Raw genomic sequence first — 509799 nt, 5'->3', positions numbered from 1 at the left:
GATTACAGGCGCCTGCCACCACACCCGGCTGATTTTTGTATTTTCACTACAGACAGGGTTTCACCATGTTGGTCAGGCTCATCTCGAACTCCTGACATCGTGATCCGCCCACCTCAGCCTGCCAAAGTGCTGGGATTACAGGCGTGGGCATCAGTATTGTTCAGGCCTAAGCAATGCTCTTCAAGTGCTACTAAAAGGCTTCTTTCAAAGCAAGTCCTTTCTGCTTTCATAACCTGGGTTAGAAAACCTGAGGAGCAAGGCTGAGCTGGGGAGTGGAAAGGCAGAGAGAGGCTGTGGAGTAGGAAATACCTGAGTTCAAATACAGCTTGAGCCCTGTCCTGAGGCAGGACATGAACTAAACTCCTAAGTCCTTTTGGGAGGGTGAGGGGAGCTCAGGCACTACGCAATGCATGGCATAGTAGCAGACATCCAATACACATTGGTGATTCTGATACAGCTCGTTCTGCTAACCAAACCTGCGTCTATAGCAAGCTGTTATCCAGTCTGGAGACAGGAACCACAGGGTGTAAAACCTTAAGATAACAGCCTTGTGGGGGAAATACGTAAAACAGCCCAGTCGTTCTCCACTCTGGGATCACAGTAAATGGATGGGAGCCATGTTCTAATTTGCAAAGTGAGGCACAGATGCAGTTTTCTCTTCTAGGGAACATTTTAACTGTCATCAAGATAGGCAATAATAGTGTTTTTTAAATTTACTAATTTAAATTAAATTTAAATCTTTTAAATTTACTAATAACTGTTATTTCTCAGCCAGGCACAGTGGCTCATGCCTGTAATCCTAGCGCTTTGAGAGGCCAAGGTGGGTAGATTGCTTAAGCCTAGGAGTTCAAGACCAGCCTGGGCAACATGGTGAAATCCCATCTCTACAAAAAATACAAAAATCAGCTGGGGATGGTGGCGCACGCCTGTAGTCCCAGTTACTCGGGAGGCTAAAGTGGGAGGATCGCTTGAGCCTGGGAGGTTGAGGCTGTAGTGAGTGGATTTGCAGCCTGGGTGACACAGTGAGACCCTGTTGAATAAATAATACGAAAGAAAAGAAAAGAAAAGAAAAGGAAAAACACTATTATTGCCTATCTTGATGACAGCTAAAACAGATAATAATGTTTTTGAGCGCTTGTCATGTGCCAGGCACTGAGTGGGCTATCCCTCCCCTCCCCTGCTTTATCCTCACAACAACCCCATGCGGCAGGTACATTTTTTCACCCCCATCTGACTGATGAGGAAACTGAAACCAGGGAGATGAGGTGACTTGCCCCAGTGACTGCTTAATGATAGGGTGGGTACAAGCTGGTTAAAGCAGTAGAACCTGAGTCCAGTCCAGATGGAAGGCCTCCGCAAGGGATACGGCCTCCCCTCATGAAGCAGCACTCTAGTGGGCAAGAGGTTCCTGAAGACACATGTCAGGACCTAGACTGGAGGTGGACAGTGGTCAGGGAAGGTCTCATTGCAAAGGAGGGATGGAGACGGAGAGAGGGTGATTCAGGTAGAAGAAACGGCACATGCAAAGAACCCGGGGCAGGAACATAGGAGTGAGGAATTTCAACAGTCTGGTATGGTCAGAAAAGAAGGGACACAGAGAGGAGAAGTCAGCAAGGCATCACGTAAGAGCTTCGGTATTCACTTCCAGGGCCACTGGTGGTTTAAGCAGAAAGTGACATCTGATCAAGTACCCATCTCCCTTGAAGGCTATTCCTAGCTGCCCTGCGGAACTGAGACCTCCAGGAAGCAGGAATTCCATTTCAGTTAGCTATGCCATCAGCTACTCAGGCCAGGGCCAAAGAAGACATTCAGGGGAAATCCCATTTCATAACTTATACCTCCTAACCTGCCCCCATGACTTATCCCTATAGGAACAGGGGCTTTCCATGTGCCATGCTTTGTGCCTAGAATTTCACCCAGCCTCACATTCAAGCCTCACAACAGCCCCATTAGGTACTGAATTATTAACTGCTTTTTTTTGTTTTGTTTTGCTGTTTTGAGACAGAGTTTTGCTCTGTCGCCCAGGTTGGAGTGCAGTGGTACGATCTCGGCTCACTGCAACCTCCACTTCCCAGGCTCAAGTGATCCTCCCACCTCAGCCTCCTGAGTAGCTGAGACTACAGGCGCATGCCACCATGCCCAGCTAATTTTTGTATTTTTAGTAGAGACAAGGTTTCAACATGTTAGCCAGGCTGGTCTCGAACTTCTGACCTCAGGTGATTCGCCCACCTCTGCCTCCCAAAGTGCTAGGGTTACAGGTGTGAGCCACTGTGCCTGGCCCTATTATTAACTGTTTTCTAGATTTAGAAAATAAGTCCTAAACAGGGCAAGCCGCCTGCCCAGGGAAACACAGAAGATGGCAAACTGAGATCTAAGTTCAAGATGCCTCAGACCAAAGCCTGCCTCAGCTTTAATCACAATGCTAATTATCATCATCTCATGAATAATAATACACAATTATACACAGGTGTGCAGGATACTGAAGCACATCTACCTCCAGAGATACAGAACCAAAGGTAGGACCTGACTGTATTTGCATTCAGCTGCCAGGCATGCTCTTGCCTTTCTTTTCTACAAGTTCCCTATGGCCTGGCCTTGCCCAACCTGGTAGGAAAAGTCTATGGTTTGTTTTGAGGCTGATGTCTGCCCACTCCCCAGGATGTCTCTGACCAGCAAGAGTGGAAAAGACCAGGCAGAGCCATCTCATTCTGGAAGACTGTTATTTGATCTCTTCCCATCTCCCTCCACTAACTTCTAAAACTTGGGAAATTGCCCTGACCTTGCACTGATGGTTTGAGAAACAACCCCTGCCTTTGTTCACATTCAGAATGGAGAGTGGTCACCTGCCTAGCACAGAGACCTTACAGCAGCAAGTCCAGAAAAATGTATCTCTATCAGGATTAAATGGCAACCAGGAAAAAAGGAGTCTGGGGAATGGAACATTGGCAGATTTCAAGGTGCACAGTCAACTGTCACAGGCTATGTGTGGTCAGTGATTGGGAACCCCAGAGCTAACGTCTTAATTTTGCCAAATTAAGTTCCTCTTCAGCCCTCACCTCTGCAACAGCCAGGCATGGACCCACCCTTTTCTTTTAGGGGATAGAAATGATATAACTTATCACCTGACAAAATACTTGGCCTAAAGCTCCTTGTGGGCATGGAACTGTCTCCCACCCATCCCGATATGGCCCCCAAAGAGCCCAAGACCTGCTCTTCCATGGAATAATTAATAGCTACTATTCACCAAGTACCTAGCACTTGCTGAGCACAGCCTTGGGTACTTTATATACTCCATCTCATTTAATCCTCACAATAACCCTTTGTGGTGGCTATTAGTCCCATCTTACAGATGAAGAAACTGAGTTTCAGAACATTTAGATGACTTGCCCTCAACTCTATATATATAGGAAGTCAGGAGGGCAGGGGTCCTGTGTGTACTATGTCCATCACTATGTCTATGTCCCAGCACACACTTTGGAATTAACCCTGTTAAGGCAGTTGTATCATCTATAAATGCAAAAGATGGTGCAAGGTCCCTTCCCGAAAGAGCCCAGGAAGCCAAGCTCACTGATCTTGCATTTCTTTTCCTTAATCCCAAAGACCCCATTAGAATTTTCTCATTGTAAAAGTTCTTATGCCGTGTTTGTGTCCATCTCTCCCCTTCATTGCATCCTCTAACTTATCTTATTCTTGGGCCTCTTATGATTTCATTCCTTGTGGACAGCAAGGACAGGATATGCTGAGGGAGGAGTGGGAAACACTTTTTTTGGGGACCCACTGTGCCCAGGACTGCAAAGAAAGATTTTATGTCTCCTCCCTCCTCCACCTGCTTAGCTTATCACCTGTAGTTCTTATTCAACTAAAGCAACGACATTTTTTTTCCAATTAGAGCCTCCAAGAGGAAACTAGTCTTTACTCCTCTAATGCTGGTATTTCTAAAACAAAGCAAAGCCAGTGGCAGGGCCCCACATATGTTGGGGACTGCAAGAACCCTAGGCTGCTGTAAAAACAGACAGCTTTCTAATATCATGGTAAAAATGAGGGCTTCTCATGCTGTCCCGAAAGAACACTAATAGAAAGTACTAGCTGCAACATTTCTTTTTCTTTTTTTTTTTTAACTTTTAAATTTTAACTTAAAATTTTTTGAGATGGGATCTTGCTCTGTCACCCAGGCTGCAGTGAAGTGGTGTGATCATATAATTCACTGCACCCTTAAACTCCTGGGCTCAAGTAATCCTTTCACCTCAGCCTCCTGAGGAGGTAGGACTACTAGTACACACCACCATGCCCAGCTAATTTTAAAATTTTTTTGTAAAGACAGAGTCTTGTTATGTTGCCCAGGCTGGTCTTAGACTTCTGGCCTGAAGTGATTCTCCTGTCTTGACCTCCGAAAGCGCTGAGATTACAGGTGTAAGTCACCATGCCTGAACTATTTGTATTTTTTGAAGCCTCAGCCTGCCGAGTAGGTGAGTCTATAGGTGCGCACTGCCAAGCCCAGCTGCAACTTTTGTTTTAATGAAAGAAAAGGAAAGAGAAATTCATGTATTGCAGTATCTGCCTCACGAGATCCATTTGCTTCAACTCTGAACCAGATTTACACTCAGTATTTTCAATGAGAAAGGAACCAAGTCACTCAAGATTTTTCCTTCCGCTTAAACTATTACTGAGGGACAGAGCAGCCTATTGATCAGGAGTGGTGATGCTTCAGAGACTTCAACTCCAGTGCTGCCAATTCCTTGTTTGTGCCCTTGGCAAAGCTATACAATTTCTAGACCTCAGAATCTCAAAATTGAGGCTGCTGATAGTACCCTCCACAGGGGGTCATGGTAAGAAAAAACATGAAGAGCACTAAGAGCAGGAACCAGCCCTGTCGACACTCAGAGGATGGCAATCATCACTTCCTCTCTGACATTTACTTTATGGGAAAGCTCTCTATTGCCTTTGACCACACATTTTTCAGTCCATCCCTACCTGGCTGGCTTGACCTTTACCAAGGGCATACCTGAGCCGTCTAGGTAGGGTTTGCCTCAGCTCATATCCTGGCTCTGCCACTAGCCAACTGTGGGATCACAAGTCAGCTATAGACTCTCTGAGCCTCAGTTTCCTCATGCGTAAAATGGAAACAGTAGAATTGGCCACCTCATAGAGCAGCTGTGAAGATGAATGAGATGATGTGTGTAAAGCACTTAGCACTCCTGGAAATAAAAAGAATGGACAGAGTGTGGGGGAAAAGGAAATCAATGGGAGAAATGATAAGGAGCCTCCTGGGTGACTCTAACCAGGAGAAATGAAGGATATGCGAAGGTCAGGAGGCAAGAATGTGTGAGAATTTCCTCCTCTCAGAAACAACAATGCTTCCCTCAGAGCTGTTTTCTTTGGGGGGGTTTTGTTTTTTACCACTCCTTCTGTTTTCCTTGAGCTCCCCAAACAGGGTAGGTTGTAGGCCCTGAGCACATTAACATCCCAGTGAAGTATGAGAAGGAACAAGTAAATAAGGAAGATCCAATGTTTAAAATCTATTATGGTCCCAAGACCCCAAATTTAGACTACATCCCGCTCGGGCAATGGCCAAAAGCTTGTATTCTATGTCCTTGCTATTTGTTAACCCTCACTGTCCTCCTGTGGACACTGTCATTTACTGAACATGTACTACAAGCCAGGAATGCACAGGTGGCACTTTACATTCGCCGTGCAGTTTAATTCATCGCCCTGTAAAGTAGGGCCTCTCTATGGACGAAAGGCTGAGGGGCAGAGTCTGACAGTCACTGGGGCACAGCAACAGTAGCAGAGGCCAGGCGCGGTGGCTCACACCTGTAATCCCAGCACTTTTGGAGGCAGAGGCAGAAGGATTGCCTGAGCTCAGCAGTTCGAGAGCAGCCTGGGCAACGTGGGGAGACCCTACCTCTTAAAAAAAAAGAAAGAAAAAAACAGTCAGCAGAGCTGGGACCTGACCCTGAAGGTGATGGACACCAAGAAGTTAACTCACAGAGCATGGGGGTCACAGGAGGGGAGAATGTCCATGGAAGACTGAGCAGGCATCTTTTTTTCTGAGTGACAAAAAACGTTTGTGTGCAGCCCCCAAATCTCAGTGCCTTTTTTCAAATTTCTGAAAAGAAAGTCCATTTGTTCTGAGAAGTCAAATTTCTTTCTGATATAAGTAACCCTGTTGCAGCAGGGAGGCCTGTTGCCACATGGGGTAATGGGCGACTGATTGCCTGTGGAGCCGAGCTGAAGGTCTAGGGCAGCACGGTCCTGTTCTCTAAAGGGCAAGGAAGACCGGCCACCCCTGGCCTCCTTGTCGTGAGGCAGAGCCCTCCGAAAACTGGGCTGGGAACCCCAGCCAGTCAGGAAACAAGAAAGATGAAAAATGAACCACTACAACCTTAAAACAAAACATTTTATTTAATGCAGAAATTCTAAGGTACAAAAACATTTTGTAAATGTCAGCTGTGATCTACTATCACCTATTTACAGAGTTATGTACAAATCAAATAAGTCATTAACATTTTCAATGTAAAAAATACAGCACGCTGTTAAGAGTTCTGTCAGTGCTCATTATCCCACTAGATCCCACAAACGACAAACTCAAAGATGAAACAAAGGCAACGTCATCAATAACCACCATATTCCACAGGCTTTCTCCCCTAGGATGTAGTAACAGGGAGTTTCCACAGGGAAAAATTATCTTTTAAAAAACTAACAGTAAAAATAGGAGTTACTTACTATCTAGATGAACACATTTGGTTTTCACAAAAGCTTTTGCTGCGGTCTGGATTCACCATGCTTTTTTGTTGAGAGAAACATACCAAACTTTTTGTTGTTGTTGTTGAGATAGAGTTTTGCTCTTGCTGCCCAGGCTGGAGTGCAATGGCGCGATCTCAGCTCACCGCAACCTCTGCCTCCCAGATGCAAGCGATTCTCCTGCCTCAGCCTCCCGAGTAGCTGGGATTACAGGCGCCCACAACCACGCCTGACTAATTTTGTATTTTTGGTAGAGACGGGGTTTCACCATGTTGGTCAGGCTGGTCTTGAACTCTGGCCCTCAGGTGATCAGCCCACTTTGGTCTCCCAAAGTGCTGGGATTACAGGCGTAAGCCACCGTGCCCCGCCTGATACGAAACTTTTAAAACAACAGATGAGCACATTAGTGTAATCCAATGGCAAGTTTTTGTCTAACAATTGGAGCAGCTAATTTTGTCTACATCATGTACAAATAGAAGATTGCCCCTGAATCTTCCTGAAATTTTATAGGATATAAATATCAGATACGCAGTCATAACTGTTTGCTTTCGTGAGACTTCTGATTGTGCAAAACACAGTGCTTGGTCAGTTGAGAGCAGAACATAAACAAGATTCTGGAGGTGTCTGTGGTCTGAGCTGAATTTTAAAGAAGAACGAAAGGGCAAGAGGGAAGACAACTGGCCAAACTTCCCCAGACATCTTCACTGGGGGACTCAAATGTCTTTGCAAATTAGCCCTCAAACAGCAATGGGAAGGTGGTGCTTAGCAACTACTGCTGTTACCTCACCAGTGGTTAAACGGAAGTCTGCACTATTTAATATTGTGAGTCATGAAATAAAGGTGATGTCTACAGAGATGTGTAAAAATAGGATCTAAAATTGGGAGGGAGGGGTAGCTGCCACTCAGAAGGTAAGAGCTGGTCTCAACATAGTATACATCAGAAATAAGCACCAAGTGTTTGATCTCAGGAGGAAAACAAACACAAGTTATGATAGATGACTATCATCAGGGGAAAAAATGTGGTAGTTAAATACTTCTCCATGAATATAGGCAATATATCGTTTTGTAAAAGTGCCATTATATTTTTAAGTGGTAAGAGGAGCTGGGTGTGCAAGAATTTCCCCCATAATCCCCACCCTGAGCCTGGTCTTCACAAGGCACCAATGTGAGTAAGGCACCAACATTCTGTTTGGGCAACTAAACTAAGTGTGAAGCTGAGAAACATTATAGCAGTGAAAATTATTAGGCCCCTGGAAAACAAGAGCCATGAAGAATGGTTTAAGTGGGTGGAATTATTTATCACTGAAATAAAAACACCAGGGGGATGACTTCACTGTGGTTTTCGAATACATGGAAGGTGACCAGCTGTTCTTTCTCCACTACATGCTGAACAAAAGGAAGCCGGCTTGAATTTCTATAAGACATACAAAGAACTATCTGATCAGCAGGGTAGGTTACAGAATCTCCTTCTTGTAAAATAAAGAATACCATCTACAGCCGTATGTCTGGAATAATTCAGGCACAGCCCTGTCTGACACCAGGGGAAGAACATGCTAGATAATCTAAACTTTCTCCTAGTCCCTAAACCCTGAAACTAGAATCAAAGCCACTGGCTTGCAGTCAGATTTCCTTTTGTCTATTTTCACCCTGATCCTGGAAAGGAGGTGATATGGCAAGGATGACCCAACACTCCATTTGGACTCCTAACTGGTATCTCAATATCAGGAAAAGCTTTTCTCTGTATACTGTTTCACACCTCCAAAACAGAGTCAATTCACAGATCACTCAAAATGGAAGATAATGCAAATACCTGGCTCTAATGGATGCTAGGAGGTTCCTTGCCTTACTTTCTAAAATTGCCTGCTTTCCTAATCATGTCTTGGCCTATGCTCAGAACTGCACACCATCTAAAAAAAATTATTATGCCAAGAGCTAAAACTATAAACAAAGCCCTTTAGGTTGTGAAGTTTAAATGAAATTGTTCCCAGCATTTTTTAAATTGAGAGAGCATAAATCTGATTTTGAAATTAACAACTGGCTTGCCTTTCTTTTAAGACACCATGAAATGCAAAGATGCAATCAAGACATGTCCAGTGCATTCAAAATCACATCAAATTTCTTTGCGGGAGAGGCTGGAGAAAGAAGCAATCTAACTACTGGCTGCATTTAGCAAGAGCATTTTCTGGTGACACCATCTGTAATTACCATGAATGCCTTTCCTTCAAATCTTATAAAGCAGAGGTTAACAAACTGGTATTCAGTGGACCAAATCAGGTCCATCCATGTCTTCTGCTGGGTCTAAATTCACTTGAATTTTAACTTAGTTGTCAATATTTTTTAAAATCAGAATTTTTCATATAAAAATCCAGACTGTCAGCTTTTCTTGAAAAATGGGAAGATCAGGAAATACTTCATGGCCACAGTCGACTGGAAAATTGCCCCCTGTGGGTGGAACAGGGGCGCTTCAGTTTTGCCTCAGTCCCCACCATTCCCTATTGCTCTCTGACACAGACAAAGTACATTAATTACCATTTATCATCACACCGCTGTTTTCCTTATACCTCACATGCTATACTGGTGACCACTGAAGGTATAAGATCTGCTAAATAAGAGCAGTAGTAGTCTTCACCAACAGAAAATAAAAGACTAGTAACCTTCACATTGGCATTGTCCACTTCTCTTCAATAAAGACAGAAAGAATATTTTCTCTATTCTTCAGGGAGCCAAATTAGTGTTGAAGTTGGGGGGCCAGAGAGTTTTCTTTTGGGAGGAGGGTGTGTCATTTTTCCTCCAGGAATAAAATTGGTCCTCTCGCCCTTTATTTCTTTTGAAAGAAAAGATGCTCAACTCTGAAAAAAAGGCTCTGAAAATCATGTAACCCCACATTTTTTGAAGGATAGTCTCCTGTTTATTTGCACTTAAGTCAGGAGACCTGAGACTAACAGTTGGTATTTTAAAAAAGATACTTGTGGCTATGAAGTTATAAGACTGAACGCTGACAAACAAATACGAACTTAAATATCCATGACTTACTACACGCTGATTCCAATGATGTCACCACTGCTAAAGACATTTTATTGAACTTCTGATCTGAGACTGTCTTCAGTTATTCCTAACATGTCAATCAAAAACTCTGTCTTCTAACTTTATGGCCTGATCTCATTTTTGGCTCAAGATACTATTATCTGGCTGGGTCACCATTTGAATACCTGGGCCTGGACTGGAATGACTTCTGATTCTTTCTGGAGATCAATTGCCTCAAAGGCCCAAGACAGCCCTCTGGAGGAGCTTCTGCACCCTGTATGGCTGGGCTGAGTCTGTTGAGGTGGTCTCTGCTGAGGTGGTCTCTGCTGCTTGTAACCAGTCTCTGAGAAGGCACACCTTTACCTGAGCTTTAACCTCCTTGATCACTCTCCTGGCAAAGCTGACGACATCAGATGCTAAGTCCTTTCTATAGTGCATTGGTAAGTTAAGATGAACAACTAGCACTCTACCTTCAGCCACCTGCAGGCTTCTTGGTTTTCCTGGAACCCTGGACTTACCCCTGATCTCTTTTCTAAAGGACACTGTCTAACCTACCCACAAAAGCCTTTTACTCTCAGGATCAAGGCCTCTCATGGAGATCATCCCTTTTTCCATTTCTTGTTTCCATAATATCTAAAAGCCTGTGACTTGGCAGAACGTTTTTCTGAATTTCATCTTATATCCACCGTCTGGGACAATTTCTGAGTCAAAAAATGCAGCTTTGCTTAAAACAGATGTTTTGCCTTAATCTGCAGGGCAAGGATTCCCATTTCTAGCATAATGGGGAGAGCAGAAAAAGTGAAACTAATGAAACAAAACTAGGAAGTTGGACTTCTCAATTTATTCTGAGGCAATCACACTGTCGTTTCATTACTTGGTATATTAAGAGTTTGATTTTGTTGATCAGAAACATTAGTATTTCAACGTAAGTATCAAAACCCTAAATCCAAACTAAAACATCCCCTGATTTTTCGACTAGCACTCTCTTTTTCCCTTCCATTTCCATAAGGAGTGAGTTCACGTGGCTAGCTCTCTGCCCACACACCCTTGGAGCCCAGTTAATGCTTCTCCTCCCAATCCTCCATTCTCTCCCTGGGGCCACTTTCCCAGAGATGCCTTATTTCATGAGCAAAGCTGAATATCCTAAAAGCGACTCCTAATGGTTCCTCTGGGACAGGAAACATCTCTTGACCTCAATAAGAAATCTCTCATAATGTTCCAAGTGAATTTTCATATGTTAGCAAGTTTGGACTAACCAATCTCCTTCACAGAATGTATGCCTAGGATGAAATGGCGGGGCAGTCATGTGTGGTAGGAGCTCTGCACTCATTCCAGATTCCATAGGAACAACATGAAATGACTCTTCTCTGAGTTGCCTGTTTTTATGGGGAGACAGTCTTGCAGCTCACTGTCTCTCCCTTGGAGCAGCTGCAGGAAACTTGATGCCAGAGAACAGACTAGCACGTTCTTCTCCCAAAAAGCTGCCAGCTGCCTTTACAGAGCAGTGAGTATGACATTTGCATCAGAAATATACACAAACCTTTTCTTTCCAGCAGGGGTGCCAGTCCCCCTTTCCCCACCTGCCATGCATGTGCTTAGAAGGGAAAGTCCTGCCCCATCCCACCTCCCACTCTGCCTCAGGATATTTCTCAACATACCCCTTCATGCTGGTCTTATCTGACGAAGAACTTAAAACCACAGTCCCTGGGCTGAATGCTGAGAAAATGGGGTGCCAAAATCTAACAGCACCCATGTGAAAGGCAGTGAGAGATGTCCACACCTGCTCAAAGGCACGGGGAGAAGGGTTTCCACAGGGAAGACCAAGACAGCATTCATTACACACGTGCTAATCATCAGATGGAATGTGAACAATTGTTTTTTCTTTAGAAACAGAACTCTGTAGAATAAAGTCATTCATAAAAATGGAACATTTACTTTTGTGACTATCCCCTCCATTCTACCTTCTTAAAAAGAGGTTTGTCATTAGTCAAAACCAGTTCAGCAGATTAACTGGCCATCACCTCCACACACTGCTGTATTTCAGTGAATTCTGATCCCTAATATTCAGGACACAGCTTTAGACCAGAAGGCCAACCAAAGCACGAACTGCAACTTCCAATAATACAGACCAGCTGGGTAGCAGTCTCTTAAGAATAAACTTCCAGATACCAACATCTGAGATACAGCACAGTAAATGTAACCCATGGAAACAGCAGGCAGATCTGGCCTCCGCATGATGTCTACTCAGACCAAGAGGAGGCTGTGTGTGCTGAGGTCCTGGGGCCTTCTGCACATTGACCAACCTATCTCAGATGGAATGGTCAAGAAGGTCAGCCTGGCCCTGTGAGCTTCACCTCAATCAGTCATGCTTCCCAGTAACACAGAGACTCATTTCATAAAAGGTGACCGTATATTCAGTCACTTTCTTGACTTTTGACTCAAAGCTTATATTTAACACCCATGGCAATGTAAATTCTACATCAAAAATAAATGAGAACATTATCTGCAATACAACATGGATTCCAGATAGACTGGCACTTGATTTCTGTGGCTATGATGTTAAAAGTGCCTTTTTTCACAAAGCATTTCAAATCAAGGTAGCCAATAGCAAACAGGCAAAGTTTGCAGAGCTCAGTGAAGTCTAAATGACCAGTGAAGGTATCTTCCTTTTTTTTCTTTACATATTTCTTCCCTACCTCCCACAACAGGCTCTGATCCAAGGACTAACCAAATATGGCAAGCTGTTGTCAGACCTTATGGACATGCCTTTCAGAGCTCCATATCATTTTAGAAAATTGGAGAGTTTGCCAGATATCTGGTGAAGGGTTGGAGCAAGGGAGAACTGGCCAGCATTTCACTCCAAATATCCTTGTATGAGACCTCAGCTCCAAGTGGGCCATGCAACCAGGGAGATGAGCTGGGGAATCAGAGGGAGGCAGCAGCTAAAGTGGCAATGCTTAGACTCTTTCATTTTGTTACAAAGGGGCGACCGCGTGGAGTTCATCAGTGTAGCTGCGGCAACCAAGATCTGCTTTGCACGCTCCAGAAGAGAGGAGCTTGGAAGGAAGGGCAGGAGGTTCCTCTTCACCTAAGGAGAGAAGAGAGTACAGAGTCACACTATCATCGCATTTCACTGGGCTGGGCGGGTGCTCATGCCAGAATATGGCTGGATCTGGGTTTGGACTATGGCTCTGCATTAATGAGGTAAGAATCCCAACCAGCTCAAGATGGGGCTAGTCCTCCTAACTTAGCTGAGGAAGGAAGAGATATTTCGTAAAAGTAAAGGGTTTGGGCTGAGCGCAGTGGCTCACGCCTGTAATCCCAGCACTTTGGAAGGCCGAGGTTGAGGGATCACTTGAGGTCAGGAGTTCGAGACCAGCCTGGCCAACATGGTGAAACCCCATCTCTACTAAAGATACAAAAAATTAGCTGGGCATGGTGGTGTACCTGAAATCCCAGCTACTTGGGAGGCTGGGCAGAAGAATTGCTTGAACCCAGGAGGCAGAGGTTGCAGTGAGCTGAGATCGTGCCATTGCAGACTGGGCAACAGGGTGAGACCCCATCTCAAAAAAAAAAAAGTCAAGGGTTTGTATGCATGACCCCAACTAGTTACAGACATAGTAAGGCACAGCCTGAGATGGCATCTAGCTGATGCTCCCTGGGGAAGTAGGCCTTCCTAGACAGCCCTCATACCTGGGACCCTGTGCTGAGCTAAGATAGAAATAATACTGTACCCATGAATCCCAGACTCAATGAATGTAGCTTTAAAGACAATGGGGGGCGGTGAACACTATAGGTCTAAAAAAGACACGCGTCCACAAACTGTTATCCAAGACCCTCGGGGCCCAATGTGTTTTCATGTCTGATGTTTTTGAAGTTTAGAAAAGTGATACGGTGCATATACTATATGTGGCACAACACCCCTTGCAGGGTCTGGGCAGCTCACCATAATTTAGCATTAGTATTTCTGCAACTCAAACATGTGAGTATTCCCATCACCTGGTATAAATCAAGACTACCAAACGAGCTGTGTTCTCATCAGGTTTCACTGCCCAATACGTTGGCACCAAAGCTGGAAAAACGCTTTGACTATTTCAGAAGCATGGCCAAAGGCTGTGTGCTGTTAGAACCCGGCCCCAAAGTCACCTTACCCAGGCCTGAAGAGGAGGACACGCTCTCCGTCAGGGAAGATGTTTCTGTCTGGTCTGTCGAGAGTCCTTCCATCAGTGGCAGAGACAGCTCAGATGAGGGCACAGACGAGTCATAGATGCCTGAGTCCCGCGGCATGTCCGAGGGGCTGCCGGTTTTCACCGTGTGCAGCAGGGGCTGCAGAGCGGCGCTACCATCAAGGGCAGGCCGGGCCTCCGCGTCTTGGTCCAGGCCCCCGTGCTGACTCTCGTGCTGGGAGTCGGCTGGTCCAGTTGCCCCAAGAACGGCCGCCTCTACCTTTAGGCAGAAATCGCTCTCGGGCCCTGGTTTGCACATGACATCATTTAAAACCAAGCCCGAATCAAATTTCTCCAAGACTGGCTCCCGGTAGCGCAGTGGAGGAGCATGGAAGGGAACGAACTGCTTTTCGAACCAGTCGGGCTCCTCGTCGATAAACTGGTGCATGTTGCAAATGGCGACGTACAGGGACCTGCCTGACTTGCTCCGGAAGTAGTTCCTTCTGCTGCCCTGTCGCGCGTGCTGCCCCGGCTCCTGGAGGCCGTGGTCTCGGGAGTGCAGGTGGGAACAGAGCTGGGGAAGATTGTCCATGAGTTTATACTTGGTACTCAGGTCTAGGACACCGGGAACGTCTCCCTCGCAGGAATAATCAAAGTAGACGGCGATGAACTTGCTGAGCGCCGCGGACGAACTCTGCTTGGCCTGGCGGAGCTTTTCGGCAATGGCTGACACCGCCACCAGGAAGAGTTCTCCTTTCCCCGAGCCTCGGCCACCTCCTTTGTGTTTGTAGTTCTTCTTGTCCACAAAGTACTTCATACCTTTGGAACAAACCACAATGATGAACTGGGACTCGTGGATCTTCTGGATGACCCATTCTCTCTGCCCTTCTCTACAGAGGCTGAAGTCTTCCCACAGGTCCAGAGCCACCTGGAAAGAGAACAAGGCACCGTGTCACCCATACAGAAGGCTCTGGAAGAGGCTCGGGAAGTGAGTTACAGGAAGGGAAATGTCAGAAGGAGGCCATCTCATCTGCCCCTTAACCCTTATGAGCACAGCTATGTGCAGGCTCCAGGTTACACCATACCAAGGAATAGGTAAAGTTCCATGGGTGATGGTCATATGCTAGTCCCTCTGCAAAAACTTGCCATCCATCCATTTTCATATCACACGGCGTCATTACCACTCCTGCCCTACAAGTGAGGGGACAGAAGCACAGCGCTTTTGGCACCTTGCTGAAGTCACACCCTACATAGGGCATCCTCAAGGAAGAAACAGGTGGTAAAGAGCACAGGACAGAGAAACTGAGGTTGGTTATCTGGTGAGTGAGGTACCTGGATTGGAGGGGCAGATCCTGGAGAGAAGGCTGGCAGGCTCTGAGAGGAAGATGTGGATGAGTGGCTCCAAAGTGAACTGGGAGATGGGGCTCAGGCCTGGATGCCAGTCACCCCCAATTATAGGTGACTCACATCCAGACAGTGTCTGACAAAGGGACCTATCTCGACACTCTCATAGCCTCAGGCGTACGCATGCTCTTTACTAGTTTGTCCATGGCTGGAGAGGAGGTTAGTGAACTGCATTAACATGGTCATTCTGAATAACTCACTCAGGACTGACTAGCACCTTCCTCCATGACTTCACACAGGTCTACAAAGCTACATCTCTACAAGGCTGGTAATTGGCAAGGCTTTACCCCCAAGGGGGTCTAGTAGGGAGATTGTGGGGGTGGCTGACAAAACAGAGAAAATCAGACATGTGTGGCTCCTCAGAGGACTTCACCTTCTCAGACCACTTTCACCTAATTCTGCTGAAAACATCTCTTGGCGATTGTGTTGATGTCTTTCCTTCTGTAGTTCAGATATTAATTCCCAATGGCTGTGACCAAATACAGCAGCCACACTATCTTACAGGGAAGGGCATTCTGAAATGACTTTGTTCTCCTCTTCTGCTCCAAGATGTTACCAATGGGGAAAAAACTCCAACATCCATCCACTTGCTGAAAATAACCCTGAATTATCTTCTACTTTCCTTAATTCTTGATAACATTACACATGCTAAAAGCTCAGTGGGAGTATACACCAAGCATTTTTTAAATGTTCCTATCTTTGACCCAGCAATTCCATTTCCAGGCATCTTTCTTGGGAAATCATCACAAATGGGACAATATTGAACCACTGAGATGTTTAATATTTGTACTAATTCAGTTATGGCACATCAGTATGGAGGGTCATGTAGCTATTTAAAATTGCAGTTTATATATAACTACTAATAGTGTAAAAAATTATTAAGAGACTGCAAAAAAATCATTTCAATCAGCCCCAAAGGCAAAACTGTATGCGTGAGTTCACCTATATGGAAAAAGACTGGAAGGAAATAAACCACACATGAAATGTGAGTTCCTCTTTCTCAGATTTTCTTTAATCAGGTTGGGATACCAGACAATGTTTTATTTATCATCCTTTTCTAGTTCCAAATTTTCTACAGTAACTATTACACTAATAACTGGAAGAGCGTTTTCCCCAGAGGCTAAATACTTGTGAAGTAGAGCAAACTTGGTTGCCTGTGGTATCTGAAAACTGTGCCATTGGCTAGAGTGCAGTTATTTTCAGCACGTGCTGATCCACCAACCTCACCGCTTTCATGCAGAGGGAAACTAGGCTAGCGTAGTATGTTATGCTGACACTAGGGGGCAGCCTCACCACATGGAGAGATTCTGAAAAGGGCAGTTTCAAAGCAAAAACAACTTCCAATCACACAATTATTGTACAGTTCTTGCATTTGCAAGAAACAGGATATGCCTTCCATGAGAGTTTCAGACTTCACTCTAAAAATGTACATTCTGACATTATAGAAAAGGATATTAATAACATATTAATAACTCAAGAGAACAGCTAAGAAAGCAGAGCAGATCATTTCAGTACTTGACACAATATTGCTTTCTGGGAGTGCTCCCTTCCTACCTCCCTGTTCTCTCTGGCCAGTGCCCTCTCCTGCATCACCAGTTTCTCCCCGTCTATGATTCCACCAGTCAATGGTCAAACAGCTTCACAGAGCCATTTGTTTATCACTTCTCCCTGGACCTCAAGATCCCCTCTAATGGCAGCCTCATCCCTCATTCCCCTTCTCAGCAGAACTCCAAACAACTGTGCGAACTCACTGCTTTACTTGCCACTCTCTCTTTGATCCTCCAAGTGGGGCTTCTGTCCTGACCATGCTCACTAGGATGAGTGACACCCTTCAACTCCAATTGCATGTTTCCATGGAAGCTACTGGTCTTCTTAATGCTTACAAAACTTCCTGCCAGGTGAGTGCCACCCAAAGCTCTAGAGCATAAGTTTGTCAGAATTAGAACTAAGTATTATGAAATATTTAGTGCTGGTGATGGGTAAGACAGACTGAAGAAAGAATGCAAGACTATCCCCAGTTTGAAAGCTGTGGCACTACTCAAGGGCAAGTGTCACCACAGGAGGCCCAGAGGAGAGGAGAAGGCAGTGGGGAGAGAGTACGGGGCAAGTGTCCTGGCCAGGGTAGGAGAAGGAACTTTAGATTCCGCACCTCACAGCCACAGAAGTCCTGGAGGAAGTAGGCGAAACACTGGACGACATTCATGTGATTCTGGCCATCTTTACTGGAATAGCAGAGAAAGACCTTTGGCCGCGGCCGGAGCCTCTCTCTCGGGAGTGCTGCAGTGTATGTGGAAGACTCAGAGCTCTCTTCATCTAAATGTGAATATATGTTTTCTAAATTGGAAAAGAAGATAGGGTTGATACCTGCAAGCAATGCTTTGTTCTATTCCCTAAGAATTGAAACCCAGTGCTATCTTCAAGAAAGAACAATTGACACGTCTACCTAGAGTAGTCCCAGTCCCCAACTCCATCAGCCCCCTCAGGTCATCACTTGGAATGGGACAGTTGATTTCCGCAGTGGAGCAGCGAATGGTCAAAAATTGTTCTTCACCTGAAACTGACCTTGGATAAACTAAGAAATGTTGCAGGGGTCATCCTGGTTAGCAGAGCGCCACCCTAGTTAGCAGAGTGCCCAGAACTGGCTCTTACAGCCAAGTGCACCTATTAGACCAATTAAGCACGGGCAGAGCTGATATTTTCTTAAAAGAGTTTTTATTGAGGTATAATTTACAAAAGTAAAGTACCTAAATCTTAAGTGTACATCTCAGTGAATTTTTATGGAAGTATACAACTGTGTAACCCTCACCTAGACCAAGCTATGGATCATTTACAACACCTCAGAAGGTTGTCTCATGGTGACTTTTGTAAATGAGCAAGCCCTACCTATATCCTTACTTATACTTCAAGCTTCCTTTATGTCCCTGAATTTACTATCCTATGGTTGAAAACAGAATTATGGGCCAGAGGCCGTGGCTCATGCCTGTAATCCCAGCACTTTGGGAGGCTGAGGCAGGAGGAATGCTTGAGCTTAGGAGTTAGACCAACCTAGGCAACATAGTGAGACCCCATGACTACAAAAAAAAAATGTTTTTTTAATTAGCCAGGCATGGTGGTGCATGCCTGTAGTCCCCAGCTACCTCAGGGGGCTGAAGTGGGAGGATGGCTTAAGCCTGGGAGGTCGAGCCTGCAGTGAGCTATGACTGTGTCACTGCACTGTAGCCTGGGCAACAGAGCGAGACCCTGTCTCAAGAAATAGATATATAATGATACCTGTTTTTTTAGTGGCTCCTGAGATTAAAAGCCAAATATTTTAATTCTGGGAACTGAATAGGAGCTATGAGGGTTCCCAAGAGCCATCCTGGAGGACCCAGGTACTCCCAGTCTCCCTTTCTGTTGGCAGCAACCCCTGGTCTGCCCCTTGTTGTGGGGAGACACAGCACACGAAGAGATACCTTGTTGCTTCTTGCGGCACATCACAGTGAAGAGCGTCGCGAATGCTGATATGACCACCAGTGGCACTGTGATAGCCACAGCTCTGATGGGCCCAGCCCACGGGGAGTGCACTGGAAAATTTCAAAGGGAAAGTTTTTAAACTTAAGCAGTGTAAAGGTTCAAAGAGAAACAACTTTCTTTCTTTTTAAACATAAGCCACATAACAGGTTCTAGGACCATGCAACCACCTTTCTCTAGTGTGGTTTGGTGATTATAAAAGGATTCAAAGGTTCATTTTTAAAGAGTTGCAAAGAACAATTCAACAGTTAAGAGTCAGGCTGGGACATAAAATACCTTTGAGTGAGAATTTTGCCTAAGGAAACCTCCCCTCCTACCACTTTTCTTCAGAGGACAATTGACTATTTATCTAGTCCCAGCTATACACACCAAATTGGCTTTAATCTCCCAGGTACCCACATTAGAGTGGAAGGAAAGTCAGATTTGATGGAACATCATTTAAGAGAGAGGAGCCGAATTTTGTTTTGTTTCTGTAAATCATGAAGTAGACAGAGTATCAAATACCTTGGTCTATATTAGTCTAGGGCGGAAATTTCAAACGAAAAAACACCTACCTGGCTTTAAGGCATAATGCATCACTTTTCTTGTTGTGTTAGTGTCATCCATCAGCTGCAAAACAGGGGATGCTGCATTATTTTTTTTTTTAAGTGATATATACCAGGTAAGTGGAAAAAAATGGTAATTTCATTCATTTTTTCCATCAGTGGGCAGTGCGGGAAGGGGTGGGAAGCAAGTAGTGGAGAATGGCTGAGTTTTAGAAAAGAGAGCTTCTGGAGCCTGTAATCATCTGCCAGGCTGAGACTAGGCATCATGTGTACTCACGTTCATCTCTGCTTTACCAACTCGAAACTCTAAGCTTCATCATGTTTTCTTTTATTAATCAAAAGGCTGTGTATTAATTGAAGAAGTCAGCTGGTGAGTCCCACATTCTAATAATGTTCAATTAAGCTGGCATCCTTCCACTGATTTTACTGGGCCTCCATTAATGCTTTAAGAAGGTGTGTCAGTCTAAAACCACACACTGATTCCAAGGAATGCAAGAACTAGGTGTTTCTACCAAAATGTTAAGACATGTTGGTTGTCTTTGAATGGTGGCACTATGGACAAATTGTTAATTTCCTTTTCTATTTTCCTCATACTCTTATTATTTGTAGTACCAATTTGATACAGGAAAGGTAATCTTAAAAAGGAAATGAAACATTACTTTTTTTTTTTTTGAGACGGAGTTTCGCTCTTTCACCCAGGCTGGAGTGCAGTGGCGCGATCTGAGCTCACTGCAACCTCCACCTTCCAGTTTCAAGTGATTCTCCTGCCTCAGCCTCCCGAGTAGCTGGGATTACAGGCGCCCGCCACCACGCCCAGCTAATTTTTATATTTTTACAAGAGATGGGGTTTCCCCGAAACATTACATTTACATGTTCTTTGAAGTGGTGTTTAGAATTCATTTATACTTACATAGAAGAATAGCAACAGAAACTTAAGAGAAGTGTAGGCAAAAGTAATGGGCATAACTTATTTTGCTATTTTCATACTAAAAAAAACTTTAAGCTAAAATCTTGAAAATATATCTTTGTAGTATTAAGGAATACTAGAGATTTTAAACCATGGTTATATATGGACCATATGATTACATAAAAATATTTATTTGAAATATTTAATGAAGAGATCAAAGATCAATTATATATAAACTTTTTCTAAAAGCATGTTAAGAACCATATAAAAATATAACTGTGCACACCTTCAATGGCTTGAAATTTTAGTGTTGTAAACAGTTGGAATTCTATATGAACTGGGTTCATTCTATAGCATTAATAGGGCTATCTTGTGTTATGCATACCTCAATTATATAATCCCCTGGAGAAACATTTTGAAGGAGGCAGCTGGTCGTCTCTGTATTTTGCTCCTGCAACAGACCAAAGAACACTTTAAAAACTCACTTTTTGGACAAAGGTCATCAGGACACCTCTTCTAGCCCAGAGTTGAAGGAGACTTGCCATCAGTCCATCAGTCTCAACCACAGTTTTCAGAAAATGTGATTAGATCAAAAAGTAACTGTGTTTATCTGCCACATGTTATCTGAACTTCCCTTTGATAAAAGGCCCAGGACAGCCCAGGACCCTTGCCATAGTCTATGCTTAGCTGGTGGCACCCTGAGCAGGAATATTTGATTTGAAGACAAAGAAACTAGTTTGAACAACCTTTACTTAACAAAAAGGTGAGGAAATAAATTACCAGTTTGTGTTTATACATATTTTATTTGCCATAATTTTAACATGGGCAGGAGGTCAAAGACCTTGATAGAGATGAGAGCCAGCAAGGAGAGCAAACTATGACAGAACCTGACATATATAGGAGCATGTCTAAGGAGGTACTGGGCTTTGCCACCACAACCAAAAACTTTCTTGGTATCCACAGTGGGCGATCAGACAGTCCTGTGAACATCCGAAACGGTTTCCACTCTTCTGACCACTCCCAGTTTAAGGGCTGGGTTACTCAGTTTCTATTTAACCTTGGCCTGTTTGTAAAATCAGTAGCCACTGAGTTATCAGTGGCTTGGCTCCTAGATCTGGTTTTTCCATTTACTAGCTATGCGGCCTTGAGCAAGCCAGGTGACTTCCCTGAGCCTCAGCTTTCCCATCTGTAAAATGGGGATGACAGTAGCCTCTGTTTCATAGAGCGGTATGGATTCAAGGAGCATAAAGCTCAGGGCCTGCCACACAGAGAGCACATGATGAATGTTTAAAACATAAAAGGACAGGCCAGGCGTGGTGGCTCGGGCCCGTAATCTCAGCACTTTTGAGGCCAAGGTGGGTAGATCACTTGAGGTCAGGAGTCTAAGACCAGCCTGGGCAACATGGTGAAACCCTGTCTCTACTAAAAATAAAAAAATTAGCTGGGCATGGTAGCATGTGCCTATAATCCCAGCTACTCCAGAGGATGAGGCAGGAGAATCATTTGAACCCAGGAGGCAGAGGTTGCAGTGAACCGAGATCACACCACTGCACTCCAGCCTGGGTGACAGAGCAAGACTTATATATATATATTTATATATATATATTTTTATATATTTTTAAAATATATTTTTATATATTTTATATATATTTATATATTATATATATTTATATATATTTTATATATTTTTATATATATATTTATATATAAATATATATATATGTATATACATACACACACACATATATATATGGACAAATGAGAAATACTTCTTGTTTATTCCTTGGCAATACTGTTATCAGGCTGCTGTATCACAACCAGGACAGCTGGGTTACAGATAACTAGGGAGTGAAGGACAGTGGCAAGATGGCCCTGAGACATGCCCAGTGATTACATTCCCAAGTATCTACCAACCACTGACAGCCAACAAAGCCTAATGCTCACATTGAGCAACCCAATTCCAGTGGCCCAGGAGTCGCTTTGAAACTCGCAGTGTTACTTTATGTACACCCAGCAGCTCACCTGCTTACAGGTCTTTCGCTTGAAAGGTCCTTCATGCTTGAGCTTGTAGTGAAGATAGAAGAAACGGAAGCCGAAGTTGTGCGGTGCGTGGTCGAAGGACACCTGCATGTCCGAGCCATGCTGGCTGATGTTCAGGTTCCGAGGCTTCCAGACTGGGAGGAGGTAGGACCCAGAGTGAGCAACCAGAGGCTACCCCAACACCATCATAGTGGCAACACTTTGAGACTTGATAGATAAGAACACTGTTACTTACAGGGTTTACAAGCCAAGTTGTCCGGCTGTAACAACAGGTCACAGGCTATTAAGAGAATAAAGATACATGTTTTTAGTTTTAGGACAGTTTGACATTTTCCTTTCCCAACAACCCAATGAAATATAAAGATACTGTGCCAGGTAATGCTAGAAAAGGTATAAAATATATCAATTCAATGAGGATTTTCACTACTGTGCATTTGTATCTTACAAACATTTAAATGGTACAATATAAACATATTAATGCAGTTCACTTTATGCCACATAAATGTTAACAGTGTAAAGTCACCCAGATTTTAAAAGCTTGTTGGGCATGACATAATTTCAAGGATGGTGGCCAAGGGTGCCACAGTCACATTGAGGCTCTGTTTCAGCTGTAAACAGAAATGATGCCGGCCCCTACCCCACTGTGGAGATGTTTAGACACAAGAGAACTTTGGAGTGGTCTTGGTAACTGCTGCAGGATTATTTTAACCTTCACTAGTATTCTATTTAAGATGCTCTTGATGGTTTCCTGAAATGACATGCAGGCATATAAGTAGTAGTGTCAGCACTGAAAACCAGGTACCAAAGCCAATAGCTTTGAAACAGAATCTAAACGCAATAAAAACACAAGGAGAGAGGCCAAACAGCTAGTCCACTATGCCATGCTGCTTGCTAACGCAGGGAGAGTCTCCGTATAATGCCAATAAAACCAAAGGCAGCATCAAAGACCACAGTGCACTGAAATGGTGACAAATGTTTGCATTCCAGGAACATACCCCCTGCACCCACCTTACCCCCAAATAGACATATTGATTCTATGCCAATGGGAAAAATTCATCTTAAATTATACTAATTTTGATTTAGGTGAGGCTTTCATAAACACATTCTTTGAATCTTCTATCTGGTTATTATGTGCAAGTCATCCAGAGATTATGTGAATACACATGGTCTTTGCCCTATGGAATTTCATTTTAAGAATTATGAGACCAATTGTTAAAATAATTTTGCTGCATAGAAAACAACCATAATAAGAATTCTGCAGAGGGAAACACTGATGTAGGCTGGAGTTGTGAACAGAAACATCACAATGGATGAGGGCTGCAACCAGACCTCACAGGAGGGGATGTTGGACAGGACTGACCATCCAAGGCTTGAATGACAAAGACTGATCAGGAAGGCAAGAAGGAGCTGCTGCCTGTTGCAGGGTGACCAGTCACCAAAGTTTGAAAGCAGCAACTCAGGAAGATTAAAGAGATAACCTGTACAGAACAAAAGGTGAGCAGACCTAGCACAGTGGGTGGTTGAGTTCAGAGCATGGATTCCAGAGTCAGACTTCTGGGGTTCAAATCCAACTCCCGGCAAGCCCGTCACCTTCTCTGTGTAGGATTCGACATCTAATAAGTGGGGATGGTACGATTAAATTCTTTGTAGGGTTGTCACAGAGGGTATTTGGAGTTAACATTTGGAATGCATTTAGAACAGGGCCTGGCACATAGACATTAAATAAACAGAACTTTCTAGAAAATAATTTTCTTAATCTAGTCCTGAAAATGACAGGCCTCCCTCCTGATAACAGGTAAAAAATGGACTCATTTCATGCTCCTACCCTTTACCACAAAATCAACTTACACTTTTTATTTCTGGTTTTTTTTTTTTTTTTTGAGATGGAGTCTTGCTCTGTGGCCCAGGCTGGAGTGCACTAGCATGATCTCAGCTCACTGCAACCTCTGCCTCCCCGGTTCAAGCGATTCTCCTGCCTCAGCCTCTTGAGTAGCTGGGATTACAGTCACATGCCACCACACCCGGCTAATTTTGGTATTTTTAGGAGAGATGGGGACCACGTTGACCAGGTTGGTCTCGAACTCCTGACTTTGTGATGTGCCTGCCTCGGCCTCCCAAAGTGCAGGGATTACAGGTGTGAGTCACTGTGCCAGGCCAGCTGTCTTTTTTAACTAGAAATGGGGTCTTGCTATGTTGCCCAGGCTGGCCTCAAACTCCTAGGCTCAAGCAGTCCTCCTGCCTCAGGATTATAGGCATGAACCACTGAGCCAGGCCTATTTTTCTTTAATCCAATCGTTTTGATACATGTCTGGCTTTTTTTTTTTTTTAAGACGGAGTTTTGCTCTTTCGCCCAGGCTGGAGTGCAGTGGCTTGATCTCAGCTCAATGCAACCTCCACCTCCCGGGTTCAAGCAATTCTCCTGTCTCAGCCTCCCGAGTAGCCGGGACTACAGGTGCACACCATGACGCCCAGCTAATTTTTGTATTTTTAGTAGAGACAGGGTTTCACCATATTTTTCAGGCTAGTCTCGAACTACTGACCTCAGGTGATTCACCCACCTCGGCCTCCTAAAGTGTTGGGATTACAGGCATGAGCCACTGCGCCTGCCGGCTGTCTTTTTTAATTAGAAATGGGGTCTTGCTATGTTGCCTAGGCTGGTCTCAAACTCATGGGCTCAAGCAGTCCTCCTGCCTCAGCCTCCCAAATAGCTGAGAGCATAGGTAATGCAGACTGTCTTAGTGATGGTCACAACATCCTCAAAAATATCAACTGTCAGGTCTGTTCTACAATAAGCCAGGAGTGGGTATATCTGGTTAGATGAACAGTGTCTGTACCTAACCTTAATTCTAAAAAGTACTTTTCTGGATGCTTTTCTCCCTGCCATGCTTGCTTCATACTAGTATTTGGCATGTTTTTTGTTTGTTTGTTTGTTTCCCCCCAAGACAGAATCTCGCTCTGTCACTCAGGCTGGAGTGCAGTGGCCCAATCTTGGCCCACTGAAACCTCTGCCTCCCGGGTTCAAGCAATGCTCCTGCCTCAGCCTCCCGAGTAGCTAGGATTACAGGTGCCCGCCACCATACCTGGCTAATTTTTGTATTTTTAGTAGAGACAGGGTTTCACCATGTTGGCCAGGCTGGTCTCGAACTCCTGACCTTGTGATCCGCCTGCCTCGGCCTCCCAAAGTGCTGGGATTACAGGTGTGAGCCACCGCGCCTGGCCCTTGGCATGTTCTTGAACACATTTCTATAGAAAAATCATCAAAAGCAGGAGAAAAGTCTTCTCATGGGAACCAGGCAGGAAAGGCCATACTCACCTCGGGTTCTGAAGAAGAAAGGGTGGTAATTGCTTTCGTTTTTAATGGAAGGAAAAGGGACAACCTTTACGAAATAATCTGTTTCAAATTTCATATTCAGGAAAGGTTGAGATTCCATTCCCTAAAAGGGAACAAAAACACAGTGACATCATGGAGAAATTACCCACCCCTCCACCTACATAAGGTCTTCGCTCCTACCCCAACTGCCACCCAGACACAACTCCAGATCTGCAGGACATGTTCCAGGGAGGCAGGAAGTCAGGTCTAGTTTCTGGACCAACTTGAGGTTTAGATCGCTTAACCATGAAGATGGACAATGCAGTCTGTTTTTTGGCAAAGAACCCATGGCTTGTTAATACTGAACCTCAAAGTTGGGGGGCAGGGTGAGCCCACATACACTCTTTGGGGCACAAAGACACCTTCCAGGATCGCTGCTCCAGCAGTAACCCGAGAGACGTGTTTACACAGGGAGGTGCTGAAGTTTCCCTGGGAGCGTGGAGCAGGCTTAAGGTGCTGCTGTACCATTCTTGCCCACCTCGGCGGGTGGGGTGGACCCCATAGCCCCTCCTTCTCCAATTTCAGACTTTGAATACGCTATTCAGGACCCTGGAACAATGGCATGTCTTCAGGAGCACATTCCCCAGCATGACTTACAGTTCTTTTGAAGCTACTGTTGAGCTGCTTCGGATCCTTTAGAATCAGTTGTTGGCACTGTCTTCCCTCTGACTTCAGCTCCTCCAGTATTACCCGAAATCCTTTCAGGAATTCGATGCCTAAGCAAAGCAGAATGCTTGTATTAATAGTAAACCTAATTACTTCTGAATACACTCTTCTTCCTCCAAGATTACCATCTTCTCTACCTACACACTAGAGTTAAAGGAATCCTAACTCTGGCCAGGGTATCTGAGTCTATAGAATGGAAAAAACATACCCCCTGCATTCCTCTGGTAAAGACCAGGTGATTTTCTCCATCCCACCATTACTAATTAATGGCTGGACACCCTAATCCAGCCAGCTATTTCATAAATGCTCATTGCCTCTATGGCATTAGGGTTCAAATATTTAGACTCCAGTTACAATTGGTCATAAAAAGTCTGAAGTAGAATATATGATTTCTAGGTCATCACACAGAATACATTCGACTGATGATAATTCCCAGTGTTGACTAGGGAATCCCTCCAAATCATGTTTCCACTTTAAGTTTTAGCTCTATATTTTTTGGCACATCTCACTGAGCAACATACAAAATTCCCAACAAATTGTGTCTGCACCCAAGGGGTTCTGAGGCTTGAGATTAAATAGCTTAGGGGAATGCCTGTGTGATTTACAAAGCGGTTCTTGCTCTAATCATGCCTGAAAGGCAGACACCCAAGGGTTGCCCAGTGTGTGCTCTTCATACAGCCTCCGAGGCCCCGAGACACCCACAGCGCCACTGAAAGGCACCAGCCCAGCCTCCTGCCACCTGAGCTCCCCCCACTGCACGTCCGACTAGATGCTTTCAAAAGGATTAAGCGCTGATGGCCACAAGCGCCAGCACCAGGGCTGTGTATCCCACGGAGACTGAAGTGGTCCAACTGCAGCTGGAGAGCCCCAAAGCCTGCCGCAATGGCGAGATATCGATTTCACATTCTTTCTGAACATTTTCAACCCTTCCCCTCCCAGGACAAAAGTAATTACACAGGATGCAATTAACCAGGTGGGAAATTTATTGATGACAAAGGTCAGGAAAATCTTTTTCTCTTTCAAATAGGTTCTCCAATCCTATAATTATTTGATGAAGAATACATATTTCTTGGTGAGTAGGGCAGAGGAGCAGGAGCAACAATTAGAGCTTCACACTTTAGGGTTTCAGAGCATTACTGTGCACAGGTATGGACTCTGCCATGTTGTATCTCAATTACAAAGCTTCCTGTGGGGGTGAAAGCCAGCTGAGCAACCACCAGAGATTCAGATAAGGTGATGACAAGGTCATTAGACCAACGACTATTTTAGATCTCACAGGACTTGCCTTTTGAGATCCAAAAAAACTTTGTAAAACAAATCCTCAGTATTAATACTAAGATTTAATTTACACAACATTACCAGAATGACTATTTAACAAAATCCAGGTGATTAATACTATTAACAGCCATACATCTCACAATTACATAAAAATTCATCAGCTGGGGCCAGGCGCAGTGGCTCACGCCTGTAATCCCAGTACTTTGGGAGGCCAAGGCGGGCGGATCACGAGGTCAGGAGATCGAGACCACAGTGAAACCCTGTCTCTACTAAAAATACAAAAAAAAAATTAGCCAGGCACGGTGGTGGGCACCTGTAGTCCCAGCTACTCAGGAGGCTGAGGCAGGAGAATGGCATGAACCCAGAGCTTGCAGTGAGCCAAGATCGCGCCACAGCACTCCAACCTGGGTGACAGAGCAAGACTCCATCTCGAAAAAAAAAAAAAAAAAAATTCATCAGTTAGGGTGGCAAGGGGTGGTTCTTGTTCTTATTTTTAAAATATTGGCCTAAAAACCACTATGCCAAGGTTCCAAGGCTGAGGAAGAGGCAGTGAACGTAATTCCTTTATCACTGTGACACATTACAGTACTATTAACACCTTGTAGTTATGTAATGATTAGCAATTTTATAGAGGAGCTTCCCAAGAAAGAACTTATTTGCTCTCTCTTCCATCATTTAAACTCATCAAATCCTCCCAACAACCATAGGAGGAAGGTGTTATTATCCCCATTTTACAGATGAGGAAACAGGTTTATAGTAGCTAACTGGCTTGCCCAGGGTCACACAGGAATAAAATGGCAGAGGTGAGATTTGAACCCAGGAAGTGTCTGGCTCTCAGCCAGTGCTCTTAACTCACATGCTTTTCTACCTTCCAAGAAGTGTCCTTGATAGAACCTAACAGAAACTCTCCAGCCACCCCCACCCATAAATCAGCATCCAGGAAAAGCACAGACTTCTGCCCCCACTGGTCCATGTCAGTTTTCCTGCCACCAGCTCACATCTCTTACTTTCATTCTAACTAGGGGGCCTGCAATTCATCAGTCCAACTCCTTAACCATTTAAGCCTTACATGGAATGACTACTTCCTTTTTATCTACAGAAAATGTTTTTAATCTTTAAATGTTAAGATAATATTATTTTTGGAAACCCCAGTGGGTTAAAACCCAGAAGTACTGATGTGGAGAAGTGGTTCGGCCCATGGGTCTGCTTAATCCTCCCTCTCCTGCAATCTGGTTCTTCTGAGATTTTTCCTGCTCAGATTAAGAAATTCAGACTTTATTTTACTTCTCCCTTGGCCAGGTTTTCACAAACTTGTAAGATCAGGTAGCAGTGTCAAAGCGGCAGTCCCAAGAACCAGGTTCTGATCATGGTAATAGCAGCCACTATTCTTTGAGAACTCTCTGAAAATGTACCATGTGTGTCTCTAACCATGAGGCAGTTCTCATCTCCCTTCTACAGATGGGGAAGCTGGGGCTCAGTGAGGTTCAATGCCTCATGTGAAAGATCAATTCTGGAGGTTCAAACCCAGGCCCGTCTGAACAAATGGTCCCCTTCCTACATCTCACACTTGGCTAACCCGTTCTTTCCTATGTATCTTCAATTCATTCAAGAGGACAAGCAGATTTAGCCCCAACCCGAATCTAGCCATATAATACCGGTTTGCTTTTTTCTTTTAGTTTTTTCTTTTGTTTTTTATTTATTTATTTATTTTTGAGACAGAGTTTCACTCTTGTTGCCCAGGCTGGAGCGCAATGGTGCAATCTCGGCTCACTGCAACCTCTGCCTTGTGGGTTCAAGCAATTCTCCTGCCTCAGCCCCCCAAGTAGCTGGGATTACAGGCATGTGACACCACGCCCAGCTAATTTTGTATTTTTAGAGGAGACGGGGTTTCACCATGTTGGTCAGGCTGGTCTCAAACTCTTGACCTCAGGTGATCCATCTGCCTCCGCCTCCCTAAGTGCTGGAATTACAGGCATGAGACACCACACCCAACCTGTTTTGTTTTATAAAGAGACCAGGTCTCTTTCTGTAGCTCAGGCTGGAGCGCAGTGGCACGACAATCATAGCTAACTGTAGCATCAAACCCTGGGCTCAAGTGGTCCTCTTGCCTCAGCCTTCCAAGTAGCTAAGACTACACACTTGTGCCACCATGCCCGGATAAATTTTTAATCTTCCAGTAGAAATGGGGGTTTCACTTTGTTGCCCAGGCTAGTCTCGAACTCCTGGCCTCAAATGATGCTACCGTCTCGGCCTCCCAAAGTGATGAGATTACAGGTGTGAGTCACCATGCTTGGTCTGTTTTTTGTTGTTCTTTTCCATTTTGTTTTTTTGTCTCACACAGTTTAAATAAAAATTCAAGCTGGGCACGGTGGCTTACGCCTGTAATCCCAGCACTTTGGGAGGCCGGGGTGGGCGGATCATGAGGAGTTTGAGACCAGCCTGGCCAACATGGTAAAACCCTATCTCTACTAAAAACACAAAAATTAGCTGGGTGTGGTGGCAGGCACCTATAATCCCAGCTACTTGGGTGGCTGAGGCAGGAGAATTGCTTGAAACCGGGAAGCGGAAGTTGCAGTGAACCGAGATTGCGCCATTGAACTCCAGCCTGGGTGAAAGAGCGAAACTCCGTCTCTGAAAAAAAATAGAAATTAAATTTGTTGCCAACATTTAAAAATTCATTGATTTCATTGTTTTTCATGAACACTGGGATTTTCCTGAAAAATCACAATATGTGCCAATGCTGAGCTGGCATGTCTCTGTGTTCACAGAAACTGCTAATGCTGGATGGCCATTATGCCCCTGGATGAGCCATGGGTTTTCTTGGTACTGCTGCCCTCCCACCCCTGACTAGGGCTGAGACAGAGGCCAAGACGTCAGTGCCATTTATTACTCACACAATATTACTTTTCAAGCGCATGTGAATAACAATAACAGTAGAAGAAACAAAAGACCATAGTGCACAGTCTTAAGCCATGTGTACGCCCAGCAAATATATGCAACAAAGTACAAAGTGTATCTGTGCCCAATCCAACGTAAGCCTCACTCACATCCAGACCTGCCTGGTTCCTGGAGACCATCACGTGGGACCTTTGCACTGGGCCCTATGCACCCAGGTTACCACCATACACTCGATTTTTAACCACTCACCAAGGGCCCCTGGGGACCAAAGAATGGTGACTGCCACTTGGTCATGGCAAGCATACTGGCTGATGGTGATATTCTGGGCGTCAGCAATCACATGCTTCCCCACTGGATTCAAGTAGGTGGTACAATCTAGAGAGTGGGGAGAATGAGAACAGTTACATTTAAAATTTCATTTTTATTTTCAGGTTCATCTTATCAAAATAAACAGGGCATGTCTGAAGGTGGCCAAATCCATTCTGTTAAAGATGTGTGCCTCAAAAGCCCAAATAAGACATCAGAGGTTGACTACTGCTTGGAGAACTGTAAGATGCTACAGAGGGATGATTTGTAGCACCACCACCACCACCCACTCATGCCATGTTAAATTCCAGGGCGGTGTTGGGAGGATCTTATACAGTATGGAGTCTGTGTGTGTATCTGGCATTAACTTTTTTAAAACCTAAATCAGTAATTATTTACATCAATTCAACCAATTTTCAGCATTAAGGAGTGATATGAAACAAAACAATCGCTAAATAACTTGGGCATTGTTTGTTTTTAGAAAAAACCTGGAGGGCCAGATGATTGGAGGAAAGGAACTAACACTCAGATGTGAATTCATATGGGAGTGATTCTCAACAAGACTGTTAACTCAGTTAGCACAGGGTACTAACTCAGTGACGAAGTGATAAGGATGTTAACCAGCATTGGTCAAAGGTAAAATTTTTGTTCTTAGACACCATGTGTCATCAAAGACACCAGCAACCCCCAGAAAATCCAAGGAGCCTCACATTGCTCAAAAAACAGAAACCACACCCATCTTTGATTTTGCCTGAGGAGTTTACTCACTGCCACCTGTCAACGTAGCCATAGCAGCTGTACCACCTGGTCTTGCTAAATACACCTTCAAAATCTGCAAGTTTCCTAAAAAGCTGCCAAAAGCTTCCGGCCAGAATCAGGCTGTAACTTCAGAGAATGGCCATGAGCTGTTCTGACCACTCTTGCAGGGAGAACCATTCACCATCCCCAGCAGACACCACTCATAATTCTTATGCTGCCTCATCCCCATTTCTTTCTCAATGATCAAACTTGAACACCCTCTCTTATATCTCCTGCAAAAGATCATCAGTTCCATCAAACATCCAAACCTGTCCATTACCCCTCTGAAGCCCGGGTGTTTCTCTTTGGGGTAAAGCATTCCAGGGGACTTTGTAAGAAGCTCTGTGAGTGTCCCTTTTTCTCCCTGTAGATGTTACTGCACATTTCTCATTTTTATGACTAAAAATGTTCATTGCAGACATTTTCAAACCACAAAAGACTATAAGAAAAATATAAAAGGCATTCATAACCTCTTACCACAGAGGTGCAATGAACATTCTAATGAATACCCTTCCAAGCCTTGTTTTAACATGCACATAATATTCCTCCTTTTAAATGTATTAAAGCACAGCATACATACACAAAAACGCACCCCCACACTTGTAAAACTCCATCCTTCATGCTGCCTGTATTCTGTGTTATTGCCTGACTACATTAGGCACACTCCCTCCACTCAACTCCATCAGCTTCAAAAACAGTCATATTTATATTTCCTTTTTTCTTTTTTGAGATGGAGTTTCACTCTTGTTGCCCAGGCTAGAGTGCAATGGCGCAATCTCGGCTCATGGCAACCTCTGCCTCCTGGGTTCAAGCGATTCTCCTGCCTCAGCCTCCCGAGTAGCTGGGATTACAGATATGCACCACTACACCCGGCTAATTTTTGTATTTTTAGTAGAGACGGGGTTTCTCCATGTTGGTCAGGTTGGTCTCGAACTGCCGACCTCAGGTGATCCGCCCACCTCAGCCTCCCAAAGTGCTGAGATTACAGGCGTGAGCCACCATGCCTGGCCTATATTTACATTTCAGTATTATTTATTTCAAAGGATGTTAATAATGCCAAATTCTACTTCTAGTGAAAATTCACTCTCAAAGCAATCAACCTATGTTCTCTGGGTAAACAAGAGATTTTAGAATAGGAAAAAATTTATAACATCTGGTTTAACACCCTCACTATACAAATGAGGAGCTATGAGAGATCAGCTCTTACCACTTCTATCACAGCACACAGCTTATTGCCACCAATATGAGTTCTGAATCAGAGGTGTTCAGCCTGCAAAAACCCTGGCTGAGACCAGGTTCCCAAAATATTTAAAAAAAAAAAAAAAAAAAAAGCAAGTTCCTGTCATACTTGTAAAGTTCAAATATTTTGATTTATTGTGGTCCATAATGAAAGAGAATCAAATGGCTCTGAAAAGATGCATGAACAAGAGCAAATAATAGTAGTTGTCATTGTTTTCTTTGTTCATTCCTAATGCCAAAATTAATACTGTTTGGGTTTCTGTAAATGTAGTTATGCAATATGAAGTCTAAGAATTTTTTTTTTTTTTGAGACACGGTCTCACTCTGTCACCCAGGCGGGAGTACAGTGGCACAATCTCAGCTCACTGCAACCTCCGCCTCCTGGGTTTGAGCAATTCTCCTGTCTCAGCCTCCTAAGTAGCTGGGACTACAGGTACATGCCACCATGCCCAGCTAATTTTTGTATTTTTAGTAGAGACAGAGTTTCACCTTATTGGTTAGGTTGGTTTCGAACTCCTGACCTCAGGTGATCCACCCGCTTTGGCCTCCCAAAGTGCTGGGATTACAGGCATGAGCCACTGCGCCCAGCCAATATAAAGTCTAAGAATAAGAAATGTTAATATAACCTACTTGGGCATACCAAGAATGTAAAGGAAAAAACATGGAATTCAAGGCCAAAAGAGGCAGAGAGACTTGTAAAATTTAATTTTGACTTAACGGCAAGACATTTTCTTCCTGTATAACATTAAATGACAAAGGAATAGAAAAATATGGTTTTTAGTAGTTTTGTTGAAAACCCAGTAATTGGTTCTTAGTTATTTCAAACAAGTTATTTCAGTTGACTAGTAACCAGTCAACTGAGCAGTAACAGGAACTTCCTTGTGGAAGACAGAAATATCTTTTTCAATGGAAAATATGGAATAGGTTTTTCTACACAGCCTGGATCCAATTATTAGCAAGTCCAAAATTTTGGATTCTGATTACAAAAACTTCATGCTCAAATGACATTTTCCCAAAATGCAACTGAGCTTCATATGTCTCAGGAGTCAATATAAGCTGTGAATTAAATTTTAATTAAATGTTGAAGAATTAAAAAGAAAGTAATGACTAAGAGACAGGCATAGGTATGTGGGCCAAATATTTGGTATTATGAAGAAAACAGCAAGATACTTTAAAGTTTTACACGGAGAGATCCTCCTTCACAAATGCCATATTAAATTAGAGATACAAATGCTTGTTTGCAGCTGACAGGAAAATTCTGAACGCTTGAATGTAATACAAGATCTGCTAGGACCAAGAGCACATATTAGAAATTCACTTTGTAACTCAAAGAAAGATCCCTTACACCTCTTTACTTAGCTGAATCAAGTATCATGGATGTGCAAATCTTTCATTAGCATCTACCCAACATTTACCCAGAACATATATACACCACCAATGTGAGCTGCCTGAGTTGCACATGTAAGTCCTCACTGGTTAGCCTAAAATAGCCATTCCAGCAACTGTGGGTGTGAATCTGACACACATATTTGTATCTTAAAATTGTTAGATTGTAACCACAACTTTTACAATCCTGCTTTAGCAGTGATTATTCTAGAGGCCTCAATGCAACCTAAGCCCTTTACTTACATTGATTCATAACCCTGTCCAAGAGATGAATCAGATGCCAGAAGTTACTAAATATGAGTCAAGTTCCTTCTTGTCATTTTTACTTAAATTATGGCTCATAAAGCTAAAATGATCACAATTCTATACAACTATCTTCTTATGAATGAAAGGAGCTGCTTAGAAAAAGCACCCCCCATGCCCTCAGAAAACAATTCAGCCAGAAGCCAGGCACAGTGGCTTACCCCTGTAATTCCAGCACTTTGGGAGGCTGAGGCGGGCAGATCACGAGGTCAAGAGATCAAGGCCATCCTGGCCAACATGGTGAAACTTGTCTCTACTGAAAATACAAAAATTAGCCGGGCGTGGTGGCACGCACCTGTAGTCCCAGCTACTCGGGAGGCTGAGGCAGGAGAATTGCTTGAATCCACGAGGCAGAGGTTGCAGTGAGCCGAGATTGCGCCACTGCACTCCGGCCTAGCAAGACTCCGTCTCAAAAAAAAAAAAAAAAAAGGAAAAGAAAACAATTCAGCCAGAGTCACCCTTTCTTGAGAGAAAGGGCAAAAAATGGTGTTGCATTCCAACTCCAGTTGGACTGATTTCTATATTAATAGATATTAATTAATGAATATACATTGCAGTCAGATCCCAACTTGAGCAGTTATAAGCATCACCTCATTTAAAACTCAAAATGATGCTAGAAGAAGGAAACTAAGTTTTATTTTAAAAAAGAAAACTGAAGCCTGGAGAAGTCAAATCACCAGCCACAGCTCATAAAACTGGTAGGTAGGGCAAGGCACAGTGGCTCACACCTGTAATCCCAGCACTTTGGGAGGCAGAGGTGGGCAGATCACTTGAGGCCAGGAGTTCAAGATCAGCCTGGCTAACATGGCAAAACCCAGTCTCTACTAAAAATACAAAAACTAACTGGGTGTGTGGGCTGGGCACGGTGGCTCACGCCTGTAATCCCAGCACTTTGGGAGGCCGAGGCAGGCAGATCACAAGGTCAGGAGATCGAGACCATCCTGGCTAACATGGTGAAACCCCATCTCTACTAAAAATACAAAAAATTAGCCAGGCGTGGTAGCGGGCACCTGTAGTCCCAGCTATTCGGGAGGCTGAGGCAGGAGAATGGCATGAACCTGGGAGGCGGAGCTTGCAGTGAGCGGAGATCATGCCACTGCACTCCAGCCTGGGTGACAGAGCGAGACTCTGTCTCAAAAAAAAAAAAAAAATAAAATAACTGGGTGTGGTGGCAGGCACTTGTAATCCCAGCTGCTCAGGACGCTGAGGCATGAGAATCGCTTGAACCTGGGAGGTGGAGGTTGCAGTGAGCAGAGATCACGCCACTACACTCCAGCCTGGGTGACAGAGTGAGACTCTATCACAAAAAAAAAAAGAAAAAGAAGAAGAAAAGAAAAGATAAAAGAACTGATAGATGGGGAACTGGGGTTGGAGCCCAGGCCTGGTCAGCGATGGCCAACCAACTGCAGACTGTAGACCTCTGGCCAATCTGGGACCCAGATTCACACAGATTCACCTTGTGTGAATTTCACACAGATTCATTCTGTGTGAAATTTAAAAAATAACTGCCATTATTAAAAAATGTTTATACAAAAAGCACGAATTTCCCACTATTCTTAGAAATCAATTTGCTACATTCAGTGGGAATTCCTCATGGCCACAATATTTGGAATTAAGGAGTCAAGACTCCCCTCAGACTAGACATGAGCTATTCAGTTTGCCATACTCTCGACCATTCCCTAGCACCCTGCACTGGGGCAACTTTGTTTATGTGTTCCTTGCTGGGCCATACTGGCAGTTATGTCCTTAACAACACATACAGATAAACCCCAAGGAACACAGGGAAAGTCTCCTTACACAACTTTTCTGAACACTATGGAAGACACTTGACCTGGTCAAGCTCCCAAATACTTGAGTGGCTTAATTGAGACTGAGCTGCTTTAGCTGTTGACACACCTGAACAGGTTCAGAAAATTCCTCAACCCCAAGACTGCAGCGTCCTTGATTAAGCATGGCTATGTAATCTTTAGATGACTCAAAGGGCTCTATTCTTTGGCAATAAAGGCAGTTACTTACTGTCATATTTGAAGGTGATGTTGTACAGCCCACTGTTTCTGCTGGCCGGCCCCACTCCCTGTGGGAAAACAAGAGAACACGATGCAGAGTGAAGCCAATTTGCTCTTCCAACACAAATCCCCATGGAGTCCAAATGCAGGCAGCACTGCTGAGACCCAGGGTCATGCCAGTCCCCGGACATCGTCCACCACTCTTTCTGCCCACTTCATGGCCCCCCACAGCTGTCAAACTCCGGCCAGCCCAGGAGATTCCTAACTGCCAGGCCATAAGGATCATGAGCACTCACTTCTGTAAAACAATAGGGGCAAGCTGTTCTACGTTTAGGGGTTAAATAATAATTCATTAACAGTAAAATTGGGAGAGAGACCAAGAGCTGCCAGCTGGAGCCCTTCCAGTTAGATCCACTTTGAGCACTGATTGGTCATAAAATTTGCCTACTCCAGACGCCCTCATCCGCAAGCTCTATTAAGCCACAACAGATAGGCAATTCCTCAAGTCTAAGGAAACTGGTTTCTCATTTCAAGACTGGGAATGAGTGTGGGAATAAGTTGTTACTTTTAATGAGAAAATTCTTCACTGCATCCATACCTATGCTTGGAATACATAGTGTGGGTCATAAAAAAAAAAAAAAGAAAGAAAAGAAAAGAAAAGAAAAAAAGACTTTAAAAGGCCTAACTCTTATTCTTGGTGATGTGGTCATTAGCCATCTGCACTCTTAATACCAGGGCTAACAACTGTGCCAGACTTCCCACTTTAATTATAGCATCCACAGAGTGAGCCCCGGAATCCTCCTGTTGACCCCACCTTTTCCACCACTTACCCATCATGAGAAAGAGCAGCTACAGATCTACCAACTCCAATTTACCTGTTTCTGTAATACTCTGCAAATGTGCCATTCAGCATTAATCACAGAATTCTCTAAAATATGTTAATTCTGAAATGCTAAATGATGGGAAAATATTCCAGCCACACAGCTAAAGTTTCCACTGAACAAGAAGGATGTTGGAGGGAACCATATGCTGGCAGCCTGGCATTTAATGGGCAATTGTTACACCAAAACAAAATGTGGAGAACACTTCTGATGGAGCCCAGGGTTTCTGGCCACAACCACATGACATCCATATGCCACAGGCATGTTCACGCTGCTTATCCTGAAGCCAGGCACACCCACTGAAAGTGTATCCCTGAATTCAGATATACATGGGCCTTAGGAAAGCACAACTGGGCAGAGAGGGGCACATGGGCACACCCACCCAACCCCTACTCTAAGGTGAGGAATAAGTAACAGAAAACCTAAATCCACATGGCACACCAGCTCACAATCTACTGAAGCTCCTCTTCTTCATAGCTCACCTTCCTTCTCCAGCTTTCCTCCTTCTGCCTCTCTCCCCACATATACAAGATTCCAGAATTCCTCACCTGAACTAAAACACTTTGGAAAGTGTTGTGAACTTATTAAAATCCTAAGAGTGTCTATAACTGCCTAGGGACAAGACCACAGTTTGTACAACTAAAGGCTGCTCAACCTGCAGATGGCAGACTCCAGAGTAACACAACCAGGTAGGAGACCAGGAACGAGAAAATCCAATCCCCCAAGACCAAAGCCCAAGATCCCCAAATCACACTCTTCTGTGCTCTTATAAGCCCCCAAGACATAAACTCAATCCCCATCTATTAGGAGCCAGACGTTATGCCAGCTACGCTGGCAAACAAAACAGCCACTGTCCCCCATCTCATGAAATGAATTAACATGGGGTTCATTATTTCAAAGAAGAGTAACTGGGTAGGTAGATTATATCCTAGGCATGCAGATAAATTTCACATCACACCGTGGCCCTCCAAGAATGCCGTTTAGATGGCAAAGCAAGGTATATATAGCAAGGGTGAAAGAGCCCGGTGTTAGGGAAGTACAGTGTATGAAATACCACAAGACAGCCCTTGAGTAAGGATGAATGAAGGACGGGTAAGACAACAGGTTCCAGAAGCTTAACAGGGGGAAGGATAACTGGGCTAGAATGAAGAGGAAAGCAGAGTAGCATCATGGGAGGAAAAGAAAACTGTAATCTAGAAGCCAAGATTAGTACCTCAATCCTCCCATCCTCCACTGGATGCCCGATGGCAAACCACTCTACTCTAGGGGTTCCCAACCCCCGGGCCCTGGACTGGTCCTGGTCCATGGCCTGTTAGGAACCAGGCCACACAGCAGGAGGCAGTCAGCGGGCGAGCATTACCACCTGAGCTCTGACTCCTGTCACATCAGCAGTAGCATTGGATTCTCATAGGAGCACAAACCCTACTGTGAATTGTGCATGCGAGGGATCTAGGCTCCTTATGAGAATCTAATGCCTGATGGTCTGAGGTGGAACAGTTTGATCCCGAAACCATTCCCTACTGACCCCCCAGTGCATGGAAAAATTGTCTTCCACAAAACTAGTCCCTGGTGCTAAAAAAAAGGTGGGGACCGCTGCTCTACACCACTGGGTCTGGGTCTCCTCAACTGTCTTTCTTTTTTTTTTTTTTTTTTTTTTTTTAAGAATTTACATGGCTTTCCTCTAGGAGGTGGTTTTGAGGAAGATCCAATGAAGCCAGGTACAGGAGGGACTTCTAAAAGGAAACACATTCCATCTAACACCATGCTTCCTGGTGCATAGGGATCCTAGCGACCAATCACCTTACTTGTCAGATGTAGCTTTTTTTGTTGTTCCAGTTTCCTTATATGTCTTTTGTTTGTTTCCTCTATATTCCTATTGCAACACACTATTCACAGGTATTTACTGGGCAATGGCCAATGCATTGTGGAAAGGAGCCCAAGACAGTGAGGTGTGCTATGCCATGCATTCAAGAACCTAAATCCCTCCAAATAAAGTCTCTATGATGTGTGTGGAGCTGTTCAGAGGGGGGCCCAGTGAGGCTGGCCTGGAAGGAAGGTGAAGCTTACCTGTGGCATCCATTCACTCTCTGCTGAGCATTCCACCTTGGCCTAAGACTCACAAGGCTGGGCACTCAGCTATGAACCAGACCCAGGTCTTGACCTCAAGGGGCTCTGGCCACGTGTATAACTGCCCTCGCTCCCCTGCTTTGAGCCCTTCACTGGCTCCCTGCCCCTCCAGATCATTCCTGATGTGACACCTGCCTACCTTCCCAGTCACTCCCTCTTACACCTTATAAACCCTTTGGACACTACAGTTCTGCTTGGAAAATGTCCTCAGGCATGCCTGCATTCTCAGAATCCCCTCCTCTTCTCTTCCTATCACCCAGGTCAGCTGCTTGCCACATCACACTGTGTTCCTGACACATCGGTCTGCCCGCTACTCACTTGAGGGGAACATGGTAATTCATTCCCACAATTGGAGTAGCATGGCACTTTTAGGGATGTAGATGCAAAATGGTAGTTCCAATTCCACAGAAAATCAGAGATCATAAGACCCCGTGGCCATCTAAGCCTGGTCATGGAGCTCAGAAGCAGGAGAAAACATCCCAGGTATCAGTTCTTACATGCATTTTAAAGACCTTTTGGCAGGGCGCAGTGGTTCACACCTGTAATCCCAGCACTTTGGGAGGCCGAGACAGGTGGATCATCTGAAGTCAGGAGTCCGAGACCAGCCTGGCCAACATAGTGAAACCCCGTCTCTACTAAAAATACAAAAAATTAACTAGGTGTGGTGGCAGGTGCCTGTAATCCCAGCTACTTGAGAGGCTGAGGCAGGAGAATCTTTTGAACCTGGGAGGCAGAGGTTGCAGCGAGCCAAGATCGCGCCATTGCACTCCATCCTGGATGACAAGAACAAAACTCCATCTCAAAAAAGCACACAAAACAACAACAACAAAAAACCCTTCACTCCTGGAATTCCTCAAGTGCACAGCTTCTCAGCACATGCATCACAGATGCTCTATCAGGCTGTCCTTAGCTCAACACCCAAATAATGCTTCAGCTGCTCTAGAGCCCTCAGAAACCACCTTAGCAATGGTATCCCAGGCTAGCCCATGGTGCACTTCTATTTTCTTTACACCTCATGATAGATAGAATGATAGCCCCTTAAACATGTCCATATTCTAGTCCCCAGAACCTGTGACTATGCTATTTTACAGAGCAAAAGAGACTATGGAGATGTAAAGTTCAAGTATCCTGAGATGGGAAGAGTATTCCGGGTTCTCCAAGTGGGCCCAATAACCACAGGGTCTTTATAAGAGGGAGACAGAAGGCTCAGAATCAGAGAAAGACATGTGACAATGGAATGAGGAGAGAGAGAAAGAGAGATCAATTTGAAGTACTGGTTCTGAGGTCAGAGGAAGGAGGAGCTAAGGAGCCACAGAATGCAGGCCACCTCTGGAGACTGAAAAAGGCAAGGAATGGATCCTCCCCTACAGCCTCCAGAAGGAGCCAGCGCAGCCAACACTTTGATTTTGGCCACATTAAGATCCATTTTAGAATTCTGACCTCCAGAACTATAAGACAATAAGGTAGGTCATTTTAAGCCACTAAGGTTTTGGTTATTTATTATAGCAGCAACTGAAAGCTAATATACACTCATATAATTTCAGCTGCAATATGGATAAAATAGATCTCTATGTCACACACACATGGCACGTGCTGTCATTCCTCCACCCTGCCCCCCAGCACCTGGAGCTGATCCCTGTCCTTGTGTTCTCCCCAACCCAAGCTTCAGGCAGGCATACAACATGGACCCATCAGAGCTGCTGCTTGAGATTCTGCTGTCCTAGATGTGGGCTTCTGTGGGCTGACCTGGGGCTGACCCCAGAAGCAGAGAAGTGGTTAAGACAACGGGTTTTGGAGTTACGCAGATGTGTGTTTAAACCACCACATTTCCAGCTGTGTTACTCTGGGTAAATTTCTGAACCTCCCTGAGCTATAAAGTGTTTGAATAGGCTGGGTGCAGTGGCTTACACTTGTAATCCCAGCACTTTGGGAGGCCAAGGCGGGCGCATCACCTTAGGTCAGGAGTTCCAGACTAGCCTGGCCAACATGATAAAACCCCGTCTCTACTAAAAATACAAAGATTAGCCAGGCGTGGTGGTGGGTGTCTGTAATTCCAGCTACTTGGGAGGCTGAGGCAGGAGAATTGCTTGAATCCGGGAGGTGGAGGTTGCAGTGAGCCAAGATCGCACGCACCATTTCACTCCAGCCTGGGCAAAAAGAGTGAGGCTCCATCTCAAAAGAAAAAAAAAAAGTGTTTGAATAAAACTTTGTGGAAAGCACTGTGTGACATGACATATATCAAGTGCTCAGCATAGCATCTGACACACAATAAACTCAGAAATGTTTTACATTATCCTTCCCAAGAAGGTCACTGCCTTAATAAGCAGATGAGAGTTGTACTGCAGGACAAGTTACAAAGAGATACATGAGGAAGACTGGAGAAAGGTCACAGGTGGTGTATTTCCTAGGTATGAACTGCCTTCTGCATCCAGAACCTTGGAGGATTGTGGAAGATAAGACAGACAGGTCAGGGCAAGGTACTGGTAGGCACTGATCACCAGACTAAAATGCATTCAACAGATGGTCATGGAGGCCCAGTAAGTCCAGTTCTATTAAGGGCATAGTTTGGATTGGAAGAGGAGAGGCTGAAGACAGAGCCCAGGAGGACAGCCCTCAAAACCCCTGCCTATAGTCCTGGACCTGACACATAGTCCTTGGTAAGTATAAGTTTTCTGCCTGAATAAATGAATGCATTATTAAGCCAAGTAATATACCCTAAGAACCTAGCTTGGTGTTACACTGATTTATGGGCTTAGAATGAGGGCCCACACTAAGAGAAAACAGAGAAGGCAACTTACAAGGCTGCTGACCAGCTTTGCAAACTGTTCTTCAGGAAACAATTCCAAGCTTATAGCTACTATACCGTTTTTGATATTTAATGAGCTGATGATTAAAAATACTTGTCTGTTGCCTGTTACTTAAAAACTATAAATGCCAATGCAGTGGCCTCGGGGTGCCACATTCTTAGTTAATTAAGCACCCCCATTTGCTGCACTAACGGGTAGCTTTTAATTTGTTCCAAAGGGAGCTAAGCAGCAAGCCCTGGCTGCCTGGAGCGCTGCTATGAAATTCCTTTGGTTAGGCCAGGCGCAGTGGCTCACGCCTGCAATCCCAGCACTTTGGGAGGCCGAGGCAGGAGGATCACCTAAGGTTGGGAGTTCGAGACCAGCCTGACCAACATGGAGAAACCCCGTCTCTACTAAAAATACAAAAAATTAGCTGGGTGTGGTGGCACATGCCTGTAATCCCAGCTACTCATGAGGCTGAGGCAGGAGAATCACTTGAACCTGGGAGGCGGAGGTGGCAGTGAGCCGAGATCACGCCATTGCATTCCAGCCTGGGCGACAGAGGGAGAATCTGTCTCAAAAAAAAAAAAAAAGAAAGAAAGAAATTCCTTTGGTTGGTGCTCTATGGTCAGTAGGGACGGAAGGAGCAAATCAGAACATAATGGAGAAAACATCTTTAACTCAGGAAGGGAGGGGAGGATAACCCTTAAGGGCTCTAAAAGAATAAAATTCAAAAGCTAAAATCCCACACCACGCTCCAGCCATATGGCAAAGAAGCAAAGGCCTGGATACAGAGAGGCCAGCAGCGGAGCAGGATCCACAGGCAGCAGCCAGGGGCAGCCATGAAGGTGATCAGACAGCCAACTTCCTGACGGGCCTTCGGGCATTCTAAGCCATTTGAAGACACTAACTTCCCAGAGCAACATTTCCAATTCACCTCCAGCACAGCTTAACTGCCATTTTGGAAAAATGCATTTCAAGAAGAACTGTGCTAAATATAGCACCCCTCTTCCAGTGGAAGGCAGGCCAAACTTTCGAATCAAGTAAGGAACGTTCAGAAAGCCAGTAATGTTTTAGTGAACAGAGTCAGAGTAAAAATTTAAATAAGAGCATTCGCACAAAGAACTGAGACTTTTTTTTTTTTTTTGAGACAGAGTCTTGCTTTGTTGCCTAGGCTGGAGTGCAGTGGTGCGATCTCGGCTCACTGCAACCTCCGCCTCCCAGGTTCAAGTGGTCCCATCCCCTCAGCCTCCCGAGTAGCTGGGATTACGGGTGCCCACCACCATGCCCGGCTAATTTTTGTATCTGTAGTAGAGACGGGTTTTGCCATGTTGGCCAGGCTGGTCTCAAACTCCTGACCTAAGGTGATCCACTTGCCTTGGCCTCCCAAAGTGCTGATATTACAGGCATGAGCCACTCACTGTGCCCGGCCAGAAGATGGTTTTTTAAAGGTACACCTAGTAACTACTTAAAACTAAGGCCAACTCATATATATATATTTTGTTGTTGTTGTTGTTGTTGTTGTTTTTGTTTTTTGAGATAGTCTTGCTTTGTCACCCAGGCTGGAATGCAATAGTGTGATCTTGGCTCACTGCAGTCTCCACCTCCTGGGTTCAAGAGATTCTTTTGCCTCAGCTTCCCGAGTAGCTGGGATTACAGGTGCCCACCACCATGTCTGGCTAATTTTTGTATTTTTAGTAGAGAGGGGTGTTTCCCCATGTTGGTCAGCCTGGTCTCGAACTCCTGATCTCAAGAGATCCGCCCACCTTGACCTCCCAAAGTGCTGGGATTACAGGCGGGAGCCACCAGGCCCGGCCATACTTTCTGTTTTTCTATAACATATTCTCTATCTTGGGCTTCCAGTGTGTAACATAGCAGACAGTGCTGTGAGGCTTAAAATGTACAACGGGACTAACATCTTTGTCTCTGACCAATGGATATGAGAAGGGTGAGACGAAGCAGAATATGGGGCCATTTGACTCCATGCCAGTTCAGATGGTTTCATAAACAAAGACAGACCCCACTTACTTCAGTTCAAACCTTTAACAACAACAACAACAAAAAGTCGGCAAAGGCAGAGAAGCCCCAGGTGATGTAAGCTGAAGAGAATGCTGGTGAACCCTCAACACAGGGAAAATAAATCAAAAGCCGGCCTGGATCTATTCAAGATATTCCTTCCACATTCCCAGGAGCTGTTCTCTCTCTCTCTCTCTCAAATTGAGATGCAACCAACTTCAGAAATGAAGGATGCCAGCAGTCTGATTTGGAGGTGAGGTCTTGGATGCATAGCAAGGAACACACAAGCTCTAGGGGAGTGCTGCTGGGTTCCCACCAGCAATTACCACATTGGCCCAAAAAGACCCGGAGATCTTAAGCTAATTAAAGAGATTTGCTTGGGGGAGTAGGAAATCACTACTCCAGAGCATGGCCTGTGCACCAGACCAAAGCCGTAATCATGATTCATCTCTGACATGTTGCTAATCAGCACACACATGTTCCTAATTTCACGCTCTCCAAAGGAAAGCTGAAGGGACAATTGTTTCTGAGCTTTAACATGAAGCCGACCCATGCCAAATGACCATGTGTCCTGCTTATCAAACTGAGAGCTCTAGTTTTCATCCGAATTTCTTTTCACTGTCCCACCCCTCCACTCACTCTGCCCCCCGAAATCCATTCACTAAAGATGAAGATTTGTTAGGACAGTGGCATGAGTTGTTTCTCTGACAGCAACTTCTCTAAATGACGGTGGCCCGAATGGAACTGCAGATATATATATATATATATATATTTTTTTTTTTTTTTTTTTTTTTTGAGACGGAGTCTCGCTCTGTCGCCCAGGCTGGAGTGCAGTGGCGCGATCTCAGCTCACTGCAAGCTCCGCCTCCCGGGTTCACGCCATTCTCCTGCCTCAGCCTCCCGAGTAGCTGGGACTACAGGCGCCTGCCACCACGCCCGGCTAGTTTTTTGTATTTTTTAGTAGAGACGGGGTTTCACCGTGTTAGCCAGGATGGTCTCGATCTCCTGACCTCGTGATCCACCTGTCTCAGCCTCCCAAAGTGCTGGGATTACAGGCTTGAGCCACCGCACCCGGCCTGGAACTGCATATATTTTTAAATGTCCTTCCCCACGCCTGACTTTATGATTTTCTTATTGCTTTGCCACTGGAACCAGCCATGCAGCTAAAGCCCAGAGATATCAACACAGACGCATACACACGCAACGCACACAAGCAAACTTTCTCCCTGGGTTTAAAAACAAGGCAAAACAAAGTTGTGCAGTCTCCTTAGTTTTCACAAAGCAAAAACTCAAGTACTTTTTCCAATTAGTCTGTTAAGGATCTGGGCCGTGTGTTCTCCCATGGCTGATACTCACAAATAGACAGGATTGTTCCATTTTTCCAATTCCGAAAACGTTAGAGACAAGCTATAAAACATGCCTCTGGACGGAGAGCCAGACCTTTCCCTCTGCTTCGTGCACCACTCCCATCCACTCAAATGAGAACCGCATGTTAGAGAACTGGCATCTTTAAGGTAACAGTCAACCCATCTGTAGTTTAAAAAGCATACACAGACTCAGATTAACTGTGTCTGTGTATGCTTTTTCCATAAATACTGGGTACAAAGAAGAAGCAAACAACCAACCACCCAAATACCCACCCAGCAAATCGGCTACTGACTCACTCTCACTTAGCTGTGAAAGAACAGTTACAAAGGCTTCACTCCAGAAGCCCAAAAAGTCTCTTCCTATGAGGGCAAAATAGTGATTAGACAATAGAGGAAAACTTAAAGCTATAAACATGATTGTTATGCCTAAGCTGAGAGGAAATGTTCAGATCAAAACACAACTACTAATGAAAAGCCTTAGGACCACACAGAGAGGTGCACCGAATTGTGCCGACTTCAAATACCACTGTTTCCGAGGCCCGGGGACTGAGTCTCCAAATACTATGTCACATCTGGAATTCTGCTTTTACAGCACAAATGCCTGTAGAAATGGGGGATTGTGACGTTGCCATGGGGACCCAGCCTCCTCCACCCCAACAGGTCCCCGGCAAGCCCCACACACATGCTTCCTTCAAGGTGGATTTCGCGTATTTGGAAATTATGGAAGGCCGTCCTTTTAGGTTTCAGTGTTAATGGAAACATTACAGGACATGCTAGAAAGCAAGGCAACCCCTTCTGTCAGCCGATTAAGTCTGTCCACATGGTGGTCTCAAACAGAAAAACCTCCTTAAAATAACAGTGGGAAGCAGTAAGTCAGCATTAGGCCCTTTTTCAAAATTTGTGGCTTTCCCCGACTTTCTCTAGGAAGGAGACAGGCTTCAAGCATCCTTTTAAACTCTCCTGTTTTCTAGCTGCAAAAATCCAAGTGAGTCAACCTATGCTCAAAACTGCCAGCCATTGGTAGCCCACCTCAGGCTCCAAGTAGCCTTGCCCTTGCTGAACTGAACCTCTCATGCCACCCTGCAGGGCTACTGGCCAATGCAGCATGTATTTGCTTTTAATTACTGATGACCCTGTTTTTGTTAAGAGGAAAAGGTTACTAGAACCTTTGGAGAATCCTGTGAAAAATAATCCTTCCCCAATTTCCCCCAGAGACTTTTCATACACAATTTTGGGAGGCTCCCAGAGCTCAGGAAGGCCACCCAAGGGCCTCTGAGGGGTTCACAGGCCCCCAGGTCCAAAGCCACATTTAGATGCAAAAGAATCCCGAGACCCCACTTAGAAATCAGAGAGTGCATCTTGGCTTTGCCAGTTCCCTGGGATGCAGACCCTCCAACTTACCTCTCAAGGTGTGGATTCAGATAGCAACATATGAAATATCCACACATATACCATAACCACCCTTGGGTGACCCCAGCTGGTTCTGTCCCCCAGGAGTGAATATTCTCCCATTCATTCTGACTAGAATATTCCAAGCTAAAGCCAGAATGACTCTTCTAATGAGTATCTGCCTCTGTCTGCAAGGTCTGGCCTTTCCCAGAAGCTTTCCAGGGGAGAGGGAAGAAATCAGCCCAGAGGTGAAGCCACAGTCACCAAGCTTTGACAGGCAGATGGGAGGAGAGGGTAAGGCCTCCTGTTTCACGGCCCTGCCCGGCCCAGGGGTGACACTCACGGTGTGTCCTCCTGATCAAACCATTTCCATCTAGTCTCTTAGACAGCAGGTCCTGAAACATCCCGCTGAGATGCAGCCAAGGTTTCTGAGTGCCTTTGAGTGTGTGTGTTGTCAGTATGTGTGCCCAGCCACACAGCCAACAACAACAACAAAAAAGCACCAGGAAGTCAGCAGTGCCGGCTCCAGGTGTTAACACTTAGCGCATCCTGCCCAGCCCCCTCCAGCTTGAGGCCGGCCGCATGGGAGCCGGACACAGCAATTAGACCCTTCCCGGGCCAGGCGCCTTTGTCCCCTTGCTAACATCATTAGTGTCTGACTTCCTGTGCACAACGGGGCCTCCCGGGGGGCAATCGCCGGCTGACCCGGGCAAGGCATTAGACTTCCTTTGTCAAAGACCCTCAAATGTTAACAAGCATGTGAACAAGCTTCTCCTCCCCCACCCCCTCCCACCTCAGCTGCTCCTCCAGCCCACCACTCTCAACTGGCTTGGTTCTCCCCAAGCTGTGGGAATCCGAGTTACTTGTGAGAAATATCAAGTCTCAATGCTGGGCAAGCAGCACTGCCTTTCTGCAGAAAGAGCCTCCAAACCTGATTTCCTAGAACCTTTCAGTATAAGCATGCAACTCACACTCGCTGAGTGCCCACTGGTTACAATGGCTGTGTAACCACCGTCCTGCCTTAAGTAGGGTGAAACAAAGAAAGGTGAAAGTCCCAGGCTGTGCCACACCCAGCCCAGTGCCCATCAACCACAGACGCACTCTGTTCCTGTGTTCATGGACTGAAGTGCAAAGTTGGCCTCAAGATGCAAGGACTTTGAAGGTTTGAGTGGTATCCTGAGGCCTTCAGAAAAATACTGGTGAGATCTGAAAACGGGATGAGTGTGAGTTGCTATATAGCTGCAATCCTACCATCATCCCTCTCTTGGCAATACTATCACCACCAAGGCCAAAATCACTTTGCTCTCATTTACCCCTCATTACCAAGAGTCGCAGCTTCTTATTTGGGGGAGAACTGTGGTGCATGTGTGCACACACATTGGCACACGGTATTTTCGGGAGGCTTCTGGACCCCTGAGGCCCCCAGACCTCTCACCTGCCTTACAGTCCAGCTCCACTCAATAGCTTGATAGCTTAAAGCCACGTCTGTTGAATAATAGAGAGTGGTTTTACTTTGGTGATTAAAAACAAAATTCAGGGCAGCCACAGTGGCTCACACCTGTAATCCCAGCATTTTGGGAGGTGGAGGCCAGTGGATTGCTCGAGCCCAGGAGTTTAAGACCAGCCTGGGCAAAATGGTGAAACCCATTTCTACAAAAAGTACAAAAATATTAGCCAGGCATGGTGGTACACACCTGTAGTCCCACACACCTGTAGTCCCAGCTACTCGGGAGGCTGAGGCAGGGGGATCGCTTGAGCCAAGGAGGTTGAGACTGTAGTGAGCCGAAATCACACCACCACACTCCAGACTGGGTGACAGAGCAAGAGACTGTCTCAAAAACAAAACGAGGGCTGGGCGCAGTGGCTCACATTTGTAATCCCAGCACTTTGGGAGGCCGAAGCTGGGGATCACAAGGTGAGGAGTTCAAGACCAGCCTGGCCAACATGGCTAAAAATACAAAAAATAATTTAGCCAGGCATGGTGGCACCCGCCTGTAATCCCAGCTACTCGGGAGGCTGAGGCAGGAGAACTGTTGGAACCCAGGAGGCGGAGGTTGCAGTGAGCCGAGATCGCACCACTGCACTCCAGCCTGGGTGACAGAGTAAGACTCCATCTCAAAAACAACAAAAACAAAAACAAACAAACAAAAAGTTCTAATGGGGGAGGGAAGCGGTTGATGTAAAATCTCCATTTAAAATAGAAGTCTTGGATTAATGCCATCCAACTGTAATCCTTTATAGGCAGTATTTGTTACAACTCAGTAACTGAACACTTTGTCCAAGATGTTGGGACTCATGAACTTTACAAAGTAGAAACATGAAAGGCAACCACTTACGCTGTTGAGCACATAAACCCATCCAGAGAGCGGTATCTATCACTTTTCAGATCACAGGTGACAACAGTCATGTGTGCAGCCAAGTCAGTTGCCTTGAATCAAGATAAAAAGTGAACTAGGATGTGGCTAATTCTTATTCCTTTTTTTTTTTTTTTTCCCCCATCACTGAGTGTGGAGGAAAATACTCATAATACCCACTGGATGAAGAAAACAGCTGATTTTCCCACTCCTGCTCAACTGCCTTTGCAGAGTATGGTATTTGTGGTCAACACAAAAAACTGAGTTAGGTTTTAGATATATTTTACAATATCTGCGCATGAGCCACTATGAAGGATAATCCAAAATTCCAGCTTTCCAAAATGAATAATCTATGTCTCTGACTCCTACTTCAGCCACAACAAAACTCGTTCAGCTTCAAAATTAAGATATTGGTATAAAGCAAAGGACACCATCACTTACATGATGCTAAGTCCCCCACAAGTTTATTTTGATGAATGTTACAAGTTTCAAAGGGTAAAAAATTTCACTGTCAGTTCTTTTACCTTTTGCCAAACTAATTTTAAAATAGCAGGCAATCGGAAGGATATATTCAAACACTAATGATCCCTATAACTTTACATCTCCCTACTATTTGGATGGGAGCCAGCAGTCTGTTCTTAAACTATAAGCAATAAATCTAGAAGACTCTCTTTCCTAATTTCCCAAAGACACCACATGGAATTTCCATTAAAGCACACACACACACACACACACACACATGCAAACACACATACACACAATGACATACCAATTAAATCACTGTGTGACATTTAGGCCAGGAAATAATTATGTTTGCCGAGGAGTATTCAGCTTTGTTTTAATTTCCTTGAACCGCTAAAATGTCATTCTGAGAAGGCAAAGAATGATGTAAAAATGAAGTATTGATATCTTGGTCAATTTTAGATTTTGATAAATGTTTTTTTGTGGGTGAAGAAGGCAGTGGGGTGTTCCCAGGAATTAAGGTCTCCCTGCACTCCCTCTCCCAGGATTTCTGGCAAGGAGTGGGATAGAGAGGTCAATTAGAAAGCAAATCCATTGTGAGGCAGACACAGCAAATGGAACAGCAGGTAGGAGCATATTTCCACCCCGATGAAGTGGGCCTGGTGGTGAGTTCCCATTCCTCTCCTATAGGGCTGAGGCAAGCAAATGGCACACACAACCTTGTCCCTTCACCTGTCAACAGGAAGAAATCAATGTGTCTTGCCCCTTCATTAAGGCTTCCCATGGAGAAATGTTTACAAAATCAAAGTAATATGGTGAATTAAATTAGAAACCTGTAATATTTTGTCATGAAGTTAGCATGAAACAGAAGCTAACCAGAAAAGATTAAAAGCAGTGATTTTTTTTTTTTTTTTTTTTTTTTAAAGGAAGGTCCAAAGGTTCTGGCTAAACCGACTTTAAGAATCGGGGAGTTCGTTGCTTTTGCTGCTGCGGCCACAGCCATGAGTATGCTCAGGTTTCAGAAGAGGCTCGCCTCTAGTGTCCTCTGCTGTGGCAAGAAGAAGGTCTGGTTGGACCCCAGTAAGACCAATGAAATTGCAATGCCAACTCCCATCAGCAGATCCAGAAGCTGATCAAAGATGGGTTGATCATCTGCAAACCTGTGACTGTCCATTCCCAGGCTTGATGCCGGGAAAACACCTTGGCCCGTTGGAAGGGCATGCACGTGGGCATAGTAAGCGAAAGGGTACAGCCAATGCCCAAATGCCAGGGAAGGTAACTTGGATGAGGAGAATGCGGATTCTGCACTGGTTGCTGAGAAGATACCGTGAATCTAAAAAGATTGATCACCACACATATCACAGACTGTACCTGAAGGTGAAGGGGAATGTGTTCAAAAACAAGTGGATTCTCAGGGAACACATCCACAGCTGAAGGCAGACAAGGCCCACAAGAAGCTGCTATATTACTATAATTTATCCTGTATGTTTCTTTAAAATTACATAAATGCAGGGGATTTTATGATTAGATGACTGCTCTCCAGTGAATAACAGAACTGTGTAAAATTAAAAGGGAAACTGACAAATCCAGAAAGCAGATGACAGTGTCTTCCTCTCTCCAGCAAAATAATCACATTACAGCCATGTGGAAACCTAAGACCTCCAACTCTTTCCAGAGAGTCAGGGCGGCTTGATTTTACAGACCAAGCTAAGGAGATAAAAATCACTTGCTGGTAAAAAACGGTAAATTCCATTTTGTGATTAGAATCACAACACATATGTAGCCCAGGTGTTGAAGAAGAAAGAATGAGCTCTGCCTCAAAAACAGCCTGACCAGGCACGGTGGCTTCCACCTGTAATCCCAGCATTTTGGGAGGCCACGGCAGGAGGAATGCTTGAAACCAGGAATTCAAGACCAGCCTGGACTCCATCTCATAGACCCCGTCTCTATGAAAAATACAAACAATTAGCTGGGTGTGGTGGCACATGCCTGTAGTCCCAGCTACTGAGGAGGATCTCTTGAGCCCAGGAGGTTGAGGATGCAGTGACTGCACCCTGCACTCCAGCCTGGGCAACAGAGCAAAGCTCTGTCTACCCCTCCCCCACCCCCATCCCGCCCCCCCCCCCAAAAAAAAAAAAAAAACTTAGCTGATCTAAAAGCAATATTTAACTATACCCTGACATTCTCTCCTCCTTATTTATTCATGAAAAACCTCTGCAAATGCCCCAGGATTTATCAACCAGATGTCTCAAGAGCTTGAAATACGCTTTTGCACTTAGGAAAGCCATTTTGAGTGAGAATAAGGGTAAACCAGACCCCTGCCTCTAGGTGTTTACAATTAGTTTTGGAAAACAAAGCTAAAAGACACAAAACTACAGCAGATAAGGTTACACTGCCTAGAATGAATGGGCTAAGTTATGCCACTGAGCTCTATGTGTAATAAGATTTCAGAGAAGGGGTAGTTGAACAGAGGAAGGCTAGCCAGAGAAGCATCTTCAGAGGAGGCATGTCAAGCTTTGGGGTTGGGGAGGGGAAGGAAGATTCTTTCAAGCAAACGCAGACCCAGAAGCTTGTGCTACCAACTGCACAACCCAGTGCCCAACACATGGTAAGCATTCTAGAAATGGTTGCTGTTTCTCAGGGATGACACAGAGCCTTTCTGGTCATCAGAATAAACACTTCCCACATCCCTGGAAGTGACCAACATGCCCTCATCGCTTCTGTGTTAGACACCCCCAAATGGCCTGAAAAGATGGACACCATAGGACTGAAATGGCCAAGTGGGTTCAGCTTTGCATGTGGTACATCTTGGAGACCGGCAAGATCCAAATACAGTGGTCCTTAGAGATGTGAGCACAAGCCTAGATTTGGCAGACAGAAGCACAGGGAAAAGGTCTCTGATACAGGCCAAGGTGGCAATCGGGTAGGTGGAGAGATGAGGAAGGAAGAAGAAAGAGGCAATGAAACAGCAGCTTCAAAGGATGAATCCAAAGGACCCAAGAATTGAACAGATGGGATGAGTCAAACCCCAGGGCCTGGAGAGCAGAAGTGACACAAAACAGAAGACTGGAGCTGGGGTCTCAAAACACATATCCATTTCAAGATGGAAATTGATTCCCTGCCCCTAATACAGATGGAAGGTATTTAAGAAGGAGGAAGGGGAGTCCTGGTCACCAGCCACTTCCAGTTTTCACTTCTCTTCCCTCCATGACAAAAAAAACTTTTGGTGTTAGGTTAGTGCCACAGAGGCCTAAGTTGGGAGTCTCTAACCTTCCCCGGTTGCTCTTACACACCTTAACTTTCCTGTCTGTACTCAGAATAAACCAGTGTCATGCTTCCAGACAGAACTCACTAAATACTAAAGAGGTAAGAAGAGATAAGAACAAAGGCCCTTTGTTAGCTTTTACCAAATCTTCATCAACTTCCCTACAGATCAAGACCACTAAAAACAATCTTTAAAAATGTGACATTGGCGCAAAAGGACAAAAAGGACAATACTGTATGACTACATTTATATGAGGTATTTAGAGCAGTCAAATTCATAGAGACATGAATAGAGATAGCCAGGGGCTGTGGGGAGAGGAAAATGGGGAGTTATTGTTTAATGGGTATGGAATTTCCATTTAGGAAGGTGAAAAAGTTCTACGGGTGGATGGTGGTGATGGTTGCAAAACATTGTGAATTTACTTAAAAATCTTCGAACTGTACACTTAAAATGGTTAAAATGGTAAATTTTATGTTATGTATATTTCAACACAATAAAGAAAAAAGCAAAAACACCACAAACAACAAAAAAAAACATTAAAGGAAACTGAACCAGGAAAGGAACGATAACAACAAAACAGTGTTAGGGCCACATATGCAGGAAGAACTAGAGACTAGAGGGTGGAAGACTGGAGTGAGGCAGACCAGATAGTCAGCAACTGCAGCAGTCCATATGTAACATGACAGGGACGACAATGTACTGATGAGGATCAAAGGACAGGTCTGAGAGGCATTTTTAAGGAAAAAAATAGCAGGACTTGGTGACAAATGCAATACACAGGTGATGATGAAATATTCAAAAGTGACTTTCAGGCTGTTATTTGGGGAAGTCGGAAGATAGTGATTTTAAGGCAATTGTTATTTGGGGAAGTCAGAAGATAGTGATTTTAAGGCAATAACGAGAACACTGGGGGCCAGGCGTGGTGGCTCACACCTGTAATCCCAGCACTTCGGGAGGCCGAGGCAGGCGGACCACCTGAGGTTGGGAGTTTGAGACCTGCCTGAACAACATGAAGAAACCCCGTCTCTACTAAAAAAATACAAAAAATTGGCCGGGCGCGGTGGCTCACGCCTGTAATCCCAGCACTTTGGGAGGCCGAGGCGGGCGGATCACAAGGTCAGGAGATCGAGACCACGGTGAAACCTCGTCTCTACTAAAAATACAAAAAATTAGCCGGGCGCGGTTGTGGGTGCCTGTAGTCCCAGCAACTCGGGAGGCTGAGGCAGGAGAATGGCGGGAACCCGGGAGGCGGAGCTTGCAGTGAGCTGAGATCCGGCCACTGCACTCCAGCCTGGGCGACAGAGCGAGACTCCGTCTCAAAAAAAAAAAAAAAAAAATACAAAAAATTAGCTGGGCATGGTGGTGCATGCCTGTAATCACAGCTACTCAGGAGGCTGAGGCAGGAGAATAACTTGAACCCGGGAAGCAGAGGTTGCAGTAAGCCAAGATCGCGCCATTGCACTACAGCCTGGGCAATAGGAGCAAAACTCCATCTCAAAAAAAAAAAAAAAAAAAAAAAAAGAGAACTTTTTTTCCCTCTGGGGAAAGAGGGTCTTTTTAAAAAAAGTAGGCTGCAGAAAAACAGTGAAAATGAGGTGCCTACTATCTTTTTACAATATCATATATTTTGGGGGGAGGGGAGAAATCCAGGATTAAAAAGCAGGGAGTCATGTATGAAGGTATGCCACAGAACCTTAAGGACAGATAGGCTAATTCATAAGAGGTACACAAAATTAACAGAAAGTGTAAAAAATAACAAAAAGCCAGGAATTAGGCTTTGTGAGACTACCCATAGTTAGGGCACATATGGAGGAAAAAGAAGATTGAAAAAGTGAGGTTGGCAAGGTAGGAAAATGATATATACTTAAAATAAAGAATATTCAACAGGCTACAAGTAAAAGAATGTCAAGATGGATGTTTTCAACATGAAAGCCATCTTTTTAAATGCTTTTTAAACTTTTTCCTTTGTTTAAATTTTTTATTTTGAATTTTTGTGTAATTTTGAACTGAATGTGAATTTGAATGTGAATATTATATATACACATAAGTGTATATTATTTATGGGGTACATGCAATGAAAACTTTTTCTTTTTTTTTTTTTTTTTGAGACGGAGTCTCACTCTGTCGCCCAGGCTGGAGTGCAGTGGCCGAATCTCAGCTCACTGCAAGCTCCGCCTCCCAGGTTCACGCCATTCTCCTGCCTCAGCCTCCCGAGTAGCTGGGACTATAGGCGCCCGCCACCTCACCCGGCTAGTTTTTTGTATTTTTTTAGTAGAGATGGGGTTTCACCGTGTTAGCCAGGATGGTCTCGATCTCCTGACCTCGTGATCCACCCGTCTTGGCCTCCCAAAGTGCTGGGATTACAGGCTTGAGCTACCACGCCTGGCCTCTTTTTTTTTTTTTTTTTTTTTGAAATTGGGGTCTTGCTCTGTCTGCCGGGCTGGAGTGCAGTGGTGCACTGGCATGATCTCAGCTCACTGCAGCCTCCGCCTCCCGGTTCCAGTGATTCTCTTGCCTCAGCCTCCCGGGTAGCTGGGAGTACAGGCATGTGCCACCACGCCCAGCTAACTTTTGTATTTTTAGTAGAGAGGGTTTCACCATGTTGGCCAGGCTGGCCTTGAACTCCTGACCTCAGGTGATCCACCTACCTCAGCCTCCCTCCAAAAGTGCTAGGATTATAGGTGTGAGCCACCTCGCCTGGCCAAAAACCTTTTTGATTATACAAATCTCTGAGCAAATAATTATATTGCTAGATCATTTAAAATAGTTCCTCCATATTAATTCCTGAGTTTTCTGCTGTCATTCAAACTCAACTCCTGGTTTTACAGGAAAAATAGAAAACATATTATTAGGACCACTTAAATCAAATGTTTTCATATGTTTGAAACTTAAAAAAAAAAAAAAAACCTGCCACTGGCACTGGAAAAAGGTACTGAAAAGACGCTAGTTCACTGTCAGGCTTCTGTGTACAGATACCGAGTCGGGCATCCTGGAGGCAAGGCTGTGCTCAGAGCTCACAATTCTGCCAGAGAGCCCTCTAATCTCCCACATTATGGAGAAGAACACAGAGAACCCATGTCATGATATTCCCCAAGATCTGCTCAGCACTTCACAATTTGAACCATTGTTAAAATATACCTTTTTTGCTGTTTTTGAAACAATGCTACGTGGAAAATGTAGACTACCAACACTGAACTATGAGCTCCAAATCAGGTCTTTTTTTTTTTTTTTTTTTTTTTTTTTTTGAGACAGAGTCTTGCTCTGTCGCCCAGGATGGGGTGCAGTGGCGCAATCTCGGCTCACTACAAGCTCCACCTCGCAGGTTCACGCCATTCTCTTGCCTCAGCCTCCCAAGTAGCTGGGACTATAGGCGCCCACCACCACGCCCAGCTAATTTTTTGTATTTTTAGTAGAGACGGAGTTTCACCGTGTTAGCCAGGATGGTCTTGATCTCCTGACCTCGTGATCCACCTGCCTCGGCCTCTCAAAGTGCTGGGATTACAGGTGTGAGCCACTGAGCCCTAAATCAGGTCATTTTTTTAAACCAGATACTCCTAACCAACTAGTCTAAGAGCTAGCATTTAGAATAACTGGCAATTTCCCAGAACTCAAAGAGAAATAAAAGTTCAAAAGATTGGCTAGAACAGTATCAGTAGGACTCAAAGTTATCGAATTAGATTTCAATTCAGGCAAACCATTTTTGTTCAAAGCTCACAAAAATGGTGAATGTTTGCATAAGGACACTAATATAAGCATTAATTTTCAGACTATCCTGTTTTGGACATCATTCAACATTTGCTACCATTTGACAGATGTACATCCATAGCCCGAAAGGCTTAGTGGGTCAGTTTTGGCATCATGGCTAACAACTTTCTTTCTCAAAAGTAGGGTGGAAAAGCTGAGGTGTGGTTCATCTCTGAAATGTGATTGATCTCTGAGATGAGGTCTACTTTGGGAATATTACACCTCTAGAGTTTATTTCCAGACATCCACAACAGGTTTAGGGAAAGTAATATTTTAGGAAACAGTAACTATTACACTGGTTCAATGCTTATCACTAATGAACATTTATTATGCAGTAGCAGAACTGTGACTGACCTTCATAACTTTTATTTTTAAATTGGAGACAAGGTCTCACTCTGTTGCCCAGGCTGGAGTACAGTGGTACAATCATGGCTTACTGCAGCCTTGAACTCCTGGGCTCAAACAATTCTCTGCCTCAGCCTTCTAAATAGCTGGGAGAACTACAGGCGTGTACCACCATGCCTGGTTAATTTTTAAAATTTCACTCTTTGTAGAGATGGGGTCTTACTATGTTGCCCTGGTTAGTCTGAAACTCCTGGGCTCAAGCAATCCTCCTGCCTCAGACTCCCAATGTGTTGGGATTACAGACGTGAGCCACAGCACCTAGCCAACCCTCGTAACTTAACCACACTACACTGATGTTTTCCTGACGATATAACTTTAATTTAAAAACATAACTTTTGAGGTCATAAAAAAGAACTTCTATAACCACCGGTCTGAACAGAACCATGTCATCTTACAAGTTCCCCAAAATAGCAAACGCCTCTGTATTTCATCTTTAAAAGCTTGACACTCAGGACTTATTTTTCAGGGAATATGTAGCTATTTTTTGCAATGTTAGCAGTTTTCATTTCTGAGGGATGGAATAAACATTAAAATACTCTTTGTTCTCTAATGTATTTTTTGAATTAAAAATACTATATACAATTGAACATAATCCTGAGCAGAACAACTAGTGATTATTAAACATTAATTATTTGTCACTTCAGATTAGAAATTTTTGAAGGTCAATTTTTTGTACATTATCTGTATACACAAATTGCTAAATGTTATTATTTAATATTTGTTATAATAAACATTTCTGGGAGAAATAAAAAAGCTTGACACTCTGGGTTTCTTTTACAATTCTCCCCATACTAGAACATCATGCCAACATCCTAATAAGATTGGTGGTAATGAAAGATCAACCTCATTTTCTTGGCAACAATAGGCTTACAGAAGAATCACGTAAGAGAAAAACAAACACTATCTGATAAGGAAAAGATGGATTCTGTCTTCCACCGCAGCCCTTGGACTCTCAGATCTGGAACACTGTTATCTGATTGTATCTGCACAGTTTTAACCACGAGGGCACTGCATGGTAGAGGAAGCAGAACAGAGGAACAAGGACCAAGAGCAGCCCCTGCCCCATAGCCTGAATGCTCTAATAGCCACAGGAAAAAAAAAACTCAAACAGGGACACATGGAGCCTTCCTAACTCCCCCTTTCCCACTGACACCAAAAATAACCAACCATAAACTTTTAGCACCTCTCAAAGACTTCAAGAGAGGCATAAAGGGCAATGCTTTGGCCTAGCTAAAGATTTTCAAACCAGTGCAATTCCTTTCTTTACTGTTTTATTAAAATATGCAAGCACAGTACTTATAAACAAAGGAATCATTTCAGTTTTTGCTTGGAAAAATGGGAGCCAATACATTCCTTCTGGGAATTCAGGGTAAAAGTTTTACAAAAACAGTGTCCAGATGTGCTTAAAAATTCACTCTGTTCTTTCTTTTGGGGAGAAGTGGAGGGAGAAACAAAGGGTAGGAGAGACATTTTATTAAAAATTGAAACAGTTATTGGTTTTTCTTGGCTCACCCACTAACCTGCTCTCCACTGACAATGCGGGAGCACCTGAGGCAGAAGTGCGTGGCATCCCTCCCCTTCCAACCGCCCCATCTGACCTCCTCCACTCTGGCCTCCTGGCAGGGAGACAGGGCCTGGCTGACCGCGGTGTTGGTGTCGCCAACCTGAGCCTCAGGAACTTCTCTAACTTCCAGAACATCCTCGGTGACAAATGGTTCCACCAGGTGGTGATGAAAAGTTGTGTGTGTGTGTGTGGGGTGGGGGGTAGGGGGGGGGGAAGAAGAGACTTTGAAGGCCAAAAGTTCTCAACTGAGAATCAAGCATTTCTTTATGAAAACAACCACCCTGGGGATAAACCTTCATTTAAAAAAAAAAAAAAACTTTAAACTGGAATGTTTTGTCAACATCACATCCCAGTTTTAACCTGGAAGCTTTGCTGAGATTTGAAGCTTCCTCAACCCAATGACTTCATTCCCAGAGTCCTTTTTAACCACAGAGAGATTTAAATAGTCTGTTATAAAGTTTCCCTTCATTTTCAGAGGAGCTGGTGCTGGCACTGAGTATTGAAGGTAAATGAGTGTTTCAAACGGAGCATAAATAGACAGAGAATCAGGCATATATTATGAATAAAAAGATAATCCTAATAATAGTTTACATTATCACAAACCAAAGTTTATATGAGTAGCTAAGCCCCCTTTCAAAGTAGAGAGCAGCTGCTGGTACGGTAGAGGAAAATGGTATGTCAAAAATTTGACCTACCTTAAAGTGTGTTTAACTCTGCTGTCAGCCACTGCTTCCTTCTGCCACCTTACACCAGGATGGAGGCAGGGGCAGTATCCTTTTTGAAGTGTTTTGTTTGCACAGGCACAAAACTGTCTCAGTGCTGGAGGGACCTATCTCCACTCTACCTTGACAATCTCCACAAAGGCTACGTCATTCTCATCAGTGATGAAGTAAAAACAGGGACTTCCTCAGAGGAGCCAGTCCTGAAGGTGCCCTGCTACTGCCTCCTTAGAGTGCGAGGAACATCTCCAGGGTCTACAGCCTCAGTCCTTGAAGGCTGCCAGTAACACTATCACAAGTAGGCAGAAGGCTGGGGAGCTGTGCTTACACACAAATCTGCTAAGTCACAAATCCCCTAGGCTTCATCTGCACCCAAAAATGCTGGCCCCACATAAACCACTTTAACTCAAAGCCCTCACCATGAGTGAGAGGAATATCTGCACGCAATAGGGTAATCCTGCCCTTCTTCATAGAGCTCCCAGGATGTGCAGAGTCCAGGGCCAGGCCCTAGGAAGATGAGTGCCATGTGCCTAGGGCAGTGACATTCAGGTGGAAGAGACACACCTGGGTTTTCTGAGTGAAGACTAGGCGAGAGGGTCACCTTCTGGAAGTGGCCAGCTTCATGTTTCCAAATTAGAACACAGCGTTACAACTCGAGTCAATTATCTAAAGTTAAATATTTCTGTACCTACAGGAGCAAGAGGCACATCAGAATCATGGAAACAGTCCACGTCACTGGTCTCCTTTTTCAATTTCCAGATATTAGGCCCATTTCAAGATGTTCTCACCAGGAGCCAAAAGCTTTATGCAAAGGTGGCTGAAGCTTCAATCAGCCCAGGGCAGAATGAGGGCAAAGAGCCCCTAGTAACGAGTGGACTCCAAGGAAGAGAGCCCCTCTTCTTCCTTCCTTTCCTCCTGTCCTCATAGCAGCAGTGTGGCCCCTGCCACCTAAGGATATGAACATTCATGCAATGAGTGACCAGCATTGGGGAGAACCTCAAAGGCTCCTGCAAGCATAAAGGATTGACCAGCGGGTCCAGCTTTCTGCTGGCAGAGGACCATGAGGTATAAGCCACAGAAGAGGGACTGCCAAATCACGGGGTGTTGGATAAAGACTCTTAGAAGGTGTTCACAAGCAAGCTTTATTTGAGGTGAGGATATTCAGAGGTATGAGCTGCACATACCATGCACATCTCAGTCCTTTCTGCAGAGGATTAAGACACCCTTTGCTCTGCCACTGCTGCAGGTGGAGGCACTGGTTTCAACCACGGTCCCTTCCCAAAACAACTTGTCATCACTCCTGTCTAAGCTCAGTGTGCTTCCAGAGGGTGTGACCCCTGGAGATAAGGCATTTCATCAAGTCAGCCTTGTTGGTGCCCTCATGCTCTAGGGCCTGTTATCACACACGGTTGCCCTTTTGGTCTCTGAATGAGTGACCTCTTCCCTAGCTGCTCACCATCTCTTCCTCCTCTGGCTTGTGTCACAGACCCCGTGGAGGTGTCCATCTTCCTGACAGCCTATCAGGCATTCTTGGCTCCTCTCCTGCCCACAACAGGATGCCAGTGCAAGCCATAACCTTATTTCTTAAAGCTTATCTCTGCTTTTATCTTCTCTATCTCCCTGGTCCCTTTAAGTCCACCCACCCATGTACTCAAGTCCAGGATCTTCACTCTGGTGTATTAAGGGTAGTCCCAGACTCACCCTTGTGGAGGGGAAGTAACTGCTTTTACATTTCCCAAAATGTTCTTATCATATCCAGGGATCTTCCCAGAGGACTTGCTAAAGCAATGCCACTTCAACCAGGGCAGGTGGACAATCACTCAGGATAAGTGTTCTTGGACTGAGAGGGAAACCCACAGAACAGCAATGCCTGTGTAAGGGGCAAGGACCTGTGGGTGGGGCGGGGCTCAGTCAGGGTCCTTCTCCCCACTGTCTTCAAACAGAGCTGCTGCACTCTTATCTGCTTCATGTTGGGGTTCCCAGGAAGGAGTCATTTTTAAAAATAGGTAAGGAAGGTGTAGGTGTGTGTATGTGTGTATCACTATTCTGAAGAAGACAGCTTGGTGTAAATGGGAGTAAAGAGGGTAAAAAATCAACGACTCAGTTCTGCAATTACCCATGTGCAGATCAACTGTCAAACAAACAATTTCTATATCTGTGGCTGCCTTTGTTCTGCCCTCGCCAACACCTAGCACAGTACCCAAATCCTCTCCAACCCAGACAGTGGCTGACAGAAAGGCTTCTGGGACTGTCAACACCCCAGTGTGATTCAAAGCTCCCAGGGAGTCTGAGGCGGTCCCCTTGTTTATGGATTCAGTGATTGATTGGGCCCTAAAAGCTCCTGGCCCAGAAGACTAAATGGGTTGTAATCAATCATTAACAATCGTGTTGATGTTAAAAATTGGGAGATGCACTGGGTCTTTCGCCATGTGGATGAGCTGGGTGAGCACACATGAAATGTAAAGGATGGAGGCAGGTGGAGACATGGGCACCCTCCATGTATGCAAGCAACACAGGCTCATCAAAAGTGACCCGCAGAGCCGACAGGCCACATTTTGCAAAAATAAAGCTGTGTCTCAATTTAAAAAATAAAAACTATATGTAGGACAAATGCTTTTCTTGTATTAGAGAAAGATCTGCAACAATGGCCATAGGTTGGGTGTTATTTCCCAAGTGAGATGAAAAACAGACACCCAGGTGCAAGGGGCAAGAGTCTAGGTGGCAAAAGAGGTGGGCAACTCAATAAGGACATGGAGTGGGTAGGACAGGACAATTACACCCTCCGAATTAAAGGTTCAAATCACCTCAATCAAAATAATAGTTAAAATCTTAAGAATAATTCTAGTCTAACTGTCCCATTTTACAGGTAGTAAGGAAACTGACAGTCATATGGGTCACCTACCCTGTCCATAGTCACAAGCAGTCAGCCTGAGATGCTCTCATCACACACGTCGCAGTGACCTCAATGTGACAGCCTAACCAGGGTGGTTTCTAGCCCAAGATTTGGATTTTTTAAGAACTTCAATAAAACACAGTTAATATATATTCTCTTTATGGGTGATGTGTGATCAATCCAAAAGCTTTGGGGAAAGTACATGCACACACACACACACACACACATACTCTCTCCCCGCATGCGTGCGCACATATACTCTCCACGCGCTGCAGCACCACGCGCTTTACTCTCTCACGCCGCGATGCGCACACACATATCTCTCCCGCATACGTCGCCACATACTCTCCACGCCGCCGGCCTTGCCACACACCTACATACACTGCAAAGGAACAAGGTTTGGGCCAAACTGGCAGTACAAATAGAATTTCCATGATAATATTCAGATTCAATTATTTTCATAATATGCTGGTAAGTCAGGAAGACTCACTAATCAATCATTCTTAGACTTACTAATCAATAATTATTTTAAATTCTTATTTATTCACTTAAAACATCTTCCCTAACACTCTCTACTAAGCAACATTTCGCCCACACCTAGCTTTAATATTACTAGACTTAAAGGCACTAAAACATACTCAGAAGGTAAATCACCAGATGAAAGATTTAGTCCTCTAATAAATCCAAAATCAAACAAGTATAAGCCATCACCAAAATAACAAAGGCAAAGAAAAATTATAAATGGGGCTGGGTGCAGTGGCTCATGCCTATAATCCCAGCACTTTGGAAGGCCAAGGCAGGCAGATCACCTGCGGTTGGGAGTTCGAGACCAGCCTGATCAACATGGAGAAACCCCATCTCTACTAAAAATACAAAATTAGCTGGGCGTGATAGTGCATGCCTATAATCCCAGCTACTCGGGAGGCTAAAGCAGGAGAATCACTTGAACCCAGGAGGCGGAGGTTGCGGTGAGCCAAGATTATGCCATTGCATTCTAGCCTGGGCAACAGAGTGAGACGCCATCTCAAAAGAAAAAAAAAGAAAGAAAAAAAAATTATAAACAATATTTCGTGTGTGTGTGAGAGGTTTTTTTTAGAGATGGAGTCTCTGTTGCATAGACTGGAGTGCAATGGCGCAATCTTGACTCACTGCAACCTATGCCTCCTGGGTTCAAGCAATTATCCTGCCTCAGCTTCCTGAGCAGCTGGGATTACAGGTGCCTGCCCACCATGCCCGGCTAATTTTTCTTTGTATGTGTGTGTGTATTTTTAGTAGAGACAGGGTTTCACCACATTGGTCAAGCTGGTCTCAAACTCCTGACCTCAGGTGATTCGTCCACCTTGGCCTCCCAAAGTGATAGGATCATAGGCTTGACCCACCTGGCCGATAAACATTAATATTATTAGGATGGAAATGAACGAGTACGTGTATACTGCTGATAAAAAGACTGCAGCCAGTCACTAAAGCAGTTACCATGTGGCCAGGCACAGAGCTGGATGTTTTAAAAACAGTATCTTGCTTACATCCTAAAACAACCAACAACCCTGGGAGATGAACTATTAATAACACATTTTACAGATGAAGAAATAGCCTCAGGGAAAAATTTGCCCAAGGTCTAAATAAATGGTAGCAAATGGTGGAGCTGAGATTCGTGAAACAAACCTATTCTTTTCTCAAAACACAATTCCTCCCAGTAAACTGGTTCAGTCATTATACAGGACAAGCTGGTAAACATGTAGGTAATGAGAGCCACAAATCCTTTGACCCAGTAATTTCACTTTGGGGAATAAATGCCAAGGAAATAAACCAAAACATCAAGGGAGATGGGCAGGAAACCCATCTGTATGAAGATGTTCACAGCAGCTTTGTAACAGTCATAACTTGAAAACAACCCAAATGCCTCATCAAATGTGGGGTGAGGACTGGCAAAAAGGGGAGGGGAGCTTACAACATGAACATATCATATGGCCACTAAAAGTGACATATTTGTGGACTACATCAATACATGGAAATATCTTTGGAAAACAAACATAAGTAAAAAATAACCATAAATAAATAAAACACGTACAGTGATTATAGCAGCTATGCAACAAGATCTGTTTGTGTGTTCAAGGGTAGAATAATCAGTATGTAATGGAGTTTAATACTCAGTAAACTTCATTTTTCTTATAAGGTTGAAGTAACCAATTTGTAAAGGCAACACAAGGAAACTCTCTTTAGAGATGCTATGATCCATCCAGAATGTTTTCTTCCTGATCCAAGGAAGTCAAGTTTTCATATAAAAAATAAAGAATGTCAGGCATGGTGGCTCACACCTGTAATCCCAGCACTTTGGGAGGCTGAAGGGGGCAGATCACTAGGTCAGGAGTTCGAGACCAGCCTGACCAACATGGTGAAATCCCGTCTTTACTAAAAATACAAAAATTTGCTGGGCGTGGTGGCACGTGCCTGTAATCTCAGCTACTAAGGAGGCTGAGGCAGGAGAATCGCTTGAACCCGGAAGGCGGAGGTTGCAGTGAGCCAAGATGGTACCACTGCACTCCAGCCTGGGCAACAGAGCGAGACTCTATCTCAAAAAAAACAAAAAGAAAGAAAAAAGAAAAGAAGACCCACTAATTTTAAAGCCACCTCCCCCCTTTTACGCTTTCAAGTCAGTCCTATTTTTAAATCAGATTAACAAAACCTCCAGTTATAAGCCCATAGCTCACAAAATTTTTTGTTACCCATTTAGCAAATTTATTTAAGAACACATACATTTATAAATTGGAACATTCTTTCTGCCACCATTTGGTTTGTACTAATAAAAGTCCACACTCCCTGAATCTCATTCTTTTATAACACATTTGGAAAAGTAACACTAAGATAACATAAATCAATGAGGGTAGAGGAGGTGGGTTTAGGAGCGTCTGAACACAAGCCAAGGTAAAGGTCATATGCTCAAAGCATAAAGCAGGAAGTTTATGCCTAATTGCCTTTTTTATATGCTCTCCTTCCCCAAAAAGGAATACAATATGCTCACACAGGTTCTTCATCACACTCTGTCTAGGGAGGCAGGTGGGCCCAGTGAAGCCCAGAACACCCTCACCTCTTTGCACTGGGCTCACCGGGCCCCTTGGATGGCTTCCTGTATATCCTATCACTGCAGAAGAATGGGAGCATAATTCAAGAGCATCCCAACTAACCTCTGCACCTTTTAAAATGAACAAGGTTGAAAGGTTGGGGAAAGAAGTGGGCCAAAGATGGTGCTATCTTTGGAAAAGAAAAAGCAGATTCCTGGCCAGGCATGGTGGCTCACGCCTGTAGTCTTAGCACTTTGGGAGGCAAGGCGGGTGGATCATCTGAGGTCAGGAGTTAGAGACCAGCCTGGCCGACATGGTGAAACCCCGCCTCTACTAAAAATACAAAAATTAGCTGGGCGTGGTGGCACTTGTCCGTCATCCCAGCTACTTGGGAGGCTGAGGCAGGAGTATCGCTTGAACCCAGGAGGTAGAAGTTGAAGTGAGCTGAAATCATGCCATTACACTCCAGCCTGGAGGATAAGAGCGAAACTCCATCTCAAAAAAAAAAAAAAAAAAAAAAAAAAAAAAAGCAGACTCCTTCACTCAGCAGGATTGTCCTCTGCCTGGGCAGATCTCAGGTCAGTCTTCAACCTAAGGTTCCTTCTTCTCTGTACTTACTCACCCATATTGGTAAGTCCTGTCAATTTTCCATTTTACCCTATGTTTGGGATGACTTACTATTGTCCTGCAAGCATAAAGCACCACAGTGTGCATCCTGCACAGAGCCAAAGCTCCATGATACCACCGTGTCTACCTTTGAGGGTGAGCTGTCCAATAGGGTAGCCTCTAGCCACGTGTGGTGATTAAATTTAAATTAAGTTTAAGTAAAATTAAAAATTCAGCCGGGCGTGGTGGCTCAAGCCTGTAATCCCAGCACTTTGGGAGGCCGAGACGGGCGGATCACCAGGTCAGGAGATTGAGACCATCCTGGCTAACACGGTGAAACCCCGTCTCTACTAAAAACTACAAAAAAAAACTAGCCAGGCGAGGTGGCGGGCGCCTGTAGTCCGAGCTACTCGGGAGGCTGAGGCAGAGGAATGGCGTGAACCCGGGAGGCGGAGCTTGCAGTGAGCTGAGATCCGACCACTGCACTCTAGCCTGGGCGACAGAGCGAGACTCCGTCTCAAAAAAAATAAAATAAATAAAATAAAATAAAAATTCAGTTCCTTAGTTGTGCCAGCCACATTTCAGGTACTCAGTAGCCAAAAGTGGTTGATGGTTACTGAATTGAACGGTGCTGGAAAGAACATTTTTTGTCACAGAAAGTTCTGTTGGATAGCACTGGGCTAAAGAGCTCAGCACCTGCCCACGCCTGCCTCTGCAATAACAGGTGACACTCTCTCACAGCTGGGCAACTATTCCCAGCTGTCACCAGGCACCACAGGCCACCTCAACTGACACCTAGATAACTCAGGTTCACCTGGTCAGCATATTTATTTTCATTTACACACAGTACAATTGATAGTTTTTGGTGTATAGGTCCACAAGGTATATGCATATATATGTATGTATCCAACGCTATAATCAATATACAGAACAGTCCCATCATCCCAAAAACTTCCCTTGTACTGCCCCTTTGTAGTCAAGCCCTCCCTCCATCCCTCCAAAACCCTGGCAATCACTAATCTGGCAGCTTTTTAAAAAACTCAGATTCCTGGCCTTCCCCTGGAAATCCCACTTAAGCAGGTCTGGGGTGAGGCCCGGAATCTCCCCCCACGCCAAGAATGCTCCTCAGGTGATTCTGGTGTTCGGCCAGGTTTGGGAATCTTTGGGGTAATTGCCTAATCTGAGTTTAATTTAATTATCTCCAAAGTGCTGTCTAGTCTCGCTCTCTTTCCACCCCCCATTAGTTGCTTTGTTGCACATGGCAGCCATCCATCTGAGACAGGGTGCTTGGAAGGCAGGGCAAGTCTGACTGCTGGGGGCACGGGCAGGGTAAGAACTCTGCAGCTCCGGTTTCTGGCAGAGAGAGGCCTGAGTCACATGGACTCTCATCTTAATCCCTTCCTGGCTCTTTGTGCCATGGAATCCTCATCTGGAAAAAAGGGAACCACATCAGAAATAATCATCTACCTCCGAGGCTTGCTGGGAAGTGATGACTTAGATAACATGTTCAAAGGCACTGGGCTGCCAGGACGAAAGGTACACTGTCCTGGATATGTCATCACCTCACCAGATTTCCTCTGGATGCAACTCTCCTCACCCTATTTACTTGATGGATGTGAGAGATAGGGACTCAAATTACAATAAAATTGCAGACTTTTTGAAAACAAACAAACAAAAACTCAAAATATTTTTTCCTTCTAAATTCATGATGCCAAGGATGAGGTACCAAATTCCATTTTTAAAGAGGAATTCAGAAGAATCAGCATCTTCTCAGAAAACCTCCTCCGCTCAGAAAGTAAACAATTACAAAGGGGGGGCAAAACTTGGGTTTAGCCATTCTCTTCTGGCTTGCTCCTGCTATGCTGAGGATTCCTGGAAAACACTTTGAAAAGTTTAAGATGATCAAAGAAAGGGCACGGCCAACACAAGAAATGCTATCATTTAATATCACATGTTTATTTAGCCCCTCCAAGCCAAAGAGGGAAGATTGTTTGAAAGGGAGAGAATGCCTGCTTAATCAACTAAAAATGCATTCATTACTATGCTATTCACTGAGGCTTTCCTGAAATCAGACACTTTTGCCCCTAGACCATAAGATTGAAGCGATTTGAAAGGAAAATATTTCCTGTCCACTGCTTGCCAGTTTCTAGCCCCAGAGTGATATAACAGATGACATCCAGTACAATAAATGCTTTTATTAACCATAAATTTGAGACTGCTTTAGGGATTTGAAGTGTTGGGTTTCATGCTGAAAAAATGTAATGTTATCCACAGACCATCAGTGAGTAACAAAAACAGAGGCACAGGTTATGCTACTTTGATCAAATTATGGCAAAAAATTGTCTTTTGCATTTAAAATAGTAGTTGCATTCAGGGCATATCTTCAAGGAGCACCACAATAGTTTAATCATATGTCTTGGAGAGTTTCATGGAAATTCATCCTGAGTGCAGATTTATAGAACCAGCAGCTTCTGTTAAACAGATAGGAAGCTGAAAAGTGTTATGAGGCTAAGAGGGCTGAGAAATCAAAATACTAAGATGGGACCCCTAAATCAGGGTTTCTCAGTCTCAGCGCTATCTACATTTTGGGCCAGGTAATTCTTTGTCATGGAGGGCTGACTTGTGCATTTCAGGATGTTTAGCAGCATCCCTGAGCCCTTCTCATTGACTGCCAGTAGCAGCCTACCCTAGCTGTGACAACCAAAAATGTCTCCAGAAATTCCCCAAATCAAGGTTAAGGCTGCAGTAAGCTGTGATCACGCCACCGCACTCAAGACTGGTTGATAGAGACCCTGTCCCAAAAAAAAAAAAAAAAGAAAGAAAGAAATTCCCCAAATTCCCCCAATCAAAAACTACTGCTCTAAATCAAAGTCTAGGCTTGTTTAGCAAATGCTGTGTATGTTTTCTTCATCCAAAGGAAATGTCAGAGCCTGGGGAGCTGCGCAGCCTCAGCACTGTGCCCGCAGTGCCTCCCTCTACACAAAAATGGTTAACCTTGAGCAATTTCTGAAATCAAAAGCACCTCGCACTCCCTCTTCTACAAAACTAAAGGTAGCATAGCCATAGAAATGAGAACTCTCTCGGCTGTGACCAGAGCAAACGAGACCAAGCAAAGGCAAGCTGCCCCCCTGCCCCCCACCAAAGCATACCCTCACTCGACCTTTGTGTCCAGCATGCATTCCAGCCCAGGAGCTCCGGCCCGCTGGGCAGAGGCTGCACACCATTTCTGCCAGCATCTAAATTGCTGCTTTCTGGCCTTTCACTGTCAGGCCACAGAGGGGACTGTGGACTCGGTGCCAGAAAAGAAAATGAAAAGCAAAGTTGAATCTCTGCGGACCATTCTCTGGATGCTGAATGTCCCACTATTACATCTCGGCATGACATTTCATGGCCAGCAGGGGAGGAGGCCCAGTCCTGAAAGCTGAACAAACGCCGGGCACACAGGCCTGCCTGCACCCTCGTAGGCTCTCTGGACTTATGAATAAAAGATGGAGGTTTTGTCTCTGTTGTTTCCCTGGTACCCTGTAAGAATAACAACTTGTCACTTTTTGACATTTTAACTTACTCTGAAAAATGACCAATATTAACTTTACATGTCTTGGCCCTTAAATCTGGAGTGGAGTAAAATGAAAGAAAGAAAAGCCATGTAATTAGGTAGAAGATAATAATTCAAGTTAAACTAATGAAACTGTCTGTAAGGGACTCTAATAAAATAATGTAGGTAACATGCAATCACAGGACTAAAAGGCTAGAAACTAACTGGGAGGGTATGCTTTGAGTAAAGTAGCCTTTACTGGAAATAAAGTTCAAGGTTTTTTTAGCACAAAGGAAAGAAATGGCTGAATTTTGGTGTGAGGAAGCAGTCAACCGTAAACCTGCCCCGGCCAAACAGTGGTCTTTAATAGGAACTCATTCCCAGTCTCTGAGGGCGACACATCTATAACTGCAACAAGCCCATGTGAATAGCAAAAGCCTTGAGCATTCTTGAGAAACAGCACTCCTAATTTTGAGAGAGCGTGGTTGATTTTAAATAATCTTTAAGGAAAGAGTTTATTACAGGATAGCACAAATGACATCCTGCACTTTCCTTAGACTCTCAATAAAGTAAAAGGGAAGGCTTAATGTGAAACACTGCATTTTTAAAAAGACAAATAACACAAGACTAAACTGGGTACTATCATTAGCATAGATCTCTAAATACAACAATTGCACACAGAAAAAACAAATTTTTCTTACTGCTAAAACTGCATCCACATTTGTTACCAGTTGATACCTAAAATCCAACAAAGTCACAATATCACCTTTAGAGGGGTCTTGTCAAAATATTTGACCCTATTCATAAGGAAACAATAAAAAATCCAAATTGTGTACACAAGTGGCCTTGACTCTTCAGAATGTGTAGGCTATAAAGGACCAAAAAATAGGTAGAGGAACTGTTCTGTATTAAAGGAGGCTAAAGAGACAGGACATCAAAAAGCAATGAGTGACCCTTGTCTGCCCCCTAGAATGTGATGCAGAAAGAAATTATGAATGACATTAAAAGGACAAGTGAGGTAAGTGTAGCAAAACGTTACGAACTGGTAACTCTAGACAAAGGGGAAATGGGTGTTCATTTTACTGTTATTTCAATTCTTCTACAGGTTTGAAAATTTTCAGAATACAAAGGATGGGAGAAAGAGCACAATAATGGGGAATCCCCACGTGGGGCTTTAAGGGACTCTAATATACAGGTGACTGTATTTTATACATCACATATATACATTTTACACACTATATACATTTATATATACATTTTATACATTATCTATACCTGTATTTTGTACAGGTGACTAGCTGCCTGCTTGGGGGGTTGGGATAGCAACAACTTCATCTTCCTGTATCGTTTCAGAAAATGTATGCCCTAGGCAGGGCATGGTGGCTCATGTTTGTAATCCCAGCACTTTGGGAGGCCAAGGCAGGAGGACGGCTTGAGGCCAGGAGCTCGAGATTAGCCTGAGTAACACAGTGAGACTCTGTCTTAACAAAAAAAAAATGTAAAAAAATTGCCAAGCTTGGCAGCACACGCCTGTGGTCCCAGCTACTCAGGAGACTGGGCCAGGACGATTGCTGGAGCCCAGGAGTTCAAGGCTGCAATGAGCTATAATTGCATGACCACACTCCAGCCTGGGTGACAGAATGAGACCTTGTCTCAAAAAAAAAAAAAATTTATTTACACACACACACACACACACACACGTCATAGATCCATTTAAAATCTCCTGTATGCCTTTCCCTAAAACTCTTCTCCAGCAATTTACCATTCTCCTCTTATCAGAATTCCTACTAATTTAAAAACTTTTTAATACTCTTTAAAAGTTCCCTGGTCTGCTGCCCAAATTCTCCCCCATTATCCACTCCCATCCTTTTTTAATGAGATAAAAGCAATGATTACACTAGTCTTGACCAACTCGAAACTCTGTACTTTTTTAAATGTGTGACCCTTTAAGTAAAAGAAGCAAGCTCAGTAGATGGGAAATGTGCTCAAGTGAAAAGATGTGGGAGGTAGAATTTGTCTCTCAATGACTTCAAAACTGAGGGAGGAGAACAATGAGAGGTGGCCTGTCCACAGCAGCACTATAGAGGCCAGTGACAGTCACCTTGGGCATGCCAGCACTGGGAACTCATAGCTCCAGAGGCCCTGAAGCAGTCTTCCACCAGCACAACCAGATGTTACATTTTTTCTGCTTAATTTTGGTAAAACTCCATGACCTCCTTCTCAAATTAAAAAGGCAATGCCATTTTTTTTTTGTAAGCCACAGGAGCTATCTTTAGTGAAGCCTTCTAAGGATTTCATTAATTCATAGCCAGCCAACCAGGACTTTTCCCACAGTCTCCCACAAAAAAGCCCGGGAAGTCACTGATTGCTTGGCTGGATCTGAATATAAGCAGAGGTAAGATCAGAAATATCTAGTTCCTCCCACAGGGAGGCAAGGCATGAAAATCAAAGCTGGGCAAAAACTCATTTCCACAGCTGGCCAGCAAATCCGCAGCCCCGGAAAGACGGCAAAGAGCACCTCTGATTATGGACAGACCTTCAAGTGGCTTCAGAAAATGAAATGCATTCACCACCAGAGGGGAAAGAAGCAAACAAAAAACGAGACCTGCACCCCTGTGAAAAAGACAAAGTTTCATACAAACTGAGGGCTGCTGCCAGAGAGTGAGATTTGTTCCGTTCACGTCGTTTCAGAAAGTCCAAAACCAGGATGCTTAGTTGGGGTTTAGCAGTAACTTCTCACATTTTTCTCATCCACAGTGCAGGGTAAAGTGGACAGTCCAAGCAACCCCCTCAAGCAACAGACACGGCCAGGTGTGGCTCCCACACAACACCAGCCCACACTCTCCCTGTCATGAATGGGAACCTGGCTTGAAGCCCAGCTTCTAACCAGTATGTGGCCCCTGGCAGGAGTGCCAAGAACTGTGGTGTGAATGAATAAATTAAGCATATTTTTTATGCTACTCTCAGCACTAACTGCCACATGATTAACCAATGTTAAGAAAACAATTTTCGAGGAAATTTTTTTTTTTTTCAGACGGAGTCTTGCTGTGTTGCCCAGGCTGGAGTACAATGGCACCATCTCGGCTCACTGCAACCTCCACCTCCTGGGTTCAAGTGATTCTCCAGCCTCAGTCTCCTGAGTAGCTAGGACTACAGGTGCACATCACCATACCCAGCTAATTTATGTATTTTTAATAGAGATGGGGTTTCACCATGTTGGCCAGGCTCGTCTCGAACTCCTGACCTCAGGTCATCCGCCTGCCTTGGCCTCCCAAAATGCTGGGATTACAGGCGTGAGCCACCACTCCCTGCCCAGAGGAACTTTTATTATAGTTGCTTGACTGACATGTCACCTTCTCAGAGAGGCCATTGGAGAGTGTCTACTTGCAAAAACCCATTGCTCTTATTGCCTCATTTTAATTTCCCATAGAGTGCTTAGTCATTCAAGAAACATGTATGGAGAACCTGCTATGTGCCAGGCACTGTTCTCATGATGCAGAAGGGAACAAAACAGGTAAAGGCCCCACCCACATGGAGCTGACACTGCAATGGGGAAAAAGGATGGACAAAGAAAATACTATGTATGTCCCATGGTGAAAACTTCTGCAAAGAAAAAGTGAAGAAAAGAGGACAGAGTGAGCAGCAAGTTGCTATTGTAAACAGCATGGTCAGGTCTGATATTTCATTATCCTGTTTGTCTCCCCTACTAAAATCTAAGCTCTGGCCAGGCATGGTGGCTCATGTCTGTAAACCCAGGTGGGCAGATCGCTTGAGGCCAGGAATTCAAGACCAGCCTGGGCAACATAATAAAACCCCATCGCTATAAAAAGTGTAAAAAATTAGCCAGGCTTGGTGGCACGTGCGTGTAGTCCTAGCTATTCAGGAAGCCGAGATAGGACAATTGCCTAAGCCCAGGAGTTCAAGACTGCAATAAGCTATGATCATGCCACTGCTGCACTCCAGCCTGGGCGACAGAGACCCTGTCTCTGGAAATAAAATAAAATCTAAGCTCTAGAAATCAGACCTAACACGCAGAACGCACCAATATTCACCCAATGAATGGCCACTGAGTGTCCCTCTTATCAAACCGTTCACCTGTTGGAGAAATCTTCCAAGCCTCACCACTCCTGACAGAACACACACAGGCAGACTTCAAGGTGCCCTGTTATCTAGTACCTACATCTTCAACCTTTCCACCCCCCCACCACCCTTCTCCAGCTTTGCCCACATCTTACTTTCTGCCCAAAGTGTCCCCCCAGCGCCCAGGTCCACTCACTGGTCAGGCCCTGCTCAAAGTCTCTTTGGTAAGACCTGTCTTCTTCATCTAAGCCTCCCACAAACCACTCAAATTCAATTTCTTCTTTATAAACACATCAAATTTGTTTGTTCCTCAATGCATCACTGCAATGTTTGGACACGTTCTCACGAAATCCGGAGGGATGATGGGGTCGGCCAGGCTTTGTGGCACAAGGGAAAGCTAGGGAGTGGTATGGAGAAGCCTCACAGAGAAAAGGGGGCCTCCTCCAAAGCAGGGGAAACTGAGGCAGAGCAAGAAGCCAGAGTTACTGGGAACCAACTGAGACGTGGGCTAAAAAGCCAGAGTTCTAAGACGGCCTCAAGCAAGGCCTCAGGCAGTTGAATGTCAACAAACTGCTTTTCACAGAGGCAGTTCCAGGCTGAGGAGCAGCAGAAGCCCGTTCAGGTTTCTCTGGAATGAGCAGGGAAGTGTGGAGAGAGGACTGAGAGGGCTTGGTACTGTGGCCCCAGAATCCTTCCTGAATTTCCCTGTTATCCAGGCCCCTACTCCTTTGTCTTTCTCCTGGCCCAGACAGGCAGCCACTGTGGATGGGGGACTGGTCCCACAACTTAACACAGGGTGGTTGCTCAAAAAAGTGTCTTCTGCCTCCTCACTCCAAATAAGTCTTTTTGAGCTTCAGATGCTGAGCAGTTACAATAAATCCTAACCGTGTGAGTGCCTGTGCTCCACCCAGAGCAAATGTGCACACTCCAGAGGAAGGGGCCATAAACCGTCACTCAACAGGGACCATGCTCAGGCGGCGGACTGCTGCTACATTTGGTCTGTACTGCACTGCATTTTCCTCAGATAAAAGGGGGCCGTTTCGGGAGAGGAGAAACCAGAAATCACCCGGACAGAACAAACTCACAGGGAAAGGATTTCTAAACCATATGGCCTATCTCAGGAAAACACACCTCTTCATTCCAAGGAAGCCCTCCCTTCGTCTCATTAACCCTCCCACTCTCGAGTAAAACAGTCCATCGCAGCACAGAAGTTTGGGGACACTGCCAGGATTTTTTAAGGGGTTACTATTCAATGGGGGGAAAAGATCTACAAAACTGACCAAACAGAACACTCAGAAAAACTCCTAGTTTTGAAGGCAATAAAGTACTTTTTACATCTGAAAAAAAGTTGTATTTAAGGCCTAATCCCTCATGATTTCAAAAGGATTCATATTAAGTATTCATTTAATGTGTGAAATGTAAATATCCATCCAAACATTTTAATTAATGCTACCAATTTCCATTCCCTTTTCAAAGTTGATACTTGAATTTTATATGGCTTTTCTGGTATGTTCAAGCATGCTTCCCTACCATGCAGTAGTTTTAATGAAAAGCCTCATGGTTAATGTCTATTAGATCAGGTTTGTAATGAAGAAAGGTACAATAAAATTACAATTTACTAAGCTTCCAATAATACTTGCCATCTACTGCCCTTTCAAGTCTTAAGGTGCCAGCCATATGCAAATAAGACATTTTAGCATTACTTTTACCATAAAACGAATGCTTCTTAAATAAGCACAGTAGAGGTAGTTTTCATTTACACTATTAAATCAGAAAATTTATGAGCCCATTTCCGTTTTAGAAGAGAATTACATGTGTGTTCACATCACATCTTTATTTTGTCGTCCACCCAGTGATTTGTTGAGGACAGCTGGTACCTATTAAATCCCCCCTTTAAATGTTGTAGCCTTAATTAGCTACATCCACCTTCCCCCAACATTTCCAAACAAGGAACCAGAGAAAAGGGAATCCATTTTTATCATGGATACTTGAACAATGGAGTTGCAAACATCAACGTTAACAGTCTCTAGTAGAAATAGCTATTCCTTTTTTAGGCCACTTCACAAAAATAGGGTACAAATGGAGTTTTTGTTATGTAGATAATTTTTTTAATTGTTCAATTTTTAGTTTCCTGCCTGGTGTTATTAATTTAAAACCTTCTTTTAATATATTGTTTGGGAAAGGATGAAGGAGTCTCCCCAGAGATATTCTGGGTATTATTTAAGCTACAGACTTCTTTCTTACTTGCACTTCTCAGCATATGACTGAACAGATAGAATCTGCAAATAGAGAAAGCAGCAGGGTGTGGTTTTCTATGAACAGACATCATGCCCTTCCCAGACACCAAAGGGTTTCCAACTCACACAACGAGAAATTGTTTATTGGATTGCTTTAACCTGCCACATATAGATAAAACACACACTGACTTAATTTATAATGTCGATATCTCTTCTTAAAAAAAAAAAAAAAACACATTTACATTTATGCATTCAGGACTTCAAGTGTGAATTCTGTTCAACAGACTACATTCTGAGCAAGATAAGGAGCCATCTCAAAGATTCCCCCGTTGGATTTGTTTCTTCAAGACTGGCCCTAGCTTTAATCTGCAGTAAGACTATCTGTTTCAATAGGATGTGATCACTTGAGGGCTTGTGTCTTTTCAATCAGCCGGTGGCCCTGCCGGGTTTAGAGTGGCAGAGGGGAAGTGGCCTGTGGTTAAACAGAGGAAATACCAAGGCATTTTAATAGAGCAAATAGTCTCTTTACTTCCCACCGGGAAGAGCTTCAAAGGCTGTGGGCCCCGGAGGAGACAATGTGTTTCGGAGGCCATCAGTCACCTAATCGTGTGTCAGGCCCATTCAGAACATCCAAGCAGCCAAGACAAACACTGCCCAGGAGGACAATGCCTCCCACTGGCTGGGCAAGTCTGGCTGGCTGGAGATGGGGCCTGTAGCTCCAGCTCAGACAGCCCCCCGGCTGACTGAGGGCAGGAGCTCTCCAAATTTGGGGGCAGATGGGAAATGGAAAAGGTCTGGCGACCAGGGCAGGGTGGCAAGAGAGCGGTCTGCTCTAAGGCCACTGCACCTCTCAACCTGTCAAGCTCCTGGGGATACCTGAGCCCCCTCCTCACCCCACATTCTTACAAATCAAGGGTGGAGGCTCAAGCTTCTAGAAGCCCAAAAACCCATCCATCAGAAGCAGGCTGAAGAGGCAGTGGGGGGCCAGGCACGGTGGCTCACGCCTGTAATCCCAGCATTTTGGGAGGCCAAGGTGGACAGATCATCTGAGATCAGGAGTTCGAGACCAGCCTGGCCAACATGGTGAAACCCCGTCTCTACTAAAAGTACAAAAATTAGCTGGGTGTGGTGGTAGACACCTGTAATCCCAACTACTTGGGAGGCTGAGGCAGGAGAATCGCTTGAACCCGGGAGGCGGAGATTGCGGTGAGCTGAGATCGTGCCACTGCACTCTGGCCTGGACACCAGAGCGAAACTCCATCTCAAAATAAATACATAAATAAATAAATAAATAAAGAGGCAGCGGGGAATGAAGGAGGACGGTGAAATTGTTGATGGGGTAGCCCCAGCAGGAGCAGACATCTGCTGGGCCACAGTATATAAAAAGTTCAGGGACAGAGGAGGAAAAAGCCTTGAAAGCTTTTTAAACAAAGAAAAAAAAAAAAACACCATGTTTTAGGCCAAATGAAGCATGAAAAATACTTAAAAGCATTAGCAGTTCTTTCCTTTGTTGGGAAGTTGTAAGATTTGAACTGCTGAGAATCTGATTTGGATCCTGTGCTACTCCTTCCTGAGACTGTTTTCAGACAAACCCAGCTGTTCTAGGGAGGAACCCAGGGGAAGTGTCAAGTCCTCTTCCCTCCAGGCCTCCTCACCAGTCCCAGGCCAGAGGCACCCACCCAAACTAGCCCCCCCCGCCCCCCCAGTCCTCACAGTCCCCATCCAGCCTGACCCCTTTTATTGGTCGGGGCTCTGAGAAAGTCTTCACATTCCTCTCTAGGGCCAGTGACATAATTTAAAGCCAAACTCTGATTTTAAATGTTTAGAATGTGTCTTCTCCCCTTCTCTGGATTGTGGAACCCCTGTCCTCTAAAAAAAATAGGTCTCATCCTGGTTACAGCATGAGTATCCTCAGAAGAACTTGTTAAAATGCCAATTCCTGGGCTCCACCTCACTCTCACTCTGATCCCATTAGCTTTCAATCTGCATTTTAACAAGCTCCTGAGGCAATTCTGATACTGGAAGGCCCTGGGTGTCACTTGGAGAAAAAGTAACTGCTGGTCTCCTGGTCACCGAGCTATATGCCCAAGTTAATAACTAGCACAATACCCCAGGCACTGCAGGGGCTTGGGGTTGGGTGGATGGGTTGGGGTGGGGAGAGAAGGGAGGGCTGCTCAAGAAAGATGGACATGGGCCAGAAGAGTTCCCAATTAACTAGGCAAACAGGCTGGAAGAAAGCTTTGCACTGCTTATAAAAACATCTCTCTAAAAAATGTATCAGCCAGGGCTGAGTAATTTTTTAACCAAGAATTCTGTAACAGACACAAGAGCATCTATAACATGGACGACATGGCCATAGGATAGGCAGACCAGATGTGGGCTTGGGAGCCATGAGCTGCAAGTGAATGAAAATGCATCCAATTCAGAATCAAATAAACATGCCTGGGCCCACAGCCAAGGATAATTCTTGGATTGGACTTTTATCAGGAACCTAAATTTTAACCAGCTGGAACTTCTCTTTTCCAAGTACCACCCTATTCCTTCCTACCTTTTGCAATGAAGTATTTGCCTTAAATGGGAAACTTGCATTTCATTGTAAAGATGATGCCAGCATCCTGCCTTCCCGAATTCCTGAAGAAGTAGTGTTTTTTTGCAGGGGGAGTAGGAATTGTGTTCCAGGGATAATAGACCAGAGAAGGTGTACCCCATTTAGGTAAGGAGGCAAGAAATGTTCCCTCCTCCCCCACTGCAGGAAAAGCCATTAAATAAAAACCTGTGGGAGTAGATTCCTAACTCCTTGTTCCATAAAAAGGCTTCTAGACCAGCAAGACAAGGGGAGGGAGAACTTCAGTACAAGTGACTGACACAATTAAAGTTACGAACCAAACTTGCTTCTAGTTGCACACAAAACCACTCCACTCTCTAGAAGCAAGAGCCAGTGTAAATGAGGATGGCGGTCCCTCTGGAGGTTTTACAAATCATTACTTCTTTGCGAACACAGTATTTATTACTCAAACAGCAACCTTACCTGGCAAGGACCCTAACAGATTTTTTTTTTAAGTAGTTGAGGAAGTGTGCCCACAACTCATTTCTAAAACACTGACCTGTGTTCAAGATGGTATCAGCCTCTTAACTGCTCCACTAATAATGGGGAGGTTGTGAAACCTGACCACTTAAACCAGGCCAGCCCCTGGCTCCTCTGGGAGCAGCCCGAAGGGTCTGTTAGCAGGGCTGCAGAGGGTTAGCTGGCTGCAGTCACCTTGCAAGTCCTACAAAAATACACATTTCTGCAACGGCAAGGGTTCCTGAAACAAATGTTCCCTGGAGATCAACAGGGTCATTTGCTCAGCTCTGCTCCACACCCAAATTCGGTCTCTCAGGACTTGGTGCTGCACCTTGCTGCCCCCTCTCAGGTTCTGAATATTGCCCAGGCCCACAGGAAGCCTCCTCTGATTTGCATCACATATAGTCGACCCTTATTCTTTTATGTTCCTATAGCCCCACTGCAAGCAACCTTAGAGCTGAGGCCAACATCTACGGACTAAGTACCTATTATTTGGTAGGGGACCCAAACATGAATCAAATACTCTAGTCACTGTGTACCAGTAATTTCTAGCTGACTCCCTGACAGAGCAACTTCTAGAAGACATGACCTAGGGAGGTGTGGACAGGGACAATTTTTTGCAGAAGTGATGCTAGGGCTGAGAAGGGAAGCTACGGAGGTGTAAAGTGAAGGAACACAGGCAGGAACAGCATGTGCAAAGGCCTGCTGCAAAGACAATGGACCTTGATGCCCTGATCTTTGCCTCTACTTCTTAAAATCTATCAAGAAATACAGGATTTAGGAGGAAGGCAGCAGGTCTAATTTGGTTCAGCCAATATTTACAGGGCTTTGAGGCCACCAAGATGAGGTTCAGTGCCTGGCTAAAGAAACTAGTCTGAAGACATAGAAGTGAACAAATACTGACAAAATGGTCTGGTGAGACCAAAGTGCAAGGACCTGCATGAGAAGGCAAAGCAAGGGGCATGGCATTCAGGAGGGCTTCCCTGAGGGGGCACCACCTGAACTGAGTCTTAAGCTAGGCAAGGAATTCTCAAGGGAGGAAAAGGCATCCTGGGAGGAGGGAAAAGCATGTCTTGGAAGCACAGAGGGCATCCATCCGGAGTTAGGAACAGGATGGGAGGGGCAGGGGGTGAGGCTGGAAAGGGTGGGAATGCAAAGCATGTGGGGAAACTGGGTCCATGAAATGCACCAAGCAGCAAATCCAGGAAAGAAGGAACCATGTATCAGCATGGATGAGCCTGGAAACTGGAACATGGCCCAGAGGTCTCTATGATCTTCCAGGAGAGGAAAGTAGATGACCCAAGGAAAGGATTGGTGGGGCCAAGGCAGGAGCAGCTGAGAAAAGTCACCCCCAGCTAGGGGTTGTGGTGGAGAAAAGGTCAGCATGAGTGTGAGGTGACTGGGACAGAGCCACCATCCTATGAGGGTGCAGGTTTGGGAGAGGAGAATACACTCGCACAGGTAGAAGAAAATCACCAGCCTGGCTCCGTGGGAGCGCTACCATACCCCACAGCATTAAAACTTCATGAGTTGTGTACAGTGGCCTAAGAAGCCACCTTGGCAACTGCAGCAAAACAGCAAATCGGACTGATTTACCTATGTCATCACATGAACACTCAATAAAACGCCTATGATGATACTGTAGTCATTCAAAAGCCAACAGGAGTCTAAATCCAAAATTCTAGTAGGATCCATACATAAGTCAACATGAGATTAGCCTTGAGGAAACTTGCTAGCTACTAAAATTTTTTTAAACAATAAAACAAGAGCAGTGATGTTTTACTAAAATGGAACACAGTAAGAAAATGTGATGCTTTACTCAACTAGGAAGGAATGACAGAGCCTAAGGGGGCAGGGGAGGGGGCGGGGGCGGAGGCAGAGCAGGGGTCATAGCTGTCTCCATAGCTTAGCTATTGAGTCTGAAGACATCCCAGCTGTCTGGCTCACACCTGGTTTTCTGCACCACATTTCTTGGACTGTGGGGCAAGTGAGCTTGGAGGCACCAGCCTGTGTGCCTAACGGAGTGTTATGTCCTAGGTTTTGACTGTGCTGAGGCTGTTTAGACCCATCCAGAAGAGGTCAACGTTGGCCTAAGCAAACCACTCCATACCTATCCCTCAGCCCAGCAGCACTAAGGAAATTCTCATTTCATCCCATTTTTCATATGAAGAAATTGAGGCTCATGGCTCCCCAGGAGCAGAGCCAAGGTCATGTCCCTGCTGCCTGAGTGCAAAGCCTGCGTTTTCTGCACAAGGCTTAAGGCCGTGAGTTCCCTGACGCCGGGCCCACCCTGGCCTCAGTGGGAGGCTCGGGCCAGACGGACATAATCTCCGGGTTCTGGGGCCGCCCAAGGCCAGAAGCCCAGGTAGGGAGCTGGGAAGCTGAGAGGGGGATGGCAATGACCTGCGCACAGACAGTGTCAAAGGAGCGCTCGGTTCCAGGGAGACGGCTCAACTCACACGGCGAAAGTCTGGGCACCTCTCCAGCCTCATCTCAGGCACCTCACCCAGGTGACACCCACGCGGCCCTTTGGGGGAAAAATATCCGCAACTCGAAGCAGGGAAGCAGGATATCAGCCGCGAGACCTTCACAAGACGAAGGGCTGAACCGAGAGGCGAAGTTTCTCAGGAGGTCCCGGAGTCAGAGGAGGGGTAGGAGTGGGGTGACGGCCCCAGGCGAGGAGAAGCAAAGCTACCAGGAGAGCGGGGCGCATCCCTCCCCGATGCTCCAGGTCCCCTCTCCGGTCGCCCGGGCCTCGGCAGAGTTGTGGACTGGAAGTCCGAGAGAATACCCCCTTCCCTCCCCAAAGCGCAACCCGGTCCGGGTGGCTCCGGGGATCCCAGCCCGGGACACGCAGCCCTGGGGCGAAGGAGGTCCCGGGCCAAGAACAAAGAATGGGGAGCCCGGCCCAGCCCCACCGCCCCTCACGCCCGCCCTCTGAATGGGACCCCGGCCGGCGGCCGCACCTCATTAGCAACACAAAGCCGGGGTCGGGCAGCCGCTTTCCTCCCGACCAGGGCCGGAGGACGCGCGCTCCAGGAGGGAAACCAGGAGGATGCGCGGGAGGAGTGGGACCCGGGCCGGCCGCGGACCCCGCGAAGAGCAGACAGGTTGGCGCGGGCTCGCCTCCCCGCGAGCACCTGTGCGCGCTGCGTCCCCCGCGAGTTGGCTACGGCAAGAAACCCGCCGCCCTCGCCTTACCCTCCAGCCACAGGTGTCGGCGCCCCGCGCGCGGCCGGACCCGCCAGCGGCCACAGCTAGCTGCGAGCCGTTGAGGCAGGCGTTGACCGTAAAGAAGACGGAGCAGAGCTGCAGCCACGGGGCCATGGCCGTGCGCTCGCCCAGCCAGGCCCTTCTCTGCGCCCCGGCCGCCCGCCGCTGGCCAGCCCCGAGTGGGCGGTGGCCGCGGCTGCGGCGGCAGTGAAGGGGACCGCACTGGGCATGCGTCGCCAGCCCGGGTCCCGCCCCTTTCTCCGGGCCCCGCCCCCGTCCTCAGTCCTCGTGTGCTGGTCCCACCCCCACGGCCTTGCCCTCCAGTCGTGGCCCTGCCACCGTAGACCACGCCCCTCTGGTCACGCCCCAAGCCCCCGCTGAGATTCTGGTAGCTGCAGTTTTTTTCCTCCTCACTTAGATCTTTTTTTTTAATCTAAAGGATTTGTCCAAGTGATGCTCACTCTATGCAAACCTGAGGAAAACACAAAGAATGTAATAATAATAATTTTAATAATAATTTAATAAACACCTATGTGCCAGACTCCTTTCTGTATGCTCCCAACCACACAGGGAAGTGTATTATTGTTATCCCAGTTTTAGGCGCAGAAAAGTTAGGGGAACGTGATGGAGAAATCCTGGCTCCGCATTTACTAGTAGGACTTTGGACAAAAGCCTTGCTGTCTCCACAGTACTTCCTCACCACCACCCCCTTTTGTCCCCGCCCAACCCCCCTGGAAGCTAGAATAAGTATCCTAGTCTGGGGAGAGTTCTGTTGGTTGAAACATAACAAGTGCTCCATAAAGGCTACAATCTATCATTAACTGACTCTCGTAAGATCACACAGCTGTTACCTGCCAGACCTGAGATCCAAATCTAGACCTGACTAAAAACAATACTCTAAGCTACTACACTTGTCAAACATACCCTCATGAAGTGGATATTATTTCTGTTTGGAAGAGGAAACTGAGGCTCAGAGAAGTGGAGTAGCCCAAGCTATCCAGCGTTTCACCGCACTCCTCCCAGGCCTTTGCCTTGTATCTGAGCACCTAAACTCTCACACTTTGTCCCTCTCCACTATCCCCTTCCTCAAGAACACCACCTCCTCTTCCTAAGGGCTTTTTCTACTTCTGACTTTGTCCCCGTGTCCGATACATTTCTCCACCCTGGATCCAAAGTGATCTTCCAAAAACACAAATCAGACTACTGACTTATCCTAATTAAAACTCTAGGCTGAGTGCAGAGGCCAATCCTAGAGGATCGCTTGAGTTCAGGAGTTAGAGGCAGCAGTGAGCTATGATCCTGCCACTGCACTGAAGCCTGAGTGACACAGTAAGACCCTGTCTCTAAAAAGAAACAAACAAACAAACCAACCTACCACCACCAACAAAAAAAACAGTAAAATTATGTGTTCTGTGTTCGGAGGAGGATTAATAAAAACAAAATCAATAAATAAAACTGTTCTGGCCGGGCACGGTGGCTCAAGCCTGTAATCCCAGCACTTTGGGAGGCCGAGGCGGGTGGATCATGAGGTCAGGAGATCGAGACCATCCTGGCTAACATGGTGAAACCCCGTCTCTACTAAAAAAATACAAAAAACTAGCCGGGCGTGGTGGCGGGCACCTGTAGTCCCAGCTACTCGGAGGCTGAGGCGGGAGAATGGCGTGAACCCGGGAGGTGGAGCTTGCAGTGAGCCGAGATCGCGCCACTGCACTCCAGCCTGGGCGACAGAGCGAGACTCCGTCTCAAAAAAAAAAAAAAAAAAAAAAACTGTTCTATGGTGGCTTTTATGCAAAGGCCATTTAGAATAAAATCCATACTGGCCTTCTCTTCTACTCTGTCTTTACCACTGGCTCCTGCTGCACAGATCTCCCCCCAACCCCAGCCTTATCTTGGTCTTTTTGCCTCAGGAAACCTTAGAAATTGTCGTCTCCATCCATTCAACATGGCAGCCTCCTCTATATGACTCTCCTTCCAGGGCCCAGAATCCCCTCCCTCTCCTTGTCTGGCCTGGCCTAAGCTCAGCCACTACTAACACAGGATTCCTGCACTTTCCCTTGTGGCTTGTGTCCCCACCACCCTGCCCACATATCCTTGGAGGGCTTAAGTGGAGGAAGAGAACTCGTCTTAGTAATGCTAGCAGAAGTCCTGGGGATTTGCTTGGAAGTAGCTACATCTAGAACCGAGGAGTAGAGCCAGCCTCACCTGAACTTCAGGGGCTGGAAGTATGAAACAGTGGTTGCCCAAAGGAACACTGACATTATTGCCAGGGAGAGGGAGAATGGGTGCTGGGTTCCCCAAACAACAGCATCCACCTCAAGACCCAGATGCTGGGCAGAATTTTTTTTTAACCTCATTGCCTGGAATTCAGGAATTCAGCCAGACCCAATGAGGTTTACCATACCCTCTTCAGACACCAGAATAGCTAGGATCCACAGAAGGCTGTTCTGGAGTAGCCTTCTGTGAATAGACCTCGGGAAACACATCACTCCTTTGGAGCTGCTTGTTCAGTGCCTCCCTACCCTTCCTCACATTCTTGGTACCTGTCCCTGGGTTGTTCTCAGCCCCCACAGCAGGGATGTCCAGCGTTTGGCCATAAGAGTCAGGGGTGGCAGGGCCTGAGATGAGGCCAGGACCACATGGGTTTTGGTGAAACAGGGAGGAAACAATGAGGCGACCAGTTCCTTAATCTATGTAGCATTCCAGTCTATACATGCTTTATAACTTATTAAACAACCTCATACTAAGGGACATCTGTTAGAATCAGTGATTCAAAAATACCCTAACACACTTATCTTGACACATTGATTCAATGATTTTATACATTTCTAGAATCAGAATTGCTGGATTATGCACATTTAAAATTGTCAAACTGCTCATTATCGTATTATCACCATCTTAATTGGCTTCTCTGGTTGCGAATGAGGTAGATCATGTTCCTATGTATTTGTTGGCCATTTGTACTCTTTCTTTCTTTCTTTTTTTTTTTTTTTTTGAGACGAAGTCTCACCCTGTTGCCCAGGCTAGAGTGAGTGAAGCAATCTCGGCTCATTGCAACCTCTGCCTCCCAGGTTCAAGCGATTCTCCTGCCTCAGCCTCCCAAGTAGCTGGGATTACAGGCATGCGACACTGCACCTGCCTAATTTTTAGTGAGATGTGGTTTCACCATGTTGGCCAGGCTGGTCTTGAACTCCTAACCTCAGGTAATCCGCCTGCCTCGGCCTCCCAAAGTGCTGGGATTACAGACGTGAGCCACCACGCCCGGCCCATTTGTACTCTTTCTTTTTTTGTTTTTGTTTTTGTTCTTGTTTTTGAGACGAAGTCTCGCTCTGTCACCCAGGCTGGAGTGCAGTGGTGCAAACTTGGCTCACTGCAAGCTCAACCTCCCGGGTTCATGCCAGTCTCCTGCCTCAGCCTCCTGAGGAGTTGGAACTACAGGCGCCTGCCACCACACCTGGCTAATTTTTTTTTTTTTTTTTTTTTGTATTTTTTATAGAGACAGGGTTTCACCATGTTAGTCAGGATGGTCTCGATCTCCTGACCTCATGATCCACCCGCCTCGGCCTCCCAAAGTGCTGGGATTACAGGCGTGAGCCCCCGTGCCCGGCCTGTACTCTTCTTTAGTCACGAATTGGACTCTAGGAAAAGGAGCAGTACTTAGAGCTTTCAACAGAGGGAGAACCTCAAGGAGAACATTGGTTAGAGGAAACTGTTTCTCCCTGGGTTTTATTCACGTCACCATATGATTGCATGACAGGGAAGGCAGAGCCCCACTATTGAATTCCCTCCTATCCACAGCTCACTGCAGAATCCGGCAACCGACAGCCTGTGAAAACATGCTACAGGGTTCAGAGAGAGCACAAGCTTTCCTGAAGCGGTGTGGAGGGCACAAGAAGGAAAAGGCTTAAGCGTCCAGTGTAAAACATGCTTAGAATGACATCCCTCAGGACCAGGGACAGGGAGGCCCTCCTATTTCCCTTCAAGGAAGGCCACCAGCACATGTGTGAGTGGGAGGAGAACCACAGACACCAAAGGGTCAAATCTGGTCAGGAAATTAAGGTTGTAAATTGGCATTTGGCAACGTTCTCTGCATTCTGGTCTTTCCCATTGATTCTTTCTCCCATCTCCTTTTTTTTTGTTGTTGTTGTTGTTTGTTTGTTTGTTTGAGATGGAGTTTCACCCTTCTTGCCCAGGCTGGAGTGCAATGCCATGGTCTCGGCTCACTGCAACCTCCACCCCCCGGGTTCAAGCAATTCTTCTGCCTCAGCCTCCCAAGCAACTGGGATAACAGGCGCCCGCCACCATGCTTGGCTAATTTTTTGTATTTTTAGTAGAGGCGAGGTTTCACCATGTTGGCCAGGCTGGTCTCAAACTCCTGACGCCAGGTGATCCACCCACCTCAGCCTCCCAAAGTGCTGGGATTAAAGGCATGAGCCACTGCGCCCAGCCTCCACCTCCTCTTTTTATCCCAACCTTTCAGAATAGCTGTAAGGCTGCAGGGAGTGGACCTCTCTATCCTGGAAGCTGAGCTAAAATGAGGGGACCAGGCCCCACATGTCCTCCATGGATCACAGTTTCCTCCAAGCCACAGTAGAACTCACCTGTGGAGGTGACCAGAAGACAAGCTAGGGGAACCCTCCCTCAATACAACACTTGGTCTCACCTGCCTAGGCCAGGATTGCCTGTAGTCCAGTCACACTTTCAGTCACCCCTCGTGGTGAGAGGTGGCTGTCGTCTGATTCACCTCTGCCCCCATGCCTGGCACTCTGGCACATATCAGTGGGCAAGAGACTGTCACCACCTCTCCCTCTTTGGAACAAAGCTGAGAATTAAACAGATAAAATCACCTTAAAATAAGCTGTTGATGAAATGCAAATATATTTTCCCCTCTAACTATAACCTAGCCAGATAAGAAAAATCCTTAACACAAGGATTGGATTTTGTTAAGGGTCAAATTATCCCATGAAACATAAAAAAAAAAAGATAAAGTGATGGTGGAAGTAATTTGTTTCATGAATCATTTCGAGCAGGGAATAACTAAATACTATTTTAATGAACAGTGTTAGAAGCAGTCGGCCCAAATTCTAATTTATTTTGGTATTGTGAGAAATTAGTGTATGTTTTCTGTATTAATAAAGACATTAAAAGTAAAGAATGTCACTGTACCCCTGACCCCAGTCTCCCAGAGGGCTGAGGGTGCAAGGTTTCCTGGGCTTTGGAGGGAGCGGTGTGTGGAGAACTGGTACCCACCTGCAAGCCCTTAGTCCCTGAGCCCCCACAAGACTGCCTGGATGTCAGTCAGGCTACCTGGCAGTCTTGGCTCCAATGGGGTAGGTGTCATCATCCTCACTTCACAGATGGGGAAGCTGAGGCTCAGCGAAGGGAAGTCTGCTCGGGATCACAGAGCTGGGGTTCAAATCGGACCCCGATCGCCTGACCTGGGACCACCTTGCCTGGGACGAAAGACCCCAGACTGAGCTGATTCCTCCAGACTCTTCCTGTCTAGGACGCCAACAACATAGCCTTCCTAAATCCAGTCGTGGGGCCTCCTGCACAGCCCAGAGACCCAGGGCGGCAGACGACGGAAAACCTGGGAAGGTGGCACCAACCCTGCGCCCAGGAATCCCAGGACGCCCATCCCATAGTTCTTGGGCGGTGCATACCTTGGCCACTACACGGAATTCAACAGCCCACGGCCACTGTCAGTTTCTTTTCCCGGAGGAAAAGAAGAGCGGACGTCTGGTCTCCACGGTAACCGCGAGGGGGCGCGCGCAGTCCAGATCGGAGCCCCCCCGCGCCCCCGGAGAAAACCCTGCACTGCGCCCGCACAAACAAGTCGTTCCAGATCAAAGCCCCCAGGGCAGGTGCGAGTACTCTGCTGTTACCCAGAGCTGGTGCTAAGCTTTAGGGGAAGTAGAGTCCAGGGGGTCGTAAGAAAACAGGATCAAATGGGGCCTTTCAGTGGCTTTGGGCAACTCTGGATGTCAGTTTTCTCAGATGGCAACACAGGAATGACGTGGATGCAGACCTCGGGTTTTTTTTTTTTCGAACCTGAAGTAAGCAAATGACTTACAGCCTGTGTGAATGTTACTGCAGGTAGTGGACCAGGAGTTGACGCAGCCAGGGCCTGCTCTTATTTGCAATTCAGATAAGACCTGGGGAAATGGCCACGTCTAATCTTCAGGAGATAACACCCTGGTTTGGATCCGCACTATACCGGAAGGCTAAGGACCATACCCTGTTTTCCATTCATTCATTAATTCATTCAACAAGTACTGATGGAATCTCTGCACCATATAAGGCATTATGCCAGCAGTGGGGATCAGTGTGAACAACAGGGCACTGTCATAGTTGTCATTAACCTGCAAAGAAACATTCCATGGAGGACACTGGCATTACTCAGATAGCCCTATGACTAGGGAGGAATTACTAATATATGAGTTGTTTTTGAAAAAGGGATCCCTGAGCTGAGATTCCAAGTATAAGAGTTACCTGGGCAAAGGGGAGGGGAGCAGAGAGAGGAGGACTGTTCTGGGCAGAAGGAATAGTATGTGCAAAGGCCCTGGGGCAGTAGGGAACATTGCAACTTCAAGGAGTTGAAAGAGGCTAATGTGGTTGGAGAACAGTCAGGTGTGGGGGAATGGTGCAAGGTGAGCTGGTGAGGCCTGCAGGGCCAGCCAGGCAGTACTTTATGTCCTAGTTTGACATAAAGTAAAAGTAGCTAGCAGCTTCTTAGGATTACTTTAAGGGCAGAAGTGGGGCTATATTTTGAAAAGATTCCTGTATTCCAAGTGCTGAGCACAGGGTATTTCCTGGCATTTAGCCAGCATTTGATACATACTTGATGAGTGAATGAATAAATGATCAGAATCTTTACTGAAATTCTGAGTTTTAATGTCTTGAATGAATCCAATACTCATTAAAAAGCCTAGGAAAACATCCAACCCTACCAAAGCTCCAAATAATGCGAATGAAGCGAAGCAAAGTGCAGAAACATTTTCTTATCATCATTTGAGGTTATTTTTATTTTGTAAAGTTCTGTCTTATTTTTAATAGACTTTTAAAAGAACAATTATAGATTTACAGAAAAACTGAGATGACAGTATAGGAGTTCTTATTACATTACATAACATGTATGTTATGTATTGTATGTATGTATGTATGTATTAATAATATGTTATTACATATTACATTGGTAGGGCACAATTAATGAACTGAGGCTGATAACATTAAAAGCCCAAACTTTATTCAAATTTCCTTAGTTTTTACTTAATGTCCTTATTCTATCCAGGATCCCAGCCAGGGTATCACATTACAGTTAGTTGCCATGTCTCAGGTTCCTTTTGGCTATGACAGTTTTTCAGACTTCCATTGTATTTGGTGACCTTGACAGGTTTTTTTTTTTTTTTTTTTGGAGACGGAGTCTCACTCTTGTCACCCAGGCTGGAGTGCAATGGCGCAATCTCGGCTCACTGCAACCTCCACTTCCCAGGTTCAAGCGATTCTCCTGCCTCAGCCTGCCAAGTAGCTGGGATTACAGGCGCCTGCTACCACACCCAGCTATTTTTTTTTTGTATTTAGTGGAGACACGGTTTCACCATGTTGGCCAGGCTAGTCTTGAACTCTTGGCCTCAGGTGATCCACCTGCCTCGGCCTCCCAAAGTGCTGGGATTACAGGCATGAGCCACTGTGCACAGCCTAATTCATACCTTTTATGGCTGAGTCGTATTCCATCATATATATATATACACCACCACAGTTTCTTTATCCACTCGTTGATTGATGGGCATTCGGGCTGGTTCCATATTTTTGCAATTGTAAATTGTGCTGCTCTAAACATGTATGTGTAAGTATCTTTTTTGTATAATGACTTCTTTTCCTCTGAGTAGATACCCAGTAGTGGGATTGCTGGATCAAATGGTAGTTCTTTTAGTTCTTTAAGGAATCTCCACACTGTTTTCCATAGTGGTTGTACTAGTTTACATTCCCACCAGCAGTGTAGAAGTATTCCATTTTCACCGCATCCATGCCAACAACCATTATTTTTTTATTATGGCCATTCTTGCAGGAGTGAGGTGGTTGAGTGAATGAATAAATGATCAGGATCTTTGTGGTTTTGATTTGCATTTCCTTGATTGTTAGTCCCATTCCAGGCTAATTAAAAAAAAAAAAATTCATAGACAGGGCTTTTCCATGATGCCCAGGCTGATCTCAAACTCCTGGGCTCAAGCAATCCTCCTGCCTCTGCCTTCCAAAGTGTTGGGATTACAGGCTTGAGCCACTGTGCCTGGCCTATATTTCTTAACATCCAAGATAAGCTCTTTCTTATTTAGTTGTTGTCCCTTTTGCTGAGCATCTTGTTCTTGCTTTAAAAAGTAATTCTTTCTCTTATCTCTCTGAGGAAATAGTTTTATTGAAGCCCTCTTCTGTTTCCTCCAAATGCCTTTTTTCTCTTTGTTTGAAATTTTAAAACAGAATCAACTTTTTATGACTCCTCTAAAAGTGGAAAATAGATATGCTGTGTTAGCAGGTTAGGACTTAAACTGGGTAATTGATATCAACAAACAAAGATCGAAGACAGTTCACATATATCAAGAGGAAAGAGGTTCCACTGAACCAATCAAATGAGATGCGGTTGATAAACAACCTGGAGCAACCATGGCAACTCTTAGCCATTTTACTTTGTGAATTATCACACCTATAATGTTTAGTTCTCCCTTCACCTAGATGAATTGTTTCTTGTTTTCTCTGATACCATCATGAACCTAAATGATATGGCTTGTGATATAAATGAATGCATAATCATAATGAATAGCATTTTTATATTCAACTGTTAATCTAGCAAGCATTTATTGAGTGTCTCATGTATGCCAGGCACTGTGCAAGGCACTGGAAAGGAACATGATCAAGGTCATGATGTCCTTGCCCTCCAGGAAGTCACTCTCCAGGGCAGTCCCTTACACTTAGCAGAGTCCAGTGAGACTGAGGGGCGGCCACTTGCAATTCCATTTAACAGACGTGAAGGATATGAGGCTCTGGGTGGTTCCCTGGTTTGCCTAATGACACGCAGCTATTTGGAGACTGTGCTGCATCATGAACCCAAATCTTCCTCTCCTACACTCTTTGTTTCAAAGGCTGGGGTATAAAGAGAAGCCAGAGAAAATGAACCACAAAAGGAGAGTTCAGAGTTCAGGGGGAGAACCAAGAGGAAACCAAGGGGAAAAAGAGTTTCAAAGTATTTGCTCAGGCCCTAGCCTCCCCAGTTTACATTTTAGCAGGGACTGGCTCAGGGCACTCAGTGGGGGAACAGGGACTGCAGGAGCACCTAGGAGACAAGGAGAAGTTTCTGGGGAAGAGATGACAGAGGAGAGGAAGAGACACACTGTGTTCATTTACAGTTGCAGGGAATGTTTTCGCTACTCTTTTAGAGTTAAATCCTCGTGGGCAATAATCCTCAAATTGAATAACTTATATACCTAGAAGCAGTGGCTGGCAACTGGGTGGGTCAGAGCCTTCTAGGGTGTCCTCTCCATTGCAGGGGGAAGGCCAATGTCCCTCAGTTGTGAAAATATGCAATGGGCTGTGACTCTGGTCTCTTAGCCAACCCAGTGCCATTGCAAGAAATTGCAAGAAAGTCTAAATTTCTGGCCAGGTGCGGTGGCTTGTGCTTGTAATGCCAGCACTTTGGGAGTCTGTGGCAGACATATCACTTGAGATCAGGAGTTTAAGATCAGCTGGGCAACGTGGTGAAACCCTGTCTCGACTAAAAATACAAAAATTAGCTGCACATGGTGGTGCACGCCTGTGGTCCCAGCCACTCGGGCGGCTGGGGTGCGAGAACTGCTTGAACCTGGGAGGTGGAGGTTGCAGTGAGCCGAGATTGTGCCACTGCACTCTAGCCTGGGTGACAGAATGAGACTCTGTCTCAAAAAAAGAAAAGAAATTCTAAATTTCTGAATGTAAGCTAAATTTTGCTAGAGGTGGAGCAAGGATTACAGATCTCAAAAACAGCAGCAGAGCAAAACATTGAGCCAAATTCATGAGCACAAGTCAGCCCCATGTCAGCAATGAAATCCACCAACCACCCTCCCTGCCAGGCTGCTTCCTCCTCCCACAGGAGCCACCCAAAGATTCAGGTGGGACAGCAGCTCTGCATCCCTGCCTGGGACACGTGGAATCCCCTGCAGGTTGAAAAAGGCCTGGGTGGAGTGGGGAGGAGTGTGAAGGAATGTGGTTCACTCCGTCTTTCACTGGAGAGGTCAGATGATAACTTCCATTGGCCTTTCTCAACTTGACTAAAGATATACATTAAAACCCGAAACCTAAAATAAATTCTTCCATTGCTGCTGGCTGCCATTATGTAATGTCTCACAATGTTTCCCAGGGACCCTCCAGGCAGTCTCATTTACTGCTTTGGGTGCTCTTCCAGCTTTGTTCATGACTTCCAAACTGCTCTCCATAAAATTGAGCCATATGTACGTTGGCTACTCTCAATATAGTTTGTACCTCTAAAAGTATGCATATATCATCATGAGGCCAAGGTTAAGAATGGTATGCAAGGGCATAGATTGGGTTCCTTTTTTAAAAACGTGGCAACATTTCAGGCTAAGTTTTTCAAAAGTTTTTGAAATAATTTTAAACTTACGAAATTTGTTGCAAAAATAGCTCAGAGTACCCATATAGCTCTCCACCCACCTTCCTCTAATGTTAACCTTTTATAGTATAACCATAGCACAATAATCAAAACCAGAAATTTAACACTGAAATACTACTGCATAATCTACAGACCTTCCTGGAAATCCACCAGTCTTCCCACTTTTTTTTTTTAAGAGATGGAGTCTCTCACTCTGTCACCCTGGATGGAGTGTAATGGCAATATCGTAGTTCACTGCAGCCTCAAATTCCTGGGTTTAAGCAATCCTCCTGCTTCAACCTCCCAAGCAGCTGGGTCTACAAGAGTGTGCCACCATGCCCAGCTAATTAAAAAAAATTTTTTTGAGACAAGAGTCTCACTAGGTTGTTCAGCCTGGTCTTGAACTCTGGGCCTCAAGCAGTCCTCCCACCTCAGCCCCCTGAGTCGCTGGAATTATAGGCATGAGCCACCAAGCCCAGTTCTAATGTTTCATTTTTAAAAACAGTTTTTTAAATTTTAGAATGTTTAGATTTGCAGAAAAATTGAAAAGATAGTACAGAATTTCCATACACTCCACAACCAGTTTTCTTTACTATTAACATCTTACATTAGTATGATATATTTGCCCCAATTAATTAACCAGTACTAATACCTTATTATTAACTAAAACCTATACTTGATTTTGATTTCTTTAGTTTTTAATGTAATGTTCCAGGATCCCATCCAAGATACCATGTAATATCTAGTCGTCATATCTCCTTAGGCTCTCCTTGGCTATGATAGTTTCTCAGACTTTCCTTGTTTTTTCATGACCTTGACAGTTTTGAGGAGTACTAGTCAGATATTTTGTAGGCTACCCCTCAATTGTAATTGTCTGGTGTTTTTCTCATAAGTAGACTAGGCTTGTGGATTTATTTTTATTTAGAGATAGGGTCTTGCTACGTTGCCCAGGCTGGAGTGCAGTGGCTATTCACAGGCACAATCATAGTGCACTGTGGCCTTGAGTTGCTGAGTTCAAGGGATCCTCCTGCCTCTGCCACATTAGTAGCTGGGACTACAGGTGCACCACCATGCCTGGTTCAGGGTTATGGATTTTTTTTTTTTTTTTTTTTTTGAGATGGAGTCTCGCTCTGTCGCCCAGGCTGGAGTGCAGTGGCGCGATCTAGGCTCACTGCAAGCTCAGCCTCCCGGGTTCACACCATTCTCCTGCCTCAGCCTCCTGAGTAGCTGGGACTACAGGCGCCCGCCACCACGCCCGACTAATTTTTTTTGGATTTTAGTAGAGACGGGGTTTCACTGTGTTAGCCAGGATGGTCTCGATCTCCTGACCTCGTGATCTGCCCGTCTTGGCCTCCCAAAGTGCTGGGATTACAGGCGTGAGCCCCGGCGCCCGGAGGGGTTATGGATTTTTAAGACAAGGTCATGGAGGTAAAGTGCCATTTTCACCACATCTTATCAAGGGTCCACTAATGTCTTTTTTCTGGTCCAGAATACAATCCAGAATCCTGGACATAATGCTAATTGCACGTAGTTGTTATGTCTCCATGGTCTAGTTTAATCTGTGTGTATTAGTTCATTCTCACACTGCTATAAAGAACTACCTGCCCCACGTGGTGTCTCACGCCTATAATCCCAGCACTTCCGGAGGCTGAAGCAGGTGGATTGCCTGAGGTCAGGAGTTCAAGACCAGCCTGGCCAACATAGTGAAATCCTGTCTCTAATAAAAATATAAAAAATTAGCTGGGCGTGGTGGTGGGTGCCTGTAATCCCAGCTACAAGGGAGGCTGAGGCACAAGAATCCCTTGAACCTGGGAGTTGGAGGTTGCAGTGAGCTGGGATCGCCCCATTGCACTCCAGCCTGGGCAACAAGAGAGAAACTCTGTCTCAAACAAACAAACAAAAAGCAAAGAACTACCTGAGACTGGGTAATTTAGAAAGAAAAGAGGTTTAATTGACTCACAGTTTCACAGGCTTAACAGGAAGCATGACTGGGAGGCCCTCAGGAAACTTACAATCATGGCGGAAGGTGAAGGGGAAACAAAGCATATCTTACATGGCGGCAGGAGAGAAAGAGTGAAGGGGGATGTGCCACACACTTTCTTTTTTGTTTTGTTTTGTTTTGTTTTGTTTTTTTGAGATGGAGTCTCGCTCTGTCACCCAGGCTGGAGTGCAGTGGTGCGATCTCCGCTCACTGCAAACTCCGTCTCCCGGGTTCACACCATTCTCCCGCCTCAGCCTCCGGAGTAGCTGGGACTACAGGTGCCCACAATCACGCCCGGCTAATAATACATATATATATATATATATATATATATACACACACACACACACACACATATATATTTTTTTCTTTCTTTATTTTTTTTTTTAGTAGAGACGGGGTTTCACCGTGTTAACCAGGATGGTCTGGATCTCCTGATCTCGTGATCCACCCGCCTCAGCCTCCCAAAGTGCTGGGATTACAGGCGTGAGCCACTGCGCCCAGCCTGCTTGGTGGAGATACTTTTAGATGGTAGAAATACCCTGTTACTCCTCAAACTTTTGTTGTTGATTTCAGCATCCATCAGTGGATCTGGCATGTAAAAATTGTTACTGTGGTGTTCTAATAGTGATTTTCAAATTTCCCTTATTCCCTCTTTATTTATTAATTGGAATTCTGTGAGGAGAAGTTTCCTGTCTCTTTTCTACCATTAATTTATTTATTCAATTATTTATATAAATATGGACTCGTGAATATTTTATTTGGTAGGTTTTATTCCGGTACTATTATAATTTAATTTGGTGCTCGAATTTTTTCAGCTTTGGCTGTTGAGAACACCTTCAGGGTGGTCCTGTGTCCTTTCTGTATGCCCTATCATTTTTTTTTTAGTATGTCCTTACTTCCTGGTACACAAAAATGTCCCAGGGTCATGTTATATTTTCCGTGTCCTAGTACTGGAATCAACAATGTCTTTTTTTTTTTTTTTTTTTTTTTGAGATGGAGTCTCACTTTGTCACCCACGCTGGAGTGCAGTGGAGCGATCTCGGCTCACTGCAACCCTGCAACCTCCACCTCCTGGGTTCAAGTGATTCTCCTGCCTCACCCTCCGAGTAGCTGGGATTACAGGAGCGCACAACCACGCCCGACTAATTTTTATATTTTTAGTAGAGACGGGGTTTGCCCGGGCTAATCTGAAACTCCTGACCTCAGGTGATCCACCCACCTTGGCCTCCCAAAATGCTAGGATTACAGGTATGTGGAATCAATAATTTCTGTAAGGATTTTTGTTTCCTTTTACTGGAGAATGATATTTAGAAATCAAGACCTAGGTACTAGGTGTGCTCATTGCTACTGGGGTATCATTGCTCCTAGGCCCTCCCAGCAGACAGAGCTGGGAAATGTATGTATGTATACTAACACACACATACACACACACACATGAAGCCACGAGTTCAGACTAATAAATTCAATTATAATCCAACATTGTAGGTTCAATCCAGCTTCTCCCTTTCCTTGTCACTTCTTTTTTCCACAGTGAGAAACCTGGTTGTCTTTATTCACAATACATTCTCTTATGTGCTTCTGCTGGCACCACAATATTGCTGCTGACTCACAGAATACCTTATCCAACATCATTCCCAAATCATTGCATCTTATAAAAAGTGAAATGTCACAGCAAAGAAAGTGTAACAGTGGGCTCATGCTCATGAAATTAACTGTTCTTATTACACATCCCATTACCCTGAGGCAGCATACCTAATTAAAAGTTGGCAAAATTTACTGAAGACTTTATTGTGGTGCCATTTGGGAAATAATACCCTGACAGGATGGATTCTGTCTTATAGGATGCAGTATATATTTTGAATTAGGGATCATCATATGGTGCTGTCTCCCTCTTAGCCAGAATAAATAGCTCCATGATGCAAGGAGTAGAAGTGGAAGTGGCTTCTCTCACTATTATATGCTAACCCTCTTGCAGGATTTTTGCTTCCCTTGCCTGCAACTTTGAGCTCTGCTGGTTTAGAGGTCTTAATCACCAAAGGGAACCCAATAATGGTTCCATTAAATTGAAAGATAGGACTGCCACATGGCCATTTTGGACTCCTTATGCCACTGAAAGGTGTTACTCTACTGGCCAGAGTGACTGACCTCTATTACAAGGGGGAAATTTTCGGATCATTGCTACACAATGGGGACAAGGAAGACTATGTTTGGAACCCAGGGATTCTCCAGGGCACCCCTTAGTACTTCCATGTGCAATAGTAAGGGTTAATGAACAACTGGAGCAACCAGAAAAGGCAGGGCAATTGAGTACTCAAGAGTTCTGGGGGACTAAGGTTTGGGTCAGTCCACCAGGTAAAGAACCCCAACTAGCTAAGGTTCTGGCTGAGGTTAGGGAAATATTGAATGGGTGGAGGGAGAAGGAAGTCATGTATATCAATTATGTCTTATGACCAATTAAGGAAAATACGTTCTATTTGCTTGTTATATGTGTTTGTCTATCTAAATCATTTTCTCCTTCTTTCTCTTCTTGCCATTTTTATTTTATATACAAGTTGCTAAAGTTAATGCTACAGTTTAGTCTTTAGGTAACAGAAGATTTCATGGGACTGTGAATGAATATGAGAAATAATTGAGCCAGGAATGGATGTAATGATTGTTGGGACTGAGTGTCTTCTCATTTGGGGGAGAGCATGAGGACATCTTCATTTCTAAGATGAATATCTCTATCTTGTTAGGTAGAATTGTAGAGGTGATTTGTTGTAAAAGGTTCAAATGTGGCCAGGTACGGTGGCTCACGCCTGTAATCCCAGCACTTTGGGAGGCCGAGATGGGCGAATCACGAGGTCAGGAGATCGAGACCATCCTGGCTAACATGGTGAAATCCCATCTCTACTAAAAATACAAAAAAAAAAAAAAAAAAAATTAGCCGGGCGTCGTGGCAGGTACCTGTAGTCCCAGCTACTCAGGATGCTGAGGCAGGAGAATGGCTTGAACCCAGGAGGCGAAGGTTGCAGTGAGCCGAGATCGCACCACTGCACTCCCTCCAGCCTGGGTGACAGAGCGAGACTCTGTCTCAAAACAAAAACAAAAAAAAAGGTTCAAATGTGTGTAGAAGGGAGCATATGGAAGGTGAATAGCTGAAGAGGAGAACTCTACCAGTTATCAATTTGTTGCCTCTCAGATCCAAATTCACCCTTCATTATCTGATGCTAAGCAAAAATGGATCTGGTCCATTTAATTATTTTCCTTTGTCAGCTAGCACTATGTTAAACTCTGTCAGTAGAGGGTGATGGAGAGACATTGTAGGAAGAAGGAGGAAAAACTGGTTGCTGTGTTCCTTCCATCAGGCTTGTGCAGTGTGGGCTCCTTCTCCAGCACCCACTCCTGCAGCATTGGTGGCTTTTCTAGCACCTGCATTGCAGGCAGCTTCTCCAGTGTTCAGCTCCTGCTACAAACACAGCTTCCTCAGTACCATGTTCTTACAGCAGCTGGTTCCTGCAGTGCATGGCAGCCAGAAGTGCCCGTGGCCAGCAGCTTTCCCTGGCACTCCTTTTGAACAGTTTCATAGCAGAGTGCCTCCAGAGAAACACCTTCCCGTGAACAGCTTTCCCTGGCACCATACTGGGTGGATTTGTGACAAGTTCTAACACGCAAGCCCCACAGCAACTTCTCTGCCATTCAGTGAGGTATGGCTGTGTCCCCTCCAATGGGGTCTGATCTCTGACCTGGGAGAGGGCTCTTCCTTGCATTGTCTCTCTCAGCCCTAGGTGGTGGCTGCTCCACCTACATGCTATTCCTACATTGTTTAGCATTCTCTCCATTTCTTACTAGTGAAGCCATCACTTCTCCAATTTTTTGTTATAGTTAATAATCCCTTATATTAAACTTTCCTTGTTCAAATTACTATGTAGTTTGTCTACTGACTGGACCCAGACTAGTCTACGCAAAGAATAGTTTCAGAATTTCTAACTCTGACTCATTCCCCTATGAGAGCCATAGACAGAAATGAAACAAATATACTAACAAAACTAAATTTTTTTTTTTTTTAGACAGAGTCTTGCTCTGTCACCAGGCTGGAGTGCAGTGGCATGATCTCGGCTCACTGCAACCTCCACCCCCCGGGTTCAAGTAATTCTCCTACCTCAGCCTTTTGAGTAGCTGGGACTACAGGCGCCCGCCACCACGCCCAGCTAATTTTTGTATTTTTTAGTAGAGACGGGGTTTCACCATGTTGGCCAGGATGGGCTCGATCTCTTGACCTTGTGATCCTCCCGCCTTGGCCTCCCAAAGTGCTGGGATTATAGGCATGAGCCACCATGCCCGGCCTAATGAAACTATAATCTGTGTGTACAGCTCTTTCCATCTTTAGTCTTAGAGTATCTAGTCAAAACATTGTTTTCCAGAGTTACATAAGTTAGGTCTTTTCTTAACTATTTCCAGTATGGTTATACTATTCATTTGGGATATACTGAGGTTCATTGGTGTTGGTGTTCCATTTTGGGTTCTCCTCTCATCCTGGTTGATTTAAATTATTTATTTATTTTGGGTGTATGTGAAGCATTGCCGTGGTTCTAAGAGTCACAGCAACATAAAAGGATCTACTCAGTCTGTAATCTCAGCACTTTGGGTGGCCAAGGCAGGCAGATCACTTGAGGTCAGGAGTTCGAGACTAGCCTGGACAACATGGTAAAACCCCATCTCTACTAAAAATACAAAATTAGCCGGTCGTGGTGGCGCATGCCAGTAATCCCAGCTACTTGGTGGCTGAGGCATGAGAATCACTTGAACCCAGGAAGCAGAGGTTGCAGTGAGCCAAGGCTGTGGCATTGCACTCCAGCCTGGGCGACAGAGCTAGGCTCTGTACATATAGTATATATATTATGTATATATACACTCAGAGAAGTGTTGTGCTCCCATGTTCCCAGCATCCATTCCCATTATTCCCTCCTTGTTTCCATCCCATCCCCATCCACTCACCCTCTATAAGTAACCAGAGTTTTTGGCTTCTGGTTCGTCTCTACTGGATTTCATTTGCACAGATAAGCAGATGCATGCATATTTTCTTGTATCCCTTTCTTTATACCATAGATACTCTTTTGCATCTTATTAACCCCATGTTTTAACCAGATGATGTATGGGAGGTCTAAAGATGAGTCTTAAGCCTTCCTAGGGAATAAAGACATAGTTTCATATTCCCCTTGTTCCCTACTTTGTTTGGAGCCCAGGCTGTGTCCATCCTAAAGTAGATAAGAAATATTTACTGGAGTTGACCACTGAAAGTCACATTGGAGGACCATAGAAATGGCTATTTCTATTAAAATAAAACATACGAATAGTCTCTAATTTGTAATGCACAGCGATTCTACTTCTTGGTGTTTAACCTCAGAAAAAATTCATGTCTGTGCACAGGTAGATACATACAAAGCTGTTTTTAGTAACAATCTTAATCCATTAAGGCTGCTATAACAAAATACCATAGACTGGGTAGCTTAGTAACAACACAATTTTATTGCTTACAATTCTGGAGGTTGGGGAGTCAAGGATTAAGGCGCCAGCAGATTTGGTGTCTAGTTGTTACAGGATCTTCAGGGTGTTGATTTTCTGGCCAGAAACCTCTGTGGCTGCGGCACCTGAGTTCTTGTCCTGCATCCAGGAAGAATGAGGTACACAGACAAGTAAAGGGTGAACAAAATGAAGATGAACTTTATTGAGTGTTACAACAGCCAGAGGAGACTTGCAGTGGTTAACTCCTCTCCGTAGGCAGGTAATCCTTCAATGTTCAGTTCTCAACAGAGAGGAGGCCCTGGGGATGGTAGCTCCTCTCTGCAACTGGTTCCCCCAGTGTCTGCAGCTCTCAGCAGAGAGGAGTCCCTGGAGAGGGTGGCTTCTCCCTGCCAGCAGGTCATCTCTGCAGCTTTCAGCAGAAGGAGTAGCTCCTCTCCGCAGGTCTCAGCAGAAAGGGTAGCTCCTCTCTGCTGCTGGTTGTCTTGTCATCTCCAGCTATCAGCAGAGAGGGTAACTTCTCTCTGACAGCTGGTCATTCCTTGTCTCTCTGCCCTCTTTGTCCTCTGGCCATCATCTGCACTGCTCTGGCTAAGCTGTGGGCTTTTATGGACCCCAGAGGGGAAGAAGCACATGCCAATTGGTCCATGAGTGGCCATGGGCCAGCCAGAAGAGGTACCATGAGTCCCCACTCGAGTCCACGGGACTGGTAGCCTGGCCCCCAGCCTTCAGGCCCTCCCTGGCCTGAAGATGGGGCCTTACTGGAAACCTGCCCCCTTCCACCCAGGAATCAATCTGCCTCCTGCTGCTATTCACGGCACCTGGGGCTCAGCCCAAACCCTGCTCCAAGATTGGAGCAGGCACCAGGAGTGGAGAGAGGCCAGGCAGCAGGAGCAGACACCCCCGAGCCTGCAGGGACTTGTGGGGGAGGGGGCAGTTCTTCCTGGGGTGCGGGCTGCAGAGACACCCGGGTCATGCACTGGGGTTTGGGTGGCTGCAGTGGTGGGCCTCCCACCGGCTCTACAGGGTGTGCAGTGGAGCGGTGCCTCCCTGTTGCAGCCAGCATGATGGCAGCAACCACTGCCATCATAGTGAGGACCCATTTCCTGCTTCATAGATGATTCCTTCTTGCTCTGTGCTCACATGGCAGAAGGGGAAAGGGAACACTCTCAAGCCTCTTGTATAAGGGCACTGATCTGATTTATGAGGGCTCCACTCTCATGATCTAATCACTTCTCCAAGGTTTTATCTCCTAATGCCATCATCTGGGGGGCTGGGATTTCAACATTTGAATTTTCGGGGAGAAATATTCAGCCCATAGCAATAGTACTATTTTTAATGGCGGGACAAACAACAACAACAGAAACAACCTTAGTGTCTATCAAGAGATAAATGGCTAAAAACACACTGTGGAACACCCACCCTGTCACACTACACAATGCAACAGGTTTGTTTGTTTTAACAAGGCATAGCTACGAGGGGCTTAGAAACAGCACTGAGGCATATTGTTGAGTGGAGGAAAAATGCTGATTATAGAATAAGTATGTTAAAATACCATTTATGAAAAATCAACAAATAAATAGAACTACAAAACAATGCTACATGTTTTATGTGGGTACATACCCTTGTATAAAAATCCATAAGAAAAAGATTTTGGAAGCAAAGGTATCAAACTGAAAAAGGTAGTTTTATTGGAGGGAGGAGACTGGGGATTTGGGAGGAAGGGTCTCAAAAAGAGCTTCTATCTGTAATGTGTTTGCTTTTTCAATCCTAATGTAATTTTTATTTGTATAATTAAAAACAAACAAGCACAACAAATAAGCAACACAGACTACATTAATTAGACCTCAAAACCCTTGAAAAAGTGACTACAATCTATTGTGGAAGCACGCAGACTCACTCAGTATCAGTATCTTCCTCCTACAGAAAATGCTGGGAAATGACAGTCTCCCTCTACCCCCACACAATGAGACAATCCCTTTCTAAAAATTGCCTGCTTGACTAAGGCTTGTTGTCTACTAATAAAACCAAGCAGTGCAAGCAAAGAAATAATCTAGAATCTAAAATTGCTGTGAACACCGTACACCCACCGTCTGCACACTACAATTAATGCTGGACTATTCCTGCTTTCTCACATGCGATCATTGACATGTAAAACTCCACTTCTCTCAATACATTGTCTGCTTTGATTCTGTTCTTTGCTAACGTATAGGATATTCCACGTGAGGAAAACAACTGATGGCTGAGGACAGAATTCGGGTACTCCAAGTCCTTTGTTTTCTATTTCAACCATTTGATTATTGAGATCAGAGAGGTGACAACATTCTCACACTGAGGTTATTAAATATATTTCTAAAGATAAAAAGTATATAAAATATTTTTCAAGTATATAGTTAAATTATATTTCCCTTGGGGAAAATGAAAAAATAAAACTAGAGCCTTAGCCTTATTACACTAAAAAAAAATAAAAAGATTAAGATGATAATGAGCCAGAAAGCTGACTAAGCCACTAATCAAAGACAGAGACACAAATGCAATTAGTGTTTAGAGCAAGTTGCTCTGAGGATTCTTGGCTAATCCTGAGACATCTAGAGGCCTCACATGGGGAGCCCCATCCTGCCTTGACATGGGAAGGCACTTCCTGCCACCGCTCTCTGTTTTTGTGTAGTTCGGGTTAAGACTATGCAAAATAAACAACGGTATTTTGCCCAGGCATCACATTCCCTTCTAGGAGGAAATTACCACACTCATTTTTTAGCTTCTCTGTTTGGAGTATATTTTCTGGTATTTTAATTTTTAAATCCCCTAGCTCCTCTCCTGCCTTTTAGGAAAATTACTTGTGTTTTCTGACCTTACAGACTCAAAGCTATTCCTTTTGAAGGTTTCTTTTTGATTCAAGAAATTTGCGCAAACAGCAAAGAAAAAATTATATTTGTGCAAAACACATCCGTCCTCATGTAGAGAATATCTGGAAGAACGGCAGTATCTCAGGGTAGTAGGATTGCTGCTAATTAATTTATTCTAATTTTCTGTATTGTTTAATTTTGAATATTGAGAATATTTTATTTTTACAATAAAAAGAACATTTTCTTTTTGGAACAACAACAAAAAATGTGGGGAGGGAATAAGGGATGAAATAACTGGAACAGAAAAAAATGAGAACAGGAACAATAAGATGTGCCAGGACTGAGGTTAACACTCAAACTCCTCACAGACTCAATTGTTGTCCAGCTCCAAATCCATTCCCCTGCCAAGCCACTCTCCCTTCTGGCCCGCACCTCTAGCAACGTCTCCTGTCTGGTCTTCCTGCCTGCTCTTGCTCCTCAATAATCTATCTCTACAGAACAGCCAGAATGTTTACTTGAAATGAAAATCTGATCCATTATTCCCTCCATATACGACCTTCAGTGGCTTCCAGTTGCACATGGATAAAAACCCAATCTCCAGCCGGGCGCGGTGGCTCATGCCTGTGATGCTAGCACTTTGGGAGGCCAAGGCAGGCGGATCACCTGAGGTCGGGAGGTCGAGACCAGCCTGCCAACATGGAGAAACTCTGAAGACAGGAGTTTGAGACTAGTCTGGCCAATATGGTGAAACCCTGTCTCTACTAAAGATATAAAAATTAACCAGGCGTGGTGGCACATGCCTATAATCCCAGCTACTCAGGAAGGCTGAGGCAGGAGAATCACTTGAACCCAGGAGGCGAAGGTTGTGGTGAGCTGAGATCACACCATTGCACTCCAGCCTGGGCAACAAGAGCAAAACTCTGCCTCAAAAAAAAATAAATAAATAAAAACAAAAACACCCAATCTCCTTATCCTACTCAAGGCTTGGCCCCTCCTGCCCTTGCTCCTTCTTCTCCTACCCATTTTCCTTTTGCTCACTTTGTTGATCATTCCTCGAACACTCTTTCCTGCCTCAGGGCCTTTGTACTTGTTGTTTCCTATGCTTTTCGCTCAGCTCCTCACATGGTCAGCCCCGCTCCTCCAGAGTCTCCAGGAATCTACATTTTAAATATGTATTTCACGTAATGCTCATGCACACTCATATTTCAGAGTCCTGGATTTGAACGAGTGTTTAAGGGGAAGGGCATTCAAGAACCAACTTCTGACAGATGCCTGAAGTATAGCTATTCTCTCTCAGCCTTTTGCGAGACAAGGTGGGTCCCCTGGACCAAGATGCTCCTCAAGAAGGTCCTGGGTACGGTATGTCAGCTCACAGAAGGATGGCATTTTAGGGCTCAAAGTGCCCCACCAAAGACCAGAATGGCCGACATTCTAGCTAGGAAGATATTTATTTTATTTTAAATATATAGAGAGACAGGGTCTCATCACTCTGTCACCTAGGCTGGAGTGCAGGGGCACAATCACGGCTCACTGCAGCCTCAACCTTCCAGCCTCAAGTGATCCTCCCATCTCAGTCTCCCAAGTAGCTGGGATTACAAGTGCATGCCACCATGCCTGGCTAATTTTTGTATTTTCTGTAGAGATGGGGCTTTGTCATGTTGCCCAGTCTGGTCTTGAACTCCTGAGCTCAAGCAATCTGCCCGCCTGAGCCTCCCAAAGTATTGGGATTACAGGCATGAGTCACCATGCCCAGCCCAGGAAGATTTTTAGTGGTGACAATTATGTATTCATCTATTACTAAGCTAAACATAAGGTAACTACAACAAATCTGACCTTCCTTTAAAATGGGGTTTGGGGACTGAGATATATTCAGATATTGACTGCCTGAGAACTAGTCACCCTGAAAGGTTCACAGAGGACAAATTATCTGGGTCAAATTAAAATACCCTGTTGGAAGGTATTGGAAGCATTAAGCAAACACTGAGCTGAAACTACAGGCAAGTTCCTATGCTAGGAGTGTGAGGGGAAGCAAGATGGTGGGCCCAGGTCTGCCTAGCCTGCCCACAAGGGCTTATAGCCCTTCACTGGAGCTTGTCATGGGGCAAAGTAGATTGAGTAGTTTTATTTTTTATTGTTTTTGAGGATTTTTTCTATTCTCACCTGGTAGGCAGGTGGTAAGAATAAGCAGAAGTGAGAACTTCACAAAAAGGCCGTGACAAGGACAAGCGGTAAAGAGCCATGACTTTGTTGTCATCCTCTCCTCTCTGTGAGTTCTTTTAGGAATACTTTCCTCCCTCCCTGTAGTTCTAGGGGGCTGCCAATCAAGGTGGCCCTGTACCAGCCAACCCTCACATTAGGAGTGATTCTCCAACCCCAGGAGCTGGGTCCATCAGAGTCCTCCCTGAGACTTCAACAGACTCAGAGTTAGGCTCCCTCTCTTCCTGGCTTCCCAAATTGGCCCGAGATGAGCCTTGTGTTGTCCAGTTGCATCACACCCATCCAGTAGAGAAAGCTGAGAATTGCTTGAACCTGGGAGGCAGAGGTTGCAGTGAGCCAAGATTGCACCACTGCACTCCAGCCTGGGCGACAGAGTGAGACTCTGTCTTGAAAAAAAAAAAAAAAAAAAAGAAGCTTACTAACTAGAGTTCAATATTTGCTTATAGTTCTTTATCTTTAGTCTGAGGGTATATAGTTGAAACACAGTATGCAAAAGTCACTTGGGTTGGTTTTCCCATATTCTGCCCTACTTCAGAGTGTTAGCATCATTTTGCGTTATTCATTTTAATTAATGTCAAGTTCATTGCTTCTGCTAATATTCAAATTTAAGGGTTTTTTTCTTTCATCTTTGTTGGCTTTAATTTTGAATATGTGAAACATTAATACACCATTAAAAGTATATGCAGAGGATGGGGTCGGTGGCTCATGCCTGTAATCCCAGCACTTCGGGAGGTGGAGGTGGGCAGATCTTTTGAGCTCAGGAGTTTGAGAACATTCTGGGCAACATGGTGAAACCCTGTTACTACAAAAAATTCAAAAAGTAGCCAGGCATGGTGGTTCACGCCTATAGTCCCAGCCACTTGGGAGGCTGAGATAGAAGGATTGCTTGAGCCCCTGAGGTCAAGGCCGCAGTGAGTCACAATTGTACCACTGCACTCCAGCCTGGGTGACAGGGTGAGACTTTGTCTCAAAAAATAATAATAATAATATTAATATATGCAGGCAAGTGTAACTCTCCCACCCATCCCTTCCACCTTGTTCCTATGCTCCCATCTCTACCACATATCTCTACTCCCTGAAGTAACCAATTTCATTTCCTAGTTTATCCTTCCTGCATATCTCTTTTCAAAACTAAGCAGATACATCTAGGTTTTATTTCTCCTTCTTTTCACACTATAGACACTTTCTAGCACTTTTCTTCACTTATATGCTGGGCATCATTCCTTAACAGTTCGTAGAGGCATCTGAGCTTCTGTACAGCTATGTAGTATAGCATCATGTGGCTGTACCAGGGTTTACTCAACCACTCTTTTGTGTATGGGCATTTAGGTTGTTTCTAATATTTTGTAATTCCAAATGTGCTTCAGTAAATAATCTTATGCATAAGGAGTTTTGTATTGTTGGAAATATATATATATATATATAATTTTTTTTTTTGAGACAGAGTCTCACTCTGTTGCACAGGCTAGAATGCAGTGGTGCAATCTCGGCTCACTGCAACCTCTGCCTCCCAGATTCGAGTGATTCTCCCATCTCAGCCTCCCGAGTAGCTGGGATTACAAGCACCTTCCACCACGCTGGCTAATTTTTGTATTTTTAGTAGAGATGGAGTTTCACCATGTTGGACAGGATGGTCTTGATCTCCTGACCTCGTGATCCGCCCACCTCGGTCTCCCAAAGTGTTGGGATTACAGGTGTGAGCCACTGTGCCGTGCCAGAAATGTTTCTTTAGAGTAAACCCTCAGAAGTTGCATTGCCAGATGAAAAGTTAAACACATATGTAGTTTTGTTAGATGTTATTAGATTTCCCTTCATATGAGTTCTAGCAATTTGCATACTCACCAGCAACATATGAAAGTGTCTGTTTTCCCACAGACTTGCCAGCTGAGTGCTTTGTCAAACTTTAAAATTTTTGCTAATGTGACAGGTAAGAAATGGTGTCTCAGTGCAGTTTTTAAAAAATGTATATAGGCCGGGCTTGGTGGCTCACGCCTGTAATCCCAGCACTTTGGCAGGCTGAGGCGGGCGGATCACTTCAGGCAGGCTGAGGTCAGGAGTTCAAGACCAGCCTGGCCAACATGGTGTAACCCCGTCTCTACTAAAAATACAAAAATTAGCCGGGTGTGGTGGTGGGCACCTGTAATCCCAGTTACTTGGGAGGCTGAAGCAGGAGAATCACTTGAACCTGGGAGGCAGAGGTTGCAGTGAACCGAGATCATACCATTGCACTCCAGCCTGGGCAACCTTGAGAGACTCCATCTCAAAAAAAAATTTATAAATATATATATAAAATATATTATATATATGTGTATATATATTATATATAATAATATACACACACACAAACTATCTTTTGGTGCACAGTTCCATGAATTTTAACATGTGTATAGATTCATGTAACCACAGTCAGGACACAGAACAACTACTCCATTCTCCCCAAAAATTCCCTCATGCTGCCGCTTTTGTAGTCAAACACCTTCCTTCTCATGAATCCTGTGCACTACTGATCTGTTCTTCACCCTTATAGCTAGGACTTGTTCAGTGTTATCTACATGTGCAAGTTCTGGACTGCTACAGAATATAACCTTTTGAGATCTGCTTCTTTCACTCAGCATATCTCTGACATTCATCCATGTGTCATGTGGACCAGTAGTTTTTGTTTTTTTTTTTTAAATTTATTTCTGAGTAGCACCTCACTATTTGGATGTATGACAGTTTATAAAAGCACTCACCTATTGTTTCCAGCTTTTGCTGATTATAATGAAACTGCTTATAAACATCTGTGTAGAGTTTTGAAGGTAAATACCTAGAAGTGGGATTACTGAGTCATATGGTAAACATATGTTTAACTTTATAATAAACTGCCAAACTGTCTTCCATAATGGTTGTGCCATTTTGCATTCCTACCAGCAATAGATGAGAGTTCTGGTTGTTCCACATTCTTGTCTAAACTTGCTACTATCAGCTTTTCTCCCCTTCTCCCTAGCTATTCTCATAGGTATGTGGTGGTATTTCATTGTGATTTAATTTGCATTTCCCTAATAGTTAATGATGTTGAACATCTTTTCATGTGCTTATTTGTTATCTGTATATCTTTTTTTTGAGACGGAGTCTCACTCTGTTGCCCAGGCTGGAGTGCAATGGCACAGTCTCAACTCATTGCAACCTCTGCCTCCTGGGTTCAAGTGATTCTCCCTGCCTCACCCTCCCAAGTAGCTGAGATTACAGGTGCCCACCACCACGCCCAGCTAATTTTTTGTATTTTTAGCAGAGACGAGGTTTCACCATGTTGGCCAGGCTGGTCTCGAACTCCTGACCTCAGGCGATCTGCCCATCTTGGCCTCCCAAAGTGCTGGGATATCTGTATATCTTTTTAAATGAGGTGTCTGTTCGAACCTTTTGTTCATATTTATTTGGTTTATTTTCTGAACCAAATGTGTGTGGGGGGGGTGCAGTTTGAGACAAGGTCTTGCTCTGTCGCCAAGGCTGAAGTGCAGTGGTGCAATCATAACTCACTGCTGCCTCTACCTCCTGGGCTCAAGTGATCCTCCTGCCTCAACCTCCTTTATAGTTGGGACCACAGGTGCATGCCACCACACCTAGCTACTTTTTTTTTTTGAGACTGAGTCTCGCTCTGTCGCCCAGGCTGGAGTGCAGTGGCCGGATCTCAGCTCACTGCAAGCTCCGCCTCCCGGGTTTACACCATTCTCCTGCCTCAGCCTCCCGAGTAGCTGGGACTACAGGCTCCCGCCACCACGCCCGGCTAGTTTTTTGTATTTTTTAGTAGAGACGGGGTTTCACCATTTTAGCCAGGATGGTCTCGATCTCCTGACCTCGTGATCTGCCCGTCTCGGCCTCCCAAAGTGCTGGGATTACAGGCTTGAGCCACCGCGCCCGGCCCTTTTTAAATTTTTGTAGAGACAGGGTCTCACTTTATTGCCCAGGCTGGTCTTGAACTCCTGGTACAAGAGATCTGCTCTCCTCAGCCTCTCAAAGTATTGGGATTACAGGCGTCAGCCACTGCACCCAGCCTGTGATTGTGTTCTACACTGTATATATTCTGGATACAAGTCCTTTGTCAGATATACCATTAGCAAATATTTTCTAGTTTATAGTTTGTTTTTTCATTCTATTAACAATATCTTTCAAAAAGCAAAAATGTTTCATATTTTAGTGAAATCTATGTTTTTCTTTTACTGCTTTACAGTAAATCTTAAAACCAGGTAGTATGATTGCACTAAATTTTCCGTGATTTTTCAAAATTGTTTTGTCTATTCTAGTTCTTTTGCCTTTCCATATGCTTTTATTTTTTTAAAAACAAAAAATCCTGCTGGGATTTTGATGAGAATTGTGTTGAATTTATACATCACTGTGGGGATGATTGACACATCTCAACCATGTTGTCTTACAATCACTAAATTCAGTGTATCCGTCTATTTATTTAGGTCTTATTTGATTTCTTTCATTAGCTTTTTGTGGTTTTCAGTATACTGATGCTGTACATGCTCTGGAGGGAACTATTTTTTTAATTTAAGTTTCTAATTGTTGGTTGTTGGTATATAGAAATATGATTGACTTTTGTATGTTGACCTTGCATCCTGCAACCTGGCTAAACTCACTAAATCTAGGTACTTTTTGTAGATGCCTTGGAATTTTCTACATAGATAATCATGTTGCTGTGAATAGGGATAGTTTTATTCCTTTCTTTCCGATCTTTATGCATTTTTCTTTTTTTTTTTTGCCTTATTGTACTGGCTAGAACTACAAAGTCAACACTGGATAGGAGTGATGAGGTGGACATTGCATTGTTCCCAGTCTTAGGGGGAAAGAATTTAGTATTTCACCATTAAACATCATGTTAGCTTTATGGTTTTTTTGCAGATATTTTGTAGATGTTAAGAAAGTTCCCTTCTATTCCTAGTTTGATGAGAATTTTTATCATAAATGGCTATTGCATTTCAATGGATATTGAATGCTTTTCAATATCAGTTGAAATAATAATGTCATTTATCATCTTTAGTCTATTAATATTGTAGATAACATTAATTGATTTTCAAATATTAAACCAGGCTTGTAAATAAAATCCAGCAATACAAAAAAAGAATAACACAGTATCACCAAGGGGGGTTTACTTAGGGGTTGACAAGCCTGGTTTAATATTTGAAAATCAATTAGTAAACCCCCGTTGGTGATACTGTGTTATTCTTTTTTTGTATTGCTGAATTTTATTTACTAATATTTTGTTGAGGATTTTTGCATCTATGTTAATGAGGGATAGTGAACTTGGGTTTTTTTTTCCTTCTTTTATTGTCTTTAATTTAGTATCGGGGTAATATAAGTCTCATAAAATGAGTAGAGAATTGATCTTCTTGTATCTTCTGGAAGAGATTGTGTAGAATTGATGTTACTTCCTCTCTAAATGTTATAGAGAATTTGCCAGTGAAATCATCTGGGCCTGGAGTTTACCTTTTCAGAGGTTTAAAATTATTATTTCACATTTCTTTAGCAAGTATAGAACTATTATGGTTATTTGTTTCTTCTTGGGTGGATTTTAGTAGTTTGTAGATTTGATCTATTTCTTCTAAGCTATCAAATGTGTGCATAGAGTTATTCAAAGTATTATCTTATTCTTCTTTTAATGTTGATGTGGTCTGTAGTTACAGCTCCTCTTTCATTCCTAATGTCAGTGACTTATATCTTCTCCTTTTTTCTTTGTTAGTCTGGCTAAAGGTTTATCAATTTTATTAATATTTGTAAAGCATCAGTTTTTGGTTTCATTGACTTTTCTTCATGGTTTTTCTGATCTTTATCTTTCTGATTATTCTGAATTTATTTTGCTCTCCTTTTTTGTTGTTCTTAAGGTAAAAGGTTAGATTGCTGATTTGAGATTTTTCTTTACTAAATTTTTTTTTTTTTTTTTTTGAGAAAGGGTCTCACTCTGTCACCCAGGCTGGAGTGCAGTGGCATGATCATGACTCACTACAGCTTCAACCTTCTGAGTTCAAGCAATCCTCCCACCTCAGCTTCCTAAGTAGCTGGGACCACAGGTGCACATCACCATGCCCAGCTATTTTTTTTTTTTTTTTAGATGGAGTCTCGCTTTGTTGCCCAGGCTGGAGTATAGGGGGCGGTCTTGGGTCACTGCAACCTCTGCCTCCTGGGTTCAAGCGATTCTCCTGCCTCAGCCTCCCGAGTAGCTGGGATTACAGGCACCTGCCACTATGCCCAGCTAATTTTTCTATGTTTAGTAGACACGGGGTTTCACCATGTTGGCCAGGCTGGTCTCAAACTCCTGACCTCAAGTGATCTGCCCACCTAAACCTCCCAAAGTGCTGGGATTACAGGCATGAACCAGTGTGGCTGGCTAATTTTTTAATTTTTTGTAGACCTTGGTCTCACTATGTTGCCCAGGCTGATCTTAAACTTCTGGCCTCAAGTGATCATCCTGCCTCAGCCTCCCAAAATGCTGGGGTTACAGGTGTGAGCCACCATGCCTGGCCTCCACAAATTTCTGATGGCAATTTCAGGGGAAAAGGACTTAAATCTAGTGATTGCTGTTAAATCTTAATAAGGTTTAAAATAAAAAAAATTGTAATGAGGTTTAATATTTATACAGGTAAGGATGTACATATTATCTAGACAAAATACCATTTATATATAGAGAAAAGATTATTTCCAAAAAATTGTTGGAACTTAAGAGAATTTGATTACTTTAGGTATCAAACACTCAGACTTTTAATCCCATCCCCCTACTCCCACTCAACCCTGCCCAAAAAAAAAAAAAAGTGGAAGGAAGGAAGAAAGGGAGGAAGAAAAGAAAAATGTAGTACATTTTTCTAGGTATTAGCATCATAGCCAGTAACTCCATCTACTGGAATGCTGAAGAGGAAGAGGCAACTCTGGAGTCAGGCAGAACTTGGTCTGAATTCTGGCTGAGCTGCTTCAGCTGTGTGGCCGTGATCAAGACATTTAGTCTGTGTCCTTCAATCAGCTCATCTGTAAAACGGGATAATAATCATCATAATAAAGGCCCGGCGTGGTGGCTCATGCCTGTAATCCCAGCACTTTGGGAGGCCAAGGCAGGCAGATCTCTTAAGGTCAGGAGTTTGAGAACAGCTTGGCCAACATGGAGAAACCCCGTCTCTACTAAAACTACAAAAATTAGCTGGGTATGGCAGCGCATGCCTGTAGTCCCAGGTACTCGGGAGGCTGAGGCAGGAGAATCGTTTGAACCCAGGGGGCAGAGGTTGCAGTGAGCCGAGATCATGCCACTGCACCCCAGCCAGGGCAACAGAGTGAGACTCCATCTCAAAAAAAAAAAAAAGAAAAAAAAACATAATAAAAATATCTGATGCTAGGTTTTCTTATTTGTAAAGTGGATTGTCAATATTCACTTTGCAGAGTGACTGTGAAAATTAAATGGGAATATTCATGTGAAGAACCATATTGCATAGCTCATGGTGGACAGTTAGCCCATTTGGGCTTCTATAACAAAAATGCCACAGACTGGGCAGCTTATACACAACAGAAATTTATTTCTCACAATTCTGGAGGCTGTGAAGTCCAAGATTAAAGCATGGGCAGAAGAAGTGAGTTTAATGGGGTGTGGAGTGTTGAGAGCCACCAGGAGCTGCCTTGTGCCGTGGACCAATGTTCCAACAGGAGTCAGGACAGTCAAAATGACCATGAAAGGTAGCCAAAGACTAACTTTGGAGGGGGTTTTATTCTTATGAGGCTCAGTGAAATGGAGATAGCAAGTCACCCTTTGTCAGACTGTGAGTTGAGTTCCATATTGAGAAAATGGAGCAGTTCCCAGATCTCTGCTGGGAGGAACAAGGCCCAGGTTGATGCTGTGTGCTGGGTTCGGTAATGGGAGATTTATGCCATTCGTGTGATGTGTGATAAGATGCAGGAGGTGAAAGCGGCTATTAACACTGATTAACTCAAAAGTTGACCACCAGCACACACAGCCATTGTTTCCAGCAGCACTCTTTAGTGATGGGCTTTGTCTGGCTGGCTTCACAAAAGACAAATACCATTACAGGAGACCAAAAAACCTCATTTAGGCAGTTGTCAGATAATAGAGACGCTCCAGGTATTAGCCTGACTGCATTAGTTTGATTTGTTACTACTGTTCACCTTGTCTTGAGCATTAATGGAGACAAAGGCCTAGAATTACCAGGAAAGAGAGATAAGCTGTGGATTAGAGCCTACGTGTTTTGAGGGAAAGATAATTCTATCTTGGGTTTTCCTTTCCATTTTCATTTTGCTTGATTTTTCCTGAGTTCAATTTTCCCCCTGAATATCATTATATTCTCTCCAAATTTCTAGCAATTATAATTCCAAAAATGTTACTGATTCATTATTTCTTTTAACAAGATCAGCCTTTATCTTTGGGTTTTTAAAAAAGATTTTAGGGGAAATACACTAGCAATCTTTTATATTATCCTGTTTCTTGAGTATTCTTATACATTATGAACTTGCTTCACAAAAGTTATAATAGAACTTATATTGTTATTAGTATCAAAAAATATAAAAAAGATAGGTATATTACATTTATAGTTATTTAATATTATAAATTCATGTTTAATTTTTCTGACTTATAAATGCTTCAGTTATAAATATATCATTTCTATTATAAGTTATTTCAGTTATACATATGTAGCTTCAGTTATAGACATATAAATTCAGTTATAAACACAATTTATTTCAATTATAAATAAAATTGAATTTTAGGGCCACATAAATCAGTTATGTAAAATTGTCATTGGAAAATACTGAGATAATGATGGTCTAGGGTTATTATGTTTCTCTCCTGACCAGACTTTTTAGAGGCACGACCAGTTTTTATAATTAAAAAAAAAAAAACTTAAGTGCATTATTAGTTGTTGATTGATATCTGTGACGGTGTTTCATTTTTTTCTAGATTCTATCATTTTACACAGAATCTTTACATTCCTCAGGGATTTGGGAATTAGGTTTAATTGTAGAAATTCTAGATAAACTATGATTATTCTTTGAAAAATCTCAATTTATGAAAAGCACTACTTCAAAAATACTTTAATATTAATATTAATAATGTGGAATAGTTTCTTATTGTGTACAAGACTTGAAATCTTATCCTAAACCAAGCAGACATTCAGGAGACAGAGCTATAATTCTGACATGGCAGGATGTCAGAGAGATGCAAAACAGAATGTCAAGTGTGATCACATTTTTAAAAATAACGACAAAAACAACAAATATGTGTGCGTGTATATACATAAAGATGTTTTTATGATACACAAAAAGATCTATAAAGGTGTTTAATGATGGTTATCTCTGAAGGATGAGATTCAAGGGGGATTTTACTCTATTTCTATACTGCTTAAATTGTTTGCAGAATATAGAATGACAATAAATTTGGAATTAAAATAAAAGCTTACCCATCATGCGACACATTCTCCTCCAACCCACTCCCCCAGAGCCTACTCCTGGTAACTTCCAGTCTTTCAATTTAACATAATTTCATAAAAACCTAATGGAGAATGAAGAAAACTCTTTGTGGATAAATTTTAACTAATACATTTCATAAATAGTGCTTCCAATTTTTATATGAATGGAAGCAGCTTTTTATATTGGAAAAAATGGTCCAGTCTTTCTTGGAAAACAGGTAATGCCTCTGTTCTTCCTAACTACCCTGTTGCCCTTCTTTTCCTCCTCTTTCTCCATCTCAGCAACAATGGACTAGAATAAGCACACTTATTGCTGACCAATTGTTGGGACACATAGCTCTCTACCCCAAATGTGCTCTCAGTAAATAATTTTAAAAAGCTCTAAAATCTGAGTCATGATGCTTTTCCTTAGAAATAATATGCAAACTCCCTCTAGTCTTTCATATATAAAAATATATAATGATTATAGATTCAATAATTCAATGAGAACCTTCTACCCTGATCATCACTGGGACATCAGAAAGGACAGAGGACAGAAAGAAAAGAGAAGCAAGGGAGAACTCAATTCAAATGGACAAAGCTGAAATTTGGCTTCCAGTGGACAAAGTCAGAGTCTTAAGCTGACATTTCAAAAACAAAACAAAACAAAACAAAAAACCCACCCACTTAAGTCTTCCATTAACTAGAAAACAAATGCCCAGATTTCCAGTGGAGAGGGCCCCCTTCTTGTTATATATCTTATCCTATTCCCATCTTTAATTGGCAGGGAAAATGGGAAAATGGGAAATGAAAACACATAGTTTTTGTTACTTAGAAAGCACCTTGATTACTTCCAGTGACTATGTCAGAGCACTTACAAAAGGTGGGTCAGTTATCCTACCTTCTCAGTCAATTTAATTTTGCAGTTGATTAGAAATCATTAAACTGGAAATAGATATAAGCTAGATGATCACTATCACTAATGAATGAAAGTAAAGTACAAAATTAAACTAGAAAACTATTTAAAATTTTGCATTTATTTGCTGCTTACTTCTTTTGTGCAATTCAATACCAACGGTATAAATATCCAACGGTATAAATATGCTAGCTGATACTTGTATCTTTGTACTTTGGCATAATGACTTTACTTGGAAAAAAACCTTGAAACTAACATGCTGTAAGAATTTGTTTTGATAGATGGTAAGAAATTCTCACTGCTTTATGCTATAAATCAAGAGAAGTTGAAGATTCATGAATAAATCATAATCTATAATATAGTGAAGCATAATTATGTTTCAAAATGTGCATGGAGGAAACTAATGGAAACAACTCACGCTTTTGTTCTTCAGATTATTTTACTTGAAATACTTTATAATTAGAATCCAGCTTGTGGAGTCAGTCATGAGTCTATTGATTTTAACAAACTAATTTATTAGATTAATTTGGCTCACTTAAAAAATAGCAATCTTTTCTGAAAATGTTTATTAAAATACATAGAAAAGGTCTTTACTATAACTAAAAGTGCCCAAATATAATATGTACCATGCTATAATAGTAATTACATACAATATATTTTCAGAAAAAATGACAATGTTCAGATTAAATGCAGGAAAGAAAACATCACATTTTAACATTTAATATTTCCACTGATTCTTCATGCTCTGCAATTAGAAGATAATTTCACTTGTTTAGTTTTCTATCTATTCCAGGAGATTTGTGTTGAAATTTTTTTTCGCCATTAGAAACTGTGATTCTCTATGGGACCTTTTCAGTTTTGCACGCCGATTTTGAAACCAAATCTAAAGTTAAGGAAAAATAAAATAGGTCTCAGAAACATTATTTTATTATTCTTAACATTTCAACACCATGAATAACAACTAAATTTGAAAATTACCTGGATTCTGTCTTCCTCTAGATTCAATTTTCGAGCTAAGTCTTCTCTAATATCAATGCCAGGATAGCAGTTTACTCTAAAGACATTTTCTAACACTTCAATCTAAGAATAAGAAAAAAAAAATGTTGATATTCAGTATGTCACCAAAAATGAGCTTTAACTTCTAGAGTAAAATGACTACATTTAAATCTGGGCAATTAATCTGGATGCCTTTTTAAAAATGATTACCTGGAAATTGTTAAAATATGATAGTCTATTGTTTCATTAATAAAGCTTCTAAACTGAGATACCAAAGTGAATGGGCTTTTGCTCAACTTGGTGTCAATTAAAGCCTTTGTATTATCATTATTGGGTGAAAAAACTTCCCACCTGGTTTTGAGTAAAAGCAGTTCTTGGTCTTCGGCCTCTATACCAACTCAACTCTCTTTTCAAAGACAGTCTTTCTGAGGCTGAAAAGTAATTTTCATATTTTGAAGCTCTTTCTTCTGGCATTGGATGATCCACCATGCTGGGGAATGAAATCCCACCGGGAGGATTTGGGACATGTAGACATAAGTTACCATCTTTCCCTAAAAACAGAAAAATAAGCCCTATCTTAGATGGTCAATCTTATGTTCCACAAAGTTCTATAGAGGTAGTTTCAGGAACTCATCTTTCTTTTCCTAGTGGAATTCTGGGATTCACAAGAGAATTGCCCCCCATTAACCAAAAACCAATCAAAAATGAAGATCCTGTCTTGGTAATACTGCCTCTTTGGTCTCTGAATGTCATGTATTTTTCAGTGAAAAGAGATTTCAAATATCTGATGTGTCAAACAGGGAGAGATCTTCTGAAGGCAGGTTCTTGGTATTTCCTGTGAGTGAATTTATCCACTTCGCTCAATCCAAAGCTGATATTCTTTTCATTTCCCCTAGGACTCAGCTGGAGGCATTAAAGTCCTAGACTCTGGCTGGGCGTGGTGCGTCATGCCTGTAATCCCAACACTTTGGGAGGCCGAGGCAGGCGGATCACCTGAGGTCAGGAGTTCGAGACTAGCCTGACCAACAGGGTGAACCCCCCCCCCCCACTAAAAATACAAAAATTAGCAGGACATGGTGGCGCATGCCTGTAATCCCAGCTACTCGGAAGGCTGAGGCAGGAGAATCGTTTGAACCCGGGAGGTGGAGGCTGCAGTGAGCCAAGATCATGCCATTGCACTCCAGCCTTGACAATAAGACTAACACTCCATCTCAGAAAAAAAAAAAATAACAATAATAAATAAAATAAAAGTCCTAAACTCTAGCTCTATGTAGTATGAAATAAAGGGCAAATTAAACACTGTAAATGAAGTAACAAAGAATTGAAACAACTAAGCTGTGGCATACCTGAGAAGCTGCAGGTGTCTGCCCAGGGCCTGTGGGGTTTCCTTAATGGAACACAGTCTTTCTTCTGGTCCAGTCCTAAGATTTTCTCAATTGAAAAGGAGCAAGTTGAGGGTTTGCTTTCCCCGAGCTGAGAGCCTTCCTGAAGGCTGGGAGACATCCTCTTGTGGTCTGCACGGAGCAATAGCTTCGGCCTCTGCTGGCTCTGCCCCACGTGTATAGGGCTGGGATCTTCCTGCAGTTCACCTTATAGCTCCGCTGACAAGGGGGCTGGATTTAGAACGTCACTAATTAAAATCCTGTCTTAGAAAGTTTTAGCATGTCAATGAACACTTGCCCAGCCAGCAGCTTAAGGAGTTAATTGTTTATTTGTTTGCAAGTAATTAGCAACTAATGGCTACACCAGGGGGGCCACCTACAGGGACAAAAAGTGTTATCTCTCCTAAGCAGAACACAGACTTAACTTTCTCAAAAGAAGTGATGCACAAATGTGGCACTCCTCTTTTATTTGAAATCATTAATGTATAAAATCATGCTTTTTATTCTGAAGTTTATACTTTCATGGGCTCCACTTACCTAAACATACAGGCAAGATACGAGAGCAGTCGAGTAATAAATAATCTAATTTAAGTGAATTTTCTTCCAAGGAAATTGGAAAAAATAATAATCTCTTAATGCTATTACAGTAATTCTGATGAAAATGCCTGTTTTTCATATGCATATGTAATAGGGAATGTTGTCAATGAAAACACAATAGTATTTGGAGTGCAGCATAGTGGAAAAGGTTGGCAATGTTATTAACACGGAGTGTAATTGTCTTCCAAGTGCCTGGATTAATTCATAGGAACAGTTGCACCAATTATTTTAAATAATTAATGGGCTAATTCCTTTCCTTCCTCTTTTCTTTTAAATGAGAGAGATACAAGTTTATATAAAGGTTCATATGTAATCACCTCCAAGCAACTTAGAAGCATGACTACTTAAAGTGAATACTTTCTCTATCACAGTTATTTTAAAGAAAAGAACATAGTTTGCTTTCTAAAGAAAAATTTATCTCTGTTGATCTTTTGAGGGATGGGCAGAGGATGGAGTCTTTCAAGATGATAAGGCTTGTGAAAATAACCAAGAACAGAATGTTTTAATTTCATAATCCTAAGAAAACTTGAAATTAAAAGAAAAGTATAACTGCTGATTGGGAAGATTTTGAACTGGCTGTTCCCCCCGCAAAGGTATGCTTGTAGTTCTTGTACTCTGCTCCTCCTCTTCTTCCAGTACCTTCCTGAAGATACATTCAAGTGCCTAACTTTATTCATTATTTAAACAACTGCTGGTCTTTCCTTCAGGGAAGGGGAAAAACAGTCTCTACTCATAGAGGAAATAGCCTCTATAGGATGGAGCTCATCTTCATCAGCTTTTATCCTATTATGATCTCACAAATATTGAGCTAAATTCCTCCTGGTAAATAATGGATCTCACATGCAAAACATCAACAGGCACATGGATTTATAAATATACGTGTAAAACCATTCTGTGGATGAATAAACTGGTGAACATTTACACCTCATGGAGATTTTGTATATAGTGCTGAGATGTAGATTGTGCAGAGGTGGGGGGTATCTTAATCTGGGATGACTAGGAGGAAGTGAAAGAATACAGGACCTTCTCAGTTTTCTTTCTCTCCTTTGAGACATTCATTATTTCCTTCCCCAATTGGTTGAGCACCTACTTAGAATCAGAAAAAAACAAAATACTACCTTGCCTTCATAGAGCTCACAGTGGTGCAGGGTGGGGGACAGGAAACAAATAATAATTATAGGTAAATTATCTAGTATGTTAGCCAGGGTAAGAATGGGAAAAGGAAACAGGTGAGCCAGGTAAGATGAATTAGTGTAGGTGGAGGGATAGATGTCAGTGTAGGCATCACTGAGCCCCTGAGCCCCGCAGTTGAGTGCCTCAGAGGCACAAGGCAGAAGGATGCCACAGCGCATGCCAGAGCAACTCCAGTTTTCAACTTCTTCTTTATTAACAAAGATGTTCCAATATTTTTATTCAGCTTAAATTGATTTTCTTTGGATTTACATAATATCATTTTATATATGGATGAGTAGATGAAAATAAAAAGCAGGAAAAATTATCTAAAAATGTGAGGGAAGCATTTTCTCATATACTCACTCAACAGATTTTTGTTGGTTGGTTGGTTGGTTGGTTTGAGACAGAATCTCACTGTTGCCCAGGCTGGGGTGCAGTGCCACCATCTCAGCTGACTGCAACCTCCCCTCCTGGGTTCAAGCAATTCTCCTGCCTTAGCCTCCCGAGTAGCTGGGATTACACATGTGCACCACCACGCGTGGCTAATTTTTCTATTTTTAGTAGAGACGGGGGTTTCACCATGCTGGCCAGGCTGGTCTCAAACTCCTGACCTCAAGTGATCCACCTGCCTTGGCCTCCTAAAGTGGTGGGATTACAGACTTTTACAGGGCACTTAATGTGTGCCAGACATTATTATAGGTGCTAGAGATCAGTGATGAACAAAACATGCTAATTTCATGGCATGATAAGTACACTGAAAGGAGTGAACAAGGTGATGCGGATGCAACATAATGGCAGAGGGTGACTTAAAGTACAGTGGTCGGTGGTCGATGGTGGAGGAGGGCCTGAGGAAGTGACATTTTCACTGAAGATGAGCTAGCATGCCAAGAGCCTGAGAAAAGGCACTGCGCTGAGAGAGAATGGCAAGTACAAAGGTCTTGCAGTTGAAAATCACTTGGAATGTTTGAGGAGGAAGAAGGCAGTAGCTGGAGTGAAGTTAGTGATACCAGGTGCATTTGGAGTGCCAGGCCAGGTTGGATTGTGGATGGCCTTTATAAAGGACATGGTAAGGAGGGTGCAAAGAGAAGCCAGGGTGGGGTTTTAAGCTGGGACCAAAATGATAGAATTTATGTTTTTAAACCTTACTCTGGCTACTCTGTGGAAAGGGATTAGAGAGAAGTGGGTGCAACCAGGGAGATCAGCTGGGAGTTACTTATTCAACACATATTTACTAAGTATATACTACCTGCTAGGCATTGTTCTAGGTATGAGGGATACAGTGGTGAAAACAAAGACAATTGTTTAGCGGCAAAAGATGATCCTTTGAAAAAAGTGTGAGAAGAGAAGGTAGATTTGGAGAGAAGTGCAATTCTTTAGAAGGTTACAGGAGATTGAATAATCGAATACTTGGTCCCAAGTCTTCAATCCCCATAAAATCGTATACAACCATCCCCTTGCTGTGGTTTCATGGTGAATACAGTATACTTCCCACCTCCTGATTTTGGTCTTGTTTGTGTGACTGGCCAATGGGAAGTGATGAGAGCAGAAGCTCCGTGTGCCCATTTGGTTTTTTTTGTTTTGTTTTTGGTATTTTTAAGACAGTCTCACTCTGTCACCCAGGCTGGAGTGCAGTGGTGCAATCTCTGCTCACTGCAACCTCTGCCTCCCAGGTTCGAGCGATTCTCCTGCCTCAGCCTCCCATGTGGCTGGGACTACAGGCGCATGCCATCACACCTGGCTAATTTTTGTATTTTAGTGAACAGTGATCAGCAACCAAATGGTAAACCTCCAAGGGCAAATAACTTTAGCATCAAAAACCAAGATATCAAAAACCAAGGGCAAATAACTTTAGCATCAAAAACCAAGATATTAATCCTCAGACTAGCAGTAGATGAGAGATCTGAAGACTCCTCTTGGTTCCTAGAAAAGGCAAACTAAACCCTCTCTGGAGGAAAGCATCCCTAATTTAGGTCCACAAGATTTCCACAGATTAAGAGCAAGCAAACATAAGCTCATAATCAAAGATCATCAAGCACGTGAGACCAGCCACCTCATGAGGGAAAGCCAGCAGAAATGAGATTTATAGCTTGTTCCAGAGACTGCTAGTTGTCCACCAATATCCATTCTATCCTTCCTCAGTAGTAATATAATTTTTTTTTTTTTTTTTGAGTTTCAGTCTGTTGCCCAGGCTGGAGTGCAGTGACATGATCTTGGCTCACTGCAACCTGCACCTCCTAGGTTCAAGCAATTCTCTTGCCTTAACCTCCTGAGTAACTGGGATTACAGGTGCGTGCCACCATGCCTGGCTAATTTTTTGTATTTTTAGTAGAGATGTGGTTTCACCATGTTGGCCAGGCTGGTCTTGAACTCCTGACCTCAAGTGATCCAACCCACCTCAGCCTCCCAAAGTGCTAGGATTACAGGCATGAGCCACTACACCAGGCCACAATATAGTTTTTAGGTAAAGGTTGATAATGACATTTCCCAGACTGTCTTGCATATAGGTGTGGTCATGTGACTTCTTACCTCTGAGATGTGAGCGGAAGCAACATGTCTAACTTTCAGGCCCAGCTATTAAAAGTTAGGGGTGACCCCTCTGTGTTCCCATTTTCTCTTTTCTACCGTCTGGACTGTGGACAAGACGGTGGGAGCTGATGAAATGTTGAGAATGGCAGTGTAATGAGAGAGAGGACTTGAAGCCCTGTGGATTGTGGATTGGACTTTCCTTATCAGTACTGGACTACCTGCTTGGACAAAGAATAAATGTCTGTCTTGTTATTTGGGGTCTGTAAGTTATAGCAGTCAAGTCTATACTGTAACTAATATAGATCTAGAAGAAATTCGGATATGGGAGTTAACAACAACAGAATATGAAATATCTAACGAGTGAAAGTTTAAAGAACTAAAAGTTAGAATCATCAATAGGGACAAGCAAAAAGAAATGATCAGAAATGACTGGGAAGATTTTAAAAAGAACTAAATGGAATTCATAAAATTAAAAATGCATATAATTATTAAAATACACTCTGGATAAGTTAAAGAGCAGTTTGGGTCGTCATGAGAGCACCCTTCCCCACACCCTGGCCCATACTCACTGTTATAAACATTTTAAATTATTGCCAATATGACACATAAAATAATTTGTTTCACATTTCTTCAAGTAAGGTTGGGCATTAATTTCTTTACAGGTTTATTGGTCAATGTGTATTTCTTCTTTTGTGAAATAATAGTGTATTCCCTCAGCCCATTTTTCTATTAAGGTGATTTTTTTGCTTGTTTCTTCACTTTCTTCAGAAGGTGGGGGTGATGGTAGGGACTAAATGGGAAGAAAAATGAGGAAACTTTTTGGGGTGAGGGTAAGGTTCTATATTTTGACAGGATTTGGATTACACAGCTGTATGCATTTGTCAGTACTCATTGATTGGTACTCTAAAATTTGTTCACTGAAAAATTTTATCTATAAAAGCATAAACAAGTATTAACTAGTCAATGTTATGTATGCTAAAGAGTTTAAGGGGGAAGTATATTGATGGCTACAACTTTATTGATTGATTGATTGAGATGGAGTCTCGCTCTGTTTCCCAGGCTGGAGTGCAGTGGTGCGATCTCAGCTCACTGCAGCCCAGACTTGTTTTACGCATTTTAAAGTAAGTTGTAGGCCAGGCACGGTGGCTCACGCCTGTAATCTCAGCACTTCGGGAGGCCGAAGCGGGCAGATCACTTGAGGTCAGGAGTTCGAGACCAGCCTGGCCAACACAGTGAAGCCCAGTCTCTACTAAAACTACAAAAATCAGCTGGGCATGGTAGCACACGCCTGTAATCCTAGCTACTTGGGAGGCTGAGGCATGAGAATAGCTTAAACTGGGGAGGCGAGGTTGCAGTGAGCTGAGATCATGCCACTGCACTCCAGCCTGGGTGACAGAGTGAGACTGTATCTAAAAAAAAAAAAAAAAAAGAAAAAAAATGCATAAAACATAAAATGGATGGATGGATAAATATGCTTTCATGATCACTCTTATTCAACATTATTGTGTAATTCTGGATGATGAGAACTTCTAAACCAATTGAGTTTTCTGGGATGATGAAAATGTTCTTCATCTGAGCTATCCAATATGGTAGCCACTAGCTACATGTGGCTAATGAGCACTTGAAATGTTGCTAGTGCAACTGAGGAACTGAATTTCAAATGTAATTAAGTTTAATTTAATTTAAACTTGGACAGACATACATGGCTAGTGGCTCCAAACCGAAGAGCACGGACAGAGAACATTTCCATAACTGCAAGAAGTCTTACCAGATAGTGCTGGTCTAGAAGTATAGAACAATATTGAAAATAGTGATGATAGGCTGGGCATGGTGGCTCACGCCTGTAATCCCAGCACTGTGGGACGCGGAGGCGGGGTGGATCACCTGATGTCAGAAGTTCGAGACCAGCCTGGCCAACATGGTGAAACTCTGTCTCTACTAAAAATACAAAAAATTCGCTGGGTATGGTGGGGCTTGTACTCCCATCTGCTCGGGAGGTTGAGGCAGCAGAATCGCTTGAACCTGGGAGGTGGAGGTTGCAGTGAGCTGACATCGCACTATTGCACTCCAGCCTGGGCAACAAGAGTGAAGCTCTATTTCAAAAAAGAAAAAAAAAAAAAAAAGAAAAGAAAAAAAGAAAAGGAAGGGAAAGAGAAGAAAATAGTGATGATAAAAACAAAAAACAAACACCTTTGTTTTGTTCTGACATGAGAAAAGTATTTCACCATTAAAATAGTATCTTCTGCTGGTTTCTAATAAATGCTGTTTATTTAGCACAATGTTATAATGAATACAAATGCAAAATATCTACCGAGCTTTATTGCTTCTCCAGCATTTTAGCATATTTGTGTTTAATCTTCTCACAAATCTTTTATCATTTGGTAGCTGATAAAACAGAAATTGAGAGTAACATTGTAATACCAGAAGTCACTAACTAGGAAGTGGCAGAGCCTTGACTTGCATTTTCTGCTCTAAATCCTGTTTTATTGACTTCACCAATTAATGGCCACCGTAACATCTTCACCAATGATCTCATAGTATAAATATCAAAGTGTACTAATCAATTAAGAAAAAAACTGTGAAAACTTTGCATATGATACTCAGTATCTTTCAACACTTACTTTGATATGAGAAAGAAAAGTCTGACATATTGACATTAGAGAGAAGAGGTTTTAGGAATAAAATTGGACAGTCTATATTTCAAATATCTATACATACAAGATGAAGTAAAAACTGAGAGGTTTATGTTTTTTCTTGTTTTAGGAACATGAAAGTCCATTCATGTTTTGATAAATATTTATTTTTAAATTGTGTATTTCAGTTAATATCCAAATCATTAACATCAGGAAAAATGTACTAGGTCTGAGGTGTTTTGGCAAAGATTTCTGTAAACCAGCCATACAAGTATTATGCTGTGAGCGTAATAAGAAATGGAATAAGCAAAGCTCCAGTGAACCTTGCCCCTTCCTTACTTTTGCATAGGAATTGCACTGATTTCATACTTTAAGTATTTTTAATGTTAAAATGTGTTTTCTAAAATATAAGTTTATTTTTTACTGCAATGCCTTCAGTGTTTCCTAGAACAATGCCCAAGTAGACATTCAATAAAATTTGTTGAATAAGTGAATTGAATGGATGGATGGACATATGGGACGAGCAAGATGTGACATCTGAAACCTGACATGCAACGTAAATACTGTACTAGTATTGTTTATTATTTAAGTTTACTTGAATAGGGTTTAACTATTGTTGCCATTGTTTTTTAATGTGTAAAGTAATCCCAGTTTTCTGTGAACTACATGTGTATCACTCCAGGGCAATCTACAAAAGAGAAGACATTATGGCATTCTGTAACTAAAATTTAATAAAAATTGAGATAGGGCATTCATTTAAAAATCTGAGTTGAGGCCGGGCGCGGTGGCTCAAGCCTGTAATCCCAGCACTTTGGGAGGCCGAGACGGGCGGATCACGAGGTCAGGAGATCGAGACCATCCTGGCTAACATGGTGAAACCCCGTCTCTATTAAGAAATACAAAAAAACTAGCCGGGCGAGGTGGCGGGCGCCTGTAGTCCCAGCTACTCGGGAGGCTGAGGCCGGAGAATGGCGTGAACCCGGGAAGCGGAGCTTGCAGTGAGCTGAGATCCGGCCACTGCACTCCAGCCCGGGCGACAGAGCGAGACTCTGTCTAAAAAAAAAAAAAAAAAAAAATCTGAGTTGAGGACAGGTGCTATGGCTCATTCCTATAATCCAAGCACTTTGGGAAGCCGAGGTGGGAGAATTGCTCAAACCCAGGAGTTCAAGACCTGCCTGGGCAACACAGTGGGACCTTGTCTCTTCAAAAATTGAAAAACCGTTAGCCGGGTGTGGTAGCATGCGCCTGTGATCCCAGATACTCAGGAGGCTGAGGTGGATCGCTTGAGCATAGGAGGTTAAGGCTGCAATGAGCTGTGATCGTGCCACTGCACTCCAGTTTGGGTGACAGGGAGAGACCTTGTCCAAAAAAAAAGAAAAAAAGAAAAAGAAAAAGAAAAAGAAAAAAAAGCCCAGGCACGGTGGCTTATGCCTGTAATCCCAGCACTTTGGGAGGCCAAGGGAGGTGGATCACAAGACGTCAGGAGTTCGAGGCCAGCCTGGCCAACATGGTGAAACCCCATCTCTACTAAAAATACAAAAATTAGCCGGATATGGTGGTAAGCGCCTGTAATCCCAGCTACTGGAGAGGGAGGTAGGAGAATTGCTTGAACCCAGGAGGTAGATGTTACAGTGAGCTGAGATAGCGCCACTGCACTCCAGCTTGGGCGACAGAGTGAGATGCTATCTCAAAAAAAAAAAAAAAAAAAAAAATCCAAGTTTAAAATCTAAAAATCTCAAGTCATGTTGAACAATTCATATTTGTGGCACTCTGTGGTTTCTATGGCCCTTGTCTGCCACTGTTACTAGACACACACAGGAGCTTTCCCAGTGATTACGAGGTTCAGGAGAGCAAGGTCTGTTTCATACAGTCTTCGATCTCCCCTGCACCCAGCACAGTGCCTGTCACATAAGAAATGTTAAGTAAGTTTATTGAGTATGTCCAGTTTATAACAATTAAAAAGCATTTCAGCCTTTGATCTTCTCAAATCTCAAAAAATTATTATATTTTTCATTTTCAAATCAGTTAAAATTGTTTACAGTATAATGTCTTGTACATATCAAGCCCTTGACTTAAAAAATTTGATATAAAGTCAACCAAAAGACAAACGCATTTTTATTTTGAAAAGATTCATTCTACAGGCCGGGCGTGGTGGCTCACACCTATAATCTCAGCACTTTGGGAGGCTGAGGTGGGTGGATCACGAGGTCAAAAGATCGAGACCATCCTGGCCAACATGGTAAAACCCTGTCTCTACTAAAAATACAAAAATTAGCTGGGCGTGGTGGTGTGCACCTGTAGTCCCAGCTACTTGGGAGGCTGAGGCAGCAGAAGAATTGCTTGACCCAGGGAGGCAGGGGTTGTAGTGGGCCAAGATCACACGACTGCACTCCAGCATGGGGACAGAGTGAGACTCTGTCTCAAAAAAAAAAAAGATTCATTCTCCACTGATCGAAGTAGCAAAGAGAAAAAATGTAAATTTTAAAAAAGATTTATTCTGTACAACAGTACATGGAGTAAAATATGATAGTCTCCTTCACTTTTACCCCATCTTACCTCCCCAGCTTACTGGCTATCACCACTAACAATGTAGCATTTCTCCTGCCTGCCTTTCAAAATACTTTGACTTAAATATGAGGATGCACACATGCACATATTTTTTTTTTTTAATTATACTTTAAGTTCTAGAGTACATGTGCACAACACGCAGGTTTGTTACATAGGTATACATGTGCCATGTTGGTTTGCTGCACCCATCAACTCATCATTTACATTAGGTATTTCTCCTAATGCTAACCCTCCCCCAGTCTCCCACCTCCGACAGGCCCCGGTATGTGATGTTCCCTGCCCTGGCACACATGCACATGTTTTTATCGACATGGGGTCAAACGTGTGCTATTCTGCAATGTGGTCCACTCTCCCATAGTGTGACACACACACACATACACCACAAACATGTATAGCTCTTCCTCTCCCTTCAACACCTGCTTGGCACTACAAGTGGATGAACCACAATTTATCAATCTATACCCTGGATAATGAGGGATGTAGGTTGTCTCCAATTTTTTACTATACCATTTTGGCAATGAACATCCTCTACATACATGTTAGCACACATGCAGGGGTGCATGGAAATCCATGGAAAAATTTCTTTGAAATGCATATTATTTTTTAGTGGATGCTGCCATATTTCCTTCTGAGAAATCTTTACCAATGAACACTCTCATCCTATCGAGCCCTTGTTCTTATGTCCTGCCTGGATTGACAGTGGGAACAAGAAAACTCAGGGCTGAGCTAAATTAGACTCAGGTTTTTCTCAGACTCAATATTCAAAGATAAAATGGTTTAGGATTTAAGGCTCCAAAGGGCTCGGGCCTAAACTTTAGTACTATTTAGTCTAATCGCTGTAGATTAAATGGGAGTTGTCAGTTAACCCAAGAATCTGATGGTTATTTATAACATTGTTTCTGGGGGATCAATGTTACGGTTTTAAACAACTTTAACTTTCCAGTTGGGCGTGGCGGCTCACACCTGTAATCCCAGCACTTTGGAAGGCCGAGGCAGGCAGATCACTAGGTCAGGAGTTCAAGACCATCCTGGCCAACATGGTGAAACCCCATCTCTACTAAAAATACAAAAATTAGCTGGGCGTGGTGGCACGCATCTGTAATCCCAGGTACTCGGGAGGCTGAGGCAGGAGAATTGCCTGAATCCAGGAGGCAGAGGTTGCAGTGAGCCAAGATCGTGCCACTGCACTCCAGCTTGGGCAACAGAGCAAGACTCCGTCTCAAATAAATAAATAAACTTTTCAATGAAAACAAACATTTGTTAAACTCCAGCATATATCAGGGAGTGCTCTGCAGAGCACAGAGATGAAATCACTTCTGCCTTCAAGAAACTCATGATTAAGAGGATAGTAATTAATGTTGATTTTATTAGGTATGATAATGTGATTATGGTTACCTAATATGCCCCTTTAAAAGACATTCAAGTATTTACAGGTGAAATTTCATGATGTCTGGGTTTTGCTTTCAAATATTTTAGGAAAACAGAAAGAAAACCAAGAAAGAGATAATTGAAGTAGGTATTGCAAAATGTTGATGTGTTGAATTAGAGACCGGTACATGTGGATTCATTATTCTCTCTACTTTTGTAAATATAAATAGTAACATTCTCTTTAGTCTTCTAGGGACACCAGTATGTACATACACAATTACAATATAACAAAATAAAGATACAGGCACAAGTGACTATGGGAATAGAAAATGGCCCAAATCTACTTGGGTGAGATTGAATAGGACTGAGGAAGGGTTAAGAACCCAACTCTGATGTCAGATTATCTGGGTCCAAATTCCAGCTCTTCTTAGCTATGTGACTTTGCACATATAACTTAGCCTTTTGAGCCTGTTTCTTCTGCAATAAAATGGGGATAATTATAGTGCCCAATTGAGGATCCAATGCGTTAATATCTGCAAAGCTCTTGGAATAGAGCCTGACATGTAGTAGACATTACATAAACTGCCTACCATTACTCACTTATTGCTGTTATCAATGTTATTATAAAGGCTTTTCAGAGATGTGTTGAGGCAGAGATGTTTCAAGAAAAGGTCAGAGGGCCGGGCGCGGTGGCTCAAGCCTGTAATCCCAGCACTTTGGGAGGCCGAGACGGGGTGGATCACGAGGTCAGATCAAGACCATCCTGGCTAACACGGTGAAACCCCCTCTCTACTAAAAAATACAAAAAAAACACTAGCCGGGCGAGGTGGTGGGCGCCTGTAGTCCCAGCTACTCGGGAGGCTGAGGCAGGAGAATGGCGTGAACCCGGGAGGCGGAGCTTGCAGTGAGCTGAGATCGCGCCACTGCACTCCAGCCTGGGCGACAGAGCGAGACTCCGTCTCAAAAAAAAAAAAAAAAAAACCAGAAAAGGTCAGAGAAAAGCAAGATAACATAAGGCCCGTCAGAGACAGGGGTGTGTGTGTGCTTGTCTGTTAAGGGGACGAGGAGAAAGTTAATGTGATTCCAATATTTCTAGCTTAGATAACCAGATGAATGATGGCATCATTAAGAAGGGAATATAGAGGAAGGGGGGTTTATCAATCAAAATACAATACAAATTATATTTCTAATTATACACACAAATGGGCAAGTATTTAGCAAACTGAATTTCTTCAGAATTAAGACAAAATTCCCAGAATGAGATGGTAAAACTCTAGTGAAAATTGACAATGTGATAAATGATAAAGATCTAAAAATATTTTAGGGAATAACTTTATCTAGAATATTAAATATTATTGTCATATATCTCACATATATAACCTAAATAAGTGAGTTCATTTTAGTACTAGAAGACTGCAAATAACATTTCAGAAATCTAGCAATCAGATATTAGAAATACTTTAAAATAAATATGTATTTCTAAAAGGTTATGATCAAATAAGGCAGCTATCATGGTTACCAATGGATTCTTCTAGGGAGGTACGAGAATTCTCAGTGGTGTCTAGGTCCTCATAAAAGTAGAGATAGAAAAGAGCAAAGATGAACTTTGGAATATTTTACTTTGAGTGCCCAGAGGTCTTACCACTTTCCAGGACACAAAGTTTCTTCTTTTCTATAGCAAAGACACCTGTTTAATACTCTCTCTTTAAAAACAGAAAAATGTTGGCTGGGCACGGTGGCTCACACCTGTAATCCCAGCACTTTGGGAGGCTGAGGCACATGGATCACCTGAGGTCAGCAGTTTGAGACCAGCCTGGCCAATGTGGTGAAACCTTGTCTTTACTAAAAATATAAAAATTAGCCAGGTGTGGTGGCAGGCGCCTGTAATCCCAGCTACTCAGGAGGCTGAGGCAGGAGAATCACTTGAACCCGGGAGGCAGAGGTTGCACTGAGCCAAGGTCGCGCCATTGCACTCCAGCCTGGGCGACACAGCGAGACTCTGTCTCAAAAAACAAACAAACAAACAGACCAAAAAAAAAAAAAAAAAATACACACACACACACAGAAAAATGTTAAGGCAAAAAAAAACAATTTAGCAATGTATCATGTTCAATGGTCTATTCATGATTACAGCTATGTACCTGGTTTTAATTTGTATTTAATTTTGAAACAATTTCAAACTTACTTAAAAGTTGCAAGTACAGTACAAAAACCTCTCTCTCCAACCATTTAGAGTAGTTGCTGACATGATGCCCCATCAACCCTGAATAGTGTTTTCCCTGCAAACAAGGATTTCCTCCTATATAATCACAATCAAACTATCAAAATCAAGAAAGTAACATTGGTTATATCACTACCATGTAATCATCAAACCCCATTCAAGTTTCATTCATTGCCCCAAATAACATCCTTCACAGTAAAATAATCCAGTTCAGAATCACACATTGTCTTCAATCGTGTCTCTTAAGTCTCATTCAATCAACAACAGATCCTCAGTATTTTCTTGACCTTCATGACCTGGACACTTTTTGAAGATTACAGTCAGCTACTTTGTAGAATGCCTTTCATTTAAGGTTATCTGGGCTGGGCACATTGGCTCACACCTGTAATGCCAGCACTTTGGGAGGCCGCAGGCTGAGGCGGGCAGATCACTTGAGCCCAGCAGTTAGAGATCAGCCTGGGAAAAGAGGGAGACCTCATCTCTACAAAAACCACAAAAAAATTAGCCAGGCATGGTGATGTGCATCTGTAGTCCCAGTTACCTGGGAGGCTGAGGTAGAAGGATCACCTGAGCCCAGGAGGTCGAGGCTGCAGTGAGCTATGATCGTGTCACTGCACTCCAGGTGAGGTGAGAGTAAGACTGTCTCAAAAAATAAAAAATAAGGTTATGTCTGATGTTTCCTCGTGACTAGGTTCAGGTTAAGCATCTTTGGTAGGAATGTCACAGAAGTAATGCTGTGTTCTCATTATTTCCAATCAGGTAGCACATGATTTTGATATGTCCCATTACTGGTGATATTTAATTTTGATTAAGATGGTGTCTACCAGGTTTCTCCACTGTAAACTTACTCTTTTCCCCTTCATAATATAGTATTTTGTGTGGAGGAGGTACTTTAAGCCTATGTAAATACTGTTTCTCATCAAATTTTTGAATTATTTGTATCATTTATTTCTATCAGTATGGACTCACAGTTTCCTATTTTAATAGATTATAATCTCTTTATTATGACATTCAAATTCCCCCAGATTTGGCCAATGGGAGTCCCCTTCAAGTCTGACATCATTTTTGAACACTTTCTAATTTCTGGCACAACAAGATGTCCCAGGTGCATCTTGTTCTTTTCTTGTTCCAGGGACCTAGGATAAGCCATTCCTCCAAGGAACCCTCCAAGCTTCTTTTTAGTGGAGAATGGTGTTTAGAGGGCAAAATCTGGGACATATGTGTGTTCATTGCCATTGGGGCATCTCTGCTTCTAGGCCCTCTCAGTGGAAGAGCTAGGAAACACATGCATATGATACATATACATGTTTATATCTACATTTATTTCCATATATTTACTGAAATCTGTGAGTTAACATGGATACTGTAATTCCAATCCAGCACCAGAGGAACCCTTTCCAATTTTCTCCCTTTCCATATTTGTAATCCCTTTGACAGTGAGAAACCTGGCTTCCATTATCTTCAATATATTTACTTACTTGATCTGTCCCATGTATATAACCAAACTTTCATTGCCATCACCTCTTACTCACAGAGATGGCTTCCTTACCTAATTTGAGGACCAATCCCCTGTGCTAGTGCTAGGTGCTTTCCTAAAAAGCCCTTCTCTTCTTATTTGGGCTCTGTTTTCACCTTGCTCTGAGGTATAGGGCTCTGAGACCCTGCACCAGGCTTCCCTCCTTTATGGGTACTTCCCTCACCCCTTGGGTTCTGAAATCCTGCACCAAACTCCCACCTCATGCAAAAGCCCTCCTCATCATGCTTGGGCTCCAAACTGCACTCTCATGCAGGTGCCCTCTTCACCCCACTTTTGTTTCAACATCCTGCCACCAAACACCCTCTTTACCATCCTTGTGCTCTGACAACCCCCTCCACAGATGACTCCTCACCTTGCACAGGCTCTGAAACCTCACACCAGGCCACTCCTCTGTGGGGATGTCCTCCTCACACAGCCTGGACTCCAACACCCCGTTCTGGGCCCCCGTGACTTCTCCACTTTGCATCTACTCCTACTTTACCTGACTGCACCTAATGGCTTTAAGGCTGCATTAGTATTCAGAAAGGGAAGAGGAAAAACTATAAACCCATTTGTATTTATTTTTTAGCATTTATTTTTGGTTCAGGGATACACATGTAGGTTTGTTACATAGTTAAACCTGTGTCATGGAGGTTTCTTGTACAGATCATTTCATCTCCCAGGTACTAAGCCTAGTACCCAATAGTTATTTTTTTTCTGATCCTCTTCCTCTTTCCAACCTTCACCCTCAAGCAGGCCCCAGTGTCTGTTGTTGCCTCTTTGTGTCTATGTATTCTCATAATTTAGCTCCCATTTTTAAGTGAGAACATGTGGTATTTGGTTTTCTGTTGCTGCATTAGTTTGCTAATGATGATGGCCTACAGCTCTATCCATGTTTGGAAAGGACATGATCTCATTCGCTCTCTCTTTTTTTTTTTTTTTTTTGAGATGGAGTCTCACTCTTTTGCCCAGGCTGGAGTGCAGTAGCGTGATCTCAGCTCACTGCAACCTCCACTTCCTGGGTTCAAGTGATTGTCCTGCCTCAACCTCCCAAGTATCTGGGATGACAGGCACCCGCCATCATGCCCAGTTAATTTTTGTATTTTTAGTTGAGACTGGTTTTGCCATGTTGGCCAGGCTGGTCTTGAACTCCTGACCTCAGGTGATCTGCCTGCCTCAGCCTCCCAAAATGCTGGGATTACAGACATGAGCCACCATGCCCAGCCAGTCTTACTCTCTTTTTTATGGCTGCATAGTATTCCATGGTGTACATGTACCAAATTTTCTTTATCCAGTCTACCATTGATGGGCACTTAGGTTGATTCCATGTCTTTGCTATTGTGAATAGTGCTGCAGTGACCATTCACAAGCATGTATCTTTATGGTAGAATGATTTATACTCCGTTGGGTTTGTACCCAGTAATATGATTGCTGAGTTGAATGGTACTTCTGTTTTTAGCTCTTGGAGGAATTATCACACTGCTTTCCACAATGGCTGAACTAATTTACTCTCCCACCAATAGTGTATAAGTGTTCCCTTTTCTCTGCAAACTCACAGTATGTGTTATCTTTTTACTTTTTAATAGTAGCCATTCTGACTGTTGTTCCCCTCTTTGTGTCTATGTATTCTCATCATTTAGCTCCAATTTGTAAGTGAGAACATGTGGTATTTGGTTTTCTGTTCCTGCATTACTTTTCTAATGATGATGGCCTACAGTTCCCTACAGATGGTATCTCATTGTGGTTTTTATTTGCATTTTTCTGTAATGATCAATGATATTGGGCTATTTTTCTTATGCTTATAGGCCACATGCATGACTTCTTCTGAAAAGTGTCTGTTCACGTCCTTTACCCACTTTTTTTTTTTTTTGTGAAGGAGTCTCACTCTGTCACACAGGCTGGAGTGCAGTGTCACGGTCTTGGCTCACTGCAAGCTCCACCTCCCGGGTTCATGCCATTCTCCTGCCTCAGCCTCCCGAGTAGCTGCGACTACAGGCGCCCGCCACCATGCCCAGATAATTTTTTGTATTTTTAGTACAGACAGGGTTTCACCGTGTTAGCCAGGATGGTCTTGATCTCCTGACCTCCCAAAGTGCTGGGATTACAGGCGTGAGCCACAGCGCCTGGCCTCCTCTGCCCACTTTTTAATAGGGTTGTTTTTTCCTTGTAAATTTGTTTAAGTTTCTTATAGATGCTGAATATTAGACCTTTGTCAGATGCAGTTTCCAAAAATTTTCTCCCATTCTGTAGGTTGTCTGTTTACTCTGTTGATAGTTTATTTTGCTGTGTAGAAGCTCTTAAGTTTAGTGAGATCCCATTCGTAATTTTTGCTTTTGTTGCAATTGCTTTTGGCATTTGCATCATGAAATCTTTGCCTGATCCTATGTCCAGAATGGTATGCCTAGATTTTCTTCCAGGGTTTTTGTAATTTTGGGTTTTACATTTAAATCTTCAATCCATCTTTAATTGATTTTTGTATATGGTGTAAAAAAGGTGTCCAGTTTCAGTCTTCGACATATGGCTTGTCAGATAGCCCAGCACCATTTATTAAATAGGGAGTCCTTTCTCTATTGCTTGTTTTTGTCAGCTTTGTTGGAGATCAGATGGTCGTAGGTGTGCAGCCTTATTTCTGGGCTCTCTACTCTGTTCCATTGGTCTATGTACCTATTTTTATACCAATACCATGCTGTTTTGGTTACTGTAGCCCTGCAGTAGAGCATGAAGTCGTATTTTATGACTTTTTAAAAACATTGTCTTGGCCGGGCACGGTGGCTCAAGCCTGTAATCCCAGCACTTTGGGAGGCCGAGACGGGCAGATCACGAGGTCAGGAGATCGAGACCATCCTGGCTAATATGGGGAAACCCCGTCTCTACTAAAAAATACAAAAAACTAGCCGGGCGAGGTGGCGGGCGCCTGTAGTCCCAGCTACTTGGGAGGCTGCTGAGGCAGGAGAATGGCGTAAACCCGGGAGGTGGAGCTTGCAGTGAGTTGAGATCCGGCCACTGCACTCCAGCCTGGGCGACAGAGCGAGACTCCATCTCAAAAAAAAAAAAAAAAAAAAACCAAAAAAAAACCATTGTCTTAAGACATTGCTTTTGGTCCTGTCTATAATGAATGTGATTAAGCTAAATCACTAATGTAGTCTTTTTCCCTTTAAATCAAAGGATCTCGTAAATGATTGAGTTTACTTAAGACAAAGTTAATTTGCCATTTATTTATTTATTTGTTTATTTATTTGTTTATTTTGTTCTGACACAGAGTCTCACTCTGTCGCCCAGGATGGAGTGCAGTGGTGTGATCTTGGCTCACCGCAACCTCTGCCTTCCAGGCTCAAGCGATTCTCCTGCCTCAGCCTCCTGAGTAGCTGGGATTACAGGCACCCACCACCACTGCCCATCTAATTTTTGTATTTTTAGTGGAGACAGGGTTTCATCATATTGGCCAGGCTAGTCTTGAACTCCTGACTTCAAATGATCCACCCACCTCGGCCTTCCAAAGTGCTGGGATTACAGGCAAGAACCACCGCATCTGGCCACCCATATTTTATTATTTAGTATACCACCAATTCTCCAGTTTCCCCAACATTTGTTTCAAATCGCTGCCTTTATTAAAGGTGTTTTTGCCCAAAATTAGGGTAAGAGCCAAAGTCCTCATAGAGGGCACAAGGCTTTGCCTGACGTGGCCTCCTCTCCCTTCCTTTACACCTCAGGCTTTCCACTGGCTTGCTTTTCTCCTGTCATCTTGGGCTCTGTGCAATTCTTGAACTAGACCAGGCCACTCTTACCTTAGGGGTGACGGCTTCTGCCCTGGTGGTCTCTCCTTCTGGAATGTTTGCTCCCTAGATATCCCCAGGGCTCATTCCAGCCACTCCAAGGTTTTGTTCATGTGTTACTTTCTTAATGAAGCTTATTCTGAAGAACCTATTTAAAATTGCAGCTGCCCCGGCTCTGTTTTCTCTACTCTTTTTTTTTTTTTTTTTTTTTTTTTGAGACAAGGCCTTGCTGTGTCACCCATGCTGGAGTGCAGCCTCTACTCCATGGCTCAATGCAGCCTCCAACTCTCCAGCTCAAGCGATCCTCCCACCTCAGCCTCCCAAGTAGCTGGGACTATTGGTACACACCACCATACCCAGCCAATTAAAAAATTTTTTTGTAAAGATGGGTTCTTGTCATGTTGCTCACGCTGGTCTTGAATTCCTGGGCTCAAGCCATCCTCCCACCTCAGCCTCCCAAAGTGCTGGGATTACAAGCATGAGCTGCTGTGCCTGGCCTTCGCTACTCTACTTTCTATAGCACTTATGACATTCTAACTTACTATTCTTTATTTTACTATATAAGATAAGGTTTGCCCAGGCTGGAGTACAGGGGTGCAATCATAGCTCACTACAGGCTTGTAGCTGTAATATGCTATACTTCGTATTTATCTATCTATTTATTTTGAGATGAAGTCTCATTCTTTCACCCAGGCTGGAGTGCAGTGGCACAACAAATTCTGCCTCCCACGTTCTAGCGATTTTCCTGCTTCAGCTTCCCAAGCAGCTAGGACTATAGTCGTGTGCCACCATGCCCAGCTAATTTTTGTATTTTTAGTAGAGATGGGGTTTCACCATATTGGCAAGGCTGGTCTCGAACTCCTGACCTCGTGATCCACCAACCTTGGCCTCCCAAAGTGCTGGGATTACAGACATGAGCCACTGCGCCCGGCCAATATGCTATACTTTTAAGACTACTATGTTTATTTTTTATTGTCTTTCTCCCCACCATATCTACTAACCTGTAGCTCCACAATGACAGAGATTTTTATTGTTTTGTTCATTATTTAATAAATATTTGTTGAATGAAGACAGCTGTTCCCCGAGGTAGTCTGAATCCTAAATAATTGGCGCCATCTAGTGTTCTTGGAAGCATGTGTGAATTAACCCTGAGAGTCTTATTTGCATTAGCCATGGGATAAATAGTACTGGTATAATCAATTCTGCTACTTTGTTTTTCACTGCCCTCTATGGTTCTGAAAATATTAAAATGTTTTCAATGATTAAACAGGCACAGGACATATTAATTTCCCTAAAAGCTTTTTTTTTTTTTTTTTTTTGAGACAGGGTCTCGCTGTCACCCAGGCTGGAGTGCAGTGGCAAGATCATGGCTCACTGCAGCTTTGACCTCCTGGGCTCAAGCAATCCTCCCACCTCAGCCTCCCGAGTAGCTGGGACTACAGGCATGTGCCACCACACCTGGCTAATTTTAAAATTTTTTGTAGAGACACTGTCTCACTATGTTGCCCAGGTTAGTCTCAAATTCCTGGGCTCAAGCGATCCTCCCACCTCAGCCTCCCAAAATTTTGGGATTACAGGTGTGAGCCACTGCCCCCAGCCTATGAGCAATTTTGTTCCCAATGATTTGACTGTTCCTTCCAGAATTCCCATGTGGGGAAAGCATCATGAAAGTCTTCTTTTAACTTTGGGGCACCTCTACCCACTCACCACCCGCCAAAAAAAAAAAAAAAAAGAAAAAAAGAAAAACAACAACAAAAAAACTCTCAAAATGGCAATAACCTTGGCTCTTTTGGTAATTGTTTGGTACACTTTTCCTCCAGAATTTCAAAGTACATATTTATTGATTTTGAAATTTTGGTTTTGGCCTCAAAAGCCCCCAAATCAAAGTGATAAAACATTAGCAAGGGTAACTAATGTTATTTAAAATAGCATCAGAATTCTCTAAGGTAATAAGCCCAATCTTCTGATTTAAAAAATATTGGTTTTTTAAAAAATATGATAGAGACCAAAAAAGCTTCCTTAAAAGCAGTAAAATGTTTTAATATTTAATAGTTGATAATGAAAGAGATAATTAGTTCATATTTACTGAATACTTATTGTGCTAGGAGCTACTGTAAAAGTTCATTAATCATCTTAACAACCCTATTAATGTAGGTTCTCTAGTATGAAGCTCCACTTTTCAGATGACAGAATGGAGAAACAGAGAAGTTAAATAACTTGACTTCAGTCACAGAGCTACTAAACAGTGGAGCCAGAATTTAAATCACAGGCCAAGCCCATGAGCTCATAACCATGTTCTCATCTACCTCCCCACAGAAGGGGAATGATGCTATTTTGTGTTAAAGTTCTTGGCCTGGTCAAACAAATTAATTAAAGTGTTCTTCTAAAAAGGAATCAAGACAACCATAGATAAACAAAAGCATATACAATTTTCCTAGAATTTTGTTTTTTCTTTTTACAGTCAAGAAAGTTGAAGCTGCAGAATTGTCCCCCATTCTAAGGATGCTGTGGCAATGAGTAAAAGTGACGTCAAGGTCAAGGTCAAAGGCAGAAGCTAGTTTGCAGTGGCATAATGAAGAACCAGCTGGTCCTTACTGCCCTCCCACCTCTTTTTGCAACCCATTCCTCAGAACTTTTTGTTCTACCCTCCAATTGTCCAAAGCTTCCCCCTACTCTGCTACTGGTGCTAATGTTTTAAAATAGATTAAATGACTTAAGTTCCCAAATTTTCTTGAAATCTGCTATTTCCTGAATCTGCTTTATCTCAGCTGGTATTAAGAAAATAATTGAATTATCTGTTAAAGTTAGTCTTACTAAGGAGTGATTTACTAGTAACAACCAGAATTTTTTGCATTATACACTACACTCTTTATTTTATTTATTTATTTTTTTTTTGAGACGGAGTCTCGCTCTGTAGCCCAGGCTGGAGTGCAGTGGCCGGATCTCAGCTCACTGCAAGCTCCGCCTCCCGGGTTCATGCCATTCTCCGGCCTCAGCCTCCCGAGTAGCTGGGACTACAGGTGCCCGCCACCTCGCCCGGCTAGTTTTTTGTATTTCTTAGTAGAGACGGGGTTTCACCGTGTTAGCCAGGATGGTCTCGATCTCCTGACCTCGTGATCCGCCCGTCTCGGCCTCCCAAAGTGCTGGGATTACAGGCTTGAGCCACCGCGCCCGGCCTACACTACACTCTTTAAAAGGAGTATGGATTTCCCAGAATTTTAAATTGATGGAGTCTTCCAGAGGATATCTGTGAGTAGGTGGTTTCCAGGCTTGTTAGCCTGGAAATGATGTCCCTCTCACTATCCTCACCTGGAACCTAGGATTCCTTTTCTAAATGTTTGCTTAACTCTTTATTTTTTGTTAATTTTTTTTTTTCTCTTTAGACTGAGTCTCGCTGTCACCCAGGTTGGAGTGCAGTAGTGTGATCTCAGCTCACTGCAACCTCCGCCTCCCAGGTTCAAGCGATTCTCCTGCTTCAGCCTCCCAAGTAGCTGGGATTACAGGAACCTGCCACCACATCTGGCTAATTTTTGTAGAGACGGGGTTTCACTATGTTGGCCAGCCTGGTCTCACACTCCTGACCTCAGGTGGTCCACCTGCCTCGGCCTCCCAAAGTGCTGGGATTACAGGCATAAGCCACTGTGCTCAGCCTATTTTTAAAAATTTTAATGTAATTTCAGTGTTTTTTTTTTTGTAGAGATGGTGTCTCTGTGTTGCCCAGGCTAGTCTAAAACTCCAGAGCTTAAACAATCCTCCCACCTTGACCTCCCAAAGTAGTAGGATTACATGCATGAGCTACTGTGCCCACCTAACTCTTTTAAAAAAAAATTTAAATACAAAGTGATCTAGGAAAGGGAAATGATCATTCTCCATCTTGGATAGAGTTTTTCCTCATGTGGTTTGTGGATTACCCGCTTCAGACTTAACTGGAGAGATTCCCAGCCCTGACTCTGACCTACTACACCAAAATCTTCCAGCAGGGCTCAGGAATCTGTATTCTTTGTGTGTGTGTGTGTGTGTGTGTCTGTGTGTGTGTGTGTGTGTGTGTGTGTGTGTGTGTGGTTTTCTTTTTAATTATCTTTAGTCTTGTGGTCACACATAATTTTAAAATTTGTGTATATCTCCACTACTTTAATCCCTTTAAGTTGGCAAAAGCACCATTCTCAATCACAAATACACAGTTCTACAGTTTTATAAGTTTCTGAATGGCTGTTTAAAGACAGTCCTAAATTATAACTTAGTTTGACTTACATTGTAAAGAATTCAAGAGTGAAGTTTAACTTGCTACTATTTTAAAGGTATGTGACCTTATAGATCTATAAGATGTGAGAAGTGTTGAATCATCTTTAATATTACACATAAACCACACTAAAATGCCTTTCAATAAGTAAAAGGAACAATTTTAAATACAGGGAATTATAATTAAATTGGCATAGTTAAGGCCAAAACTCTAGACATTGCTACCTTATTTATCTTCAACCCTTGCCTTTAAGAGGCAAATGAACACAAAACACAGGTGAATCTTGCTTGGTTCTGAGACAGTGAAGGAATTTCCCCAGTATTTAAATATATTCACAAACCAGTTATATAAATCTAAATATAAAACCAATCGCCAGTAAGTTTTAAGATGGCACTCACCATCTTTGTGAAAAGTTGAACATTACTAACGAAGTCTAATCATATCTTTAGAAGGGGTAAACAGTGATAGCATTTACCGAATTGGAATTACTATTAAAATTCAAAAACTGAACATATTCATTTAACCACAAGCCAGTCTTAGTTTTAAATCAGGACTGCCCAACAAAATATTCTGTCAGTCACTCATGATCTGAATTCTGGTGTATGAGATCTATTAAAGTATGGTACACATAAAAAAGTCAGACATTTGTTTTGTAACAAATAAAATGTGGCCTATTACTCATTAGTAGCTTTTTTGAGATAAGCTATCAAGTCTGCCCTTTCTTCCTTCTTCTTAATGCCGACAAAGATCATTTTTGTTCCAGGGATGTACTTCTTGGGATTCTCCAAATACTCCATCAGTGTATCCTCTCCCCAGGTGATGCCTTTGTTCTTATTGGCAGCTGTGTAAGAGTATCCAGGGGCCTGACCTGTCTTCTGCCCGAAGAGACCATGGAGATTTGGCCCAGTCTTGTGCTTGCCTCCCTTTTAAATGGTGTGGCACTGGGAACACTTCATAATAAAAATCTTCTTGCCTTTCTCAACATCACCCATATTTAATTCTCTTTTTAGTCGCTGGCCCAATGAAGATTCCTGCTCCGAAGCCGGATGTCCCAACTCTCTCAGGAATCTGTATTCTAACAACCTTCCCAGATGATTTTTATGTGTGCATGAAGTTTGGAAACCACTGACCTAAAGGGATAATTTTTAAAAGTAAAGAACCAGCATCACTTGGGTTATTGGATTCTTTCCTATTACAGATCACAGACGAGAACTTCAAGGAGTATCATGTAAAAACCTAATTATAAGACCAAATATAATTTTAGGAGACTAATAATTAACAACTCTTTTTACAAGACTGTATGTCCTTTTGTTGTAAATTATACGTGTGAAATGTCTCAAGGGATAGATGTGAAATGTCTCAAAGAAATCTTTGGTGGATGTTGTTTAATCCTGACTTGCCTTCCATAAAATTAACCAGTTGCCCAAAGTTTTTACTCTACTACCCACAGATGAGTCTCCAGTAACCCTTAAGGCATTCTCTGAACAAGCCTCATTTCCTGTATAAAAGAAAACTGGCTTAAAATGAACTGAGTTTAGTTAACTGCACAAAACTTAGGCTGATTAAACTGGTTATCAAAAATGACTATGAATTCTGCAGCTTTGGAGATGTTTTAACATAGGAAATACAACTATATTTTTGGATGAGCAGGGTATATAGTGGCCTAAAGCTAGAGAATCCAAATGGAAGGCTCAAACTGGATTCTAGTACAAACAGGTTAAAACTAGATTTGACTAAACCTACCTCTCCATCCAATTGAATGTGAACCTGTTTTTGTTTTTTATTTTTTCATTTTTATTTATTTATTTTTTGTTTTTGAGATGCAGTCTCACGCTGTTGCCCAGGCTGGAGTGCAGTCTTGGCTCACTGCAACCTCCACCTCCCGGGTTCAAGCAATTCTCCTGTCTCAGCCTTCCAAAGAGCTGGGAATACAGGTGCGTGCTACCATGCCCAGCTAATTTTTGTATTTTTGGTACAGACGGGGTTTCACCAGATTGGCCAGGATGGTCTTGATCTCTTGACCTCGTGATCCGCCTGCCTCAGCCTCCCAAAGTGCTGGGATTACAGGCGTGAGCCCCACCGTGCCCAGCCTGTTTTATTTTTTAACCAATTTTTAACCAAGAATTCCTTGCCATTCTGCCATAATATAATGGCCTCTTGAGAATCCTTTACAGAAACACAGTTTAGATGTACATAACATACTAAGAAGGAACTCATTTAACTTAACAATACCATAACCAGATAATTCAAATACCTAATATAATTTTTCATTCGAATTATTTGGTTTGGCCAAGTTAATTGGGTAACTTTTTTTTTTTTTTGAGACGGAGTCTTGCTCTGTCGCCCACGCCGGAGTGCAGTGGCGTGATCTTGGCTCACTGCCCCTGGGCCTCCCGGCTTCAATTGAGTCTCCAGCCTCAGCCGCCCTTGAGTAGCTGGGACTACAGACACGCCACCACGCCCAGCTAATTTTTGTATTGTTCGTAGAGACTGGGTTTCGCCATGTTGGGCAGGCTGGTCTTGAACTCCTGACCTCAGATGATCCACCTGCCACAGCCTCCCAAAGTGCTGGGATTACAGGCGTGAGCCACAGTGCCCGGCCTTTTTTTTTTTTTTTTTTCTTATACATTGTTTACACTCCTCACTCTCACTCCTGATTCTTAATAGTTGTCACAACCTTTCTTCTCCTTCATTTAAAATCTAACTCAGTTCAATCAGGAAGGTCACTTACCTTGAAAGTCTTCCTTATTTAGAGCTGGGGTGCATGGTGTTCTTGCTGGCAGAGTAGAAACAAGATATCAAGGAAAAAGAACCTGTAACACACTGGGAACCCTTAACTCATTGTAAGAACTGCCTCCAAATCAACTTCCTCAAAAACTAAAGAACTCTTCGAGAGAGCGAGACTAGTTGATAAACAATCTAAGGGGAGAACTTCTAAAGATTGTAACACTAAAAATAATTCCGTAAAACTACAATGCAAGTCTACCCAACAAAACTTTAAAAATATAATTTTATCTTTCCTTCAAGAGATCATGGGAAAATCTACTATTTTCGTTTAAAATATATAACTTCTATTTGTTACTGTATTTGGATTTGTGCTACCACTATTCTGGATTTGTTCCCATGTATCTGTGGAACCAAGCAGCTAATAATCTTTACTCAGCATCTCTGGGTATTTCTTGAATGAAAATGGAATGGATTGGTGGAATTAATGGCTAGATGTTTAGAAGACACTACTTTGTTATTTTCTCTGTATAATGTTGAAAGCCTACAACTATACAGAGACATAAACGAGCCAGGGTGAGAGGCTGGGAAAGATGAAGAGGGAGGAGGAAAGGATGGGCTTGTAGCCCTCATCCGGTCAAACTCCCAACTTTGAGCTTCACTTTATTGTAAAATTAGACGCTAAAACTATTTAAAGCTTCCAAAACTTTTTGATGAAACGGAAATGCCAATTAGCTACTAACATAATTAACCAGTGTATCCTGATTTTTAAAAGATGTTTTCCTTTGTGATTTAAAGGAAACATGGGAGCTGGAGTTGCAGCGTCAGTTCTGAAGGACTGACCTTGGGAGGCCAGGTAGGAACTGTTAAATGGGCAACAAAATCACACGTTTTCAACTGAATATACTGATATTCAAGTGTCCAGAAAAATAATTTCGAGGCTACGTTCACAAGTTTGCCAGAAAGCCCTATTGACACAGCTGCGGATCTCAGACATCTGAGTTAGCACCATTCTGCTGGAGGGGATTAAGACTGGATGCTTCGAGCGGAGTTGGGAACATTATCATCTGAGGAAACTAAAAGGCGCCAGCAGTAGGGCTTTTTCCAAGGTCTCTGACAAAATATGTTGCGGGAAAAGTCAACCCGCCCCAAATTCCCCCGTGTGGCCCTAACTCGAGGCTCTGGCTCCTCGCGCCAGCAAGCTGAGGAAGAGACAGGCTCCTGCGATTCAAATACAAACACGCGCGTGCAGGGAAGGCCATCCCAGGGCAGCCACTGCCACCTCCGCCGCTTCCGACGCCCGCGCTCACGGGAGAGCCTTGCGCCGCACGGGAACCTCCCGTCCGCCGCCGCACAGCGGATGGGCGTCCCCGGGAGCCAATGGACGCGCCGGGAGGCGGGGCAGGGAGGCCGAGGGGGCGGGATTTCCCTCACGGCCGCTCGGCGTCTGGAGAAGGCGGTGCGGGCGGGGACGGCGGCCGCGCCAGCCGGAGAGGGCGGGCCGGGGTCAGCTGCAGTGGGTGGGCGGGCGTGGGGAGCTGTGGGCGGCCGCTGCGTCTCCTGCCGCCGCCCTCCCTCCGCCACGATGCCGGGGATCGACAAACTGCCCATCGAGGAGACGCTGGAGGACAGCCCGCAGGTGAGGCGCGGGCGCTGGTGGGCGAAGAGGGAGAGCCCAGCGGGCGGACCCCAGGTCTGGCACCTCCGCCGCTCCCGCAGGTGCCCGCCCCGGCCCAGGTGGGCGCCGCCGCCGCCGCCGCCGCCGCCGCCGCCGCCCTGGGTCACCGCCCGTCGCAGGCCGCGCCCCGGGTTGTGGAGGGTGGGCCCGCCGCCCAAGGCCCGCGTGGGCCTGCTCGGCTGGGCCGAGGGCCGCAGGCGGAGACGGAGCCGCTGGTGCTCGTGGGCCGGGCGGTCACGTACGCTCGCGGGTCTCCTTTTTATTTGACGAAAGGCGCCGTTTTTTATCGCCGTAATGTGAGGTGCTAAATCTCGACCCTGGAATTTTCTCCCCAAGAACCTCTTCAGAGAAAATGCAGAAGGGAGAGAAACCCCGGTAGTGTTATTTAATGATTTCCGAGGCTCAGCAAGCTAGGGAAGGAAATGGATCGTTTTTCTTCGGGAGAGGCTGTAAGGTTGTGTGTGGAGACCTAACGGCAAAGCCCGTGACGGGTCCCGGAGCCCAAGACCGCTTTCCCCGCCCGTGACTGTGGTCGCTGTCACTCGAGCTGTGTATGGCCAGGGATGGACGGTGCCTTCGCCGCTCCTCGACTGCTGCGCCGCTCCCTGCAGACTTGACCTTAATAAACTCATCAAAATAAAAGCCCTGTGTTCTGTGCGTCGGAATGATGCTGGTGTGGTTGCTCTAGCTTAAGACAGTTTTGGAAAATGTAACCATTTAATATGTTTTAAGTACTGAAGAATGAAATCAGCTATATTTTTAAAAATGTTGGCAGGGGCTGTAACTTGCATAGGGAAAACTTCATCTCTAAGTCTTTTTACACGATAATTTAAACGGTTTAAGACGGTGTTGCTGGTTGGACACTATTTAGAATGAAACATTTCTGAATTATTGCTCATTTAGAAATGCAGTTGCACCATTTCGTGTGTCTTTACAGCTGAACATGGCCCCCAAAGAAGAAAAGCAGAAGAGGTCTAGATCTCCTTTTCCTGGATGACACTTCTGCCATGGATTTTATGTCAGTGTTAATTGCCAAGTTGAAATGGGGCTCTGATTGTAGAACTGATTTGTTCTTTTTTATTCTGAAAGTTATCTTCACAGACCAGTTGCTTGCTGCTAATGTACTCTTAGCCTATACTGACAAAGAGAGAAACTCACATTTAGTTTATCTTGACTGCCAGTATAGCTGGTTCAATTTTTTTCTTCATGATTTCTCCATATAAAGTTATAAACTGTATTTGTTTCAGATGATTTGCAAAAAGTTTGTGGAATTGGTCAGGCGTACTTTGTCATTTTACCTTTTATTATGTAAGATTCAACAGGTTGCCTTACCTTTCTTCTCTTACTTGGCTTTTTTTTTTTTTTTTTTTTTTTTAATAGCCCATAAAGACTATAAACAGCTCAGAATGGATTGCATACTGCCCTAGATATGACTTGTGAGGCAGAGGTAAAATCTTGACTCATCTAATTTCTGGAGCTTTTTGCACAGATTAGTTTACAACTTAAGAATTGTGGTTTTTTGTTTTTGTTTTTGTTTTTTTTGCAAGCATGCATCATACTAGTGTCAGTTTTACAGTATATTTGTTTGTTTGTTGAGATGGGGATCTTGCTATGTTTCCCAATCTGGAGAGCAATGGCTGTTCACAGACACTATCGTAGTGCACTGTGTCCTGGAACACCTGTGCTGAAGTGATCCTCCTGCCTCAGCCTCCCTAGCAGCTGGGAATACAGGCGTGTGTCACTGTGCCAGCTAGTTTTTTTCTTTTTCTTTTTTTTTTTCTGAGATGAGGTTTTGCTCTTGTTGCCCAGGCTGGAGTGCAATGGCGTGATCTCGACTCACTGCAACCTCCGCCTCCCGGGTTCAAGTGATTCTCCTGCCTCAGCCTCCTGAGTAGCTGGGATTACAGTCGCGTGCCACCACCCACCTAGTTTTTGTATTTTTAGTAGAGAAGGGGTTTTGCCATGTTGGCCAGGCTGGTCTTGAACTCCTGACGTCAGGTGATCTGCCCACTTTGGCCTCCCAAAGTGCTGGGATTACAGGTATGAGCACCTGGCCTGTGCCAGCTAATTTTTAATGAAGTAGTCACATTGATATTCCTTCAATGTTTAAAGGCAATAAATTTGAACTAGGTAAAATTTACTTGGGAAAATTAATGGGGACAACTGGGATTTAGGAAGTGTAGCTATTTGGAGGTGATTCTTCGGTTGAACCTGTGGCAGAATGGAAAGCCTTGGATCTAGGGTTGAGGAGATTTTTAGTCATCTCTGTCACTTACTACCTTCTGCTTTAGGGCAAATCATTCAACTTCTCTGAACCTCAGCTGTTGTGCCTTAATTTTTGACCCTGATTAAAAAAAATAATAGTTGCTTGCTTCAGAAAAATTGGAAGGCCCAGAAAAGAATAACACACAATTACCTGTTGGGTACCCAGCAAAAACCTGTTAACAGTTTGGTTTCTTTATTCTACTGTTTTTTTTTTCTTCTACATGTTTTAATGGAATTGAGATTATATTGTGCATAATGATCTTTATCCTGCTTTTAGCTTAACATTATAACTTAAGTGTCTTCATATGTTTTTACATTCTAAATAAAAAAATTTGAAGACCACACACTTCCTTAACTGATTCCACCATCCACTGCTGGACTTTTAGAGTTTTCCCAAAGTTTTGCTTTTATAAACAGGGCTGAGATTAATGCTTTGGAGCATAAATTTTCTTCTCAGTTTGAACTATTTTATTTAGAATAGAGTCCAAGAAGTAGAGCAGCAAAGAATATGAAGACTTTTAAAGCTCATGGTAAGTTTTTTGTTTTTTTTTTTTGAGACAGAGTCTCACTGTCACATAGGTTGGATTGCAGTGGCTCAGCCATAGCTCAGAAACCTCAAACTCCTAGGCATATGCTACCAAGCTCAGCTAATTTTATTTTATTTTATTTTATTGTTTTTGGAGATGGAGTTTCGCTCTTGTCGCCCAGGCTGGAGTGCAGTGGCATGATCTTGGCTGACTATAGTCTTCACCCCCCAGGTTCAAGTGATTCTGCTGCCTCAGCCTCCTAAGTAGCCCAACTAATTTAAAAATGTTTTGTAGAAGACTGGGCGTGGTGGCTCACGCCTGTAATCCCAGCACTTTGGGAGGCCTAGGCGGGTGGATCACAAGGTCAGGAGTTTGAGAGCAGCCTGGCCAACATAGTGAAACTCCGCCTCTACTAAAAATGCAAAAAATTAGCCGGACGTGGTGGTGGGCGTCTATAATCCCAGTTACTCAGGAGGCTGAGGCAGGAGAATTGCTTGAACCGGAGAGGCGGAGGTTGCAGTGAGCTGAAATTGCACCATTGCACTCCAGCCCGGGCAACAGTGCGAGACCCTGTCTTAAAAAAATAAATAAATAAAAATAAATTTAAAAAAAATAATTTTTTTTTTTTTTTAAAGACAGGGTCTCACTATATTGGCCAGGCTAGTCTTGAACTCCTGGCCTTAGTGCTGGGATTATAGATGTGAGCCACTGTACCAGGCCCTAAAAGTTTTTTATTTGATTAGTTTTTAAGTTTTTTAGATCATTTAGATCTAATCAAAAGTGACCTGCCAGTTGCTACGTAAAAAAGTTAGAGTCTTGGCCTGGCACAGTGGCTCATGCTTGTGAACACTTGAGGGTGAGAGTTCAGGACCACCTAGGGCAAAATAGCAAGACCTCATCTCTACCAAAAATAAAATTAGCTGGGCGTGGTGGCATGAGCCTGTAGTCCCAGCTATTCAGGAGGCTAGGGCAGGAGGATCGACTGAGTCCAGGAGTCCGTGGCTGCAGTGAGCTATGGTCACACCACTGCACTCCAGCCTGGGTAACAGAATAAGGCTTTGGCTCTAAAAAAAAAAAAAAAGAACCTGGGAGTGATGGAAGACTATCCTGAATTATAGTTATCCTTCTTTTAGTTTTGATTTATAGTAACTAGGTATTAAATTAGGGAGAATTTGCAAGTCCAAAATCCAGCTGATCAAAGAGCATCTTTTAAGGATACTGCCTGGAACCTGGGGGAGGGGGGGGAAAAGCATGTTTGGAATTACCTTGCCCAAACCACACAGTTCTGCAAAAGATCATCCATTAAGCCAGAAAATCTTAAGCTTATACTAGATGCCTTGTCCATATTTATATGTTGTTTTGAAAATTAAAATCAAAATAAACCTTGTTAATTACTAAAAACGGATAATGATCTTTAAAAATTTAATTGATTTTATGTGTAGATCTGTATCTTAGTGATTCATCTATGAGAGAACAGTGAAGAAAAACCCCAGTCCCAAATGGGATCTTCTTTCTTTGCATAATATGAAATACTCATGAGATGTGCCTTTCCCCCCAACATTTTAATGTCTCTGATTGGGATTCCTCATAGCGTTGATGGTATGTTAACAATTGCTATCAGCCAGGTAGCAGTAGTAATGTATTTCACATTGCCTGCAAATGTACATACTTGGTTGTTTCTCCTAGTAGCATACTGGCCAAGTGTAGTCTCTCAGTGTTCAACTAACAAATCAATTTTGCCACCATTTGAGAAAGGAATATCCGTCCTGGTTATTGTCCAAAAATCTTCCTTTGACACCTGGTGAGATGTCAAATGACATCATCAAAACTTGCTTGAAGAAAATATTAGGGACAAAAATGGAGTACTTCTAAGAAATACTTATCTCCTCATGGCACAGAGAATGATAATGTATAGGAAAACATGGATATTGATGACTCTTGAGTTGAAAAGTGGTTCATAGGCCGGGCGTGGTGGCTCATGCCTATAATCCCAGCACTTTGTGAGGCTAAGGTGGGCAGATCATGAGGTCAGGAGATCGAGACCTTCCTGGCTAACACGATGAAACCCAGTCTCTATTAAAAATACAAAAAATTAGCTGGGCATGGTGGCGGGCGCCTGTAGTCCCAGCCACATGGGAGACTGGGGCAGGAGAATGGTGTGAACCCGGGAGGTGGAGCATGCAGTGAGGCAAGATTGCACTGCTGCACTCCAGCCTGGGCGACAGAGTGAGACTCTGACTCAAAAAAAAAAAAAAAAAAAAAAGAAAAGTGGTTCATAAGATTCGAACTCTGTGAAGTTTTAGAAATAAGTTTATGATGCTTATATTTCCTATGTTTACATGAGAGCTGTATATGATAAAATTCTGTGTGAAGGTCTGTTTCCATAAATATAAGGTAAAAAATTCAAGACATAAAACCTTAAATCATAGCTTAATTGCCAGCATTGTTTTGTTTGAGTAGTACAAAAATAAAAATGATGCATCTTACAATGGATACCGTCATAGATTCAATGAAATGGTACCATATTGATTCTATTTTTTAAGCTACTAACTTTAAACAAACAGTAATTATCCAGTGTTGAAGTTGATATTGTTAGTGTAAAATAGGGAATCTGTTTCAGCTTTGTTTGAGCTAAGAAGAGCTTTTAAATTTAATTATGCTACAAGTTTTTACATATATATGTAACTCCTTGAATTGGAATTACCCATTTTTAGAAAAAAAAAAAAACGAAGTGGCAGATTTTTCTTAAGAATGGCACTAGCCAAACAAGATTTCCTGATGCTTTCTTTTGTACATCTTAAAATAGCACTATAGGGAATTGTAGTGGAGTGCTTGAAAAAGATTCTGTCAAATCTAAATGTCTGAGGCCTGGGGAAGTAGAAGACTGAAAATAGGGCCTTACTGGCATAATGATTTTGTGTCTTTCCCCTCCTTTATACTATATTGACTTAGCTTCCTCCTCTGAAAATAGGAAGCCAAGAAATAAGTTGATTTAAGAAAACAAAATTTCTGGCCATGTGCAGTGGCTGACATCTGACCTGTAATCCCAGCACTTTGGGAGGCCGAGGTAGGAGAATTGCTAGAGCCAAGCAATTTGAAACCAGCCTGAGTAACATAGTGAGACCCTGTCACTACAAAAAAATAGAAAAAAAGTAGCTAGACATGGTGGCACATGTCTGTAGTCCCAGCTACATGGGAGGCTGAGGTGGGAGGATTGTTTGAGCCTGGGAGGTCAAGGCTGCAGTGAGCCGAGATCATGTTACTGCACTCCAGCCTGGGAGAAAGAATGAGATCCTGTCTCAAACAACAGCAACAACAACCACAACATTTTTCTAAGGCTGAGGCATAGGCCGGGCGCTGTGGCTCATGCCTGTAATCCCAACACTTTGGGAGGCTAAGGCAGGTGGATCACAAGGTCAGGAGATCTAGACCATCCTGGGTAACATGGTGAAACCCCGTCTCTACTAAAAAATGCAAAAAATTAGCCGGGCGTGGTGGTGGGCACCTGAAGTCCTAGCTACTGGGGAGTCTGAGGCAGGAGAATGGCGTGAACCTAGGAGGTGGAACTTGTAGTGAGCCGAGATCATGCCACTGCACCTCCAACCTGGGCGGCAGAGCAAGACTCTGTCTCAAAAAAAAATCTAAGGCCGAGGCATAAATTATTTTTAGAATAAAAATACAAAGTCATCTTTTAGATTTTAAGCTGCGGTTATCTCCAGTAGTTGTTGGTATTTTCATTCTTTCCCTGCCTTTGGGATGTAATGTGAGTATGTCTGCCTTGCCTTTGATAGCTTCAGCTTCCTTATCTTTGATACATTTTTATTGATATTCTCTCTTTTTTTTTTTTTTTTTTTGAGAAGGAGTCTCGCTCTGTCGCCCAGGCTGGAATGCAGTGGGCGATCTCAGCTCACTGCAAGCTCCGCCTCCCGGGTTCATGCCATTCACCTGCCTCAGCCTCCCGAGTAGCTGGGACTACAGGCACCCACCACCACGCCCGGCTAATTTTTTGTATTTTTAGTAGAGACGGGGTTTCCCATGTTAGCCAGGATGGTCTCGATCTCCTGACCTCGTGATCCACCTGCCTGGGCCTCCCAAAGTGCTGGGATTACAGGCGTGAGCCACCGCGCCTGGTCTGACATTCTTAACATTTACTTATAAGCTTTTCCCCTTAAAATGAAGATAATTTAAAAATTTTTTTTTATTTTGAGACAGAGTCTTGCTCTGTCGTCCAGGCTGAAGTGCAGTGGCGCGATCTTGGCTCACTGTAACCTTCGCCTCCCAAGTTCAAGCTATTCTCTTGCCTCAGCCTCCTGAGTAGCTGTGACTACAGGCATGTGCGACCAAGCCTGGCTAATTTTTTGTATTTTTAGTAGAGACGGGGTTTCATTGTGTTAGCCAGGATGGTCTCAATCTCCTGACCTCATGATCTGCCTGCCTTGGCCTCCCAAAGTGCTGAGATTACAGGCATGAGCCGCCGTGCCCAGCCTAAAATGAAGGTAATTTTTAAATGTGCATAGTAGAAAAATGAGAAAACAAAACAAAAGCCAAACAATATAGACGTGTATAAAGAAGAAGAAAGGAAACCCCCAAATTGTGCATTCAGAAAAACCTAGTTAGCATTTTATATGCTGAAGAGTTGGCCATGTTGGGGAGAGTATACTGTGGTATTTTTAGATTAGGACAGGGAGGGGTTTGGCCTCTTCTAGAAAAAACTATAGAAGAAAAGAAATAATCATACTAAATTATCCTGAAGTAAGACATTTTGCCTGGCTAATTTTTTGTATTTTTAGTAGAGACGGGGTTTCACTGTGTTAGCCAGGATGGTCTCAATCTCCTGACCTTGTGATCTGCCTGCCTCGGCCTCCCAAAGTGCTGAGATTACAGGCATGAGCTGCCGTGCCCGGCCTAAAATGAAGATAATTTTTAAATGTACATAGTAGAAAAACGACAAAACAAAAGCCAAACCATATAGACGTGTATAAATAAGAAGAAAGGAAAACCCCCAAATTGTGCATTCAGAAAAACGTAGTTAGCATTTTATGTGCTGAAGAGTTGGCCATGTTGGGGAGGGTGTACTGTGGTATTTTTAGATTAGGACAGGGAGGGGTTTGGCCTCTTCTAGAAAAAACTATAGAAAAAAAAATAATAATCATACTAAATTATCCTGAAGTAAGACATTCAAAATATTTATACTACATAGAATGCTGTTAATTTAGCTTTGAATGTTTCTGTTGATTTGTCTTACAGAATTTTTGGTTTCTGAAAATATACCTCTGTTGTTTCTCCTAAAGTTTGTGTGACATAGTTGGAAAATACCTCTGCTTTGTTGAAGTGAAACTGAGAACAAAAAAACTCTGACTTCTTAACATTACTACCAAAGAGAGAAAATAGATTAAAACTCAGAATTACTAGAACTTTAATATCCTGTGATTTTTGCTTCCTTTAGAAAAAATATTTTTCCATCTGATTTGTATTATGATTAACATAAACTTACTGCTATTATTTTATACAGACAAGGTCTTTACTGGGTGTATTTGAAGAAGATGCCACAGCTATTTCCAACTATATGAATCAGTTGTATCAAGCTATGCATCGGATTTATGATGCACAGGTAAAACACTGAGGACTAACTGTATGCTTTTAAAACATGGATTTTTAAGCCTCATAAGGATAGGTAGTGTCTGTCTTGTTTACCAGTGCTTAACCCTGTACTAGGCTCCTAGTAATAAATATTTGTTGAATGGATGAATGAACATTGTGTATTACAGAACTGACATTTCAACTACTAGAGTACAGTTTGTAGTACTACAAAAGTGATAGAAGATTGAAGCATCTGCCCATTCTCCCCAAACAGAGTTTGGGGGAAACCCCCCATGAAACTCACTGATAGTGATCTTTCCTAATATTTGAATGAAGATCCCATGTCATCACTGGTATTTTCCCTAATCATGCTTATTACAATCTTATGGAACACTTCCCCACCCCCACTTTATTTATTTATTTATTTATTTTTTTGAGATGGAGCTTTGCTCTTGTTGCCCAGACTGGAGTGCAGTGGCGTGATCTCGGCTCACCGCGTCCTCCGCCCCCCTGGGTTCAAGTGATTCTCCTGCCTCAGCCTCTCGAGTAGCTGGGATTACAGGCATGCACCAGCATGCTGGCTAATTTTGTATTTTTAGTAGAGACGGGGTTTCTCTGTGTTGGTCAGGCTGGTCTTGAACTCCTGACGTCAGGTGATCCGCCCACCTTGGCCTCCCAAAGTGCTGGGATTGTGCCTGGCCCCCCCTTTTTTTTTTTTTGGAGACGGAGTTTTGCTCATGTCTCCCAGGTTGAAGTACAATGGCGCAATCTCGACTCACTGCACCCTCCACCTCCCGGGTTCAAGCAATTCTCCTGCCTTAGCCTCCTGAGTAGCTGGGATTACAGGCGTGCGCCACTACGCCCGGATAATTTTGTATTTTTACTAGAGGTGGGGTTTCACCATGTTGGCCAGGCTAGTCTTGAACTCCTGACCTCAGGTGATCTGCCTGCCTCAGCCTCCCAAAGTGCTGGGATTACAGGTGTGAGCCACTGCAAATGGCCAACACTTCCCCTTTTTCAGTAGAGGATTTGAAAGTTGGCTGCCTCTGTCAAGTTAAAAGAAGGCACTAAAAATTAGATGTACCTCTGGAGTACAAGAAGATGAAGGGTATGACTAGGTTTTCTTGTTGACCAGGAATAAAATTTGAAGCTATGTTTGGATAACTTAATTATAAGCTTAAACAGCAACCTAGGTTCTGTGATATACTTTCTTTGGGATTAATTAAGTGTACAAGTTTTATTTTTTTCCCTTCTCATATTGTTTGCTTTCTGGCTTCACATTTTCCTTACATACTTAAAAGTTGCTATGTTGTTTAGTTTTTCCTTGTGATCAGGCTCTGAAGCTTTGCTTTCTGACCACACAGATATATGATATAATATGTTAAAGAAATGTCATATTTGTTATAGTCACTAAAAAAACTAAAAGTTTTTCATATGGCTGTGTTGCTGTATTATATGACTAGGTCAACTACATTTTGGTTGTATATTATTAAGTGCTTACTGTAGTCTAGTATCAGCATCTACAGAGAGCAATAATCAGTCATCAACGTAGACTCTCTAAAGATTTTGCTAAGGCTTTAAAGTATTTAGTGCTTAGTTTTTATTAGCAACAAACAAACAAATACCAGGAACACTGCTGAATTCCTTGAGAGTGTCTATTTTATGATTTGAGTTTTCTTTTAAAGTGCTTTAATGGTAGTACGCCTTTCCAGTGATTTAATGAAGGTTTTAAAAATATTTATGTTAAGTGATAATAAATAAATTAGGTATATTCAACTAAAACTTTTTTCTCGGTATGATCATGCTAATTTGAATGCTTTTTCCATAGAATGAATTAAGTGCAGCAACACACCTGACCTCAAAACTTTTAAAAGAATATGAAAAACAGGTATCGTATATCAAAGTTTTAAAAGCATAATTTTAAAAGTATAGTATCTGTATAGATAGACTTTCAACAAGAATCCTTAAGTTTTCTTGAATTCACAGAATATACCATCGAAATTTCATGATAGCACTTACGTTCAGATAATTTTAATGATTTAATATTAAATACAGAGGCTATCTAGTTTACCTGTGTTCTTTTTACAAATGAAGAAGTTGTGACTTGCTCAACGTTACACCATTATTGGAGGAACTGTAGCTAAATGCTAAATCTTTGAACTTCGAGTACGGTGGAGATTCCAATATGCCATGTCAATTGGTTACTTAACAATTAATGTTTATTAATTATATACATTACACAATTTTAGTTAAATGATATTTTAGAGCTTATTCAAAATTTTGGAAGTTTTTCTAAAGTTATTTAAAAATGTAAATTATAGTAATGTCTTTCCCAAAAGACACGACGTTGAAACTTTACCTCATCTCTGTTTCTTGTTTTTCAGCGTTTTCCATTGGGAGGTGATGATGAAGTTATGAGCTCTACATTGCAACAGTTTTCAAAAGTTATAGATGAGGTAAACTTTTATTTTATTTTGCTTGATTAAATGGTCTTATAATAAGTTACCCAGGCTTTTATTTTATGAGTAAAGCTCTATTACAGAGATGACTAAAGAAGAATCTTACTTCCACATCCTGGTGGCTGGCTCATCAAAACAATACTTTCTTTACCAGATTAAAACATTGTTTTCCAGGAATAAACATATAGATGTGCTTCTTCTACATGTAGTCCATGTAACATTCAGTCTTGACATGTGTCATTAGATGTAGGCAGGGAGAGAAGAGTTAGGTAGTGAGCTACATCTGGGTTCTTTGTTGTTGCTCTAAGCAACATTTTACTGTTTAGTCTTTATTAATCCTGCCATCCTAAACAGCCAAAATCAACCAGGAATTCCTCAAATCGGTCACCACAACAAATCATTAAAACAAAGACCTGAAAGCTAACAGGAAGAAAAGGTAGTGAGAGCTTATGGAGAATCAATAATTATTCTCTACTGTTGCAGTAAAATCTCTTCTTTTCACATGGACCATTCGATAGTCCTGTGTTTTCTAGAATCTTACCTGGAAAAATTTTTTTTGAAATATTTTAATAACCCATTATAGCAAAATGTTTTACCAGGAAATCAAGATAAAGAAATAATGTAATTTTTTTCATTTCAAAAATTGTGGTAAAGTACACATAGCATAAAATTTGCCATTCGTGACATTTAGTACATTGACAGTGCTATGCAACCATAACCACTGTCTGGTTTTTAGGACATTTTCATCATCTCAAAGGAAGCCTTGTGCCCGTTAAGCAGTGAATTAATCTGTTTTCACACTGCTGATAAAGACATACCTGAGATGGGTAATTTATAAAGAAAAAGAGGTTTAATGGACTCACAGTTCCACGTGGCTGGGGAGGCCTCACAATCGTGGCGGAAGGCGAAAGGCACATCTTACATGGCAGCACATGAGAGAGAATGAAAGACAAGTGAAAGGGGAACCCCTTAAAAATCATCAGATCTCGTGAAACTTACTCACTACCACAAGAACAGTATGGGGGAAACTGCCCCTATGATTCAGTTGTCTCCCACGGGGCCCCTCCCACAACATGTGGGAATTATGGGAGCTACAATTGAAGATGAGATTTGGGTGGGGACAGCCAAACCGTATCAAGCAGTCACTTCCACCTCTCTGCTCCCTCAGTCCTTGTCAACCACTAATCTGCTTTCTTTTTTTGTTTTTTTTTTTGAGACGGAGTCTGGCTTTGTCGCCCAGGCTGGAGTGCAGTGGCCGGATCTCAGCTCACTGCAAGCTCCGCCTCCCGGGTTTACGCCATTCTCCCGCCTCAGCCTCCCTAGTAGCTGGGACTACAGGCGCCCGCCACCTCGCCCGGCTAGTTTTTTGTGTTTTTTTAGTAGAGACGGGGTTTCACCGTGTTAACCAGGATGGTCTCGATCTGCTGACCTCCGTGATCCGCCCGTCTCGGCCTCCCAAAGTGCTGGGATTATAGGCTTGAGCCACCATGTGTGGCAATCTGCTTTCTTTCTGTATGACTTTGCCTACTTTTGATATTTCATATAAATGAACTCATAATTTTAGAGTTTTTAATGTCTGCTTTCACTTAGCATAATGTGTTCAAGGTTCATTCGTGTTGTAATATGCCTCAGTACTTCATTCCTTTTTTGGCTAAATAAAATTTCATTGTTATGGATATATCAAGTTTTGTTTTTCTAGTCATCTCTTTATATATCTGTATCTGTTTATCTAGTCCTTGTTCATTTGTGTTGTTTCTACCTTTTAACTAGTTCAAATAATGTTGTTATGAGCATTCATATACAGGTTTTTTTGTTTTTTTTTTGAACAACAGTTTTCAGTTCTCTTGAGTAGGTACCCAGAAATGGGATTGCTGGGTCATTGCATGGTAATTTTATGTTTGTTTATTTAAAAGTTAAATAATGTAGAAAACCACCAAACTGTTTTCTACAGTGCCTGCACCATTTTACATTCCTACCAGCAATGTAGGAGGGTTCCAGTTTTTCCACATCCTCACCAACAATTATTTTTGTTTGTGTGTATTTAAAATTTTTTTAAAAATTATAGCCATCTGAGTGAGTGTGAAGTGGTCTCTCATTGTGGTTTTCATTTGCACTTTCTTGATGTGTAATGATATTGAGCACCTTTTCATATGTTTATTGGCCATTTGTTTATCTTTGAAGAAGTTATACAGATCCTTTGCCTGTTTTTAAATTGGTTGTCTTTTTATTATTAAGTTGTAAACGTTCTCTTTCTAGATACAAGTTATGTATCACATACATAATTGGCAAATATTTTCTCCCATTCTGAGTTGTTTTTTTTTTCTTTTCACTTTCTTGATGGTATGCTTTGATGCATAGAAGTTTTAAATTTTGATGATGTCCATTATATATTTTCTTTTGTTCCTTGTGCTTTTAGTGTCATATGCAAGAAACCGTTACCAAATCCAAGGTCATTCTGTGTTTTCTAAGAGTTTAGTAAATAGAATTTTTTTTTACTATATAATATTTTGTACTGTATCACATAATTTTTAGTGTTTGCCTATATAAAATACATCAGAACCTTTTTTGCTAGATTCTGTTTAATTTACATAACACTGGTTAAATGTCTGTGTATAGTTATTTGGCCTTTTTGGTCTTTCTTTTTCTAGCTTAGCTCTTGTCATGCAGTACTTTCAACTCAACTTGCTGATGCCATGATGTTCCCCATTACCCAGTTTAAAGAAAGAGATCTGAAAGGTATTGAAGTCAAGCTTATGTTTACTTTCATTGGCTGTAAGATCAACGCTTGTAAAATGCATATTACTCTATACCTACACCATTTCTTGACCACAACCTGTGCCACTCTTACTTTGCTCAGTTATCAAACATTTATAGGAGCTCCTGCTAGATATCAAACTAGATATTGAGAAATACCGATATGGATAAGATGTCCCCTCTTTTGAGAAATTCTAGAGAAGGAAGTGGGCACACGCATAATTACAACACTTATGTCTCTTATAATTAGGGAATGAGCAAGGTGCTGGCGGGGCTGTTAGGAGGGGTCAGCAAGGCTTCACCCAAGGATGTGACATGAGCATTGAACAGTGAAGAGGAATTTGCCAGAAGAGTCATTGTTCTGTTAGAGGGACTAGAGTGCACAAAGTATGGCTTTTAGAAACACACAGCCTATTTGACAGTAGCAAGAAACTCAGTGTGGCTGCAATGCTGGATGTGTTAGAGTAAGGCAGGAGATGAATCCAGAAACAGAGGAGATGGGAGTAGGTCATGCTAAGAGGCTAGACTTCAGTTTATGAGCAAAGGAGAAGTCAATGGGGGTCTTTAAGGAGAGACACAATTCCTTTGGAGGATGGAATAGAGTAGCCTTGTTATGTAGGAGACTAGACTGGGAAGTTGTGGGTGTCCAGTGAGATGTGACCAAGGCCTGAGTTAGGATAGTGGCACAGGGTATAGAGGTGTGTGTATGGGCCGAAGTGGCAAGAGGTAGGGGTACTGGCACATTTAACAGTCTGCAACCTGGTTGTTTGTGGGTTTTATTTTTACCCACTTAGGATTACTAGGTGATACAATGAGAGTTTTATAGAATTGGTTCTGCTTTCCCATAACTTGTAATCTCAGCCATACAGACTTACTTCCAAAATATGTAGAGAGATTAAAAATATTGAACTAATGTATCAGTAATGGTAAAGTATTTAAATTATACATGGAATACAGACAAATGCATATTATCATACTATTCTATACCTACCACCGTTTCTGGACAGCAACCTGTGCCACCTTTACTCAGTCACCAATACATCTCTAATGTATTTTAAAGATGGAGTTACTAATTGTGGTTGTGATCCTCAAGAATGGTCATTTCTAAGGTCTAGAACAAGATCTCTTTTCTTCAGTGTAAGGGGACTGAATGGCATAATCTTATTAATAAGATGTTTTGTTTCTCGTTTAGCATTTGAATGTTTATATTCATATACCAAAAATGCATGATTCTGGCACTAAATCAGAATATTTGCATATCTTACCATTTACAGTGGGTGTTTAAATTTGTTTTTCTGTCATATCACTAATTTGTAGCAAGTAGATTTTCTGGTGGTGTAACTGTTGCTAATGATAGTAAATGTTTCATAGACTACCTGAAACACAGAATAGCTTTTTCACCCTGAATGTTGAAGTATGAAATATTATTTGGAGTTTTAATTATAGTTTAAGTAGCAGTTATTATTTTCCAAACAAATGTATTTCATAAATATGCCAAACTTAAATTATTCTTGAACTTTTTCAGAAATACTAACGTTAAAGGAAGTATTTCAGATTGCAAGTAACGGTAAGCCCTATAATTTGCATACTTATTTCTTGCAGTGATGTATTTGTTTATCAGTGCATATCTGTGGCTAGATTCTTTGTAATAATTGAAAAAAAAAAACCCAATTAAAAATAAGTGAACATTACTTAAATCAGTATTGCTTCTTAAATTACACTGGTTATACAGTGTAATTTAAATCTTAAGGAAATTAAGTCTTATAGGTTACTATCTTCATAATGCTTAAAGAGATGTTATAGTATTTTACCTTTCTTGTTCTTTTATATATCCCAATTTTTCATTAATGAGTGTTAGAGATATATATATGTATATATGTGTGTGTGTATATATATATGTGTGTATATATTTTAAGATATGGGGTCTTGCTGTGTTGCCCAGGTTGGAGTGCAGTGGCTATTGAAGCCACAATCATAGCATACTGTAGTGATCCTGCTGCCCCATCCTCCTGATTAGCTGGGACTATTGGCATGTGCCACTGTGTCTAAGCTGCGTTTGCTATTTTTGTACTACAAAATACTTTAAAAAGCTTTACTGCATTAGTTTCCTGGAATTAATTTTTTAAAAACCAGTTTGAGAAGTAGACACATAATTTAGGGGAAATTTGGCTGTGGGGAAAATTTGAGTTCAGTGATCATGTGGTAGGAAATTCTTGCTTTAGTACGTTTGTGGAAAGATGCACATGTGAAGACCATTGAAAGCGTTTGTAAGTTTTGAAAAGTACTGTTGTAGTGTTAACACTCGTTTCTTTTTTCCAGATCATGATGCTGCAATTAACAGATATAGCCGATTATCCAAAAAAAGAGAAAATGACAAGGTGTGATACATATTTATTCCTTCAGTGTCATGATTAACAACTATTCATTAGGTGGTCTAGTTTTTCCTCTATCAAAATAGAGCCAGCAGTTACTTTGTATGTTTTGTTATATTACCCTTAGTTTTTTCTTTCTTCTAGCTGTTCGAAACCTTTCTGATAATCATTGATCTCTTTAAACAAAATATTTTCTTCGGCCAAAATTTGATGTTATAAGTAAACATAACTATTCTGGAAATGTAACTAATGCCCAGTATATAACATTGCCTCTTGTTGCTTTGTATTTCGATGACATGGCATTGGTTCTGTTTGAATATATATGTGTGTTCAAAAATGTCTTCTGAGATAGAGTGGCCAAGAAGTAGAATTGTCACACACATAATGAAATTCTGTTATGAGGCCCTCCTTATTTACAGAAACATATATCTTTTGATATTTGTTCAAGGAGTGAAATACAGAAATATTACACTGTATTTGAGGAGAAATGCATTCAAGTAAAGATCAGAGAACAGAGTATTAACAAGTTCTTCTGGGCGTGCCTTAAGATCATGTCTTTCTCCAGCACCTAGTCCAAGGCTTGATGTGTAGGTCTTTCTAGATGCTTGTGACTGAGGTGATCTCTGTGCCTGGGTGTTGGTGTCTGTAGCCTTGGCAGCAGCTGCTGTTGGAAACGCAGTGACTGCTTGTGGGAATCCATAGTTGGGTACAATTTACTGTGCAACAGCTACTGTGACAAAGGAAATATTTCTCACACAAAGTTTAGTATGAAGATTGATTTCCTTTTCGTTTTCTAATTTTCGCTGCAGACTACTACTTAATGGTGTATTGATAAAATGTATACATTTTGAGATCTCTAATAGTCACTTGGCCTTAGAGAAGTAGTCAAAGGCTCTAGGTATAAAATTTGATATATTTTACATTACTTCTGGCTGTTCAAAGTATTTTAAAAAACACTTTTTCACCAACTTCGTTTTATTTAAAAATTCATTGAGTACCTAATATATGTCAAATAGTCTGTTGGGTACCTTGGGGGAACAATGGGAATAGGCTTCACTCCTGCCCTCAAAGACTGGATACTCCACATTTATTGAAGGCTACCTGTGTGAAGGCATGCAAGTCGACTAGGAACCAGAGTACAAGGATGACAAGAAGGCATGGATTAACTCTGTTATTAGTTAAATACAATAATAGGGGTTTTAATAAAATGCGGAGAGAGCACAGAGAGGGGAGCAGTTAGCTTTGATTGGTGAATTGGGAAAGGTTACACTTTTTTTTTTTGAGACAGGGCCTCATTCTGACTCCCAGGCAGGAGTGCAGTGGCGCTGTCTCGGCTCACTGCAACCTCCACCTCCTGGGTTCAGGTGATTCTCCTGCCTCAGCCTCCCCAGTAACTGGGATTATAGGTGTGAGCCACCATGCTCAGCTAATTTTTGTATTTTTAGTAGAGGTGGGTGTTCACCGTGTTGGCCAGGCTGGTCTTAAACTCCTGACCTCAGGTGATCCGCCCGCCTCAACCTCCCAAAGTGCTGGGATTACAGGCGTGAGCCACTGCACCCGGCCAGCAAAGGTTACACTTTTAAAAGGTGACATTTACATTGAAGATAAGTGGATAACACTAGTTTGGAATTGGAGATTGCTTTCCTGAAAGAAAAACAGCCTTTCAGAGGCACATGGTGGAGTTGGGAGAGTGTAAAGGTTAGGAGTACTCTGTGACAGTAAAGGAAATGTTTGGAGATATGGCAGAAAGAGTAAGAAGTATATTGGTACCAGATTACTATATTAATGACCTTGAAATTTGTGTTAGAGGGAGTGGACAACCGCCAAAGGATTCTAAGTAGGTGAATAACATCATGCAGTTGTGTTATAGAACAAACATACTAATGAAAATGTGAAGAGGACAAGACTAGAGGGAATCCAATGAAAGGAATTGGAATAGTTTGCAAAGATATAATGAAGGCCTCAGCTAAGGTTGTTACTGAAAGTGGAGAGGAAGGAGTACTTTTGAGAGATATTTCTTAAGTATGAGTTGACAAGTCTTGTGGTAATAGGAGGAATAAAAAATGAGTCCTAGATTTCTTGGATGTCTGGATGGATCCTGTAGTAATTAAGAGAGCTAAGAAACAAAGTAGAAGAACAGGTTTTGTGTACAAAACTATTTTCAGTTTTGTACATTTGTAGCACATAAACACACATAAAGAACCCAGCTGGAGATGCGTTTCCTCTGTCACTTGGGAGAGTGAGAGGGAAGAGATAAAATTTGTGAGTCATTGATATATTGGAATATTAGAATATTCTTGGTACTTGAGGATTCTAAGGAAAGGAGGAAGACAGAAGAACATAATGCCTATTACATAATAGGTATTCAATAAATATATGTTGTCTGAATAAAAGAACTCTAGGGAGCACACATATTTCAAGTATGGGTGAGGGAAGACAAGCAAGTACAAGAGAGGAAGACTGATAGGGAGAGAACGAGGAGGGGAGACTGGTATGCTGTGAACTGATCAAAGTCAAAGACTAATGGCTAAACTAATAACAAACAATTGTCTGCCCTTCCTCCATGTGGTAAGCTTTCTCTGCCATGCTTAGTTTAGTTACTGTACCATTCTTAGTTATGTACAGAATTCTGTTTTCAATATGCCTTTTTTATTTTATTTTTTGAGACAGTCTCTGTCGCCCAGGCTGGAGTACAGTTGGGTGATCTTGGCTCACTGCAACCTCCACCTCCCAGGGTGAAGCTATTCTCATGCCTCAGCCTCCCTAGTAGCTGGAATTACAGGCATGTACCACTGCACCCAGCTAATTTTCTTCCATTTTTAGTAGAGACAGGGTTTTACCATGTTGACCAGGCTGCTCTTAAACTCCTGGTCTCAAGTGATCTTCCTGCCTCGGCCTCCCAAAGTGCTGGGATTACAGGCATGAGCCACCACGCCTGGCCTCAATGTGCATTTTGTAAATTATGTGGTTGGAAGTTAAACAGGAAAATTCGCTTAACTAGTATGTTGAAGGATTTCTAAAAGATCAGAAACAGGAACATCAATGCTCAATTGCTTGTGATACACCTTTTCCTCGGGTAGGCTCTTCTCCACAGCTCCTACTGAAGATAATACAAAATTAAGTAAATAATTGTAGATTATTTACTTAATTATTTAAATCTTTTCATTCAAAGGTGAAGTATGAAGTAACAGAAGATGTGTACACGTCCAGAAAGAAACAACACCAGACCATGATGCATTATTTTTGTGCATTAAATACTCTTCAGTACAAGAAGAAAATAGCATTGTTAGAACCTCTACTTGGGTACATGCAAGCTCAGGTAAATACTGTACTGTATTTTGGATTATAACTGTCCTAAAAGCTTTATATTAAGCTTCATATTTACATTAAGTATAAAGATTTATAAACTATTTTCAACATCCTTGTTCATGTCTGTGGAAGTAATTTTAAAAAATGTCATCAGACTATTATTTTAAGGAAGTTAGGAAGAATGGTTTTCCTTGCAAATGAAGATTTCAAATATTTTAGGGTAAATGAAACCACTTGTTCACCGTAGCTGGGGACTGAGAACAGAAAGCTAAATGAATTTCAGAGTTACACCTATTGCTGGAGCTTCAACTAAACACTTGCTTCATAATAGATCTGAAAGAGAATGAACAGGTTTGAGTTTATCCCATATTCCTTGCATACTTCCTGAGTTAAAAATAATAGATGAACTCCAGCATGCCCCAAGGTACATCAGGAAGGGGACTAGAAATTTGTTTTGGGTAGTATAAGACAAAGTGTCAGTCTCCTAAAAATTAAGAGTTTAAAGAAAATTGAGGCCAGGTGCGGTGCCTCATGCCTATAATCAAGCACTTTGGTAGGGCCGAGGTAGGAGAATCACTTGAGTCCAGGAGTTTAAGACTAGCCTTAGCAATGTAGGGAGACCCCATCTCTACAAAAATTGAAAAAATTAGTTGGGCTTGGTAGCATGCCTCCGTGGTCCCAGCAACTTGGGAGGCTGAGATGGAAGGATCCCTTGAGCCTAGGAGGCTGAGGCTGCAATGAGGTGTTACTGTGCAGTCTGGATGACAAAGTGAGACCCTGTCTCAAAAAAAAACAAAAAATTGAATCTATTTAAGTAAAAGAGTACTTTACTGATTATTCCTCAGATAGAAAACTTATCTTTGTAGTAAACATGAAATACTTTATATAATTTGTTGGAAATACTTTAAAATTTATTTTCCAATTTTAAAAGATTGTTAACCATACATATGTATTACTTGTTCCAATTCAAAAAATATAAAAGGATATGTAGTGGAATTTAAGTCTAACTTCCTTAATGGCTCCATGTGCAGTAGAAATCACAAACTACAATGTATTTTTACACAAATGGGAATATTCCTTTGTTTTTTACCTAACCATGTATCTTAGAGATTGTTTATATGATTTACTTTAAGTATTGCTTAATGTATTTTTGTATTGTTCAATTCCCCCGACTCCCTGCTCTGCAGATAAGTTTCTTTAAGATGGGTTCTGAAAATCTTAATGAACAACTGGAAGAATTTTTAGCTAATATTGGAACAAGCGTTCAGAAGTAAGTATTTTTTTCCTTAAAATTGAAAATGAAATGATGTGAATGATAGCTTAACAGCTCAGTGATATAATGTAAAGATATTTATCATTTAATTTCCTGAGTGAATATTTTCCCTGCCATGAGAGTTTCTTATGTGGTTCATGGTTACTTCTTGTTTTTTTTTTTTGTTTTTTTTTTTTACCTCTTTTTTCCATAGATTGTGAACTTCAAATTTCTTAATGGTGATCATTTGATTCTAAACTCAGTTTTATGTCTGAATATAACAGACACATAATAGTAATTCCCCATAAGTGAAATTATCTTTAAACTTGAAATTGTGGGAGTTTAATGGGAGATTACTAAATATTGTTTCCACGCCATGAAAACTTAAAGACAGAGAGAAAGCAGTTCTCATCAGGTTCAAAATGCTGAGCAGTATATGTGGTCTGTCCACGGTATGGAGAGAGATGAAAGTGATTGTTGTTTTAAAGGCACAGGACCTCTGTTTTAAAGGCGCAGTTTGAAAATTACGCCAAAATCAGGGATTCAGTGGGGCTTCATTCATTTTTTGAATTTAGTATTGTTTCCAAAATATCTAAGTTTCAAATAAACTGTAAACCTGTTTTAAAATGTATTTGTGTTGTTTTAACCACGCATGCCACATTTCCTCTAAGAAAACATATCCAAAACAAATACGCAGGTAAACATGATTAGTAAGGAGTTCTACATTGATTGTGATTTATAGTAAATAATCTGTTCTGTATCAGTGTTCGCAGGGAAATGGACAGTGATATAGAGACCATGCAACAGACAATAGAGGATTTGGAAGTAGCCAGTGATCCCTTATATGTGCCTGACCCAGACCCCACCAAATTTCCTGTTAATCGAAATTTAACCCGAAAGGCTGGATACCTTAATGCTAGGAAGTAAGAAAACTATTGTTATTTTTGTATATTGTATATCATGTAAGACAATACCAAATGAATATAATAAATAATTGATGTCTGTCATATTGTTTTGATTTTTATTAAAGGTTGAAACTTTTTAGAGGTGTTAGTATTATGTGAACTTTTTGACAGATGAGGTACGTAAATACTTTTCAGAAGTAAAATCCTACCTAGCTATTTATTGAATAATGTAGAATGATAAAAGAAGTGAAACCAAGGCTGGGCGTGGTGGCTCACACCTGTGATCCCAGCACTTTGGGGGAGACCAAGGCAGGCGGGTCACCTGAGGTCAGGAGTTCGAGACCAGCCTGGCCAACATGGTGGAGCCCCACCTCTACTAAAAATACAAAAATTAGCCGAGCATGGTGGCTTATGCTTGTAATCCCAGCTACTCAGGAGGCTGAGGCACAAGAATCACTTGAACCTGGGAGGCAGAGGTTGCGGTGACCCGAGATCACGCCACTGCACTCTAGCCTAGGGGACAGAGTGAGACTCTTGTCTCAAAAAAAAAATGAACTGAAACTAATTTGAGTTTAAGTAAATATTCACATATGGTATCATCACATGAGAATGCTGCGAAATATCATTTATCATACTTTAATATATTTGTAATTATAGCACCAAGTCAAATGTTAGTTTTCAGCTGACGATAGGATGAAGCAGGTTAACCCTAGAAATAAAATAAATTCTATTGTTTTGAATTTACTCCCTTGGAAGTTGAACTATAACCTGTATTTTATGGATCGTTATTATAACAGCCCTAGTTTGATAATTTCCAGCCTTGTTTTGGAAACTGTATACACATTCACAAAAGTGAGTCAACATACATGAATTTATTTTAGAGACTGAAAGCATATTTATATTTATTTTCTTGGCATCTTGGTGCCTTTTCGGAAGCCAGTTCTTTGTAACATGCTTTATCTTGTGTCTAGCTGATGATGAGATTCAGGTATGTTGTTATTAAAGAGTGAATGTGCTTTCTTCATTTAGTAAAACAGGCTTGGTGTCATCTACCTGGGACAGACAGTTTTACTTCACGCAGGGTGGAAATTTAATGAGTCAGGCCCGTGGGGATGTAGCAGGAGGCCTGGCCATGGACATAGACAACTGTTCAGTGATGGCTGTGGACTGTGAAGACAGACGATATTGTTTTCAGATCACCTCTTTCGATGGAAAAAAGTTAGTATTTTTTCCTACTACTAATTATCTATAATATTTTAAACTTCTGAAATGTGGGATAATTCCTTTTTGTTTAGAAATTTTATGGACATTTTAGGTTCATATGTATTAAGATAAATTGCTTTTTAATCTTGTAGAAATATATTGAATTTTTGTTTCTGACTTGGTTAAATGGTTTGTTGATATTTTGAGGTTGTCAAAGCAATGTCTTATAGTAAAGACCTGTGATTTCATGTTAGGGAACTGGAACTGAAAATCCTGTGTAGCATCGGGGAATACAGAACAAGTTCATGGAAAGAGTCCTAAACCTGGAGTCAGAAAGTTCAAATTCTGGATCCATTACTTACTCTGTGGTCTCAGACAGCAGAGTAATGTCTGTAACCCCTCTCAGCTCCATTTTTGTTCATGTAAAATGTGAGTGGGGGGGTTGTAATCCCTACTTCGTAAATTGTTGTGAGGAACAGAAATTCTAACATATGTAATGTGACTGACATACAGTAGGTGCTAACAACAGTGTTATTTTAAAATGTTAATCAAATATTTCTGATCAGATTATTTTTCCATTAATGTTTATAATACCATTTAAAAAAATTTCTATTACCTTTTATTGAGGTGGGGTCTTACTATGTCTCCCTGGCTGGAATGCAGTGGTGTGAACATGGCTCACTGTAGCCTCAACCTCCTGGGCTCAAGGGATCCTCCCACCTCAGGATCCCAAGTTGCTAGGATCACAGGTGCATGCCACCATGTCTGGCAATTAAAAAAAATTTTTTTTGTAGAGATGTCTCATCATGTTGCCCAGGCTGGTCTCAAACTCCTGGACCTAAGTGGTCTTCCTGCACTAGCCTCCCAAAGTGCTAGGATTATAGGCCTGGGCCACCACGCCCAAGCTTCTATTACTTTTGCATTAAATGAGAATCTTTAAAGTAGCATTTAAAAGAAATTTTCAAAAAGCATGGAAAGTTTAAAAAGGAGTATGAAAAAATTCTACTGTCTTATTAATCGAAAGCAACAATTAACTTTTTTGTCCATTGCCTTCCAATTTTTAACCTAAGTACATTTTTAAAATAGTTGAAGAAATACTGTAATTTGGATTTGCAGCCACCTATTAAAAACATGTTATAATGGCTATTCTATAATCTATTTAAGGACATACATTATAATTTAAACATTTTCCTAATGATAGATGTTTAGACTATCTGCCATTTTTCCCCCACTCAATTAAAATACTGCTTTTAACCTTTGAACTTTCTTAATTTAATAATCAGCAGCAGCCTCTGGGTTCCCTGAAAGTCATTTTTTTCCCCTGTATTTATGCACATTAAGATATTATAAAAATAAATAAATTTGACCTTTACCCCTGAAAAAAAGATACTATAGGCCAGGCTTGGTGGCTCATGCCTGTAATCCCAGCTCTTTGGGAGGCCAAGGTGGGTGGATCACCTGAGGTCAGGAGTTTGAGACCAGCCTGGCCAACATGGTGAAACCCAGTCTCTACTAAAAATACAAAAATTAGCTGGGCATTGTGGCAGGTGCCTGTAATCCTATCTACTTGGGAGGCTGACGCAGGGAGAATTGCTTGAACCCAGGAGGCAGAGGTTGCAGTGACCCGAGATCACGCCACTGCCTTCCAACCTGGGCAACAGAGTGAGACTTTGTCTCAAAAAAAAAAAAAAAAAAAGATATTATAGCTCACTATCCTTTATCAAAATGGTTGTTTAATTTCACATTCCTTCTACAAACATACAATGAATGCCAATATTGTGTGGATTTATCCCACTAGATATTGGGAATCACTGTATTCATTTATCAAAATTACCAACTTGTTAACATGTTACTTACTATAAGTACTTACTTTTTGTTTAATGCTTACCTGATTTCCCATTTCATATTCCTGGTGTGATGCAAAATTAGTAAAAATTATTATTTTCTCTAACTCTAATATTATATCTATAGAAAAGTGAATTAATGATATGTTAATGATTAACATTGAAATATTTGATTTAATATTAAAGGAGAAATAATGAAGTAAAGTTTTTGCTATTAGGATCATTGATGCATATTTGAAATATATATGATAAGTTCATAATATATAGGAAATATATATGATAAGTTGAAATGTATTGCCTTCACTGAAATGTAACTTTGTCATGGTCTGTCTTCTAAGGATCAGCACCTGTTTCCTTTTTGGTACATCTTGGGATAGGTAGCCAAAGTCAGAGTTGTTAAAGTCTGCATCCTGATACCTCTGGTGGTCTCCTTTTCCTAAGATACTGTTGGTTGTGTTTTGTTTTTGTTCTTTTAATACCGATTGGTTTTTATACATGCCTTTACCTTTAAAGATTAAAAAGTTCTCTCAGATTATGTTGAAAATACTTTTTTAAACAGTTGAGGCTCAAATGTCTCTTCTCTTCCAGATCTTCAATTTTGCAAGCAGAGAGTAAAAAAGATCATGAAGAGGTAAGATTTTACTTAGTTCATTTCTTCATTGACATTTAAAAATATTTCTCTGATGACAAAACATATATTAATATGTTTATTGTAGAAATTTTGGAAAATCCTAGTTAATTAAAAATCTTTCTTTTTCTTTTTTTGGTAAAGGTCTATTGTCCTTGAGCAATATTCTTGTTTCTCACAGAATTTTTTAGAGGGAGGGACCTTAAAGATCATCTCTGCTATTTTAAAGACTCAGATTGAGAAATGACCTTGTGACTGTTGCTGTCTGGCAGGCTGTTAGTATCATGAGGTGACAGTTTAATTTACTGTCTTCTCTCACCAATCCTTTGAGACACTATTTGCTGCACTAAGAACATAGTGGCAGCAGATGTGACATGGCAAGGAAACAACTAAAGCTGAAAATCTTGGAGAAATGAAAGATAGAAAAACAAAAATTTGGGAGTCTCTGTTCTTCCTCATGAGCCTTTTATTTTTGACTCCATTTTTACTCCTACTATATCAGATATGGAAGGTAAGGTATTAGCAATAATTGATGCTTCAAACCTTTATCTTGAGAAACATTCTTCCATTAAAATATATCTTAGCTTGATTTTTCGCCTTTTAATTTGGCATTATAATTGTGTTGGTAAAAGATAAAAGTTGGAAATGCTATAGAGATCTACCTTTATTTACTTCTTATGGAAAAGAGTAATATTAAAACTTGCTTTCGGTCTCTGAGGAACACACACAAATGTCTCTGTTCTCTGCATAATTTACCAAATAAAATATTTGTTTAGATTAGTGAGGCTCATCAGGCACTTCAATCCTCGAGAGTGAAGCTGAAGATGTAGAGTGGAGATTGTTTTCTATGCTAATTATTTATAAACTTGACAGAAGGGAGGCATGTAAAATATATTCGCCAAGAATATATTTGTCTTTTAAGTTTTTTTTGCATTTGTGTTTATGATACCTGAGTTCACACCATCTTGTTTGGTTGGGGATTAGGAGGGGAAGTGATATAAAAAGATAAATATAGATTATTAAGCATAATTTAACATGATTGCTGTATTTTTTATTTTCTTATGTGAATTAAACTTGAGATTCTTATATAAATCTACTGAATGTTTTCATATATTTAAATAATGAAAATGTTGAATGTTCTTTTATATATATTTATACGCACCCTCTTTATGAAATGTTTTCTTATAAGGAAGATAAATGGATTACTTCTAATGAAACATCTGTTGCAGTTGAGTATTGAACATTTGCCTTTACAAGAGAAGCTTTGTAGAAAAAAATTATTAATTATATTTTTCTATATTTTTCTCTTGCAGTGGATCTGTACAATAAACAACATATCTAAACAAATATACTTAAGTGAAAATCCAGAGGTAATATTTTTATTTTATGTTACCCAGATCTAACAAAATTGAGTAATTTTGTGGCTTACATGTTTTTATTAATTCATAATTTTTCAAGTTCTGTAATTTTTTAATTTGGCCTTGAATGGGTAGTTTTTTTTTTTTTTTTTGAGACAGAGTCTCGCCCTGTTGCCCAGACTGGAGTGCAGTGGCCTCATCTTTGTTCACTGCAGTCTCCACCTCCCAGGTTCAAATGATTCTCCTGCCTCAGCCTCCCCAGTAGCTGAGATTACAGGTGTATGCCACCACACCCAGCTAATTTTTGTATTTTTAGTAGAGACAGGATTTGGTCATGTTGGCCAGGCTGGTCTCAAACTCCTGTCCTCAGGTGATCTGGCCATCTTGGCCTCCCAAAGTGCTGGGATCATAGGTGTGAGCCACTGCGCCTGGCCTGAATGAGTAGCTTTAATGTGCCATATATGTAATGAATGGTCTTCCTAGAACAATAAATTATTTCAAAAGATACTCAGCTCAGTCAACCAACAAATATTTATTGGGTGTTGACTATTTAACTCTGTGTTGAGCACCATGAAGAAAGGAAATACAGAAGAAAATTGAGCCATAGCCTCTACCCTCTAGGAGCCTATCTGTATGGAGAGACAAAACTAAAACTTTAAGTAACATTTCAGATAAAACAGGATGTAATTGAAAGCATATGGTGATGACTAAAGGCTTAAGTTTTGAGAATAGTTTTGAGAATATTAAGATCAGTGTGGACTTTAGAGAAAACTCTGTGGAAATGGTGGAAACTTGAGTTGGGTAGGATTTGTTTGTGTTTTGAGGAAAAGAAGACACAGTGCAGATAAGAGAATAAGTACAAATGCAGAAATGGCAAATTTATGAAACTGTAGTATAATTAAAGATTTTTTTTTTTTTTTTTTTTTTGGAGACAGAGTCCTGCTGTGTCACCCAGACTGGAGTGCAGTGGCACTATCTCAGCTCACTGCAGCCTCCGCCTCCCAGGTTCAAGCGATTCTCCTGCCTCAGCCTTTTGAGTAGCTGGGACTACAGGCCTGCACCACCATGCCCGGCCAATTTTTGTATTTTTAATAGAGACAGCGTTTTGCCATGTTGGCCAGGCTGGTCTTGAACTTCCAACTTCAGGTGATCTACCTGCCTTGGCCTCCCAAAGTGCTGGAATTACAGGCATGAGCCACCATGCCCAGCCAAGTTAAAGGTTCTTCATAGAGAATACAAAACTGAAATGTGCATACAAGTCACTTAGGGGTCTTGTTAAAATGCATAATATGATTCAGTATGTCTAGGGTGATACAGCGTGAATTCCCAGTTTTGCAAATTATACTTTGTGTAGTAAGGATATCAAACCAGATGAACCCTGAAGTGTAGATACAGCCATAGATGCAGTCCAAACATACAGGTAGAACACGGGTACAGAGAATCCTTGAAGGAGTCAAGTGGGTACCGCAGTATAGTTGGAAAAGGACTTGACTCTAGGACAGGAGCTGTCTGACCTCTGCCACTGTTGGTGGGCCTGTCTGTGCTGTGAGAGAGAGTCCAGGCAACTCCTGGCTGATGATTTCAGCTGAGGCTGGGAGGGCTGATTTCTTTGGGAGGCTCTCACTCTTCTAAATCGTAATCTGCTGTTGATGTAATGGTGGATTAGATGGGAGGGCTAGACTAGTTTAGTAATTGATTGATATGAAGGATGAAAGAGATGAATAAGGTAAAGATGACTTCCAGGTTTTAAACCCGAGAGAAGAGAAGAGGAATTTGGGAAAGAAGAGTTCTGTATTTTTCTTAATGAATTTGAGGTGCCAGCTAAGAAATGCCTAGGAGGAAGTTTTGAACCATAGAAACAAAATCTTATGACCTCCAAAATACTAGTAATTATACTGTAACATATAATGTATTATAATTATGTCTAATACAATAAATTATGAGTTTAGGCCGGGCGTGGTGGCTCACACCTGTAATCCCAGCACATTGGGAGGCCGAGGCGGGCGGATCACGAGGTCAGGAAATCAAGACCATCCTGGCTAACACGGTGAAACCCCGTCTCTACTAAAAATGCAAAAAATTAGCCGTGCGTGACGGTGAGCACCTGTAGTCCCAGCTACTCGGGAGGCTGAGGCAGGAGAATGGCGTGAACCCAGGAGGTGGAGCTTGCAGTGAGCCGAGATCACGCTACTGCACTCCAGCCTGGGTGACAAAGCAAGACTCTGTCTAAAAAAAAAAAAAATAATAATTATGAGTTTAATTACGGAAAATCCATGTTAACTATAGAGAAACCTTTTGCTTTTAGTAATTTGATCTCCTGCCAATCTAGCTTTTCCTTTTTGTAAGGTTATTTGGGAGCAACAAAAAATACCATTAAAATACAAATTAAATGATTTATTTTATCATCTAGGGAATACAGTGTTTGGATTTGAATAGTTTGTAATACTTATATAGTCTTTTCCTACCAATTATCAGAACTAATTTTTAGTTAGTATTTCTTAGGTTATCCAGAATTATTTTATCTGTGAGAATAGAAATTTTGATCAGTTTGTAGCATTGTATTGGTGATTTTGCTAACAATAAGACACAGAAATGCAAAATTGTTTTGTTATTATTTTTTCTAATTTAAAGACCATGTTTATGGAGTAGTGCCTGTTGTCCCAACTACTCAGGAGGCTGATGGGGAGGACTGCTTAAGCCTAGGAGATCGAGGGTGCAGTGAGCCATAATCATTGCACATCAGCCTGGGCAGCAGAGAACCTGTCTCCCAAAAAAAGACCATTTAAAAAATTGTGAAAAAATCTACAAATTTACCATGTTAACTCTTTTTAAGTATACAGAAATGTTAACTATATGTACATGATTAAAACAGATCTCTAATTTAAATACCATTTTTATTCAGTCAATATTTTAAATAAAACAGTCTAAAGTATTTCCTATGAAAAGCTTTCTTATTTTCAATTTTTCAGTCTGAAAATATGACAGCTTTATAAATTAATAAACAGATATTTCTGAGCATAAATATATTCTGGAAAATTGTGAAAACTTTACCAGCATAGTTATAAAATACTTGTATTTTGTGAGTATTTCCTTATTCCTTCTAAATTTCTTTATTCAACAAATGTATCGATTGTCCGTTGTGCCAGGCACTGGACTGTGTGCTAGCAATACAAACTTTAATAAAAAAAATCTGGTAGTTAAAAATGTAAAGAAAACAATATTTTCTTTAAAAATTTAAAGTGTGCAACACTTGCAGGGAATTTTAAAAAATTAAAGAAAAAGCAATATCTAATAATTACATATAAGTAGAAAATCAGATTTTTTGCTAGGTTATAGGAAGAGGAAATCAGTTATGTACCCTAATATTAAGGTGAGGGAATACAGAACTACTTTAGTAGCTCTAATTTATATTTTAAGTGTAACCAGAAGCATTCTAACAATTCAGAGTTACATTCAAACTTTTGGTTTGCTTACTTTACTAATATTAGTCCTTTTTAAAAAAAATTAAAATAGGAAACTGCTGCACGAGTAAATCAGTCAGCTCTGGAAGCTGTCACTCCTTCCCCATCTTTCCAGCAGAGGCACGAGAGCCTGCGGCCAGCCGCAGGGTAAGTTACCACACTGTGAGTTATTTAAAGAAGGATATGGGCTATTTAAAGTATCTGTGATCTGGGATTATGTTTGTACTGAAACATAAGACTTCTCATTGACTTATAATGTTGTGTTTTCTTTTTTCATAGTTTGTTAAATATTTAATATCCAAAAGGGAAAATTAAATGCAATGCCTTCTTGTTTTATGCTTAGACAATCTCGGCCACCGACAGCTCGAACCAGCAGTTCAGGATCCTTAGGATCTGAGTCTACAAATTTGGCTGCCCTGTCTCTAGATTCCCTTGTTGCCCCAGACACCCCAATACAGTTTGACATAATTTCTCCTGTGTGTGAAGATCAGCCTGGCCAGGCAAAAGCCTTTGGCCAGGGAGGCAGGTGGGTGATAGCATCACAGGTACATTGTGCTGTGGTCTGTAAGGCTTATAATCCGCTGTCTACATTTGAGAGTCATCTCTTATTTATCATGTACATCAGCTATGTTGTACTTTCTTTGTTTAATTACGTAACATACTGATAGTTAGGGAAGAACCATGCAGGTTTTTCCTCTATGTCTTCTGCCTCAGTTAAGGAGTTAAGATAATTTAGTTTCAAAATATTCAATTCTGTATTGCTTATTAGGTCTACTTCTTGGATATTTGCTCTTAAAATTGCAGAAGAAAGTTGATAGCCCTGTCTTTAGGTCATGAAAATTTAAAAAAAATTTTTGAGGATAATACACGTGATATAGGTTTATTAGAAAATATTATCTTGTACCAGAATAAGAAATCTTCAGGAAGTTACTAAAACATTATCACTATTATGAATTATTAATGAATCATCTTTTATTTATATAATGAATATTCTCACCAAAGCAGTTAAAATTTTTCCTTGGCTGTGGTTGAAGGAAACATGACTTAAGGCAAATCATTTATTAAGTAGAATGGACACCTAATGAATTGATCATATATTAATTTGGATATACATGGCTATGACCCACAAAAAGTCATTTACACATCACAGAAATACACTTAGCATTTGATGTAATAGAACACATACTACAGATATTAATTTCCTGTTATCTTAATGTCAGTGTTTTTTTAGAACCACTAAGCTCTCTGCTTCCAAAACCTATTTTGTTTTGTTTTGAGACGGGGTCTCACTGTGTTGCCCAGGCTGGAGTGCAGTGGCATGATCATAGCTCACTGCAGCTTTGACCTCCTGGACTGAAGGGATCCTCCTGCCTCACCCTCCTGAATACCTGGGACCACAGGCGTGCACCACCACACCCAACTAATTTTTAAATTTCTTTGGTAGAGAGGGGGTCTTCCTGTGTTGCCCAAGCAGTCCTCCTGCCTCAGCCTCCCAAAGTGCTGAGATTACAGGTGTGAGCCACAATGCCGAGCCCTTCAAAACCTACTTTGAGTTGTACTTTTCTTCCTTCACTGTGGTGTGCCACAAGCCATGCACACTAAGGAGGAAGGTAACTTCCATCTCCAGTTCACTTTTCTTTTTGCATTGTTACTTGTGCTTTGAGAAATACAGGTTTAAACTAGATTATAGCTAACTTGCAACATATACTTACAGAAGTAAGTAAAAACCTAAAAAGAAGTTTTTACAATTCCAGGACATTCTTAGCATTTTTCTCAAGCAGCTAAGATTGCAGTTAAATCAGTGTTCCTCTGTGCTGGTTTATTTAAATTCAAGAACTTTTGCAACATGGTTTATTATTATGTTGATTTTTTGTTGTGTATGGCTAAACTTCCAATTCATCTGTGTCTTCTAAAGTGCATGAACATTGATCAGTTAATGTGTGACAACAGAGGCCTTCATCATAGTAATTTAGTGATCAATAGTGTTTCTTAACAGGATGGGGCATTTTAGAGCTTTCTTTTTACAATGTTAACTCTGGTTTTAATGATTAGATTCTTCTATGTGGCTCATGGTAACTGATCATTTGTTCATATTTTTTTCTGAACTTTTTAGGCGTACAAATCCATTTGGAGAATCTGGGGGAATTATAAAATCTGAAACTGAAGGTAACACAGATGTGCAGCATTCATATTTTAGAACTGCTTCTCAGCAAACTGTGAAGAATTTATTGTTTATATTTGTTCTGCTGCTAAGCTCAGTTTTCATGTTATCTTTACTTCAAAATTTCCTCTACTTATAGTACACTTGAAGCAACAGAACTTAATCTGACTTAAGATGTTGTGATTCATACAAAACTATAGACTCTCACACTTTTGACCTTATAGTCAAATTCTCAGTGCCTAACATACCTTTCAAGCTTTTCCTAACAGCTGATGTTTCACTTCTGGTACTGGAGCATAACTTTTGTTTTTCCACCACTAACTATTCATTTTAATTCTAAACTTACAGAAATGCTGTAAGAACCACCAGTTTTGTGTGTGTTTGTGTGTTAAGAGACAGGGTCGGCCGGGCGCGGTGGCTCAAGCCTGTAATCCCAGCACTTTGGGAGGCCGAGGCGGGTGGATCACGAGGTCAGGAGATCGAGACTATCCTGGCTAACATGGTGAAACCCCGTCTCTACTAAAAATACAAAAAACTAGCCGGGCGTGGTGGCGGGCGCCTGTAGTCTCAGCTACTTGGGAGGCTGAGGCGAGAGAATGGCGTGAACCCGGGAGGCGGAGCTTGCAGTGAGCCGAGATCACGCCACTGCACTCCAGCCTGGGAGACACAGCGAGACTCCGTCTCAAAAAAAAAAAAAAAAAAGAGACAGGGTCTCCCTATGTTGCCTAGGCTGGTCTCGAACTCCTGGGCTCAAGGGATCCTCCTGCCTCAGCCTCCCAAAGTGCTAGGATTACAGGTGTCAACCACCACGCCTGGCCTCAGAACCACCAATTGTTGAAGCATTACTTTTAGCTATTTGAATTTTAAACCCTAATTTTCCTGTAACTTGGAATGCTGTAGTTAGGAGTTATTTTGAAATGTATCCCTTAAGTTGTTGAATTTTTCACTGGAAAATCTAAAAGGAGGCAATGTATTTTATTCTTTTGGAAAAGAAATATGGCATTTAAAAATATATAATACACCTTGTTCTGTTATAGATTCTATTCTTCATCAGTTATTTATTGTCCGATTCCTTGGTTCAATGGAGGTGAAATCAGATGACCATCCAGATGTTGTTTATGAAACTATGCGCCAAATCTTAGCTGCCCGGGCCATCCATAACATCTTTCGGATGACAGAATCGCATTTATTAGTCACTTGTGACTGTTTAAAGTAAGTAAAACCCTCCCTTAAAAAGCTGTAGAAAAAACATTTACATGATTTCAGCCTAATTAAAATTTGTTTTCCAATTTTTAAATTATTATTTTAGGTTAATTGATCCACAGACACAAGTTACAAGGCTCACGGTGAGTTCCACATGATTTAAGCTTTGTTTTAGGTCCCTTTTTATATATACACATTTTACAATTTGATAATAATCCTAATCCTGTATATTCAAGTGTGATAGGATCAGCTATGATTGGTCTTTGGCTGTTATAGTTAAGTCTGTGGCCATCTCCAAAAAGTTATCATTGAACAGTTTATGTAACTTAAAATAATTAACACAATTCTTATCATTGTGTTATCATTGAACATTTTATGTAACTTAAAAGAATTATCATTGAACATTTTATGTAACTTAAAAGAATTAACACAATTCTTTTTGTAATTTTTTAACAGTTCTTTTTGACTTTGTAAAATGTGTTAATGACTAATAAAATAAATGTAATATTCAACAACCTCTTTTTCTGCTTGTTAATTCAAACCAAATATGACATTACTTGTTTCTGCATTACGAGTCTGTTAAAATAATTGGCTTTAATATATTACAATATTTATATTTTTAGAACTTAGCTTATGAGTTTGTCACAAGTGCTGCTGTAATGACTTGTAAAATCTCATGTTTGCTTCTGATGTTTTCTGTGGCAGTTTCCATTACCTTGTGTAGTTTTGTATGCTACACACCAGGAAAATAAGCGCCTTTTTGGATTTGTTCTTCGGACATCAAGTGGGAGAAGTGAAAGTAATCTGTCATCAGTCTGCTATATATTCGAGTCAAACAATGAGGGGGAAAAGGTACATGGCTTTGCGGAATATCTCTGTCATAACTACTTACTAAGTGATTCTTACTAAGATTTAATAATTATTAAATTCTTACTAATTAAATTACTTAGTAATTACTGATTGAATTCTTTACAATTAATACAAATTTATGAGGTACATGTGAATTTTGTTACATGTATAGAATGTACAGTAAGCAAGTCAGGGTATTTAGGGTGTCCATCACCCAAGTACAATACATTTTTGTTAAGTATAGTCACCCTACTCTGCTGTCAGATATTAAATATATTCCTTCTATCGTAATTTATGGTTGTACCCTTTAATCCACTTTTCTTCATCCTCCCCTTTCCTCATCACTCAGCCTTCCAAGTTTCTTATCTATCATTCCACTCTCTGCCTCCATGTGATCAATTTTTTGGCTCCCACATACAAGTGAGAACATGAGATATTTGTCTTTTTGTTCCTGGCTTATTTCACGTAAGATAATGACCTCTAGTTCCATCCATGTTGCTGCAAATGACATGATTTCATTCTTTTTATGGCTGAATAGTACTCCATTGTGTATATGTACCACATTTTCTTTATTCATTTATCTGTTAATGAACATTTAGATTGATTTAACATCTTTGCTATTGTGAATAGTGCTACTGTAAACATGTGAATGCAGGTATCCTTTTGATACAGATTTCTTTAATTTTGGGTAGATACCCAGTGGTGGGATTGTTGGATCGAATGGTAGTTCTATTTTTAGTTTTTGAGAGATCTCCATACTGTTTTCCATAGTGGTTGTACTAGTTTATGTTCCCACCAACAGTGTATGAGTTCCCCTTTTTTCTGCATTTCACCAACATCTATTATTTTTTGTCTTTTTAGTTATAGCCATTCTGACTAGGGTAAGAATGACTCATTGTCATTTTGATTTGGATTTCTCTAATGAATAGTGATGTTGAGCAATTTTCATACACCTGTTGCCTGTTTTTATGTCCTTTAAGAAGTACATATTCATATCCTCTGCATACTTTTAAATGGGATTATTTTTTTCCCTGTTGAGTTCGTTGTATATTCTGGATATTAGTCCCCAGTTGGATGAACGGTTTGCAAATAATTTCTCCGATTCAACAGGTTGTCTCTTTACTCTGTTATTTCTTTGGCTGTGCAGACACTTTTTAGTTTAAGTCCCATTTGTCTATTTTTATTGCCTATACTTTTGAGGTCTTAGACATAAAATCTTTGCCGAGACCAATGTGCAGGAGAGTTTTCCCTTCGTTTTCTTCTAGTATTTTTTTTCCTATGGAAAATAACCTTTATTTTATTAATTTATTTATTTTTGAGATGAACTCTCGCTCTGTTGCCTAGGCTGGAGTGCAGTGGCACAATCTTGGCTCACTGCAACCTCCACCTCCCGGATCAAAGTGATTCTCCTACCTCAGCCTCCCGAGTAGCTGGGACTACAGGTGTCTGCCACCATGCCTAGCTAATTTTTTTAGTAGAGACAGGATTTCACCATGTTGGCCAGGCTGGTCTTGAACTCCTGACCTCAAGTGATCCACCTGCCTCGGCCTCCCAAAGTGCTGGGATTACAGGCGTGAGCTGCCACGCCTAGCTGGAAAAAAAACCTTTAATAGAACAGTTATTGAGAATATCATACTAACAAAGTTTCTCAAGAGACTAAGAGCTAAAATGGTGAAAGTAGGATGATCTTTTTTTTTTCTTTTTGATTTTTGCGGGTACAAGGGGTGTGTGTGTGTGTATGCACTTTTTTTTTTTTTTTTTTTTTTAAGATGGAGTCTTGCTCTGTTGCCCGGGCTGGAGTGCAATGGTGCAATCTTGGCTCATTGCAACCTCCGCACCCCCCAGGTTAAAGCGATTCTCCTGCTTCAGCTTCCTGAGTAGCTGGGACTATAGGCATGTACCACCACGCCCAGCTAATTTTGTATTTTTAGTAGAGACAGGGTTTTTCCATGTTGGTCAGGCTGGTCTCAAACTCCCGACCTCAGGTGATCTGCCTGCCTCAGCCTCCCAAAGTGCTGGGATTACAGATGTGAGCCACCTCGCCCAGCCAGGTGTATATATTTGTGCAGTACATGAAATATTTTGCTACGTGCATGCAATGCATAATAACCACACCATGGAAAATTGAGTATTCATTCCCTTAAGCATTTATCATTTGTATTAGAAACAATCCAATTATACTCTTTTAGTTATTTTTAAATGTACAGTTATTATTGACCATAGTCCTCCTGTTCTATCAAATACCAGGTTTTATTCATTCTATCTTTTTTTTTTTTTTTTTTTTATCGTTAACCATCCTCCCACCCCCCATCCCCACACTACCCTTCTCAGCCTCTGGTAACCATCCTTCTACTCTCTGGCTCCATGAGTTCAATTGTTTTGATTTTTAGATCCCACAAATAAGTGAAAACATGCAACATTTGTCTTTCTGTGCCTGGCTTGTTTTGCTTAACATAATGACCTCCATGTTCCATATATCTTGTTGCACATGACAGAATCTCATTCTTTTTTATTGCTGAATAGTACTCCATTGTATGTAAGTACCACATTTTCTTTATCCATATATCATCCATTCAAATGACAGAATCTTATTCCTTTTTTCTGGCTGAATAGTACTCCATTGTGTATGTGTACATTTTCTTTATCCATTCATCTGTTGATGGACACTTAGGTTGCTTCCAAATTGTGGCTATTGTGAACAGAGCTGCAACAAACATGGGAGTGCAGATGTCCCTTCAATATATTGATTTCATTGTTTTAGGTATATACCCAGCAGTGGGATTGCTGGATCATATGGTAACTCTATTTTTACTTTTTTAAGGAACCTCTGAGTTTTCTCCATAGTGGTTATACTAATTTACATTCCCACCAACAGTGTACAAGGGTTCTCTTTTCTCCACATGCTTCCCAGCATTTGTTACTGCCTTTTTGCTATAATAAGCCATTTTAACTGGGGTGAGATAATACATTGTAGTTTTGATTTGCATTTCTCTGATGATCAGTGATGTCGAGGACCTTTTCATATGCCTGTTTGCCATTTGTATGTCTTCTTTTGAAAAATGTCTATTCAAATCTTTTCTCCAGTTTTAAATCAGATTAAGTTTTTTCCTATAGAGTTGTTTGAGCTCTTTGTATATTCTGGTTATTAATCCCTTGTCAGATGAGTAGTTTACAAATACTTTCTCCCATTCTGTGACTTGTTTCTTCACTTTGTTGATTGTTTCCTTTGCAGTGCAGAAGCTTTTTAACTTGATGAGATCCCATTTGTCCATTTTTGCTTTAGTTGCCTGTGCTTGTGGGGTATTACTCAAGAAATTTTTGCCCAGACTGATGTCCTGGAGAGTTTCCCCAATATTTTCGTGTAGTAGTTTCATAGTTTGGGGTCTTAGATTTAAGGTTTTAATCCATTTTGATTAGATTTTTTAATATGGTGAGAGATAAGGGTCTAGTTTTATTCTTCTGCATATGGATATCCAGTCTTTATTGAAGGGACTGTCTTTCCCCCAATGTGTATTCTTGGCACCTTTGTCAAAAATGAGTTCACTGTAGTTGTATGGATTTGTTTCTGGATTTTCTATTCTGTTGCATTGCTCTATGTGTCTTTTTTTTTTTTGCCAGTACCATGCTGTTTTGGTTACTACAGCTCTGTAGTATTGTAATTTGAAGTCACGTAATGTGATTTCTCTAGTTTTGTTATTTTTGCTCAGAATAGCTTTTGGCTGTTCTGAATCTTTTATGATTCCATATACATTTTCAGATTATATTTTTCTATTTCTGTGAAGAACATCATTGGTTTTTTGATAGGGATTGCATTGAATCTGTAGATTGCTTTGGGTAGTATGGACATTTTAACAATATTGATTCTTCCAATCCATGAACATGGAATATGTTTCCATTTTTGGTGTCCTCTTCAGTTTCTTTCATCAGGGTTTTATAGTTTTTTGGTTTTTTTTTTTTTTTTTTTTTTTTGAGACAGAGTCTCACTCTATTGCCCAGGCTGGAGTGTGCAGTTGCATAATCTTGGCTCACTGCAACGTCTGCCTTCCAGGTTGAAGCAATTCTCATGCCTGAGCCTCCCAAGTAGCTGGGATTACAGGTGTGTGCCACCATGCCTGGCTAATATTTTTAGTAGAGAAGGGGTTTCACCATATTGGCCAGGCTGGTCTCAAACTCCTGGCCTCAAGTGATCCACCTGCCTGGGCCTCCCAAAGTGCTGGGATTACCGGCCTGAGCCACTGCGCCCAGCTTGTATTTTTCATTATAGAGATCTTTCACTTCTTGGGTTAACTCCTAGGTATTTAATTTTATCTGTGGCTGTTGTGAGATTACTTTATTTCTTTTGCAGATTGTTCACTGTTGGCATATAGAAATGCTACTATGTAGTATGTTGATTTTGTATTCTGAAGCTTTACTGAATTCATCAGTTCTAATAGTTTTTTGGTGGAGTCTAAGTTTTTCTAAGTATAAGATCATCATATCATCTGCAAACAAGGATAGTTTGACTTCTTCCTTTCCAATTTGGATGCCTTTTTTTCTCTCTTGTCTGATTACTCATCTTCCATCTATAAGGTGGAAAGGCTTTTGGTTTTTCCCCATTCAGTATGATACTAGCTGTAAGTCTGTCATATATGGCTTTTATTATGTTGAGCTATATTCCTTCTATACCAAGTTTTTTTTAGGGTTTTTAATCATGAAGGGATGTTGAATTTTATCAAATGCATTTTCAGCAGTAATTGATTAAATAGTTTTTGTCCTTTATTCTGTTGATATGATGTAGCATATTGATTGATTTGCATATGTTGAACTATCTTTACATCCCTGGGATAAATCCCACTTGGTCATGATAAATGATCTTTTTAATGTGTTGTTGCATTTGGTTTGCTAGTATTTTGTTGAGGATTTTTGCGTCAATATTCATGAGATATATTGGCATGTAGTTTTCTTTTTTTTGATGTGTCTTTGTCTGATTTTGGTATCAGGTAATACTGGCCTTATAGAATGAGTTTGGAAGAATTCCCTTCTCTATTTTTTGTAACATTTTGGGTAAGATTGGTATTAGTTCTTTAAATGTTTGGTAGAATTCAGCAGTAAAGCCATCGGGTCCTGGGCTTTTCATTATCAGGAGACTTTTTATTATGGTTTGGATCTTGTTACTTGTTATTGGACTGTTCGGGTTTTGGATTTCTTCGTGGTTCAGTTTTTAGGTTATATTTGTCCAGGAATTTATCCATTTCTTCTCGATTTTCCAATTTATTAGCATGTAGTTGCTCATAGTAGCCACCAATGATCCTTTGAATTTATGCAGTATCAATTGTAGTGTCTCCTTTTTAATCTCCAATTTTATTTACTTGAGTCTTCTTTTTCTTCGTCTGGCTAAATGTCAGTTTTGTTTATCTTTTCAAAAAAACCAACTTTTTGTTATGTTGATCTTTTGTATTGTTTTCTTCATGTCAGATTCATTTATTTCTGCTCTGATCCTCATAATTTCTTCTAGTATTTTTATAGTGTTGGGTCTTATGTTTAAGTCTTTAGTGTATTTTGAGTTGATTTTTGTATATGGTGAGAGGGAGGGGTCTGGTTTCATTCTTCTACATGTGGCTCTCCAATCTTGCCAGAACCATTTATTGAAGAGGATATCCCTTCCCTAATGAAAGTTCTTTGTCAGCTTTGTTGAAGATCAGTTGGCTGTAAACATGTGGCTTTGTTCCTGGGTTCTCCGTTCTGTTCCATTGGTCATATGTCTTATTTTTATAACAATCCTCTGCTGTTTTGCTTACTGTAGCCTTGTAATATATTTTGAAGTTAGGTAATGTGATGCCTCCAGCTTTGTTCTTTTTGTTTAAGATTGCTTTGGCTATTTGTATTGAACCTATAGATTGCTTTGGGCAATATGGTTATTTTAGCTGTATTATTCTGATCCATGAGCATGGGATGTTTTTTTGTTTGTGTCTTCAGTCTCTTTCATCAGTGTTTTGTAGTTTTTTGTGTAAATACAATTCTTATATAATTCTAAGATTTTTGGAAAAAACTCCCAAATTTTGCGTAGGCTGACTGTGCTGCTTGAGCAAAGCATCTCTGAAGAGAGCCAAGCTGATGGGTTGGGCCTTCTGACTCTACAGACTCATGTTTTCCCTGCCACTGATAGCTGGTGCAATATTTTAGCCTCTAATTTATGCTGGGAATGGAATATATTCCCAAAACCAGCCATTTTCAGATGTCTTCAGCTTAGAATAGCATTAGCAGCTGTGTGCGTCTTCCTTGTAGGCCTAACTATGACAGTAATGAATTTGACATAACAAGAAATGGGGTATATGAAGGTGAGTGTCAGCAGTGGAAGCCTATAGACTTCAAGGAAAACATACAAAGCCTTGGTTTTGGGGCTTGAGCATTCTTAAATATGCTTTTGCTTGAAGCAATGTATTAGGATTCATTATAAAACTAGTTACATCAGTTATTTGGATACTTGACATTTTTGCTTTGTTGTGAGAACTGCCTGAATTTTTCATACTTTTTCCCTTTTTAGATATGTGATTCTGTTGGACTGGCAAAACAGATAGCTTTGCATGCTGAACTGGTAAGAATCCAAGATGTGGCTGGGCACAGTGGCTCATGTCTGTAATCACAGCACATTGGGAGGCTGAGGCGGGCGGATCACTTGAGGTCAGGAGTTCGAGACTAGCCTGGCCAACATGGTGAAACCCCGTGTCTACTAAAAATACAAAAATTAGTTGACTGTGGTGTCGTGCACCTGTAATCCCAGCTACTGAAGAGGTCTGAGGCATGAAAATGACTTGAACCCGGGAGGTGGAGGTTGCAGTGAGTTGAGATCACACCACTGTACTCCAGCCTGGGCAACAGAGCGAGACTCTATCTATCTCAAAAAAAAAAAAAAAAAAAAAAGAATCCAAGATGCGTGATTTTCCAAGAATGTTAACTAAAATAGTGTATTAGCTCTTTCATATTAGCAAGTAAATAAAATGATTTTGCTAAACAATTAACAGTGGATACTATTACCAACATAGCATTTAGAATTTGGATAATTGTTTGCCATTGAATGTAAACTGTTGATGTGCTTTCTTATGTATAAATGCAAAAAAAAAATTGAAAGGTTACAAATGTGATATTAACTGAAATGTCTAAAATTTAAAGTTATTTCATGTTTAATTCATTAGTTTTATTCATCTGTTTCTTAGGATCGTAGGGCATCAGAAAAACAAAAAGAAATAGAGAGAGTAAAAGAGAAGCAACAGAAAGAACTCAATAAACAAAAACAGATTGAAAAGGTATACAGTCCTCATGTCTAGATCTTTGTGTGTTGTTTGTGAAGACTTAATTCAGCACTATGACTTTCAGATTTGAATTTCCAAATGAAGGACTGTTTCTGCTTGTTCAGCCACTTCATAAACAGATGATTCATACCATAGCAGAAAAGGGTCACATCTCTTTTTTGATACGATGTTTACATTATAGTTATGTTGACATGTAATATGACTGTTTGAAAAATATACCAGAACTTTAATATTTCAGAGGAGGTTGTCTCTGTCAAAGCAGTTGAGAGGCTGTATAGCTTTAACTGCCATTGCTGAAAGCCATTTTGCCTTCTATGGGGGGAAATAAATATATATATGTTATATGAAATATATAATGAAATATGTATTTTTAATATTGCCAGGAGTGTCAAATCATTGTCCATCCAACAGGATAATTTTAAAAGACAAATTTTGGAGCAAAACTTGAAGAATGCATTAAATGATCCATGAGATTGTAAGAACGTGTTATGGGTTGCAGATTGACTGTAGGAATAGTAAAGAGGAGACAGCTGGGATACTTAGACCAGATCAGTAAGCATTGGCTGTGGGCTATCTTTCTGGACAAAGAGGGAAGTGGCAAAGATGACACTGAAGTGAGGCTTTCTTGGTAGGCTAGGCTGAGGGAAGGTGACACCTGATTTAGCAAGATGAATTGGACAGGGATGGAGAAAAGGGCTGGAAAGGGAAAGGAGTGTGGGGTGATCCCTTTCGAGGGTTTTACTATGGTAAAAGATGATGGGCTTTATTTGGTTGTTGGTCGTAAAAAAAGAAAATGAGAAAAAATATTTTAGTTTGAATGCTGGGTTTTATAGGATGGTGCCAAAATTCATTTTGGTGTTGTATTGTTTGGGTGTAGCTTTTCTTTTTATCAAGTTGTCAGAAGTATGCATATATATTTATGACAGAAAAACTGAAGTGGCTCTCAAGAATGTATCTTAACTGCATAATTTGCCATTTGACTGCAGACAAGTAACTTAGTTTCTTTTTTGTCTTTTCCACTAGGACTTGGAAGAACAAAGTCGGTTGATAGCTGCGTCCAGTAGACCAAACCAAGCCAGTAGTGAGGGGCAGTTTGTTGTCCTTAGCAGTAGCCAGTCAGAAGAGAGTGATTTGGGAGAAGGAGGAAAGAAGAGAGAGTCAGAAGCATAAACTTAAACTTTTGGTAGATATTTCCCCCTTGGAATTTGACAGTTTCTATGGTGAAATGGCACAAGGTAACAACTGTGTTGAAATATCAAGGAGGAGACTAAGCTTTATATTTGCTTATTTGTTGTAGCTACATTTTAAAAGAAAGATTGAACTTGATGACTTAGGTTTGCATTGATCTTTTTTCCCCCTTAAACATAATGTACTATGCATTAACATCTAAAGAAAACCTGCTCATCTTCCTGAAGTAGACATTTGCTCAATAATTTTTTCCTTCAGATTGTGAACTTTTAATTCTTGCATTGTAATTGGCTATGACCGTAAGAAATCATTTACTCTTCAGGGTTAGACATTCATGGATATGCTTTTCTTTCATTACGAACATTTTGCTGGCAGTGAGGAAGCATTTAGCTGAATAAGTTTAAAGCCCTTTATACAGAGAATTCTACAAGTTTGCAAATATTTTAACAATATTAAATGTGCAATAGAACTTTTATAAAATAATTAGAACAGAGATTTTACACTTAAGGTTTCAAATTGTGGCAGGTGGTACTGTTGATCTCAGGGCACTTTCTGGGATTGCTCACATTTCGCTAATGTACTGCACTTGATGCCAGTAGAAAAGAAGCTTAAGTGTCTTCAGTTCAAGATTGATAGAGCCCTTGGCATTTTATTGTCACATTTTTAGTTCTCAGGTTGGGACTTCAATTACTGCTGCAGAGCAGTAGTGGTTAAAAATAAGATAATGGAATTTATTAGAAGATTTTTTGTTCAAATACATTTTAGATTAGGATTGACAAAGATACTGCTATAGAATGATACATTGTATTTTCTGCATTGTGTGAAATAGTTTTTATTGAAAGTCAAGTGACATTTCAAAAGAAGTTCTATAACAATTATGTTTCATGCTTAAAGTAAAAATTCCCAGAGTTTAGTTTAGAAAATGTAATCTTTTGAATTTCAGACTGTTATTCCCAGTATTTTCATAATCCCATGTTTTGATAAAGTACTGAATCACCACTTTATATCCACAAAGGCCAATAACTAATGTATGAGAATAGAATAATTTGCACTAATTATTGTAAATATGTCTACTCTTCAAATGAGAAAAAGGTCCAATTTTATGAAAGATTGAAAATGCATTGAATGCCTGGTAGAGTATAGGAGAAGTTGACCAAGGAAGGATTTAACCTGGTGCCAAGGTTAAAATAACATTTCTCTACTCCCTGTTGTCTATGTTAAACCTTAATTTTTTTTTCTGTAATCACTTTTAACACTGCTAATAGAAATTATGTTTTCATGTGTTTCACATGAAAAAGTATATATATATACAAAGTTAATATAGTGAGTAAAATACATAGTCACACATTTACAGATTTTTCAAGAGGTTAGCCACTAAGACTTTAATAATTTTACAAGGGAGAAAGCCTTTTTTTTTTTTTTTTTTGATATACAGTTTTTTCTTCGTAGTTCTGCATTAGAAATGACATCTGTTTTAGGTCTCAAACTATAACTCGGCTGTTTCACACTATATGTACATTGTTTTCTGTAGGAATAGGATAATGATATATAGGATCATGATATTCCTTCTATCCATGTGCCAAATGGGTGTAATGTTTATTTACTGATGCTTTATGTTACCAAAACGTACAGTAAAAAAGTAGAAATTTATGAAATACTTTTTGATAAAAAGTTTATTTTGTGCTTACCAAAGGGAATGCTTTCACTATAGTGTATCAATTGTTTTGTTGAAGTTAGAATTTCTTCTGTTGCCAGCACTTAAGTAGTCATGGCAAGTCCTGTTTTTAAGACCTTTTGGAGACTGGAGCTTTCTGTTCCATTACGTCTTTTGTTTATACTACAAATTGTCACCTCACTTAGTTCAGATGAAATTTGTTACTCTACAAGGAAGGTGGTCATCATTAGGAGGCAGCTGTACTAAGCTGGTGCTTTGCATGGTAGCAAGTGCTGCCCTTTGTCAGCACCCTGGGTCATACTGTAGGCTAGAGTTAAGGGCACTGGCAGACTTAGGGATGCTGGACAGACCTGTAGTTTGTTTTAAGTCATGTTCACAGGAATTTCTACAATACTACACCCATCTTCATAGGTCAAATCAAAGTGCATTCCAATGCTAAATAGAAATTATGAGTGGGTTTAACAATTTTAGATGATTCAACTTCTGTTCCATTACTATTGAACTATATGAACTATTCCATTACTGCAGAGATTTAAGTATCCGTTTTAATAAGCTCTTTTTGTTATTTAAAGGCTGCCCATGGGTTTCTGCCTAGTGGTAAAGCTGATTGTTATCCTCCTTTGAAATCCCTTCTAGTTCTTGAGATGCTCTGAGGGTAATTGGATTAGATTTTGGGATATCTTTTCTCACATTCAGACTTACACTTAATGGTGTTAGAAATCAACAAAACTGCTTTTTAAACAGAAAAGATTTTAAGCCTGCCTACTTCTGCAATGCATTCTGTTAGCTGTATGAACAGTATGTTTGTAACTATGGCAATGAAGTCACTAGATAGGAAACCAGTTATTCCCTCTCACCTTTAAAAATTTTGAAAACTTGCTAACAAGGGACTAAAGCTATTAACTTGAACAGAGTCCCTAAAGCTAGTCTAGTTTTTGCCACGTCTGCAATGATTATTGTTTAATTTCAAAAGAGTCATCAGACTCCACAATCTAGGGGTGGTAAATGTGTTTCCATATGCTTGGGAAAAGGTCAGTAGGATGTGCATCCTAGGGAAGATAAAATCGTATATGGTAAAGGCATCTGAGTTAACTTTGCATTATATCTAGGAACTGTATTATTTAAAATTTGAATCCTATTATTAATGCCAAGAGATCCTAAGAGCTAGTGTATTGTAAAACCTGCCACCTGAATAAAACGAAAATATTAATGTTGGTTCTGAGACAACCTCTTAGCATTCAGATTGTATTTTAAATATTTAAACACACCAATTGTAGAAAGCAACCCTTTATTTTTAGCAAGTTTGGTTTACTCTTCTCCCATGAGATTTCAGTTTTCTACATTAATTAGTAATACATAAAGATTTGAAACTGGAACTATGTTATACTTTTTAACCAATCTCTGTGGCTTCACTCATGAAATTTACTTCAGTTAATGTGAGACTGGGGATTAAGTTGTAACTAATGTGCAAAATTGCTTTGTATATTTGGTGATTTTGTAATGTAAGTGAATTGGTTAATTTTTATTTCACTGATACTATTAATCATGCAGTGTACAATTTAAAATCATGCAATGTTTCACTTTAGAATTGGACTTGAAGAACTCGACTTTATGTGATCATGGTATTGGTATACATGTGGGGTGGAGAACTTATTTTTTCATTTTGTCACAATAGGTATTTACTGACAAGGCTTCAGGAAAAAAGTTAGATTTTTTAATGTATAATAAAGTCCATGATTTTTGTACAGTGTTTTTTAATGAAATATTTGATACTCTGAACTTTATTTCTCAAAGTAATTTCAGATGTTTGTAAAACAATGGACTCCTTAATCTGTTATGACATTATAAATTACACGTCTAGCCCAACTGCAATTCCACAGCAGCTAAAATGGAAAAAAAAATTGTCACCTTATTAGGAAAAGTTTGTTATAGAAGCAAACTAATCAATCGCTGGTGACTTTTTTTCTTTTAGCAAAGGAAAAAGACTTCATTAATTGATGTATACTTGCTACTGTTTGGTCCTACTCACAGAAATTCCTCCAATTTAAAGGGGCAGATTATTGTGCATACCACAGTATAGCTTGGATCTGTAATTTCAATACTAATGCTTATTCATCCCATGTGCTCTTTATAGTTTCTTATGGCAATTAGTTCCTTTCTTCTGGAATTTAGTGTTTTAATTTGTTTCGGATTTTATAGAAATGTACATACACTTTTAGAAGGTACAGGTAATAGATGAAATTAACTTTAGAATTATATAATTTATCTGATAGAAGTGCATGTATAGCCTAAATATATTTCTATATTGAAAGATATAATCTCTCACTTATCAGTTTGATTTAAAAAAATAAAAACTATTCATGTCAGCTATATAAATTTTTTAATGTAAAAAAACTATAAAAATAATTTAAAGTCTGTGCTTACTGAAATAGTCTATATAGCCATTAATCCCTACACCAGAAAAAAAATCATATAGCTTCAGTTTCCCTAAAATGGACTCTCTAATTCTTTAAAAAGTACCAAGACTAAACATGTAAACACATCAAGGCCATAGCTGACTGGGCTGTAGTGAAAATGGACAATATCATTGTACCTGTTACCCCTATTGAGGTGGTTTCTAAATGTGACACAAGTGTGGTTGAATGAATGTCTTTTTCAGTTTCTTTCCTCACTTTCCACACATAGAAATGTATACTTACATGCAGGCCTGGCACAGTGGCTCATGCCTGTAATCCCAGCACTTTGGGAGGCCAAGGCGGGCAGATCACTTGAGGTCAGGAGTTGGAGACAGCCTGACCAACATGGTGAAACCCCATCTTTACTAAAAATACAAAAATTAGCTGGGTGTGGTGGCACACTCTTGTGATTCCAGCTACTTGGGAGGCTGAGACATGAGAATCTCTGGAACCCAGGAGGCAGAGGTTGCAGTGAGCTGAGATTGCACCACTGCACTCCAGCCTGGGCAACAGGGCGGCTCTCCATCTCAGAAAAAGGAACCTATACTTACATGCAGTATGAAATATATAGAAATAAAAGTTTAACATAACTCCCATCAGTGAGCCTCTTCATGTCCATTATCGGGCTAGGTTCAATACAGAAATCATAAGCTGTCAATCATTTGAAAACACTTGTAATTCCAATTCCAGTGATCATATTAACCAGTAAATGGTCAGCCATAGCCAGGGTTTTGTGGAAAGAAGGGATACACGTTTCTCATTAATAATGAAATTTCAATTGAGAGTTGTATTTCAATTAACTGAATTACCCTATCTCTGTACTTCACTCTACAAAGAAACAGTAGTAGACACTAAGCTGGTATTGGGAGTTTTCCACAAGAACAGCAAACTTCTAAGTCATGTACTGGGGTCAGTGTGTATTCAGTCCAATCACTGAGATGTACAGTAGGCCCCCTTATCCATGGTTTCCCTTTGTGTGGTTTCAGTTACCCGTGGTCCAAAACTATTAAAAGGAGGCTGGGTGCGGTGGCTCATACCTATAATCCCAGCACTTTGGGAGGCCAAAGAGGGCAGATCACCTGAGGTCAGGAGTTCAAGATCAGCCTGGCCAACATGGTGAAACCCCGTCTCTACTGAAAATACAAAAATTAGCCAGGCATGGTGGTGTACACCTGTAATCCCAGCTACTCGGGAGGCTGAGGCACAAGAATCGCTTGAACCCGGGAGGCAGAGGTTAAAGTGAGCTGAGATCATGCCACTGCAGTCCAGCATGGGTGACAGGACAAGACTTCATCTCAAAAAAAAAAAAAAAAAAAGGTGTTAAAAGGAAAATCCCAGAAATAAGTAATTTATGAGTTTTAAATTGCACACCATTCTGAGTAACATGATGAAGTCTCTCGCTGTCCTGCCTTGTCCCACCTGGGACCTGAATCATCCCTCTGTCCAGTGTATCCACACTGTAGGGCATGCGTGTACAGTTGTATGTCGCTTAACAACTGGCTTAAAGATGTAGATACCTACTGAGAGATGTGTTAGGTGATTTTGTCATTGTGCAAACATCATAGAGTCACTTACACAAACCTAGATGGGATGGTATACTACACACCTAGGCCATGTGTTATATAGCCTATTGCTCCTGGGCTGCAAGCCTGTACAGCATGTTACTGTACTGAATAGGCAATTATAACATATAGTAAGTATGTATTTAAACATAGAAAAGGTACAGTAAAAATAAGCATTATAATCTTATGGGACCACCATTACATATTTAGTCCAATGATGACTGAAACATTGTATGATACGTGACTGTGTAGGAAAAAAATACACTATGTATAGGGTTCTGTACTAACCCTGGTTTCAGGCATCCACTGAGGGTCTTGGAACGTATCCTCTGAAGATAAGGGAGACTACTGTATTACATATATACTTCTCTATTAAAAAGATACTGTAATGAGTTATCTTGACTTGTCAGAAGTGGCATCTATTATTTTGAGCACATAGACATTGGATTTATACACTTAATTAGAACTGGTGTATTTCAGTTAATTGAAATTTTTACTATTTGGGTTTTTTTTTTTTTTAAACTGCCTTGAGAATGCTAGTCATTTATATGTTGAGAGGCTATGTTCAAAGCTACTTAAAAAAAATTTGTTTTTCTTTTAGAGATGGGGTCTTGCTCTGGTCACCTAGGCTGGAGTGCAGTGGCGCGATCACAGCTCACTGCAGCCTTGACCTCCCCAAGCTGAAGCAACACTCCTGCCTCAGCCTCCCAGAGCTACTTTTTAAAGGACTTAGACTGCATTGAGATTTTAGTTGGTGGGTAAAGCAAAAAATATGAATCATACATAAGTGAAATTCTAAGGAATACAGGTGCAAAATTATACCTTTTCCATTAGAATGGTTTGATTACCAGGTTCCTGTAAAAATTCCTTGTCCATAAAGGTCGTATTCTTTGTAAAGGACATATGCTTTTAGACGATTGGGTAATGGAAGAAATGACATGAATACAGGGCAGCGCAAATGTAAACGTCCCATGCATTTCCGGATCTTTAGGCGGCACAAGTGTTTTAGGGAGCGAGGGTTTGCTAAAAAGAAAAGGCACATTATCCAAAGAGAAAAAGAACTTATTTTTTAGTATCTTAGGGTTTTGTTAGCAAATGTATTTGATAGCATTTCATTTGCTGTTACTAAATAGCAAAATCAGGGAAATAGTTTTTCAGTTCTTACTGCAACCCTTGTTGTAGATATGGTTCCAGAGCCATGTCAAGTTAGAATCCAAAGACTGGCATCAATTGTGGATCTGGCCTGTGAGATCTGAAGTTCTTAAATCTGCATGTGGCCAGGCGGGGTATCTCATGCCTATAATCCCAGCACTCTGGGAGGCCGAGGCAGGTGGATCACTTGAGGCCAGGAGTTCGAGACCAGCCTGGCCAACATGGTGAAACCCCGTCTCTATTAAAAATACAAAACTTAGCTGGGCATGGTGACCATGCGCCTATAATCTCAGCTACTCGCGAGACCAAGGCAGGAGAATTGCTTGAACCCAGGAGGCGGAGGTTGCAATGAGCTGTGATTGCGCCACTGCACTCCAGCCTGGTTGACACAGTGAGACTCTGTCTCAAAAAAAAAAAAAAAAAAGTCTGCATGTTTTAGCCCCCTCAGGGACAGGGTAGAAACTGAAGATTACCCCCCAAGGGAAATAACACAAAATAAATTATTAATTTGTCTTACATGCTACTTTGAAAGGATTTGCTTTGAAGAAGGTCCTTTTGATACCCTCAACAGACTTGGCTCTTAGCTTTTTCTCATCCTTGTTTTTATTGCCATATAATAGCTTTTCATTCCTGTGTCCATGGTGTTCTTTTGTAGCCATGGTTTAGGTGGATTGGGATGAAAGTATTACCTACCTATATAATAAGTAGTTACCTAACAGGTTTTATCTCCTCGGAAAAGGTAATAAATACAAATTAAGTGTAGTTAGTAACATTTTTTTAAGATAGGAATAGTATTTTTCTGGTTTAAGTCAAGCTTTTAACCAGAAGAGAAGGGTGTTCTAATTCTAAAATAATCAAATTAGAATACAATTAGTATTTTTGTAAAAAGTCATTCTATAAGGATACTCACTTAAGATAAAATGTATTTCTGACCAGATCCCCTGTTTTTGGAGCACAGCTTTCAACTTTGAACAGATCCGAACTTGATCAACATAATCAAGCATCACTCGAACAACCTTTCCAGAGAGGTGTTGCAGCCATGACAAAGTTATTACTTCACAGAACTGAGGGAAACAAAGTCAGAATTAGGAAAGTAACTGAAAAACATGAAGTAGCTATGGTTTAGCATAGTAGTCAAAGGAGATGTGGTGTGATGAATGCCAAGAGGAAAAAATGTCTCAAAAACGGGGAGGGATGGTATTGGTCAACTGTACTTATTCTGATTGTTTTTTTCATCAGAAATATGATCAAAGTAAATCATTTAATCAGTTGCTTCATTTATGAAACTTCTTCACACTGCTAGGCAGAGTTAAATCACTTTTCTCTGTACTGTTTTTGTTCCTTTTATATCTTTCTACATTGTGTTCATTTTATCATAATTATTTTATCATATAATTGTTATTATACTAGGATCTCTTCAAGCTTCTAGAGAGAATGGATGTAATCTATTTATTGCCATAGTTCCAGGGCCACAAATAATGACTGTAAGGGAATACAGCCAATACTGTGGACTTACCTTAGTATCTTTGATAACTGTAGATGTCCAGCCTTCAACAATATAGGAAGGATGGACTTTGTCTCCATGTGGGCAATCAAAACATCGCTGTGTGTCATACCCATAGTTCAGCAGCATCCTGAGCATGACTTCATCTTTCAGAGTGTATTGCAGTGCTGATGGGAAATGTAAAGGGTTAACTCTGCAGAAGTAATTGACATTGGCCCCATGCCTTAGCAGCAGACTGATCAGCTCATAGTTGCCCATCCTGAGGGCTATCTGGAGGCAGTTAACCGGGTCTTGGTTAGGCAGAGCTCCAGCACTCAGAAGCAGCTTGACAGAAGAGAGGTCACTGTTTGATACAGCAAAATGCAAAGCTGACTTCCTGTGGTCATCGTAGTGTTTGCTAACTCTCTGATCCAGCATGAAGTTCACATCAAATCCAGCCTGGATGAGGAGTTCCAGGCACTGAGGGTGTGCTCCTGCTGCTGCGCAGTGAACTGGACTGATCCCACTCTGCTTAATGGCAGCAAGATCCGTAACTGGAATCAGTATCTTTAGAGCTCTGAGAAAGAATTTCAAAATGCATTTCAACATTGTTTTTAAGAAGTAGCACTAACTTGTTTATTATTATTTTATAGTAATACTAGATAGTATCAATATTCAGGGGGCATTTAGAACCCCCAACCAAACAAAAGCATAATTCCTTCATCCAGAAGCTCAGATACCAAGTAAAATTGAATGGAATTACTGTCTAAGCTATAAAATTCAGAATTAGCCCAGAAACCTGAGGCTTCCCATATTGTCTAAATACCTGAGAAAAAAGTTTTATATCTCTTTGGTGGCTTCAGAGGATGCCTGGTAAACAATCATTTCTAGTTCTTGCTAGTTGGTCGAGAGTTTTTTTTTGAGACGGAGTTTTGCTCTTGTTGGCCAAGCTGGAGTGCAGTGGCGCGATCTCGGCTCACTGCAGCCTCCACCTCCCAGTTTCAAGCAATTCTCCTAAGAGTTTCTCATCTTTAAAAGGTATGTTTAAGGCTAGTCGTCATGACTCAAGCCTGTAATCCCAGCACTGTGGGAGGCTGAGGTGGGTAAATCACGAGGTCAAGAGATCGAGACCATCCTGGCCAACATGGTGAAACCCCATCTCTACTAAAAATACAAAAATTAGCCAGTGTAGTGGCGCCCACCTGTAGTCCCAGCTACTCAGGAGGCTGAGGCAGGAGAATTGCTTGAACCCAGGAGGCAGAGGTTGCAGTGAGCTGAGATCATGCCACTGCACTCCAGTCTGGCTGTAGGAGTTCGGTCAGCATGGTGGGAAAAATTATAAAAGTTACAGATAGAAGCAAACCTTTTTGGAAGGCTGGGAGGTTTTGCAAAAGCTTCAGGAAAGGATTTGGCTGAAGGCAGCTGAATTCTCTCAGAGTAGATAACAAGGAAGTGTAAGGGAATTGATCTAGATGGGGTGGGGGAAACTGTTAATTACCCACAAAATGTGCTGACTCAAAGCCTTTGTCATTAAATCTGTACTAAATAAATGCCTGAAGCACCAGCTTGTCAGGGCCGTGGCTGCTACAACTCTTTCTGTGAGCAGCTTGGTCCCCTAGCCCACTCTTTCACTGGATACCTGTGTCTAAGTACTCCTTTCATCTGTTGCTTGGCCAGGGTCTGTGGTTCAGACCCAGCACCTGGCAACAGAGTGAGATTGCATCTCAAAAAAAAAAAAGAAAAAAACAAACAGTATGTTTAGGTTGTGGGATTGGTGATTAAAGATTATAAAGTTCCTAGAAGCAGCTCAAAATAAAAGGTAGCTATTACAATTTTTATTATTTACAATAATGTAATTGAACTTAACAGTAAGTGGCCCCTGTCAGCTGCCACATGGATGGGCAGGTGGCCTGAATTCTTAGGGATGTTGGCATCAGCTCCGTACTCCAGCAAAAGGGCCACAGCATCTGGATTTCCTCCACTCGCAGCTTCGAGTAAAATGGAAGAAGAATCAGAGGCCTGACCATGAGCATTAGCTCCTAAGAGGAGAAAGACTCTTGTCAATGCAAAAATTATTTTCCACTGTTATTTCTTGAGCAATCTTAAAAATATATCACCATCAACAAAAAGCAGTTAGTGAGCATGCACTCTAGCAAAGCACCAAGAATCAAAGTGACAAAATATATACCTCCTGCTCTCAAGTAGCTTATAAACTAGTTGGGGAAGAAAAAAAAATGGCAGTTTCTAAATTATAAGTAGGTTAGTTTTTGAAGTAATTTGATGTCCATTTGTTTGGAACTTGAAAATTCCAGTAGAAATACTGTTATAAAAGTTGCTTTTATTTCTAGACCAACCTACAAAAGCCCACTTACAACACACATATAGGATGGTACTAACAAATCTATCGAACTATAATACCATGCCATCTAATGATACTGTTTTGGTGGAAAAGGGCATTTGTTCTGTTTTAGCTTGTTTGTAGGGGACCATAGTAAGAGACACTAACTTTTTAATTGAGGTTAGGAACTGCCAATAGCCAAAGAGGTAAGTTGTTGTACAGTTATTAGTACAGAGTATCCCTTATCCAAAATGCTTGGGACCAGAAGTGTTTCAGATTTCAGGGTTTTTTAAAAAAGTATTTGCATTACACTTACAAGTTGCATTATATTTACAAGTCCCAAATCCAGAAATCTGAAATCTGAAATGCTCCAGTAGGAATTTCTTTTGAGCATCATTTTGATGCTCAAAAAGTTTCAGATTTTGGAAGATTTTGGATTTCAGATTTTCAGATTAAGAATGCTGGCCGGGCGCGGTGGCTCAAGCCTGTATTCCCAGCACTTTGAGAGGCCAAGACGGGTGGATCACGAGGTCAGGAGATCGAGACCATCCTGGCTAACATGGTGAAACCCCGTCTCTACTAAAAAAAAAATACAAAAAACTAGCCAGGTGTGGTGGCGGGCGCCTGTAGTCCCAGCTACTCGGGAGGCTGAGGCAGGAGAATGGCGTGGACCCGGGAGGCAGAGCTTGCAGTGAGCCGAGATCCGGCCACTGCACTCCAGCCTAGGCAACAGAGTGAGACTCCGTCTCAAAAAACAAAACAAAACAAAAAAGGAATGCTTAACTTATATATACCCTGTACATTAAGTGTTATGTGAGTGATGTGAATAAGAGTACAGGTACAGGCAAAAGGTCTTCTAGAAGATCTAGGGCTGGGGTTGGAAGGGGGGCTGGGAGGTGAAGGAAGGAGAAAAGAGTTTGGGTCAGTTGTGGAAGTCTTCCCAGTAAAACGGGCTGTGAGGAAACAGCATTTGAATGGACGAAAGTTGAGGAGAGCATTCTGAAGCTCACATAAAAAAGATGTAGTGACTTTAACACAGACTCCATAAGTCATCAGGGTCCAGTGACTGCCCAAGAACCCCATTCCAAGAATGCCTTAAGAAGTCCAATAAGCCTCTGTTTATTGAGTGCCCACTATGTGCTGATTCCTTTATGTGTATAATTTTTAAACTTTGTAAGAACCCCTAGCAGTAGGTGCTAACATACTCATTTTAAAGATGAAGAAACTCATTGAGTTTCAGTGACTTCCCCAAAGATGCACAGCTAGTAAGCAAGGTAGTCAGGATTCATATGCAGGTATTCTAGACCCAGGGCTTATATCTCTGATGCCATGTTGCCACTCTAGCAATGCAGGGTGGTAATGTGATTTGGAATCAGACAGATGTACCTTGAAATACTAGCTCTGTCATTTACCATCTGTGCCACTTGGTGCAAATTACTTTGTAAGGGAGTCACTTAAAGGAAATGCTCACTCACTGAGATCAACTGATGCTGGTTTCTTTGCAGGGTAAAGGATTTAACATCTGTTGCTTCTCTTTCTCTGTATTTTAATCAATGATGTATACAAAAGGTTACTCTTTCCTCATAGATGAAAGACTCCAATGTTTACTTTTGCTATTCCAGCTAATGACTTTAGACATTTCTTATATTGATCATTTAAAACATCTTACTTAAAATGTCTTATGGCCATTGATTAGAAACTAGCCTCCCCCATATGACAGGAAAGATTTAGATAAGTCTAAAGAGCACAAGGTTGTTCTTAAATATAAGAGTCTCTGCCATCTAGAATATTGGAGACCAGGACCGTATATTGTTAAAGAACAAAATAATACTTCTAGACAGGGAGGAGAATAAAGAAGATAATTCTATTATTGAGACTTTTAAAAATCTTGGTAAAAGTTTGCTTTTTTGAAAAAAAGCTTTAGATTGATCTTACCTTGCTTCATCTAACAGTGTCATCAATGAGCTCTCCTCAAAGACAGTAAAAGCCAAAGTTCTCTGAGCCAAGGGTCCCTGCCAGTTAAGCCAGCATTCAAAATGACCACAGCTACAGAGCTGGGGATAGGGGAGGGGGCATGTTTGAAGGGAAGTCCTGCAACTGGTACCATGGCTGACCCTCACTTTCCTCCAGTACAAAACGAGGATAATACCTACCTCACATGGTTTTTAAAGGGTTACAAGGCAACATGGGTAGTTTAATGCTTGTTGCTTAGACAGTAGTACCCAATACGTGTAAGTTGCTTTCCCCTTCTCTTGGAGTTTTGGTTATTACTAGAGTGAAGAACTGGGACCCAAAGAGAAGAAATCAGGAAGAATTTCCTAATATCTAGTCATTTGGTAACAGATTAAACCGCCTCATGATTTAGATTTAGGCAGAGGTAACGTGTAGAGTATGTTGCAGGGTGTTTGATTTTATGATTCTAGAAAAGGACAACACCACAAAAAAGTTAAAAAACCACCATCTTCTTAGCAGGGTAAAGGAATGTTAAGTAAAAGTAACCTGCATCCTAGTAACTTTTGGAAAATTATGTCAGACCTAATAAAAAATTCAATCTTTATGTTAGGCTTTTCAGTAATCACTATTAACCCATAATTTTTATCAAACATTTATATTAGGCTTAAATAAAATATTAACTTTTATTATTTTGAAGCTCTCCATTAAGAGGAAAACCCCTGGATCATGTTACCCTTTGTTAGTGTGCTGACCAAACAGAAGATCTTGCCTTTCTGCAGTAACATTTCCATGATTTCAGTGTGTCCACTTTGGGCAGCAAGAGCAAGAGGAGTGAATCCATATGTGCTCTGTGGGTCAGGGTGTGCCCCAGAAACCAGCATAAGCTTCACCATGTCCTCTCTGCCCAGTTTGGCTGCTTCGTGGAGAGCTGTCCTCTCGTTGGCACAACGCAGATTGACATCTGCTCCATAGTTGATCAGCAAGGCAGCCATGTCATAGGAGTCACGCAGCACAGCTGGGAAATGAGAAGTGAGGTGGGCATGTTCAACGGGAAGTTAAGACCAGAGCAGCATATCTGCAAGTATCCCTCAGGCTTTCTTAAGGAGTTCTTCCCACCCACTCCCAGACCCCAGCATTCTGTGTTTAGGAAACAGATTGTAAAGTAAGGCATGTATCAGATAACACTGAGAGTATTTTACATCAATGGACTATTTGTTTTTATGTAAGCCATGAGTAATTATTCATTGCTTATGTGGTTGAAACACAAATGTAAACTTTTCACTTATCTTTATTCTTCAAGAAAATGGGAACTTAATTATTCAGTACAGTCCTGGAAATGTTTGTAGCTGCTTTAAAATAAGAGAAAAAAAAAAACAAACAAAAGACAGCCCAGACATGGAAACGTGCCAAAAAAAAAAACAAAACCAGAATCTACCCCAGAAAATGAATGACTAAAACACAATTTAAATATGCATGTCTGGTGGGAGTGGTTGAGGCCATAGACGATGATCGTTTTGGCCTATCATTTCTGCATTAACACATTTTAGCAACATACCAAAGTATGTTGTGCAGAAAGCCCCTTAAGGTTCTGTAAAGAAAATTGTTTTGTAGTTAAAAAAATACTAATAATAAAAGGCTTGGGAACACTGTGTGTTTGTGTATATGTGTATGTAAATATATATATCTAGGGTCTCATTCTGTCATCCAGGCTGAAGTGTTGTGGTACAATCATAGCTCCCTACAGCCTTGAACTCCTGGGCTCAGTCAATCCTCCTGCCATAGCCTCCCAAGAAGCTGGGTCTACAGGCATGCACCACCATGCCTGGCTAATTTCTTTAAAAATTTCTGTAGAGATGCAGTCTTGGTATGTTGCCCAGGCTGGTCTTAACCCCTGGGTTCAAGTGATCTTCCTGCCTCGGCCTTCCAGAGACTGGGATTACCGGTATGAGCCACTGCTCTCAGCCAGCACTGTATATTCTATCACCCTCTTCAAGATTCACTTTGCATATTGATATATTGAAGTCTCTGAGGAATCTTGCAATGTGTTTGCTTAACTTTTTAACCCAGCATTTTCCATGACCTATCAGTGGGGACATGCTGTTTGGGTACCACAGAAATGGAATCATTTGACCTGCCAGATAGGCTGAAGTGAAGAGAGGAAAACTAGCTCTACCATCATTGTTTCAACAGGCTTCACAGCTTCATGGTTTTTACATATGTAATTTTTCTACACACAAGACAAATACTATCTTATAGACGAGGAAACAGGTTTAGAGAGGTTAGACCTGACGCAGAGTTCTTTTCACTATACAGTGCTAGGATGCTTCGTGGTTTATGCGTGCTTTCTCAGAGAAGGCTCTTCTGCTCAGTGTTTTTCTATAAAATGCAAAGCCTTAGAAAGCATCTTCAGACAAACCACGAAGGGACCCCAAATCCTAATTTTTGGCAGTACTCTGTTGGTCTCTTTTTAATTTTCGTTGTTTTTTGTTGTTGTTGTTGTTTTTTGAGATGCAGTCTTGCTCTGTCACCCGGGCTGGAGTGCAGTGGTGCGATCGTGGCTCACTGCAACCTCTTTTCTCCCGGGTTCAAGTGATTCTTCTGCCTCAGCCTCCCGAGTAGCTGAGATTACAGGTGCCTGCCGCCACGCCCTGCTAATTTTTGTATTTTTAGAGACGGGGTTTCACCATGTTGGTCAGGCTGCCTTCAAACTCCTGATCGCAGGTGATCCGCCCGCTCCGGCCTCCCAAAGTGCTGGGATTACAGACTTGAGCTACCGCACCCAACCTAATTTTCAGCTTTTATTTTGATAAAAGTTATACATGTACGGAACTTAAAGAGCCAATTACTGTGAAGTCTATCACTCTTTCCCTACAGTCTTTCTCCTTCTCCAGAGGTATCCTTTAGCTGATTCTTTGCTCTTCATGCCTGTGTTTCATAAGTAACCTGCTTGTATTGCTATTTGTTGATTTTTGGTTTTGGTATAATTTAATGACTTCTTACCATAGAAAATGATTTAACTTTTTTTCCTCCTGTCCCCACCACATGTGCACATTTCTGATCCCACCATCCTATTGTTTTTATAGCACAAGTTTTGTTAGATAAATATTTACCTTCATGTATGTCATTCAAAGGTGGGCCATATTTACATTTCCTTTTCTGCACATCTTTTTGTTTTCCCTGGAGTTAATATTTGTCTTATGTTTCATTTGCTTAGTTTTCAATTTATCATTAATTGCACCCCAAACTCTCTAAACTGTCTACATCTCCCTTCAAGATGTCATTCCTAGCCCACCATGGTCTTGAAGAAGCCTCTACCTGGGGCCTCCTGACCTGTTCCAATCTGGACCTCAGTGCCTGGTCATATGTGGTCATCCTACGATCATTATTCCTCTCATCTTAGGGATCTCATTTGCCTCCCACCTGGCTTGGATCTTCTGTTTCCTGGATCCCAAGCTTTTGTTTTTCTATTTTACTCCAATGTTGGTAGAACATTTGCTCCGTTAGCTTCCTAACGGCAGGGAGCAAGAACGTTTTTGAGATTTCGTATGTCTGAAAATATCTTTTATGTCTTTAATCTACTGTCAGATTAGAGAGTTGGAGCAAATATAGAATTTTAAGTTGGAAATATTTTTCCTTAGAGTTTGCAAAACTATTATTCACCACCAATTACTTCAAGCTTCTAGTTACACCATTGAGATGTCTGACACCACTCTGATTTTTCATCTTTTGTATATTATGTATTCCTTTTTTTCTCTCAGGAAGTCTGTGGAAACTTTTTTGTCCCTAGTGACTTGTGAGTCTCTCTCTCTTTTTTTTTTAGCTTTTCATGATTTTTTATTACAATGTAAAAGAGGCTATGTTCAATAAACTTAGAGTATAGAAGTAGAAAAGTTTAATTCTACCTCTGAAATGATCTTTGTTAACATTTTCACATGTATCCTTGAATTATTATTTCTACATATGTTACATTTTGAAGAAGTTTTTGTTACACAAAATTCTCTAATAATTGGCTTTTCTGCATTTATACTGTGAATTCACATTTAGAGAAGGATACTTAGACCCCCAAGATCCTAAAACACCTAACTTTATCCATCTCACTATTCACTCATTAATTATTGGCACCAAATGTGTACAAGGAGTCTTGCTAGCTGCTGAAGTGCTGAATCAGTATGAATTCTGCTAATAAGCATTTATAATTTGCCACAGAAAGTGCTCTCATTGCTCTAAGACTAGAAACAAAGTGCTGAGGGGATTGGGTCTTTTACAGTTCATTGAACTGGCACTTAGTATGGCCCTTTATTCTGGAAACACTTGTCCTTCATTTTAGGACATCATTTTCTTGACTTATTGCATTGGCCATATACCACCTCCATCTTGTCTGTTCTCTCATTCCTCTTATTCACATGTTGCTCCTCTTGGATCATCCAGCTAATTTTTACTTCTTTCCTATTTTCCATTTCTTATTTTATTCTTCTGGAAGCTTTCCTGAACTACATCTTCCAGCATTGTTTTGGTTTTTAAAATTTCTGCTCATATTTTTAATTTTCAAGAATATTTTGTTTTCTGATTTTGCTAACCCCTTGTTCTTATTAAAATGGTTTCTCTGAGGAAGTTAATGACAATTTCCCTTTAAATTTTATTTCCCCTAAATAATCTTAAAGTTGCTTAACTCTGTTGGTTGAAGATTTTCCTCAGATAGCCTTCAGCTATTTGCTCATAATTAAAAGTTGGAGACTAGAAAGCTGGTTGGAAATTTTAAGCAGAAGGTGGGGCTTGCGGACTGTGGGTTTAACAATAGGTTGATATGTTTGGGCCACTTACTGGAAAAGCCCCAATGTTACTATCTTTAGCTCTTTCTTCTTGGGCTGGTCAGATTCCTCCAGAGAACCCCCCTGCCTGGAGGGTAAGGGTCTGGCTGCCAGCCTTCTAGGAGGAGGGCTGGGCAGTCTCAATTATGTTTGCTTAATTCCTCCAGTGTTTTCAATCTAGTACTCCCACCCTCACCTAAAGTTCCGTGGTCCAGAGACTTTCCATTTAAGCTATGCAGAGAATAAACCTCCAGGAGTCTACTGGGGTTGGGCAGGAGTGATCTAGAGATCTATCTGCTTCTTAATAGTTTTCAACCAACTCTTCTGTTTCAGCTGCGTGCCCTTCACCCATGCTCCATGAGGTAATTCTGCTCCCCTCTGATTTCTTATATCAGAATTAACTGGCTTGATCAAGGCACCATGCAAAATGAGCTGCCCTTAATTGAGCGGAGGTTTTGCATCAGGCCACCTCACAGGCCAGCCTATAGAAACCTTCTGGAGGGTTGGTACCCATGTCTGGTCAGTTGGGAGGAGAGCGACAGTGCTGCAACTATGCACAAAAAGCTGCCTTTGAAATTTGGGGGCATGAAGGAGACTCAGTGCCACAGACTCGTTTTCAGAAACAAGGTATTCATTTACCTGTAAGAAGAGGAGAATTGCCTTCAAAATTCTTAGCATTTGGATTGCAGCCATTGAGAAGAAGAAAAGTGGCATTTTCTAAGAGGCAATTGCTGACAGCCAAAAACAGTGGCGTTTCACCATTGTGAGTGGTTTGCTCCCACAGACTGGGGTCTGAAGCTGAAATAAATTCATCATACCACACAAGTTAAGACATAGAAATGAATGTTAAATTTATCTCTTAGAAACATCAAGAAGAGTCAAAGGGAATTTACCGCTTAGGGTTATTTCCAAAATTTTCTTATTTAATTGCACTGCAGCCTTATGCAGAGGAATCCAGCCTATCTCATCTGCTTCACCAAAAGCAGAATGGTACTTGGTTAAGTGTGACAATGCATCTTCCTTACCTATTAACAAGTCAAATGAGAACAGATTCACATTTGGCACACTTACAAGGGAGCCCATATTGCTTCCTGAATTCCACCACCAAAGTTAATGCATAAGACAACAGAATTCTAGTGCCACCTTTTATGAAAGACAAATGGCATATGACAGACAGTAAGGCCTGTCATCTAGCATTCCACACCTGGGCCTGTGAATACCCCCAGCATCTTGTTACTTATGAAAAAACAGTTATGTCTAGGAAGGAACCCAGGAGCTCTTTGCTACATTGAGCTGAAGTATTTTTTTCCCAGAAAAGCCTACATCAGACTCTTGACAATAAGCTGTGGACCCCCATGGTGTTCAGCATGGAAGAACCTGCTTCTAGGCTTCCTGAGCTTTGAGGAGAAATGCTGCCAGCTGTCACCATCACATTTTTCCTTTTTTTTTTTGAGACAGAGTCTCGCTCTGTCGCCCAGACTGGAGTGCAGTGGCGTGATCTCGGTTTACTGAAACCTCCATCTCCTGGGTTTAAGCAATTCTCTTACCCCACCCTCCCGAGTAGCTGGGATTACAAGGGCCCATCACCACACCCGGCTAATTTTTTGCATTTTTAGTAGAGATGGGGGGTTTCACCACATTGGCCAGACTGGTCTTGCACTCCTGACGTCAGGCGATCTGCCTGCCTTGGCCTCCCAAAGTGCTGGGATTACAGGCATGAGCCACTGTGCCCAGCCAATGTCACCATCCCATCTTACCACAAGTTAAAGGGGATAGAAGAGGAGGAGTACTTAACTTTCTCTATTGTTTCAACTATCTTCTTATAGTCAGCACTCAAAAAGGAATGGGAGCTGCACAGAAGAAAATAACATATGTAATTCCAAAACTGAGGAGAAAAAACTGTTAATCTGATAGAAATCAAAAGGAAAGGGTAACGGTAGTAGTAGTTAATCCAGGATGCACTTTCATAGGAGGCATTGACTGAGGCGTAATAGAAATACTTCTATTTGTAAAATGTAATGTGGCCCTTGACAAAATTCTAGGGAAGCTCCTTCACCACATCTGTCTTCCGCATTCGCCTGTTAGCTTCTTTAGGGCAAGGACTGTGTGAGCCTGGATTGCAGTAGGCCTTTAATCAGTGTTGACTGAACTGAATCAAGCCTGCCTATGACTGAAATGTCACACTATCTCATGGTAAAATTTGATGGCCACTATAGAATGTCAATGATTCTAGCATAAACTATTTTTAAAAATAGTAAATAAAAATGGTGTGAGTTTTAAAAAATATTCACAGTCAGAATGTGTGCTCAGAAAACGCTATTAGCAGTTAAGTAATGTTTTTATTATTTAAGGCTTTAAATCTCAATTTATGAATCTTACATTATTTTAAAACCTAGCAAATAAGGATTGCCACCTTCCATTTTTTTTTTTTTGAGATGGAGTCTCACTCTGTTACCTAGGCTGGAGTGCAGTGGCACGATCTTGGCTCACTGCAGAGTAGCTGGTACTACAGGTGCCCGCCTCCACAGTTGGCTAATTTTCTGTATTTTTAGTAGAGACAGGGTTTCACCATGTTAGCCAGGATGGTCTCGATCTCCTGACCTCGTGATCTGCCTGCCTCAGCCTCCCAAAGTGCTGGGATTACAGGCATAAGCCACCACGCCTGGCCACCTTCCATTCTTTAACTATTTAATGAACCCAGGTTGAGGAGAATAAATTCCCTTGGATACTCTGTCCTGTTTACAATTTGGTCAATTAAGTTATCTTAAACATTTAAACCTGCACTCATAGATTTAGGATTGTGTTAGTTTTCTATAGCTGCTGTAAGAAGTAACCATACACTTAGTGGCTTAAAACAACAATAATAAAACAAATTTATTATCTTACAGTTCAGTAGTTCAGAAATCCGAAACAGTCCTCACTGAACTAAAATCAATGTGTCAGCAGGGCTGTCTGTGTTCCTTCTGAAGGCTCTCGGGGAGAACCTATCTCACCTTTTCTAGCTTCTAGAAGCCACCCACATTTCCTTGCTCCATCTTCAAAGCCAGCAATGTTGGGCTTAGTCCTTCTAACACTGCCATCTCCCAGGTTGTCTCTCCTGACTCCCTCTTTCACACTTAAAGATCCTGTGTTACACTGGGACCACCTGGGTAATCCAGAATACACTCCCTATCTACAAGTCAGCTGATGAGCAGCCATAATTCCATCTGTAGCCTTACTTCTCCTTCGCCATATAAGCTTCCAGAAGTTAGGACATCTTTAGTCCCAACCATTACTCCACATGTCACAAGTATGTTCTAGTTTTCTGATTCCTTCAAGTACCTGAGTAAATCAGCAAGCCTGCCTAACTATCATACAATTCCTGCAAGTCTAATCAAGTAAATGCATAACCACAGTCAATTTCAGTTTCTCTGAAACATTTCAGTACTCTACTTAGCCCAACTCTCTTATACCTTTCAACCTAAAATTATTAGTCAGTTACTCAGTTATGCAATTTAAGGTTTTAATCATAAGGTTAATATAACAGATAATCTAATAAGGCTAATTGCTTTATAAAACTTTAAATATTTAAAGATTATTTTAAAAACTAATCCTAAATTGAACACAAAACTATAGGAACAGTGTTGGTTAAGAGCACAGACTTTAGAATCAGACTGCCTGGCTCTTCACTTACTAGCTCTGTGACCTTGGGTAAGCCACTTAACTTTTCTGTGCCTCACTTTCCTCCTCTCTAAATAGGGATAATAATAGGACCTACCTCATAGAGAGGTAATGAGAATTAGAATTTAAAAGTTAGTATTTATGAAGTGCTTAAAATAACATGACACATAGTGATCACTCCATGAGTTTATTACATTTTTAAATACTATATAGGTTTGATGTGCTTCATGATGTCTCTATTTAGTTATGAAATCTCTTGGGGTTAAAATACGTTTTTCTAGTTTTACATCCAGCAGGCAAATAGAGATTACCATCCCAAGCAAACTGGTTTATCACCCCAGAAGAAATGATGGTTACTACCTCAGGAGACCACGATTGCTGATTGGCCAGAGAGCACGTGAGCAGGTGTGCTTGACTGCAGACTGCCCATATCCAGGACGACTCTTCTTACACCCCACACAGGGTCCAACTGGTCCTTTTTCAGTGTTGTTCAACAAAACTCTGAATCTACACTTTCAGAAGTCTCATTCAAGTTTATGGAATTCCTCCTTTTGATTTGAGTAGATCAAAGACTGGACCCCATCCTCACCTACTCCACTAAGGTTGAAGATAGCTAACTTTCTGTGTGTCCTGGTTGGATTTATGCATTTCTTCAATTCCCAAAGACAAGATGTATTTGAGTTTTTCTCTAGCCCTTCATGTCCTCATTTCTTTCTTTCTTCTGATTTCCAGTCTGTATCACCTCACCCAGATTTGCTGCTAACCTCCTTCAGATATTTTATTGCCTAATTAAATTCTGAATTATTTCCAGATTATTCCTGTCTAGTCAGGCACAATATCTTACAGATATCTAATTGACAGCTCCTTGGAGTCTGACCCTCCTGTTTTTGTCACAACACTAGATTTAAGCTAATGACAAGTGTCAGCTGTTGAATACAACACTTAATACTACATTGCCAATGAGAAAACCATTACCTCTCATCCTTAGGTGCATGTTGTGCTGTTCCTGGCTTATAAATATCCTGTAAACTCTGCTGAATGATGAACTGGGTGTCAAAGTCTTCATCTGTGTCTTCATCGCTGGTGTAATTATCCATGTGAAACGTGGACAGGTTTACTGTAAAGTCAGAGTGAATTAAGATTATTTTTCCAGTTGTGAAGAGATCAACTGCTTAAAATTACAAATAAAATTCAGAAACCTAGAAAATTGATTGGATTAACAAATGAAAAATACACAAAATTTAGGCAACAAAATATTCATTAAAAAATTTCTATAAACTTAAAAGAGTTTTCTGGACTGCCACATATTCAACAAAAATTAGAAGTTTCCATGAGTAGCCATTGACTTAAAGCTTATTCAGGAAAAACCACCTTTCAAATAAGACTTCGGTTAGTGCCACTCTAACACTGACAGCACTCTGATTGATCTGTTAAACTTGGCTTGTGAGTTCTTCACAGTGATTGTAGCACTCATCCAAAATAATATTTCCTACACACAGTGAGTGTGATGCTGAAAATAATATTTTACTTAATAAACATGAAAAATAAACATGTTAAAGAAACAAATGTATTCTCATAATTACAACATAGATTCAGCAGCAGTAAAAACAAATGTATCTTACTAGGCAATATCTAAATGGTTTTAAAAGAAAAATGTCAGTTTTAGCATAGAATACGTTTGGTCACATTTCAAAGACTTTTTACCTTTTGTTTTATCCTCTAGGACAGCACTGAAGTTTTCACTGTTAAGGACTAACACATGTAAGCCTCAGATTTTTCATTTATATTTAGGATCTCCTCTCCCCTGTAGTGACCATTCCATTAATAGCTTTACTATAAATACTTCATCATAAGACAGTCTGGCACATTCTCCTTGTTTTTTACATGTGGTTTAGCTCTTTTTGGAAACATGATCTCTTTTCTTCAGTGCCACATTCATCAAATTTAAAGGATTAAACATTTTATTCCTGTAATAAAATGTTTTTGCAGGGAGTTGGCCATGCAAAGAGAATTCATCCTCTTAAGACTCATGCACATAGCTACTACAAACCACAATCAATTTTTCATTTAAGAGAACCCAAACATTTTGCTCTGACCCAATTATCCAAAGTGACTGTCCCAATGTACTAGATTCACTAGGTAGCTGTGACTACATTTTCCTCGGGTTACAGAACTGTGGCCTTAAGTGTCCTTGGAATCCTAAGGGAAGAATTCACTCTACACAAGATAAAATTTTGACTAAAATTCTGTTTTGTTGAAATATTTTTTAATCATTAACATACACTAAAAAAAAAAGGGACCACTTGACATTTCAAATTAAATATGAAGCAAATGCCGAGAAGCACACTGTCACTGCAGGTGTAGAAGTTCGGACTGCCCTCCAGCCATCCTACTGCCTTTGCAGGCCAGCTTTGCAGCTTTGAGTTTCCTTTGCTAGTCACAAGGATGCGGTGAGAAATGGAACCAATGTCTTAGAGGTAGGAAATAAGAGGTGTAGTTGTGTAACTGTTTTAATATTTTCCATATTTACAATTTCTTAATTTATGTATTTGAAATATTTGTGTATAATTAAGGTAGGACAGTGGAAAGTAAACTACTGAAGCTGAAGGAATGACTTAACATTTGTGAAGGAGATAATTCCTGATATTTGTTAAATTTTATCCGTTTAACCCTCAAATCTATTTTTCACATACAATCAAACTTCAAAAAGTTCTCCTCAGAGAGGAGAACAATGCAATGAGCGTTTGCAAAGACCATTTAAAAGAATAACACCAAGATACTTGGTTTTATAATGTATATATTTTAAGTAGGACAGGTTTTTTTTTTTTTGTAAACTTTTGGATGTTTTATAAATTTGTCCAATTTAGTCATCCAACTGACAAAGCAAAGCAACCCCACGCTTGATCCAGTGCTCAGTAGGTTGGTCTGTTTTTAACAGCATTGCAATGACAAAGTTAGTAGAATGTCCCGTAGTGGAAAGAGTTCCTTTACGTTCACTTGTCTTGTAGAGGGGACAGACATAGGCATCCGACTTTATAATCTGAGATTTTTGAGCTTGAAAAAAAAAAAAGAAACAAATTCATTTGATAAAGGGGAAAACAGCCATTAGTACTAAAAGAACTACTTATCTTGTAATAAAATGGCCAGAACTACATCTAAGATCATAATTGTGATATATGAAGGTTTTATAGCATATATACATATATCTTTTTACAGTACATACAGTATTACGATTGTGAAACAAGGCAAGTTTTTTTTTTTTTTTTTTTTTTTTTGAGACTGAGTCTCACTCTGTCGCCTAGGCTGGAGTACAGTCGCACAATCTCGGCTCATTGCAACCTCTGCCTCCCAGGTTCAAGTGATTCTCTTGTCTCAGCCTCCCAAGTAGGTGGGATTACAGGCGCCTGCCACCACGCCCCGCTAATTTATGTATTTTTAGTAGAGACGGGGTTTCACTATGTTGGCCAGGCTGGTCTCGAACTCCCGACCTCGTGATCCGCCTGCCTTGGCCTCCCAAAGTGCTGGGATTACAGGCGTGAGCCACCATGCCTGGCTTAAGGCAAGTATTTCATATCGTGCATGATTCTAGGTGTGGAAGACAGGAATAGACTTTAAAGTTCTGACCGCTTAGCAGGCATGAGAACACTCAAGAGGATTTGGGAGGGAAGAAGGAGAAGGGAGGGAAAAAGGAATAAAATACAGTATAGGTAGTGGGGGAGATGCAAAAGCAGAAATACAACTGCTTAGAGCGCTAATCCAAGAAACCCACACAGAAGAAGCTGACATTTCTATTTGTTTTTAGCAGGTAAATAATAAGAAAAACACGCCAACTTTTACCAATTCACGAAAAGAAACTATGTACAATCCCCAAAAAGCCAGATATAAGATATTAGGAGTCTTTCCAAACTAAGGTCACATTTCTCATAGTTATAACTGAACCACATTCATAATAAGAATATTTGATAGGTTGGATGGTGATTCTGGGTGACCGGTAAATATTTTCATTTAAGAAATTGTCTGGGCGCGGTGGCTCAAGCCTGTAATCCCAGCACTTTGGGAGGCCGAGACGGGTGGATCACGAGGTCAGGAGATCGAGACCATCCTGGCGAACACGGTGAAACCCCGTCTCTACTAAAAAATACAAAAAACTAGCCGGGCGAGGTGGCGGGCGCCTGTGGTCCCAGCTACTCGGGAGGCTGAGGCAGGAGAATGGCGTAAGCCCGGGAGGCGGAGCTTGCAGTGAGCCGAGATCGCGCCACTGCACTCCAGCCTGGGCGACAGAGCGAGACTCCGTCTCAAAAAAAAAAAAAAAAAGAAAGAAAGAAATTGTTGTTATTTAAGAATTAAAACATTAGGGAAGAGAAAACAAAAGAATGAGACTTTTTTTCCAGACTTGTAGAAAGATGATGATGGCAGAAGCAGGGGAGGAGCAAGCAGTTTCCTAAGTGGGACAAAATTGGCCCCCACCCCATGTGGCTGGCAACATCTATGCCTTGGGGCACCTGGCTGGCTCCTAGGCCTAGCGGTTTCTTATAGCCAGAAAATGCTAGTCACTATCTGGAGACTGTGTCAAGCTAATTTGTGCCTCTGAGCAATGTGCAAAGGGAATTCAGAATATGGATGGGCAGCTGTTCAATCTGTGAACCCCCTTGTAGAAGTGGGGGGAGGGGCCGGGTGTGGTGGCTCAAGCCTGTAATCCCAGCACTTTGGGAGGCCGAGACGGGCGGATCACGAGGTCAGGAGATCGAGACCATCCTGGCTAACACGGTGAAACCCCGTCTCTACTAAAAAAATACAAAAAACTAGCTGGGCGAGGTGGCGGGCGCCTGTAGTCCCAGCTACTCGGGAGGCTGAGGCAGGAGAATGGCGTAAACCCAGGAGGCGGAGCTTGCAGTGAGCTGAGATCCGGCCACTGCACTCCAGCCTGGGCGGCAGAGCGAGACTCTGTCTCAAAAAAAAAAAAAAAAAAAAAGAAGTGGGGGGAGGGCTGAAAAGAATGACATATCCCATAGGCTAGGAGCATAAAAAGCAGCATAGTATTCCCAAAATAATATAAATGCCATACACACAAAGGGATAATAATAATTTCTAATGTAAATATTCTATCAATGTTTATTATAATTGAGCTAGATCCTAAAAGGTTTGAGCAAAAACTTATTTTGGGGAGCAGTGTATAATATCCATCCTTATTCTCCCTGAACTTCAAATAAATTTTGTTGAGAGAATATTTACTTGGTTTTATCCATATGATGGGCATCAGGTCAAACAGAAGTTTGGGATGTTGTTCAGCAAGCAATCCACTATAAAGAGAAATGGATAGAAATTATTAGAAATAACTTCTGAAATTTGCTAGAAGCAAATTGCTACTTACATATTGGCTACTTACATATTGGCATACTTACATATTGGCTTTTACTAGAAGAAAGTACTAGAGACAGAGAGAAAGTACTAGAGACAGAGAGAAAAAAATGTAAAAAAAGAAAATGAAAAAATGGCAATGAAGAATTGGGAGAAACAAAAGAAAACGATGGGACAGCAAAGGGTAAACAGTGGACACTTATCAATGGCTGCCAATTTTTAATGACCGCCCATGAGGCCAGGGCTCCAAGGGAAACTTTCTCTCCTTCTCTTCTCTCTATCCCATATATTTTAAACAGGAATAGTATCGCTTAATTTCCTGAGTGAAGCAGGAAATTCAATATTTATTGTAAATATTTCTTTATTATCAAAATGCAAGAAAAGGCTTCCCATTCACTAACAGAAAGGTGAACTTCATTATAACTAACTGTAAACTGTTTAAAAGTGAGGTGGTCCTACACATTACAAAATAGAAGGCAACTGTTACAAAATGGAATAAGCAGGAAAATAATTTCAGCTAACTTTTCTACTAATAAGACTACTGAAATATTGACTAAAAATTATTCAGCACCTAAAAATAACAACTCATCAGTTGCCCCAGCTTGACTAATTATTTATGTGAGAGTTCTGATATTATTACTTGCCTTAAAAGAGGACTTTTTTTTTTTTTTAAAGCAACGGGTTGCTTATCTTATCTATGATTCAGCTACAAATGAAGAGGTCCTGGCAGTTGAAACCACTGACCTTTGTCGGTTCCAGCGTGCGCCATCGAGATACAATCCGTGAATATAAACACCATCATCTGGTGATGTGTCAGATGTATCAGATGGGATAACCTGAAGGGACAGGCACACACTAGCAGTGATCCTCTCCAGACAACTTCATCTCATAAAGAACACATTAGCGAAATATTCAGAACACATTCATGGAAACTCTACTGTATAATAGCTTGTTAAACTACACATTTTTTCAGCCATAGTTTGTAAAAAAGTATAAAAGTACTTCTTTTTTAAGACTTTATCAAATTTTACTGTACCTCATATTTTTTGCTAAAGAGAAGAACAGCATTGGATTATTTAAATCAAATATTGCAGTATATAAAAGTTCTCTCTTAGGGATAGCAAGACAAATATTCTTACAACCCAAAGAACGAAGTAAAATTGCTTACAATGGGTTACAATATATAAACTCGGTTTAAATACATGACTTAATGTAATGAAATACTGTTGACTTTAAGGAGTTACTATACCTCAAATTCATATCCTAGCAAATCAATAGGGGTGGTATATTTTCTGGCATAATTCTGCATAGCTCCAGTTAAAAAGGCCTGGGTGAAAAAGAAACCTGACAGCCAAAACACACAAGGTTTTCCTGAATTATACCAGTCCTATAAAGGGGAAACAAAACACATTATGTCAGTTTTTAAAGTTATACAAGCACCACCTGATGTACAATTCCTGATTCTGGTTTTTGCTCATGTTGTCCACATTTTCCATCACAAGGCCCTCTTCCCCGATGTCAAGCACACAGCCTGCCTTGGCCCTCCCACCTCTTTCACCTTCTAGTTACTCTTCTTGGAAAACTCAAAACAATTTGAGCATTAACCTGAATGAAACATAGTTTGAAGAGTCAAATCTTCTGCAAAAGCCAAATGTAAATTATTTGATGCTTTATTATATCACCCCACTCAAAAGCAACCACGGTTAGACATCTTACACATTGTCTAATTATAGACCTCATTCGTTGATTCCAGTTCCTTAACCCTGTGTGTGTATGTGTGTGTGTGTGTATACACACACACACATATTTTTTTTTAGATGAAATCTCGCACCATCACCCAGGCTGGAGTGCAGTGGCATGATCTTGGCTCACTGCAGCCTCTGCCTCCTGGGTTCGAGTGATTCTCCTGTTTCAGTCTCCTGAGTAGCTGGGATTACAGGCGTGCACCACCACATCTGGCTAATTTTTGTATTTTTAGTAGAGATGGAGTTTCAGCATGTTGGCCAGGTTGGTCTGGAACTCCAGACTTCAAGTGATCTGCCCACCTCGGCCTCCCAAAGTGCTAGGTATGAGCCACCGTGCCTGGCCACTGGGGCTGGAGGTATGACTGGCCAGGTGTGAGCCACCATGCCTGGCCCCAGTTCCTTAACTCTCTTAAACCCCTTGTCTCTGTGTCCACTGCCCTCACTCCAGTTCATGGTCTTCTTTCTGTACCAGTGCGTGTTGTCTTCTTGCTTCTTCCCTTTTTGTTCAATCTATCCAGAAGAATGTTGCCAGAATATAACTCATCGTGCAGAGTTTGGATCAGATGTAGCATCTTGCATAATTCTTCAGTGACCTACCAAATTGTTCAGTGACACACCAAATTAAAGCTTAAACCTCTTGGTCTCCTATTCAAGATGCTTCACATAAAGCAAAGAAACAAACCAAAAACAGAGATACTTCACAATCCAGCCCCAATGTATTTTCAGTTCTATTATATCTCTTTTACTTCCTTTCGGGCATCCTGCATTCTAATCTGGACTGGACTAAAGAGACTGGACTATTTGCTGGTCTCTGTGCCGGGTGACATTTGTTGTTTTCCTGCCTATCTTAAAGTGATATTACCCTTCTCAGTCCAAGCTTCTCAGTCCAGGCACATCTGGTGGTAGAACACCTAGGCTTGCAGGGTAGGCTGGTGATTCACACCTGGCCAGTCATACCTCCAGCCCCAGTGACTGATTCAGAAATGGACATGTGACCCAATCAAAGCCAGAGATGCAGAAACTCTTGCTGGGACTTTTGGAGAAAAGACTCACTCTCAGCTCCTCAAAGTTGTGTGGATGTGAGGCCAGAGTTGCTGTTGCTATCTTGCTACCATCAGATGAGAACCTGACTGAGAATGGAGTTTACCTGAAGGGAATGGAGACAAGAGATGAAGTGCAAGAAGCCAGGACAAGATATCCATGTTTGCACCCTGGTCAAATGTTACCTGAAGCCACTTTAGCTCCTGGAGTTACACGAGGGAACTTTATGTTTGCTTATGTCAGAATTTTTGTTACTTATAATGGAATCAATCCAAAGTGATACAGTGCCTTTTATCCCACAAGCTACATAGCGATCTCTTTTTCCTTTCTTTGCAGTATCAAAACCATTCATTCTTTAAATCCAGCTTAAATGCTACCTCATCCATGAAACAATCTCTGCTTTCTTGTGCCATAAGAACTTGCTCCCTTCTTTGAAATCGCAGAGCATTTTACATGTTGGTCTTTCATGGAACATCCCTTACTATAGTGTACTAATTTTCTTTAGATACATGGCTTGTCTCCCTGTAAGCTCTTGGCAGCGTCAGGACAGGACTTTTGTTGTAATTATGTTTTTATCACAGAACACGCAACAAGGTGCTTTGAATAAAATAAGGTCTCAATTCATGTTTATGGAATGAACAGATGAATCAATGAAATGGACTTTGTCTCTCGGCAGGCAATATACTCTGGGAAGAAGCCAGTTTTGCCCCCTAGGAGGAAGAGAACAAACTGCTGCTGGAGATGCTGCAACAGTACAAGCTATCAGGTCAAGAAGAGGCACAGAAAGATTTGAAGTCTGATGAGGGCAAAACCAGGCAGAGCAAGCACCAAGCACAAGAAGGCTGTAAAGGCCCACAAGGCAAGCATTTAGAAAACCCACTCGCCCATGGCTCCCTTTATCCCAGAGTGTCATTAGTGTCTGTGGTCAGCTACTTGTACTATCTCTGAATAAGCTACCATTTACTAAGTGCCATTAGTACATGCCAGGCACTGTGCTAAGCATTTTATATGCATTGCCTCATTTACTCTATAAAATAACAGTGAGTTGAATGTTTCTCTCATTTTACGGATGAAGAAACTGGGATGCAGCAAGATGAGTAACTTGCTCAAAGTCACAAAGATAGTAAGTGTTAGATCAGGATTTATGCTGGGATTTTAGGCAGTGTGCAAAAAGTTTTCTTTTTTAAAAAAAGGCACAGGAGGAGAGAATGTGAAGATGCTATGGACTGAATGTTTGTTTTCCTCCAAAATTCACAGATTGAAACCCTCATCTCCAAGGTGATGGTATTTGGAGATGGAGCCTTTGGGAGGTAATTAGGTCTTAAGGGTGGAGCCCTCATGATAGGATTAGCACCCTTATAAGAAGAAACAGAAGAGACATTTTTTTCTCTCTGTCTTTTTCTTTCATCTTTCTCTCTCATCATGAACCAGGAGAGCCGTCACCAACAACCTGACCATAATGGCATCCTGATCTCAGACTTCCCAGCCTCCAGAGCTATGAGAAATAAATGTCTGTTCTTTAAGTTGTCCTGTCTGTTTTGCCTTTTTTATAGCAGCCTGAACTGACTAAAAAGGAAATCGATAGGGTGAACAATGAGAGAGAAATGAGGAAAGGGTAGTCCTGATAAGTAACAACTAGGAAAGGGCCCCAGGTGGGGAAGAACAATTGTTCTGAAAAAAGTCTAATTACAGACAATCCACTAGCAAATCTTGTTTCCAAATACTTTGCTCTGCCTGTAGCCTGAGCAGCACCACCTCGTTCTGCGTAGCTCCTCTAGCACCACCCTACAAAACTTCCCTCCAGCCCCTGGTTCTTTACAGATAGCCTCTTCTCTGCTTAGCTACCCACTGCACTCTTGCAATGTATCTTCATACTTTCTCTAATAAATCTGCCTTTCTTTACCTATGACTGTCTTGGTAAATTGTTTTACTGAACATGACGCTGGCCCCAGACAGTTGCACCCAAGACAGAAAGAACAGAAAATTCAGATGACTCATTTGCTTAACTTGTTAACTCTAAGAACCATTAGGAGGTAAAGAAGAGTACAGGAGAAAGAAAGATAATGAGAAAACTATAGCTTCTGTAAGGGTAAGAGAACAATGGAGGAAACCCTTTCAGTATTCTGTTTTATATTATTCTTTTTGTTAAACACATAATCTACATGAAAAGCTCCTATCAATTAAAAATAATACAGAAGAAAAATGGGCCTAGGATATGAATTGACAACACACACACACACACAGACACACACACAAATGGAAAGCACACATACTAAAGAAGCATAGGCTCACTAGTCATCAAAGAAAGTCGAATGGAAACAGCAAGATATGGTTGACCTAACAGATTGGCAAACATTTTAAAGGGATACAGGAGAAAGTCTGTCCCGCTACATTCTTACAAGCACTGGTTATTTTATGATTAGCTTATACAGTGAAACAAATAAAGCTTTTGTACAATAAAAAGGCAATTGAATATGGAAAGATCATATACCTTTGTGAATTTCCAAAAAAATAGTTTTGGGATTTTCCCCACCCCACACTCCTTCATAAACATCAACCATAGAATAGGGACAGGCAGTGGAGTTGAGAAGGAAAAGCAGTGTTCTGTCTGATGTTTATGCTGGGAGGAGAGCAGAGGGGGCATTCAAAATACTCATCTTTTCCCTGGTTTTCTGAGATAAGAGGCACTGATTTAAAGACAATAGCCAATTATTGATAAATCCAAGCCTCTGGCCTGTAATCCCAGTGCTTTGGGAGGCCAAGATGGGAGGACTGCTTGAGGTCAGGAGTGAGGGACCAGCCTGGGGTACTTGGTGAGACTTCATCTCTACAAAAAATAAAACTAGCCAAGTGTGGTGGCACGTGCCTGTAATTCCAGCTATTCAAGAGGATCCCAGGATTTTGAGATTACGGTGAGCTAAGACCACACCACTGCACTCTAGCCTGGATGACAGAGCAAGACCCTGTCTCTTAAAAAAAAAAAAAAAAAAAAAGAAATCCAAGTCGCAGGATTTTTGACTTACATCAGTATTAAAATCACAAGATGGGATGCTTCCGGCCTTAGCTAAACCCATCTGGGAGGTAGGTTTGTGAGCATGAGAGGACAATCTGTACCTCAGGGACTGAAGTACGCTTATCCAGGTGGGCTGCCTCGAGCCTCGATCCCACCCCTGCGCTGGGTGTACTACAGACCTCCACATGTTGGACAGTAGGATTCAGCAGAGAATGAGTCCCACATCCTCTTTTCATCCATAAGCCACTATTCCCAACTGCTCTTCCACCTCCCATTGTCCCTATGTCTACTTTACTGCTCAATCTGGATTTTGGGGAACCTCCTCCCAAAAAGGCATTAGAAGGAAATGCCAAGCACCGAAATTTTGTCAAGAAGCGGAGGCTCTCAGAACGGAGAGGCTTTCTGAGTAAAAAGAACCAACCCCCTAGCAAGGCGCCTAAGTTGCACTCTGAACCTCCAAAGAAAGGGGAAGCTCCTACAGTGGATGGCACTTGGAAGACCCCTTCCTTCCCAAAAAAGAAGAAGACAGCTGCCTCTAGCAATGGGTCAGGACAGCCCCTGGACAAGAAAGCTGCAGTGTCTTGGCTGATCCCTGCCCCTTCAAAAAAGGCTGATTCTGTTGCTGCTAAAGTAGATTTGCTGGGGGAGTTCCAGAGTGCCCTTCCAAAGATCAATAGTCACCCAACCTGCTCTCAGAAGAAGGGCTCCCAGAAGAAATCCTCTAAGAAGAACCATCCTCAGAAGAATGCCCCACAGAACTCCACCCAAGCTCATTCAGACAATAAATGCTCCGGAATATCCCAGAAGTTGCCACAGAAGATGGTGGCAATTGACTGTGAGATGGTGGGCACAGGACCAAAGGGGCATGTTAGTTCCTTGGCTCAATGTAGCATTGTCAACTACAATGGAGATGTGCTTTATGACGAGTACATTCTTTCCCCCTGCCACATTGTGGACTACCGAACCAGATGGAGTGGTATCCGGAAGCACCACGTGGTGAATGCCACACCCTTCAAGATTGCTCGAGGCCAGATCTTGAAGATACTCACAGGGAAGACAGTGGTGGGACATGCCATCCACAATGACTTCAAAGCCCTTCAGTACTTTCACCCCAAGTCCCTCACCTGTGACACCTCCCATAGCACCCCCCTCAACCTGGAAGGCTGACTGCCCGGAGAATGCCACCATGTCTCTGAAGCATCTCACCAAGAAGCTGCTAAACTGGGATATCCGGGTTGGGAAGAGTGGACATTCCTCTGTGGAAGATGCCCAGGCCACCGTGGAGCTGTACAAGTTGGTTGAAGTCGAGTGGGAAGAGCACCTAGCCCAGAATCCCCCTAAAGACTAGTGACACTGGGGACACTGGTGATATGGGGAGGCAGAGGCAGCGCCCAGGAGAAACAGGGCAGCGGACGAATGGACAGCTCCACCAGCTCCACATCTTTGGAAGATAGATTTGTGGGGAGAGAGAAGCTCTACCCCAGACTTAATACCCATTGAAATTTCACCTCAGATGTTGTGTCCTGTATCTGGTTAAGTGTCCCATGGAAGGGGGAGGCCTTTACCTCAGAACCCAGCCCTATACCGTTTACTTCTTAAATGGCGCTAACCACAGGTGTCCCAGCATGCTCTGTGTCAGTTAAGATTTTTAATTCTCAAGGGGCAGGGCATACTGGGAAATGTAGTTTCCCAAACTGCCTTATCACTTGGGTGGACATATGTCTCCTTTTATGCCTTTTGGTTTGAGTAATTAACAGCATCCTCTTCCACACTCAGAAATGTTCTGGTTGGTGCCAGGCATGGTGGCTCACGCCTGTAATCCCAACACTTAGGGAGGCCAAGGCAGGTGGATCACCTGAGGTCAGGAGTTCAAGACCAGCCTGGCTAACATGGCAAAATCCCGTTCTCTACTAAAAATACAAAAAACTAGTGGAGCATGGTGGCGGGTGCCTGTAATCCTAGCTACTCAGGAGGCTGAGGCAGGAGAAGCGCTTGAGCCCAGGAGGTGGAGACTGCAGCGAGCCGAGATCACGTCACTGCACTCCAGCCTGGGTAACAAGGGTGAGACTCTGTCTCCAAAAAACAAACAAAAAAAGTGTCCTGGTTGGATAATAAATTGTGTGGTCCCTGCTGGGCGCGGTGGCTCACACCTGTATTGCTCATGCCTGTAATCCCAACACTTTGGGAGGCCGAGGTAGGCAGATCACGAAGTCAGGAGATCGAGACCATCCTGGCTAACACAGTGAAACCCCGTCTCTACTAAAAATACAAAAAATTAGCCGGGCGTGGTGGCAGGCTCCTGCAGTCGCAGCTACTCAGGAGGCTAAGGCAGGAGAATGGCGTGAACCCAGGAGGTGGAGCTTGCAGTGAGCCGAGATCGTGCCACTGCACTGCAGCCTGGTCCACAGAGCAAGACTCCGTCTCAAAAAAAAAAAAAAAAAAATTGTGTGGTCCCTTTCCATGTCACAGACTCTGCTTTTGGCTCAGAGTCTGTAACTAGCCTGTGTCAGGATATTGCCTGTTCTTCCCACCTTGACTTCCAGAGCAGCCATCGCTGGTGAGCTTTAGTTCTCCTTAGGGTTCCAAGGCATTAAAAGTAAGAGTGTAGCTTGGAAATCAACTTTTGTGATTTAGGAAAGCTGTCTCTTTCCTAAGGTAATGGGGGTTTATTTCATTTAGGCCCCAATTGGCAGGTTTTAAAATAATTTATAAAGTGTTTTAATAATTTGGTTGTCTTTTTTACCTTGCTAAACTAAGCCTCTAAAAACTCAAATTATTCCCTTGATAAATTTTTATAATGGAAAAAAAAAAAAATCACAAGACAACTTTAAACTGTGGTCTTAGAGGACCACAAACTTAGAATCTTGGTCTCAGAGAACTACAAACTTAGAATTTTGAAAAATATAAATATCACATATTACATTGGTTTGAAGTATAATTTTAATTTTCCACTCAATACTTTGAAATGTGTGTATTTTTCAATATTCTAAAATTTTCATCAGACTATCACGAAGCTACTAATCACATTTCATTCAACTCAGAGACATTCAAGTGACCAGAGCCAACAACTAATATCTCCCCAATTAACCAAAAAAAAATAAAATTTTATATGTGTGTATATTTTACATATTTGTACATGCAATTTACACACACACACACTTTTACCTGTAAAAAGTTCAGCCGGGCTAGGAAATCTGTGGTGTAACTTCCTAGTGGCTTAAGGCTTGGGTATGAACGTTTGGCCCATATTTCTGGAACCTTTCCAACAAGTAAGCTGCTGGAGAGTGCCTCCAATGCAGAATCCATCACAACCACTCCCTTAATAGCTTTTTCAAGGTCCCGCAGACTGTTACGTATAGTTATAATTAAACTGCAATGAAAGAAATTATGTCATCAACATATATGATGATATCACCATACAGTCTTTCCAGAAGAAGAACAGCAGGCATTTTATTCCCAGCTTCATGGGACTGCTTCCCAAAATGTGTCCCCTCCCATGTGGTGGTACGTGAGGTAATGTTAAGTGATACATGTATGAACATTTTTCATTCATCACATACATATTTTAAAATACGGAAAGTAATACAACTAGCATATCACAATTGTTGCTTTCTGGCTATTTTTCCTTAGGACCTAGCTAATTTAAGCAGGGAATGACTTAAGGAAAAATAATAGGTAAATAATATTTCAGGTGGCATGCAAATATGAAAAAGCTGTAATGATGTCATTCAATGGCTGAAACTAAGGAAACACTGCATGAAAACATAAATTATATATTCATTTATACACTTGCAAATACTTTACTTGCACTTAGGCCCACCTTGCTACGAACACCATAAATATACTTGTAGTGAGAGACTTTAGGCTAGAAGCCTGAGCAGCTGAGATATAGTATGTTATTATGTATATATAAATAAAACCTTTGTATAAGAAATGCTGAATTAACTAAGGCATCAGGTGCGCATATATATATATATATATATATATATATATATATGTTTTTTTTTTTTTCTTTTTTTGAGACAGAGTTTCACTCTGTTGCCCAGGCTGCAGTGCAATGGCATGATCTTGGCTCACTGCAACCTCCACCTCCCAGGTTCAAGCAATTCTCCTGCCTCAGCCTCCTGAGTAGCTGGGATTATAGGCATGCACCACCGCACCCAGCTAATTTCTGTATTTTTAGTAGAGACAGGGTTTCACCATGTTGGCCAGGCTGGTCTCGAACTCCTGACCTCAGGTGTTTCGCCTGCCTGGGCCTCCCAAAGTGCTGGGATTACAGGCGTGAGCCACTGCACCTGGCCAGGTAGCAGAAAAATGACAAAAGATGTGACTACGCATAGGTCTAGCTAATGTTTATTCTGTCTCTAATTCCTAAGAAGTATTGTTAACAGATGGATGAGAAGTTATGATTAATGAATATTTTTAACCAGTAATAACAGATCTCTTTTCATCATCATTTTTACTTTTTAAAAGATACCCTCTCAGCCAGGCACAGTGACTCATGCCTGTAATCCCAGCACTTGGGGAGACTGAGGTGGGCGGATCACAAGATCAGGAGATCGAGACCTTCCTGGCTAACACAGAGAAACCCCGTCTTTACTAAAAATACGAAAAATTAGCCAGGCATAGTGGCAGGCGCCTGTAGTCCCAGTTATTTGGGAGGCTGAGGCAGGGGAATGGAGTGAACCCAGGAGATGGAGCTGGCAGTGAGCCCAGATAGTGCCACTGCACTTCAGCCTGGGCGACAGAGTGAGACTCCATCTCAAAAATAAATAAATAAATAAATAAATAAATAAATAAATAAATAAAGATACCCTCTCTTCTGAGACAGAAGATACGGAACTTTTCTTTTTCTTTTTTTTTTTTTTTTTTTTTGAGACAAGGTTTCACTGTGTTTCCCAGGCTGGAGTGCAGTGGCACGATCTCTGCTCACTGCAGCCTCCATCTCCCAGGCTCAAGCAATTCTCCCAACTCGGCCTCCCAAGTAGCTGAGACTACAGGCACCTGCCACCATGCCTGGATAATTTTTAAATTTTTGTTGACAAGGTTTTGCCATGTTTCCAAAGCTGGAATTCCAGGGCTCAAGCGATCCTCCTGCCTCAGCCTCATAAAGTGTTGGGATTACAGTGTGAGTCACTGAGCCTGGCCAGAACTTTTTGAATGAGCGAAAATTCCAATGAAATGACAGGATTTAATAGTCTTTTCGGTTCAATACCATTGTGTGCTTTTATTGACTTTGGATGGTTGCCTTCTGAATCACTGGGAACATAGATCCTTACTTGTTAAATCTTTCCATTTCTTGTACTAACACAGTATTCATGCTTTCTTCATATCTCACAGGATACTTCTGTAGTGCCATTTCAATGTCGAAATCACTAGGGAGCTAAAATAATAGATTTTGAAGATCACAAATTATTCTCAGAATGGATAATTAGCTTCATTCAGCTATTATATAATAATAGCTAACACCAGATTATATATGTACATTAGCTCATAACATACATTAATGTAGGTAAGTCATATGTACATTAGCGCATCCACAATCACAGTTACTAAGAACTTATTATATGCCAGGCATTTTATAAGCCACTTTAAATTCATGATCTCTTTAATGTTCTCAAAAAGCTTTAAAAAATTAGTAGTAGTATCACCATTTAACAGATTTGGAGACTAATGCTTAGAGAGGCAAAGTTCTTCCTCAAGATCACAATGCTAGTACATGGAGTTTTCAGATTGTCATTTCAGTATCATTTTTTATTTATATTTTAAGTAACATATTTTAAGCTAAGCATTACCTTGTTGAGGATATCTTTGGCAATTTCTAACAGAATCTGGTCAGTGCTTCCTGCGGCTCCTGTCTGTTTGGAGCCTCCCTGGGTGAGGAGCAAAGACTCGAAGAGGGTTTTTGTTTGTTGAAGATCCTTGGAGATATCAACATTTTCATGTAATCCAAATATCTCAGGGTGTTGAGTAAATGGAAGTTTCTACCAGAAAGCAAATTAAGCATGCATCATATTTTCCATGGATACTGAAAGGGATGATCAGGGTACGCTAGTCCAAAATATGCTACTTTGGCATGGGGGTTATGTGAGCTGAAGGCAATTAAGAATCAACAGATCCAGAAAGAGGTCTCCGCCCTCCCCTCATCTGTCTAAAAGTAGGGCATCAATTTCCCATTTTGACTTGTGGCATACATTGCCTCTTTCTTGTACCAGGATGAAGAGAATGACCCTTCTCACTGGAGACAGAACTGGCACTGAGACGAGTCTGTATAAACAGACCTCACTCAAAATAGTCCTTATCTTCCACAAGTTTCCCCCATATATTTCCTAATCACTTTCCCATGATGTATTGCCCCTAGAACTCTAAACCCCCTTTCCTTTACCTAGTCATGTCTCTACAATTTACCCGCCTCTGTTGAAATGGTAAATGCCCAAGTACAACTGCACTGTTTGGTTTTCACTCCTTTTCTGCAAAGCTCCTGTGCACATAAAAATGTTAACATTAGTACAAACTGTACTGCCTCTTCTCCTGCTGATTTGTTTTTTGTCAGTTTGATTGGCAGGCCCTGGCACTGAACATAAGAGGGTAAAGTTTTTCCTTTCCTACATGAATTCATAAGGCAGACATGTGCAGACCAAAAAAGGGTTAAAAACCAACATCGAATAACAGAATACTCAAAATTTTTCTAATTTTCAGTAATTACTAGAAAAAGGTTATTAAAAGTTGATAAAACCATAATACTTGTCTAAACCTATACATTAGAGAAGAACATTTCACCATTTGCTGTTAGAAAAATCACACATTAATCTAACCTTATTTTCGGTGACATCATTACCTTAATGAATTCAATGTAGTCCTCATAAGTGCCTTTAGGAGGTGCAAAATAGTTTCCACTGGGAGAAAACTTATAATGAGGGTTTTCAACTATGGACAGATTATAAAAGTCAGCCAGCATGGTTAATAGGAGACGTCTGTCCCAATCGTCTGTCACTCTTCCTCCATAATTACACTCCCCAGTCAGGTAAGATATAGCTTCAAATGGAACTGTATCATATTCATTGATAAATAACTGAAGCAAAGGAAAAACGAAACAAGAAAAACCTTGAAGTATTTCGCTTCATTTCTATTTTAAGTATGTATCTATCTATCTAGAAAGGGGGTTGAAAGAATTATCATGAGTTGTCTTTGGGCAGCTAAGATTGTTAGTTTTTTTGTTGGACAGAGTCTTGCTCTGTCGCCCAGGCTGGAGTGCAGTGGCATGATCTCGGCTCACTGCAACCTCTGCTTCCTGGGTCCAAGCAATTCTCCTGCCTCAGCCTCCAAAGTAGCTGGAATTACAGGAGTGTGCCACCATGCCCGGCTAATTTTTTGTGTTTTTAGTAGAGACAGGGCTTCACCATGTTGGCCAGTCTGGTCTTGAACTCCTGACCTCAAGTGATCCACCTGCCTCAGCCTCCCAAAGTGCTGGGATTACAGGCATGAGCCACTGCACCTGGCTGATAGCATTTTACCTTAAATTGCTTGTCTGTGTTTCTAATTTTTTCTGAAATAAAGACATATTGCTTCTGTAATGAGAAAAACATTTAACAAAAAAAGATGACATGGAAATTACCAAGTATTTTTCATATGAATTTGGATAAACCTTGTTTTATGGTACTCGCTATCAACTGGGGTTAATTTTGTCCCCCAGGTTACATTTGGCAATGTCTGGAGATAACTTAGATGGTCACAACTGTGGTGGGGGCTGGGGTGTTACTGGCATCTATTGGGTAGAGGCCTGGGCTACTGCTAGACAATACACAGGAGAGCTGCCCACAGCAAAGAACTATCTGGCCCAAAATGCCAGTCATGCCAAGGCTGAGAACTAGGTGCCTGGTTTAGGACACTTTTCACAATGTGATTAAAAACAAAGCAATTTCAAACTTTAGTACAAGAGCATAAATCACACACTATGACACAGTTCCACTGGTAAACAATGCATAGAATTTCTAGTTTCCTTATTGTTGTAATAATAGTAATAAAAACTATCATTTGCATAGTTTTTATATTGTCTTATTCACCTCTCAATAACTCTGTGGAGTAGGAAACAGTCTGGTGAATGTGAAGCAATATGAAGGCCTGAATTTATTTCTTCCAGTTCCAGATCCCATACTTTTTCTAATATACAGGAATTTTTTATAGTATGTGTATTGAGACGGTATTAGTTGTGGGTTGAGAGCTTTTCCTGCCCCTGAAGTTTACTTAATAGTGCAGGAATTATAGCAGAAATTATGCACAGTTGAGAAAAAAATATTTCTAAATTCTCTAGAACCAAGTTGAAAGAAGGCTTAATCCTTTAAGACGCCCACGTTTTGAAGATTAAGAGAAGTGTCAAGAGACATGAAAGGGGACTGAGAAAGAGGGAAGGTCGTTGTTTTGGGAAATGAATTATTTGCAAAAAGAGGAAAGTTTTTCCCTGTCTCTTCTTTGGGGGAAGGGAAGGGTGTGTTCAACTGGGTCCCTTCCCTCCCAAAACTGAAGGAAGAGACTTCACGAGAATTTAATGTTAAATTTGTGGCATATGCAAGAAGTGGAGACCAACAGCTCATTCTCCGGCTGTGTATCCACTTAGCCATCAGTTTTCTGATTTGCCTTTTGAAGAGAGGCAACCTGCTCCTACCAGGTGAAGATGGCTTAAGGATTAATCCTCAATCATCTTTCCAATTTCTGAAGAAATGAAACATGGACCCAGCCAATGCTGGCAGTTTCCAATGTTGGGGCTAGAAAGGTTGATGACATCAGAGGCTGTAGGCTGGGGCTTGGCCAGAAGATGATTGATTATATGCAGTATGATGGTTTTGGCAAAATGTTCTTCAAGCTTAGGCTGTACCAACTAATTGGTCTAAAAAACCAATGTTTAAAATCAATGTCATTTCATCATGCAGTTACAATTCCATAAGCACCAATCTCAACAACTGTTACAAGGATTTTCAAACGGACATTTTTATTCCAGTTAAGGTTTCTGCCCTGAAATTTTTTTAAAGACTTGATAAAATATCAACTATTTCTATACAAATTATGTGTTAACAATTTTTATTTTAAAGGTTGGTATAAATGTGATTAAATGCTTATAGCCTTACAAAAACCTACCTGACTGAAATCTAATAGCACCAATTAATTAGACTTCATCAATGCTTCTCTTTTCCCTTCATTAGGTCCTATTTCAAAAAGGCCTCTCAGAACAGCAAAAGAGCAGGAAAATATTAATATTCTGTGTTTGTGTGAAAGGCCAGCTACTCACTTTCCTAAGCTCTCTTACAGCTGAAGCCTATGCCTGTGACCTGGGCTTGGCTACTCAGATGCATCCACCTTAAACTAAGTAGGGGATTAAGGTACAGAGAAGCAAGAACAGCTATTGTGGCTCATGCCTGTAACCCAGCACTTTGGGAGGCCGAGGTGGGAGGATCGCTTGAGACCAGGAGTTTGAGATAAGCCTGGGCAATGCAGCAAGACCCTGTCTCTACAAAATACGTCAAAAAAAAAAAAAACAAAAAAAACAAAAAAAACAACAACAAAAAAACAAACCCAAAAAACAAAAAACACCTACAAGGGGCTGGGCATAGTGGCTCATGCCTGTAATCTCAGCACTTTGGGAGGCTGAGGTGGGTGGATTGCCTGAGCTCAGGAGTTTGAGACAAGCCTGGGCAACATGGCATAACCCCATTTCTACTAAAAAATACAAAAAATTAGCCGAGCATGGTGGCACACACCTGTAGTCCCAGCTACTTGGGAGGCTGAAGCATAAGAATCACTTGAACTGGGAGGCGCAGGTTGCAGTAAGCAGAGATCATGCCACTGCACTCCAGCCTGGATGTCAGAGTGAAACTCTGTCTCCAAACAAACTTATCTGGGAATGGTGGCCTGTGCCTGTAGTCCCAGTTACTCCAGAGGCTGAGGCAAGAGGATTGCTTGAGCCCAGGAGTTCAAGGCTGTAGTGAGCTATGATTACATCACTGCACTCTAGCCCGGGCAACAGAGCGAGACTCCATCTCAAAAACAAACAAACAAACAAACAAACAAAAAAATCAGTAACACCAAAGAATCTCTTTGAATGTGGTCATGACAGCAGAGGCCTGCAGTAGACTAGAGTCTATGTGGCAGCCATGCAAGCTCTGGGGTCTAATATTCAACAAGGGTAGAGATGCTGCCTTACCAGACACAGAGTGATTTTGGATTTGACTCTGGATGCCTCTTCTCTGAGCTTGGCTCTCCAGCTGTCTTGGTGATACTTTGAGCTACCCAGTATCCTTTCAATAAATTATTTTTCTGCTGAAAGTATACAAGCTGTTTCTGTTGATAGAGCTAAGCTGTAGAACTGACCAAGTGGAGGAAAGTAGAGGATAGTGAGGACATATGTTAAGGCAACACTGACGATGGCACTGCACAAATACAAAGAACCAGGGTCCTTGATGACAACACTGTGATGTTGCTGAATCAACCAAACCCAGAGCATGTCCTTCTTCTGCACCTCTTTATTATGTGAGTAATGAGTTTCATTGTGGTTTAAGCCAGTTTGAATCAGATTTCCCATTACTTGCAGCAGGAAGAATCCAGATAGATATAGTGTTTCATAAGCCATAGTTATTACCATCTACCCACCTGTTAGTGATGCTGGGAGAAGTGAATCAGTTATTCCAAGCAAAAGACTTGCCTAGGGCCTGATAAATAGTGATCCTTCATGAATGTTAATTTCTTGTTAGTTTTACCTGCAGTTGTCGGATACTGATGCGCAAGTCAGATTCATTAAATCCATATGGAATATTCCAACCAAGAGGACCAAATTTCTTTCTCTCTTGCACAAGGGCATGAAAAAAACAAACTCCAAACAGTAACTTCTCCCAGGCCTTTAATATAAAAAGTACACAAGAAAAAAATTCTTGTCAGATTCCATCAGTAAAATGAGAGGAATAAATGATCTTTCTCATTACAAGATTATGTGATCACGTATCTCTACAAACTTCTATTTTAAAAAAATCCTATCTAAAATAATACTTACTATAAATAGTATTCATCTTATGATTTAATTCAAATCTCCAAAGCTGGACAAACCATAGTAATATTAAGCCTTGTTAAAATGCAAAAATTGTATCATTTTACCAAAGCATTGACTAATAATACTTCGGTATTACTCGTAGATATTTACAACTTCAATACTTAAATGTTATTCTGTAAACTTGCTGGCATATGCTTGAGACTAAGCTCAGGGGAGTGATTAACCATTATAACATGAATACATCCCAGTATGTCATTCATGACTTTGTAACTTTCCATTTGAAAATCATTTTTGAAACCATTGTTTATTTCATCTGCTTTTGTGGCATCCTCATGTATGTGATATGCATGTCGCGTGGGCTTCTCACAAAATCTGTGTCAGTGTTCCAGAGGATGGTCGCCCAACTCTTTAAGGTCTCCCCAAGTAAATTTCAAGTATGATACACAGCATGTATTTTAATTTAGAACATTTCAAACATAGCTCCAAATCCAGTGAAAATCCATCCAGCTATTTTCATACAATGCAGTGGTAGACATTATTCTTTAATATTAGAAGGCAAGTACGCTACGCTTTACTGTGTAGATATGTTTTTGAAATGTTGTAAGTACTTCAAAGCATATTTTAAATATACTAGATGAATGCTGTGGTGAAACATTTCATAGGGGAAGAAACTTTAGCAATAAGAACAAATATCTAATTTACATATATTTTCTACATATTTTTCAATAGTGGGTTTTCTTAAGGCTGGAACCATCCTTAAAGTTCTGGAAAATTGAATGATCACATTTGTTTCTGTCTTTGGACTTTATTTAGACTGGGTTCCTCCAAAAGTAGACCTTGAGAGAAAGACGAGGGTGAAGGTGGGTGTATGTGAGAAGTGATCCCAGGAAGCAGGAGAGGAGTAGGGAAAGAAAGGCAGAGAAAGAGAAAAAGTCAGTATCAGGAAGAATTATGGAAGTTGTTGCTGTGATGAGGACTCAGTTCTGCTGGGACAAGTGGTCCCTGAAGAGTTGAAGGTTATCCCTGGAGTTGATAATTTCTCCACATTTTTGGTCTATGCTTGTGTGTCTACAGGCCAAGAAGGCTCCTGTTGCATCAGAGAAATCTTGAGGAAAGAAAACAGAAAGATGCATACTTGAGATAAGGTGCTGTAGCCTATGAAGAGTCTGAACTCACAAAGAACTATCTTCTACAGTTGTGGCTGAAATTAGATACGGACTGAAGAGCTGTGACAGAGGACATCAGTGTAGTTTGTCACAGTCCTGTTATCTAGATATTTTAAAAACCAGATATTCTTTAAAAAGCTTTTAAACATTAAAACATAATTTCTTTAAAAATAATGCCTTTCTTTTTTTTTTATGCTTGTTTTTGATTAAGCCAAGGGGGCAGTAGGATGCTGCCTTCTCTGCCTAAAGATGATACCACTGACCTGCCATCAGTGAGGGTATGCATTTTAGTTTGTTTTCTATGATGTGATGCTGTTTTGTGTTGACTTATTCAAACTCCTTAGCAAGGCATGTAAAGACTTCCAGTCTTGACCCAATATTCCTTCCCGTTCTTATTTCCTACCAGTTTAGCCAAAATGAGGTCCTTATTGCTCTTTCAACAACCTTGTTATAATAGTTGTATATATTAAACTTACTTCTTGTTCCTACCTCAAATATCACTTCTTCCATGAAACTTTTTTTCGATTCAGCCAAGCAGAGTTAATCACACACAAATGGAAAGAGTGAGATGTCCTGGGTACCAAATCCCACCTCCAACAATGGGCTGAGCTGTATGACTGATATCGTTTGGTTCTGTGTCCCCACCTAAATCTCATCTCAATTTGTAATCTCCACTTATCAAGGGAGGGACCTGTAATCCCTGCCTGTTGAGGGAGGGAGGTGACTTGATCATGGGGGCAGCTTCCCCCATACTGTTCTTGTGATAGTGAGTTCTCATGAGATCTGATGGTTTTATAAGCATTTGGAAGTTCTTCCTTTGCTGTTCTCTCTCCTGCCGCCTTGTGAAGAAGGTGCTTGCTTCCCCTTCACCTTCCACCATGATTGTAAATTTCCCTAGGCTTCTCCAGCCATGTGGAATTGTGAGTCAATTAAACCTCTTCCCTTTATAAATTACCCAGTCTCGGGTATTTCTTTATAGCAGTGTGAGAACAGACTAATTCAATGACCTCAATAATTTATTTAATTCATTGAGCTTCAGTTTCCTTATTTAACAAATAGGTGTGTGAAAATGATACCTATATTAGAGGACTGTTGCAAGGCTTATATAGTTAAACTAACTGAAATCTGCTGATGGTCAATAAATGTTTGCCCCTTTCCTCCCTTCCTTTCTTTGTCCTCCTTTAGTTCATAACACTATCATGGCTGTTGAGCGCAGTGGTTGCTAACTTAGTTGAACATGAAAATTTGTTTGTTTACATCATATATGTTTTAGTAATTTTCATTTTATTGTAGTAAAACATTTAACATGAAATCTACCGTCTTAAATTTTTAAGTGTACAATATAGTATTGTTAACTATAAGGACAATGTTGTACAGCGAATCTCCAGAATTTATTCACCTTGCATGACTGAAACACTATTCCCATTAATAAGCAACTCCCTATTTCCCCCTCCCACACCCCTGGGAAACCACCTTCTGATTCTATGAGTTTGACTATTTTTGATACCTTATATAAGTGGAATCATACAGCATTTCTCTTTCTGTGACTGGCTTAGTTCACTTAGGATAATGTCTTCAAGTTTTATCCATGTTGTCATATATGGCAGTGTTTTCTTCTTTTCTAAGGCTGAATAATATTTTACAAATGGGCATTTAGGATGTTTCCACATATTGGCTATTGTGAATAGTGCTGCAACAAACATTGGCCTGCTAATATCTCTTAGAGATCCTGATTTCAATTTTTTTTGGATACTCAGAAGTGAGACTGCTGGATATGTTCTGTTTTTAATTTTTTGAGAGTCTCCATACTGTTTTCGTTAATGACTGCACCACTTTGCATTACCACCAACAGTGTAAGAAGGCTCCAATTTTGTCCTTGCTAATACATGTTGTTTTTTGTTTTTTTTTAATAGCCATCCCAGAAGGTGTGAGATGATATCTCAGTGTGGTTTTGATTTGTACTTCCCTGCTGACTAGTGACATTGAGCATTTTTTCATATATCTGTTGGCCATTTGTATGTCTTCTTTGGAGAAATGTCTATTCAAGTCTTTAGCCCATTTTTAATCTGGTTATTCTTTGTTTTTTGTTGTTGTTATTGAGGTGTTCCATATATTTTTTGGAAATTAACCCCTTATCTAACATATGGTTTGCAAATAATTTCTCCCATTCCTTAGGTTGGCTTTTCACTTTGTTGATCATTTCCTTTGCTCTGTAGAAGCTTTTTAGTTTGATTTGATCCTACTTTGTTTTTGTTGCCTGTGCTTTTGGTGTGATATCTATGAAATTATTGCTAAGATCAATGTTATGAAGCTTTCCTTCTAAGTGTTCTTCCAGAAGTTTCACAGTTTCAAATCTTACATTTAAGTCTTTAATCCATTTTGAGTTGATTTTTATGTATAGTGTAAGATATGAGTTAAATTTCATTCTTTTGCATGTGGATATGCAGTTTTCTCAATACCAGTTGTTGAAGAGACTATACTTCTCCCATTGTATATTCTTGGCACCTGTATCAAAGATCAGTTGACCTTATATGTGTAGATTGATTTCTGGGCTCTCTATTCTTTTCCACTGGTCTGTATGTCTGACTTTATGCTAGTATACAGGTTGAGCATCCTAAACCCAAAAACCAAAAATCCAAAATGCTCCAAAATCCAAAAGTTTTTGAGTACCAACATGATGCTCAAAGGAAATGCTCATTAGAGCATTTCAGGTTTTGTATTTTTGTATTTGGAATGTTATCTGGTAAGTGCAATGCAAATATTCCAAAATTAAAAAAAAAATCCCAAGCATTCAGATAAGGAATACTTAACCTGTACCATATTGTTTTAATCACTGTAGCTTTGTATTATATTTTGAAATCAGGAAGTATGATGCCTCTAGCTTTGTTTTTTCTCAACATTGATTTGTCTATTTAAGATCTTTTGTGGTTCTATATGAATTTTAGAGGTTTTTTTCTATTTCTGTAAAAAAAACCAAGTCATTGGGATTTTGATAGGGATTGCTAAATTAAATCTGTAGATCACTTTGGTTAGTTTGCGCATTTTAATAATATTAAGTCTTCCAATCCATGAACATGGGATATTTTTCCATGTTTGTGTCTTACTTTAACTTACTGCATCAATGTTTTATAGTTTTCAGTGTATACATCTTTCACCTCCTCAGTTGAATTTATTCCTAAGTATTTTATTGTTTTTGGTACTATTATAAATGGGATTGTTTTCCTAATTTCCATTTCATATAGTTTGTTGTTGGTGTACAGAAATGCAACTAATTTTTATATGTTGATTTTGTACCGTATAACTTTACTGAATTCATTGATTAGCTCTAACAGGTTTTTCTTGTGTGGAGTTTTGTGGTTTTCTATATGTATAAGATCACATCATCTGCAAACAAGGACAATTTTACTTTTTCTGCTTTGATTTGGATACCTCCTGTTTCTTTTTCTTGCCTAATTGTTCTGTCTAGGACTTCCAGTCTAGACAGAAGTAGGAAGAGTGGGCTTCCATGCCTTGTTTCTGATCTTACAGGAAAAACTTTCAGTTTTTCCATGGTTGAGTATAAGTTGTGGTATTTTCATATTGTCTTTTATTATGTTGAGGTAATCTTCTTCTATTCCTCGTTTGTTAAGAGTTGTTTTTGTTTTGTTTTGTTTTGTTTCTTCCTGAGATGGAGTCTTGCTCTGTTGCTCAGGCTGGAGTGCAGTGGCACGATCTCAGCTCACTGCACCCTCCACCTCATGGGCTCAAGCAATTCTCCTGCCTCCTCCCGAGTAACTGGGATTATAGCCACACACCACCACACCCGGCTAATTTTTTTTTTTTTTTTTTTTTTGTATTTTTAGTAGAGACAGGGTTTCACTATGTTGGCTTGGCTGGTCTCAAACTCCCGATCTCAAGTGATCCTCCTACCTCAGTCTCCCAAAGTGCTGGGATTACAGGGATGAGCCACCATGCCCAGCTGAGAGTTTATATTATAAACAAGCATTGAATTTTGTTGGATGCTTTTTCTGCATCTAGTGAGATGATCATGTGATTTTTATCCTTCTTCTGTTAATGTGTATTACATTAATTGATTTTTATAAGTTGAATCATTTTAGCATCCCAGGGGATAAATCCCGCTTGGCCATGGTGTATATATGATATGCTATATTTATGCTTGTTCTTGAGCCTTACTTCAAAGTTAGTGAATCAGAATTCCAGAAGTGTGGCACTGACATCTGTAGCTTTAACAAGTCCTCCAGGTTTGTGGGAATTACAGTTGAGCTTGCCTTCCATAGGTTTCCTTTGACTAAAATGTCAGCTCCATAAAGATAGGAATTTTTATATGTTTTTATATATTTATATGTTCATTGCCATATTACCAGTTCCTATAAGAATGCCTTGCACCTAGTAAGTACTCAATAAATATTTGCTGAATAAATAAGTGAAGATACAGAAATGTATCCCTACCCTTAAGGAGAATAAAGTGAGTACAGGTGACAGACCTATAGACTGACAATGAATGTCTTATCATTGCTAGGTAATTCAAATGCCAAGATATCAACAACCTGTGATTTAAAAGATCATATTTACTTTTAATGGGCAAATGATGATAGTTCAAATTGTTGCTGGCCTAATTGTCAGAAATTAGCCTTATCGAAAGGCATTCCAGCTATTTCTGGAAGCCTCAGTGGAATTTCACATATGTCTACAAACCAGTCACCTGCAGAAACTGGAAGGCAATGGTTTTCAAAGTGTGATTCCAGGACCAGTCACATCAACATCACCAGGGAATTTGTTAGAACTATAAATTCTTAAGCCCCACCCCAGATCCACTGAATTAGACACTCTGGGGATGGGACCCAGCAAGATGTGTTTGAACAAGCCCTCTAGGAGAATTGGATGCATATTGAGAACCCACGTCACAGGGCATTTACATTCTTTTACTTCTCTTACCCCAGCTTTCATTTGTTTGTACTACCAGAGAAGTTGCTTGGTGAAGCCTTATCTATTACCACTGTTCATCACAAAAATAATGATACATGGCAAGGATACTGACTTCAGAGATCCCAACAAATCCCAATACTTAGTTGCTTGCTCAATGTTGTAATACACGAGGAGTGAGAATGCTTCTTCTCTAATTTAGCACCATTTTTATTTGAATAATCTCAGTCCCAGACTAACTCTGCTTGAGCTTAGAATCTTTCAAAATTTCTCTTCTCTCTTGCCCTCTCTCTTTTAATTGCAGGAGCTCAAACTCTGGATGGGGATCAGACACCATACTATCTTCTCCATTCTACTAAGCTCCTTTCTCAATAAAACCACAAAATATCCTCTCTTGTTCTAAGATTTGCAAACAAAAGTATGGTGCAGAACTAGGGTACACAGAAAGTATCATTAAGCAGAGGGAAAATACCTGACTTTCAAAGAATTTATTATTTTACCTTCAATATCATTTTTTCTAGCTCAAACATGCAAATATGATAAACAGTACATGTTGGGGTGAGGGCAGGGGATGATTTTCCCTCAGTAATGTTTCCTTTCATGTGCCCAGTTAATAATGTAACACGCTGGACTTTTCTCCATTCTTGTACTTACTTGCTGCAGGAGAAGGGAGTGACCTACCTGACTGGTAAATTTGGGGAAAATTAACCAGATATGCTCGGCCCAGCTTCTGTCTTTTCTTTCTTAGAAGTGAGCTTCTTACAGGGACCTGGGTTTTCCTTTACTCTTCTGGGTGGATAAATTTGCTTAATTTTAGGGTTCTGTAATATGAAACCCATTTGTTCACAGATATAAGCTATATCTTCCAATCTAGCCTATATCAACAATTAAGCTTATGCTTTGGTTACATTTATACTTTTCCCTGTTTCTCAGTTGGTAAGAATTTAGGCAGGGAAATGAGTACTTTGTACTGGGATCCTTCAAGTCCCCAGTACTGTAAACAAACTGTTTTAGGTGGATATGTGGAAAAGCACTATTAATATGCTTAACATTATTACTAGAATTTAAGTTCCATCAAGGCAGATTTCTTTGTGTGTCTATTTTGTTCTCATTGCTTTATATCTACACTACCTAGGAGAGGGCCCAGCACACACACTTGTTTAAAAAGAATAAACAATAGGAAAATAGATTTCTACTCTCGGGTCCTAATCAAAAACATTATTGGGCTTTGGCTTACAAACTAAGATTCACTCATTCAACAAGTATTTATTTCGATGTCTACTATGTGGGAAGTGGAACACAAACTATATTGAATAAAATGGTGAACAAGATAAGTACAATTTTTGTCTTGTTAGGAAATGCTTAAAGTTTTAAAAACATTAAATAAAAATTTTATAAAAGCATTATTAAATAAAATTTTACACTTCCATATTTGATCACTATAAAACACATTTTAAAAGTTCCAAAAGATGAATATTACCAGTTCCTTCCCACGGCATCCCTTGAAAAACTCAGGATCAGAAACTGGATCAGTGAGATACGATTGAAGGAGATTCAGCCGAAGACCCGTGGGAGGTTCATTAGTCATTTTTACTCCATTCTGTAGAATTGTTACTGGGAACTAAGACAAAATAAATGGAGAGCATCATACAAGATAGCAAGTGGAGGCTCTAAAAGTGCATATACAAGTGGCTTAAAAAACAGGCATAATGGAGGACTCCAGAAATATTTAAAAACCTCTTAAGGTTAAGCATCTAAGGCTTGATTAAGATACGCAGACAGCTGGCCAGGCGTGGTGGTGCACACCTGAAATTCCAGCACTTTGGGAGGCTGAGGCGGGTGGATCACCTATGGTCAGGAGTTCTAGACCAGGCTGGCCGACATGGTAAAACCCCGTTTCTACTTAAAAATACAAAAATTAGCCAAGCATGGTGGCATGCGTTACTAGTGGCATGAGCTACTACATGGTGGCATAATCCCAGCTACTAGGGAGGCTAAGGCAGGAGAATCGCTTGAACCTGGGAGGCGAAGGTTGCGGTGAGCCGAGATTGCGCCACTGCACTCCAGCCTGGGAGACACAGTGAGACTCCATCTCAAAACAAACAAGATATACAGATAGCTAAGTAAACGTACTGAACTATACAAGGACATAAACATACTTTTGGAGATGGATAGCTTGTCAGCCAAAGCCTAAAGGATGAGTTACAGGTTTCAGAGGTAAAATCTTCACATATTTTTTCCAACATGGGCATCCAGGAGACTGCAAGGTGGCAATTCTGTAGGCACACCCAAGTTCCTTCTTCTATTGCTGCTTTAATCATTTTTGCTGCAACTGGTCCTTGTCCCTGTCCCAGTGAAATAGCTTGAAACTTATTTCCAGACATAGATTTATCATTTGCAAATTTCAGCAGGCCTATGAGAGGCACAAAAAAATAGTCACACTACTTACTCTAAAATTATAAAAAAGTGCCTTATGTATAGCTGTTTTATCATGAAAAATTCTAGTTACATTTCTTTGTAAATATCGGATTTACTAACTGATTTATAATCATATAAGAAATGAGTATTGAACAAGATTTATAATTTCTTAAAAGTTTACAGTGTATGCACTTACTGGCCATAGGATCTGCTCCTGGAGATAGAACAAAAATTAAGGGAATGGTGCAATTTGAATCCAAGTAACTCTTTGTCAAATCAAATGGTGGAGGCTCTACAAACTTTTTCCCTAGTTTGTCAGTTACATAGTTTGTTATAGCTGGGGTTATCTGTTGAAGAGAAAAGATATGATCTTTAGAGCAACTTTTATTTCACATAACAGATTTGATTATTACTGAAAAATAACAAAGAATACAATTTGAGTCTAATGGTCAAAAAAAGCATGTAGCATCACAGACAAAGCACTAATTTGTCTAATAAATAAAAACTATATACATTTATAGGAGAAGACTAATTATCCAAAAGAAAAATGGGCAAAGGAGATGAACTGCTTAGAGAAAATGAAGTATAAATTGATCCTAAACATATGAGGGATGCTCAATGTCACTCATTATAGCAGAGATTGCATATTGTCCCACTTATTTGTCTCTGTTTGGTATCAGAACCCCAAGTTTTCCTGGCATTTCTTGCAGGTAATGTGGCCATGTGACTAAGTTTTGGCCAGAGAGATAGAAGTAGAAATTATGTATGGATCTTCCAGATTATATTTTAAGGAAGCTGTTTGCCTTCAACATTTTCTTCTCTTTTCAACAGTGTTCACAAGCCAGCTTCCATTTTGCTGATGAGGACCACACTGTAAGCATGAAAGAACATGAGTTTCTGGGTGATCTCAGGAGCCAAGCTTCCCTGTCAGCCCTTAATCATTTGCCTCTGAGCTGTTAGGAGACAGAGAAATCAACTTCTATTTGATTTAAGCCACTGTACTTTAGGTCCCTTTGTTACAGCAGTTTCATTTATACTCTAATACTTATAATAATACTAAGAAAAATACAAATTATAACTATACTTAGATACCATTTTTAACCTATTGAATTGTTATATAAATGAGTCAAAGATGGCCTGTGAGACCATGATATCCTGGTATTTGGTCAAATAGCAGTCTACATGTTGCTGTGAAGGTATTTTTGGATGAGATTAATATTCAAATTAGTAGATTTAGAGTAAAGCAGATTGCCCTCCATAATGTGGTGGGCCTCATACAATCAGTTGAAAGCCTTAAGAAAGAAAAAAGCCTGATTTCTCCTGAGAAAGAGGACCTTTTGCCAGCAAACTGCCTTTGGACTCGAGTTACAACATCAACTCCTCCTTGAGTTTCCAGCCTGCCAGCTTACTGTGCAAATTCACCAGCTTCCACAATCACACCAGCCAATTCCTTTCAGAAAATCCAATCAATCGATCAATCAATTCCCCTCCCCTTTTGTTTTATTTCTGGAGAACAGAGGGAAAGAAGTAGAAGACCTGAATAATATAGACGTTAATTACATTTAGTTTAACTTAATTCAATTCAACTTAATTCACAGACATTTGCTGAGCTTCTACCATCTGCCAGACATTGCTCTAAATCCTGGTGATATAGAGCAAAATAATATATGAGTCTTGACCTCAAGAAGCTCATAGTCTAGTGGGAGGTCCTAAAACATAATCAGACAATTATTGTACATTCTAATGGGTTAAGTGCTATGGTATATAAGCACAGGCTTCCAGACATGGCAGACGAAGCAAAAACCCTACACGTGGTATTGAAACAATATCTCTACTGCCCATCAGGGAGCCATTCTGTAAAGTGAAAATAGGCAGGTGTTCCCAGATACAAAGCTATTAAGTCTTCACCATGAACAAGGGAGGCTACTGGTGATAATGAATAAAGCATTGTTTAGGGGCTCCAGGGACTTACAGGGACTCTCTAGTGAGAGCAGAACAAACATACACAGACACATATACACACACAACTAACTATCTGGGAAGAATGAGGCGAGTATTAACAATGTACAAAGGTCTTTGGGAGTCAGGGTAAGGGGTAAAACATGTAGGCCTCTGTTTAAATCTACTCAGAGACAGAGCATTAGATAATGTTCCTTGTGAGACTTTACTAAAACTGTAAATTTTTTTTTTTTTTTTTTTTTTTTTTAAAGAAGGAAGAAACGAAGGGACTATTGCAATCACTTTCAACACCTTCATATTTTTCATGGTGTAGGTGAAGTGACTTACTGGTAAAGATTCTTTCCTCAAACAAACCTTCGTTAGACAGGCTTCTCTGAGCCCTTTTTTCTATGAGGACTGTCTTCAAGAGCCCAGTTGTAGCAAGAATCCTGCTAGCCAGTTTAGTGAGAGTCCCCCACCCTCTCCATCTGATCATCCTCCGTATCTGATCAAATTCCTCATACCCTGCCATCACCCAGGTGGTGTCCCATCACCCTGGCCTGCTTTCAGCATGAATTCTGTTAGGTCAGTGTAGCAAGAATTCCCCCTATCCTTGATGTCTCTTCTTAGTAATTTCCCCCCACCCTGCTCCTTGACTATAAATCCCCAACTGTCTCTGCTGTATTTGGAACTAAGCCTGAGCTCTCTTTCCTACTGTGATAATCTTGAACAAAGTCTTCCTTACTGCTTTAACATTTGTCATGAATATTTTTTTTTTAACATTACTCAAAGTTTAAACTAGATGTATGAACATGGTTTTTTGTTTTCTATTACAAAATTATCCTTTTGTAATACTATGATCACCTTTCTTAAATTTGTGAAAATTGGTATCAACCTACTTATCTTACCTTTAGAAAGATTTCTGTGCATGTTTGAACTAATAAAATTGTGACATGTACAAAATTTTCTGCCATCTTCTACTTTTAGCTATGATGTGGTTATAGGGATTGGATTTACCCTACCACCACAAACAACTTAAAAAACAGGCACAATTAATGAAACAACCATTTTTGCATAGGGGGCAATAGGTGGTGTACGACTGTGATCACTGAGAAAAATAAAACAAAGTGAACGCTATCCTCTCAGCTTTCTTCTTGGAGGTATGCTAGACTGTGGAACAGGGAGAGTGACTAAGGCAGAGCAATGCAGTGATGCTGAGTTGGGAAAACAAGAAAAAGACTACAAAGGGGCCAAGGCTGCTGAAATTGCAGAGTTCTAATTAGGATAGAACTGTCCAGGAAGAGTTCAGAAATCTACTCACAGTACCTCTGAATCCTTGCTGAACACTATGGTGTGTATGCATGAGACCAAGCAAAGAGCGTCTGAGGAGCTATAACCAGGAGATCTGGGGAGCTACCACTCTTCATGAAGGTTGTGACTCATTCAGGTTCCCAAAAGCCATAGAGAGTCCTTAGTGATCGCCTGGAGCATTCAGTAAAGGCCCCAGACAGGTGGCACTTTAGTAGAGCTAAATTAATGCATTGAATAAAGGCTATTCTAGACCAGTCCTAACAAATCTTAAACAATATTTGAAAGGAACAATTCAAACTTCAGTAATTTAACTACATAACCACAGAGGTTAACAAACTTTCTATAGAAGGCCAGATAGGAAATATTTTAGGTTTTGTGGGACATATACAGGTTCTGTTGCATGATTTTTTTAATTATTTTTTATGAGACAGAGTCTCTCTCTGTCACCCAGGCTGGAGTGCAATGGTTTGATCTCGTATCACTGCAACCTCTACCTCCCAGGTTCAAGAGATTCTCTTGCCTCAGCCTCCCCAGCTCAAACTGCTGACCTCGTGATCTACCTGCCTCAGCCTCCCAAAGTACTGGGATTACAGGCATGAGCCACCGTGCCTGGACGCATGTTCTTTTTAAGGCAACAATTTTTTTTTTTTTTTTTGAGACGGAGTCTTGCTCTGTCGCCCAGGCTATAGTGCAGTGGTGTGATCTCTGCTCACTGCAACCTCCGCCTTCCCAGTTCAAGTGATTCTCCTTCCTCAGCCTCCTGAGTAGCTGGGACTACAGGCATGCACCACTATGCCTGGCTAATTTTTGTATTTTTGGTAGTGACAGGGTTTCACCATCTTGGCCAGACTGGTCTTGAACTCGTGACCTCAACTGATCTGTCCTCCTCGGCCTCCCAAAGTGCTGGGATTACAGGCATGAGCCACTGTGCCCAGCCAAAACTACTCTTTAAAAATATAAAAAACATTCTCAGTTCATGGACCAGGCCAAAGAGGTCATGGGGCTGGATTTGTCCCACAGGTGTTTGTTGACCCCTGATCTAGCAGGACAGAACTCAACAATCTTTATAGGAAAATGAAATTAACTCATCAACAATGTGATATTCACAATGCCCAATATCCAATCAAACATTATTAGACATGCCAAGAAGCAGGAAAACATGTATAACTAAAAGTAAAATCAGTCAATAGAAATAGATCCAGAAATTATGGAATTATTAGTCAGTAATTTAAAAACAGTTCTTATAACTGTGTTCAACTATTTAAAAGAAAATATTAGCAGATTAAAAACAGAAATAGGATACAGAAAAAGAACCAAACAAATTTTTTAGAGATGAAATATACAATTACTAAAATTTAAAAATTAATCGAATGGGATTTGTAGCAGATTAGACAATACAAAAGAAGAAATCAACAAATGTAAATACAGCAACAGAAACTACCCAAACTGAGGCAAGGAGATACCAAGGCTTGAAAAATAATTAACAAAGTATCAGTTACATTATATTACATTACATGGCATCATATTAAGCAATCTAATGTATATGCAGTTGAAATCCTGGGTGGGGTGAAATAATATTTGAAGAAATAATAACCAAAAACATTCCCAAACTGAGGAAAACAGTAAGCCCACAGATCCAAATCCAAGGAGCTCAACAAACTGTAAGCTGGATAATCAATCTGAGAGTTAAAGAATCAAATAACAGTAATTTTAAGCCTAGTACTTCATAAATGGCAAATTATCTGGGTTCCAAATAGAACACATTGGTCTTTTACCTTATCGGGTCTTAAACACCGAAGAATTATTATTTTCTGTAGTTCCTTTAGGTTCTTATCCATTGGTGCTGGAAATTTAGCATTATGTGGCTCTTTACTGTCATAGATTTTCTGCCATTCATATATATGTTCACAAAAATGTTGCCTAATAGAAAAAAGCTTAAGAATTATTCTTCTTATTGGGAAAAACTTAAAAGAGATTGTTGAATAAGGAGTAGAAACCAGACAGCTATAGGACCATTTAAAAATCACTAGATTGAAGAACAAGTTTACCTATTGCCATTCAGTGATAAATCATCAAATTTAAACAGTTACCTGAGCCCTCTGAAGGCAGGAAATTCACTTGCACGACAAATTTCCTCCCAGCTTTTGTCCTGTAGCCAAGTTGGATCAGGATTTTTCTCAGCACTTTTAAGACTTACCCCTCCAGTTAAAAGAAACATCAGTTCCTGGTATTCAATCTCTTTCCTTGCCCTGTATTCCCAAAATAAGGACTGTTATACAATTTTTGGTTTTAAAATTGAATATCAATTTCTGCTTTTATAATCTGGATAGAATAACTTAGACTGTACTTACCCACCTGCTGTAAACAACTAGAAAACTGGACAAAATTAATGAAACAACTGTTTTTTGAAATTGTACAATAGCCAATGCAGGACTGTGGCCTCTGAGAGAAGAGAGATGAATAAGGTGACCCCTGTTCCTCAGCAGTGTGCCTAGAGGCACTTTCTAGACTACAGAGCAGGGAGGTGTGATCAGAATCAGAGCTTTGCAGTATTGTTGAGGAAACCAGCATTAAGTTCTCCTCAACAGTATCGCTGAGTTGAGGACATCAGCATTAGGGAAAGCTTAGGTGACTGGAGTTTGTGAGCAGAGGAGGAAGATGAATGGAAAAGGTGAATGAACGTCTTAAACATCTACAGAGGTGCTCTCTTGGTTCTACTGATAAATACAGCCAGGCATTGCTCATAGAATTCTTAGTCACACATTGTAAGAAGTGCGTTGTTAGGTGATTTCATCATTGTGTGAACACCATAACGTGTACTTACACAAATCTAGATGGTGTATGTGGTATAGCCTGTTGTTCCTAGGCTATAAATCTATACAGCATGTTACTGTACTGAATGCAGTACACAGCTGTAACATAATGGCATGTATTTGTGTATCTAAACATAGAAAAGAACAGTAAAAATATGGCATTATTATAATCTTATGGAACCACCATTGCATATGCACTTTGTTGCTGACTGAAATATTGTTATGTGGCACATGACTGTACTAAGGCATGTATCAGTAAGGTAAAATTCTAGGAAGCCAGCAAAAGAACACCTAACGGGCTGTAAACTAAATAGCTCCCAGAGATCACACAAGACTAGGAAATATAAGTTCTTGCCAACCAGAGTTGAGTCCTTGTTCAACACCAGAGAATTCAAGTCTCCTTAGTAGTGAAGCTAACATAGCCTTAGAGTAAAGGTTACTCTAAAACTACTATAAGAAAGTTTAAATACAAGTTGTCTTTTTTTTTTTTTTTATTTATTTTTATTTTTTTTATTTTTTTAAGAGATGGGGTCTTGCTCTGTCATCCAGCCTGGAAGTGCAGTGGTACAATCATAGTTCACTGCAGCCTCAAACTTCTGAGCTTTAGCAATCCTCCTGGCTTAGCCTTCTGAGTAGCTAAGATTAGAGGTGTGGGCCACTGCACCTAGCATAAGTCTTGAAAAGATCAAACTAACCCAGTAGTAATTTAACTACCTGAAAAGTGAAGTCTAAAGCTCTTTAAAGGAATACAAAATTTCCAGCATTTACCAATATAAAATTCACAACATCCATAACCAGGAAAAAAATTGGTCTTAGATGTAGATGTAGAAGTGAAAGAGATAATTCAACTAGCCAATGAGAATGTTAAAATAGTTATTATAAACATGCCAAAGGAGTTAAAGCAAAGCATGAACATAATAGAAGAAATAGGCAATATTAAATAGACCAAACACAACTCCTAAAAATAAAAATACATAATCTGTTACAGGAATAGAAAAAAAACCTAAAGATACAAATATAAAAATTGAGATATTTACTTATTTATTTTCCAGATGTATAGATATTGAAAAGATTCATTACAAGTAGACCTATACTACAAGATATCTTAGGGGAAGTTTCAGATAGTTGGAACTCTGGATCAACACCAAAGAATAAAGAACAACAGAAATGGTAACTTTGTGGGTAAACATAAAATATTTTTTAAAAAATCATTAATATTTAAGTGTCTGTAAAAGATAATGTCAGGAATTTGGAAGTCATCACTCACATCCTCACAATAAGAAAAAAGCTGAACAAACTGAAAATCAGCAACTTTTCTTAGATGCATCAGAGAACTGAGGTCATGCAGCTAACTCACTACCTCCTAACTAGGAAGAGACGGATAAATACAGAGAATCCTAAATTACTTGAGCAGAAGCTCAGGTTATTATCAATAATAACCTTGAATGTAAACAAATTAAATCCCCCAATTAAAATATATAAACTGGCTAACTGAATAAAGAATACCCAACTATATGCGGCCTACATGAAACTCACCTCACCTGAAAAGACAGAGACTGACAGTAACAGGATGAAAAGAGATATTCCACACCAACGAAAACCAAAAGGAAGCAGGAGTATCTATATTTACATCAGAAAAAACAGACTTTAAGTTAAAAAGTACAAAGAGACAAATAATAATATTATATAATAATAAGGGGATCAATTCAGCAAGAGAATATAACAACTGTAAAAATACATGCACCTGGCCAGGCGCGGTAGCTCACGCTTGTAATCCCAGCACTTTAGGAGGCCGTGGGCAGGAGGACTGCTTGAGCCCAGGAGCTCCAGACCAGCCTGGGTCACATAGGGAGATCCTCTATTTTAATAATAACATTTTAAAATTTTTTTTATTTTTATTTTTATTTTATTTATTTATTTTTTTGAGACGGAGTCTAGCTCTGTTGCCCAGGCTGGAGTGCAGTGGCCGGATCTCAGCTCACTGCAAGCTTCGCCTCTCGGGTTCACGCCATTCTCCTGCCTCAGCCTCCTGAGTAGCTGGGACTACAGGCGCCCGCCACCTCGCCCGGCTAGTTTTTTGTATTTTTTAGTAGAGACAGGGTTTCACCGTGTTAGCCAGGATGGTCTCGATCTCCTGACCTCGTGATCTGCCCACCTCGGCCTCCCAAACTGCTGGGATTACAGGCTTGAGCCACTGCGCCCGGCCAATAACATTTTTTTAAAAGAGAAAACTTTTCAGCCAGGCACGGTGGCTTACAACTGTAATCCCAGCACTTTGGTGTGGGCAGCAAGCCACCCAGGTACCGAGGCAAGAGACTAAGGGCAGGAGCTGTTCCAGTATAATAAAATATATAAAATAACAAGTTATACTAGATATAGATATGATTATATACAAGTATCACTAATTATTAGTTTGTAGTAATTATTCTTTATTCCAATATTATAATAATTCTTGCTCTACAATCATAACCTAGGAAAAACCAGGCCATACAGAGATAGGAGCTGAAGGGATATGGTGAAAAGTGACCAGAAGACAAGAGTGTGAGCCTTCTGTTATGCCCAGACAGGGCCACCAGAGGGCTCCTTGGTCTAGCGGTAATGCCAGCGTCTGGGAAGACGCCCGTTACCAAGCAGACTGTGGTCTAGCAGTAGCATCAGTGCCAAGGAAAAGCACCCGCTACTTAGCAGACTGGGAAAGGGAGTCTCCCTTTCCCCGGGGGAGTTTAGAGAAGACTCTACTCCACCACCGCTTGTGGAGGGCCTGACATCAGTCATGCCCGCCTGCAGTTGTCTGGAGGCCTGAACATCTCCCTGTGATGCTGTGCTTCAGCGGTCACACTCCTGGTCCACTTTCATGTTCCTGTATACCTGGCTCTGCCTTCTAGGTAGCAGTAGCAGAATTAGTGAAAGTATTAAAAGTCTCTGAAATGCAGAAATAATGGCATAAGCTGTCTCTCCTCTCTCTCTCTCTCTCTCTCCTCTCTCTTTCTCTGCGTTGGCTGCCAAACAGGGAAGGGGCCCTGTCCAGCGAACACGTGACACACATGATCTTACCTATCATTGGAGATGGCTCACACTCCTTACCCTGTCCCCTTGTTTTGTATCCAATAAATAAGAGCGCAGCCTAGCATTTGGGGCCACTACTGGTCTCCATGTCTTGGTGGTCCCCTGGGCCTAACTGTCTTTTCTTTTATCTCTTTATCTTGTGTCTTTATTTCTATGATCTCTCATCTCTGCACACGGGGAGAAAAACCCACAGACCCTGTAGGGCTGGTCCTTACACTTTGGGAGGCGAAGGTGGGCAGATTACCTGAGGTCGGGAGTTTGGGACCAGCCTGACCAACATGGAGAAACTCTGTTTCTACTAAAAATAGAAAATTAGCTGGGCATGGTGATGCATGCCTATAATCCCAGCTACTTGGGAGGCTGAGGCAGGAGAACCACTTGAACCTGGGAGGCAGAGGTTGTGGTGAACCAAGATTGTGCAATTGCACTCCAGCCTGGGCAAGAAGAGTGAAACTCTGTCTCAAAAAACAACAACAACAAAAACGAAAACAAAAACCAACACCAGAGCACCTAGATATATAAAGCAAATATTATTAGATCTAAAGGTAGAGGTAGACCCCAATACAATAAGCTGGAGACTTTAACACCCCACTCTAGGCAGAAAGTCAACAAAAAAACTGCAAATTTAAACTGTACCATAGACCAAAGAGACCTAAAAGACATTTACAGAACAATTCACAGTAGTTGCAGACTACACATTCTCTTCATCAGCACATAAAACATTCTCCAGGATTGGCCATACGTTAGGACACAAAAAAGAAACCTTAAAAGATTGTTTTAATTGAAGTAATACCAAGTATCTTATCTGACCACAATGGAATAAAAGTATACATCAGTAACAAGAGGAACACTCAGAACTATACAAATACATGAAAACTAAACAACACGCTCCTGAGCAACCAATTGATTAAAAAAAAGAAATTAAGAGGGAAAGTAAAAAATATCTCACCCCTGTAATCCTAGCACTTTCGGAGAATGAGGCAGGCAGACTGCTTGAGCCCAGGGGTTCAAGACCAATCAGGGCAACATAGCAAAACCTTGTCTCTACAAAAAAAAAAAAAAAAAGCAGAAAAAATTAGCCAAGTATGGTGGCATATGCCTGCAGTCCCAGCTACTCGGGAGGCTGATGTAGGAGGATTGCTTGAGCCCAGGAGGTTGAAACCACAGTGAGCTGTGATCATGCCACTGCACTCCAGCCTGGGGGACAGAGTGACACCCTGTCTCAAAAATAAAAATTCCCTGAAGCAAATGAAAATAGAAACACAGCATACCAAAATGTATGGGACACAACAAAAGCCATGTTTAGAGCAAGTTTATAGTAAGTATAGCAAGAGGCAAGTTTATAGCAATAAATGCCTACATTAAAAAGTAGAAAGATTTCAAATCAATAAGCTAATGATGCACCTCAAGAAACTAGAAAAGAACAAACCAAACTCAAAATTAGAAAAAGGAAAAACATAAAAAGCAGAAATAAATGACATTGAGACTAAAAAAATAGAAAAGATCAATGAAACAAAAAGTTAGATTTTCAAAAACATCAACAAAATTGACAAAGCATTAACTAGACTAAGAAAAAAAGAGAGAAGACCCAAAAAAGTAAAATCACAAACAAAAGGAGACATTACAGTTGATACTGCAGAAATACAAAAGATCATCAGACTATTATAAACAATTATAAACTAATCAATTTGAAAACTTAGAGAAAATGAGTAAATTTGTTGATACATACAACCTATCAAGATTGAACCAAGAAAAAATAGAAAACTTGAACAGATCAATAATGAGTAATGAGATTGAATCACAGTAATGAAAAGAAAATCAAGAAAGAAAAGTCCAGGACCAGATGTCTTCACTGCTGAATTCTACCAAACTTTTAAAGAACTAATATTCTTTAAAATTCTTCTCAAACTATTCCAAAAAATCGAAGGGGAGGGAATTCTTCCAAACCCATTTTACAAGACCAGCATAACCCTGACACCAAAACCAGATAAAAACAACATAAAAAAACTACAGACCAATATCTCTGAACATAAATGCAAAAATCCTCAACAAAATATAGTAAAACAAATTCAACAGCACATCAAAAATATCATACACTATAATCAAGTGGATTTATCCTAGGGATGCAAGGATTATTCAACCTACACAAATAATGTGATGCATCACAACAGAATGAAGGACAAAACCAATATGATCATCTCAATAGATCCAGAAAAAGCATTTGATAAAATTCAATATCCCTCATGATAAAAACTCTCAATAAATTAGGCACAGAAGCAAGTACCTTAACACAATAAAGGCCATATAAGACAAACCCACAGCTACCATCATACTGAACTGGAACAGGACAAGGATATCCACTCTCATCACTCTTATTCAACATATTAATAGTATTAAAAGTCTTAGCCAGAGCAATTATGCAAGGGAAAAAAATGAAGGGCATTCAAACTAGAAAGGGGGAAGTCAAATTGTCCTTCTTTGCAGATGACATGATTTTATATATAGAAAAACTTAGACTCTACCAAAAAACTCTTAAAACTAATAAATTCAGCAAAGTTGCAGTATATAAATACCAACATACAAAAATTGGTCGTGTTTTTATATGAGAACAATGAACTAGCTGGAAAAGAAATCAAGAAAGTAATCCCATCTGCAAAAATTACAAAAAGTAAAATACCTAGGAATAAATTTAGCCAAGGAGGTGAAGGCTCTCTACAAGGAAAACTTTAAAAACACCAAAAAACAATGATGAAAGAAATTGAAGAAGACACCAAAAAATAGAATGACATCCCATCTTCATGGGCTAGAAAAATTAATATTGTTAAAATGACCATACTACCCAAGGTGATCAAAAGATTCAATGCACTCTCTTTCAATATACCAATGATGTTCTTCATAGAAATAGAAAAAAAAAAAATCCTAAAATTTGCACGGAACCACAAAAGACCCCAAATAGCCAAAACAATACTAAGCAAAATGAACAAAGCTAGATGCATCACAGTACCAGACTTCAAAATATACTACAAAGCTATATTAATGAAAACAGCATGGTACTGGCATATGATCAGACACATAGACCAGTGGAACAGAATAGAGAACCCAGAAATTAATCCATGTATCTACAGCCGACTGACTTTTGAGAAAGGTACCAAGAACACTGATTGGGGGAAGGACAGTCTCTTCAGTAAATGGTTCTGGGGAAAATTGGATATCCATACACAGAAGAACAAAACTAGACCATCTCCTCTTATTCTATACAAAAATCAACTCAAAATGGCTTAAAGACCTAAATGTAAAACCTGAAGCTATAAAATTACTAGAAGAAAACATGGGGAAATGCTTCAGGATATCAGTCCTGGAAAAGATTTTATGAATAAGATCTCAAAAGCACAGGAAACAAAAGCAAAATACAAATAAGTGGGATTATATCAAACTAAAAACTTCTGCACACCAAAAGACACAATCAACACAGTGAAAAGACAACCTATAGAATGGGAGAAAATATTTGCAAACTGGCCAGACACGGCGGCTTATACCTGTAATCCCAGCACTTTGGGAGGCTGAGACAGGTGGATCACAAGGTTTGAAACCAGCCTGACCAACATGGTAAAAACCCATCTCTACTAAAAACACACACAAAAAATTAGCCAGGCATGGTGGTGGGTGCCTGTAATCCCAGCTACTGAGGAGGCTGAGGTAGGAGAATCACTTGAACCCAGGAGGTAGAGGTTGCAGTGAGCTGAGATCGCGCCACTGTACTCCAGCCTGGGTGACAGACTGAGACTCCATCTCGAAAAAAAATAAAAGAAAAGAAAAAGAAAAAGAAAAAGAAAATATCTGCAAACTATTCATCCATCAAGGAATTAATATACAGAATATACAAGGAACTCAAACATCTCAACAGAAAAAAAAAAATCTAATTTTTAAATGGGCAAATGAGTCTAGCATGGTGGTTCATGCCTGTAATCCCAGCACTCTGGGAGGCCAAGGCAGGTGCATCACTTTAACCCAGGAGTGCATGACTGGGCAACATAGCAAAACCCTCTCTCTACAAAAAGAAAAATACAAAAATTAGCCAAACATGGTAGCATGTGCCTGTGTCCCAGCTACTTGGGAGGCTGGGGTGGGAGGATCACCTGAGCCAGGCAGGTGGAGATTGGAGTGAGCCAAGAAAGTGCCACTGCACTCCAGCCTGGGCGACAAAGTGAGACTCTGTCTCAAAAGAAAAAAAAAAAAAAGGCAAATGATCTTAACAGACATTTCTCAAAAACAAACAAACAAACAAACAAACAAAAAAAACAAAAACAAAAACCACACACACACACACACACACAAATGGCCAAAAACACATGAAAAAATGTTTATAATCACTAATAATTAGGGAAATGCAAATCAAAACCACAATGAGATATCATCTCACCCCAGTTAGAATGGCTATCATCAAAAAGCCAAAAAATACAAATGCTGGTGAGGATGCAGAGAAAAGGGAACTCTTAAGCACTATTGCTAGAAATGTAAACTAGTACAACCAGTATGGAGAACAGAACGGAGGTTCCTCAGAAAACTACAAATCAAACTACCGTATGAACCAGCAATCCCATGACCAGGCCTTTATCTAAAGGAAAGCAAATCATTATGTTGAAGAGACATCTGCACCCTGATTTTTTTTGGTAGCACTATTCACAATAACCAAGGTATGGAATCAACCTAAGTGTCCAACAACAGATGAAGGGATACAAACAATGTGGTATACATACACAATGGAATACTATTCAGCCATAAAAAGAATGAAAATTTCTCATTTGTGGCAACATGAATGAAACTGAAAGACATTATGTTCAGTGAAATATGCCAGGAACAGAAAGTTAAACACCACATGTTCTCATAGGTAGAAGCTAAAAAAAGTTGATCTCATAGAAGTAAAAAGTAGAACAGAGTATACTAGAGGCTGGGAAACATAGGGAAAAGCAGGGAATAGGGAGAAATTTGTTAAAGGATACAAAAGAAGTTCTAGTATTCAGTGGCACTGTAGGATGAGTATAGTTAACAATAATATATTACATTTGACTCTTGAACAACCGACACGGAAGTTAAGATGCTGACCCCCCATGCGGTCAAAATTCATGTATAATTTTTGACTCCCCCAAAACTTAACTACTAATTGTCTATTGTTGACTGAAAATCTTACTGATAGTCAATTAGTATATATTTTACATGTTATATGCATTACATACTATATTCTTATAATAAAGTACACCAGAAAAAGAAAATATTATCAAGAAAATCATGACAAATGCATTTACAGTATATACTGTATTTATCGATACTATAAGTTTACATAATCTGTTTACAAGATGAAATGTCTGTCCGAAATGGTGGGTAACTATGGCTGCAGACCTCAACTTATGGTAAATATCAAACAATTCCATTTTTTCTTATAATGTAATGACTCTTCTCTGTCTCTTGGGAGAACTTCCAGGAAAACTACAAACCAAAATCTCTCATGAAAATAGACACAAAAATCCTCGACAAAATATTAGCAAATCAAATCCAATAATGCATACAAAGAATTATACACTAGTGGCACTTTGTTCTATGTTATTCCAAGTTTGTGATATTGTACTAAACACAATGAAAAATACACGAGAACCATGAAGAGATCACTTTTTACTGCTATACCCAATGTACTGAAGAGATGAACTGCTCTTGAGATGATGAGCATCACCTGACATTTTAAGTGGATAATCATAACACTTAAGCTCACATCAACAGCAACAGGATGGGGCTACAAAATTATTACAGTAGTACAGTGTGTGCTACAGTTAATTTTATGCAATTATGATTTGATACTGCATCTTTATATTTGTTTACATTTCTTGACTGCAAATGATGCCATGCATGGACTGTAAGTGTGTGAGTTTTGATAAATTTTAACTTTTTATAATAGATTTGTGTATATTTTATGGTAGTAAATGATAAAAATAGACTAGTATCTACAAGTATTTTATGTATTTATGACATACCCAATCTTAAGTTTTTGAGTGTTTCTGGCTAGGCAGCTCATCTGTGTTTTTCCAAAGTGTCACAAATCTTAAAAAATTTTTCCAATATATTTTTTTAAAAATCCATGTATAAGTGGACTGGTGTAGCTGAAACCCATGTTGTTCAAGGGTCACTTGTATGTATTTTCAAATAACTAGAAGAGAGAATACTGAATGTTCCTATAGCACAAAGAAGTGATAAATGTTTCAGATGATGGATATGCTCATCACCCTGATCTGATCACTATAACCTGTATGTTCTGAAATATTACTATGAAACTGAAAAATACATACAATTATTATGTGCTAATTAAAAGATACAAAAATGAAAATAACAGCTGTGCAAAATAATAATAGCAACAATGTATTTGATGACTATGGCTATGGATAAGTGAAATGAATGACCACAATGTTACAAGGGAGAGTGGGAGGGGAAACTGGAGTTACAAAGTAATTGCAGGAAGTGGTATAGTGTTATTTGAATGAGGACTTAGATAGATTAGTTGTAAATGTACATTGCAAACTCAAGGGCAATAACTAAAAGTTTTTTTTAAGAAGCAAGTATAATTGATCTGCTAAGAGAAGAGAAAAAATGAAATCATACCAAATAGCTAAAACCAGAGAAGACAGAAAAATAGAAGATAAAAACAATAACAACAACAACAGAACAAGGGTAATGAATAGGAAACAGTAACATATATGGTAGATATTAATCCAGCTGTATCAGTAATCAGTTTAAATGTCAATGATCTAAATACATCAATTAAAAGACAGGTTGTCAGAGTGGATCCAAAAGCAAGACCCAACTATATGTTGTCTACAGGAAGCCCACTTTGAACCATATAAAAACACAGATACATTAAAAGTAGAGATAGAGAAAGATATACCATGCTAACACTAATGAAGGGGAAGTAAGGTAGTTATATTGATTTCAGACTAAGAAGACTTCAGAGTAAGGAAAATTATTGGGAATTAAGAGGAGAATTACATAAAGATAAAGAAGTCACAGTCTCCCAAAACTCTCACAAGGAAAAACAGATAATATGAATAGACCTGTATCTGTTAATGAAATTCAATCAATAATTAATAATCATCTAAAACAGAAAGCACCAAGCCCAGATGGGTCCACTGAAGAATTCTACTAAACATATAGGAAGAAATTAAACCAATTCCACCATGTCTTTCAGAAAATAGTGGAAGAAATACTTCCTAACTGGTTCTTTGAGGTCAGTATTACCTAATACCAGAGCCAAGCAAGACATTACAAGAAAGGAAAACTGCAATTCAAAATCTTTCATAAAAACAGATGCAAAAAATCCTCAACAAAAGGAGCATAATATTAGCAACAAAATATTAGCAAATCAAATCCAATAATGTATGGAAAGAATTATACACCATGATTAAGCAGGATTTATTGTAGGTATGAAAGGCTGATTTAACAAGTGAAAATTAATTAATGTAATTCATCATAGCAAGAGAGTAAAGAAGTAAAACCATATGATCCTATCAAAATATGCAGAAAAAACATTTGAGAGCTGGGCACAGTGGTTCACACCTACAATCCCAGCACTTTGGGAGGCCAAGGCAGGCAGCTCACTTGAGGTCAGGAGTTCATGACTAGCCTGGCCAACATGGTAAAACCCTGTCTCTACTAAAAATACAAAAATTAGCCAGGCTTGATGGCAAGTACCTGTACTCCCAGCTACTCGGAAGGCTGAGGCAGGAGAATCAATTGACCCCAGGAGGTGGAGGTTGCAGTGAGCCGAGATGAGATAGAACCACTGTACTCCAGCCTGGATGAGAGATCAAGAATCTGCCTCAAAAAAAAAAAGCAAAAGACCTGAACAGACATTTCACCAAAGAAGATATATAGTTGGCAAATAAGAATAGGAAAAGATGCTCAACATCACATTTCATTAGGAAATTCCAAATTAAAATGAAATATCACTAAACACTATTAAAACGGCCACTTTCCAAAATAGGCAACATGAACTCTTATTCATTACTGGTGGAGATGCTAAATGTTACGGCCACTCAGGAAGACAGTTTGGTAGTTTTTTACAAAACTAAACATACTCTTACCATACAATCCAGCTGTTGCACACCTGGTACTTACCCAAAGGAGTTGAAAACTTATGTTCACACAAAAACTTACACATGAATGTTTGTAGCATATTTATTCATAATTGCCCAAACTTAGGAGCAACTAAGATGTCCATCAGTAGGTTAATGAATAAACTGTAGTACATCCAAACAATGGAATATAATTCAGCACTAAAAAGAAATAAGCCATCAAGCCATGAAAAGACATGGAGGAACCTTATTACTAAGAGAAAAAAAGCCCATCTGAAAAGGCATACATAGTGCATAATTCCAACTATATAACCCTCTGGAAATGACAAAACTAAACCATGGAGATAACAAAAGAATCAGTGATTGGCAGGGTTGAGGGCGGGGAGGGCTGAACAAATAGAACATAGAGGATTTTTAGAGCAGTGAAACTATAATGATAGACATATGACATTATACACTTGTCAAAATTGATAGGTATATAACACCCAGAGTGAAGCCTGATGTTAGCTATGAACTTACTTATGAGTGACAATGATATGTCAATGAAAGCTCATAGATTCTAACAAATATATCACACTGGTAAGGGGTTTTGTTAGTGCAGGAGGTTGTATATAAGAAATCTCTGTGTCTTCTGCTCAGTTTTGCTGTGGATCTAAAGTTGCTCTACAAAATAAAGCCTTTTCAAAAAAAAGGATGGGCAAGACATAGAAAACTATGAAACATTATAGAGTGAAATGAAAAAGAACTAAGGAAAATGGAGTGACATATTATGTTCTTAGACTGAAACACTCAATATTATAAAATTGTTAATTTCCCACAAACTGATTTACAGTTCCAATGCACTCCTAATCAAAACTTCAGCATATTACTAGGTATCTTTCCACTTTGGACTTGACCGGATGATGCTAATATTTATATGGAAATGCAAAGATCCAAGAATAAGAAAGACACTCTTGTATAAAAGAAGAACAAACAAATGCAACAAAAATAAAGATAAATAGATGGGACTTAATTAAACTAAAAACCTTCTGCACAGCAAAAGAAATAATCAGCAGAGTTAACAGATAATCCACAGAGTGGGAGAAAATCATCACAATCTATATATCTGGCAAAGGATTAATATCCAGAATCTACGAAGAACTCAAACAAATTAGCAAGAAAACAACAACAACAACAACAAACAATCTCATTAAAAAAGTGGGCTAAGGACATGAATAGACAATTCTCAAAAGAAGATATATGGTCAACAGGCATATAGAAAAATGGCCAACAAGCATATGGAAAAATGCTCAACATCACTAATTATCAGGGAAATGCAAATCGAAACCACAACATGATACCACCTCACTCCTGCAAGAATGGCCATTAAAAAAAAAAAAAATAGATGTTGGCGTGGATGTGGTGAAAAGGGTACACTTTTACACTGTTGGTGGGAATGTAAACTAGTACAACCACTATAGAAAACAGTGTGGAGATTCTTTAAAGAGCTAAAAGTAGATCTACTGTTTGATCCAGCAATTCCACTACTCAGCATCTACCCAGAGGAAAAGAAGTCAGTATATGAAAAAGACACCTTACACGTGTTTATAGCAGCACAATTTGCAATTGCAAAAGTATGAAACCAGCCCCAATGTCCATCAATCAACAAGTAGATAAAGAAAATGCAATATATATATATATACCATGAAATACTACTCAGCCATAAAAAGGAACAAAATAATGGCATTTGCAGCAACCTGGATGGAATTGGAGACTATTACTTTATTTATTTATTTTTAGACAGAGTCTCACTCTGTAGCCCAAGCTGGAATGCAGTGGCGCTATCTCGGCTTACTGCAACCTTTGCCTCCAAGGCTCAACCGATTCTTGCCTCAGCCTCCTGAGTAGCTGGGATTACAGGCATGCGCCACCACGCCTGGCTAATTTTTTTGTATTTTTAGTAGAGACAGAGTTTCACGATGTTGCCCTGGGTGGTCTTGAGCTCCTGAACTCAGGTGATCCACTTGCCTTGGCCTCCCAAAGTGCTGGGATTACAGGCATTAGCCACCATACCTGGCCTGGAGACTATTATTCTAAGCGAAGTAACTCACTTCACTTACTGTAATGTAAAAGCAAACTTCTTATGTTCTTACTCATATAAGGGAGCTATGCCATGAGGTCATAAAGGCATAAGAATGGTACATTGGACTTTGGGGACTTGGGAGAAACTGTGGGGGGGGGGCGGTGGACAGGGATAAGAGACTACACATAGGTGCTCTGGTGATGGGTGCACCAAAATCTCAGAAATCACCACTAAAGAACTTATTCATGTAACCAAACACCACCAGTTCCCCCAAAAACCAGTTGAAATAAATAAAAAAATAAATAACAAGATGAAACACTATCAGACATCAAGATTAATTACAGACAAACACATTAATGGAACTGAATAGACAGTCCAGAAACAGATCTAGACATATGAATGTATTATTTATGGCAAGGAAGGCACTACAGAGCAGTAGGGAAAAGGCCAGTCTTTTCAACAAGTGGAGAGCTACATTGAAAAAATGTAAAATTTGACATTTCCTTAGACCATGCACACACATCAGTTGCATGTGGCTTGTACATCTAAATGTGAAAGGCATAATAAAGCTTCCAGATGGTTATATAGGAGAATACCTTCATAATATTCGGCTGTGAAAAGAGTTTTCACAAAGCAAGAACCATAAATCAGACTATATTAAAATTAAGAACTTGTGTTCAGCAAAAGGCAGCATTAAGAGAAAGAGAAAGCAAACTAGAGTGAGTGCCAATTTGTCACACAATTAAATAATTGTCAAGGGATTTGTGTCTAGAATATATAAAGAACTCATACAAACCCCTAAGAAAAACCCCATAAATAGGCAAGTGATGTGAACAAGTACACTAGAAGATTTCCAAGTGGCCTATAAACATGAACTAGTGTTCAACTTCATTAGTCATCAGAGCAATATAAATTTAAACCATGATTCAATAATATGTACCACATACCAAAATAGATTTCTTTTAAACAATATAAAACATTGGTGGGGGCCAGGCGCGGTGGCTCACACCTGTAATACCAGCACTTTGGGAGGCCGAGGTGGGCAGATCACGAGGTCAGGAGTTTGAGACCAGCCTGGCCAACATAGTGAAACCCTGTCTCTACTAAAAATACAAAAATTAGCCAGGCATGGTTGTACACACCTGTAGTCCCAGCTACTCTGGAGGCTGAGGCAGGAGAATCGCTTGAACCCAGGAGGCAGAGGTTGTGGTGAGCCGAGATCCCACAACTGCACTCCAGCCTGGGCAACAGAGCGAGACTCCATCTCAAAACAAACAACAACAACAACAACAAAAAGAACAAAAATAAAACGTTGGTGGGGATCTGGTGCAATGGAACGCTCAAATTCTGTTAATGGGATGTAAACTGGTACAATCATTCTGGAAAACAATTTGTAACTTTCTTTCTAGGCATCTTCCCAACAGAAATGTGTGCACATGTGCCCCTACATTTATACACAAGATTGTTCATAGCACCATTACTTACACTAGTGCCAAACTGGAAACAACCCATCTGTTCATTGAGTAGACAGGTAAACATCAATGTATTCTTCTAATGGAATACTGTAAAGCAGTCACAGCAAATGAACTAGACTCATGCTACGACACGGATGAGTCTCATGAAAGTAATGTTGAGGAAAAGAAGCCAGATAAAAGAATAAAGAATACATATTACTTGCTTATATATGTCAAACTAAACTGCAGTGTTTTAAGTGAGTATAGTAGTTATCTTTTTGGGGAGTAAGGAGGTGGTAACTGAAAGGAGTACAAGTGCTTCAAGGATGGTGGGGAAATGTTCTATTTCATCACCAGATCTTCCCTTTGTAAGAATTTGTTGAACTGTACATTAATACTCTGTGAACTTTTCTGTGTTATGTAAATTTTAAAAATTAAATAAACACCAATACTATTGTAGAAGCTATTGTTATCAGTGAAATGCACAAGTAAAATCATGACTTAAGCAAAGAAAAATATAGCCTTCTGTGAGAAGATACATTTACAGATTTGATTTTCCAGGGAGGTTTTAAAAATAAATAAGTTATGGAAAAAGCAAGTAACTTACAGAAGAAGATTGGCACATAATAAAAAGGAAAATAACAGCTTGTCCTTCTCAAATAGTGATCGGCATATATTACAATATAAGTTGTATGTGAAGTGGTCATTTAAATATCGTAGGCGCTTTTCCAAAATCTTGGATTTGTTACTAAAAGTTAAAAAGAAGGAAAATGTATTGTCAAACAAAACTAGGAAAATATAAGCAATGTGAATTAACATATGCACTTTTTATTTTACGAAAGTATCACTATTAAAAACATATAAAGACACACACATGAGGGCACGTAAAACTGGTGAAATCTGAATAAGCTCTATGGGTTGTAACCATGTCAGTTTCTTGGTTGTACTATAGGCAAGATACTAGCATTGGAGAAACAAAATGAAAGGTACATGAAACCTCTCTGCACATATTTTTCTGTGTGCAACTTGTCATGAGTCCATAAGTATTTTAAAATAAAAAGTTTTAAAATGTAGGGTATAATTCTCTGAGAAAGTGAAATATGGCTTATACCATCTCTCTATTTTCCAAATCCTAAATATCTTATTCTGCCTCACAGTGACTGAAAACAATCAGTTAATTTAAAAAAACATGCCTATTAAATCTCTATTAGTGTAAGGCTCTATGCTAGGGAGGGAAGTGTAAGAGACAAAGAATTATGAAACATTTGCCTGCCCCAAATAAGCACAAAATCTAGAGACAGATCCACATATTTTAAAAATGCATGAAAAGGTCAGGCACGGTGCCTCTTGCCTGTAATCCCAGCACTTTAGGAGGCCGAGGTGGGTGGATCATTTGAGGTCAGAAGTTTGAGACCAGCTTGGCCAACATGGTGAAACCTCATCTCTACTAAAAATACAAAAATTAGCCACGGGTGGTGGTACAATCCTGTAATCCCAGCTATGAGGGAGGCTGAGGCAGGAGAATTGCTTGAACCCGGGAGGCGGAGGTTGTAGTGTGAGATCACGCCATTGCACTTGAACCTGGGTAATGGAATAAGACTCCGTCTCAAAAAGAAAAAAAATACATAAAAAGTCAGAAAACATATGGATAAATGTAATTACTGGATGGAGTTATGACTGATATTCTTTATACTTTCATATTCCAAAAAATGTTTATAATAAGCATATATTGCTTTCAATTTTTTTAGTTCAATTTAAAAATATAATACCTATGGGAATATAAAATGATGTAGCCATTCTAAAAAATAGTTTGGCATTTTATTATTATTATTTTTTGAGACAGGGTCTCACCCTGTCACCCAGGCTGGAGTGCAGTAGCATGATCACAGCTCACTGCAACCTCTACCTCCTGGGCTCAAGTAATCTTCCCATCTCAGCCTCCTAAGTAGCTGGGACTACAAGTGCATGGCACCATGCCCAGCTAGTTGTTTTTTTTTTTTTTTTTGTAGAGATGGGGTTTCACTATGTTGCCCAGGCTGTCACTTTCTTTAAAAATTTTTTAAAAACTCAACTAAAGAGCTTCTGCACAGCAAAAGAAACTATCAACAGAGTAAACAGACAGCCCACACAATGGGAGAAAATATTTTCAAACTGTACATCTGACAAAGATCTAATATCCAAAATCTATAAGAAACTTAAATTAATTAACAAGCATAAAACTAACAACCCCATTAAAAAGTAGGCAAAGGACATAGACACTTTTCAAAAGAAGACATACACATGGCCAAAAAGCATATGAAAAAATGCTTAAAATCATTAATCATTAGAGAAATGCGAATCAAAACCACAATGAGATACCATCTCGCACCAGTCAGAACGGCTATAATTAAAAAGCAAAAAAAAAAAAAAAAAAACAGAAGCTGGCAAAGTTGTGGAGCAAAGGGAATACTTATACACTGCTGGTGGGAATGTAAATTAGTTCACCATGGAAAGCAGTTTGGAGATTTCTCAAAGAGCTTAAAACAGAACTACCATTTGACCCAGCAATTCATTATTGGGTATATACACAAAGGAATATAAATTGTTCTACCATAAAGACACATATACGTATGTTTATCACAGCACTATTCACAATATCAAAGATCTGGAATCAACCTAGATGCCTGTCAATCGTAGACTAGATAAAACTAATGGGGTACAGATACAACATGGAATACAACACAGCCACCAAAAAGAATGAACTCGTGTCCTTTGCAGCAACATGGATGGAGCTGGAGACCATTATCCTAAGCAAACTAATGCAGGAACAGAAAACCAAATACTGCATGTTCTCACTTATATAACATGAGTACACTTGGACAAAAGGAAGGGAACAATAGACACTGGGGCCTACTCAAAGGTGGGAGGACGGTGAGGTTCAAAAAACTACCTTTCAGGTATCATGCTCATTACCTGAGTGACCAAATAATCTGTATATTAACCCCCTGTGACATGTAGTTTACCTGTATAACAAACCTGCATATGTACCCCTGAACCTAAAAGCTTAAAAAAAGAGTCCTCAATAAACCCTATGTCTTGTTTGCAAAAAAAAAAAAAAAAGAAAAAAAATCTAAACAAACAACTGCTACATAACCCAGCAATTGCACTCCTGGGTATTTATCTCAGAGAAATAAAAATTTCTATTCACAAATATATGTACATGAATGTTTATAGCACTTTTATTCATAGTAACCCCAAACTGGAAATAATTCAGAAGTCCTTCAACAGGTAAACGATTAAACAGATTTTAATCTGTGGTAAATTCATGCTATGAAATATTTCTCAGCCATCAAAAAGAGCCAAATATTTATACACATAGCAACCTGAACGAATCCCTGGAGAATTATGCTGAGTAAAAAAAGCCAATCTCAAAAAGTTACATGCCATATGATTCCATTTACATAAAATTTTTGAAGTAACGAAAGTATAGAAATGGAGAACAGGTTAGTGGTTGCCAAGGGTTACGGAAGAGGTAAGGATGGGAAGGAAGTGGGTATAGCTATAAAAGAGCAACACAGATATCCTTGTGGTGGTAGAAATATTCTGTATCTTGACTGTATTAATGTCATTATCATGGTTGTGATATTGTTCTACAGGTTTTCAAAATGTCACCATTGGGGCAACTGGGTAAAAGGTACATGAGATCCTTATTATTTCTCATAATTGCATGTGAATCTACACTTAACTCAAAATTAAAAATTTGATTTTTAAAAAGTAATACATAAGACCATGGGAATGGGATGAAAGGGATGGTGGTATTGACACTTCTCTGAGTAGATCTTTTTGTACAGGATTGAATTTTGGAGTCATTAATGGTGTCTGTACTCAAACATATAATAAAGTTAAAGTCAAAAAAGATGAAGAAAAATCCTAAAATGAAACATAAAAATAAACAAATGAACTTAACTGTATTTCACATGAATAACATCTCATGTTGAAGGCGGAAAAACTAACCCAAGTAACATGAATATAGCATTTTATGCCTAAATTTTTTTTAACTTTAAGTTTTTGTGTGAACATATGCAATCAATTCTCTTGGGTATATACCCAGGAGTGGAATTGCTGGGTCACATGGCAAATCTAGGTTTAATATTTTGAAGAACTTCTAAAGTGGCCACATTATTTTAAAATCCAACCAGCAGTGTAAGAGGGTTCCAATTATTCCACATCTCACCAAAACTTGATACTGACATTTTTATGTCGATTCTTTAACTTGAATTTCCTTCATCATATGGGTTGCATAAATTCAAATTCCAAATGCCAACTGAGAAGGGATTTCAATCACTCAGCAGAGGTTATTCTACCAAGAGTCAATGTAGAAATTTCTTACAGCATACATGATTGGCTCAAGTTGTATTTTTATTTTACTTAAAAAGTACAGCAGTTACTAAATACCAGACATTGTTATAAACACTTTATAAATATTATCTCATTTAATTCTCAAAAACTCAAAAGGTAGCTACTATTATTATCCCAATTTTATAGATAAGAAAAATTGCGGCAATTACCTCATGTTAACGAACTTGCCTGTAGGCATGCAGCTAGTATGTGGCAGAACTGAGGTGTAATCCTCAACTCCAGTCTGACTCCAAAATTTGCATACATTCATTAAGTGATTAAAGTGCAAATATCCAGAAAACTATTAGAAATGTGGGGCCAGGTGCAGTGGCTCACTCCTGTAATCTCAGCACTTATGGAGACTGAGTCAGGCAGATTTCTTGAGTCCAGGAGTTCGAGACCAGCCTAGGCAACATGGTGAAACCCCATCTCTACAAAAAAATTCAAAAATTAGCCAGACATAGTGGTGTGCACCTGTACTCTGAAGGCTGAGGTGGGTGGATCACCTGAGCCCGGGAGGTTGAGGCTGCAGTGAGCTGTGATTGTGCCACTGCACTCTAGCCTGGGTGATAGAGTGACACGTGTCTCAAAAATAAATAAATAAATAAAATTAAATAAAGAAAAAAGAAATGTGGGACTGAAGCCTTTTAGAGACCTCAAGGTTGGAGAAAGATATACTAGAGTTGCGAGGAAAAACAAATCATGCGCCTGCCTCACTGAAATATTTAAAAGAGACAAGAAAAAAAACTAGAATTAATCCCTCCATGCCTAAATCTTGAGTAGGAGTGAAACAACAACTTAAAATAGAAAGAAGATTTTTATTATCTTTCATGTGTCTTTTTTTCTTTCACTTTTCCACTTTTTTATATTTTTAGTTTTTGAGACAGTCTCACTCTGTTGCCCAGGCTGGAGAGCAGGGGTGCCATATTGGCTCATTGCAACATCCACCTCCTGAGTTGAAGCGATTCTCCTGCCTCAGCCTCCTGAGTAGCTGGGATTACAGGCACCTGCCACCATGCTTGGCTAATTTATGTATTTTTAGTAGATATGGGGTTTCACCATGTTGGCCAGGCTGGTCTTGAACTGACCTCAAGTGATCTGCCTGCCTCAACCTCCCAAAGTGCTGAGATTACAGGTGTGAGCCACTGCACCTGGCCATTTTTTCAAATTTTTAATGTTCTGTAATGAATATACATTATGTAAGTTTTTTTAAAAAGTTACTTTTTAAATGGAATTACTTTTTAAATGGAAAGGGCTGTGAAAATCCAACCTTGGGAAGATGAATAAAGTGAGAGAATGTTTACCTGTCATGAATAGAGTTGATATAAAGGTTGACAAACCAGGTAAGAGAGTACTGATACATGGGATCAATATTAGCCAGGTCTGCAATGCTAAAGAATAATACTGATGAGTGTTTGGCGATGGGTCTATAGCCTTCTCGAGACTCTGCTATTTTGAGTTCTGTCTTTTCTGCAATCTAAGAGAAGAACAGAAAAAGCAAGATTAAGAAATAGGAAGAGTATTTTAATTATGTACTTTTCATATAATGAAGTTTATATATTTTTTTAAAATCTCAATTCAATAACATTATATGAATTTAAATATGGTTTACAAGAGAGGGCTTTATCATACTGAAAGCCAGAAATAAATAAAACAAAAGGGGATGAAGGAAAGAACTAGGGATAGAGGAAAGGGGAAGGAGAGAGAGGAGGAACAAGAGAGGAAAAAAGAAAAAATAAGTTTAAACTTTAGATTAACAGTTTGATCAGCTACCAACCATCTCTTTCTTGAGACATACCAAATAAGAAAACTTTGCTTATTCTTTGACTGACTGATCAGTGTCTACCGTAGTCATTCACCTTCTTTTAACAGGTCAGAGATAAAGAGGGAGAGAGGGATGGAGAGCAAGTTTACATGTTTGTGTACTTACGGTGTTAACTCATGTACTGGAACCCTGCACAGTCTGGCAAAGTAGGTATTCAAAACTATTTGTTGATTGATGGTTTTATACCCAAGGATGCTTTTTCAACTAGCTTCTCATATGTTTAATTTTCTAACTTAACAGGGCTGTAGATATTCAACCCCCAAGGAAAAATGTTCTCCAAGATAATAGCTCTCCAACTCAATCTGATAGGTTGATATTCTATAGAAAAAATGTTTCGAGCACTATTCCAACTCACTCTTCCTTCTTTGGTAATGCTATCCACAGACTCTGATGAATGGTACGCCTATGTAGTCATGTTTATATCAAATCCTGTTTGTTGCTAATTTAATCAACAGGCAGGGATAAAACCAGATCCAAGATAAGGTAATCAAAAATTTCCCTAGAGAATTAAGACTTTAAAAGCCTCAGAAACTGAAGTTAGGTGGCATCGGCATTAGGAGTAAAAGGTACTAGGACTTTTTCTACATGTTGGTTCCTACATGCTAGATAAGTATATGAAGGAAGAGATAAAAAAGTCTTAAAATAAATTGGTCTTCAGTAGAGGGAAGCACAGAATGACCACACAGCCCCGGAAGTAGAGGAAGAGATAGAGAGCACAGAAACCTAAGGTCTTCCATTCATCCTTGAGGTCTGGATGTATATCCTATAATCGGGAAAATAAATTATTCCCTTGTATCTTTCTTATTTTAGCTAATTCAAGTGGGTTCCTGTTACTTGCAAACAAACTTTCCCCAAAATTATACTGTATAACCACAAATGAACTAAAAATAAGTTTGGAATCTCAGTCCTAACTATAAATAAGTAAAACAAAGTTATTGACAATGTGAATTAATGACATCTTATCTAAGAAAGCGTAATTCTAGTATTCTCATTTAAACCTTTTGCTATTTAAACTTTGACTTTCAATTCAGATGCCATTTTGCAACTAACAGCAATAGCAAGCAGAAACAAACAGCAGATATAATTTTTATTTATTTTTATTTTTTCAAGAGGGAGTCTTGCTCTGTCATCCAGGCTGGAGTGCAGTGGCACGATCTCAGCTCACTACAACCTCCACCTTCTGGGTTCAAGCAATTCTCCTGCCTCAGCCTCCCAAGTAGCTGAGATTATAGGCATCCACCACCACACCTGGCTAATTTTTGTATTTTAGTAGAGATGGGGTTTCACCATGTTGGTCAGGCTAATCTCGAACTCTTGACCTCAGGTGATCCACCTGCTTTGGCCTCCCAAAGTGCTGGGATTACAGGCATGAGCCATTGCACCGGGCCATAATTTTTAAACATTAAATAATAACTTAATTCATATTCCATGGTTTGATCTATGTATACTTAAAAACAGTGTTTGCTAAACTTGAATCCTTAGCATGAAATGCTAGGCTTAAGAAATATAAATACATTTTAAATATCATTTACCATTAATAGCCTAAAATCAAAGAACAAGATATTTTCTAAGAAATAAATACTGTGAGTTGGGTGCAGGGGCTCACACCTGTAATCCCAGCATTTTGGGAGGCTGAGGTGGGCAGATCACCTGAGGTCCGGAGTTTGAGACCAGCCTGACCAACATGGAGAAACCCCGTCTCTACTAAAAATACATTAGCCGGGCGTGGTGGCGCATGCCTGTAATCCCAGTTACTCCGGAGGCTGAGGCAGGTGAATGGCTTGAACCCAGGAGGGGGAGGTTGCTATGAGCTGAGATCGTGCCATTGCACTGACTCTGGGCAACAAGAGCAAAACTCCATCTCAAAAGAAAGAAAGAAAGGAGAGAGAAGGAAGGAAGGAAGGAAGGAAGGAAGGAAGGAAGGAAGGAAGGAAGGAGGGAGGGAGGGAGGGAAGGAGGGAGGGAGGGAGGGAGGAAAGGAGGGAGGAGGGAGGGAAGGAAGGAAAGAAAGAAAGAAAGAAAAACACTGTGAGTATATGTTAAGATGTTAAAAGAGGGCAACTCATTACTTGTAAAACTTTTCTGGTCTGTGATATTTATATATATAATACTTTCCAAAAATAAAAAAGACTAAACTTCAGTCAGGAAATCATTGGAGTAGCAGTAGGGGTAAACTTTGAAATCTCTAGAATAAACTCGTAAGGTTTTGTTTGTGTTTGTGTAATCTTGCGGGTTTATAGAAAAGGCAAAAGCAGATTTTGACTATGTTGGAGAGCCTTCCCTGCAGATGTTTTTTCTTACATTAGGTGGGTGGAGAAAGGTAGACTGGAAGTCAGGGTCAAATATGGAGTATGTTTTAGCTCAAACCATATAATGAATTTAAAACTGTGTTTGCAATGATCAATGGGATCCAGTCAGAAAGGGACTATAATTTATTATGTTTTTCTCATTGTAAGATAAAGTACTTGAACAAATAAATAATTATATCGCCCTTTCTCTTCGAGTCTTAATAGGAAATAAGGCAATAAATGCTCCCTATCCTCTTTACCCTTTGAAAACTATTTTGGTGAGGGAGCAAGAAGTAGCTTGTTCTGCTCTGATGGACAGGTATTGGGAAAGAAGACATGATAGAATATCTCAGCCATGGTCCCAGACTGGGGGCTGCCACAGAATATTACTCTAAGACCCTACTCCTTTGGCTCCCCCAAGATGAAAAACCCAAAACAAAACAAAACACCAAATAGTACAAGTGACCAGAAAGAATGATTACCATCACATTCATGCAAAATAAATCTATCCAAAAGGGAAGGGTGCCTAGACCTTTAGAAAGTCCGCTGTCCAGCCGGGCACGGTGGCTCACGCCTGTAATCCCAGCATTTTGAGAGGCCAAGGCAGGGGGATCACCTGAGGTTGGGAGTTCAAGACCAGCCTGACCAACACGGAGAAACCCATCTCTACTAAAAATACAAAATTAGCCGGGTGTGGTGGCGCATGCCTGTAATCCCAGCTACTCGGGAGGCTGAGGCAAAAGAATTGCTTGAACCCTGGAGGCAGAGGTTGTGATGAGCCAAGATGGCGCCATTATACTATAGCCTGGGCAACAAGAGCGAAACTGTCTCAACAACGACAACAACGACAACAACAACAACAACAAAAAAGTCCTCTGTCTCAGAGCAAGAGTGCATTGTGGGGTGGGAAGCAGTGGAGAGATGCTGAGTAATTAGTGCAATCTCTGTTTAGGTTTCTTTTTATTTTTTAATTACCCTAAAGTGAAGGAGCACGTAACTCATTTGGTGGGCCAAGGAAAAGCAAAAGGCCTGAAGATCAATAATATTAGCTTACAGAAGTCATTCTGTAATACCATTTAATTGTGTAAACTTGGGCCTCAGCCAACCTTTCTGGGCCCTAGTTTTCTCAACTATGAAGTACAAAAAATAACTGCTTGCTAATGCCTTTTCTGTTTATAACATTGTATTATTTTATAAAAAGAGAAGTAGTATAAAAATATCATTCAGGGCCGGGCATAGTGGCTCATGCCTGTAATCCCTGCACTTTGGGAGGCCGAGGCGAGTAGATCACCTGAGATCAGGAGTTCAAGACCAACCTGGCCAACATCATGAAACCCTATCTCTACTAAAAATACAAAAAAATTAGCCCGGCATGGTGGCGGGCACCTGTAATCCCAGCTACTCAGGAGGCCTGAGGCAGGAGAATTACTTGAACCCAGAGGTGGAGGTTGGAGTGTGCTGAGATCATGCCATTGCACTCCAGCCTGGACAACAATAGCAAAACTCTGTCTCCAAAAAAAAAAAATATATATATATATATATATACACACACACACACAAATATATATATACACACACAATATATATATATACACATTATATATATACACACACTCTCTCTCTCTATATATATATATCTCATTGAGCTCTGTTAGGTGAATTTGCAATAAATCCATTATTGGCTGTAGACTACTTGCTCTCTTCCTCCATCTGCCACCCTCAACTCTCATACCTGTCTTCCTGACAAATGACAAGATAATGATGGAATTAATGTCTAAGAATCTCTATTTATTCCTAGAATCCCTTATTGTTCAATTAACTAACAACTACCTCCACCAAGAACTCCAATCAGAAACAGAGGTAAGACAAACTCTCAAATTCAGTTTTCCAGAGAAGAGTCAATTAAAATCTGAATGAACCCAAGTTGCCTGCCTTATCTATCCAATAATAATACCTATCTGATACTTCTAATAATACTTTACCTATCCAATAATAATACCTATCCGATACTTCTAATAATACCTTACCTGTGCAATAATAATACCTTTCCAATTCTTTTTTTTTAATTATACTTTAAGTTTTAGGGTACATGTGCAGGTTTGTTACATATGTATACATGTGCCATGTTGGTGTGCTGCACCCATTAACTTGTCATTTACATTAGGTATATCTCCTAATGCTATCCTCCCCTCTCCCCCGACCCCACGACAGGCCCCGGTGTGTGATGTTCCCCATCCTGTGTCCAAGTGTTCTCATTGTTCAATTCCCACCTATGAGTGAGAACATGCAGTGTTTGGTTTTCTGTCCTGGCCATAGTTTGCTCAGAATGATGGTTTCCAGCTTCATGTATGTCCCTGCAAAGGACATGAACTCATCCTTTTTTATGGCTGCATAGTATTCTGTGGTGTATATGTGGCACATTTTCTTAATCCAGTCTATCATTGATGGATACTTGGGTTGGTTCCAAGTCTTTGCTATTGTGAATAGTGCTGAAATAAATATACGTGTGCATGTGTCTTTATAGTAGCATGATTTATAATCCTTTGGGTATATACCCAGTAATGGGATGGCTGGGTCAAATGGTATTTCTAGTTCTAGATCCTTGAGGAATCCCCACACTGTCTTCCACAATGGTTGAACTAGTTTATAGTCCCACCAACAGTGTAAAAGCGTTCCTATTTCTCCAGCATCTGTTGTTTCCTGACTTTTTAATGATTGCCATTCTAACTGGTGTGTGATGGTATCTCATTGTAGTTTTGATTTGCATTTCTCTGATGGCCAGTGATGATGAGCATTTTTTTCACGTGTCTGCTGGCTGCATAAATGTCTTCTTTTGAGAAGTGTCTGTTCATATCCTTTGCCCACTTTTTGATGGGATTGTTTGATTTTTTCTTGTAAATTTAAGTTATTTGTAGATTCTGGATATTAGCCCTTTGTCAGATGGGTAGTTTGCAAAAATTTTCTCCCATTCTGTAGATTGCCTGTTCACTCTGATGGTAGTTTCTTTTGCTGTGCAGAAGCTCTTTAGTTTAGTTAGATCCCATTTGTCAGTTTTGGCTTTTGTTGCCATTGCTTTTGGTGTTTTAGTCATGAAGTCCTTGCCCATACCTATGTCCTGAATGTTATTGCCTAGGTTTTCTTCTAGGGTTTTTATGGTTTTAGGTCTAACATTTAAGTCTTTAATCCATCTTAAATTAATTTTTGCATAAGGTGTAAGGAAGGAATCCAGTTTCAACAGACTTATAGACCAACGGAACAGAATAGAGCCCTCAGAAATAACACCACACATCTACAACCATCTGATCTTTGACAAAAACAAGAAATGGGGAAAGGATTCCCTATTTAATAAATGGTGCTGGGAAAACTGGCTAGCTATACGTAGAAAGCTGAGACTGGATACCTATCCAATACTTCTAATAATACCTTACCTATCCAATAATACCTATCCGATACTTCTAATAATACCTTCCTTACCTATCCAATAATAATAAATATATTTTTAAACGTTCATTCTAAATTTATTTCTTCTGTGTATACATACCATATAGATCAGACCAGGTTTTAAATAATTTAACAGTAAGATATTCTCTTAAGAGTTTAAATTTATGTTTTGGTATTTTATCATTTTCTTTTTCCTTTCCAGCAAGGCTACTCCAGCACCTTCCCTGGGGGCTGGAAGAAAATAGGAATCTTAAGATTTTTTAAGAATCTTAAGATTTAAATCAAAAGATTTCCAGGATTCTTTTTTCACCTGCTGTTTCTTTGTTATCTCATTGGACATCATTTTGGCAGAGTCTAAGACTTTAATTGCACTTTCATCTTCTAAAATGTTTCCTTCTGATGATGATAATGTTTCTAAAATTTTTTTCTCTATGTCTTTCAGCTGTTTCTTGTTAGCTGCAGACTGAAGAATAAGGGCATTTCGTTCCTCTTCTAATTCTGGTCTAAAAAGATAGAAACATTTAGTCCAAATTTGTAGTATTTTATCTAAATTTACATCTAAGAGTTACATATCACAAATTTGTAGACATCTAAAACAAACTAAGGTGATTAACTGCTTTATTTTAAGGGAAAAATACTTTCACACACATAACTATTTGAGAAGTTCAAGCAAAAAAGCATTAATTGTATGCACGTAAAATGTGGCAATAACATGTGCCACAGTAAGTCTAAGAATACATTAGACTTATCCATACGGCATAGCTGGTATGCAAAAGTAAGAACTGGAGAAGAAATTCAAAGTATGAACTTCTTATTTATTTCTTGATTTTGTCACCACTAAGTCTCATTTTCATCATATTTTCTATAGTAGCAAACATTGAAAGGATGACTGGTCATAAAACTGACTCTTTAAGTGAAAGACAAAATTGGCATTTATGTCGAAACACTTATGTCAAACAAAAATGGGATGAAACTTCAAAATAACACAGTCTACCACGGAATAGAATATGTTATGACATGGTTCTGCATTGGACACTCTACAAGTGGGATTTAAATATTGGAAGAAACACTTCATAGTTAAATATTTTCACTTTTAATTCGATTTCATTTACTAGACCACTTGATAATGTTACGTTTAGATTCAAGTGAGATCAGATTTCCTTCCAGAAGCAATTCTTTACTAGTAGCCCTCCCAGGTACCATAGTGTTTTTCCTCATTTAAAAAAAAAAATACATATTTGTGGTTTTACATTTAAGTCTTTAATCCTTATTATAGGCACAGGCAAAGATTTCACGACAAAAACATCAAAAGCAATTGCAACAAAAACGCAAATTGACAAATCGGATCTAATTAAACTAAGGAGCTTCTGCACAGCAAAATAAACTATCAGAATGTACAGACAACCTACAGAATGGGAGAAAATGTTTGCAATCAATCCACCTGACAAAGGTCTAATATCCAGAATCTACAAAGAACATAAACAAGTTTACAAGAAAAAACAAACAACCCCATTAAAAAGTGGGCAAAGGACACTTCTCAAAAGAAGATATTTATGTGGCCAACAAACATATGAAAACAAGCTCAACATCACTGATCATTACAGAACTGTAAATCAAAACCAAAATGCGATACCATCTTATGCCAGTCAGAATGGTGATTACTAAAAAGTCAAGAAACAACAGATGCTGGTGAGGCTGCAGAGAAACAGAAACACTTTTACACTGTTGGTGGGAATGTAAATTAGTTTAACCATTGTGGAAGACAGTATGACGATTCCTCAAAGACCTAGAACCAGATATACCATTTGACACAGCAATCCCATTACTGGGTATATACCAAAGGAATAGAAATCATTCTATTATAAAGGTACATGCACGTGTATATTTACTGCAGTGCTATTCACAATAGCAAAGACATGGAATCAACCTAAGTGCTCATCAACTATAGACTGGATAAAGAAAATGTGGTACATATACACCACGGAATACTATGCAGCCATAAAAAGGAACAAGATCATGTCCTTTGCAGAGACATGGATGGAGCTAGAAGCCATTATCGTCAGCAAACTAACACAAAAACAGAAAACCAGACACTGCATGTTCTCACTTATAAGCGGGAGCTGAAAAAGATGAACACATAGACACAGGGTAGGGAACAACACACACTGGGGCCTGTCAGGGTGGGTAGGAGGAGTGAGAGCATCAGGAAAAATAGCTAATGCATGCTGGGCTTACTACCAAGGTGATGGGTTAAGTGCAGCAAATCACCATGGCACACATTTACCTATGTAAGAAACCTGCACATCCTGCACATGTACCCTGGAACTTAAAATAAAAATAGTACATATATAGAGTATAAAGAAAACAATAAAAATTACCCATAATCTTACCACCAGAGAGAATTACTTTAACATTGAAGTGTATTCCTTCCCAATCTTTTTTTAATTCTTTTTATATATGTAGATAAACATCCATCTTTTTTTAAACAAAATATTACATATTCTGGATATAGTTTTATATGCTGCTTTTTCCCTCTTTTGCTAAGCATTTTCTTATTAATATCCTGTGTATATGTATGTAAATGAATGTATTTCTATTTACAGTCACAGCATAGATTCCTAGGGGTGAAATTTCTGGCTCATTCAGATGCAAGTCAGAAGTCATGGTGTCAGAGGAATTTGAACCACAGCAACTCCATCTTGAGTAGGGGGTGGGTAAAATGAGATTAAAACCTACTGGACTGCATTCCCAAATAGTTGGGCCTTCTAAGTCACAGGATGAGATAGGATGTCAACACAAGAAACAGGTCATAAAGACCTTGCTGATAAAACAGATTACAGTAAAGAAGCTGGCTAAATCCCACCAAAACCAAGACGGCCACAAAAGTGACCTCTGCTCATCCTCACTGCTACACCCCACCAGTGCCATAACAGTTTACGAATGCTATGACAATATCAAAAAGTTACCCTCTATGGTCTAAAAAAGGGAGGCATAAATAATCCACCCCTTGTTTAGCATATAACCAAGAAATAACCATAAAAATGGACGACTAGCAGCCCTCGGGCTGCTCTATGGAGGAGCCATTCTTTTATTCCTTTACTTTCTTAATAAACTTGCTTTCACTTTACTCTGTGGACTCACCCTGAATTCTTTCTTGCACAAGATCCAAGAACCCTTTCGTGGGGTCTGGATCGGGATCCCTTTCCTGTAACAATGGCATGTAACCTGAACCCAACTGCCCATACTAAAAGCCCAATATAACACAGTTGGCTTATAACTTACTTGTTACAGATGGCTATTTTAGAGGATTATGTGATTATTTATAGTAACAAAGTATAAAAGTTGACAAAGTTTTAAAAGATTCACAAAACAAAAATATTAATGGCCTACAAATATTCCTTTTTAAACCGTCTAGAAGCATCTAAGAAAATACATACCTCTCCTTTGCAACAACAATACCTAGTAATTGATCTTCAAGTCCTTCTGGAGTTATCATGAAATTGAGCAAAGACACTTTTGTAGCCAGCTCTGGCATATAGTGTGGATTTCTTAGTTTTGTGGTGATATAAAATTTGAAATCAAAGGAATACTCAATAATGACCTCACCAAGTCTGATGCAATCAATGCCACCTATAGTTCAGAAAACAAATGCATAACAAGTGAGCTAGTTACATAGCCCCTCACACTATGTACTTCTCTGGCCTTGCCTAGGTTACAAATAAATGGTCCTAAAGTAATTTAAAATAGAAAACAAGGCCAGGCTCGGTGGCTCACACCTATAATCCCAATACTTTGGGAGGCCAAGGCAGGTGGATCACTGGAGGTAAGGAGTTCAACACCAGCCTGGCCAACATGGTGAAACCCCATCTCTACTAAAAATACTAAAAAAATTACCTGGGTGTCGTGGTGGCACACACCTGTAATCCCAGCTACTTTGGAGGCTAAGGAACAAGAATCACTTGAACCCAGGAGGCAGTGAGCTGAGACTGCACCACTACACTCCATCCTGGGCAACAGAGCAAAACTCTGTCTCAAAATGATAACAACAACATATAGAAAACAGGAGAGGCAAAAGTCACAGACACAGCAACAAGTAAGCAGTTATACAGCAGGACTCTTTATGGGTTAATATAGGACATTTTCTTTGGTTGTCATAGAGCTTTGTAAATCAAGATTTCTCTTGAGCTTTCTTCCTCCATCAATTTTCAATTATGATTCTAAAATATATGTAAATGACTAAAGTTCTTAAAGGTAATAGCACTTGGCAGAGACAAATTTTTATAAACAGAAAGATATTAGGTGGACAATGTTTACCTAAACTCAACTCAGGCCCACATTCACCATCACTATTCATGGTGGCTACTTCCTATAATCCCAGCACTTTGGGAGGCTGAGGAAGGAGGATCACTTGAGGCCAGGGGTTTGACACCACCACTATTCATAACAATAGACTTTTTGTGGTCAAGGGTCACAGGATAAAGGAATTTCAAGCTGGCTTCAACTTCTTTATGTTCTCTGACAGTCTAGATAACAGTGGTTAAGGCAATGAAGAGAGGGCAAGGTATATATCTGGCTAAAGTTCATTCCTGATAGCTTGTTCCAAATTTCCTTTCACTCATAACAATGAACCAGAAGTTCTGCATTATTAACATTATTATTAAATTTATGTAGTAGGCTTCTTTCATGCCTCCAAGATAATTCAATCATCTTTCAGTTCTACAGATTAATAGAAATTGCTTTATACCTTGTTTAAAAGTTTGTCTAAGTAGTAAAGGCTCCAAAGATGGATCCAGTTCTTCACCAACATTTTCTAATAGAAGTGGAGTTCCAAACTGAATACAGTTTTCCAACGTTCTCATATAGTCTGAATCTGATAGCTTAATAACACTAAGCTGATTTTCTTTTTCAGAGTTTTTGATCCACTTATTGGCTTGACCCTGGGGGTCAATCATTAAAGGCCTAGAATATAATAAGAAAAATTCTGAGAGGAAGACATAAACGTTGAGATTTCTTTAGAATTATATAAATAATAAACATCACCATCAATCTGTACAAAGTATTTCATATACATTATCAGGATTACTCTTCACAAAAGTCCTATGAGAAAAAAGTGAAAAGGAGTTTTTTTTTCTTTTTCTTATTTATTTTTCAAATGAAGAAATTCAGTCTCAGGAAGTACTCTGCTCAAGGTTCCAAGGTTCCAAAACTAGTTCAGTGTTAGAAGTAGTAGGACCTTGTGAATCTCTGAGCTCTGCTCTTCCCAATATAATATGCTGTCTTCATGGTAACTTTAATACATGACATCTGTTAACATAATATGAAAGTAATACTATAAAATATTTGATAAACATTTAAAACAAGAGATCCACTAGCATATAAGGGATTTCCTCAGATTATAAGTAGAATTACAAATTATGTCCAAGTTTAGGGTGGTATATATCTGAGATCTATTTAGGAGTTTCTTCTGAGTTAGCACAGTAAAGACTGTGTTCAAGAATATATGATTCATGGTTCAGATGTGTAATATATGATGTGCTTTTTGCTCTTCCTCATGGATGATGCTCACTGTCCTAGGTTTCTCTTGTATTCAGTACGGTACATTAAATTTTCTTTTAAAAATATAGCCCAGAGGCCGGGCACGGTGGCTCAGGCCTGTAATGCCAGTGCTTTGGGAGGCCAAGGCGGGCAGATCACCTGATGTCAGGAGTTCAAGACCAGCTTGGCCAACATGGTGAAAGCCTGTCTCTACTAAAAAAAAAAAATAAATAAATACAAAAATTACCCGGGTGCGGTGGTGGGTGCCTGTAATCCCAGCTATAGGGGAGGCTGAGGCAGGAGAATCACTTAAACCCGGGAGATGGAGGTTGCAGTGAGCTGAGATCGCACCACTGCACTCCAGCCTGGGCAACAAAGAATGAAACTCCATTTAAAAATATATATATACACATATATAATTTTATTTAATTATATATAAAAATTATATATATTTAATATTTATATATATTTAAATAGATATATATACATATCACAGAAAAGGGAGTTTTTGTCCCATGGCACGTCAGCTTTCCCATTCTCTTTCTATTCCAACAGATTCTAGGGCTAGAGCTAAAATCCCCTTTCCCTATAAGCTCTTTAATTTACTCTCAAATAACTGTGTTCTTTTAGTTTCTGTCTTTCCCCAAAGACTAAACTAGACGACTGGACGTTTTCTTTCTTGGCTCTAATTGTGCTGAAATCCTACTTAAAGTACAAAAAGGTCCAGACGGTGCTTAAAATCTACTTTTCCTACCACAGCAAAGAAAGCAAAGGCATTCTGCAAACAAAGTTATTTTTTCATAGACGTTACCTAGTAATTACACTAGTAGATGCTTTTGGTACCTTTCAAGGCCCTGTTTAAAGAGACATTATTTTCTTCCTTTCATGTCCTTATTATTGGAAAAATACAGTATGTGTTCATTCCCTCACAAAATGCAACAACACCTATAAATTAACATTCTAATGTTAATAAACATCCTTGGTAATGCCTAAATAAATGTTCTTGGTTACCCAATAATTAGAGATTCTTGTCTACTCTGAAAGAAATCTGACTCCTATTTAATATAACCTTATGTGAATACTGGAAAATTGGATTGTTGTGTCCATCATAGAAATAAGGCCAGGCCATGGAATTTGAATTCTAAGTATACCTTACTCTAGGTATGAAAATAATACTAGCCTACATTTGAGATCTTTGAGCAGTTTGAAGAAAGCAGCATTATCCATCTACGTTTCTGACAGAGGTGGTAATTTGGAGGAAAATAAGCTTTGCTGTTAAGTAGCCAGAGCAATGTATAAACACTAAAAAAGGAACACACTATTTTGCATTTTATTTTTTGTCTCCTACCTCCACCTAGGAGACACAGTAAGCGTTTTCATCACGGTTGAAACATGGCAAAATCAGAACTTAAGATATAGACTAGAGTGAGATATTCAAAGATAATTACAAAAAACTAACATTTCTTGAGCACTTATGTGCTAAGTGCTTTCTCACAACATTTCTATGAAGTAGGAGTTATTTTCATTCACAGATGGGGAAACCAAGGCACTGAGAGGTCAAATATGTTACCAAACTCTCAAGACAGAAAGTGAGGAAGTTTGAACCCAAATGCCCTCACTCCAGAGTCTGAACTGCTCTCAACCATTGCACAATATTATGAACAGACAAACTGCTAGAAACTATAAAGAGCAAGCACAATGATTAATTATCAACTACAGTCACAACAGCATGACTGGCTAAAAATCCTTCTTCCTCCTAGTGCTGATGGATAAAATACAACATTATTTTAAATGCACAGGTTAATTGAGGCATGCATTTAAAAGACACATACATGCATTCACACATATCTAATACATAGGTACAGAAAAACACAGGTGCCAAAACAGATAAAACTAAAATCCAGAATAGTAAGTTTGTGAGCTAAACTGACAGCTGGACTTGGGAAGAGTGTCAGTCTGATAATCTAGAGGCTCACTGGGTCCATACGTGGGGGGAGGCTGGAACTGAGACCTTTGTATTAAGCTGAAACTCACAAAAGGCTTAAAGAAGTCACTGATAGAAAAAATTTCAACCCTATGCATAAAGAGACAAGAAGGAAATGTTTTGATTCCCATCTCATATCTGGTTAGGAAAAAGTGTCCCCTGAAAATGTGAATGTGTAGCTGTGGGTCTATATCTCATACAGGTTTAGGATATAAATTTATACCATCTACATGACTGAGGAAACTCCAAGCTGGAAAATTAACAGTTTGTGGCCAGTAATACTCCAAAGAATCCCAGAAGAAGTAAAGGCAAAACACACACTGCAGCTGAAAGTAGATTTGAAAGTTTACCCCTATTGCCACTCCAGTGGTTCCCTAACTGAAGTTTAGCCTTTTTTATTCTTGGAAAGCATTATATATATCTCTCTCAAAGATCAGAAAAATTTTAATGAAATGTCTTCTTTTAACATCTTAACATACACTCACAGTATTTGTTTCTTAGAAAATGGCTTGTTCTTTGATTTTAGGCTATTAATGGTAAATTAAAAATGTATTTGTATTTCTTAAGTGTAGCATTTCATACTAAAAATCGCTGAATTGTACAATTTAAAAGGGTAAATTTTATGGTACATGAATTATATATCAATACAGCTGTTCAAAATGATGGGAGGTGGGGGCACTATACTCGCCTGTAGTTCCAGCTACATCAGGAAGCTGAGCCCAGGAGGTCAAGGCTGTGGTGGGCCATGATTGCACTACTACACTCCAGCCTAGGTGACAAACTGAGACCCCGATCTCAAAACACACATACACACACAAACACATGTGCATACACACCTGGACACATCAAACTGCTGAAAACTAAAGAGAGAAAAACTGGAAATTTTCCAGAGGAAAAAAAGGTATATTATATAAAGAGGAACTAAAGTAAGACTTAGAGTAGACTTCTCATCAGACTATGCAGGTCAGAAGCAATGTAGTGACATCGTGAAAGAAAAAACAATAAGCCCCAAAACAGAAGCAAAAAACAACTGTCAACCCAAAATTCTAAACTCAGCCAAAAAAAAAAAAAATCTTTCAAAATGAAGATGAAATAAAGACTTTTTTCAAGGTTGGTTAATAGATACAGAAATACAGTTATGTAGAAGGCATAAGATCTAGCATTTGATAGTGCAGTAGGGTAACTATAGTTAACAATAGTTTATTGTATAGTTCAAAACTGCTAGAAAAGAAGAATTAGAATATTCCTAACATAAAGAAAATATAAATGTTTGAAGTGATGAATACCCCACTATCCTGACTTGATCACTGTACATGGAATGAATGTATTAAAATATCACATATATCCCTGAAATAGGTACAACTATTACATATCAATTTTTTTAAAGATTGTTTTTTTAGACCAGAAAAAGAAAAAAGCTGAATTCATTGCCAGTAGACCTGTTCACATGAAGTGTTAAAGGACATTCTTCAGGCAGAAGAAATGTGAAACCAAACAGAAACTAAGAAATTAAGAGGTCCCAAAATGGGAAAAAGATGAAGGTAAACATAAGACTTTTTTTCTTATATTTAATCACTCTAAAAGATAAATTATTGTCTAAAGTAAAAATAAAGAGAATCTATTATAGAATTTATGGCATACGAAAAAGTGAAATATGTAACAGCACAAAAGACAGACAAGAGATAGAATTATACTGTTGAAAGATACACTATATATAATAGCATAAAATTATTTGAAGATATTCAGTAATAAACTAGAAATGGATGATATTATAAACACTAGCACGAACACTAAAAATAAGGAGCATTTAACCAATAAGCCAATGTGGACATAAAATGGAATCATAAAAAAAATTCAGCTAATCCAAATCCAAGTAGAAAAAGAAGAAAAAAAGGAACAAAGAACAAAGGAGACAAATAAAAAAGAACAAGGTGGTAGATTTAAATCTAAGTGTATCAATAATTCCATTAAATGTAAATGATCTAAATACTGGGATTAAAAGTAGAAAGAAAAACAAAGCATTTTAAAAGCAGTTCACAAGTCCTCACTAAAGTTAGAAAGACTAAAGGGACAAAGCAGTGAGGAAATAATGGATTACTCAACAAATAGTGCTGGAGTAAATGGCTATCATTATAAAAATAAATAAAATTACCTTTTGTCATGTCCAAAAATGCAAAAGAAGGAAGCAAACATTTGAGTCCTAATTGTAAAACTGTAAGCTACTTTTCCAGGTCATGACTCTCCTTCTGAGAGCTACACTCCGGGTCTTCAATACTCATGGTTGTTACTCTGGCTTGGGCCCCACAGCTATAAGTTACTAAACCTAAGGTGAATGTTTGTCTCAAGCTAGACCAATCAGATGTTTTTCACAGGAATTAGAATTTGGACTCAGTGGTTATAGTTAATCTATACTACTCAACTGATTTTTTTTTTTTTTTTTTTTTGAGACAGAGTCTTGCTCTGTCACCCAGGCTGGAGTGCAGTGGCGCAGTCTTGGCTAACTGCAACCTCTGCCTCCCAGGTTCAAGCGATTCTCCTGCCTCAGCCTCCTGAGTAGCTGGAATTACAGGCGCATGCCACCATGCCTGGCTAATTTTTTTTTTTTTTTTTTGTATTTGCAGTAGAGATAGGGTTTCTTCATATTGACCAGGCTGGTCTTGAACTCCCGACCTTGTGATCTGCCCGCCTCAGCCTCCCAAAGTGGTGGGATTACAGGCATGAGCCACCGTGCCCAGGCCACAACAGCATTTTCTAAACTGCAATTTAAATAATCTGAATGGTCACAAAACACATGGAAATGGGTTCTAAAACAGAATTAACAGACTCAAGGGTCTAATATTCTGTTAAACAGAATGATCCCTGCTCTACCACAGAACACATTTTTTATAACTAAAACATATTCTTTTTCAGATTATATTAAATTTTGCTTATTGCTTAGAAGTTTCAACTTAAGTATCTTCGCTCTCAAGTAAAGTTTTGAGTGTAAACTCAATATATGATTATATACATTCTTATTTTATTAAAACAATACTGCCAATATAAACAGGAGTTAGTTGTTTTGAAGTTTCCAGAAAGATTTGCAGAGAATATAAAACAAACAATAACTCAAACTTTCAGGATGTTACATTTCCTTATATCTTTAATTTATCTCATCTCAAAGAAGACCAAAATTTCCATTATGGTTTTAAAGGCAGTGAGTGTGATATCCTATTCCACAATTCACTCCAGCATAGTAATTAAGAGCAAGGATTTGAAAATCAGATTGCCTGGATTCAAATTCTGACTCTATCACTTATTCGCTGTCTTTACTAATTTAAAATTACTAAATCATTCTGGGCTTCAATTTCCTCATCTATAAAATGGGATAATAATAATACCTAACTCACAGGACATTGTGAAGATGTTGGGCACTTAGAATAAATAGTACCTGATAAATCTAAGAGCTCCATAGTATCTATCACAGTATATTTGAGATACAGTCCCATGAAAAGACTTTTAAAATTAGATGACACTGTCACTACATAACCATTATAGAAAACTATTTCTCAAAGGAAAGTAATTTTCCAAGTTTTTCAAAGTGATATGAATAAGAGGATAACAATAAAGACATTTGAAAAGTTTTTATAGTTATCAGACTATCAATGATAGCAAATTAAAAAGGTACCCATGAAATTGCATAAATTATCAAGTTATAGTATCTTGAAGATGGATAGCAATACCTAGTTAAAATAAGTACATTGTATAGACAGAAACTAGAAATGTAGTTTCTATTGTCCATCAATAGAATACATCAACAGTGATACATTCATAAAATGGAACTCAGCAACAAAAAATAGGAACAGAGTACCAATGTATGCAATAACATGGATAGATCTCAGAAAAAAATATGCCAAAAGAAGCTTTACCCAATAACATATACATTATGATTCCTTTATATGAAATTCTAGAAGTAATCCATACAAAAATAACCTAGGCGAAACTAACCTATGGTGGAAAATAATCAGAACAATGATTTCTTGGGGTGGGATGAAGGTAGGGATATACGAAAGGAACATAAGGAGACTTCTCTGGTGGTAGTCATGTTTTATATCTTGATAGAGATTTGGGTTACACTAGTTTATAACTTTGTTAGAACTCACTGAATGGTATGGTTTTGTGTATTTCATGTACGTAAATTTTACCTCAAAAGAATAAAAACATAAGCAAATAGTGAACTTTAGTTGATGATATGCATGCTGAAGTATCTGGAAGGAAGTATACCTATGTCTGCCATTTACATGGAAATGCATTTTAAAAGATGGGTTGATGGAGTGATAGAGGGAAGGACAGGTACATGATAAAGCAAAAATACTAAAGTGTTAACTGCAGAATCTAGGAGGTGGTAGTTATATTGGTGCTTATGATAAAATTCTTTCAACTTTTCTATATGTTTGAAATTTTTCAAATAAAACAACGGAAAAAATAAACAGTTTATATTTCTTACCAACGCCTTGAGTTGTTAACGATCACTCCATTATCTATGGAAAACCTATCTGTTGGTAATCCAGCAATATTCCAAGCTCTAATTTGTACTGGATCACCCAGGGTTTTACTCAACAAGAACTCCTCTGAACATGGGATTTTTTTCTTCTGTAAGAAATAAACAAAAATCTGTTTTCTTTCATCTTGTTAATTGAAATATTTTTTAAATTAAAATATCAGTTTAATTGTCACTAGGTAGTATTTAATAACGCTAAGGAACGGAAAGAAAAGAAATTAAAAGTTGAACTGTGGAACTATTTTACTGATGAAACAAGAAGCAAAAAAAGAAAGACCCCATGTTTTCAGTTATTTCTTCTTTTCTGTCCTTGTTATCATCCTTTCCCCCAAAATATCCCAAAACATACTTTGGATGTTCTAAAACAAGACTTAAAAAATATAAAACCATTACCTTGCACAACATGCTCCAATCTTTTGTACATGTTTCTCGAAAGCCAGAAGTGAAAGCACCAAGGTAAGCTATGACTCCTGCTGATACCAAGACATCACCAGTTAAATTTTCATATGTTATCTGAAGGTCATCTGCAGCTTGGGCCCATCTGTGCCATCAACCAAAGGCAAAATCGATTTACAACAGAGAATGATGGGAGACAGTAATTGAAAGGGCAAGGGCTTCCAGTCCAACTGTGTAACAAAAAGCTATAAAATGTGGGACACCTGCTTATCTGTAAAATGAGGTTGGAACCCTTCCAGCTCTTATGTGCTATAACATGTATCTATGTTATGTGAATGACAATCTTCCTTTCATTATTAGAATATTAGACATTTCTTACAGGACTTGGCCCTTCACAAAAAGCAAAAAATAAACCAAAAAACAAAACAAAACAAAAACCCAAAACACCAACATTTTGCCTAATAATTTTCTCTTGGATGATTTGGTCTAGTGGATGTGCTATTTGTTTTAGTATTTATTGGTAGACTGTAAAACACAGGAACATTTGCAATTCATTGCCAAAAATTACATTTAAGCTGTATAGAAGCTGACATACTAAGAATGATATTTTTTCCATTTAATGAAACCCATACAATAAAAAAGTATATTCCAAAACTATCTAATCTGTACTACAAAGTCTTGTCAAACTTTATCGTGTTATTCATTCAACAAATAGAATAAATGAAATAGCTGGCTGTCCAATCCAAGTAAATACATTAGAATAAAGCTTACTGGCTTTGTTAGATCAAGCCAGTTATATCTTCGTTAACATAAAATTTAACCAATGAACCATGCATTCACTACTCCCTCCAAACATTGTATTACAAAAAATTTTACACATACATAAAATTGGAAAGAACTGTACAACAAACAACTACATACTCACCACTTGGATTAAAAAAATTGTTACCATTTGCCTTATTTGCCTCTTTTAAAAAACCATGTGAAAGCAATTTGTAAACACCATCCTCAAGACTGATATCCTTGTTTGGAGAAGCCTGGCCAGGTGTCTTCCAGAATGTCCCATATTCTCAACCAGCCATTGTAAAATCAGTAATTGCAATAAACACCCAAAGAAGGTCACATATTCAAGCCTGACATTCCTAAATCTTGTTAAAATAAATAGAAATCTGACCTTGATTTTTCTCCACCCAGTCCTCCAATTAATTGTGAGGCTCTTTCAAGTTTCTTAGCACAGAGTTCCACCTGGTCTTCTAAAGCAGCCTTTTCCTCTGTTTTCTCAAGAAATGTCATTTGTAAATTTTCCAAATGATGTTCTACTTCTGCCAGTTCTGCTCTCTTCTGATTCAAAAGCTCCATTGTCTCAGCTAAAGACTTCTGAGCTTCTGTTAAGCGAGCTTTCTTAGGAGCCACTACCTTTTTGGGAACAATATATGCAGATATGATGTGTACTATGTAAAATTGATATCTGTATAATTCCTCCCTTATAGATATTATGGATTAGAAATGCATTATAATAAATTACATAAACATTTTGCCTTAAATCTTCTGTTTTTACATACAAAGTAAAATATACCTATATATATTATAAAATAGATAAATCTGGACTAGCAAATTGTTACCTATAAAATGATAATTTACACTGGGCTAACAAAATGTCGAAATATGTAGCAAAAATGTCACAAGATGTCTCAAAATAATGAGTAGGTGTCACTCAACTGTCGTCAAATAACAGAGAAAAACATATAACATGAAATAATAAGTGTTTGTTTAAACACATGAATATGCTTTGGGTGTTTTTTTTTTTTCCTTTCCAAGCTTGTGATTTTCTTCCTAGTCAGATTGAGGCTTACATCTGCCTTGCCAGGATTAGAGCTGTGATGGTGGAAATAAAAAGGAAGAAAACCTTGATGCTCAGTTTCACTACCAAAACTGAATTTTCCTCAACAAATCTTGAAAAGTCACATTTGAATAACAAAAAAGGGATTTCCTAAAGTTGTTTTGTTATGCCCATCAGCATATCAACAATGCAGTTTGGCCAACTGGATCACTGAGCGTCCTTTAAGCCCTTGGTATAAAGAATGTAGAAGATGACCAGAGAGAGTCTGCGCCTATTAGAAAGTAGATAGACCTAACCCTTCTAGTAAATTGCCATGAAAGAAGCTGAAGGCAAGGACGGACGAGAGAGAGAGAGAGAGCAGTGTATCAGACACAAAATGCCCTGCTTTCTCTCTGCTGCATTGAAATCATGAAAGAAAATGTGTTAAATAAGTAGACAGAAAGAACATGAAAGAAAATGTGTTAAATAAGTAGACAGAAAGCAGGAAGCTCCCTTTTCTGCTTCTGACTTCAGAGAAGACATTACTGCATATTTCCCTCCCATGCTTCTGTATCAACATGGGGCAGCTTGTATCAGAATAAAAACGGCAGTGTGGAGGTGTAGAGTGGGAAGGCAGGAAAAAGCCTGAGTGCCTTGGCTTCTCTGCTTTGTAGAAAGGATCCACAAGAGTCTACACATCTGTGGAACATGTGGAAATTAGCTGAGCTACCATGAGACTACCGTGTGAAGGGACAAGATGTTTAATGGAAAGACATCCTAGATAAAATTAATTTTATTTCTTTAACAGGTTTTTTCAGGTCTGCTCCCTTGAAACTAACAAAGTCTCTACCTCTCTCTAGGTACGTGTATGTATATCATTTAGGAAGACCTTCCCAATTATTATAGCTTGATCATTTATTCTGTCTTCTGAGTTTGTTCTAAACACATGCTACCACATATTTTCATCTACCTTTTTATTTATATTTCTTTCTTCCTTAGGTAGAATTCTGCAAGCTGCGAGGGCAAAGCCTTTGTTGCCCTGGTCCTTTGCTAGCCAGATTTACAAAATGCTCTTAACTATTCTCTGCTCTCCCAGAAATTTGGACCCGGTGGGTATTCCATGAAAGGTTCTGTGTCAGTGCATGGTATTGTTTCAGGGGATCTTTCCATGCTCTGCCTCTTAACTCTACTGGATCCTCTTACTTCTGATCCTTGGAATCAACTTTTTAATCTGGCACTTTCCCCTTGATGGTTTAGATTTTTCTTTGCTTCTGCCTCATCAAACCTTAATTCCCCTTTGTCCTGGGTCCTAAAGCTACAAGTAAATCTGACTAATTTTACTCATCATCCCTGCTCCTGCATCACTACCACCCACACCAGCCCCAACCAGGTTATGTTATGCACAAATATTCTCTTCGTCTACTAGGTATGCAATCAATATATGATAATATGTTACAGCAGGACAAATTCTCTCTGTGGTCACTTTGAGAAACTTCTTAACCAGTAAATATAAGTACAGATTTTAATTCCTGGGAATATCTTAGTAGAATACAGACGTGCTAATCTTCAAAATACCTTTGCAACTCTGTCGTACACTTCCATGGCCATAATCCACTTGCACAGACCCTCAGCTGCAGAAGAAGCTTTAGCAACCTTAGGGGGATCAAATTCAGGGTTCGTTAAGTATTCACTACGAATCTTCTGCATAACAGTCACCTATATAACAAAGATTTAAATTTTAAAATTTCAATATAGATCACACAATCATCAGATGAAAAAATCATATACAATAAAAACATTTGTATAAAAAAGTAATGTTGGCTTTAAAAGCCAAAATAAGTATTTTGAGATAATTTAAAAATAAGCATAATTGTAGCAGAAATACATCACATTTGTGAGCAAAATATGCAAATGTATTACAGATATGAAGGCAAAATGTTTCTTCCAAAAATATTAAAAGACTTACAAGTTTAGGCCAGGCACAGTGGCTCACACTTGTAATCCCAGCACTTTGGGAGGCCAAGGCTGGCAGATCACTTGAGACCAGGAGTTTGAGGCCAGCCTGGCCAACATGGTGAAACCCCATCTCTACTAATAGTATAAAAATTAGCTGGGCATGGTGGAGGGTGGCGGGTGCCTGTAATCCCAGCTACTCAAGAGGCTGAAGCAGGAGAATTGCTTGAACCTGGGAGGTGGAGGTTGCAGTGAGCCGAGATCATGCCACTGCACTCCAGCCTGGGCTACAGAGCAAGACTCCATCTCAAAAAAAAAAAAAAAAAAAAAAAAGACATACATTGAGAGGACAAACGGAAACAATGGAAAAGAACAATTAAACATTAAGAATAAGAATTTGGATAGAAAATAATGTGCTATACTTTTTAAATCTTACATAAATTTGTGTATCAGATTTCTTAATTTGTTATAAGAAGACAGACAACTCTTTCAAGTCAATTATACACTAAAAGAGTAACTTATTAAATAACTTTTTAATTATCTGAGACAGGAATGGTTTTAAACATTATGAAAATTCATAGTATCGTTAATAAATGTAATATCTCTATTATGTTAATCCTAAAATGGACTATTCCTATATGTGTTGTAAACTATTGCATAATATTAAAGTTTTTAAACATCTTAACCAAGTCACATTTATAGAAAGAAACCCAATGCAACTCACTGGAATGTTGTCCTTGTCATATTCTTTCAAATCTCTTAAGAAATTCATATCTCCCAGAAGTTTTTTGCTAGGTCCCCAGTAATCTAATATCTACAAATAAAATTTATAGAAATTTGTTAAATTTGCAACTAAAAATGCTAGATGTAAAATTTTTCTTCTTGAAGTTTAAGAGGTATTATCAAGAGAAACTAATCGTATACTTTTTGTTTGTTTTGAGATGGAGTCTCACTCTGTCGCCCAGGCTGGAGTGCAGTGGTGCAATCTTGTCTCACTGCCTCCCAGGTTGAAGTGATTCTCCCACTTCAGCCTAGCTGGGACTACAGGCATCTTCCACCACACCTGGCTAATTACTGTATTTTTAGTAGAGACGGGGTTTCACCATGTTGGCTAGGCTGGTCTCCAATTCCTGACCTCAAGTGATCCACCTGCCTCAGCCTCCCAAAGTGCTGGGATTATAGGCGTGAGCCACGACGCCCAGCTATCAACTTACATCTCCTTGGAAATTAAGACTTTCCTCAAGTACATGTTAAACATAAAATATTTTTAAATATGGAAATGCATTTATAGGCTGAATTTGTTTAAAAAAGTAAACACTGAAAAGGAAATAATGTGATTATTTCTTTTGAAAACTTCAGCAACTTGAGTAAACGCTATCACAATTTCATATAAGAAAATAAATTTTTATTACTTCAAAATTTACTTTCCTGTATTCTTTGACTCTTTTAAATAAGAAAAGTACCAAACTTTTTCTTAAAGACAAACTCCTCACTTACCTAGACTCTCCAAGTGAAATTAAAGGAGAAAGCAGAAAGCCAAAGAGTGAGTACACGTTGCTCTGCCAACCATAGGGTAAAAGCACATGCTACTTATACTGGCAAAAGAGCTGAAATAACCAGCTGAAAGTTCTTTTTCCTGCTTCTGGAAGCCTGATAGGGAGGTGTGTGTGTGTGTGTGTGTGTGTGTGTGTGTATGTGTGTATGTGTGTGTGTGTAAATGAGAATAACTTAATAAGAGCCTATTTATTTTCTCAATGAAGGACAGAATGGCCAAAAAAAAAATCTAATTCTTTAATTCAGGAATTTAAACCCACGTATTAAAAAAACCTGAAGAGAAAATTAGCCTGTACATTCAGTTTAGAATGGATATTATGCCTTCCTTTTTAAGGGATGTATCCTTGAATAATAATTGTAATAATAACAGCTAACATTTATTGTGCACTTACTGTTTGTGAGGCTTTACACCTAAAAACTTTATATGTATTAACTAATCTAATTCTCTCATTAGCTTTATGAGGTAGATACTATGAGTACCCTCTCTTTTTTTAATTATTTTTTTATTTTTTTATTTTTATTTTATTTTATTATTATAATACTTTAAGTTCTAGGGTACATGTGCATAACGTGCAGGTTTGTTACATATGTATACTTGTGCCATGTTGGTCTGCTGCACCCATCAACTCGTCAGCACCCATCAACTCGTCATTTACATCAGGTATAACTCCCAATGCCATCCCTCTCCCCTCCCCCCTCCCCATGATAGGCCCCGGTGTGTGATGTTCCCCTTCCCAAGTTCAAGTGATCTCATTGTTCAGTTCCCACCTGTGAATGAGAACATGTGGTGTTCGGTTTTCTGTTCTTGTGATAGTTTGCTAAGAATGATGGTTTCCAGCTGCATCCATGTCCCTACAAAGGACACAAACTCATCCTTTTTTATGGCTGCATAGTATTCCATGGTGTATATGTGCCACATTTTCTTAATCCAGTCTGTCACTGATGGACATTTGGGTTGATTCCAAGTCTTTGCTATTGTGAATAGTGCCGCAATAAACATACGTGTGCATGTGTCTTTATAGCAGCATGATTTATAATCCTTTGGGTATATACCCAGTAATGGGATGGCTGGGTCATATGGTACATCTCTTTTTAATGGAATCCCACACGTTAAATACCTTAACCAAGGTCACGCTGCTAGTGGGGCTGGGATTTCTGAATACAGACATTCTAGCTCCAGAGCACATGCTTTTAACAACTTCACTATAATGCTTAACTCAGCAGATTTGTTGGAATACCCAGAAAGAATCTTAGCTGGAAAAGTACATGTACCTCAGTGTTCATTTAGTTCCAAGCCCATGGTAGTGGAGAATTCTGCATAGACAGAAAAGGAGATGGAAGCAACTAGAACCACATTTTTTTTTTTTTTTGAGCTGGAGTCCCACTCTGTCACCAAGGCTGGAGTGCAGTGGCACGATCTTGGCTCATTGCAACCTCTGCCTCCTGGGTTCAAGCAATTCTCCTGCCTCAGCCTCCTGAGTAGCTGGGATGACAGGTGCCTGCCACTGCATCCGGTTAATTTTTGTATTTTAGTAGAGATGGGGTTTTACCATGTTAGCCAGATTCATCTGGAACCACATTTTTTTGACACTACATTGTCTTAGCTTTACCCTAGAATATATACAGACAATATCTGGAAAACAATGTTTCTTCCCTAATTTGGGTACTGTTGATATTTGATAATAGTTGCTGCTGACAAGTTCTATACATTCATGAATATGATTCAAATATGTGTCAAGTTATTACCTTGCCTCCAGTCCCTGAAGGATCTGAAATTTTTTCTGGTTTTATATCTTTCATGACACAAACAGCAGCCATAACTAGTTTAACACCAGATGGAGGATTCTTCATTGATTTCACAATTGTAATGTCAGCTGGCTAAAAGAAAAAAACAAAAACAAACAGGACATCTTCAGAATAGTTTACTTTTAAATAATGAAAAAATTTTAAAGTAATGTTGGAGAATAATGAAAGCACTCCTTTTTATTTGAAATCAAAGTTTTGTTGTTTTTATTTTTTATTTATTTATTTTTTTACTTTACGTGGTTATGAAACAATTAGCAAAAGAGAATTCAGCACAGATTAAGACTAATGGTTCTCAAATGTTGGGAGGGGTCAGTCATAGATACTTATGAGAACATAATGGCAGCTATAAATCCACCAGAAAATATAGTTTTTCGCATATACAATCACATACCACACCCATTTGTGGAACCTAGGTTAAGAATCCTAATTTAGATGAAGATTTAATTCTATATTTGCTTATATATATTAGTTGTATTGAAGATGAAAGAAGAGGTAGGTCCCAATTCCAAACCTATTTTCTAAAAAGGTATACATTGTTATAATAGATAGTATAGATTCATTTACCCACACCAATATATTTCTGACATTTCTTGCAAGATGCAAATGTTGGAAAGCTAACAACTATATATCTTAGTTTTTCATGCAACTAGAGTTCTGGGTGAGAATTCGATTCCAGATCACTTGAGTGATACTAGAATTCAGACAATAAATGGGGAGAGTGGCAGGGTGCAAGACATCCATTGTGACAATGTAGATTATAGTGGAGGTCATGTGGCACTGTAGGAAGGCTCTGCAGGCTTCCTACTCAGAGGGACAGCTGCTCTGGTAGACCATTTCTGCGGTATGTCTTTGTGAGTCATTCCCGGAGGCTCAGCCTCTTCCAACAATTCTGTAATCCATTTATAAAATTCCCTAAAGAGGCCGGGCGCGGTGGCTCAAGCCTGTAATCCCAGCACTTTGGGAGGCCGAGACGGGCGGATCACGAGGTCAGGCGATCGAGACCATCCTGGCTAACACGGTGAAACCCCGTCTCTACTAAAAAATACAAAAAAAAAACTAGCCGGGCGTGGTGGCAGGCGCCTGTAGTCCCAGCTACTCCGGAGGCTGAGGCAGGAGAATGGCGTGAACCCGGGAGGCGGAGCTTGCAGTGAGCCGAGATCGGGCCACTGCAATCCAGCCTGGGCGACAGAGCGAGACTCCGTCTCAAAAACAAAACAAAACAAAACAAAACAAAATTCCCTAAAGAATCTTTGTCTGCTTATACTAAATAGAGTTAACTCTCTTCTCTGTAACTGAACTCTAACTCAGGTAATACCGCATTTGATATCAGGAAGGGTATAAGCAACAGACTCTCAATGAAAGGGGACCCTAGTATTAATGACCTAAATTGAAGGCATCAAGAATCCTATATCAGGGGATGGAGTGCTGAAAGTTCATGGAACATAGAGAGAAGTTACTTACTTGAGAGTTACATGAGAGAAGTTGCTCATGGTCACCTAGAATGGAGTGCCTCTTAAAACAAGGCTTTGTCAAAATAAGTAGCTGCTGTAATAAATCTCTAAGGAGAGAATGCAGAAAGATCACAGGGTAATAAGTGACTCTTGAATGTGCCAGAAATTAGCCAGGCATGGTGTCACGTGACTGTAGTTCCAGCTACTCAGGAAGCTGAGTCGGGGGGGTTGGGGGGGATTACTTTAACCCAAAAGTTTCAGGTTGTGGTGAGCTATGATCACATCGCTGCACTCCAACCTGAGTGACAGAGTGAGACCCTGTCTCAAAAAAAAAAAAAGAAAGAAAGAAAGTACCTGAGAGCATGAAGAAAGAATATAATAAGCTCAGCGTTTTAAATTCCTGATTCACAGCGCATTGAGAGCACTAGGAAATTTCTATAAATGCCCTAAAATAATCTCTTGTCTTATAACTACAGGGCTGATGTTACTGAAAATCAGAGAGTTTGATTCTGTGAAATGCTAAATTACCCACAGGTTGAGTTTACAGTCTTGTCAGGTCTGTTACATGAAAGAAAGAGTATTGATTAGGAAAAAAAGGCAAAAAATGGGACCTGAATACACTGTTGACCCCCTAGTCAACAGATGCTGCCTCTCCTGCTGTGCTTGGTGCAGTTGTTCTGGTCTTCCCTAAAGACCTGTAAAAAGTTGTGTACAACATAATGTGGTACAGATGGTGCCACTCACAGCTGTACTGGAAATGGCCTTTAAGTTTTTCTGTGTATGCAGGTCCAGGAGGCTGCAGAAGACTAGCTCCACACTGTACTTAACATATGCCTGCTGGTCCACGTACAGAACCACTTTGGCCTCTTGGAGTCTATTCGTCTCATTCTACTAGAATATCCTGAATGAAAATTATAAATAATATACAAAAAGCAAAAATAGGCCAGGCATGGAAGCTCATGCCTATAATCCCAGCACTTTGAGAGGCCAAGCTGGGAGGATCACTTGAGCCCAGGAGTTTGAGACCAACATGGGCAACATAGGGTGACCCTGTCTCTATAAAAAAAAAATATTTAAAAAAATTAGCCAGGCATAGTGGTGTGTGTCTGTGGTCCTAGCTACTGAGGAGGCTATGGTAGGAGAATCATTTGAGCCCAGGAGATGGAGGCTGCAGCGGGCCATGACTGCACTACTGCACTCCAGCCTGGTCAACAAAGTGAGACTCTGCCTCAAAAATAAATAAATAAAATAAAATAAAATAAAAATAAAATAAAATAAAACAATATATCAAAGGCAAACTGTTAAGAGGCAAGTTTCATTTGATTAGAAAGAAACAAGATAATGCCACCTACTGAAATACAGCCACTTCTAATAAGCCAAATACCCATATTCAACTTCCCTCTGTTGATGAAACACAAAGTAGTTAATTCAAACACGTGCCTTAAGTGTATCCAGTGCAGACAGAGCTGCTTCCAAGGCTGGAATTGCCTCAGCTAGGTCACTTTCACACTCATTTTTCAGAGCTTGGGCTTCGTCAGCTTTCCCACTGGCTACCTCTTCATCCAATTTCACAAATTGTCTTTTCGCTTCCACTTGTACAGACTCTATCTCAATAACCTAAAGAAGTGAAAGATGAAGACAATTTCTCAAACACCCTATTGCTTTTTCAATCCTAGACAAAAGAATATTTGAAAATCAGGGAATCTAACATATCATTTTGAAGGATAGAAGGGTCTATAATAAAATCAGGAGAAATACATGTGAACTAATTTGGAAATCGGCTTCACAAATTCCTTCAAAAAAGACAGAACCCACATTGGACCCAATGAGACAGCCAGTCAATGGAAAAGGGTAAAGTCTCTAAAGTCTAGTGGCAAAAAATTAACTCTTACTTTCTAGGCTAATTTTACATATTTCAATTGTCCTTTGACATCAAAAACATTCAGGATACTCTACCTGCATCATATTTGCATTTTCAATTTTAGCTTCCTCCAATTTGGGCTGTAATTCAACAAGCTCCATTTGCATTTCACCAACCTAAAGAGACAGTTTATAATATGATTAAGTTTCCATTGCTGTAATTGCTATTGAAACCAAATGCAGAAAATATAAATTTAAATGTATCCATAAAAGTATTGGAGCAGAAAATCTCAACTTTTTCTGCTAGTTCTTTGCATGATAAACAAAACTATGAAAGTGTGGGCCAGGGCCAAGCACAGTGGCTCACGTCTGTAATCCTAGCACTTTGGGAGGTTGAGGCAGGTGGACTGCCTGAGCTCAGGAATTCGAGACAAGCCTGGGGAACATGGTGAAATCCCGTCTCTACTAAAAATACAAAAAATTTGCCAGGCGTGGCGGCGTGCACCTGTAATCCCAGCTATTCGGGAGGGTGAGACAGAATGCTTGAACTTGGGAGGTGGAGGTTGCAGTGAGCCAAGATTGTGCCATTACACTCCAGCCTGGGTGACAGAGTGACACTCCATCGCAAAAAAAAAAAAAAAAAAAAAAAAAAAAAAAAAAGGTGTGGGCCAGTTTTCTTCACAGAAGAAATGTAGATTGAAAACAAAGCAGCATCTCAGAGTATTCCTGGTATACTATGTGCATGACATATGATACAAAGATCAGCCAACTAAACCTCTATTACTTATGTTGAACTAACACTAATTAAGTATTACTAGCACTTATTTAAAAAACCACAAATCTCATATTTAACCAGCTTTTATAATAAAAAGCGACCTAAACTTATATTCTCTTAAATGGCAAAAAATTAATTAAAAATAAAACATGATCTATTTGAGCTGTGTGGTCTAGGCAACTTACTGAACTTCTATAAAACTTACTATACTCATTTGTAAAATGAGGATCATAAAAGTGTCTACCTTATAGAGTTGTTATGAAGAATAACTGAAGGAATAGATGTGAAATACATAACAAAGAGCCTGGCATATCACATATTCTCAATAAATTATAGCTTGTATTATTATTTCTTATACTTCTCAGTATATATTACCATTCTGAGCAGCTCATCAAATTTACCTGAGACTCAGCAAAAGCTAATTTGTCAAGCCCATTCACGTATCGCTGTTTTGCTTCCATGACAGCTTGTCGCTTCTTTGTCAAAAGCTGTCGAAATGAGCCAATGAGTTCAAGGTAAGAAGTAGCAGTAACATAGTTATGTCGTCCTAACTCATGCAAGAACCTAAAAGAGAGGCAGATAACATACCTCACTATAAGTAATGGATTCCACAAAAAGGTAAATTCAACATACCATTAACAGACATTTAATAAAGATTACATTTTATATAGAAGTCAGTGAGTACTTGAACATTGTAAGACTCTAGAATCCTACATATTACCACATTATAATTTCTTGTCTCTAAAATAACAACTAGTGGTGACATATTTAAAAGGCACAAATCAAGTGAAATCCTATCTTTTAAAAAACCACAAATCAACAAATATGTCTATAAAAGATGAACTACAGCAAGAAAGAATCAGACTATTTCACATGTTTCATAAGCCAGGAGGATCTAACTTGGTAAGTGACCCAAGATACCACATAAACCAGGTAAGTACAGTAGGAAAGGGGATAGCAGATAAGATAGCAAATACATGTGAATTAATTTGGAAATGGGCTCCACAGATCCCTTCATTGTCATTTTAAAATTTACTAATATTAACCTTTCTGAAAGATCCATAATGGAGGTGTGAAAGTGTTTACAGATTGGAACTATCTCTTGTCGTTCAACCTCAGTAAGCTCCAGTGTTTCTAAGAATTTCACAGCTACACGTTCAAGAGCATCTTCAGGCCATGACTAAAAACAAGAAAAAGAAAAACTCTTGAAATTTAAGATGAACAGTAGTCTCACTCCAACTCCATAAGTTAATGCATAATAAGTTACATGACTTCCTATGGGAGAATAATTTGGTTTTGAGAAAATTAAAATTTTAATGAACAAAGCAGAATAAGAGAGACTGAGGTCTCTGAAAGACCTAATATTCTTATATACTAAAATGAAAAAAAAAAGGATAATATAAAGAAAGGATCAATGAAGTTTTATTTATCAAAGATATATTACACTGCCTTCCCAACTCTTCCACTTGGATGTCTAGTAGGCACCACAAATTTATCATGACAGTGGCAGAAGCTGCTAGTTGTCCACCCAATATCTACTAGCCCTTTCTTCCTTGGGACTCCAATTTTATTCTAGATAGCAATATATCCAGCTAAAAGACTAGATTTCCTAGACTCCTTTGGAATTCAGGATGGCCAATGACACATAAGCAGTTGTTGGGTGGGGACTTCAGGGTAGAGCTGGGATATCCTTTTTGGCCTACTTTCATTCTTCTACTTCTTGTTTGGAACACAATTGTGAACAATGGCACTCTAGCAGCCACCTCACTGCCCTAAGTTACTTTGAGAATGGAAGTCGCATGCTAAGGATAGTAAAGCAGAATAACTTGGGATCCTCATGACTTTGTTAAGCCACAAAAGCCCCACTCTGCTTACCTTTAGATTTTTTTTTCCTATGAGAGTTAAAAAACCCAATGTGTTTGGTTTGGGTTTCTATTACTGGGAGACCATCACAATTTCTACTATAACATCCAAAGTTGATTTTTAAATTTTCTTCCCTACAAATTTGCTTCCTAGCCAGTCCTCTCCATCTTAGTGAAATGGTTCCTTCCTTGGCTTTCCTGCAATATGTCAAGCATGCTCCTACCTCTGGGTCTTTGGACGTGCTTTTCCCTCTGACTAGAACCCTCTCCCTCAGACCTCCATGTGGTTCATGCTCTCACTTCCTTCACATCCAAGCTCATATACCGACTTATCAGGAAGGCCTTCCCAGAGCACTCTTTATAAAACAGCATTACTTCCCTCATTACTCTGCCTTTTATACTGAGTTTTCTTCTCAGCACTTACCAATACATGGCATATCATTAATCTTTATTTGCTCACTAGAGTATTTTCCAGGTTTCCTTTCATTTAGTTTCAATACTATGCTTATAATTTTTTTTCCTTTGTAGCAGATAATACGCATTTTAAGACCAATTTTTTTTTGGTGTCTAGCCTAAGCACATACTGCCAGTGTATGCATTTTTTATTAATAGATTGTTATATTCATGTGACCCAATTGTACCAATACATATTTTAAATCTAAGAGAGACTTCTAAAGAACTATTAAGATTAGCGAAATTTTATAAAATGCCAGGTTAAATGTCATATAACTTACACATCATTAAAAAATACTATGGAGGCTTATCTTTTTGTTCTGCATGCTTCATTTTTAATCATCCTGCTAATTATCATGCATATTTAATACTATCTGTAGCAGTTAGGATATTTATGACTAAAGAGGCAGAAAACCAGTCTTACTGTATCTTCAAAAAAGAGAAGATGCATATTCTTATAGAGTAATACCCAGAAGTAGGGTATTTCCAGGGTTGCTTCATTTAGAAGCTCAACTATATTATCAAGTATTCACGTTTTTTCCGTCTTGTTCCTTTCTCAGTGCACTTTATTTCATCCTTGGGTTTGTCCCATTATGGTGACATGATGACTGCTGCAGCTATGGGCATCACATTCTCAAGCAACAAGATTGAGAGACCAAAAAAAGGCCCTTTTATTACCATGTGACTCCTTTTATAGTGAAAATACTTTTTTTCCCCAAAGCTCCCCAGGACCCACTGGCAAGGAATGGTTCATACATGGGCTCAGGCATAAAACAATCACTAGCAAGAGAAATGAAAGCATATATATACACACACACATATATATACACACACACACACACATACACACACACACACACATACATATATATATATATCTTTTTTTTGAGATGGAGTTTCACTCTGTTGCCAGGCTGGAGTGCAGTGGCACAATCTCAGCCCACTGCGACCTCCACCTCCTGGGTTCAAGCAATTCTCCTGGCTTAGCCTCCTGAGTAGCTGGGACTACAGGCGTGCAGCACCACACTGAGCTAACTTTTATATTTTTAGTAGAGACGGGGTTTCACCATGTTGGCCAGGATGGTCTCCATCTCTTGACCTCATGACCCACCCGCTTCGGCCTCCCAAAGTGCTGGGATTACAGGTGTGAGCCACCGTGCCCGCCTGAGAGCACCAATATTGGCTTAGGGCTGGGCACAATGGCTCATGCCTATAATCCCAGCACTTTGGGAGACTGAGGTGGGAGACAAGCTTGGACGACATAGAGAAACCCTGTCTCTATAAAAAATTTAAAAATGAGTTGGGCATGGTGGCATACACCTATAGTCCCAACTACTCTGGAGGCTGAGGTGGGAGGATTGCTTGAGCCCAGGAGGCAGAGGTTGCAGGGAGCTGAGATTGCACCAGTGCACTCCAGCCTGGACGACAGAGATCCTGTCTCAAAAAAAAAAATATATATATATATATATATATATATAGACTTAGACCAACCATGATTCAATCCCTCTGATACATAGTTACATGGAGGGTGATTTCCCAAACAAAACCAGAATGCAGTTGATAAGAATTAGGCAAAGAGAATAAAACAAATCAGTAACCAGAAACTAATTTTTTTAAAAAAATTATCCAGGGTCAATGCACAGTCCACATTCTATTGCACATAAAACAATCAAATAGAAGGTACCATGAGTTACTGTTCTCAAAAGTATGAATACCAAATGGTTTTACACAGGCAGTGGCAGTCTGTCTTAGGTGAGGCAGTGGCCTTCATCATTTGCTTCCAGCTTGACTGAAATTGTTGCCTAGCTGGTTTTCCTGTCTCTTGTTTTGCCCTACTGTAATTCACCCACCACAGAGCTTCCAACTGTTTTGGTTTTTTCCTAAATGCAGATTATCTAAGAATATGTTGATGCCACTGTGATGTCTCTGGTATAAAACCAAATTCCTAGGAATACCTTGCCAATCTCTTTGTAACCTGATACGCACCCAAAGCTCCAACTCAACTGCTGCTGCCCTTAAAATGCCAGCCAGCTATACCAAACAATTTTCAGTGGGGCAGACGAGCCAACCTCTTCCCACCCTTCTCCTTTTCCATGTACTATTCTCTAATAATGGTTCATTTTATGTGTCAACTTGACTGGGCCATGAGGTTCCCAGATATTTGGTCAAACATGATTCTGGGTGTTTCTGTCAGAGTATTTTTACATGAGTTCAACATTTAAATCATTATAGACTGAGTAAAGCAGAGTGCCCTCCCTAATGTTAATGGACTGCATTCAATTGTCCTTGTCCAATTTTGTTCAATCCAACGCAACACAAATGCTGATCCTCCCCCAAATTCCTCCTGTATGATTGTCTTCAAGCTGAGACATTGGTTCTTTTTCCCCTCCCTTCAGACTTGGACTGAATTGGCTCTTCCTGGCTCCTGAGCCTGCCGGCCTTCAGACTGGAACTACATCACTGGTTTTCCTGGGCTTTCACCTACCAACTGCAGATCTTGGGACTTTTTAGGCTTCATAATCATACGAGCCAATTCCTCATAATAAATTTCTTTACATACAAATTTCCTATTGATTCCTAATACACTCCCCCTCTATGTAACTAATTCATCTTCATGCCTCAGAAATTCACTGCCTTCGTATGTATACCCTTTGCACATCAACATTATGGCTGTCTTATATAATCATGATTGCTGACTGCTTTTTCTATCTTCCAGTCTATAGTGTAAGCTCCTTGTGAGGATCATGTAGTCCTATCAGTCTCTGGTGCTGAACATTACGCCTGTCATTACAGTAACTGATCAAGAAACAAACACTTGCTGAATGTATATTAATGAAGTTTTTCAAATATTTCACTAAAATTCCAAAAGAGTTAGTTGCCTCCCCCTCCAACCAAGAAAAATGACAAACCTGAAACCAGTCAATGGTACAGCAGTTGATGAGTGATGGGAACTGTCTCAAGCGATTTCGAAAGGCATCTCCAATGGGGCTAAAGGCCACCACGACATGAAGATTATCTTTGCAGCGATTCACGAAGAAAGCAAACAGGGCTAAGGGGCTGAGTTCATCATGTTTACTGCCAGCCTGAGCTACTGGACGAACACCCTAGGGAATATCAGAAAATAAAAACCTTGTAAATAAAAATAGATAAGCTGGCAGTGAGATTGGTGGATATTAGAATATGAAGAAGTTTTATTGCTCCCTGTAAATATCTGTAAAATTTTGGTTTCATATCAATAGGATGACTTTGACATAGTTTAAATGTAGAAAACCTCTTCCAACTCAAAATTCTACAATTTAAAAACAAGTATCTGCCAAGAATTTACCTTATAAAGATAATCACAAAAGTTCACAAAGATGTATAGAGACATAATTTTACATTTTTTTTTTTTTTGAGAGGGAGTCTCACTCTGTTGCCCAGGCTGGAGTGCAGTGGCTGGATCTCAGCTCACTGCAAGCTCCGCCTCCCGGGTTCACGCCATTCTCCTGCCTCAGCCTCCCAAGTAGCTGGGACTACAGGCGTCTGCCATCTCGCCCGGCTAGTTTTTTGTATTTTTTAGTAGAGATGGGGTTTCACCGTGTTAGCCAGGATGGTCTCGATCTCCTGACCTTGTGATCTGCCCGTCTCGGCCTCCCAAAGTGCTGGGATTACAGGCTTGCGCCACCGCGCCTGGCCAATTTTACATTGTTTTTAAGAGAAAAAATGTAAACAGCTGAAGTATCAATCAGTAAGGAAGTAGTTATAAATGTAAAAGATCCACATATTAGCATTTTATACAACAGTTAAAAATAATAAAGTGGTGTCTCATGCCTGGAATCCTAGCTTCTTGGGAGGCTGAGGTAAGAGCCCAAGAGTTGGAAGCTGCAGTGAGCTATGACTGCACCACTGCACTCCAGCCTGGGCAATAGAGCAGTGAGACTTCATCTCTAGAAACACACACACACACACACACACACACACACACACAGTGTATTTTGTGCTACAAGAAGATAAGCAAGATAAAATAACTAAAAAAAAAAGTTTTGCAACAGTATATTGAATATGATACTGTTTAAAAAATATAGATGTATATAAAATAGCAAATATATAACAGAAATAGTGAAGAAATGGAAAAGTTTAGTAGCAAAGTGATGGGAATGAAAGATAGATAATAGCTAAAGCAGCAGGACAGCCTAGCAAAGCTTAGGAAATTCCATTTCCCAAAGGTGACTATTCCTTGAATGGGCATATGGATGATGCATTTCTTCTATAAATCAGGAGAATACCACTAATTCGCAGCCTTGGTCACATCTCTGACATATCCCAGATAAAAGCAAAGAACATGGGTTTTTGTTGTGTTGTTTTGTCCTCTTTTCTCCTTCCACACTCCATACTATGAACTGGTAATGCACCATTTACTGAGGGCTGTGTAAGTGCCTGACACTACATAAGTGCTTTATTTTGTTTGATTCTCAAACTTCACAGCAACCCCATGTGGGAAGAACTCTTATCTGTGCTGCCATTTCATGGAACAGAAAAGCAGAGTACTTGAAAGTGTGAGTCCATTTCACTCCAGATGTTATGGCTGGAGGTGGGGAATTAAATATCCAGGTGTGAGTGATATATTTTGTGGGTAAAAGTGATTATGGTAATGAGAAAGTGTGACATTACTTTCATCTTAGAAATGAGGGTTAAAGTATGTGACAGTAGTGGACACGTCACCGTTGTATTTTTTGTCAATTAAATCACAAACAAGACTTTCAGAGGTATCAAACCTATAAGATAGTTTCATTAAAACTTTTCAAAAATTTACTAACCAGTGTAAACGACAAAGACTAATAAAGTAGCATTAAAATCATGCTTTCTTACATCAGTGTAACCTTAAGAGATGATTTAAAATTCTCTAATCACTCATAAAACATGCTAAATAACATTAAACAGGTGAAACAAACTGCCATTATTATGAAGATAGGAGTTACAAAACAAAAATTATGCCTCATAACTATGGTTGAAGCAATTTAAAATTCACCAAACAATGATGTATTTAACTAATATACTTAAAATTTTTAATTACCCCCAAAATCATATGTACAAACTATATTTATCCTGAAGAGCTGAGAAAAGGTTTCAAGAAATAAAGTTTTGTGCTAGGAGCAGTACTTTCCCAAAAGTGTTTACCTCCATCACTTCTTGTTTCTCATCTGCTGCAAAAATGTTAGGCACTTCTCCTGTATTGAGCACACTGTCAATATCCTCTAGAAAAGCTTCCTCTTTAATCTGAGTGTCTGTGATGAGAAAGACGGTCTTCTGGCCCCTCATGCCCACATTCCTTAACAGACCCTTAAAAAATAAAAATGTACTTGTAAGCAGAATATGGTAGACATCTGTTGGTTTTGATTTCCCTCACTTTCCCCTTCTTTTGATAACAACACTTTGATTTTTAGGGCAGTACCTCTCCCCACTTCTAATGGGGCTGTCATCTGGGGCCTCCACTGCCTCTGTCCCCTGGGTGGGAGAGCCAAACTGGTCAGTTTCCCCAAACCCCTAGACATAATCACTGATTCAGAGGAAGGCATATGATTTAAGCAGGGCCCAACCATAGTCTTACGTCAGGGACTGAGACGGACTTGAAACAGAAAGAATCCTGGCTGTTCTGAGATGGAATATATAAAGGCCAGTAACCTTAATTACTTGGAGTTAACTGTTTGCCTCATGGAATGAGCCTGCTGGAGAAGGAAGCCAAATGGAGGAGAGTTGTGTCAGGAGATAGAAAGAGTTATTACTAAGGACATAATTTGATACCCTAAATTCAGCTTTGTCAAAAGCCTGTCTACCTCTAGACACTTCAGTGTAGACAGGCTGGGGTTTTTGTGCAGGGGTCAACGGCAACCCAAATTCCTAATATAAGATATGGGCTCAGTAGTGTGCTGAAGTTGACTTGTACAGGCTTGTTAGAACTGACTGTTAAAATTTCAGGGACTTGTCAGAAGTTTGTAAAACATAGCCAGGATTTAAAAATTGAATTATATAAACTTACAATTATACAAAAATCTAGTTATATTTTAAAGAGAGGTAAATGCTTAAATCTCATCATCTCCTATTTTATTATGTTACTATTATCTATACTCTGGAAATTTTTTCAATCTATTGTATCAATACAGTAAAATACCATGTCATGGTGTTCTATGCATATCTCTTTTCAGTTCTCTTCTCAGTGACAGCATGTTGGGAGCTTCAGATGAGCCATGGGGCAGTTTTTACATCATGGAAATTGGAAAATCTACCATCAGAGGCTCCCTCTCACCCCCAGTCCTGGAAAGCTGGTTGTTAAACATTTGTCAGCATACAAACTCGCTGTAGTTCACAGTGAAATAGCATTACAACTTCTGTAAGTTATTTTTAAAAATAACCTTCTACATTGTAAAACCATATATTTTAAATCATTAAATATTAACTAATATTTTCACTCCATAAAATAACTGGTGGATTTTTATATTGTACACAACTACGTCCTTTCCCCATTACAGCCATCTTCCAATATGAAGGCTGTTTTGTTCTTAGAAATAATTTTCTGTCATCAAAACTAGGGAGTCTAGTTTTTAAAGTAGTATTGTATCAGGTTTATAATTATTAATATTATATCAAAATAAATCTTAGGCTGGGTGCAATGGCTCACCCCTGTAATTTGAGCAGTTTGAGAGGGTGAGGCAGGAGGATTACTTGAGCCCAGGAGTTTGAGAGCAGCCTGGACAACATAATGAGAGACCATCTCTAAAAAAAAAAAAAAAAAAAAAAATTAGCCAGGCCTGGTGGTACATGCCTGTAGTCCCACAGGCAGCTACTAGGGAGGGTGAAGCGGGAGGGTTGCTTGAACCTGGGAGGTTGAGGCTGCAGTGAGCTATGATCATGCCACTGTACTCCAGCTGGGGTGACAAAGTGAGACACCTCTCCAAAAAAAAAAAAAATCTAAAAATTTTAATTTGTGCTGGGTGCGGTGGCTCAGGCCTGTAATCCCGGCACTTTGGGAGGCCCAGGCAGGTGGATCAACTGAGGTTGGGAGTTCGAGACCAGCCTGACCAACATGGAGAAACCCTGTCTCTACGAAAAATACAAAATAACCTGGGCATGGTGGCACATGCCTCTAATCCCAGCTACTCGGGAGGCTGAGGCAGGAGAATCGCTTGAACCCAGGAGGTGGAGGTTGCAGTGAGCCAGGATCGTGCCATTGTCCTTTAGCCCTGGCAACAAGAGCAAGCCTCCATCTCAAAAAAAGAAAAAGAAAAAAAAAAAAACCATAAAAATTTTAATTTAAAATAAACTTTACAATACAATATACACAAACATATTTAACTTATTGTCATGAGCATCATTGTAATTTGTTTTTTTTGGTTTTTTTGAGACAAAGTCTCGCTCTCTTGCCTGGGCTGGAGTGCAGTGGCACGATCTTGGCTCACTGCAACTTCTGCCTCCCAGGTTCTAGCGATTCTCCTGCCTCAGCCTTCCAAGTATCTGAGATTACAGGTTCATTCCACTACAAATGATTCTCCTGCCTCAGGCTCTTGAGTAGCTGCAATTACAGGTCCGTTCCACCACACTTGGCTAATTTTTGTATTTTTAGAAGAGACAGAGTTTCATCATGTTGGCCAGGCTGGTCTCAGACCTCTGACCTCAGGTGATCCGAGACCAACTTGGTTAACATGGTGAAATCCCATCTCTAGCAAAAATACAGGAAAAAAAAAATTAGCCAGGTATGGTGGCAGGCACCAATAATTCCAGCTACTAGGGAGGCTGAGGCAGTAGAACCACTTGAACTCGGCAGGTGGACGTTGCAGTGAGTGGAGATTGTGCCACTGCACTCCAGCCTGGGTGACACAGTGAGACTTCATCTCAATAAAAAAAATTGATATTAATTATATGTCAGGAATATTAAGAAAACCCTATATACATTATATAATTTAACCATAATAATCTTTGAAATAGGTGGTATTATCCAAATTTTACAAATGAAGAATCGAGAAAGTGACCATCAGTAAGATAATGGGCTAGGAAGCTCTAGACCCTTTTCTACCCTGAAGACACTGTATTAGCAATATATAGAACACAATTACCTTTGTGAGAACTTTGGAAACTAGTTAAGTGGCTGCAGCACCCAAAAAAGAGCATGAACAAGAGAAGGGACTGTTCCCAAAAGGGTGAGACAGTACTTCATATTTTTCTCACTCTAGCCCCTCCCCCAACTGGGCATAGTGTGGGGAGATCCAGAGAATACCATCCAAATCCTGGCTCCTTCCTCAGGACAGAAGGAATATAGTTGAACTTGAGCCCAGAATACTGGCTTGTGTGGGGGCTGTTCCACCTGCCTTCAGGTGCTAACAGGAACAATGGCCTATTTTGGACACCAGGTTGGAGGCCACTGAAACAGGGTGAGTTCCCTGGTGGGTTAGAGCAGCAGAAGCTGCAGTTCTACAGGCAGGCACCAGGGAGAGCAAGAGATCAAGGGCAGAGGAATACAACGGAATCAGCAACTGAAAGCCCCTGAGAAGAAACAGCAAATTAAGACAGTCAAAAGCACTCATACACGCAACAATAAAAGCACACGTACAACCTCAAAGAAGACACATTCAGAAAAGGTCTGAAAGGTCCCAGAACCTCTAGCTAGGTTGATTGGTGAAGGTCTTCCCTGAATGAGGCCAGTCATAATGATTGGGAGGGGTGGCTTTATTTCAAATGGTCAACTCTCAAAAAGATCACAAGGGATGCAAAGAAATAAGGAAATGTGGCCCAATCAAAGAAACAAAATAAAGTTCCAGAAACCAACCATAAGGAAATGCAGATCCATGAACTGACTAGCAAAACATTTAAAATAACTACCTTAAAGTTTCTCAGTGAGCTGAAAGGAACCCAGAGCTAAATCAGGAAAACAATGCATGAACAAAATGAGAATTAACAAAGATATAGAAACCATAAAATATAAATAGAAATTCTAGACCCGAAACATAAAACTGAACTAAAAAGTTATCTAGAGGGGTTCAATATTAGACTTGATCAGGCAGAATCAAGAGTCAACCAACTTGAAAACAAGTAATTGGAAATCACCAGGTTAATGGAGCAAAAACTAAACAAAGACAATAAAGGAAGGTGGAGAAAGCCTAAGGGATTTATGGTACACCATCAAGTGGACCAATATATGCATTATGGAAATCCCAGAATGAGAGACAGAGGAAGAGAGGACAGAGAGCTTTTTCAAGAAATAATGGCTGAAAATTTCTCAAATCTGAGGAAAGAAGTGGATATAAAAATTCCATTTTATGGAAGATCAATGAATTCCAACTAGGATGAAGTTAAAGAAATCCACACTAAAAAACAATATAATCAAACTGCCAAAAGTCAAATACAAAGAGAAAATATTGAAAGCAGCCAGAGAAAAGCAACTTGTCATCTACAAGGGAACTACCTTAAGATTATCAGTGAATTTCTCAGCAGAAAATGTACAGACCAGAAGGAAGTAGGGTGACATATTCTAATTGCAGAAAGATAAAAACCTGTCAACCAAGAACACTGTATCTGGTAGAGCTGCCCTACAAAAATGAAGGTGAAATTAAAACTTTTCCAGATGAACAAACACCGAGGGAGTCCTTACCACTAGATCTGCCCTACAAGATACGCTAAAGGGAGTCCTTTAAGCTAAAGTTGAAACAAAAGAACCTAGATTACTACTAAGACAACGTTAATGCCATCATCATCATCATCAGGTTCATGTTTAAATCTGCTAGAAACCGTATCTGAAATAAGTCCTCTCTGAACTGGAATAAATATATAGTCAGTGGCATAAGCCAGGCACAGAAAGATAAACATCACATGTGCTCACTTATATGTAGGAGCCAAAAATTTGACCTCATGAAGGTAGAGAGTAGAAAGACAGTTATCAGAGGCCAGAAAGGAGATGCAGGCAGGGGAGGATAAAGAGAAGCAGGTCAATGGGTATGAACATACAGTTAGAAGAAGTTGTAGTGTTCAATAGTACAATAGCGCAACTATATTTAACAATGTATTGCGTATTTCAAGATAGAAGATATGCAATGTTACCAATACAAAAAGATCGATGTTCTACATGATAGATATCCTAAATGTGCTGACTCCATAGTTATTCATTTTATGCATGTATCAAAATATTACATGTACCTCATAAATATGTACAAATATTATACAACAATTTTTTTAAAGCAGCAGCCATGGTAATAGTGTAGTGGATAAGACTTGAGTTAGAAAGTCTTGCTCTGTTGTGCATCACATGTCACTCAGCTTCGGTAAAACACAGAGACAGCCCACCTGCTGCATTGCATTGCTGTACCTATAGAATGAGATCATCTAGGTAAAAGCTAGGTAAAGCACTCAGGACAGAACTCAGCACACACAGTAGATGCTCTATGGACAGTATCATCATCATCACTGGAGTTCAGTACACAGCTACACAGGCTGGTTCTCTCTTTACAAGTAAAAGAATGTACTGTTTTCATTTTAGATACTAGGCTTCTTCATAATCTTACCTTCATATCCTCTCTCCATTCATTCATACCATAGCTCTTAGAAATTTCTGGTTGGAAAATATGCATTTTTGCCATGGATGTAGCCAGACGAGTTAAAGATTGACGACCACTTCCTCCAAGTCCGACAAGCAAAGCATTTCCACCAGACTGCTTTAGAACTCGACATATTCTTGATAAATGTTCCAAAACATACCTACCACAAAATAAAAATTTTATTAATGCATTACAATAAAAATGTAAATGTATATTTACATGTAACTACTGTTTTACTTTCCTAGAAGAACATGACTTTGCTGTCCCATATGTTACTATCCCAGTTTTAAAGAATTTACTATCAAAAACTGTGATTTTTTCAAAAGCAGTCACAACTGGATCATTCGATGTAGGGGAAAACTAATTAAAAGTTCAAATTCAGGAAACTTGATATACAAGTTATACAAATAAAATGAAATATTAACTAATACTGGCAGTATCTTATCACTTTTATTAAATATGTTTCTTCAGTGTCTTAAGATTTCTGTGTGAGAAAAGATCGTTACCTATAAAACAACAAATTCAGAAAAGGCGCTTAGCTTCACTGGTAATTAGATTAATTAAAATCAAAATGATAATGAGATACCATTTCACTCTCCTTAGACTAGAAAAACTTACAATATCTGTCAATCCTAAGCATCAGCAAAGGTAAAGAACAATGGAAGCTCTCAAAAATAATAATCATTTTTAAAGATGTTTTGGCAAAATTTAGTAAAGTTGAAGATGCTTATATACTATGACATGATAATCCCACTTATAGGAAAATAGCCTAGAGAAATTCTCACACATGTACCCAAGGAGACACGCATGAGAATTTTCAAAGCCTTTCTTATAATAGCAAAAACTAGAAGTCACCTAAAATTTGTCTCAGAAGAATGACTACACTGTGGTACAATTATATAATAGAATGCAATATAGTGGTAAATATTCATTTTTCTTTGACTCTTACAATATGGAATAAACCAACTAGTAGCAGAAGATTATGTCTAGTATTATACCATTTATATGCAGTTTTAAAATATGCAAAATAAGACTGCGTATATATTTAGGAATACACACATGTATAGTAAAAGTTCTAAGAAACACAAGTTTCAGCCAGGCGCAGTGGTTCATGTCTGTAATCCCAGCACTTTGGGAGGCCAAGGCGGGCAGATCACTTGAGGTCAGGAGTTCGAGACCACCCTGGCCAGCATGGTGAACCCCATATCTACTAAAAATACAAAAAAAATTAGCTGGGCGTGGTGTTGCATGCCTGTAGTTCCAGCTACCTGGGAGGCTGAGGTAGGAGAATTGCTTGAACCCAGGAGGCAGAGGTTGCAGTGAGCTGAGATTGTGCTATTGCACTCCAGCCTGGATGACAGAGCAAGACTCAGTCTCCCCAAAAAAAAAAAAAAAAAAAAAAGTTTCTTTTCACTGCTACTCTTAGGACACAGGATGCAGTGAGAGAGTGTGACTATAACAGGGAACTTCAAATAAATTACTAATATTTTATGTCTTATGCTGGATAATGGGGACAAAGTTATTCACCGTATTTTTCTTTACACCTTTTGGTACATTTTAAACATTTCATAATAACGTTTTACAGGTAGCAATTTCAAGCATCAACATCATATATAGGTACCTAAAAATGACAAGATTCATTCTTGTTTTGTGTGTTTGATTATACTCATCTAAGCACTGGTCCACAACATCACTAAAATGAAGAATATTTGGAATTTCAATATAAACTCTATCATCTCCTTCAAGGTCAGGATTCATATAGTCACCAAACATGAGATTTCTTAAGTCTTCTTCAGTTACCTATGGAAAGGAAATCAACAAATTATAAAACTTAAAACATTTAAAAAATAAATTTAAGAAATGTTGTATAAAATTTTTGTTTCATCCATGTTATAAAGTAATTTTTTTAAACATTAGGGTAGTAAATAATATACTTACAAAATTAGTACCTGAGATTACATCCTTAGGATATAAAAAGAAAAGTAAGATCTTCTATCATATACGTTTTATTGTTGTTAGGCTACAGAAGTCATTCTGGGTGACTCCCATTTATTGAGTAGGTTACTAAGTGATGGTCATCATGTTAAGCACGTTATATCTATTATATCATTTATTCCCTACCACATAAGGTGTTATTCTTTAAATAACTTCTATGTTGCATACTTTCCTATGAAGATAAATCTTCTCAAAACAAACACCTATTTACAAGGAATGCTAAAAAAAAGTTCATTAAGAAATGATTTTTTAAAATATAACTTAATTGTAACAATTTATATATTGTACTGCTTTAACTCAATATGTTCTTAATCACTATACTCACAGGTGCATTTTGTTTCCTCAAATGTGAAAAGATACTGTCAAATGATTCTTTAAAATGGTCCTTTATAACAGTTTTAGTTAACTGGAACAGCCATCTTCGATCATCATCATTAATGAGGCGATCGTAAAACACTCGGAGAACCTCATGCACAAACAGACGGATCATAGTGTGTTTGCTCGCCACAGCATCTCTTTCAATGAGTAAACAGCCCCGGATGACACGTGAAAAATCACGCAAGTTGAAAGTATAATGGGATTTTGTGGGAGTGGGTAAAAGATTTTCCACAGATTGTTTATATATCTGAATATGAAAAAAGCAACAAAGTAAAAATAAAATGCTTATAATCAGCAAAGTCATGTAACCAATGGAATGTTACACAAAATATTTTATTTACTCTATCAGATTATAAGGGCTTGGACTGAGCACGGTGGTTCACATCTCTAATCTCAGCACTTTGAGAGGCTGAGCTCGGCAGATCACCTAAGGGCAGGAATTCGAGACCAGCCTGGCCAACATGGCAAAACCCCGTCTCTACTAAAAATACAAAAATTAGCCAGGTGTCGTGGCGCATGCCTATAATCCCAGCTACTCAGGAGGCTGAGGCAGGAGAATGGCTTGAACCCAGGAGGTGGAGGTGGATGTTGCAGAGAGCCGAGATCGCGCCATTGCACTCCAGCCTGGGCAACGAAGTGAGACTCTGTCTCAAAAAAAAAAAAAAAAAAGAAAAAAGAAAAAAGATCATCCTGGCTTGGAAAATTGCACAGTACTAAGCCTAGCATGGGATATATGTTTATTTTGGCTTATAGCACTCAACCAGGCATTATAAAGCTGAGGGAACTTAACATCTGATTCCATCCAAGCCCATCCAAGTAGAAACCTGTTTCTACTTTTATTTCCCAGTTATTATGGTTATGCCATTTAAAGGTGAATAATCTGAGGTTAAATAGTGAAAAACAAAATCTTTTATAGAAAGTGAAATCAGATAACTCATGCTGAATCATTCCAAAGAAGATGATGAAATAATTTTCTTGTTACTACAATCAACTTCAAAACAAATCAACTTGTTCTCTCTCTTCCCTTCTATCTCTTATTCCCTCACTGCCTTCTTCCTTATATCTAAATTGGCTATAAGGAAATGAAGTATATTTTTACTATGTACTGAATTCACCAAATGAAGTTTAATGTTCTCTTTTTTTTTTTTTTTTTTTTGAGACGGAGTCTCGCTCTGTAGCCCAGGCTAGAGTGCAGTGGCCGGATCTCAGCTCACTGCAAGCTCCGCCTCCCGGGTTCACGCCATTCTCCGGCCTCAGCCTCCCGAGTAGCTGGGACTACTTAAAGGCAGGTGAATTAAGCCTTTTATAATATAGTCAAAAAAGGAAAACTAAACAACTTTTTTTTTTTTTTTTTCAGATGGAGTCTTGTTCTGTCGCCAGGCTGGAGTGCGGTGGCACAATCTCGGCTCACTGCAACCTCCGCCTCCCGGGTTCAAGTGATTCTCCTGCCTCAGCCTCCCGAGTGCCTGGGACTACAGGTACGCACCACCACACCCAGCTAATTTTTGCATTTTTAGTAGAGATGGGGTTTCATCATGTTGGTCAGGATAGTCTCAATCTCTTGACTATCTTGATGATCCACCCACCTTGGCCTCCCAAAGTGCTAGGATTACAGGCATAAGTCACCACGCCTAGCCAACATTTTTTATTTGTATGTGTTCTGTGATTCATCTACCTACTCCAAGCTCCACACATGGTAGGTCTACAATGCTTCAAATACAGAAAAACAGAAAAAAGCCGGGGGTAGGGTGGTGGCAGGGATGCTTTCTGTATCCCCTTCTATCTGACCAACACCCCTGTATTTTCCAGGACATGACTGAAATATAAATATTATATTTATAAATAAAAGCACTTTTCTGTATCAGAATAAATGTACTATCTCTTCGCTCATAATTTCTTTACTTGAACAGCACACACTTTCCACTGAAACAAGAGGAGAATTTTAGAAGATAAGACTGATGTTCTTGGAAATGGATGGAAGGATTCTAGGGAGCTTTTTGCTTCCTGTTGCAGTGATCACAAAATGAAACTTGCTTTTTCAAGCTTCTAGAAAGTGTAGTTTGGTAAGATCATGACTGACATGCCTTTATATATATTGTTTCCCATTTACCATTAGAGATGAGGCTGGCTCTAGTCTCTGAACAGAGGCAAATAACACATCTGAAATAAGTTAAAAACTGTTCTTTGGCTATATGAGGAGTCTTGTTGTCTGTTTCTACCCTTGTATTTCTCTTTCATAATTATTTTTTCATTGCTACTTATAAATTATATGGTCTGACTAAAAGTAATGTATTCATAAGCTGCTTAAATTTCTTTAAGACAAGCATGAAAAATGAGAGGGAAGACAGAAGAAACTTGACAAATACCAGAGTAGGAACCTAACAGCAAAATACCTGTGATGTGGCAAATACTAGTTTTAGATGTTTTCCTTAAACAACCTTGTGAAATAGGTGTTTTATTCCATTTTAGTCATTAAATAAACAGCCTCTGGAATGTCAAATTACTTGCTCAAAGTCATATAGCTAGGAAATAGCAGTCAAGGCTCAACCCAAGTCAGATTCCCTCATTTCAAATCCTGTGATCTTCCTATTCTCTGGTCTTCTAAACAGTTTCTCTGACACCAAAGACCAAAGCAGATAGTTAAGTGGGAAACAATGATAAAAAAATAAAATAATGGACAAATGAGGGAAATATGCAATACTAAAAGATTTACATTGCATTATTGACTGACCTCCATAGTCCCATTGACTATCTGGTTCCCAATTACAAAGTACTCTGGAGGAAATTCACGAGTTCTCAGGTAGAATGCTACAATAGATGAGAAGATTCGGACCATAGTTTCATCACTAAAAGAATTAATACTGCAGACGTTGAAATGTCGAATACAACGGGGAGTAACTGGATTTCTTCCACCACCTGGAGGGCCCATTGCAGCAATCAGCTCTATGTCCACCAGCGTGATTTTACTTGTGTCCTTAAGGTCATACCTTAGAAAGCACACACACAAAAAACTTAGATTATCTGTTATAAAGACAGTAAGATGGAATGAAATATAGATCTCCCAAGAAATTTAATCAGACTTTAGCTTCTCTAAAAGGAATAACTTCAGATAACACTTTAAGTAGGAGAGAATTTTGTTTTAAAGCAGAATTTGGTTTCTCCCCTCAGTGACTGATTCTGTTACCCAGATTCTGGGTATCTAGAACGACTCTTCCTCTTACTTTTCCCTCTCTTTCCTCCTACTCTTCCTTACAGTTTGACTCTCCATTTCTCCTTTCTTATTCCAAATCTAGAAGCATGGATGAGTGATCAATCCTATTTGTAGCCGTTCAAAGATAAGGTTACCATGTATCTCATTTTACCTAGGACAATTCTGGCTTGTGCTTATTGTACTGAAGTAATTGTTAATAACACTCCCCTTTTACTGTCAGAAAGGTCACAGTTTGAACACTAAGTTATGTAGTCAAACTGGTTATAGTGATGTCCTGATTTTCTTTTTCTCATCTCAAACTGTATCTTCAGAGTGGATAAGGATGTCTAAATAGGATCTATACATTTTGTTATAGAAAGGGACCCATTAGGGAAAAATGAAATTTCAAGGAAGTTTTAATCAGAAAGAAGTATGAAATGACACAATTTAGTTGGAACCACTCAGAGTAAAAGGTTGCTATTGTCAATAAGCCATCAAGTCTTTAATACTGAAGCTATTGCACACACACAGACATACACATACAGAGGCTGGGGGAGGAGTCTATCTAGCCAGTCCTTAGGCTAAAAGCATGCTAGAAAGCATGAAAATATGGTTTTTGGTAACAACCCTAATAATCATCAATAGAAGACCAGCTAAGTAAATTACAGCAACATCCACATAATATTAAAGCCAATAAAATGAATGAGTAGACAAATATGCACTGATATGGCTATTCAAGATAAATATATAAGTGCAAAATAATTTACAAAACATTACATGTAATATGAGCTTATTTTTAAACATAAAAATAGACTTATACAGAAAAAAATCACTGAGGAATAGTGATTATCTCCTGATAATCACTAACTCAGGAGAGTGACTATCTCCTGAGATAATTGCAGTTATTATCTCAACAATGGTTATCTCCTGAAAGCAGAATTCCTAGGGCCTATAGTAATAACAAAAATGCATCTGTAAAATATAACTTAGCTTTGAAATTCATCTACCCTTGTCTTGAGATAAAAATCATGGCATAATGAAGAATAGAAAAATACATTTAAGAGGAGGAAAGGAAGAATTATTAATCCTAATTAAAAGGTGCTATATCTTGCATGTGAGAAACTAACCATGTCACCATAAAGTGGTGTGGGGAGAATAGAAGGGTTATCCATGAGATTGCTGTCAAATACAAGCCATCTCCAAGATATGGTAGGTAGTTCCAAGTAGCCACAGAAAATATACAGTTAAAAACATGGTAGAAAAATAGGGTGCTGATTATGGTTACTTAGGCTGGACACTACCCACAAATTATTGACTTGGGGGAATGGTACTTGGAAGGATGTAACCTGTAAGTTATTTTCAATAATTGAAACTAAGTTGAAAAGTGCAGGCATACCGCATTTTATTTCACTTCACTTCATTAAGCTTTGCAGATACTGTGTTTTTTACAAACTGAAAAAGGTTTTTAGAAACCCTGTGTTGAACAGGTCTATAGGCACCATTTTTCCAACAGCATTTGCTTACTTCCAGTGTCTGTGTCACATTTCGGTAATTCTTGCAATATTTCAAACTTTTCCATTATTTTTATATCTGGTATGGTGATCTGTGATCAGTGATCTTTGATGTTACTATTGTCATTGTTTTGGAGCACCATGAATTGCACCTATATAAGAAGAAAAACTTAACTGATAAATATTGTGTGTGTTCTGACTGTTCCACTGGCTGGCTGTTCCCCATCTCTCTCTCTCTTCTCAGACCTTCCTATTCCTTGAGATACAACAATACGGAAGTTAGGCCAATTAATAATCCTCCAGGCCGGGCGTGGTGGCTCATACCTGTAATCCCAGTGCTTTAGGAGGCCAAGGTGGTGGATCACTTGACGTCAGGAGTTCGAAACCAGCCTTGCCAACATGGCAAAACCATCTCTACTAAAAATACAAAAATTAGCTGGGTGTAGTGGTGTGTACCTGTAATCCCAGCTACTTGGGAGGCTAGGGCATGAGAATCACTTGAACCTGGGAGGCGGAGGTTGTAGTGAGCCAAGATCATGCCACTACACTCCAGTCTGAGCGACAGAGCAAGACTTTGTCTCAAATAAAGGCAAAAAAAAAAAAAAAGCCAAAAATCTCTCAGTAAACTAGGAATAAAGGTAACTTCCTCAACTTGGTAAGGAATATCTATAAAAACTCTACAGTTAACACCATACTTAATGGTGAGAATCTCCAAGCTTTCCCACTAAGATCAGGAACAAGGTAAGAATGTTCCCTCTCACCACTTCTTTTCAACATCATAATAAGGGCTAGAAATAAGAAAAAAAAAAAAGGTATACAGACTGGGAAGAAAGAAATAAACTGTCCTTGTTTGCAGATAACATGATGATCTATAAAGAAAATCTGAAAGAACTACAAAAAACTCCTGGAACTAATAAGCGATTATACCAAGCTTGTAAAGAGTTACCATGTAAAAGTCAATCACCTTTTTATATACCAGCAATAAACAAGTGGAATTTGAAATTAAAAGTACAACACCTGGGCCAGGCACAGTGGCTTATGCCTGTAATCCCAGCATTTTGGGAGGCCAAGGAAGTTGGATCACTTGAGGTCAGGAGTTTGAGACCAGCCTAGCCAACATGGTGAAAACCTGTCTCTACTAAAAACACAAAAATTAGTTGCGCATGGTGGCACATGCCTGTAATCCCAGCTACTTGGGAGGCTGAGGCAGGAGAATCCCTTGAACCCAGAGGCAGAGGTTGTAGTGAGCCAAGATTATGCCACTGCACTCCAGCCTGGGTGACACAGTGAGACTCTGTCTCAAAAAAAAAAAAACAAGTACAACACAATTTACATTAGTACCCACCCCCAATGAAATACTTAGGGATATATCTAACAAAATATATAGAAGATCTACATGAGGAAAACTATAAAACCCTGATGAACTAAATCAAAATACTAAATAAAGAGAGGTATTCCATGTTCACGGATAGGAAAACAATATTATGAAGATCACAGACTTTCCAAACTTGACTTGTAGATTCAATGCAATCCCAGTTTAAATCCCAGCAAGTTATTTTTTGGATCTTGAGAAACTGATTCTAAAGTTGATATGGAGAGGCAAAAGGCCCAAATTAGTCAACACTATTGAAAGAGAAGAACAAAGTCAGAGGACTGACACTACCCAACTTTAAGGCTTACTATAAAACTACAGCAGTCAAGACAATGTGGTACTGACAGAACAGACAAATAGGTCAGTGGAACAGATTAGAGAGCCCAGAAATAGACCCAATAAATATAGTCAACTGATCTTTGACAAAGGAGCAAAGGCAATATTATGGAGCAAAGATACTCTTTTCAAGAAATGTTGCTGGGCACAGTGGCTCATACCTGTAATCCCACCTACCCAGGAGGCTAAGGCAGATGGATTGCTCGAAGCTAGAATTTTGAGAACAGCCTCAACAACATAGCAAGACCCCTGTCTTTTAGCAAAAGACAAATACTATTAAACAATTGGACACACACACGCAAAAAATTGACCTATATACAATTTTACCCACCCTTCACAACAATTAACTAAAAATGGATCACAGGCCTACATATTAAATGGAATACTATAAAACTCCTAGGAGATAGCAAAGGAGTAAACCTAGTTGAACTTGGGTATAGCAATGACTTTTTCAGACACACCACCAACGGACTGGTTGGAAAAACTGGACTTCATTAAAATTAACAACTTCTGCTCTGCCAAAGACAAAGTCAAGAGAATGAGAAGACAGGCCTGACTTGGAGAAAATAATGGCAAATGACACATCTGATAAAGGACTATTATCCAAAATATACAAAGAACTCTTAAAACTAAATGATAATAAAACAAACAACCCAATTTAAAAATGGTCAAAGACCCTAACAGACACCTCACCAAGTGAGATACACAGAGGGCAAATAAACATATTAAAAGATGCTTCTTACCATATGTCAGGGAAATGCAAATTACAACAATGAAATACCACCACACACTCATTAGAATGGCCAAAATCTAGAACACTGACAATACCAAATGCCAGAGAAGACGTGGAACAACACTAACTCCCATTGATTCCTGATGGGAATGCAAATGGTATGGTTATTTTGGAAGATAGTTTGGTGGTTTGTTACAAAACTAAACATATTCTTACCACATTGTTCAGCAATTGTGTTCCTTGGTATTTACTCAAAGAAGTTGACAACTTATCTCCATGTAAAACCTGTGCACAAATGTTTATAGCAACTTTATTCATAATTGTTGAAAACTTGGAAGCAACCAAGATGTCCTTCAGTAGGTTAATGGATTAATTGTGGTATAACCAGACAATTGAATGTTACTCAGTGCTAAAAAGAAATGAGCTATCAAGCCATAAGAAGATATGAAGGAAACTCAAATGCATATTACTAAATGAAAGAAGCTAATCTGAAAAGGCTATATACTGTATTATTCCAACTATATGACATTCGGAAAATGACTAAACTATAGAGAGAGTAAGATCAATGGATCTCTTACAAAGGGGCTGAAGTTGGGGGACGAATGAAAAGAGAACACAGAGGATCTTTACAGCAGTGAAAATACTCTCTATGATATTATAATGATGGATACATATCATATACATTTCTCCAAACCCATAGCATGTACAACACATAAAGCAAACCCTAAAGTAAACTATGAACTTTGGGTGATTGTGATAAAGCAATGTAGGCTTATCAATTGTAACAAATGTGCCAATTTGGTGGGGATGTTGAGATTGAGGAGACTATGCATGTGTTGGGGGCAGGGAAGTATACAGGAAATATCTGTACCTTCCTCTCAATTTAAAACAGTCTTTTCGAAAGATATTAGAAAGCCTTCATGTACAGGAAAATCTGAGCAATCATTCTTTTCCTTAAATATCTCAAAAAATATATTATTTTACTTTAAAAACCTAAAATAAAAACCGAGATATAACTTCAGCATAACTTATCGAATTAAATAGTTACCAATGTCCACAGTCAAAAAATTGTCGTAATAATTCAATAGGAGGTTGAGCTCCATACTTCTCCAATGCAGGCATATTCATATCATCTATAAAAATTATACACTTCTTTCCCATAGGTGGTCCAAAGACTCCTTTGCGTCTTTTATCCAATCTAGCCATGATAATGTTCTAAAATATAAAGGAAGAGTGGTATATTTACCTATAACTGAACTAGGAATTTATTTTCATACTTATATTAAATCAGTATCAACAAGTATAACAACCCATTTTGCCAGAATCCCTGGGATTTTTACCAGTAACAATGACTATTTGCTTAATTTATCAATGATTAACTTAACATAAAATACCATATTTAACATCAGAAAAAAAAAAGTTTAAGTTTCTGTAGGGAAATCATACCAAGCAGCATTATATGTGTGTTTATTTTTATTTATTCATATTTAGGGTGATACTAAACTTCACAATCAACATCAAACATTTATTGAAATCCTATGCACTCACAATTGTTACACACATGTATTTATGTATTATATTTGTGTAGTATATGCATGTTTCTACAATATTTCTACAAATGTCACAAAAAGTTCTACAATATTTTCCTCATTGGACAACCAACATATTTTTATTTTTTTCTTCACTGAATAATTTTTCTTTCCAACTTTTATTTTAGGTTCAGGGAGTACACATGCAGGTTATATGGGTAATTGTGTGTTGCGAGGGTTTGGTGTACAGATTATTTCATCACTCAGGTAATAAGCATAGTACCCAATAGGCAGTTTTTCAATCCTCACCCTCTTGCCTGGCTCCACTCTCAAGTAGGCCCCGATTTCTGTTGTTTCCTTCTTTGTGTCCATCTGTACTCAAGAATGTATCTATTAATTTTAACTTACTTAATATTTAAATGCATTAATCTTTACATTTGGCAGCTTTTTATAGCTAAAATAAATGTGGATGCTTTCTTATAGTTGTAATACTTTTGGAACTCACTTGTCCATTGGAAAAATAAACTGAAATTATTTTCATTCAAATAAAGCTCCACAGTAAAAATGTTCTAAATTTGTAAGATTTTGAAGCTCAGTGAAGTATATAGACTTAAAACAACAGAAATGAGGCCAGGAGAGAATGGATAGGCCTAAATTTAGGAATGGATGATGAAAATGGCAATTAGAAAAGGTTTCATGAAGTAGTTTCACTTTGACACATTTGAGGGCAAAGGGTGGGATGCACTCACGTTGTTCCTGTCACAGGCCCATGGTTTGAAAGGTCCAGAGAGCAGCAAATGCCCCTAAGGACCATCCAGGAGGGTCTTGCGAGAACAATTCAAAGTTCTCTCATTTCTCCCTGGATCTCCCCACCCCCGCCCCGCCCTGTGTGTGTGTGTGTCTTTTATACTCCCTTCACCAGTTAAGAAATCAATTGTTGCTTCTTCTCAGACTTAAAGAAAAAAAAAAAAAAAACAGGTAATAAAGCTCAATAACCCACTATTAATGTTCTCTGAAACTTTTCTCATTAATTTCAAAAACTTGTAATTCCCCAAACATTTGAAAGTTTTATTTAAATTCATAGATTTACACGGTTGCTTATTTAATGTACAATGTTAAACACTGAGCAAATAAGACAAAATATTAATGACAGACCCATGTTTCTGTCTTTAAACTAACCTGAACCTGATTGGCACTGGTCCGTGCAGATAAGTTAACATAAAAAGGAAAGTATTTGTCCTTTTCCAAGTGATTCATTAACTTATCCTTCACATACACAGATTTTCCTGTACCCGTTGGACCCACAAAAAGGAGTGGCCTTAATGAAAACAATGAATATATTATTCAAAACGGAAAAAAGTCAGAATACATTTCTACTAAAGGAGGTGGTAGTTAAAAGCTTACATAAGAATCAAATCATCTTCATTAAAAACTCATTTTTTACCTATAGTTATTATTTCATGAAAGACAGATAAAAGTAATGATTGGCATACATTTTTACATAACGTTGCGGAGACTTTATTTTGTATCTTTTTATTTTTTATTCTTTTTTTTGAGACAGAATTGCACTTAGTTCCCCAGGCTGGAGTGCAGTGGCGTGATCTTGGCTCACTGCAACCTCCACCTCCCAAGTTCAAGCAATCCCCCTGCCTCAGCCTTCCAAGTAGCTGGGACTATAGGCGTGCACCACCACATCCAGCTAATTTTTGTATTTTTAGTAGAGACAGGTTTCACTGTGTTAGCCAGGCTGGTCTCAAACTCCTGACCTCAAGTAATCCACCTGCCTCGGCCTCCCAAAGTGCTGGGATTACAGGCATGAGCCACCATGCCTGATCTATTTTTAGTTTTTGAGATAAAGTCTCACTCTGTCACCTAGTCTGGAATAAAGTGGCACAATCATAGCTCACTGCAGCCTCAAACTTCTGGGCTCAAGTGATCCTCCTGCCTCAGCTTCCCAAGTAGCTAGGACTATAGGTGGCATGTCACCATACCAGGCTAATTTTTTTTTTTTTCAACTTTTAATGTTTTGAAGAGACAGGGCCTGGCTATGTTGCCCATGCTGGTCTCAAACTCTTGGCCTCAAGTGATCCTCTCATCCCAGTCTCCCAAAGCACTGGGATTACAGACAGGAGCCACTGGGCCTGGCCTTGCAGATACTTTAATAGTAATAAACTATTATTTGAATAGATGTAATGTCGCTTATACAAAACACTTACGAAACAAGTAATAACATGCTTAACTTTTCAGAGCAGACAGTCAAAATCTGTCTCTTCAGAAAAGAGCTGTATTTGTCCTTTTATGGTAAGACATGGGGGCAGCATGTGAATAACAAGGGGATGACAGTAAGACAGCTGTAGGCTGTTTCCCAGTGATCTCAATAGCCAAAGGTTTTGTGAGAGATGGAATGACAGTGAATTCTAAAGCTAACAGTTATGTATATGTATACTGTTAATAGCATTTTTAAATCAATTCAATTACTAACTGAAAATATTTGTCTAAAAGCAAACACTAAGGAATTCCCCATTCAGTGAGGCTTTAAGCAAGGTTTCCCATTGTTAAGTGATCACAACTAATTTTAAGGGGAAAAGTAGTCATATGAGTTTATGTTCACAAAACTCTGGACAATCCCAGTTTGAGAAATGCTGCATTAAAAATAAAATACTATCATTTTGAGTGATAACTTGTTAATACACAATACATAAAGACAAACACAGGCCGGGCACGGTGGCTCATGCCTGTAATCACAGCACTTCGGGAGGCCGAGGCAGGCAGATTACCTGAGGTAGGGAGTTAGAGACCAGCCTGACCAACAATGAAGAAATCCCATTTCTATTAAAAATACAAAATCAACCAGGCATGGTGGCAAACGCCTGTAATCCCAGCTACTTGGGAGGCTGAGGCAGGAGAATCACTTGAACCCAGGAGGCAGAGGTTACGGTGAGCTGAGATTGTGCCATTGCACTCCAGCCTGGGCAACAAGGGTGAAACTCTGTCCGACAAAAAAAAAAAAAAAAGACAAACAGAAAGGCACTGAAACTGAGTAGTAGCCATATTCAGTTCTAAGGGGTCATCTAACTGAGCCAAACTATGCTAGTATTAATTTTGAAAATTGTTACTGAAATATGAACACAAAATTAAAGTTCTTTTAGAACTAGAGTGACCCCTGAGAATTCATCTACATGTTCCAGTCTAACACTAGCTCTATGAAAATCTATTTATTAAAATAATACTAATAAATTTCTGTTCCTTACTTGGGATCCATGAACCAACTAAAAACATTCATAGAATTCAGAGAATCTGTGAACTTGAATGACAAAAAGTTTATACCTTTACTTTTGCTATCTTGTAACTAAAATGTAGCAATTGTATGAGTAGTACCTGTGTCTTTGTCACCAGTAGAAATCATAGCTATTATCCTACACATTACAATTGTTACAGTATCTCAAAAATATCACTCATGCCCATTCCTTCTTCAAAGGTATTATAGTCATCAGATCCACTGACAGATCTTGTTATTTAATGTGTTAATAAACATATATATTTACTATTACAGCCCAAATATGTTCAATATTTTAATAAATGTATTTCAATATAAAAAGAAAAAAACAGGCTGGGCACGGTGGCTCAAGCCTGTAATCCCAACACTTTGGGAGGCCAAGGTGGGTGGATCACTTGAGGCCAGGAGTTCAAGACCAGCCTGGCCAACATGGTGAACCCCTGACTCTACTAAAAATACAAAAAATTAGCTGGGTGTGGTGGCAGGTGCCTGTAATCCCAGCTACTCCGGAAGCTGAGGTAGGAGAAGTACTTGAACCCAGGAGGCAGAGGTTGCAGTGAGCAGAGATCGCGCCACTGCATTCCAGCCTGGGAGACAGAGTGCAAGTGACTCTGTCTCAAATAAATAAGTAAATAAATAAATAAATGTATATATATGGTTTATTTTATAATTCTATTTGTACTTATTTATTTAAAAGTATTATTCTGACAAATGGTTCTTGGCACAAAAGAACTGTATTGCCAGGCACAGTGGCTGACGCCTGTAATCCTAGCACTTTGAGAGGCTGAAGCGTGTGGTTTGCTTGACCTCAGGTGTTCAAGATGAGTCTGGGCAACCTGTCTCTACCCAAAAAAAAAAAAAAAAGGCCAGGCATAGTGGTGCACGCTTGTAGTCCCAGCTACTTGAGAGGCTGAGGTGGGAGGATCGCTAGAGCTTGGGAAGTCAAGACTGCAGTGAGCCGCGATTGCACCTCTGTACTCCAGACTGGGTGACAGAGTGAGACCCTGTCTAAAAAAAAAAAAAAAAAGAACTGCTATACTAGAAATGTCACAGAATTGGCAACCGTCTTCCTTGCTTAGCTTCTAAATGCAAAAATGCAACTACAGACACAAAATAGGAGTAAACTAATTTTCCCTCATAAGCTATTTTTCCTTTTTTTTTTTTAAACAAGGTAAAATTGGTCACAGAATGCATTCAGAAACAGGTTCTTTATCAAAAAATGACATTTATGATTATATAAATTTGTCTAGTTTAAATAGTATGAATTATAAATTACGCCTAGTGTTTTAAAAGAAAAGTAACTATTAAATGTTATTAAGAAAGTTGGTATGGATATGCAAACAGTACATATCTAGGCTTTTGATCAGTTTCATGTGTCTTTATTTTTGATGGACTCTTCTGAGTTTTTAATATTCATCTTAAGTTATAGAATCCAGAACTAGCATAGGACATACATGAAAATGCTAAATGTAATAGGAGAATGTGGATCATAGTTACTTTGATGTCTCAGGAGTACACTGAATCTTTAAGTAGACTGCATACCTTTTTAACAGTAACACTACAGCAGACTTTCAGTGTGCTGTTACAAATAAAAAATGTAAGGTGACTTATGAGGCAGCAAAGTATGATGGCAAGGGCTTTGGAGTGGGCAATGGGAAATGTGCATTCCAGGTTTGCCAATAGCAACAGATGTCACTTTCAACATGTCAACAAGTCCCCCAGGATTTCAGTTATCTGAAAAAGGATGATCTTAAATACTTCAAAATTTGCCATAATCCTATTAAAATGGTACTTTTACATTCAAAATGCTTGTTTATAGCAGAGTTCCTTACTTTGCATAGGTAATACTCAAATCCATTAGAAACGTATATCTAATTGTGTCCATCGTAGGGACTATGATATCTTGAATCTTGATTTGTTTATCTCCTAAATTAGTATTTTTAATTAATTCATTCCAATGGACCCAGCGACCTTTGTTTTTCAACTACAAGAAAATATAAGTAAAGTATTAAAACCATGTACTTGCTGTATCTGAAAGGCTCTTTTCAACACTTATACTATTAAATTAGCTTTTAAAAACTTTAGTCGTCCCCCTTTTAATGAAATATTATATTCATATAAAAGAACACATATAGCAGATTTTAAGTCATAAGCAGATTAATAAAATAAGCATTCATTGGCCGGGCGCGGTGGCTCAAGCCTGTAATCCCAGCACTTTGGGAGGCCGAGACGGGCGGATCACGAGGTCAGGAGATCGAGACCATCCTGGCTAACACAGTGAAACCCCGTCTCTACTAAAAATACAAAAACTTAGCCGGGCGAGGTGGCAGGCGCCTGTAGTCCCAGCTACTCGGGAGGCTGAGGCAGGAGAATGGCGTGAACCCGGGAGGCGGAGCTTGCAGTGAGCTGAGATCCGGCCACTGCACTCCAGCCTGGGTGACAGAGCGAGACTCCGTCTCAAAAAAAAATAAATAAATAAAATAAATAAAATAAAATAAAATAAGCATTCACGAAAACACCACTCAATTTAAAAAATACATATTTTTTCAATTTTCCTTTTTAATAACCTGAAAAACATAACTTTTATCATCACATATTCAACATATCTAACATTTCAGATACTTTTGCCTTTATGTCTCCTTAACACTCCAATATTCCCCAAATGCCTTCAAGATGTCCTTCTGCATACATCAAGTATTTATTTGAAAGCCACTCTAATGTACCTCAAGTCACAATTTCCTGGATTTTAGCTTTACCTTTGATATTTTAAAATAAATGGGCAATAATCTAACTAAAAATAAAATATCACATAAAACCACTGAATTTGTTTCTCTAACATTATTCTCTTTGGCATTTTGATCCAGACTGAAACAACCAGGATATATATCAGCATAGCTGTATTAATTGTTATGATACCGAAATTCTTCTGAATCACTGGCTAAATAACTGCTGTCCTGACACCTCGGAGTGCCTCCCAATCTTCACTCCACCCCCAACCATTATCTTCTTCTCCAGGTTGTTTTGACCCCTCCCTGGAGACCCCCAGCCCTTCCACTATTAAGTAAAAAAAACTTTTAATACCTGCCAAAGTAGCCCCCTAGGACCCTATTTCAGAGCTGTGGCTGGAATCTCAAAATCTTTCCTATTTTTGAGCAAATTGTACATGTATGTTATATGTTTGAATTATGGTAACTGTAAGTTTGGGTGAATGTTTCTTTAGGAATTCATATTTGTATTTTTTTAAGTTTTAGCTTTTATTTTTATCAACATCATATATGTACAGATTTTACAGTCAAAAGATGTACAAGGTTAAGAAAAACAGCATTTCCCTACTGTCACTTTCCCCTTCCTAGAGACCTTTACCTTCTCTAAGCTGGATAGTTTGGTATTTATTTTCGATTCCTAAAGAATATTCTTGTGTTACCACCTCTTTTTCACTTTTATTGACTTCCTGCTATGGCTAATGAGGATGAAACTCTCTTTCTGGCCATATTCTTAAAATTCTGTGTTAGCATGGTTTTGGGGAAAGGGTCCTGCACTATCAGTCAGGAGAACTTGTGTCAAGTTCTGGCTCTGCTAGTCACTAACTTTTTTAGGTTTACTTCCTTATCATAAAACTTGAGATTTAGATGAAATTACAACTAATGCTCTATCTAGATCTTATTGGGAATGAAATAAAATTTGTATGAATCAAATAATTATTCAAATACTTGCTGTTTAAAAAATGCTTTGGGGACTTATTTAATAAAATTGAAAAATAAATTTAATTTAAATATGAAATTATAAAAATATTATTGGGGGCGGAGCAAGATGGCCGAATAGGAACAGCTCCAGTCTCCAACTCCCAGCGCGAGCGACACAGAAGACCAGTGATTTCGGCATTTTCAACTGAGGTACTGGGTTCATCTCACTGGGGAGTGCCGGACGATCGGTGCTGGTCAGCTGCTGCAGCCCGACCAGCGAGAGCTGAAGCAGGGCAAGGCATTGCCTCACCTGGGAAGCGCAAGGGGGAAGGGAATCCCTTTTCCTAGCCAGGGGAACTGAGACACACAACACCTGGAAAATCGGGTAACTCCCACCCCAATACTGCGCTTTAAGCAAACAGGCACACCAGGAGATCATATCCCACACCTGGCCGGGAGGGTCCCACGCCCACGGAGCCTCCCTCATTGCTAGCACAGCAGTCTGTGATCTACTGGCAAGGCAGCAGCGAGGCTGGGGGAGGGGCGCCCGCCATTGCTGAGGCTTAAGTAGGTAAACAAAGCTGCTGGGAAGCTCGAACTGGGTGGAGCTCACAGCAACTCAAGGAAACCTGCCTGTCTCTGTAGACTCCACCTCTGGGGGCAGGGCACAGTAAACAATAAACGCAGCAGAAGCCTCTGCAGATGCAAACGACTCTGTCTGACAGCTTTGAAGAGAGCAGTGGATCTCCCAACACGGAGGTTGAGATCTGAGAAGGGACAGATTCCCTGCTCAAGTGGGTCCCTGACCCCTGAGTAGCCTAACTGGGAGACATCCCCCACTAGGGGCAGTCTGACACCCCACACCTCACAGGGTGGAGTACACTCCTGAGAGGAAGCTTCCAAAGCAAGAATCAGACAGGTACACTCGCTGTTCAGAAATATTCTATCTTCTGCAGCCTCTGCTGCTGATACCCAGGCAAACAGGGTCTGGAGTGGACCTCAAGCAATCTCCAACAGACCTACAGCTGAGGGTCCTGACTGTTAGAAGGAAAACTATCAAACAGGAAGGACACCTACACCGAAACCCCATCAGTACATCACCATCATCAAAGACCAGAGGCAGATAAAACCACAAAGATGGGGAAAAAGCAGGGCAGAAAAGCTGGAAATTCAAAAAACAAGAGTGCATCTCCCCCGGCAAAGGAGCGCAGCTCATCGCCAGCAATGGATCAAAGCTGGACGGAGAATGACTTTGACGAGATGAGAGAAGAAGGCTTCAGTCCATCAAATTTCTCAGAGCTAAAGGAGGAATTACGTACCCAGCGCAAAGAAACTAAAAATCTTGAAAAAAAAGTGGAAGAATTGATGGCTAGAGTAATTAATGCAGAGAAGGTCATAAACGAAATGAAAGAGATGAAAACCATGACACGAGAAATACGTGACAAATGCACAAGCTTCAGTAACCGACTCGATCAACTGGAAGAAAGAGTATCAGCGATTGAGGATCAAATGAATGAAATGAAGCGAGAAGAGAAACCAAAAGAAAAAAGAAGAAAAAGAAATGAACAAAGCCTGCAAGAAGTATGGGATTATGTAAAAAGACCAAATCTACATCTGATTGGGGTGCCTGAAAGTGAGGGGGAAAATGGAACCAAGTTGGAAAACACTCTTCAGGATATCATCCAGGAGAACTTCCCCAACCTAGTAGGGCAGGCCAACATTCAAATCCAGGAAATACAGAGAACGCCACAAAGATACTCCTCGAGAAGAGCAACTCCAAGACACATAATTGCCAGATTCACCAAAGTTGAAATGAAGGAAAAAATCTTAAGGGCAGCCAGAGAGAAAGGTCGGGTTACCCACAAAGGGAAGCCCATCAGACTAACAGCAGATCTCTCGGCAGAAACTCTACAAGCCAGAAGAGAGTGGGGGCCAATATTCAACATTCTTAAAGAAAAGAATTTTAAACCCAGAATTTCATATCCAGCCAAACTAAGTTTCATAAGTGAAGGAGAAATAAAATCCTTTACAGATAAGCAAATGCTTAGAGATTTTGTCACCACTAGGCCTGCCTTACAAGAGACCCTGAAGGAAGCACTAAACATGGAAAGGAACAACCGGTACCAGCCATTGCAAAAACATGCCAAAATGTAAAGACCATCGAGGCTAGGAAGAAACTGCATCAACTAACGAGCAAAATAACCAGTTAATATCATAATGGCAGGATCAAGTTCACACATAACAATCTTAACCTTAAATGTAAATGGACTAAATGCTCCAATTAAAAGACACAGACTGGCAAACTGGATAAAGAGTCAAGACCCATCAGTCTGCTGTATTCAGGAGACCCATCTCACACGCAGAGACATACATAGGCTCAAAATAAAGGGATGGAGGAAGATTTACCAAGCAAATGGAGAACAAAAAAAAGCAGGGGTTGCAATACTAGTCTCTGATAAAACAGACTTTAAACCATCAAAGATCAAAAGAGACAAAGAAGGCCATTACATAATGGTAAAGGGATCAATTCAACAGGAAGAGCTAACTATCCTAAATATATATGCACCCAATACAGGAGCACCCAGATTCATAAAGCAAGTCCTTAGAGACTTACAAAGAGACTTAGACTCCCATACAATAATAATGGGAGACTTCAACACTCCACTGTCAACATTAGACAGATCAACGAGACAGAAAGTTAACAAGGATATCCAGGAATTGAACTCATCTCTGCAGCAAGCAGACCTAATAGACATCTATAGAACTCTCCACCCCAAATCAACAGAATATACATTCTTCTCAGCACCACATCGTACTTACTCCAAAATTGACCACGTAATTGGAAGTAAAGCACTCCTCAGCAAATGTACAAGAACAGAAATTATAACAAACTGTCTCTCAGACCACAGTGCAATCAAACTAGAACTCAGGACTAAGAAACTCAATCAAAACCGCTCAACTACATGGAAACTGAACAACCTGCTCCTGAATGACTACTGGGTACATAACGAAATGAAGGCAGAAATAAAGATGTTCTTTGAAACCAATGAGAACAAAGATACAACATACCAGAATCTCTGGGACACATTTAAAGCAGTGTGTAGAGGGAAATTTATAGCACTAAATGCCCACAAGAGAAAGCAGGAAAGATCTAAAATTGACACTCTAACATCGCAATTAAAAGAACTAGAGAAGCAAGAGCAAACACATTCGAAAGCTAGCAGAAGGCAAGAAATAACTAAGATCAGAGCAGAACTGAAGGAGATAGAGACACAAAAAACCCTCCAAAAAATCAATGAATCCAGGAGTTGGTTTTTTGAAAAGATCAACAAAATTGACAGACCACTAGCAAGACTAATAAAGAAGAAAAGAGAGAAGAATCAAATCGATGCAATTAAAAATGATAAAGGGGATATCACCACCGACCCCACAGAAATACAAACTACCATCAGAGAATACTATAAACACCTCTACGCAAATAAACTGGAAAATCTAGAAGAAATGGATAATTTCCTGGACACTTACACTCTTCCAAGACTAAACCAGGAAGAAGTTGAATCCCTGAATAGACCAATAGCAGGCTCTGAAATTGAGGCAATAATTAATAGCCTACCAACCAAAAAAAGTCCAGGACCAGATGGATTCACAGCCGAATTCTACCAGAGGTACAAGGAGGAGTTGGTACCATTCCTTCTGAAACTATTCCAATCAATAGAAAAAGAGGGAATCCTCCCTAACTCATTTTATGAGGCCAACATCATCCTGATACCAAAGCCTGGCAGAGACACAACAAAAAAAGAGAATTTTAGACCAATATCCCTGATGAACATCGATGCAAAAATCCTCAATAAAATACTGGCAAACCGGATTCAACAACACATCAAAAAGCTTATCCACCATGATCAAGTGGGCTTCATCCCTGGGATGCAAGGCTGGTTCAACATTCGCAAATCAATAAACATAATCCAGCATATAAACAGAACCAAAGACAAGAACCACATGATTATCTCAATAGATGCAGAAAAGGCTTTTGACAAAATTCAACAGCCCTTCATGCTAAAAACGCTCAATAAATTCGGTATTGATGGAACGTACCTCAAAATAATAAGAGCTATTTATGACAAACCCACAGCCAATATCATACTGAATGGGGAAAAACTGGAAGCATTCCCTTTGAAAACTGGCACAAGACAGGGATGCCCTCTCTCACCACTCCTATTCAACATAGTGTTGGAAGTTCTGGCTAGGGCAATTAGGCAAGAGAAAGAAATCAAGGGCATTCAGTTAGGAAAAGAAGAAGTCAAATTGTCCCTCTTTGCAGATGACATGATTGTATATTTAGAAAACCCCATTGTCTCAGCCCAAAATCTCCTTAAGCTGATAAGCAACTTCAGCAAAGTCTCAGGATACAAAATTAATGTGCAAAAATCACAAGCATTCTTATACACCAGTAACAGACAAACAGAGAGCCAAATCAGGAATGAACTTCCATTCACAATTGCTTCAAAGAGAATAAAATACCTAGGAATCCAACTTACAAGGGATGTAAAGGACCTCTTCAAGGAGAACTACAAACCACTGCTCAGTGAAATAAAAGAGGACACAAACAAATGGAAGAACATACCATGCTCATGGATAGGAAGAATCAATATCGTGAAAATGGCCATACTGCCCAAGGTAATTTATAGATTCAATGCCATCCCCATCAAGCTACCAATGAGTTTCTTCACAGAATTGGAAAAAACTGCTTTAAAGTTCATATGGAACCAAAAAAGAGCCCGCATCTCCAAGACAATCCTAAGTCAAAAGAACAAAGCTGGAGGCATCACGCTACCTGACTTCAAACTATACTACAAGGCTACAGTAACCAAAACAGCATGGTACTGGTACCAAAACAGAGATATAGACCAATGGAACAGAACAGAGTCCTCAGAAATAATACCACACATCTACAGCCATCTGATCTTTGACAAACCTGAGAGAAGCAAGAAATGGGGAAAGGATTCCCTATTTAATAAATGGTGCTGGGAAAATTGGCTAGCCATAAGTAGAAAGCTGAAACTGGATCCTTTCCTTACTCCTTATACGAAAATTAATTCAAGATGGATTAGAGACTTAAATGTTAGACCTAATACCATAAAAATCCTAGAGGAAAACCTAGGTAGTACCATTCAGGACATAGGCATGGGCAAAGACTTCATGTCTAAAACACCAAAAGCAACGGCAGCAAAAGCCAAAATTGACAAATGGGATCTCATTAAACTAAAGAGCTTCTGCACAGCAAAAGAAACTACCATCAGAGTGAACAGGCAACCTACAGAATGGGAGAAAATTTTTGCAATCTACTCATCTGACAAAGGGCTAATATCCAGAACCTACAAAGAACTCAAACAAATTTACAAGAAAAAAACAAACAACCCCATCAAAAAGTGGGCAAAGGATATGAACAGACATTTCTCAAAAGAAGACATTCATACAGCCAACAGACATATGAAAAAATGTTCATCATCACTGGCCATCAGAGAAATGCAAATCAAAACCACAATGAGATACCACCTCACACCAGTTAGAATGGTAATCATTAAAAAGTCAGGAAACAACAGGTGCTGGAGAGGATGTGGAGAAATAGGAACGCTTTTACACTGTTGGTGGGATTGTAAACTAGTTCAACCATTATGGAAAACAGTATGGCGGTTCCTCAAGGATCTAGAACTAGATGTACCATATGACCCAGCCATCCCATTACTGGGTATATACCCAAAGGATTATAAATCATGCTGCTATAAAGACACATGCACACGTATGTTTATTGCAGCACTATTCACAATAGCAAAGACTTGGAATCAACCCAAATGTCCATCAGTGACAGATTGGATTAAGAAAATGTGGCACATATACACCATGGAATACTATGCAGCCATAAAAAAGGATGAGTTTGTGTCCTTTGTAGGGACATGGATGCAGCTGGAAACCATCATTCTTAGCAAACTATCACAAGAACTGAAAACCAAACACCGCATGTTCTCACTCATAGGTGGGAACTGAACAATGAGATCACTTGGACTCAGGAAGGGGAACATCACACACCGGGGCCTATCATGGGGAGGGGGGAGGGGGGAGGGATTGCATTGGGAGTTATACCTGATGTAAATGACGAGTTGATGGGTGCAGCACACCAACATGGCACAAGTATACATATGTAACAAACCTGCACGTTATGCACATGTACCCTACAACTTAAAGTATAATAATAATAAATTAATTAAAAAAATCTAATTAATAGAAAAAAAATATATTATTAAAGCAAATTTATTTATACAGCCAACAAGTTATGGGAGGTGAAACTAAAAAGAAGGGGGCTTAAAAAGCTCACCACAGGAGTCAAAATAACTCTAGGATGGAAACCCAGGAGCTTTGTCTGCTGATCCAAGCCTTTGTGTTTTATCTTACCATACCAAGCTTTTTACGTCATACCTCATACATGTAGTCATAGACCAGGCCTTTTTCATCAAATGGGCATTCCCATTTACCCACAGAATCTGGCACTGGGTTTTCTTCATCTTTTCCCAGTATGATTAATCGTATGAAAGCATCAAAAACATGACGGCCATCTGTATCACAACTTCCTCCAATCGACCAAATCAAAGAGAATATAAAGCAAGCCTGTTGGTGGAGAAAAATGTTAACTTATAGCAATTATTTTAAAAGGCATTTTAGAAGAAAAGTAACCAAAATTCAATATATTAGGATGTGCTCAACCTACTTGAACAAGGTCATAAATGTAAATAAAGTGGAATGGAGCACCGCTAAGCCACATAATCATTTCTCTGGCAATTTTTATCAAAATACATGTCTTTCTTTCTTTTTTTTTTTGAGACAGGGTCTCACTCTGGTTGCCCAGGCTGGAGAACAGGGGCACCATCTCAACTCACTGCAACCTCAACCTCCCCAGTTCAGGTGATTCTTGTGTCTCAGCCTCCCAAGTAGCTGGGACTACAGACATACACCACAAAGCCTGACTAATTTTTTGTTTTTGTTCTTTAAGTAGAGATGGGGTTTTGCTATGTTACTCAGGCTGGTCTTGAACTCTTAGACTCGGCAATCCACCCGCCTCAGCCTCCTAGAGTGCTAAGATTACAGGCATAAGTTACCATGCCTGGCTCAATATCTATAAAAAAAAATTTTTTTTTTTCTATTTTGAGATGAAGTCTCACTCTCTCACCCAAGCTGGAGTGCAGTGGTGCGATCTCAGCTCACTGCAACCTCTGCTTCCCAGGTTCAAGCTATTCTCCTACCTCAGCCTCCCAAGTAGCTGGGACTACAGGCGCCCACGACCATGGGGTTTCACCATGTTAGCGAGGATGGTCTCGATCTCCTAACCTCGTGATCCACCCACCTTGGCCTCCCAAAGTGCTGGGATTACAGGCATGAGACACCGCGCCCAGCCTCTATCAAAATTTTAAATGCCCATACTGGCGGGGTACAGTGGTTCACACCTGTAAACCCAGAGCTTTGGAAGGCCAAGGTAGAAGGATTGCTTGAGGCCAGGAATTTGAGACCAGCCTGGGGAACATAGTAAGACCCCATCTCTACAAAATATTTTTAAACATAAAAATAAATAAATAAAATGTCCTTCCCAAATAACCTAGGAATTTCTCTTGTGGGAGTTTATACTCAAATATATTTCCACCTGTGAAAATGATACATGTACAAGAATATTCACTGCAGCACTATTTGTAATAGCAAAAGATCAAAAGCAACCCAAATTGTTCTTCAGTAATGGTCTGCTTAATTGGATTCTAATACACTGAAATACACACAGCTGTTAAAAAAGAAGGTCACTCTATAAGCACTAATATGAAAATGACATATTACAATGGAGAAATGATGCAAATCAGTACATAATGTATGCTAATGTATTTTAAAATGTATACATGTAAAAGAGTGTGTGCATAAAATACTTCTAGAATTCTATATAGGGCACTGGTAATATTAGCTGCCTTCAGCGTGGCTGGGGGACTGCTATGGAAAAGTGGGGAAAACCCACTTTTGCCTTTTGAATTGTACTTTAGGTACATGCCTTATCTAGTCCAAAAGTAAATATATATTCAGAGAAAAATTTCACCTAGGTATCAATCTATATAACTCTCTTGAAGTGATTCTGAACCACTTAAAACATTTAGGTTTTAGGTTTACCAACAGAATAAAATGTTCAGGAAAAATGAAACTTGAAGGTTATATAGGTAAACTATTCCTGTGATTCTTTTATAAACGGTAACACTGATAGATATGGAAGAAAGCTAAAACACTAGTTTTGGGATTACAGGCATGAGCCACATCACCCGGCCTACTCCTGGTCTTTCATAGCTAGCTTTTATGCTGTCTACATGCTGGTTTAACATTAATTAATTAATAAAATTAATTCACCTAATGTCCAAATTTGTTTAATATTACATCATCTCATTGTTGATAAAATTGTAATCTTTCATAAATAATAGGATAGTTGGCCGGGCGTGGTGGCTCACGCCTGTAATCCTGGCACTTTGGGAGACCAAGGTGGGCAGATCACCTGAGGTCAGGAGTTGGAAACCAGCCTGGCCAACATGGTGAAACCCCATCTCTACTAAAGATAAAATAAATTAGCTCGGCTTGGTGGCATGCGCCTGTAATTCCAGCTTACTCAGGAGGCTGGGGCAGGAGAATCGCTTGAACTCAGGAGGCAGAGGATGCAGTGAGCCGAGATCACACCACTGCACTCCAGCCTGGGCAACAGGGCAAGATTCTGTCTCAAACAACAAAACAACAAAAACAAACAAACAGGATAATTGCCAGGTGCAGTGGCTCACACTAGTAATACCAGCTTTGGGAGGCCAAGGCAGTTGGATCACGAGGTCAGGAGTTCAAGACCAGCCTGGCCAAGATGGTGAAACTCCGTGTCTTCTAAAAATACAAAAATTAGCCAGGCACGGTGGCAGGCACCTGTAATCTCAGCTACTTGGGAGGCTGAGGCAGGAGAACCACTTGAACCTTGGGGAGAAGGGTGGAGGTTACAGTGAGCTAAGATCACACCACTGCATTCCAGCCTGGGTGACAGAGTGAGATTCTGCTATCTCAAAAAAAAAAAAAAAAAAAAAAAAAAGGATAGGTTTGGTTCCTTCTGACATTTTAATTTCTTTAAAGTGCTTTTTAATATCAGAATACCAGGTGTCAGGGCAACTTTAGTGTATCAAGCTATTCTTTTAATACTCACCAAAAAAAACAGCTTTGGATCTTACCATGTTTTTCTCAATAGAAACATCATGTACCAGAAGCATAATTTATTCTGTAATTTAAAACTACATAAAGTATAAAACCAACCATAATCCAAACACGAATGTGCTTGCTAGTAGGATCATTTTCTACCACATTACAAAGTAGCACTTCAAAGAGGCGTGTGAGAGATACAACCACATTGCTATTGCTGGTAGGAATCAGTTCCTGCAAGGTGAAAATAAGATAACTTTAATTTTCATCTTATTTAGAAAATAAGAAGATAAACATTTTATTTTTAAAAACTGATAAAGGCATACATGGTTTTAATAAGTTTTTTGTTTGTTTGTTTGTTTGTTTGTTTTTTTGAGATGGGGTCTCACTCTGTCACCCAGGCTGGAGTCCAGTTGCACAATCATAGCTCACTGCAGCCTCCAACTCCTGGGCTTAAGGGATCCTCCTACCTCAGCCTCCTAAGTAGTTAGGACTATAGGTGCACACCCCCAGGCTAATTTTTTTTTTTTTAGATAGGGTCTCACTCTGTTGCCCAGGCTAGAGTACAGTGGTGTGATCACAGCTCAGTGCAGCCTCAACCTCCTAGACTCAGGCAATCCTCCTGCCTCAGCCTCCCAAAGTGCTGGGATGACAGGCATGAGCCACCACACCTAGCCTCATAAGATCTTTATAATATTTAAACTTAAAAACTTTAAGTAGGCATGATAAAACATTTCTCAAATATTTTAGTTTCCCATATTACATTACACAATTATACATAACTGTACAATTGCACATAACACATTCTAAATTCTCTGATAAATGAAAACTAGCTACTGTAAGAGAATAAACAATGTTCTAAGGATAGCAGAAATGAAGTCTCTAAGAGCCATTCATTCATTTATTTATTCAACAAACATTTATGAAAAACACACTATACCTATGTGGCAAGCTAAGAGATATGGAAATAAAAGACAGAATCCCTAAAAATGGGTGATATTAAAATTAAATAGACAAAAATAATATAATAATGATATGACAGAAAAAGTCTCAGGGTAGGAGGAGGCTACTAGAGTGCTTGGGATAAACAATTGGAGGAGTACAAAAAGAGGAAAACGGGAGAGAGATACATCAAGGAGGGCTTCCTGGAGGAAGTAATAATAGCTGAGCCGAATTTAGAAGGAAAATGTAAGTTTGCCAGGTGAACAAGGGAAGGATATTCAAGGCAGGGGAATGTATACAAAGAAATGGAGATGTGAGCAGACACAGATTATGAAGGGGATTCTGTAGGTTATGAAAATAGGTTATGAAGGAGGAATGCCCCAAAAATAGGCTTGAGAAATAGACAAGAGTCAGATCCTAAAAGGTTTTTATATGCTGTTTTCAGGACTTAATTACAAGAGGAAGAGAGTTCCAACGGAGGATTTTAAATAAAGGAATAGACAGAAAGGATTTGTGTTTTGGAAACTTCATTCTGTAGCAGGATGTAGACTGGACCAGAGCAGCTCTGTTGTATTGATTCAGGTAGGAAGTGATGGTGGTCAGAACTGGGATACTATAACGGGAAGGGTGGGGTGAGGAGGTGGCTGCAGAAACATGGATGGAAAGAAGACAGGTATAAACATTATCAAGAAGGGAAAATCAATAGATCCTGGGGCCTGGGCCAAGTGGCTCACGCCTGTAATTCCAGCACTTTGGGAGGCTGAGGTTGGCAGAATGCTTCAGGCCAGGAGTTCAAGACCAGCCTGGCCAACTCAGCAAAACCTCATCTCTACAAAAAAAAAAAAAAAAAAAAAATTAGCCAGGTGTGGTGGTGTGCACCTGTAATTGCGCCTGTAATCCCAGTTATCTGGGAGGCTCAGGCACGAGAATCACTTGAATCTGAAAGGTGGAGGAAAGGTGGAGTGCCACTGCACTCCAGCCTGGGAGACAAAGACTCTATCTCAAAAAAAAAAGTGGCTCACACCTGTAATCCCAGCACTTTGGGAGGCCAAGGCGGGTGGATCACGAGGTCAGGCGATCGAGATCATCCTGGCTAACACAGTGAAACCCCGTCTCTACTAAAAATACAAAAAATTAGCCGGGCATGGTGGCGGACACCTGTAGTCCCAGCTACTCGGGAGGCTGAGGCAGGAGAATGGCGTGAACCCGGGAGGCGGAGCTTGCAGTGAGCTGAGATCGCGCCACTGTACTCCAGTCTGGGTGACAGAGCGAGACTCTGTCTCAAAAAAAAAAAAAAAAAAAAAAAAAAGTCTGGGGACTGACTGTATGAGAATGAACTATGAGAAGAAAATCCATTACTCATTACGTGGAAAGGTGGAGACTATTTTGTATTATTTACAACATATAGCATTAGAGCTTTAAAACTGCAAGGGACTTTGTCTATTTTCTCTATGAAGACACTATACAGACTCTTCATAAAGTGGAATTGTTCATTTTTTCTTTTAAATGGCACTTTTTTCTATCCCTAAAACAACATTTTATGATAAAACCGAGTATCTCTTTTCCCCTCTCTATATCAATGTATTTATTTACATGTAAGAAGCTAATATGTGTGTGTGTGTGTAGGTGATGGTGGTAGTGGTTGAACAATGGTCCCCAAAAAGATATTTCCATGTTCTAATCTGAGGAATCTATAAATGTGATCTTATATGGAAAAAGGTCTCCGAAGAAGCAATTAAGTTAAAAATCTCAGGAGGAAGACATCATTCTGGATTATCTGGTGGGTGCTACATCTAAGTCTTTATAAGTGTCACATGGAGAAGAGACATGTGGAGTAGAAAGCCATGTGAAGATTGGCCAGGTGCAATTGCTCATGCCTGTAATCCCAGAATTTTGGGAGGCCGAGGTGGGTGGATCAACTGAAGTCAGGAGTTCAAGACCAGCCTGGCCAACATGGAGAAATCCTGTCTCTACTAAAAATATTAAAAAATTAGCTGGGTGTGGTGGCACGTGCCTGTAATCCCAGTTACTCAGGAGGCTGAGGCAGGAGAACTGCTTCAACTGGGAGACAGAGGTTGCGGTGAGCCAAGATCGCGCCACTGCACTCCAGCCTGGGTGACAGAGCAAGACTCTGTCTCAAAAATAAATAAATAAAATTAAAAAATAAAAAAAAAAAAGAAGGCCATGTGAACATAGAAGAAAAGGTTGCAGTTATGTAACCACAAGCAAAGGAACACTTGAGGTTACCAGAATCTGGATGAGGTAAGGAAAGAGTCTCCCTTAGAGCTTCTGAGGAAGTATAGCCCTATAAACATCCTGATTTCGGACTTCTGGTCTCCAGAACTGTGAGAGAGTCAATTTCTGGTTTTGGGGTGTTTTCTGGGTTTTGGGGGTTTTTTTTGAGACGGAGTCTCGCTCTGTTGCCCAAGCTGGAGTACAGTGGCGTGATCCTGGCTCACTGCAACCTCCATCTCCTGGCTTCCAGTGATTCTCCTGCCTCAGCCTCCTGAGTAGCTGGGATTACAGGCATGCACCACCATGCCTGGTTAATTTTTATATCTTTAGTAGAGACAGGGTTTCACCATATTGGCCAGACTAGTCTCAAACTCCTGTCTTCAAGTGATCTGTCCATCCCGGCTTCCCAAAGTGTGCTGGGATTATAGGAGTGAGCCACTGTGTCTGTAGCTTTAGCCATCAAGTTTGTGGCAATTTGTTATGACAGCCCTGGGAAGCTAATACAATATGTAAAGTTTTCTCATACAATACTAAATATTAAATAACTCATAAACTCACTAAATATACAAGTGAGTTTTTAGAGGCACATATTTAAAATAATTTGAAATACGAAAAGTAATTAGAATTTGTAAAGCTTCAGACACTATGGTTGTATACAAATAGTTTAGCGGGAATAAATTCAACCCCTGAGTTATTCGGCTATAACTTGAGCAATATAAAATCAACAGTGGATAGTAAATGCATAAGGACAAACTGGTTTTAGTTATTCATTCTACCAACCACTGTGACTTTAGACTTAGTCAAGTTGAATGGAAACAAAGAAACTTGAATAGGTCAGAGAAGTATAGGATTACCTTGCATTTTTTCTTACGCTGCTTTAAAGAGGGTGGTATTAACCAGGCAAAAAGTCCTTTCAGAAGAGCTTGATGTTCTGGTTCACACAGAGGTCCTTTCAGTGAATTCAACCAAGAAGACACAAGCGGTTCCCATCCTAACTGTGAGGGCTCCAAATAAATCATACCACAACGGCTTACAGTGGCAGGCTAGGGAAAAAAGACACAATTTTCTTTTGGCACAGTTGCTTTTATACCAGTGGCACCTGGCAATTATTAACTACTTCTTAGGATGACTTATGAGATCCTTCATAATCTAGCTCCCATCTGCCTCACAGAGCTTCACACAGTCTAGACGTTCCCCATACAGAAAACTATTTGCAGTTCAGTTTCCCAGACATGTAAAGGCTCCATATCTTTAAACATTATCTTGATTTGGAAACGCCTAGGATTTCCAAATCCAATCTCCCTGGAGAAATCTTACATCTTCCTCAAAATCAGACCAAACACTCAGTTACCTTCCATGGTGCTCCTCTATCCATCCTCCTCACAGATGCTCACTCCTCTCCACACTTTTTTTTTGTTTTTTTGAAACGGAGTTTTGCTCTTGTTGCCCAGGCTGGAGTGCAATGGTGCAATCTCAGCTCACTGCAACCTCCGCCTCCTGGTTCAAGCGATTCTCCTGCCACAGCCTCACGAGTAGCTGGGATTACAGGTATGCACCACCACGCCTGGCTAATTTTGTGTTTTTAGTAGAGACGGGGTTTCTCCATGTTGGTCAGGCTGGTCTTGAACTTCCCACCTCAGGTGATCTGCCCAAAGTGCTGGGATTACAGGCGTGAGCCACCGTGCCCAGCCATCCTCTTCACACTCTTAAAGCACTAACATGTAGCTGTGTATTGGGATTATTTATTAACATGCTTCTCATTCTCCCTAAACAAGTATAAACTGTGTCTTATTCATCTTTGTATTCCCAGTGCCTAACCCATTTTCTGACATATAATAAAAAATACTTATTGGCTAAATTAAAGAATGAAGAAATGAACAAACTGCTATTGTATTAAATTATGAACTTACGGATGCCTGGGAAAGGTCCATTGTTTCAAAGATGAGGCTCATTTGGGGGGACATCTGAATGATTTCTCCACTCATAAGGCAAAGCTAAAGGCAATTATTTTTCAAACATTTATTTTTTTAAATTTCAAGTTTCTCAGATAACAATTTATACTATGTATAAGATAAAGTAGCTCCTGTGATATAATGGACTAAGAATTAGAATGGAAGCCAGAAAATCTTAATTCTAGGTCTAGCCCTGTTAATTATTACTGTTAAGCAAATACTTAACATCTCCGAGTCTCAGTCTCTTCATCTATAGAACAGGGATAATATCTCTCTTGTATAACTGTGGGAAGGGGGACTATAAGACAAAGTCCAAAACCTATAAAATCCTATACAAATATCAGCTATTAAGAAAATTAAGTGAAATACTCCTGAATTTATAAAGTGACCATAGACCTTTTTATTAAATTAAAAAACAGAAAATAGAGAATAGCATGAGTACTCATATACCCAGCTCCTAGATTTAATCAATGTTAAGATTTTGCCATACTGCCATTGCCCTTTTAAAAAAACATTTTAAAGAGCATTATAGACATCATGGCATTTCACATCCAAGTGCCAATGTCTCCAAAAAATAAGTATATTTTCTATGTAATCACAATAACATTATCACACCTAACAAAATTAATAATTCTTTATTATCATCTAATACTCAGTCAATATTCAAATTTCCTCAGTTGAAAGCAAAATTCAATCCAAGACTATGCCTTGAGTTTTTTATGTCTCCTTGGTCTCTCTTAATCTAAAACATTTCTTCTTTTATCGAACATGTCAAAAACTAAATTTATCCACTGCTTCCTTTCCCTCGAATTTCTATCTTGTCTATTATTAAAGCCATCCTATCTCCTCAATCTGTTTGGCTTGCACCTTTGGAATTATCATTAACTTTTAATAGTATTAATAATTATTATTAAGTTGATACCTAAATTAACTTATTACTAAGTCTTTTAAATTCTTCTACATTTAGTTTTCAGTGCTTCCTTTCTGCTTTTACAATCATCACTTTTAGTTCCAGTTTTGCCCCTATCTAATCACATGTCAACAATGAGAAATTTAACATTTGTGGATTCCGTTTCTTAGCTGTAAAATAAATGAATGATCTAGAGGTGGATTGTCCAATATAGTAGCTGCTAGCCATATATGGCTATTTATATTTAATTTTAACCAAAACTAAATAAAATTTAAAATTCAGTTCTTCAACTGCACTAAGCCACACTTCAAATGCTCAGTAAGCCACATGTGGCTAGTGGCTACCTTCTCAGAGAACGCAGATAGTTGCAGTATTGTAAAAAGTTCTACTGGACGTACTCGTCTAGAATACTTTCAATCTTTGACCAGATTATTTCAGCAGACATCCTCCTAACTCTCCAAAAATTTGAAAGGTAGGGTCAGCATCCTCCTCACTGCCCTGTGTTGTTTCCCAACTACTTCTATTCCACCCCAGTTACAACCCTTGACAACCCCTGCTTTTTTCCTGCCACTCAACAGCACCCAATGATTCCCTCCTCAATAGCTAAAGTCCTTGGAACTTGGCCTAATCTCTTTCTCTACTATAACTCTGGCCTGATCTGGTGTTTATAAAGACTGAGAATCTCAACACAGCAGCCCATCAGATTCTTGACCACCTTGCTCCACTCCAGCTGTCCACTTTATGTATCTGGGACCTTCTCTCCAGAAATACTACACAATTCTGAAGTATTAAATTCAAGTATCTCAGTCTCTGCCCACAGCCTCCAATCCATCCAGTTATTTCATTCATTGTCTCCTACTATACTTGCTCATTTTCACAAGATTTTTCACATCCCTGATGTTTTCACTTCTTTCATTAGGTAGCTTCTGTCCTGTGGTCTAGTGCTTCTACCATTCTCATGTCAATATCTTTAAAGTCTTACTATATTTCCAGGCCTGCAATATTACCTATGCCTAAGCTGCTTAGACTGGCAGAGAGTATCTCACAAAGGCAGACCTTGGTACTACTAATAATAACTTACGGTCTTCTACTCAATCAGGCTCTCAGTGCTAGCCAGAAATCCTTCTATGTTTTCCTAGATAGCTCTCTTTCCCATCTTCCACAATGGCTAATTTAAATCTCTTCCTTTATCCTCAATTTTGCAAAGAACCAAGGCCCATCACTTCACGAAGAAAAGAGAAATCATCAGAGGGATTTGCCTTCAAATTTCCACGATCAAATCTATACACTCACCTATAACTGTCTTTTCATAATTCCTTCTCATGCAGTAAGAGACAATCCATCCACTTGGCTCTGAACCCTTAGACTTCACTCTACAATTAGAATAACCTTCCTGCTTCTTCATTTACTTTCCACCCTCAGCTCAACCAATATTACTGAATGAATGAAAGAAGGAATGTGAATGACTAATCACCTATGACAAAGTACTTCAGTATATCTTTTTTTTTTTTTTTTTTTTTGAGACAGAGTCTCACTCTGTCGCCCAGGCTGGAGTGCAGTGGTGTGATCTCGGTTAACTGCAACCTCTGCCCCTGGGTTCAAGTGATTCTCCTGCCTCAGCCTCCTGAGTAGCTGGGATTATAGGCACGTGCCACCACACCCAGCTAATTTTTTTTTTTTTTTTTGTATTTTAGTAGAGACAGGGTTTCACCATGTTGCTCAGGCTGGTCTCGAACTCCTGACCTCAAATGATCCACCTGCCTTAGCCTCCCAAAGTGCTGGGATAACAGGCATGAGTCACCAAGCCCGGCCTTGAGTATATCTTTAAATGCTAATTAAATGAGTTTGCTTATTTAGTAGGGCAGTCATTTCATGTAAGTACGGAAATAATTTGTGATATATTCAGACACTAGGATACAAATATAGATATAAAAGAAATGTTAACAAAACTGAACTACAACAATATGAACATCACACATACATTGATTTAAAAAAAACACTAAAGAGTATGATTCCAATATATGAAGTTCAAGAGTTGGCAAAACTAATTCATCATAGAAGTCAGAAGAGTGATTATCTCTGGAGGAAGATAAACAAACTAGGGAGGAACATGAGTGAAACTTGTAGGATATAGGAAATTTCATGTGTCATTTTTTGGGTGACGATTATGTGAGCATACAAACACATTTAGAAAATCATAGAATCTACACTTGAAATTGGCATACATATTATACCTTATATATGTTGTCTTTCAATTAAAATAAATATTAGAATACTTTCACTTTCTAGTTCTTTTGTATATCTCATAGCGCCTAAGGTGATATACTATATATAAACACTGAAGCATTCCATGTTTTCAAAAGGAATTAGGCTTTTGTTATTTTATCCTAAAATATTAAAGTTCTATAAGAAACCATAAGACTGAAGTCTCTTAACAACTTATTCTCACCCTAGATTACTATGTCTTCTGGCTAACACAGTAATTTTAATACACTATACTTTCATTCTATAAAAAAAATTAAGCCAAGGACTTACTATAGCACAGTTTTCATTGAAAAGAGAATTTATAAACCTACTCAACTTGCTGCATCCTTTATTTTAAATAGAGTCCTAGTTGATTAATTGTTGAACATATAAAATTGCTTAATCATGGCTGAATCTGCTTCTCTTTTGATCAATGATTTACCTTTTTATTATCATCCAATACTGTGTTCATGCTCTCTATCCACAAAGTGTCAATAGGACCATCAAATACAACCCATTTCCGGTCAGATGTTTCTGATAAGGCAAATTCTCTAAAAGTGTTAGCCACAATACCATCAGTCCACTGAGGGGAAAAAAAGAATTAGAAAGCTTGACTCATAAAATTGGATTTAGGAGTGAAACTATGAAAATACTTCACATTTCTTGTTTTAACACGCACTTCCCATAAGAGAGTTGGGAATACTTATATTTAGTTTACCTCATGAGACACTGGGTCAAACTGTCCAAAAAGTTGGCCCATAGTAATAGATTTGGGGTTTACAGTTCTATAAATGACCTTTTCTTCCTCTCCATAGCCATGTTCATTCATTAAACTTAGCGTATCCGCCAGCACATGCAGAACTTTTGTCTTAGCAGCAAAAGGCTCTCCTACTAACATAAATCTATGAAGGAAAAGAAATAATTATACAATAAGAGTCTTTAAAAAGTTAAATAATTTATATCAGTATATAAAACTTTACCCTGTGATAATTACTACTTATAATTTTTGAAAAATATGAATTTTTCTCAGACATGAAGAAAACATATTTAATTTCTGAACTGGTTGACTCTAAATCAAATTCTTCACACTAATATTTTCCCCAAAAGGGAATGTAATAAAGAATCTTCAAATGGCAATGAAAACTTAATATCTGTGTACTCTTAAAAAAAACAAACCTGAAGCCCCCTAAGGAGTGAAATGGGAAAGATTTATATTCCCAAAGTCTTCATTTGCCATAAAACTGTTAGTGTTCTTTACCAACTACTTCTGGATCTCCTCCCTCCTGGCACATATAGGATTTCTGGCCCTCTTGTGGAAAGACTAGGTAACTAGTTCTAACCAATGAGTAATAAATGGAAATGAAGGGCATTACTTCCAAGCGGGGATAGGTAATTGCCAGCTAGAGACCTCACAGAGCTCCCTTTTCCCTCTAGCATGGCTGTGACCCACAATGTTGAGGTGGTGCTTACTCTAACAGCCTGGGCCCTGAGTGGTCATAATGAGCAGGGCTGCCCTCGTAACCTACCGTGTATAAATGAGAAATAAATCTTTGTTTTTTAAATCACTAACATTTGGGTGTTGACAGTTCTTACAGAATATCCTCGCCCATCCTTAATAACAGAAATTGGTACCTAGAAGGGGGGAGGGTGTTCTTGCCATAATAATAATAATTTAAAAAAACCTACTGTGGCATTGGCTTAAAGGCCAGGTTATGAGTGACAAATTAACTGTTATCAGAACCTAAGATATGGACAATTATTGTTATGCAATGAATGATGAAACATTTGGTAAATGTATTCCTTGAGATTACCTGGAAGATAGCTAATTACCTAAGGAAATTAGAATTTCAGGTGAAAAAGATAGTAAACAGAATGTTATTAGTATATAATGGCAGGTACTAGTTTCATTTAAAAAAGAACTATAACAAAGAAATGAGCCCAGAAAAAAAAATGGCCAGTTTGCAAGCAGGAGTGAAAAAGGGAGTCCAGAAATTCAGGGACTTCTAGAATTGAATGTATCAAGTTATTCTCATTCGCAATTGGTAAAAGATAAAATTAAGAAAATCTTTAAACAAAAATCTATTAAAACTCAGTTTGGCATCAAGGATCAAATCAAGGGTAGGGTTGTTGTATCATATTATTAAAACCCATGAAGAATTAATATGGGCCGGGTGGCTCATGCCTGTAATCCCAGCACTGGGAGGCCAAGGTGGGTGGATCACTTGAGGTCAGGAGTTCAAGACCAGCTTGGCCAACATGACAAAACCCTGCCTTTACTAAAACTACCAAAATTAGCTGGGTGTGATGGCATGCCCCTGTAGTCCCAGCTACTCAGGAGGTTGAGGCAAGAGAATCACTTGAACCCAGGAGGTGGAAGTTGCAGTGAGCCAAGATCTTGCCACTGCACTCCAGCCTGGGTGATACACCAAGACTCTGCCTCAAAAAAAAAAAAAAAAAAAAGAATATAATTCCCAGTAATCATTATTTCAGGAGGATAAAATGATTCATGAAAAACAGACTAAGATTATGGCTCCCTCCATAAAGCCTGATAAGGTCAAGGATACTTCAAGGAAATTTTAAAAGGTATGGCTTAATAAGGGCAGTAGTTATGGATATAGGAATATGGAGCTGCCTAGAATCAAATAGATAAAAAGCTGATTGTCTTTGAGGGAGTTTACTGACCAAAAAAACTGTGAGTCTAGTCTAAAACACATGTGAATGTTCAAGACTTAAATAATCCTTGGGAACTAGGTGTGGTGGTGCGCACCTGTAGTCCCAGCTACTCAGGAGGCTCAGGAGGGAGGATCGCTTGAGCCCTGGAGTTTGAGACCATCCTGGGCAATATCAACAGACTACATCTCAAAAATACATAATAAATAATTTTTAAAATGATCCTTGGGTATTGGATGCATACGGGTTGATTGTACTATTCCCTCTATTTTTGTATTTGTTTAAAAATTTACATAATGTTTTTGTAACCCTACCTTTAAAAAAATTTGTGACCATTGAGATCCCAACTTTCTACAGGCAGGAAGCAGGCTGAAAACATTTCTCAGCTCCCAAGAACAGTGTTTTCTCTATTGCCTACTTCACATGTGCCCAGAGAAGAAAATGGAAATTGAAAGATCTCTCAGAAGGTTAAACTAAGGCCCATGAAGAATTAAACTGGAAAGTCTCTCCCAGGTAGCAAAAATCAAGCATAAGCAGATCCAGATTTTAAGAAAGGTGGCTCTCTAAGTAAATTTAAATATACATATATATATATACACACACACACACAAAACTTTACTTATATAACATATATAACTTTTACTTATATAATTATAAATACGAAATGTCCATAGCCACTTTAATGACACCCTGTATAATAAATCACATATACAAAATGCTTATGGCTCCTTGGATGAGGCCCTACAAGTGAGAGGTCCTGAAGTTTAAACTCTATTAGTTTCACAATCAATCCATCTCTAGAATTGGGACCCTCACGTGACCAGCTGGATTTCAGAATTGTCACAGAACGTGTTGGCTGTGTCTTCTAGTCTTCAATTTCTGAATGAGAGTGTTTGCTCTGGTAATCCTGTTCTGGTAAGCCCACTATTGTGCACTGGGTTTGTGGAGAAAAGATAACTTGTCTTTCTAGGTTGTAGGTCTCTGGATCAAGAGGAACAGCTTCCAGATATGATACAAAGGCTATCATGCATTGTCACCTAGGGATCCTGAACTTTGAGTCTGGTTCATTTATTGATTAGAACTTTTAGGTGCCTCCCTGGGAAGGGAAGAGTATGTTTTTATGCAAATGGTGGTGTTTATTAGTGCTAGCTCACTGAATGAGCACTTCTTACCAACCCTTGTTGGACATGTAGTATGAGAAATAAACCTTTGCCTTTTAAGCCACTGAGGGGCTGGGGGTGGGCGGGGGTTGCTCTCAAGCTCACCTAATCAGTTTGCCAAGTCTTTGGTTCATGGATTTTAGTTGTTTTAACAGTTTAATCAAGAAATAACATCTAACTATAGCAATATATAATCTTACCCATGTCTAACAATCATCATTTCATATGTTTGAATTATTTTTTCAAGAAAAAATTTAACAGGCTGAAGATTATGTACATTGCAGGCTTCATGAGCACATTCTAAAAATTCCTGAAAAAAAAAAAGTAATGCATTTCTACCACACAATATTATAAATCATGTCATACCTGTCTTACAAGTGTAGATTTTAAATTTACTAGTAAAAAATCTTAATTGTTTATTATTTCTTAAAACTTTATTATTTTTTCAAATCAAGAGGAGAAACGTATAGACTCAAAACACTTTTAATATATTAGTCTTCCCTATTATAAGTTATGAATGATCATAGCTTCATAGCACTGGGTGTATGCTGCATGAAAACAACTCCTTTTAATAGTGTTTCCCAGAATTTCACTTTTGGATAGGATATAGAAAGACATGCCAGACAATCCTTCACACTGTAGTAACCAGAAATAAACAAGTAAGTTTTTAAAATTATAAAAAATTTAAACACATAGAAGTACTTTGTATGCAAATAAATATAAAAGAACTCAGTTTCAGAAAGGGATGATGAGCCTTTCCTAGGTAAGCACAAAGCAACAGCTGTTTTCACCCCAGGGACATTTTCTAAGTCTGGACATGGTAGATACTGGATTGGGCCTGCTATAGACAGAAGGACATAGCCAAAGAAAGAAGAAACCAATAGAGATTTTAATGGTTGTGTGGGCTTATGTGACATGTTTGAATTTGGAGGAGCCCAAATGCCAAGCTGGTTCTCCCCACTATCCATGCTTTTGCTCAGCATGTAGTGACACAAGAGACCAAGGGCTCAGCTGGAAAGACACACAGAGAGATGTCTTTAGTTTCAGAATGCTTAGATCCCAAAATCCTACTACAGGGAAGGGCCAATCATATGGCAGGACAATTCTTACTCTGAAGACATTTGAAACCAGAAGTAAACTACAGCTCAATAATGCTGTAACAAAACTCTGACTTAGGTCAACTCTCAATTGAACTGATTAGCAATGCAATCTAGCTACCTGAAATAGGGGGAAAAAACCATGATTTTTCTGCAGGAAAATTATACCACCTGGCCAGGTGCGGTGGCTCACATCTGTAATCCCAGCACTTTGGGAGGCCAAGGTGGGCAGATCACCTGAGGTCAGGAGTTCATGACCAGCCTGCCCAAGATGGCAAAACCCTGTCTCTACTAAACATACAAAAAATTATCCGGGCACGGTGGCGGGTGCCTGTAATCCCAGCTACTCAATAGGCTGAGGCAGGAGAATCGCTTAAACCCAGGAGGTGGAGCTTGCAGTGAGTCAAGACTACACCACTGTACTCCAGCTTGGGCAACAAGAGTGAAACTCCGTCTCAAAAAAACAAAAAACAACAAACAAACAAACAAAACACCTTAGCCTGTACAATTATGTTATACACAATGTTTAACATACAATCAAAACTTAAAGTTGGAAGTGCTAGCCAGAACAATCAGGCAAGAGAAAGAAATAAAAGGCATCCAAATAGAAAAAGAAGTCAAACTATCTGTCTTCTCTGACAATATGATTCTATGCCTAGAAAACCCCAAGACTCTGCCAAGAGGCTCCTGAAACTGATAAATGACTTTGGTAAAGTTTCAGGAACAAAACCAATATACAAAAATCAGTAGCATTTCCACACACCAATAGCATTCAAGCTGAAAGTCAAATCAAGAATGCAATCCGGTCGGGTGTGGTGGCTCATGTCTGTAATCACAGCACGTTGGGAGGCCGAGGCAGGTGGATCATTTGAGGTCAGAAGTTCGAGACCAGCCTGGCCAACATGGTGAAACCCCATCTCTATTAAAAATACAAAATTAGCTGGGCGGTAGTGGCATGCACCTGTAATTCCAGCTACTCGGGAGGCTGCAGTAAGCAGAGGTTGCACCACTGCACTCCAGTCTGGGCAACAGAGACTCTTTATCAGAAAAAAAAAAACAAAAAAGGAAAGCAACTCCATTTACAATAGACATACACACACACATACATGCACACACCCTAGGAATATGTCTAACCAAAGAGGTGAAGATCTCTACAAGGAGGACTACAGAACACTGCTGAAAGAAATCACAGATGACACAAATGGAAAAACATCCCATGCTCATTGATTGGAAGAATCAATATTGTTAAAATGGCCATACTGCCCAATGCAATCTACAGATTCATTGCTATTCCTATCAAGCTACCATGATTAGTTTTCACAAAACTATAAAAAAATTATTCTAAAATTCAGATGGAACCCAAAAAGAGCCTGAATAGCCAAAGCAATTCTAAGCAAAAAGAACAAAGCCAGAGGAATCACCTTACCCAACTTCAAACTATAAGATTACAGCAACTAAAACTGTATGCTACTGGTACAAAAAGAGTGACACAGACCAATAGAATGACTAGAGAACCCAGAAATAAAGCTGCACACCTACAACCACCTGATCTTCAACAAAGTGGACAAAAGCAATGGAGAAAAGACTCCCTATTCAATCGATAGTGCTAAGATGGCTTGCTAGCCACATATAGAAGAATTATTGGATCCCTACCTTTCACCATATACAAAAATTAATATGGATTGAAAAGTTAAGATCTCAAACTATAAGAATCCTAGAAGAAAACCTAGGAATCACCATTCTGGACATTGGCCTTGGGAAGGGATTTATGACTAAGTCCTCAAAAGCAATTGCTACAAAAACAAAAATTGACAAGTGGGACCTATTTAAACTAGAGAGCTTCTGCATGGCAAAATAAACTATCAACAGAAAAAACATACAACCTACAGAATGGGAGAAAATACTCACAAATTATGCATTCAGCAAAGGTCTAATATCCAGAATTGATAAGAACTTAAACAATTGAACAGGGGGAAAAAACATTTAAAAATGGGCAAAAGATATGAACAGACGCTTCTCAAAAGACATGCAAGCAGCCAACAAATATATGAAAAAATGTTCAACACCACGAACTGTTAGAGAAATGCAAATCAAAAGTACAATGAGATACTATCTCATACCAGTCAGAATGGCTATTACTAAAAAGTTAAGAACAACAGATGCTGGCAAGGCTGCAGAGAAAAGGGAATGCTCATATGTTATTTGCAGGAATGCAAATTAGTTCAGCCACCATGGAAAGCAGTTTAGAGATTTCTCAAAACACTAAAACAGAACTACTGTTTGATCCAGCAATCCCATTACTGGGTATATATCCAAAAGAAAATAAATTGTTCTACCAAAGAGACACATGCATGCATTATGTTTACCACAGCACTATTCACAACAGCAAAGACATGGAATCAACCTAGGTGCCCATCAACAGTAGAATGAATAAAGCAAATGTACATATATACCATGGAATACTATGCAGCCATAAAAAAGAACAAAATCATGTCCTTTGCAGCAACATGGATACAGCTGGAGGTCACTCTCCTAAGCAAATTCACACAGGAACAGGAAACCAAATACTGCATGTTCTTACCTATAAGTGGTAGGCAAACATTGGGTACTCATGAACATAATAATGGCAACAACAGACACTGGGGACTACAAAGGGGAAGAGAGAGGGAGGGGAACAAGGGCTGAAAAACTAACTATTGGGTACTATGCTCAGTACCTGCATGATGGGATCAATAATACCTCAAACTTCAGCATCATGATTATGCCCATGAAACAAACCTGGGCATGTACCCCTTGAATTTAAAAGTTGAAATTCCTTTAAAAATAAATAAATAAATAGGCCTGGAGCAGTGGCTTAAGACTGTAATCCCAGCACTTTGGGAGGCCAAAGTGAGTGGATGGCTTGAGCCTAGGAGTTCAAGACCAGCCTGGGTAACATCACAAGACCTCCTCTCTACTAAAAATACAAAAAATTAGCCAGGTGTGGTGGTACATGCCTGTAGTCCCAGCTACTCAGAAGGCTGATGTAGGAGGATTGCTTGAGCCCAGGAGTTGGAGGCCGCAGTGAGCCGTGATTGCACTGCTATACTCCAGCCTGGGTAACAGAGCAAGACCCTGACTCCAAATAGTCACTTCATAACAGAACCAAAAAAATAACAAAGTCATGAGAAGTAGCTGATGACCAAGAGAAAAAACAAACAAAACAAACTTATAGATGACCCAGATGTCATAATTAACAGATAATAATTTGACAATACATTTACAAAGTATAAAAAAGAATAGATTATAAGATAGAAAAAATAGAGGAAAAAATATAGAATTTTAGCAGAAAAAAGGAATCTCTAAAAAGAACGAATTGGACACACTAGAACTAAAAAAATCAAAATATGTGAAATTAAGAATTCATTGAATGGGCTTATCAGCAAACTGGACAAAGCCAAAGAAAGAACCACTAACCTTGAAGATAGGTATACTAAAGTACAGAGACAAAGTAATGAAAAACAAAAGAAAAAAAAAAGAGCCATGAGAGACACATGAAACTATATAAAATGGTCTAATATACATGTCACTGAAGTTCTGGAAGGAGAAAGGAGAAAAAAATAGGACATAAAAAGATAATTACTGAAAATTTTCTGGCCGAGTACAGTGGCTCATGCCTGTAATCACAACTCTTTAGGAGACCGAGCCAGGAAGACTGCTTGAGCCCAGAGCTTGATACCAACCTGGGCAACAAAGTGAGACCTTGTCTCTATGAAAAATAAAATAATTAGCTGGGTGTGGTGGCACGCACCTGTAGTCCCAGCTACTTGGGAGGCTGAGGTGGGAGAATTTCTTAAACCTAGGAGGTTGACAATGCAGTGAGCTTTGATCATGCCACTGCACTTCAGCCTGGGTGAAAGTGAGACCTTGTCTCAAAAAAAAGAAAAGAAAATTTTCTGACAAAACACATCAACACACAGATTCAAGGAGTATAGCAAATCCTAGGCAATAAAGTACAAAACAAAACTTGGCACATAGTCAAACTGCTCAAAACCAAAAAAAAAAAAAAAAAGAATATTAAAACAACCAGAGGAGCATAAATAAGAAAAATGCCGGACTTCTAAGCACAACACTGAATGGCAGAAGTCAATGAAGTAACATCTTTAAATGCTGGGGCCGGGGCAGGCTGGGGAGGAGATGCCTTGACAATCTAGAATTCTATACCCGTGAAAATATTCTTCAAAAATAAAGATTAAATAAAGATTTCAGACAGACGAAAGGTGAGAGAATTTGTTGCCAGAAGACTCACATACACACAAATACTACAGGATGTTTTTTAGGTTAAAGATAAAAGACCCCAAATGAAAACATCTATCTGCTGGAAAGAATAAAAGCACTAGAAAAGCGTAAAAGGCTTTTTTTTTTTTTTTTCCCCAAATACTAATACTTAAAGCAGAAAACAACAACAATGTATTGTGGTGTTTACAAAATATATAGAAGTAAAATATATGACAACAATAGCATAATGGGCAGGAGTAAGTGGATAATGAAACTATACCATTTAAGGTGCTTATATTTTTTGTTAACTGGTAAAATACTAACTGTAAAGTTGTAATAAGCCAAGGATATATACTGCAATCTGTGGAGTGACCACCAAGGTAAAACTATAAAGCCAATAGAGAAGATAAAATGGAGTGACAAACATTTTTTGAAACCTAAAAGTCAGTAAAATAAATATAGAACGCATTAAAAAGCAAGAAGGCAATTTAGCACTATTTTTCCAACTGGAATCTATGGATTCATTGCTGTATTCATAAGAGTGTATAAGAGTTCTTCAAGAAAATATTAAAATTTTGTGTTTTCATTCTGGTGTTTAAAAATCATACTAGCACATCCTGAATCATCTTGATCGTCACCTTAACCTGCCATAAAATGCATATTAGTATTTGAGCATAAGAATTTAAAAAACAGACAAAAAAATAAAGATGACTTTAAGTTAAGTGATGTCTTAATGATTTGACAGCTCAAACAAAAAGATGTTGCAGTCCTATCAGTAAAGAGAAGATGTGGAAGAATTGAATCATCACTTGGCAAAAGGTGGTTTATGAATGCTGAACTCAAGAGAATCTTCACTGTATATTTCACAATAGAAATTCCCGTAAAGTGACAAATTAGTTTCAACCACATATCACCTATTTCATTGTGTTAAATTGAATTTGAGATTGTTTTGTTTGTAATGTTATTTTATTATTTCTAGTTTAAGACGGAGTCTTGCTCTGTCACCCAGACTGGAATATAATGGTGCGATCTCGGCTCACTGCAACCTCCGCCTCCCGGGTTCAAGCAGTTCTCCTGTCTCAGCCTTCCAAGAAGCTGGGACTACAGGCATGCACCACCATGCCCAGCTAATTTTTGTATTTTTAGTAGAGACAGGGTTTCACCATGTTGGCCAGGCTGGTCTCGAACTCCTGACCCCAGGTGATCCACTTGCCTTGGCCTCCCAAAATGCTGGGATTATAGGTGTGAGCCGCCACGCCCGGCCTGTAATTAATTTTAAATTGTATTTTGGTTTTTTATAACAGCTATAAGCAGCAGATGAGTATATACATATTTAGGCTTCATTATAATATGTATAAATTACATGAAGTTGGAAATGTGAGTGGTTTGTGTCTTTCTGTTATTTTTAATTTTTAATTGACAAATAAAAATTGTATACATTCAAGGTGCAACATGATGATTTGACAAACATATACATTATATAATGATTACCACAATCTAACATATCCATCACTACCCAGTTACTGCGTGTGTGTGTTTGTGTTAGGACTGTTTCCTTTAAAAATAAAGTGAGTGTACTACCTAAATTTGAGACACAAAGCCTTATTATGTTACCTACAGGACGTTTTACTACTTTCATTTCTACCTAATATAATACACAATAGTATTTAGCATGCAATACTATATATTACCCAATAGTGTAATATACTATTACAGTACGCATACTAGTATTTTAAATCACAAGATAGAAAATAAAATCTTTTTTCTCAGCCAGGCACAATGGCTCAAGCCTGTGATCCCAGCACTTTGGGAGGCTGAGCTGGACGAATCACCTGAGGCTGGAAGTTCAAGACCAGCCGGATCAACATGGAGAAACCCCATCTCTACTAAAAATACAAAATTAGCTGGGCGTGGTGGTGCTTGCCTATAGTTCCAGCTACTCAGGAGGCTGAGGCAGGAGAATTGGTTGAACCCGGAAGGCAGAGCTTGCAGCAAACCAAGATTGCACCATTGCATTCCAGCCTGGGCAAAAAGAGCGAAACTCTGTCTCAATAATAATAATAATAATAATAATAATAATAAATACTTATTTTTTGTGTGTGAGACAGAGTCGCTCTGTGGACCAGGCTGGAGTGCAGTGGTGGGACACCACCATGCCTGACTAATTTTTTGTATTTTTAGTGGAGACGGAGTTTTGCAATATTGGCCAGGTTGGTCTCAAACTCCTGACCTCAGGTGATCTACCCATCTCGGCCTTCCAAAGTGCTGGGATTACAGGTGTGAACCATTGTGCCTGGCCTGTTTAACCTACATCTTGACAGGTTAACTTTGGTATCATATAATAGAAGGTACCCAAATTTACTTATTGTTATTAACAATACGTGGTCAAAATAGGGGATTTTCCTCAAAACAGAATAATTTCACTCATTTAATAAATCTTGGTAAACAATTGAGTCATCAGATGAATTTATTATGCTGAATAAGTCTTTCTCATGTGTTTACTTACATGATAGTCAGCTTCAGGAAGTTTAATACCAGGAAATAAGTCACTAGTTATTCCATTAAATAAAGGTATATCATGTGATAAAAACTTTGGTTCATTTACATCTTTAATTGATCGAAGAAGCTAAAATTACCCAAAAAGTGCAATGTAAGTTAGTTGCCAGCATTTGCAACCCCACTTCTCCCGCCCCGACCCGACCCGACCCACCGCAACCCCCAGCCAAAAGTCAAAGTTTATTTTACATTGCTTTATGGAATCCCTATAATAAAAAGCCAATACTATGCTTATCGAGCCAACAAGTCTTCATATTCATATGAAGTATAACAATAACATAACCCAAAAACCTACCATTTCAACCTCATATGAAAAGACAAAGCACACCCTCTCAAGTGCCTATTTGTAGTTCCTGATTAACCTCACTAAAGAAAATTATCTTTCTACTGAAACTTTCACAATGCATATATCTAATACTTACAAGTATATCTTCATTTTCATTCGGGTATTTTAGTTTTAGATTGCCAGCAGCCACTAAAACGGCTTTTACTGCTCGCATTCCATAGTCATAATGAAATTGTGATGAGAGCTGCTCTGAGCAAAGCCTATAGGTCATTACTATTTTCACAGACAGAGGTTTTGCATTCAAAAATCCGTAGGAGTAGAGAGATATTTCTGCTATAAGGGCATAGTTTGGAACCATCATAGCCACTGTTCTAAAAAGAACCTGAAGTATAAAATAAATGAAATATATCACTTACATAAATGAAGCTGTTTTTAAGCTGAGCATAAGCATTCAAGGTGTGGTGTTGTCAAGTTTATTCTCCAAATGCAGCACCTTTTTCTAAACTATAATTTTTTTCAGTAGTACTTTTAATATTTTTATGCAGTTAGTATTTTTTTGGATGTCTAAATAAGTTTTGGGAGGGAAATTACAATGTTATGAAAAAAATATCATTTTGAATGGATTATGCTGGGGTTTTTTTAATTCACAAACTTACACTCTTAAAAAATATTGGCTGGGGTACAGTGGCTGACGTCTGTAATCCCAGCACTTTGGGAGGCTGAGGCAGGCGAATCACGAGGTCAGGAGATCCAGACCAACCTGGCTACCACGGTGAAACCCCGTCTCTACTAAAAATACAAAAAATTAGCCAGGCGTGGTGGCATGAGCCTCTAGTCCCAGCTACTCGGGAGGCTGAGGCAAGAGAATCACTTGAACCCGAGAGATGGAGGTTGCAGTGAGCCGAGATCATGCCACTGCACTCCAGCTTGGGCAACAGAGCGAGACTCTGGCTCAAAAATATACATACATACATACATACATACATACATACATACATACATAAATAAATAAATAAAGATATTACCTTAAGATTGTCCGGCAATTCAGAGCGTCCTGCATAACCAGGATTCATGGTAATAGCTACAAAGCAATTCGGATTGAGCTTAAGTTCTGTCCCTTCAAAAACAAACACATCCAACTTCTGTTGAATGGCTCTCTGAATGCAAAGGATCTGTTGAGCTACCACTGACAACACTTCCAACTCAATTCGATTGAATTCATCAAAGCAAGCCCAAGCACCAGAAGAAGCCAATCCTTTAAAAAACTAAGGACAAAGAAAAAAGGAAAGTGAATTTTTTCTCAGGAAAGGATATCATCTCTTAAAACAAATATCTAACACTTTAAGTCAGAATTGAAAGTTAAATTCAGTAAAAGTTTCAAGGATAAAAACAATGTCTTTACTCCTAAAATGCAAGTCCAAATAATATTCAAACCACATTCATAGGTTTAAAAATGAGTTTGCTTCCATTTATCCAATTAGACCTAGCTGTAAGTTTGTAACATTTAATATTATTGACTCAGCAATTTAACTACCTTTCCCATTGCTAGATAATCTAGCCCATCAGAACAGTTGAACACCACACACTGTACAGCAAGAGCTTTAGCCAAGTCCTTGGTGGTTTCAGTTTTTCCTGTGCCTGCTGGCCCCTCTGGAGCACCTCCAAGGTTTAAATAGAAAGCACCTATCTGAAATGAAAAATACATGTGAAAAGAAATCCATGCTTAAATTTTAAAAATCAACAGACACTTGTTTATCGAATGGATTTAGTCTGTTCCGTAGCTTCAGAGAAGCCATTACATAATTACATTGTTCAGTTAATTTTTAGCACAAATTTTTCTAGCTGCTCAAAGAGAAAGCATTTTAAAATGTTCAAAAAAGTGAAAAGGTATCAAAACTTCCGTGTCTTCTGACACTTTCATAGGTATCCCATTTGCCTTTAAAAACAAACAAAATCTAGCCTTGTGGGGGTAAAATTGGTTCAGAAAGGTTTTAATTAGAAGTGTTTGTGGAGATGGTTGTGGAGGACAATAATGACACATTCTAGATGGCTTGCCGCAAAGAGGGTAAAACACCAGAAAGTGAGATCTATAAATGGCACCCATCATTGGGAAAAGAAACAGATGACTTATTATATAATTTTGTCTATAATTTGCCTGGCTATTGCCTTTTACACTTGATATGTTCTCCATTTTCTATTTTCCCATAAAACTGTTCTATATTTCTCATTACTGGTAGTATCACTTTCTACCTTGTATTATACTTAATTACGTACATTTTTTTTCTCATCAATTAGTCTTTAAGGTGCTTAATGACAATATCAGCAGTATTTGAATTATTCCTGGGTCCCCAAAATGACTGGACTAGTGGCTGGAAATTTTTAGAAACATAAATTACAGTCAGCTCTAACTATGGAGTCTATTTCATGGGAGTTTCAAATTTAACTTCTTTTAGAAAAAGTAGGGCTAAGTGACGAAGGCTGCGCATATAAGCGGGGCAGGGGAAATAAGAGAACTCTGTACTTTGCTCTTAATTTTGCTATGAACCTAAAACTGGTCAAAAAAAGGTCTATTTTTGCTTTTCTGCAACGGGTTTGCCGCCAGAACACAGGTGTCATGAAAACTACCCCTAAAAGCCAAAATGGGAAAGGAAAAGACTCATATCAACATTGTCATCACTGGACACGTAGATTCGGGCAAGTCCACCACTACTGGCCATCTGATCTACAAATGTTGTGGCATCGACAAAAGAACCATTGAAAAATTTGAGAAGGAGGCTGCTGAGATGGGAAAGGGCTCCTTCAAGTATGCCTGGGTTTTAGATAAACTGAAAGCTGAGCGGGAACGTGGTATCACCATTGATCTCTCCTTGTGGAAATTTGAGACCAGCAAGTACTATGTGACTATCATTGATGCCCCAGGACACAGAGACTTCATCAAAAACATGATTACAGGGACATCTCAGGCTGGCTGTGCTGTCCTGATTGTTGCTGCTGATGAATTTAAAGCTGGTATCTCCAAGAATGGGCAGACCCGAGAGCATGCTCTGCTGGCTTACACACTGGGTGTGAAACAACTAATTGTTGGTGTTAACAAAATGGATTCCATTGAGCCACCCTACAGCCAGTAGAGAGATGAGGAAATTGTTAAGGAAGTCAGCATTTACATTAAGAAAATTGGCTACAACCCCGACACAGTAGCATTTGTGCCAATTTCTAGTTGGAATGGTGCTAACATGCCTTGGTTCAAGGGATGGAAGGTCACCCGTAAGGATGGCAATGCCAGTGGAACCACGCTGCCTGAGGCTCTGGACTGCATCCTACCACCAACTCGTCCAACTGACAAGCCCTTAAGCCTGCCTCTCCAGGATGTCTACAAAATTGGTGGTATTGGTACTGTTCCTGTTGGCCGAGTGGAGACTGGTGTTCTCAAACCCAGTATGGTGGTCACCTTTGCTGCAGTCAGTGTTACAACTGAAGTAAAATCTGTCGAAATGCACCATGAAGCTTTGAGTGAAGCTCTTCCTGGGGACAATGTGGGCTTCAATGTCAAGAATGTGTCTGTCAAGGATGTTCATCGTGGCAACGTTGCTGGTGACAGCAAAAACGACCCACCAATGGAAGCAGCTGGCTTCACTGCTCAGGTGATTATCCTGAACCATCTAGGCCAAATTAGTGCTGGCTATGCCCCTGTATTGGATTGCCACACGGCTCACATTGCATGCAAGTTTGCTGAGCTGAAGGAAAATATTGATCGCCGTTCTGGTAAAAAACTGGAAGATGGCCCTAAATTCTTGAAGTCTGGTGATGCTGCCATTGTTGATATGGTTCCTGGCAAGCCCATGTGTGTTGAGAGCTTCTCAGACTATCTACCTTTGGGTCGCTTTGCTGTTTGTGATATGAGGCAGATAGTTGCTGTGGGTGTCATCAAAGCAGTGGACAAGAAGGCTGCTGGAGCTGGCAAGGTCACCAAGTCTGCCCAGAAAGCTCAGAAGGCTAAATGAATATTATCCCTAATACCTGCCACCCCACTCTTAATCAGTGGTGGAAGAACAGTCTCAGAACTGTTTGTTTCAATTGGCCATTTAAGTTTAGTAGTAAAAGACTGGTTAACGATAACAATGCATCGTAAAACCTTCAGAAGGAAAGGAGAATGTTTTGTGGACCACTTTGGTTTTCTTTTATGCATGTGGCAGTTTTAACTTACTAGTTTTTAAAATCAGTACTTTTTAATGGAAACAACTTGACCAAAAACTTGTCACAGAATTTTGAGACCCATTAAAAAAGTTTAATGAGAAAAAAAAAGGTCTATTTTTAAAAATAAGTAAACCACAAAATGATAAATATTTTTTACTTTATTTTAAAAATCCAAGAGAGACAGCTAGTGTAGAAAATGCAATATCAGTGATACTTCATCCATTTTATTTTATTTTTTGAGACAGGGTCTCGCTCTATTGCCCAGGCTGGAGTGCAGTGGTGAGATCTTGACTAGGTGCACCTCTGCCTCCTGGGCTCAAGCAACCCTCCTACCTCAGCCTCCCGACTAACTAGGACTACAGGTGTACGCCACCACACTCAGTTTATTTTTTGTATTTTTAGTAGAGAAGAGGTCTCACTATGTTGCCCAAGCTGGTCTCAAACTCCTGAGCTCAAGCAAGCCTCCTGCCTTAGTCTCCCAAAGTCCTAGGATTATAGGCGTGAGCTACCACACCTGGCCAACCTATTTTAAATTTATAATGGATGCCATATTGTTCATGCCCATTAACTTGATTGCTGAAAACCTCGGGCTCTTCCTTTTCAATTTTAAGAAAATGTTCACAAACATGTTCCCTTTATTATGAATAATAAATATATTAGGAGACTTTTTCTCAATGTCTAGTGTTGTATTCAAGCATTTAATATGATTCCGGGTGGGCACAGTGGCTCACGCCCGTAATCCCAGCACTTTGGGAGGTATAGGCAGGTGGATCACTTGAGGTCAGGAGTTCAAGACCAGCCTGGCCAACATGGCGAAACCCCGTCTCTACTAAAAATACAAAAATTAGCCAGGTGATTACAGTGGCACACACCTGTAATCCCAGCTATGTGGGAGGCTGAGGCAGGAGAATCACTTGAACCTGGGAGGCAGAGGTTGCAGTGAGCCAAGATCACACCACTGTACTCCGGCCTGGGAGACAAAGTGAGACTGTCTCAACAACAACAACAAAAAAAAGTGACCTGGTGGGGTGGCTCACGCCTGTAATTCCAGCACTTTGGGAGGCCAAGGTGGGCAAATCACCTGAGGTAGGGAGTTTAAGACCAGCCTGAATAACATGGAGAAACTCCATCTCTACTAAAAATACAAAACTAGCTGGGCGTGGTGGCGCATGCCTGTAACCCCAACTACTCAGGAGGGTGAGGCAGGAGAATTGCTTGAAGCAGGGAGGCGGAGGTTGTGGTGAGCTGAGATCCCACCATTGCACTCCAGCCTGGACAACAAGAGCGAAACTCCTTCTCAAAAAAAAAAAAGAAAAAAAAGAAAAGGTGTTGAATATGATTCTCATTTTTACAACTCAAAGTTGTTAACCTCCACCTTACAAGCATATCACAGCTTCTGACTTCACAGAGGTAACAGATATGACATCCTATCTTGAATTCATCTGCTCAACAAATATTTAGGGATAATGTGTCCTTGTTCAGCACTAGAGTAGAGAACAAGACAGACATAGTCCCTGCCCACAGGCAGCTACCCAAGAAAATAAAGAGTTTGGTGAAATCTTTTCTCCTAGACCCACTGTTGCCCTACCCAGAGCCCCTTTACCCAGCCATTGCATTCATCCATTTGCTGTGTCAGTTGCAAATAGTTCACAGCTGCTCTTTTCTCCTTATCAGCAAGAAAATGCCTGAAAGCTTACTCATATCCCTGCCCCAGGGGTGACCCTTAGTCAATGAAATTAAACGGGTACAAAAGCCAGACCCTGCTGGCTTTGAAGTGGAATAACTCATGCCATTCATGCTTCAGAGCACCCTGCGAGATCAGGCTGCAACTGTACGTCTGTTGAAACCACACCTTTGCTTAGCTTTTTACTGTCCCATCCTGGTGCCCTTGTTTCCCTACAGGTTTTTACTAAGAACATTACCTAATCCTTTGCACAAGAATTGCCACTTCATTTCTGTTTTAAGAGAACTCATTTGAAGACACTTTAGTTTCACTTACTCAGCACAGGTAGAGTGGTACTTCTTGATGCTCCTTCTCAATTCCCGTAGGTAGGGTTGCCAGATTTAGCAAATAAAAATACAGAATGCCCAGTTAAATTTTATTTCAGATAAACAGCCAGGACCAATGGCTCACGTCTGCAATCCTAGCACTTTGGAAGGCTGAGGCAGGCAGATGGCTTGAGCCCAGGAGTTCAAGAACAGCTTGGGCAAGCAACATGACTGAAACCCCATCTCTATTTTAAAAAGTACGAAAATTAGCTGGGTGTGGTGGCATCTGCCTATAGCCCCAGCTACTTGGGAGGCTGAGGTAGGAGGATCTCCTTGAGCCCAGGAGGCAGAGGTTGCAGTGAGCCATGATGGCACCACTGTATTCCAGCCTGGGCGGCAAAGTGAGATTCTCAGAACAAAACAAAACAAAGCAAAACAAAAATTCAGTTACAGTGGGTAGCTAGTCAGGTATGAGCAGAGCCGGAAAGTGCTCCCCACCCCACACACACCAGGAATGTCCGGTGACCACCAGGTGATGGTCAGGGGTTGTTAACTGCCTCGCTGAAGTAATAATTGGTCACAGCTGATGCCAGGGATGGGCAGTTTTCTAACAAATAGAAAATACCTGAAACTGGTGATCAGCAGCTTCCCCATAAGATCTCAGGAGCTGGGTGAGTGGGGAGAAGTAATGCAAGATCTAGGAAGTATGCCAATGGATAAAAGTCAAAAGGTCAAGCTGCATACTTGATCTCTCAAGTCACCTGCTTTGGCCTCCTCGAAGTGTACTTTACTCCCTTTCGTTCCTGCTCTAAAGCTTGTTAATGAACTTTCGCTCCTGCTCTAAACCCTGCCTCAGTCTCTTTCCGCCTTATGCAACTCAGTCAAATTCTTTCTTCTGAGAAGGTAAGAATTGAGGTTGCTGCAGTCTCGTACTGATACAGATATGCTCCACAGGTAACATATTTTGGTGTCATGTGACTTGGGTAATTTCCACTGCTAGCATTCAGATAAACAATGAATAATTTATTAGTGTAAATATGTCCCATGCAATATTTGGGACATATTTACTTAAAAAATTATTTGTTGTTTGTCTGAAATTCAAATTTACCTGGGAATCCTGTATTTTATCCAGCAACCACATTCCCAGGGTTTTCATAGTTACAGCTCTGTCTTCCATAGCTTCAGCTCTGGATCTCAGGTCTCAGCACCACACCCATACATTTCATCTCTCCATCCTATTTAACAGCACTAATTTGGTGTCCTAAGGCCCAAATGTACTTTCCTCATCTTCCTGTCATCTCTCCCAAGACTCCACTGCAAAAACTGATACCATTTTCCAAAGCTCCAGTTTAGTCATTATATTGTCAATACTTCCCTTTTTCTAATTACCCCCAATCAGAGTGACTCACAAATTTCATACGATAAAATGTAAACACTCTTGTATGCTACAAAAGCACCCAGAAGTAAATATTCATTATTATAATTTTGCATAAAGAGAATTTGGGATTAGAAAGGGATAACTGTATTCAACTACTGCAGGTAAGACAAGTGAGAAAAGATGTCGTTACAGCAAAAAGTAATTGTTAATGTGTGAATTAAGATAATTTAAAAGCATACCAATGTTCTGTAACACCTGTCAGTTAGAGGTGTAATGACAAGTCGAGGTGAGTTACCAAGATATTCATAAGCATATTTTACATTGCAATTAATGATACGAACTCGGGCATTCTCATTTTCCCAATAATATCGGAGCTGAGCAAGCCACTGGAAATCTGTATCATGTGAGACACCTAGAAAAAATAAAGTAAAATAAGACACATGATCCTTACATGGAAATAATTTTTAAAATAAGTATTTTATCTTTTATAACAGCAAATATTAAAAAATCATGTTTGCCAACTTATAAAAAAGATTGTGTTAAAATAATTCTGTTGAGAGAAAAATACATAGAGTACAAGTCTTTGTTTCCAGATGCTATCAACATTTTATCTTTAAAAATCAAAGAAAAAGTCACCTACCCATTTCAATCATGTCCATGACCACATCTCTAGCATGGACATCAATAGTAACCAAAGCCCCCAGAGTGGTCCTGGTCTGCTTAGACAACTTTCCTCTTACCAGCCCTACAATCTCATTCAGTTGGTTTTGAAGTTCCTTATAATACTTCTTTAATCCCTACAAAATAAAAAAAAAGCAATCTAATTGATGTCATATGATACTTAAAACATGTATTTTATATATTTAGCCTTTTATAAAACAATTCTGACTTCTTAATCTATCTCAATATAGAAATGAGTCCAAGCGCGGTGGCTCATGCCTATAATCCCAGCATCTAGGAGGCTAAGATGGGAGGATCTTCTTTTTTTTTTGAGACAGAGTCACTGTTGCCCAGGCTGAAGTGGCAGGATCTCAGCTCACTGCAAACTCCGCCTCCTGGGTTCAAGTGATTCTCCTGCCTCAGCCTCCTGAGTAGCTGGGACTACAGGCATGTGCCAATAGGTCTGGCTAATTTTTTGTGTTTTTAGTAGAGACGAGGTTTCACTATGTTAGCCAGGCTGGTCTCGAACCCCTGACCTCAAGTGATCCAACCGCCTCGGTCTCCCAAAGTGTTAGGATTACAGGCGTGAGCCATGGTGCCAGGCCCAAGGTGGGAAGATCATTTGAGGACACGATTTCAAGACCAGCCTGGCAAAGCAGAGAGACCACTGTCTCTATAAAATTTTTTTTTTTTTTTTTTTTGAGACGGAGTCTCGCTCTGTCGCCCAGGCTGGAGTGCAGTGGCTAGATCTCTGCTCACTGCAAGCTCCGCCTCCCGGGTTTACGCCATTCTCCTGCCTCAGCCTCCCGAGTAGCTGGGACTACAGGCGCCCACCACCTCGCCCGGCTAGTTTTTTGTATATTTTAGTAGAGACGGGGTTTCACCATGTTAGCCAGGATGGTCTCGATCCCCTGACCTCGTGATCCGCCCGTCTCGGCCTCCCAAAGTGCTGGGATTACAGGCTTGAGCCACCGCGCCCGGCCTAAAATTTTTTTTTAATTAGCCAGATGTGGTGGTGTGTGCCTGTGGTCCTAGCTATTCAGAGGCTGAGGCAAGAGGATAGCTTGAGCCCAGGAGTGTGAGGTTATACTGAGTTATGACTATGCCATTGCACAGCCTGGGTGACAGAGCAAGACCCTGTCTCTAAATACACACACACACACACACACACACACACACACACACACACGGAGAAATGAATTTTGTGAGTGATTTTGTCTAAGCCCAGTAAAATATTAAGAACAAGTTCTCGGGCCAGGTGCAGTGGCTCATGCCTGTAATTCCAGCACTTTGGGAGGCTAAGGCAGGCGGATCTCCTGAAGTCGGGTGTTCAAGACCAGCCTGACCAACATAGAGAAACCCCATCTCAACTAAAAATACAAAATTAGCCGGGCGTGGTGGCACATGCCTGTAATCTCAGCTACTTGGAACAAGGCTGAGGCAGGAGAATTGCTTGAACCCAGGAGGCAGAGGTTGCAGTGAGCCAAGATCGTGCCATTGCACTCCAGCCTAGGCAACAAGATCATAACTCCATCTCAAAAAAAAAAAAGAACAAGTTCTCAATGAAGTTATAATTTTAAGATTATATATAGAAACTGACAGATATATTGTCTTTGCAAACAATAGATAAGCTAACTAAGAAACATGGGATGGGGTCAGGCACTGTGGCTCATGTCTCTAATCCTAATACTTTGGGAGGTTGAAGTGGGAGGATTTCTTGAGGCCAGGAGTTCAAGACCAGCCTGGACAGCACAGCAAGATCTCATTTCTAAAAACAATAAAATAAAATAAAATAAAATAAAACAAAACCTGGAATGAAGGATGTTACTTAAAAGCAAACAATGCTTTACCTCCGTCCCACCACTTATAACTTCCTGTGTCTCAGATGTCCAGAACATTTGAGAAACACAAAGCACAACTTGGCCAGGCCACTCTCGAACCCAGTCTCTTCTTGCAGATTCTGGATAAGCCTGAACAATTAAAATAAATTTATAACTTTAAAAGGCTGCATGAGAAAAAGTAGCTAAATGTCTAGCAATAGAGAAGTGCAATATTTGGTACCTACATAGGCTAGAATATCATATAGTCATAAAATTGTTAAATGACTAAAAGACTCCCTCCAAATTTTATAATTATTATGTTTTTAAAATATTTATTTATAAAAGAATGGAAAGATAAACACCAACATGTTAATAATGGGCAGATTTAACTGTTGATTCTTCTGGAAGTTGATTTCTATGTAATTTTTATGTTCCTTTGCTGTGGAGAGTTGTCAAGTTTTCCATATAGAATACCTATTACTTCTATCATAATAAAATACAAAAATTTTAGTAAACTTAAAAAAAACTAGTCAAGGCCGGGTGCGGTGGCTCACACCTGTAATCCCAGCACTTTGGGAGGTCGAGGCAATAGATCACCTGAGGTCAGGAGTTCGAGACCAGCCTGGCCAATGTGGTGAAACCCCCCCTCTACTAAAAATACAAAAAAAAATTCACTGGGCATGGTGGCAGGCACCTGAAATCCCAGCTACTGGGGAGGCTGAGGCAGGAGAATCACTTCAACCCAGGAGGCAGAGGTTGCAGTGAGCCGAGATCACGCCACTGCACTCCAACCTGGGTGACAGAGTGAGACTCTGTTTCAAAAACAACAACAACAACAAACTAGTCAAATAGATTATGTATATTGATGCCAAGATTTAATTGAAAAGGAGACTATACAATATAGTTAAAAACTGCACTAATAGTGCCCTTGTATTATTTATCCATAGCTTTTCTGAAAACCTATATGACCAGGGCATATAATTTCACAATTATATATTTGTTCAATTATGTACAATTGAACAATCTGTAGTTTCGAATTCAAGGTATACTTTCATTTCTTCTAACACTTTGATATTCAAAATGCATTTAAATGTATTTATGGAGGGAGAGGTTTAATCTTTTTAAAAATAGCTTTTTTTAACAGTAAATGATTTTAGCAGATCCGAACTGTAAATTGAAAACAACTACAGAATGAATTTTGAAGCTGATGCTAATGCAAATTATATTTTTAATAAAATAAGATCATCTTATATATATAAGAATGTTAAAATAGGATATCAGTATTGTTATAAAATGCTTCTTAGTCATATTTAGAAATAAATGCAAATGATAAGCTGACCTAAGCTTCAAAGAAGGATGAATGGTGACTGAGAGCCATTGCCAGGTACACAGAAGGTCAATTTCTATACTAATTAAGGAAATACTTTCATGGACAATGGTGGTTCTTTCCTATGTGTTTTAGTTTGCTTTGAATCATAAATAGTAAAAGGAGAGAAAAAGTCAAGATTTATCTGTAGGAACACTGAAGCTGAACAGAATAGCCACCACAAGAAGATGAGCTTCATAGGACTCTCGGTGAAAGAAAAAGAACAGTCACTCACATATAGTGAGTTGCTGAATATAAAGCTTCGATGCCTTTTAAAACTATTCTACTACTTTACAACTGCTCCTTTGTGGTCCTAAAGGCAGAAATACATGTGTTTATCATTCAAGATTAGGTTAACTGAATTAACATAAGTGAGATACACGTAGTGCCAAGTGTTATCTTTCTTTCAAATTTATTACATAGCCCCCTTTAATGTTTGTTCATCTTATTTGAGTTCTTAAGTAGTTGTTTAAGTGTAAAATGCAGTACATGAACTAGGTCACGCATTTACCACTCATATCTGAAGAGAACTGTCCTGCAGATCCACATGTGCTAATGTGCAGGATTGTTTGCCTATGAAACATATCCACTAGCCTAGCTCATAGCATTTCAATTTTAATATATCTAAAATTGAGCTCTTGATCTTCCCCTAAGCCTCCACAAACCTGCTTCTCCTCCAGGAATCACCCAGAGTAAATGCCACCCATATGTTCAAATCAGAAGCCTAAAAGTGATTGTATTCTACAACCAGTTCATCATTAAGACCTGTTGAAATTAACTACAAAATTTATTTATAATATTCTACTTTGCTCCATATCTTCTGCCATTTGCCTAGAAACAGACCACATCTTTTTTCCTTTATTTTTGGTTTTTATTTTTTGAACCTGAATCTCTGGCAAACCAGCCCACATCATCTTTCATCTGAACTAATCTGAGTCTCCTAATTTGCCTTCCTGTTTTCACACCTCCACTAATCTATTCTTTATACCATAGCCATAGTGGTATAAAAATATAAATCAGACTATGTCTCTTCCCTGATTAAAATATTTAGATGGTGTTCCATTGCATTTAAAATAAGATGCAAACTCCTAACTGCCTTCCTTTCCAACCTCATGTCACTTTACTCTCCACTCTGCTTACTCTATCCAGACATATTTGTCTTCTTTCAGGATCTCCCAAATCCCCAGTTCTCTCTGATCCCAGGGCCTTTACATAGGATACCTAGATGCTCTCTCACTTGCTCTTTACCTGGCTAATTCCTACCTATCCTTTGTATCTCAGTTTCAACATCACCTCCTCTAATAGCCTATCACTGGACCTTCCCCCATTCTAAATTATATACCTCTTATTTTTCTCTCTCATAATACCTTTCCTCTTTTATAACAATCATATACTATTATCAATTCATAGCAATATCATTATATTAATAATAATGTTAGAAACAAAGAAGTAAATAAAATAAATGATTTAAAATAGTAAGAACTTTAAGTGTCAATTTACTGGTTTTCAAAACCTCTTAAACAAAGCATTTGCAGAATATAGGGTATACATCAAATCCTAGAAAACACACCAGCCTGGCTGCAGCGATCACATCATGAATACTCCGGAGCATTAGGTCTTCCACTTGAATGAGCCACTTTTCCACAGCACCCCGCGCTGCAGACGTGGAAATGAGTGCAATCAGCTCCACTCGCTCGCTCTCAGAGCTATACATGGCTTTAATGTCCAAATTGGGAAGGAACTCCAATTTAGCAATGCCCTCAAAGCATTTTTTTAAATGTGGCTGAACTCTAAGAGGATCTTTAGTCTCTGATAAAATCTCTAACATTTCATCGTTAGATAAGAAGAAAAACCTAGGGAAAAACATGCAAATACAAAAGTTTTAGTTATAATTCATCACACATAAGAAAATGCTTTTAATTACAGCACAATTGATTGTCTATCATACCGAGGGAAGAAAAGACGTTTCTTTTCAAGATATGCATTAAGACCTTTCATGATTTTCTCCAAAAGTTCATTGCAGTTCTGCAGTTTTTCCAATAAACCTGTTAAAGAAGTGGCAGCAAGAACCTAAACGAGACACACTCATTCAAGTCAGCACTTTTATGCCAGATATAAGACTTAAATATCAATCTATACTATACATTAAAATCTTTTAATGTTAAAAGGTTTACCAAAAAAGTCAAAGGTTTATAAAATTTGCAGTGAAATTTTTTGTAATGTAAAAACTATTAAAATTCAATGAGTTATAAATATTTATCCAAGGACACTAGTTAAAATGACAAGTTGTGATTGTCATGCATATTGTCATTTCTCCTATATTATTTCGAATGATGTGAGAAAAGTCTGTTTGGCTGGTGCTCGATTTAATTCTTACTTTTACTACTGTCAACCATAAATGTAACAATCTACAGCAAGGAGTTGGCAAACTATATCCTGCAGACCAAATCCAGCCTGCTGTCAGTTTTTGTATGGGTTGTAAGCTAAAAATTATTTTTACACTTTTGGAAGTTAAGAAAATCAAGAGAAGAATATTTTGTGACATATAAAAATGTCAGTGTCCATAAAATTTTATTGCAGCACAGAAACAGTCATTCATTTTCGTATTATCTCTGGCTGCTTTCTCACTGCAACAGCAACAGAATTGAGTAGCTGCAAAAAATACCTGTCCTGCACAGCCTAAAATATTTACTACTTGGCCCTTAGCAGAAAAAAATTGCTGACCTCTGATCTACAAGAAATCATGTTTCACAAAGATTCTAAAGTGAACAGGTAAAGCAAAATCCTTAACACTCATGAATTTCAGTGCACTACTGACTCGCAGTAAGTCCAGCACAGCTAGTTTTTCATTCAGCATGGGAATAAATTGTTATTTCTTAAATTGAATGCCAGATGAAAAAGTGGATGCATATCTATGAACTATGTGCACTGTGTGTATGAAAAATATATAGTCTGTTTTTCAACATTTACTGGGAAAGACATAGGAATTGAAACCAATGGAGAGAACAGCAGATTCTTCCCCATCACTCCGAGTATACAGAGTCACTAGTAGAATGTCAGCTGAGTCACCTACACTATTCATTCTGTCTCCCTCTCTCTTGTTCTCACTCTCTCCTCTCTCCATTTGATTTGATTTATCTATTTATTTTATGAGGAGGAGAGCAGTGCGTGTTTATAGTAGAAGGCGTGTGAATCAGATGTACATTTGAAGCAACTCCACCAGGTATACTAAAGAGTAACAAGCAGTGTATCTTATTAATTGAAAAGTAAACTTATTTTAATACTTTTATGCTTTCTCATATTTTTCTGAACTTTCCAGTTTGTATACAATGAGCAAGTTTAATTTTTATAATCAGAAAAAAGTCACATGTTTTACTTAATTTCCAAAAACAAAGGTTCACCTACTGTGAGAGAGAAAACAAACACTTCACCTTTGGATCTTTTGCACAAAACTTCATGATATCCCTCCAATGTCTGTCTACTGTCTGAAATTGACGCCCTTCTTCTGGCATCTGTTGCATAATATCCTCAGAACAAAAGATGGGCTCTAAGTACAGCCATTGAGCTTGCACTTTTAACCATTCATCAATTGTTTCTTGTATTCGAATCAAGCGGTCCTCCCAGGCCTTAATGAAAAGTATACTGCACTAAATTCTAGTTATTAAAGAAAGGTTATAAATTATAGCAAGGAAAATACATTTTAAATTTACCATTATTTTTAAATAAGTGCAAACATCTTACAGCTTAAGGTTACTTATGTATGTCTCACAAAGGCTTAAAAAAAATTCTAAGAGGTCTGAGGTTTTCCTAAATCACTGGAACTCACAATTGGAAATGACTGTAACGTTATTTTTATTTTTATTTTTTATTATACTTTAAGTTCTAGGGTACATGTGGATAACGTGCAGGTTTGTTACATATGTATACCTGTGCCATGTTGGCGTGCTGCACCCATCAACTCGTCAGCACCCATCAACTCATCATTTATATCAGGTATAACTCCCAATGCAATCCCTCCCCGTGATAGGCCCCGGTGTGTGATGTTCCCCTTCCTGAGTCCAAGTGATCTCATTGTTCAGTTCCCACCTATGAGTGAGAACATGCAGTGTTTGGTTTTCTGTTCTTGCGATAGTTTGCTGAGAATGATGGTTTCCAGCTGCATCCATGTCCCTACAAAGGACACAAACTCATCCTTTTTTATGGCTGCATAGTATTCCATGGTGTATATGTGCCACATTTTCTTAATCCAGTCTGTCACTGACGGACATTTGGGTTGATTCCAAGTCTGTGCTATTGTGAATAGTGCTGCAATAAACATACGTGTGCATGTGTCTTTATAGCAGCATGATTTATAATCCTTTGGGTATATACCCAGTAATGGGATGGCTGGGTCATATGGTACTTCTAGTTCTAGATCCTTGAGGAATCGCCATACTGTTTTCCATAATGGTTGAACTAGTTTACAGTTCCACCAACAGTGCAAAAGTGTTCCTATTTCTCCACATCCTCTCCAGCACCTGTTGTTTCCTGACTTTTTAATGATTGCCATTCTAACTGGTGTGAGATGGTATCTCATTGTGGTTTTGATTTGCATTTCTCTGATGGCCAGTGATGATGAGCATTTTTTCATGTGTCTGTTGGCTGTATGAATGTCTTCTTTTGAGAACTGTCTGTTCATATCCTTTGCCCACTTTTCGATGGGGTTGTTTGTTTTTTTCTTGTAAATTTGTTTGAGTTCTTTGTAGGTTCTGGATATTAGCCCTTTGTCAGATGAGTAGATTGCAAAAATTTTCTCCCATTCTGTAGGTTGCCTGTAACGTTATTTTTATCAGTTTCCTAATCTCTAGATGAGCCATCTGGAGTCCCAAAACCATCCAAGAATATATCCTGCTCTACAGCAGTGGTTATCAACCACGGGCAATTTTGCCTCCCACCCCAGGGAACATTTGACAATGTCTGTAGACATTTTTGGTTGTCACAACTGATGGGGGAAGATGCTACTAATGTCTAGTGGGTAGAGGCCAGAGATGCAGTTACACAAACTATAATGTACAAGACAGCCTCCCATCACAGAGAATTATAGAGCCCAAAATATCAACAGTGACAGGTTGAGAAATCCTGCTATCAACACAATTTGGAGAAAAGTGAACTGAAATGAAAAATAAAATGAAATAAGCCTCCTTATTCTCATAGATCCCCTAGAAATGACAAGATATTTCATTAGCCAAAGACCATTAATATAATATCTCTCTTTGGTTCTTAAATATATGCCTAAGGTCTAAGTGTCAAGAGATTAAGTCCATATCTTCGATTTTTAAAAAAATCTCTAAGACAGCTTTTAAATTTGTCTTCTAAATTCTTCTTGTTAGACAAGTAAATTTCTACAAAAAAGTAATATCTTATCAGGAAAGGCTAGGTTAGCCTGCTTCTTGGGATAATGTCCAGCCTTATGTTCTCTTGGAAGAACATTACTCTGTTTTCTCCAAATAATGACAGCCAAAATCTTCTATAAAACACGATTTATGCTCATATTAAAACCAAATTGCCTCAGTTTGAACCCCAGCTCTGTCACTTATTAGCTAGATGAACTTAGGAAAATTACCTATCCTATATGTTGGTTTCCTTGTCTATGAATACAGATAATAATAGTGCCTACTTTGAAGGCCTGCTGCAGGGATCAAGTGGGTTAATAAGTGTAAAGTTCCTAAAGCAGCATCTGAAACATAGTTTGAAATCAATTGATATCAGGGTAAAAAATCCAGTTGTCTTTCCCCAATTTATATAGGCCCCAGTTAGAACAGTTTTCATATCCAATAAGAAATGAAATAATCTTGGAGCCTCAAATACCATTCGTTTTTCTCAAGGGAACAATAATTCATTAAATACTCTAAAAGATCCTCATGCTAGCTGTTTACAACTATAATTAAAGCATAGTTACTACAAGTTTCAAGAATGCAGCATAAAACAAGGTTTAGGTTTTCTTAAGTTAGAATAAGTAATACCACCTGTTTTCCTCTTGAGTCTATCACTGCCATTGGAGAAGATTTTAATAAGACATTTTTCTTTTAAAAATCATTTATGTCTCAGATGTATATATTTCTATATTAAATTTTGAATATCATTTTGTATTTTATGAAATAAAATATCAAGATTATAGGTCTATGATTTGAATAAACACTTAAAAAGCCATTCAATCGGCTACTTATTACCATGAGAGCATATATGTAACAGGATTGCAATCTGTATAAATGACCAAGAGCTGATTATTATATTTAACACACCTTGATCTCATGTTCAAACGGTTTGATGAAAGGTGAGCCTCTCATTGTCTGAGTTTTTATAATTTGATCATCAAGGATGGCCTGAATCTCATCCACTGAAGAAAGAATACAAACTCCAGTGTCACGATATAGACTTATATGAAAAGCAATATCATCCCAAGTTCCTATCATTGTATTCATGGCTTTCTCTAATGAAAATTCCTAAAAGGAAGGAATGAAGAAAGAATGGGAGGGTGAAGAAAGGATCTTATTTACTATATTGACTTTCCCTAGTGAATTCAGTAAGCATTTGATGTATTACATTATCATTTCCTTAAGATAATCTGTGACTACAGTATAACTTTTTAAGTTAGAAGTTTTTTCAACAATTTAAAAATTCCTAAGAAGAACGATTACATAGTTTTAAAAAATTCACTTGCTATGAAAACTACTGCTGTCAATATTAAAAATGGACAAGAGAATAAAATACCTGTAGGACTTTCTCTGAAGTAGCCTTTCTACAGGCAGTCCATAGTCTGAAGATGTTTTCTGTGTACTTCAAGAACCCATTCTTTAGGGCCATACTTACCCTGCTAGAACACACACATATCACATGCCACACATACAACAGTACTCTTAATGAAAAAATTATGTACCAACACTAGCACATCATCCAACAGCATCAGAATGTGGCAGAATTAAGAGGAGGTCAAAGGAGTCATTTCTCATCTGGATTCAGGACAAGTAAGCACACACTTTGTTGGGGGGAAAAGAGTGTTTTGTTTTTGAGACAGAGTTTTGCTCTTTTCGCCCAGGCTGCAGTGCAGTGGCATAATCTCAACTCACTGCAACCTCCACCTCCCAGGTTCAAATAATTCTCCCGCCTCAGCCTCCCGAGTAGCTGGGATTACAGGCACCCACCACCATGCCCAGCTAATTTCTGTATTTTTATTAGAGACAGGGTTTTGCTGTGTTGGCCAGGCTCGTTTTGAACTCCTGACCTCAGGTGATCTGCCCACCTCAGCCTCCCAAAGTGCTGGGATTACAGGCGTGAGCTACCATGCCCGGCTGGAGAGTGGTATTCTATTACTCTCCCCCACCACCTCCCGTTGCTATCCAGTACTGTACACATTCAACCCCAACAAAAACTATGATTACTTGATTAACAAAGTCATCACATAAAGTATTTCAGTTGATCTTTATGTTTACCTTGCTTGCACCTGCACTTATCACTTCAAATTGTTCCAAGTATGGGGTAAGGTTTAATTTTAAAACTTTTCTCAGTGTAGTTCCAGAGTCTGGAGTCAAGTCATAGCCTACAATTTCTGACATCTGTTTCCAATGACGAGCTCTCATTCCTGGATTGCACAGAATGGAAACAGTAGGAATATATTCCTAATGGCAAAAATATAAACAAAATGAGTCACTCATTTGACTTCCACACACATAGATTCCATAGATGAAGCCTTGATGGTATAAGGATCACATTTCTTCAGTTTATTTAATACATTTCTATCAGTACAATCAAAACAGCAATTAGATTTGGAAGGAGAGAGATACTAAGAAAATGAACCTAAAGTTCACCTGCAAAAATAAGCATGTAAAAATAGGCAGGAAAATTATAAGAGTAAAAAAGAAGAATGAAGGGCCAGACGCAATGGTTCATGCCTGTAATCCCAGCACTTTGGGAGGCTGGGGTGGGAGGATTGCTTGAGCCCAGGAATTTGAGGTTACAGTGAGCTAAGACTGCAAACTGCACTCCAGCGTGGGTGACAGAGTGAGGCCTTGTCTCTATTTAGGAAAAAAAAAAAAAAAAAGTATTATTTCAGAAATTCAAATTCATTATACTATTTGCAGAAATATATAATATATAGTTATAAACACACGGACATAGCATGAATGGGGAAAATATCTGTGCCAAAATCCCAAAATGTAACAATGTTTTATCTCTGCTGAGTGACCCCTGCCTTGGCCTCCCAAAGTGCTGGGATTACAGGTATGAATCACCATGCCTGGCTCCCTATTTTATATTTATATGAGTCATGTTTTAACTTTGTAAAAGTAATAACTTAATATGGTAAATTTTTTTAAATTGGAGGACCATAAACTAGCACACTTTTTGTTTTGCTTAGTTAAGGACTTTGTTTTAACCTTCCATTGGTTATCACCATCATGTTTTTGCTTTTCATCACATATTCCCTAGAATTTGTCAGAACATAATATAACAGGCACTTAGTAAGTATTTTTTAAATAAATGAAGTTTTAACATCTAAAAAGTAGAAAGAACATACTCTTTATTTATTTATTTAGACAGAGTCTTGCTCCGTCGCCCAAGCTGGAGTGCAGTGATGCGATCTCGGCTCATTGCAACCTCCACCTTCTAGATTCAAGAGATTCTCCTGCCTCATCCTCCCAAGTAACTGGGACTACAGCCTCCTGATTAGCCTCCTGAGTAGCTGGACCACACAAAAGTGAAAAAACTCTAAGCAGATGAGCAGACAGTAAGAGAATCAGACTTCCACATCTGCAATGCCCCTCCCTCTATTCTGTCAGGTACCAAGAGGGCAGAAAATTTCCCCCCAACTCACTGTTTCTATCCTGATAAGAACAAGGTCAAAGTGGACAATCAGCTACCCCACCACCCTGGATTCCCTAGCAGGAGATCTGTCCTGCCTTAAACCACAGGAAGCATCCCCAGTGCCTGAAAGGATAAATAATTCCTGAGGACAAGCAGAGACAAAGGGAGGAGGTAGGACTACCATCCCCAGCCCTGGAAACGTTACTCTGTAAGCCACAGGAGATGCCAAATCAGAGTGGCTGTTCTGCAGCACCACACTGTAGGAGGTTTGTCCCACAGGTCCCCTGGGCACAAACTCCTAGCCAGCTTCCCACATTGCCAGAATATAACCTGTGGTACTGTCCCCATTCAGTAAGGGCAGCGCTCCCATCAGGTACTAGAGCCAAGCCAAACCTGGGCTTAAGGTGCCACTTGGAGCAGAAAAGGAAGCAGTGACCTAGCAGTACAGAAACTCTAAGCAAATATATCCAATATAAACCAAAACAAGCCAGAGAAGAAACACTGGAATAAATAATACTCCAATGCAAAGACACTGATGTACAACCAGCAAAAACAACAGCAAACAGGGAACCATGATCTCCACAAACAGAAGAAGCAAACAACCAGTAAATGACTCTGACAAGACAGTGATACATGAGCTCTCTGACCAAAAATAAACAACTAAATTCCTAACCAGACTGATTAACAAAAAGGAGAGAAAATTAAAATAATCAATATTGAGAATTAAAAAGGAGTTAGCACTATAGAATCTACAGACATTTAAAAGATAATGAATGTTATTAGCAACTTTATGGCGACAAAATCAATGACTTAGAAGAAATGGACAAATTCCTTAAAAAATACAATCTACCAAAATTAAACACAAAATCTGAATAGCCCCTATATCTATTAAAGAAATTATCTTTTCCTTCCTCTAGAGGGGGAATTGGCACAGGACTTGCTTCAGCCAATGTAACGTGGGTGGATATGAAGTATTTCACTCACAGCTGAGTAGAAGATCTAAACTTAGGTACATGGTTTAGCTCAGCCCTTGCTCTTTCTCTATAACGCGAGATTGGCCCACATTAGCTCAGGGCACAGCCTGTGTCCTGGAACTTATAAAACTCAGGAGCAGAACAGGACTGCAACTGGAAGCAGAGACTCAGCTAACCTGTGGTCCTCATGGAATATGAAGAAGAAATAAATTAGTACTTGAGAAATATATATAGAGAGAGTCTGTTTTCAAAACCTTTCCTACAAACAAAACGTCAGGCTAAATGGTTTCACGAGTGAATGTTTCTCTAAAATAAGAAAGAAATAATACCAATTTATAAAAAACTCTTCCAGAAAATAGAGAAAATAAAACTTCCCAATTTGTTTTATAAGGCCAACATAACCCTGATACCAAAATCTGACAAAGACATTACAAGAAAACTAAGACCAAGATCCTTCCTGAACATAATCTCAAATATCCTAAATAAAATATGAACAAATAACAAACTATAAGAGTATTAGAAAAAAATATTTTGGCATGGGGAAGGCATTTTAAACTACAGTTCAGAACCCAACAGCCATAAAGGAAAAGAATAAAAATAATTACATAAAAATAAAAGGCTTCTGCCAGGCAAAAGCTATCATAAGCAAGGTTAAAAAGCAAATAATAAATATTCATATCACAGACAAAGCCTAATCTATATACACAGGAAAAGAAATCAGTAAGAAAAAGGTCAATAATTCAACAGAAAAACAGGCAGAGGTAAGTTAAAACAGTTTACAGGAAAAGAAATATAAAACACTCTTAAATATATGAAATAGATGAAAATATGCTTAAAATTTTACTTGCAATAAGAGAAATGAAAATTCTCCTAGTAGAGTAGCAAAAACCTAAAGTTTTATGATATTTTGTTATGAAGGTTGGTGAGAGTATATATTGGTATAACCTGTACGGAGGGTAATTCAACTGTTGATTTTAACTTGGCATTTACTCTTCCACAGTTTACCCTGCAGTCCCACCTTCAAACACATGCAATTTACACACACATACACACATTAGTCACATATTATATAGGTGTGAAAAAAATGAAGAAGCGGCCGGGCGCGGTGGCTCAAGCCTGTAATCCCAGCACTTTGGGAGGCCGACACAGGCGGATCACGAGGTCAGGAGATCGAGACCATCCTGGCTAACACGGTGAAACCCCGTCTCTACTAAAAAATACAAAAAACTAGCCGGGCGAGGTGGCGGGCGCCTGTAGTCCCAGCTACTCGGGAGGCTGAGGCAGGAGAATGGCGTGAACCCGGGAGGCGGAGCTTGCAGTGAGCCGAGATCGCGCCACTGCACTCCAGCCTGGGCGACAGAGCCAGACTCCGTCTCAAAAAAAAAAAGAAGAAGAAGCTCCCTATATATAACAAGAAAAGGTCTCCAAGATAAATTAAGCAAAACAAGGAAAGAAAATAGCGGAAGCAGTTCCAAGATGGCCAAATAGGAAGAGTTCCAGGCTACAGCTCCCAGCGTGAGTGACACAGAAGATGGGTGATTTCTGCATTTCCAACCAAGTTACTGGGTTCATCTCACTGTGGCGTATCAGACAGTGGGTGCAGCCCACCAAGCGAGAGTTGAAGCAGGGCGAGGCATCGCCTCACCCAGGAAGTGCAAGGAGTAAGGGAATTCCCTTTCCTAGCCAAGGGAAACCATGACACACAGCACCTGGAAAATCGGGTCACTCCCATCCAAATACTGCACTTTTCCAAGGGTCTTAGCAAACGGCACATCAGGTGATTATATACGCCTGGCTCAGAGGTTCCCACGCCCACAGGGCCTCCCTCATTGCTAGCACAGCAGTCTGAGATCTAACTGCAAGGTGGCAGGGAGGCTGGGGGAGGGGCACCCACCATTGCTGAGGCTTGAGTAGGTAAACAAAGTGGCCAGGAAGCTTGAACTGGGTGGAGCCCACTGCAGCTCAAGGAGGCCTGCCTGCCTCTGTAGACTCCACCTCTGGGGTCAGGGCATAGCCAAATAAAAGGCAGCAGAAACCTCTGCAGATTTAAATGTCTCTGTCTGACAGCTTTGAAGAGAGTAGTGGTTCTCCCAGCATGGAGTTTGAGATCTGATAACGGTCAGACTGCCTCCTCAAGTGGGTCCCTGAGACCCCCGTAGCCTAACTGGGAGGCATCCCCCAGTAGGGGCAGACTGACACCTCACACGGCCAGGTACCCCTCTGAGACGAAGCTTCCAGAGGAACGATCAGGCAGCAGCATTTGCTGTTCAACAATATTCACTCTTCTGAAGCCTCTGCTGCTGATACCCAGGCAAACAGGGTCTGGAGTGGACCTCCAGCAAACTCCAACAGACCTGCAGCTGAGGGTCCTGACCATTAGAAGGAAAACTAACAAACAGAAAGGACATCCACACCAAAACCCCATCTGTATGTCACCATCATCAAAGACCAAAGGTAGATAAAACCACGAAGATGGGGAAAAAACAGAACAGAAAAGCTGAAAATTCTAAAATTTGGAGTGCCTCTCTCCCTTCAAAGGAATGCAGCTCCTCACCAGCAATGGAACAAAGCTGGATGGAGAATGACTTCGACAAGTTGAGAGAAGAAGGCTTCAGATGATCAAACTTCTCTGAGCTAAAGGAGGAAGTTTGAACCCATCTCAAAGAAGCTAAAAACCTTGAAAAAAGATTAGACAAATGGTTAACTAGAATAACCAATGTAGAGAAGTCCTTAAATGACCTGGTAGAGCTGAAAACCATGACACAAGAACTACGTGATAAATGCACAAGATTCAGTAACCGATTCGATCAACTGGAAGAAAGGGTATCAGTAATTGAAGATGAAATGAATGAAATGAAGCAAGAAGAGAAGTTTAGAGAAAAAAGAGTAAAATGAAATGAACAAAGCCTCCAAGAAATATGTGACTATGTGAAAAGACCAAATCTACGTCTGACTGGTGTACCTGAAAGTGACAGGGAGAATGGAACCAAGTTGGAAAACACTATTCAGGATATTATCCATGAGAACTTCCCCAACCCAGCAAGGCTGGCCAACATTCAAACTCAGGAAATACAGAGAACACCACAAAGATGCACCTCAAGAAGAGCAACTCCAAGACACATAATTGTCAGATTCACCAAAGTTGAAATGAAGGAAAAAATGTTAAAGGCAGCCAGAGAGAAAGGTCGGGTTACCCACAAAGGAAAGCCCATCAGACTAACAGCAGATCTCTTGGCAGAAACTCTACAAGCCAGAAGAGAGTGGGGGCCAACATTCAACATTCTTAAAGAAAAGAATTTTCAACTCAAAACTTCATATCTAGCCAAACTAAGTTTCATAAGTGAGGGAGAAATAAAATCCTTTACAGACAAGCAAATGCTGAGAGATTTTGTCACTACCAGGCCTGCCATACAAAAGCTCCTGAAGGAAGCACTAAACATGGAAAGGAACAACTGGTACCAGCCACTGCAAAAACATGCCAAATGTAAAGACCATCAATGCTAGGAAGAAACTGCAACAACTAACGAGCAAAATAACCAGCTAATATCATAATGACAGGATCAAATTCACATATAACAATATTAACCTTAAACATAAATGGGCTAAATGCTCCAATTAAAAGACACAGACTGGCAAATTGGATAGAGTTAAGACCCATCAGTGTGCTGTATTCAGGAGACCCATCTCACGTGCAGAGACACACACAGGCTCAAAATAAAGGGATGGAGGAAGATCTACCAAGCAAATGGAAAACAAAAAAAAGGCAAGGGTTGCAATCCTAGTCTCTGATAAAACAGACTTTAAACCAAAAAAGATCAAAAGAGACAAAGAAGGCCATTACATAACGGTAAAGGGATCAATTCAACAAGAAGAGCTAACTAACTATCCTAAATATATAGGCACCCAATACAGGTGCACCCAGATTCATAAAGCAAGTCCTTAGAAACTTACAAAGAGACTTAGACTCACACACAATAATAAGGGGAGACTTTAACACCCCACTGTCAACGTTAGACAGATCAACGAGACAGAAAGTTAACAAGGATATCCAGGAATTGAACTCAGCTCTGCAGCAAGCAGACCTAATAGACATCTACACAACTCTCCACCCCAAATCAACAGAATATACATTCTTCTCAGCACCACGTCGCACTTATTCCAAAATTGACCACATAGTTGGAAGTAAAGCACTCCTCAGCAAATGTAAAAAACAGAAATTATAACAAACTGTCTCTCAGACCTCAGTGCAATAAAACTAGAACTCAGAATTAAGAAACTCACTTAAAACCGCTCAACTACATGGAAACTGAACAACCTGCTCCTGAATGACTACCGGGTACATAACGAAATGAAGGCAGAGATAAAGATGTTCTTTGAAACAAAGATACAACATACCAGAATCTCTGGGACACATTTAAAGCAGTGTGTAGAGGGAAATTTATAGCACTAAATGCCCATAAGAGAAAGCAGGAAAGATCTAAAATTGACACCCTAACATCACAATTAAAAGAACTAGAGAAGCAAGAGCAAACGCATTCAAAAGCTAGCAGAAGGCAAGAAATAACTAAGATCAGAGCAGAACTGAAGGTGATAGAGCCACAAAGAAACCCTACAAAAAATCAATGAATCCAGGAGCTTGTTTTTTGCAAAGATCAACAAAATTGATAGACTGCTAGCAAGACTAATAAAGAAGAAAAGAGAGAAGAATCAAAAGATGCAATAAAAAATGATAAAGGGGATATCACCACCGACCCCACAGAAATACAAACTACCATCAGAGAATACTGCAAACACCTCTACGCAAATAAACTAGAACACCTAGAAGAAATGGATAAATTCCTAGACACATACACCCTCCCAAAACTAAACCAGGAAGAAGTTGAATCCCTGAATAGCCCAATAACAGGCTCTGAAATTGAGGCAATAATTAATAGCCTATCAACCAAAAAAATTCCAGGACCAGATGGATTCACAGCCGAATTCTACCAGAGGTACAAGGAGGAGCTGGTACCATTCCTTCTGAAACTATTCCAATCAATAGAAGAAGAGGGAATCCTCCCTAACTCATTTTATGAGGCCAACATCATCCTGATACCAAAGCCTGGCAGAGATACAACAAAAAAAGAGAATTTTAGACCAATATCCCTGATGAACATTGATGCAAAAATCCTCAATAAAATACTGGCAAACCAAATCCAGCAGCACATCAAAAAGCTTATCCATCATGATCAAGTGGGCTTCATCCCTGGGATGCAAGGCTGGTTCAACATACACAAATCAATAAACATAATCCAGCATATGAACAGAACCAAAGACAAAAACCACATGATTATTTCAATAGATGCAGAAAAGGCCTTGACAAAATTCAACAGCCCTTCATGCTAAAAACTCTCGATAAATTCAGTGTTGATGGAACATATCTCAAAATAATAAGAGCTATTTATGACAAACCCACAGCCAATATCATACTGAATGGGGAAAAACTGGAAGCATTCCCTTTGAAAACTGGCACAAGACAGGGATGCCCTCTCTCACCACTCCTATTCAACATAGTGTTGGAAGTTCTGGCCAGGGCAATCAGGCAGAAGAAAGAAATAAAGGGTATTCAATTAGGAAAAGAGGAAGTCAAATTGTCCCTGTTTACAGATGACATGATTGTATATTTAGAAAACCCCATCGTCTCAGCCCAAAATCTCCTTAAGCTGATAAGCAACATCAGCAAAGTCTCAGGATACAAAGTCAATGTGCAAAAATTACAAGCATTCTTATACACCAACAACAAACAAGCAGAAAACCAAATCATGAGTGAACTCCCATTCACAATTGCTTCAAATAGAACAAAATACCTAGGAATCCAACTTGCAAGGGATGTGAAGGACCTCTTCAAGGAGAACTACAAACCACTGCTCAATGAAATAAAAGAGGACACAAACAAATGGAAGAACATTCCATGCTCATGGATAGGAAGAATCAATATCGTGAAAATGGCCATACTGCCCAAGGTGATTTGTAGATTCAATGCCATCCCCATGAAGCTACCAATGACTTTCTTCACAGAATTGGAAAAAACTACTTTAAAGTTCATATGGAACCAAAAAAGAGCCCGCGTTGCCAAGACAATCCTAAGCCAAAAGAACAAAGCTGGAGGCATCACGCTACCTGAGTTCAAACTATACTACAAGGGTACAGTAACCAAAACAGCATGGTACTGGTACCAAAACAGAGATACAGACCAATGGAACAGAACAGAGCCCTCAGAAATGATACCACACATCTACAACCATCTGATCTTTGACAAACCTGAAAAAACAAGAAATGGGGAAAGGATTCCCTGTTTAATAAATAATGCTGGGAAAACTGGCAAGCCATATGTAGAAAGCTGAAACTGGATCCCTTCCTTACACCTTATATGAAAATTAATTCAAGATGGATTAGAGACTTAAATGTTAGACCTAAAACCATAAAAACCCTAGAAGAAAACCTAGGCAATACCATTCAGGACATAGGCATGGGCAAGGACTTCATGTCTAAAACACCAAAAGCAATGGCAACAAAAGCCAAAATTGACAAATGGGATCTAATTAAACTAAAGAGCTTCTGCACAGCAAAAGAAACTACCATCAGAGTGAACAGGCAACCTACAGAATGGGAGAAAATTTTTGCAATCTACTCATCTGACAAAGGGCTAATATCCAGAACCTACAAAGAACTCAAACAAATTTATGAGAAAAAAACAAACAGCCCCATCAAAAAGTGGGCAAAGGATATGAACAGACACTTCTCAAAAGAAGACATTTATGCAGCCAACAGACAATGAAAAAATGCTCATCATCACTCGTCATCAGAGAAATGGAAATCAAAACCACAGTGAGATACCATCTCATACCAGTTAGAATGGCGATCACTAAAAAGTCAGGAAACAACAGGTGTTGGAGAGAATGTGGAGAAATAGGAACATTTTTACACTGTTGGTGGGACTGTAAACTAGTTCAACCATTGTGGAAGACAGTGTGGGGATTCCTCAAGGATCTAGAACTAGAAATACCATTTGGGCCGGGCGCGGTGGCTCAAGCCTGTAATCCCAGCACTTTGGGAGGCCGAGACGGGCGGATCACGAGGTCAGGAGATCGAGACCATCCTGGCTAACATGGTGAAACCCCGTCTCTACTACAAAATACAAAAAAAAAAAAAAAACCAGCCGGGCGAGGTGGCGGGCGCCTGTACTCCCAGCTACGCGGGAGGCTGAGGCAGGAGAATGGCGTGACCCTGGGAGGCGGAGCTTGCAGTAAGCTGAGATCCGGCCACTGCACTCCAGCCTGGGCGACAGAGCAAGACTCCGTCTCAAAAAAAAAAAAAAGAAATACCATTTGACCCAGCCATCCCATTACTAGATATATACCCAAAGGATTATATATCATGCTGCTATAAAGACACATGCACACGTATGTTTATTTCAGCACTATTCACAATAGCAAAGACTTGGAATCAACCCAAATGTCCATCAGTGACAGACTGGATTAAGAAAATGTGACACATATACACCATGGAATACTATGCAGCCATAAAAAAGGATGAGTTAATGTCCTTTGTAGGGACATGGATGCAACTGGAAACCATCATTCTCAGCAAACTATCACAAGAACAGAAAACCAAACACCGCATGTTGTCACTCATAGGTGGGAATTGAACAATGAGAACGCTTGGACACAGGAAGGGGAATATCACACACTGGGGCCTGTCATGGGGTGGGGGGAGGGTGGATGGATAGCATTAGGTGATATACCTAATGTAAATGACAAATTAATGGGTGCAGCACACCAACATGGCACATGTATACATATGTAACAAACCTGCAGGTTGTGCACATATACCCTAGAACTTAAAAAAATTAAAAATAAATAAATAAATAAAATCGTATACATTGTATGCTACAGTTTATCTAAAAAGATAGAAGGATAAGAATACATATTTACATTGTTATATATGTAATAAAACTCTGGAACTATACACAAGAAGGTAATAACATTGATCACTTGAGTTATACAGGTGAGAACCATGAGGAGACTTTTCAGATACATCTTTCTATATTTTTTAGACCATGCAAGTATATTCAACATTGCAAATAATTTTTAAGTTAAAAAAAAATCAGGCAGTCATGGAATCTCTGAGATGACTAGACATAGACAGGAACAGTGCTTGCATCCAATCACAGAGTTTGCACTCTGGGCATGTTGACAGTGGAAATTTAAGGATGTATTACTGACTGTCAAAAAAAACTGTTCTTATTCTCTCTTTATAAATGAGAGGACCAAGGCACAAGTGGCTAAATATCTTGCTCAAGGTGTGCCACTGCCAAGTGGAGAACTGTGTTATAACTAAGCAGTGTGGTTCCAAATCCTTCCCAATAAACTGTTACCCTGTGTTGCTGTACTTAGTGTAGACTAAGTGATCTGCCCTAGTAAATTTATGCCCTTTTTTTTTTTTTTGAGACAGGGTCTCACTCTGTTGTGCCCAGGAGTGTGGCAGTATAATCATAGCTCACTGCAACCTCAAACTTGCACCTCAGCCTCCCAAGTAGCTGGGTCTTCAGGTGCAGCTGAATTCTTTTTTACCATGCCTGGCTAATTTTTTATTTTTTGTAGAGGTAGGGTCTCACTATATTACCCAGGCTGGTCTTGAACTTCTGGCCTCAAATGATCCTCCTACCTTGGCCTCCCAAAGCACTGGGATTACAGGTTACAGGTGTCATCCACTATACCCAGCCTGCTTCCAAACCTTTCTATTTCTCTTCATTAGCACTTGATGATGAGAATAGCTCTATCGAGCCTTTCTTGAGTAATTTTGGAGTCTTGCTCTGTTGCCCAGACTGGGCATGCAGAGGCATGATCTCAGCTCACTGCAACCTCCGCCTCCTGGGTTCAAACGATTCTCCTCCCTCAGCCTCCCGAGTAACTGGGATTATAAGTATGTACCACCATGCTCAACTAATTTTTGTAATTTTAGTAGAGATGAGTTTTCACCATATTGGCCAGGCTGGTTTCGAACTCCTGACCTTAGGTGATCTGCCCACCTCAGCCTCCCAAAGTGCTGGAATTACAGGCATGAGCCACCGTGCCTGTCCTTGAGTAATTCTTAAGATTCAGAATTCATAGGTCAACAATTTATCTGGACTCAAAAGCCTTCATCTAAGCATTTTGCAAATGCTAAAATTTTTTAATGTATTCATCTAGAAAAAATAGTTATAACCTCACTTCAAAGTTTGGATTATGCTTAATTAATGGTAGGCTATTTATTCTGTTTGTTTAGTTTTATTATACTAAATTATAAACAATGGTGTACTCTTCCTATTTTCAGGAAGTATGCAATCTGCCCTAATAGGTCTAAGCAATCTTCTGCTGCCTTTCTTGGGCCAGAGGAACTCTTTCCCCCAGTTTTGCCAGATCTGGCTTTATATGTATATTCTCCTTGATCTGCCCCAAATATGGCTGCCATTCACCACCCAACCAGCCTTTCCTACGCTCCATAGCGGTGCTTCATGATGAGGAGCTAAAGTTGTGGGAATGAGACACCAAAACATCAAAGATGCAAACAGATGTAATTTGAAAGATGAGAGGAATAAAGTGCCCTCTCTTGCCCTTACCTCTTCCTCCCAAAACCAATCACTCAGCTCTGTCACAAATACCCACGCCTAGAACAGAGGTAGGAGTGAGTCAGAGCTTGACCAAGAGGCTGAGGCATAGCAGAGGAATTTAAAATCTTATTTTTTCTGATTGTTTCTCCTCAGTACCTTCATTTGGCCATACTCCTTTGATTACAAGTGACAGAGACCCAATTCATTAGCAAAATGGGAAGAAATAGTGTCTTCTTCTTGAGCCTACGAGTCTGAGGCTGCAGGGAGCTATGACTGTGCCACTGCACTCCCGCCTGGGCAACAGAGTGAGACCCTATCTAAAAAGTAATAATAATAGGCCAGGTGTGGTGGCTCATGCCTGTAATTCCAGCACTTTGGGAGGCCAAGGTGGACAGATTGCTTGAGCACAGGAGTTCAAGACCAGCCTGGGTAACATAGCAAAATCCCATTTCTTCAAAAAAATTAGCCAGGCATGGTGGCTGTATTACCAGCTACTCAGGAGGCTGATGTGGGAGGATCACTTGAGCCTAGGAGGTGGCAGTGGCAGTGAGTCACCACTACACTCCAGCCTGGCCAACAGAGCAAGACCTGCCTCAAAAATTATTAATAATAATAATAAACATGTAAAACCAGAAGATAGGCTTTATAATTTATATATCAGGCAACAGAAAAGTTGAGAAGATAGCTATAATATTAAAATGTTATTATATACATTTATACCCTAAAAGCTTTTATCTGTTCCATGACTGTACTGCACATAGTAAGAGTAGGATTCTCTTTTGGTTCTTCTTCAATTTTCTCTTCTTCCAAAGACCGTTTTCTTGCTGCCTTTCTTTTTTCTTGCAATTCTTTCTTTAGCTTCGTTTGGAAAAACTTTAGTGTCTTAAAAATTTCTCGGGAAAACTCTTCCACATCAGCCTCCATGCTTTCCCCGTTGAGGTCCAAAAACCCTCCATCCATCCACCTGAATTGAAAGAAAAAATATTATTAAACTCAGACTTTTGGAGTTTGAAGGGGTCTTAGAGATTCTTTAGGCTAGACCCCTTGTTTTAAGAGAGAAAAATGAGGGCAAGAGCTGTTAACAGTTTTTCTCAGGCACCCAAGTAGAGCTGATGGTAGAAAGACAGAACTAAAATAATCACTTTGACTATGCTGCATGTGCTAAAATATGTATCAGATTATAAATGGAGGACTAACAGTACCCAAATAAAATGCAGATTCACATTACAGAAATGCAAATCAAACCACAATGAGAGACCATCTCCCATCAGCCAGAATGGCTATTATTAAAAAGTAAAACAAAAAAACAAAAAACAGATGCTGTGGAGAAACGGGAATGCTTATACACTGTTGCACTGTTGGTGGGACTGTAAAGTAGCTCAGCCACTGTGGAGAGTAGTTTGGAGATTTTTCAAAGAACTTAAAACAGAACTACCATTTGACCCCGCAATCCCATTACTGGGTATATACCCAAAGGAAAATAATCATTCTACCAAAAAGACACATGTACTTGTCTGTTCATCGCAGCACCATTCGCAATAGCAAAGACATGTAGTCAACCTAGGTGCTCATCAACAATGGATTGAATAAAAAAAATTCGGTACATATACACCATGGAATACAATGCAACCTTAAAAAAGAATGAAATCATGCCCTTTGCAGCAACATGGATGCAGCTGAAGGCCATTATCCTAAGTAAATTAATGCAGGAACAGAAAACCGAATACCTCATTTTCTCACTTTGAAGTGGGAGCTAAGCCCTGGGTATGCATGGACACAGAGATGGGAACAACAGACACTGGGGACTACTAGAGGTGGGAGAGAGGGAGGGGAGCAAAGGCTGAAAAACTACCTATTAGGTGTTATGCTCACTACCTGGGAGATAGGATCATTTGTACTCCAAATCTCAGTGTCATGCAATATACCCATGAAACAAACCCGCACATGTTTCTGAATCTAAAATAAAAGTTGAAATTATAAAACAAAAATAAAAATAAAATGCGGATTTGACTCCATACTTCTAATTTTGGGGGTAAACATCAGTGAAATTAATCTATTGTATTAAAAAGGGAATTGACTCTCAGAAACCAAAATGAAAACTCATATATTATATATACATTTTTCATGTCAGAAGGGTAATGTGCTGACATTGTAACAACGTTTGAGGGAGGCCACACCTCTCACACATGAGCATGAAAATCCAATCATTATGCTCATAAACCAGAAAAGGATCTCAGATATTGTATTAGTAAGGTTAGTGGGACCTTAGCAGCACTGGATGCTTCTCCTATATGGTACCTGATTCTCTTTCAAATGGACATATAAATCCTACTTTTAAACACTTAACCAAAAAAAAAAAAAATCAATTTATATTTTACAAACTCTTTTCTGTCATTTGCTTGATTTTTACTACATTACCAGCAATTACCGTTTTTCTGATCGTTGCCACTTCAAAACAAAATTAAAAAACTTCTGATAGGGCTCAATGTTAACTTTTAATTTATCCAGTTCAGGATATTTTGTCAATTCCCACTTGAAAAGTTCCTCTTCTTTATTGATAAACTGCACTGCTTCTTCAGACTCCTGAATACGTTTTTGTAGTTGTCTTACATCTGTCACGTACTGAAAGCAAATAATTTTTTGTCTTAAGAAATATTCAAGTAATGTTACAAAAATAAAATCATATGATACTGTGTACAATATGTCCTTGCATTTATACAACAACTTTATTTTTAGGCTGGAGTGCAGTGGCATGATCTGGGCTCACTGCAACCTCCGCCCCCCTGGTTCAAGCGATCCTCCCGCCTCAGCCTACCGAGTAACTGGGACTACAGATGCCGAGCACCACGTCTGGCAAATTTTTGTATTTTTAGTAGAGACGGGGTTTTGCCATGTTGGCCAGGCTGGTCTCGAACTCCTGACCTCAGGTGATCTGCCCACCTCTGCCTCCCAAAGTGCGGGGATTACAGGAGTGAGCCACTGTGCCTGGCCTATACAGCAATTTTAAATATTAACTTCACAACATAACTATGATTGAGAGCAAAAGGTATGATGATGTCTACTCTACAAATAGAGAACTAAGTCACAAGAAAGACAATATAGCTCCAGTTCTGGGCCTAAGAGTCAGGTCTTTGTTTGCCAGCCTGGGCAACATGGCAAAACCCCATCTCTACAAGAAAATACAAAAAATTAGCCGGGCAGGCCGGGCGCAGTGGCTCACGCCTGTAATCCCAGCACTTTGGGAGGCCGAGGCGGGCGGATCACAAGGTCAGGAGATCGAGACCACGGTGAAACCCCGTCTCTACTAAAAATACAAAAAATTAGCCGGGCGCGGTTGTGGGCGCCTGTAGTCCCAGCTACTCGGGAGGCTGAGGCAGGAGAATGGCGTGAACCCGGGAGGCGGAGCTTGCAGTGAGCCGAGATTGCACCACTGCACTCCAGCCTGGGCGACAGAGCGAGACTCCGTCTCAAAAAAAAAAAAAAAAAAAAAATTAGCCGGGCATGGTGGCACACGCCTGTTAGTCCAAGCTACTCAGGAGGCTGAGACTACATATAAAGTGTTTAAATAAATATTTATGTATTTTACTATATATAAACACATTAGATAAATATATATGTATCTATGTAATATATAGAAAAATATATAGAGTAAACATAAAAAAGTAAACTTGCATTTGTCTATATTTTTAAATTTATGTTAACATGCCCTGTATGACTCTATGGGCTGGCCATAGCTATTGTCTTATATATTTATCAGACCTGTTGCATGCGCTCCAGCTCTGCAAATTCTGTAAACTCTTCCATGCGGCGTGATTCCTTTTCTATTTCCAAAATAAGTTTCTCTCTCTTGGCCATTAGTTCATTTTCTTTTTTATGTTTAGCATTCTCAATTAGCTTTTTAAAAGACAATTTAATCATGTTAGTTAATCTGTAACAAAGAATTACCAAGTCAGAAATCTAAATACTGTGTATAATCATAAAAACCATCAGAGAAGTAAAAATGAGCACAAAAATAAAACAATATCTATAATTATTGATATAAAAATGCAAAGAATAATAAACCACACACAAAAACATTCCTTGATCTCCAAAGTGACTTTAACAACTTGTATTCATTAATTAAAATTTATTTTAATTTGTTCATTTAACAGATTCTGGGATAATAATAAAATTACCATTTATTGAGCATGTGCCATGTATCAAGAACTATTCAATACCTTACCTATATTATTACTAGTATTATTATTCTCATTTCAGAGAAAAGAAATTGAATCTTACGGAAGTCACGTTCATGTTCACAAAATCATAAAAATCAAAATCTGGATTAGAATCTTGGTTTATCTGATTGAAGGCCACGCTTTTTATTACAATACCATCTTACCTCCCAATTCAGGATAAACTGGTTTATATTAGGACTTTTTCAATATCTGAAATACATTCAGTCTGATATAAAATTGTAAATCTTATCACTGTGATATTGAACTATTTCTCTGAGTCTCATATTTCTCATCTATAAAATGGAAGAAATGGGAGCACGTGGGATTTTTATGAGTTAAATAATTGAATAAATGGAAAGCATTTTCTCAGTTAAGTGCTTCTATTATTAATTTATATAATAGTTCTGACTTTCTAAATGTCAGCCCCACTACTTACCAGACCTTGTGAGTTAAGCCTAACAGCTTGTCTTAAGCCTAGAGGGCCATAAGTGTGGCCAGTCTCAAACTCATATTGACACAAAAAATTACTTTTAAAGTTAGATGGCCAGTAGATATGAAAATTAAATGTGAATGATGTGCTCGAAATGTCAGAATACAAAAAAATAATGAAAAATATACTTACCTCATCATTTTCATCAAAGATGGGATTAATTTTCTTAGGCCACATGAGGACAGTTGCATTTAAAGCTAAGTCTTCTTGAGGAAATAGAAAAACATCTAAAAAGTAACTCATTTGGCGTTTAGATTCCTACGAAAGAAGCTCTGGATATAATATGTCATATAGAAAATCTAAGCCATTACGAAAAAGAGAACAACAATCTCTAATACTTTTTCAGATTGAAATTTGACTCAGATTATAAACTGATATTTTATATATCGCCCAAACCAGACGGCTATTTCAATAGCTACAGTATTTATCTTGCTTCATGCCACATAATTGTATACTTTTATGCTAGAAACAAGGCTTTTAAAAAGTTTTCACTTGCAGTTGATTTAACATAAAGGAACTTTTGGTCCTCCCTTGTTTATGACTGAAAAACGTAATTAAATCTTCAGCAATCCTTTAACTTTGACTTTAAAGGATTTTAAATTATTTTATTCTTATAAATTTTTTTATTTTTGTATCTTTGATGACAATGATTTTAGTATCTGTTGTTTTGTATCTTCAGTGACATCACCACCATTTTTGCCTACTTCGCACATTGCTGTACGCAATAGTCCAGAATATTATGGTTTGTAATAGTTCAGAAAGAGTTGGAGGTGAGTAGGCTGGGTGCAGTGGCTCACACCTGTAATCCCAGCACTTTGGGAAGCCGAGGGAGGTGGATCACCTGAGGTCAGGAGTTACAGACCAGCCTGGCCAACATGGTGAACCCCCATCTCTACTAAAAATACAAAAATTAGCCAGGCGTGATGACGCACGCCTGTAGTCCCAGCTACTCGGAGGCTGAGGCAGAAGAATTGCTTGAACCCAGGAGGCAGAGGTTGCAGTGGGCCGAGATCCTGCCACTGCACACCAGCCTGGGCGACAGAGTGAGACTCCCTCTCAAAAAAAAAAAAAAAAAAAGGAGGTGAGTTGCAAAGAAAAAAAACTCTTAAAACAATAGATTTATCTGAGTAGAGAGATTGAATATTTTTACCCTCTATATCTTTCATTGTTCTATAAGCTGTACTGTAGCACTAATTTTTAAGAACTGAAATACAGATTCAAAGGCAAATTTAAGGTTTTTGATTTTATATTATATGTATGTATTTTATATATTATATATCATATAGATATAAAATTATGTATTGAAAATAACATTAAATATGTATTTTGTACATTCTATATATTTTATATATACAATGCACATAGAAATAAAACTTTAAAATAAAAAACGATCCATGTAATTCATTATACTAACAGATTAAAGAGAAAAAGCATATGATCACCACAATACATGCAAAAAAGGCATGTAGTGAAATTCAAAGTTCACTCATACTAATTTTTCTTTTCAAAAAACCTAGTAGCACATCAGCAATAGAAGGGAATTCATTAATCTGGCAAAAGTACCTGTATAAAACCTACGACAAATGTCATACTTAATAGTGAAATATTCCCAGCACTTTGGGAGGCCGAGACGGGCGGATCATGAGGTCAAGAGATCCAGACCATCCTGGCTAACACGGTGAAACCCCGTCTCTACTAAAAAATACAAAAAATTAGCCGGGTGAGGTGGCAGGCGCCTGTAGTTCCAGCTACTCGGGAGGCTGAGGCAGGAGAATGGCGGGAACCCGGGAGGCGGAGCTTGAAGTGAGCTGAGATCCGGCCACTGCACTCCAGCCTGGGCGACAGAGCAAGACTCCGTCTCAGAAAAAAAAAAAAAAGAAAGCTTTCCCCTTAAGGTTGGGATAAAGATGGGAAAACTGTCATCCACTGCTATTCAACATTGTACTAGAGTCCCAGACAGTCCACTGTTGCAAAGAAAATAAACAAAGTTTTGCAAATGTGTAACATTTGGTCATGAAAAACAAAACTGTCATTATTTGCAAGTTATATAATGAATGGTACATGCAGACATTCCAAAATAATCTTCAGATAAAGTATTAAAATTAAGAAGAGAAATTTAAAATATATAAAAATAGTAAAGTTAAATTTTTTTTTTTAGAGACGGAGTTTCACTCTTTTTGCCCAGGCTGGAGTGCAATGGCGCAATCTCGGCTCACTGCAACCTCCGCCTCCCAGGTTCAAGTGATTCCCTTGCCTCAGCCTCCCAAGTAGCTGGGATTACAGGCATGTGCCACCATGCCTGGCCAACTTTTTGTATTTAGTAGAGATGGGGTTTCACCATGTTGGTCAGTCTGGTCTCGAATTTCTGACCTCAGGTGCTCCACCTACCTCCGCCTCCCAAAGTACTGGGATTACAGGCATGAGCCACTGCGCATGGCCTAAAGTTCAAAGTTTTAAATAGAAAATGTTGAAAGAAAAATTGAATGATGGGTATTAAATTAGTATATAAAAATACATTTTGGCAGAGCATGGTGGCTCATGCCTGTAATCCCAGCACTTTGGGAGGCCAAGTTGGGCGGATCATGAGGTCAAGAGATGGAGACCATCCTGGTCAACATAGTGAAACCCCATCTCTACTAAAAATACAAAAATTAGCTGGGCGTGGTGGTGCTAGCTGGGCATGGTGGCACGTGCCTGTAGTCCCAGCTACTCGGGAGGCTGAGGCAGGAGAATCTCTTGAACCCGGGAGGCAAAGGTTGCAATGAGCTGGGATTGCACCATTGCACTCCAGCTTGGTGACAGAGTGAGACTCTGTCAAAAAAAAAATAAACAAAAAAAGGCCAATGGAACAGAACAAGCTGCCTCAAAACAGATCTATACATATATGGACACAGTGGGGATGGTCTCTTCAGTAAATGTGTAATTGCTCATCTAGTCCCAGCTACTTGGGAGGCTGAGGCAGGAGAATCACTTGAACCCAGGAAGCAGAGGTTGCAGTGAGCCGAAATCTTGCCACTGCACTCCAGCCTGGGCGACAGAGTGAGACTCCATCTCAAAAAAATAAAAAATAAAAAATAAAAAATCAGAATGCTGCTAACATCCAGAAGACGAGGGATTATGATGCGTTTCTAGTGGGTCAGCAAGGTTCTATTTATTTTCCTATGTGGCAATTATTGGCAGTTTACTTTAGAACATTCTAAATTGTACAGTTTGTGTTTTATATAATTTTGGTATATGTGTTGTTTAACATTTTTTAAAGTTTTTTAAACAAAGAATAAGAGTGAAATATAGGTAAATAGGTACATAATCTTGTGCTGGAAAAGGTATAAGCATATGATTAAATGCAGAAACTTTAAAAAAATTTTTTTAAATCTATATTGTTTAAGGACATACACACAATTGGTGAAACTAAAGAAATTCAAAGCTATGATTACTGTAAAAATCAACTGCTAATCTCTAGAGGAGGACAGAGGAGAAGGAGAGGCATGGCGATCAGAAAGTTATATGCAGAGTCCTAGGGTGCTGACAATATCCTATTTCTTGACCTAGGTGGTGGCAATATAACCGCTCAATTTACAACTACTTGTGTAACTATATATTTTACACATCTTCACTATGAATATCATATTTCAAATGAAAACAAACCAAAATATGTAAATTAAAAGTTTCTTACCTGGATCCTTAAAATCAACTCTTCGATTCCTGTAGTCCGGGCTTTTTCTACATAAGATATCAGATCCATCATCTCTTCTGTTGTTTCAGGGACTTTTAATGCATGTTCTTTAATTGCTTCAAATTCACTGCAAATACTGACATAAAACTCCACCTTAATAGACTGATGTTAATTAATGTTATATCATATTCAATAAATGTGTGTTATGATGATTATTATAAAATAAGAATGGCCGGGAGTGGTGGCTCACGCCTGTAAGCCCAGCACTTTGGGAGGCCGAGGGGGGCGGATCATGAGGTCAGGAGATCGAGACCATCCTGGCTAACACGGTGAAACCCCATCTCTACTAAAAATACAAAAAAAATTAGCCGGGCGTGGTGGCAGGCACCTGTAGTCCCAGCTACTTGGGAGGCTGAGGCAGGAGAATGGCGTGAACCTGGGAGGTGGAGCTTGCAGTGAGGTGAGATGCACCACTGCACTCCTGGGCAACAGAGCAAGACTCCGTCTCAAAAAAATAAAAATAAAAAATAAGAACTACGATATCCTAAAAATAATTGCTCAATTCACTAAATTACCTTAAAAATATTTAAGCTTGGCCAGGTACAGTGGCTCACACCTGTAAACATAGCACTTTGAGAGGCCAAGGCAGGCAGATCACTTGAGCTCAAGAGTTCAAAAACAGCCTGTGCAACATGGTGAAACCCTGTCTCTACAAAAAAGATACAAAAATTATCTGGGCCTGGTGGCACATGCCTGTAGTCCTAGCTACTTGGGAAGCTGAGGCAGGAGGATCACTTGAGCCTGGGAGGTTGAGCTGCAGTGAGCCATGATTGCACACTGCACTCCAGTCTGGGTGACAGAGTGAGGCACTGTCTCAAAAAAAAAAAAGCTTATCTGCTATAACTCAGTATATACTATACATCAATAAAACCTATAAAATTAAGGTAATAATTTCATGCAAAATTATGGCATATTAGAAAAAATTTTAGCGACCTCTTCAACTCTCTTAAATACCCAGGTAACATTCATCTTTCTGGATTGTTGTAAAACAATAATGAATGTAAAGGGTCTAGCATATAGTACACTCTATTTACTGATAACTATAATCATTAATATAATCATTAGTTTTTTTATTATTATTAGTGCCTCTTGTGAAACATGACAGTACAGCAAGTAAACAGATCACCCCTTATACATAGTTTCTTTAATTAACTGTTCTCTTAGAATATCCCATGTAGGATATGAGCCTAGATATCCTACAGCATCATTGAACTAAAGTTACATTTCATAGAATTATTTCCTGAGCTTTAAAATATCTGGGCCAAACTAATCTTTGATAAAGCATATAAAAACATAAATTGGGGAAAGGACACCCTATTCAATAAATAGTGCTGGGAAACCTGAATAGCCACAGGATCCCCATCTCTCACCTTATACAAAAATCACCTCAAGACGGATCAAAGACTTAAATCCAAGACCTGAAACCATAAAAATTCTAGAAAATAACATCGGAAAAAAGCTCCTGGACATTGGCCTAGGCAAAGAATTCATGACTAAGACCTCAAAAGCAAACACAACAAAAACAAAAATAAATAAATGGGACCTAATTAAACTGAAAAGCTTCTGCACAGCAAAAGAAATAATCAGCAGGGTAAACAGATAACCCACAGAGTGGGAGAAAATATTTGCAAACTCTGCCTCCAACAAAAGACTAGTATCCAGAATCCAAAATGAACTCAAACAAATCTGCAAGGAAAAAACAAATAATCTCATCAAAAAGTGAGCAAAGGACATGAATAGGCATTTCTCAAAAGAAAACAGACAAACAGCCAACAAACCGATGAAAAAATGCTGAACATAACTAATCATCACGGAAATGCAAATTAAAGCCACAATAAGATACCACCTCACTCCTTCAGAAATGGCCATAATTTTCAAAAAACAATAGATGTTGGCATGCATGTGGTGAAGAGGGAACATTTAAACTGCTTGTGAGAATGTAAATTAGTACAACCACTATGGAAAACAGTATTGAGATTCCTTAAAGAACTAAAAATAGAACTACCATTCAATCAAGCAATCCCAAAGGAAAAGAAGTCATTATATGAAAAAGATATCTGCACAAGCATGTTTATTAGCAGCACAGTTCACAATTGCAAAGATATGGAACCAACCTAAGTGCCCATCGACCAATGAGTGGATAAAGAAAATGTGGTATATAGACACCATCAAATACTACTTAGCCATAAAAAGGAATGAAATAATGTCCTTTGCCATAATTTGGATGGAGCTGGAGGCCATTATTCTTTTTTCTTTTTTCTAAGACAGAGTCTCACTCTGTTGCCCAGGCTAGAGTGCAGTGGTGCAATACACCACAACCTCCACCTCCCAGGTTCAAGCCATTCTCCTGCCTCAGCCTCTCGAGTAGCTGGGATTACAGGCATGTGCCACCACGCTCGGCTAATTTTTGTATTTTGAGTAGAGATGGGGGTTTCACCATGTTGGCCAGGCTGGTCTTGCTGACCTCGTGATCCACCTGCCGTGGCCTCCCAAAGTGGTGGGATTACAGGCATGAGCCACCGCACCCAGCTGGAGGCCATTATTCTAAGTGAAGTAACTCAGGAATGGAAAACCAAATATTGTATATTCTCATAAGTGGGAGCTAAGCTATGAGGATGCAAAACAGTAATACAATGGACTTTGGGGACTCGGTGTGGGGAAGGCTGAGAGGGAGGTGAGGGTTAAAAGACTACATATTGGTACAATGTACACTGCTTGGGTGATGGGTACGCTAAAATCTCAGAAATCACCACTAAAGAACTTACCTACGAGGCGCGGTGGCTCATGCCTGTAATCCCAGTACTTTGGGAGGCCCAGGCGGGTAGATCACTTGAGGTCAGAAGTTCCAGCCTGACCAACATGGTGAAACCCCGTCTCTACTAAAAATACAAAATTAGCCAGGCATGGTGGCACACACCAGTAGTCCCAGCTATTTGGGGGGCTGAGGCAGGAGAATAGCTTGAACCTGGGAGGCCGAGGTTGCAGTGACACTCGATCTCAAAAAAAAAAAAAAAGGAATTTACCCATGTAACCAAATCACTTATACCCCCCAAAACTATTGAAATTTTAAAAATTAAATTAATTTTTTCTTTAAGAAAAAAATATCTACCCCAGACACAGAGGCTCACGCTTGTAACCCCAGTACTTTGGGAGGCTGAGGTAGGAGGAGCTCTTGACTCCAGGAGGTTGAAATCAGCCTGGGCAACATGGCAAAACCATGTCTCTATTAAAAATTTTTTTTAAATTTTAAGTTAGAAATCTGTATTGTCATGCTATTACTAGAAATATCAGGAAAAAACATGTAAAAACAAAGTGTAAAAGAGGTAAATGATTTTTTAGTTCATGCAGGAATTTGGAGAAATATGTGAGAAATTATACTTGCTCATTCACTCATTTAATAAATAGCTGAGTACCTACAATATGCTAAGGAAAATTCTAAACATTGTAAACATAGCAGTAAATGAGACCCTGCCCTCATAAAGCTGGTATTGAAACTGAGGAGAGAGACAAAGCACACAAATATGTACTCTGTTAGGTAGCAAAAAAAAAATGCTGGCCAGGCGCGGTGGCTCATGCCTGTAATCCGAGCACTTTGGGAGGCCGAGGCAGGCGGATCACGAAGTCAGGAGAGCGAGACCATCCTGGCTAACATGGTGAAACCCTATCTCTACTAAAAATACAAAAACAAATTAGCCGGGCATGGTGGCAGGCGTCTGTAGTCCCAGCTACTCAGGAGGCTGAGGCAGGAGAATGGCGTGAACCTGGGAGGTGGAGGTTGCAGTGAGCCGAGATCGCACCACCGCACTCCAGCCTGGGCGACAGAGCAAGACTCCGTCTCAAAAAAAAAAAAAAAAAATTTTTTGAGGATCCCTTGAGCCCAGGAATTCAAGGCTGCAGTGAGCTGTAATTGTGCTACTGCACTTCGGTCTGGGCATTATAGTGAGACCCTGTCTCTAAAGAGAAAAAAAAAAAAAAAGCAATGAAGAAAAATAAAGCACCATAAAAGGAAAAAGAATGATGGAGTGTCAAGAAGAAGCCGCTATTTTACACAGAGGGGCCAGAGAAGGCCTTTCCAGGGAGGTGATATTCAAGGTGAGGGAAAAAACAAATGAGTTGTCAAATACCAGGAAAAGAGATTCCAGGAAGAAAAAACAGCAAGGCCATAAGGTGGTAATAAGCTTGACATACTTTAGGAATGGCAAACGAAGTTGAAGTGGTGAGCAGAAATCAGATAATGTAGGACTTTATAGTTAATTATTGAATATCAGAAATACAGGAGGAATGTGGCCAGGCACAGTGGCCCACACCTGTAATTCCAACACTCTGGGAGGCTGAGAGGGGAGGATCACTTGAGTCCAGGAGTTTGAGAGCAGCCTAGGCAACATGGCAAGACCTTATCTCTAATAGAAGGAAAGGAAAGGAAGGGAAGGGAAGGGGAAGGGGAAGGGGAAGGGAAGGGGAAGGGGAAGGGAGGGGAATGGGAAGGGAGAACTATTCGTTACTGGGCTTAATACCTGAATGATGAAATGATCTGCATTTAAAAAGGTATCAAACAGTATCAAACAAAAAGAAGCAAGCCCAACGGGACTACAAAGGCATCTCTATAGGAGGCAGCTATGGAGAAAAAGTTGTAAATACTTACATATTTTAAGCTTTTGTTTTTAAACAGGAATTACTTTAGCAAAGTATTTCTTTTAGCCATATAATTCTGAGTTTGGGAATTAATTCTACTTACCGTTCATTTTCTTTTCTATATTTTGAAGCTATGTCATTTAATAATATGTTTGCAAAGGCTTTTGCTTTATTTGTCAGGCCTGTCTTCAAATCTTCACAATCCAAGCGCACCATAGGGTAATGAATCCACTGAGGCAAAAGCATTATTTCTGAGGCAAGACTGAAAAATTTTTCTATAAACTTGAAAAAAAGTGTTCAAATGAAAAAAACGTTTAGAACTTTCAGTGATTTTATAATATTGTATTGTTATGAGTCTTAATTATATAATATAAATACAACTTTATTTTTTGCTAAGTGACTAAAATTTTTTCCCTTGTTTCATACATATTTTTTCACCTATTCTTTCATTAAGGAATTTGCCAATCTACCAGTAAATATCGAATACCATACCATTCACAGTATCAAAATCTGAACATATCACAAGGTAAAATTTCCCTCAATAATTATTTCTTAAAACTATCCCCAGAGTCAACTCATTTCTCTGTTTAGAAACAAACATATATCATGTAACAATTTGCATAGTGGATAAATATTTGCTTTTGCCATTACTGATAGCTCATTAAAAATTCTATTTTTTTCACTTTACATCCACATGGTCAAGGATTCTAATTCAATCTTTAGGAAAAAAAATATATATATATGTATATAAGGAACTTATTGGTTTTTGTTAAAATACTCCAAGCCAGGCAAGATGGTTTGAGCCTATAATGCCAGCTACTCTTACGAGGCTGAGGTGGGAGGATTGCTTGAGTTTAAGGTTGCAGGCAGCTATGATGGCACCCTGCATTTCATGCTGGGTGACAGTGTAAGACCCTATCTGTTAACAAAATAGTAATAATAATCCAGCAACAGATGCTCTGCAATTACCAAGATCCAAGATATTGGAATGTATGTCAACTTCTTAGTACCCAAACACTGGGGTAATTTTTAAAAATTAAACAAAGTAGTATCAAGAAAATCTGACAAGATATGTTGTACTTGGTAAAAGTGAAACACACTTACCAACTTTGGACTAACTTTGACTTAATTTCACAATCCACCTTTAATGTTTCTATCTGCCTTCCTTCTCACTCGATCTCCACTCTCTACCGAAATGGCCTATTCCTTTTATTCTTCCTTCAGGAGAACTTTCCTTTATGTTTCTCTCTCTCAATGCTGTCCTATTTTTCTAGAGTATCTAGGATGTGGTGAATTGGGTTTAAATTTTTCAGTGTTCAAGGGGGAAGATAATAATTAATTGATTCAAAGACTGTCTTAAGCACCTGCCTTGTTCTTGGTTGGAAATACACCAAATAAGGCCAGGCACGGTGACTCACGCCTGTAATCCCAGCACTCCGGGAGGCCGAGGCGGGTGGATCACCTGAGGTCAGGAGTTCGAGACCAGCCTGGCCAACATGGTGAAACCCCGTCTCTACTAAAAATACAAAAATTAGCTGGCTGTGGTGGCACACGCCTGTAATCCCAGCTACTCAAGAGGCTGAGAATCGCTTGAACCTGAGAGATAGAGGTTGCAGTGAGCCGAGATCACACCACCGCACTCCAGCCTGGAAGACAGAGCAAGACCCTATCTCAAAAAAAAAAAAAAAAAATTCCATCAAATAAAGGGTAGACAGAACTCATGGCATTGAAAAAAGATGAATATGGATAAATTTTACCATGATGAAAGAAGAAAAACACAAAAGAATATATACAGTGCGATACTTTTCATACAAACTTACCATGGACAAAACTAAACTATATTATTTAAGTATACATACATAGGTGGTAAAACCATAAAGGAAAGCAAGAAATGTCAGGATAATAGTTACCAATAAAGACAGAAGAAAGTTATAATTGGGGAGAGGCACGTGGTGGCTTCTGGGTGTTGCAAAGTTCTCATTCTTAAGCTACGTGGTTATTACCACCTAGGTTATAATTACCTATCTGTCTATACATATGTACTATGTATATTTCACAATTATATTAAATTTTTTCATGGAACATTTTAAACATACAAAAATAAACAAAATGTACCCATCATCCAGTTTCAACAATTAGCAACTCATCACCAACCTTTTTTTAACTATACTCCTAACCACTCCCCTGTCCTGTTTTATTTTTACACAAATCACAAGCATCCTATAAATTCATCTGTATAAGCCAGGCATGATGGCTCATGCCTGTAGACCCCCAGCATTTTGGGAGACTGAGTCAGGAGGATTGCTTGAAGCCAGGAGTTCGAGATCAGCCTGATCAACAAAGTGAACCCCCCATCTCTACAAAAAATATATATATTTTTTTAAATTAGCCTTTCAGCTTGGGTAACATGGTGAAACCCCATCTCTACAAAAAATACAAAAATTAGCCAGCTGTTGTGGTGCGTGCCTGTAGTCTCAGCTATTCAGGAGGCTAAGGTGGGAGGATCACTTGAGCCCAGAAGGCGGAAGCTGCGTTAAGCCATGATCACACCACTGCTCTCCAGCCTGAGTGACTGAGACGCCACATGAAAAAAAAAAAAAAAAAAAAAAATTAGGCATGGTGGAATATGCCTTTAATCCTTGCTACTTAGGAGGCTGAGGTAGAATGATCATTTGATCCCAGGAACTTGAGGCTGCATTGAGCTATGCTCACATCACTGCACTCCAGTCTGGACAACAGAGACCCTGTCTCTAAAAATATAAATTAAATAATAAGCCGGGCGTGGTGGCCCATGCCTGTAATCCCAGCACTTTAGGAGGCTGAGGTGGGCGGAGCACCTGAGGTCAGGAGTTCAAGACCAGCCTGACCAACATGGAGAAACCCCTTCTCTACTAAAAATACAAAATTAGCCGGGCGTGGTGGCGCATGCCTGTAATCCCAGCTACTCAGGAGGCTGAGACAGGAGAGTCGCTTGAACCCAAGAGGTGGAGGTTGTGGTGAGCTGAGATTGCACCATTGCACTCCAGCCTGGGCAGCAAGAGTGAAACTTGGTCTCAATAAATGAATAAATAAATAAATAAATAATAAATAAGTTCATCTGTACAGATGTTACAGTTCATCATTCTTAAATTTCCCCCCAAATAGGCATACTAACCACAACTACAGTATATCAGAAACTGACAAAGAAATCCAGGAACTAGAAATCCAGTTACTAAATCTAAAAGTAAATTTTCAAATAGTTATATAAACTATCCCAAAATTATTACAAAATTCTAGAAAATGTCACTACAAAATAATAGACCTAAGGAAATAATCATTTTAAAAGTTAATGAGGTGGGGTGCAGTGGCTCACACCTGTAATCTTTGCATTTTGGGAGGCTGAGGCAGGTGGATCATGATCAGGAGGTTGAGACTATCCTGGCCAACATGGTGAAACCCTGTCTACTAAAAATACAAAAATTGGCCAGGTGTAGTGGTGGGCACCTGTAGTCTCAGCTACTCAGGAGGCTGAGGCAGGAGAATCGCTTGGGCCCAGGAGGCGGAGCTTGCAGTGAGCCAAGATGGCGCCACTGCACTCCAGCCTGGGCGACAGGGCGAGACTCTTTTTTGTCTTAAAACAAAAAAAACAAAAAACAAAAACAAACGGAAAAAAACTTTAATGAAACATATGCTTGGTCTTGATATTTAGGGCTTATAGATACTACAGGTTATACCTAGGCCACAAAAAATTTAGCTGGTAATTCATAGAACATTTATTGTGTCTATTCTCTGCGTAGCACTGTATTAAAATATATGGTAAAATACAAATGAAAGAGAATACACTTGGCCCTCTGTATCCACGGGTTCCACATCTGCAGATTCAACTAATGGCAAATTGAAAATATTTGAGAAAAGCCATAAAAATAACAATAAAATAATTCAAATAAAAAACAATACAGTATAACTCTTTATATAGCATTTATGTTGCATTAGGTATTATAAGTAATCTAGAGATAGTTTAAAGTATACTAGAGGATGTGCATAAATTATATGCAAATGCTACACCATTTTATATGAGACTTGAGCATCTGCAGATTTTGATATCTATAGATGGGTCCTAGAACAAATACCTGCAGCTACCAAAAGACAACTATATGCCATCTCTGAATTTGTGAAAGTAATTATGCATTTATGCATTCACAAAATAGTTTCATGAAACCATAAAAACCAAATAAGGTAAAAAGTATGCATATTAGAAAAAAACCCATAGTCATCTCAATAGATGCCAAAAAAGCATTAAAGAAACTGGTCTAAAGGTAGTGAGTTATCTCATTTGATTGTTCACAGTTAATCACAGATCAAACTGCTTGTTCTATTCTTTCCCCCTTTCTCACTATTGGGTACTTGACCAGTCAAAAAAGAAAAAAAAAAAAAAAGCATATAACGAAACCCAACACTCTTTAATGGTAAAAACACAAACTAGGAATAGAAGAGAACATCCTCAACTTTCATAAGGCATGTCTAGGAAAAACCTACAACTAACATTATACTTAATGATGAAAAAATGAACATTTCCCTCTAAGATCAAGAACAAGATAAGGGCCAGGCACAGTGGTTCATGCTTGTAATCCCAGAGCTTTGGGAGGCTGAGGCAGGAGGATCACTTTCATCCAGGAGTTTGAGACCAGCCTGAGCAACATAGTGAGACCCCATCTCTACAAAAAATACAAAAATTAGCTGGGTGTGATGGCACACGCCTATTGTTCCAGCTACTTGGGAAGCTGAGGTGGGAAGATGGCTTGAGCCTGGGAGGTCAAGGCAGCAGTGAGCAAGGTTCTACCACTGCACTCCAGTCTGGATAACAGAGTGAGATCTTGTCTAAAAAAAAAAAAGAACTTGTACTACATTGGCTGGGCACGGTGTCTCACGCCTATAATCCTGGCACTTTAGGAGGCTGAGGTGCATGGATTACTTGAGCCCAGGAGTTTGAGACCAACCTGGGCAACATAGTGAGACCTTGTCTCTGCTAAAAACAAAAAAATAACTTAGCTAGACATGGTGGTCTGTGCCTGTAGTCCCAGATACTTAGGAGGCTGAGGTGGGAGGATCACTGGAGTCTCGGAGGTTGAGGCTGCAGTGAGCTGAGATCACATCACTGTACTCCAGCCTGAGCAACAAAGTGAGACCCTGTCTAAAACAAAACAAAACATTGTACTACAGATACTAGCCAGTGAAATTAGGCAAGAAAAATAAACAAAAGGAACTCAGATTAGAAAGGAAGTAAGACAATCACTATTGCACATGACATGATATTGTATACAGAAAATTCAGGGCCAAGGGTGGTAGCTCTCATCTGTAATTCCAGCACTTTGGGAGGCTGAGGCAGGTGGATCGCTTGAGCTCAGGAGTTTGAGATTGGCCTAGGCAACATGGCGAAATCCCTTCTCTCAAAAAATACAAAAGTTATCCCACCATAGTGGCATATGCCTGTATTCCCAGCTACTCAGGAGGCTGAGGCAGGAGGATCACTTAAGCCTGAGAGGTTGAGGCTGCAGTGAGCTGTGACAACACCACTACAACCCAGTCTGGGCGGCAGAGCAAGACCCTGCCTCAAAAAAAAACTCAAAAGCGAGGGTTACAGAGAAAAACCCCGTAAAAAAAAAAAAAAAAAAAGGGTCAGTCCATCAGAAAGATATGACATTTACACGTATATAACAGAGTACCAAAATATGTGACACAGTAAATGACAGAAATAAATCATACTTTTTGATAGATTATATAATATTTGATTTTGATTGATTATATAATATGTGAATTACATCTCAATAAAGTTGTTTTGTAAAATAAAAGCTAGAGTATCAGTATCAGTAAAAAACTTCAGAATAAGAAACATAATCAGGGGCCAGGTGCGGTGGCTCACGCCTGTAATCCTAGCATTTTGGAAGGCTGAGGTGGGCAGATCACCTGAGGTCAGGAGTTCGAGACCAGCATGGCCAACATGTTGAAACCCCATGGCTACTAAAAAATACAAAAAAATTGGCTGGACATGGTGGCAGGCACTTGTAATCCCAGCTACTCAGGAGGCTGAGGCAGGAGAATCACTTGAACTCAGGAGGTAGAGGTGGGAGGGAGCCGAGATCGTGCCATTGCACTCTAGCCTGGGCAACAAGAGCAAGACTCCATCTCAAAAAATATATATATTTATATATTTTTAAATATATATTTGATATATATTTATATATAAATTTTATAAACATACAAATATATTTTATATTATTTTATATATTTTTATATATTTATATATGTATTTTAATCCCTGATTTTATATATATAAAAGATCAGGGATTTAAAAGGTTATTTTATAATAATAATGTTCATCAAGAAAATATAACAATCCTAAATATCTATGTATCCAAAAACAGAAATTCAATAGCCTGTGGCAAACCAAATCCTGTCAATGACCACCTGAGTGAATTTGGAATCATTCTGCCCCCAGTCAAACCTTCATGAGAACATAGCCCTAGCTGACAGCTTGACTGCAACTTTATGAGAAACCTTGAGCCATAGGGACCCAGCTGATCCAAGGCTGGATTCCTGACCCACAGATAGTATAAGATAATAAAGTTTGGTATTTTAAGGCACTAAATTTTGGGGGTAATTCAGGTTTATTCCAGGAAAACAACATTGGGTTAATATTTGAACATCAATAAATATAATTCAAAATATTAACAGAAAAAAAGAGAAAATCCATGTGATCAATTAAATATGTGCCAAAAAATACTTGACAAAATTCAGCACCCTCCCATTATAAAAACTCTTGGCAAACTTGGAATAGAAGGGAATTTCATCCACATGATAAAGGGCATCTACCAAAAACCCAACTCTTAACGTATTTAATGATGAAAATCTGAATATATTTCCCACAACACTATAAACACAGCAAGGATGCCCTATCTCACTGCTGCTATTCAACACTGTAATGTAAATAAAAATTGCTATTAAAAATACTATTTATGGCCAGGTGCAGTGGCTCATGCCTGTAATCCCAGCACTTTGGGAGGCCGAGGTAGGCAGATCACCTGAGTTAGGAGTTCAAGACCAGCCTGGCCAACATGGCAAAATCCTGTCTCTACTAAAAATACAAAAATTAGTTGGGTGTGGTGGCAAGCGCCTGTAATCCCAGCTACTGGGGAGGCTGAGGCAGGAGAATTGCTTGAACCCAGGAGGCAGAGGTTGCAGTGAGCCGAGATCGCACCATTACACTCCAGCTTGGGCAACAAGAGTGAAACTCTGTTTAAAAAAAAAAAAAAAAACTATAAGAAAATCAGGTAAACCTGAAACATTTTAAGGGACAGATTTAGGAAAATATTTGCAAGAGCTGTACAGTGCAAACTACAACTACATTGCTGAGTGAAATTAAAGAAGGTCCAAATAAATTTAAATACATACTATGGTCATGTACTGAAAGCTTCTATTTCAAGATGGCAGCTCTTTCCAAATTGATTCAGAGATTCAATGCAATCCTAACCAAAATCTGAGATGGCTTCTTTAGGAATTGATAGGTTAATTTTAAAATGTATATGGAAATGCAAAGCACCTAGAACAGTCCAAATAATTTTGGAAAAAGAACAAAGTGGGAGAACTTGCACTACTTGATTTTACAATTTACCATTAAACTACAGAAATCAAGGCAGTGTGGTACTGGCATAAGAATAGATATATAAATCAATGGAAAATAGAGAATCCAGAAATAGACCCACAGATATAGGGCCAATTGATTTTCAACAAAGATGGCAAGATACTTTAATGAGGACAAGACAGTATTTTTGACATATGATGCTGGGGCAGCTGGATGTCCACATGAAAAACATCTGAACCATGACCTATATCCCACACCACATACAAAAGTTAACTTACAAAGGGTCATAGACCTAAATGTGAAAGTTACAACTATAAAACTTCTAGACGATCACATGTGTTGTTTAGGGATTCTAAGAAAAGCTTCTAGAGTAAAATATAGGAACAAATCTTTATGATCATGGAGTAGGAAAGATTTGTTAGGACACAAAAAGTATGAACCTCAGAAGAAAAAAATGATAAACTAGAATTAATTATAATTTAAAATGTCTGCTCCTTGAAAGACATCGTTATAAAAATAAAATGTCAAGGCATAAACTATGAGATAATATTTGCAAAACTATTTCAGATAAAAAACTTTTACCCAGAATATATAAAGAATTCTTAAAACTCCGTAACATTGATTATAACAATATAGTCCAATAAAATACATCCATTATAGCTCCACAATAAAACATAAAAACCCAATTTAAAATGTACAAACAATTAAGAGACACTTTATTTTTATTAATAAAAAGATACACAGATGGAACGTGACATGTTAAAAGATGCTAAACATCATTAGTCATTAGGGAAATGCAAATTAAAACCACAATGGGATACCAACATACACATGAAATTAAAAAGGCTGGTAATCTAGATGTGAAAGTGCAGTGGGAAAAAATAAAACAATAATAAAAAGTAAAAGACTGATAATCCCGAAGGCTGAAAAGGATGTAGAAGAACTGGATATCTCATACACTGCTGGTGAGATTGTACATGATATAACAACTTTGAGAGAAATTTAAGTTTCTTCTGTTTTTTGAGACAAGAGTTTTGCTCTGTCACCCAAGTTGGAGTGCAGTGTCATGATGATAACTCACTGCAGACTCGAACTCCTAGTCTCCGGTAATCCTTTCACCTCAGCCTCCTGAGTAGCTGAGACTACAGGTGCAAGCTACTATGCCTGGCTTAACAGTTTCTTTAAAAGTTAAACATACACTTCCCATACCACGCAGCAATCCAACTCCTAGAAAGAGAAATGAAAGCATATGTCCGCACAAAGACTTATAAACAGAAGACCATAGTAACTTTATTCATAATAGCCAAAAACTGGAAACATCTCAAATACCCATCAAAATGTGAATGAATAAAGAAACTGTATATCTATACAGTGAAATACTACTAAGCAATAAAAGAAATAAGCTAGGCTGAGCGCAGTGGCTCACACCTGTAATCCCAGCACTTTGGGAGGCCGAAGCGGGCGGATCATGAGGTCAGGAAGTCGAGACCATCCTGGCTAACACGGTGAAACCCCTTTTCTACTAACAATACAAAAAATTAGCCAGCCGTGGTGGCGGGCGCCTGTAGTCCCAGCCACTCGGGAGGCTGAAGCAAGAGAATGGCTCGAACCTGGGAGGCAGAGGTTGCAGTGAGCCGAGATTGTACCACTACACTCTAGCCTGGGCGACAGAGCAAGACTCCGTCTTGAAAACAAAAACGAAAACAAAAACAAAAAACACATATACACACAAAAACAAAAACAAACAAAAGAGGAATAAACTACTGATACACACAACATAGATAAATCTCCAAAACTTTATGCTAATAAAAGAAATCAGATGCAAAAGAGTATGTATTTATGATTCTATTTATCTGAAACTTTAGAAAACAAAAACCTAATCTATAGTAACAGAAAGCATGCCAGCAGTTTCCTGAGGTCAGAGTTGGGGAGAATTGACCAGGACGGGGTATAAGAAAACTTTCTGAGGTAGGAGAAATGTTCTACATCTTGATTCTGGTGATGGTTACATGAGTATACACATTTGTCAAAACTCATATAACTGTACAATTAAAATAGGTACATTTTATTGTATATAAACTAAATCTCAAGTTGATTTTTTAAAGTTAATTTCTCTTGAAATTAATAAAGAATTTTTAAAAGGGATGGAATGACAAATAAATATAGCAAAATCCTAGAATGTAGGTAGTATGCTTTGTAAAATTCCTTCAATTTATTTGTACAGGCTGGGTGTGGTGGCTCATGCCTGCAATCCCAACACTTTGAGAGGCCAAGGTGGGAGGATTGCTTGAGTGTAGAAGTTCAAAACCACCCAGGGAAACGTAAGGAGACCCCATCTCAAAAAAAAAAAAAAAAAAAAACTTTAAAAAAAAGTTAGCCAGGAGGTGTACGCTTCTAGTCTCAGCTACTCGGGAGGCTGAAGTGGAGGACTGCTTGAACCCGGGAGGTTAAGGCTGTAGTAAGCCATGATCATGCCACTGCACTCCAGCCTGGGCAATAGAGTGAGACCCTGTCTCAAAAAAAAAACAAAAAACCTGTATATGTTTAATATTTAAGATGTTAGAAAAATTAAAATGTATAAAATATACATTTAAAAATCTAAACAGTCAATAGAAAGAAGGAAAGTGAAGAAATATTAGGCTAGTTTTAGCCAATAGAACAAGGTCCCTTGAGGAGGTGGGAGTCTTTTCTCTTTCAATTGCCTTTTCCCCACTACTACCAGAATTTTTTTTTTTTCTTGAGATGGAGCCTCACTCTGTTGCCCAGGCTGGAGTGCAGTGGCATGATCTCTGCTCACTGCAACCTTCGCCTCCCAGGTTCAAGCACTCCTACTCCTCAGTCCCCCTAGTAGCTGGGATTACAGGCATAGACAACCATGCTTGGCAAATTTTTTATTTTTAGTAGAGATGGGGTTTCGCCATGTTGGCCAGGCTGGTCTCGAACTCCTGACCTCACATGATCCACCTACCTTGGCCTCCTAAAGTGCTGAGATTAAAAGTGTGAGCCACTGCACCCGGCCCAGAATTATCTTTCTAAAACTCAGATCCAAATAGATTACTTCCATGGCTAAAAACCTTCAGAACAAAGTACAAACTCTTGAGCAAAGATACTCCAGGATTTTCCCATGTGGCTCCAACTTACACTTCAAATTTCATCATATTCTAAATCTTCCATGTACTGTGTCCCTGTTACCTATTATTTAACTATTTTCGTTCATTTATGTTCTCTGAACACCTTGGTTCATGCTACATCCCCTCCCTTCTCCACTTATAAAATCTACTTCAAAGCCCAACTCACATTTCACTTCTTGCATAATATCTTCACCAATTTCCAAAAGCAAACAACACTTTGTCCATATCTCTATTCTAGTACTTATCTCAATACTTCATAGTTGTTATTTCCATGTCAGGCTTCCAGGCCAAATATAAGCTCCTGAAGACAACAGTTGTATATATTTTTTTAAGACAGGGACTCGCCCGGTTGCCCAGCTGGAGAACAGTGGTGCAATCAGAGCTCACTGCAGCCTCAACCTCCTGGGCTCAAGTGATCCTCTTGCCTCAGCCTCCTGAGTAAGAAGGAATACAGGAATGCACCACCATACCTGGCTAATTAAAAAAACAAACAAACAAAAAAAACTTTCGTAGAGACAGGGTCTCACTATGTTGCCCAGGCTGGTCTCAAATTCCTGGGCTCAAGCAATCCTCTTGTCTTGGCCTTTCAAAGTGCTGGGATTATAGGCATGAGCCACCATTCCCACCCTATCATTTATTTTTGCATCACCAAATCTTGCTAGGTGTCTGAATGTGATAAGGAAATTTTTATTGAATTAATAAATGAGTAAATGAATGACTAAAGAAATTATAAGGTAAGACAATGAGTTTTGTTGAAATTATATTTTAAATGAGAAATTATATTTAAGCATTTACTTTTAGAATGGAAAGATCCTAATGTTACAAAAAATTCAAAACGCATTAATAAAAACAGAATTACCACTTACCTCTGTATATTCATCAAAAGTATGATCTTCCGTCTGAAAAGTCTCTATATTCTCAACTGCGGTCCCATCAAGGAGCCAGTTATATTTTTCAACTGAAAATTAATAATCTAATTAAAATCTCAGTAATACCCTTTTTAGAAGATAAAACACTTTTTATATGATCATGGAATGGGGAACCTACTCAATTAAATATTATTATTGAGTATTAACATATATGATTTACTATATTTTAAGAAAATGGGTAGAATAAAAGCAAACCAAGTTAAACACAGACATTTTAAAACAAAGATAATAGAGTATTTGAGACTTTTAAGAATGACTTAGGGGTACAGATACACCAATTAATAGAAGATGTTGGTTAATAGAACGTCAAAGAACAACCATACATCCTGACCTCATACACACATGAGGAGACTACAGACCAATAAAATTGAGCTACATCCTCTTTGAAACTATTCTCAGAAATTACCTTGCTTTTACCCTTGAATTATTCCAACATTTCTTCTCTCTGCCTTTGACTTTACCACCCCGCTCCAGTTCACACACACCCTTTGGACTGGACGACAAAATGTATTGGGTTTGATTCTTGACTCTGCCAAAAGCTACGCCTATGCTCACTTCTGGCTCTCCCTGTTCTTTCATGGCAGCCCCAGACAGACAGACACCTGACCAAATTCTAGCACAAATAAAATGATGACAAATGGTATAATATTATATATATCATACACACCATATGTCTCATAATGTTTTCTTGCACCTTCTAAGTTCCGATGTATTGCTGCCTTCAGTGTATCAACAGCCCAGTGTAACACGTGTTCAGGAAGTTCTGTGTCAAGATTTACTGGTGTTGAAGTTCCTGATAGCCAAGAGGGGACTGTTTGGACATTCTAACGCAAATAAAAATAATAACAATGTATAAAATAAATATCTAACTGTATAATTAATCTATATGTAGATTTTTTTTTTTTTTTTTTTTTTTTTGAGACAGAGTCTTGCTCTGTCACCCAGGCTGGAGTGTAGTGGTGCGATCTCAGCTCACTGCAACCTCCACCTCCCGGGTTCAAGTGCTTCTCCTGCCTCAGCCTTCTGAGTAGCTGTGATTACAGGCGCACGCCACCACACCCAGCTAATTTTTGTATTTTTAGACAGGGTTTCACCATGTTGGTCAGGCTGGTCTCGACCTCCTGATCTTGTGATCCGCCCGCCTCGGCCTCCCAAAGTGCTGGGATTACAGGCATGAGTCACCGTGCCTGGCCTATTTTTTGTATTTTAGTAGAGATGGTGTTTCACCATGTTGGTAAGGCTGGTCTCGAACTCCTGAGCTCAGGCAATCCGCCCGCCTCGTCCTCCCAAAGTGTTAGGATTACAGGCGTAAGCCACTGCGCCGGGCCTATATGTAGATCTTATACTATATTTTTAAACATTCTTTTCAGATTTCAATGGCCGAAGAAAAAATAACTTGATACAAAATAATGATTTAAAATTGTATAGTTTGTAGTCTAACGTAAAACAAGTTGGGCCAGGTGCAGCAGCACATGCCTATTGTCCCAGCTACTTGGGAAACTGAGGCAAGAAGATCACTTGAGCCCAGGAGTTCGAGGCAGCAGTGTGCTATGATCATGTCTGTGAATAGCCACTGCACTTCAGCCTAGGTCAATAGTGAGACCCTGTCTCAAACAAAACAAAACAAAGAACACCTTAAGTTGCGTTAGTTTTCTATCATTCAACAAATATTTATTGACTAATTATTTATTGCCAAATAAATATTTAACAAATATTTATTTATTTATCTTTTTTTTTTTTTTTTGAGACGGAGTCTTGCTCTGTCGCCAGGCTGGAGTGCAGTGGCGTGATCTTGGCTCACTGCAGCCTCCAACTCCCTGGTTCAAGCGATTCTCCTGCCTCAGCCTCCCGAGCAACTGGGATTACAGGCACGTGCCACCACGCCCAGCTAATTTTGGTATTTTTAGTAGAGATGGGGTTTCACCGTGTTGGCCAGGCTGGTCTCAATCTCCTGACCTCGTGTTCTGCTTGCCTCGGCCTCCTAAAGTGCTGGGATTACAGGCGTGAGCCACCGCGCCCGGCCGACAAATATTTATTGACTAATATTTATTGACAAAGTAATTATACCAGAAAGCTCTAGAAAGGACAAATATTAATTAGATCTTGTTCTTAAGAAGCTCACAACTCAGTAGAGATGAGACATGCAAAAAAAAAAAATCAATTCATAGCTACAAGAAAAGTTCTAAGAAGGAAGATACAATCTCCAGCCAAGAGACTTTTTCAAAGAGAAAGCAATTTCTAATTTAAAATAATTGAGGGAGGAAAATAACACAAAGAGTCATAACATTTTATGTACATATATACTTCATAGAGATTCAACTCAAATAATTTAAAATTCTTTAAAAGAGCCACATAAAGAAACCCGATGGGTAAAGATGTAATACCTGCAGAGCTTCAGCTATTCGTTCTACCAAACTCAAAATATTATCTTCCAAATCTTGAAAGGTAGGATAAAATTCCATTTTGTCATCATCAAATGTCAATTCTATCTTAAATATTGGCAGCCTTTCTTGATCTTTTGGGTCAAAGAGTTTTACAAATCCTTCTACAGTTCTCCTTAAGAGATCCTTTAGCTGCATGATATAAATCATTATTACTTTAGAGAGTACAAATTCAACTTCTAACTAACATCAGTAAACTGATTATAATTGTCTATATCTGATTATAATCGTCTATAATTAAAACATCCTATCAATCCATTTAGTCTGCAAAATTATCTTCATTCAGCATACTATATATACATGAGTATACACACACACACACACATATACACATACATATATATATATATATATATATATTTTTTTAAGACAGTGTCTCACTCTGTTGCCCAGACTGCAGTGCAGTGGTGCCATCATAGCTCACTGTAACCTTGAACTCCTGGGCTCAGGCAATCCTCCTGCCTCAGCCTCCTGAGTAGCTGGGACTATGATGCATGCCACCACACCCAGCTAATCAGCAAGATATGTTCTTATTAATTTTTAATATTTGTGGGTACATAGTAGGTGTCTATAAAGGTTACATGAGATATTCTGATACAGGAATGTAACGTGTAATAGTCACATCAGGGTAAATGGGATTTCCATCACTTCAAGTATTTATCCTTTGTGTTACAAACAATCTAATTATACTCTTTTAGTTATTTTGAAAGGGATGATTAAACTATGTTTTGCTGTAGTTACCCAGTTGTGCTAGTAAATACTAGGTCTTATTCATTCTTTCTTTTTGTTTGTTTGTTTGTTTTTTGTTTTTGAGACAGGGTTGCCCAGGTTAGAGTGCAGTGGCAAGACCTTGACTTACTGCAACCTCTGCCTGCTGGGCTCAGGCCATCCTCCCACCTCAGTCTCCTGAGTAGCTGGAACTACATGCACATGCTACCACACCTGGCTAATTTTTGTATTTTTTGTAGAGGCAGGGTTTTGCCACGTTGCTCATGGCTGGTCTCAAACTCCTGAGCTCAAGTGACCCACCAGCTTCGGCCTCCCACAGTGCTGGGATTGCAGGCATGAGCCACCACACTCAGCTTATTCATTCTTTCTAACTTTTTGGTACCCATTAAATATCCCCCCTTACCACCCCCCACACTCACTTCTCCCACTACCTTTCCCAGCCTCTGGTAACCATCCTTCTACTCTTTATCTCCATGAGTTCAACTGTTTTAATTTTTAGCTCCCACAAATAAGTCAGAACATACATTAACAAATGTAACCTAAAACAATAAATAGAACATTATATGCAAAACCTAATTTTGTTTTTGGTTTTGGTTTTTTTGGTTTTGTTTTTGTTTTGAGACAGAGTCTCACTCTGTCGGCCAGGCTGGAGTGCAATGGCACTATCTCGGCTCACTATAACCTCCGTCTCCCGGGCTCAAGTAATTCTCCTGCCTCAGCCTCCTGAGTAGCTGGGATTATAGGTGCCTGCCACCATGCCTGACTAAATTTTGTAGTTTTAGTAGAGACAGGGTTTCACCATGTTGGCCAGGCTGGTGTCGAACCCCTTTCCTCAGGTAATCCACCCACCTCGGCCTCCCAAAGTGCTGGGATTATAGGTGTGAGCCACTGTGTCCAGCCTGTTTTTGTTTTTTAAGACTGGGTCTTGCTCTGTTGCCCAGGCTGGAGTGCAGTGGCACAATCATAGTTCACAGTAGGCTCGAGTTCCTGGGATGCGGGACTCAAGCAATCCTCCCACCTCAGCCTCCTGAGTAGCTGGGACAATAGGCATGAGCCACCATGCCTGGCTAATTTTTTATTTTTTTTCTAGAGACAGTGTCTCACTTTGTTTCCCAGGCTGGTCTTGAACTCCTGGGCTCAAGTGATCGTCCCACCTTAGCCTCCCAGAGTGCTGAGATTATAGGCGTGAGCCACCACACCCAGCCAAACCTTAATTTTTTAATAGAATATCAACAATCTTAAAATGACGACTCAGAATTTTTCACATTCTTTAGTAATTCTGTCCCTGGTACAGAAAATGTTCCAAAAGATCAAACAACATGGTAAAGACTGAAGGGAGGGGAGGCCTGACAAGCAGAGGTAAGGGTGTAATGTGGGGACATGCACATGGAGTGAGGTACAGTGGAATGCCAGAGCTAGCTCCTGTTCTCTCAAGAGTCAATTGTTAAATATTCAAGAATTTTGTGAGCCAGTTGTTAAACTCTTAGAAGCTCGAAATTTACCATGGTGGGAGTATTTACACCACAGAAGTCAACAAACACTACAAATCAGGGTAATTTTCTTATTTATTTATTTATTTATTATGTTGAGACAGAGTCTTACTCTGTTGCCCAGGCTAGAATGCAGTGGCACAATCTGGGCTCACCACAACCTTCGCCTCTCAGTCTCAAACTATTCTCGTGCCTCAGCCTCCTGAGCGGCTGAGATTACAAGCATATGCCACCATGCGTGGCTAATTTTTGTATTTTTAGTAGAAAGGAGGTTTTGCCATGTTGACCAGGCTGGTCTTGAACTCCTGAGCTCAAGTCATCCACCTGCCTGGACCTCCCAAAGTGCTGGTATTATAGGTGTGAGCCACCGTGCCCAGCCTAAGGGTGATTTTCTTTTCTGGAGAGCCATATTTCTAGCACACTACTGGGTGAAAGTAAAGTCACTGGAACTTAGAAATGTGCACAAGGAGCTTCTAAAGTACGAATAACGCTTTCTTATAGAGAACCAACTGTTGGGAATTTACCCCAGCAGACAAACATGGTTCTGAATGATCTTCAAGACATTCCTCATCTCTTTTATTAAATAATCACAGTCCTCTTAAAAGGGTAAAGGTAGAAAGGAAACCATGTATATTAGTTACAGCATTACATACTAGATATTAAATATGTATATTATCCTTTTAAATATTCAAGACAAAATTCATGGAACTGTTGGAGGTCTTTACCAAAAGGGCAAGTTTTTCTTCAAAACTATTTTTCTAGAATTGTATATCTACAATAGTAAAAATTTGGGAAGGCCATAAATATAATTTCATAAAATTAAAAATTCCCTATTTGTCATTTAAAGATTATCTATAACTTTAAAAATTTTTTCCACTGTATACCTCTTATACAATGATCAATAACATTTTAAACCAAGATTTTACTGAGAAAAAATGAGAATCAACCAACTTGAAATTTAATAAATTCAAAAATATGTTACTAGAATAATTCTTTTGTTAACATACTCCAAATAAAGCTATAATTAACTTATATATCCTTTAGGTATGAGCCAAGTAATTACTCATAATACTAACATATACTTCTAGATTTCCTTTCATTTTAGATAGTTTCAGAAACTCAGTATTTTTCTGCTAAAATTATTTAAATAAAATTGCAGTAGAAATATTTTAATTTATTTCAAAATAATTACTTAGCACTATATTTACATAGAATTCTATTTAAAATACTGAACTAATTTTAATAACATTATCATTTGATATACATAAAGTATATTTACCTGATTTGACATAAGTGTGGAAACACAGCTATAAAATGCATCCAATTTTTCGGGTTTAACACCTTCTAGTGCCTCCTTCTTAGTAAAGAGATTTATAACCTTTGGATACCATGTATTCATTATCTTCTCTTCTGCTTTTCTAGTTTGTATTGATAGATCAGTTTTCAGTGATTCACAGTCAATTGGACCTTTAGCTCTATTTATGAGAAAAAGAAATATGATTTGAAGCAAATGATACATATTGGTCTTAAAACACAATTGTTAGGCCAGGCACGGTGGTTCACACCTGCAATCCCAGCACTTTGGGAGGCTGAGGCAGGCAGATCACGAGGTCAGGAGTTCGAGACCAACCTGGCCAATGTGGTAAAACCCCATCTCTACTAAAAATACAAAAATTAGCTGGGCGTGGTGGTGTGTGCCTGTAATCCCAGTTACTCGGGAGGCTGAGGCAGGAGAATTGCTTGAACCAGGGAGGCAAAGGTTGCAGTGAGCCGAGATCACACCATTGCACTCCAGCCTGGGTGACAGAGCAAGACTCCATCACGGAAAACACACACACACACACACACAAATTGTTGAAACAAACAAGATACATTTTTTAAAACTCTAAAATCTAGAGAAAAGTGTTGAAGATTTAGGGATCTGTTTTAAAAATTATACAGTCAAAAATATAGACTCAAGCAAGGAGACATTTAAATTTTAAATTTAATTAATAAATACAGGATTTTACCTAATTCCTGTAAAGTCCAACAAAACTGTATCAGCAAATGTTGTATAACCAAGGTCCAGTAACATTTTCATAGTTGGATGAACAATGTGCAAATTAGAGAATATTTGATTTCTTGCCTGCACATAGCTAGAACGCCAAGGATTAGAATAATCCAGGCCTCTGGAAAAGCAAAACACCATATCGAACATGATTATAATACACCCTAAACTTTAGGAAATAATGCTTATAACATGAAATTAGTATTGAAGTGAGAAAAGTGGGGCTTGAGAAGAGGGAACTGTGGTCAGCAATGGGAACCTTAAGATATATGCATTTAATAAAAACACATCAAGAACTCAAAACTGCATTATCTTCAGAGGGAACAGAAATAATTTGTGAGTAAGGCAGACTGATGGGCCAAATCTGAGAGCTCTGCTAACTTCCACTGTGCTTTGGCTCAGGTATCCCAGGTGAAAATGAAAGAACACAGTCTTTAGGACTAAAGAAAAGGGCTGGAGAAATCTGTCTGGCATACACCAAAGCTTACTGAAGGCTAAGTTAAGCTATGCATTCATAAAGATCTCTCCAGTTATGTATGCAGAACTAAACAAGCATAGTAGAGAGGGTACCTCTGGGGGAAAAACAAGAGTACCTTTTTTTTTGGATGTGTTCAAAATACCTTTGAGTATCACAACTGTAGACTTGAATATAAGATCAGTTTATTTTTAATCTATATCAAAAATTGGATGAAGTACTGTTTGTAAACTTATTTACTCACACAGGAGATTCAGGTAAAGGACCTCCTTCATCTTCAAGCCATTTAACTGGTGGTTTCACAAGAACGCTCTGCACTAAAATACATGGATATATTAATGCTTCTTGAAAATCTCTGCACAATCTATTAATATCGAAGTTTCTAACTTTTGATTTTGGATGGTATAGTTTACTATGCATTAAAAGAAATGTAAGAAAAAACTCCTTTATTTGAAACAAAATCAAGTTATTGGTACTATTTTGGCCTTACTTTAGAGAAGAGTTCAGATAAATAAAAGCTTTAATAAGATCTCAGTTTTTCGCATTCCATCTACTCAAAAGTCACTAGCATGGCCACTTAAAAAAAGTGCATTTCAGGGTGGCTACCAGGGACTGGAATGTTAGTCACAGGCTACAAAATTTCAGTTAGATAGGAGAGAACAAGTTCAAGAGATTATATAACATGGAGGCCGAGCACGGTGGCTCATGCCTGTAATCCCAGCACCTTGGGAGGCAAAGGAGGGCAGATCACCTGAGGTCAGGAGTTCGAGACCAGTCTGACCAACATGGTGAAACCCCATCTCTACTAAAAATACAAAAATTAGCTGGGCATGGTGGCAGGCACCTGTAGTCCCAGCTACTCGGGAGGCTGAGGCAGGAGAATCACTTGAACCTGGGAGGTGGAGGTTGCATTGAGCTGAGATTATACCACTGCACTCTAGCCTGGGCAACAGAGTGAGACTCCGTCACAAAAAAAAAAAAAAAAAAAAAAGAAAGAAAGAAAAGAAAAGAAAGAAAGCAATTATACAACATAGTGACTAGTTAGTAACAATTTATTGTATCCTTGAAAATTGTCCAAAGTAGATTCTGTGTTCCCACCACACACAAAAAATGATAAATATGGGGAAAAAAATGCATCAGTCAATTAGCTCAATTTAGTTATTCCACAATGTTTCATATTTCAAAATGTATTGTACATGATAACTATATGCAATTTTTATTTGTCAATTTTTAAAAAGGAAAAAAGTTTATTCTAAAAAATAGCAGATTATACCCCCAATAAATCTCCCAAAACACATTAGTATTTTCTAGCAAACCTATAAATAGTATAGCTAAACTCATAAAGTAAAAAGTCAAAGAGATGTTAGCTAATTTAAAAAAATATAAAAAGTACCCCTAAATTGTAAGGATTTTGACTTAAGTATAGGCTCAAAATAAAAATTTTAAATAAAAATCATATCTAAGAAATACAAATAGTTTTGGGCCGGCCTGAGTGGTTCAGTCTGTAATCCCAGCACTTGGGGAGGCTGAGATGGGTGGATGGCTTCAGCCCGGGAGTTCGAGACCAGCTTGGTCAACATGGTGAAACCACATCCCTACCAAAAAATAAAAAAATCAGCTGGGCATAGTGGTGCGTGCCTGAAGTTCCTGGTACTCAGGAGGCTGAGGTAGGGGAATCGCTTCAACTCAGCAGGCGGAGGCTGAATTGAGCTGAAATAGCACCACTGCACTTCAGCCTGGGCTACAGAGATCGTGTCTTGAAGAAAAAAAGACAAAGAAAAGAAAAAAATAGATATAGTTTAAATATATAGTGTTCATTATTCATTTTGCTTATTTCTATTTTTGATTCAGTGGGGTTGGGGGGAGGCAAAGGTGAAAGAAGCGTGGTGTGTGTTAGATGCTACTTACCCAAATATCTCTTCATGCTGTTTTCAAAGTCACTTGACACCTCATTTATGAGACTTTCAAGGAGTTCTTCTCTTTCTTTCCCTTCCTTTAAAGACTCAGGTATCAGCCTTAACATGTGATCCAGCCATTCCTGCTGAATAGGTACTATAGGACTACTTTCTACACATTGCTTCATATAAATGTAGTTGAACTGAGAACATAAGAAAAAAATTAAATGTTCTGCATGGTTGTATCATTTCAGTGTAACTCCTGAACTCTGTCTTCCTAAGACAACATTTTTTCAGATTAAAAATATTCTGAAAAATAACATTTTCAGAATAAAAACTGTTTAATCCAAAAGTACATCCTACAAAGAAACCATTTTATCTTTTTCTTTATTTATGATGAATTCTTGCCAAATTAATATTCTTAGCAGAGTCTTCATTTTCTCAAGGCAAAACAAAGATTCTTTAACTTATTATTCCCTATTATCTAACTTATTATTATAATATATCCACCGATTCAACAAATATTCAGACATTGTTCTAAACGCTGAGTACATAGTAGCTAAACAAAACAAAGCCCATGCTCTCTTGAGATTATATTCCAGTACAATAGCAGTATAATATAATTTCACAAATTCTCCCATAAGAATGAATAGTCTGACTAAAAATAGACATGAATGAATGAAAAGACACTTGATCTTAGTAAAGACATTTTAGCGTCATGAAAATTTCAGTTTTCCCAAAATTAATTTAACACAATACCAATAAAAATATCTACATACATTTTTATGGAATTAAATAAGTTGATCCTAAAGTTCATGTGGAAAAATAAACATGCAAGAACAGCCAAGAAAACCCTGAGAAAGAAAATCTGCAATGGAGGGCTAGCCCTAGGAGACATTAGAACATACCAGAAAGTGTGGTGTAGCACAGGTGTATGAATAGACAGACCAGTGGAAAACAACAGAAAGTCCAAAAATATACCAGTATATCAGAAAATTTAGCACATGATAAACATGGCATCTCAAAACACTGGGAAAAATATGAAGGTTTTAATAACTATTTGGAACAACTGGTTAGCCATTTGGAAAAAGATAAAATAATTCATACCTTCCATCATACATAAGACTAAACTCCAGAATTTAACTTAAACAATGAAACTATACAAGGATCATGAAGAAAAACGTAGCTGAAGTCTTTTATAATTTGAGTATAGGAAAAACCTTCCTAGCTATGATTCAAATACTAGATACAAAAAAGGAAACAAGTGATAGATTAATTTTTACTACATAAAAACATAAAGATTTGCATAACAAAAACAATTTAAAATGTCAAAAGGCAATTGACAATTTGGCAGAAAATATTTGCAACATACATCTCAGACAAAGTGTAAACAATGCTTTAAAATTTAGGGGATGGGAGAACCTTAAGGACATTATGCTAAGTGAAATAAGCCAATCACAAGAAAACAAGTATTGCATCATTCCACTTATATGAAGCATTTAAATTTATAGAAACAGAAAACAAAATAGTAGTTGCCAGGGGCTACCGGGAAGAGGAAATGGGGAGTTGTTATTTAAGAAGCATAGAGTTTCAGTTTTGCAAGATGAAAATGTTCTGGAGATTCGCTGCACAAGAATGTGAAAATACTACTAAACTGTGCTCGCTTTGGCAGTACATATACTAAAATTGGAATGATACAGAGAAGATTAGCACGGCCCCTGTGCAAGGATGAACACAAATTTGTGAAGCATTCCATATTTTTGAGACAAGAGATGCTGGCGAGGCTGTGGAGAAATAGGAACGCTTTTACACTGTTGGTGGGAATGTAAATTAGTTCAACCATTGTGGAAGACAGTATGGCGATTTCTCAAGGATCTAGAACCAGAAATACCATTTGACCCAGCAATCCCATTACTGGGAATACACCCAAAGAAATATAAATCATTCTACTATAAAGACACATGCACACATAGGTTTATTGCAGCACTATTTACAATAGCAAAGTCATGGAACCAACCCAAATGCCCATCAATGATAGACTGGATAAAGAAAATGTGGTACATGGCTGGGCACGGTGGCTCACGTCTGTAATCCCAGAACTTTGGGAGGCCGAGGCAGGTGGATCACAAGGTCAGGAGTTCAAGACCAGCCTGGCCAAGATGGTGAAACCTCATCTCTACTAAAAATACAAAAAAATTAGCCAGGTGTGGTGGTGAGCGCCTGTAATCCCAGCTACTCAGGAGGCTGAGGCAGAGAATTGCTTGAACCCAGGAAGCAGAGAGTGCAGTGAGCCGAGATCACCCCACTGCACTCCAGCCTAGCAACAGAGCGAGACTTCATCTCGAAAAAAAAAAAAAAAAGTGGTACATATACACCATAGAATACTACACAGGCATAAAAAGGAAGGAAATCATGTCCTTTGCAGGGACATGGATGAAGCTGGAAGCCATCATCCTCAGCAAACTAACAGGAACGGAAAACCAAACACCGCATGTTCTCACTCATAAGTGGGAGGTGAACAATGAGAACACATGGACACAGGGAGGGGAACAACACAAACCAGAGCCCATTGGGGGATGGAGGGCAAGGGGAGGGAACCTAGAGGATGGGTCAATAGGTGCAGCAAACCATCGTGGCACACGTATACCCATGTAACAAACCTGCACATTCCGCACATGTATCCCGGAACTTAAAATTTAAAAAATTACAATTAAAAAAAAAGAAAATACTACTAAACTGTGCCCTTAAAAATGGTTAAGATGATTTTATGTTATGTGTATTTTATCACAGTTTGTAAACATTTAGGGGGAAATAACACCAAAACTACAACAGAAAAATGGGCAGAAGATATAAACCAACATTTCACAATAAAAATATAATTGAAATGGCACTTAAACCATATTTTAAAATGTATAATCTTACTCATAATTACAGAAAGCAAATTTAAACTACCCTGAGATACCAGCTGTCACATATCAGACTGACAAAATTTTTTTTAAATATGACCCCCACATTCTTTTGTGAAACTATGGGGAAGCAAACACTCTCATAAATTGCTAGCACATTTTGGAGAGAAATTTTGCAATATCTAACAACACTACATATTGAAATCCCACTTAGAGAAATTAAAACGATACCTCCAACAGTATGAAAACACACATATACAAGGTATTCATTGCAGCAAAATACTGGAAACATTTAAGAGTGGCTGATGCATACATTCGTGTTCTGTGCAGCTAATGGTGAAAAATGAGAAAGATCTCTAAAAATTGATGTGGAGCGATTTCCAGGATACATTATTAAGTTAAAAACAAAATGCAGCCAGGCGCAGTGGCTCACACCTGTAACCTCAGCACTTTGGGAGGCTGAGGCGGGCAGATCACCTGAGATCAGGAGTTTGAAACCAGCCTGGCCCACATGGTGAAACCCCGTCTCTACTAAAAATACAAAAATTGGCTGGGCATGGTGGCAGGCTCCTGTAATCCCAGCTACTCAGGAGCCTGAGGCAGGAGAATCGCTTGAACCCGGGAGGCAGAGGTTGCAGTGAGCTGAGATTGTGCCATTGCACTCCAGTCTGGGTGACAGAGTAAGACTCTGTCTCAAAAAAAAAAAATAAAGAAAAGAGAAAAACAAACAAATAAACAAAAAGCAAAATCCAAGAGTATCTACAATATGATGCATTTTGTATAAGATAAAAGGAAATAAGAAAACATACCTGCTCATTTGTAAAAAATTAAACACAGGAAGGATAAATCAAAAATTAATGACATTGGTTATATGAAAGAGTAGCTTGGAATAGATAGAAAGTATGGGGGCATGGGAATAGAGTAGAAGGGATGGGAGATGCTTCTCTGAGGTGTACTTTTGGTATAGTTCTGATTTTAAATCTTGCTGTTGTTTTACCTGCTCAAAGTATAAGTAAAAAATATCAACATAAATAAGGGAGAAAAGAAACTCCAAATGAAAACAAACAAACCACTGAACCTACCTGAATTTCAAGTTATTAATAATTACCTAGCTGAAAATGTATTCATAATTACCTACTGAAAAGGAGTGTAGAACTAACCAATACTGAACACAATATTTTAACCGTATATCCTTATGCTAAGTACAAAAGACTATAGATGAAATTAAATTATGGTGAGCAGGTTTGTTTTTCACAGTAGTACGAGTCAGCAATTTTGAAATTATTTATGTATACTCTAGGATTTAACAAAATAAGTAAACCTTGTGGCTAATGGATGAAAGCCAGATTCCTCACTGTCAGAGAAGGGAGCTATGCATAGAGAAAGGGGGACAGGCTAGAATGAACCCTGGGGTGTTACTGGAATAGGAGGTATCAGTATGAATCCATGGGTTTTGAGAGAGAGAGAGAGAGAAATAATTATTTTCTGGATCTTCTGCTGAGAAAGCCAGGAAGCAATGACACTCAGTATCGAGGAGCACATTTTACACACATATCATGGTTTTTAAATACCATTCTCCACCAAAAGGAGCCAAAAATCCCTGGAGAAATTACTGATTACAGGGCTAGAATAGAAAAAGTATATATAGCATAATCCTGGAACATCTTATTGTGCCAGAAAGTAAGGACGTGCTCAAAGAATGATGGGATATGTAAAAAAAGACGAGAGTCAACTTTAAGGGCTCCCACTGGTCAAAGGTGGAACAATTGAACTTCAAAATTAATAATAAAGCCAGGCCCTGTGGCTCATGCCTGTAATCCCAGCTACTCAGGAGGCTGGGGTGGAAGGATGGCTTGAGCCCAGGAGTTCAAAGCTGCAGTGAGCTATGATCACAACACTGCTCTCCAGCCTGGGCAACAGAGCAAAACCCCATCTCTAAAAAATAATAATTATTATTAGTAATAATACATTATAAGTTAATGGTTAAAACAAAATCTATAGTCCACACTGATCTAAATGAATGAATAAATGAAGAAAAAAATTATAAGTTCTTTCTTACTACAGAATTCCAACAAAAAATGTAAAAGAAATGATAGAAAAATTACTATTTGGCAACAACCACAGTAATCATTGTTACAGGCAAAGACGTTAACATTATGGGAACAGATAAAGCATACAGGGGAATTCTTTGTACTCTTTTCTGCAACTCTTTTGTATGTCTAAAATTAATTTGAGATAAAAAGATTTTTTAAATGTGTAGCCTAGGTGGACATTTTTTGTCTCTTACTTTTTTTTTTCAATTAGTTGCTCACTCCAAAATTCTTACAGAAAGACATTTTCTATGTCCACTCCATTAATGTACTGCTTAATCTTTTTTTTTTTTTTTTTTTCAGGTGGAGTCTCCCTCTGTTCCCCAGGCTAGAGTGCAATGGCGCAATCTCGGCTCACTGCAACCTCCACCTCCTGGGTTCAAGCGATGTTCCTGCCTCAGCCTCCTGAGTAGCTGGGATTACAGGCGTGGGCCACCATGCCCAGCTAATTTTTTTCTTTTTACTAGAGATGGGGTTTCACCATGTTGGTCAGGCTGGCCTCAAACTCCTGGCCTCATGATCCACTCGACTCGGCCTCCCAAAGTGCTGGGATTACAGGCATGAGCCCCCATGCCTGGCCCATGTACTGCTTAATCTTAAAAGTCTTGTGATAGTCCTAAGTGTCACCAATTACCCTGCAAAATCAGACCAAAGCCTAAGAATCATCCTTGGTTCCTCTTTTCCTCACCCTCCACATGCACCCTATCTGAAAGTCCTGTCGCATTTACATCCAAAATATATCCTGAGTCTAACAATTTCTCTCTAGCTCTATTGCTATCACTCTAGTCTAAACTATTCTCTCTCACCTAGACTGTTATCTTGTACAACTACCTGGTTCTTCTTTTATACTTTTGCCATAGCCACAATCCATCTTCTAAAGAATCTAAGTGGGCTTTTTCAATTGTCAAAGTGACTTTTTATCATTAAAAGTAAATCAAGTTATGTTATCCCCATGGGTAGAATCCTCCAATGACTTCTGATTGCCACTCTGAGTAAAATCCAAGCACCTTACCATAGCCTATAAAAGGCCCTCATATTTGGCTCCTGATCCCCTTTTCAAGTTTATTTTATACCAACCCCATGAGTTCAATCAGCATGCTCTAGCCAAGCTGGCCTTCTTTCAGTTCCTGGAACACACCAAGTTGTTTTCTCCTTCAGGTAACTTAAACTAAGCTGTTCTCTCTGTTGGGAAATTCTCAACCCCAGGTCTTTCCATGGCTGGCTCCTTCCTACCATTCAGGTTTCCATAAATGTCACCACCTCAGGGATACCCTCTCTAACCACCTGCCTAATATGGCCTCGCTCCCTCACCAGTCACTATCGACCATATTACCCTGTATTTTCTTCAGAGTACTTACCACAATTTTATTTATTAAACAAAATAGAAAAAATTTTGTTTATTTGATTATTATATGTCTTCCTCATTAAAGTATAAGCTTCATAAGGGCTTATATGTCCATCTTGTCCATCAATCTTCAGCATCTAGCACAGGATCAAGTATGCATGGATATTTGTTAAGTATCTCACAAATAAATAAATTATACAGACAAAGATGATATTTTCTCAATACCCCAAACCTATAGCAGTTCTAGAAAGCAGGTCAGGGTCAAGCACTGAAATGTTATATAGAAAACTAAGCTTGAATAAAATTATTATATGACTATATAGTGAAAGGAAATTTATTGAATGTGGTTTTTGTTGCAGAAAAAAGAAAGAAAAAATGAAATTTAAATTCATTATTCTAATTACGTATATTTAATTTATACCTTTCTAAAACCATTTCATCTCCTAAAATAAAAATATGTTTGACCCTTAGAATTAAAGTATATAATCTTCCTTAGCAAAACACTATCTAAGTCAAGTGATGTACTTTCAAAATTTTTCTTGAAAACTTCCTGGCCTAGCATGGTGGCTCATGCCTGTAATCTCAGCACTTTGGGAGGTCAAAGCAGGTGGATCCCTTTCAGCTCAGGAGTGAGAGACCAGTCTGGGCAACATGGGGAAATCCCATCTCTACAAAAAAATAAAAAATAAAAATTAGCTGAGCGTGGTGCCTCGCACCTGTAGTCCCAGTTCCTCAGGAGGCTGAGGCTAGAAGATCGCTTGAGCCTGGGAAGCAGGTGTTGCAGTAAGCCAAGATCACTCCCCTGCACACCAGCCTGGGTGACAGAGTGAGAAACTGTCTCAAAAAACAGAAAAAAATTTTTTTAAACTTTCTATATTATGCCCTCACTGTAGTCTCTTCACACTTCTATTATAACAGTTGTTATATTTTACTGAACATGTGTTTTTATATTTATTCATTCATCAATCATTCATTAAGTAACTATTTTTGGTGCTCAATATCATAGTAGTTGATTAAGAAGCAATTCCTGGCCGGGCATGGTGGCTCATACCTGTAATCCCAGCACTTTGGGAAACTGAAGCAGGTGGATCACTTGAGGTCAGGAGTTTGAGACCAGCCTAGCCAACATGGTGAAACCCTGTCTCTACTAAAAATACAAAAAATTAGCCAGGCATGGTGGCATGTGCCTGTAATCCCAGTTATTTGGGAGCCTGAGGCACAAGAATTGCTTTAACCCGGGAGGTGGAAGTTGCAGTGAGCTTAGATTGCCCCACTGCATTCCAGTCTGGGTGACAGAGCAAGACTGTCTCAAAAAAAGAAAGAAAAGAAAAGAAAAAAGAAAAGAAGCTGCTGTTGGCTACTGTGGTCAAGACGAGATGAAGCTTTAAGCTAAGGCTAGGACAAGAAAATGACTGTTTTGAGAACTATATAGAGCTCTTGGGGACTAAGTGTATGGGAGGGAGGTAGTTGGGGAGGGGGAAAAAGAAGTTCAGATTCAGGTATTTTAAGCATGAGTAACCGGATAGATGGTGATAACAACTAGAATAGAAAATGAGCAAAAAGAGTCTTATGGAGGAAGCTTGTGGTCTTATTTTTTTGACACGTTGAATCTGATGTATTTGTGCAAAAAAGTCTCCAGGAGTCATCAATATATGAAAGGTAGTTGAAATCAGAAAAGGAGAGAATCATCCAGGGAGGTTCAAGGAAAGAGACGAGTGACTACAGCCAGTCAAGGAAGAGGAACCCATGGAGATAACAGAGAAATAATAGAGAACCAGATGAATAAATACAAGGGAATGTTAGAAAGGAAATAAATGGTCAGTGGTGTCAAAAGTCAGCTGAAATTGTCACTGTTTTTTATTTCAGCCATTCTAACAGGTATGTAGTGAAAATGAATCATGGTTTTAATTTGTATTAGCATAACGGCTAATGATGTTGAACATCTTTTGCATGCTTATTTGCCATCCATATATCCTCTATGGCAAAATGTCTGTTCATATCTTTCTTTTTTTGGGAGAAGGCACTTTATTTGTTACTATAACATTCTTTTTTTTAACAGATCAACCATAAGCATGCAAAAAGTTCTCCTCTGAATGAAACTGCTTCCACAACCTGTTGTATAGAAATGGGTAAATTACAAAGGTGATTCAATTTGGAGTTCTCTCCTTTTTTATAGCACTTCTAAGCTATGTGTGTGACACATACCACAGAGGTAGAAAGGATCATCTTTAATAAATCATATTCTTAATTGCTGAGAATTTCTGAAAATAAAGCTGGCAAAATGCTAAACCAAGCCTTTGATGAGTCCCAAAGGACCACAGATCCATCGACTCCTATTTGAAGAATTAATCCCCTGGAGTGTTCTAGCCTTCCAAGGGCACTTGATAACAAGATCCACCAGGCTCTGAACAACTTCACTAAGAAGGCTTCTAACCACTCTCATCTGCTGATTCTTTGGGCCACCCAGTCCTGCTGGCAGAGAGGGCAGCGATTGCTCTGTTTCACCCACAGGGACATGCAGCAGTTGCGGAAGGAATGATTACATTCTCCCACGACCACAACACGGTCCTCTTGTTTGTTTTCAGCATGACATCTGAGACAGGCATCCATCACCTGGACTCTGCAAATGGCGCACGTAACGCACTCCCCGTCCCAGCTCCACACGGCCACCGCGTTCCACTTCTTGAGCTAGAACATCTTGTCGCCCCCCGACTTGGAGCCTGCGCTCCTGGACTGAGAGGTCAGAGCGTAGGGTTCGTCGCCGTCTTCCACGTCTGCCGTGGTAGCGCCGGGGAGCCGATGGCGGAGACATTTGGTTGGGGAAAGCTGGAGGCTGTGGCGGCTCTGTGGGGCCTCCCGACGGGCTACAGCGTCACCCTATTTTTCTTTTACCCATTTTATTTTCCTTCCTTTTTTGAGACGGAGTTTCGCTCTTGTAGCCCAGACTGGAGTACAGTGGCGCAATCTCGGCTCACTGCAACCTCTGCCTCCCGAGTTCAAGCGATCCACCTGCCTCAGCCCCTCTAGTAGCTGAGGTTACAGGTGTGTGCCACCACACCCAGCTAATTTTGTATTCCTAGTAGCGACGGGGTTTCACCGTGTTGACCAGGCTAGTCTCGAATCGCCCTCCTCGGCCTCCCAAAGTGCTTGGATTACAGGCGTAAGTCACTGCGCCTGGCCGTTTTTACCCATTTTCTAATCAGATTTTTTGCTTTCATACTGTTGAGTTTAAAGAGTTCCTTATATATTCTAGATACAAGTCCTTTGTTGGATAGGCGATTTGTGAATATTTTCTCCCAGTGTGTAGCTTGTTTTTTCATCCTCTTAACAGGGTCCTTCACTGAGCAATAGCTTTTAATTTTGATGAAGTCTAATTTACTGAGTTTTTAAAAATTTTCTGTGGGAGGCTGAGTCAGGAGAATCGCTTGAACCGGGGAGGCGGAGGTTGCAGTGAGCCGAGATCACGCCATTGCCCTCCAGCCCGGGTGACAAGGTGAGACTGAGTCTCAAAAACAAACAAACAAAAAAAAAAAAACAAAAAAAAACAAAAAAAATCTGGATTGTGCTTTTGAGGACATACCTAAAAACTCTTTGCCCTAGGCTAGGTTTTTCTAAAAGTTTTATAGTTTATGTTTCTCCTATGCCTTTTTCTAATTTTTTTATAGTTTTATGTTTTACATTTACACCTATGATCAACTTTAGTTAATTTTTGTACAAGGTGGGAGGTTTAGGCTGAGGTTTTTTTATTTTATGGATATCCAATTGCTTTCCCCCATTCGTTGAAAAGACTATTCTTCCTCCACCGAATGATTTTCGCAACTTAGTCAAAAATCGGGGGGATGGTGGCATGCTCTTGTAGTCCCAGCTACTCAGGAAGCTGAGGCAGAAGGATCACTTGAGCCCAGGAGCTCAAGATTAGCCTGGGCAGCAAAGAGAGACCCCCATCTCTAAAAAAAAAAGAAAAAGAAAAAGAAAGAAAAAAGAAAAAATCAGCTGGCTATATACACTTGTGTGAGTCTATTTATGGGTCATCTATTCCGTTCCACTGATCAAAGTTTTTTTTTTGTTTTTTTTTTGTTTTTGTTTTTTTTTTTTTTTTTTGGGGGGGTCTTGCTCTGTCGCCCAGGCTGGAGTGCAGTGGCCGGATCTCAGCTCACTGCAAGCTCCGCCTCCGGGGTTCATGCCATTCTCCTGCCTCAGCCTCCCGAGTAGCTGGGACTACAGGCGCCCACCACTTCGCCCGGCTAGTTTTTTGTATTTTTTAGTACAGACGGGGTTTCACCGTGTCAGCCAGGATGGTCTCGATCTCCTGACCTCGTGATCCGCCCGTCTCGGCCTCCCAAAGTGCTGGGATTACAGGCTTGAGCCACCGCGCCCGGCCTAAAGTTTTTTTTAAAGACAGGTGGAGGCTGGGCACGGGGGCTCCTCCTGTAATCCCAGCACTTTGGGAGGCCAAGGTGGATCACTGGAGGTCAGGAGTTCAAGACCAGCCTGGCCAACATGGTGAAACCCTTTCTCTACTAAAAATAAAAAAATTAGCTGGGCATGGTGGCAGGCGCCTGTAATCTTAGCTACTCAGGAGTCTGAGGCAGGAGAATCACTTGAACCCAGGAGACAGAGGTAGCAGTGAGCCAAGATCGCGCCACTGCACTCCAGCCTAGCTGACAGAGGGAGACTGTCCCCCCCAAAAAAAAAAAAAAAAAGACAGTTGGAGGTCCGAGAGAGAGGTATAGAAAAAATATCTTTTGGCCAGGCAAGATGCCTCACACCTGTAATCCCATCATTTTGGGAGGCTGAGATGGGTTGATTACCTGAGGTCAGGAGCTTGAGGTCAGCCTGGCCAACATGGTGAAACCCCATCTCTACTAAAAATACAAAAATTAGCCAGGCGTGGTGGCACATGTCTGTAATCCCAGCTACTCGGGAGGCTGAGGCAGGAGAATCACTGGAAGTCGGGAGATGGAGGTTGCAGTGAGCCAAGATTGCACCACTGCACTTTAGGCTGGGAAACAGAGTGAGATTCCATTTCAAAAAAATAAATAAATAAAATAAAAAATATCCTTTGAATTTGGCAGTTAGTAGTTACTGGTGACATTCATGATGAAGTGATGGAATTCCTAGAAGCCATATTGCCAAGAGCAGTGGGCTCAGTTGTGAATGACTGTATGCCTGGCTAGGAACAATGAGGATACTAAACACATACACAAAAATATTAAATACATTTGGCAATTTATACATTAAATATTTATTAATGTTTTGGGATTGTTGTGTATCAGTAATTATACCTAGTAAAAAGAAAGATCAACATTCAAATTCTCCAGAAATGTTGGGTGGCCAGGTAAGGAGGAAGAAGAGCATTTTGAAAACCAAAACCAAAACCAGGAAAAGCTAAAAAGAGTTTCTTCCAAATCTCCTAAATTCATAGAGGCTGAATTCACATCTTCAGTCTCTATCCCCCAAAGTGAATTTTAAGGGACTTGAGAAGCTTATATCCCATCTGAAAACATGCTGCATGATTTCCTCTTTCATGTCTCCAGCTCTGTATGTTTCTGTTATGCTTTGCCAGTAAAGAAATTTTACGTTTTTGTCTTTCCACCAATCATATCATAGTCCCCTGTTGTCACTCATGCAGTCAGTGTCTTTTTTCTTTTTTTTTTTAATCTCTAGCACCTAGCATGTAGCTAGCACATAACAGATTCTCAATACATATTTGCTGAGTGGCTACTATATCATTATATCAATATTAGAATACTCAATTATTACCCTAATGAAAAAGAGAGATGGATTTCCTTTATAACTGCCACTTTGAGTTTTTTTCAGTTGTTTGGAATAAGAATGAAAATATTTACATAATTAATCTGCAAATAGTGAATGCCAACAAAAATGTAATTCTTAAAACCCATATTGGTCGGGCACAGTGGCTCACACCTGTGTTTCTAGCAATTTGAGAGGCCAAGGTGGGAGGATCACTTGAGTCCAGGTGTTCAAGACCAGCCTGGGCAATATAGTGATATCTCATTTCTACAAATAATTTTAAAAAGTACCCAAGCATGGTGGCATGTGACTGCAGTCCCAGCTACTCAGGAGGCTGAGGTGGGAGGACTGCTTGAGCCCGAGTGGCTGCAGTGAGCCAAGATCGCACCACTGCCCTCCAGCCTTGGTGACAGAGCAAGACCCTGTCTAAAACAAAACAAAACAAAAATCTATATTGCCATATTGTTGTTCATGCCATGTTTGTTCCCTTGGGAAAAGAAAATAAAAACCTCAGTTTCTAAATTTATTTGTTTTCTAGAATGGGACTTAGCAGGTGGTCTTAGAAGAAACTACTTTGCAATAACTTACTTTAACATTTTCAAACAAGAAATATAAAAACTTGAACTCACTCCTTTTTTTTTGATTTCACTGGTCATCTGTCAAAAACAAACAAGATATAATTAAATCAAGGAGAACATTTTTAAATTAATTTAAATTGTTTAAAAATTAAATATATAGTTTTAAATATATTTATTATTCCTTTTAAAAACACCGGTTATATTGAGATTGTCTTAACTACAAATTAAAATGATCTAAGGATAAACTTTTTAAAGAGAAAACATAAACTTACAGTTTGAGGATAATCAGGTGGTGGTAATAGAGGTGTTCTTTTATCCAGTGTTCTGTCTAAATTTCTTTTGGCTCCATCAATTCTGAAATTTATAGTTAGAAATATGACTCTCTTGATAACATTATCGTAAGTTACTAAAACATTACAATTTTAGCATTTTTCCAACTATACTAAGAGACATTCAAGAGTTATCTTACTGTATTTTTTTATGAGAAACAAATCCCAATAGACATTATCAATGAGACCTTAATTTTTAAATAATGCATATATATGTAACAGGGTGAGAATAAAAATCAAAATCAAATTTTTTCAAGTATAACTTACTGACCATTTTTAAATTAATCCCAATGGATAGTGGGCTCTTATATGTATCTCTGTTCAAATGTCTGCCAGTCTGTCAGAGAAGCCTCCCTCTATCCCCTATGTTAAGTAGCATCTCCTTCGTTATCCATCCATTTTATCCTCATTTATCTTGCTTCAAAGCACTTACCATCATTTTTATACAATATTTTGTAAACTGTTTTATTCACTGTGGTTATCCTCAGTGCCTAGAACAGTACATGGCACATAGTAGCTGCTCAAGAAATAGTTTACCTTCAAAACTGCTTATAGATTTTTTACATCCATAAGATATAATTTTCTCTTTAAATTAAGTTGTATAATCCTATTGTGTAATCCATTAATCTGTCAATAAATATTTACTGAATACCTATATTATGCAAATAACAATACTAGATCCTATTAAAATATAACAACAAATCTCAAGGACTGATGAACTGACTGAGAAGAAAAACAGAGTGCCATACAGGTACCCTGTGGTTCAGAGAGGGGACAAGTTCACTTTCCTCTGTGAAGGCCACATACACATGTTACCATTAGCAATGAGCTTTAAATGAAAGAGAGGATTTCAGGTGGAGACATAGTTTTCCTGGGATCTAAAAAACAAAGACCCCAAGGAACAGGAAGGCAAGGAAAGGATCAAAGGAGGAAAAAGGAAGCAGGGGTCGTCCAATCCACCCAAAGGTGACAGTGTCAAGTGGAGATAAGTCTGGAGAAGTGGATTGAAATATCCAGCTAAAGGCCTCAAAAACAAGCTTTTTAATCCAATAGACAATGGCGAGTAATCGAGAGGTTTTGAGCTTGGAAACATATTTAGGAAGACAAATCTAATAGTCTATAAGGCTAGATATACTAGAAGAGATGGCCAAAGAAAAAAGCATACAAGGGAATTTAAAAGAGAATTCAGAAAAGATTGGAGGGTGTCAAGTATGACAGGAATGAGGAAAAACAACAATTGAATGAGCAAAGGAGATACCATCAGATAGGTAAGAAGAGAACCAAAAGAAAAAAAAAGAAAAAAAAATCTGAAGGAAAGGGCATCCACTGGAGCCATAAAACCATAGATTGGTAGATGGCATAAAGACGGACCATGTCTGTTTTGCTCACTGCTTTCGCCACACCACTTAAATAGTATCCATCAAGATGTAGGAGCTCAATAAGAATCTGTTGAATGAATGATCAGAATAGCATATCTGGAAATGATCTTGCATATCTAGTTTAGTACCTTACCTGATAGATGAATCCTCTCAGCAATATCAAGCTGTACCCTTGGGACTCCAGGGGCACAGCTTGAGAGAACCATGAGAGTACTGTGAGATGGGTGGGGATGTTGGAAGAGAGGTGGCAGTCATGACTTTATTTTTAAAATTTTTGTGGGTACATAGTAGGTGTATGCATTTATGGGTTACATGAGATGTTTTGATACAACCATGCTATGCATAATAATAATATCAAGGTAAATAGGGTATCCATCGCCTCAAGCATTTATCCTTTGTGTTTCAAACAATTCAATTATACTCTTTTAGTTATTTTAAAATATACAATTAAATTATTTTTTATTATAGTTACCCTGTCATGCTAGCAAATACTATGTCTCTTTTTTTTTGAGACAAGAGTCTCGCTCTGTCCCCCAGGCTGGAGTGCAGTGGCATGATCTCGACTCACCAAAACCTCTGCCACCCAGTTCAAGCGATTCTCCTGCCTCAGCCTCCCAAGTAGCTGGGATTATAGGCTCAGGCTACTAGGCCCGGCTAATTTTTTGTATTTTTAGTAGAGATGGGGTTTCATCATGTTGGCCAGGCTGGTCTCAAACTCCTGACCTCAAGTGATCCACCTGCCTCGGTCTCCCAAAGTGCTGGGATTACAGGCGTGAGCCGCTGTGCCCGGCCCTTTTTCTCTTTTTGTACCCATTAACCATCCCCAATTCCCTCCCCTCTTCTCCCCGACTACCCTTCACAGTCTCTGGTAACCATCCTTCTATAATCTATCTCCATGAATTCAAAGAGTTTAATTTTTAGCACCCACAGATAAGTGAATGAGTTTAATTTTCAGTGCCCACAGATAAGTGAAAGCATGCAATGTTTGTCTTTCTGTGCCTGCCTTATTTCACTTAACATAATGACCACCCATGTTGTTGCAAATGATAGGTTCTCATTCTTTTTTATGGCTGAATGGCACTCCATTATGTGTATGTACCACATTTGCTTTATCCATTCATCTGGGTTCTTTGTTTTTGTTTTCTTTTTTAAAGCAAGTTTATTAGAGAAGTAAAGAAACAAAAGAATGGCTACTCCATAGACAGAGCAGCCCATTCATCTGTTTATGGACACTTAGGTTGTTTCCAAATCATTTTTTTGTTTTTTGTTTGTTTTTTGTTTGTTTTGTTTTTGTTTTTTGAGACAGAGTCTGGCTCTGTCGCCAGGCTGGAGCGTGGTGGCGTGATCTCAGCTCACTGCAACCTCCGACTCCCTGGTTCAAGCTATTCTGCCTCAGCCTCCCAAGTAGCTGGGACTACAGGTGCGTGCCACCACGCCCAGCTAATTTTTGTATTTTTAATAGAGATGGGGTTTCACCATGTTGGCCAGTATGGTCTCAATTTTCTGATCTCGTGATCCACCCGCCTCGACCTCCCAAAGTTTTTTTTTTTTTTTGAGACAGAGTCTCGCTCTGTCACCCAGGTTGGGGTGCAGGTAGCACGATCTCAGCTTGCTGCAACGTCTGCCTCCCAGGTTCAAGTGATTCTCCTGCCGCAGCCTCCTGAGTAGCTGGGATTACAGGCACCCACCACCACGCCCAGCTAATTTTTGTATTTTTAGTAGAGACAGGGTTTCACCATGTTGGCCAGGCTGGTCTCAAACTCCTGACCTCAGGAGATCCACCCCTGTTTGCTATTTTCATGTCTTCTTTTAAGAAATGTCCCATTTAGATCTTTTGCCTATTTTTAAATCGGATTATTAGATTTTTTTTTCCTACAGAATTTGTATTAGGCCATTCTTGCATTGCTATAAATAACTAAGACAGGTGTGGTGACTCATGCCTGTAATTCCAGTCCTTTGGGAGGCCATGGCAGGAGGATTGTTTGAGCCCAAGGGTTTGAAACTAGACTGGGCAACATAGTGAGACTTTGTTTCCAAAAACAAAAAAAGAAAAAGGAAATTTTAAAAAAAGAGCAATACCTGAGACTGGGTAATTTATAAAGAAAAGAGGTTTAATTGGCTTCTGGTTCTGCAGGCTGCACAGGAAGCATAGCAGCATCTGCTGTTGGGGAGGCCTCAGGAAGCTTATAATCATGGTGGAAGGTGAAGGAAGAGCAGGCATGTCACATGGTGAAAGCAGAAGCAAGAGCAGGGATGGGAGGCACACTTTGAAGCAACCAGATCTCATGAGAACTCACTATCATGAGGACAGCATCAAGGGGATGGTGCTTAACCATTTATGAGAAATCTATCCCCATGATCCAATCACCTCCCACCAGGCCCCACCTCCAAAACTGAGGAATACAATTCAACATGAGATTTCAGTGGGGTCACACATCCAAACTTATTAGAGTTGTTAGAGCTCTTTATATATTATGGTTATTAATCCCTTGTCAGATGGGTAGTTTGCAAATATTTTTTCCCATTCTTTTTTTTTTTTTTTTTTTTGGGGCGGGGGTTTCCCTTTCGCCCCCGGTTGAGTGCAGTGGCCAGATCTCAGCTCACTGCAAGCTCCGCCTCCCGGGTTTACACCATTCTCCTGGCTCAGCCTCCCGAGTAGCTGGGACTACAGGCGCCTGCCACCTCGCCCGGCTAGTTTTTTGTATTTTTTAGTAGAGACGGGGTTTCACCGTGTTAACCAGGATGGTCTCGATCTCCTGACCTTGTGATCCGCCCGTCTCGGCCTCCCAAAGTGCTGGGATTACAGGCTTGAGCCACTGCGCCCGGCCATTTTTTCCCATTCTATGGGTTGTCTTATCACGTTGTTATTTCCTTTGCTGTGAGGAAGCTTTTTAACTTGATATGATCCCATTTGTCTATTTTTGCTTTTGTTGCCTATATTCATGGGGTATTACTCAAGAAATCTTGCCCACTCCAATATTCTGGAGAGTTTCACCCAGTTGTTTTCTTGTAGTAGTTTCATAGCCTTAGATTTAGGTCTTTTTTTTCTCTTTTGAGACAGTGTTTCAATCTTGTTGCCCAGGCTAGAGTGCAATAGCATGATCTTGGCTCACCGCAACCTGCGCCTCCTGGGTTCAAGCAATTCTTCTGCCTCAGACTCTTGAGTAGCTGGGATTACAGGCATGCACCACCATGCCCAGTTAATTTTGTATTTTTAGTAGAGACAGGGTTTCTCCATGTTGGTCAGGCTGGTCTCGAACTCCCGACCTCAGGTGATCCACGCACCTTGGCCTCTCAAAATGCTGGGATTACAGGCGTGAGCCAGTGCACCCAGCCTAGGATTGTTTCTTCTATATCTGTGAAGAATGTCATTGGTATTTTGATAGAGATTGCATTGAATCTGTAGATATTTGGGGGGTAGTAAAGACACTTTAACAATATTAATTCTGTTGGGCTGGTCATGGTGTGCTCCCAAAGTGCTGGGATTATAGGAGTGAGCCACCATGCCTGGCCTGGGTCTTGTTTTTTTATCCATTCAGCCATTCTGTGTCTTTTAATTGGAAAGTTTAGGCCATTTACATTCAGTGTAATGGCAGGACTTACTCCTGCCATTTTGTTATTTGTTTTCTGGTTTTGTGATCTTCTCTTCCTTCTTTCCTTCCTTCCTGTCTTCCTTTATTGAAGGTGATTTTCTCTGGTGGTATGATATAATTTCTTGCTTTTTATTTTTTGTATATCCATTGTGAGGTTACCATGAGGTTTGCAAATACTAAAACCCATTATTTTATGCTGATAACAACTTAATATTGCTTGGATAACAAACAAATAAGCAAAAAGAAGAAAAGTAATAAAAACTTTTTTTTTTTCTAGACAGGGTCTCATTCTGACACCTGAGCTGGAGTACAGTGGTATGATCTTGGCTCATTGTAACCTCTGCCTCCTGGGCTCAAGCAATCCTCCTTCCTCAGCCTCCTGAGTAACTGGAACTACAGGCATGCACCACCATGCCCAGCTAACTTTTTGTATTTTTGGTAGAGATAGGGTTTCTCTATGTTGCCTAGGCTGGTCTCCAACTGCTGGACTCAAGTGATCCACCTGCCTCAGCACCCAAAAGTGCTGGAATTACAGGCATGAGTCACCGTGCCCAGCCAGTAATAAAAACTCTACACACCTTGATTTCATCACCCTGCTTTTTAACTTTTTGTTGTTTCTATTTATATCTTATGATACTTTCTATGTCTTTTTTTTTTTCTCGTTACAGAACAATAAACACCTTTATTACATAAGCAAAGACAGAAAGGATGAGGATTTATTTGCCTTTCTGGGCCTTGATTTTCCAAAGATAAAACTCCAACTTCCAGGCCTCTAGCACATAGCCATCTGCTGGGCCCCACTGTTCTGGCCTTGATGTGATGCACGCAAGACACTTGCCCTGCTGGAACTGTTCCTCCAGAAGACTGCTGATTTTGGCATTCTTTTTCTTTTCATCATATTTTTCTTCTAAATTTTTTTAGATTGTTTTTTATTGAAAATCTCTTCCTCCTCAGGAGTCAGCTTGGCCCCCTTCTTGCTGCCCAGGGACAATGCACACTGGGACTTGCACCACTGTCAGTAGAGTGTGCTGTCACTGAGCATGATGCAGTTCTTCAACAGCATCTTGGTATGGACCAGTTTGTTATTGGACACATTGTAGACAACATTGATAATCCTTGTTTTGTATCTACAACACTCTGAGCCCTAGGAGAAATTCCCTACATCCAGCCTCAAGGTATGGTATTTCTTGTTACATCCCTGCACACGGACTGTGTGGACGCAGCGGGGGCCAATCTTGTTGTTGGCAGCGGGGCACTCCAGATAATACTTCCACTTCTTGTGGGAGGGCTTACTCTTGCCCCTGTCTTGCAGCACTTATGCCAGATGTCCTGAGAGAAGCCCATTGCTTGACACCTGTACTGTCTATGTCTTGAAAAATTGTTATAGTTATTATTTTGATTGGTTCATCTTTTAGTCTTTCTACTTAAAGAGTAGTTTACATACCACAGTTACAGTGTTATATTCTGCGTTTTTTCTCTGTACTTAATATTACCAGTGAGTTTTGTACTTTCAGATGATTTCTTACTGCTCATTAATATCCTTTTCTTTCTGATTGAAGTACTTTCTTCAGCATTTCTTGTAAGACAGGTCTGATGTTGATGAAATCCTTTAGCTTTTGTTTGTCTAGGAAAGTCTTTATTTCTCTTTCATGTTTAAAGCATATTTTTTCCAGATGCAGTAATCTAAGGTTCCTTCAGCACTTTAAATATCTCATTCCACTTTCTCTTCGCTTGTAAGGTTTCCACAGAAGTCTGCTGCCAGACATACTGGAGTTCCATTGTATGTTACTTGTTTCTCCTGCTGCTTTTAGGATCCTTTCTTTCTCTTTGAGCTTTGGGAGTTTGATTATTAAATGCCTTGAGGGACCAGGTATGGTGGCTCATGTCTGTAATCCCAGCACTTTAGGAGGCTGAGGGAGGTGGATAACTTGAGGTTAGGAGTTCGAGACCAACCTGGCCAACATGGCAAAACCCCATCTCTACTAAAAACACAAAAAAATTAGCAGGGTGTGGTGGCATGTGCCTGTAATCCCAGCTACTCAGGAGGCTAGGGCAGAAGAATCACTTGAACCCAGGAGGCAGAGGTTGCAGTGAGCTGAGATCGCACCACTGTACTCTAGCCTGGGTGACAGAGCAAGACTCCACTCCATCTCAAAAAAAAAAAAATTCTTCTTTGGGTTAAATGTTAAATCTGCTTGATGTTTGATAACCTTCTTGTACTTGAATGTCAATTATCTTTTTCGAGGTTTGGGAAGTTTTCTGATACTATCTCTTTGAATAAACCTTCTATCCTGTCTCTTTCTCTACCTCCTCTTTAAGGCCAATTACTCTTAGATTTGCCCTTTGGAGGCTATTTTCTAGATCTTGTAGGCATGTTTCATTCTTCTTTATTCTTTTTTTTTTTTTTTTGTCTCCTCTGTATTTTCAAATACCCTGTCTTCAAGTTCACTAATTCTTTCTGCTTGATCAATTCTGTCATTAAAACTGCTATTAAAAGAACGCTGATCCATTCTTCAGTATTTCAATTGCATTTTTCAACTCCAGAATTTCTGCTTGATTTTTAATTATTTCAATCTCCTTAAGTTTATCTGATATAGTTTGAAATTCTTTCTCTGTGTTATCTCGAATTTCTTTGAGTCTCCACAAAACTGCTATTTTGAATTATCTGTCTGAAAGGTGACATATCTTTGTTTCTCCAGGATTAGTTCCTAGTGCCTTATTTAGTTTGGTGAGGTCATGTTTTTCTGGATGGCGTTGATGCTTGTAGAAGTTCCTCAGTGTCTGGGCACTGAAGAGTTAGGTACTTACTGTAGTCTTCGCAGTCTGGGCTTATTTGTATCTGTCCTTCTTAGGAAGGCTTTCCAGGCATTTGAAGGGACTTGGGTGTTGTGATCTAAGCCATCTCTGCATTAGGGGGCACCCCAAGCCCAGTAACATCGTGGTTCTTGCAGACTCATAGAAGTATCACTTTGTGGTCATGGATAAGATCCACAAGTATTCTCTGGATTACCAGGCAGAAACTCTTGTTTTTTTCCCCTTACTCTCTCCCAAACATTCACAGCCTCTCTCTGTGTGCTGGGCTGCCTGGAGCTGGAGGTGGGATGACACAAGCACTACCATGGCCACCACCACTCAACCGTGCTGGGTCAGATCTGAAGCCAGCATAGCACTGGGTCTTGCCCAAGACCCACTGTATCCACTACCTGGCTACCACCTATGTTCACTCAAAGCCGTAGGTCTTTACAATCTGCAGGTGGTGAAGCAAGACAGGCTTCTGTCCCTCCCTTTCAGGTGGTGAGTTCCGCAAACCCCAGGTGGGTCCAGAGATCCCAACTGGGAGCTACGGACTAGAGTCAAAAACCTTAGAAATCTACCTGGTGTCTTATTACACTGCCGCTGGGCTAGCACTTGAACCATGAGACTCAGTTCTTCCCACTTTTCCCCCGCCTTTCCACAGGCAGAGGAACCTCACCCCATGGCCACCAACACCACAGGCCCATAGGGATCCCTGCCAGGCTACTCCCAATGCTCACTTAAGGCCCAAGCGCTCTTCAGTCAGTTTGTGGTGAATGCTGCCTGGCCTGGGACTCACCCTTCAGGGCAGTGGGCTCCCCTCTGGCCCAGGGCAGGTCCAGAAATGCCACAAGAGCCAAGGCCTAGAATCACGGACCCCAAGAGCCCACTTGGTGCTTTACCCCACTGTGCCCTACCTGGTACCTAAGATGCAAGACAAATTTCCCTTTACTTTTTCCTCTGCTTTTTTCAAGCAGATGGTGTCTCTCACCATAGCCAACACAGCTGTGAATGTGCTTGGCCTTACCTGGATAATTTCAGACAAGCCAGCTTGTCTCAGAGTCTCACTCAAGGCCCACAGTGTACTGCCTGAGTATTGCTGATGGTTATTCAAGGCCCGAGGGTTCTTTAGTCAGTTAATGATGGGTCCTGCTATGACTGTGTCTTTCTCTTCAAGGCAGCAGTTTCCCTTCTGGCCAACGATGTGCCAATAAATGCAATCCAGAAGCTAGGGCCCAGAATGGGGACCTCATGACTCTGCAGGTGCCCTATTCTACCATGACTGAGCTGGTATCCCAGATGCAAGACAAAATTCTCTTTGCTCTTCCCTCTCCTCTCTTCATACAGAAGGAAGGGTCTCTTTTGGAGCTGCAAACTGTGCAGCCTGGGGTTGGGGTTAGGACAGGAGTGGCACAAGTACTCCCTTAACGGCACCTGCTGGTGTCTCAGTAGGTCATGTGCCCCTGCAGTCCACTGGATATGAGCTCAGCTCAGCACTAGAACTCACCTAGGAGTTGCAGTCCTTGTGGCCTAGACTGCCTTTCAAGTTTATTTAGGGCCCCAGGGTACTTTAGCACTCCATGATGAGGCTTGCCGGAGCTCAAGTTTTGACAACTGAGATGTGCGATTCTCCTCTGCCTGGGGCTGGCCTATATGCTCCCTCTGTGGCCAGGTATCAGCTGAGTTCAGCTCAGTTTTGCTTTCCACTGTGTCAGGGCAGCATTGAGTTCAATGCAAAGTCTCACGATCACTGCACTCTCCCTCCCCAAGTGCACAGATTCTCTCTCCGTGCCACACAGCCACTGCTGGGATGGGAGGTGATTGGTGTCAGCAATTCAAGACGGTCTTTCCCGCCCGCTTCAGTGCCCCTTTCAGTAATATGAAGTTAAAACAAGGTATTGTGAGTGCTTATCTGATTTTTGGTTCTTACAAAGGTGTTTTATTGTGCATAGACAGTTGTTAAATTTTGTGTCTGTTGGGGGGTATGTTCAGTGGAGCCTTCTATTACACCATCTTGCTCTGTTCCCCCACCCCACTACCATGATCACTTTCTGAGGCAACCCAATTTATTGTTAGCGAACTCTTTTTTTTTTTTTTGAGACAGAGTCTGGCTCAGTTGCCCGACTGAGGCTCAGTTGCCCGACTGAAGCGCAGTGCTGTGATCTCTAATCACTGCAGCCTCTGCCTCCCAGGTTCCAGTGATTCTCCTGCCTCAGCCTCCAAAGTAGCTGAGATTATAGGCATATGCCACCATGCCTGGCTAATTTCTGTGTTTTTAGTAGAGACGGGGTTTCACCATATTGGATAGTCTGGTCTCGAACTCCTGACCTCTGATGATCCACCCGCCTTGGCCTCCCAAAGTGCTGGGATTACAGGCATAAGCCACTATGCCTGGCCAGCTAGCTCATATTCTTAGAAACAAATTTCTTATATTGAGCTGTATCTTTGTAACTTCTAGTGTCTGAAGCTATACAGAAAAAGTTATATTCTTTGTCCATGTTTACTTATCTGGTTCCTTTAATTATTCCTGTCAATGAATTACTGCTTATTATGAGTTTACTATGTTTTAGGCATAGGCTTAAGATCTTTATATTCATTTAATCCTCACAACATTCCTAAAACATACACACTATTTATATCTCCATATTACAGATAGGAACATGAAGATAAATTACATAACTTGCCAAATTCACAAGGCTAATAAGCTGCAGAGATGGTATATGAACTCAGGCCTGATTGATGGCAGAGGCTATACTCTAATTAAGTGAATTAGCTTCCTTCAAATTTCCTCACTCTCCTCTTGCGATGGTTTAAATGTGTCCCCCAAAAGTTCACGTGTTGGAAACTTAATGCCTCTGTCCTCATGAATGAATTAATGGATTAATGAGGGCTGTGCCCTCATGATTGGATCAATGTCACTATCAAAGGTGTTGGCTTATTATCATTGGAATGGCTTTGTTATAAAAGCAAGCTCTCTCTTGTCCTCTCACCATGTGATGCTTTCCACCATGTTATCACTCAGCAAGAAGGCCCTTACAAGATGTCAGCACTATGCTCTTGAACTTCCCAATCTCTAGAACTGTGAACTAAATAAACCTCTATCTTTTTTTTTTTTTTTTTTTGAGACAGAGTTTTGCTCTTGTTGCCCAGGCTGGAGTGCAATGGTATGATCTCGGCTCACTGCAACCTCCACCTCCTGGGTTCAAGTGATTCTCCTGCCTCAGCCTCTCAAGTAGCTGGGATTACAGGCATGTGCCACTACACCCAGCTAATTTTGTATTTTTAGTAGAGATGGGGTTTCTCCATGTTGGTCAGGCTTGTCTTGAACTCCCGACCTCAGGTGATCCTCCTGCCTCAGCCTCCCAAAGTGCTGGGATTACAGGCATGAGCCACCACACACCCAGACATTTTTTTTTTTTTTTTTTTTTTGAGACAGAGTCTAGCTCTATCACCCAGCTGGAATGCAGTGGCTCAATCTCAGCTCACTGTAACCTCTGCCTCCCGGGTTCAAGCGATTCTCCTGCCTCAACCACCTGAGTCGCTGGGATTACAGGTGCCTGCCATCATGCCTGGCTAATTTTTGTTTTAGTAGAGATGGGGTTTCACTGTGTTGGCCAGGCTGGTTTTGAACTCCTGACCTCATGATTCGCCCGCCTTGGCCTCCCAAAGTGCTGGGATTACAAGTGTGAGCTACCACACCTGGCCTAAACCTCTATTCTTTATAAATTATCCAGTCTCTAGTATTCAGTTATAGTAATAAAAAATAGACTAGGATACCTCTGCAGCTATTCTGGTTTATCAATGTCCCTCCTTTTATTTTATGTGGAACACCTCACAAATTTGTATGTCATCCTTGCGCAGACACCTTATGAATCTTCTCTGTATTGTTCCAATTTTTGTGCATGTGCTGCCAAAGTGAACACTCAAAGTCCCTTTTAAAGTGTGACCCCAGAATTCCATATGTTTGACCAGTGCAGAGTGAAAATTTTCTCTCCCATTTCCTATACATGCTACATTTATTAAAGTATCCTAAAACTGAATTGGCCTTTTTGAGCAGCCTCATTTCCCTGTTGAATCTTACTAAACCTGTACTAAACTAAAACTCCTAAGACTTTCTCACATTATGTGGGGAAAAGAGAGATCAGCCTGTTACTGTGTCTATATAGAAAGAAGTAGACATAAGAGACTCCATTTTGTTCTGTATCTGAGATGCTGTTAATCTGTGACCCTACCCCCAACCTTGTCCTTGCAAGAGACATGTGCTGTGGTGACTCAAGGTTTAATGGATTTTGGACTGTGCAGGATGTGTCTTTGTTAAACAAGTTCCTGAAGGCAGTTTGCTGGTTAAAAAACCTGCCCGTCCCTGGGCAATGGAATATCTCCGTGTGAGACCCGATTGTATGCTCTGTTTACTGAGATAGGAGAAAACTGCCTTACGGCATAAGGTGGGACTTGCTGGCGGGACTTGGTGGAGCAATGCTGCTAAAAGGTTTATGGAGATGTTTGCATATGCATATCAAGGCACAGCATTTTCCTTTGAACTTATTCATGTCACAGAGATCTTTATCCATATGACTTACTGCTAATTTTCTCCCTTCAATGATCCTATTGTCCTGCCACTCCCTTATCTTTAAGATGGTAAAGATAATTATCAATAAATACTAAGGGAACTCAGAGACCGGTGCCAGCGTGGGTCCTCCGTAAGCTGAGCGCTGGTCCCCTGGGCCCACTTTTTCTTTCTCTATACTTTGTCTCTGTGTCTCATTTCTTTTCTCAAGTCTCTCATTCCACCTAACGAGAAACGCCCACAGGTGTGGAGGGGCAGGCCACACCGTCAACATGAAGTAGAAAATGTGCCTGGATATCCTCCTCCTTTCTTTGTTAATCTTCAAGACCTTGGCCAGGCTTCCCTTCATCCGTCATTTCTCCCTAAAGAGTCTAGCTCTCAGTGATTGCTGCCTTCAAGGAATTTACCTTATACTTTGGTATGCTAGTTGGCACTAGTCATAGTTAGCCTTGCACTGTAATTATCCCAACATAAATATGCCTGACTTCCTGTTCTTTATATATAAATGCCACCCTTTAACATAGCAACAATTTCTGGAGTGTGTTTTCTCCTACTGGCTATAAATAAAAAGAGCTGGGAAGAACATACAAGTGAGCATTTTCACTCCCTGACTATTTTTGATTTGTATATTAGCAATTACAAACAGGCTGGGCACAGTGGCTCCCAGCACTTTGGGAAGCCAAGGCAGGTAGATCGCTTAAGTTCAAGACCAGCCTGCGCAACAAGGTGAGACCTCGTCTCTACAAAAAACACAAAAATTAGCCAGGTGTGGTGGTGCACACTTGTAAACCCAGCTACTCAGGAGGCTGAGGTGGGAGGACTGCTTGAGCCAGGAAGGCAGAGGTTGCAGTAAACAGAGATCCCACCACTGCACTCCAGCCTGGGCAGAAGAGTAAGACCTTGTCTCAGAAAAAAAAGGAGCGGGGGCGGTGGCAAAAGCATGAACAATCATAGCTAAACTAAAACAAAAACATTTTGTGATAAAATCAAATAAATAAATAAAAACTTCATAATTTCAAATGACTGGGTGAGAAACCACATGCACTAAAGGAGAGAAACTGGCTTGAATCAAGAGGTGAGGTAGTAGCCAAGGAAGAAGGCAGGCTCCTTCCTGAGACTCTGGAAAGCTACAAAATGTTACTGGCTCAGCCAAGCGTTCCCAGGGACTGGTCCTAGTAGGGGGCCCACTTCTGCCCATGACTCTTTACATCCTACCTCACCCCAGGAACTCCTTCTATCCACAGACTTCATTCCACCTTTGAAATAGGGAAGTCTGTGCTCCTATCATCTAACAGGAGTAGATAGCAAGGGGATGGAGAATCCCAAAGTCCATGGCCATCCAGAAAGATATGTTTCCAGTTTTTTTAAAAAACTTTAATTTTATCAGGTATTTTTTAAAAAATGGTTTCTGAAAGGTTTTTTTTGTTGTTGGTTTTGTTTGTTTTTGTTTTGTTTTTTTGTTTGTATTTTTGTTTTTTAAGACAGAGTCTTGCTCTGTCGCCAGGCTGGAGTGCAGTGGCGCCATCTCGGCTCACTGCAACCTCCACCTCCCGGGTTCAAGTGATTCTCCTGCCTCAGCCTCCCGAGTAGCTAGGACTACAGGCACGCACCACCACGCCCAGCTAATTTTGTATTTTTAGTAGAGACAGTGTTTCACTATGTTGGCCAGGATGGTCTCAGTCTCCTGACTTTGTGATCCTCCCACCTTGGCCTCCCAAAGTGCTGGGATTACAGGCCTGAGCCACCATGCCCGGCTGAAAGTTTTTGCATTAGACCTTTGGCCAGCTAAAAATGAGTTTGAAATCCAAGGAGAATAAACCAAATATACTTAAAGTTTTTGAAAGTAGCCAAAAGAAACACACACAAGATAAAGTTAGTTTTCAAAGAATGAGCTTATTAATAAGGAGAAGGAAAAAAAAGAAGTGCAATTCAGTAAGAGGTAAAGTTTAGCAAAGTGAGCGCTGACTGAAGTAACTTTTTTTTTCTTTTAAATGAACCTAACATTGTGAACATATCCAGGAAAAATAAAACAAAACCAATAATTCAAAATGCATTTTTCCCAAAGAAATGCATAGCAATTCTTATCTCAGTATTAATACAGCACTATGCTTCAGGTAATTTTGAGGCAGTATTTTTAAATTAAGCACCAAAATAAAAGTTGTACTACTTACAGATCTGTATAAAGCACAATAAGGCAAGGATCTTCCTTAAATATTCATTCATCCCCTCATTCATTCGTCAACAATAACATGCCAAACCCTGTGATTCGTGTTGAGATCCCTCTCCTTAAGCATGCCAAAGTGGAGAAGACAACAAAGAAAATAAAAGTACATTGTGTTACAACATACTCTGTGCTTATGACATCCTGCTCTTCTGCTTTTCCTCTTGTCTTATCAGTCATACTTACACTACCTGCTGGTTGACTTTTCTCCACACATCTAACCTTTCGCCCTAGGCCTTTTGCCTTCCTTAGCTCACTTGCTCACTTGTGCTCTCCCCTGTGTTCTCTCTTGCCTAGCTCTCGCTCTTGCTCTCTCTGTGATTCCAACAATTCCCTATAGCTTTAAAAATCATCTACATGCTGGTGACTCCCAAATTTTTACATCTCCAGCCTAGACTTCTCTTATATATCCAACTGCTATTAATGTATTTCCCTTTAAATGTTACACAGGCACTTAAGCTCCAAAAGAGAATGATTGCTTTTTACCTCCACCTCCTGGACTTCCTCAATTCTCTATAAATGGCACTACTATCCACCTAGCTACCAAAGCTAACCCAACAGCAAATCCTACTGATTCTGCCTCTGACACACATCTCTTCTAAACCTACTTTCCTCCTCCACTGTCTCCAGCCTTATCCAAACCACCGTAAGTTCTCAACTATGCTACTGTAGTGGCATCCTCCCTGGTCTCTTTGTGTCCCCCTATTCCTGCTCTCTTCCCCTCCACCTCAGTCTATTCTTAATAGCAGGAGTGATATCTTTTAAATGTAAATCAGGTTCCATGTCACTTCCTTGATTGAAACATTTTAGTAGCTTCCACTGGACTTAAAAATAAAATCTGAATTCCTTGTCATGGCCAACAAGGCCCTACACTATCTGCTCCCACCTCCTTCTCCATCTTCATCTGATACTACCTTTCCCCAGGCTCATGATACTCTAGAGATGTTGGCCTTTGTCAGTTCCTAGAATGTACTGAAAGCATTCATATTTCAGGGATTTCATGCTTGCTATCCCCTTTGCTAGAGAGCTTTTCTCACGTTTACTTAGATGACAGTCTTCTCATTCTCTGGATCTCTACTTACATATTACCTCCACAGGCCTTTCCTGCTCCTGGGAAGATCTTCTCTCTATCCCACTGTCTTATTTCGTTTTTTTTTTTTTTTTTAGACGGAGTCTTGCTCTGTCACCCATGCTGGAGTGCAGTGCATGATCTTGGCTCACTGCAAGCTCCGCCTCCCAAGCTCAAGTGGTTCTCCTGCCTCGGCCTCCCGAGTAGCTGGGACTACAGGTGCCGGCCACCACACCCGGCTAATTTTTTGTATTTTTTTTAGTAGAGACGGGGCTTCACCGTGTTAGCCAGGATGGTCTTGATCTCCTGACCTTGTGATCTGCCCACCTCAGCCTCCCAAAGTGCTGGGATTACAGGCGTGAGCCACCGCGCCCGGCCCCACTGCCTTATTTCTTCATAGCATCTATCATCATCTTAAAGGTTAACATGCCCTTTTTGTTTTTTACATGTTTACTACCTGTTTCCTCTCACTAGCATACAAACGACTTAAAGACACAATCTTTTCTGTTGTGTTTTCTTTTTTTTTTCTTTTTTTTTTTCTTTTTTTTTTTCTTTTTGAGATGGAGTCTCACTCTGTCGCCAGGCTGGAGTGCAATGGCTTGATCTCAGTTCACTGTAACCTCCACCTCCCCAGTTCAAGCTATTCTCATGTCTCAGCCTCCCAAGTAGCTGGGATTACAGGTGCCCGCCACCACGCCTGGCTAATTTTTGTATTTTTAGTAGAGACAGCGTTTCGCCATATTGGTCAGATTGGCTTCGTACTCCTGACCTCAGGTGATTCACCCACCTCGGCCTCCCAAAGTGCTGGAATTACAGGCGTGAGCCACCATCTGTTGTGTTTTCTATGGTCTCCTCAGTAACAAGCATCTATGTAACAGCAGATACTTACTATCTGCTAAATAAACTGATGTGAGAGAAATGCGTACATGAAAGGGATTAGGAGAAGGCTTTCTAGAGGAGGTGATCCATAAACTAAACCTGGAAGAACTAGGATAAGTATTCAGGCAGACAGTGCAGTGAGGGAAATTGCAGAGCACATCTCTAAACTGTATACAGTTTATTTGTGTATAAACTGTAATACAGTATATTTGTATATTTTTGAAATACAGTATATTTGTGAAACTGCAAGTAGTTCAACATGATAATGCAAGATAATGAAAAGTTATGGAGTAAAAACAATCTAGGCCTGATGCAGTGGCTCATGCCTGTAATTCCAGCACTTTGGGAGGCCAAGGCAGATGGATCACTTAAGCCCAGGAATTTGAGACCAGACTGGGCAACACGGCGAAATTCTGTGTCTTCAAAAAATACAAAAAATTAGCCAGGTGTGGTGGTGCATGCCTGTAGTCCCAGCCACTTGAGAGGCTAAGATGGGAGGAGCACGAGAGTCCAGGAGGTGAAGGCTCCAGTGAGCTGAGATGGTGCCACTATACTCCAGCCTGGGTGACAGAGCAAGACCCTGTCTCAAAAGAAAAAAAGAAAAAAAAGGGAACAATGTATAATTCCTAGAGAACTCCCTTCTCTACTCTAAATCTACTGAAACACTGAATAGAATCTTAGGAATAAAGGAGGACTTCATCTCTCTCTCTTTTTTTTTTTCTTTTTTCTTTTTTTATGAGACGGAGTCTCGTTCTGTCACCCAGGCTGGAGTGCAGTGGTGCGATCTCAGCTCACTGCAACCCCCCCTCCCAGGTTCAAGAGATTCTCCTGCCTCCACCTCCTGAGTAGCTGGGATTACAGGTACCTGCCACCACACCCAGCTAATTTTTTGTATTTTTGGTAGAGATGGGTTTCACCATGTTGGCCAGGCTGGTCTCGAACTCCTGACCTCAGGCAACCCATCCACCTCAGCCTCCCAAAGAGGTAGGATTACAGGTGTGAGCCACTGCACCCTGTCTCTCTTTTTAAGACTATTTTTGTTTGCTTGTTTGAGATAGGGTCTCATTCCATTGCTCATTGCTGGGAGTGCAATGATGCCATCACAGCTCACACACTACAGCTTTGACCTCCTAGGCTCAACCAATACTCCTGCCTCTGCCTCCCGAGTAGTTAGGACCACAGGCACACCCCACCACACCTGGCTAATTTTTTTTTTTTTGGTAGAGATGAGGGTCTCACTACCTTGCTCAGACTCATCTCAAATTCCTGGGCTCAAGCAGTCCTCCCACTGTGGCCTCCCAAAATGCTGAGATTACAGACATGTAATCTTTTTTTTTTTTTTCTGTCTAAGGCTTGAATACGTAAGCATCCCCAATAGTACATGCACTGATATTAGTTTATATACCCTATAAATGTATATTTAAATATGAGTAAATTATTGCTGGACTAATACAAATGTAAAGTTAAAGAAGTTATGTGATTAATAGACCTGCTTAATTGTAAGGAAAGTAAAATTAGCAAAAATTAAAATTATTAAATTGGCAACGATACTTAGCTGCAAAAAATGTTTTTAAATGAGGCCAACCAAGAAAGGAAAGAGAATGTAGAAAGGGAAACAGAAATCCACCAGAGAGAAAATTCTCATTTTATAGTTTAAGTGTTGGCTTGGAATTTTGTAAATGAAATCCATGTATTTTTATTTATCCCTAGAAACCAGCAGAATCAGGTGTCTCAGAAATTCTCAGTAACTAATTGAACTGAACCAACCTCATCACAGCCTTTGGCAGCAGGTACCTAAATTATCTTTAATTTCCACTAAATTGGGGGTTGGGGGTGAGTAAGATGTTGAACTATGTTTCCTTTTGTAGCAAAAAAAATTTCAAATATAAGTAGTTTCAAGATATTTTATTAACTCTTTGTTCAAATTGTAGAGGTTCAGTTATTTGATTTTACTTTCAGGGATCAGTATGGTTATAATACATTGAGAGGAGGAATAGTGTGGTGCTTAAAGAATGTGAACTTTAGAACCAGACCAACCAGGTCCAAATCCCAGCTGTGCAACCTTAGGCAAGTTACTTAAATTCTCTATACCTCAGTTTACTCATGTAAAAAATGGAGCTAACAATAGTACCTACCTTATAGGACTGTTGTAAGAAGTATAGGCGATAAGAACAATGTCTGTCGGTGTACAGTGTATAATATTTGCTACCATTACAATTACTTTTCAATTGTTTTTCTAATTAACTTGAAAATAGTATTTTACCCATGAACAACCTCCATAGTTAAAACTTTTTATGAGAATATGAACACTAATCATTTTACTTGAATTCCAAGCAAGAATTATCTACTAATATGCTACTTACACTAACTGATTAATTTTCTGCTGTTGCTCCTTGGATCTTCTGTATTTTAGCAGCTTACTTTGTGTTGGTGTATCAACGCCTATGTTTTCTGGGAGATGGACAATGGGGGATAACTTCAAGTTCAGAGCTTCCTTTTCTGCTGCAATGGCAGCTTTGTTTGCATCTGACATCTTGATCTCCCAAAAATTAAAATACTCTGTACTCTGAGGAGAAAAAGTTCACAAAGCCATTATTATGTCAGCAAGCCTCGATATATTCATAACATATCTAACATATCAATACCAAAAATAAAATTCTAGACACTTTTGGATCTTCCTCCCAAGTATGGTATTAGTCTACAGAATGACAGTTGAGGTAAGTTGGCAGGGATTCCTGTTAGAACTCTACAACCCACTTATGAAGCAATGAGCCAGTCACTTCCCCTTTAGGGCTTGTTTCCTAATGGATGAAATTAAGGAATTGAATTAGATGCTCTGTAAATATCCCTACAGCTCTAACATTCTGGGTTGAAAATTTTCCCTAGATGCAAACCACCACCACCACCACCACCACCACCACAAATCCAGTTGTTAAGGGATGATCCCCTTCCCAGTAAAAGCTGATATTTAACATCATTAATGGTTTGTGTTTTTTTGTTGTTGTTGTTTTGTTTTTATTTTGAGACAGAGTCTTGCTCTGTCGCCCAGGCTGGTGTGCAATGGCGTGATCTTGGCTCACTGTAACCTCCACCTCTCAGGTTCAAGTAGTTCTCCTGCTTCAGCCTCCCGAGTAGCTGGGACTACAGGCGCACAACCACGCCCATCTACTTTTTCGTATTTTTAGTAGAGACAGGGTTTCACCTTGTTGGCCAGGCTGGTCTCGAACTCCTGACCTTAGATGATCTGCCCGCCTCGGCCTCCCAAAGTGCTGGGATTACAGGCTTGAGCCACTGCGCCCAGCCAATTATTAATGTTCTTTTTTTTTTTTTTTTTTTTTTGAGACGGAGTCTTGCTCTGTCGCCCAGGCTGGAGCGCAGTGACCAGATCTCGGCTCACTGCAAGCTCCGCCTCCCGGGTTCCCGCCATTCTCCTGCCTCAGCCTCCCGAGTAGCTGGGACTACAGGCGCTCGCCACCTCGCCCGGCTAGTTTTTTTGTATTTTTTTAGTAGAGACGGGGTTTCACCGTGTTAGCCAGGATGGTCTCGATCTCCTGACCTCGTGATCCGCCCGTCTCGGCCTCCCAAAGTGCTGGGATTACAGGCTTGAGCCACCGCGCCCGGTCAATTATTAATGTTCTTAAACATCAATATGATATCTTAGTCTTGCTGCCTTCCAAGAAAGTGATGCTATGATCAAGCAAAAAATAGGCATACTTAATGCACGGCAAATCTAAAAATGTCATGTAAATGCTCAAAAATTTTACTGTGGGCCAGGCGCGGTGGCTGACGCCTGTAATCCCAGCACTTTGGGAGGCCGAGGCGGGCAGACCACCTGAGGTCGGGAGTTCGAGCCAGCCTGGCCAACATGGTGAAACCCCATCTCTACTAAAAATACAAAAATTAGCCGGGCGTGGTGGCGGGCGCCTGTAATCCCAGCTACTCCAGCGGCTGAGTCACAAGAATCGCTTGAACCTGTGAGGCGGAGGTTGCAGTGAGCCGAGATCCCGCCACCGCACTCCAGCCTGGGCGACAGAGCGAGACTCCGTCTCAAAAAAAAAAAAAAAAAAAAAAAAAAAAAAAAAAAAAAAATTGTACTGTGATAACAACTAAATTTGTCATGAATACCTACAGGATTTGGAGATTCCTGCCTTTAGAAAGTGTTTAAGTTGGCACCCAAATCGCGATACCTGCCCTGGGAAGGAAAGGAAGAGAAAAGCAGAGAACAAGTACCTGATTGTTTCTCACTACTTCCCCGTTGCGCAGACGACAGGGAGAGAGAGAGACAGTCAGAGCCTCTCCTCAGGTGGAAGGAAGGGGGATAACGAGGGAGAAACGTCCGGAACGCCACCGGCTCTCGCAGCTGGAGAAGGGCAGTCGCTGACCCGGTGGAAACAACGCCGTCGCCATGGAAACTGTGGCGGCCCCAGCTGGAGGGCCTGGGTGAAGGTTGCCAGGAGAGGCAGTTGCTGAGCTGCGAGGGATTAGGATTACCTGTCACAACAATAATTCATTACTCAAATAAATGGGGCGTATTTTCTGTTTTATGTTTTTTTTTAACCTAACTGCCTTTCCTTGGAAGGGGACCAGGAAATCAGGATCTTCAAATTATGGAAAACTGCAAGACTGGAAATTTAGATCTGTTGGAAAACAGATTCATGGAAACACTCTCAGCAAGAGAATTAAGTCTTCAAGTGTCCCCTAGTGACATCCTAGGGGATTAGTTACAAATAAATATTGTAACTAATCAGCAATATAATTTATCTTGCTTCTAGATTTGCTATTTGTTAACACAGCACTTCCAGGAATTATTTGGCAAAACCAAACAAGTTAAGGTGTGTGCATTTAGTGAGTACCCTGGGAGAAAGATGTGCAATTTTGCTGTTTGAAGCTGCACAATGCATACTACATCTAACGATAATAGCCTACAAGAATACTATGTGCCAAAATTAAATTAGGGAAGTGAATAAATTCTACTGGTGTGTTAACAGCATATTCATTCAACAAATATTTCAGCACCTTCTATGTGTCAGTTGCTACGTAATTTTTTTTGTTTGTTTTAATGAGAGTACAGCCTACACTATTGTGTCTGGCACACAGGAGGTGCTCTAAAATGTCATTTAAGTGAGTGAATGAACAAGTAAAACTTCCTGGTAGTTTGTAAAAGCAAATTATCTTTCTGTAGAAAATAAAATACTTGTATAAATAATGTGCCTTTTTTTTTTTTTTCGAGACAGAATTTTGCTCTTGTTGCCTAGGCTGGAGTGCTTACCACAACCTCCACCTCCCAGATTCAAGCCCTCCTGAGTAGTTGGGATTACAGGCATGCACCACCAAAACCAGCTAATTTTTTTTTTTTTTTTTAGTAGAGACAGGGTTTCTCCATGTTGGTCAGGCTGGTCTTGAACTCCTAACCTCAGGTGATCCACCCACCTCGGCCTCCCAAAGTGTTGGGATTACAGGCGTGAGCCACTGCACCATGCCACCTTTTCTTTTTTAAACTTTAGTCCTATGACAGATTAGACAGGTTTTTTTAATGTCAATTTGTTAGGGTTATTTTTTAGAGACAGGGTCTCTCGCTCTGTTGCCCAGGCTGGAATGCTGCTGGAGTGCAGCGGCACCATCATGGTGAAAGGAGTCAGCTAGCTTTTGCCTTAGGTAGATAGCAAGGGAAGGGTCCTCACAGAACCCCCAGCCCATAGGTCAGTGCCTCATCCCCACTTAACATAAAAAGCAGCCTGGGAAAAAATTCAAGCTGCAGGCACCGATAAGAGAACTAGCACAGGGTGTTGTGACTGGAGATATGCCCACAGCTCCACAGATAGAAAAACCTCTGGCCCATTTGGACAAAAACTTGCACAGACCTCCTCCTCACTCACATAAAGGAACAAAGAAATGCCTTTGTCCATTGTATACTCAGTGGGCTCCTAGGAAAGAAAAAAAAAGTTTATTTTCCTTTTGTGGGCATGGACACAGTAGGCTCCAGTAGGTTCCGGTGGGCACTCTACTTTCCTTTATTTGGATTGTAAATCCGGCTTCCAGGAATCATCACTTCAGCTCCTGATTGGTCCCGGGCCAAGGTTCAGGGCCAAGCTTTCACTTCAGCTTCTGATAGGTCCTGGGCCAAGCCAAGCAGCATCTATGAATCATCATTTCAGCTCCTGATTAGTACCAGGCCAAGGCTCCAGGGTAGGGGGGTTGAGGGACAAAGCACATTCCTTCCCCTTCCCAGTCCATAAAACCCCTGGACCTCAGCCTCATAGGGAGCACCCCATTCAGGTCCCCCTCTCTGCTGGCAGACAGCTTTCTTTTTTCGCTTATTAAACGTTCGCTCTAAACTCAACTTTGGGTCTGCGCTCCTTAATCATCTTGGAGGTAGGACAAATAACTCCAGGTGTTATCTCAGACAATGAGAAACTGTTACATCTTGGTGCATTGCTGAGACTACAGCAATAGCTCACTGCATCCTTAAACTCCTGGGCCCAAGGGATCCTCCCACCTCAGCCTGAGTAGCTGGGACTACAGGCACACACCACGACATCGGCTAATTTTAAAAAATATTTTGTCGGGACAGTGTCTTACTATGTTACACAGGCTCATCTCAAACTCCTGGGCTCAAGCAATCCTCCTGCTTCAGCTTCCTAAAAGTGTTGGAATTATAGGCGTGAGCCACCATATCTGGCCTGAATGTCAATTTGGTTAGGCTAAACTAGGACTAAAGAGAAGGCAGCAATCTTGTGTACGATATACCCACCTTCTCCCAGTCATTAATCAAACACTAATCTAGGACTGCTGTGAGGAGATTGCAGCTCAATTCAAGTCCCTGGTCAATTCACATTGGTCTAAGGAGATTATCCTGGGTGAGCCTGACTCAATCAGTAGGAATCCTTTTAAAAAGATTTAGGCCTGGAAAAGTGGATCAACCCTGTAATCCCAGCACCTTAGGAGGCGGAGCCAGGCAGACTGCTTGAGGGAGTTTGAGATCAGCCTGGGCAACATGGTGTAACTCTGTCTCTATTTTTAAAAATTAAAAATTAAAAAAATAATAATAAAGAGATGGGCATGCCCTGAGTCAAACTCCAAACAGCAGCTGGGTCTACAACTGCTCTGCCCTACAGACCTTGGACTTGCTTAACCAGCCCCCTCCATTGCATAAGCCAATTCTTAGTAAAAAAAAAAAAAAAATATATATATATATACACACACACACACACACACACATATATATAGATGATATATATTATTCTTACTGGTTCTGCTTCCCACTTTGAACCCTGACTGACACAATGTACATCCTTTTTTTTTCACTTAAAAAAAATTTTTATTTTAGAGACAAAGTCTCACCATGTTGGCCAGGTTGGTCTTGAACTCCTGGCCTCAAGCAATCCTCCTGCCTTGGCCTCTAGATGTGCTAGAATTACAGGTGTGAGTCACCACGCCTGGTCGATGTACATCCTTTTTAATAGCCATGTTTCCAAAAGTGTGTTCTTTTACAAGAACAGAGTCCTCTTGAGCTTATACAAATAAATATATTGCCATAAAACAACAATACTCATGAATAGTTTCCTAATTCTGGAGATACCAGGTAGACATAAAGATACATATTTCAATTTTACTCAGAAAATATACCAAAAAGTTACCAAATTGCTATAAAACTACAGATAATGCAGAGAAAAAAAGTTTTCTTAACTCTGAAAGAAAATAATAATAAAAAGTCAGCAATGTTTCAAGCAAAAAAGTCATTAAAATCATTTCAGTCCTAATCAGTTCCACCCCATGTAATTAAGTTTTGTTCTACTTGATAAATTAGCAATTTTAAGTCTAGTTTTACCATTGGAGTTTCTAAAGTTCTTATTCAGTCCAATTGAATAATCAACAGAGGACTGTATTCCAGAGTATGTATCAGAGACTTTTTGTCCTTTTCATAAACCTCTTTGAAGACACAATGCTTTAGGATTATATTTGCTTGCAAAAATCATTTAGTAACATTAGAATAAAGCAATTTACTATGAACAACAAGATTTAGAATGGCTATGGTGAAAGACCTGGTAAGAGTTTACAACAATGATGTGATTGACAAGGAAATTTGTTTTTTTTCTGTAGTCTATAACAAGTTTACGTAGTAGCCATAATTATGACTGATAACATAAACAAAGACACATCAGATTTTTAGGAATCTCATATACTTTTAAAACACATATTAATAACATGTTCATATAAATGTAATGCAAAGGTTTCCCGTATAATTTACGTATCAAATAAATGTCTCTCTTAGGCTTCCAGGGGCCATTCTGGGATAACCTAAGGTTAGTTTGAGGCCGAAAATACTTAATTTAGAATTTGAAATTTGACTTTGGGAAGCCTGTCAAGTACGTCAAAGGATAAAAACACTCAATTAAAATAGAAAAGGCCAGGCTCAATGGCTCAAACTTGCAATCCCAGCACTTTGGAAGGCCGAGGTGGAAAGATCACTTGAGCCCTGGAGTTTGAGACCAGACTGGGCAACATCGGGGGACTCTGTCTCTATAGAATATTTTCAAAAACTTAGCCAAGCATTGGTGGTGTGCACTTGTGGGCCCAGCTACTTGGAAGACTGAGGTGGGAGGATCGCTTGAGCCTAGGAGATCGAGGCTGTGTGAGCCATGACTGTACCATTGCACTCCAGCCTGGGTGACAGAGTGAGACACTGTCTCAAAAACAAATTTTTTTTTAAATGAAAACAAACTAGGAAAGTTTTAAGACATTTGATCAAAAGAAGATCACAGGTTACTGTAAAGTAACAGTTATTCATTTAGCCAAAGACAGAATTTAAAAGATTTTACAAAGCAGTGCTCATTTCGGCAGCACAAAATACTAAAGCTGAAATGATACAGAAAAGATTACCATGGCACCTGCATAAGGATGACACACAAATTTGTGAAGCATTCCATAGTTTTTAAAAAAAATATTTTATAAAGCAAAATCCTTCATTTTTTGATAGAAGACTCAGTTTTCCAAATAATGAAAGATCTAACAAAGAGAGCAGGGCCAGATGCAGTGGCCTGTGCCCATAATCCCAGGTACTCAGGAGGCCGAGGTGGGAGGATCACTTGAGCTCAGGAGTTCAAGGTTGCAGTAAGCTATTATGGCAGCACCTGTGAATAGCCAATGAACTCCAGCCTGGGCAACAAAGTGAGACTATGTCTATAAAAAATGTTTTTAATTAAAAAATTTAATCAGGCCAGGTGCAGTGGGTCACACCTGTAATCCCAGCACCTCAGGAGGCCGAAGCAGGCAAATCACTTGAGGTCAGGAGTGCGAGACCAGCCTGGCCAACACAACCTGGTGAAACCCAGTCTCTACCAAAAAATACAAAAATTAGCCGGGCATAGTGGTGTGCACCTGTAGTCCCAGCTACTTGGGAGGCTGATGTGTGAGAATCGCTTGAACCCAGAAGATGGAGGTTGCAGTGAGCCAAGATCATACCACTGCACTCCAGCCTGGGCAACAGAGTAAGACCCCAAAAAATTTTTTTTAATTGTTTAAAGACAGCATGAGGTACACAATCTGTTTCTCTCTCTCTCTCTCTCTCTCTCCCCTTTCTTTTGCAGTTTACTCAAAAAGTAAACAAAATCTTTTAACTATATTTTATTTTATTTTTTGAGACAGGGTCTGGCTCTTTCACCCAGGCTGGAGTGCAATGGCGCAATCTCAGCTCACTGCAACTTCAGCCTCCCAGGCTCAAATCATCCTCCCACCTCAGCCTCCAGAGTAGCTAGGACTACAGGCATAAACCAGCATGGCCAGTTAATTTTTGTACTTTTGGTAGAGACAGGGTTTTGCCATGTTGCCCAGGCTGGTCTCTAACTTCTGGGCTTAAGCAATCCTTCTGCCTTGGCCTCCCAAAGTGCTAGGATTACAGGTGTGAGCCACCATGCCTGGCTTACTATCTTTTATTAATACTACCAGAAAATCATGTTCAAATGAAAGAACCAAATTTTACTTTTGTATCAATATATTACTAATACTAAAGCAAATCTCAATAAAACCATATGGCCAGGCATGGTGGTTTACGCCTATAATCCCAACACTCTGGGAGGCCAAGGTGGAAAGATCTCAAGGCCAGGAGTGCAAGACCAGCCTAGGCAACACAGCTAGCGAGACCCCATCTCTACAAAAAAATTTTTTTTAATTAGCCAGGCATGGTGGCACATACCTGTAGTCCTAACCACTTGGGAGACTGAGGCAAGAGGATTGCCTGAGCCCAGAAATTTGAGATTACAAACGAACTATGAATACACCACCACACTACAGCCTGGGTCACGGATGAGGACCCTGCCTCTAAAAAACAAAACAAAACAAAACAATGAATAAATAAATATTAATAATAAAACCTTATAAACAAATAGATCCAATCTCAGTCAGCTTTGACCACATAAGAAATCCATAAACCTTTTATAACCTCTTACAGTTTTTAAATTTTTTTCTCCAACTTTGTATATCCATTTATTTTTGTGTACATTTTTCCATACATTTTTATTTTTTGAGATAGAGTCTCACTCTGCCACCCAGGCTGGAGTGCAGTGGCACAATCTTGGCTCACTGCAACTTCTACCTCCCGGGTTCAAGCGATATTCCTGCCTCAGCTTCCCAAGTAGCTGGGACTACAGGCACGCACTACGACGGCCGGCTAATTTTTTTTTTTTTTTTTGTATTTTTAATAGAGATGGGGTTTCCCCATGTTAGCCAGGCTAGTCTCGAAGTCCTGACCTCAGGTGATCCACCCACCCTGGCCTCCCAAAGTGCCATACATTTATTCTAAAACAATCTTTAAATAACCTTTACTTAGCCAAAAGTTTTTCATTTTTTTTGTTATTGTTTCAGTGGCTAGAAACACATTTTTTTTTTTTTTTTTTTTTGCGGGGGGATGGAGTCTTGCTCTGTAGCCCAGGCTGCAGTGCAGTGGCGCCATCTCGGCTCACTACAAGCTCCACCTCCTGGGTTCACACCATTTTCCTGCCTCAGCCTCCCGAGCAGCTGGGACTACAGGCGCCCACCACCACGTCTGGCTAATTTCTTTTGTATTTTTAGTAGAGATGGGGTTTCACCGTGTTAGCCAGGATGGCCTCGATCTCCTGACCTCATGATCCACCCGCCTCAGTCTCCCAAAGTGCTGGGATTACAGGTGTGAGACACCACGCCCAGCCAAAACAAAACTTTTTTAACAAAAGCACATATACTCATGACTTAACTTTTCCTCACTAAAAAGATATGTTGCTTTTATTGTACTCTGTATACAAAAGGATTGATTGATTGATTGATTGATTGAGATGGAGTCTCGCTCTGTCGCCCAGGCTGGAGTGCAGTGGCGTGATCTCAGCTCACTGCAACCTCCAACTCCCGGGTTCACACCATTCTCCTGCCTCAGCCTCCCTAGTAGCTGGGACTACAGGTGCCCGCCACCACGCCTGGCTAATTTTTTGTATTTTTAGTAGAGATGGGGTTTCACCATGTTAGCCAGGATGGTCTCGATCTCCTGACCTCGTGATCCGCCTGCCTTGGCCTCCCAAAGTGCTGGGATTACAGGCATGAGCCACCACACCTGGCCACAAAATTATTTCTTACTTTTAGTAGTTTTAATTATATATATTAATTTGAACTTTAACTCTTAGTAACCCTAATTTCTAGTGAAAACCCAGGAAGTCAGTAATTTTGAATTGTTTTATATCAGTATTTACAGACAAGAGCCACTTAATAATTTCTAAAAAGATACATTTTCTCAATATGTTATTTATTAATGGATCCAAATACATTTAGCTTTCTATATCATACGAAACAAGACATCAAAAAAATGAAAAGAAAACAGAACTTCAGAATAAGTGGGAAAAATGAAAAAAAAGACGTCGAAGTATATAAACTTAAGCTTACGTTTAATAATTAATGTTTCAGTGTTTTCACTTACTTAGAAATAACTCAGACATTTTACTTTTTTTTTTTTTTAAGAGACAGGGTCTCGGGCTGGGCACAGTGGTTCACCCCTGTAATCCCAGCACTTTGGGAGGCTGAGGTGGGCATGTCACAAGGTCAAGAGATTGAGACCATCCTGGCTAACACGGTGAAACCCTGTCTCTACTAAAAAATACAAAAAATTAGCTGGGCATGGTGGCAGGTGCCTGTAATCCCAGCTACTCAGGAGGCTGAGGCAGGAGAATGGTGTGAACCCAGGAGGCGGAGCTTGCAGTGAGATGAGATCATGCCACTGCACTCCAGCCTGTGTGACAGAGCAAGACTCCGTCTCAAAAAAAAAAAAAGAGATGGGGGTCTCACTATGTTGTCCAGGGCTCAAATGATCCTCCCATTTCAGCCTCCCAAAGTGCTGGGATTAAAGGCATGAGCCATTGTGCTCAGCCAATACAATTTATAATTATCTATTACTTCATTTAATACAGCATGACTTTAAGATTTTAAATTACTGAAAAAGTTTTTGAAACCATGACAAGTTTATTTGTAGATGCTTATCACATTCACACTTATCTAATGTACTTGTTCTTAACTGTATTTCACTTGCTTATGGAAAGCAAAACTAGTCATTTATTTATTTATTTATTTATTTATTTTCATTAAGCCCCTTCCATTCTAGAAAGTTATTTATTTTGAAAAAACAAAGCCACCAGGTATAGTGTCTCACTGCTAATTTCAGCCCTTTGGGAGGCTGACGCAGATGGATCACTTGAGCCCAGGAATTTGAGACCAGCTTGGGCAACATAGTGGGATCCCCCATCTCTACAACAAATACAAAACAATTAGTTCAATGCAGTGACGTGTACCTAAAGTTGGAGACAAAGGAGTTCAAGGCTGCAGTGAACTATCATGTTGCCACTGCACTCCAGCCTGGGTGGCAGAGTGAGACTCTGTCTTAAAAAAAATAAAAAGTGGCTGAGTGCCGTGGCTCAGGCCTGTAATCCCAGCACTTTGGGAGGCAAAGGCGGGTGGATGACCTGAGGTGGGGAGTTTGAGGCCAGCCTGACCAACATGGAGAAACCCTGTTTCTACTAAAAATACATTAGCTGGGTGTGGTGGTGCATACCTGTAATCCCCGCTATTCAGGAGGCTGAGGCAGAAGAATCGCTTGAACCTGGGAGGCAGAGGTTTTCAGTGAGTCAAGATCATGCCATTACACTCTAGCCTGGGCAACAAGAGTGAAACTCCATCTCAAAAAATAAATAAATAAAATAAAGAGCAAAGAAAACACAAAACTAACCTAACCCTGCATCAGCCAGTCTCATCTTAACCAAGGTCTTTCAGATATTGGACACAGGTACTTTTCCCAATATCCCTTGCCCTTCTCCAACCCCAGTCATCCTGTTCCTGAGTATCCATGTGGCATCCAGGACAGCTATGAAGGGCAGAGCCCATCTATGTCCTGGATTTACATACCAGGTATAGAGCCCAGTACAGAGGATAAAGCTGTGAAGATGATGGTGGAGGTTCCAACCCCTCCCAACATGACAAGGATGCAGAGTTGCGCCAAGGAGGACAGGGCAATACTGCACTCAGCTTTACACGCAGCTGGTGGTCCAGGTGATACAGACACACGTTTCCAGGCTTCACCATGGCCACCTGTCTACATCTCAGAATCCAGAGGCCTAAAGCCAAAGACAAAAGCTCATATCAAAATGTGCGCAAGGTTTCAGGGGAGCCCAGCAGCCAGTCCTCATAGTTTTAACTTATACACAAATCAAGCCAAGTATTAAAAATATCATGGAACCAATAGTTTTATGACTTTAAAATATCTAGCAAAGAAAGCATAAATCTGTCTGACCAATTGATGCAGGCAAAATGTCTAAATTAAATTCTGAGGATATATATATATATTTTTTTTTCCAAGACAGGGTCTCACTCTGTCTTCGAGGCTGGAGGGCAGTGGCACAATCTCAGCTCACTGCAACCTCTGCCTCTCGGGTTCAAAAGATTGTCCTGCCTCGGCCTCCTGAGTAGCTGGGATTACAGGTGCCCGCCACTGCGCCTGGCTAATTTTTGTATTTTTAGTAGAGACAGGGTTTCACCATGTTTAGTAGAGATGGTGAAACCCTGTCTAACTTTTGCATTTTTAGTAGAGACGGCATATCACCATATTTAGTAGAGATAGTGAAACTCTATCTCTACTAAAAATACAAAACTTAGCCAGGCATGGCAGTGCACACCTGTAATCTCAACTACTTGGGAGGCTGAGGCATGAGAATCACTTGAACCCGGGAGGTGGAGGCTGCAGTGAGCCAAGATCACACCACTGCACTCCAGCCTGGGTGCCAGAGTGAGGCTCCATCTCAAAAATAAAGAAAAATTTAAAAAATTTATATGGTGGCCAATGACAATTACAGTATCAAACACCTTTTTTTCCTGCAATTAAAACCAAATGTTTTTAGCTTTTCCCCTTTCAAGAAAATGAAAATTAAAGCTTTTCTATAATTGCAAGCAAAACAACTCTAATGGCCCTCTTAGAAGAAATCCAGAACTTCATACTATGGCTTAGAATGCACTACACAATCTGGTGGATGCATATCTTTCTTATCTGCTACTCTCCCCTGGTCTCACCGTACTCATCACACTGGACCTTTCTGGTCTACAGGTAAAGCAATTCATTTGTTCTTCAAGGCCTTTTTCTTTTTTTTCTTGTTGCCCAGGCTGGAGTGCAATGGCGCGATCTCAACTCACTACAACCTCCGCCTCCCAGGTTCAAGCGATTCTCCTGCCTCAGCCTCCCTAGTAGCTGGGATTACAGGTGTGTGCCACTACGCCCAGCTAATTTTTTGTACTTTTAGTAGAGACGGGGGGGGGTTCACTATGTTGGCCAGGCTGGTCTCGAACTCCTGACCTTAGGCAATCCACCCGCCTCAGCCTCCCAAAGTGCTGGGATTACAGACATGAGCCACTGCGCCCGGCTTCTTCAAGACCTTTGAAAGAAATAGCAATGAAGTGCACGATTCCTTAGGCCAGGGGAGGCGGTTTTCACTTGTTATCCCAGAGTTTTGGGAGGGTAAGGCGGGGGGCTTGCTTGAGGCCAGGAGTTCGAGACCAGCCCAGGCAACATGGTGAAGCTCTTCTCTACTAAAATACAAAAATTAGCTGGGCATGGTGGTGTGTGCCTTGGGAGTCCCAGTTACTTGGGAGGCTGAGGCACAAGAATCGCTTGAACTCTGGGAGCCGAAGTTGCAGTGAGCCAAGATTGCACAGCTGCACTCTAGCTTGGGCGAAAAAGCAAGACCCTACCTAAAAAATAAAAAAATAAACAGATAAACAACTATTTCTTAATATAAGTATGCCCCATTATTATTCCTTATCTGAAATTCGAATTTAACTGAGATTCTGTAATTTTATTTGTTAAATGTAGTCACTCTAAATAGAGTTTTCCCATCTCTTTACTAACTAAAAATAAACATTGGGTGGCTCTTGCCTATTTGTACTTGGGAGGGTGAGGAGGGAGGATCACAGGAGCCCTGGAGTTCGAGGGGGCAGTGAGCTACAAGGCCACTGCATTCCAGCTTGGGCGTCAAAGTGACAACCCGTCTCTAATAAAAAATAACAAACAGGCTTCCGCAGTTTGTCAGTACTATTTGTTTCTGCCAATTAATAGTTGGGTGACCCTGAACAGGTAATATCTCGGGACTCCGCATTTGTAAAGCGATGGATACAGACCTACCTCGTAAGAACTATGAGGCTTAAATAAGATAGAGTGTGTAGCGTTTCTCTTATAGCCTGCGCTCACTAAATGGAGTTATTGTATATCGTTCGTTATTAACTACCACAAAGGCTCTGCTCAGTGCGTAGGCGCTGGCTCAGCCTGGGGTGAACCCGCCACGCCACCGAAACCAGCGATCAGAGTCGGCAAAGCTGTGGAGATGAAATAGGCAACACCTTCCACACTGCGAGTAAAGCTCGCAATCCAGGTGGAGGCTTCCACGTCCTAGCGCAGTCCAGCCTGGTGCGCAGGGAGGAGAGTTCGCCAGCCACGCACGATTCCAACACAGGTGCCCACCTCCTCTAGCGAAGCGGAACACGTGACACCGCCCCATCCACTTCCGGCTTGGAGGGCATGCCCTACCGTCACCAGCATGCACTTTCGACAAAACCGTGGAATCTAGTATTTTCCTCTGATACCTTTATATTTTCTTCACTTCCCTATAATTCTGACCTATCTTGTAGATAAAAATTAATCTTCAGACAATTAGAAACATGAGTGCCCACGCGTCTGGCGAAAGTGCGAGGCGGAAGCACTTCATTCTCTCTCTTCGCTAGCCGGAAGTCGCGAGGTCTGAATGAGTCAAAGCCGGCGGCCTCTGCTCCTCAGCTCCACCTGACAGTAGGCCGCTGATCGGCCGCGGGTCTCGTCGACCGCTAGGCCACCAGGTTCATGTGGAGGCTCCCAGGCGCCCGCGCCGCGCTTCGGGTGATCCGGACGGCGCTGGAGAAGCTGAGCCCGGCTGAAGCGCAGAGCCAGACAGCGGCGGGAGCGATGGAGCGCGCTGTAGTGCGCTGTGTACCCTCGGAACCCAAGCTGAGCCTGTCATTCGCTTTGGCTGATGGCAGCCACAAGAACATGCAGCGCGACCAGAGCGAGCCGCTGGGTCGAGTCCTCAGCCGCATCGCTACCAATGCCCTAAAGGGTCACGCTAAGGCGGCCGCCGCCAAGAAGAGCAGGAAGAGCCGGCCAAATGCGAGCGGCGGTGCGGCCTGTTCAGGGCCGGGGCCTGAGCCGGCTGTGGCCTGCGAGCCCGTGGTAAAGCTGTACTACCGGGAAGAGGCAGTGGCTGAGGACGTGCTCAACGTGGATGCCTGGCAAGACGGCGCGGTGCTGCAGATCGGCGATGTTAAGTACAAGGTGGAGCGCAACCCGCCCGCCTTCACCGAACTGCAGTTGCCGCGCTACATCATGGCCGGGTTCCCTGTGTGCCCCAAACTCAGCCTTGAATTTGGGGATCCCGCCAGCTCCCTTTTCCGCTGGTATAAGGAAGCCAAGCCCGGAGCGGCGGAGCCCGAGGTCGGTGTCCCGTCGTCATTGTCTTCCTCCTCACCTTCTTCTTCTTGGACTGAGACTGAGGTGGAGGAGCGTGTCTACACCCCGTCCAATGCCGACATCGGGCTAAGGCTCAAGCTTCATTGCACCCCAGGCGATGGGCAGCGCTTTGGGCCCAGCCGGGAGTTGGAAAGTGTGTGTGTGGTAGAGGCTGGTCCTGGCACCTGCACTTTTGACCACCGGCATCTCTACACGAAGAAGGTGACGGAGGACGCTCTCATCCGCACTGTCTCTTACAACATCCTGGCAGACACGTATGCGCAGACTGAGTTCTCGCGAACGGTCCTGTACCCATACTGTGCCCCGTACGCCCTGGAGCTCGACTACCGCCAGAACCTTATCCAGAAGGAACTTACCGGCTACAACGCCGATGTCATCTGTTTGCAGGAGGTTGACCGCGCAGTGTTTTCTGACAGCTTGGTACCCGCCCTAGAGGCCTTTGGGCTCGAGGGGGTGTTTCGAATCAAGCAGCACGAAGGCCTGGCCACTTTCTACCGAAAGTCTAAATTCAGCCTTCTTAGCCAGCATGACATTTCATTCTACGAAGCCCTCGAATCCGACCCACTTCACAAAGAACTGCTGGAGAAACTAGTTTTGTACCCATCAGCGCAGGAGAAGGTGCTCCAGAGATCTTCTGTTCTTCAGGTAAAGTAGCTCCGCCCATCTCTTCACATACTGTCCCACTTTTAGGGGCCAGGAAGGCGAGGAATGAGGTGGGGGTTAAAACTGCGACGAAAGTATCCAGATACTGTTGAAAGGTGTGTTTGCCCTGGTATCTTTAGCACAAAGTTTACTCTTCATTCATTCAGCAGATATTTTTTGAACACCTCTCGTGTGCTTGCCACACTGCAGGTTGCCTTGAACAAGACAAGCAGGGACTTTTACAGTGCTTACAATCTAGCGAGAGGGACACATGCTAAATGCAAGAACAATAGTAGCTAATGTTTTTTTACTACTTGCCAAGCACTGTTCTGGCACATTTTAAAGTACTTAAAATTTAAGAGCGTGGTGTGTTTTGAAGTGCTCCATAAATATAAACTAGTTTTTAAATCATAGGCTCATTGAATTTTCACAGTAATTCACCTGTTCCCGTTTTATAGATGTCATTTGTGTGTTAAAGTTTTTAAGTAATTGATTTTGTTCATAGCAAGAAGAGCATCTACCATTTTTTGAGCACCTAAGGTGTTTCATGCACCATATAAGATCATTTAATTGACTCCACACAACAGTCCATGAGGTGGATGGTATTGTCAGTGATTACCAGTACGGAAGTGGCTAGAGCCGGGCGCGGTGGCTCAAGCCTGTAATCCCAGCACTTTGGGAGGCCGAGACGGGCGGATCACGAGGTCAGGAAATCGAGACCATCCTGGCTAACACGGTGAAACCCCGTCTCTACTAAAAAATACAAAAAACTAGCCGGGCGAGGTGGCGAGCGCCTATAGTCCCAGCTACTCGGGAGGCTGAGGCAGGAGAATGGCGGGAACCCGGGAGGCGGAGCCTGCAGTGAGCTGAGATCTGGCCACTGCACTCCAGCCTGGGAGACAGAGCGAGACTCCGTCGCAAAAAAAAAAAAAAAAAAAAAAGAAAGTGGCTAGAAAAGCATCTTTCTGCAGGTCACATTGCTATAAATGGTAAAATGAGTATTCAAACGCAGGTCTGCCTGACTCCAAAGCCTGTGCTTACGCTTGAAAACACTGTCTCCAGTCAAAGTGTTGTCATGTAAAATGTATTGTTTATATTACTAGCTTTATATATTGGACTATTATTATTATTATTACTATTTTGAGACAGAGTTTTTGTCACCTAGGCTGGAGTACGGTGGCGCGATCTCGGCTCACTGCAACTTCTCCCTCCCGGGTTCAAGCGATTCTCCTGCCTCAGCCTCCCGGGTAGCTGGGACTACAGGGGCCTGCCACCACGCCCGGCTAATTTTTTTTTATAGAGACGGGGTTTGGGGTTTCACCATGGTAGCCAGGATGGTCTCGATCTCCTGACCTCGTGATCCGCCCGCCTCAGCCTCCCAAAGTGCTGGGATTACAGGCGTGAGCCACCGCCCCCGGCCTATATTGGACTATTATTAAAACATGTTACACTGAACCTAGTCATGTAGATCCTGAAACTTAAATAACAAGTAGGATTTCATGATTGCAGTCCTAGTTAATCACGGGAAGGAGATGGAAGAAAACGTTAGTTCGCCATATAGTCTTAGATAAAAACAGGTGGGGCGTGGTGGCTTATGCCTGTAATCTCAGCACTTTGGGAGGCCAAGGCAGGCGGATCATGAGGTCAGGAGATCGAGATCATCCTGGCTAACACGGTGAAACCCCGTCTCTACTAAAAAAAAAAAATACAAAAAACTAGCCGGGCGAGGCGGCAGGCGCCTGCAGTCCCAGCTACTCGGGAGGCTGAGGCAGGGGAATCGCTTGAACCCGGAAGGCGAAGGTTGCAGTGAGCCGAGATCACACCACTGCACTCCAGCCTGGTTGACAGAGTGAGACTCCATCTTAAAAAAAAAAACAAAAAACCAACCAAACGAACAAAAACATTCAGGAGATTTGCAAATGCCAACTGAACTCTTGGCACTTTCCGTTTATTTTAGGTTTCAGTTCTTCAGTCTACAAAGGACTCTTCTAAAAGGATATGTGTTGCTAATACCCATCTTTACTGGCATCCTAAAGGTAGGTTTTATTTGGTATCACAAGTGACTTAAACGCGCGTAAGGTTGTTTAAAGCTGTTTTACACAAATATATATCTTGAATGTCACCCAGAAATTGTAATTTGTGTAGTTTTTCCTTTTTAACTTAAAGACAACTTTAAAAAATACTTACATTAATGTTTTTTATATTCATAGGTGGGTATATTCGCCTCATTCAAATGGCAGTAGCCTTGGCTCACATTAGACATGTTTCATGTGATCTGTATCCTGGCATACCAGTTATATTTTGTGGGGACTTTAATAGTACACCATCAACAGGAATGTATCATTTTGTCATCAATGGCAGCATTCCAGAGGATCATGAAGACTGGGCTTCCAATGGGGAGGAGGAAAGATGCAACATGTCTCTTACGCATTTCTTCAAGCTGAAAAGTGCCTGTGGTGAACCTGCTTACACAAATTATGTTGGTGGCTTTCATGGATGTCTAGATTACATTTTCATTGACTTAAATGCTTTAGAGGTTGAACAGGTGATTCCATTACCTAGTCATGAAGAAGTTACCACCCACCAGGCCTTACCTAGTGTTTCCCATCCCTCTGATCACATAGCACTTGTATGTGATTTAAAATGGAAATAGATGTGTGTTTAATGGAATTGAAGTCTGAAAAGGAAGTAGTTATTTTAGCAGAAAATTTAATATGAATCAAAGCTTATATGTAACCGTCAAAGAGGAATGGTAAAATGTTCAACCCTCCTAGTTATGTTCCCGATGTCTTCATTAATGAAACTGTTGATAATGTTTGCATCATACAGCTTCTCTTTCCTCGTTTTCCTCTACACTTGGAGGAGAAACAAATATATTTATTACTAGCAAGATAGAAAATTATATTATTTTTCTCCAATTTAAGACTCTCAGAAAAAGAAGATTGAATTATCGTGGTTTTTTGTTTGTTTTTTTTTTGGTTTTTGTTTTTTTTTTTGAGACAGAGTTTTGCTCTTGTTGTCCAGATTGGAGTGCAATGGCGTGATCTCAGCTCACTGCAACCTCCGCCCCCTGGGTTCAAGCGATTCTCCTGCCTCAGCCGCCCAAGTAGCTGGGATTACAGGCATGCGCCAACACGTCTGGCTAATTTTTGTATTTTTAGTAGAGATGGGGTTTCGCCACGTTGGCCAGGCTGGTCTCGAACTCCTGACCTCAGGTGATCCACCCGTCCCGGCCTCCCAAAGTGTTGGGATTACAGGCGTGAGCCACCGAGCCTGGCCCTTGTGTACATTTTTATAAGAGAATTTTTTTAGCTAGTAGTTCAGAATTTTTAAAGTACCATTTGAATGATCTTAATTTTTCTTTCATGACAACACATTCCAAAATGAATCATGCTTATGTACTAAGAGGGAAAATGTATGTAAGTTAAGGGTGAGAGACTTAAGTTACAGGTGACCTTAGAGACCTAAGGTGGAGAGACTTGACACATGGAAGGAGTAACATTAGGGTCTACCTCTACCTCAATTTAGTTAGTGATTTACTACAATTTCAGAGCTTTAACAAAAGATAAAAATAAATCGTCACCAATTGTTATTGCTTCTCATCTTTCATTTCTCAATGAACAAGTAAGGTATTTTCATTCTTATTTTTAGGATTTTAGTTTTTAGTGTATGGAACAAATGAACACAGTTTATATTCTAATTCTTACTGCAGCTCATTTTAATTTTTAGGATGCAAGCACAATTTAGTATTCAAAGTCAGTAGCAACATATTCAACTTGATCCTATTGTCTTTAGTTATTCTTGCCCATGAAAAATATTCATAAATGAACAGGGTATTTGACCATATGATATTAGAAAATACAGCACAATATATTCATTTATGAGAAACTACCTACTGATATGGGCTTGAAATTTTGGGTGAATCATTGAGCATTTCTACGCTAGAAGTAATTTCAAAATTGTTGGTTTTTATAAACAAGAAAAAGGGTGAGTAGTGGGACTTTTAAGCATCTCTGAAATAAAAAAAACTATTCTTTTTATAGACAAGCATTATAGTTTGAGTTACAGACAACAGTGTGTATATATGTAATATATATATAGTAAAAGGAAATTTAAATATGAAGCCAAACTTTTTAAAATTAGAAACTACAAATGGTTATACTGATTAGTGTCTAGCCTAGAGTGGTAACCAGGCTTTACTAATCCAATTATCAAACACATTATTTATAATGCATTAGCTGTATTAGCTGTTGCTTTTTTGATGTTCAGGATAACTATGTTATCTCATTTCTGCATTTAATTAATAGCTCGAGTATTAAAAGACCACCCCTTCAAGAAAAGCTTTGATTTTCCCCAGTCATGAAAGCCCTTGTTTCAAATTCTTTAATCTCTGAACCCAGTATCATAAAATTTTCCTCTTTTGATAATATCTGTACTTTCATATTCTGCTCACTATCAAATGTATTGTTAACTCTTAGTAAGTTTGAAAATGACGGGGTTTTATCTGCACTTGACATTGAACCTTGAAGTACTTTAAGTACTCCAAGGGAAAAATTAAAGTGGAAGTTTCTTGGGATCTTGTTTAGAAAAAACTATAAATAAAAAATTGATGCTACCAAATTGTGCCTTCCTAAATAACATTTTTGATAGCATTTTAACAGCAGTTTACAAATATGTAAATAATAGATTAAAACCAAAACTTGATTCTCTTGTGAATTTTTTTTTCATTTTAAAAATACATTTTTGGTCTGCTTTCAAACAAAGATGTTGATAGAACCCTTAGAGTGACTTGGGAGAAAACAAAGTGTGACATCAAAAAGTTGAGATACATTTTGAAAGAAAAAATTCAAACATGCCCATGAAAAAAGCATACAGGTTCCACATTAGCACTGGCTAGATTAAACTGTAGTCAGAAAACTCAGCACTTAACAGACATTCCATGTCCTATATCCTTAATTTTGATATTTTCTGACTAAACAATATACTCAGTTTGTATACAGGCATTTCAGATTATTAGGACATGGAATGTTATTGTGAAGTGCCATACACTCTGATCAAATCTCCAATATACAGATAGGTTAAAATGATTGGAGTCCAAAGGTAGAGAACACTAAGAAAATGTATAAATAGCATACACATTTCTTTGTACTCATGAGTTAGAAGGCAGTGTTATTCAGAAATATCTGTTTAAAGCACCTGTGTGATTGCATTTTTCTATTACATTTGGATTTTTTAGTACATTTAATTTTAAGAAAACATGGGAAATCTAGTGACTTTCTATGGTAAACCACATTTTATAATGTCACAAGTTCTTGCTATAGGAATTAACATTCTAAAATTTTATATTGATTATAAAAGAGTATTTCAGAACATATTATTCTGTTAAAATGAACTCTTACACAGTTGCCGCTACAGCACATGTGTCTGCCAATAATCATAATTCATTAGTGAACAATCGTTTCTGGCTGTATGTTCTTTTTGAAATTTTGAATGCTAAAATCAGTTGTTTCAAAATTTCAAGAATTTCACTGAGTGGTGACTTTTCTGAGTACTAAGCTATGATCTCATCAGAATGTGCTAGTTTCAGTCTGGAGATAGATTTCTGAGGAGCCTAACACAAGGGAGAGAAGGTCCAAAGAACGCTACTGTGGAAAGTTCTTACGGTAGAAATTGGCATCTTTTGTATGTCATTCTCCAGCCGTGAAATAAAGGCAGAGGGTTCCCTGCAAACTAGTTTGGTTGGGATAAATCCAATATTTATATATAATGAAAAATAAAAGTTTGCATTATTAGTTTATCACAAGACCCATGTGACACCTCAGAAAATATTCTCAGCATAATTTTTTTAAGAAATAGAGTCTTACTGTTACCCAGGCTGGAGTGCAGGGGTGCAGTCATAACTTACTACAGCCTCAAACTCTTGGGCTCAAGTGATCCTCCTGCCTCAGCCTCCCAAGTAGTTGAAATTACAAGCCCAACCTTTCATACCTGAAAACTAATTTTCTTTCTTTCTTTTTTTTTTTTAAAATGATACTTTAAGTTCTAGGGTACATGTGCCCAATGTGCAGGATTATTACATAGGTATACATGTGCCATGTTGGTTTGCTGCACATATTAACTCGTCATTTACATTAGGTATTTCTCCTAATGCTATCCCTCCCCCTGCCCTGAAAATGAATTTTCTAAACACCAATAAAAACTATTTCAATGTTTTGAGAATTTTAATAATTTGCTTTAATATAGTATGGGAAGGCAACACTGTATAGAGGGACAGGCATAGTGGCTCATGACTGTAATCCCAACATTTTGGGAGGCTGAGGCAGGAGGATGACTTGAGCTGAGGAGTTCAAGACAAGCCTTGACAACATTGTGAGACCCTATATCTGCAAAAAATAAAGTTAGCCAGGCGTGGTGGTACATGCCTGTAGTCCCAGCTGTTCAGGAGGCTGAGGCCAGAGGATCACTTGAGCCCATGAGGTCAAGCCTGCAGTGAGCTATGATCAAGGTGCCACTGCACTCCAACCTGGGTGACAGAGCAAGACCCTGTCTCCAAAAAACCACTCTAGATTTCATTTTGTAGGGGGTAGGGAGGACAATTTTTAACAGCTCTAACTGACATGGGTAATATATAAGTTCTGTGTTCTCACTTTATGCAAAAGTACTTTTTTAAATGTTGAAAATACTAGAGCTGTATTAACTTGATTTTTTTTTTCTTAGCACTAACTTCAAAATAACCATACAGTACTGCTTGTAATTTTTGTATTTTTAGTAGAGACAGGGTTTCACAATATTGGCCAGGCTGGTCTTGAACTCCTAACCTCAGGTGATCTGCCTGCCTCAGCCTCTCAAAGTGCTGGGATTACAGGCATGAGCCAGAGTACCCGGTCTAAATTTTAATTTTATATATAAATGGCAAAATAATCTTAAACGTACTAAATCTGTTCACTTATCTGCTATGCTAGCAAACTCCGGGTTGTCAAAAATACATGTTCATATTGTCAGTGTTAGATTTTTATTCATAATTTAAAATTTCCTTCCAAAATTTCACAGAAAACTGAATTATTCATCTCCATCTTCTGTCCAATTTATGTATTGATTGTATGTCAAAGCATTTATGTAACAGTCCATTTTGCCCAGTAATTCACTTTAATGATGTTATCATGAAGTGTTGACGTACTTTTTTTTTTTAGTGTATTGAAGTATTCCTAGGTTGCATTTGTGCTAGTTTCATACCATTTGTGTTCCTTATATATTGAGGATGGTTCAGTAGGGGAATTGGATAGGCTTTATTTAGTTGGCTTTCTTATACTGGATAATATAAACATTTTTTTTTTCTTTTCTTTTTTGAGACAGGGTCTGGCTTTGTCACCCAGGCTGGAGGGCAGTGGTGCCATCACGGATCACCGCAACCTCCACCTCCTGGCCTTATGCAATCCTCCCACCATGGCCTCCCCAAATAGCTGGGACTACAGGTACGCACCACAACACCTGGCTAATTTTTGTATATTTTGCAGACAAAAAAAAAAAAAAAATGGTTTCACCATGTTGCCCAGGCTGGTCTTGAACTTCTGAGTTCAAGCAATCCACCCACCTCGGCCTCCCAAAGTGCTGATATTACAGACGTGAGCCACCCCACCCAGTCAGCACATATATATATATATTTTTTAATAAGACAGAGTCTTATTAAAGCCTGTTGCCCAGGCTGGAGCACAGTGGCATGATCATAGCTCACTGCAGCGTCAAACTCCAGGGCTTAAGTGATCCTCCCACCTCAGCCTCCTGAATAACTGGGACTACAGGTGCATGCCACCATGCCTGGCTAATTTTTTAAATTGTTTGTAGAGATGGGAGTCTCTCTATGTTGCCCAGACTGGTCTTAAACTCCTGGGCTCAAATGACTCTCCTGCTTCAGCCTCCCAAAGTACTGGGACTATAGGTGTGAGCCACCACACTTAGCCCTTTTCTAAAATAATTAAAAACAAATTTTTTCTCCAGAAAAGAACATATTTAGCAATTTTTAAAAACATGGGCACATAGTAGATGTATATATTTATGTGGGACATATTTCTTTTGATAGAGTAAATTGAGTATCCATCACATCAAGCATTTATTTGTGTTACAAACATTCCAATTGTACTCCCTCAGTTATTCTAAGATGTGATATACACACTTTTAAAAGGATTTATTGTGCCGGGTGTGGTGGCTCACGCCTGTAATCCCAGCACTCTGAGAGGCTGAAGTGGGTGGATCACGAGGTCAGATCAAGACCATCCTGGCCAACATGGTGAAACTCCATCTCTACTAAAAATACAAAAATTAGCTGGGCATGGTGGTGCGCACCTGTAGTCCCAGCTACTTGGGGAGGCTGAGGCAGGAGAATCGCTTGCAGAGGTTGCAGTGAGCCAAGATTGTGCCACTGCACTCCAGCCTGGCAACAAAGCAGGACTCTGTCTCAAAAAAATAAAATACAATAAAATAATAAAAGGATTTATTGCATATAATTCTTATATCCCCTGTGGAATAGTTTGGAAAAATGGTACATCCAAAGATAAAATCAGTTAGAAATAAACAGTGGCCTTCCTCAGAAAAGCTGGGTTAAGTATAATGTTTTGGGTATCTTAAACCAAGAAAGGGTATTTCTGTCCAAGCTGTAGAATTTTTAATAATTCTATTATAAATAATGGAATCAGGCCAGCGCAGTGGCTCATGTCACATAATCCCATTCTCCTTAAGAGCTTTTTGTCACTGCATATCAACTCAGTTGACAAGGACTGGCCCCCAAAAGAAGCTGCATACTCACTTGGCAGTCACTCCCTATTCCCCCTAGCTCCTGGCAGCAACTTAAGCTGTTTCTGTGGATTTGCCTATTCTGGATATTTCACATAAATTGAATCATATAATTTATGTAGTCTTTTGTGACTGGCCTCTTACGTAGGATGTTTTTAAGGTTCAGGAGTTTGTTTTTATGATGAATGTTCCATCTTATGGGCATACCACATTTGTCCATTCATTAGTTGACAGACATTTGAATTGCTTCCACTTCCTGGCTTCTATGAATAATGCTGCCATAAACATTTGTTTACAAGTTTTTGAGTGAATATGTGTTTTTGTTTCTCTTGGGCACACAGAAGGAGTGGAATTGTTGGGTCCTATGATAACCTTTTGAGGAACTGCCAAACTATTACTGAAAGCAGTTGCACTATTTTGCATTCCCATCAGCAATATGAGGGTTCCAATTTCCCTCCATTCTCATCAACACTTTATAAATCTTTTTGATTATAGGCATCCTAGTGTCAAGTGGCATCTTACTGTGGTTTTGATTTGCATTTCCATGATGGTTAATGATGTTAAGCATCTTTTCCTGTGCTCGTTGGCCATCTATATATCTCTCTGGAGAAATGTCTTTTGAAATACTTTGCCCACTTTAAAATGTTATTTGTTGTTTAGCCACCCCTCCTTAAAAAATACATAATAATCCATCATCCCTTGCCTTTTCAGGGCCATCCAGGAGGCAAATCTTTCTTAGTCTGTGCTTCATACATCCCTTTAGTTCCCAGCCTAAAAAAAAAAACACACTGTGACCAAAATCTGGTGAGTTCCCAGAAAGCAGGGGTAAGCTGTCCAACACCAAGTACTTACATGCCCAATAAAATTGAAAATGTGGCCGGGCACAGTGGTTCATGCCTGTAATCCTAGCACTTTGGGAGGCCAAGGCGGGCAGATCACTTGAGGTCAGGAGTTTGAAACGAGCCTGGCCACATGGTGAACCCCCATCTCTACTAAAAATACAAAAACATTAGCTGGCTGTGGTGGTACACGCCTGTAGTCCCAGCTAATCCGGAGACTGAGGCAGGAGAATCACTTGAACCCAGGAGGCAGAGGTTGCAGTGAGCTGAGATCGTGCCACTGCACTCCAGCCTGGGTGACAGAGCACGACTCCGTGTCAAAAAAAAAAAAAAATGAAAACATATCATTTGAACAATATAGAAAAATGACTGACAAGGTCAGGAAGGAACCTAACTCCGCTGCCCTCTAACACATGAAGCCATACTGGCAGGGATCCAATAGTACAGCTACCTTAATTTTTCTTTGCCTGTGTCTAGATAAGCACTTTTGCTATTCATTTCTCACAATCTTATTAGAATTTAACAGTTTAAGATAAAGGGATAGTCCTCTAAAAGTAGCATAGTAAGAAACAGCAGCAGCCAAGCAGCCTTCCAATAATGGCCCATGAATGCAAGGTCACATGTATATATTAGTAGAAATATATTTTCCCTGTTGGATCCTCAGGTAATGAACTTACAGACTATTGTTAGTCAATCTAGTTTTCATACTAATTCTACCAAAGCTGATAACCAATATTTACATTATTGAAACATCCAGAAGTACAAGCTACCAGAAGGTACAAGCACTTGTTTTCTCTCCAGTTTTTCTCCATTGAAAAGCACTTGGCTGGATGTGGTGGCTCACACCTGTAATCCCACCTGAGGTCAGGAGTTCAAGATTAGCCTGGCCAACATGGTGAAACCCCGTCTCTACTAAAAATACCAAAAATTAGCCGGACATGGTGGTATGTACCTGTAATCCCAGCTACCCAGGAGGCTGAAGCAGGAGAATCACATGAACCCGGGAGGCGGAGGTTGCAGTGAGCCGAGATCACACCATTGCACTCCAGCCTGGGTGATAGAGTGAGACTCCATCTCAAAAAAAAAAAAAAAGTAAAGCACTTATTTTCAATAACAAGTTAGGAGTCACTTTCAAACCTCCATGACAAAGAACCAGGTATTTCACGTTTAATTACATTTGGGCAAGGCAGAGTGGCTCATACCTGTAATCCCAGCACTTTGGGAGGCCTAGGTGGGTAGATCGCTTGAACTCCGGAGTTGAAGACTAGCCTAAGCAACATGGCAAAAGCCTATCTCTACAAAAAATACAAAAATTCACCAGACATGATGGCATGTACCTGTAGTCCCAGCTATGCGGGAGGCTGAGGTGGGAGGATCACTTGAGCCTGGGAGGTTGAAGCTGCAGTGAGCTGTGATCATGCCACTGCACTCCAGCCTGGGTGACAGAGCAAGACCCTGTCTCAAAAAAAAAAAAGGTTGGTCCTAGTAAGTGACCTGAAAGTAATTACTACTACATGACAGATAATTTTGTACACTCAAGTAAACTGAAGTATCTGAATGAGACACCAATACTCTCCACAGATACACTTCACTTTTTTTTTTTTTAAATAAATAGAGATGGAGGTCTCACTATATTTACCAGGTTGGTCTAAAACTCCTGGCCTCAAGGGATCCTCCCGCTTTAGCCTCGCAAAGTACTGGAATTACAGGCATGAGCTACCATGCCTTTTTCATTTTCAATGGAGGGTATATAAGGTAAGTGAAAAATTCCCTTAACAAAATATAGATATTACATCACAGAAAAGCAGCTTATGTTAAAGTGAGACAAAAGACAATGGGAAATATTATGGACAGAAAAAAAAATGCTTATTGGACAGGGGAACCAGAGAACAGATAATCGTACTATCCTCAACTCTGATGCTGTCAAGTGAGCCTGTAAGGGAATCACAGTTTCTCTTCAGTTTCTCTACTGATATTGACAATTATTTGACAGAATACTTTTTAATCCAGGGATATAATCAACTGTTCTGTACAATAGGGGCAGTCACAGAGAACTCTTATTGCTTGACCAACAGTAGAATTGAATCTTGATAGCATCAACTATTTCATAAGAATACTTCAATAAATAAGGACAGTGACAGTAATTTTATGTTTGCATAAAACAGGGAAAGGCTAGGGGTTATCTCTCACTACTTTTTCCCAAAACATTTAAACCACGTCTGTTTGGGGAAAAAAAAAAAGGAACTTTAAAAAAAAATACAAAGACTGAAGAAAAAAATAATTTTTAGGAGTAAACGTGTCAAGTTCCTAAATTAATACTTTATTATTTTATTATTATTTTTTTGAGACGGAGTTTCACTCTTGTTGCCCAGGCCGGAGTGCAATGGCGCGATCTCGGCTCACTGCAACCTCCGCCTCCTGGGTTCAAGTGATTCTCCTGCCTCAGCCTCCCAAGTAACTGGGATTACAGGCATGCGCCACCACGCATGGCTAGTTTTGTATTTTTAGTAGAGACAGGGTTTCTCCATGTTAGTCAGGCTGGTCTCGAACTCCTGACCTCAGGTGATCCGCCCGCCTCAGCCTCCCAAAGTGCCAGGATTACAGGTATGAGCCACCGCACCCAGCCTAATACTTTCTTTAAAAACTATAAAAATTAGCTGGACATGGTGGCTCATGCCTGTAGTACCAGCTACTTGTGCGGCTGAGATGGGAGGATCACTTGAGCCCAGGAAGTAAAGGCTGCAGTGAGCCAAGATCCTGCCACTGCACTCCAGCCTGGGTGACAGAGTGAGACCACCTCAAACAAACAAAAAAAATGTAATTTCCAATGGTAGTAAGAGCTGCCTTACATCACAAGTGAGATTACATGGATTCTCTAGTCCCTTTACAGCCCATGAAAACACCTTTGAATAACTAGGTTAAACACCTTGGCAATTTAATGATTTAACTATAGCCCTAACACTGAACTTATTCACTGTTTCATATTTTCAAAACTGTTTTTTGTAGGAGAGTAGCATCATCAAGTCTACTTATATATTTATATAGTATACATATTTATATAGTTGATACCCCGGTAAGACTACACACACATATTATACTATAGTTCAGTTTTACCTACAGGAAATGACACCTCTCTTCTTTGGAAGAAGGGAAAATTCATCCAGTAGGCTAGGGAAATTGCATTTCTATCAAGTAACACAAACTAGTTTAAACATACACTTTGCCCTAATCATCAACTACTTCTAATTTCCTTTTGGTTAATCCAGTGTTTTGTTTTTTTGGAGACAGAGCCTTGCAGACCGTGTGTAGTGGTGCTATCTTGGCTCAATGCAACCTCTGCCTCCCAGGTTCAAGTGATTCTCTTGCCTCAGCCTCTCAAGTAGCTAGGACCACAGCATGCACCAGCACACCAGACTTTTGTTGTTGTTGTTGTTGTTGTTGTAGTTTTAGCAGAGATGGGGTTTCACCATGTTGCCCAGGCTGGTCTTGAACTCCTGAGCTCAGGCAATCTGCCCACCTTGGCCTCCCAAAGTGGTAGGATTACAGGTGTGAGCCACCGCGCCCAGCCATTGTTTATTATTTATTTGACAATTCAAAAATAATACATTTTTTTTACACATATGCATTTGATTTTGGAATTTTCAATCCATAAATTTAGCTGAATCTTTACAAGCCATTAAGAATGCAACATCAGAATACAGACAGCAACTAAGTTACTCAGTAATCAAGTTGAGCCCTTAACAACTTAATAGATGTAGTTTATGAGGTATACCTTTATATGAATTATATGCAGCTTTCTGTTGAAGTTCTAAAATCTGTCCTGTTAAAAAGTGATTGTGAAACTTTTTTGTAGGAGAGTAGTATCACTAAGTCTCTATATTGGCCATACAAGTAGCACCTGAATTTCTTTTGTTTAATTAACCTTAACTAAAAAACACATACATACATGCTTTTTGGGCAGTTCATTTTATTATAGCCTTTTTACTCTCCCCCCCGTTTTTTTTGTTGTTGTTGTTGTTTGTTTTGTCTTTAGTTTTTTAAGTAGAAACAGGGGAAACAGGGTCTTACTACATTGCCAAAGCTTTTCTCAACTCCTGGTCTCAAGTGACCCTTCTGCCTCAACCTCCCAAAGTGCTAGGATTACAGGCGTGAGCCACTATGCCAGTCCCTCCTTTTACTCTTGATCTGACTTCTAAGTTTTTAATAGTGTTCCCCATGCTGTTATACACATAAAAACAACCCAGATCTCCACTTTATACAATTAGTGACCTACCAGTGGGATCTGTATTACTGTTCACAGTACATAAAATATGCAAGCAGTTTGCTAAATAGAAAATACATTTCAAATACCTTCAAGACTCAAAAAGAACAAACACAATTACGTATTTTATCATTTTATTAGGAATAATTCCAAATGGGTTATGCAGAAAATGTATTCATCAAATTTGATGAGTTTTCCAAAAACTCTTAATGAAGATATGTCTGCTCAATAAACAAAACATCAGCAGAACTCTCATATACTGAGCAAAAAATCAGGCTGATAACAAAAGCAACATGCAACATAAAAAAGACACAATATAAAGGAAGACAATCTGCTGAGTATTAAAAACCATCTAAACCTCAATTCTTTGCAGCCAGCACAGAACTAATTAGCTATCAAATCCAAACCCCACCAAGGTATAAGTTTAGCTGATGTAGGCCAGGAGTCAATGTAGGGGGAAAAAATTTCCTCAGTGCAAGAGAGCTGAGTAGTGTTTTGGATCTTTCTGTGGCTGGTACAAGTAGTATTAGAAAATCTTTTTGGCAAGAGAGAGAAATAAATACAAATGGAATGCTACATTTTTAAATTAGCAGACTGTCTCAGGAATGATAAAGGTATCAGTAAAGTAGCAAGGGGATAACTTTAAAACATTATTTATCTGGGGCTTAAAAAGCACTCAAACCAATTTATTTAAAGGTTTCACAATAGCTATGTCCAGGCATTTACACTTATGGGAAGTAAAATTAAAAAAGGATACTTTTTTTCCCAAGGAGAATTTCTTTAAAACCAAGCACAATTGCTAAATAGCAATATTATACTTGGTAAACAATAATTGGCAACAAAATAATATTCTGCCCAAACGAGTCCCAGATACTGTTTAATAACCAAGATACAAACTAATTTTGTTGTAACAAGCCTAGGCCAATTTTATCAAACATGTCCTTGGTTAGATATCCAGTTTCATTTAACGTTTTGAAAGCTCATTTGACAGCCAGTCAAGTCCTTCATACAGACCAGTTCCTTGTGTTGCACAAGTGGCTTGAACATACCACTGTAAAGACAAGACAAGAAAATACTTCATTAACAAAGTTAATATTTAACACCAGTGTTTAAACTGTCTTAATCAAACTTAAGAGTCTTCTCACACCTCTTGCTTCTCACAAAACTCTACCATATTTAAAGCTACTTATGGCTGGGTGTGGTGGCTCACACCTATAAATCCCAGCACTTTGGGAGGCGGAGATGGGAGGATCACTTGAGCTAGTGATCCGCGAGCTAGTAGTTCGAGACCAGCCTGGGCAACATAGTGAGACCTTGTCTCTACCTTTTTAGATTATTTTTTAAAAAATAAAGCTGCTTCTACCTATTCTGGAGGTTGCAGTGAGCTGAGGTTGTGCCACTGCACTCCAGCCTGGGCGACAGAGTGAGACTCCGTCTCAATCAATCAATCAATCAATCAATCAATCTACTTCTACCTATTCATTATATTTAGACCAGATTTCCCCCCCTCAGTCATTCAGGTTTTTTTTTCAGTACTAGTTTTTGGTTCCCTTTTAGTAAACTTTCTACCACTTAATCTGAAAAGAGAAATCATGGGGAAATTAGTAACTAATAAACTATCCATCGGTTTTTATAACTCTCGTTTCCCATAAAACTAAACTCAAAGAGGCAATTTTTGAAAGAGTAGGGTTTGTTGATATTTTAAAGGCAGGCTTTTCAGATAATTTCACTATCTTTAGTCTCATGCATTCCAAAAAGTTCTTGTTTTTAGATGGTAATGAATCTTATCTCTAGTAACTGTGTGAAAGTATCAAAAAAAAAAAAAACCTAGAAGACAATTTACATTTAAGATATAGTTTACTTTTATTAATTTTTTTGACCAGTTTAACGCTGCAAGGCCACTGCAGGTATACCATGTTGCCAATTATTTGACTACCATATCTCAGTAACCTAGGAGGCTGGGGAAAGGCTCAAATTCATACCTTCACAGCATGGAAAACTTGTATCATTTACAGTTAGTGTTGCTTGCTTATTTACTGATTGATTGATTGTTTTGAGGCAGAGTACTCACTCTGTTGCCCAGGCTGGAGTGCAGTGGCATAATCTCAGTTCACTACAACCTCTGCCTCACAGGCTCAAGACATTCTCGTGCCTTCAGCCTCACAAGTAGCTGGGGTTACAGGCATGCACCACCACGCCCAGCTAATTTTTGTATTTTTAGTAGAGACAGGGTTTTACCATGTTTGCCCAGGCTGGTCTCAAACTCCTGGTCTCAAGTGATCCGCCCACCTTCCCCTTCTAAAGTGCTGGGATTATAGGTAGGTGTGAGCCACCACATCTGGCCCAGTTTATGTTCTTCAAATCAGCCTGAGATACCTCAAACAGGCAACAGGTTCTTTTTTTCTTTTTCTTTTTTTGAGACGGAGTCTCGCTCTGTCACCCAGGCTGGAGTGCAGTGGCACGATCTCGGCTCATTGCAACCTCTGCCGCCCAGGTTCAAGTGATGCTCCTGCCTCAGCCTCCAGAGTAGCTGGGATTGAAGATGCCTGCCACCACACCTCATTTTTTTTGTAGTTTTTAGTAGAGACGGGGTTTCATTATCTTGGCCATGCTGATCTTGAATTCCTGACCTCGTGATCCACCCGCCTAGGCCTCCCAAAGTGCTGGGATTATAGGCGTGAGCCACTGCGCCCAGCCTGCAATAGGTTCTTTGTTGTTTCATTTTTTACCACAGCCATAGTATTTGCCTTATTTACAGGTTAATGCAAAACTACTGTAAAAAGCCTATGACACTAAGTTTCTGATAATTTATCTCCATCACTGAATCACTGATCTAAAATAACAAGCAATTTTAGAGAAGTATAATTTTTTTTTTTTTAAAGAAACAGTCTTGCTCTGTCACCCAGGCTGGGGTGCAATGGGCACAATCACAGCTCTCCGCAGCCTCCAACTTCTGGGTTCGAACAGTCCTCCCACCTCAGCCTCCCAAGTAACTGGGACTAAAGGTGCATGCCACCACACACAGCTAATTTTTATTTTTGTAGAGATAGGGTTTCACTTTGTTGCCTGGGCTGGTTTCGAACTCCTGGCCTCAAGCAATCCTCCTGCCTTGGCTTTCCAAAGTGTTGGGATTGCAGGTGTGAGCCGTGGTACCTGGTCTCCTCCATAAGCTGTTAACAAGCAGACAAGGCTGGGCACCATGGCTGGAATCCCAGCGCTTTGGTAGGCTGAGATAGTGGGAGGACTGCTTGAGTCCAGGAGTTCAAGACCAGCCTAGCAACAAAGTGAGACCCCATCTACACTTTTTTTGAGACCGAATTTCGCTCTTGTTGCCCAAGCTGGAGTGCAGTGGCACGATCGCGACTCACTGCAACCTTCACCTCCCGGGTTCAAGTGATTCTCCTGCCTCAGCCTTCTGGAGTAGCTGGGATTACAGGTGTGTGCCACCACACCCGGCTAATTGTGTATGTTTAGTAGAGACAGGGTTTCTCCATGTTGGTCAGGCTGGTCTCGAACTCCCGATCTCAGATGATCCGCCCGCCTAGGCCTCCCAAAGTGTTGGATTACAAGCATAAGCCACAGTGCCCAGCCCCCCATCTCCACTTTTGAAACAAGCAAACAAACATTACTGGATCCTTAGTAAGAGAGCCAGATTTCAAAATATTTGCTGTAGGGTTATTTAAAAGATACAAAATTAAAATTAAGACTATCAATAATCTTTCCATTCCTTCCACCTCCCCCTTCAAAAAAAAAAAAGAAAAAATAGACTATCAATAATCTTTAGACCTATTCTACAGCAGTTTTCTATATCTTTACAAAAATGAAATAAAGGTATTTAAAGTTTATTACCATATTTTTAAATAAATGATGTGCTTATTTGTCCAAAGGAGATAATAAATGTTTAAACTGAATACTAGCTTACACAACTATCCTAGTAAGTCTTAATAGTCAAGAGGTTAATATCAACCTCCAAATACTTACTGTTCTGTTACGAAGAGACTGAAGCCCTAGTTTATCTGTCATTTCACTGATGGCCATAGCATTTGGCAAATCTTGTTTGTTTGCAAAAAGCAGTAGCACTGCATCTCTCAACTCATCTACCAGAAGCTGGAAATAAAAGGTAAGGCATTAGCAACTACCAACCGGAATCTGAGTTTTGAAACTAACTGTCTTCCTATATATGCTTTACTCAGCATTAAATACACTATTAAACATTAACCTAATTTCTCTACACAAAGTTCACTCTTACAACTGAAGTCTCATATCCTTCAGTTTTTAAATCCAGAGCAAACAATCATATGCCTTCAAGTAAGACAGAACTGTTTTTCAAGTCAATCATTCTATACCCCATTAAAGCAAATCACTCATCATTCAGCCTTCATGATCACCCATTGTCAGGACTGATAAGGGCAAGAAACACATATGGGAATAAAATGTTTATGGTAGGATCTTATGGTACTTAGCAGCAGAAGTACTTAGATGATGATTCTTTTCAGACTTCTATCCTTTCCAACAACAGTGGGACAATAACACAATTATCTGGGCGTTGGCAGTATCATGAAAAATACAAAAAAAAGTACCAAGAACAGAAGTTGTACTGGTGCATGATACAATATAGATGAACCCTGAAAAATTACGCTAAGTGAAAAAAGTCAGTCACAAAAGAACACATTGTATGTTTTCATTTATATGAATGTCCAGAATAGGTGACTGTATAGAGACAGAGTAATTAGTGGCTGTCAGAGGCTGGGAGTGTGGTGTAGGAGGAAGGAAATGGGAGTGACTACTGATGGTTCCAAGATTTCTTTGGGGGTGATGAAAATTTTCTAGTATTAGATTGTGGTGACGGTTGTACAACTCTGTATACTAAAAGCCACTGATATGCACATTTTAAAAGGATAACATTTATAGTATGTGAAGTACGTCTTAACAAAGTTTTTCTTTTTTTTTTTTTTTTAAGAGGGAAAGCTGGTGACATTTGACTCAGGCAAAAATCCAACAATGACTTAGTTACACATATACTGGCACAACGGTTTTACAAACTGCCCTCTAGTCTTGGGAGGAATGAATGATAATTAAAATTTCATTTCAGTAAATATTTTATGGCTACAAGTTTAAAATCATGACAAGGATTCTCAGCAGTCTTCCTCCATTTAGTACATTTAACACCACAAACACATGAAATCCAATATATGGCAAGGCTGCAAAATGCCACTGTGAACCAAACGTTTGTCTCTACTTTCAGAAGAAATTCCTTATCCTTAAATGGTTACTATTAAAAAACATTTCTGAAATAATTATTGGCACAGCATAGAGAAAATGGAACCGATGACCTTGGGAACAAAACATTTGAATCAAGATTCCTAGGGTCAAAACTGCTACAGCACTATAGATTTGGTACCTGTAAAATAAGGGACTGAGCTAAATCAGATATCCTCAGCCAGAGATAGGCATCAAGATTACCCATGAGGCATTCTAAAAAAAAAAAAAAAAAAAAAAAGCAAGCTGCTCTGCCCTTCCTTCCAATTTACTGGAGTACTCTTCCATGTGTTTTTCAAAATGCTCTATAAGAGATTTTGAAGTACATTAAGAACCTGTGGATAATAGAGTTTCTTAAGTTTATTTCTAGCCCCCCAAATCCACTTGTGTAAACTAATCATAATAATAAATTTAAAGTATATTCTTACCATTTTCTGCAGCTCATCTGCTACTTCCTGAATTCTTTCACGATCATTGCTGTCTACCACAAAAATAAGACCCTGGGGAAAAATTGTTTCAGTAAATTTTAACAGTTAAATGACATTCTCTATATGAAACAGAAGTGTAGGCAGCAAAATGGTACCAATGGTTAGACATTAGGAAGAAAATATCTCATTAAAAGTAAGAACTTAAAGCTGTAATGCTAAAAGCTTATTTGAGAACTATTTCTAAGGTTAATTTATTAGTGCTATTTCAAATCTAAAAACTTTTTATTCTTCACCAATTAACTACTTTTCTCAACTACCCTAAGAATAAATTGTATCTGTTTTCCCCTCTTCCCTCTGTACTCTCACATTTAAGTGCAGGTACCAAAATAGCCACAAAGTAGGAACAAAAAGAAAAATAACAAATCAAGGATCCTAAAGAATTGTGAATTTGGCCAGGCATGGTGGCTCATCCTGTAATCCCAGCACTTTGGGAGGCCGAGGCAGTCAAGGGATCAGGCCTGAAATCGCTTGAACTCAGGATTTGGAGACCAGCCTGGGCAACATGGCGAGAGCCTATCTCTACAAAAAAATACAAAAATTAGCCAGGCGTGGTGGTGCACTCCTGTAGTCCCAGCTATCTGAGAGACTGAGGTGGGAGGGATCACTTGAGCCCAAGAGATGGAGGTTGCAGGGGGCTGAGATCACGCCACTGCACTGCAGCCTGGGTGGCAGAGCGAGCCCCTATTTCAAAAAACAAACAAACAAATAAAACCATGAATTTACTAAATGAATTAGCTTATTGTATCAAAGGCATGTACAGAGTGTAATAAAAGGGGGGTGGGATAGCGGGAGTGGGTGCACTACAGTTTTTATCTGCTTTATCATGGAAGGAAAAAATTAACTTGCTCCAGAATGCTGCCTGCCAACTCTAGAATCAGGAGGACATCTTAAGAAAAAGATAGCAAGAAAACTCCAAGATTGGGCGCAGTGGCTCACTCCTGTAATCCCAGCACTTTGGGAAGCCAAGGCAGGAGAATCATTGGAGCCCAGCCGTTTGAGGCCAGCCAGGACAATATGGCAAAACCGTATCTCTTGAAAAGAAGAAAGAGAAAGGAAGGGAGGGAGGGAGGGAGGGAAAGAGGAAGAGAGAGAGAGAGAAAGATTTACTTGATTAAGACATTCTTTAAAAAAAAAGAAGGTAGTATCAATTCTCAGAGATATAAATATTACCTTCTTTTCAGACAGGGTCTCAACTCTGTTGCCTAGGAGCACAGTGGCGTAATCTTGGCTCACTGCAGCCTTGACCTCCTGGGCTCAAATGATCCTCCCGCCTCAGCCTCCCAAGTGGCTGGGACTACAGGTGCGTGCCACCACACCTGGCTAATTTTTCTATTTTTTGTAGAGATGGGGTTTCACCATGTTGCCCATGTGGTCTTAAACTCCTGGACTCAAGTGATCCACCCATCTGGGCCTCCCGAAGTGTTGGGATTACAGGCATAAGCCATGGCACCTGGCCCATTATTAGAATTCTATACTACAAGAGAAATGGAAGGAATTAGGAAGCAATTAGTTGAACTCTTTTTCTAAAAACTTTCAAATGGGAAATTACAGAATTTTCAGCTAGAAAAAGGGAGCAAAAATAAAAATAATAAAATAATAAAAATAATAAAAAAGAAAAAAGATAAACCCTGACCCCGAAAGTACTTTTGATCATGTCACTTATCACAGATTGTCTTGTACTACTGATTTATTTAAGTAACTAGGCTGGGTGCGGTGGCTTTCACCTGTAATCCCACTATTCTGGGAGGCCGAGGCAGGTGGATCACCTGAGATTAGGAGTTTGAGACAAGCCTGGTGAAACCTCATCTCTACTAAATATACAAAAATTAGCCAGGCATGGTGGCACGCCTGTAATCCCAGCTACTCGGCAGGCGGAGGCTGCAGTGAGCCGAGATTGTGCCATTGCACTCCAGCCTGGGCGACAAGGGCAAACTACATCTCAAAAAAAAAAAAAAGTAACTAGATTACATTCACGGAGGGCAAAGGACTATACTACATCTTTTTTTTTTTTGAGAGAGTCTCGCTCTGTTGCCCAGGCTGGAGTTCAGTGGTGCCATCTCAGCTCACTGCAAACCCCTCCTCCCAGGTTTAAGCAATTCTGCCTCAGCCTCCTGAGTAGCTGGGATTACAGGTGGCCACCATTACACCTGGCTAATTTTTGTATTTTTAGTAGAGACGGGATTTTACTATGTTGGCCAGGTTGGTCTTGAACTCTTGACCTCAGGTGATCCACCTGCCTTGGCCTCCCAAAGTGCTGGGATTACAGGTATGAGCCACCGTGCCCAGCCCCATCCTACATCATTTTCTATTTACCTCTCAGGATTATCACAGTACTGGGCTCTCCAGGGGTATCTAACACTTATTTTACATCCACTTAACGACAATTTCCTTTGTTTTAGCAAATTATAAGTCCATTTCCTTTATCTCTGTTGGAAACCATAACTTAATTTTTTTTTTTGAGACGGAGTCTCGCTCTGTCACCCAGGCTGGAGTGCAGTGGCGCGATCTCTGCTCACTGCAAGCTCCGCCACCTCCCGGATTAACGCCATTCTCCTGCCTCGGCCTCCCTAGCAGCTGGGACTATAGGTGCCTGCCACCACGCCCGGCTAATTTTTTTGTATTTTCAGTAGAGACGGGGTTTCACCGTGTTCGCCAGGATGGTCTTGATCCCCTGACCTCATGTTCCGCCTGCCTCGGCCTCCCAAAGTGCTGGGATTACAGGTGTGAGCCACCGCGCCCGGCCGATAACTTTTTTATCTTATTTTACACTGCATCTACACCACCTGGAAAACCATCACTTTAAATATCTATCCTTTGAAACACCTTTTGGCTGGCATGGCACCTCTAATCCCACCACTTTGGGAGGCTGAGGTGGGAGGATCACGTGAGGTCAGGAGTTCAAGATCAGCCTGGGCAGAGTAAGACACTGTCTCTACGAAAAAAATTAAAATTTTAGTAGGGCGTAGTGGCACGTGTCTATAGTCCTAACTACTTAGAAAGCTGAGAAGGGAGGATCACTTGAGCCCAGGAGGTTGACTGAAGCTGCACTGAGCCACGATAGTGCCACTGCACTCTAGCCTGGGCAACAGAGAAAGGCCCCATCTCAAAAACAAAAAATAATGTTTGATGCTTGGAAAGACAGACTCAAATTCAAATCTTACACTACTTGTTATAATATTACCTAATCCTTGAGTATGCCTTGTCTAAATAAAATAAAAATACTACTAACTTCATAAGCTTGTTAAAGATTAAATGCAGTCAAAGAGAAAAGAGCTATCATTGTGCTTGGCTTATCACAGGCATTTATTTACCAAATCTGTCTCTTCCTTTCCATATTTCAAAAGCTACTCCTTTTTAGAACCAAACCTTCCATTTTTTTCAAAAAACAGGCAAGGTCTCCTTTTGTCCCCCAGGCTGGAGTACAGAGGCACAATCATAGCTCACTTGGGCCTCCACCTCCTGTGTTCAGGTGGTCCTCCCACCTCAGCCTCTCAAGTAATAGCTGGGACTACAGGAGTATGCCACCATGCCCAGGTAATTTTTTTTTTTTTTTTTTTTTTGTAGAGACAGGGTTTCACTCTGTTGCCTGGACTAGTCTTGAACTATTACTGGCCTCAAGTGTTCCTCCTGTTATGGCCTCCCAAAGTGTTGGTGTTTCAGGTGCAAGCCATAGTACCCGGTCCTGAAACCTATCCTTTACAAGAGGTAATGCCCTTAAAAGGGACCTAATTTTATCTTGACTACTAACTTTCCATTTTTATTCTTTTTTTTTTTTTTTTTTTTTTGATGTAAAGACAGGGTCTTGCTATGTTCCCCAGGCTGGCCTCAAACTCCTGAGCTCAAGCGATCCTCCCGCCTCAGCCTCCCAAAGTGCTGAGAATACAGGCATGAGCCACTGCACCCAGCCTTTATTTGTTTTAAAACGCAAATAATGCTATCAGTCCCAAAGTAACATTGAGAAGGAGAATTATTTTAGGAATTAATCCCTAATTATTTTCTTCCTGGAACAGCCTAGAATCAAGAATGAAGAAAAGCTAGGATTCTACAGATAAGCCCAGCTGCTATGAGATTATTTTAAAAGCCAAATATTTGCTTAATTATTTAGAATGGCAAATTAGTTGGAATTATCTAATAAGAGGAATTTACTACACACTATGCCATGGTTTGTTAGTATAGGTTAGAAACATGGTTAAAGCTATAGTTTCTTTTAAATTTTATAGCTAGTAAGAACTGATCAGTAATGCTGGGAATGCAAGCTAAGAGCTCAGCTTTGATTCTATCAGGTAACACATAAAGCTTTCCCCAGCTAGCATGAACTCCCTGGGAAGTAGTACTTGGACTTTTAATTCTAAGGTGGTCCAAAGAGGCCAGAATTGGGTCTAATCTCAAATTAAGAACGCAAAGCAAATTACAAAGCATTCTAAAGAAATCTAGGGATAAACCCAGGGTTACCCTTGGTCAAGAATTATTAGGCTTAAGGATTAGCAAGGTTTTACTTCATATCTAACTCTTCAAAATATATTGGCCAGGTGTGGTAGCTCATGCCTGTAATCCCAGCACTTTGGGAGGCCTAGGCAGGGGGATCACATGAGGTCAGGAGATCAAGACCAGCCTGGCTAACATGGTGAAACCCCATCTCTACTAAAAATACAAAATTAGCCAGGTGTGGTGGCGCATGCCTGAAGTCCCAGCTACTTGGGAGGCTGAGGCAGGAGAATCACTTGAACCCGGGAGGCGGAGGCTGCAGTGAGCCAAGATTGCACCGCTGCACTCTAGCCTGAATGACAGAACGAGAACTCCATCTCAAAAAAAAATTAAAAACCGGTCCAGAGGGTAGAGCATATTAGAGATGAATATCAAATAACATAGCACTGGTTATATCCTGTTAACTGAAGCTGCATAATATATACATGTGAGTTCATTATGCTATTCTCTCTATTTTTATGTATACAGATTGAGTTTCCTTAATCCAAAAATCCAAATGCAAAACTTTCTGAGCACCAACGTGACAAAGGAAAAACTCCCTGCAGTATATCAGATTTTGGATTTCTGGATTTAAGATGCTCAACTGGGTACAATGCAAATATTCCAAAATTTTGAGATCAGAAACAGTGGTTTCTGGTCCCAAGAATTTCGGATAAGCAATGTTCACCTTGTATTTAACATTTTCCATAATGAAGCTTTTTAAAGCATGTGCCTCTGTATCAAATATCTTTTCTAGTCATAGCTGTATATTGATGACCATAAACATTCTTTTTTTGTTTTGTTTTGTTTTTTTTTTTTGAGACAGAATCACGCTCTGTCACCCAGTCACCCAGGCTGGAGTACAATGGTGCAACCTGGGCTCACCACAACCTCCACCTCCCGGGTTCAAGCAATTCTCCTGCCTCAGCCTCCTGAGTAGCTGGGATTACAGGTGCACGCCACCATGCCTGGCTAATTTTTGTATTTTTAGTAAAGACAGGGTTTCACTGTGTTGGTCAGGCTGGTCCTGAACTCCTGACCTCGTGATCTGCCCGCCTCAGCCTCCTAAAGTGCTGGGACTACAGGCGTGAGCCACTGCACCTGGCCTAAACATTCTCATTTTTAAATAAAAAAGTATACCACTTATTTAATATGACATACTATGTAAACCTGGTTGTCCCAGCCACTCACCTAAGGTATTCACTGCCACCTGATGGCAATAAACCCCACTTGTATGCAATATTTTAAGAGCTGGATAACAAGATGACATTGCAAATCTTAAACATATAAAGTGGCAGTGATATCCACTTAAAAAATAATTACCAAGTAGTAAACAAAAACTGACAAATTCCTTGGGTGGTAGAAAAAACAATTGAGGTGGGACCAGGTTAAACAAAGGAAGAGTAAGAAGAAACTCTCCCGTCTTGGGTAAGTCATTACAAGTTTCAGTTTCTTCATATGTAAGAGAGTTAGATTAGAACGGTGGTTCTCAGCAGGGGACAATTTTGCCCCACGGGATATTTTGCAGGTGTGGAGAGATTTTTGGCTGCTAATTGAGGGGAACTGCTATTGCCACCTAGTGGGTAGAGGACAAGGATGCCACTAAACAACCTACAATGCATAGAGAGCCCTCCCCATACCCAACAACAAAGAATAACCCAGCCCAAAATGTCAATAGTGTTGTTGTGTAAGATACCAGACCAGTAGTATCAGCACAACCCAAGAACTTGCTAGAAATACAGAATCTCAGGCCTTAGCCAGGACCTACGGAATTAATGTGTATTTTTAACAAATACCCAAGTGATTGATATGCATATTACAGTTTAAGAAACACTACTGTACCTGGATTATCCCCTGAGATTCTGATTCAAGTGGTCTAGGGGATGATCCAGGTCTTGGGATTTTTAAAGTTCCCCATGTGACTCTTACGTGCCACCCCCAAATTTGAGAACTCTTGTTCTATAGGATCACTCACTAAAGTCTCTTCCATGCCAGTATTATATATACACACTATGTGGCAATATAAAAATATCTTACAAATCAATGCAGCGAACTGACCTTAATGTATTTAATAAAGTAAACAAGTAACTGAGCTAAACAAAGGACTATCAATTGTCTTACATTCATCAGAAACTACAATGACAGTTTATACAGACCTTACTTTCTAAACTGAGATGGAAAGCAAAGAACTATGGATAAGAGACCTAATTCATTCTTGAGAAGTACCAGCACCCACCCCATCTTCCAAACACTTACCGTAATTGCTTTACAACTCTTCCACCCTATATAAGTTAGCCTTCGAGGCATAAGTGAGAGTCCACTGAAGAATGTGGAAGTGGTGATAAGACAAATGCCAACTCATAGTAAACACCAATATCCAAGTAAATACTAGATACTAACATAAACTTTAGAGCATGAAACCCACAGAGAAAAGTTATAAAAACATATAGTATCCCTTACCTGGGTATTCTGGAAGTAATGCTTCCAGAGAGGCCTAATTCTATCTTGACCACCAACATCCCATACTGTGAAACAAATGTTCTTATATTCTACTGTTTCCACGTTAAAACCTACAAAGAAAAACAAAAATGACCGCTGTGCGGCATCATTAAGAAAATAAAACCTTTTATTGTGGAATTTTCTTAGTGTTTTAAAAGTACTTCTTTTTATTAAAAAAAATATATTTAAACCTAAACATCAACAGAGACAAGGACTCAATATGTTATGCAGGCTGGTCTTGAACTCCTGGACTCAAGCGATCCACCCACCTCGGCCTCCCAAAGTGCTGGGATTACAGGCATGAGCCACCACACCCGGCCTGTTTTAAAAGTACTTCTAAGATAATCAACATGCTTAACAAAAAGACAGTCTTAAAACGAGACTGTATATATTTCACTTTACAACATATCATCATGATATAAAGTCATCTGTAAACTTTCTTACCAATAGTAGGAATGGTGGTGACTATCTCCCCTAACTTCAGTTTATACAGAATGGTTGTCTTGCCAGCAGCATCCAATCCAACTAGAAGAAGACATTATAGATTTAAAATCCAGACCAAAAGCACACTCCAAGAAATAATTTTACAGTATAAGTCAAAAGTAGAAGTTGTCTAAATGAAATGATCTTATTTCTGATTCCCAAAGGCAACACTTCCTACAGAAAGCCTTTCCATTCTTCTTTCTAGACCAAGAGAGACAGCATGTACTAGTAAAAGGAAACGAGTATATAGCTGACTTAGGCTCTAATCTCTAGCTTTGCCACAAACTAGTTGAGTGACTTTAGGACACTGAGGAAAGAGAAATTAGCCATAAATAAAGGGACTGGATCAGATCATCTAAGATCTCTTCCAATTCAAGACTTTATTCTATGAACTACCAGCATTTTTGCGGGGGGGCAAAGGAGGGGGGGACATACTCTTGCTCTGTTGTCCAGGCGCCCAGCACCACGCCCAGCTAATTTTTGTATTTTTAGTAGAGATGGGGTTTCACCATGTTGGCCAGGATGGTCTCAAACTCCTGGCCTCAAGTGATCTGCCAGTCTGGGCCTCCCAAAGTGCTGGGATTACAAGCGTGAGCCACCGTGCCCAGCCATACTACCATTTTTTAAAACACAGATTAGAAGTTGATTCAGAGAACACAAAACTGAATAAAGAATTATCTTAAGATTTGTAAAAATATTTTCTCTTATTTACAGAGTACAATTTGGGTAACAGATTTTGATGCTAAGGGGTAAAAATACACTGGTATAACTATGTCCTAGTGGTGTAACTATGTTCTAGTGACCTTCTATTGTTGTTGTTGTTGTTGAGACAGAGTATCACTCTGTCACCAAGGCTGGAGTGCAATGGCATGATCTCAGCTCACTGCAACCTCCATGTCCCAGGTTCAAGCAATTCTCCTACCTCAGCTTCCCGAATAACTGGGATTACAGGCACGTGCCACCACACCCCAGCTAATTTGTATTTTCAGTAGAGACGGGGTTTCACCATGTTGGCCAAGCTGGTCTTGATCTGCCCACCACAGCCTCCCAAACTGCTGGGATTACAGGTGTGAGCCACTGTGCCCGACCTAAATTCTTAAAATGATTCATTTGAGGCAGAAGTACAAGTAGGGAGGAATGTGTTTGCTTGTGAAAAAAAATCCACACTAGAACAAGAGGCTATACCTCTTTATTAGGGTGACAGTGAAGAACAAATTAAATGCTTGTAAGTATGAATCTCTCAAAACCTGAATATTCTGCAGTGTTTGTTAAAGCCCTCACAAATGAAAGATCAATATCTAATAACCTCATTGAATTTATCATTGTTCTTAGGATATCGTATCTGGCTGCCTGGATTTATCACAGATTTTTATATCAATTCAATTGAGTATTGATTTAAGCAAGGACACTTTCTTAATATTTAAATCAAAGCATGACTTAGCACATAAAAGCAATGCTAGTAAGTTAAAAAAAGAGCTGAAATTATCTCACTTATCTAATTTACATTCCTATGCAAGTAAGTCTATCTTTTATCAGTTAGTCCAAAACAGAATTGAAGGCTACAGGCAATTCCGATTCCTTCCACCCTCTTAACAACCCTTTCTGCTCTGTACCCTACCAACAATAACTTTAAATTCTTTTTGGAGACTCAAGCCTTTTATTCCTTTGTCCTGTAAAACCCTGTTCCCCACTTCGTACTGGGATACAGGTTTATTTCTTCCCAAATACTAGTCAGTGTGATCAGCCCACATCAAGCCCTCATTCATGAGCATAATAATAAAAGCCAACTGTTACACAAGTGTTTTATTTTTTGAGTATGGAACAGTATCAAAAAGATCAGAAAACATAATTCTAAAAAATACATAAAAAGGAGCTATTAAGTTTGGCATCTTTAGTAACAAGATATAAAACAAAGGGGGGGTGGCAAAAAACAACTGGATCTTTAAATGGTTCAACAAAGCTGTCTGTTGAAAGCATCAGATTTTTAAGTTAACCAAAATTAACCTTTAAGTTCAAATATGATTCAGCCAAGTCAGAAATGAAACAGACGCTGATTAGGAAACACACACACACGCACACACACAAAACTATGGTACCTGCCAGTTATCACCAGAGGTCCAACTGGACCTCAGACTGCCAATTAAAAACAATGTAAGGCCTGGCGCCATGGCTCATGCCTGTAATCCCAGCACTTTGGGAGGCTGTGGCGGGTGGATCACCTGAGGTCAGGAGTTTGAGACCAGCCTGGCCAACATGGTGAAACCCTGTCTCTACTAAAAATACAAAAATTAGCTGGATGTGGTGGCACATGCCTGTAATCCCAGCTACTCTGGAGGCTGAGGCAGGAGAATCGCCTGAACCCAGGAGGCGAATGTTGCAGTGAGCCAAGATCATGCCATTGCACTCCAGCCTGGGCAACAAGAGCGGAACTCGGTCTCAAAAAAAAAAAGTAAATCCAAAAATATTGACAAAGAATGGAAGAAATCCAAGACAAATCATGATTATATTATTTTAAATTATACAAAAGCATGTAGGTACTCCAAATTTTCTTTTAATAGGTTTTATATGTGCTTGTATGAATAATTGTTTCCTTGCTCCTCTACTGATAGGAATTTTTTTTACCCAAAAAACATGTATTACTTTTATGAAAAGAGAAAAAAAATTGTCCAAGTAGATTTTTTTTTTTATTAAAATGTTGGGCTGTTTACATTTCCTGATATATCTTTTTGAAGATGACTCCTTGAGGGCTTTAAATATATAGTATTTTATATACTCATTTTACTTTTTCAAAAAGGGAAGTGTTTACAAAATCATGCAACCATTTCTAGGTCACCCCAGAATTCCAGGGGAAAAATAATTTACCCACAGTGACTTTTAAGCATCCACAAATTATTTTCTAAATATAAATTACAAGACAACAGTTTAATGGCTCACAGCAACACAGAATGTATCTTATGCAGTTGTATCAAAAATAACAATGCTATATAAATGCAAACTAAGAGTTTTTTAAAAAGCTATTTCTAAGCTTTAATGCACAAATTAAACATATACCGTCGTCACTTAAAACTTACAGTTCTTTACTCAAAAACATATTGGTCCAACAACTTCGAGCCACTTTAGTCATTTCTTATGTATTTCCTTAATGGTGCAATATTTGGCAGTGAAATTTCTCCACAAAATGAAAACTATTACCAATTTTCAACTAGCCGAGATAAGACTAATCTGTATAGCCCAGCAATGTCCTCCCTCCCCTTCGTGTCCAGAAACAAGCAACTGTATTGAAAGATGTACTGGAATAATACTTGTTCTCCTTAACTAGACCTGCACTTTGACCAAAGTGTTAATATAGCAGGAAAACTACCTCAGAAATCTTTGCTGGCCAGGCAGTCACTCACGCCTGTAATCCTAGCACTTTGGGAGGCGGAGGCAGGCAGATCGCTTGAGCCCAGGAGTTTGAAACCAGCCTGGTCAACAGAGCGAGATCCATCTTTTAAAAAAAGAAAAATTAAATTAGCTGGGAAGCTGTGCATGGTGGCTCACACCTGTAATCCCAGCACGTTGGAAGGCTGAGGCAGGTGGATCGCCTGAGCTCAGGAGTTTGTGACCAGCCTGGGCAACATGGCAAAACCCTGTCTCTACAAAAAATACAAAACTTTGCCAGGTGTGAGTGGGGCATGGTGGCTCATAGCTGTAATCCCAGCACTTTGGGAGGCCAAGGCAGGTGGATCGCCTGAAGTCAGGAGTTTGAGACCAGCCTGACCAACATGGAGAAACCCCGTCTCTACTAAAAATACAAAATTAGCTGGGTGTGGTGGCGCATGCCAGTAATCCCAGCTACTCGGGAGGCTGAGGCAGGAGGAGCCCTTGAACCTGAGAGGCGGAGGTCGCAGTGAGCCGAGATCGCGCCATTACACTCCAACCTGGGCAACAAGAGCAAAACTACATCTCAAAAAAAAAAAAAAAAAAATTGGCCAGGTGTAATGGCACATGCCTGAAGTCCCAGCTACTGGGGGAGGCTGAGATGGGAGGATCACTTGACCCCAGGAGGTCAAGGCTGCAGTGAGCTGTGACCACACCACTGTGCTTCAGCCTGGGCAACAAAGTTGAGACCCTGTGTCAAACAAAAAATTAGGGTGGTGTGCATCTATATTCCCAGCTACATGGGAAGCTGAAGAAGGAGGATCCCTTCAGCCCAGGGGATCGAGTCTGCAGTGAGTCATGATCGCACCACTGCACCTCAGCCTGAACAACAGAGCAAGACCCCGTCTCAAACAAGTCCAGGCGCCGTGGCTCACGCCTGTAATCCCAACACTGTGGGAGGCTGAAGTGGGCGGATCACATGGTCAGCAGTTTGCAACCAGCCTGGCCAACATGGTGAAACTCATCTCTACTAAAAATACAAAAATTAGCTAGGCATGGTGGTGGGTGTCTGTAATCCCAGCTACTTGGGAGGCTGAGGCAGGAGAATAGCTTGAACCCGGGAGGTGGAGGTTGCAGTGAGCCCAGACGGCGCCACTGCACTCCAGCCTGGGCAACAGAGCAAGACTCGGTCTCAGAAAAACAAACAAAAAAATCCCCATAAAACAAACCTTTGCCCATAATTAGGGCAGCAAGAAATACTTATATTTTAAATTAAAGAAGTTAGATCCGGCCAGGCACGGCGTCTCATGCCTGAAATCCCAGCACTTTGGGAGGCCGAGGTAGGTGGATCATAAGGTCAGGAGTTCGAGACCAGCTGCCCAAGATGGTGAAACCCCGTCTCTACTAAAAAATAAAAAAATTAGCTGGGCACGGTGGCAGGCGCCTGTAATCCCAGCTACTCGGGAGGCTTGAGGCAGGAAAATGGCTTGAACCCGGGAGGCAGGGTCTGCAGTGAGCCGAGATAGCACCACTGCACTCTAGCCTGGGCGACAAAGCAAGACTCCGTCTCAAAAAAAGGAAAAAAAAAAAAGTTAGATCCAATGATCTCAACTTTGAGGGAGAAAAAAAAATATTGCAGAAAGGAGTAAGACTGGAAAGACAAAAGAGTATTTTCAGATGGATAAAAAGATTTTTCATGTTTTCCTTTATCTTTCAAATTATCTACAAGTTTGAAATATACCTTCATTATTTTAAGTGTGTGTGTGTGTGTGTATATATATATACATTTTTTTTTCGAGACAGGGTCTCGATCTGTCACCCAGCCTGGAATGCAGTAGTGCAAACACAGCTCACTGTAGCCTCAAACTTCTAGGCTCCAGCAATCCTCTCACCTCAGCCTCCCCAGTAGCTGGGACTACAGGAGCACGCCACCATGCCCAGCTAATGTTTAAAATTTTTTTGTAGAGATGAGGTCTTGCCATGGTGCCCACGCTGCATAATAATTTTAAACAATAATTTAAAATTGAATATTTACTGCATTCTAAGCATAGTACTAGGTGATTCCATACATTTTTGGAATTTAATCCTCACAATAACCTTTCATTTTACAGATGAGACATTTAATGTCCAGAAATGTCCCCTATAATCACAGAAAAAGAACAGATATTTAAAAACCTAAGTCTTGCAGAGAAATTAGAACCCTCATACATTGCTAGTGGGATGTAAATGAGGATGTAAAATGGAAACGTTTGTCAGGTCCTCAAAATGTTCAAGACAGTTACCATGACACAATTCCGCTCCTAAGTATTTATCAAAGAATTTAAAACACATGCCCACACAAAAACTTGTTCATAAATGTTGAAGAGCTAGAAAGTGGAAATGACCTAATTTTCATCAACTGATGAATGAATAAATAAAATGTGGTTTATCCATACAATGTAATTACTATTTGGCCATCAAAAGAAATGAGATGCTTATGTGAATTTTATGAAAAGGGAAAAAATGAGAAGAATGAAGGACTAATATACGCTATAATATGAATGAATTTTTTTCTTTTCTTTTCCTTTTTTTTTGAGACAGAGTCTTACTCTGTCGCCTAGGCTGGAATGCAATGGCACAATCTCAGCTCACTGCAACCTCTGCCTCCCGGGTTCAAGGGATTCTCATGCCTCGGCCTCCTGAGTAGCTGGGAGTACAGGTGCCTGCCACCACACCCAGCTAATTTTTGTATTTTTAGAATAGACAGGGTTTCACTATGTTGTACAGGCTGGTCTCTAACTCCTGACTTCGTGATCTGCCCGCCTCGGCCTCCCAAAGTGCTGGGATTACAGGCGTGAGCCACTGCGCCCGTCCACTATGAATGAACTTTCAAAACATCATGCCAAGTGAAAAAAGCCAGACATAAGAGGCCATAAATCATGATTCCATTAAATGAAGTGTCTGGAATAGATTAACCCATAGAAACAGAAAAGAGATTACTGGCTGCCAGAAGATGGGAAGAAGGGGGAATGGGAATTACTACTAATGGGTATCAGGTTTTTTGAGGGATGATGAAAAATTCTGGAATTAGACAATGGTGATGGTTACACAACTTTGTCAATACATATACTAAAACCCACAGAACTGTACACTTTAACAGGGTAAATTTTATGGTATATGTATTATATCTCAATTTTTAAAAAAAATTTCTAAAAAGCCAGAACCAACAAACCCTAGTTCTGATGCCAGAGACCTCAAATACTATTTACATACTGCCATCCTGACTTTAGGTTTTTCTGGTGGACATACTGTATCTTAATATATTGGTTGGGCACAGTGACTCACGCCTGTAATCCCAGCATTTTGGGAGAGTGAGGCAGGTGGATCACCTGAGGTCAGGAGTTCCAGACCAGCTTGACCAATATAGTGAAACCCTATCTCTACTAAAAATATGAAAATCAGCCAGGCATGGTGGCAGGGGCCTGTAATGCCAGCTACTCGAGAGACTGAGGCAGGAGGATTGCTTGAACCCGGGAGGTGGAGGTTGCAGGGAACGGAGATTGCACCACTGCACTCGAGGCTGGGTGACACACTGAGACTTTGTCTCAAATATATTTTATCGAATTCATCAGAGGCTTGACCATCCAAACTGAAACTGAGGCCACCAGGTATATGGAAAAATGTGAACTTAAGTTCTGCTTCTATGCACGGATGAGAAACATCTGCATTTTTATCAGTTAATTAGCAGCAAATTATCAAAGTTTCTTATAGCCTATTGCACTACTGTAATAATGCAAAAGGGTGCATCTAAGGATGGCTGTACCTATCAACCAGTGGCATGAACAGGATTTTTGCCTTTTCCATTTCCTATATTCACATAATGAGAAGAGCCTGTTTTTTCAAAGTTTGGCAGTTATATGTTCAACCAATAATCTCAGAAAATGCTTGTAATAAGCTAAATCAAAAAGAGAGGACACAAAACTAAATATCAAAACTACAATTTTAGAGGAACAAAAACTTCCTCTTAAAAGGCTGACTGAGCATGTACCAGGTGTGGTGGCTTACACCTGTAATCCCAGCACTTTGGGAGGTTGAGGCAGGAGGATCTCTTGAGTCCAGGAGTTTGAGATCAGCTAGGCAACAGAACAAGACCCCCATTCTCTACAAAATAATTTACAAATTAGCTGGGCATAGTGGTGCCTGTAGTCCTAGCTACTCCAGAGCCTAAGGTAGGAGGGATCGCTTGAATCCAGGAGTTCAAGGCTACAGTGAGCTATGATCATGCCACCTGTATGTGCCCCAGAGTATGGCTGACAGAGCAAAACCCTGTCTCAAAAAATAAAAATAAAAATAAGGCTGAGAGTAAATATGACAGAATAGTGGAATTACAGATAGGTAATTATCACTTTATTCTTTTACCTGTTTTCTAAATGTAACAGAAGGAACATATACTACTTTTAGAATCAGGAGGAAAAAAAATTACATAAATAGATGGATTTGCAAAATATGCTAAGAAACAAATATAAAACACCACTCTTTAGCTTGGTAATATTTTTTAAAGTGACAAATATAGGATCCTTTCTCCCGAACATCTCTAGACCCCCAAAACCACAGTCACATTCAAGACAATACAGAACTACACTGGCATACTACACTACACTGGTATCAACAAGCTTTTAAAAACTAACACTTTTTCAGCTGTTCTACAGGCAAGGACTGGAAAGTTCAAAGTAAAGAGATCAGAATTAATAATTCCTCTGCAGAACACATTAGTATTTTTGGATATATACATAATTTAAGGATTCACTTAACAACATTACATCTTATCATGGATCAAGATACAGAAACCAGACTTAAAACAGGACAATGCAGCCAGGCTCAGTGGCTCACCCTGTAACACCAGCACTTTTCGAGGCCAAGGTGGGGGGATCGCTTCAGCCCAAGAATAGGCAAGATAGTGAGACCTTCTTGCTACAAAAAATTTCAAAAATTAGCCAGGCAGGTCGAATGGCATGTCCTTGTTGTCTCAGCTACTCAAAGGAAAAAAACATAATTTTAAAAATATATACAAAATACAGAAGCTGGCCGGGTGTGATGGCTCATGTTTGTAATTCCAGCACTTTGGGAGGCCAAGGCGGGTGGATCACCTGAGGTCAGGAGTTTGTGACTAGCCTGGCCAACATGGTGAAACCCCGTCTCTACTAAAAACACAAACATTAGCCGGGCTTGGTGGCAGGCGCTTGTAATCCCAGATACTCAGGAGGCAGAGGTTGCAGTGAGCCTAAATCGTGCCATACGGCACTCCAGCCTGGCAGACAAGAGTGAAACTCCATCTCAAAAAAAAAAAAAAAAAAAAAAATTAAATTAAATAAAATACAGAAGCTATTGCTTTATTTTTATTTTTTTTCAAATAGAGATGGGGTCTTGCTAAATTGACCAGGCTGGTCAAAAACTCCTGGCCTCAATGCAATCCTCCCAACCTGGCCTCCCAAAGTGCTGGGATTATAGGTGTGAGTCTATGCTGCTTTCTAACTCAAGTAGCATGGGCAATACCATCACTTGCGTAACTTCCCCTTATAACTAGTACATAATTTCTGTCAATCAATAGTCCAGATTATGTTAAATTTGATACACTGTGTTGGTTTTTTAATTACAGTTAACTACAAGCTGACTTCCAACATCTTTTAAAGTTACTTGAACTTTTGGAAGAACAGCAGGTGTAGGAATTAAATTTAAAACTTCTCCACAGTAGTTTGGCAAACCCGAGACATCAGCTAACTCCTATCTCCTTTATACTTTAAAATGGTAAAGTCTGAAAAAAGTCTGACTCAGGAGGGCATGAATCTTATCTAAGCTTTATAAAGAAAAAAGAAGCACACTAATGTAAAACATTAACCAATAATTCCAACAGTTGAATGGGGTAGAAAAAAAAAAGTGATCTATTATTTTTGCGGTCAGTCACTCATAAAGCCAGACAGAAAAATTAAGAATTATCAAACTTCCAAACCACCTTTTTCCCTGTTCATGCACATATCTTCCTCGTACGTTGATACCTCCTTTGATGAGTTACCATAAATGTTGATCTTGTGACTGAAGTGTTTTTAGTCAAGGAAAACTGATTATCCCAAAATTAAAGTGCAAAACAATAGCATGCCTGAGTTAAACATTCAAAACAAGTAACTCCTAAATCCTCCGCACAAATGCAGAAACTTCAATATTTTTTCTCTCCCATTTTCTTCAAATCTAGCATACTTCTATCTTCCTTGCCCCTCTGATACTTTCATCAATCACAAAAGACTAAGGAAACGAAAAATAGCAATTTATTTACAATAAATCTTAAGTAAAAAGACCAATATACTACGTGTTCTGGAACACAACCATATATTGTTAAATCTCTTTAAAGAACAGGCTGGAAATTCATTTATCGCAGTCCAAAGTCCTCCCATTAACTTCCGATCCTTTTTCAGACTGCCAACTTTCAGTCTTAACTTAAATATGCTTGCCCTCCTAAAATAATTCTGTTCTCTTGACAAAGGAAATCTAAGAAACTTTGAAAAAGAAAACACTTTATGAATCATAAACAATTGTTTCACAAAATGTAAATACGCTGAGTTAAGAGGAAAATTAAACGAGCCAATGTATATACTGTTACTCTTTATATACCTTGAAATATTACAGAAGCTTGTGTTTGAAAGCTTTCGATGGTAGTACAGTTCGAAAATAAAACCTCCGGCCCGGCATGGTGGTTCACGCCTGTAATCCCAGTACTCTGGGAGGCCCGGGTGGGTGGATCACCTGAGGTCAGGAGTTCGAGACCAGACTGGCCAACATGGTGAAACCCCCGTCTCTACTAATAATACAAAAAATTAGCCGGGCGTGGTGTTGCATGCCTGTAATCCCAGCTATTTGGGAGGCTGAGGCAGGAGAATCTCTTGAACCCGGGAGGTGGAGGTTGCAGTGAGCGGAGATTGCACCACTGCACTCCAGCCTGGGTGACAAAAGCAAAACTCCGTCGAAAGAAAGAAAAGGAAAGAAAGGAAGAAAGAAAATAAAACCTCCTCTGGTAGAACACAAGCTAATGAACCAACAAGTTTCAACGTTCAAAGTTAGAGGGGCTTCTTTCAGCGTTATTCTAGTCCATGGAGCTCAGCTGTGATGTAGGCTGGTCACAGTAACCAGGAGCGGTTGCTTACATCAGCCAACTGACAGCCCTTCTCCCTTAGCTGAGCAAAAACACGCCCCCTAAAAAGCAGTTTTTTAAAAGTCAATTTTCTAAAAAGAAATTTTAAAAAATTGTAGTTACTATTTAACAATGCTACCTTAAAATTCAGCGTCATGATGTTCAGTTCAGTTACTGAAAATTTATCAGGTATTTTTTAAAAATTCGTTTCTAATTTTTTTTGCATTAGACTTTAAGCCGGCTAAGTAAGTTTGAAAACCTAGGAGAACAAACCAAACACATTTAAAGTTTTTGAAAATAGCCAAAGAAATAGAAGATAAGCTTGGTTTTCGGAGAATGAGATTAACAAGGAGGGAAAAACTTGAAAAGGAATCCAGCGCAAGGCCAAGTTTAGCAAAGTGGGCGCTGAAGGACTCCAGACTCTTAGGAAACCTTGGGTGCTCCCTGGCCACCGCAACTTCCTGCCCCGGGCGACTCCAGGCTCCGGGTGGCCGCTGGCTCACATACCAACGGAGTGTGCAGGGACTGTACACGAAGCGCAGAGGGGGAAGGAAAAGGCTGGAGTGGCTCTGCCTCCCTCCTGACGGCTGTCCACACCCGGGCAAGAAGGTATGCAGATCGCACCCCCAGAAAGGGCCTCGCCAAGTGTTTGCTTCCCAGAGTTGGCTTTCCCCACATCTCTGCCTAATGTTGTCCAGCTTTCAATAAGATCAAGGGAGAAAAGTCAAGTCCAGAAAGAAGAAACCTTGCCCAAAGCCCTGTCCCTGCCTCGTCTGGCAACAGATCTGGGGAGGGATCGCTCACCCTCCGCTCCATTGTTCCCCCTTAAGAATTCCTCCCGACCCCCGACCCGGCGCCCCTCCCCCACCACGGCGGGCGGAGAGAAAAACAGGCCCAGAGGCCACCTGAATTGTGGAGATCCTGCCTTTCCCAGGTCCCGCCTCGACTCGCAGCCCTTCACTCACCCATCAAAATGCGCATCTGCTTCTTGCCAAATAGTCGGGAGAAGAGGGAGGAGATAGTGAGGCCCATGGCGGTAGTGGCACTTGTGATGGGCAGAAGCAGAAGGGGTTTGGGGCGACCCCGTGCTTTCTCCTTTCAAGCTCCCAGGCAAACTAAAAGAGAGGGAAGAGAAAGAGCGGAGGAAGAAAGGGGGAGGCAGGCACGTCTCGCTGGCCGCTGTGCTGATGAAGCTCCGGCACAGGAATAAGCCGGTAGAGGACCTGCTAGGCGACTGGCGCGGCAGCTCCGGCTCTAGCCTTTAGGATCTGGCTGTGCCACGTCACGCGGCGGCCGCGGCGACTCCAGCAGCGGCCCGGCCCCTCCAACGCGGACAGAATCGCGTCACCGCCGCCCCATCCCCCTGCGCTTCCGGTGCGCCCAAGCCACTGCGCTTGCGCGCTCAGGGGATTGGCCAGTTTCGCTGACGTGCATTTCTCGACGACGCCACCGTCTGGACGTGGCTCCGCCGGCTGGGGCACATGCGTACTGGGCGACGGACAAAGTCCCACAATACCTCGCTTCGTCACTTCCAATCAGACTCAGGGCGAGACGCTTCCGCTCGGATAAAGGCATTGTCGGGGTGATAGTACTTGCTTCCGGAAAGGCGAGCTGAGCATTATGGGTTAGGTGAGGAACCTCGCCCTCTTCTATTACGGTACGCGCGATGGGGATTCCCTGATGCCATGAACTTAGACGTCTCACACACGGGGCCAGACGCTTGCGTTAGTTAACGCGTGAAGACCGGCCCGGCCTTTTGCGGAGAAAAGTGGTTAAAAGCCGACTTGTGGGCCGAGAAACTGTGGCATCCTAATGAGCTAAGGCGAGACGCTTCGAGCACCACGCTAGGTTATTCTGAAGATCTTTAATTCTATCAAGGCGAGAGCGCTCCAAGACATGTTCATCGGCTATTGCTTTTTAAAGAGAAGGCAACGAGGAAGTCTTGCTTTTCTTGTACTTTTTCTCCTAGAAGCAGCATGAAAGACTTACTCCTTAGGTTGAGGAAGTGGAAAGCCTCTTGATCAGGCCTGGCGCGGTGGCTCACCGTGCCCGGCCTGCTACACCTTCTTAAATTCACAACAATGATTAATTTATTAGACTCATTGCCAGGATAAAGATTTAATCTGTTTTTCTAATAGTGCCGTCCTTTGTGGTTCTGTAGTTGCTTATTCCAACTGGTGTATTTCCATAGGATGGGGTTGAATAAGAAAAACTTGCAAACTTTCAAAAACAGTAAGCTATTTTTGTATTTTTGAAGGCTTGCTGAGTAACGCTTCTCTTGGTACCACTACCTTATCTACCCTCCAGAGACTGTTGTTTCTTAGGAGTGGCCCTGGGCAATTAAAAGCAAAAACTTCTGGCCAGGCACAGAGGCTCAGGCTTGTAATCCCAGCACTTTGGGAGGCCGAGGTGGGCGGATCACGAGGTCAGGAGATCCAGACCATCCTGGCTAACACGATGAAACCCCGTCTCTACTAAAAACGGAATACATTAGCCGGGCGTGGTGGCGGGCGCCTGTGGTCCCAGCTCTTCGGGAGGCTGAGGCAGGAGAACGGCGTGAACCCGGGAGGCGGAGGTTGCAGTGAGCCGAGATCGCGCCACTGCACTCCAGCCTGGGCGACAGAGCAAGGCTCCCTCTCAAAAAACAAACAAACAAAAAAAACAAAAAACGAAAACTTCTTTACTCAGAAGTACCCTCCTTTGCACTGGAGATACATGTAAAGAGTTGCTTAGCAGTTGAATAACCTAAAATTGCATTTTGGAAGCTTGCTAAATGACAGACCTTCTTGTATCCTTTTGTGAACCCCCAAAATCTGAGACAGGTCCCAGCTAATTTAGAAAGTTAATTTTGCCAAAGTTGAGGACACGCGCCCGTGACACAGCCTCAGGAGGTCCTGTAGACATGTGCCCAAGGTGATCAGAGCACGGTTTAGTTATATACATTTTAGGGAGACATGAGACATCAATCAACATATGTAAGATGAACATTGGTTCGTTCTGAAAAGACGGGACAACTCAAAGCAAAGGCAGGAAGACTAATTGGGGAGGGGGCTTCCAGGGCATAGGTAGATAAGAGACAAATGGTTGCATTCCTTTGAGTTTCTGATTAGCCTCTCCAAAGGAGGCAATCAGATACGCGTTTATCTCAGTGAGCAGAGGGGTGACTTTCAATAGATGGGAGGCAGGTTGGCCCTAAGCAGTTCCCAGCTTGACTTTTCTCTTTAACTTAGTGAGGTGGAGGCCCCAGTCTTCAGCTGATTCTTAGGGTCTTCTTAAATTGACTAAATTTCGCAAAAGACAAATCGTATGAGCCCTCCTCCCTGTAATTTATTCCAAATCTTAATCCATGTTTTCTGTTTAGTTATGCAAAATAAATCTAAAGAATTCTTTTCTCCATCTCTAGCCTCCAAAATCTGAACCAAAACAAAAGTTGTCAAAACAGATTTTTCAGTAAGAATACGCTACACATCAAGTGGTTAATGTAAATTACAAAACAGGATGTTAATGGCAGACTGTAATATCTCTATTGTACAGATAAAATAATAAGGGTCAGAGAGATTAAATAATCTGCCTAAGGTCATACAGCTAAAAGCAGTGGAACAGGTATAAGAATCCATTTCTTCTAGTATTAACACTTTTTTTTTTTTTTTTTTTTTTTTAAATAAGTGGATTCAGGCTGGTCTGGAATTCCTGGGCCCAAGCGATCCTTCTACCTCGGCCTCCAAAGTGTTGGGATTACAGGTGTGAGCCAGTGCACCCAGCCATTAACACTCTTAACCACTACACTATACTACCTTCTTACATTTATTTATTTATTTATTTATTTATTTATTTATTCGAGACAGGGTCTCACTTTGTCACCCAAGCTGAAGTGCAGTGGCATCATCTCG

At 40.3% G+C, this 509799-nt stretch overlaps 7 protein-coding genes, 4 non-coding genes and 6 pseudogenes across 22 annotated transcripts; 7 read left to right on the top strand and 10 right to left on the bottom strand.

Annotated features, from left to right (window-relative positions):
- Window positions 1–6383: 6383 nt before the first annotated feature.
- IL17RD (interleukin 17 receptor D) lies at window positions 6384–88111 on the bottom strand. Of its 4 annotated transcripts, XM_031663274.1 has the most exons (14): window positions 88014–88111; window positions 87014–87172; window positions 36598–36655; window positions 30799–30924; window positions 26305–26423; window positions 25651–25771; window positions 22573–22617; window positions 22320–22471; window positions 20683–20748; window positions 19400–19454; window positions 18788–18898; window positions 17485–17669; window positions 13917–14859; window positions 6384–12853 (listed from the first exon to the last, which is right to left on the bottom strand). In XM_031663274.1, exons 6-14 carry the CDS (start codon window positions 25766–25768, stop codon window positions 12741–12743), a joined length of 1788 nt encoding a protein of 595 aa, XP_031519134.1. In that variant the 5' UTR covers window positions 25769–25771; window positions 26305–26423; window positions 30799–30924; window positions 36598–36655; window positions 87014–87172; window positions 88014–88111; the 3' UTR covers window positions 6384–12740. The 4 variants fall into 4 exon arrangements, with proteins under 4 accessions (XP_031519134.1, XP_031519133.1, XP_031519135.1 ...); XM_031663273.1 differs by lacking the exons at window positions 87014–87172; window positions 88014–88111 and adding an exon at window positions 82342–82571; XM_031663275.1 differs by lacking the exons at window positions 87014–87172; window positions 88014–88111 and adding an exon at window positions 47497–47924.
- Window positions 50768–59953, top strand: LOC116273866 (annotated as a pseudogene).
- Window positions 88112–116286: 28175 nt separating the features above from the next.
- HESX1 (HESX homeobox 1) lies at window positions 116287–144902 on the bottom strand. Its single transcript, XM_021934298.2, has 5 exons — window positions 143586–144902; window positions 118204–118470; window positions 117209–117408; window positions 116840–116941; window positions 116287–116744 (listed from the first exon to the last, which is right to left on the bottom strand). The coding sequence occupies exons 2-5, from the start codon at window positions 118358–118360 to the stop codon at window positions 116646–116648; spliced, it is 558 nt and encodes a 185-aa protein (XP_021789990.1). The 5' UTR covers window positions 118361–118470; window positions 143586–144902; the 3' UTR covers window positions 116287–116645.
- On the bottom strand, window positions 140672–141969 carry LOC108584563 (annotated as a pseudogene). Its single transcript, XR_004182148.1, has one exon. The product of XR_004182148.1 is annotated as a cytochrome c-like (transcript).
- A 119-nt stretch (window positions 144903–145021) lies between the features above and the next one.
- APPL1 (adaptor protein, phosphotyrosine interacting with PH domain and leucine zipper 1) lies at window positions 145022–191301 on the top strand. Of its 4 annotated transcripts, none has more exons than XM_003894263.5 (22): window positions 145022–145217; window positions 153561–153659; window positions 155457–155516; window positions 156013–156084; window positions 158736–158823; window positions 160367–160408; window positions 161161–161219; window positions 164386–164532; window positions 165710–165792; window positions 166539–166697; window positions 167709–167897; window positions 170315–170357; window positions 171668–171724; window positions 175226–175320; window positions 175517–175699; window positions 177287–177339; window positions 178372–178546; window positions 178644–178680; window positions 179243–179389; window positions 185910–185960; window positions 186580–186669; window positions 187699–191301. In XM_003894263.5, the coding sequence occupies exons 1-22, from the start codon at window positions 145164–145166 to the stop codon at window positions 187843–187845; spliced, it is 2130 nt and encodes a 709-aa protein (XP_003894312.1). In that variant the 5' UTR covers window positions 145022–145163; the 3' UTR covers window positions 187846–191301. The 4 variants fall into 4 exon arrangements, with proteins under 4 accessions (XP_003894312.1, XP_017810852.1, XP_009198769.1 ...); XM_031663271.1 differs by lacking the exon at window positions 145022–145217 and adding an exon at window positions 146671–146703; XM_017955363.3 differs by lacking the exon at window positions 166539–166697.
- Window positions 187116–211197, bottom strand: ASB14 (ankyrin repeat and SOCS box containing 14). The gene is made up of 11 exons (XM_009200506.4): window positions 210655–211197; window positions 209926–210067; window positions 207085–207140; window positions 206184–206315; window positions 205930–206088; window positions 201252–201497; window positions 198059–198230; window positions 196225–196768; window positions 195619–195772; window positions 194379–194579; window positions 187116–187776 (listed from the first exon to the last, which is right to left on the bottom strand). Exons 2-10 carry the CDS (start codon window positions 210045–210047, stop codon window positions 194401–194403), a joined length of 1764 nt encoding a protein of 587 aa, XP_009198770.1. The 5' UTR covers window positions 210048–210067; window positions 210655–211197; the 3' UTR covers window positions 187116–187776; window positions 194379–194400.
- A 533-nt stretch (window positions 211198–211730) lies between these two features.
- Window positions 211731–466920, bottom strand: DNAH12 (dynein axonemal heavy chain 12). Of its 2 annotated transcripts, XM_031663269.1 has the most exons (77): window positions 466295–466902; window positions 464032–464240; window positions 454849–455109; window positions 452982–453184; window positions 434061–434142; window positions 433840–433866; window positions 421129–421318; window positions 419465–419537; window positions 418708–418866; window positions 417978–418173; window positions 414423–414611; window positions 412706–412862; window positions 411976–412067; window positions 400464–400642; window positions 395669–395804; window positions 392128–392253; window positions 391048–391182; window positions 389717–389910; window positions 388009–388252; window positions 375315–375500; window positions 374127–374327; window positions 371277–371471; window positions 369794–369915; window positions 369416–369698; window positions 366510–366629; window positions 364640–364796; window positions 364239–364411; window positions 357973–358125; window positions 357464–357703; window positions 356575–356820; window positions 356103–356222; window positions 348443–348552; window positions 345131–345314; window positions 344855–344995; window positions 341217–341300; window positions 340161–340349; window positions 336244–336363; window positions 333361–333549; window positions 325036–325187; window positions 321106–321244; window positions 319446–319612; window positions 313987–314242; window positions 311203–311502; window positions 310504–310682; window positions 308850–309042; window positions 303481–303642; window positions 301233–301427; window positions 297055–297188; window positions 296410–296572; window positions 295330–295410; window positions 294814–294990; window positions 291863–291994; window positions 289287–289376; window positions 288185–288325; window positions 285965–286206; window positions 284788–284935; window positions 284341–284486; window positions 277083–277297; window positions 275776–275968; window positions 272649–272841; window positions 266089–266261; window positions 261015–261155; window positions 247248–247331; window positions 244989–245147; window positions 244674–244818; window positions 239846–239996; window positions 239391–239644; window positions 238712–238852; window positions 230856–230993; window positions 226946–227179; window positions 225903–226091; window positions 225387–225490; window positions 223273–223477; window positions 215558–215695; window positions 215053–215144; window positions 214183–214250; window positions 211731–212004 (listed from the first exon to the last, which is right to left on the bottom strand). In XM_031663269.1, exons 4-77 carry the CDS (start codon window positions 453149–453151, stop codon window positions 211814–211816), a joined length of 11967 nt encoding a protein of 3988 aa, XP_031519129.1. In that variant the 5' UTR covers window positions 453152–453184; window positions 454849–455109; window positions 464032–464240; window positions 466295–466902; the 3' UTR covers window positions 211731–211813. The 2 variants fall into 2 exon arrangements, with proteins under 2 accessions (XP_031519129.1, XP_031519130.1); XM_031663270.1 differs by lacking the exons at window positions 211731–212004; window positions 214183–214250; window positions 215053–215144; ... (59 more) ...; window positions 395669–395804; window positions 400464–400642 and adding an exon at window positions 408530–409205 and having other exon boundaries at window positions 466295–466920.
- On the top strand, window positions 220265–222288 carry LOC101020506 (annotated as a pseudogene). Its single transcript, XR_160075.5, has one exon. The product of XR_160075.5 is annotated as an interferon-stimulated 20 kDa exonuclease-like 2 pseudogene (transcript).
- On the top strand, window positions 359031–360740 carry LOC101018402 (annotated as a pseudogene). The gene has a single exon (XR_160073.5). The product of XR_160073.5 is annotated as an elongation factor 1-alpha 1 pseudogene (transcript).
- Window positions 389414–389520, bottom strand: LOC116274034. The gene has a single exon (XR_004182514.1). It is a non-coding gene; the product is annotated as a small nucleolar RNA U13 (small nucleolar RNA).
- LOC116273890 lies at window positions 422772–422877 on the top strand. Its single transcript, XR_004182394.1, has one exon. It is a non-coding gene; the product is annotated as a U6 spliceosomal RNA (small nuclear RNA).
- Window positions 428730–433359, bottom strand: LOC108583940 (annotated as a pseudogene).
- On the bottom strand, window positions 439663–440989 carry LOC101018754 (annotated as a pseudogene).
- LOC116273933 lies at window positions 445699–445805 on the bottom strand. The gene has a single exon (XR_004182434.1). It is a non-coding gene; the product is annotated as a U6 spliceosomal RNA (small nuclear RNA).
- On the top strand, window positions 459444–459551 carry LOC116273913. Its single transcript, XR_004182416.1, has one exon. It is a non-coding gene; the product is annotated as a U6 spliceosomal RNA (small nuclear RNA).
- On the top strand, window positions 466879–477395 carry PDE12 (phosphodiesterase 12). Its single transcript, XM_003894257.5, has 3 exons — window positions 466879–468313; window positions 470268–470346; window positions 470521–477395. Exons 1-3 carry the CDS (start codon window positions 467006–467008, stop codon window positions 470961–470963), a joined length of 1830 nt encoding a protein of 609 aa, XP_003894306.2. The 5' UTR covers window positions 466879–467005; the 3' UTR covers window positions 470964–477395.
- A 4919-nt stretch (window positions 477396–482314) lies between these two features.
- ARF4 (ADP ribosylation factor 4) lies at window positions 482315–508290 on the bottom strand. Of its 2 annotated transcripts, none has more exons than XM_003894258.5 (6): window positions 506875–508290; window positions 495352–495432; window positions 494869–494978; window positions 487885–487956; window positions 486179–486304; window positions 482315–483248 (listed from the first exon to the last, which is right to left on the bottom strand). In XM_003894258.5, the coding sequence occupies exons 1-6, from the start codon at window positions 506939–506941 to the stop codon at window positions 483162–483164; spliced, it is 543 nt and encodes a 180-aa protein (XP_003894307.1). In that variant the 5' UTR covers window positions 506942–508290; the 3' UTR covers window positions 482315–483161. The 2 variants fall into 2 exon arrangements, with proteins under 2 accessions (XP_003894307.1, XP_009198762.1); XM_009200498.4 differs by lacking the exon at window positions 506875–508290 and adding an exon at window positions 504740–505506.
- Window positions 508291–509799: the final 1509 nt, after the last annotated feature.

This window comes from Papio anubis, chromosome 2 (assembly GCF_008728515.1).
Source record: "Papio anubis isolate 15944 chromosome 2, Panubis1.0, whole genome shotgun sequence".
Taxonomy (NCBI): domain Eukaryota; kingdom Metazoa; phylum Chordata; class Mammalia; order Primates; family Cercopithecidae; genus Papio; species Papio anubis.
Note: the sequence above shows the minus strand (reverse complement) of the source record. Positions and strands in the feature narration are given on the sequence as shown.

Bases quoted from the DNA above. Each gene is read 5' to 3' on its own strand.
- IL17RD (XM_031663273.1), bottom strand. From the start codon at position 82,467: ATGGCCCCGTGGCTGCAGCTCTGCTCCGTCTTCTTTACGGTCAACGCC. The intron at 22,472-22,572 runs GTAAGTAACAGT...ACCTCCTCCCAG, and splicing joins CAACTTGGCTTGTAAACCCT to TCTGGAAGCCTCGGAACCTG. The intron at 20,749-22,319 runs GTGAGCTGCTGG...GGTCTGTTGCAG, and splicing joins AGCGAAAGACCTGTAAGCAG to GAGCAAAATACAGAGACGAC.
- HESX1 (XM_021934298.2), bottom strand. From the start codon at position 118,360: ATGTCTCCCAGCCTTCAGGAAGGCTCTCAGCTCGGGGAAAGCAAACCC. The intron at 117,409-118,203 runs GTATGCCACAGC...TTCTGTTTTTAG, and splicing joins AGACACCTGCAGCTTCTCAG to GGAAAGATGGTAACTTATGT. The intron at 116,745-116,839 runs GTAATTTTCAAA...CCTTAACTTTAG, and splicing joins TAGAGGAAGACAGAATCCAG to ATTTGGTTTCAAAATCGGCG.
- APPL1 (XM_003894263.5), top strand. From the start codon at position 145,164: ATGCCGGGGATCGACAAACTGCCCATCGAGGAGACGCTGGAGGACAGC. The intron at 175,321-175,516 runs GTAAGTTACCAC...TTTTATGCTTAG, and splicing joins AGCCTGCGGCCAGCCGCAGG to ACAATCTCGGCCACCGACAG. The intron at 185,961-186,579 runs GTAAGAATCCAA...TCTGTTTCTTAG, and splicing joins TAGCTTTGCATGCTGAACTG to GATCGTAGGGCATCAGAAAA.
- ASB14 (XM_009200506.4), bottom strand. From the start codon at position 210,047: ATGGATAATTACACCAGCGATGAAGACACAGATGAAGACTTTGACACC. The intron at 207,141-209,925 runs GTAATGGTTTTC...TCTTCTGTGCAG, and splicing joins CATGCACCTAAGGATGAGAG to CTCCCATTCCTTTTTGAGTG. The intron at 206,316-207,084 runs TTAAGTACTCCT...ACTTGTTAATAG, and splicing joins AGTTGAAACAATAGAGAAAG to GTAAGGAAGATGCATTGTCA.
- DNAH12 (XM_031663269.1), bottom strand. From the start codon at position 453,151: ATGTCAGATGCAAACAAAGCTGCCATTGCAGCAGAAAAGGAAGCTCTG. The intron at 419,538-421,128 runs GTAAGTAGCATC...CATGTATTTTAG, and splicing joins CAGCATGAAGAGATATTTGG to TGCAGAGCGTTCTTGTGAAA. The intron at 348,553-356,102 runs GTAAGTAAACAC...TTTTTTTTTCAG, and splicing joins TTCCTGAAGCTGACTATCAT to GAATTTTTAGAATGTGCTCA.
- PDE12 (XM_003894257.5), top strand. From the start codon at position 467,006: ATGTGGAGGCTCCCAGGCGCCCGCGCCGCGCTTCGGGTGATCCGGACG. The intron at 468,314-470,267 runs GTAAAGTAGCTC...CGTTTATTTTAG, and splicing joins AGAGATCTTCTGTTCTTCAG to GTTTCAGTTCTTCAGTCTAC. The intron at 470,347-470,520 runs GTAGGTTTTATT...TTATATTCATAG, and splicing joins TCTTTACTGGCATCCTAAAG to GTGGGTATATTCGCCTCATT.
- ARF4 (XM_003894258.5), bottom strand. From the start codon at position 506,941: ATGGGCCTCACTATCTCCTCCCTCTTCTCCCGACTATTTGGCAAGAAG. The intron at 495,433-506,874 runs GTGAGTGAAGGG...GTCTTCTTCTAG, and splicing joins GCAGATGCGCATTTTGATGG to TTGGATTGGATGCTGCTGGC. The intron at 486,305-487,884 runs GTAAGAATATAC...TTTTATTTCCAG, and splicing joins CAGATGAGCTGCAGAAAATG to CTTCTGGTAGATGAGTTGAG.